This window comes from Micromys minutus, assembly GCF_963924665.1.
Source record: "Micromys minutus genome assembly, chromosome: 6".
NCBI lineage: Eukaryota > Metazoa > Chordata > Mammalia > Rodentia > Muridae > Micromys > Micromys minutus.
In genome coordinates this window covers 29,847,974-30,424,689 of record NC_137975.1, presented here as the reverse complement: position 1 = coordinate 30,424,689, position 576,716 = coordinate 29,847,974, and the positions used below count along the sequence as shown (strand labels likewise).

The 576,716-nt window shown below is 38.8% G+C and overlaps 6 protein-coding genes and 1 pseudogene across 9 annotated transcripts; 1 reads left to right on the top strand and 6 right to left on the bottom strand.

The window, feature by feature from the left end:
* Nucleotides 1-17,477: 17,477 nt before the first annotated feature.
* F13B (coagulation factor XIII B chain) lies at nt 17,478-35,116 on the bottom strand (the record flags this gene model as incomplete). Its single annotated transcript, XM_080917926.1, has 11 exons — nt 17,478-17,695; nt 22,396-22,578; nt 23,262-23,462; nt 25,112-25,294; nt 26,311-26,496; nt 26,706-26,885; nt 29,036-29,212; nt 29,541-29,717; nt 30,491-30,676; nt 32,315-32,515; nt 35,053-35,116. 11 exons carry the CDS (start codon nt 35,114-35,116, stop codon nt 17,478-17,480), a joined length of 1,956 nt encoding a protein of 651 aa, XP_080774052.1.
* Nucleotides 35,117-46,874: 11,758 nt separating this feature from the next.
* On the bottom strand, nt 46,875-84,630 carry ASPM (assembly factor for spindle microtubules; the record flags this gene model as incomplete). The annotated part of the gene is made up of 28 exons (XM_080917815.1): nt 46,875-46,977; nt 47,744-47,913; nt 48,613-48,789; nt 49,568-49,722; nt 49,847-50,039; nt 50,165-50,356; nt 51,477-51,626; nt 52,570-52,779; nt 54,508-54,601; nt 55,891-56,057; nt 57,739-61,551; nt 63,859-64,053; nt 64,989-65,117; nt 65,364-65,506; nt 65,601-65,808; nt 67,210-67,431; nt 68,274-68,359; nt 68,448-68,593; nt 69,536-69,711; nt 70,282-70,412; nt 70,916-71,057; nt 74,807-74,874; nt 75,810-76,055; nt 77,172-77,318; nt 77,557-77,661; nt 80,376-81,816; nt 82,555-82,701; nt 84,358-84,630. The coding sequence occupies 28 exons, from the start codon at nt 84,628-84,630 to the stop codon at nt 46,875-46,877; spliced, it is 9,429 nt and encodes a 3,142-aa protein (XP_080773941.1).
* Nucleotides 84,631-86,948: 2,318 nt separating this feature from the next.
* ZBTB41 (zinc finger and BTB domain containing 41) lies at nt 86,949-123,346 on the bottom strand. The gene is made up of 10 exons (XM_080918339.1): nt 122,215-123,346; nt 116,254-116,461; nt 115,402-115,471; nt 113,380-113,527; nt 107,453-107,582; nt 105,457-105,552; nt 104,059-104,165; nt 102,614-102,719; nt 96,999-97,087; nt 86,949-92,986 (listed from the first exon to the last, which is right to left on the bottom strand). Exons 1-10 carry the CDS (start codon nt 123,326-123,328, stop codon nt 92,316-92,318), a joined length of 2,739 nt encoding a protein of 912 aa, XP_080774465.1. The 5' UTR covers nt 123,329-123,346; the 3' UTR covers nt 86,949-92,315.
* On the bottom strand, nt 106,346-106,811 carry LOC308422170 (large ribosomal subunit protein eL29-like; annotated as a pseudogene). The gene has a single exon. The product of its transcript is annotated as a large ribosomal subunit protein eL29-like (transcript).
* Nucleotides 123,347-177,377: 54,031 nt separating the features above from the next.
* On the top strand, nt 177,378-350,581 carry CRB1 (crumbs cell polarity complex component 1; the record flags this gene model as incomplete). Its single annotated transcript, XM_080918159.1, has 12 exons — nt 177,378-177,447; nt 215,114-215,698; nt 223,344-223,539; nt 227,971-228,110; nt 234,508-234,690; nt 297,900-298,856; nt 303,092-303,639; nt 305,325-305,490; nt 308,571-309,477; nt 311,451-311,579; nt 314,844-314,970; nt 350,366-350,581. The coding sequence occupies 12 exons, from the start codon at nt 177,378-177,380 to the stop codon at nt 350,579-350,581; spliced, it is 4,224 nt and encodes a 1,407-aa protein (XP_080774285.1).
* Nucleotides 343,793-557,245, bottom strand: DENND1B (DENN domain containing 1B). Of its 3 annotated transcripts, XR_013975047.1 has the most exons (23): nt 557,130-557,245; nt 554,832-554,896; nt 507,956-507,999; nt 492,289-492,338; nt 490,327-490,446; nt 476,194-476,263; nt 475,099-475,179; nt 469,728-469,781; nt 466,349-466,459; nt 451,846-451,946; nt 446,587-446,632; nt 441,912-442,013; nt 430,481-430,606; nt 420,182-420,283; nt 407,304-407,394; nt 404,924-404,964; nt 403,884-403,952; nt 400,107-400,163; nt 399,161-399,268; nt 382,917-382,993; nt 381,747-381,963; nt 380,333-381,066; nt 343,793-343,920 (listed from the first exon to the last, which is right to left on the bottom strand). XR_013975047.1 is itself a non-coding variant. In XM_080917652.1 (22 exons), the coding sequence occupies exons 1-22, from the start codon at nt 557,144-557,146 to the stop codon at nt 380,536-380,538; spliced, it is 2,280 nt and encodes a 759-aa protein (XP_080773778.1). In that variant the 5' UTR covers nt 557,147-557,245; the 3' UTR covers nt 375,277-380,535. The 3 variants fall into 3 exon arrangements, 2 of the variants coding, with proteins under 2 accessions (XP_080773778.1, XP_080773779.1); XM_080917652.1 differs by lacking the exon at nt 343,793-343,920 and having other exon boundaries at nt 375,277-381,066; XM_080917653.1 differs by lacking the exons at nt 343,793-343,920; nt 554,832-554,896; nt 557,130-557,245 and adding an exon at nt 526,160-526,173 and having other exon boundaries at nt 375,277-381,066.
* On the bottom strand, nt 548,731-549,729 carry LOC308421287 (TM2 domain-containing protein 1-like). Its single transcript, XM_080917600.1, has one exon. The coding sequence runs from the start codon at nt 549,684-549,686 to the stop codon at nt 549,060-549,062; it is 627 nt and encodes a 208-aa protein (XP_080773726.1). The 5' UTR covers nt 549,687-549,729; the 3' UTR covers nt 548,731-549,059.
* Nucleotides 557,246-576,716: the final 19,471 nt, after the last annotated feature.

The following is a 576,716-nucleotide window of genomic DNA, read 5'->3' as shown; positions in this document are numbered from 1 at the left end:
TCTAAGGAGTAAGCTCCAGGGTCCACAGAGAAACCCTGTCTGAACAAAAATGAGAGAGGGGGGGTGGGGGGAGGAAGGGAGGGAGGAAAGAAAAAAGGGAGGGAGGGATTGAAACTTTGAAATCTCAACCCTAGCACTGCAGGAGACCACTTGAAGACCTGCTTTTCTCTTTTTTGTAGTGCTTTGAATAATTTATTGTCTTGTGATATTCCTTTTATTTAATTCTTTTTAAATTTTATTTAATCAGTTTTAAAGTCAACATTTTATAACCTTCCTGATTTGACTATTCCATATTCCATATTTCCCTACCCAGCCACCACAATGATGTCCTCACCCCAACAGAGCTCCCAACTCTACTCTCTGGGGCCTCCAGTCTCTTGAGGGTTAGGTGCATCTTCTCTGACTGAGTTCTCACCCAGCAGTCCTCTGCTATATATGTGTTGGGGGGCCTCATATCAGATGGTGTATGCTGCCTGGTTGGTGGTCCACTGTCTGAGGTGTGCTCACAAAAAGGGGCCTATCATGACTGCCCTCCAAAAGACCCATCAAGCAGTGGAAAGTATTAGATGAAGATATATACAACCAACCAATGGACAGAAGCTACCTTTCTCTTTTAATTAACCCTTTCAGCCACTTTTCCTTTGTGTCAACCTCCAACACACAAAACCACATTCTCCCTGAGACTGTAATGGAAATACTATAACAGGACTACCATACAACATAAGTCATCACATATTCCTAAGATTGAAAAACAACATCAGATAACTAGGAATGGAACACTCACCCAACAAAGACAAGACATGTTATCAGCACCTAAGATCACAAAATACCTGAACCCAAATGTCTGGATACCAGTGCAAAAACGCAACAATTAACATGCAGTACAATGTCTCCACCAAACCCCAGCAACTCTACAACAGGTGGCACTAAAAATATTCAATGTAACTGAAGCACGGACAAAGACTTCAATATAACTGTTACAAATATAGTTAAGTACTTTAAAGAGAATATGAATAAAACCATTGGCAAACTCTATGAAAACACAATCAAACAGTGGAATGGAGTGAGAAGAAAAGTTCAAGACATGAAGTAGAAATAGACTCACTAAAGACTACCCAACCTAAGGTATAACTGAAAATAAAATTTAGAAAGTCAAACAAAGACTTCAAGAGAAACCTCTCCAACAGAACACAAATAATGGAAAGGTGAATCTCAGGCATTCAATGAAGATAGAATAAATAGATAATTCTATCCAAAATATGCAAAATCTTCAATTGTCCATGAAATTGGAAAATGTTGAAAAGAGAAAACCTAAAAATAATAGAAAAAAAATAAAAGAGAAAGACCCCAAGTCAAAGGTAGAAGAGTTTTTTTTTTTTTTTTCCAATGTAACTGTAGAACAAAATTTCTCTAACCCTAGATAAAGGGGTGTTTATGAAAATAAAAAAGCAGGCATACCCCGAATAATATGGAACAGAAAAAATGTTCATAACATAAAGTTATTAGAATACTAATTGTACAAAACAAAGATTACAAATATATAATTTCTACATACTAGTAGAAAACACCAACTAAAATATAAAAGCAGGTTCATTAAAAATAACCCCTGTTTTATTAATAGAGATTCTTTAAAAGCCAGAAGGGCCTGGACAAATATTCTACATATTCTATGAGACCATATTACTATAACCAACAAAACTTTCAGTCACAATAGATTGAGAACAAAAAACATTCTGCAGTTAAATTTAAGCAGTATGTATTTACAAATTAAGCTCTATCAAGGGTCCTAGATGGAAAACTTTAGCCTGAAGAGTTTAACTTGATCCAGAAAACACAAGAAGTAAACAATCTCAAAACAGCAAATAAAAAGAGGGAAAAAATTCAAAATAAATTAAAGTAACAATAAAATTACAAAATCAATAAACACTACCTTTTGATAATTCTCAACATCAATGGTCACAATTCCCCAATTTAAAAAATATAAATAAAACACAGACTAGAAGAATGTTTGGGAAAATAAAATCTGTTCTCCTGTGTCCACAAAACAAGCCTTGACATCACTCATAGATACAAGAATACAGTTGTTCCAAAGAAACAGAAGCAAAGAGCAAGTCAGTGTGGCCATTTTTAAACCTGGCAAAACAGGTTAACCAGACAAATCAGACTTATCAAAAGGGATAAGAAAGGGTACTATATTTTTATTAAAGAGAAAATTCAAGAAAAGAAAATTGCAATTCTAAATAAAGGGGCACCAAACTTTAAAAAATAAACCACTCTAGCGAAAAATCATAAATTGAACCTGATGTGAGGGAGGCCAACTTCAATGTCCCACAGACAGATCATCCAGACAAAACAAAAAAGAAAAAGATAGTGTTAGATAAAGTTATGAATTAAGTGAATTTCAGAGACATCTATCGAACATTCTTTCCAAACAATTAAGAAAATGTTTTCTTCTCAACCGCACACAGAATTTCATTCAATTATTACCACACATTAGGACACAAAGTAAGTCCTAACAGAAAACTGAAATAACACCCTGCATCCTGATGACCAACATTGACTAAAACTAGGTATCAACAATATACCACCTCACAGATTCTGTAGAAACCACTACTGAAAATTAAGTCAAGACAAAAATCCAAGAAAAAATGTAAAACTTTTTAAAAATAAATAAAAATAAAAACACAATATAACTAAACTCATGGGTCATAATAAAAGCAGTTTCATGAGGGAAATTGAGAGCACTAAGTGCCTATTTAAAAGGGGGGAAGGGAATCTTACATTAATGCATAATAATCTTACTATTAAGTTTAGATAATAGAATGCTTGAAAACTGTTAGAAAACAAGAAGCAATAACACCAGAAAAGACGCAGAGCTTAAAAAAAAAAAAAAAAAAAAAAACTATCAAATTGAGGGAAAAACTTAATAAAATAAAACAATCAAAAATTATAAGCAATAAATGAAACAAACAAATCATTATTTGAGAAAAACAAAAAGTTTCACAATCCTAGCTCCAAATTAATCAAAAGATTGGGAGAGAAGACTCAAATTAGCAAAATTAGAATAAGAAGAAACATTACAACAGACAGGAAGGAAAGTCAGAGAATCATCAATACATACTTTAAAAGGTTTCTATTCCACAAAACTAGAAAACCTAAAAGAAATTCATAAATTTCTTTTTTTGTATGACCTGCCAAAGTTAAATGAAGATTAAACAACTTAAACAGATCTATATATCAAAGAGAATAGAAACAGTAACTAAAAGTACACCTTTCCCAAGAAAATCCTATATCCGATATGATTCAGAAAAGATTTCTACTGTTTCCAAAAAATACCCCAAAACAATACAAAACCAAAAATAATCTGATATCAATATCCCTGAAATTATTCCTCAGAATAGAAACATTCTATAATGCTTCTATTATAATCCCTTCTACAAAGCCTTATTATCTTCATACCAAAAGGACATATAGACTCATACAGGGAATGTACATCAACGGTATTAAAATCTTTTTACAGATTCAGTGAAAGTTCACTCAAAATCCCCATCTGATTCTTCACAGAAGTCAAAGAGTAACTATCCTAAATTCCACAGAAGATGCTACATAACACACCCTCCAAAAAAGAATCTCAAGAGATAAAACAATACTGAAAGGATTACAATTCCAGATCTTAAGGAATTACAATGTCATAGTAACAAAAATAATACCTAATAATGTAACAATTATAATAAAAGCAGATATATAGGATATGTAAACTAGTGGTACAAAGTTAAATACAAAACATATGTACACTTGAACCACATGGTATTTCACAAGATCTGTGAAACATACCTAGTGAAAATAAAACATGTTTAACAGATGATGCTGAGGACACTGGATGTTTATGTACAAGAAAATTAAGTTAGACCCTTATCCATTACCTTACTTAAAAATTTAACTGCAGGTGCATCAAAAATTTAAACCTGCAATTTGAAGCAGAGAGACTTTGAGAAAAAAACATAGGCACCCTGTATAATATAGCTGTAGGAAGACTTTCTGAATAAAGCTCCATTTGCACAATAATGAATGCCTACTGTTGACAAGCTGGATTTCATAAAGCCTAAAAAAAAAAAAAAAAAAAAAAAAAAAAAACGTTTTCACAGCTAAAAAAACAATCAACATATTGAAAAGAAGAGGCAGAGAATGGGAGGAAGTCTCTGTCTACTGTGTACGCGACAAGACATTAATATCCAGAATATAGAGAGAACCCGAAAAAGTACTTTCCATTTTCATTTCCCTGATAGGTAAGAATATTAGAACATTTGAAAAGTGTTTCTCAGCCTTTGGTAATTTTCAGGTCTAGATCTGTGCTTCATTTTTTAATTAGATTAGTTTGTTGCTGCTGCTGCTGTTATTGTTGTTGCTGTTGTTTGACAGCTAGATCTTTGATTTTTTTATATAATTCGGTGACTGTTGAATGTGGAGTTGGCAAGAAGCAGTGTCTCATTCTGTAAGCCACTACTGTGCCTGAATGGTGCTGCCCTTTGCCTCATAGAAGCCATGCATGTTAAGGAAGCTTAATTTACAATTTTTTTAGACTAGTCATGTTTAGTTTTACTCCATGTCTTTGGGTTCTGTAGTTTCTGGGTTTTGTTGTTGCTTTGTTTTGTTTTCTATTAAATTGGAAAGATGCATTGAATAAAAGTACTTCTTAAACAGAAGCTCTCTTTTCATTTCTTCAACGTTTTACTGATTCTTTGTGAACTGTACATCATGCACCCTACTCCCACTCATCTCTCCTCCCTTCATATACACCCAACACCCTTGCAACACCAACCCCAAAATAAATCACACAAGCAAACAGACAACAAAACAAAGCAGAGAAAACATATCACCGTGGAAGCTGTAGTGTGTCAGTGTGTCCCACCACATATCTCTGTCTACACATCTTCTCTTGCAAATGAGTCATTGGTCTGATTCAAGATTTCTGACTTCTCTGACACTATCAATATTGGATTCTCACTGGGACTCCTGGTTACCCTGTTGCTGCATTGTGTCATGAAGATCCTGTAGCTTTGGAGCAGCATGATTGGCCCATTCACATATCCCAACCGATCACAGATGATATAGACTTTGGAGAAGGCCAATGTAGAGCCTTGGATCTGGGCCTGGGTTGTAGTTGAGCTGGTCAGCCCACAGGATCTCCCTTCTCCACACCACCAAAGCTATAGAAGGCTATAAAAGGTGAAAGTAACAATAAAATTTGGTATAGCCCTTTCTAACTACATCCAGAGTATGTGTTGGGGGGATGGCTTGAGGGGCTCAGACCCATCCACCAAATGTGCAAATGCATATGTCTGTCTGTCTATATGGGTGTACACTTAAGAGTTAGAAGAGTTCAGAGTTTCTCACTAGGCATTCTTGTCATGCCCAGATAATTAAGTTTTGTGCCATTTGTAGTGCTAACCCCGTAAATCACGAGTGGATGTTACCTGTCCCCCATCTGCTATCACCATGACCCCAATAACCAACATCACATTCCCTTTCACTGTTAACCTTCTATTGTTGGCCTTTGGCACACACTAAAGCTGAATTTTTATAAAATAATATTGCCTAGATTAAATAATGATTTTACAGATATATGATTTAAACAGTTTTAGAAAGTTGGGTTACTTAATAGAAAGTTTAAGGAGATAGTTTAAGTTGTTTTTGCCAGAAAAATATAATGAAGCCATAATATGATAATGAACAGTAGAATGTGTCCCCTCATTGCAGACTAGTGGGGGCTACACAGGGTAGAAAAGAGCACAGTGAACTTTCAAGAATTACAGTGGTTAGTCAATGACAAAAGAATTATTGCTTCGGAGTTGCAATGAACTTGTAGAGAAAAAAAGAGATAGGAAGTGTTTAGTTAGGTATGCACTCTGAAAGAAGACTGTATAATCAATAATCCTGATGTAATTTCCTTTTGTGTAATGATTTCAATCTGTTCTTGAAGAATGTGTTCTTCAGATGATTATTTTTGGAGAATATGCAACCTGTGGCTATGAGGTAATTTTTTTCTTACATAGAGAATCTTTATCTTCTAGTGGTTTAAAAAGGCTAAAAGAAAAGCAGTTAAGCTGTCAGAGCTTGTTGAAGTTTGCTTCATCCACGGTGTGCGCGGGTGTGTGCGTGCGTACGTGCGTGCGTGCTCGTGTTTCTTTTTTAAAGTGTTTAGTTTATTAAACTACCATTATTTCATATGTATCTTATTATCCTTCACCCATATAACCTGATCACATACCTTATTTATTCTTTTTTTAATTAAACAAATTTATATTTTTAAAAACAGCTATAAATGTACAGATTTTAAAAGAATTTTTTACATAAAACTATATCAATATATTTTTTTAGTCGGTACTTGATTTTTTTTAAAAGTTTGATAGTATGCATTGAAATCTTACTAGTTACAATGAGCATAAAGTACATATAAAACAAAATGTAACATAGAAATAGTCAAAATTTTCTTGGTATGTAATGATTAAACATGATGATGTTTAAATACCAAGGATTATCACAAGGCTGCATTCTTAGCTCTTGAATTATTAATGATTTAAGGTCTAGTTGTACCACACCCTGAGCGGGTGCTATACACTTTTATTTTCTAAGAAGGACTGAGGCTTGCACATTTTAGCCTTCCTTCTTTTTGAGCTTCATATGGCCTGTGAGCTGTTTCTTGGGTGTGTGTGTGTGTGTGTGTGTGTGTGTGTGTGTGTGTGTGTGTGTGTGTGTGTGTGTGTTTCTTTTCCCCTCTTTTGCCAGCCCCACAGAATTCTTTGTTGTCTCCAGAGAACTAAGTTTTATTTCCTCAGAGAAAAGCCTGCAGAGTGACTCATCTCCAAGCCCACCTTCAGTTTTTCTGACCTGTTGGAGCCGACCTTTGGCAGCCATTCAGTGCTGCCGTCAACAGGAGGCAAGGTCAACTCTCACACCTTGACGGGCAGCCCAGTAGCACCAGTGCCTCTGTAGTCACCTCCACGGTGCTGCACAGTTAAGGTTCAGGGCCCACTCTCCCAAGACTCTCCCACATTCAGGGATGGCTCACCAGTGACCAGTTCCACAATGTTGCCCAGGCAAAGTGCAGGACCCACGACTAGCTCTCCTGTTTTCATGACCCCCAGGGCCAGCTCTTCTGAGCTCTGGGCCTTGCCCTAGGGCCTAGCTCATGTGTGACACCCACAAAACAGGTTAGCTCAGTTCTGTCCAACCAAGGCAAGGGGAGCTCTAAGTGCTGCAGTTGATGGGGACCAAAGATAGCTTTCCCCAACAGCTTTTCCAGCTGCCAGAGGTGACAAGGGGTGGCAGGGATACATCACCTCTACATCCATGCCACCCTAGAGCAAGGTCAGCTCTCCCGCACTCACCGCCTCAGGCTGGTTCACCCACATTCCATCCACCAGGATCAGCTCCATTGTGCTGCCTGTTTGAGGCACAGGGCCTGCTCTCCGGAGAGCTGCTGCTGCTGAGAACTGGGACTGGCCTCCGGAACACGACATTCAGTGAGGTGTTTGGCTCATTATTCACAGCCCCTAGCCATCCATGCGGTCACCAGTGTCTGCTCCAACCAGGGGCATCCCTCTAGTGGTAATAACAGTGTTACTCATCAATACTGTTCCCCTTGGCTGTGTAGCCACTGACTCAGATATGGCCTTCAGCAGCAGCTCAGGCTGAGACCTCACCATGTACTTGGTGGAACAGCTGACCACTCATAACAGGACATTCCTCTCCACCCTCGAGTCTCTGGTTCCATCTCTCTTTATAAGGCTCAGGCTACTACACATCTCTTTCTCCCCCATTGGAAAACTACATACTCACACATCATGGTGACTCCCACTCTAGGGCAAGGGTGATTCCCTGGGCAACATCCTCTGTCTATCTGTGCTGGGTGGCATGGTGTCAAATGGGTGTATATGGCCTAGCTGTGCCATGCACTGTAGAGCAAGCTTGTAGGTAGCATGGTGGTCTTCCGGTCTCTATCTATGCTCCTCCTTCTATGCTGTGTTGCCTGGAATTGATTTGATTTGATTTGACTTGACTTGATTTCAATTTTATAAATCCTAGTCACAAGACCGCTGTGGCCATCAAGTCAGGCATCAAGATAGAATGAACATAGGCCTGCCAGAGTTTCTTCTTATAACACAGAGACTAGAAGACAGGAGTTAGGCTCCATGTAGGTACCAGCAAAATTTCTGCATAGCCAATGAGCTATGTGGATGTTGTTCTTGCAAAAAGGGCTTCACTATCAGTTTGTGGAGATCTACCCTTTGTATTATCATCATTCTGATTGTTTGGGGATTTCCATGAGCTCCTCCTCAAAAACCATTCAATTGAATGTAGCCCAGACATACCACTGGAAGCCATGCCTGGTTATAAGAGATGGTCATCTGAGATACCATCTCCCCCAAAACTATGAGTCCTCATTAAGATCACCTCCATAGATCCCAGGATGTTTCCACTGTGTTAGATTTCCATACCACCCTCCAAATGCTCCTCCATTCCACATGTTTTTCCTTGTGTTGCCTCTACCCTGTATCTCTTCTCCCTCCACACCTTTCTCTCCCCACCCTTTTCCAATCTCCAAACATTGTCAGTCCACCAATTAAATATTCTATTTCCCGTTCCCAGGGATATCCATGCGTCTACCCCTAGACCTCTCTTTTATACCTGTACTGGCCAGTTTTGTGTGTCAACTTGACACAAGCTAGAGTTATCACAGAGAAAGCATCCTCCTTTTTGAAAGTACCTCTAAGAGATGCAGCTGTAATGCCTTTTCTCAATTAGTGATCAAGGGTGCAAGAGCCTATTGTCATTGGTGCCATCCCTGGGCTGATAGTCTCGGGTTCTATAAGAAAGGAAGCTGAGTAAGCCAGGGTAAGTATGTCAGTAAACAGAATTCATCTATGGCTTCTGCATCCACTCCTACCTCCAAGTTCTTATCCTCTGCAAATTCCTGCCCTGACTTTCTTTTCTGATAAACAGCAATGTGGAAGTGTAAGCTGAATTAACCCTTTCCTCCCCAACTTGCTTCTTGGTCACGATGTTTTGCAGGAATAGAGACCCTGACTAAGACAACGCCTAATACGTCTGGGTCTATAGAGTGTAGCTTGTTTGTCATTTACCTAATGGGTAATGTCCACTTATAAGTAAATATATCCCATTGTTGTCTCTCTGGGTCTGGATTATGTCACTTAATCTGGTTCTATCCATTTAAGTGAAAATTTTACAATAGCATTTTTTACACAGCTGAGTAATATTTGATTCTATGAATGTAGAATGTACAACATTTGTTTATCCATTTTTCTCTTAAGGGACATCTATACTGTTTCTAGAATCTGGCTATTATGAATAAAGCTTCAAAGAACATGGTTCAGCACATATCTTTGAAGTAGGATGCAACATCTTTTGGTTATATGACTAAAAGAGGTACAGCTGAGCCTTAAGGTACATCAATTCCCAATATTCTGAAGAATCACCATATTGATTTCTATAATGGCAAATTTGCACTTCCACCAGCAATAGAGTGAGGGACCATGAAAGGTAGCGTGGCTCCTGGTTGAGCTAAGGTTTGAAACACCAGACACCCCAAAGGGACAGTGGGTGCTTCACCTGTTCCCAGGTACCAGACCCCTGTCATTAGCCGCAGCACCCCTTAACTTTGTGGACATCAGTCACATAAGGGCAATGCCTCAAGCCCCTCCACCAGTAGAGGACATAACCTGTGGTCACATGGCTAAAGATAGATCTTGATTTTAATGAGGTAGCTAAAGAAGGGACTTAGTCAATAAGCTTTCCTTCCCTGACACTCCTCCCTGCAAATGGTATTTAATCTCAGACACACCCTGAGAAGTGGGGTATGGTTTTAAACATCCACTTTCCTCCATGATAATAAATGCCTTAAAACCATGTGCTGTCTCTTTTCATCTGGATCAGCTGTGGGAAGCCATGGAGAAGGCCTTCGCCTATAGAGTTACTGTCTAGTCTTCCATAGACAGCCTCTCTGCATTCTCAGCCAGGACTACCACCAAACCAAGCCCAAGGCTACAGATATCAAGCTAAGATCCCCCACTCCCAGGGAATAGCCAGAGTTCCCTGCTCCTCTGATTAGTCCCAGGCTAGATTCAGCCTGAGGCCCCTCACTCCATTCTTAGCTCTTCCACATCACCCAGGAGCACCTAGGTGTTCCAAGAGCCTGAAAAACAGATGACCCTGGCTTCCTTGCAGGCCTGGAGACCCCCGAGCTACCTCCTGCTATCTCCTGCATTAGACTACACTTCCCCACCCCCAGAGCTGTGTCCTGGGGCTTCCCTACAGCCTGACACCACCTGTTGACTGAGTGGGATAAAGACAATCAACTCCAGAGTCCTGCCTGCAAGGGCCCGTGCTCTGTGGTAGAGCAGATATGGGGCTACCCCAATAAAAAGACACAGACTAACAGAATAGATTAGAAAACAGGGTTCCTCCTTCTGCAGCATCAGTGGAACACATCAGTATTAACACAGATAGGCATTGCCTTAGTAATTCAAGTAAATAATTCAAAGTAAATGAACATAAGAACACACACACATACACACACACACACACACACACACACACACACACACACATATATATATATATATATATATATATATATATATATATATATAATCATGAAAGAAAAAAATCATCAAGATATTTCAATTTGAAAACAAGGGCACCTATGTTTGTAAAAGAAACTCTGGTACAGTTTAAAAATCTCAAGTTGATCCTCATATATGGATACTGGGAGACTTCAACATCCCATTTTCACCAATGGACAGATCATGCAGACAAAAACTTAAAAGAGAAATACTGGAACTACAGACCTTATATATCAACTGAACCTAATGTACAGTTGAAGTACATTTTACCCAAAAAATAAAAGAATATAGATTATTCTCAGAACCATAGATCTTTCTTCAAAACTGGCCACATATTTGGCTACAAAACAGTGCTCTACCAATATAAGGAAACTGAAACAATTCCCTGAATTCTCTCAGACTATCATAGACCAAAGCTGAACATAAACAACAGAAAATTTACAAACTCATAAAAACTGAAAAATTATATTAAATGAAAAATAACTAAAGATAGAAATAAATTTCTAGAATTCAATGAAGATGAAAACACATCTCCACAGAGAAGCAATGAAATCACCTCTAAGAGGTAAGTTTACAACACTAAGTGCCTACATTAAAATAAAATAGAATTCTCCCCCCACTTCTCAGCCAGTCTTCATCAGATCTATAGATCCAGAACTACACAAGTAAGCTTCTCCTACGCCACTCATCTTCTATGCTCTCTCTGTCGTTCAGGGTACCCTAAGATGCCCTGCACTGTCTGCTATCCCTAGTACACCTCCAGTCTCCCACCAGCTCTCGGCCCACCTTCATCAAACCTATGGGTTGTGACCCATGCAAACCTGCTGATCTTCAACCATGCAAACATACTGATCCAAAACCATACAGGCAAAGATATCTATCAGAGGCCTGCCATACCAAGAAGATCAACATTCACCCTGCCCCTCCCAATACCTACTACAACAAGAACATATTGTCCTGAGTTAGATAACTCAGACACAAAAGAACATACATGGTATGTACTTACTAAGTGGCTATTAGCCCAAAAGTTCAGAATACCCATGATACAACCCACAAACCATATTCAGCTTAAGAAGTAATACCAAAGTGTACATACTTCAATCCTACATAGAGCAGGGAACAAAATAGTCATGAGAGCTGGAGGAAAGGAGAGACCTGGAAGGGAGAAAGGGGGGGAGGGAATGAGAGGGTCAGAAACAGGTATTGGAAGGGACAGAAGTATAAAGGGTCAGAAAACTGAATAGAAACATGTAGCAGTGGGAATGGGGAACTGGGGATAGCCACTAGAAATTTAAAGACTCCAGGGAAGCATGAGGTTCCCAGGAACCAATAGCTATGACTAGCCGAAATACTCAACAATAGGGAGGTACAACCTGTAGAGACCACCTTCAGTAAATAGGCATGGCTCCCAGTTGAGGGATGGAACCACCCACACATCTTAAAATTCTTAACCCAGAAATATTTCTGCCTAGAGGAAGAACAGGGACAAAAAAAAAATCAAGCAAACACTGAAGGAAGGGCCACCCATAGATCATCCATTTAGGGATCCATCCCATCTCCAGACACCAAACCTCCACAAATGCCAAGAAGCACTTGCTGACAGCAGCCTAATATGGTTGTTCCCTGAAAGGTTGTACCAGCATCTGAGCAATATGGATGCAGATACTCACAACCACCTATTGGACTGAGCCCAGCGAAAGAGGTAGGGGAAGGACAGAAGGATCTGAAGGGGACTGCAACCCCACTAAGAATAATATCAACTAAATGGATCACCCAGAGCTCCCAGAGACTAAACTACCAACCAAAGACTATGCATGGAGGGAGCAAGGACGCCAGCCACATGTGTAGCAGAGGATGGCCTTATATGACATCAATGGGAAGGGAGGGAGGCTTGATGCCCCAGTATAGGGGGATGGTAGAGGGTTGAGGTGGGAGTAGGTGAATGGGCAGAGGAGCAACCTCATAGAAGCAAAGGGGAGTGAGTAGAGGAGGTTTGGTGGAGAGGTAAGCAGGAAGGACACTATCATTTGAAATGTAAACAAAAAGAATAATTTTTAAAAAAGAAAAAAAATCTATCTTATAAAGATACCTTTAGAGAAACACAGAAAAATACAATCAAACAGATAGAGGCCTTTAAAGAAGAAACAAATAAATCCCTTAAAAACATACAGGAAATACAACTAAACAGGTGAAGGAAACCTATACTACTGTGTAACAACTGAAATAGAAACAGGAGCAATGAAGAAAACACAAACTGAGGGAGTGCTGGAGATGGAAATCCTAGGGAAGAGAACAGGGACAACAGATGTGAGCACCACCAATAGAAAACAGAAGATGGAAGAGAGAATCCAAGGTACAGAAGATACAATAGAAATTGATACATCAGTCAAAGAAAATGTTAAATTAGAAAAAAAAAATTCTTGACACAAAACATGTAGGCAATCTGGGAAACCAAGAAAAGACGCAGAAGGGTCAGAGGAGAAGCAGGGAAGGTAGAAACGATGTAAGCTTAGTACTCATGCAAGATAGTCTCAAAAATAAATTACACAATAAGCATTCAACTACAAAAAGGAGCATTAATTTTAACACACAATTTTTAAATACGAGGGTGATGTTTTTAAATATGAAGGTCACAGATTCTGTTATTCGGTAGTTTTCTGGAGTAGGAACTTTATGGGAAGATAGTTTTTCTCATGCTCTCTAGGATACAAAATGACACACAAGAAATTACTAGAAAACACTCCTCACTAATACAGGTAACACAATGAGGGGTATTCAGAACAGACAAGGTGGAAAGGTTCTACTTGTATACATCTTCAGAGGCAGCAAGGATAACTCTCAAGATCTTTAGGAGACAACTTTTAATTATCTGCCAGCCTTTTTAAAAATTAATTTATTTTACATGTATATGTGCTCACATAAGTACATGTCTGCGAACCATGTGCATGCTGAGCCGATGGAGAACATGAAACAGCGTTGGCTTCCCTGAATTGAAGTTAGAGGCAGCTGTGAACTGCCATGTGGACACCAGGAAATTTTCTCGGGCTCTCTACAAGACTCGCCAATGCTCATATCCACTGAGCCATTTCTCCAGCTGCTTGGTTACACTTAGAGCCACATTTCCTCCGTTTTCCTCAAAAAACTCAAGCCAAGTTCTCCTGAACTCAGTTTTAATATATAATGCTCTCTAGTGTTTTGATCTCGCTTTTTATGAAGAAAAGGGTAGATATCTATGAATTCTTAATTTCCTCTTGAATTTTTTAAGTTTCTCTGTGAAGAACCAAGCAACAACCTTCTACACTTTGTAATGCCTTTGGGTAATAATCATGTCATAGCGGGTCTTTGATCTTTATCTTTGCACTGCAAAGATGGTAAATTACCTAAGCAAAGTTTCCTTTTTTATATTCTTCTTAATGGGATCTTAAAACACAGAGCTCTTTGAATAGCAAATGACGATTATTGTAACATTATTCTCAACATTACTCATCTAAGAGAAGTGACAATCCACCAAAAGTATTGCGGTGCATGCTACATTATATAGCTGGATTGGGTTTCTCTAAATTTCTCTCCCCATTTATCATCTCTCCCCATTTTCACCAGGCAAGTCCCCCCTTTCACAGAAGAAACAGAAAGCACAGGGTGTGAATGCCCTCATTTCAGCCATATTACACCCTCCCCAAAAAAGGTCATTTCTATCTTTGTTCTTTTGGTGTGTGCCTAGTCTTGTTTCTTCAAGAAATTCTCTGCAATGTACTATGTAATATTCTGCCAGAATCTTCTGCATGTCTTTCACTATCAGTTGTATTTCCTTGTAATTTGTCCATATTGTCCATAATTTCAAAAGACCCCTTTATCCTCACCCCTTCTACCCTCACCCCAGACCCCACTCCTTGACTAACTCCCATGTGTGTTCATTTTTTGCGTGTGCCTTATGTTCATTCTCCAACCTACAACAGTCCCACGTCTACACAATCCTGTTTTCTGCAAAGGAATCCAGACTGTAAGACAGCTTTTGTGGTCTCATCTCCATTGGTTTTCATTGAACCAATCCAGCCGTTTTCTTTTTATTCCCATTTAAAATCCTCTATTCTACCCCTCCTCACCAAGCAGTGCAGGCCTGCCTCTGGGCCATAGCATTTCATCCTCCTATTTTTCAAACTTTGGAACTAAACCAGTAGGCTATGCAATAACTAGTTAAATGATGTATGCTTGTAATTGGGTGGTGTCTAAGTGTCACATTAATAAAAGCTGACATCTTGTGTTAAATGAACACACAACCCTGCTTCTCCCATACTAACATCCAGTCCTAATGTGGACAGCATGATCCTTGTAACACTAACACATACCTGCAATTGAACAGAAGTCACCAAAATGAATAAATAAATAAATAAATAAATAAATAAATAAATAAAAGAACCATTATTTTTGTAAAAAGGTATCCGTGTTGCTATTTAGGGTGACCCACTGAGCTAGTGTTGTCTTCAGAACTGTCACTTTCATAATATGTAATTTACATGATACCAACAACTACCTGTCCTTAAGACAGTATGCAGAAAGTGTAAAATATTACAACAGCAGAACTGAAAGAATCATTGTTTAAATAGGTAAGTAGGACACTGCACTATAATTTAATTATTATCCTTGTAGGAAATATTAGAGGTAATTTCAAAAGTTCTTTACACTTTGAAAAGTAGTCTCTTTCTCGTTTCATAAAAAAAGCTTACACTATATCATTATATATGCCTTTTCCCAGTGTGTTTGTCTCTGATATTAATATAAATATTGAATTAAAAGTAACAGAAAATCTTAATTTTAATGAATAAAATAAACCCAGATGTGTTTTTCATATACACACAAGGAAACAATATAGTCTGGCAGTGATCAATAGAAAACAGGAATGATTTAACAGGTGAAAGATAACAATAAGGATTAGGTTAAATGTAAAATTAAGTAAACTAAAATGAGAGCCATCTGTGCTTTGATTTATAAATAAAGGAAATATCTGGCCCATTTTTATGCAAAAATAAATCTTTAGAACACTGAGCTCAGTGCAGTCTTCCTGAAATTATTTTGTGCAGAACTCATATGTTAGAATTTTCTTTATCTTTCTTCCATTTGTCTTCAGGTCCTTAATGCTTCCTGAAAGGACAGACTCCTTGATAAGAGAGGGAGAGAAAATGAAAAGAAGAGAATATAAAAGAATATTAATCGTAATCCAAAACCTATTACAATTTTAGTCATTAAAAGTTTCCTGTGAGTTATGTCTTCAATAGGAACCAACCAGAACAAGTAACCATGCTAGTAAACTACATTCCTGGTTCCATTTGAAAAACTTAATGTTTTTTATTAATGTTGTTTACTACATTAACACCAGGTTTATATATTCTTTAAATTATTTGCTTCCTCCATCCCCCACGTCTTGAAAGGGAAGACCCCAGTACCAAAGCTTTTAACATTATACAAAAATCTCCTACTCCACTTTTATCATAAAAAGTATTTCTAGGCTTTCTAGTATTTCTAGTGTAGAGCATATAGAATACATTTTAAAGGCTGTTTTGTGTAGCTCTAGAATTAGCTCATCAATGGCAGCTGCACAGGTATTTCCAAAATTTTGTTACATGTAAACTTAAGACCAGCAAGAAATATAATAAATGTGTTTTAATACTTATTTCAAAACTATGAGTTACATTTGAATATTTAAATATTGTACATGTGAATGGTATTGTTTTTCAACTGTCAAAATATCACATATATCAGATGGTAAACATCAATTTGACTCCAGGAAACTCAAATTCTTCTGGTGTTCAGTTGAATTTTTTTCGTGTTTTTATTGGATACTCTGTACTTACATTTCAACTGATATGCCCTTTCCCTGAACTCCAATCCTCCTCCCCCTCCACTTGCTTTCATGAAGGTGCCCCCTCTCCCAATCACCCTCTCCACCTTGGCGATCCCCTACACTGGGAAAAGGAGCCTTCACTGGATCAAAGGCCTCTCCTCCCATTGATGCCCAACAATGATATCCTCTGCTGCATATGCACCTGGAGTGATGGGTCTCTTCATGTGTGCTCATTGGTTGTTGTTTTAGTCCCTGGGAGCTCTGGAGGGTTTGATTGGTTGATAATGTTGTTCTTCCCATGGGGTTGCAAACCCTTTCAGCTCCTTCAGTGCTTTCTCTAACTTTTTGATTGAGGTCCCTCTGTTCAGTACTATGGTTACCTGTAAGTAATCTCAACTGTATCTGTATGACTCTGGCAGAGCCTCTGAGGAGGCATCCATGTCTGGCTCCTGCCAGTAAGCACTTGGCATCAGCAACAGTGCATGGATTTGGTGGCTGCATATGGGGTAGATCCCCTGGTGAAGCAGTCCCTGAAAGACCTTTTCTTCAATCCCTGCTCCTCTATTTGCCCCTGTAGTTCCTCCTGTGAGTGCTTGGTTCTCCCTTCTAAGAAGGACTGAGGCATCCACATCCTGGCCTTCCTTCTTTTTGAGCTTCATAAGATTTGTGAATTGTTTCTTGGGTATTCAGAGCTGGGGAGGGGGGATAGTATCTGCTTATCAGTGAGTGCATACCATGTGTGTTCTTTTGTGACTGAGTTACCTCACTCAGGATGATAGCTTCTAGTTCCATCTATTTGCCTAGGAATTTCATGACATCATTTTTTCTGATAGCTGCGTAGTACTCCATTGTGTAATTTAAGATATGAAGAAAATACAGTTTTTCTCCCCAACAGACATAAAAACAGTGTAGTGTAGAGCACCACATTATAGAATTTATAAAGTAGTGAATCTTTTGAATAACATCTGACAGAAACATATTTTCAGCGCATTTTCTTACCTTTCTCTTGGAATGCACTTAGGGTAGTTTAGCCGTCCCCTGTCACACTGCACTCGAAGTTCAGAGCCAGTAATAGATGGCTCAGTTATATACGCATCTCTCCTGCAAATAAATCCAATATACTCGCCGTGGAGAATGAGTGGTCTGTTGTCAAAATTCCATTTCAGCTGTAGGTGATTCTTATCCATTTCAACAAATGATAATGTACAAGGCTCTGGACAAACATAAGAAATTAAGAAGAAAACTATATTGACACATCTTATACTAAAAGCACTTCCAATGTTTTCTATGTGGGATGACCTTAACATTCTGGAGAGAGGCAAGTGTGTTAGAATTACTACTGAAGTCAGAAAACATGCCCATTCCTAGTTCCAAAGGGAACCTGTATGACATTTACGCCTGTGGTCCTTAAATCAAAGAATACATGAATTGTTAAAAAGATTCATTAAAATTCAGTCCCTTTACTTTGCTTATTCATAAAATTTAAATAAAGTACCTGACAGATGACTCAGTGATACAGTGTTACTTAACATGCATAAGCCCCTGTCCTACATTTAGGTCCCAGGAACCCCTAATACATATAGTGTCCTCATATGGTTCCTTGACTTAATTCATTGTCTGCAGCCAGTAGGACATATACTTTGCTACTAGTTAATTTTTAATATGGATAATTGATTGTAAACATATTTTTCATTTAATTTCAAAAAGATCAGAATCCTGACACCATGAAAAAATTACATAATTTATAATATAGTCTTATAAATGTTATATGTAATATGTGCAAGATAAAGCATCAATTGCTAGTAAAGCGGCAACACAGAAACAAGCCAGATTCCCAACACTAATACAAATGTTCTGACCTATCACAATCCAAAGTAGGTGACAGTTTTCTCTCTTGTAAAATTCCAGTTGAGGAGTACTGGGTTGGATTTAATTGAAGATTGGACTCTCCTGTAAATGCTAAGCAATGAAAGTATTGTGTTTTCCTTCAACAAAGTATTAACATAAAGTAGGGCAAAAAAATAAGCACTTACAATAGATAAACATTTTTGCTATTCCCCCATGATAAAAATAGAGTTTTGAAAAGTTTCAAAAATCAAAATATTTAACCAGGAATTAGTAGTACACACCTTTAAACACAACACTCAGGAGACAGAGGCAGGCAGATCTCTATGAGTTCAAGGCCATCCTGGTCTACAGCGTTAGACAGAGCTACACAAATGAAACCTTTTCTCAAAAACAACAAAATCAAAATGTTTTCAAATTGGAGTTACTGTTGTCTCATTTGCCTCCTCAAGGACATGCGGCTAAGGAAGTACTCCTGAGGTAGACTTCAGGTTTCCAGAGTTGCTAACGCAATATACCAACTAGCATATATTTATACAGATACTTTTAAAGAGTGTATTGAATATTTATAGATCAAATGTTATATAGAGGTACTATAAGCAATGCACTAAATAAAAATGATTGGAAAGTATCCTTAGACTTTTCAGGCTCTCTGTCAAATATTATTTTAATGAGGTCAAATTGAGTTAAAACTTAAATCAGTATTGATGTAGGAAAAGTAGAAAACACCAATTATTAGATACTCATTTCATACTGTGTTTAATGATTTATTTAAAGCTCCACTTGTATTGTTTATTGCCAAATGTGACTTCACTTTGCTACCTGGAAAATAATGTACTGGAAAAATATACGAGATACAATGTGTGGTTGCTCTTAGCCACCAAACCGCAAACACTATGACAAACCAAGTTTGTGGTTATGAACACTTACTATAACGTGTCTCTGAAAAGCAAAGCACCCAAGTTTGCTGCTGCTTGTGCTTCTGGAAGGTCCTGTGGTCTTGCCTGCTCACCACACATTTTAGTTTTAGAGTATAAAAGAAGTTGGACTAAGAATCAAAGTGTTTCATGATCTAGCCTGGCTTCTGTCCACTGTGAAAACGATACTATTCTTCCACTCTTCTAGATGCCCGAGGGCTTGTTCCAGAGATTCCTTACAGCACTATTGTTTTATAAAACATGAGGTTTTACTTAAAATTTATTCATAGACTTTCTGCATTCACCTATTTATTAGCTTGTATCAGAGCAAAAATTGAACGAAGAACTAAAATATTTGATAAACGTATTAAAACTGTTAATACTCAGAACCACCTGGCAAGCCACTGAGTGAAGGAACGGGAAAAACTTGGTTTGGTGATGTGAATGCTGGGTTTTCTCTTGGGTTATTTTGTTTTGGTTTTGCATGTCAGTTCATCTGAAAGGCTAAGTATGAAATGACCAACAATATATATAAAGTAAAGTTTGTGTCAACCCCACAGGTCTGAGAGCAGGGAGAGAAGCAAGCACGTGTCTGGCGTTGGTGACGTGGAGGCTTGGGAGGTAGCAAAGCATGTTTGAGCCTCTGCATTTATTTGCTTTTATGTGTTCATCGTTTTGTGGATGTTGTAGGATGAGGAGCTGTACTGCTTTGGCTAAAACCTGCACTGCATATTTGGCAATTTTCACATAAACCGTTGTCAGTCTAGAGGAAGGTATAAAAATCAAAGTCCCCACATAGAACCATAGAAAGCAAGCATCTTCCTTTTCAATTCTAACTGAATCATATCCAACTACCTCAATCCTAACCTTTATCTATAGAATGTAGCAAGTGTTCCATACAATAAGGTTACATAGTAGTAAACTTCTAAATTTGTTCACATAGAACTTTTCCCATTCAGTATATCACTATATAAATAATGATCTAAGGGGCTAACTTACCTAATGAGATGTACCACTTTGTAAAATAGTAAAATTACTGTTATCAAGTTAACTAACCGCACTGTGATTAGATTTTAGACTCACCCCACAGGCAGGAATACATGCCCAGAACAATAAACCTGCTCAAAAATCTATGGTAGTGACTATCTCATAGTTGCAAGGGGGAACTAAATGCTGTTTAACTAAATTGATATAGCATCAAGACCTAGGCGACACTGCAGAAGAAGGCGCGAAAAGAATATGGAACCTGAAAAAGAGAGAAAAGAGCTGCAGAATGTCATCTCATAGGCAAGGCACAGCTTTGCAATTACAGAATCACAGAAGCTGCAGATGCCTGAACTGAATACACCAGGAGGAGTCCATCAACAATGAGGATGGGTGAAGGAGGCCTGTATAACTCTACCCCTCACTGCTACTGTTCATTGCTGATAGACTCAAAGAGGAGGAAATAAGTTCTTTCAGTTTTCTACCCACTAATGACTCCACCGGGCTCCAGTGGAGAATGGCCACACGTGGCCCTGGTTAAAGTAAATGAGCCACCAAACTAAAAGTCATGAATCTGGGAAAGGAACTTGAAGGGATGAGGGGATGACAGGACTAGAAGGGAGATAAAAATGGTGGGACAGGCTAATCATAATACAGCATGTACATTATGAAATCGTCAGATAACTAAATCACAAAACAATGAACTAGGATTGTCAGACAAAGATAACAGTAACAATATCATCTCTAGGCCTTAATCTATGTGCAGAACTCAAAAGCACGGCCAACTAATACAAACTGTGGATAGAGAATACACATGGGAAGTGTCCTAAAGTCTTAGAGGAAAAATAAAAGAACAATCCATATTAGATCTGAAAAACAAAGGTCTCCTGATATAATCTATGACAAGAGTTAAAAACCAGAGGAAAGCAAACTCGTAGATGGCAAGATCATAAAACAAAAGAGGTAATTTATCCATATGAAACTTACGAGAAAAAAATAAAACAGGTAGTGTATCTATGAATGTAATAAATGATAGCTACTGTATATGTGTGTTTTGAAATAAATCAGCAATTGCTTGTAAAACATACACTTAAAATGCAAACCTAGATGGTTGAAAATCAAAATATAGAAAACTTTCTACTGAATAAGCTAGCACCTTCCTCTCTCTCTCTCTTTCCCAAAACTCCTACTAAGAATGAACTGAAACCAAAAGGTTGGTGGGTAGGGATGTGGGGAAAAGCCGGTGGACCTGAGTGAGAGGAAGAAAATATGATTAAAGTACATTGTATAAAAAGAATGTAAATAAAAATTAAATTTTACAAGCTAGATCTATGAGCTGGGAGAGTGGGCCTCAAGACAAATAAAAGAGCAAAGTACTTTACTGTTAAAGGAGTTCTGTCTTAAAGTCACGTAGGGAAGCCATCAATACTTTAACTGCTCTGATTTTTACAAATCTAGGAAAAGTATTACTATAAAAAGAAAATAGAAAGAATTAAAATGAGAAAAATTAAGTGTACAAATAATTCAAAGTATGGCTCTTAATAACTGATATTAAGACATGTATCATAAACCCTTAGCTTCTGAGATCCATTATGAAGTCATTCCTTTATGAAGACATTCCATATGATGTCATTCCTTTTGAAGACATTCATTATGATGTGATTTCTTTACGAAGCCATTCCCTTGCTCTCCAGACCCAGAGGAAGAAGACAGTTCCACATGCTGCATTAGTGTGCTTTGCCCCCTAATTCCATATGTAGTTTAAGGCCTGGAGATATTATTAGCATTATTTTTGTCTGACAATCTTTATTTCATCTTTTATGATTGATTTAGCTATTCAACCATCCCGTAAACATATATAATGTATTCTGAGTACTCTCCATATATTATCCTCCAGTGTCAACCCCACTCAATAATAATTTCTTTATGACATTATAATTTATCCATCTTAAAATCTAACATCAAATTCATATGTGATGCACAGTTTGTACTTAATAAACATTTGGAGAGTAAACAGACTATAGTTATTCCTAATACAGAGAGGAAAACCAGAAGCCTTCGGTTAAATAGGAGCATCAATAAAACATGTAAAGGAAACCAAATGTTATCTCAGAATCACCTCGTTTCTCAATGGCAGAGCAAAAGACAAGTATTTAGCAGAACATACCTAAACATGATGGTGGTGTAGTCCACACTCCATCTACACAATAGGCATCCCTAGACCCTTGTAGGAAATGGTTATCAAAACACCGGTATTCTACTGAGGAGCCATTTTCATAGGTGCTGGCCGATGTACTAATAATGTCTCCATTTCTTATCACTGGAGGAGATGTACACATCCCTTTAGACTCTGAAGAAAAAATGATTTTACAGAATATAACAATTGCTCTGATGAACTTTCAGTTTCTGATGGTTGCTACAGAAACCAAATGAGATGTTTCAGTGACTTTAAAGTGTTAAGGCAAGTAACAGCTATTTCTCACATTGAAAATAACTGGACAATAAATATCATACTACATAATGTATTATCATAGTTAGAATTTCGTGTTGTAAAACCTGGATGCATATTTACAACTAGCAAAATATTTACAACATCATTTAATATTTTCCCTTCTCCTTTCAGTTAAATGAAAGGTGAAAATGTAAAGCATTTATTTGCCTTAAGGCATATGCCTTCCATATGTATTCTCTCTCTTTTCTCTTGTTCAAAGAGATTGCCCCTAGATCTAAGGAATAAACACAATCATTCACATTCTGCCCTAAACCCTTTCTTGAGACAACGGATCCCAGTCAATCTTGAGTAAAATAAAACTTCAGAGAGCTTCAGTATGAGGAAAATCCGCCTCTACCAGTCTGGGGTTATTTATGGAACCTCAGCATTTTCCCACCAATTCTTTCTGTGTTCAGTGTCAGTATGGTCTTCCTTGCTGAGCACATACGTGGACGGGAAGCAGAGAACTAAGTCACTTCCGAACGTTATCAGAAGAGAAGGCTGCAGATACTAATCGAGCATGTCCACCACTATTCCTTTACCTCTTCTAACGCACACAGGGTACCTCACTTCTCCTCTATTGCACAGCACAGACACTTCCGACAGTGGAGTCGATGGTGACAAGTCATATCCCTGTTTACACACGAAATCTATTAGGTCTCCATGTAAAATCTTGCCCTCGTATTTCCACTTCATCTGTATGTTATTCCTATTCATGTGATCCACATCGATAGTGCATGGCTCTGAAACACAAAATGGTCTTTTAAAATCATCAATAATCTGATGGATGTGTAATGCATTTTTTAAAGTACATATTACAGTAGGCACTGAAAGTAACATTATACATTAGACAGTCATCATTATCATTATCCATCCATGTTAGATGAAGAAGTAACATGTAGAGACACTGACAGGAACTGAGGAGTATTTTTTTACGCTGGCCACTGCATCAAAGACTCACTTGACTCCAGGTCTCAGCACATAGGCAAATACAGGAACCCATGGGGTAAAAGGAATCACTTACTTTTTATAACTTTTTCCCTAGGGTGTGGATGCGTTCAGGTTATATATATAGTAGTATATATAATATATATATATATATATATATATATATATATATATATATTTACTACTGTGGATGCTGACCAAGAGCTTGGCCTTGTAGACAACTTAGCTAGGAACCTTTAGATAGGATTATGCAACTTAAAGAAGATTTAGGGTGAGGGCAACAGAGCTGCATCCTAGGAGGGCCAGAAGTAAAACAGAACATTTTCACATGTCCCTTCTACATCTGTAGGAGACCAAGTCCCATGCAAGCATGGCCAGATCTCCTTTGTGAAGGCAACAGAGGGGAAAGGGAAACTGGGCTCGCTTTTCCACCATCACAGGGACCTGTTGCATTATATTTCTATAGCGCACAAGAAAATAGAAAATGAAAACAAACCCGTATACATTAGAAAAACCATACTTAAATATAACAAATTAAAATTGCCGCTACGATTACGTTAAAAATTGCATGATAATTAAAATATCCAAAGTCAATAGAGCTTAAGAAAACTGGGAGCATTATAAACCAGAATTAAATATCTAAAAAAACAATTTGAAAATTAAGAAAAATTAAAATTTTAGATGTTTGGTCTAAAAATACCAAGTCAGAAACTCTGGAAAAAAAATGTAAGAAAATAAAAATAGGAGAAAAATAAATGTAATTAACTTTTTAAGGAAAAAAATAAAATTTTAAGCACAAAACTATTTTGTTACAAAATGTATTATTATGTAAAAATGTCAAACACTAAATATGTCAATGAAGTGGCAATTTGAACTGATTGTTGATTATGGTATACAAACACTATCAAATAATATGCAGACATGAAAACACCAAACCTAAAATATAAATTGTAGATTTATACAATATTTTAAGTGGAGAAAACTTGTCCCACACACAGTATGCAGCACATTTGCATTGAGTTCATGCTAGTGCATGACACTATTGTGGTGTGTAACAATCTAAGTCATCAATGATAGTTCAGATGAGGTTATGAGATATAAAAGGCGACCACTTGGGTGCAGAAGAAAGTGGCTCAAAGGCATCAGCAATCTTCACTGCAAACTAAGATAGTGAATTCTTCAGAGTAATCCTGAATCTAGGCACAACACTTCACATAAAGACACAGGTTACAAATTTAAATATTCATAATATCATTGGATTTTCCAATAACTATGCCCCAAAACAATCATTTATATGATATTTATATTTACAATAAAATTAAGTACAAAAAAAACATACTATAATATAGATCCATACTGGGATGTAACGGGTCTCCTAATCAAATCAGAGAAAAATGTGTAAATGTCTACATGTATAAATTCAATAAAGTGTTCTCTTTCTTACCCAAGCAGACAGGCGGGGATGACCACGTTCCCTGTTCACAGCGAGATGTTTTCGATCCCTTCAGTAGGTAATACTCACTGCATCTGTACTCCACTGAAGATCCTGCCGTGTAACTCGCCAGTAAACCATCAACAACTGCACCATTCGCTATGTCCGGGGGAGGCTTACAATTCTCAATATTGTCTAAGAAAAGGGATTGTGTGAAAATTTAATAAACCTGCAACAATACAACAATACAGCTATCCAAAGAATGGTATCTCAATATTTGTACTATCACTTGGGACAATGGTTTCTAAGTTCATCAAAAAATGAAAAGTGTTTAGCTTAAGTAGCTTTTAAGAATGTATCTTGTTCTTAATCAAGAACAAATTTGTGTATGTGTCCTCTTTCCTTGATAGTAAAGCCACAGTGATAAAGATGTTCTTAAATGCCTAAAAAGACTCTTAAAAACTGTGGTCCAGTATAACATTACACTGGCCGTACCCATTCCTATCTTCTTCCTTCTCCATTCCTTTTCCCTCCATTAATTATCACGTGGAGTATATACTCTCTCCTACTCTCTCTTCCTCAGTTAAGTCACTTAATGTCATTCATAAGCTTTTTCTCTTGTGTAATACATATCTTAGGTGTGCATGCTTTGGGAATTTTTCTTCAATATCCAATCAAAACAATACATGATAAAGATGGTAGAGAGGGTGGCAAGCAGGAGTGAGTTGACCTTGAGATATCCTTCAGTAAAATCTAACACCAGGGATGTGCCTCTTAGAAGCTGTAAGGCTCATAAGGGTAAGATGTAGGATTCCAATCATCAGGATTTGCCTGGGGTCTACGAGAGAGTGTCCTGTATTTACCATAGTCCACCGGGGAGGGGAAGCAAGTCATACTCATTGCCATCCACTAACAGGTATCCCTCTGCTTGCTTCCTTAATAAAACATATCTCACATAAGTGTGGTCACTAAAAGTAGATAGATCATGGGGTTAGCAAAACCTACATGAGTCTGGCATTAATGATGCTTTTGATTCTGAATTATTAATTTGCCCTAAATTCTATAGATACAATTACACACCCCACAATTCACACAGTGGATCCAGTAGCTGTGTGTGTCTGAATTTCACAAGCATTAGGGTCTGTCCATGAATAGACAGACTGAACACATGCAAACATTTTAGGATTAAAGGTTAGAAGTAGCCCACATACCAACGCACTCAGGGGGCAGTGTCCATCGGCCACGATTGCAAGTTATCGTACTTGACCCTCGGAGTCGGTAGCCCACTCCACACCTGTACGTCACTTTATCCCCACTGTAGTAAGTCTCAGAGTGTGGCTCTGCAGCACCGTTCTCAACGGAGGGTGGTTGATGACAGGCTACCTTCTCCTTTTCTTCTGTGAAGATTCAGTTAAAGAAAGAAACTGACCATATGTATTTTAGGAGACACTTATTCAAGATATTACTAAGTAGGAAGAGTAGCATGAGGAGGTTGTGAAGAGCAAGGGACACTGATACACATGTACGGGAATGTCCCAATAAAATTCACGGTTAAATATGCAAATTAAAATGTTAACAGAAACTAATTTAAAAAGATTTTACCAACCAATACATTTCGGAGGTTCTGTCCACTTTCCATTTTCACAGAGTAGTTCTTCGGAACCTTGAATCACAAAATTAAGTTCACATTCTATGTGCACTATTTCTCCATGACGGTAAGTCGTTGCATGTGGTTGAATTTTGGAATTTAGAGGCACAGGTGGAGGAGGACATCGATTTCTTCTTCCTGATGTAAAAATATCAGCCTATTTAGTCTTAGAATTTTTTTTAAAAAATTATAAAGGTCAATTGGAGATCTTTATAAGGATAAGCACCATAGGAATGTGGCAAACAGACTCTAGAAATACCCTCTACTGACTACTCTCTCACACAACATCCCCCTCAATGAGTGGGACCTGGCAATTGTTTCTTAAGGAAAAATAATGAATTAGTATGTGGTTATATTGCATGCTGACTAACATAAATTGAAAATGCCTTTCTTGCTGAAGGACCCTCTCCCTACTTGCTTTGAAAAATCAACCTGCTATGCTGTGGGAGTCAAAATGAAGGAGGCCAGAAGGCAAGGGTTAGAGGACTACTTCAGCCAAAAGCCACTAATACTGGTTCAGTAGTCTGCAGAGCACAAAAACCTGTTAACACCCACAATGCATTTGGAATACTACTGCCAGGCTAAACATTCAAGCCGGCAATGATGTAGTTCAACAGCCAAACTGAAGCACTGCCCACACCCTTGACATACAGAACCAGTAAAGCAAATCTTAGGCCACTGGGAGTATTTTAAAGTTGCCTTCCTCTTTAGTCCTAAATTCCCCCTAGATTGTAGATAAAGAAGCCAAAACTGTTCTTGTCCATTGTTACAGCTCTAACTTACTCTTCTGTGGTCAAGTATCCCCCCTTTCCCCTTTACGGTGGCACTTATTATATTTAGGGTCCAAATAAATAAGCTCAGTCAGATAAGAACCACTCGTCCAGATCTTTAATCACCTCTAGTGATTCTACCATGTAAGTAAGTTTACTATGCTGTCTCTGAGATTAGCATAAGGCTATCCAGGGTTGGGAAGTATATTGCTCAAAATACTACTATACTACACAAATAACTATTAATTATAGAAGTACAGGTGTGTGGCCATGTTCATTTGGAGGGGGCTCAGAAGAGTCAGTAAGTTGTCATGCTACAGATAGCTTGCTGGCAACCCCTTCCCCACATTCTGTTATGACAAGGCTATCAGGCTCAACAAGAAAATTGGAAAACCTTCGAAGGCATCGCTCGATGTTCACAGGTTGCTGATAGCTGTAGGCACTGCCTCCCATGTCCTGATACCTTTTCCTTCCTGCTACCACCTATTTCAATTATACCTTTCTCTTTTACTTCCAGGTCATTGTCCTGCCTGTCAATCATAGCATTATCTCCCATATTATGGCAAAAATAGTGGCTATCACACCTTTTGCCTCCCAGCCCCCCCAAATCCTCATATTTCTAATTATTGTTCAGACCCACATATTATCTGTCACATCTATGAATATGGAAGTGGAAATTCTCTCACACTATACTGATCAGAATTTTGAATGTTTACTCCCACACTTAGCTTTGGGTTTCCTTTGGATAGGAGGCCCCTCTATGCTATGAATTAACATCGAGATGTCATGGATCCTCTCAGACACACCCAGTGACAGAAACCCAACCTTAGCTATCACATTTCTGGATTGTTCTAACTACAGGACAGACCTCATTTTCCATTTTCTCTTCAAATGTGCCTCCCACTTCATAATTTTGGAGATGTGCTTTTCACATCAAGAAATATATGGCCAGTTAAGAAAGTACCTCATCCAGCTAGATTGGAAATGTATAACAGAGGTCTTAAAATATTAAACATAGGGAGATGGTGAGATTGATAAAATTGCATGCCTTGTAAACAGGGAGACCTAACTATGATCTCCACCATCCCTATAAAAGCCAGACACAGTGACAGGTGCCTGTTATCTAGCACCTGGGAGGTAAAATGGGGGTAATCTGATGCTCCTTATCTAAGCAGACCAGTCAACCCAACAAGCTCTGGTTCAAGGAGAAGACTTCTGTCAAAAACTAAGGAGAGGACCTGAGGAAGACACCTGGCATGGACCTCTAGTCTCCACATGTACAGGTGTTCCTGCACCCACACAAACATGCACATACTACATATGCATACACTTAGACACACGCATGTAAAACGTAACAGATAATACTACACAAACGCATACAAAGCTTAGTTTCATCAGGTAGAGTAATTCATTGACTTGATTTGTAATAATTAAAAACAATTCTGGGTTTGGAATTAGATATCATTCAGAGATCATGGAGAATAAATCTATCTGAGTATGACATTTATTAAAAGTTACCTTCACATACGGGAGATTCTGGATACCAGCCAAAGTTATAGCACTGAATTAAATCAGATCCACTTAGATAATAATTTTCATGACAGAAAAATTGAACTACATCTCCTTCTTCATAGGTTTGCTTTACAGGATGAAAATAGCCATTTTCTATTAATCTCAAAGAAGAGCACATTAATTCTAAAAATGAAGAAATAGATAAAATAACAAAACGTTTATTTTTTTCTCATAGAACAATTCACTATTTATAATCCATATCTGGAATAGATATTAAAACATTTGCTATACTCTTCCAAAAGCTTACTAATATATTTTTTCTTGCTAAATACCAGCAGTTTTAATTGAATTGAAATCCAAATAGCTAAAATGAGATTCTTCGATTTGAGAGCTTAAAATGGTCGAAGTCTACTGTTAACTAAATTCCAACTGAAAGCAAACTAAGAGACATGGAAAGTTACTGTCAAGACAACTTGTACGAGATGAACCTCTGCAGCCTGGAAGTTCTTACTGTTGCACTGTGGCGTGAGGGACCAGCCGTGAGCCTGGCACTCCGCTTCCTCAGTTTGCTTCCCTGTAGCTGTGTAGTAGCCTGCGACGCATGCGTACTGCACTCTGTCCTTCACTTTGAATGTTCTCTGCATTGTGGAATAATTTCCATGACGCAACTCAGGGGCCAAACATGTCTCTGAAAAAGTTAAACATTTATTTTAAGAACTTTGATAAGTTTTGCCAATACCCTAGACTATTAAAAAGGAATCGCGAAGTGCATCCCATTGAATGTTAATTATAATGTAGCAGTTGGCAAAGGCGGCAGTTGTAAAATCGAAAGGACCCCTTTGCCTTTGCCTCTCTGTTTCCATTGCCATAGTCCTCTACCAGTCTCCTACTTAGAAACATTGGCCCATTGTACTTGACCAAAGGCCTCATTCCAAATCTCCTGACGAAATATCTGTATTAAGTATCATCTGTGTATTTGTATAATTTAAGCAACTCATACAGGCAAATAGTCTAGCAATAAAGAAAATCTTTGCATAAATTACACAGAAAGGCCAAGTAAGGCTCTCTCACTTTGGCATTTTAGCTCTTTCTAGTGGGTCCAAAGAAAGATCCGATGAGGCAGGGGACTTGATGAAGTTGTAGGTGAAGGGTTAGGTGTGGAGGTGGGAGACGGAGGTTGGGAGAGGGAGCACCTTCATGGAGGCAGTGGGAGGGGGGATGGGATTGGCAGAAAGGGGAGAACACCTGAAATGTAAATACAGAAAATATCCAAAAATTAATTAATTAATTAATTGTTAAAAGAACCCATGGATTAAGAATACAGAAGCATTTTTCAAACAGTAAAATACTGTCAACTTCTCACACAGAAGAAACAATAGTGGAAAATCAATTATACAAAAAAAAAAAAAATCAAGCATTAACCTCAGAGTGAAATACACTGCTGCATTCTTGTGTGCGTACCTTGCTCTTTCCTGCAGGATGGTTGAGAAGACCACCCTTCAGAAAGACACTGGACCACTTCTTCATCCTTTCCCCCAGTGGTTTTGTATCCTGAAGTGCAACTGTAGCGCATATGCTCTTGAATTTTGTACAGTACTTTGCCATCAGAGACATAGCCATTCCTTAAGACAGGCTTCAGACATTTTTCTGTGTTGTGAAAGTAAATGTGCTTGTTTTGAGTTGAAATTACAATGTCTATAATAAAATTAATATTATGTACTTAGCTTGAAAATGAACCCAAACACATAATGTTACTCTTAGAATTTTGAGGGGTAAAATTGTTTTTACTCCAGAATTCTTTGATTTGGTTTAATTTTGGAAATATCTTGCATGCTCTGCATGAAATTTCATTAGAAATGGATTCAGGCTGACATCAACTTTTTGCATCTACAAGTTTTAATTTCCTTAGACACCCCCACACCTTCTTTTGGAAAATACACAAATAGCTTTTCACTAGTTACCAATAATCACAAGTAAACGTAGTTTCTTCTTGTCCTACTTGATATATTGTTTCATTGTTTTATAATGTAATCAAAAACATCCTTAATGGATCATTAAATAATGCTAAAGTAATTTACTGTAAAATCTTCATCCATTATTTTAGAAAATATTTTGGAATCCAGGAGTGAGTGTGTGTGGACACACTAAGTCATATATATGCGACTGAAAATCTTTGTGTCTACAATCAAGTTTTGGTAAATATGCACAGCACTAAGGTACACATAAAAAATACTTCCACATTAGGCATCCTATACTTTTTATAAGCTGTATTACTGGAGCTTTTGACAGAGCAATCTAGAAGGGTTTAGAGATCTCACCAATATGCTTATATCACCACACACACATTTAGTACTAGCTGTGTGGCTCCGTGTCAAAGCTCCTGTTCCATTTTGTGCATAAGAAACAGGCTAAGAATTTACATGTCACTTTCACCGGGGTGGAGATGAGGTCACATGACTGCAGAGATTCTGTTTCACAAGTGTGCTCCCATGCCAATCTCTGCAATGTTCTGTCTCTTAAGATAGCAAGTTCAAGGAGCGTGACTTCTTTCTATGATGTTATAATGACATTTATCTTATAACTCTGTTATAAAATATTCTGGTCTGCACTGGAATCACAGAATGAATGATCCTTACACAGTTCTATTTACTAGGTATATCAACCAGAGCCACGACCAGACCAAAATGTCTCTTCTAGATGGTAAGAACCTAACAGAAGCCCTTTACTCTGAAAAAGAGGAATCCAGGAGACTCAACACACTTCTCCTAGGTACAGGGAAGCCAGTGATAATGTAACATGTGATTCAAGGAAGCAATGCAGTGAAGCCAATATGATACTGTCATATAGCTAAAGTCGGCAGGCACAAACCTGCAGCTTTCAGTGGGTAGGAGAAAGAAAAGTAGCCACACAGGTTAGTGGCAAATATACACCAAAAAAAGCATTAAAATGGCTTGTCCTGTAGAAAAACCAATCTCTTGTTCTGTCTTCCTATTAAAGGTTATGAATATGATTAAGTCCCACCTTACTTAAAGTAGCCTAGATGTACCTTTTTAGATATTTAGATGTACATTTTTAGATATTTCTTCACCTGTACTATTAAAACCAAATAAACTGACATATTGGTACAGCAATATCATTTACAGAATTTCATGGGTGGTATTTTATTACGGTCCTTTTGTTGTTATATATGTAAAGTTTAACCACTGTTCACATTGAACATAGATAAGCATTCTTTGCTCAGAAACTAGTGTATAAGAACTGAGCTGATACCATGCACTGACTTACTGTAGCACCGCGGCTCTGGAGACCAGCCCTCTGCTGTACACCTGATTTGCCCTTCTTGCTTCCCGCTCTCGGTTGCATAGCCAGCCAAACAGAAGAATGGTAGCTTTTTGTCTATGCTCATGGGGAAGTAAAAGCTTTTAAATGTATAATAATATTGGGCAATCCTTCCATTTTCCACGGTTGGAAAGTCACACTGCTTCTCTGAAATGAGGAAAACTCAAGCTGAAAACGGAAAAACATGTAAATCCATGAAATTCATGATGAAACAACATTCCTAAAGGTTTGTTGTTTTTGTTGTTGTTGTTGTTTTGTTCTTTTGGCAGATACTTCACTTTGCACTTACTTCCATAACCTAAGTTTAGGAGAGATATTGTCACATTCTAAATATCTAATATTATGCCTGCCTTTCTTTGTATATGCTGGCAATTCTCAGAGGAACTGACAAGTGACTTCTTGGACGCTTGTCCCTGCTTTGTAGAACGCTCTCATCAACACAGCACGCCATCCCTTCTGTGTTTCTAACATTTCTGAAAGTCACACTGGTAAACATAAAAATAAAAATGAAAACTTAGTTTTCTTTAATAAACAGGTTTTATTTAATCAAAGGTTTTAAAGCATTTTATCTTCTTTGTTCACACTTTGTAAACCCAGCCGGCATTTCATTCACAGATCAGCTCTGCCTGGACCAGCCGTCTCACTGCTCAATGGCCGTGAAGCTGACACTCTGCATTGGGAGGGAGTTGATTCCATATCTCCCCATAGAAGCCAAAACCCAAGGATGCTCAACTCTTTTATATTCAGTGATTTAAAATTTGCGTATAGCTCACACATCTTCAACCATGTAATTGAAATCACCTCTAGGTGCTTAGAATATTTAGTACAATGTCTGATCATCATTTTATGAATGTGAATTCTAATTCACATTTTGATTTTTGGACCTTCCTGGATATTTTCTTCCAAATTTATCCATCTGAAGTTGGATGAGCCTGCAGACGGGAACCCAGAGATGCAGGCCACTAACTTTCTGTGACTAGTGTCTCTTATAGCTGATGGCACAGCTCTAGAATAGGTGAGGTCCTTGAAATTCAAAAACATACAGCATTGTGAAATAAGCAGCTTATCATTTGTGGGAAAAAGAGCATATAACCAATTAAAATAAAGCTTCCCAAGAATAAATTTGAAAACCAGAATGTTTAAGTGGCCAGAGAACAGATATTTAGTTTGCTTAGTCTTTGTGAAATTCACATTCAAACACATTACTGCAATCCCACTAACACAGCAGAAAGGAAAAGGACAGGCCTTCACAGTGACTGAAGAAACAAGACTCTCATATATGAGAAGATATGTTGGAGATATTTATTACAGAAGAACACATAGTAGGTCATCTCATAGAAATGTACATTGGGTCAAAAGAGACAGAAGTGTGTTTATATTAGCACTGTTCATAACAGTATCAGATTGCAAACTAGTACCATTGCAAGGCAGAAAAGATAGTGGCCCAGTTTACACTAGTGGTTCACAACCTTCCTAATACTGTGACCCTTAGTACATATATGTCTTCATGTTGTTATAACCCCTCCCCAACCATAAAATTATTTTGTTGCTGTTTCATAATTATAATTTTGTTACTGTGGTGAATCATAATGTAAATATTTGATATGCAGGATATCTAATCCATGACCCAACAGAGTCATGACACACAGGTTGTGAACCACTAGTTTAGACAATCTTCCAACAGAATGGGCTTGATAGAAACCTAAAATTTCAAACCATCCTCCAAAGCACAATAGTGAATGAAAGAAGCTAGCTGCATATAAGTCATGTGACTTGTTTGAGATGGCAAAGTGACCCATGGTAATGAAGTCAGAATGGTTACCTCTGTGTTCTTCTGTCTTAGAAATAATGATAACATCAGCCAGGGCTGAGAAAAACAAGCAAAATCATAGGCACCGTGCCACTGAGAACAGCTAGTGAAACACATGCAGCAAAATCCCCAAACTTTCTAGTCTTTCCCACGTCTAATGATGAGAAGTTTGGAAGGACCTAAAGTAGCTGCTATGGAGAACAGTGAAAGCTCCAAGAGCTACTGTTCTGGACAGAAGAGACAACACCAGTCAATGGGTGCACTGTCCTGGGTTATCCCTCAAATCTGTAGCATTGATATCTCTGGAAAATTTGATTTTTAGCATTATTTTGACAGAATCATTTTTACACCCTCTCACTCTCTCCCAATATTTGTTTCTATAATCAACAATATTGGCATCAAAACAATCATTGTGTAATAACTCCAGATGAAGAAAATAAAATCATGAGAGATCTTGCTAGTGATTTTGTTCTTTTTCAAATTTCTCATATTAAACTCTCTCCTCTTAAAAGGGGGAAGAGTTAAACCTATGCGAGTGTTAGTGTTATGCATGGACCCTTGCCTAAAATTATAATTAAGGCAAATCCGTGACCTTCAAGTTGACCAGATTACCAGCATTACCAGAATTAACTTGGCTAATACCAAATTAAGCAGAAAACACTTTAAAGTGGTTAGATCCTGGCGCACCATGGTCCCAAATCTAGAGAAATAAAGGATTCCAAAGAAACATCAAAATGCTGAAACACTTTGCTTTTATTTAGAACATGCATTACAAAATTAGTATGCTAAAATCAAGTATTCAAGTATTATGACACACAGACTCTCTGTTCTCATATGTATTTTAAAGAATAAAGAGTAATAGAATTAATTTTACCTTCCGCATAGAGTTCTCCTGAGATGATTAATGTAAGAATAAATGAAAAGTTTCTCGGCCTCATCTTCAATGTATGTCTCATGAAGACCTCTACAGCTCTAGAGCACCCAGGATCTCATTACTAAGTACACAAAACTTCTCTTGACACAACAAGTTAATAATTACAACGACTGAATACCTTTGGAACAAGGTAACATTTTACTTAAACTATTCTCAAATAATTGAAAATACTGTGCCAGTATGAGCTGGCAATGTTTTTCTTTCTGAGTTTAATGAGAACATACGAAGCAGCAGAGGCGAAAAATGACAGCAGCATAAATAATGAATCCAGGCCAAATCAGGAAAGGCAGATTTCAAACCAGATCCCCAAGTATTTATTCCTAGGGCAAAGTCTACCTGCTCACTGCTGTTTACCAGCTTCAAACCGAGCAAAGATGAACTTAGGGAGCAGGAGGGTAGAGAATACATTGTGTGGGCTGCAGTCTCTCAAAACATAAATGCATTGGTCTTAAGCTATGACAGGAGATTGTAAAAAGCAGTAAGGCACAACATATGCTGTGTTTGAGTATTACAGTATGGGAAAGTTTTGAATGACTACTATGGGCAAGTCATAATGTCTCTGTCTCCGTAGCCTGAACACTTTCCACCTAGGCCTCACCTCTGGAAACTACTGTTACAGAATTGAGGATTCTACGCATGATCATTAAGATATACCCAAATCACAGCAGTACCAGTGTTTTTTTAATTGATTTATTTTATAAGATATATTTATAGCTCACAAACATTTGTTACATAATAATAAATGATGAATATGCAATTTTTTTCCCCTAAGGACTTTTACTACTGCCCCATCCTTCATGTCTTTGGTGAGGTAGATTGACTGGGTTCCTTACTTAACATATGTTTGCATCTCAGAGCAAGTCCCAGTTGGCAGTGGTGTACAACCTTCCAGTGGTGTTTACTAGCTTTCATTTTGTGCTTGTGTCTGTTCATCAAGGATATCCTTGTCTGGCTTTGGTATCCTGTGCCGGTGGCTTTACCCAAGGAGTCTGAAAGCTTCCTGGCTTCTTTCTGGGTGGGCACAATTTAAATACTGTTGTTCTAGTTTATTCAATATATTTAAGAGAAACCACCATCTAAAAAAAGTCTTTAAGTTTTCTGCTCTTAATTTCTTCTTCAGTTTAAGTCTTTACATTTTTCTAATTTCTTTCTGATTCAGTCTTGACAGGTTTTTTAGTCCATTTTGTCATTGCTATGAGTGATGCTCAGTACTCAAAGAAAATGTGTTTCTTTAGTTCACAGTTCTGAAAGCCCAAAGGCCTGCTGCTGGCTTTCAGCTTGTGACTTTTATTTAAGCTTTGCTTTTCTGCTCCAGTCTCACTTCCTCTCCATTTGAATGGAATGTTATTGCTTCCCTCATTACCAGCCTGTTCCTAACTTTAAATTAATGTGAGATTCTTGTAGATCAACAGAAAGCATAGCTTTCATCTTACAGGAAGTAAACAGTCACGTACAACATGCTAGATCATGGCTGGCAACATATTCCAGTTGTGACTGAATAACATGTTCTAACATACAAATGTTTTAATAAGCTTTTCAGAATTATAGAACAAAAAAATTCATAATGAAAGCAGTAAATTGGTGGGACTCAGGTACAGCAAAGCAATGGAAGTCACATGAGACCTGCTACAGGAGCTGAGTCAACTTGTCTGCTAAGAAGGCCTAGCTTTGTCCATTTGAGGTCACCTATCTGGGGTACATATACAAGGGGGACTGGCCAATGCATGTTGTCCGATACCCCTAAAGCTTTAATCTGGCCTTTGAGCTCACTAGGTTATCTATCGTGGTAATGGGAGACCCTGCTGTGTTGGACTTCTGCAGAATAAAACACTCTTTTGAGTTTACAAGCTATGAGTCCAGGGTATTATTCTTCGGAGAATTATGGACCCTCAGAGAATGCTTTGCTAATCAAAGATGCAAAGCAAAGCAAAGCCCCTTGAGATTGTAATGGTTAATCTCAAGCGACAACTTGGTGAGATCTAGAATAACCTGGGGACTGTGAAGCTGGGCATTTCTATTAGGTATTGCCTTGATCACAGCAACCTGGATGAAAAGACCTGTCCACTACAGTTAACACCATTCCCCAGGCTGAAATCTTAGTAGACAAAGGAGAAACTCAGTTGAGCATAAAGATTCATCATTGGCTTGTGTTCCCTGACATGGGATATAACAGGAGCAGCCAGATTCCTGAGTTCTAAGCCCAAACAACCCTCTTGTTTAAGTTCCCTTTGTGAAGTGTTTTTATTTCAGCAACAATGTAATAGCTTGAATAAGAATGGCCCCTAAAGCTCAGTCTCTTGTCCCAGTTTTGAAACCAAACACACCTATTTTGTCCTCAAACTCACTGCAATATGAAATTATTTTTATCCTTCTGTTTTTGTTTTGTTTTTATGAAGCATGGTTTCTCTGTATAGCCCTGGCCATCCTGTAACTCACTCTGTAGACCAGGCTAGCTTCATACTCAGAGATATGCCTGTCTCTGCCTCTGCCTCCAGAGTGCTGAGATTAAAGGGTGTGCCACTGAGGTTCCAAGTAATTCCCATCCCTTAAAACAGTGATTCTCAAAGACTGGTGGCAGGAGCAGCTGCAGGAACTAATTGAACTGCAAATTCTCAGATCCAGCTTGATAAGGGTTGATGAAGCATCTCTTAAGGACAATGGTTATCCTTAAAGGAATGAATTGATATGATTGATACAGTTCCTGTTCCTTGCAGACTTCAGAAAGGTTTATGATGTGGCATCCTTCACATTTCTAAAGTAGGACATAGCAACCCATAATGAATGGAGGAATCAAAGTATTTCTTAGAATTGAGTAAAGCCTCAGGACTCTAGAATCTTCCAAAAGTAAAGCTTTTGTGATGAGTAAGACATCTCCACCAGACCAGTGGGTTGGTTTTTGTGAACACTGGAATGCAAAGGTAGACTGTCAAGGAGAAACTACAGAAAACACAAAAGTATTTGCAAGTCCGTCATGAGAAGGGTCTATGCTTCAAGCTAGACAAGGACTTTAGGGGTGGAGGGGGCTGCTACAAACAAAGGCTTGACCAAGAAAAAAAAAAAATGAACAAGGCTTAAACTTTAAAATCAAGAGTTTAGAGACAAATTTCATTAGCCATGTCCTGTACCAAACTTATCCAGGGTCCCCTGGACTTTAAGGACTCCAGAAGCAAACAAAGCATCCAATCTCAACCTCACACATAGGTGAGAACTGAGTTGAGCTTAAGGAGATTTTATTACCCACAAAATTTAGGGGTGAAGAAAGGGTCTAAAAAAGTTCTAATACTTGCATCTCAATTAACAAGCTAAGGGAAAATATCCTGAAGGAGGATAACAAAGAAAAAATGGCCTGAAGAAGACAAATGAACAATCTCTTTGGAAAACCAGGACACAAAAGAAAATTATATTCAGCAATTAACAGAGAGTAGATGGAGAATGCAACCAAAAATGGGGTGATAAGGCATGAGATGAAAGGGAGCTGGCAGCTGAAGAAACTGAAGATACAGATAACACCACTGTAGAACTAATGAATATATGAAAGTTAGAAGAGGAACAATCCACAAACTGAAAAAAAAGTTGATGTGGAAAACAGTCTTCAAAACACTACAGGGAAGGCAGAGGAAAAGGACAAGCAGATGAAAGCAGGTAGGAAAGACAACCGATAAGGACTGAACACAAAGATCCAACACACAGATGAAAGTATGCTAGAGGCAGACAGCAAAACAAAACAAAATGCACTCAGATCCAGGATGGAAAACAGTTAAGACAGCAGAGGCTGATGTCCCTGGGGAAAGGAATAGTCATCAGAATCACGACACGCTACGACCAGGACTCCAAAAGGTAAGCTAATAACACCAGGACATGGGGGGGGGGGGAAATGCTAAGTAGCCTTTGTGATTTTCAAAGAGAGATTTAACAATGGACAACAGTAAGACAGTGTCTATGTAGGCTTAAGAAAGGGATTTAAGATCCAATCGTCAATCCTACTTAAAGTTCTAACCATGTACAAAAGTAATAAAGATGAAAACAGAAAATAAAAGCATATCCATTAATAACTCCTTTCCAAAAAGCTATTCAGAGGACTGAAGAGATGGCTCTGCTGGCTCTTTCAAAGCCTAGAGCTGAGCTCCCCATACACAAACCGGGTCACACAGACAACCTGGGATCTGATAGCTATGACCTCCTTGGTCTCCTACAATCATGTGTACATACCCACACAGACACAATATTAGAAATGGAATTTTTAAAATCAGTGATATATGGTACACCCAACCAAAAAATTCCAAACTCAAGATGTCAAGAGGGGATTCTTAAATTAGTAGAGGCCACACGCACTGAGACCACTTTCAACTACAATTAAATGATATAAAATACTTGTAAACAAAATATGGCCTCTTAGGTGAATGGTTATAATAATGACTTTATAATAATCCCAAAAGAGAACCCAAAATATAAAAGAAAAGTCTTCAAATATTTTTATTGAAAAGCTTTATTTTAAAAAACAAAGATAAATGTACATTTTTGCATAGAAGTATACGAATACATTTTTAAGGTTGTAATTAAGTATTTGTGGGTACAGATATGTATATATGTAACAATAATATAGGAAAAGAGGGTATTAGTTTGAGGGGATGGAAGAGAAACTTGGAGGGGTTGTAGGAAGGAAAGGTAGATGTGATACAGTTCTATCTTAATTAAAATATATTCTTTTTTTTCTTGAACTTGACACAGTTTGTGAGTTGTTTCTGGGGTGTTCAGAGCTTTCTAGGATTAGTATCCCATTATCAGTGACTGCATATTATGTCTGTTCTTTTGGGATGGGGTTATCTCACTAAGGATGATATTCTCTAGATGCAGCCATTTTCTTAAGAATTTTATTAAGTAATTGTTTCTGATAGCTGAGTAGTACTCCATTGTGTAAATGTACCACAATTTTTGTATCCATTCATCTACTGAAGGACATCTGGATTCTTTCCAGCTTCTGGATATTATAAATAGAGTTGCAATGAACATTGTAGTGCATGCATCTTTGTTGTAAGTTGGAGCGTCTCTGGGGTAAATGCCCAGAAGTGGAATAACTGGGTCTTCAGGTAGTACTATGTCCATTTTTCTGAGGAACCGCCAGTCTGATTTCCAGGGTGGTTGTATCAGTTTACAACCCCACCAGCAGTGGAGAAGTGTTCCTCTTTCTCAACATCCTCGCCAGCATCTGTTGTAATCTGAGTTTTGGATCTTGGCCAATCTGACTGGTGTGAGGTGGAATCTCAGGGTTGTTTTTATTTGCATTTCCCTGATGGCTAAAAATGTTCAGCACTTCTTTAGATGTTTCTCAGCCATTCGATATTCCTCAATTGAGAACTATTTGTTTAAGTCTGTACCCCATTTTTTAATAGGGTTGTTTGATACTCTGGTGTCTTGCTTTGTGGGTTTTTTGTATACCTAGGATATTAGGCCTCTATCTGATGTGGGGTTAGCAAATATCTTTTCCCACTCTGTTGGCTGCCGTTTTGTTTTCTTGACAGTGTCTTTAGCCTTACAGGATCTTTGCATTCTCATTAAGTCCCATTTGTTAATCTTTGACCTTAGATCTCGAGCTATTGGTATTCAGTTCAGGAAATTTTCTCCTGTGACTAAGTGTTCTAAGGTTTTCCCTACTTTCTTATCTAATAGTTTCAGTGTACTGGTTTAATGTGGAAATCGTTGATCCACTTGCACTTGAGCTTTGTACAAGGAGATAAGAAAGGGTCTATTTTCATTCTTCTGCATGCTGAATGCCAGTTGGACCAGCACCATTTGTTGAATAGGCTGTCCTTTTTCCATTGAATGTTTACAGCTCCTTTGTCAAAAATCAGGTGACCATATACGTGACATCTCATTTCTGGATCTTCTATTCTAATCCATTGATCCACGTGCCTATTTCTGTAACAGTACCATGCAGTTTTCACCACAATTGCCTTGTAATTTAGCTTGAAGTCAGAGATAGTGATTACCGCAGATATTTTCTTGTTGTTGAGGATGGATTTCGCTATTCTAGGACTTTTGTTATTCCAGATGAAATTGTACATTGATCTTTCCAATTCCATGAAGAACTGGGTTGGAATTTTGATGGGGATTGCATTGAATCTGTAGATTGCTTTTGGTAGGATGGCCATTTTTAAAATGTTGATCCTTCCAATACATGATCATGGAAGATCTTTCCATTTTCCGAGATCTTCCTCGATTTCCTTCTTTAGAGGTTTGAAGTTCATGTCATATAGGTCCTTCACTTGCTTAGTTAGAGTCACACCAAGGTATTTCATAGTTTTTGTGACTATTGTGAAGGGTATCTTTTCCCTAATTTCTTTCTCCACATGTTTGTCCTTTGAATATAGGAAGGCTACTGATTGAGTTAATTTTATATCCAGCCACTTTGCTGAACTTGTTTATCAGCTGTAGGAGTTCTCTGGTGGAATTTGTGGGGTCGCTTAAGTACACTATAATGTCATCTGCAAATAGTGATGTTTTTACTTCTTCCTTTCCAATTTGTTTCCCTTTGATTTCCTTTTGCTATCTAATTGCTCTGACCAGGACTTCCAGTATTATGTTGAGTAAGTAGGGGGAGAGTGGGCAGCCTTGTCCAGTACCTGATTTTAGTGGGATTGCTTCAAGTTTCCCACCGTTAAGTTCGATGTTGGCTGTTGATTTGCTGTATATTGCTTTTATTATGTTTAGGTATGGGCCTTGGATTCCTGTTCTTTCCAAGACTTTTAACATGAAGGGGTGCTGAATTGTGTCAAATGCTTTCTCGGCATCTATTGAGACAACCAAGTGGTTTTCTTTGAGTTTGTTTATATGTTGGATTACATTGATGGATTTCCGTATGTTAAACCGTCCCTGCTTCCTAGGGATGAAGCCTACTTGGTCATGGTGAATGATTGTTTTGATGTGTTCTTGGATTCGGTTTGCAAGGATTTTGTTGAGTATTTTTGCATCAATGTTCATAAGTGAGATTGGTCTGAGGTTCTCTTTCCTTGTAGAGTCTCTGTGTGGTTTAGGAATGAGTGTTATTGTAGCCTCAATAAATGAGTTAGGTAGAGTTCCATCTGATTCTATTTTGTGGAATAGTTTGGAGAGTATTGGTAGTATGTCGTCAATAAATGTCTGATAAAATTCTGCACTGAACCCATCGGGACCTGGGCTTTTTTTTGGTTGGGAGGCTTTTGATGACTGCTTCTATTTCTTTAGGTGTTATGGGATTATTTAGATGGTTTACCTGGTCCTGATTTAACTTTAGTAGCTTGTATCTGTCTAGGAATTCATCCACTTCTTCCAGATTTTCCAGCTTTGTTGAACATAGGCTTTTTTAGTAGGATCTGATGATTTCTTGAATTGCCTCAGTTTCAGTTGTTATTTCTTCACTTTCCTTTCTGATTATGTTAATTTGGATATTCTCTCTTTGCCCTCTAGTTAGTCTGGCTAGGGGTTTATCAATCTTATTAATTTTCTCAAAGAAGCAGCTCTTGGTTTTGTTGATTCTTTCAATGGTTCTTTTTGTTTCTCTTTGGTCTAATTCTGCCATAAATTTGATTATTTCTTGCTGTCTACTCCTCTTGGGTGCATCTGCTTCCTTTTGTTCTAGAGCTTTCAGCTGTACTGTCAAGTTGCTGATGAATGCTCTCTCCAGTTTCATTTTGGAAGCACTCAGAGCTATGAGTTTTCATCTCAGTACTGCTTTCATTGCATCCCATAGATTTGGGTATGTTGTGTTTTCATTTTCGTTGAATTCTAGAAAATCCTTAGTTTCTTTCTTTATTTCTTCTTTGACCCTGCTATCGTTTAATAGAGCATTGTTTAGTTTCTATGTGTATGTGGGCTTTTTGTTGTCTTTGTTGTTATTAAAGACCAGCCTTAGACCATGGCGATCTGAAAGGATGCATGGGAGTATTTCAATCTTCTTATATCTATTGAGGTTCGTTTTGTGACCAATTATGTGGTCAGTTTTAGAGAAGGTGCCATGAGGTGCTGAGAAGGATGTGTATTCTTTTGTTTTAGGATGATATGTTCTGTAGATGTCTGTTAATTCCAGTTGGTTCATAACCTCTGCTCGTTTTACAGTGTCCTTGTTCAGTTTCTGTTTCCATAATCTGTCCATTGGTGAGAGTGGCGTATTGAGGTCTCCCACTATTATTGTATGGGGCACAATGTATTTGACCTTTAGTAGCGTTTCTTTTATGAATATTGGTGCTTTTGTATTTGAAGCATATATGTTAAGGATTGAGAGTTCCTTCTGACAAATTCCCCCTGTAATGAGTAAAAAGTGTCCTTCCTTATCTTTTTTGATAACTCTTGGTTTGAAATTTACTTTATTCAATATTAGAATAGCCACTCCAGCTTGCTCCTTGGGGCCGTTTGCTTGGAAGTTTTTTTCCCAACCTTTTACTCTGAGATAGTGTCTGTCTTTGTCTCTGAGATGAGTTTCCTGTATGCAGCAAATTGCTGGGTTTTGTTTATGTATCCAGTCTGATAGCCTATGTCTTTGTATTGGGGAATTGAGTCCATTTATGTTAACAGATATCAAGGAATAGTGGTTGTTGTTTCCTGCTATTTTTGCTTTTGGAGGTTGAATTGTGCCTGTATATCTTTCTTCTTTTGGTTTTCTTGCTTGGGAGTTTTCTTGTTTTTATTAGGAAGTAGTTCCCCTCGCTGTATTAGGTTTCCCTCCTATAATTCGTTGTAGTGCTGGGTTTGTTGTCAGATATTGTGTAAATTTAGTTTTGTCTTGGAATATGTTAGTCTCTCCATCTATGGTGATTGAGAGTTTCGCTGGGTATAGCAGCTTTGGCTGGCACCTGTGCTCTCTTTGTGTCTGCATGTCTGTCCAGGCTCTTCTAGCTTTCATAGTCTCTGTTGAGAAATTGTGTGTGATTCTGATTGGTCTGCCTTTATATGTCACCTGGCCTTTTCCCCTTTCTGCTTTTAATTTTTTTTTTTTTTTTTTTTTTTTTTTTTTTTGCTTTGGGCACTTGGTGTTTTGACTATTATGTGTTGGGAGGAATTTCTTTTCTGGTCCAATCTATTTGGAGTTCGGTAGGTTTGTTTTATGCTCGGCGTCATCTCATTCTTAAGGGTAGGGAAGTTTTCTTCTATGATTTTGTTGAAGATATTTACTGTGCCTCTTAGTTGATATTCTTCGCCCTCTTCTAGGAATCTATTATCCTTAGGTTTGGTCTTCTCATTGTTTCCTGGATCTCCTGGATTTTTTGGGTTAGGAGCTTTTTGGTTTTTGCATCTTTTCTGACTGTTTTGTCTGTTTTCAATGTTGTCTTCGGCTTCCGAGATTCTCTCTTCTATCTCTTGTAGTCTATTGGAAATGCTTGCATCTGTGACTCCTGATTTTTTTTTTTTTTTTTTTTTATGTTTTCTATTTCTAGGGTTGTCTCTTTTAGTGTTTTCTTAATTGTGTCTTTTTCCGTTTTAAATTCCTTCTTCCATTCATCTCTTTGGTTCTGTTTTCCTCTAGTTCTTTAAGTTCTTTGATTGTTTTTCTTGTTTCCTCTTTAAAAGTTTCTAATTCTTTATACTTTTTCTCCCGTTCTTGTTTAAGGATCTCTATCATCATCTTGAGGTATGATTTCAGGTCTGCGTCTTCTTTTTCTGGAGTGTTTGATATTCTGCTGTTTGCTGTGTTGGGAGAGCTGGGTACTGGTGTTGCCAGGTTTTCTTGGTTTCCCTGGGGTATTATCTTTCCCTTTCCTTTTGCCATCTTGTTGTCAGTCTTGTGTTGATGCTAGGTTAATGGTTCCCTGAACCGAGCTGGGGCAGGGAGGGGGACTGGCGAACTGCTCTTTTTGCGTGCTCTGCAGAGATCTCTCTGCACCCAGGCTAGTCGAAAAGCCTCCTTGCCAGTCTGTGTCCCTGGATCACCGCTGGACCGCCAATGGCTCACCGCTGCTCCCAGTGGCGGACGGTCCGTGTGCAGTCTTCAAATATTTTAATAGCCAAGAGTGAAGAGGGTAACTAGATTTCGATAATCTCAATTCATACACAGCGTGACACACAAAAGTAGCTGATAGTGAAGTTAATACAACTCCAAAAAGGCGTAGGGCTTTGGCGCTGTGGGTAGAATGCCTGCCTCACATGCAGGAAGCCCTAGGTTTGATTCTCTACACTGCCAAAGATTGTATAGCGTTACATTCCTATAATCTCAGTGCCCAATAAGTGGAAACAGGCAAACCAGAAAATTAAGTTCTCCACTCTATAGCAAGTTTCAGGTTAGGCCAGGAAAATGATGTCCTGGAGTTCAAAAACTAAAATAAATAAGCAATTACCGAAACTTCAACCTGAAGTACAGTGCATCAATCAAGGTTAATTTCATGATGCTGATGACTGATCCAGTTCTACTGTGCATGCTCTGTGGATATGAGTAAACTGGATTCCCCATGCTTGGAAAATGTCCCTGGGTAGATGAAAAACTAAATCTTTAATTGTGTTTTGCTTACAGAAGACACACATGTAGCCAAATGACATCGAGTTTGAGTGTGGTGACATGTACGGAGAATAGAGCTCCTCATCAGTAGTAGTCACGGCTGAACTCCAGACAGAAGCTGTGTAGATGGTAAAGACAAACACTTGATAACATAAGAAAGCAACCCACAGTGAGGATCATAATGAATATCAGTGTCCACTTGACAGCACCAAGAGACACCAAAACAGCAACAGACACAAGACAGAGGTTCGGGCACCGAGCAGACTAAATGGAGAAAGACAACTAAGGATATAATTGATATTGTTAACAAAATTGAGTTAAGAGATACATTTTACATTTTAGATCCCAGAAATAGAAAACATTCTCTGGTGTTAAAAAAAAAAAAAAAAAAAAGGAATGGATCCTAAAGGCTGAGCTGAATGTCGAATGTCTCACCAGGGAGCAGTACTACTTGAAAGGATGATAGGTGTGGCCTTGTTGGGGTGGGGGCATTAAGGTCCCCAAAGCCCATGGCAAGCCCAGGGTCTCTCAACCTGCACATCAGGAATTAGAACTCTGCTACTTCTCCAGCACATCACCTGCATGCCACCATGCTCCGCCCATGACAATGGATTAACCTCTGACACTGAAAGGAACCCAATCAGGTAAGAGTTGCCATGCTCCTGTTGTTTCCTCACAGCATCAGAACATCAGCTCAGACAGACAGAAAACAGAAGACATACAGCATCCTGGGGTTACCGTGTACTATTCTCTCCTATTAGGTTATAGACTTATCTTTAATCCAATATTTTGCTTTAAAATGTGCCTCAACTTATGTGTAAGTCAGATTTTTTTCTCTTTAGAAAAGGATTACATAAAAAATACTTTAAGTTGATAGACACAAATACTGTAGTCATACAAACTAGGCTTTCACATGCAATGAACCAGAGCCAAGCATCAGCTCTGAAGACATATAGGTGACAGTACAGGAATTTATTGTACTGTATTTAGAAATACATACATATATATGCGGCCTACACAATAATTAGTGAAGAGACAATCAATTTGAAAAAGAGCAGGTAGTAGTAAGTGGCAGAGTTTGGAGAAAAATTAGAAGGGAAAAGGTACTTAAATTATAATTTCCAAAATTTGAAATAGTAAAAATGAATTTATTAAACAATTTAGTAACTTGTTATATATACATTTTTATTTTCATACAAAGTCCTATATAAACAGTTTACACTGACTGTAAAAACTGCTCCAGGGATCCATGATCGGCATTCTTTCTTTTTTTGGTCCTACACTGAAAATGATCCTTTTACTAATAAGGAATTCCGAGTGTATCCATTACCAGTTGAATGGCTTGCAGGGAATTGGTGATTTCTTCCATATCATCACGCCTCAAAACCCACTGTGGCTTTAGTCTGTTTAAAAAGATAAAAAGCATTAATGGGGTGTTTTCCAGTGTGGGAGAGCTTTACACCGCAGCTTTTCACTACCAACATAACCTATATATGATTTATTACTGGTGCTGGCCTCTGCAGTTTATGCTGTTTGCTTACACCACGGCCGGCTCTGTTCATGTACCAGACTCTCAACATTAGACCCTTACTGAGACTGCTTAAGCCTTTACTCAGATCTTGTCACCATTCTTAGTAACATCATCAATATGACCACAGAGTAAACAGCTTGGACAGTGTAACCCCCCCTCACACCCCTTACACACTCCTTAATCATACAACTGTCCTTTCTTACAGGTACACCTGATTCTGTCTTCACCAGAAACTGCATGGCCAATTGGGCCTTAGTGTAAACCTTAAACCTCCATTCTGAAAACTCCACTCGGGTCCCGTCATGTCACATGCCTTACTGAAGCACTTTAACCAAATGTCTACCTCACCGAGGTGCCAGACTTTTGACCTTTGATACACAGTACATTTTAATTTCAATACACAAAACAAGTGACACAGTTATAACCAGCTTCCTGGCATGCTTTCTGAGCAACTTATCATGGAATCTGTTGTGGAACGAGACCATGCCCACAGCCGCAGCAATGACGCTTCATTATGGACACGGATGTCCTCCACTCACAGTGTTCCCCTGCTCAAAATGGTCAGAGCATTTTGCTTCTGATAAGAGTTAGCAAATACTTAATAAATAAATCCATTGTAGATGCATTTAACCTCCTACCTTGAAGCTATGCTGGCCTTCAAAGATCTTTCTGGTATAAAAGGAAAGTCTATACAGGAATTCTGCCTCTGCTTATCAGATAATCCCTGTGTATTCACTTTATGCTTAGGAGCTGTACATCTGTATAGACGATAAATACGATCGATGACCTTAGATCTACTTTGTGCATCCTAAAAAAAAAAGGAAAAATTACACATGTAAAAACATAAAAATTACTTTTCTCTCTCCTAGAGTAACTAAATAAGGAATTATCAATATTAAACTTTTCAAGAACAAAGCTAATACAGCAGGTAGGCTGACTTAAATTATTAACTAATTTAATATGCAAGTTAGTTATAGGAAGACATATACTCAAAATGTTACACATGGAATACAGACAGAAAAGACTTCAGCAAATATGCATCATGTCCAGAGACCAAATCTTGTGAATTTTCTCAAAGAGGTCCTGTTCCTATCAGTGACACAATCCCAGATGATGTGCCATCCCTTGGACAGGGTATGGCACATGTGCACCTGCTTCCTTCTTAACATCTCCCTAACCACACATGCTCCCTCAAATTCATTCTTTCTACAGACACCAATGTGGCTTCTTGGGGGAGCCGAGCCTGGTGAGCACTGACTTCAGAGGTTTTTCTGCTCGCCTGAGCTTCAGGGGCATGTGCCGGCTACGCATGCGCTCTACCAATGGACCACTTTCCCAGCCCTGGAGTCAGATTGTTTTGATTAGAAAATGTCTGTGTGACATTTTTATCAATGAATAAAGCAAGTCTGAATATACATAAAGCTCTATATTAGTGTGATAACTAAAGGAAAAATACACAAGTCAAAGACATTAAAACATCTCGGAGAACGGGGACAGATGGACTCACAAAAGCACACTGCTCCGTCTTCAACAGCACAGCTAATAAACAGCATGTTCTTGTGAAAATGCTGGCACTCTTCTCAGCCACGCGGTCACCAGGCTTCTCCCGGTACACCTGCAACAGCTCCAGCAGCGTGTCCACACAGTTCTCCGTGCCATAAATGGCTGAGATCGTCTTATCATACTTAAAGAAACCAGAATAAAACTGAAACTTAGGAGAAACACATGCCTTTAAACAGTCCAACCACAAATTACAGTTAGAGCCAAATTTTGTTATTTCTGATCTCATCTTATACCGACATTCCCAGGGTAATCATTTTTTAGAACTTTATCATGAACCAGAGCCAAATGCTCTTGACAGAAAGAGAAAGAGAGAAGATCTCGAATTAGATAAAAAGTTATAAAGCTCATTGTATATGACTCTCACAGGTAAGTTTCTGTGATCGGCACAGGGTAAGATAACAGTAAAGGATCTAGTCATCTCCTGGGTTGTTTCTTGAGAAGAAGAAATTGCTATAAGATGATAAGTTTAACAGAGCCTAGGATCCATTTTCAACGGCTTACTTGTCTAACTGTCTCACTGTTCTCTTGTCATAGAGACAGGAGGGTGGCTCAGGACATGGCACAGGTAGAAAATCTTTGCTCTCAAAGCCTCAACTGTCTCTAACTTTAGTTAAGTACTATTGCTATATCTTCTCTGAAAAAAAAATACCACAGGAATGGTCTTAGGAGGTTATAAAAGACTAAACTCAAATTCACCAGCATGTAATCAGACCTTATAAAAACTATCATTTCCATGTACAGCTATGTTAAGAGACTAAACTTTTACATTCCCAGAAATTCTTGAACATAATTAAATTTTAAAGTCAGAAGCATGATCTAATAATGAGCAAGCACAAAATTTGATTTGCTGGGTCATATTTCTTGACAATGAATGCTTTATTATTAAAACGGAAAGTTACCTTTGCCACATTCAGCAATACTTGAACTGCGTATGTAACAACTTCCATACAAGGGACGCTGCGGTTACAGCTTCGGATCACAATAAAGATGGTAGAGACCGCTCCGCTTTCAGCCATGTTCTCACAGCACAGGGGGGATAATCTCGTAACCACCTCTGAGAGAGAACCAAATGAGTAACACGGGAATTCACAGCAACAAGACTGGACTGTATGATCCCGCTCTTCAAACACTCAGAGGGGATGTGCTCTGCTCTTACACATGGCACTAGAGACACTAACCCAGGTGCTTCAAGGCTTCCAGGACGGCCGACAAGTGTCTGTACGTGAGCAGGTAATGAAGCGCACGCTCTGTCCTTCTGTACAGCTTGTTTTCCTCCTCCACATCCCTGCTCACATCTCTAAGGCTGCGTCGGATAGCTTTAATCTTTGAGCAATCATTCTTCTTCCTCCAGGCATAGCCTCTCCACAATGCCTTCACAACCAGGTATAAAAACAGTCATTTAGCCACGTCAGCCAGTAATAAGGGTCTGCACCTCTATTCCAAGTGAAGCTGCAACTCAGAGTATAATCTTGGGCTAAGACTGGACGTTGGTTTACCTGGATTCTAGTGGCGCTGCTATTGATCTTTCCCTGTCTTCTGCGGAGGAGAAAGCGGCGGACTGCCTTCTGTATCACTGACGCAGCCCTATCCTGCTGCTGCCGACATGCTTGGACTTCACGTTCAGCTTTTATGATCTTATGAAGCTGCTCAACGAACCTCTTTTGTTGTAATCTTCTTCGAAACCATCTCTATTCAAAACATGAAGGTTTTTCACTTTTACTTCAGAATCTATATATGTGTGTTAATAAACACATTTATGTTCTCATATACATGTATGCGTATGTATATACACATTTATATACAGAAATGAAGGAATACTGAATGTCTTTGACTCTCCATACTCTGTGCATCATTTTCCTATTCCACTTGAAGCAAATCCTTGGAGCTCTTGTTGGATATATGTGGGCACATCTCACAATGCAAATGAATCCTATCAAACTATGCAGCAGTTTGCAAGTTGTTTTCTACCCCAATATTTTATATGTAAATATGTCAGTGTACATATAAGGAAAAATTTCCAGGATATAACTACTGTAAATTACAGTATGGATACGAAATAGAAAAATATTTTAAATACACAGGTAAGAATTTAAATGACTAATAAATATGGAAAAAAATAAAAATGATAGTTAACAAGTAAATCCAAAACAAAGATGTAATTTTATTCCCATTCATTAGAGTGGCAAAACCAGCATGTCTGGCTGGCTGCTGTTGAAGAGAGAGACACAAGGGTCTACAGAGTCGCGTATGAATGAGTGGTTACGTCACTGGATGGTCACTCACATTCCTGGCCCACAAAACATCAAGTTCTAACCTTCACTCATCCTATAAGCTATCATCTAACAGGCTCAATATTATGTGACTGTAAGCACATGTGAAAATGAGTAACATAAAAAATACACTTGGAGCTCAGCGGTTAAGATCACTGGCTGATCTTCCAGAGGCCCTGAGTTCACATCCCAGCAACCACATGGTGGCTCACAAGCATCCGTAATGGGATCTGATGCCCTCTTGTGGTACGCAGGTGTACATGCAGATAGAGCACTCAGATACATAAAAGAAATTTTTATAAAACAATTCTTGATTTGTTGCTGTTATTGGGTTTGTGTGTGTGTGTGTGTGTGTGTGTGTGTGTGTGTGTGTGTGTGTGTGCGTGTGTGTTGTTATAGAGCTTGTTTGCGTAGCCTTGGCTATCTAGGAGCTATCTTTGTAGACCAGGCTGGATGTGATTAGCTGCTCTGCCTCCAGAGAGCTGGAACTGAAGGTGTGTACCACCACACCCTGACATAAAAAGCGTATTGAGTGAACCTGAATAAGGATGACTGAGTTGACATGCTTCTTCGCACTCCTCATGGCCATGTGGAGTCGATAAGCTCTCTGGATTCTAAGAGCACACATGTGACAGTATGCAGCTGCTATAAAGTGGAAAAGTCGAATTTTGGCTTTCTGTTCTGAAACCTAAAGCACAGAGAGGAAAAAATTTCAATAGAAAAAGAGGCAAAATACATAGAAGAACTTTTTAAAAGAAAAAAAATTTATAAATAAAATGTATTTTTGCATAAGCATATGAAATACAAACAAAATGTTAACTATTATTTAATTCCTATAAAATAATTCTAATAGAATAACTTATGTAGCAAAATAAAAAAAGCAGAATTCTGGACCCTTTGCTAAAGGAAACAGCATTTAGGTAAACAAGCTTATCCAAAGACAGCTTTGTAAAGGCATAACCACAGTACTCGAGAGGCAGGTAAAGGTTTGTGAAGGTTACAGCACTCTAAGCAAAGACGTTCAGATACAATGATACGAAGCCTGTCAAGTTCCATTTTCCAGCATTGGAAAATGCAGCAGGTACAGGGGAGCTTGTACTAAGGGCTTTCTCCAGTGACCTTTGGAATGTAGATTTCTAATTCAGATTTAATAACAAGATTTCTCCTTTGAAACTCCAAATCTAATTACTTTTGTCTATGCCAGTTCTATATCTAGTCCCAGAGGCACAGAAATCCTTTCTTGGTGTGGATACAGCTTTTAGAGAGATACAGTTCTTAGTTTCCAGAGAGCGGCAGATGGCTACTGGGGAGAAATTAGCCTTCTCCACACACGAAGAGCTCACACTCTTGTCGGTTCTTAGCTGTTACAGCTTTAAAAATTAAAACAAAACAAAACAACAACAAAAAAAAACCAAACCAGTAGAAAACACAATTTTGTATCTTTGGTGTGACCGTCTGTGGGAAGAAACAGGATCAACAACAACAAAGCCTATGATGACCTTTGACCATGCTAGGTGGCTCTGCAGCAGGTAACAACTATATTAGTTTTGACAGCATTCTCCAAAGTCTTATTTCCAAAAATGTACCACCAGCTAACATCAAATACTTTAGTTTCACTCCACAATACTTACTCTTTTTCTCACTAACCAGCCACGCACCAATGCTTGTAAAACAACCACAGACTTTTTACATTTGATATACTTTATCCTTTCCCGCTTCACAGCCGCCATGGCTCGGACACGTCTCTGTATGATTAAAACGGCGGATCTCTGCTGTAGGAAAGACTGCCTTCCCTTGTAGCCTCTAAAGTGGGCTTGGATCACACAAGCGGCTCGATGTCTCTATAGGGAAAAGGTACAAGTTGCATTAACAGGTAGGAATAAGGTTCTCAACCTGTTGGAAGTTCTTGGATTTCTCACTATAAAGTGAGATGCTATCTATACTCATAATATCCTTTACTTTCATAGTTTGAGAATGTCCTACTCCATGAACACAGGGAAGTGGTAACACATTACTTCTGAAAGTGTACAGGTCTATAATAAAGTACCAGCTAGGGTCAGCAGCTGTAACGGACATTCTCCTTCCTCCTGATTCTGTCCACTTGTGTGAGACATGGGAGAAAAAATGTTACAGGGCAAGCACACTGGACCATGGCACAAGCTAGGGAGGCAAATGTCCAGTAGCCATTAGAAATGAACCACAGCAAAGTGGCGTGTAGCTTTAGGAACTACAATGCAGGGTAGAGAGACAGTTGAACACTTGCTGCTCTTACAAAAGACCTGGGCTTGGTTCCCAAGCACTGACATCGCAGCTTACAACCTATAACTCCAGCTTCAGAGGATCAACATATTCCTGTGACCTCCAGCTCCCGCATGCAGACTGCACATACACACACTAGCACACACACACATTCACAGAGAAGAAAATACTTTAAAAAGCACTACATTGTATGTCAATTACATTTCTTAGATTGCCCAATTATATAACAGGTTCAATAACAATTTTTAAATATTTAAAAGGGCATGATTAGAATTCATTTAAGCTAAGTCAGCTTTATAAACTCTCACATACCTGCAAAACAATCATGCACAAGTTAGCACTAAACAGCTTCTAGCACTTAAAATGATCACAGCAACAGCAACTACCACATAAGTTTATTATCCAGTGTCTGCCTGGCATGCAATGTCAAAAGTCACATTAAAGACAAATGTGGTTATGTAGCTAGAATGAATATTACATGAACATAAATCAAATATGCAAAATTCTATTTCTGATACATAGCAATTATTTAAAAGCTATATTTAATAATAAGCCACAGGCTTTATAGTTACTATAAAACTCAGCTATATACTTAAACAAATAAACTATGGTTTAGAAAGCATGTTGTAAAATATTTGACTTAAAGGAGACTTTCTTAGTCAGGGTTTCTATTCCTGCACAAACATCATGACCAAGAAGCAGGTTGGGGAGGAAAGGGTTTATTCAGCTTACACTTCCACATAGCTGTTCATCACTAGAGGAAGTCAGGACTGGAACTCAAGCAGGTCAGGAAGCAGGAGCTGATGCAGAGGCGATGGAGGGATGTTACTTACTGGCTCACTTCCCCTGGCTTGCTCAGCCTGCTTTCTTATAGAACCCAGGTCTACCAGCCCAGGGCTGGCACCACCCACAATGGGCTGGGCCCTCTCCCCTTGATCACTAGTTGAGAAAATGCCTTACAGCTGGATCTCATGGAGGCATTTCCTCAACTGAAGTTCCTTTATCTGTGATAACTTTGGCTTGTGTCAAGTTGACACAAAACCAGCCAGTACAGAGACAAAATATATTTATTTCTTTACTTTTTTCCAAGCATATATTATTTTCACTGCGATCATGGAAAACTTGAGTTTGAGGATATTTTACTTAATACACACACAGACACAGAGAGAGCCTCACTTATACTGACAAAATCATACTGTTATAAGTGTATGTAATTTTAATGGACTAAACCAGATGCATATAAGACAAATGCACAGTTCAATGTTTAATACTATTTCCTAACATGGGTCTGTGTGTTTATTTACACTTACTTTTAGAATCAAATTCTCACGAACTCCTCTTGATGAGAGCATAGCTCTCCATTTCCTTTGAATTGTAATAGCTGCTGCCCTCATCTTCAAGAACCTGAAAAGAAGTAGATTAGAGAGCAACCTTAAACTCTTTGATCCAGTGACTGTTGTCCCCCAATACCACAGAGAACAACAACGTTGTAAGAACAGAACACATACTTCACACTTCTGCTCCTGTGGTCAGTCTTACAGACAATGAAAGCCAGGTTTGCAAGTAATATTCTGCTGTATAAATCATAAGCTCTAAAATCTAGTAGGAGAAAAACATTTGTAGAGTATTTTTTAAGTTTCTTATAGGAGCGGGAAGAATTCCTGGATGATGGGGGCAGTCACTGGAATGAAGTTTCAAAGAAAGGGACTCCTGCAGTTTTGTGACAAGAACCTGACTCTGAACAATGAGTAGCATCCCGAAGAGGAGCTCACCACTGGTCTGAGAATAGACCTTTATACTGATGGTAAGCATCACCTACAATTGACCCATGTCCCCAACAGTACTGGTAGAGAAACTCTTCAGACTCTGGAGGTCCCCTCTAGTGAATTTTAAGCAATTACTGATGCAGCAGTTCATTAATTCTGGATAAAAGAAAAAAAAAACTTATACTATGTCTTTAAAAAATAAAAGGACAGCTAATAAAATTTTATGAACATTTTTGAAACATAAATTAAGTAGGAATAGGCTCTTTATCACTGAGGATAAAGTAGGTAGGTAATAAAACACAGTATAATAAAAACAAAACCCAGACTTCTCAATCAGCAAAGCGTCTGTTGATCAGACAGGAGGGCCTGAGTCCAGATCCTAGGTGCCCATGTAAAAAAACAAAAAACAAAACAAAAAACAACAGATGTAGCACTGTGGTGTAGACAGGCAGATTCAGAGCTTGCTGGGTACTCACTCTAACTGCTAAGTTCAGTCAAAGACCTTGTCTCAAAAAGTAAGTGGACCGTGAGAACCTCTGCCTCTCCTCACTCACACATAGATTATCCACCAGGAAAAAAAGATTATTGCCAGAGCAAAATCAACAGAATTGTGAAATTGAATAGAGACCAGTTTATTCACTTTCCTTCTTCCATCTCTTTAAATCTGAATAAAGCATATACATACGTTTTAGTAAATTTTATTATCAATTATATAATCACATATAATATATATATATATATATATATATATATATATATATATATATATATATCCCAGAAGATATATTTTGTGCAATTAATGAAGAACGAACACGCACACACCACACAGTTTTTAAAACAATATAAATTAAATATAGCAATTACTTAAAAGAAAATAAGCAGTGTTAAGCAGCATTGTTACTTTAGCACAGAGTTGTAATACATTACCTTGTCCTCTCCAGCTTGGTGTAGAAATAACCTTGAATAATTTTAACAGCTCTCAATACAGTTAGATATCTCTTGCGCACACTCCAGCACCTGTACCAAGCTTGAATCCTGCAGGCAGCTTGCACTGTGGCTGAGTATTGCTGAGCTTTATAGTCTCTCCATACAGCCTATAACAAGCATAGAAATAACGGTCTATGACTGCAAACTAGAGGGATCTTATGCAATTATTGTTATGTTGATTGTAATAATTAATATGCAATTAATGGAAACAAAACATTAATTATAAATATCAAGTTGGTTTCTGTTCTACCAAACACACAGTGAATCTTCTGACAACTGTGTTATGACAATAGTATATGTCTAGTGATCACTTGATCACACATACTGTGGCCATCCCACCTCAGCATAGCCCAATCAGGAGTTTAAAACTATGCCATGTATAATTTGTTGAAAGCAGATAGATGTTCACTGTCCTCAATGCATCTGAAAGAACAGAATTAATAAATTCTACATTCTGGGGAAAAAAAGCAACAGCTTTCTCTCCACTTTCATTGGTCATCCACTGTAGATTGTCCTGAAGCTGTTTGTATTTTAATGTTAATTACACTCCCCCCTACCCCTCCAAAAAAGGCAAGTAACCCAACTGAACCTTCCCATTGTAATTAGTAAAATAAAGGAAAACCAGTGACTGGGCGGGGCAAGGGAGGTGGAGAGAACAGGGAGGTCTGAGGTCAGAGAACAGAGGTGTTTCCCAAGGACCAGCTACACCCAGGTGGGATTGATTGGTGTTAAAAAGCTATGAACATTAAAGATTTTACAGGTATAATATCTTATATAGGAGTTTGTATCTTTGTCTATTTGATGCAATCTTGTTGTGTAGAAGGTTTGTGGACTGAGAGTTGAATATATAAACCTGAGTGAAAAGCAATCAGACTGTATTTATGTTGAGTTTCGGAGTAAATGAACACCAGAGTTGGAGGTGAAAAGCAGGCGGAGGAAGACCACCAAGGGAATGGAGTCGCCTGGTAAGGGTTGGGCCTGAGATAAACCTTTTCATTTTTTTAATATTTACTGCAACAATCGCCTGAAACAGGATTATGAAAGGACAGTCATTTCTCATTTTGGCAACTTGGTGATTTTGACACCTATAACTTATTCGATTAAAATTAAAAAATGATTTTATAGTAATAAAATATACAAATTATGGATCAGAGAAATTAAATAATGGTTGATACACAGTCCAAATGTTACAAGGTCTGACATAGTTAATATTTATAAGTATCTTGTGAAATAAAATACTCCCCAAACCCTCTTAAAGTAGAATTCAGTTGACTTTTCATGAGATTAGTTTGGTTTTCAATTAAAATCTCAAACAGCCATGGATTCGTCATATCTAGAATTAGAGAACACTTCCTGTTCTCTCCCAGTCCTTGACTGGTTGATAGCAAGTTTCTCAGTTTACTTCTTTCCTAGGATCCTGAAGACTTAGCTCAATACCCTTGTGCTCTTATGGTCTCCAGACACGTCTTACTCTTTTCTTCCTATACATCCTTCCACAAGGTTGTTATCAGTACGTGACTAAAAATATACAAGTCAATGTAAAAAAGTTACTGATCTTCTGACCTCCAGACATAATGAGACAAGATTTCACATTCTGCTCACCCTTACATCTGCTCCCTATGGCCAGGAAGGGTGTCTCCTGAACTGCTAACATTTTATTTCCTCTAAAATAATGCTAAGCCACCACAACACAAAACTGTATTTCTTTGCTCGATACACAGCTTTAGCATATGCATTTGACAGTGACTCTGGTGTGGCAGCCAGGTGCAGGTGTGGCCCGTTACTTACCCGGAAGCCTCTCTCGGATCCCATAAGCCTCCTTGCTCTAAAGGCTCGAAAATGCTTCTGTATAGTCACGGCAGCTTCATGCTGCTGCTGAAGTTGTTTTGCAGTGTTTAAACTCTGAATAAGAGGTGTTTCTTCTTTACACGCATTGGGCAGATCTTGCTGTCTCTTCTTGTTTGCTCTGTATTTTCTTTGTATTACTTTTGCTGCCCACTGAAGCTGCTGGTAGAAACAACGCTGCCTATGCATCCTGTATGTGCTCTGGATTCTGATGGCAGCACTGAGTCTCTCTTCTCTGATGAGTTGTTCTTTCTGTAGTTTTATACTTCTGTATTTTCGAAAATGCTGTTGAATTCTAATGGAGGCACGTTTCCATGTGTGAAATCTAACATAGGTTCTGTGCATTCTAAACGTAGCCTGGATGACAGCCGCAGCCCTGTGCCTTTCTTGTAACTGCCTCTTGGCTACCAGTCTTCGGTAAGAGGTCTGTATTATAATGGCGGCTTTTCGTAACTGCAAGAATTGGTGCATTTTATGCTTGGCATAAAGAGTGGCCCGGTATTTCCTCTGCACAAATATAGCAGCTTTTCTGAGAGCAATGAATCGTCTCCTTACTACTAAAGCTCTAAATTTACTCTGAATAAGGGTTGCAGAAGAGTGCAAAGTCTTCAGATGATTTCTGCTTTGCATCCCCCTAAAGGCAGCCTGAAGGACCACAGCAGCATGTCTTTGCCTGATGAAAAGCAGCCTCTGCAATTTGGCAGCTCTCTGTGCTTGGTACTGTTTCTGGATCACAACTGAGGCCCACTTCAAATGCTGGTACCTCAAACAGGCTCTGTGCATTCGGAAGGTGGCCTGAATCACAGTGGCAGCCCTGTGCATCTTTTGCACACTTTTCCTGACCACCCATCCTCTGTATGATGACTGGATCTTTGTAACTGCCTTCTCCAACAGTAATTGTTGTCTGATATACCTGCCATGAAGTCTTGCACGGTACTGTCTCTGAATCCAAATGACGGTTTTCCTGAGAGAGAGGAACTTCCTTCTCATCAGCAGAGTCCTGAATCTCCTCTGAATGAGAGTGGCAGCTGTATGCATGGCTTTTAAGTGTCTCCTAGTTTTCAGACCCCTAACGGCAGCCTGGAGGAGGATGACGGAGCGCCTCAGTTTGCAGTACCTCTGAAGCTGAGCACGCCCTCCTTTCAGCGCTCGGTATCTCTGCTGCACCACCACCGCCGCCTTCCTCAACCGACGGAAATATGCCTGTTGTCTGTGTCTCCTAAAGTGTGCCTGGATGAGTGTTGCTGCGGAATGCATCTTTCTTACAGTCTGCCTAACTCTTGCTCCTCTGACACCCGCTTGAAGGGTTTTAATAGCCTCTAACGTCATCAGGTACTTCCCACGCTCAATCTTACGTAGGTAATATGCTCTGTATCTCACCTGAATTGCAACAGCAGCTGTTCTCATCTTGTGGTATCTTACTCTTGACTGATGCATCTTAAACGTGGCTTTAATAAGCGTGGCTGCCATGTGCATGCGCTGAATGTGTCTCCTTACTCTAACACCTCTAAGAGCCGCCTGGACTTTAATTGCTGCTCTCTTTAACTTAAGGTATTCCTGATGTTGCTGGGTTGTCGTTTTAATATTCCGATACCATCTCTGAATTATAATAGCACAAGTTCTATAGGTTGTATACTTCTTTTGTGCTCTGTAAGCTCTAAATTTAGACTGTATAGTGACTGCTGCTTTATGGCACTCAGCTATCTGTTTTCTCACTTTCATACCACGGTAAGCCGACTGTAAAATTACGACAGCTGCTTTTGTTTTCAAGTATAAATGGCGCTGCTCTTTTCCAGCTCTGTAAGCCCTATAGCACAGCTGAATCTTGAGAGCAGCAGCTTTTATATGGCTCCACTTCCTGCGCTCAATGTGCATCCTGTAATAGGACTGTATGAGGGCAGCGCACTGGTGCTGCTGGGCGACCTGTCTCCTCAGCCTCTTTTCTTTCCATGCAGCCTGAAACACCAGAGCCGCACGACGGACTTCCAGGAACTCCAAGTACTGCCGCTTTCCTGCAGCCCATGCCCTGACACGCTGCTGGATCACCACCGCAGCTCTTCTTCGTAGTTTATACTGCTTCTGGGCCCTGGCCATTCTAAAAGCAGACTGGATCTTCACTGCAGCCTGATGTTGCCTCCTGAGCTGCTGCCGAACTCGCCAGCCACGGAAGGCAGACTGGAGACAAACCACAGCCTCCCTCATCTTTAGAAATTGAATTCTCGTGTCATAAGCAACCTTGTGTGCCCTGTACCATCTCTGAATCTTCACAGTGGACTGAAACACAGTCTGGTACTTCATCCTCTGACTGTGGCCTCTAAAAACCCTCTGAATGGTAACAGCGGCTGCAGACCACTGCTTGATTTGCTGGCGCACTTTGCAGCCTCTGTATGCTGCCTGCAAACAAATAGCTGCTCCTCTGAGCTGCAAGAACTTCTTCCTTTGACCGACTTGTGCCCTGTAGGCACGGTAGAAACTCTGAATGACAAGAGCCGCCCTGCACATCTTCAGGTAGCGCTGCCTGGCTGTCCTCATTCTAAAGTAAGACTGCAAAGAAATGGCAGCTTTGTTTTGCAGCCTCATCTGCTTTCTGACCAGGCATCCTCTAAAGTACGACTGCAATTTGATGCAGGATTCACGCACCTGTACGTACTCTCTTCTCTTTTGTGAAGCCAGTTTCTGGGACCGGTACCACCGCTGGATAAAGAGTGCGGCCGCTCTTACCTGTAAATACTGCTTATGTGATTGTTTCATTCTGACAAAGGACTGCAGCTTTATTGTGGCATTTCTGACATTCTGGAACTTCTTTCTGGATATATAAGCCCGATAATATGACTGGATCTTTATGACAGATGCTAAAGCATGACGGAATGTTTTCCTGGCTTGCATCCCTCTATATGCAGACTGTAGAACAATGACCGAAGACCTTGTCTTCTGATACGATGCTAGAGCCTTCCTGGCTGAAATGCAGGCTCGGAAATGAGTCTGAATTGTAACAGCTGCTTTCTTTATCTTCTTATATTTCTGTAGTTGTTGGTGTTTTCTTATGTGTGCCTGCAAGTTGATAACAGTCCTTTTAAGGTTTAAAAATCTAGCTCTTTCCTGTCTCATTCTCCAATAGGACTGAAGAACACAGGCAGCTCGAATTTGCAACCTATATGAATGGCGAGCCTTTATCCCCCGGAAGGCAGCCTGCAGTTGAATGGCAGCAGCTCGTTTCTGCAAATAGTCAGCACGAGCTAGTTTCCCCAGCCGGTATGCCCTGTAGTGTTTCTGGAGAGTCAAGATGGCGTCTTTCCTTCTCTTACGTAACTTTTGGGCTTGAAAGCACCGGACCCTTCTCTGGATGACTACAACACAAGACCTAATATGCATGTATTTCTGCAATTCCCTGTGCATTCTGTACCATGACTGAATCACAAGCGCGGATCTTTCTCGGCTTTGTTTCCTGGAACGCCATTCTCTAAAAGCTCGCTGCAAAGTAACGGCAGCTTTGGTCTGCAACCGCAGCTTGCGTCGCTTCCACCTTCTGAACATAAACTGGATTACAAGAGATGAGGATCTCAGCTTTTGAAATCTTTGCTGGTCTCTTTTTCGACTTAAATAGGCTCGCCAACGCCTCTGAACTGTAACTGTGGCCCAGAGATAGCGTTTGTAAGATGCAAGAGCAATTTTCATTCTTAGCCTAGACTGAAGGACGATTGAGCAGTGTTTCAACTTCAGAAAGTGTTTTCTGGTGGAGTATCTTCTCCAATGAGCCTGAGAAATGGAAGGAAGAAAACAAAGTAAAACAGACATAGCTTTCTGAGATGAGCACTTGAAAATGCTCACTAATCTAGCATTCTGCTTTACAGTAACCACACTCAGGGCTGGAGATGGCTCAGCCAGACACACAGGGCTCCCAGACCTCGTCAGGCAGCTCTCAATGTTCCACAGTGGAAGAAATAGAAATGTGTTGAGCAGTTGCATAATGCTCTAAGTATTAAAGGTGATGGCTTCTGAGGAGCAGACACTCTAAGAGGAACTTCTGGTAGTCCAGAGATGATATGAAAATGCAAATAGCATGCAATTTTATAACAATCTTGCTCAGACACCGAATGTGGGAATCTTTCAGGAACCTCAAATGAAGTCTGTGTAGGAGACATTACGGTCACTGCATATCCAGTGGAAGTAAATACTGCATTACTGGCCCAATGAATACGGCTGTAAACCTCAAGCCGATGCACTCATGATTTCATTGTCTAGACACCCGACAGGAAGTAATATCTAGAATAAAAACCTCAACCATGTTAACACCAAAACTTCAAGTTGTCCAGTGCACAAGCAAATTAAGTAAGCACGTGGGTCTTGTAAGAAAATAAATTGCCAATAAATACATCCTCAACCATGAAGAAAATGAAAAGCTTTAGATAAGTTATGCTAAATTTAGAAATCTGAGGTTAGGTAGCCAAGGGACACCGGGGGAGGAAAGAATAAACAATATAGTTCACTGCCTACCCAGATTACTGTATCCCACAAAGTGTCATAATTAAAGGAGAAACAACAATTGCGCATGGAGGGAAAAAATGCCGAAAGAACTCAGGACCACTAAATCACCACTATTTAAGAGGCCTACAGGGATGCTTTAGTGAAGACAAAGATAAACTTGTCCAGGAAGCTGTGGAGCAAATGGGTTGAGAAACAGGAAGGAATACTCCAAGCACCACAAAGGATCTATCTGACTGGCAGGAATTACCAAATATTTGAAATGTAAATACAAAGATTATCCACTAAAATTGAAAAAAAGAAAAAGAAAAAGAGCTGGGTCTTGGGTGCCTGCCTAAACTAATCTCCAAGTGCTGCTCAGGTAAACAGGATGCAGACATGACAGCCTTAACAATGGTTCAGAGCTTCACTATCCAATGTCCATCCACAACAGAGTAAAATCTACTCAGCAGTTTACTCAAAGCTGAGAATCCTCACAAACGCTATAGTAGTAAATGAAAGTGTTTATAGAAATGAGTTCAAAACAGGACACAACTAATTTATACAGCTTTAAATAGATGCGTACAAAAAAGGTATGATTAGTATAAAACAGCCAGTGGTTACCTGGGGCAGGGGTAGAGAAGTTAGCTAACTCTGTGACGTAGCTCACAAGAGGACGGTCATATTCTGTGTCATGGTAAAGGAGGTAATTAAATGAGTATCATTTTGTGAGAAACCACTAGGCTCCAGAATATCATTGCATGCCATTTTCTATGTGTAATATTTTATTTTTAAAGTGATTCAAAATGAGGTAATTTATTAACTAATCTAGCATTTTGAGCAGTCAGAATCAATGTTTTTAGATTTCTAAATGAGATACAGTTATAGGGGAAAGCTTCACTGATATTTACAGAGAATGAATTGAAATTAATGTTAGAATTTATTATAAAAGTGAACTAATACCCATGTCTTTAAAAGAAAACAATATAGGCATTCTCTTAGCCAGTGATTACCACTGTTTCTAAGGTAAACCAAAACAGATAGAGAGGAAAATGTCTACTTTGCTCAGAAGAGAAGTTTCCAGGATTCAGCGGAGCACAGAAGAAGCCTGACACACCAGCACCTCCCATGGAAAGATTACAAAGCTCTGAGGTAAAACAAGACAGCAAGGGCACAGAGCTTCGGCTGAGTCTCAGCCTTAGGTCGCACACAGCAGTATTCAACAGACAGCAAGGAGATGTCAATTGCAATAGCTTAGTTAATTAGGCAGTCACTCTGTGTCCTGGCCTTTCACATCCTTGAATTCAGCTAAGGGCAGACAAAAGATACCTGAGGAAAAGAGCAAGTGTCTGACCAAATCTGTAAATACTTTTCTTGCCACTGATCCCTAAACAGTACAAGTGGACCACAATGCACACAGCACTTACATAGTATGAGGTCCTATAAAGAAGCATTAATGATGTGAAGTTATATGAAAACGCATCCAGATGTGGATATCTACACGGGGTTCAAGGGTCAATCCTCCACTGAAAATTTTATTTCCTTCTTTGCTAAAATAGGCATAAATTTTTTATGTTTAATTTTTATTCCAGAGTATCATACCTGAATAAGGGATGCTGATTTACTTTGAAGTTTTGCCAGTTTTTCTTTTTTCAACATCAGCAACTTCCTTTCTGCTGAGACTCTTCGCCACCATTTTTGAATAAGCAGAGCTGCCCTGACTTGTCTTTGCAATCTTCGTCTGCTTAGAAAATTGAGAACAGCTCCCTGAATAATTCTAGCAGCTTTGTCTCTTTCCTTCAGTGAGGAAAAGAAAAACAGAACCGTGTAAGCAACCACTTAAGACTTTATTCTCTGTAAAATAATCCATTTCCACACATAGAGTATATTAGTAATTTATCCTGCAAAACCCCTCCCTAAGTCTAGGCTTCTTATGCTCATCCTGGGGCTACAAGTGCTTCTAGGCAAATCAAAAAGGCAAGCGATTAAAAAAACAAGCATCCTAAGAACCGAGCTAAGATAAGTATAGACATGTTTGAGCTATCACAAATCATCTGCAGAGAAAATAAGATTAACTACATACAATTCTGACACAGATCTAGTGGACTCAGGAAGAGCTATATGCACAGCACACAAAATGCTTTGCAGTAGAAGGTAGTACTGCTTCGTTACCATCCGAGCAAAGCAATACACAAAAGAGGTGAGGCAAAAACTCCTCGTGTCTTCTTCACAAGTTTACGAGAAGCCATGGAAGAGTGGGGTACCACCAGTAGAAGCAGCAAAGTAGCGATCAGAGCAACCAAGAAAATGTAACAAGAACTATAGAAATTTCTTCAAAATTAGTCTTCTGTGGTGGCTCATCTTGGTTGTCAACATGACCAAGTCAGGAACCATTACATGATCCAACACTCAAGCGTAAGCAGCATTAGACACAGGCAGTCAAAGCACTCCTGAGACATCAAGAGGCCAGTCCTGATCTCTGGAGGCAGGGTAGACTGCACTTAAAAAAAAATAAAATAGGTGAGGCAAAAATTCCTGTTCTTCACAAGTTTACAAGAAGTTATCTACAGCAGATTATGGGGGGGGGGGGGGTAGTCAGGATGGATGATACATCACTATACCATATTTACAGCTCTGCATCCCAAACTATGTAATGAATACTTTTATCCCAACCATCTCTATTAGAAGTCATTGGAATCCTGTGAGATACTGTTCTCATTTTCCACAATTACCTGACGGTGTTTCAGGTCTTTTCTCAGTTTATATTTTCTCCAGGTCGTCTGTAGAAGTCGGGCAGCTCTTATTTCCTTACGGAGATCCAGAAGCCTTGTGCAAAGGAATGACAAGTAGGTGATAACCACCTAAGAAGAGACAAAAGAGGAGAGCAGAGGGTCAGGAGGGAGCATCTCTCACTGGCAGCCTCTGAGCTGCATGAAAGGTTCCATCAGCCATGTGTGGTGGCCCACACCTTTAACCCAGCCTTCAAGACTAATCTCTGAGTTTGAGACCACAGTGGTACACGGAGAGCAAATCAGCCAGGACAACAGAGACAAGCCCTGTCTCAAAACGCAAAACAAAGAGTGATCATGAGGAAATCGTTCACTGACCTTTTCGTCTGGAATTGTATTTGACATGTCTGAATGATGAATCATAGCAGGTATCCCTCCGAGGTCTCTAGCTGCAGATCTCACCAGATGAAAATTTTTCTTTTCATTTTCTAGAAGCTCTTTGTACATTTCTGGAGTACTTTCTATTATACACACAAGGGATAAAGAGGTGACTGTAGTCAAAAAAATCAGACAAGGCAAAGAGGCCAAAGACTGAAACAGCCTAAAGGAACTAACCGTGATCAAGTGCTTCTAGAGACAGATCCAGACAACCTCCTTCAGATTCGGATGAAGAATTCAATACAACTGAACCAGTCTGTGCGCACGCCACAGACTGGGTGGTGCGCTGGCATATAGCATCAAAAGGCACATAGCACGGATGGTAATGGTGGATCAAATAGCATAGCACACGGCCATCTGAGAAAGACACTGTAAAATTCTCCACCTGAGTGCAAACATTAGAGAAGCAGTTGGTATTACTGATACTAATAAAAACATACTTTAGTACAAAATTAGGGTTTGATTACAGTATTACTGTCCTTGGTTGGATAGCATATCTAGAAACAGCATTACCCTTCCCAGAGCCTGAGAATGTGACTTTAGTGAAAGAACAGAGAGAAACCCTGAACACTACATGACGGCAAAGGCAGAAACTGAACTGATACAGCTTTAAACCAAAGACCAAACAGGATCACTGCCTTGTACCAGAACATGAGAGGGGGCAGAGGAAAACGCCCTTTAATGAGACGATGGCCTGGAAACACCTGGCTTTTAGACTTCTGGCTTCTACAGCCATTTAGAGAACAGTTGCCAAAATGAAGCTCATTTAACAAGTTGTCAACTTGAAACAAGATGGTCTTCCTTAGGAACACTGAGAATGATTTTAAACGCAGTAAGCATACACACAATGAACAGGACAGAAAGCAAGCAGAGTGACATCACTCGACCTCAGGGGAGAATGGGCCTCAGCACCTGCAGTGAACAAGCTGCTACAGAAATCTATTGCAGCTACTGAGGAAATTCACAGAGAATGATCACTCACGTCTCTGATGCTTTAGATCTGATTAAAATATAGTAGGCCACCATTATAGCTAACAATGTTTCCTGTGACGATGTCTTTGAGGCATAACAACGGACTATATCCCTAGTAACATGCAATCTGTACTACTGATCCAGTTCAATATTTGTTATCAAGGAGTTTATAGGGATGTGGGATATTTTTTTCAGTATTTGCACTTAAAAGTTCATATCATATCATCCTAACAAACTATCACAACGACCCAGCCAAGGTCTATCGCTCCTTTCTGAATGATGTGTCTTTTGATATTACAACAGGGTAAGATCAGAATTTCCATATTCCGATTTTATGCATCATTTGCCTTTAAACTTTTCTTTAATTTTGTGGACAAATGTTACACATAAATATTAAATGTAGCCTATTAAGTCATTCCTTCTCCCTTACGGTTTTCCTCCCTCCCCATAGCTCACTTCTGATTTCATGTCAAAGGTGTGGGAATGGATATGTATGTGTATATATAAATATACTGTCATTATGTGTCTTTAAATCCACTTATCTTATAGGAGAAAAAACATACATTTGTCAACATACAAAACTTTTAATCTTTCTTAGTGATAAAAATTGTGCACTGTTCAATTGATGATTGTATAACAGGTTATACAGACTGTAAGATGATACATTGTTGAGAAACAGTTTGCTAATAATGAATATGCATAGTGTGTGTGAGAAAGAAAACACGCTAAATATTAAAGAAATACAGGAAAAGATTGTATATAGTTATACTTTAGCAAGGTTTAAAATGGTAAGAACAAGAGCAAGAAGACTAACCTTTTTATTATAGAAGGCACAAACTGCATTTACCCAGTCCATCAATAGCTTCACACTGTCACCATAGTGTTCAAAGTTCCCACTAATCCTTCTGTCTTTCTGCTTATTAGGAATAGCTGGCGAAGAGCATGTTAGTGCAGACAGAGCTTTCTTTATAGTGTGTGTGCGCTTTAAAAACTCAATTTCTTCCTTTAATTGATCTAAATTAAGGGAAATATCCACCTGAAAAATACAGAAAAGTTAAATACATTTTTATAAGTTTTCATATTTCACTTTTAACCCACAAAAATTAAAATAACTGTCTCTATGAAAAAGAAACTAAAGAAGATGGGGGGAAAGCCATTTTTAACACTGTTAACAGAATGGGGAGTGGGCTGGCTCAGGAGGTAAAAAGGGCCTACTACACAGCCAGGGACACCTGAGCACAAGTCTCCAGCACCATGTACAAACCAGGCATCGCATCACATTATCTAGGGAACAGAGACGCGTGGATCCTGGGGACTGTTTCTACCCTCTTCACACAGATAAAACGCACACACACACACGCACATGCAGGAGCACACATATACACATACACACAGATTTTTTTCAATCTAACAAAACCTACCTAAAAATGTGTATTTTAGCTCAAAAATCATATTTTTTAATGGCAAATAGTATCCACACATAAATGGTAAGAAATGTTTTGTGGTTAAAAATATAAAATTTGGGTTTACATAAGATTGGGTTGTACATTTAGCACTATTTCTTCTGAGATGAAAACTTTAGCTTCAGTTCCTTCATGAGGAAGCTATATTTACTTTGTTGATAGTGATAGTATAAAAAGAAGATTTAATTGTAAAACAAAAGCAATTATCACAGTTCCTAGGAGAGATTGAAGCCCAGAAAGTACCACTGACTTTTCATAGTCTTCATTTGATTTAAAGTGAACAGTATTCAAAATTAATAAGAAAGAAAGAAATGAAGAAAGAGAGAGGAGAGAGAGAGAGAGAGAGAGAGAGAGAGAGAGAGAGAGAGAGAGAGGGAGAGAAGGAAAGAAAGAAAGAAAGCTAAACATACAATACCTGGAAAGCGAATGCTATTTTCCAAAGCAACCCCAGGGTTTTCTCTCTGTGCCTATCCACAACATCCTTGGATAAGATAGTGTTTCCTACAAGAGAAAGGCAGCCGTTAGGACAGTGCACGCACACATCAAGGCTCAGGCAGCAACAGAGAAGTTATCCTGAGTCTGTGTTTACCGTGCTCGTCCGTCAGCGGAACTCCCCGTGATTTGAGAACCTGAAGAACAAGATCAACATTGTACATCTTTTGAACGCGACTTATTGCAGGAATCCTGAGTTTGTCTGACAGATTCCAGTTCTGTGTGAGAAGCTCCATGGTTCGCCTAGCAGTAAAGAAATTTTCAATAAAACTTCAACGATGAAACTTGTCTAAGAAAAAGTTCATTTAAATAAAGACACTACCCAAAAAAGTTACAAGGCTCTAAACACATTAAGGACAAAAGAAGGTCTCTCAGCAACCATTCAAGCTTCCCTTGCTTCAGTTAGCATGTGCAACTGTTTCTCATTATAAGTATGGGTGTTTTGATGTCTACACACACACACACACACACACACACAAAGCACATGCAAATATGAACAACTTAATAGAGTTCTCTACAGTGAGACAGAGGAGGAGGACAAAGAGGAGGAGGAGGAAGCAAGAGTATATAAGAGGAAATGTTGGGCAGGAATTAAGATATGGCATATTCTACACAACACACAAGTACCTGTTTCTCTTAGTCATCAGCAAATCCCATAATTGGGCATTAACTGTTCCTGACTTTCCTATTTTACAGAAGGTGCCAAGACTTACAGGAGTTAAGTAAATGTCACATAGTTAACAAGTAATGGAAGAAGGTGAAAGCTGCAATAATTTTTTATCGGTTTCCAAGGCAGAGCAGACCACTAGGAAGATATCTGAGGACCTACCAAATCACACACAGCAGGACTGGAGACCCAACACCTAGTAGCGTCTCTACTACATTTTATCATACATAAGTCCGATGACGCCACTGCTGACACAGTGCTTTTAAGTATTCAGTACTTTTTGTTCTTTGTAACACTCTGAGCCATTGGGCGTTCCCGCCCACAGATCCTATTTCCATAACATCAACACAAAACTGTGTGGTATAACTGATACATCATTTTTGTCAAAGAGAAAACTGAACATTTTTTAAGTTATAAATTTATTGCATCATAAAACATTTAATTATTAATCCAGGAAAGACATATTTAAAAAAAATTTTTAGCCTATCGCATTAAGCACATCTTCAGCTTATACTTACACAAGGCGAACCCCACACTGCAAGTCCACTGCAAGATTCGTAACAGCAAAATCAAATTCATCCAGTGGTGTCTGAACATGGCTCACAGGTAACCCCAATAAGCTAAGGTGACGGGAAAGGTCGCCTTCACCACTTAGGAAATCCCGTGAAAAGGCTAGAAGGAGTTCTTTACTAGCCTATGAACAGACAGCAAGTATGTTTCAGTGTTACATATTTCATTCCCGATAACAACAAATGTCTCAAACCATCCTGAACTTACAGAAATATGTGAAGTATAAAAAGACTGCCTATAACCAAGGCAAATGCAAACTCATATTTCCAATTTAAGATCTTGTAAAATTTCTTCACAATTAAATACGGAAGCTAATTTGATAACATGTAACTTAATATAAAGAAAAAATTTCTTCCCCCAGATTAATTCTGTATTAGCATAACCTAGTTCATTCTCAAGTCAAAACTAAAAATTAATGGGAAACTGTCATTCACCTAAAATTAAGACATTTTAAATCAGAGGATTTGAGGTCTCCAAGTACATTATAAGAAGATAAAAATAAGACCCATAATCATGGATAAACTGAGTCCTACACAGGATAAAATAATACAGAAAAAGCCACTTGGCAAACAGTCATTCCTGCTCCACTTCAGAATGTCTTCACTGGAATATCAGTGCTTTTATGAGACAACATGCCACCAAAGCAAGAAAAAGTTTGGAAAGAAAAATATAAGACATAAAATAAAATTGGTACCTTGAATTCAGCATCTTTACAAAAGAGACAAGGATCATGATCAATAAGTCTGGAAATTTTAGCATAGTCAAGGAAACAGATCAACAGCAGCAACTTCTTCAGTGTGAACTTAGACAAAGCTGCCTCGTGACCTTGAAGTACAAACAAAGGAAAACAAGTAAGTTTATCTATGAAAGGTAATGATAACCATACGTTAGCAAGGCTGGCAGCAAGAACCCCCAAAATAACCATGTATTTCCGCATAGTAATTCACAGGTATGAGTCTGTAAGTACTCTACATGACAGGAACTGTTTAGTATGTCCAATGCATGGGAGGCACACCAGACTGGCAGCCATGAAATCTACCTGGTCTCATTCAACAGTTGCTTGAACACCTACTATGGTAAGAAAGCATCATCCTAGGTTCTGCAGTTAGTCGCAAAAGAAAACAAATACAGTCCCCATCGGACTTACAGCCTGCAGCAGTGGGTGGAGATCACAGGAAGAAACAGTGATGAAGAGAAAGGGCAAGGGAGGGAAGAGAAGAAAAGCTACTCAAAAGCAGAGGTCGATTTAAATTGATGTGAGAAAGTGAACTTCAGACTACCAGGGACGAGGATGAGCTTTTCGACAGTACTGCAGTGCAGATACTCACCATCCCGGAACAGGAGAGGGACAGTGGGGTGTCTGTATTCAGCAGCTATGTCGGGATTCCAAAGTAAGCGATTCAGAATGAACATGGCCAATCCTGTGACGTCACTGTTGTCTGCCAGAGGGATCAGTTCTCCAAACACTGTCTGCAAAGAGAAGCCACGTTCACACTAACTCTCGGTGGAAGAGGAAGCTCTGCAGAGAGCAAACTGCTGTCTTCTAAGAAATATAAAGCAGCACAGAAGTAACAAGGCTGCTATGGAACGTCCTTCAACTGTGCACACAACCTGCACACATGTTTAGTGTGCATACGCTGCAAAATGTAGAAAGACAAACTCACTCATCCTCTGAGAAACCTCACTTACATTTTTTTTCTTGCTCAAATAAAGACCTACTAAGAATAGGCTCACTGCTCAAATTTAATCATTGTCTTGACAAGCATGACATTAAAACAATCAAACTTTATAATAGTTAATGTGAAAAACTCTATAAACAATCGGACAAATTAATTGAGAACAGGTATGTCCAGAAGCAACTATGAATGTGAAATCAGTTTAACAATTACATGCTCGTTTATATTTCTCAAGACATTTAAAAGAAAATTAAAAATATAAATTATACTCTGTAAACCTAAAGGAAAAAACAGGACAAGTATTAATGTTAACACCATCAAAAATAGGGAAATTTATCTTTATGTTCCTATGTTTTGGCTCTTGAAACATTTAAAGTATCATCAAACATCATGCTGTATGCAGGATCCTAAAGTCTGAAATAAGACAAAGTGTATTAGGGCTCAATTACGACACGGCTTTCCCAGTGGAAAGATTATACATCCCCAGTGCTTACTGCTGCATTTACATCTCTTCTGTCTCCAGCAGTGCTTGGACAAACTGAGTAACTTAAGGATGGAAGTGGTGCAACCTACACCTAAGCAGAAGTCTCCGAAGGTCGTCAGTTCTGAGATGCGTGTATAGTAGTATTATGAAACCCCACTCAAGATCCAGAAAGAATTATAAAGTTTCAGCACAAAGAAATGATATATGCTTGAAGAAATATATCTTAAAGATTAATTAGACAATATAATGCAATATTTCTATACATTATAAAGATATTATATATAAGATATATATAATAATCTAATTAATATATATAAACATAACATAGAATCACACAATGGTTTTATATTTTATGCATAACTTAAAATCAATTTAAAAATAAGGTTAATTTTTAAATGGCAGTTTTAAAAAGCCATTGCAAATTTCTACCTAGTAATTTTGTTTATATCTTTTACCACAAAAAAGGAGTGCGAGGTAGGTCACGGATTCAAGGAAGGAGAACATGCCTATTTACTGAGACTACAAAATTATCATTCGACATACAAAGCAGAGTCAGCTGATGTGTGATTTATTTAATACTGAGAGGGTAACTACTGAAACAAAACACCTTAGCAATGATGGTGTCATGCAATGATGCTGGCGCACCACGCAAGAATGTTAGAGTGCTGTTATAATTCGCTCTGTCTGAGTCTAGTTACTAATACAAGTCATTGTGTTCAGCTTATGAGACTCCTGAGTTCTAAACTGGTAAATAGTAAAATAACAAGAAATTTTACGTTAATCCTAGAGAAGAAACAAAAGCATACTGGGAAAGACTGAAAGGAAAGCACGCACACGAAGAAACACCCCCTTATGCTTTATTTATAAGCAACGTTTGGTAGTAGTGGCTGTCTGATGCCTGCAGGTTTTAGTTTTTATTTATCTATTTATTTATTTATTTATTTATTTATTTGGAGACAGGTTCTCGATATGTAGCTTAGGCTATTCTAGAATTTACTATGTAGCTAAGACTCACTTAAAACATGAAAAGATTCTTCTGTCTCCATCTCCCCTGGGCAGATATTATAAGCATGAGCGATTACATCTGACTATCAGTCTGTTTTAACTTTAGGTACTGCTAAAACAAATAGACATAAATAAATCCATACAGCATTACTATCAGAAGTATTCCACCTGAACACTTACAAAAGTGCTTTGCTAACTTACAAATATAAATTCAAAGCATACCCTGACCTAACATCTTAGCTATCATTTTTATCAATGAAATAAAATAAATTCAAAAATAATTGTACTGTCATTAAATACAGCAACAAATTATGTACAAAACTAAATCAGCAGATGGGAGCTAACACAACACATGCTGGGGCATTCAGTCCTCAATGGGCTATCTCCATTAAAATCCTCCCATCAGGGTTCAGGGAACTGTGCCGAAAGTGAGCCAGGTAGCAGATGACAGCAGGGAAACAGTCTTCGAGACACAACAGGACTGCCGCACCTAAGAACTCGGACACTGGCGCATGCGCAGAGCCTACACACAAGTCCAGGCCAGAAAGAGCCCAGCACTGGGGGAAGACGCTAACTGCAGTGATAACCCCTCCAGTGGAGTCTCATGAGCACACAACAAGCCCATGTTCAGGAATAGTTGGCCAAGATACATACGCATAAAAATGGCATTTCTTATCAGTGGACATTTTGTTTCATTTTGTTTGTTTAGGCACTGTTTGTTTCATTGGTCTTGTGCTTATTTTCCTTTTGTGTTTTTGGAGTGTGTGTTTCTTGGTTTGTCTTGTTTTGTCAATTTTTTTTAAGAGGAAGAGTGTGAGAAAAGGCACAAACTTGGGTGGGTAGGAAGATTAGAAGAATCTGGGAAGAACTGGGAGGCAGGGCAAGCATATTCAAAATATATGGTATGAAAACTCATTTTCACCAAAAATGTTTTTAAAAGGAAAGTGGGACAGATGGATCTTGAGAAAGTTGATTCCCATCATTGAGGAGCTGCCAGATCTCCACAGTGGCCGTACAAGTGTGCATCCCCCCAGCAGTGTCCCCCTTGCTCCACATCCTCACCAGCATGAGTTGTCACTTGTGTTACTGATCTTAGCCCTCAAGACAGGTATACACTGGAATCTCAAAGTTCTTTTGATGTGCATTTCCCTGACAGCTAAGAACAGTGAACTTTTCAGTGTTTCTCAGACGTTTGAGTTATCTCTATTGACAGTTCTTTGGTTGGATCTCTACACCATTTTTAAATGGATCATTTGGTTTATTGATATTTAGTTTCCTGAGTTTATTACATATTTTGTGTATTAGTCTTCTATCCGTGTGGAGTTGGTAGAAATCTCCCATTCTTTAGGCTGCCACTTTGTCACCTGGCCCTCTGAAAACTGAGCAAAGCTCATGTGAACTCAGAGACTGAAGCACCAAGCACAGAGCATGAATAGAACTTCACCAGGTCCTCTGCAGATACACTATAGCTTTCAGGTCAACGTGTTCATGGGACTCCTGAGTTGTGAACCACTGGGGCTCTGACTCTTCTGCCTGATCTTCAGCCCTTTGCCATCTGTGGGTTTGCCTTGTCCAACATCAACGTGATGATGGGCTTTATCTTATTATACTTTCTTTTGTATTGTGTTAGAAGCCTATTCCTTTCTAATGAGAAACAGAAAGTAAGCGGGTCCAAACAGAAGGAGAGAAGAGGCAGAAGTGGGAAGATTAGAGGGAGGGAAAACTGTAGCCAGGATATATTGTATGAGAAAAGAATCTATTTCAATAAAAGGGTAAAATCATCATTATCATAGAAATGATGTGGACTAAAAACTTCAAATAAAATAATTCATGAACAAATTACTTTGAAATAATATGCTAATAACTTACAAGGACATGATCTATTCACCTAGAAGTATTTACTAACTGACGTGATATTCTATGTAGATGAATCAAGACGAATCAAGTCAACCAAATGACTTAACTATTCTAAGTAATAACCACATTTTACGAAAGAGTACATTCTACTGAAAGTATGTCATTTTTAAAAAGTGCTTCAAAACCTGAAAACTTACCTCTAGACCAATTCGAAGCCACAGAGGATTATATGACAAGAGCCAATTCAGGACTTTCTGGCGTTGTCCTAAAACATAGGTTAAAAAAAAAAAAAAGTGTGGATCACTAAACAAAGATAGTAAATACACCTCAAGAGAGAATATTAATAAATATCAATTATAATTAATAATATATAGAGATAAACTTCTAGAGTACAAAACAGAAAAAGTGAGTTATATTTCCTAACTATATAACTACAATCATATCTGTGAGATTTTAGGCAGCCAAGAATTGCAGCATCAAATGGGGATATACAGGAAGAAACTGAAATCAGCATCTGAATGAGGTAATTACATGTTTGTTACATCAACATTCCTGACAGCCAGCACAGGCAGCCAACCCCAGTCTCTACAACAGATGGATTAATAAAGCAAGAATGCTTTATCCACATACAGACAGACAGATACACACACAGGTTAACCTATTCTAAAGAAAGGTAAATCCTGCCATTTTCTAATGACATGGGTGACCCTGAAGGACATTAAGTAAAATAAGCCAGGCAAAAAGTTAAATTCTGTGCAATCTCACTTGCACACATGTCATCTGAAATATTCGTGCCCACAGAAGCAGAGGATGGTGCTTGACGGGGCCAGAAAGAGGTTGGCTAAAAAAAATAGAGCTTTAGGTTGTGCAAGGTGAGAAAGTTTTGGACATCTGCTTTATAGAATGGTGATTCATTTGCTAACATTATACTGCAGAGCTGAAAATAGAGCTTATATGCCCTTTACACACACACACACACACACACACACACACACACACACACACACACACACACACACCCTAACTATGTTTCTGTGGATGTTACTTAGCTAGATTGTAACTACCATTCTCTGTACAAGGTGTAACTCCATCACCCTATAAATATATACAATTTTTGTCAATTATCTATCACATTACTCAAGAAAAAGTAACACAAAATGTATTGTTAAAGAATGAATCCTGAGATTTCTATAATCTTACCAATATCTTTCCAGAGGTGTCGATCTTTTCGAACAAGTAACCGCCCAACTTCAATTTCAATTTCAATCTTTTTAATAGCTTTAACCATTTTTTCAGAAGTGAACATGGAGCAGGCTGTACGACGTAATTTATTTAGCCTGCGGCTGGCAGTGTAAGCTCTGAGAGATACTTCCTCTTTTGTAGGTGCTTTCAGGACACTTATTTTATGTTGGCTTTCCGCTCCCAAAACAAGGGTAGCAGCATTTACTAGAAAAAAAAAAAAAAAAAAAAAAAACAGGACAGTGCCTCTGATTACCATCATCTCCACACTTTACTGAACCCAGCAACTGAGTGCGCAGTAAATGCCTAAAACAGACCACTCGGTGCGCCTTCCAACGCTCTGCTCTGAGTTTACAGGTACCTTTGGCCAGGCTCTGTCTGAAGATTACCTAATAAGGTAAGCTCTTCTCACTGACCTCACAGTAATCTTCAAACACGAGCACTTCTAATGCAGACAGACTAGTCCGATGGTTCTAAGTCTTTCTAAATTAAAGTTAAGTGTCTAAGGAATATGATTCAGCTGAATCATGACATAGTTTGAATTCTGTGTGGGTGCTTACATATCTATACATGTACACATGTGTGTGCATATGCTGGAGGCAAGAAGACAAGCTTGGGTGTCACTCCTGGGGTACAGTCCACCTTGTCTTTGAGATAATCTCCCACTGGCCTGGAACGGACCATGTAGGTTAAGATAGTAGACAAGTAAGCCCCAGGGATCTGCCCATATACACGGCCCCAGCAATGCCCTGGCTGCTTCCGTGAGGCTTCTGGGAACTGAACTTAAGCCTTCATGGTTTCAAGGCAAGTGCTTGTCAGCTGAGTGGTCTGTCCACCTATATCTAGGATTTTTATAAAACATATTTTATCTTAAGGAAAAAAACAATAAAACTTTGTACTTTTTTTGAAAAAAGCATAATGGCAGAAATCATACAGTTCAGGGACTCCTTTAATGCAGAAATTCCATATAAGGCTCTCTGAGAAATACAAGAAAGCACAGTGAGGAAGTCACCTCTTTACACAAAAGCCTATAGTAGCTTAACATGTCACCAGCTCAGTGTAGAAGTAGCCCTATAATTTCTGTGCCATGGCAACAGTCAAGTTTCCTCCTCCTCCATCAGAGATTCCTCCAACTGTTTTTACCATGTCCATTGCCATTCTTCCTGGAAAATAAGCACTTGACTAGTCTTCAATTCTCTGAGACCAGCACCCAAGTTCCTCATTATCACATACCTTTCCTGCACATCCTTTATTAAGACAGCGAGTTAGTAAAACATCACTGAGGACACAAAGTACAGTTATGTGTAATTCAAAACCACTTACCTTTAGAAACATGGGTTTTTACAGTGAAGTCATCAGGTGTTAGTATATAATTCAGCCACCAAGTGAAGCCCTGCTCCTGTTTCTCCTTCCAGCGCTCGTCATAGAACATGTTCTTTGCAGCAAATGGCATTGGGTGTCTAGGAATAGCTAAGAATATAATTAATTACAATATAAGAAATTTTCCTTTAACTCATTTTTGAAAAATAGATCAAGAGGATTTTGGTACTAGCAAAATCATCTTTAAACCACTGAACAATATTTGCCGTCACTCCGTACTAGAGACAGCTGAGAACGTCTCAAGTGTGACATCCAGTCAGAGCAAAGGTTAGATGCACTCCTCCCCTCTCACCCGTTTTCCAGTCTGGTAAATACAGTCAGCACTTGCCTGCTTTTAACGGCTTTATAAAGGTCAGATGGGACTGTGCTACAGCAACGACGGATCTTCTCCTCTTCTTTGTTTTAGAAAGAGGAGTTTTTAATGTTAAGGAATCTAAAATAAAATAGAAAACAGTTTCCAAATAGGTAACAAATTCCAGATTTCAACCTGGGCTCTTTATTATCATATTCATTTAAGACACTTACTGACAATATATTCTATGTGCTAATGTTATAAACTTCAGTAATCAAACCAACAAACACCTGCTGGCTAGACTGATGATGAGGCGGGTAAGAGCTCTTGCTGCTTTTCCAGAGGACCTAGGTTTAATTCTCAGATCCCACAAGGTGGCTCACAACCACCTGGTAACTCCAGCCTAGGGAATCCATTGCCCTGTCTGCCATCTATGGTACTAGGCACACACATCATTCACAGACACAGGTACAACACCCATACTCACTAAATTAAGGAACATCTTCAAGTTAAAGACCACAAACCACTTAATGAACTCCACAGCGCCCCCTCCCGATGTAACCACAGCTTAGTGTGTGCACACTCCCAGACTGTGCATATTCTCAGTCATTGTGCCATTGTCAGCCCACCCAGATTCATGTTGGAATACAGCCCACTGACAGAGCAGTAATAAGGACGGAGCTAGGATTACCTGTGAGGAGCAGCGCAAAGAGCAGAGTTTTACAATATACTAGTTCAGGAACTATGTTAAATTCAAAGTTCTGTTTTCACACTTATCACATTAAATCATAGTATTATACTTATCCACACTTTATATCATTAATATACTGGAGCTCGTAAATCAAGTCTAGTGTTTATAACCCTCTCTGAATCTAGCAGAGAGGTTTTTACTAGGTTTCTGCTTCAAATAAACAGATTTGAGCAACGAAACTTTCATGGTCATTTGTGTATTTATTCATGAATTCGTTGATTCTCTTAATCATTTATTGTCAACTTTGTAGAAGGTCAAAATGGATATTCCCTTAAAAATCAAAGAATTTATTTGTTTAGAGTGTATCTATACAAAACAGTGAAGCAGCGAGATACCACTAACAGGCATGTGCAATTGATTTATATTTGAAAATGTACTAGAAGGTCATATTGGCCTTCAAGTTTTGATATGCCAAAACAATTATCAATAAATGGTACTTTCAGTTCCTATGCAAGAAACCTAAATGATGCCCAGTGTACAACCTCTCTGGTTACCCAGCCTGATGGTCTTTGATTCTGCAGAAGAGCAATCATGATACTGTAGTCTTCTTATTTAATGTCCCCTACTAACATTTGTGTTTATTGGTTTCTTGGAAATTCACGTTCTCATTTCAAGTACTAAAAAGCTCAACTTTTGACAATCCCATTGGCTAATGAATTTTCTTCTAATAACATTTTCAAATATAAGTCTTTAGGGTCATACCTGATTTGGAGTTTACATAGAAAGGATGGGAGAAGATTACCACAATTAAGGACAAGTCCAAGGTGTGTGTCCCAGGCAATGAGATACTTGGCAGCATCATTCACTGAGTAGATAGGAAGGATTTGGCTTTGTATAAAGCAAGTGAAACACACTGCTGGATAGTCATGCAGAAACATAATATTGACTATAGGTTTACATATTAGGAGTCCATCCTGAAAACTATACACAGGAAGATATATGTGCATAGCTGGCATTGACAACTGTGACATATGATAAGGTTATGAAAAGAATATGAAAAATATTCTTATAGACCAAAGACACAAGTGCTCAGTAAATATTACCTACTGTAATCTGATACAGTGGGAGGAGAGAGGGCTTCAGGAGAAAAGAGAGGGATAATATAACTTATGCCAAAATGGAAGGCTAATTTTTCCAGCCAAAAAATGACTAAGGACTTATCAGTAGTGAGAAGTCATGAAGAGCTATAGGTAATGTTTAGGCACAGAGTAGTCAAATGAGATTAGCCTAGACAAAGGTGAGCTGTTTGGCTGCTTAGCTGGTTAGAAGGAAAGTGTCTGGAAAGCACAAGAAAGGCAGGCAGGTAATTGTAGTGAACTGTGATGAATTAAGAAATTCAAGCTAAAGGAACAGACACTGCAGGCGGGGCTATGAAAACTACTAGTTGAGTGTTAGAAAAATACAGAACCGATGGTGTTTGACTCGGGATGAAAGGCTGAAAACAGATGATGGCAACCTGCATTTAAGATGCTTTTGGGAGAGCAGAGCCCATGGATGCAGGAACTAAAAGGCCAGGTCCTACAGATATTTTTAATTCTTCAAAGTAGTTAAGGAGAAACGAGAGAGATATGAGTGTTTGTTTTCAGAGACAGAAGTGTTTTGAAAGACAGAAAGGAGTGATGGTTTTGAGAGACAGGAGTGTGTGCATTTTGAGACAGGAGTGATTGGTTTTCAGAGACAGGAGTGCAGGTTTTGAGAGACGAGTGAATCTGAAAGATGAGTTTCAAGCTGCTTGTCACTTTTTTCATTTGCTTGGAGAAAAGAGAAAAAAAAACAATTTGGAAATAGGTAAGAAAAATAAAAATAAAAGGCAGATATAACAATATCCCACCAGAAGGCCCAAGATCATTTGGATGCAATATTTTTGAAGTTATAATTTAAGCAGAAAACTCATAAACAAAAATAGTAAATTTAAACTGGTGTAGGATTAATAATTATTCCCGAACACTACATCACAAGTGTCCTGTTTCTCTGTCAACAAACTGCTAGAAGTAGGAATCAGTACACGGCCATCAATAGCAGCTGTACTGAATCAGAGAGCTCACTGAAGCAAAAGAGAAAATGCATTCTTCAATGACACTTGCGCTCGAAATGAACAACGTACCCATTTTCTTCTTCAGGCCTGATCGCTCCAAGCTGCTGACACGCTTTGAGGTGAGCCCTTCTTTCTTTGTGGGTCCTGTAACAGCTGATGGTGTAGATTCCAAAGGAGAAAAGTGGATTCGTTTGATTTCACACACATCCATCCACTCTGACACAGGTACCTTTCTGTCTGCGTCCCCCACTGTTCTGTTGTTCTTTCTTTTCTGAGCAAGTACAACAGTTGAAGGTGTCCCTTCATTTCTATAACTCGGAGGTTTACTTATCACTGGCTCTACAACTGGAAGAGAAGAATGAAAGCCTTTCTCCTTTAAGTTTTCCACTTCCTTTCCACATTCACCTACTACACCTTCCAGACATCTTTTTGCATTTGGTTTGTTAATCTCAGGAAGCTTCTCTCTGGCATTGGTGGGCTTCCTTTTGGTAACAGTGGCAGAAAGAATGGGGCGTCTCTTCTTCACTTGTTGGCTCTGGTTACAAAAAGCACCTTGATGCTCAGAAATCTTGGGCTTTTCCTTCGTAAAACCGTAGTTCTGTGACTTCATTTGTACAGAGTTTTGTTTTTCAAACCTACTGTTGGGAGTCTGTGAATATTTACACTCAGGGTTATAAGCCAAGCCTTCATTTATTCTCCAGTCCTGAGAAGTTTTACTTGATAATGGTGATAACTTACCCGTTTGCTGACCTACATGTGCCATGTTATCCTTTACAAATTGAGTTAGAGAGAAAACAGGATTGGCTGATTCTAAGTTTAGACCTTTCTTAAGTCCATAATTATCATTTAAAAAAGACTCTGGGCTTAAGGTTGTTTGGCAAGCTCCATGTACAGTTTGGGATTCCAGACATCCAGATTCTGAGGGATCTTTCCTAAATGTATCTGATAAAACATTTTTTGGTGATCTCAGGCCATTATCAGATCTATAGTTATTGTTTACAAAAGAATCTGGACTTAAAAACTGTACTTGGGTTTGTGTAATACTCAAAGGTGAAGAACAGTTTGGGGCAAGCATGAGTTTACTATCCCCTTCACTTTGGTGGCTAAGACTAATGGGATTAGTAAAAGTCTCATTTGTGACTTCATTAAAATCAAAAATATTTGAAAGACTGGCATCTTGGGCTTTTAAATTTTGTGCATTTTCAGACTCATGAAGAGATGAAGAGGCAGTAGGCCCGTGCAGGAACAGTGGCAAGCACGTTTCATTCTGGCATTCTCTAATAGGGCTAATGGAGGAGGTGGGAACTTTGCTTTCTTCAAGGGGTAAAGAACTGCTTTCTGTTGGGGAACAGCATTCAATCATAGCCAGATTTTCACAAGACTGCAATGGGCTCCTAATTCTGTCAACTTTTTGTGAAATTGTAAATGATTCATTAAAATTTTGGTTTTTGGAAGTCTTTTTTGTATGTTTCGAAGCTGGAATCTTCTTACTGGCATTCCAAAGACTTCTCTGTAAAAATAAATGAAATATACTAAAGAAGTAGCAAACTGTTCTCAATTAGTTTTGAGTAAGTGTTGTATATATGTCACTTCATGCCTCCAAACTAAATCATTTCTACATGACGAACATTTCCTTCCATTAAATCACAATGAATAAAACCTTACCGCTGTGGTAAATATTAAAAAATGGAAACCTTTTATCCCACACTAGTGACAGCACCCGGGCTCTTTCTCTACCTCGAGGGCCACACATTGCTCTCTGGCAGGTGTCTCTCTTTTAGTCTGAAACTTTGGCTACCAGTTCCCATGCAGAGCCACAGGCCACCATGCTGAAATCACTCCCCTGGCTGCTCCTCTTCCAGCTGAGAACTTAGCTCACATTCTCCTCAGCCCAGTAAAACATGACTCCACAACCATTAACTTATCAACTTATCAAACAGGTTTGTATGTTGAATTCTTAATCCAGAAACCCTCTACACAATAAGCTCACAACCAGCAGACAAAGATACAAACTGCCCATCCAGAAAAGATAAATTAGACCCATAGAAACTCTTAGAAATAATCATACCAACCTCGTCAAGCTAGAAATACACTGAGAAAAACAAACACATCGACTTCCATGTTGCTCCAAAATCTCCTTCTCCTTCCTTCTTCATCTACTGCCTTCTCTTCCACTCCTCCAGCCTCTTTCCCTGCCTACCTCTCTACTGTCCAATCATTAAACACCTTAGCATAAACGTACACTTACCTTTTTCTTCCTATGTTCTTCTTCCGCATTACCTAGCAATATAGCCTGATGCTTCAGAAAATCATTTACAAGAAATGTCACAATCTCCCTTACTCGCCCTTCTTTCAGTGGTGTCCAGGTAACACAAATGGTAATTTTTTCTTTAGGCTGTAATGAGAACACATTAAAAATTATTACCTGTGTGTGTGTATGTGTGTGTGTGTGTGTGTGCGCGCGCGCACATATATAGATGTGTGTATGTATAAGTTATTATGAAAATATAATTAATAATAGCCAAGTGTACTATACATAACTAAGAACAGATTGATAACTGTTATCACATCCTAACAGAGTTAATTATTTTTCCTATTCAGTTTTCTTACACTTGTTCATTATAAGAAAAAAAGCCACTAGCAATAGAAGTCCACAACAACGTAAAACTATAACTATAATAACTATAAAATTATAATAAAACTGCACCAAAGCAAAAGAACTGATCATGTACAAGTCATTTTTAATTGAGTGGCTTTTGAAATGTAATGGTGGGGCCTAGGGACCTAGCTCAGTGGTAAAGCGTGTGCTTTGACAAGCTTAAGATGCCATGTGTGGTGGCATTGATTTGTTTAAGTGAAAAGGATAAGCTTTTCTCGAAAAGTAGACATCACAGATTTTTAAGCCAGCTGATTAACATTAATAACAGAATTCCCCCTCTACAAGCCAGGATTCAGTCTTAAAACGTTATCTTTCTATAAAAAGAAATCCAGGCATCGAAGGGAAGGGCAATGGTTTCTTAAGTGTTGGGACTACCTATGATGCAACTAACAATCTCAGATTAGCCTCCCTGCCCCCAGGACCATCCTTACTAGTTAGTAGGCAGGTGTGTGCAGGCTCCTTCAGCTAACAGTTTTCACAGATTTAGAAATTCTACTCAATGAAAAGAACACAGTGATCCCAGTCAGAACGAAACATTTTAAGACTACAATATCAGCAAAGGAAAAAAATGTAAAATACAAAGGCTGCCTACACATCACATATTCATATTGAGTACAATCCTGAGGATGCTTTTAGGGTTTGGGTTGTGGACATTAAGCAAAACATTTTTTTTTTCATTATCACAACAGAAATGTAGTTCCACTGGGAAACAGATGAAAAACAAAAAGCATATTAAAATGGCTGAAAGGAAGCAACTAGAAAACTTTCAATGTACTACTCCAGTCTCAAAACATGGAATGTTAGAGTACCATCTTTAGAACCTCAAACGCAATTTGCAACACCTGCCAAAAATCTATTTAAAACGTTTGTCTGTCTAACAGAAACTTCCTGAAATGCTCTGGGGATGGCAGGTGCACGCGCTTTCATTCATCAAGTTATGGCCCACTTTCGCCAAACCATAAAACGCCATAGCCCGACGACATTAAACATGGGGAATTGACTTGGTGCTGGGGGTGGTCTTGCTATCTCCTTGTCTCACCTCTGCAGGTGGTGTCCCCGGGATGGAGATGGAGATGGAGATGGAGAGTTGAGATGCAGAGTTGATTTGTTGTGGTGTCTACCTCTTTCCCAGCCTCGCATCAGCAGAGGAGCCCCACCCACCTCTCATCCCCGATCAAGTCCGAGAGTTGACAAAAGGTCTTGGGACCTTGTTCTATCCCCGCCCTACCTTACAAGGAGAGCGTCCCAAGATCAAAACAGGAAGCTGACTTAGTACCGGAGTCCCATTATCTCCTAGCCCCACTGTTAAGACTAGGAGCTGATTTAGGCTTTGTCGGGGTTTTTAGCTACACCCCCAAGGTGACGCTACGGGGACGTGCCCCTCGCACTCACCTTCAGCTCGCAGCGGTTCGGGGACACGCTGAAGCCCTGGCCCGCGGCGCGCAGCAGCGACAGCTCCACCTGCAGAGGCTCCTCGTGCGGATTGTGCAGGACCAGAGACCGCGACCGCGACATGCCCACGCGGACATCCCCGAAGCAGAGAAAGGGAACGGCGCAGAAGTGGCTGAGCAACAGTACCGGCGGAGACGCGTCCCCGGCCGCGGGATCCCGGCGCTCCCGCCGCCCGCTCTCCTCCCGGCCATAAGCGCCCTGCACCGTCGCCATGGCAGCCACCCGCGCCGGGCAGTCAGGTACCCGCTGTCAGGGTCACGCCAGCTTCCCGGAAGACAAGGACCAGGACAAAGATCTGAAGGCTAGAGATAGCCCACAAACTCCGGGGAAAGTAGCGTAGCCGCTTTTACTCGGTTCAAATATCTGGCCTCCACCAATGGGGAGCTCCCGGAACCTTCTCGCTAGAGCACCAATCAGTGAGGAGAGACCTGCCCACACCACTAAAGAGCCAATGAGCGAGCGAGAGCTCCTGGCCAATGAGGAGGAGGCGCCTTGTTTAAATGTTGGCGGGGTTATCAGGGTTACCTGGGGAAGAAACAAAAAGGCAGCAAACTTGCGTGGCTCAACTAGCTTGTGACTTAGAGGAAATCGCCCTTGATGTTTTAAACATGTTAAGGCGAAGAAAGGGTATCATAACTGCGTCCAACCCACGGCTGCATGCGGTCCTGTATAGCCTAGTGTAACTTGTAAACAAGTCTTCAACTGGGTCTAGGCAAGGCAAAGAACATCAGTGACGGAAGAGGGGTTAGAATATTGGCGGTCAAGTCCAATAAACAATTGTTGGGGAACATAGCTAGCTAGTCTTAATAGCCAGGTCTTGTAGATTATCCTGGAGCTGTTTGTATTTTAATGTTAATTCCACTTCCCTAAGAAAAACTGCCTAGTTACCAGGACTCCAACTGAACCTTCCCATTTTAATTAGTAAAATAAAGGAAAGCCAGTGACTGGGCAGGGAGGTAGAGAGGTCTGAGGTCAGAGGACAGAGGGGTAACATTGTGGCAACATAGAGTTTCCCAAGGACCAGCTAGACCCAGGTGATACTAATTGGCATTAAATAGCTATAAACATTAAGGACTTTATAGGTTTAGTATCTCATATAGAAGGGCAGTTTATAAATTTGTCTATTTGATGTAATCTAGTTGTGTAGAGGGATTGTGGATTGAGAGTTGAACATTTAAACCTGTATGAAAAGCTACCTGGCTGAAGAGTTGTATTTATGTGGGATTTGGGGTAGAGAAACACCCCGGGACAAAGGCAAAGAACAGGTGGTGGAAAACCACCAGGGATGGGAGTTGCACGGATGAGTTGGGTAGCATGGACAGCTTAGACCAGGTGCCAGAGTGCATGCAGCTCTATATCAGGGTCGGGCATGATGAGTGAGACCTCAAGGCAAGTAAAGAGATAAGCATTTTTATTTTTTAATATTTACTGCAACAATGTCTTGCTATCCTTACTATATGACCTAACATCTTTGTGACCATTAATGTAAAATAGTTGTACGTAGAAATACAATATTGGTTTCCAACCAACCAAAATTGAGCACTGCCAGGATCTGAGGTTATAACATGTTTGTTTCCCTATTGCCTTAGCACACATACCTAATGTTTCTTTTGTATATTTGAAAAGCACCTTTAAGAATTGTAAAGAAAACAAGAAGTCATTGAATTTACCACCTTGGAACATGGCATTTAGAATAAATTGTATCTGTGTCAGTAGGCCATGGTCGTTCATATTTGACCTCTGAATAATCTCATAGAGTTTTCATTTTGTATCAACAAACAACACTGTACAGTTAATGTCATTTTTTTAAACTTGTGTGGTTTACCAATACTGTGTTACTATGTCAGAAAGTCTGACAGTGATTGTCACACATAACCAGACACAACTGTTAAATTAGCCAAGAAATAATTATGTAAGCCATGTCTTCTTATCTGATATGTCTGTCCAGTATCAGTCAGCTTTACTCTATAAGTTTCCTTGGCTGAAAAGAGATGTAAAGAAAATGAATGGTATGTTGTTGACTTTTGTGTTCTTTAGACAGGATTTTTCTTTGTAATTATAATCAAATAATGATGGTATATTAACAACTAATAAAAATGGAGTTCATTAGCTTGGGATGAGATCCTGTAGAGTTATAACATTTTACAGCATTCCTCCCTCCCCCCAAAAACTCAGAATGAATAATTGCAGAAATGAGGAGGTAGGAATGCCCACTTTTAGTATGATATAGGCTATACTTTCAGTAATAGAATTCTCCAAAAGCAGTATGACTACTGCAAAGTCATCTCTAATACTTGAATTTATATACAATACACTGAAAAAAATTAAGGTCCATTCATTTATACATTTAATATATACTTATATATGAATATATTTTAAATAATATGCAACTTATTAGAATTATGTTTCAAAAATGATCCTAAGATACTTTGTTTTGCATTTGTTCATGGCTCTTGTGTTTTATAGACATATGCAGAACACTGTGATCCCATGCTCTGAAAGTGGAATTGGAAAAGAACTTGGATGTGCTGTACTAGGACCAAAGAGATGTTTATTTTAAATATCAAAATAACACAAAGAACTAACTTAATATGCAAGACGCCATCTACTTCTCACAAAGAACTGAATTTTTGCTGTAAAGACATTTATATTTAAGAAACAGGAGACAAAATACTAAATTCAAGACATTTTTCATACAGTGGAAAATGATGAATTTTGAAATTTTAAATTTTCCTTTTAATTGGCTTTAAAACTGTCCTTAATTAAAATCAAAAATCCTGATTAGAGACAGAAAACAAAGGCATTTCTATTTCAATATGCACCATTTCTCCCTTAAAGAGAACACAGAGCAGCTCAACCCCCAGCTACTTACATGAAGAAACGGCTGACTGTTAAAAGGATAAAGCAAGTCGATAATCACAGCGGGCACATTATTCAACTTTATACAGGCAGGAGTATCAAACAGAGGCACAGTGAAGGTGAGATGTGCACATGCTCTTCATTCGAGAGACGTTCCAGAATCTCCAGCAGTAATGCAAATACTGAAATTGCTTAGCTTTACTTGAGAATTCCACAGGTTTTCATCTTTAAGTAACATCTGTTCTGCAAATAACATCTTTAGATTCTAAATAAATGGCTTGGTTATCTTTTAAAAGTCAGAGACTTAAGATTGATATACAGTCAGTTAAAAAGATGAATTAGTCGGAACATAAGCACAGCCTCCCCACCAAACCCTCCTCCTTTCATTTTCCATACACTCTAACCCTACTGCTTGAGTAATAGTGATGCACTTCCAGAGAGGAAGCACAAAACACATGCTGACACCATAAGGGAACGTATCGTAAGTAAAAATGTCATAAGAAACACGGAAAGACACCAAAAAAGAAGACCCAGGCTTACTAAAAGGAAAATGGACAGAAGGAAACGAGTGGGAAATGCAGAATTGTCTAGTTCCTATATGCTGTGTAGGAAATTATTCACATTCCATTCATTACTCACACTAATAGCAGGTAACATTTAACATAATCCTACTTAAATATTTAGGAACAGTACTTACTCCTTATTAAAGAATGTGTTTTCAGGCTTTTTAAATTTGGCACTAGTATGTCCAAACATGACTGTTGAAAAGCTGTGCTTTTTCCTGAGTCATCAACTCAAGTTCGGTGGTCACTAGGATGCTGCTAGCAGTATCTCCTTCACACCACCAACCATGTTCAGTTCAGGGAACGTGGACTAAGTCTTCACTGCAGAGCTGTGTGTTGGTGGTAACAAGTTACTTAATAGGAGAGCAGCCAGTGACAGAGCAGACATACTATTCCTTCTGTCAGTGTCTGCTAACCATCTAGAGAGGCTGAGGAGTGACTCCAGTAGCTATAAAGGCCACAGTACAAACTTAAAGGAAGATATATAAATTATAAAGACTGATGTCCACACTTCCGCTTAATGCCATAGTTAACATAACACATAGAAGGCTGTTGCCCAGCCAGCAGGCAACAGGAATATTAAGACTCAGAACCAAAAAAATAAAACAAAATGAACAAGTCATTTATTTACCAGTACAATCTAGGCAACAGAGAAAAATGCTACACAACTACATATCTCTGAAGAATTACAAAGTATTCAATTCAGAAAAAGATGGTCTAAAAGGACACTCTTAAAGAACTAATGTTCAAAACCTCTTGATAAATAATAAATTAGAGCTATATTGTAGGAAGAACATTCGAGCTCAGTAATGTACCTGGTTAGTTGTGTTTCGGTAACTAACTTGTGACTGAGTGAAAAGCAATGGGTGGAACTGATTAGCCCTTAGCACTTCAGAGTCGCTCCAGAAAGGTGTTTCTGACACATTTTAAGGTTGAAATGAGTGTACTTTCTTTATGCTACCATCACTTAAAAGGCAGTCAGTTTATTAAAGCACCAGTTTAAAATATTTTTATTCCTCTTTTGCCCAGCAGTAAATTTCTAAATTAAGAGTCTGCAAACTTTACTACTTTTGTAGTAGCTTGAAGGTATCCTGTTGGTATGAGGAACAAACCCTATAGTTAATTGGTATTTTAGGCTGCCAAAACCAAAAGGATTTCTTATTAAAAAAAAATAGCCTTGGCTTGATCTAAAAAACAAAACAAAAACAAAAACAAAAAACCTCTCAGGCAGAAATCATTTTTATAATGTAGTGTAAAATACAAGGCTATTGAATAGTGCTCATTAAAAAACTGCGTTCGACTAAACTGAGAAAAATGAGTATTATTACTTGTTACTGGTTGGTCAGTACGGATGTTCCCAGAGTATTTTCCTCTACTTATTTTACACATATAAACACAAACATTTCATACTTAATCTCAGTATTCAAACTAACAATTTTTAAAATTCAGTATCCAAGGACTTCAGCTGTGCTTCTTTGGACAAATATATAGTCAAACAACAAAGAATTTAAATTCTCTTAAACTATTCAATACCTACTCAAAATCTTTGGTGCATTAAGTCAGAGACAGTAAGTTAATAAATTTCTGCACTCAATAACTTATTGAATTTACAGATTAAGTGCTAACACATCTATCAAAATTAATTTAAAACAATAAATTATACTCACAAAATAAAATATTCACAATGAGGCTAAACTTACTTGTGAGATTCAAAGTTTTAACCATACTTACAAAATAATGATTATAGCGTTATAAAAAGGTCAACTAAAAAGAGTGGGGCCCATTTTATAAGTTTTGTGCCAACTTAAAATACTAATATACATTCAGCTTACTCAAATCCATGTTCTTACATGTTTTGGAAACTAGAGGGAACAGGTAATTTTTTCATTATTGTGGGTTTATTTATTTCTTCCTAAATATTATACTGTCTACCTCCAGACTGCATTAAGAACAAACGTAGGACTTGCACATAGTAAGCATCTATTTATCATCTGTGTCTCCTCCTTCTACTAAAGGCATTTCTGCCGTAAGAGTCAAAATGAGTCCTCACTCTCTAAAATGGAAATGCATCATTTCCATTCTATCTCAAAACCACTTACAAGGTTCAAATGAGATAATGTGAAAATGTTTTAGATAACAGATACTATTCCAGCTTTTCTATAATAATAGCTAAGTACAATTATACAATTGTATGTCACTTTACATAAGAGCTATATTCTTAAAAAGGCCTATGTAAACCAATTCCTAAAATTAAGTCATATATTTAAAGTGTTAGATTATCATTATTGAAAGAACCTTAAACACCTTCAAAACCCAAGGTGATATATCCACTGTGAAATGCTGTATCCTCCTTTTCTCCCAAAATATACAATTTATCATGCACATAAACACATATATAACATTTGCCTTTTTTCGATAAACCCAAATTTTTCTATATTAGCTTATCTCTAAAGCAAAGTACATTTATAGGTATGATGTTTTCGTTTGTGTAAGATATTTAGTTAAAAATCTTATCTGCCTTTAGGATAAAAAAAAAATCATAAATCTGTACTCTTCACAACTGATTTATAAGTCTAGGACTCATAGTGTCTCAGACTCTAGCTCCATCATTAGTCCCCACAGAACATTTCCCATTAAGTAAATAAGAATGCTTTAGCAATAAGAAATAATACAAAAGTAAGCTCACTGGTCCAAAGACAATCACAACAACCAAACTCTGATAAACGAGGCAAAACTCAGGTTTTCCTTATGATTTATCTTAGCTACTTTGGTTAATGCCTCAATTTGCAACATGCTCTTTGAACATTAATATGGCAACTGTTCCTATAAAGTACCTTCATTTCTTAAGTGCTTAAACAGTTTCCTCCTTATGGATTACATTTTATTCACTAAAAGGTCATTACTTTGTGATATGTTTTTAAAACCCACAAGGGCCAGGCAAGATGTTAAAGTTTACACACACATACAAATACACACACACAAAAGTGCTAAGAGCAATTAGGAGTGTAAACAAATTGAAATAGAATAAATTTAAAAACTGCTATTTTTCCAGTAGTTTACATACAAACTGAATGTTAACAGTGAGTCAACCTTGCCTGGTCTAAGCATCAGCAACCCCACAAGGAAAACTCATCCTACATTAAGATGAAATTGAGTTGAAAACAAAAGCAAAGTGCCCATCTGTAAAGGTACTTCATAATTCTGGCAGATTTTTTTTCTTCACCTAAAGTTAATCTGTGAACTGCTGCTGTAATTCCTATTTCCTTTAACTAAGACTTCAACCACTGCCTCATCCAAAAACAAGAATGAAGAACAGAGACAAATCCCACACAGAAGCAAAAATAAAGATCTGGTTTAAGTGTCAATTTATACACAAACAGTAGTGCACTCAGCATCATGTTAAGTTACAGCAAATTTGAGAATGTGTTTGGCACCTTTTCTCATAACTGTACATAAAATACGTAGGTTCTGATTCCCTGCTTCAGTCAGCCAAATGTGGTAAATGAAACGCTACCTACATTATTTAATGAACTGCCCTCAGTTTAGTTACACTTGTCCCTTCTTTATCCGTGTGTAGATGCTGAGACATACTGTGACTGTGGAGGAAGTGGCCACATACACAATGCACACGTACACTGATGATATGTAGATCAAACTGACACATTTTGTTAATATATATTCAATTAGATAATGTAATGCCTAGATCTAAGTTTGTATTTGTTACTTATGACAGTTGAGTACAGGTCCAATTATCTTGATTAAAGTAACAATTTTACATTTCATTTAACATGTATTTGTCAGCTCTTGGATTTTGGCTTCTGAAAAACCCAAATATAATGACAAAAACGATGAATAGATGACAACCTCAAAGTATCAAGATTTTCTTACAAAAATATGTTAAAAAATTTCAGTAAGTTTCTAAACTCAATTTTGAAAATCTGAATGAAATGGTATTTAATTAGTATTAAAATTTTTTCATTATTGACATATGTTTACATTCCCTCCTATAGGCTAGGTGGTTCTTAAAACTTCAAAGCAATATGGGAGAGAGGAAATAGATGATTAAAAGTAAAACCTTGGCTTGTGGCTCACACCTGTAATTCTAGCAATTGGCTGGCTAAGGCAGAAAGTCTTCACAAACTGAGGCTACCCTGGGTTACAAACTAAGACCCTGTCTCAAAAGAAAGAAATAGAAAATATTCCGCTGATGATTTTAAAAATTCCTCCACCATTGTCAGCAGCTAATAATCTGAAATTTTAAAATTTCAAAATTAGTACTAAATGATCTTTTTTTAAAAAAATCATATTATGTCAAAATGTGTACAAGTATTCAGTCAATAGAAATAAACTTTTCTTGATTTGAAGCTGTTCTGAAGACTTGAGAAATTATTTTTTAAAAAAATGAGGAAAAACTAGCAGCCCTACTAATTGAAGAGCCAGTAGCTTCTGGCTGTCAGCTTACAAGCATCCGACAGTCTATGGAATGTTTACTCCTGAACGATGCTCACTACTGGACATGCTCTGAACAGCACTTGTGCTATCAAGGCCCAGCAGTGTCCCCAGGTACGATGGTTCTCTAGGATCTAGCATCTGTTCAGGTCGGACGGGGTGAACAATATTTGCAGGCTGAGGAGTGAGAGTGTATTTTTCCAGAAATGCCAAGTCTGCTGCACGAGGATAATCAGTTGGCTGCGGCTGTGGTGGCAGCATCTCATGGGATGATGTGGGAAGTGTGGAGGGATGAGGCACCAGATCGCTGGATGTGTCCGGCATTTGAACTGGGACCAATGTTACTGGAACGCATACTTCTGCAGACACATTCTGTAGCATAGTCTTGGCTTCTGACTGATAAACTTTGGGCTGGTCCAGATACTGTTTTGTTTCTGCTTGAAAGATCTTATCATCAGATGAGTACTCTATTGGCAAAGACATAAGTTTTTCCTCAGATGTACTGAGAGAATCATCTGGAGATTTTATCCCATGAACATGGTCAATGTGGTATTTCAGCTTATCTTTCCGCTTAAATGTTGCGTTACAGTGCTGACAATTGAAAGGCCGGGCATCAGAGTGAATAACCAGGTGTTTTGTTAAAGTTTTCTTAATTCTAAATGACTGATTGCAAATTTGACACTTGTATGGTTTTTCACCTGTATAAACAAAAATAAAATTAATGTATAATGTACCTACATGGTAAGATGGCAAATTTTAAGTAGCAAATTTATTACATGCATACCTGTAAAAAAAAAAAGTAGTATTTTATGCTATCATGAATGAAAACAGCCTAACTCATAATACTAATGAATTAAACATCAAAGTGATCTTAAGGCCTGGATAAACCATTTACCAGACAAACCTCTAAGCCTGGCTCACCTCCTGGGATGTAGAACAATAGCTCCTACATATGGAAATGAAGGTAAATAAATAGGGCTAAATAGATGCTCAGTCCTCTTCTCAGTGTAATGTTAAGTGCTTGGTAAGCCTTATTATCGCTGTCACTTCATCACTGCTAAAAAAGACACACAAAAGGTTTATTAAGCTGAAACACTTAATTTTCTTCTACCTACAAAGATTTAAAAACCAAAACAGCAACTCTGGTTAACTTGATCTTTTAAGAGTTTGAACAAAGTAGTAACATTCATCTTTAGCAAGAGATGAAAACTTTTCAAGTTCACTGGGGAAAAGAATAAGAATCCCAAGTCCATTTTGATTCTTTTGCAGTTGGGTTCTTACACTGTAGTTTCTTGGTTTTGTTTGCTTGTTTTTATGAAAGAAAAAAATTCAAAAAACAACCAACCAGACAATCAAAAAAAAAAAAAAAAAAAAAAAAAAATTCCAGCACAGCCAGAGTGCTAGGAAGAATTAATAACCCCATAGAGACATGTATGCTCTCATCCACAGATGCTGTAAATATGTTGCTTCACACAAGAGACTTTGTAATGTTTTAAGGTTAAGACTTTAAAATGGGCAGATTAACTGGATTATCACAGGAGCCAAGTAACTGCAGGAAACCTAAAAAGGTGACTGAGTGATAGTTCCTTTGTAAAGGGTAAGTCAGATCTGAAAGTAGAACTAATTCCAAATCCTGGCATTGAAAATGGACATTTGGGGGCTGGAGAGATGGCTCAGAGGTTAAAAGCACTGACTATTCTTCCAGAGATCCTGAGTTCAATTCCCAGCAACCACATGGTGGCTCACAGTCATCTGTAATGGAATCTGACACCCTCTTCTGGTATGTCTAAAGACAGCTACAGTGTACTTACATAGATAAATAAATAAATCTTTAAAAAAAAGAAAGAAATGTGTCTTATAAATTTGAAGGGATATTAAAAAAGAAAAAGAAAATGGATGGTAAAAACCACAAATGAAGATAACTACATTTACCAGGCAGGAGGTGGAGAATGAGAACACAAAGAGGGAGAAAAGCAAATGCTAACAGTGGTTAAGCTTGGGCCAGAACAACCTACAAGTCCTTAGTTGTTATTGCACTATCAAAATAACTATAACATTAAAATCTATATACAACATAGATAAGGAATAAAGAGACATTATAAGATATGTCAGTGTCCTAAAAAGTGATATTATCTACTTTTCTTAGGAAGTAGACACTAATCTAGAAAAATAAACACATGAAAATGAGCCCAAAAAAGCTAGATCCATTTTCATCACAAAAGAGAAAAAAAAGAGAATATAGTTAAGATTCCATAATATGAAATTCAGTCAAGAAAAATTAACTTCTGGTAATGTAATCAAAATAGCCGGCCATGTCTTTCAAGGATGTTACTCACAAGGAGCAGTGATGAAGGATGATTCTAACAACCTAGTACTGTTCTACTATTTGATAAGCAGTAAACATTGATGAATTCATATAAAACATTAAGACTGGGCAGTTCTATAAGATTTGTTCATTTCATAAACTACCAGGAATAAAAATAGTTTACAAGAACAATTCATGTTGAACTACAGAAGGAAGGAAGGAGGGAGGGAGGGTGGGAGGGAGGGAAAGGAAGGAAGGAAGGAAGGAAGGAAGGAAGGAAGGAAGGAAGGAAGGAAGGAAGGAAGGAAGACCTAAAAGCAATTCCTAGACCGCTTGTCACCCTTATGCAAATTCTAACTAATAATCTATTCCATCCCAACAAGACAACTGTTGAAGATATATACAACAAAAAGGCTGAGAATAATCCATTTGTAGAAGAAAACTTAGGAACTTCCCAGCTAATTCCTGATTTTTATAGTTGAAAGCAAGATTAGAAGTAACTCATAGGAAAGAATGATAAATTCAAACTGAAAATAGCCTGTATTGTACCTTGTCTGTAGAAATGATGTACTAACAGACCAGAAAAAGTAAGGAAGAAGATTCCAAAACCCAATAAGATGTAATGTACTAAATATTTTTAGACTAAAGAAAAAAAAATACAGAAAGTATAATTAATGATTATCTATATATACACATATGTTCATGTAGGTACAGGTGTGTACACAAACTTTTGAAAGCCAGGAGTCAACCTGTGTGTCTAACCTGCTTTTGTGACAGAGTATCTGGCCTTAACTTCTCCAAATAACCTAAGCTGGTTAGCAAGCAAGCTCTAAGAACCTACCTGTCTCCACCTCCCCAAAACCATCTCGCCTATAAATTTACAAAGCGGGTGCTAGCAGACTCACTTTTGTATATGGGTTCTTGGAATGAAAATTGGGTCCTTCTGTGTGCATGGCAAGGACATAACCGCCTAACCTATCTCCGCAGTCAGGACAGCCAAAAAGGCACTGCTGGTCACTTCAAGTGAGGATGGTTCAATATTCTTTACCACCTCCTAGTTAAATCACACTATAAAATTACTAGGCAACTGGCAATTCCTCGTCACATAAATTGAGAAATTCTATTTCCTGGATAAGGATGCCCTACCCACTAAACAGAGATCTTGATTTCCGGAATGTGAGCTGATAAGCTGGTGTTCGGGATATCATCTTTTTAATGGTCATCACACACTATAAACACTTTTGACACTCATAGACTGACAAAACTGGGATGTGGCTGGGGAAACTAATCAAGTTTTTGGTAAAGGAACTTTGTCAAGTCCTCCTGAGGTCTCAGTAAGTCAAATACAGACAGATGGCTGCTTTTATAATTTTACTGAATACAAATGCATTAACTTGTAACAATGCCTACAGCAACACAGTTACATGACTATGAAACAAAGAATGTGTCATCTATTTACTATCTGACTATAAATACTTATTGAGCTTTGCTTTAGATTGTTTCTTACCCTTGTTTTCCCATCATACAGACAGCAGTGTTACTCTATGACTGAGTGGAAGGACAGCTCCAACTCCATCAAGTATGAAATAGCCAGATACAGCTCTTACCACTGAAAACGTTTTAGGAGTGCATCTATAGGAGTGTAACCTGGAGAAACTCTATTAATGCTGATTTTTTTCATATCAGTTATAAATAAGAACTGCATAGAAATTGTGAAATTGTACTATGTAGTTATTATGAAAATATAATTTGGAAGCATGTAGTTTTGCTTTTAGCAGCATCATTGTACCTTTACTAAATCTGGTATTTAAATTGCTCAAATTGATTTAGTTCCATTCTAACATTCATAATATAATTGCTTGTTTCTTTCAGAGTAGCAGCTCTACTCATACAGTGAATGAAAACAAAGCAATTTTAAGTACATCAACAAACTTCTTGATTTCAGAAAAAACTAAAACTTTAAATTTCCTGGATGAGGAAAAATGAAATCAATGTACCCTGTACTTTTATAGAAAGTGAGTGGGGCACTGAAAGCAACGTATTCTACTACAAATGCCTAAAGGTCATACACAGCTATATGAGAAAACCCAGACACTGCGACTTATATGAGTCCTGAGATACAAGCACCACCCTTGTAAAAGAAGAAAATAAGGATAATAGAGGCCTAAGGAGGACCACAGAGCAAAAGTAAAGGAAGTACTTCAACACAGGCTAATTCTATGTAAAAAGGAAATTTCTCAAATCTTCAAACTTGAGGTGAAAGCCAAAACACAGCTTATTCATGGCATGAACCTTAACAAACTAAAAAAATCTGTATATAAAAACTTGAGTCAAAAATAATACATCTAGATGCTTTATTATTAGTAACTACACAGAGATGCGCATCAAGTACCCTTAAATATTACCTGAATGTGTCCGAAAATGCATTTCCAGACTTGATTTTCCTTTAAAAATCTTCTTACAAACATCACATTGATGAAATGTTGCTTTATATCTAAGAAAGTAAATGAATTCATCTATGAAATTTAATTGACAGCAAACATAATTGCATGCAGACAACTGTCACAACATAAGCATACAAGTCTGGAGGAAGACCAGTACTTTGAAACCTAGAGCTTCTTTCTTTCTCCAGTTACATTTTATTAAAGAAATTAAAAAAAAAAAAAAAAAACTTGTAAGAATAAAACTTATTTGTCGTAGCCAAACTTTTAATCAGTTATTAAATGTACAAAGAAAAGAATACAGGCAAAAGAATAAAATTACATCATTACTGAGCTAAATAACATAAAGGACTAGGGCAAAAACTTGTGGTAATAAAATTTTCTATATTCTTATGGTAATGATTACTAGACTGTAGAAATAGACACTAAAAAGAGTTGAGTTTTGCCTTAAGTAAGTTATAAGTCATTCAATTAAGGAAACAGAGACTGAAACTGATTAAAAGAAACTAAAATAATCTCAATTCCTACATTCATCCAAGTTGATATGGCTCTCATTAGTTCACCTAAGAAATATCACTAGAAGTGAAGAATATTCTTAGCCTGCCTGCCCTGTGGGACTGAGCAACTGCTAGATCCTTGGACTTCCGTTCACAGCTGCTGCTGACCATTGTTGGGGAGTTGGACTACAGACTACTGGTGTCACTCTACCCAGACCCTGCTGGAAAAGAGCCAATCTCACAGGAGCGTTAACACATCTGAGAGCACAGAGGAGACCACCACCCCTGCACAAATTTCTGGCCCAAGAGGAACCCGCCGTGAGCACTCAGGACACAGGTATCTAGGAGCAGTAGGGACAGGATCCTTCCAGTTTCTGTGCTAACCCTGTGCACACTGTGCTGACGCTTTGCCACGGCTATCTCTATCCAGACCCAGGTGGGAGAGAACTGGTCCCCCAGCAGTACTGACACACAGGCTTACAGGAGGGTCAGTCACTGTCAGAACCAGCAAGACCAGCTGACAACAGAGATAAGCAGATGGTGAGAGACAAGTCCAAGACCTTAAGCAACAGAAACCAAGGTCATGTGGCATCATCAGAACCCAGTTCCCTCACTACAGCAAGTCTTGGATGCCACAACACACTGGAAAGCCAAGATTCTAATTTAAAAATCACAACTCATGATGATTTTAGAGGGCCTTAAGAAGGTCATAAATAGAAGCCTTATAGTGCAAACACAAAAACCAGAAGAATCCTTTAGAGAAACACAAGAAAATACAAGTAAACAGGTGAAAGAATTAAGCAAAACCACCCAGGATCTAAAAATGGTAATAGAAACAATAAAGAAGTCACAAAAGGAGACAACCCTGGAGATTAGAAACCTAGAAAGAGATCAAAAGAGAAAGATAACCAACAGAATACAAGAGACAAAAGAAAGAATCTCAGGGGCAGAAGATACCATAGAAAGCATTGACACAACAGTCAATGTAAATGCAAAATACAAAAAGCTCCTAAACCAAAACATCCAAGAAATCCAGGACACAGTTAGAAGATCAAACCTGAAGATACTAGGTATATAAGAGAAGGTTCCCAGCTTAAGGGGCCAGTAAATATCTTCAACAAAATTATAGAAGAAAATTTTCCTAACCTAAAGAAAGGAAGGACCATGAACATAAAAAAGCCTACAGAACTCCGGACAGATTGGACCAGGAAAGAAATTCCTCCCGTAACATAATAGTCAAAACACCAAATGCACAAAACAAAGAAAGAATATCAGAAGCAATAGGTAAAAAAGTTAAGCAACACATCAATTCCCCAAAAAAAAAACATAGACTAACAGATTAGATACATAATAAGGACCTCACATTTTGCTGCATACATGAAACACACCTCAGTGAAAAGACTGACACTATCTCAGAGTAAAAGGCTGGAAAAGAATTATCCAAGCAAATGGTCCCAAGAAACAAGCTGGATCAGCTACACTAATATCAAATACAATTAACGTTCAACCAAAAGTTATCAAAACACATAAGGAAGGACACTTCATACTCCTCAAAGAAAAATCCACCAAGATGAAATGTCAATTCTGAATATCTATGCTCCAAATGCAAGGGCACCCACATTCATAAAAGAAGCCATACTAAAACTGAAAGCACACACTGCACCTCATACCATAATAGCAGGAAACTTCAGTATAACAAGCTCATCAATGGACAGATCATGGAACCATAAACTAAACAGAGACACAGTGAAACTAAGGGAAGTTATGAACCAAATGGGTTTAACAAATATCTCTAGAACACTTCATCCTAAAACAAAAGAATAGACCTTCTTCTCTGCACCTAAACCACACAAAGACCCAACAAAGAAAAGTTCAGACCAATTTCCCTTATGAATATCGGTGCAAAAATAATATTTTTGCAAACCAAATCCAAGAACACATCAAAATGATCATCCATCACAATCAAGTAGGTTTCATTCCAGGGATGCATGCATGATCCAATACATGGAAATTCATCAATGTAATCAGCTATATAAACAAACTCAAAAAAAAAAAAAAAACCACATGGTCATCTCAGTAGATGCTAAGAAAGCATTTGACAAAATTTAACACCCCTTCATGTTAAACATCTTGGAAACAGCATGAATTCAAGGGCCATACCTAAACATAGTAAAAACAATATACAGCAAACAAGTAGCCAACATCAAACTGAATGGTAAAAAACTTGCAGTAATCACACTAAAATCAGGAACTAGACAAGACTACCCACTCTCTCCGTACCAAATCAATATAGTACTGGAAGTCTTAGCCAGAGCAATTAGACAACAAAAGAATGTCAAAGGGATACAAACTAGAAAGGATGTCAAAACATCACCATTTGCAGATGATATGACAGTATACTTAAGTGATCCCATAAATTCTACCAGAGAACTCCTACAGCTGATTAATCACGTTAGCAAAGTGACTAGATATAAAATTAGCTCAAAAAAAATCAGTAGCCTTCCTCTACTCAAAGGATAAACAGGCTGAGAAAGAAATTAGAAAAAAGACACCCTTCACAATAGTCACAAACAATATAAAATACCTTGGTGTGACCCTAACCAAGCAAGTGAAAGACCTGTATGTCAATAACTTCAAGTCTTTGAAGAAAAGAATTGAAGAAGATCTCAGGAGATGGAAAGATCTCCCATGCTCATGGATTGGCAGGATTAATATAATAAAAATGTCCGTCTTGCCAAAAGCCATCTACAGATTCAATGCAATCCCCATCAAAATTCCAACTCAATTCTTCATAGAGTTAGAAAGAGCAATCTAAAAATTCATTGGGAATAACAAAAAAAGCTCAGGATAGGAAAAACTGTTCTCAACAATAAAAGAACTTCTGGGGAAATCCATCTCTGACCTCAAGCTCCATTACAGAGCAATAGTCATAAAAAATATATGGTACTGGTACAGAGATAGGCAGGTAGATCAAGGAAATAGAATTGAAGACCCAAAAATGAATCCACACACCTATGGTCACTTAATCTTTGACAAAGAAGCTAAAACCATGCAGTGGAAAAAAAGACAGCATTTTCAACAAATGGCACCACTGACAGCATGTAGAAGAATGCAAATAGATCTACTCTTATCTCCTTGGACAAAGCTTGAAGTGGATCAAGGACCTCCACATAAAACCAGATACACTCAAAACTAATAGAAGAGAAAGTGGGGAAGAGCCTTAAACACATGGGTACTGCAGAAAACTTCCTGAACAGAACATGAATGGCCTATGCTCTAAGATCAAGATTCGACAAATGGGAGGGACCTCATAAAATTGCAAAACTTCTGTAAGGCCAGAGAACACTGTCATTAGGACAAAACCGCAACCAACAGATTGGGAAAAGATCTTTACTAGTCCTACATCTGATAGAGGGATAGTATTCAATATATACAAAGAACTAAGAAGTTAGACTCCAAAGAATCAAATAACTTTATTAAAAAATAAGGGACAGAGCTAAACAAAGGATTCTCAACTGAGGAAAACCAAATGGCTGAGAAGCACCTAGAGAAATATTAAACATCCTTAGTCATCAGGGAAATTCAAATCAAAACAACTCTGAGATTCCACCTCACACCAGTCGGGATGGCTAAGATCAAAAACTCAGGTGACAGCAGATGATGGTGAGGATGAGAAAAAAGAGAAACACTACTGGGGTTGAAAGTTGGTACAACCACTCTGGAAATCAGTCTGGTGGTTCCTCAGAAAATTGGATTTGAGGACCCAGCTATACCACATCCTGAGCCAAAAGATGTTCTAACATACAACAAGGACACATGTTCCACTAAGTTTATAGCAGCCTTATTAATAATAGCCAGAAGCTGGAAAGAACCCAGATATTCTTCAACAAGGAATGGGTACAGAAACTGTGGTACATTTACACAATGTAGTACTACTCAACTATTACAAAGAATAAGTTCATGAAATTCTTAGGCAAATGGATGGATCTAGAAAATATCCTGAGTGAGGTAACCCAATCAGAAAAAAAAAAAAAACAAACAAACAAACAAAAAAACACCCATGTATGTACTCATTGATAAGTGGATATTAGCCCAAAAGCTTGGAATGCCCAAGATACAATTTACAAACCACATGAAGCTCAAGAAAAAGGATGACCAAAGTGCGGATGCTTTACTCCTTCTTAGAAGGGGGAACAAAAATATTCTCAGAAGGAAATATGGAGAAAAGGTTTGAGGAAGAGACTGAAGGAAAGGCCATCTAGAGACTGCCCCACCTGGGGATCCAGCCAATACACAGCCATCAAACCCAAACAATATTGCTGATGCCAAGAAGTGCATCCTGACAGGAGCCTGATACAGCTGTCTCCTGAGAGACTCTGCCAGAGCCTGACAAATACAGAGGAGGATGCTTACAGCCAACAATAGAACTGAGAACAGGGTCCTTAATGCAGGAGTTAGAGGAAAAAATTGATGGAGTTGAAAGGGTTTGCAACCCCAAAATAACAATACCATCCAACCAGAGCTCCCAGGGATTAAAAACCAACTATCCAAAGAGTACACCCCAGGGATTAAACAACTATCCTGAAAGTATACACGGACAGACCCATGGCTCCAGCCAAACATGTACCAAAGAATGGCCTTGTTGACCATCAATGGGAGGAAAAGTCCTTGGTCCTGCCTCAGTGTAGGGGAATATCAGGGCTGGGAAGCGGGAGGGGCTGGGGGGGTGGGGGGGTGAATACCCTCATAGAAGCAGGCAGAGGGGGAAGGGATAGGGGATATGAATAGGGGGTATCTGAGAAAGGTGATAACATTTGAAATATAAATAAAATATATCCAATAAAATTAGTAAAAAATAAAAGAAAATCAACAACACTGTTTGAATTTTTTTAAAGTTAAGAATAAAGTAAACTTTATCCCTAAATAAAAAATAAATAAAATATGAACCCTGTGTTTTTACTACCCACACAATATAAGTAAAGCTATAATTAGCCCGAAACTTAACACAGACAAAAAAGTCCCGACGCCCTCCATGTGGCACTCTGCCAACGTTGTGAAGAGTCAAGGGGCTGGCACACTCACTTCTGCCACACCTTCTCTCCCAGATGCACACTCTTGTAATGAACAGTGAGGTGATCCCTGCGCCCGAAGCACTTCCCACACTCTTCACACTGATGAGCCTTCTCACCTGAAAACAAAGGCCCGTATCATGATAGACTTTATCAGAATAAACACTTATGCTTTATTTTTCTTTTTCTCTACAGAAATAATGACCAAACGGTAAGAAGATTTGCTGGGAAAAATAACAGAAAAACAAAGATATTTTTTAATCTGAGTCATTTCCTAAATATCACTTACACAAGTATCTTTCCCAAAGAACCTATGCCTAATTTTACAATGTGATGTTCTGATCACATGGAAAAGAAATTAGTAACTTTCTGTGGTAGACATCTAACATTTTTCCTTTCAAATCTAACAAAACAAGGTAAAAATTACTTCAAACCTAAGGTACTGATTATATGTACATTATCTAGACATAAAACACCTCGAATCAACATACATGAAATTCAAATGAGCTACTTAATCTCTTAAAAAAGGAACCTGAATACTTTCAGATTTTTGTACTTTAAGATAGATTCATCTATGGAGATTTCTTACTTTTGCAATGAACCAAAATATAAGTGCAATGGAAAATCTAGTTATCTATTATGACACATCCAAACATCACTGTCTCAGTACCAATGTGAAATTAATGCATGAGACTTCTAGAATTACAAATTTATACTTCCCTTACCTGAAATGAAAATGTGTAATCACAATTAAAATGCCATGAGACCTTTAATCTCTTAGCAGTTACAATGGCTACAATTTGCCTGGCCGGGATCATTAAGAAACCTGTCTGTCACACTTCATAGCTCAGGAAAGTTATTATAAGGATGGTGACCGCCTGTCCCACTGGGCTCCCAGAGACGGCTCCTTCCATTACCGCACTTCACAAAGCTGGATCTACTAATACTTCCTGAACACCAGTCTTAGATGAAAGATTGGTATAAAATTATTTTATACCAGAGTATAAAAATTATAATGTAAAGATCTGAAAACCTGGTCAGGATTATAAAGGCATTCTTTTCTAAACATAAGGCTCAAAATCCAGTACAACAAAAAGTTTTAACACCCAGTTATCATAATGTCCTTTTAATATGCCAAACTTTCACCTGCTTCTCAAATATAATCACAGTGAGAAATGTGGTTCTGTCTCCAGTATTGTTACATGAATCAGCATAATATGCAAATTGTAAAATGAGAATTTATTCAAAACTAAACTTGAAAATTTCAGTAAAGATAATCATGATTCTTTCCCTATTTTCAGATGCTTTTACAGAAAGAATTTAAAAGCAGCATTATGAAGGGGTGATTAACAAATGTCAAGCTACTAAACACCATAGCTAGCATAAACAGAAAGCATTATGTTCTTTACAGTGTTTCGAAGAACAGTTTAGGGAACAGCAATACAAAGTTCAACTTACCTGAATGTATTTTTTTGTGCTTTGTAAGGTGGTCATGGCGAATAAATGTTTTCCCACATTCATCACACTCATACCTTTTATCATCATGATGCACTCGTAGGTGAAGCCTACAAAGATAAAGGAACAGAAACTGCTGAAGCTGCTACAGGAAGAAAATACTTGATTTTGAAAAAATGATGAAAAGAATGAAAGCAGGCTGTCTGCTCAAGCACTTTCACATGTTGTCTGCTCTGCATCAATGACGTTTAGAGTTCTGCCCCATCTTCTAAACTAAGATCTCAGGGTTTCTGTTCACCTTTCTGAAGGAGTACTCTGGAATGTGCACACCCCATATCAGTTCTAGACACTTCCTAAGTACTTGGATCTTACATCTACCTCACCAACTCGACCCAATATTTGGGGGTGTTATTGGTCTGAGTCTCACTATGTATTTCAGGAATTAAAGTCGAACAAATGGGTAAGTACACAAATAAGTCCACAATACTGACAGCTACTGACAGCACCCAAATAAGTGATGGTTATGCTATTCTGCAAAACTGATACCATACATAAACTGATAGCTGATAAGTCACAGTATTTTGAAAGACCTGACTTATAAAAATTACACTTTTACTATTTTATTTTACACTAAAGAATGGTGCTTCAATTTCAAAGACACACAACAAAAGGTTTAGGTTTTTAAATATGACCTCATTTGAATCCTTCTCACTTCCACAGTTCTTGTACACCAAAGTGAAAGGAATAGCTTTCTTGTTACATATCTAAAACAAGTCTTGATTTGACATCAAATGAAGAAAAATTAATCTCTTCATGATTAAAGAGACAACAAATGAAACTATGACCATTAAAGCCAAAGTTGTACTAATTCTAGAGCTCATTAATAAAAATTTAAATTATATGTGCTTCTTAGTAAATGCTACCTATTTAGAGGGAAATTTCCACATGTCCAGAACCTTCAGTTATGGTTACTCAGATAGAAAATAATTAAATAAGTAACAATGCACATATGGCCATCTAAATCGAGAATTCCAGAGTGCTTAATCTTATACTATTTCTACATTAAATCCATTCTTCTATAACAAAGAATAAAAAAAAAATACTCAAAGCTTGAAACACCATAGTTTGAATAATACTTTCACTCAAAAACAAATGTTTAAATAATGAGAGCTCAATAAAAAGTTTGGTAAAGTTGGTAATAACAAAAATGTACTATTTTATACACAGAATTAAGATAATTAAGTTGTAGAAACAGTAGTCTAGTCAGTAAAGTGTTTTCCCTAACTACATATCCTAAGTCTAAGAAAGGGCTTTAACTGAGCAAAGCACTTACAGTAAAACGGAACTAAAGGCAACCTGTAATTTTACCTCACTTAATCCAGAGAAGGTGAGGTGACTGACCTGTATGAGCTTCCATGACGAAAACTTTGCCCACAGATACTACAGAGGTGAGGCTTCTCCCCACTATGTATTCTCAGATGTTCTTTCAAAGTAGTTCTGTGTTTAAAAAAAAAAAAGGAACATATTATATATTCCACAGTCCTTAACCTTATATTTTATAATACAGATACATTATATTCAACTCTTTTAAGGTCAATGTACAAACTAAATACAGGTATCAAACCTCTTACTACAATGGAGAGTTACAGTGTAACTACTTCAGCAAGTACTTGGCCAGAAAACCTGTAGTTCCGACATTCAGAATTTTTCTATACACTTCAAGGGCTAAGTAAGAATGTACAAAACCACTGAGGAAGAAAGACTTCTGCTGGCTCTTCAGGCCACTCTGACTTGGTTTCATGTCAGTCCCGTATCAGGTGACTTCAAAAGGCAGACCATGAGCTGTAACTCTGCCAGCAGATGGTGCTAGTCTACAAGAGCCACTGACACCTGCAGAGTTAAAGATTGTGCCCAGCTCTGTGGAAAATTACCCTGCACAGGGTTTGAAGTTAAGAATAACGGCAGCTAGAGTAAACAGAAAAGTCTTTCTTCATTTTATTCTTTTTCTAATTTTACTTTTGTTTAAACTTTCTGTTTTTATCTGAAGTTATATAAGGGGGAAACAATTTTATAGTTTTCTAATCTGTAAAGATGACTTTATATTAAGTACCACGATTTCCCAACTCCCCTACCATATTCACAATTTATATTATTAAATCAGCATTTTCTTTTTTTTTTTTCTTGTTTCAAGTTTATTTGTAAAAACAGCAGAGGACACTGGTTATCTGTAAATAGTGTGTAGGTGGGTGTCACAGCAGTCCGTCTGTCTTCACTTTGGCAGGGGCCTTTTCTACGGAGCCTTCACAGGGGCCTGGGCACCTTTGGGAGCCTGAGCTGAAGCTGAAGCCTGGGCCTTAGCTGGAGCTTTGGCCTCTGCCTTGGTTTGAACCTTGGGCTTTGGTTGGCAGAGCCTAAGACCCTTGGCTGTGTAGCCTCAAATCCTCTTCCCAAGCTTGGTAAGTGATGAAAGCCAGACAGATGAGTTTTTGGCTGGGGCCCTTTGGCATCTTGGGCTTGATGGCCTCAGGCTTCACAAGGGCCTTGATGGCCTCTGCACGTGCGCTCACTGCCTTTGCACTGTTGGCCTGCATCTTCTTCAGGCCTTTCTTGTACTTCTTTGCAAAACGCATGTTCCTCAGGAACTTGGGATCAACTCCCTTAAGAGATTCGTATCATTGTGACCGGGGTTTCTTGATGCCATTCCTGTGCCATTTGCGGGACTGGTTGTGTGTGGTGTGGTTCTTGGACTTGGCCATGTCTGCACAGTAACCCGAGGCTGTGGCCTAAATCAGCATTTCTATTTCTAGGTGTGGGCTATTTTGCATAGAGTTTCACAATGTAATTCCAGTGACAATAAGCTCACAGGCATCCTGCTTTGGCTTCCAGGCACAGAAGTTACTAAGCTCGGCTTGAAAAATACACAAAAGTGACATCTCGTCTTCAAGAACAGCATTACACACATGCTTAAGTCAGAAACGGTGGCTGGTTTACTTCTCACAGACTCTCATACAACATAGCACTGGCTTTTGGTGAGTTGCTAGCACAGTCCTAACAGTGTTGCCAATGGAATTAGATCACTAAGGGTCCGAAAGGCAGTATGAGCAGGGCCTGTCGATGGAACCCATTTTGCACATTTTGAGAGTTCACAAGGCCATCATGAGATGACAGCAGATTTAAAAATAATAATAATAATAATAATAATAATAATAATAAAGGATATAGTAAGCCAATCATCTAAATTTGCAAGTCCTGATTTCTGTAATTTCTTTCTTGTCTCTTATATTTTAGGCTAAAGCATAATTCAGTACCTTAATTCCCAGGTTAACTAATTCCTATAACAGTAATAATTTATATCACATGTAAGTGCTCAGCTTTCTGAGTGTGCAGATAACGTTACCTTTCTCGTACTGACTTCCCACATATAAAGCAAGTCCATTTTCTCTTTCCACCGTGAGTACATTCTATATGACGTTTCAAATTTCCAGTGTCATTAAATTGACGACCACATATATCACATGGGAAGGGTCCTTTAAAAAAATAGCATGTATTTTTAAATTTAAAGACAGATATTAAATTATTCAACAGAGTTACCACAAATTTGTTCCTACCACCATCAGGCATGGAGATAAAATCCTTAGTGGTCTAAAATTATATTTCTATATTCTCTTGCCCTCTAGGTTGTTTATTCCTGAAAGGCATTTCTAGACCTTAAGCCCAAGTACAAGCTTTTACATCAAAATAAGTATGTAAGTTTTGAATCCTTTAATGTGTTCATTAACTGAAATGGACAATTTCTAGTTTCAAACTAGACTGAACCATAACAAAACACTACATTACTATATGTATAATTTCTATATAAAGTGGCAATGGGAACTTTTCAAAAAGATTAAAAATTAAACAATTCATGGTTTGGAAATAACCTACTGTTCACATAGAACAATGTGTCAGCAACACTGAGAAAACACTGTGACACATTTCTGCTCATTCCTACAAAACTAAACTCACATTTGTCACAGTGACTCGCCATAACACAAAGACCTTACTTGGTTCTGAATTTTACTATCTACTAAAAAAGTAACTGGTATTACTTTTCTACAGAATATGAAGCTAAAACAAAAACACAGTGAAAGGCACGTGGCAGAGACAGCTTAAGGGAACTGGAGGATGGCAGTTCAGAATTTGCAAAAATAAACTGAAGTAGGAATTATGATGAATTAATCACGACAGTACAAGGACAGGATTGAGAACTTGGACATGGATCCATGAACTACGTAAAGCAAATCTGATCCCAGGACGTAAGACATTTCTACATTCAAAATGAGATAAGACTTCAAAACCTATATTACTAATAAGTATGCTAAACACACTCTTAAGTAAAGTGTATATTTCTTTGACCAGGGGATTGAAATTTATTACTTACCAATTCATTCAACAAATGTTTATGACTCATTCAGTTCTAAGAGACCTCCCTCCCCCGTGCCTGCACTGAGGAGAGCAAAGGCAGTATTTGTACAGTTGACAATAAAGTCATGACATATCCAGCCAAGATGAGCCTATATGAGCAAGCAGGAGTGACGTGAAACATTAGCCATCTGCTCATAAAGTCCTTGGGACCTGTACTCTCTTTACAGTTGCTGTCTCCAAGAATGAGGAAGAAACAGAGCATCCACCTTCTGTTATTTATGTGATACTTGCTAGCGTTCTCCAAAAACACTTTTTCCCCCATACTAGATACTCAGTTTTGCATGTAAGCAGCTTAAATCTCAACTCTTTATTTGATGATAAGCTAGAATCTTACCATCAGGTAGAAAGAACTTCAAAAAAACTCTATATTTAGGATAGAATTTTCAGCTCTGAACTTTTTGTTAGTTTATCTGACTATATACCTCACACTTCTAAACACAGATATATTAAAAGCAATCCTTTAACTGTTACAATTAGATTCATTCTCTCTCCCTCTCTTTCTCTCCAACTCTCCCTGTCTCCCTGTCTCCCTGTCTGTCTGTCTGTCTCTCTCTCTCTCTCTCTCTCTCTCTCTCTCTCTCACACACACACACACACACACACACACATACACACACTCACTCAACTCAACAGGACATACAAGACATACAATCCTAACAGAGATAGCACAATAGACAAGACCCACAAAAGCAAGTACTCTGGAGACAGTGATCAAAGACCAAGCTGTTTCAACAGTCAATGCAAGTGCTCTGATTCTCAGCAATCACTCATCTGAAGCTTAAAATAATTCACAGCAATGGACACATGAAGGGAGGGTGAAAACTGGCCTATTACATGTCATTAAATATTTCCTTTGTTGTCTAGTCATTATCTTTATGGAGCTGCAGGTGACTCCTGTGCCTTCCCAGGCCATGCATCTGCTCTAGTACTGAACCACATCACCAGCCACCATTCATTAGCATCATTATTTAAGGGGAGAAGAAAAGAAAAGAAGAAATACTTAAGCCTTTGTTTAATCTTTTTCTTAAATATAATGAAAAATATATAAACACATTATTTTATTTCAAAAACAGATTTCTCAGAGTTCTTGAAAATAATAACTATAGTACTAGAAATAACACATTCAGAGAAAAAGAATATAAACTCAAAACCTATTACAAATGACTTTGTGATGACTGTTTTGGTTGTCAACTTGACTACATCTGGAGTTAACTAAGATCCAAAAAGGAGGGTGCAATTGAGAGAGAATTTTGCTTAATTGGAAAGAGAAGCCTTTAATCTGGGTCAGACCTACTAGAAGCCTATATTAAGAAATGGAAGAAAGAAGTTCATGCTCTTTGCCAGCTTGTTCTCACCTTGCTACCAAGTCCATCTCTTCACTGGCATTAGAGCCTACTTCTTCAGGATTGCAGCACCAAAAGAAGCCAAGCAGTGGTAGCTCATGCCTTTAATCCCAGCACCCAGGAGAGGCAGAGGCAGGCTGACCTCTGAGTCTGAGCTAGCCTGGTCTACAGAGGTTCAGGACAGAGAAACCTATCTTGTAAAACAAATAAACAAGAAGACTAGCTGAGACATCCAGCTTCATGGATTCTGGATTCTTGAATTTGCCATTCATAGCAATGGTTTAATTAGCTAGAACAAAGCCCTTAAACCATTCTAACAAATCCCCTTTACACACACACACACACACACACACACACACACACACACACACACACATACACACATGCACCTCTATATAGAGAGACATAGTTGGACAAATAGCTATAGTTAGATGATAGTTATAAATATAGTCAGAACCTTGATTAATAAATCTTGTTTAATCCACACAGCAACATTTATTAACTTTCTTTGATATATATGAAACTTACAATTTTGAGTGTTCTTTAGATTATACAGTAGGTAGTTCAGCATGGCAGTGAAAACCACTTCACTATGAAGTCTTACTCTTTAAATGATACCATACCTCTAAGTTCTCCTAATAAGTGTCACCTCATAGAGAAATTATACACAGTAACTAAGCATGTGTGAACAGAGAATTATGATTTATTGACTTGCTTGATTACATGCTGCACTGTAATTAAATCAGGAGCCATAATGTCCCTAGACATTAAGGCAGAATTCGTTACATAGCTAGCAGCTGTTTGATAAATGTTTTTTACTACTTTGAACCTTCAGAGTCTTTTCCTAGAGCATTTTTTCATTTACCTTTATAACTAAAACTTTAGCACATGAATTAAACTTCACTGTCTACCGTTTGTATCATTTCCCTTACTGAGACTGGGTAAAATAGACTGGGTATAATAGAAAAATAACAGACTAACAACAAATTACATTTAGAAACATCCTGTTCAAAAGCTCTAATAGCCAGTTCAGCATATGCTGATAGAAAATAATAATGCAGGTTACTTTAAAACTTTTAAGCTCTAAGAGTACACAATGGACTAACTTTATAACTTAGAACTTCTATCTTATATTTTTCAAATAGTGACTACTAAATGATACATTTAATTGAAGTTGATATAAAAAAATCAGAAACAGAAATGGAGGTAGAATCAAAAATTCTCTTTGCCAGATTACGTTTACAAAAAAAAAAAAAATCAACTATAGTTTTCAAATCAAACTAGTAGCCCAATAACAAGCAGGCAGTGTACTGGAAAAATGGCTCAATGAATAGGAATATTTTCTGAGTAGGAATGAGGACCTTACAGTCAAATCACCAGAAGCCAGGTCAAACAGCGCCATCTGGAACCCGAGTGTTACAGGGCAAGCAAAGACAAGATTGGCTAGTGCTTGCTGGTGACCAGCCTAGGTCCAGGCTCAGTGAAAGACACTATCTATAGGGAGTATGCGGAGTGACAGTACAGGCAATAGCACCTTCCTCTGGCTGCTGCATGCACAAATATGTATACACCACACACACCCACAAATGTACAAACACATATACAAAGCAGCTATTCCTGGGATAAAGTATAAAACTAATTTTCTCATATGTAACATGTAATCATTATGTCTCCAACTAGAACTTCTAATAAATTTAAGTTGTTTCTATGATAGCTTTTTAGAATTACTAGGATTGAGCTTAGTCAAAAAACACTTGGAAAATGTTAAGCTAAAGAAAAAGAAACAAAAAACACATATACTATACCTTCTAGAAAAAATGCTTTCTATAGTATAGTCACAAATCACAATAAACCTCGAAGTCATCTGACAACAGATATACACGTTGATCAAAGCAGTAACAGTTCAAGGTCCTTTAACAGTTTTTCATTGACATAATTTTAAAACATCATTTCATCAAAAAATAAAAACACGAAAATAAACCAAGCTACTCTAGTTAAAATGGCTATTGACAAATGCAATACCTAGCACAATTTTCTAGATCAATTCAAAAGCAGATTACTAATTTAATTCTGAAAGATAATACACTACTAATATGCATAAATCTACACTGGTTTTGACAGCTCTTGGTTGGTTCACACCAGACGTTTGTATAAGTGTTTGCTAAGCCCATCCATATAAAAAGGAGTTTGGATCATGCACCACTTCATAACCAAATACTCCAAGAACTAAAGTCTGATAACTCTTCATGAATGCTGAATAATTTACAGCCACCTATGCTCCAGCTTCAAGATATGCAATATTCCCACTCTGTGGCCTCCATAAACACACACAGCAAGAACACACATACACACACATAATTAAAATAATAAAAATTAATCTTTAAAAGAATTAAAAGGATGTTCAGGTCAGAGAGATGGCTCAGAGGTAAAGGTAGTGGCCACTAAATCCCACGAGCTCAGTTCCATCTTTGGGACCCACATGGTGGGAAGAGAAACCAACTTCTACAGGTTGTCTCACTATCACCTCTTAGGCATACCGGGTACGTGACAAGCTCACACAGATATCTACATACTTTTAAAAAGAATTCCCAAAACTCAGCAATAAAAAATAAATAAACCCACTAAACAAAAGGTGTAAAGACTTAACAGAGCACCAAGGATAAACTACAATCACGTGAAAAGATATCCTACACAATGTCTCCACAAAAATACAAATAAAAGCAATGATATAGCAAGCAATTATGGTGGCTTAAATACAGAGTTCTGACAATACCACTAACTACTATAATAATGATGTTCCAATCCTTGCTGGTAAAAATTAAAAATTGTAGATCCATTTTAGAAGACAATTAGAAGACAAACTGTACACATTCTAACAATCCAACAGAGACTTTCTTTAAATTCTTAGGTTTTTATCAACAAAACCTGCAAACAGACAATTACGGTCATTTTACAATTAAGCACCAAAACTTGGAAGTTCATCATTTTTTAAATGTACCATGTGGTGGAGATGCTGATGAGGGATGATGCTATGTATGCAGAGACTGGTAACCATGTGGAGATGCTGATGAGGGATGATGCTATGTATGCAGAGACTGGTAACCATGTGGAGATGCTGATGAGGGATGATGCTATGTATGCAGAAGCTGGTAACCATGTGGAGATGCTGACGAGGAATGATGCTATGTATGCAGAGGCTGGTAACCATGTGGAGATGCTGATGAGGGATGATGCTATGTATGCAGAGGCTGGTAACCATGTGTTGGGAATGCTGACGAGGAACTGTGCTTTGTCTGTAGAGGCTGTCAGTACACTATTTCAATTTTGCCATGAACCTAAAACTATTTTTGAACAAAAAGACATATTTTTGAAATTATAATTGCTCATTTTACAGTTCTATTTCCTCTCTGCACACACGAAAGATTTTTAAGAGGGGAAAGTACAGTTTTAATAACAGTGAGCTCAGAGAGTCAGACAGTCAGTAAGCAGATGACCATTTTACAAAAATGGAACTTACCAAGATGGAACTTCTCTTGATGCTTTAACCGTGCAAACCGGGACTTGAAATGCTCTTCACAATAGGTGCATTTAAAAGGTTTATCTTGTGAATGCAGAATCATGTGTTCTTCCAAGTGTGGCCTTCGAGTAAAAGATTTCTTACAAATCTAAATGAAAGTATATGTAAAATGTAATTACTTTAAGCCTGAATTAAAATATAAAGCTCATTACAAGGATAAAGCATTTAAGTTCAAGAGAAATATCTTCCAACAAAAAAGTTACCAGGAGATAATCGATTTTCTAACTGTGCTAGGAAAGGTGGAATGAGAATCACTAGAATTATAGGCTCGAATTAAGTTAAATTAACCTAAAGACAGATGAATTTCACCACATTGTTTAACATGGCTATAAAATACTCTTAGCATCTTAATTCTAGATAGCAATTTCTCTTACAAAGATAAAAAGGATTTATTTTATACAGGAGTGTTTCGCATGCATATGTGCCTGTGCACCATATGCATTTCTGGTGTCCATGGAGGTTACAGGAGGCTGTTGGACCCATGGGACTGGTTTATGGCTGACTGTGAGAGGTGATGCAGGTGGCAACGGAACCTGAGGCCTTTGCAAGGGCAGTCAGTGCTCCTTGAACTGCTGAGCCTCCTCTCTAGCCCCTGAATACCAATTTTTTAATCCACAAAATAAAGCCAAATTTTATTTCAGGAATTTAAGTCAGGAATAAAAAGATATTTACCATTATTATCAAATTATTTAATTAGGATTATAATTAAATCACAGAGAATCCATCAATGTTTATCTTGAAGTTTTCAGAAATAAAAGATAGTATATAGGAATGTGGTATACATCAGGGACTTAAAAAGAATGAAGATTATTTTACTTCATGCTCAAAAATCCTACAGAACACATATAACTACCAATATTATCATTTTAGAGTTGAGAATGACAAAACCTCATAAAGTGAAGATATTATGTTGTATAGAATCAAAGAAATTAACCTCAATTTCTTGAAGCCACAATCAGAACCAGCAATGATTCTAAAAGTGTGCTACATGTGCACGTTAGTTAGTCTTTAGAATAAAACATAAATAACAAGCAATATTAAATACTAAACTAAATGTACCTAAATAATAAAAAAAAATCTTTAGGAGAGTTACAAAATTAACACAAATATTTTGTTACAAGTCCCACAGAGAAATACAGCCAAATTGCTCTCCCCCAACTCTGTTTTAGGACTGACTGGTTTAACCAATAGCATAGAGTGGAAGTTATGATCTTGGCCCTCAAAGGCCTTAACTATGTTTTCCTGGCTCAACCGCGATCCCTCCCCCCAAACCTGCCCCGTCTCCTCTCCCTCTCTCTGAACCTAGCTGCTATGCTGGAAATGTAAAGAACACCCACGTAGTTTCACAGAGAACAAAAAGAAGGGAGTCTCTTAGTCACTGACATGTCCTTACTAACCTAGCCATCGGGCATCACCATGTTGGCAGCCATATGAGTAAGTCACTGTGAAAGTGCCTCAAAACCAGACAAGATTATCCCATCATTTATAACAACTGAGTTCCTCTGACTAACATCACACAGAACCAAAGAAATACCCAGCGAAGCCTTCACCCCACTTTGGCTCTGAATCCATAAAAAAAAAAAAAAAAACCAGGAAAACAGCAGTTTAAGGTCCCGTAAGATTCAGCATTATATTATATATATTATACAGCAGCAGACAACAGGAATGGGGAGCTAATGTTAATACTTGATGTTCTGCACAGTAATGCTAGAGAGTGCCGTACATAACTATAGATACACAGCATAGTCATTTCGCTAACTCATGCCAGGGGCAGATCAGGGAAAACCACCAACCAAAGCAGAACATCCCCTTCTGACGTGTAAGAAAACTAACACATTACAGGCTAAATTTAAAAAAAAAAAAATTCAATCAACTTTATTTAATAGGTTCTAAAAGTGAGAGACGTTCCATTACTTTAAAGCCAAATTACTTTGATTTTCTAACAGAAATTACAATTCTTACATCACATTTCCAACTCTCACTCTTAGTCTTCTTGATGGAAATAAATTCTTGTGCATTTTCAGGATGAAATCTATCAAAAAAAGAAAATATTGAGAAATACGTTAAACAAGCCTAGATTCCACATGAATTTGTCCACAGTGATTTCAAGACCAGACATTATCCCAGTGTGGTACACAACTCACACTCAGGAAGCTGAGGCTAGAGGATCTAGTACTGGTGGCTAGCCTGTACTACAAACCAAACCTGTGCTTCAAAACATAAAGAACTAGGTATGATTTGTTTACTTTTGGCTTTGTAAATACAGGATTCTCATGCTATAACCCAAACTGGCCTTAAGTTTACAGCAATCCACCTGCCTCAGCCTCACATGTACTGGAATTACAACAATCAGCAACCTTACCCATCTAATATACTGATTCTTCTTATAAACACAGATACATATAGTAAAAATATAGGTCCCATCATTTAAATAATTTTATCCATATATCTAAGTTACACAGAAATTTTAAAAAAGTATATTGAAATGAAAATCTATGCTTTCAGGTATTTAAATTTTCAAAGTTAATATTCAACATTGTATTAAATAAAGTCACAAAGTTTTCTGCACTAAAAGTGAATATGGAAAAGAAATTTTAAAGCCATGAATTTCTGCAGGCATAATTGTCAAAGCTGTATTTTGTTTTTTAAGGGATAATCACAATGCATCTTTAACTTTACATTATCAGTCATATACCTGCTGCATTGCCAGAAGGCTTCATCAACATGAGAAACAACATGAACCACTAACATTTGCTCTTGTGACTGTGTTTACGGCAGAAGCACAGTGACGCCGTTCTGGAAGCCGATACTTGCCTCTTGACGTGCTTGGCTAGCGTCTTCTTGCTTGCATGCAGCTTGTTACAGTACGGGCACTTGTGCTCCTTCTTATGAAACTCTACTTCGTCACTGTGCTTCTTTCTATGGACAGTCAAGTTAGACTTGGTCGAATAACGCTGGTGACAAATATCACACTCAAAAGGCTTCTCACCTGTGTGCACACGGGTGTGGCTCTCATATTTCCCTACAATGGAGAAGATTGAGTTCAAAGTATCTGCTGTGCTCTGACTGAAACACCAAAGTGCAATAAAAAGGCATAGTTTAATAAACTTTATATGTATGTATGTATACACACACACACATATGTATGCACACACACACACACACACACACACAAATTCACATAGGGAACTAAAAAGAAAATTATTTCTAACTAAATGAGCCTCAAAGTCTCACCACTTTGAGCTTATTGCTTAAAGTATACTTTGCCTCAAATGCCTAAGTTGTTAAAAAAGTACTCATTAAATATTTAAAAAATCTGAACAGCTGAAATTTTTCTGAAAAAGTGTTGACAAATTCTAAGTTCTCAATGTATTTTTAAATGTAAAACTAACTTTTACCAAATAACTACTCATCATTTCTCACTGACGATATTCACGACTTACTCTTCCTATGCAGATCCACACACTTGGTGCTCAGGATTGGTACATCTTATTCAACTATCATAAAGAAGAAAAATGTTTACTTATTTTATTATTTTTTTCACAAAAGGCATTCTAGAAAGAATACTACAAACCCAAAATAATTAAAATAACAAATAATTATCTGTATGACCTCTTTATATAAAACTCCTTACAAAAATAAATAAATACAGTATGACTGTGTGTTTAATACTGAAATGCTAAATCCAACACATACAGGTAAAATCTAAGAAAGAAAAGATGAACAGGCATAAAGGACTCCCAGAGTCCCAGACTCCCACATGTGAAACACTTGCTCAAGATCTTTTATCTACTCAGATCCTATCATACAGGTATTAATAAAAGAAATGACCAAGAAATTGTAACAGACTACTCAGCAGAAAAGGACAGCAAAAGAAAGACAAATAGATGGCCCTAATTTATTTATATTCTTATTTAGCATAAAATTCTTTTTGTCACTAGAGGTAAAAGCATCATAGGTGATCACAGGTAATCGATAACCTTGGATAGCAGGAATGGGTGGCCTGGAATAAGTAACTTCTCTGCTTCAAATCTTCCTTATCCAAACAAAACATAGGACTGAAGTTTCCTGCGGGATGATCTTCATCCTCTTATGCATATATGTATCCAGAACCTCCTCAGTTGGCTATGCCCTAGTTAAGCTGAGAATTTAGCCGAATTAGCAGCACTTTATGGAACTGTATCCAATAAATGAATTAACATATACCTGATATTTAAGACAGTTGAGTATCCAGTAAACCCTAATAAACGTCAGCCATTATTATTAGCCTCTTTAGTACATACTCTTAGGATTAGAAAATAATTTATCAACTTCCAAATGCATAAATCCAATTTCCTGTCACAAATGTAACAGGAAGACGAACCTAAAGATGTGAGGCGTAAGAGAAAATGCGTAGCAGCTGCTTACTCTTTACCAACAGCCGTAAAGACCTCACACTAGGGATTAGTCGCATTCTTATTACAGTAAAACTCAAGACTTTTTCTATTTTGAAATAAAAATTAAGGTTATGTTTTAACTACTAAAACCATTAAATAGGAACAGTTAAACTTAAAATTTTAATTGACTATTTAAGAATTGATTATTCACCTTCTTAGACCATTAAAAAGATTAATAGAAAAAAATGTAAATAGCTCAAAGTAGGCAAATACAACAGTGGGGGGGGGGGCGCGTGAGAGAGAATGTGAGGGTGCTTGCTCATGTATGTGTTCACATGCCAGACCTGAGTAAAGCACTGTCTTCTTCAAGGCTCTCCACTTTGTCTTGAGACAGGGTTCTAAATGAATAAATTTGCTAGTTTTATTAACTAATCCATTAACTAATCTGGTGGCCAGCCAAGGTTGGCCTCCACCTGTCTCCATCTCTCAATTCTGGACTTCTAGGCACACACAGCCATGTCCAGCTTCTTATGTGGGACTCAATTGAAGGCATCTGGTCTTCAAATTGGCAGAGCCTTTTCCCCATCCCCCAAATCTACTGATTTTTTTTTTTTTAATTTTGGAAATATAGTAAATTGTGACTTTTTTCTAAACTGCATGATTTTTAGAATAAAAATTTAAATGATTTATAAAAGAATAAATAAAATAAATGTGATGATGTCAAGAGACCAAGAAAAATTCTCATAACATTAAGAATCATGGAAATGAAAAAGTTCAGTTATAAACTCAAGGTTTACGCACATCCATACTGCAGTGTGTGGTACCCATGGATTTAAAATTCTGAACAAGAACAGACAAGCCTGAGGGAAACCTCGTCTCAGAAGATCCAAGGGGGTCTCCAGAGAGTAACAAAAACACAAAAACAAAAAGAAAAACCAAAAAACCAAACCAAAACGAAACAAAATGTAAGCCCCCGATAAATCTCACATTTAAAGCAACTGGCAGGAGTGTAGCATATAAAAAGGACACTCCTCAATAGAAACAACTAATATTCACAACCTATATTCACGTCTTCATGTTTTATGTGTTAGACGCTCAATAACCATATTTAAAATCAGCATGTTCTCTTCATACTTATCAGTCTCTCCTTTAAAAATAGAAAACATCTTACAGTAAAAACCTGCATACAGTCATTTTCTGAACTAAATCTCAGTAAAAAAGTGTCTCCAAGTGGTAGGAAATCATGTTCTCACATGAATAAATTTGCCTTGATGTGTTTCTAAGTTAATTCCTCATATGTCTCAGCAAAAATTATTTTTCAAATTTTATATTCAGGTTTTGTAAAGTGTCACTAAAGTTAGCCTACAGATATTTCTAATCTGACATTGCTTTTCTCAATCATACCTATTCATATAGCAGACCCAACCAAGTAGAGAAACAAAATATTTAGTTGTAGAGAATTACAGCAGTGTTACAATTAGCTAAGACTCAAGCAGAACCCCTATCTAAATAGACTGAATGAACTCATGTTTAATAAAGAGAAGGGATTCAAAACAGTTTTGTCTCTAGAGAAGATTAGATTTACTCCAAACAGGATTTTAGCTCTCTACAGGAAACAAAACATATAAATTATCCAAATTTCTCTCTTACCCCATCTGTCATCCCTCTAGTTTGCTTTTTACCCAGTAGGTTTTTGGTACAAGGGGCAGCAAGGTCAAAGGACTTATATTTACATGAGAATCGGATGCGGGGTGGACAGCTGGGAGCCTATGGAAAGACATAACTAGATCAGGAGTGCTCCTTGCAGCACCAGAAAGAATAAAAGATCCAAGTAATGGAACCAAATCTCTGGGTTATGTGCTGTGCAGCTAACAGTCCCGGCAGAATCTCAGTGCTCATCTCTTGCTCTCATAAATGCAGCCAAGATTCAAATCTTAGAAGATTAAGAACCCTTACTGGGTCCACACAAGCCAAGGTAAACCCACACAGCATCCTTTAAACTTAGTTCAGGCCTGTACAAACTTGCTGGCTAATGTTAATGATCTAGAATATGCAAACCACACTAACAGAGCCAGCATCGATTTAGGTAGGCCAGCAAAATGATTATCAAAAGTCTAAGATGGACAATTGTAAAGTCCTATAAAAGGAATGAGCCCGGTTTAAGAACTAGAGAGTGGCTAGCAAATGGTCTTCAGATTAGACATTCCTAGTCTATCTTCTACATCCTCTTTCCATTTTAGCTGGGCCAGTTGCTCTGTGGACATTCACCACAAATGCTGCCCTCACCCCACTTTTCACCACCGATGCCTTTTCTTCTGAATCCAAGCAGCATCATGTTGCTGCCTCTCTGCTTCCTTGTTGCCTCCTTGGCTTTCTCATTTCCTTGCCTAACGTCCATATTCACACTGAAGCCACACTGCTGCGGCTGTAACTCTGTAACCTACTTAACTCTTAGTCCCTGTGGTTTTTATCTATGTCTCTCCACTTACCTGAGAGACACCCAAACCATAGCAATTTCTAAAACATATAATGCCTTCATACCTTGTGAACACCACTCTATGCTGTATGTTTGAGGTTCAATACTACCTGTCCTGTGAAGGTACTCATCTCTGTATTTATCCTGATAAAATTAACTTTATTGTATTATGATAACGTTTTACATGTACTCAGACACTTGAGGAGAGCCAATATGTCATTTCATGTCTGTTTAACAGTGCCTGGCAGCCATGCAATGTTAAATTAATGATTACCAAGGGCAGCTAACATTCTCTGTAGTATTTAAGTGGTTCCCCAGAACCATCCATTTAATTCACAACACCCATACAGTTAACAGCTCATCTCGTTCCACTAATGAGAAGGGAAACCCCACGCAGGTCCAACAACTCATGCAAGGCCTAGATCTAAAATCCAGCAGTGTAACCCTATAAAAGATAAAGCTTTTCAATGAGCATAAAGATATAAACAAGTACTAGATAGACAGTCAGACAAACAGGGATGCTAATGGAATGGCCATAAGGAAGAACAAGTGAACAAAGCCCCAGTGTGGTCAAACATTAGAAAGGCAAGAGTGGAACGTAAAGTTCATTTTGAAAACTAAGTTGGAAATAACCCTAGACTGGAATCTACTGATTCACATAAGAGAGGGAATTAATTTGGGAAAAGATATTTGTAAACTTCTTGGTTTATTAGCTTCAATCATAGGTAGTATTTTCTGAATTCATGTGAATAAAACTCAGTTTCCCAGTGGCATTAAAAGGGCACTCCTAAGGTAACTTGTTTATAAAGTGACTTGAGGAAAAGCTAGGTTTAGAGGAATTAACTATATTTCTAGTACTAATACAGAATTACATTAAAACAGACTTGTGTTATAGTTTTCCAAACTTACTGGAGCTCAAAGCCCTCTCTCAACACAGTCCCTCACAGGCTGACTAGTCATGGAAAACAGTCTGAGACCCATGGGCTCCACCTATAATGGCCATAGTGAACTGACCCTAGCTCACTGATTTGAAAGTCAGATAAGGCTAATTAAAGTTTGTACATACCATAAACAGGGAGTACAAAGTCTAAGATGTATAGGAAGATAAAATGTTCCAAGATAAGTGTTCCCAGGTATTTCAGCCCCAAAAAGCTGCTCTGTGTATATCCTCATACTGATAGAGCTACAGATATTTGCTACTGGGATTGACAAGATTCTTGTGCACACACACTCTTCCCATTGCCTAAGTCATTCAGAAGTTGTTTCATTTCTGTGTATGAAAGAGTAAATTATTAATAATCATTAATTGGATTCTGCAAAGTATTATTAGAAATACATTCAAGAGGTATTATAAAAGCAAAGAAAAAAGAAAAAAAATTTCACTGTAAAGTCAGTCTATACCTACTTTGATAGCAAATGATTACAAATATCTTAGAAAACAAATTTTAACCTAGACAAAGAGCATACACAACCTAGTACAAAACAGTCATATAGCAAACTGCTTGATTTCTTTTCCAAGGTCAGATTATGCTAAGGTTGTTATAATCGTTTTATGTGCAGAGTGTACCTAATAATATTATAATGTACATGTAACTCAAAACTACTAACAATTCTAAAGTAAACAGGTTTATAGATCAAAGCTATACAGAATAACTGCTCATATTCTGGAGTCTTTCTTCCAAATACAGAACCTGTAACCTGTTCAAACATGATGAAGAAAACACAAAAGGGTAATACAAAATTATTTCTGGTCCACAACAAATTTAAAACAACAAAGTGCTGAAAAACCGGAGCATGTTCCCTCCATAACTCTTCTTAAATGTTCTTTTCAAAGTTCAGTTTTTAATGATTACCCCCCCCGGGGGGGGGGGGTCAAAGCCACTAAGAGTAACTGATTAAAGCTAGCAAACGGGCTTGCCTTACCTATCCGGTCAAATGTCTTATCACATTTGGGACACTGCAGGATTTTCTTATTGCTGTTCTGAATGATTATGGGAGCTAACCCTTCATGGATGCTTCCTGCAGAGTCAGCAGCCTCGGGTTCCTCTTCTGCACCATGATCTTTGTCACTCTGCTCCGTGTCAGACTCATCTGACACCTCCTCCTCCAGCTCTTCGTCTTCTGCATTAAATTCACTTCCAGGATCCTCAGAATCATGTCTATCTGACCTCTCCTTATCAAAATGTTCCTGATTCAAGTTATCTGATCCCTCCCCACTTTCCTGTTCATCGTCACTGGTGTCCTCAAACTTAACAGGACACTTCGGATTCCTCTTGGACCTCCGAGTGGAAAAACTTCGCTCCAACATTTTTAACCCATGTTTCTTCCCCAGTAACAGGGACCTGTGAGTTTTAGCTAAATGGTTCTCTAAGGACTTTTTGTAGCAGAAATGCCTACTACAAAATTTGCACTGATGATTATTTGGTAGTCTTCCGGTTAATTCATTTAGTGTTTCTTCCGGCGACTTTTCCGTTAGCTCTGCCTGAAACGTAGCAACGCTTTCATTGTTCAGCAGCTTGACCGCGTCTATAATGTCCAAAAATTTTGCAGCCTCCAAAACAAGAGGTATTTCGTATTTGTACACAAAAAACTCTGATGTGTAGAGAAACTCAAGCAAATGCTGAAAAACTGAATGCGTTACGTGATCCAGGGTGACGACATCAGTGCTTGGATTTTTGCTCAAGCACGCATGAAAATAACTACTACCAACAGCAACTACTACTTTATGCGCACAAAACTCCTTTCCTTCTACTATGATAAGTAAATCACAGAAAGACGGCTGCTTCTGCCTGTCATCGTTCAAATACTTGAGCAGATTCTTATTATACTGCAAAGAACTCAGAAGCTTCCTCTGATCCGGAGACGGAGGAAGTTCCTGGCAACACTGAAGAGCGGCTTCAGGGGTTGGTCTTTCTGTCGACTGAGTATAGGTCACTTGGCCACACTCCCCAGCAGCATTTTCTTCTGAAGACTCTTTATGAATGCCTAGATGGATCTTCTCGTCAAGGTTTGAAGCAACCTTTCTCCTTTTCTTCATTGCAGTACGGCAATTTTTGAACAAGAGACTTCATAAGTGACTTAATGAGATTTATGACACAAAACTAGATTGTCTTGAACGACAGCTTCTGAATGGGGCGTGCCCCACCATTTCATGGTCTGCAAAACAGGGAGAATCACGTAAGAGCTCCACAGCACAGCAATCTTAAATACCCAAAGGTGTTGTCAACTAGTCTTCCCTACATTGTAACTAAATTACAAAAGGGACATTGCATTCACTGGCAGCTCAGATTTTTAGGGCAGACAACCGGCTGGGCTCGGTTTGGGAAAGAAAACCAACAAAAGAATTAAGTGAAGGCACAGCACACCTTCCAGGCCTGAATGGGGTGGAAAGAACAGAACACAGAGAGCACTATCCCGCCGAGGCTGCAGACCTTGCAGACTGGCCGGCCGGGACCGCAGTCCCAATTTGGGTGCTGGGACAGTGACAATAAGACCAGCGCGGCCGCGAAAAGCAAGTCTCCATTAGCATGCTTTCCCCGGGCAAAGGCGGCGTGGCTCCAAAGAGACAGACCTTCCGAAATCCACTAGACAGGGCGGTCCCAGGAGGGGCGCGGAGAGTGGGGTCAGCACGGGCGACGACTGCAGGAAGCGAAGCCTTCCCAGGCCCGGGTCGGCGGGGACCGCGATCGCCCGTGACCCTTCCCTCCCAGGCTGTCCGGGCAAGCGCCCCACAGGCCCATTACCGGGATCCCCGGGCTCCCGCGCCGGCTCGGGGCCGCCCAGCTCCGATCCCCCGCGCGCTCGCGCCCACCCACTTCCGGGTCCGGCCCCCCACCTCATCCACCTCGGCGGCGCTCCTTCCCCTCGCGGAGTCCCGCCGCCGCCGCTCGCCGGGCACGTCAGCCGCGCGCAGCCGCCCAGCCGCCGCGAGAGGCCGGCAAGCCGGGGCGTCTGCCAGAGCGCATGCGCGCGCCTTCCTGCCCCCGCGCATGCTCCGTGAGCTTTCTTTGCCGCCCTGGGTGCCCTACCGGGATTCCAGGTCCGTTATACCCGCTTTTGGTGGGCGACTTAGGGGCTTTCGTTAATTGAACCAGAAAAGCTCGGCTAGAGGAGGGGAAACGAAGGTAGCTGTGATGAGGAGTTAGAGGGAACTGGCGCCGTGACATGGTGTGTTTCCAGTTTGGCACCAAACAGCCACCTCCTCCGGAAGGCTGCCCCTGTCCACAGTGGCAAACACCCAAGTGCGGGCTGGAAGTAGTTGTGGTGTGGTTTTCTAAGACTTACATACACGTAAGATGTAAGCACACGGAAAATTGTGGGGTTTGTTTTTATTAACTTACTAGGAACAGAAGATGCGCATATAGGTGTGAAGCTGAGGAAAGGACAACCAAACCTCTAAGGGACTTAGAGCCTCAGTACCCCCACTGGGCGTCTCGGACAGAATGCCCAGTGGACCGATATTGCCCGTCTGGCGATGAAGGTTCTAGAGCTTTTTGGTACAAACCTAAGGGGGACAAATGAAACAAAGGTCGTGACCAACTGAAATAAACACCACCACCACCCCCTTCCCTTTTACCTGTAACCCTACTCTCTTCATAACTCTAAATCTAAAAAGGTTACCCTCTCATTAGAAAATGCAGGGCAAGGACATACCGAGTAGGGGGATGCCTCAGCTCTGCCTTGCTTGAATAGACATCGCAGTATAGACATACTGAAAAGGCCGATTTGTAGATGGCTCTCTAGAAATGTGCTGTGTGCCCCGTCCTATCCCTTAGCCAAGACTGATATTAGGCAAATAAGCAGTTTGTCCCTCCTGTGTTTTCACCCCAGAACAATTGGGAGTGAAGAATGGATCGTCCACTCTAGCAAAAAAATTCAAGCTTATTGGTCCTTTCCTGTGGATTTTACAGTTTGAAAACCTGAAGACATGACAGCTCCTACGTATGGTTGAAAAGAAAGTTTATTGTACAAGTGTATTAAGTGAGAAAGAGAACAGCCAGAAGTATCTGGAAGGGTCCAGATCAAACCGGGCCATGGGAGGGGTGGGCAGAGAAGAGAGAGGAATGCTAAGTGGAGCATAGGACCAAGAGGCCACAAGCAGTCCAGGAGACCAAGAAGGGAACAGGAGCCATAGAGCAAGAGTCCAAGAGATCCTGTACTCAAAATGGCCAGGGTTATATAGGTATCAGAGAAGCTAAAGGAAGGGAAACAGTTCAGAGACTTGCAAGATTTAGTGTAGGGGCCCAGGTAGGTCAGTCAGAATGACTTCTTAGTAGATACTTGAGATGCTGAGAATCGAGCAGCCAGCATCTGTTTTTATGTGTTGAATAGCCAGCGCAGCCATTTGCCCCTAACTTGAGACCTAACAACGGTATGGCCTAATTTCCGGAACTAAATCTTATCAACTTTAATTCTTTGTCCTGTTTATGCCTCTCTGGAAAATAAGAAGCAAAAGTTATAAACAATGTCTTGACAATGTCCTCAGCCACATAGCCCCGAGATGGTCTGAAGTTGCCTAAGAGCTTGCAAGGACCAGCCAAGAAGGAAGAATTCTTACAGACACAAATTCCCAGTGTCTTCATGTTGTTGAGATGTCATGGTCTTAGCACCCCTGCAAGGTGTTTCATGGCTTTTTTTTTTTTTCAAAAAAATCAAAAGTATTTTTATATTCATGCAATTAATTGTCCATAAAAATTACATTGTGACAGGAATGTAACATTTTGAACTTAACAAATTTGCTTTTTAATAACATGGCAAATATGACATGCAATCTTAATTATGTTCAACTTGTATGCAAATTCTCTCCTACTCGAATAAAAAAATGTTTCTGCCTCTGGTTATAAATCATTTTTCTTTTCTCTTTTTCTGCATTTTAAAATTCTTACAGGGCATTAAAATTCTTTTTATGGCATAAACTACACCAAGGCCAGACATTTGTTAAATTTGACTCAAAAGCCATTGTTCTCTGACCTCTCGGGCACTTAGAAAATGAACAAGCCAATAACTGAAAGTTGCTCTCTTAGATGCTCTATACAGGATAACCAACTCTCCAAACTGGATAATTTATACATGATCTAGTTTATTTCTCATATGTCTAGAATGTGAGTGCGGTGGTTTGAATACACTTGGTCCATGCAAGTGGTAGTATTAGGAGGTGTGGCTTTGTTGGGGTAGGTAACTGTCACTGTGGGGTGGCTTTGAGGTCCTATGCAAAAGCTCTACCAGTATGGAAGAGAGCCTCTTCCAAGGTACCTGCAGAATAGAGTACTCTCCTGACTGCCTCCAGATCAATATGTAGAACTTTCATCATCTATTTCTTCCTTAATGTCTTTGTCCAGAGATTTGAAGTTCTTGTCATACAAATTTTTCACTTGCTTAGTAAGACTTACATCAAGATTGTATTATCTGTGGCTATTGTAAAGGATGCTGCCCCCCACCCATTTCCTTCTCAGCCCATATAATATTTGTACAAAGGAGTGATACAGATTTTTTTGAGTTGATTTTTGTATCCAGCCATCTTGCTGAAGGAGTGCTCTGGAAGGTATTTTGGAGTCAACTTGTGTTATGAAGTCACTGTTGTTTAACTTGTGAATAGCGATACTTTGCTTTCTTGATTTCCCCCTTGGTCCCCCTTTAGTTTTCTTATTTTTCTAGCTAGGACTTCAAGTACTATGTTGACAAGACAGGAAAAGAGTAAGCATCCTTCTCTTGTCCCTGATGGTAGTAAACTTGCTCTAAGTTTCTCTACATTTAATTTAATATTGGGAATTAGCTTGCTGTCGATTGCTTTGATTATTTTTAGATATGTGCATTGTATTTGGTTTTGATATGAAAGGGTGTTGGATTTTGTCAAAGCCTTTTTCAGCATCTGATGAGGTGATCACATGACTTTTTGCTTTCAGTTTGATTATATGATGGATTATGTTGATGGATTTTCAGATATTGAACCATCACTACATCCCTGATATAGCAGATTTATTTGTAATAGCCAGAAACTGGAAACAATCTAGCTGTCCCTCAAATCAAGAGTGGATAAAGAAAATGTGATACATCTGCACAATGAAATACTATTCAACTATTTAAAAAAAAAAAAAGACACAAGAGGGGGTCTGGTCGCTTTCATTGGGACTCGGGATCTGTGCACAAAAGGCTAAGCTCCCAGATCAACTTACTGCACAGGTGCTTTTCCACTGGGACCAAGGGTGAGCCTGAGGCACAAGCCTGTCAGCTGTCCTGCAAGGGAACACCTGGAGTTCTCAGAGCGCAGGGAACTGGTGCTGTCTTCTTTGGCTTAGAAAAAGAGCCAAGTCTCCACAATTAAGACTCAGAACCTGTGGGCAAAGGGCTGAACTTATAGAACAACCTCACAAGGGCTCCCACACCTGAGCACAGGAAGACAGAACTGAGGCAGTGCCATCAGAACTCACTGCCTGCCCACAAGGAGCCGAACACCCTGGAGCAATTTCCCTCCTGAGCCCACAGGCCTTCGGACCCATAAGAGAGACAAGCACCAGTCAGACACAAAAAGACCACCTAAATCACTGACAATAAGATGGCAAGAAGAAAACTCAAGAACTCAAGAAATAAAAACCGAGACAATCTGGCAATATCAGAACCCAGTTCTCCCAGCACAGCAAGTAGTGGATTTACCAACACTCCAAAAACAAACAAACAAACAAACAAACAAAAAAACCAAAAACACGATTTAGACTTAAAATCATACTTCATGATGATGATGGAGACCTTTGAGAATTGGATAAATAACTCCCTTAAACAATTACAGGAGAACGAGGAGAAATCAAAGAACTACAGGAAAACATGACAAAACAGGTGAAGGAATTGAAAATGGAAAGAGATAAAATGAAGAAAACACAAAAAAGAGACAACCTTGTAGATAGAAAAACTAAGAAAGAAATCAGGAGTCATAGATACAAACCTCACAAACAGACTACAAGAGATGGAAGAGAGGATCTCAGGGGCCGAAGACAACATAGAAAACATAGACAAAACAGTAAGAGAAGGTGCAAAAACCAAAAATCTCCTAACACAAAATGTACAGGAGATTCAGGGCACAATGGGAAGACCAAACCTAAGGATAACAGGAATAGAAGGCAATGAATATCAACTAAAAGGCACAGTAAAGATCTTCAACAAAATCATAGAGGAAAACTTGCCTACCCTTAAGAACGAGATGACCATGACCATACAGGAGGCCTATAGAATTCAAAATAGATTGAACCAGAAAAGAAATTCTTCCTGACACATAATAGCCAAAACACAAGATGTACAAAACAAAGAATACTAAAAGCAATAAAGGAAAAGGACATGTAACATATAAAGGCAGACCAATCATAATTACACCAGATTCTCAACAAAGACTATGAAAGCCAGAGATCCTGAACAGACATCATACAGACCCTAAGAGAACACAAATGCCAGCCCAGGTTACTATATCCAGCAAAATTTTCAATTACTACAGATGAAAAGACCAAGGTATTCCAAGACAAAACCAAATTTACACAAAATCTGACCACAAATCCAGCCCTACAAAGAATAATAGATGGAAAAATCCAACACAAGGAGGGAAAGTACAACCTAGGAAAAGCAAGAAAATAACTAAGCAAGAAAACAAAAAGAAGACAAGCAAACATAATTCTACCTATAACAACAAAATAGCAGGAAACAACAATCACTATTCCTTAATATCTGTTAACATCAATGGATTCAATTCACCAATACAGAGACTAGACTATCAGACTGGATACTTAAGCAAGATCCAGCATTTTGCTGCATGCAGGAAACTCATCTAAGAGACAAAGACAAAAACTACCTCAAAGTAAAAGGCTGGGGGAAAAAACTTTCCAAGCAAATGATCCTAGAAAAAGAGCTGGAGTAGCCATTCTAATATCAAATAAAATAGATTTTCAACCAAAAGTTATCAAAAAAGACAAGGAAGGACACTTTTTACTCATCAGAGGAAAAAAAATCTATCAAGACAAACTCTCAATTCTGAACATCTATGCTCCAAATAGAAGAGCAGCAACATTCATTAAAAAAACTTCTACTAAAGCTTAAAGTATATATTACACCACACACAATAATACTGGAAGACTTCAATGCCCCACTCTCATCAATGGACAGACAATGGAAGCAGCCTGAACAAAGACACGGCAAAACTAGTAGAGGTTATGAACCAATTGGAATTAACAGACATCCACACAACATTTCATCCTAAAGCAAAAGAATATAATGTCTTCACAGCCCCTCACCGCACATTCTACAAAACTGACCATATAGTTAGTCAAAAAACAAGACTCAACAGATATAAGATTTTAATGAACCCACACATCCTATCAGATCACCATGAAATAAGGCTGATTTTTTTTAATTGAACAACTTTATTTTAAAAAACAGAGATAAATGTACAGATTGTAAAAGCATTTTTGCATAACAGTATATGAGTATATTTTTCTCACTACTTGATTTTTTAAAGGTATGATAGTGGGCATTAAAATCTTACTAGTTACAATGAGCATAAAGTACATGTAAAATAAGATGTAACCTGGAAATAGTAAAAGTTCTCTTGGTGTGTAAAGATTAAACAATGCTTTTTCATTTTTTTGGCCTTTATTTTTCTTGAACTTCATATAGTCTGTGAGTTATTTCTGGGGTGTTCAGAGCTTTCTGGGGTTGGTATCCCATTATCAGTAACTGCATATTATATCTGTTCTTTTGTGACTGGGTTACCTCACTCAGGATGCTATTCTCTAGATGCATCCATTTTCTTACGAATTTCATAAAGTCATTTTTTCTGATAGCTGAGTAGTACTCCATTATTTACATATACCACAATTTTTTGGATCCATTCATCTACTAAAGGACAATTGGGTTCTTTCCAGCTTCTGGCTATTATAAATAGGGCTGCTATGAACATTGTGATACATGTGCCTTTGTTGTATCTTGGAACATCTCTGGGGTATATGCCCAGAGTGGAATACTTGGGTTTTCAGGTAGTACTATGTCCAATTTTCTGAGGAACCTCCAGGCTGATTTCCAGAGTGGTTGTACCAGTTTACAACCCCGACAAAAGTGGAGAAGTACTCCTCTTTCTCTGCATCCTCGCCAGCATCTGTTTCATCTGTATTTTTGCATCAGTGTTCATAAGTGAGATTGGTCTGAAGTTCTCTATCCTTGTAGGGTCTTTTTGTGGTTTAGGAACAAGGGTTATTGTGGCCTAGAAAAGTGAGTTAGGTAGTGTTCCATCTGACTCTGTTTTGTGGAATAGTTTGGAGAATATTGGTATTAGGTCATCAATATATGTCTGTGATAGAATTCTGCACTGAACCCATCTAGACATGGGCTTTTTTTTTTTTTCTTTTTTAAGTTGGGAAGGATTTAATGACTGCTTCTATTTCTTTAGGTGTTATGTCATTATTAAATTGTTTACCTGGTCTTGGGTAATTTAGTATCTGGTATCTGTCTAGGAATTCATTCAGTTCCTCCAGATTTTCCAACTTTGTTGAGTATGGGCTTTTGTAGTAGGATCTGATGGTTTCTTGAATTTCCTCAGTTTCAGTTGTTATGTCTCCAATTTCCTTTCTGATTTTGTTGATTTGGATACTTTCTCTTTGCCCTCTAGTTAGTCTGGCAAAGGGTTTTTCAATCTTCTTAATTTTCTCAAAGAACCAGCTCTTGGTTTTGTTGATTCTTTGAATGGTTCTTTTTGTTTCTATTTGGTCAATTTCTCCTCTGAGTTTGATTATTTCTTGACATCTACTCCTCTTGAGTGTATCTGCTTCCTTTTGTTCTACAGCTTTCAACTGTGCTGTCAAGTTGCTAGTGTATGCTCTCTCCAGTTTCTTTTTGGAAGCACTCAGAGTTATGAGTTTTCCTCTCACTACTGCTTTCATTGTATCCCATAAGTTTGGGTATATTGTGTTTTCATTTTCATTAAATTATAAAAAAATCTTAATTTCTTTTTTTAATTTCTTCTTTGACCATGCTATTGTTTAATAGAGCATTGTTTAGTTTCCATATGTATATGGGCTTTTTGCTGTCTTTGTTGTTATTAAAGACCAGCCTTAGACCATGGTGATCTGATAGGATACATGGGAGTATTTCAATCTTCTTATATCTACTGAGGCTTGTTTTGGGACCGATTATGTAGTAAATTTTGAAGAAGGTGATGAGGTGCTGAGAAGAAGGTATATTCTTTTGTTTTAGAATGAAATGTTTTGTAGATGTCTATTAATTCTAATTGGTTCATAACCTCTGCTAGTTTCACTGCGACCTTGTTCAGTTTCTGTTTCCTTGATCTGTCCATTGATAAGAGTGGGGTGTTGAAGTCTCCCACTATTATTGTATGGGGTGCAATGCATTTTTTGAGCTTTAGTGGGGTTTCATTTATGAATATGGTTGATCTTGTATTTGGAGCATATATGTTAAGTTTGAGAGCTCCTCCTGACAAATTTTCCCTGTAATGAGTAAAAAGTGTTCTTCCTTATCTTTTTTGATAACTGTTGGTTGAAATACTACTTTATTCGATATTAGAATGGCTACTCCAGCTTGTTTCTTGGGGCTGTTTGCTTGGAAGGTTTTTACCCGACCTTTCACTCTGTGATAGTGTTCATCTTTGTCTCTGAGATGCTTTTACTGTATACAGCAAAATGCTGGATTCTGTTTATGTATCCAGTGTGATACCCTATATCTTTTTATTGGGGAATTGAGTCCATTTATGTTAACAGATATTAATGAGTAGTAGTTGCTGTTTCCTGCTATTTTTGCTTTTTGAAGTAGAATTGTGCCTGTGTGTCTTTCTTTTTTCGGTTTTCTTGCTTAGGTATTTTCTTGTTTTACTAAGATGTAGTTTCCCTCCCTGTAATGGGTTTTCCACCTATAATTCATTGTAGTGATGGGTTTGTGGTCAGATATTGTGTATATTTAGTTTTGTCCTGGAATATCTTGGTCTCTCCATCTATGGTGATTGATATTTTTGCTGGGTATAGCAGCTTGGTCTGACACTTGTGTTCTCTTATGGTCTGTATGATGTCTGTCCAACATCTTCTACGTTTCTTAGTCTCTGTTGAGAAGTCGGGAATGATTCTGATTGGTCTGCCTTTATATATTACATGACCTTTTCCCTTACTGCTTTTAGTATTCTTTCTTTGCTTTAGGCACTTGGTGTTTTGACTATTATGTGTTGGAAAGAATTTCTTTTCTGGTCCACTCTATTTGGAGTTCTGTAGGCTTCTTTTATGCTCATGGTCATCTCATTCTTAAGGGTAGGGAAGTTTTCTTCTACAATTTTGTTGAAGATATTTACTGTGCCTTTAGTTGATATTCTTCACCCTCTTCTATTCCTATTATCTTTAGGTTTGGTCTTCTCATTGTGTCCTGGATCTCCTTGACATTTTGGGTTAGGAGCATTTTGGCTTTTGCATCTTCTCTAAATGTTTTGTCTATGTTTTCAATGTTATCTTCGGCCCCCTAGATTCTCTCTTTCATCTCTTGTAGTCTGTTGAAGATGCTTGCATATGTGACTCCTGATTTCTTTTTAGGTTTTCTACCTCCAGGGTTGTCTCTGTTAGTGTTTTCTTTATTGTTTCCATTTCCATTTTAAATTTGTTCTTCAATTCTCTTTGGTTCTGTTTTCCTCTAGTCTGATTTCTTTGAGTGTTTTTCTTGTTTCCCCTTTAAAAGCTTCTATTTCTTTATGTTTTTCCTCCCGTCCTTGTTTAAGGATCTCTATCATCTTGAGATATGATTACGGATCTGAGTCTTCTTTTTCTGGAGTGTTTGGCATTCTGCTGTTTGTTCTGATGGTAGAGCTGGGCTCTGATGATGCCAGGTTGTCTTGGGTTCCATTGGGTAAGTTCTTTCAATTTCCTCTTTCCATCTTGATGTCTGTGATTATATGTGGTCTTGTTGTCAGTGATTGGTTCCCGTCTCTCCTGTGTACCTGGCCTGTGTCCCTGGATCTCCGCTCTTTTAGGTGGCAAATGTCTCGAGCTTTTGTTCCACAAACAAGGGCCTTCCTCGTGGACCGGAGTCACTATGGCAGAGTTCCTGCTCCCCTGAACCAATGGGGGGGTGTGCTTTCTGTGCACCAGGCCTAGCCCTCTCTGTGCACAGGCTACTCATAGCGCAGTCTCACCAGGCCTGTGTCGCTGGATCTCTGCTGTTCCCAGTGGCAAATGGCCTGAGCGTTTGGTCAGCATGCAAGATCCTTCCCATGAGGCTGATTTTTAATAACAAGGACATCAAAAAGCCCACATATACTTGGAAGCTAAACAATGCACTAATCAATGATAACATGGTCAAGGAAGAAATAAAAAGAGAAATAAGGATTTTTTAGAATTTAATGAAAATGAAAGCATAACATACTCAAACCTATGGGATGCAATAAAGGCAGTACTAAGAGGAAAACTCACAGGCCCAAGTACCTCCAAAAACAAAATGGAGAGAGCATACACTAGCATCTTGAGAGCACAGCTGAAAGCTCTAGAACAAAAGCAGATACACCCAAGAGGAGTAGATGGCAGGAAATGATTAAACCCAGAGCAGAAATCAACCAAGTAGGAACAAAAAGAACCATACAAAGAATCAACAGAATCAGGAGCTGGTTCTTTGAGAAAATCAACAAGATTGATAAACCCTTAGACAGACTAACTAAAGGATACAGAGAGAGTATCCAAATTAACAAAATCAGAAATGTAATGGGACACATAATAATAGAAACTGAGGGAATTTAAGAAATCATCAGATCCTACTATAAAAACCTATACTCAACAAAACTAGAAAATCGGGAGAAAATGGATATATTTCTATACAGATAAGAGATACCAAAGTCAAATCAGAATCAGATAAAACATTTAGTGTATGTTCTTTCCAGTTTCTTTTTGGAAGCATTCAGAGCTATGAGTTTTTATTTCAGTACTGCTTTCATTGCATCTCATAGGTTTGGGTATGTTGTGTTTTCATTTTCATTAATTTCTAGAAAATTTTTAATTTCTCTCTTTATTTCTTCATTGACAATGCTATCATTTAGTAGAGTGTTATTCAGCTTCCACATATATATGGGCTTTTTGTTGTCTTTGTTGTTATTAAAGACCAGCCTTATTCCATTGTGATCTGATGGGATGCATGGGAGAATTTCTATCTTCTTATATCTATTGAGGCTTGTTTTGTGACAGACTATATGGTCAATTTTGGAGAAAGTGCCGTGAGGTGCTGAGAAGAAGGTATCTTCTTGTGGTTTAGGGTGAAATGTTCTGTAGATATCTATTAATTCCAATTGATTCATAACCTCTGCTAGTTTCACTACATCCTTGTTCTGTTTCTGCTTCCATGATCTGCCCATTGATAAGAGTGGGGTGTTGAAGTCTCCCACTATTATTGTATGTGGTTCAATGTATTTCTTGGGTTTCAGTAGAGTTTCTTTTATGAATATGGGTGCTCTTGTATTTGGAGCATACATGTTAAGGATTGCGAGTTCACCCTGATAAATTTTCCCTGGAATAAGTAAAAAAGTGTCCTTCCTCATCGTTCTTGATATCTTTTGGTTGATATCAAGAACTTTATTTGACATTAGAATGGCTACTCCTGCTTTTTCTTTGGGCCATTTGCTTGGAAGGTTTTTACCCAGCCTTTTACTCTGAGATAATGTCTGTCTTTGTCTCTGAGATGAGTTTCCTGTATGCAGCAAAATGCTGGATTTTATTTATGTATCCAGTCTGATAGCCTATGTATCTTTTTTGGGGAATTGAGTCCATTTATGTTAACAGATATTAAGTAATTGTGGTTGCTGTTTCCTGCTATTTTTGCTTTTAGGGGTAGAATTATGTCTGTGTCTTTCTTCTTTTGGTTTTCTTTCTTAGTTATTCTCTTGTTTTTTCTAGGATGTAGTTTCCCTCGTTGTGTTTGGTTTTCCATCTATTATTCTTTGTAGGACTGGATTTGTGGTCAGATATTTTATAAATTTCATTTGTCCTGGAATATCTTGGTCTCTCCAACTATGGTGATTGATAGTTTTGCTGGGTATAGCAGCTTGGTCTGACACTTGTGTTCTCTTATGGTCTGTATGATGTCTGTCCAACATCTTCTAGGTTTCTTAGTCTCTGTTGAGAAGTCGGGAGTGATTCTGATTGGTCTGCCTTTATATATTACATGACCTTTTTCCCTTACTGCTTTTAGTATTCTTTCTTTGCTTTGGGCACCTGGTGTTTTGACTTTTATGTGTCGGGGAAAATTTCTTTTCTGGTCCACTCTATTTGGAGTTCTGTAGGCTTCTTTTATGCTCATGGTCATCTCATTCTTAAGGGTAGGGAAGTTTTCTTCTACCATTTCATTGAAGATATTTACTGTGCCTTTAGTTGATATTCTTCACCCTCTTCTATTCCCATTATTCTTAGGTTTGGTCTTCTCATTGTGTCCTGGATCTCCTTGACATTTTAGGTTAGGAACTTTTTGAATTTTGCATCTTCTCTAAATGTTTTGTCTATGTTTTCAATGTTGTCCTCAGCCCCTGAGATTCTCTCTTTCTTCTCTTGTAGTCTGTTGGAGATACTTGCATCTGTGGCTCCAGATTTCTTTTTTATGTTTTTCACCTCCAGGGTTGTCTCTTTTTATGTTTTCTTTATTGTTTCTATTTCTATTTTCAATTCCTTCATCTCTTTGGTTGTGTTTTTCTGTAGTTCTTTGATTTCTTTGATTGTTTTTCATGTTTCCTTTTTAAAAGGTTCTATTTTTATGGTTGTCCTCCTGTGCTTGTTTAAAGGAGTTATTCATGCACTTCTCAAAGATCTCCATCATCATCTTGAGGTATGAATTCATGTCTGAATTTTCTTTTTTTGAAATGTTTGGTGATCCACTGCTTGCTGTGGTGGGATAGCGATGTTCTGATGTTGCCAGGTTGTCTTGGTTTCCATAGCTTAAGTTCTTTCATTTTCTTCTTGCCATCTTTTTGTCTGTGATTATATGTAGTCTTTTTGTCAGTGGTTGGTACCCATTTCTCCCATGGTCCTGAGGGCCCGTGGGTTCAGGAATAAAACCGCTTCTGAGTGTTCAGCTTTTGGTAGGCAAGCAGTGAGTTCTGGTAGCAGTGACTCAGCTCTGTCTTTGTGGGCTCAGATGTGGGAGCTCTTGTGAGACTGTTCTGGTAGCTTAGCCCTGTGCCCACCATTTCTGAGTACTACTTGCAGGAACCTGGCTCTTTCTGTAGGCCACAACAGATGCTTTTCCCAATATCATGGTACTTTGTGCTCTCTCAGGACTCCCCATGTGCTCTTCCTGGGCCTATGTTTCAGACTCCCCTCTGGTCCAGGTGTAAGAGGGTTTATAGAGTTGAACTTTAATCACTGCCTTTCCCTAGCAAACCCCAGCTCCCACTGACAAGGGCCTGTGCCTTGCTATGGTTTTGTGTGTCTAGACTTTAAACCAGGGCTTTTTGGATGGTTCCTGAGTTTCTATGTCAGAGTTCCAGCTCCGCTGAACCAGAGGGCTGCGTTTTCCACCTAGCCCTCTCTACACTTTGGTTACTCACAGTGCAGTATCGCTAAGCCTGTGTCCCTGGATCTCCGCTGTTTAAGGTGCCAAGGAGCCTGAGCATTTGGTCCATTCCTAAGGGCACTCTGGACAGATCTGGTGTCTCTATGGCAGAGTTCCAGCTCCGCTGAGCAGGAGGGGAGTGTTGCTTTGTCCGCATGCTCCACCTAGCCCTCTCTGTGTTTTGGTAACTCACAGCACAGTATCACTAGGCCTGTGTCCCTGGATCTCTGCTGTTCCAGGTGCCAAGGGGCCCGAGCATTTTGTCTGCGCCCAAGGGCTTTCCAGGCAGATCCTGAGTCCCTATGGCAGAGTTCCGGCTCAGCTGAACCGAAGTGTTGAGTTTTCCCCATGCTCCGCCTAGCCCGCTCTGAGCTTTGGTTACTCACAGCGCAGTATCACTAGCACCTCTTATATTCTAAGAGATTAGAATCTTTGCTAGACCTCACAGCAAATGTGAATAATACATGTCAAAGTTACATAAAGTTGCTAGCCTACTGTATACTCAAATTGTTTATTTCACCTGCCTTTAGGAGAAAAATGTAAAGACAAAACCTATTTGCCTTGGTTTTCCCACATAATCACAGTTTTCAACCTAAAGTAATATATAGCTGTAATCTTAAATTATGTACTATTTCATTCTCCCAACCTAGAACAATCCATGTACATCATTTTCAGAAAACGACAAATTCAGAAATAGAATCTCCCTAAAATCTACCAGAAAGAATGGAGAAGAATTATTTTTATATAGTGGCTTCTAATCAATGCTGCTCGGGACCAATTAGAGCCAGTGACTTAATCTCTTATAAAACTCAAAGTTTTCTGTGCATAAATATAGAGCAAAAACCTTTGTAAGAGAAAGCACATAGCACATTCAGACACAAGACAGGCACAAAGCAACAAACAGATTCATAAAATGGCCTTATACAACAGACTGAGGATTGAAGATACAAGGAACATGAGACAAAGAATTAAAATCTGGGCTCAATCTTGGTTAAATGTTTCCAAAGGGGAAGGGCTCTCAATTCTTTTCTTAAGGTGACATTAATGCATTATGACACTATTGGAAATCTAGGAACCACAAGTGAGAGAAGACATACAATGATGTCTAAGTTTGACTTAATATCCACTTTCTGCAGATAATATGTTCCTTTATATAAGGATTCTTTATATAATGACGTAAGAATGTAAAATAGCCACTATGTAACTCAGTATAGTGGTCCCTCAGAAGAGGGAAAAAAAACTAAAATTTGATCTACCATGTGTCCCAGATTTTCCATGCCATTAGCCAAAAGATCCAACTCAACATGTCACACAGACACTTGCACATCATTGTTACTTAATAAAACTATCAGCAGTGGCCAAGCTGTAGAAACAACCTAAGTATCAATCAATTTTTTTCTTTTTAAATTATGAGTGTGCCTGTATGTCTGTGTGTGAGTTTGTGCACATGAGTGTAGCTACATATGGAGGCCAGGACAGTGCACTAGGTTCCACAGAGCTGTAGAGACAGACACAGAACTGTTTCACACACATGATGCAAACTTAGAGAGTTCTGCAAGAGCAGCAATTGCTCTTAGTCACTGATCCATTTCTCAAGCTTAGACCATCAAGAGTTCTAACACTTTTCCCCAAAAGACTACCCATAGATTGAAAAGAAAAAATCATTTGATACATACATATCTGAAGAATAACCTACAACTAGCATGAAGAAAGCTAATGAAAATGATACTGTACACAAAACCATACATTATAAAGTAAGAAACTGTTTGAAAAGACACTTAATTAAAAGACAAGCACATACCCAAAAGTAGTTCCAACATCGAACAAGGACACATGCTCAACAATGTTCATAGCAGCCTTATTTATAATACCCAGAAGCTGGAAAGAATCCAGATGTCCTTCAACAGAGGAATGGACTCAGAAATTGTGGTACATATACACAATGGAGCTATACACACTCAGCTATTAAAAACAACGGGTTCATGAAATTCCTAGGCAAATGGATGGAACTTCATGGTATCATCCTGAGTGATGTAACTCAGTCACAAAAGAGCACTCATGGTATGTACTCATAAGTGGATACTAGCCCCCGCCCCCAAAAGATTGGAATACCCAAGAAACCATCCACAGAACTTATGAAGCTCAAAAATAAGGAAGACCAGAACGTGGATGCCTCAGTCCTTTTTAGAAGGGAGAACAAAATAGGGAAGGAAATACAAGGTCAAATAGAGGAGCAGGGATTGAAGAAAATATCTAGAAACTGTCTTACCTGGAGAACTACCCCATATGCAGCCACCAAACCAAAGCACTATTGCTGATGCCCAGAAGTGTTTACTGGCAGGAACAGGTATGAATGTCTCCTCAGTGACTCTCCCAGAGTCATATAGATACAGATGAGGATGTAAATATCGGACTGAACACAGGGACTCCAATGAAAGAGCTAGAGAAAGGACTGAAAGAGCTGAAGGGTTTGCAACCTCATGTGAAGAACAACATCATCAACCAGCCAAGGCACTGAGGTGAAGAGGGTGATTGGGAGAGAGAGCAACTTCATGGAAGTAAGTTGGGGGGAAGGAAAGATGGGAACAGGGAGGAGGGAACAACACTTGAAATGTAAATACAGAAAATATCCAATAAAATGTGTAAAAAATCATCTTAAGTAAATAAGTAAATAAAAGACAAGCACATAGATCTTTATTTTCAGTTTGGCTGCAATGTTATCAGCCATCTTCTGGATCCTGCTGTGAAGTCTTTCTAGCTGCTGTCATGTGCCAGTGTTCTAAGTTACATGGGACAATGGAAAGAGGAGGGTCACTTCAGGGTGAAATATGGCATTGCAGCAAGGAGGAACAGTCTCAATAAACTGAACCTTGAACAGTTGTTTGAAAGTTGTTTGGGGTGGAAAATAAAACAAGTTCCTCATCTTGTTTTATCAAACAAAAACCTCTAATCTATATGTTACATGAAGGACAACATCACCCCTGCAACTGTTGTCCTTACTGTGCAGTTTGCAGTACTCAATGATGTAAGACGTTCCACATCTGCCAGGACAGTCTTGTGACCAAAGTCATGCAAAAGATGTAAAGCTCCTTCAACAAAATGAGTCTATAGGTAACAGAAAACAATCACTGTGATACAACGATCTCTGCAACGTCAAAGTACTTCTAAAAACATCTATTTGTTCTGATGTTCACCCTAGATTCAATGAAAAACAACTATTTCATTCAAATGTTTACCCTAGATATAATGATTCTATCAAACCCACTATAGTCATGTTGATCCAACCAAGATGGACTCTAACACTTTGGAACTGGAAGCCAAAATAAACACTCTCACCTCTAAGTTGCTTCTGTTAGGCATCCTATCAAAGTACCAGAAAGGAAACTAAGATACCATATTGTATGGTTTCTTTTCTCTAGTTTACCCATTAGACAAAAGTTATTTAGGACAAATTGCATTAATCTCATATACTGCTGTATTTTAATAACTAGTAGAATACCCAGATGCCGACAAGTCAGTAAATATATTGATATAAATAAGCTAGTTGGACTTTTTCAAACATTCCTCACCAAAAAGCCAAAAGTAACAATAGCACAAGTTCTGGACAGTTTTGACCCTCTCTTTTAGTATTAATTGAGTGTACTGGCTGCTTTTAATTTTCAACTTGACCACATCTGATACTAAGAACACAAATTGCTGGGCATACCTGTGAGAAAATTTTCTTGCCGGATCATCTGAGCTGGAAAACCTACCCTCATTCTAATCCACACCTAATTGGAGCAGCCTTATAAAGGACAGAAAGAAAGAGGATTTTGTTTTTTGCCCTCTTGCCTTCATTTTCTTTGGCAACTTCATATATCCTGTGGCCGAGACATTCTTTCCCTAGTATTAGAGCCCACTTCAAAGGATTCCAATGAATACAGAAGATCAGATGAGACATCCAGCCTCATAGACTGAAAGTTTATTAGATGGTTTTGGGATTTCAGCAGGAAACAGCCATTGTTGAACTAGCTGGACCATATCCCGTAAGCCACTCTCATACACTTAATATATAATTATAGATACCTGCACACCTATGTGTAAATATATATATATATGAATTTATATAAACACATTTATGAGTATGTATATATAAAATTCTATGAATTCTGTTCCTCTAGAGAACCCAAACTAATACATCCAGTATAGATGTAATTTTTATTTACTTGTTTGTTTATTTGTAAGAATCCCAAATCACTACTATTCCCATTGTGATACCCTCCTAATCATGATTTTTTAAAAAAGATACAGAGCCATGTTATTTTTGTAAAGTAGAACAGTGGAATATTTTAAAAACCAACATACAGAGCAGAGCATACAGACAGCCCACAGATTGGTCTATAGATCTATTTCAAACAGGGAGCTTAAAATTCAGACTTTACAAAGAACTACAAAAATTAAAATCCAAAATAGTAGTAGTAGTAGTAGTAGTAGTAATAATAATAATAATAATAATAATAATAATAATAATAATAAACTGTCAGCAAACAAACTAATTAAAACAATTTTTAAAAGGAGGAAACAAAAAAGTGGCCAGTAATTATTTTTGGAAGTGTTCATGTCCCTAGTAACCAGGGATTTACAAATCAAAACTATTTGGAGATTCACCTTTTCTAACTCAAAATAACTACCATCAAGAATTCTGGCAACAAATGTTGGAGAGGATATAACAAAAGAGGAATCATTATTAACTGTGGTAGGAATGAATGCAGCCATTATTGAAAGTGGTTTGGACGTGCCTCAAAGGATTAAAAATAGAGACTGGAGAGATGTCTTACTGTTAAGATCTCTAATTCATCATCTAAAGGACCCAAGTTCAACTTCCAGCACCCTGATAAGCAGCTCAAAAGTAGCTGTAATTCCATCTTCAAGGGATACAGCACCTCTTTGGCATATAGGTGGTACACATTCATCATACATGCACATGTGCACACACATACATACATAAAATAAGAATAAAGTTTTACAAATTAAAAATAAAGCTATATATAATCCAGCTAACCCATGCCTGAGCAGAGATACACAAACATCTACATATTGCACCACAGAGATGTTTGCACATTCATGTTTACTATTTTATTTGAGACAACAAAGAAATGGAACTAACCCAGATGTTCGCCAACAGATGAATGGATGATGTTTATTTATTTATTTTTATTTTTTTGGCAGCCCAATGAAAGCTAGAGTCATCTGGGAGAAGGAAACTTCCTGAGTACAAATGACTTGTGACGTGGTGGCCCAAGGCTTAGCTACAGAACAAAGGAGACTGAGGAAGAGATTGAATCCTGTATAGTTTCCTCAGATTGAAGTATTTTTTTCCAGGAGCAAAGCCAGTGCCAAGGATCATAAAAATTCATAGGTAAACAAATTTCTTGTGTGTGGGAAAGCTGAAACTTGTAATGTTCTAAAAAGCCCTTCCTTGCTCAGTTTTCAGAAGCAGTGAATGACTTCAGGAGAAGGCTCTGACTACCAAGCTGCCCAGAGGAAATTTCTCAGACTTCATAAGTTTTCCAGAGATATCCAGGGTTGCAGCTATCCTGAATCCTACCTCTGTTGGATGGAGCATCTTTGGTACTGCAGCTTCTTTGAGTCACGTGTGATCCTGTAAAAACTCCCTCACCCATATTTCTGTTGGTAACCCCAACAAAAACCCAATGGTTCACTAAGATGAACTTTGATCCTGTAGTTATTTTCATCTCTCATGAGTTTCCTATCTGGCATATGTGGACATATGTAATTTGTTTCCACCGTAACGACTCTCACACAAAATGTCCAAAAGCAGTAGGAACATAGTTCATGCCTGACACTGAGAATTTCACGCAAACTTTAATGGCTTCTGAGCATGTGAGTTATTTGCTCACACTGGATGCCTTCATTTAAACCACTTAACTACTGCTTTTTGCTGAATGTCAAACTGTTGCCTCTGCAAGATACTATACCATTGGTATTATATGATGAGTATCACTTCTTATGAAGGATGGTCAGGCTCTCTGGAGACCCATCATTATCTATTCCAAGAAAATACCAACTGGTCAACTGGTCTTGGATGGTTAAGGGAAGACTAACTCATACTGGCCAAGTCCAATCAACTATTTTGGTAATCACACCATCTGTCAGCATGTGTTACACATGAATTGAACATCAGGCCTAGGGAGTTCTTCGGTCCCTTTACCTTGATCTTTTCCCCCATGATATCTTAGTCTTCTTATGTGTTCAATGTTTTTGGATCCCCCCCCCCAATATTCTATATTCTAATAAATCTAGCTTCTATTCACTGGTCCTTGCAACCTACAAGTTATAAAAAATGACAAACAAACATCCCACCTTTCTTTCCTCTTTGTACTTTCCCCGTCAAAGCAAAGCTTAATGTCTGTGATGTCCATTTCTGGATGTCAACCTGATTACATCTGGAATGAACTACAATCCATAAATGGTGGGCACACCTGTGAGCCAGATCTTGAGGCAGGAAGACACAGGCTTAGGACCTGGATCTTGACCTGGGATGACATAAGCTTTTGATCCAGATCTTGAGGCATAATGGTCCTTGAAAAGCTTAAGCCCAGGCAAGGTAATACACAGCTTTAATCTCAGGAGGCTGTGGCAAGCAGAACTCTAAGTTTAAGGCCAGCCTGGGACAGAGCAAGTTGCAAACCCAGGCATGATGGTACACACCTTTAATCTAAACCATACTCTCTGTTAGAGGCCTGCATAAGGACATTGGAAGAAGGAAGGCTTCCTTTGTCACCTGCTTGCACTTACTTGCCAGCACATCTGTTGGAACCTACATCTTCAGAATTCTAGCTTATACAACCGAAGGACTAATTCATGGGTCTGAGAGAAACTACCAGATTCTTGGACTTTCCATTCACAGATGCCCATTCTTGGATTAGTGGAACTTCAGACTGTAAGTCATCCCAATAAATTCCCTTAATATATAGAGACAGTCCGTAAATTCTATGATTCTAGGGAACACATATACATATATACAATTTTATACCTGATATACTGTGTGTATATGTGTTTAGGTTTTCATTGCCATGAAGAGACACCATGACCAAGGCAACACTTATAAAGGATAACTAAATGGGACTGGCTTACGTTTTCAGATTATCAGCATGATGGGAAGCATAGCAGCAGCTGGCAGACATGGTTTCAAAGAAGGAGTTCTACATCTTGATCTGAAGGCAACCAGATGGAGACTGACTCTTCCACACTGGGCAGAGCTTGAGCACTAGGAGCCCTTAAAGCTTGCCTACACAGTGACACATTCCCTCCAACAAGGTCACACCTCCCAATAGCAGCACTTCCCATGGGCCAGGCATATTTAAACCACTACAGTGTGTACAGAGTGCACAGTGTGTGTGTGTGTGTGTGTGTGCGCACGCGCACGTGCGTGCCTGTGCATGTGTGATATATATATATATATATATATATATATATATATATATATATATATATATATATGTATATTAGCATATATGTATGTATGCATGTATATGTATGTATGTATGTATGTATGTATGTATGTAGTGTATGTATGTGTGAGCAATGGAGCTCAGATGGGATTAACTTGAGGAACTAAGGTTCCAGAAAATCATTAGTCACCAAAGTTACACTGAGCCTGTGGCTTCTGGATTCACTCTCTTGTATCAGTGAGAAATAAATAATGCCAATAGATATAGGAGAGAGCAAAGTAAAAGTAGAATTATTGTAAAAACAAATTAAAGACCCACAGGAGTGAGTGAGATCCAAGAGAGGGTCACCAGCAAGCGGCATGATACAGTACGGTGGCCTTTTATAAACAGTATGGAAGGAATTGGACAAATTCTGAAGTGATGCTTAATAAAATTTTTCAATTTTCTGAGTGTACAGAGGATGAACCCATTTACTCAGATGCTTCACACATTTCCCCATATCCTCTTGGCACAACTGCATAAATGGTTGGCACTGTTTATCCACAGATAAGTCACACACATCATGGTCATCATCTTCATTCTTTTTTTTTTTTTTTTAGTATCGCCTTGACTTGCTCATTGTCAACCTTGGCTAAGTCCACCAGTAACTATCTCAGTTATGTCCCCTTTGTTCTGAGATTATGGTAGTTTACCATGGATGGATGGCTGTAAGAAGCTAACTCATGCCTCAATATGACAAGTGATAAAGTCACTAGTGTAGAAAACAACTCACTGAATAGACCACAGAGGTTATATCAAATTATAGACAAGATTTTTTTCTCTAGGTAGTGGAACAGTTTTATTTTATTCACTTCCAAATATTTTTGGTTCCTCTGTTATAAACCAATATTTTCATGACTATTCTGGGGCTGACGTGGGGCAGAACATGGCTGGGGCAGGAGATATCTTGTTCCTCAAAGGAGGCAGGGCAAGAAGAGTGGGGGAGTTAGAAATAACTTCCAGAAGCATTTTCTGATGGTTTTCGAATCCTTTTCTAAAGTCTGCACAACGTTCCAAAGCAGCATCATCAGGAGGACAAGGTGAGGAACATATAAGCCCGTGGAGAACATTTCTCATTAGAACCAAAACATAAGTCAAAGATAACAGTCTAGGAGATGGAGGTTACACTTTTAAAACAGGGGGAAAGAAACGAAAAACTAAATAAATTAGTTATATAGTTATATAAACAAGGGATATAACTCTCAGAAGAAAGGTGAAGAGCTCAGAAGGAAAAATAGAACCAGAGACACGAAAACCCTGAATCAGAAGCCATTTAACTGGGGTGAGAGTGAGGGCAAATCTCCCCTGAGGGCTGAGTGACTTACTCGCAGCAAGGAGAAGAGGGAACAGGGTCTGGCGTGAATTAGGCCATGGGTTGTAGGAGCTCTGGGAGGCAGAGGTGAATATTGATTCTTATGTATGCTTGTTTTTTAAATTGACTTATGGTTTGTCAAAAATGGAAGCTATTCTGGAAAGTGATCACCTGAGAGAAAGAGTCCTTCATTATCCTAATTCTCTAGGTTGGGGAGGTCACTATGTTTTCTAAAATAGATGCGGAGGATGCAGGTAAAAACCAGCCTACCTAGAAGATTTACCTTTTATTTTCCTGAGGTGAGCAAGGTATGCAAAGTAATTCCTGAAGCAGGGGAAGCACGTAGAAATTTTTTGGAGGGCATGTTGTTTTTAAAGATTTATTTATTTATTATATGTGAGTACACTGTAGCTGTCTTCAGACACACCAGAAGAGGAGATGGTTGTGAGCTCCCATGTAGTCCTGGGAATTGAACTCAGGACCTCTGGAAGACCAGTCAGTGCTCTTAACCACCGAGCCATCTCTCCAGCCCTGGAGGGCATGTTGTAGAAGAGAGAGCAAAGGCAAACAGGAATCAGTTTTACTCTGGTGAAGGGGTGATTGTATTAAGAAGCTTGCTGCAAGCCTGGAGCAAAAAGATGGAAGGAGAGATCAACGTCAAAAAGATGTCCTCTGACCTCTCCCTGTGTGCCATCGCACCCACCCCCATACTATACACAGCATGGACACACATGTACACACATACACACTAGTGCCTTAGGGTTTCTCTTGCTGTGGTGAAACACCATGAGTGAAACCAAGTTAGGGAGGAAAAGGTTTATTTGGCTTAGACTTCCACATTGTTGTGCATCATTGAAGGAAGGCAGGACAGGAACTCAAACAGGGCAGGAACCTGGAGGCAGGAGCTGATGCAGAGGCCATGGAGGAGTCCTGCTTACTGGCTTGCTCCCCATGGCTTGCTCAGCCTGCTTGCTTATACGGCCCAGAACCACCAACCCAGGAGTGGTACCACCCACACTGGGCTGTGCCTTTCCTTGCCATCACTAATTAAACAAATGCCTTACAGGCTTACCTATAGCCTGATTTTATGGAGGCATTTTCTTAATTGAGGTTTCCTTTAGTTTGGGTCAACTTGACATAAAACTTTCCAGCACTAGTAACAAATACAAAATTTGAAAAGAGGGAACAATTTCCAAGAAATGGACTTCCATCTGTGCCTGAGTTCTATGATACAGTATTCACTCATCAGAAACGGGACAGATGGGGACTGAAAAGATGGCTCCCAGTCAAGAGCACTGGCTGCTCTTCCAGAGGACCTGACTTCAGTTCCCAGAAACAAAGTAAGATGACTCACAACTTCCTATCACTCCTGCAACAGCAGGTCCAGCGCCCTCTTCTGGCCCCCAAGACACTTGCACTCATATTTGAAGGCACCTGCATGGGTTACAAAAGTAGCATAGACTCTGTGGGAGGAGACTCCAATATGCTTCTTTGTATCCTGTTCCTGTCAGTTAAGTTTATATTTCTCACGCTGGAGTGGCAAGAAAGGAGCTATTGCTAGTATCCCAGTTCTTTTTTGAAAACCTAGCATTGTATGAATATTAATCAACATTTATTATCAATTAAAATATATTTACATCATTTCTGTCTTTTCTTTTCCTCTCTCCAGTCCCTCATATTTGTCACCTTCTTACTACCTCTTGAAATCATGGCCTGCTTTTTCTTTAACTGTTATTTTTATGTACACATACATACGTGCATATATATATGCCTATCTATAATATATATATATATGCTTAATGCATACACTCATATATATGCATGCATATAATCACACATATATGTGTATACATGCCTAAATATGTAAGTACAACCTGATTAATGTGATTTGTGTTATATCTAGGCATATGATTTCATATCTGTCCAGTTGGTATTGGCTAACCAATTGATGAGCTAAAGGAAACATTTTCCTATACAGATTTAAACAATATTTTCTTTTGTTCTGGATGGTTACTAATGGCTATGCTTCCTGCCCATATCAAATTCTGTGTCCCTGGAAGAACACGAGTAAAAAAACAAAACCGAAAGCAAACAAACAAACGAACAAAAACAAACAGCCTGCCTAAACCTGGTTTTCTCACTATAAAATAGTGGAGCTGAGAAATAAGTACATTTATCAGCACTCACAGCACTGCTCTTAAGACTAGAGATAGATACAGAAAGTATATTAATGACAGGTAGAAAAACCCAGTTATCTTGATAAAGGTATGATATTACTAACATACTATCACATTAAACTGATCATTGAGTATATGCTTTGGGTGCTGTTATTTAATGAGCACACACACATATATGTATATATGTATGTTTCTTATAATTATATATAATACGAATTATAAAAATTACAATATGAACTTTATCTACAACAAAAATTCTTATACTTCAATTTTAACCTATAAAATTATATTTTATTCAAATGCTCAATATGTGAGGTGTGTCCAATTTATCTTAGGCTTTTGTTCTCCGTTTGTTTTATTGAATAGTTTATGTACTTACACTTCAAATGTTATACCCTTTCCAGATTACCCTTTCCCCATGCCCCCTCCCCTGTTTCTATGAGGATGCTCCCCCTCCTACCCACCCACTCTCATTTCAACACCCTGGCATTCCCCTACACTGGGGAAACTAGTCTTCATAGGACCAAGGGCTTCTACTCCTATTAATGCCAGACAATGCCATCCTCTGCTACATATTCAACTGGAGCCATGGGTTCCCCCCTGTGTACACTTTGGTTGGTGGTTTAGTCCCTGGGAGCTCTGGGGAATCTGATTAGTTGATAATGTTGTTCTTCCCATGGGGTTCAAACCCTTTCATCTCCTTCAGTCCTTTCTCTAACTCCTCCATTGGGGTCCCCATGCTCATTCTGATGGCTAGCTGCAAGCATTCTCTTCTGTATCAGTAAGGCTCTGTCTCTCTCAGGAGGCATCCATATCAGGATCCTATCAGCAAGCACTTTTTAGCATCAGCAATAGTGACTGGGTTTAAAGTTTTGAAGTTCTTTTTACTTTTCAAACATTTACCATATCAATGCAGTACAGTTTGAAACTCAGCCATTTCCTGTGATCCTCAAAAGTATAGTTGTATATATGAGTGTGGATAGGAATACATTCTTTCAAGTTATAAAACAGTCATATATATATATATATATATATATATATATATATATATATACTTTTAAAATTTAGGCAGAAGGACAGTTGAGTATGTTCAAGCTGCAGTTTAGAAATACATTTCATTTTTATAAATAAACATTATTTCCACTGGAGGGTGCAATTTGCCAACATATCAGCATTTCCATAGTGCTTGTAATGAGTAGACTTAATAAGTAATATCTAAAAACTGAATATTTCCAAAACATAAATCAAAAATACTGAGCAGATTTCACATACCTTGAAATAAGTTAAAATTTACCATTTTGAAATTGGGTTTTACTATACAAAATACTCATGATTTATTTAGTATAAAGTGATTTATATGCTAAATGCAATTGTTATTCTTTTATTATCTTCTGAATACCATGTTCAGAAATTTCAGTGTCAATACTATAAGATGCATACAAAGTATTCACAATGCTGGTATAATCTTACCTATAATACTATGAAGTTTTGATAGTTGCCGCCCTTAATAATCTAGGGATATTTTTAAAAGTCTGTATAGAATATAGATAAAAGTTGGGTTCTTATGCCAATCATATGTAGTCCAATAGTAAACATGAATATAATAATATAAAGCTAAACAGCACACATCATTGAAAATTACTTCTATTATATAAAATAGTATTGAGATATTACATGCACCAACTACGAATTTTGCTAATAATATTTATTGAGCACTGGCAATTAGTAATTATATGCCTCTTCACTTCCCTGTTATTTACCTGCTCCTCACAGTCTTATAGAATAGGTGCCATACTTCCCATTTCATAGATGGATAATAAAAATGTGAAGTGATTTCCAAGTCCATATGAGTAGCACCAGGGCTCAATGCATGTGGCATGGCCCTGGACCAGATTTTATCAGCAGTTAACGACTGTGTTAACACATTTGCTGTCCACCACTGCTGCTCCAATGGGAATTTTAATGTTTATCTTAGATATAGAAGGTAGGTACTTTCAATTGCAGATTAGTCTCCCAGTGATAACCCTTCAAAATTGTGTACATGTGTGTGCGCTTATGCATGTGTGCGTGCGTGCGTGTGAATTTTCTTCTTGGCCTAGGCAAATAAAAAAACCCTGTAATTATGAAAGAAGTCATCTTGTGGCAGATTATTATTAATCCACCATTTTTTTTGTTTGAACTCTTCTTCAGTAATAAAAAAGTGGTATTAAAAATACTGTGTATTGTAACAATACCATTTATCTATTAAACAATACCACAATAAAATGCTCTCAAATAGCTTTGAGCAGAAGGAAAAATGAAGGAAATTTCACATTACAAAACTCTGTCACTAAGAACAGACATTTTAAAATCTCTTTTCCTTTGTGGATCACTATGAAACAGGCATTTTTTGACTATTCGTGGGCAATTTTAATTGCACTAATGGCTGACTGCATTAAAACAAACAATATGCTTTCTCATTTTTGCACCATGATTGATTTAACGGTTGTTTGCATCCACAGCTCAAATTTAACTTTAAAAGTTGTTCTGCAAAAAAATAACCTGGTATTGTGATCAACTACCAAGCATTAATTGTTAAAAGGCTTTAATTCAAGTCAGATTATATTTCTTCTTTTGTCAACATAAAACTACAATTTTGGATGAGTTTTTTTTTCACACCCCTAAATCCATATGGTGATATTTTAGCCCCCCAATGGGATAGTATTGTGAGATGAGGTTTGTGGAAGGTAAAATAATTTTAGATATGGCCATGACTATGGAAACTCTATGATGAGATCAATATTCATATAAAAGCAGTGTACGGCAATATGGGCCTATAATTTAAATATTTCAAAACTGAGGAAGAGTGGTTGCCAGAGTTCCAGACTAGACTGGGTTACACAGTTGTCGACCTTCGCTGACGTGTGCAGATCTGTGTCTGCAAGAATGGGGTGGACGGTTAGGGTGAGACAAACTTACTCCAGGCACAGTGCACTTTCATACACAAATAAACAAAGAAAGCAACTATCCACTGAAGGTTCTGAGAGTTCAGAAAAACATGTAAATAAGCACCAGTAGCCCATAGTAAATGTTAACAGAGCACCCCTTTCCCATAACTTCTAAAGACTGGTGAATTTAAACCACTTCCCTGGCATGCACTATAGATTATATCAGAGAAAGCATGAAATCAAGGCAGAAGGCCATATCCAGATCGGGGTACACTGACCAGGTTGGGTTCTGTAGCTATGTTCTGACATCCAACAAGAAACAGGTCTTATAAACTGAATGTAAATGTTTGTCATAGGAAGCATGAAATCATTTCCAAGAACAACCCAGGAGAAAAAAAATACACCTGAAGTAGAAGGTTTTCGGCCTTTTTCCTGGATCCTCACTCATAGGTCTCCAAGGCATTGTGCACCATGTGCTATTCTTTCGATGATGTTCTGACATGTAGTAATTCTCATTATAACCTAGGCCACTGTCAGGGTTTCTATTCCTGCACAAACATCTTGACCAAGAAGCAAGTTTCGGAGGAAAGGGTTTATTCAGCTCACACTTCCACGTTGCTGTTTATGACCAAAGGAAGTCGGGACTGGAACTCAAGCAGGTCAGGAAGCAGAAGCTGATGCAAAGGCCATGGAGGGATGTTGCTTACTGGCTTGCTTCCCCTGGCTTGCTCAGCTTGTTTTCTTATAGAACCCAGGTCTACTTAGCCCAGGGATGGCACCACCCACAATGGACTGAGCCCTCCCCCCTTGATCACTTTACTGCTGGATCTCATAGAGGCATTTCCTCAACTGAGGCTACTTTCTCTGTGATGATAACTCCAGCTTGTGTCAAGTTGACATAAAACCAGTCAGTACAGCCACCCTATCTAAAAAAACCTACAAAGACACAACAGCAACAAAATTATCACCCAAAGGGCATACTACATTAAGAACTCTGCCCCTCTGGCAACTTGCTCATGAACTTCCAGCCTCCAGACCTGTGTGAAATAAATCTGTACTTCGTTAGCAGTCCAGATTAGCAGGAAGTGGGCACTGTGACAGCCCCTTCTTAAGGTAAAATGCACCACAACATATTTGGAAGATTAACAGAGGACACTAAAAAGGACAATGCTTTTCTACTTATTTCCAATAAGACAACACTGACTATTTGCTGATGTGAACAGATTTGTCTTTCCACTATACACAGAACCTACTATAAAATATAACATTATCAAGAACTTAGAGCTGATTCTGGTACCAAAACAAGAACAGACTGGATAGCTTCTTCACAAAAGTTTTTGGACCAATTAAGTCGTCCTCTCAAATACTAGGTAACTACGTGGAATTTCTACTTCATTAGTTTTTTAACCATAAAACTCCCTTAAACTAGTCTTATAATTGTTTCAGTCATTTACAAAACATGAGAAAGAATTTTGACAGAATACGCTGCCCTGAATTTTTTTATGAAAAAAAATGTTAAGTAAAATCAATTTTTAACCTAGTGGTGTTAATTTACCAATTTCAGTATTTAAGTTTCTAGGTAGCTTTTACATGATAAGAGGTGGTCATTCCACCTTCATGCTAGTAAGTAAGTAACTCACATTCAAGGTTTTTCTTTAATATTATCTTTATTTTTTAATTTAACATTGCACAGATATGATCTCCCCAACCTCTGTGAACTCGTAACTACAAAATGAACATTAGGTCGACTGCTAGGTGCAACTATGCTGAAACTATCCAAATATGTGTCAGGCCTAGAGCAAATTCGCCGAGTAGATTCCATACTCACGTGCACAGGGTGACACCGCGGTAGCAGATGAGAAGTGGGAAGTCTCGCCACAACACTTCAGACTTCGGAATGTTCATCACTCATCCTCTCCTCAAAAGAGAGAAGGATCCTTGGCTCCTGCCTTCATCTCTGACATCCTCTCTTACTCCACCCTTTACTCCAGGCCAGCAGCTTGCACTCAAGAGCAAAAGAAAAGCCAGTGCCCCTACTCCATTCTTTTCCACTCATCGCCTGCTGGTTTTAACAGTCCCTCTTCAAAATGGTCTGAAGCAGCAACGGACAATCTTCAGATCCAGAAAGGTGAGAGAGCAAAGCACTGACGGTGCGTGAGAGAGGAAAGCCAGAGGCAAAACAACGTAGGATGAAATAAACTGTGGAAAATGAGCTGTCCCCGTTCAGTTTTCCTGTGTACCAACAGCCGAATCTCATAACTAATGAATCCCATGTCAACAGAAATGCAGGACCTGAATAAATGACGAAGACCCACGGGAAGCCTAGCTCCAGCATGGCAGCATCTGCCACTAGATGAATTGAATAAGAAAACAATTTTAGATGAACATGATAAAAGTAAGGATGAAGAAGGAATGAAGAATCCCACATCCATAACAGGAGGGTGTGTGCAAGTCACTTAGCTGGTCCTCAGGCATGGCACTCTCCAGAGCATTTTAAAAATGTACACGCACTAGCAGAAATATACCACGACAAATCAATGTATCAGACACTTCATTCAGTGTGTGGTGTTTCTTGACTGGCTGGCCAAAGAACAGCCTTAGACACTAAAATGTATGGGCTGGTGGTATAGCTCAGTGGCAGAGTTTAAATAAGCACATCCACTTTTCAGTAAGTATTCACAAGACGTTTACTCCGTGCATGTTGAACAGTACTACCTCATCTTCATCTTGGTTTTGATGCTTCTCAAGAAGCACAGTTAACCTTTGAAGAGCATGGCTGTTGTCTGTCTGCTGCCAGACTCCTTTTAGATGGTATTCTACTGGCCCTCTGCCAGGAGAGTAGGCACAGGTTCCAAGCACTCTGGAATCAAAGCAAGATGTATTGCTAAGTAGGACAGAGTACACTATTAAAGCGTTCTACCAGCATTTGATAGTCTAGAAGGAAATAGTGAAAACCTGCTGATGGACTGGCATTTATTTCAAGGAGAAAGGACTGATCCAGAGTAAGCTGGAGAGAAACAGAGCAGTGAATGTCTAGATGAAAGAATCTCCTAAAAGGTCAGGTGATGCATGGGGTACCCTGCAAGACTAGAGGGTCCATGATGAAGAATGAAAATTTGCTGTTTGCACTTGGGAACATGTTATTCAGAGGCTCAGAAACAATAAAAAGCACTTCTTTTGTAGGTCAGATATGATAACATTATATTATAACATGATATATATTATGTATGACATATGTTATATAACATAATATATAACATATAATAATAAAACAGATATGATGACTGATAACAGTAGGTGCTGTTTGCGGCACAGTGGAATAATTGTCCCAAAGGTGACCCTCTCCTAGTCTCTAGAACCTAAGATTATACAGCCTTTATGCCAAAACACTCTCTAGGGCTTTGTGTTATCTGGTGGCTTCCAGGGAATCACAGTAGTCTTTAAAACAGGAATTCTGGAGGATTATTGTCAAAGGGAGCCTTGGCAATACAAACTGAGCTTCAGTGATGGAAGCCAGGGCCAAGGAATGCAAACTTCCCAGCTGGTAAATGCAAATACGGCAGCCCTGGAGACTCAGAAGGAATATAGTCCCACCAACCTTTTCATCTCAGCCCGTCAGGACAGTTTTGGAGAGCAACTTCCAGGGTATGTGAGAATAGTTCTCAAAATAGTTTTAAGCCACTATGGACAACAGTTTGTAATAGCAGCAAGACATGAACATATACGAGGACCCGCTGAACTCATGGGAAAGGCCTTTGGGATTGAGCCTACTGCCTGTCCCCAACTTCTCCTCTTTATCCTCCTTTTCCTCCATCAGTTTGCAATTTAATTTAAGGCAGGGTCTCCCTCTGCTCCTTTCTCCCAGTCCCCCTTCCTCCCTCTTCTGTTTGCTATTTAATTTTAGGCAGGGCAGACTTGCAGACAGACCCACAGTAGATCATCTTGCTTGCTGCAGTTTGGCTGGTCACAGTCTCCACCTCTAGCAAATGTTTACTTTTTTTATGCTATTAGTAAGGATCTCTCAGGAATCTTCCAAGCTTCTATTTTTCCTGAACTTATGATCTTTTCATTAACTCCTATTTTTATTGTATATTTTCTGTATTTGCATTTCAGATGTTCTTCCCTTTTCCTTCACTCCCATCCTTCACCCCTCCCCCTTACTTCTATGAAGGTGCTCCCTTTCCTTACCATCCTCTCCCACCTCAGTGCCTGGGCATTCCTCTACACTGGGAGAATGTGCCTTCACTGGACCAAAGGCCTCTCCTCCCATTGATGCCAGACAATGCTATCCTCTGCTGCATATGCAACTGGAGCCATGGGTCTCTCCATGTGTGCTCATTTGTTAGTGTTTTAGTCCCTGGGAATTCTGGAGGGTTTGGTTGGTTGATAATGTTGTTTTTTCCATGGGGTTGCAAACCCTTTCAGCTCCTTCAGTCCTTTCTTTAGCTCCTTCACTGGGGTCCCCATGTTCAGTCTGACGGTTAGCTGAAGGCATCCTCAATTGTATCTGTATGACTCTGGCCAAGCCTCTGAGGAGGCATCCATATCAGGCTCCTGCCAGGAAGCATTTCCTGGCATCATCAATGGTATGTGGGTTTGGTGGCTGCATATGGGATGGATCCTACTCATCTATTAAAAACAGTGACTTCATGAAATTCTTAGGAGAATGGATGGAACTAGAAAAAATCCAGAGTGAGGTAACCCAGTCACAAAAGAACACACATGCTATGCATTCACTGATAAGCAGATACTAGTCCTGAAAGCTCTGGATACCCAAAAAACAATCCACAGACCTTATGAAGCTTAAAAAGAAGGAAGGCCAGAATGTGGATGCCTCAGTCCTTAGAAAGGAGAACAAAATACTCACACTCACGGGAGAAAATACAGGAACAAATAGAGAAGCAGGAATTGAAGAAAAGCTCATCCAGAGACTGCCTCATTACCTCCTATTTACCACCAGAGGTTCCCAAGCCTACTTGTCCTCCTCCTCCCTCTCCTGCTCTCAGAAGTACCAAAGACTCCAGCATAAGGGAGACAGAATGGAAGTCCGTGCATACAACTATGAGAGTCAGCATACAGCCTAAAGTTATGTGTGTCCCTCACTATATCTATTGTGTGTGTGTTTAAAGATATGATCTTCATGTTTGCTCTTCATATTTTTGGTTTTGGAATTATGATTTAATTATAAAGCCTCCATCCTTTTTATTTCATTCTCCTCTGTTCTCTCTCAAATCCTTAAATACATCATGATCAGCCTATATAATGTTACCTATATGTATATCTCAGAGCTGTTATTAGCTAGCCAAGCTTGGAGCAAACTGTTGCTCCTGCTCACAGCACTCCACAGTTTCCAGTACTTCTTTGACACAGTCCTCTTCAACAAAAGAAACCCAAGCCTCCTCGTAAAACTGATGAAAATAATAGAAAGAAGACAGTGATATGCACTTTTGGGGATTCACTTGGAAACAGCACTGTGGCTTCCTGTTCTAGCATATTAACTTTCTTTGGGGGAGTGCAGCTTGTTGTCATGAGGATACCCATGGAATACTAGACTAACCCATGCTGTGATAGATGGAGGCCATCCCAATGAACTTGAAAAGGACCCCTCAGGTTCTAGAGTGAGACTTTTCCCTCTTGATGCTTAACTCTTGAGTGACCTTGATCTATAAGTAGCAATTTTTGTTTTGCTGATGTTATAATGGTATAAAATGCTTGGTGTTTCAAGCTGCTAAGTATGTTGTAAAGGTTTTATACCACAAATGATAAGTGTCATACTTCTCAAAGGCCACCTTCAAGTATCCACTGCTAAAGAGGCACTGAACTGAGAGGGTGGCTTGTCATATTCTTGGTTCTTTCCTGTCCTCAGCCAATGCAGCACTGGTTCAGTGGTTGTAAGCATGGAGAAACCATGAGGGCAGAGAGCCAAGTTATTTTCAGTTGCCAGAATATGGGCTCTCATCTTCCAAAGCCAGTCAAGCTACTGTTGGTCCTAGGTGTCCAACCTCACAAAACTAGGGACAAACATTAAAACATCCTATGAGAAAATCAGCAAGACCTTTGGTGGCTGATAGTTGTGTTCAACTCTTCCTTCTGAGTTAAAGATTTCGGCTCTTGCTTCAGAAATCTAGCTATTTCCTATGTTATATGCCGGAGTGCATTAAGAGTTGACAGAACAAAGACTGTTGAAGCTATATCTGAGGAATCAGATCAAATACGATTAGTTCACACTTTCCCCAAATACAGTACATATTTTAAACCAATAATAACATGCAACATGCACTACTCTGTTGTGTCCCTACTAGGGAAATAGAGAGCCAGGAGGGAGCTTAAGGTTTCTGTCCCTACAGTTCAGACACAGAGAGTTATGTCTTGTGGATCTTGTTTTATTTTATTTTTTCAACTTTGTTTTTTTATTAGATATTTTTGTATTTACATTTGAAATGTTATCTCCCCACTCCCCCTCCACTTGTCTCCAGGAAGGAGACTCACTCCTAATCTCCCTCTCTACCTCAGTGCCTTGGCATTCCTTTCAAAGATTAAATACTTCCACTCAGGTCTCAGTAATTAAGCTACAGTTATCACTTGAGCAATTTGAAGTCTCTAACTGACAATCTAAGAATGATAAAAGTCAATATCCCAAAGGGATAGTTAGCTTTGGCCATTATGGAAGAGTAGAACTATAGTCTCTTGTAAATTGCCCATAGAGAGTGGCTTTTCATGCAGGCCGTGTAATCCTTGGGTTATCTTTTAACAGAGTTCATGTCTAACTTGACAGATGAGGACAGACACAGGGTCTGGTTATCCATGTGACTTAGTGGGTAGGCTGCCAAACATTAGTCATAGGAGCCAGATTATTCAAGGTTGACGGTGACCAGCTAAACCACCTAGTGAGTACAGTGGAGGCTTGAGCCAGTCAAATCAGCTGGGATTGTTTAGAACAGCAAATCTTAAATTAAATAATTGTTGTTGAATACCTAAGTTTCAGAGAGACTTGTGAAGAAAAGTGAAAAAGAAACAACTAGGATACCAACTAGCACACTGTGGGGCGCTGCCTGCACATTCTCCATTACAAGATGGCACTGACATCCGGCTGGAGTTAGCAGTAAACAAGTCATGTGCGCACGCGCTGGGTAACTTTCCACTCCTTGAGCTCTGCCTCTCCCTTAGCGTCATATGGCCTGATGAGTTTCAACCAATCAGGGGGCTCCACGTCCAAGGCAAGGACTGATTCCTATATAAGGGGACAGGCTAGATAGTTCGTGGTCTTCGCTTCTACTTGATGTAAGCTTATGCTCTGCCTCTCGAGAGCATTAAAGCTTTACCGCAGAAGAATCCTATTTGTGTGCCGCGTCGTTCTTGCTGGCGAGACGGTTGCGTGGGACAGCACACTATGACCACTTTTTCTCAAATAGAAATATATATTCTGGTATAATCCAAGAATCATTTCCAGAAAGTGTAAGTGCATTAGTAAGCAAACTAAATGTAATCCATACTCTGCCTCTCATTATCTCTTATACCCATAACTTCTCTTATTGTCTATCATCTGTGATTTCTAATTTCCCCTTAATAAGTCATTCCTTGATTCAATGTATCTTTTAGCCAACATTTACTGTGTGAATACTTATTGTGTACCTAATTTGCAACAGACTCAGGCCCAACACTAAGACTAAGAAAATTGTTTAATTCAACTATCACGTATGTGCCAAACATGCCTTCTAAATTCTTGGAAACTCACTTTTACAAAACACAAGTTTCTTAATAGTAAAGACAAGTGATGTCATTCTGAGGAGTATGTTTAGGAAGAAATGAATGGATGGAACCAGCATTCATGTGTGCACATTCGCACATGAATACACACACACACACACACACAGAGAGAGAGAGAGAGAGAGAGAGAGAGAGAGAGAGAGAGAGAGAGAGAGAGATCTTTTTATTCCTTTATCCTGAACCAAATACATTTTCAAACATCTACTTAGAAGTCATGGTTCATTTTTTACTAGAACACACATTTGAGAAAGCCAGTTTTTTCTGAAAAAAAAAAAATCTAATGAACACAAACAGAAGTGTGTTTTCCACCCCATATAAAGCAGCTCTATAACCCCAGTGCCTGCTAGGTTGTATCATCTGGGTGCCTCTCTCCTATTGTCTCCCAGATAATAGACAATACAGAAAAAGAACAAAATAGACTTACTTATGTTATGTTTTACCAAAATTTAGTCGAATTAAAGAACCATTTGCTTTAAAGGAGGAGACATTCTTTATTAATTATTAGGGCTTTAAATCAAAGCCTTTCATCATTTAAGAGTGTTTTGTCAGAGGGCTGAGACCTCAGGTAAATCTTGATCTCTTTATAGGCTTTGGGTTAGGCTTGACCTTCCCATTGTATAGTAATAGTCTACCTTGCGTCATCTTTGCTCCAGTCTTGGCTTTGGCTAAGCATGGAACTCCCAGTCTTATCCCATGGTATATTATGATGAGTTCCAGAACAAAAGTGTGATGGAAAGAAATAAAACTGTGCTCTAATAACCATGAACATGTGGAGTGACCTTAAGAAGTATTGCTGTTTCTGATGTGTTATGGTTTTTATTTCCTTTATTGCCTTCTTGTAAAGACTAGAAATTTCTGCTCTATGTTAAAAGGGAAGGTGGTTTTACGATTACAGATAGTAAACATCGTTTTATCAAATAATAAACATCTTTTCTCAATTAAATCTTAATGCCTTAATTTTCTTAAGTCATATTTGTGTTATTAAAATGAAATGCCAGTGATACAATACATAATAAATAATAAAAGGGCTCATGGTATCAGAGGTACAAGCCTGAAGGACTGCATTCAGTGATATTCTTCATGCTAACAAAAGCCAGAAGCAAAGTGGAGCATCACATAATATGAGAGGTGAATGCTTTAATGTGTATTTAATGTGAGTACAAGATTCAGACCACAGCAAGGTATATTCTGATTATTCAGAATTGCTTGTGTGAGTTTATGGTTTCTGTACACAAAGACCACTTGATCCATGTTAATGAATTTGAGTGCATAGTTGTTTACAGTTTTCTCTTTATTACCCTCGGGGCTCCTAGCTCCTAGTTACAATTCTTGTTTCCTTTCTAGTATTTATACTCGGTGTCTTTTTTGTGTGCTTGAGATGTTAGAGGAGGCTTAACAACTTATTGATCATTTGAAAACTTTAGATCTTGTCATCAAATTTTTATTCTCGATTTCACTGAATTTTTATTTTTTCACGTTTCTAATTTTTAATATTATTGTGTTTTTAGTATTTATGTGTGAAAATTTCCATAGTATGTATTTAGTGTTATTGAGAAAGGGGCAGTAGCAGACATTTCTAAGACCCAGGACCTCACTGGCCCTGGAAACTGGCTAGATTCCTAATGCCCAGTATGATTTCCTCCCTGTTTAGCAGATCTTAATTTTTTTAATTGAACAACTTTATTTTAAAAAACAAAGATAAATGTACAGATTTTAAGCATTTTTGCATAAAAGTATACAGAAAATTGAACATAGTACTACCTGAAGACCCAGTTATTCCATTTCTGGGCAAATACCCCAAAGAAGCTCCAACATACAAGAAAGACACATGCACCACAATGTTCATAGCAGCCCTATTTATAATAGCCAGAAGCTGGAAAGAACCCAGATGTCCTTCAGTAGAATACAAAAATGAACGAATACAAAAATTGTGTTATATTTACACAATGCAGTACTACTCAGCTATCAGAAAAAATGACTTTATGAAATTCTTAAGAAAATGAATGCATCTAGAGAATATCATCCTGAGTGAGATAACCCAGTCACAAAAGAACAGACATAATATGCAGTCACTGATAATGGAATACTAACCCCAGAAAGCTCTGAACACCCCAGAAACAACTCACAGACTATATAAAGTTCAAGAAAAAAAAAGGCCAAAAAAAAAGAAAGAAAATGAAAAACTATTATGCTTAATCCTTACACACCAAGAAAACTTTGACTATTTCCAGGTTACATCTTGTTTTACATGTACTTTGTGCTCATTGTAATTAGTAAGATTTTAATGCATACTATCAAACCTTAAAAAAATCAAGTACTCATCTTAATTTTTCATATGCTTAAGTCTGCAATTAGCTTTTTTTGCTGTTTTTTTTCCTATTTTCCTCCCTATTTTTTTTATTGCCTTCATATCGGTCACTAGATTTTTCCTAACTTATTCACTTTTACATCCCGATTATGCCCCTTACAGCCACCCCTTCCTACAGTATCCTCCCTCCTCCTCCGAGAGGATGGAGATCCCTCTGGGTATCTTCCCATTCTGAAACATCAGGTCTTCTCAGGGCTAGGCCCATTCTCATCCACCAAGGCCAGACCAGGCAGTAAAGCCTTACATAGACAACAGATTTTAAGATATTTGATACTCTAGTTATTTGGCACCCACATGAAGACCTAGTTGCATATCTACTACATATATGGATGGGGAGGGTGTTATGTCCCGCCCATGTATGCTCTTTGGTTGGTGGTTCAGTCTTGGAGAGCCCTAAGAGTCCAGGTGAGTTGATTCCTTTGGTCTTCCTGTGGAGTTCCTATCCTGTTCGGGGCCTGCAATCCTTCGTATACTTCCATAACAGTACCCAAGCTCCATCCATTATTTGGCTATGGGCATCTTCATCGGTCTGAATCATCTGCTATGTGAAGCCTCTCAGAGGATAGCCTTGCTAGACCCCCATCTGCAAGTATAGCAGAGTAACATTAATAGTATCAGGGATTAGTGTTTGCCCATGGGGATTGGTCTCTAGTTGGGCTGGTTATTCCCTGGGCATCTTTTAGTCTCTGTACCATCCAATCTCCCTGCTTTTTTTTTTTTTTTTTTTTTTTTTTTGTAGACAGAATAAATTTTGGGTCAAAAGTTTTGTGTATGAATTGGTATCCCTATTTCTCTACTGAAGTTCTTACCTGGCTACAAAGGGTTACCTCTTCAAGTTCTATATCCCCAATGCTGTGAGCCACAGCTAAGGTTACTGCCACTGATTCTTGGGCACCTCCTCTATCCCAGGCACATCCTCAAGATGCCCTACTGCCATCCCCAGTCCCCCTAGTTACAGACTTTCACTCATTCTTAAGTCCATCTGGCTATCTGTCCTTTCCCACACCTGATCCTGCACCCTCTTTATTTCCTTTGTCATCCCGTCTCCCACCCAGTTCCCTCCATCTGCCTCCTACTTATGATTACAGTTCTCTTTATCAGATAGTAAATAGCTTTTCTCAATTAAATATTTTATTCCCCCTCTAAGTGAAATTCAAACATCTTCACTTGGGCTTCCCTTCTGGTTTATCGTCTTTGGGATCTGTGGAGTTTTGCAAGGGTATCCTGTGTTTTGAGGCTAATACCCATTTATAAATGAGTAATTATCATATATGTTCCTTTGGGTCTAGGTTACCTGACTCAGGATGGTATTTCCAAGATCCCTTTATTTACCTAGGAAATTAATGAAGTCTTTGTTCTTAGTAGCTGAATAGCATCCCATTGTGTAGATGCACCACATTTTCTTTATCCATTCTTCAATGAGGGGCATTTCTATGATTCTCCTTTGAGGCATTTAAGATGACTTTTAATATAACTCTGAGCTCTTTATAAAGCTTTTTCTCTAACTGTTTAGGTCATTTGTAGCCTATGAATATCAATCAAAATTAAAAGAAAGATAATGTGTGCGGCGCGCTCCTCGACCAGCGAGGAAACACGACCAACACCAGAGGATTCTTCTCAGATCATGCTTTATTGTGGGAGCCTCTTGATTGGAGGGGAGAGCAGGAAGCGAGGGGCCCCCGAACTACCCTAGCTGTCCACTTATATAGGGAGAAGCGCATATGGGCTTGCCATGATTGGTTGTCACCAGTCTGCCGACACCAGAGGCCTCGGGATTGGCCGGAGATAGGTTATGTACTGCGCATGAGCAGGGTGCAGCGCCTTAGCTGACATGAGCATTACTATATATGGAGTTGTTTACCTCAAACGGTGAGGGAGCCAGCGCCATCTTGTAATGGCGTCCACATTCGGCTCCCCACAAATGTGTAAATTTAGGTAGGTTCTATTCAATTTTAAGCAAATCTTGATGAATGCTGAGTTAGTTAAAATATCAGCTGAGAAAGATGGTTCTAGGAGGCTTCCTTTGTTTCTGCTGCTCAGTCACATATTTTTAATTGCTAGCTCCTATAGCCAAAATAAGAGGATTTTTACATTTTAACATCTTGACCTCCAATTGATACCACTCTATATTTTTTTACAGTTTCCACATTTTAACATGTTGTAGCCCCTTTAATGCCTAGATTCATCTTAATAGAAGATAGGTTTCTTTGTTAGTGATATACAAAAATGATAATGTGCTTTGAAATTATTTTTGTTTTAGAGTTAATGAAATGTATGACTAATCTGGTACAGTAGTAAATAAGTCCTTGCATAGGTAAATGTATAGGGCTTATATTAAGCTAAAAGTTGCATTAAATAAATTTATAGTTCAACATTGTCTTCAAAGTTCCATTTCTATGTTTGCTATAAAACAGAAGAGTTTGAAGGAGAGTTGGTGGGAGGGACTTCAGAATCAATGAGATAGGGAAAGTGATGTAATTCTGTTACAATTAAACATATCAAGAACATAGAAGATTAAGACCACCCTCCTCGCAGCTACTTATTTCCAACTAAATTTTTTTTCAAACAAAATCTGCCATACATACTCTTATATAATATTTTTTTCTTATTGGCAGAATGTTTCTCAAGAAACCTAAGTATTTCCAACTGGACTTCTTAATTCTAACTGTTTTACATATAACTGCTGTTTACAATTCAGAGTAGTACAGCTGAGGTTGGCAGATTCATGATGCTGACTGGTTATAATTCTACAGGTCATCAATAGTGAGTCCTAAAAATCTCGAAAGGCATGATCCAAGGAAAGGGGCAAATACAACAGCCAATGCTATTATTTCCAGCCTATCTAGCCTTCAAGGGCATTTAACAGTTAGTAGAATATTAGCAGTAAAGACAGATTTCATGATTAGAAGGTTCATTAGTAAGAAGGTACAGAATGCTAATCACAAGACTTTCATTTGCACTGACAAGGTCTGACCTAGCCAGCATTCATCAGTGACAGTGGAATTGCTCCCTGGTGGTAGCAACCACAAGCGAGGCAGGGAAAACATGTTCTTCGTGGAGGGATTCATCAAAATAAGCAGAACTGTATCACACACCACTGCTTTCTAGCACTCCCTGGAGAATGGCTGTGTTCTTGCTGGAATCAGCTCGTTTGGACTGTAAAATATAAAATGCCCAGGGGGAGTTTGCATGTTAAAGAAACTTTAAACTTTGTCACCCCAGCACAACTATCACATGAATCTGCACTTTAAGTGATGTAATTAACTGTGAATCCAGGGCATTAGCAATACTAACCCAGACGCAGAGAGCGAACATGGATACTAAGAATTAGAAATGCTAGTCACGCTCATAAGTATTTTTAATTTAATAATTTTTATAAAAGAATGACAATTAGTGTCAATCAATCAAAAACATATTTTAAGTGTGGAAAAGCATTTTCATATTTTTTATCATAAATGCGTATTTAGAGGCTATTTTCCCAGGTGATACAATTTTCAATAAAATGTGTCCTCCTAATGAAAAAGTGTGTTGTAAACACTCAGGGGAGAAAATATAAGGTCAAATAGAAGAGGAGGGATTGAAGAAAATATCTACAGAGACTGCTGCAACTGAAGAACCACCCCATATGCAGCCACCAACCTCAAGCACTATCAGTGCCAAGAAGTGTTTACTGGCAGGAACCAGACATGGATGTCTCCTCAGAGGCTCTCCCAGAGTCATATAGATACAGATGAGGATGCTTGCAGCTAACCATCGGACTGAACATGGGGACCCCAGTGAAAGAGCTAGAAAGGACTGAAGGAACTGAAAGGTTTACATCCTCATGGGAAGAACAACATTATCAACCAACAAAGGCACTGAGGTGGAGAGGGTGATTGGGAGAGGGAGCACCTTCATGGAAGCAAGTGGAAGGGGAGGAGGGAGGGGAGTGGGGGGGAGTATAACATTTGAAATGTAAATACAGGGAATATCCAATGCAATTGAAAAAATAAATAAAAAAAGAAAAAGTGTGTTGTAAAAAATTATCAAGTCACTAGAGTTGATACTTTAAAGGACAAACTGACCACCTCCATGTTTCCTATCTGCAAATGACGTATTGTTAATTTGTCATAAAGTTTAAAATCTAAATAAAGGAATTCCAAATTATATAGAGCAAAATATAATTGAACAAAGAACCCAGACTCCAGGCTCACATACATTTAAGCCCTTTAAGTCACTGTTACTTTTCTTGGAGAGCATTACTGTGGGGAGAGAAAATTTTGGTGGGGGTCTATTATTTTGGTTATTCGTCATTGTGTTTTGTGATAGGACATATGAAATTAGAGTTAGATTGTTGGCAGTCTCTCGCGGTATAGAAACCTTGTCTTTCCTTTGTTGAGTGGGTATTTGATCTCTTTGTCATGTTTCCCTGGTTGCAGATGGCTACTGCATTCATGAACAAACTGAAAATGTGATCACTGTCACAAGATCTGTACCAACAAAAAGCCATGAAGCTTGGAGGTGACTATTTAGGAAGAAGAGGGTCCATCTGGGGTGAGAAGAGGGACAGAGTAATGAGGTCCAATATTTCCACAGAATATTGTATAAATTACGACATTGTCGAAACTAAAACAAAATAATTTAAAACGGTGTATAAACAGCCAGTCAATATTTTATTAAATAATCAAGTCATACATTAGACTTGTGCCACTTTGAAAGCCACACTGCTTTCCAAGGTTTTGATGATTTCACATCTACACAGGACACAGAGTTTTCAAGTTAGGAAATGTGATTTGTGAATAGTGCATATACAAGCTCTAAACCATGTGTAAGTTACCTAAGAGAAGGTTAGAAAATAAATGGTTACGGAGTAGAGGTGTCTCAACCACAGGAGTTCTAAATGCACCGAGAGGAAATGACATGCAGTGAAAGGAAATGACACATACAGTGAGAGGAAATGACATGTACAGTACATACAGTGGAACTGTGGACAGCAGTGAACAGGGACTGTGGACTGCAATGAACAGAGCATTTAAAAAGAAAAATGTTCTGGTGTGCTTTTATTTCTTCTCACCTGGGGTTGTTTGTAGTTTGAGAGAAATAAAAGACACATTGTATTTTCTAGCTAGAGAAAATGTAGAATTGTGATGCATTTAATTACATTAGTGGAGACAAAAGTTACAGGAAAGAACTGATAAGAAATAAAGACCTGAATTTTAGGAGATTTATATGGACCAAAGATACAGGTGAACACTATGATGATTGCTAGCTGGAAAAATTCAGAAAGGGAAAATATATCAATGATAGAAATAGCATATTCTGAAATGATTCTTAGGAAACAGGTTGCATGATTTTTGTCCTTTGCCTACGTGCCATTCTGTGACCTTGAGTGCTCACAACGCATTGTGATTAATCTCTACAAGCAACTTATATTCCTGCCTCTTTGAAGAAATCATCCCCTTCTCTTCTCCCCCTCTTCCTTCTCCTCATCCTCATTTTTTCTCCTTTCTCATTTTTCCCCTTTCTCTTACTCCACTCTCCTGTAGCCCAGGCTAGACTCAGAATCTCTATGAAGCTTGGGATGAACTTCAAACTTCTGACTTTCTTACCTCTACTTCCCTGGTGATGGGATTTTGTAGTTCACCGAATCCAGGGCCTTATACATGTTTCATAAGTACTTTATTAACAGAGCTATATCCCAGGCCTGATGTTTGTTTTTTAATCAGCTCATACATATTAATATTTGTATAATGTTTCTTTTGGTATTAAAGTCTGGAGAATTCTGAAATATTTGATGCTACATCATTTATTGATTTGGGATTTTCTGCTGAAATAACCCAAGTGATTTATAATAATAATTCATCCTTGAATCTTAGTCGTTGGAGTAGTGGAAATCATGTTTTCTTTTGCTTCACTGAGACAAGATTAGGTCTCCTGATGCATCCCAGGACCATTTGGAACTCACTATGTGGCCCAGGCAAAAACACTATGATTACAGACACGTGTCAAGCCCACCTCAGGGAAAACTGCTGGAAACTATTTTGCATTCTTCTGTGCATTACACTTTTATGACTCTTTACTTGAATCTCTCAGGTCTTTTTAATTTCTTTAGATTCTAAGATACTAGAAAACTGCTTTTATAGGGCAGATTTCTTGTTAGTCTTATTTTTCTTTGTTCAAATTTTTTTAAACATGGAAGACTACTGTTTTACCAAAACCACTACAGTTAGATTCTTTTAGGACTTTATTATATTTTATATTATATTATTATATTTTCCTGTTGATGTTGTCTATCAGGTGTCACATTGGAGTTCTGTAAAGTAACATATACGAGGTGACTGTCATCCTCATATTACAGGGACTGTGATAATTTGAATATGCTTGGCCCAGGGAGAGGCACTATTAGGAAGTGTGGTCATTTTGGAGTGGGTGTGTCACTGTGGGTGTGGGATTTAAGACCTTCACCCCAGACTGGACAACTGGAAGCCAGTCTTCTAGCTGTCTGCAGAACAAGAGGTGAAACTCTCAGTTCCCCCAGCCCCATGTCTGCCTGGACGCTGCCATGTTCTCACCTTGATGATAATGGACTGAATCTCTGAACCTGTAAGCCAGCCTCGATTCAATGTTGTGTTTATAAGTATTGCCTTGGTCATGGTGTCTGTTCACAGCAGGAAAACCCTAAGTAAGACAAGTAGAGATATAAAAAGGAAACAATTTTGTTCAGGTGTTTTGTGTGTTGTTATCATGCCGGACATAAACTTTCTGTCTAATTTACTGTATTGTTTGTTTGTTTTTCCTTTTTATTGGATATTTTATTTACTTACATTTCAAATGTTATCCCCTTTCCCCTCTGGAATCTCCCTATCTCCCCTCCCCTTGTCTCTATAAGAGTATTCCCCCACCCACCTACTTTCTTCCATCTCCCTGCCCTAGCTTTCTCCTACACTGGGGTATTGAGCCTTCACAAGGCCAATGTCTCTCCTCTCCTTGATGTTTGTAAGGTGATCCTCTGCTACATACGTTGTTGGAGCCATGGGGATCTCTATGTGTATTCTTTGGTTTGTGGTTTAGTCTCTGGGAGCTCTGAGGTTTTCTGGTTGGTTGATATTGGTTTGTTTTTTGTTGTTGTTGTTGTTTTGTTTTGTTTTTTTTCCTGTGGGGTTGCAAACCCCTTCAGCTCCTTCAGTCCTTTTTCTAACTCTCTCATTGGGTACCCGGTTCTTAGTGCAATGGTTGGTTAAGGGCATCTGACTCTGTATTTCTCAGACTCTGGGGAGCCTCTCGGGAGAGAGCTATATCAGGCACCTTCAGCATGGACTTTTTGGCATCTACAATATTGTCTGGGTTTGGTGACTGTATATGGGATGGATCCCTAGATAGGGCAGTCTCTGGAGGGCTTTTTTTACAGACTCTGCTCCAAACTTTGTCTTTGTGTTTCCTCATGTGAATACTTTCCTGCTGAAGTACCACCTCTTTGGTCTTCCGATTTCTTGAGCTTCATGTGGTCTGTGGACTATATTTTGGGTAACCCAAGCTTTTGGGCTAATATCCACTTATCAGTGAGTGTATACCATGTGTGTTCTTTTGTGATTGGGTTACCTCACTCAGGATGATGTTTTCTAGTTCCACCCATTTGTCTAAGCATTTCATAAAATCATTGTTTTTAATAGCTGAGTAGTACTCCATTGTGTAAATGTACCACATTTTCTGTATCTATTCCTCTGTTGAGGGACATCTGGTTCTTTCCAACTTCTGGCTGTTAAAAACAAGGCTGCTATAAACATAGTGGAGCACCAGTAGCCAACATCAAAGTAAATGGAGAGAAATTTGAAGCAATTCCACTAAAATCAGAAACTAGACAAGGCTTCCCAGCTTCTCCCTACCTATTCAATATAGTACTTAAAGTCCTAAACAGAGCAATTAGACAACAAAAAGAGGTCAAAGGAAAAAAATTGGAAAGGAAGAAGTCAAAATACCACTATTTGCAGATAATATGATAGTATACTTAAGTAACCCCCAAAATTCCACCAGAGAACTACTAAGCTTGATAAACAACTTCAGTAAAGTGGCTGGATATAACTTTTCCTTTTTAAAATTTCATTTACATTTCAAATGTTATCTCCTTTCCTGTTTTCCCATATATAAACCCCATGTCCCATACCCCTCCCCCTGCTTCTATGAGGGTGCCCTCCCAACCCCCTCCTGCCTCCCTGACCTGACATTTCCCTACATTGGGACATTGATCCTTGGCAAGACCATCAATAAGGCTATCCTCTGCTACCTATGTAGCTGGAGCCATGGGTCCCTCTATATATGTGTACTCTATGGATAGTGGTTTAGTCCCTGAGAACTCTGGTTAGTTGGTATTGTTGTTCTTATGGGGTTGCAAATCCCTTCAGCTCCTTCAATTCTTTCTCTCCTCCACTGGGGGCCCTTTCTCAGTTCAATGGTTGGCCATGAGCTACCATCTCTGTATTTGTCATGATCTGGCAGAATCTCTCAGGAGACAGCTATATCAGGATCCTGTCAGCATGCACTTCTTGGATTCAGCAATATTGTCTGTGTTTGGTGGCTCTATATGGGCTGGAGCCCAGCCTCTATCACATGTGGCCCTGATGTCACTCTGTCAGGGAGGTGCTCTCCTCTGGATATTTCAAGGGCAGAGTTGAATGGTGGGATATTTGCTTGCACTGATTCCAGTTCCCAGTAACAGCACGAAGGAAGCCAGGCTAATTTTTCCTTTGCATTTGTATGCACAGGAAATAGTTTATTATACTAACAATATTTTATTATATTTATTAATTTAGTAGGAAGTGGTACACACTGTATGTGTATGTGTGTGTTTGTGTGTGTGTGTGTGTATGTGTGTGTGTGTGTGTGTGTGTGTGTGTGTGTGTTAGTTATGATTTCCTTTCCATGAGGTTTCCTAACATACCTTGTTTTGAAAGCCACTGATCTGCTTTCATGTTTTTAGCTGAGTTGAATTCTATTTGCCCTCCATTTGGCTTACTCAGTAACTGTTCTCTCTATATTGAAGCTCCAAATACTTTTTATTAATATACACCCATTGTCATAGTTATTAAGTTATATATTTTTAAAGTTATTTAAAAATCCAAATTTAAGCAAAATGCTGATTTTTGTGTTTTATTGTTTTCGTTGTGCTTCTAGAGATAGTGAAGTGCAGTGATTATGGACGTGAATTCTGTATGCAAACTAGCTGACTTTCATCACAGACTAGTCATAAACTCTGAAATTAGACACAAGTCATTTAGTGTCTCTAAAATAAAGTAAGAGTCCAAATGAGCTGTTATCTATAATACTTAGAGCGATTTGAGTATACAACAAACACTGTAAAATTTTTTCATCTTTATTGTAATAGGGGTAATGATACTTCTTTGATTTGTCATAGTAGACGTACATGACCTTGTTTAAGGAACGTGATCAATGGGCTGGTGAGATGACACAGCAGATAAAGTCTCTACACATACAAACATGCACACACACATACACACACACTCACACACACACACACACTCACACACACACACATACACACACACACACACACACACTCATACTCACACACACACACACACACACACACACACACACACACACACACACACACACAGTGTCTTGTCTGTCCACAGCTCATTTACATCCTAGACCAATAATCAGCAAACATCTACAAAGTTCTCTATAATCAATGGCTTAAGCTTCATGGCTCACATAGTCCGTTACAAATACTCAGCTCCGTCATTGTCATGTGAGTGCAGCTGCAGACAACCAAGGTGCAAATGGACATGACATCTTCCCAGTAAAGCTTTCTTGTGAACACAGAAATGCAAATGCCAGACAATACTATTCTATTTAAAATTCTTAAATATTTAAAATATAAGTATAAAACACTTGCAGCTTTTTAACAGGTGGTTGTTTAGTGTTGGCCATTAGCAGAGACTAATATCTAGTCTGTAAACCCCAATTTACCCTGGATGCCTGCAGGGTCTATTATTTTGATAACCCCATTTCCTGTACCTGATCAATTCTAATAAATGACTATGTATTACTGTTTTTCAGAGTAAGATACCAAGTATGAAAATATGTGTACAAGTGTGTGAGTGCATGTGTACATGCGATGGGAATTCAAAATTGTCTGGTGGGATTTGAAAGATCAAAAATCTACACACTGTATTCTTTAAGATGGAGGAACAAGGAACATGATATAATTAGGTCTAAATCAAAGTTTGAGAACTAGGAGCACCAGTGTTCAAAGGCACTAGAAGATGGTGGTGCACAGCTCAAAAGTAACAAACCTACCATTTCTTCACATGAATGTAAATGAGTGTATATATGTGTGTATTAGTGTTTATATGTATGTTTGGATGTTTATGCATGTGTATGAGTATGTATGTATGTGTTCAAGAGTATGTGTATATGTGTGAGTGTATGGCACATTCTTTTTAATATTGTTTATTTATTTTGATTGTTTTTTGAGATATGTTATCAAATATCCCAGACTAATTTCAAACTGATTATGAAACTAAAGGTGAGCTTAAATTAGTGATTCTCCAAATACTAAAATATCAGGGATCTGAAGTGTGGCAGGTGGCAGGTTCTTAATGTATCCAGTGACACTTACCCATACTGGTAGAAATCCCCTCCAACTAGTTCTACCCACTCAAGTGTCAGTCTCAACTAGAAGAAATCTCCCGGAGACAAGATGAAGTAACACATCACCACTCATGTGGATCTCCTTTAGCTATGTTAAGTTCAAACGTAAGATTAGGCATCACGCTTTCCCTCCTATGGTACTGTGCTGACTCTCCAAATGTTCTGACATTGGCTCTCCTATAATAAAAGCTGCTTTGCCATCCAGTTCCAAATATGCCTTCAACATGTCCTTCAGAGTCAAGGTTATTCCAATTTACTTGCTTACTCCATGAACGTATTAATATATTTGGCTCATTCTTAGGTCCTGAATGCCTTTATTAAAATTGCCTTTGTGATAATCTTTCGTATGGAGTCCCATGAGCCTCCGCTCTATGCATGATGCAATGGCTAGCTATCCAATCTTGTGCAGCAATCGTTACTCAGTGAGTTCAGGAGAGCCATGCCATATCTAAAAGATGATGTTTTTCAGTGTGTCTCTCTTCAAACTCAAGCTCTTATTTCCTTCTGGTTCCTCGTCTGCTACGCTCCCGGAGCACTGGATGTTGTGATGTAGATGTTCCAATTAAGGCTGAGCGTCCCTCAGTTCCCTAATCTCTTCACATTGACATTGGCAGTTTGTGAGTCTCAGCACCAACTGCCGCCAACGTCACAAAGGTGTGACAAGAGCATATTAACCCCTTTGAGGAGTTATAACTTTTTTCTTGTAGTTGTTTCTGAATTGTACTTCAAGACAACGCTGCCTTTCCCGGAGTTGGACACTCTGACTTGCTCCCCTTGGAATGTGACAGGAAAAATGACTGTAATTAACATATTCTAATGGCATGATCTCCATGAAAGTCTATGTAATTCTTAGTAGTGTTTGGGCTCTGAGCCCCAATTGTTCCATCCTATTTAAACGTGGTCTACTGAATTATTTCTGTTGTATTGGGCCTTAAGTGTTCTCAGATGGATTTTTTTTTTAATTTTCTTAAAGAAACTTGTCATTTATAATCTAAGAACTCTGTTTTAAATGTGATTCTAGCCCAAGAAAATACTTACTAAGCATTAATGTGACTCAATTACTTATATGCTCATTGGAAATGAGCATTAGTGATTATAAGAAAGAGTTCATAATTCAGTGCACCTTCATTACTTGAGCATAATGCTTACTTTGGAGAACGTAAGGCTCATCGGCCTGTCAATCTTCTACATTATCCAGATGTTCAGCTGCAGTCTCCAAGGAACTGCAGGCTTAGACATTTTTTACCAAAGCAATATGAACTAGGAACTGAAGTATTTTCTTAGAATAGTTCTTGCATACTTATCAATTAGTTTTGCTCATTCACCTTAGATTTTTTCCCGCCTAGGTAGATGGGAAATTTTATCTGAACCTACACCTTACTGTTTTGTGTTGTTGTTTATTTTTGAGATTGTGTATTTCCTCCCACCAAATCCTTCCATGTTACCCACCTAATTCTCCTTCAAATTCATAGCCTGCAATTTCATGAATTGTTATTGTATGCATATATGTATTTGTTTATGCCTATATATTCCAAATACAGCCTTTGGAGTTCATAGCCTGTTACTTGTATGTATGCTTTCAGGCTTGAGCATCTGGCACCGAACAACTGCTGAGCTCTTCCCACTTCCAGATTTACTCAGTTGCTTCTAGTGTTTTGTGTAGGGTGGAGGCCTCATCCAGTTCTCCGTGTTCAGTGTGGTGTCCTTGCTTATGTCATCCTTGTTCAGATCACATTTGGGCAGACATGTTGGTGAGACTTTGCAGGTGTAGCTTCTGATGGTAATAGGAAATAGAATCTCTGTTGTTGTTCTTGTCTTTTTCTAAGTAAAGCAAGATAATTCTTACTAGATAAAAAGGGGAAATATAATCTCAGTAAACTCCGTGAGCTCTGGCTCTCACAATTGTCTGCCCCCTTCTGCAGTGTTCTCTCTGCCTTAGGTGTGGGGGTGTTCTGTAGAGGTATGGTTAGGACTCTGCTTTGAAGCTGCATTTTGATAGGTTTTGGTTTTCTGTATTGGTCTCTATCCCTTGCCAAAAGAAATTTCCTTGCTGAGGACTGAAGACGCATACCTGCCCGTGGGTATAAGATACAGTCGTGTTGGGGATCGTGTTGTTTCAGTGACTTAGTTGTCGTGGATTCCCCTCCAATATCCTTGATTTTACAAGCACTAAATACAGCAAACCCTCCTAGAAACATTCAAAGCATTCCATAAGGGTAATTTATAGCTCTACATGTCCACATTAAAAGAATCAGAAGGTAACCAAACACGTGGTTTAATGATACAAGTCAAAAAGTCAGAAGAAGAAAAACAAAACAAACTTAAAATTAGTTTAAGAAATAATAGAAATTGGAGCAGAAAACAATACAAAAAATCTAAAAAATCTAAAATCTGGTTCTTTGAAAAGATTAAAAAAAAAAAAAAAAAAAAAAAAAAAAGACAGACCTTTGGCCCAACTAACAAAAAGAAAGAACCTAAATTAACAGAATAGAAATCAACAAGGTAACATTATCACAGATACCAAAGAAATTCAAGAGTATAAGGCATAAGGGAATTGAAACCCTGAATTCCATTAAGCTGGAAAATATAAATAATGAATTTTCTAGAGGCAGCTAAAATGCCGTAATTAAACCAAGAAGATGTCAACACTCTAAACAGACCCATAAAAAAATGAGGTGATTAAAAAGTAATATAGTACTGAAAGGCCTAGTCTGACATATGGATTTCACATATGAAATTCTTAGAAAAGACCTAGAGACATAGAATGATGACAGTTCACTTAATAATAATATTAATAATAATAATAGTTATTATTATAAAAATAAATAATGTAGACTTTGTGAAAATTGCAATTACAAAATCAGAGTATAATGTTGCTTACTCTACATCTTACTTTTCCAAATGGCCAACTGCAGATGTTAGAGCAAGAAATATATAATATTTTTGCAAAGCCAGGCATAGTATTTCATCTCTGTAAACCCCATTACTCAAGATGCTTCAGCCAAGGTTCAGAAGTTCAAGCTCAGTCTAGACAACATAGGGAGACTCATCTCAAAACAACCACAAGCAGCAAAAATACTTGTGTAACTTGAAATCATTTTGAATTAAAATTTCTAAATTAAATTATTATGGTAAGTAGGAAAAAATCTTTAAAAATATTGACTACCATAAGTGTTGTAGAAATATATATATATATATATATATATATATATATATATATATATATATATATATATATATATATATAACATACATGTAAAATCTTGCTCTGTTGCCCAATCTAGTCTTGAACTCATGGGCAACCTCAGTGTCTGGTATTTTAGACTACAGATATAGGTCCTGACACAAAACTAAAATTTTAAATGGGTCAGTTCTGTTCTAGCAAATAAAATTTTCTGCGAGGGATCAGAGAAATCATTGCTAAAAATTAAGCTTGGCAACAGGAGAAGAGGAAGACACCCAGAGATCTGTCAACCACGATGGCATGAAACACGGGCGAGGACAGAGTGACCTCCACAGCTCCATCTGCAGAGGTGGGAAGACTTCCATAGGTCTGCTTCTGCCATGCCACATGGGCAGGCAGTAGACAACTAAGGCCTGCCACTTGTCACGACACCACATTGTGCTGACAGCGGAGGTCATGGGGCACAGGTGAGCCGACCCTGGGTGCAAGAGCAAAGGAGTACTAGCCCTTTAATCTACTGGGAGGTGGCAGGGGGTGGCATTGCCCTCCCCAGACCCTCACCACCTACAGTGGTTGACAGAGCTGGCCCTGATTGTGGAGATACACGTGAGCTAGCCCTGAGGGTGTGAGAGAAAGAGCTGGCCCAGAAAGAGCACATTGTATGCCTCAACTGGACATGACAGTGGGGCTAGTTTGGAGGTGTGGGTGTGGATAAGCATCAGAGCAAGAGAGCTGATAGCGCCCCCTGCTGACGGAGGCATTGTGTGGCCAGAGCAGTGCTGGAGAGTTTTTCCCTTGTGCTGCTAAGGGAGAGCCAGCCAGAGACTCACCAGCTCAGCTATGACCCAAGCCCTGCTGCAGGGCTTTGAGTTGGCCCGCCCCTCCCCGAAAATCTACATCATCTGTGAACTGTTGGGGAGTGTGCAGGGGCCTGTCCTGCTGCAGTATCTCCCTGACACAGGGCAGCAAGAGGATAATCAGGAGCAGTACCAGTGAGGATCCAATATTGATGGTGTGACAGAAGCCCGAGACCTCGAATAGTGTCAGGGTCTCACTGCAATGAACATTTGCAAGTGAAGATGTGTGGACAGAGGGACTGAAGGACACACTGTGACACGTTACAGCTTCCATGACAAGATGGTTTCTATCCTTTGTTTTGGGGTGTGTGTGTGTGTGTGTGTGTGTGTGCGTGCGTGCCCGTGCGTTTATTTTAGGGGTAAGACTGCAATTGTGAAGGGCAGATATGAGGAGGTGGAGAGTTTGAGGGGTATAATGCAATTCTTTAGCTTTTATTTTTAATGCCCCACTCTTTTCTCTTCTGCCCAGCTAACTGGATGATCAGCTCTTTATTAAGCAATCAGAAGGCGATGGAGAAGGATGTCTATAAAACAAAAACACAGGTGTTACTTTATAAAAAAAATAATATTGAAGTTCAAGTCTGGCCTGTCCTCAACTCTCTGCCTGGAATACAAGGCAGCATTAGAATATAGAGAAATGTCTCACCTGGTTCAGGTTCCATGGAAAATTCTTTTGTACTACAGGTTACCTGGGTTTTTCTAACACACCTAATGTGGAATATGAAATTCCAAATGCATATATTCCTTTTTTGTAATATATATCATGGACTTCTTATATAAGGGTAGAAAATATGAAACCTTCATCTAACTGAACTATGAAGATTTACCCAGAATCAGTCATTTTAAGCCACGTAGGCAGCATTATATATATATATATATATATATATATATATATATATATATATATATATATATACATATACATACATAGACACACACACACACACACACACACATATATATACAGCTTTATATATATATATATATATATATATATATATATATATATATATATATATATATATATATATATAAAGCATGGACATGTACTAGCAGAAATGCCAATCACCGAATTCCGCATTTTATTTTTTAGCTAAAGGATTTCTTTTGCACCTATTAATTTACATAAGTTAATGATGTTTTAAAAAATCAAGAAATCCTAGAGGATGTAATTTCATGAGCAAAGTGTAAACAATTGAAAACAACACTATCCCCAAGTCTCTATAGTTCTAGCTAATTTTATGTGGTAGCTTATTTTTTCTTGGGATTTTTCTACCCTATCAAAAGCAAAAGTACTACTTAACTGTCATTGTAGGGTTTAGAAACAGAAAATTTTACTTATCTGTAAACGGTCTTGAAAAAGGATGTAATATACAGCAAGAATGTTTCTTTGAAAGTAGCCACATCCGAATAATCATATGCCAAGACTGTCACAAGAAATTAATTTCTCTATTAAGAGCGGGCAAAGACCCTATCGTAAAATAAAGCCTTTCCAGGAGGCTTTGTTCACCGAAGGAAACTCGTAGGCAAAGCCTGCGAGGGGGTGGGGTGGGGGGTGGGGGTCATGAATCCAATCCCGGCTGGAAAAATCTGCTCCATGTTTGACTGGTTACCGGTCTTCCTGTGTCTGTAAGATGCTATGAAACAGAGGTGCTTTTGGAATCTATGTCTGTGGAGGGGCTCTGGGAGGGGTGGAAGAGCATCCTGGCTCTCTGAGGCACCTGCTCCTCTTTGAAGCACACAAGAGTCAGGAGCCCAACAGGGATAGCTTCAGCAGCTCTTCAGAGGGCTATCTCTAGTAAGACCATGAAGCTCGAGGAAACGGCCTCCCTTCTCATGCTGTACCTCAGTTCCTCACTGCTCATCTGCATAAAGAGTAAGCCCTCCCCAGCTACCGAACCCTGTCACTCTTCCTGGCTTATTACGTGTCTTGCATAGAGTTTCAAGAAAGGGTGTGTTTGTTTCTCCTAGTGCTCTGTGGTTAACACAGTACTTTGCGTCCGGGTTTCAGGATTTACGGTGAGTAGTTAGGTTCTCAGGCTGCTTTATCTGTTGACTGGAGAGCATGAAACTAAACGAAAGGGCCACAAAGAAAAGTTAATTTTTAGTTGTATTTGCACACTTGGGAAGCCGTTTTGGCACTTAATAGTTGGCCTTCCTTATAGAGATGATACGAGTAAGTTATCTTGGCTCGTATTTTCATATGCAATGTCTTTGTTTCCACATGTAAATAAGTCTGTACAGCAACACTTGTTCTTGGAATCAGAAAGACAGACTCAATGCTTCCCAAAGAAGAACGGTTAAAACTGTACTTTTTTTTTTTGTCCCACCTCTAGAGAAATAGCTGCATAGTTGCATGCTTCTGTCTTATGAATAAAGACATCATTTTTACAAACTTCCCCAAATATGAACAAGAATGATGCCCCCGCCTCTGATAATCTTGTCATGTATGTGGCAGTCTGGAGAATCAGGGAGAATGGCCCCAGCTGTGTGTTTATGAAGGGCCTCAGCTGTTGTACTCATTTAAGAAGACAAGGAGAGTGTGTGCCTGTCAGAGGGGCCGTGTGATTTGTGTCTCCTGCGTCTGAATATCAGCACGGTAAAGAGCAAGCCGTCTTTGTGTGAAGCCGCTGGCATTAGCACAGGGGTGGGTAATCTGGGTCGTGTTGTGTCGCTGCAGCAGCGCTGAGGCTCTCACTGATATGGTGTTTTACAGCTGAACAAACAGCCGAGATTAGGTGACGAAACAAGCAGGTACTCTTGCTCGACAGCTGGGACAGCCAGAAAAGCCAGGCCAAACTTCAAACAAACAGTAAAATGCTCGCCATAAAGCACACAGAGGAAAAAAAATCCAGAGATGTGTTGGATAAAGAGTTTGAATTTTAATCTTACTTGTTCTTTTCCCAACTTATAATGGGATCCAAGAAGCAGACAGAAGGTGAGAGGTGCCTTACCTTGATATATACTGTGGGAGGAGGGGGGTTAAAAAAAACCAAAATAACAAAAAGGAGACATAAAATGAGAAATGAAGCCATTTTAGGGGATGCTTGTAGCAAAGAGCTTTGTCATTTTGTGCAATATTTATTGAATTTTCTAGAGGGTTCTTAGCACTCAAATATGTAACCTCTCATACATGTAACTATTTAAAAGTGAACATGCATAGGAACATACACTCTTTCATTTTTCTTTACCAATAGGCTCTAAACCAATATTTGTAACTACTTCATTTATTCTTCAGCAAGACTTTGTTTTTTGCTGTTGTTGTTTTGTTTTGTTTTTTAGTTCAGAATAATAAATTTGAAACTTCATTTTATTGAGCTTTTAAGCAGACCAGTGGCCTTTTATCTGTGTTATATTTGTTAGCAGAATGTAACAATATTGCCTTTGTACTCAGAACATTAGTTTACACTACATGGGGGCCACAGAGTTTCAGTCAGTGTCTTTGGTCTGCTTGATCACATATAGATCAGGCTAGCCTCCTACTTGAGGCCTCTAGACTCAGCCGCCCCAGGACTGGGATTGCAGGTATGTGTCACCACGTACCCAATAAATTAAATTTAACACTAATTTCCTTTTCGTATGATACTAGAGATCAAATCTAAGCATCCCGTAAGTGCTAAGCAGGCGCTCTCCCACTAATTTCTTCCTCACTCCTTTCAAGTTTTTAAGTTTGAGCAAGGTTTTGTTAAGTTCCAAAATGGTCCTAAACTCACTTTATAGTGAAGCTGGGCCTTAACTGTTTTGATCTTTCTGCTAAAGGTCTAGAATCTGTCTTCTCAACGGACATGTACTGTTCCCACGCAGTAATAGTATACCCTCAGCTCAGAATATCACAAGCATACAGGAAAGCTTAGTAATCAGTACCTTATTAGTTAAAAACTTAGGATTATATTAGTTGTCATTCACACTTTGAAATTGATCCTCTTAGATTTAAGGGGAAGGAGCTATTGGCTCCAGATGAAACCTCTTCTGTAGAGTTGGACCTTGACTCATTGTCAGACAGATGCTGTTCATTCTTAGCACCCTATTCTCTTTCTGTTCTCATAGTCAAGGATGTGCAATGTGAGGGATGTTAGAGCAGACTTCCACATGGGACATTTACTTTCTGTTCCTCAGTTGGTAGGTAGGTAGCCATTCTCTGAGCTGGGCCTTCAAGAATCTATCATATTTACTGTTGTGATATCTGTTCCAGAATTTTGCAAAGGTTATTCAGACGTATATGGCCGGGTACATTTTAATAATTCAAGTAAGGCCTTCTCATTTTGCTCTGACATATTAAGCGAGAATCTTATTGGTGTGGGACTCTCCTGTGGCCCATTATTTTATAGCTATATTAAATAACAGGAACACATTCTAATAACTGTTGGGGTCTTGATATTAGCTTGCTATTTGAGGCTTTTAAGAAGCTACCAGATTAAAGCAGCCTTCAATTACATGACAGTTTGTGTCTCCTTTTCATTATTCTGTTATAACTTTGGAGAAAAAAAATGCAATCTTCTTTATGCAGCTCCTATGTCTAGATTGATGTGAAGTATTTTAATTTATATTCAGAGCATGCCCAGTGAATATAACAGGAATGTAACTGAGAAAACTATTATTGAAATTATGTGAACAAGATAAAAGAAGCTTAAGAAGCACCCGATCTTGTGGAAGCTAGCAATTATTAAGTATCTGAATTTGAATAAAGTCCTTATAAAGAGTGTTTCCTAAGGGATAAATAGGGTCTATGAAGATAGGACATGGTCTGATTTATCCAACCTTAGTGCTATTATTAAGAAATAATTGAATTTTCTCAAAAGATCAGAGAAGCCTGATGCAATTCACTGTGGAATAGCCACTTGGGCTTTAAAATTCTAAGTTTGCAGGAAGATAATGCAGTGAAAGAGGAGTTCTTGCTTCTTCATAGTCAAGTCATTTTCTCTTTGGTGTATAGTGAGATTTCCTTCATACAAGCCTCCCATCACTTCCCACAGAAATGAAGAACTCCTTTTAATTTGTCTTTTCATACACTCATTGTAAGCAGGCCAGATTTTTTTTCTCCAGAGTTTCTTGCTTTCTTCATCTTTAGTGATTTTCAATGATTACTCTTTATGATCTTATAATCTTGAAGTTTGCTATTGAGTGGGTAAGGACGGCAAGGATGTTCTATTGTCTTTTCGGTTTTCTTGCTGATTCTTAGGAAGTTTCTGAGAAAGCCAGTCTTGTTCTTTTATCAAATGGACACCCCCGCCCCTTTACACAACTGCTCTGTTACACTAGAGTTAGCTTTACTTTTGGTACTTACATTGATCTTACCTGTTTTGTTCTATGTCGAATATTAAACTGCAAACTAGTCTTTTTGTTTGATCTTCTATGCTTTGCTATGAGATCACTGGCTGGTTATAAGAAACATGGGGTTTGTTCATGGTTGTGGGAAATGGAGCCAAGATTGCTTGTCCTTAGATTCAAGATGGGTTAATTGCTAAATAACCAAACTTCACTAATCACTTCCTAGTCTACTGATGTACACATTAAAACAGGTGAGGTCAAGTAGTTGAGACCAAAAATCTCATTTTGAAATGTATTGGATAGAAGACCCTCAGTTTCTAAAGTTGTGAAATTTATATTTTCTTCATTAGGGTACATAACAAAAACTAGCTTGTAGCAGCACACAATAAAATATTTAAATTGATCCCTGCCTCAGCAGCACCGTGTTCCTCACTACCCCAATGTTCTGGGTTCCCGAAAGAAAGATACACACACACACACACACACACACACACACACAGCCTTTATATTTTGATATGTCTTAACAGCTCAATGGCTAGGCCACTTCCTACCCTCTACGTAGCTAATCCACCTCTCTCCAATATTCTCAAGTTATTACGGGCTAAAATCTATATTCCATCTTTGCTGCCCTGGACCCAGCTGGGCAGTCCTCTTAGGGCCACTCTTCCCCAGCTCCCACATGGTGGCTATACTCTATTCCACACTTTCTCAGGAGTGCCATCTTTCCTCCCCTTCTCCTGGCATGGCAGATCTCCTTCCTTCCTCCCTAGCCTGGGGATCCCAAAGCAACATGTAAGCTCACAAAAGCCAAAATAAATGACCAGGACTTGTGCGGGCCGACACGTGCAGCCTGACACTGTTAGCAAGAAATCGCCCAGAATGGAGACAATTACAAATATCATCTTCCCAAGATTTGGGGGAACTTGTTTAAAGAAAAAATGGTCTCAGATAATCAAGTATCTATTTCATCTTTATGCTACTCTGAGCTTAAGAATGCTCACAAATTTAACTGATGCCTCAGCCTTGTGAGTGGAATCTGCGAAAATGGGAGTGGCCGGTGTGTGGCCTCTGCTGACCTTGTTATCATAGGCTCGTTGGTTCTTCGCATTGCCATAGCAATTTCCAGATGAATGACTCTTTTCACTGGATTCAAAATTCAATGAAACTTTTACATAGCTGAATTCTGGCCAATCGGAAAGAGCAGGGTGATAATGAGGCTGAGTTTATGAGTCATTCTCCCAGTACAGTTCACATTGCTTTGGACAGAGACCAGTTCCAGACAAGCAACCGTGTCATTAACAAACTACGCACTGCCGCTCGTAAAAGCAGCTGTGGATGGCACCAGTAACCTTTCCATGCAGATAATTTGTTAATTCGATTCTACATATGGCTATACTTTCAGCTAGCTACTGCCTGTTGTGATACTTGACTTCAACTCTATATTTTCTCCTAAAGTAATCATGAAGTAATTAAAAGATTAATCTATATAAACCCAATAATTATAGAAATAAAAATATTTTCTAGTCTTACCCGTTGAGGTTTGGTCTGTTGCTTTGTATTGTAAAGCTAAATACTGTCTCTCCAAGATCTGGTTGCCCCAGGAAGAAGATATAACCTTGCTCCTTAATTTATAATGGTTGGTTGAAAAAAGATGCCTACAGCCTGTTGCTGGGCAGAAGAGACTTAGGCAGTGCTTCAGTTCCCAGGGTTGGGTGTCATAATGAGGAAAGAGAGCAGAGAGTGAAGAGAGGGGAGAAGACACCATGGGGCAAGGGAATGTGAGAACTGGCCATGAAGGATGGTAAGAGTAGCCCAGGCAGAAAATGGCAAGTCAAATCTAGGGGTTACTGACAGGGAGGCAGACAAAAGAGCTTAGAGGGTTGATACCTTCTCAGCTCTAGTGCTATAAAGTCTCAAGAATTTAAAGGTTCTATGTCTTGTATCTGGGTATTAAATGACTTCATTTTTACCACAACACTTACTCTATTTTTCCGGTGTTTTGTTTGTTTGTGTGTTTACGTGTTTTCTGGATTCCTTGTGGCAGCTTCTCCATGGAATGCTGCCAGCATGGAGATTTATTTGATGCTGCTTAAATATTCTGAATTTAAATGTTTTGAACTCTTTCTGTATGTATCATCCTCACTCTTACAACTCCTTAAACTTCAGAACAGACCCAGGCCACGTTTGACCATCAACTGGTGTTCTCCTAGGCATGGGGGAGTTCCCGAAGTTCAAACTGGATGATTATTTATATTATTATATGGCTCATGGGAATCTGTGATTTATGCCTTACAGCCTGTAACATATGACGAAGCACTGTTACTCTTTTCTCCGCTGAGCATTATTCTGAATGCGTTTAAATGAATAGGCTTAATTCAAAGCTTATGATAAAATTATTTATATCTTTCAAAGAAGATAACATTTGTTTTGTAAAGGTAATTAATATATATTTGGGATATGTAAATATTTCATTTACATATATTTCATGTGTGATTATTTAGACATTACAGTCATATATATTTTTTATTTCCTCATATTTTCTTTTTTTAAGAGTTTACTTGTCTTATTTTATTTTTTCCTTTTTTTTATTTAATCTTTTCTTCATACTCCAGATCTTATTCCGTCCCTGGTCCACGCTCTGACTGTTTCACATCCCACACCTCCTCCCCGCTCTCCTGTCATCATGAGGATGTCCTCACTCCCAAACCTCACCCCACAAGACCTCTAAACTCCCTGGGACCTCCAGTCTCTTAAGGGTTGAGTGCATCTTCTCTGATTAAACCCAGACTCAACAGTCCACTGCTGTATATGTATTGTGGCCTCATATTAGCTGGTGTATGCTGCCTGGTTGATGCCCCAGTGTCTAAGAGATCTTGGGATTCCAGGTTAATTTAGACTGCTGGTTCTCCTACAAGGTCTTCCACCTCCTCAGCTTCTTCCAGCTTTATGCTAATTCAACCACAGGAGTCAGCAGCTTCTGTTGATTGGTTGGGTGCAAATATCTGCATCTGACTCTTTCAGCTGCTTGTTGAGGGTAGTCATGTTAGGTCCCTTTTTGTGGGTGATCCATACTCAGTAATACTCTCAGGCCTTGGGCCTTCCCTTGAGCTGGATCCCATATTGGGCCTGTCGCTGGACCTCCTTTTCCTCAAGCTCCTCTCCATTCCCATCCTCGAAGTTGTTTTCAGACAGGAACAATTATGTGGAATGGCAAACCTATCCCTCACTTTATGCCCTGTCTTTCTGCTAGCGCAGGCTCTACAAGATCCCTCTTCCCACTGTAGGGCATTTCATCTAAGATTCCTCCCTTTGAGTCCTGAGAGTCTCTCATCTCCCAGGTCTCTGGTACTTTTTGGAGGATCCCTCCAATCTCCTACTGCCTAAGGTTGCCTGTTTCTATTCTTCCTGCTGGCCCTTAGGGCTTCAGTTCTTTTTCCCTACCCAATACCTGGTCATGTTTCCCTTCTCTCACCTGCTTGTCTCCTTTCCCTCCCAGGTCCCTCTTTCACTTGTGACTGCTTTCTTTTCCCTCCCAAGTGGGAATAAGGTGTCCTCACTTGAACCCTTCAGCTTGTTGAACTTTTTGAGTTCTGTAGACTGTATCTTGGGTATTCTGTACTTTTTTTTTTTTGTGCTAATATCCACATATTAGTGAGTATATACCATGTATGTCTTTTGGGTCTGTTATTTTCTAGTTCCATCCATTTATCTACAAAATGCAGAATGTCCTCATTCTTAATAGCTGAGTAGTATTCCATTATGTAAGTGAACTGCATTTTCTGTATTCAACCTTCCACTGTGGGACATCTGGGTTGTTTCCAGCTTCTGGTTATCACAAACAAGGCCGTTATGAACATAATGGAACACATGCCCCTGGGGCATGGTGGGATATCTTTTGCAAATATTCCCAATAGTGTTGTTGCTGGGTCTTCAGATAGATCTATTTCCAATGTTTGAGAAACCTCAGTATTGATTTCCAGAGTGGCTGTAACAGTTTGCAATCCCACCAGCAATGGAGAAGTGTTCCTCTTTCTCCACATCCTCACCAACATGTAGTTTTGATCTTAGTCATTCTCATTGGTGTAAGGTGGAATCTCCGGGTCATTTTGACTTGCAAGTCTCTGTTAACTAAGGACTTTGTACATTTATTTAGGCGCTTCTCAGCCATTCAAAATTCCTCTGTTGTGAGTTCTCAGTTTACTTCTATACCTCATTTTTTTAATTACATTTTTAGTTTTTTGTTTTGTTTTGTTGTTGGCTTGTTTGTTTTTGGTGGTTAGCTTCTTGAGTTTTTTGTATATTTTAGATATTAGCCCTCTATCAGATGTGAGGTTAGTGAAGTTTTTTTTTCCCCAATCTATAGGTTGCTGATTTGTCTCATTGACTATGTTCTTTGACTCTCAGAAGCTTTCCAGTTTCATGAGGTCCCATTTATCAATTCTTGATCTTATAGTGTGAGCCACTGGAGTTCTATTTAGAAAATTTCCCCCTATTCCAATGAGTTCAAGACTCTTTCTCTCTTTCTGTTATATTAGATTGAGTGCATCTAGTTTTATGTTGAGGCCCTTGAGCCACTTGAACTTGAGCTTTGTGCAGGGTGACAAATATGGGTTTATTTTCATTTTTCTGCATGCAGATTGCCAGTTAGACTAGCACCAGTTATTAAAGATGCTTCTTTTTCCATTGTATATTTTTGGCTTCTTTGTCAATGATCAAGTTTGTGGTTTTATTTATGGGTCTTCAATTCTATTTCATTGATCAGCCAGTCTGTCTCTGTACATATCATGCAGTTTTTGTCATTGCTGCTCTGTAGTAGAGCTTGAGGTCAGAGATGATGATTCCCCAGCCATCCTTTTATTGTTAAGAATTGTTTTCACAGGCTGGAAAGATGGCTTGGTGGTTAAGAGCACTGACCGCTTTTCCAAAGGTCCTGAATTTAGATCCCAGCAACCACATGGTGGCTCACAACCACCTTAAATGAGATCTGATGCCCTTTTCTGGTGTGTCTGAAGACATCTACAGTGTACTTGTGTAAAAAAATGAATAAATATTTTTAAAAAAGAATTGTTTTTACTATTCTGGGTCTTTTTTCCTTTCCAGATGAATTTTAGAATTCATTTTTCCATGTCTTTGAAGAATTGTGTTGGAATTTAAATGGGGATTACATTGAACTGTAGATTGCCTTTGGTAAAATGGCTATTTTTACTATGTTAATTCTGCAAATTCATGACCATTTCTGAGATCTTCTTCAATTTCTTTCTTGAGAGACTTGAAGTTATTGTCCTACAATCTTTCACTTGTTTGGTTAAAGTTACCCCACTATAGTTTATATTATTTGTGGCTATTATGAAAGGAGTAGTTTCTGTAATTTCTTTCTCGGCTTGTTTATCATTTATATAAAGGAAGTCTATTGATTTATTTGAGTTAATTTAATTTTTTAAAGATTTATTTTATTTATATAAGTACATCGTGGCTTTCCTCAGATATAGAAAGAGGGCATCCAATCCCATTACAGATGGTTGAGAGCCACCATGTGGTTGCTGGGAATTGAACTCAGGACCTCTGGAAGAGCAGTTAGTGCTTTTAACCACTGCGCCATCTCTCCAGCAGCCCCTCTTTCCCCCGCACGAGTTAATTTTATATCCAGCCACTGTGCTGAAATTGTTTATCAGCTAGAAAAGATCTCTGGTAGAATTTTTGGGGTCGCTTATTTATACTATTATATCATTTGCAAATAGTGACACCTTTATTTCTTCTTTGCCAATTTGTATCCATTGATGTCTTTTTGTTGTCTTATTGTTCTAGCTAGCACTTCAAGTACTATACTGAATAGATATGGGGAGAGTAGGCATCTTTATTTGGTCCCCGATTTTAAGAGGATTGCTTCAAGTATTTCTCCATTTAATTTGATATTGGCTGTTGGTTTGCAGTAAATTGCTTTTATTATGTTTAGGTATGAGCCTTGAATTTTGATCTCTTCAATACTTTTAACATGAAGGGCTGTTGTATTTTGTCAAATGCTTTTTCTGCATCTAAGGAGAGGATCTTGTGGGGTTTTTTTTCCTTTGAGTTTGTTTATATAGTGGATTATATTAATAAATGTTAATATATTGACCCAACCTTACATCCCTGGGATGAGTGCACCTGATCTTAGTGAATGGTGGTTTTGCTGTATTGTTAGATTTGTTTTGAAAAATTTTTATTGAGTATTTTTGAATTAATATTCATAAACAAGATTGGTCTGAAGTTCTCTCTCTCTCTCTCTCTCTCTCTCTCTCTCTCTCTCTCTCTCTCTCTCTCTCTCTCTCTCTCTCTTGTTTGGGTCCTTGTGTGGTTTAAGAAGCAGAGTTATTGTGGATTCATAAAATAAATTACACAGTGCTCCTTCTGTTTCTATTTTATGGAATGGTTTGAAGAATATTGCTATTAGATCTTCTTTGAAGGTCTGATAGAATTCTGTACTAAATCTGTCTGGCTCTGGTCTTTTTTTTTTTTTTTTTTTTTTTTTTTGGTTGGGAGTGTTTTAATTACTTCTATTTCCTTATGGGATATGGATTTGTTTAGATAGTTTGCCTGCTCTTGATTTAACTTTGCTATATGTTATCTTTCTAGAAAACCATTCATTTCATCTAGATTATCCAATTTTGTTGAGTATAGGATTTGTAGTATGATCTGATGATTTTTTTCTTTAATTTTCTTTGTTTCTGTTGTTATGTCTCCCCTTTCATTTCTTGTTTTGTGAATTTGGATACTGCCTCTGGGACCTTAGTTGATTCTCTCAAAGATCAATCTTTTGGTTTTGTTGATTTTTTAAATTATTCTCTTTGTTTCTACTTGGTTGATTTCAGCCCCAATTTTGACTATTTCCTGCCTTTACTTCTCTTGGATAAGTTTGTTTCTTTTTGTTCTATAGCTCTCAGGGATGCTGTTAAGTTGCTAGTGTAAAGTCTCTCCAGTCTCTTTGCCAGAAGACTTAGTGCTATAAATTTTCCTCTCAGTACTGCTTTCATTGTGTCCCATAAGTTTGGGTATGATGTGTCAACATTTTCATTAAATTCCAGGAATTCTTTAATTTCTTTATTTCTTCCATGGCCATGTTATCACTGAGTAGAGGGTTACATAATTTACATGTGTATGTGGGCTTTTTGTTGTTATTGAAGATCAGTCTTAGTCCATGGTGATCTCATAGGATGCATTAGATTATTTTAATCTTTTTGTACCAGTTGAGGGTTGTTTTGTGGACAATTATATGGTCAATTTTGGATAAGGTACCATGAGGTGCTGAAGAGAAGATGTTTTAGGGTAAAATGTTCAGTAGATATCTTTTAAATCCATTTGGTTTATAATCTCTATTGGTTTCATTGTGTCTCTGTTTAGATTCTGCTTTAATGACCTATCCATTGGTAAAAGTGGGGTGTTGAAGTCTCCCACTATTATTGTGTGGGGTTAAATGTGTGTTTTGAGCTTTAGTAAAGTTTATTTTATTAATGTGGGTGCCTTTGCATTTGTGGCATAGATGTTCAGAACTGAGACTTTCTCTTGGTTGGTTTTCCCTTTGATGAATAGTAAGTGTTCTTCCTTATCACACTTGATAACTTTTGGTTAAAAGTCTATTTTATTAGATATTAGGATGGCAACTCCAGCTTGATTCTTGGGACTATTTGCTTGAAAGACCTTTTTTCATCTTTTTACTCTGAAATGGGGCCTGTCTTTGCTATTGAGGTGTGTTCTTGTGTGCATCAAAATGCTGGGTTTATTTTGAGTATCCAGTCTATCAGCCTATGTCTTTTATGGGTGAGTTGAGTCCATTACTATTGAGAGATATTAAGAATAGTTTACTGTTTGTTCCAGTTATGTTTGTTTTTATAGGTAGCTTTATGTGCTTGTGGTTTTCTCCTCTTGGTTTTGTTGTGAAATGCTTAATATCGTGTCTTTTCTTTGGTGTAGGTACCTTCCTTGTGTTGAAGTTTTCCTTCTAAGAGCATCTGTAGAACTGGATTATTAGATAAATACTGTTAGAATTTTGTTTGGCCTGGAATATTTTGGTTTCTCCATCTATGCTAATTGAGAGCTTTTCTGGGTATAATAGCATGGGCTGGCATTTGTGTTCTCTTAGAGTCTGCATGACCACTGACCAGGCTCTTCTGGTTTTCATAGTGTCTGTTGAGAAGTCTGCTGTAATTCTGATAGGTCTACCTTTGTATGTTACTTGGCTTGCAGCTTTTAATATTCTTTCTTTTTTCTGTGTCTTTAGTGTTTTGATTATTATCTGATAAGAGGATTTTATTTTCTGGTCCCATTTCTTGGTGTTCTATATGCTTCTCATATCTTCATGACCATCTCTTTTTTTAGGTTGGGGAAGTTTTCATCTATGATTTTGTTGAAGATGTTTTCAGGTCCTGTGAGTTGGGAATCTTCGTTCTCTTCTATTACAATTATTGTTTTCATTGTGTCCTGAATTTCCTGAATGTTTTGGACTAGGGGTTATTTTATGTTTTGAATTTTCTTTAACAACTGTGTTCATCTCTTCTTACATATCTTCTCCACTTGATATTCTCTCTTCTATCTCTTGTATTCGATTGGTGTTACTTATATCTGTAATTCCTGATCTCTTTCCTAGGTTTTTCATTTCCATGTTTGCCTTCATTTGTGTTTTCTTTATTGTTTCTATTTCCACTTTTAGGTCTTGAACTGCTTTATTCAATTCCTTCACCTGTTTGATTGTGTTTTCCTGTATTTCATTAAGGGATTTATTTGTTTCCTTTTTAAAGGCTTCTATCTGTTTACCTGTTATTTCCTGTATTTCTTTCAGTGAGTTATTTATATCCTCCATAAAAGACTCTTTCTTTCTTTCTGAGATAGTATTGTAGATCAGCTTCCTGATTTTCAGTTGTGTTGGTGTATCCAAGGCTTTCTGTGCTGGGAGAACTGGGTTCATGCTGATGCCTACAAATTTTGGCTTCTGTTGCTTATGGTCTTGCACTTGCCATCTGGTTATCTGTGGTGTTTGCTGGTCTGAGTGACTCTGTCTGGAGTCTGTCTTTTATTTTTTTGTCCCTGGGTTGCTTCAAGTAGATCTTCTGTGGGGCCTTCCAACTGAAGGGTCTTTAGAGGGACATAAATGTTGCTGATCTGTTACCCTGATTGTAGTAGATCTCCTGAGAGGCCTTCAGACTGTTGAATTTTCAGAGGAACAGTCAAGTTGTTGTCCTGTGTGCAGCTGTTCCCCAGGATGTGGGGGTGGACTATGAACTAGGGTTTCTGTTTCCCTTTGTGCAGCAGAACTCCAGGTAGACATTCAGTCTATTGGGTCAGTTTGCCTACATCCCACAGAGCCCTTGGGAAGTCTTCAGACTGTGCTGTTGGTTTCCCAGTTGTGTACAGAGGAACTCCTGGGAAGCCTTCAAGCTGTGGTGTCTTCAGGGGAGCAGACAAACTGGTGATCAGTTGCTCAGTTGCCCTGTGTGCAGAGAATCTTCAGGCTGCACTGTCAGTTGCTCTGTGTGCAGTGGATCTCCTGGGATAAATCAGGATGTGGTATTTTCCAGGGAGCAGACTAGCTAGCAGTCTGTCCTAGCAGAAAGAATGTAGCAGAAGGCTCCCCATATTATTTTCAAATGAAGAATGGGTAGAAAATGGCAAGTGTGCTAAACACGGGCCAACCAATAAGATAGCTTTAAAAAATGTGCCTTATAATTTTGAGGAACTTCATTACTTCCTTATTTCATTTTAAAAGCTATTACCAACATAGCTGCTTTCCACTGATCTGGCTTTTACACCTACAAACAAGGCACAGGTAAGTGGCTTACCTAGAAGACTCAATTGAAGGATGAAATCCATATACACACAGGTTCTTCTACTCTAGGTCAACAAATATCTGGTATGGATAATCCCATTTATATTCCAAGCCCAGCAATCTCCATTGTATGTGGAATGAGTTTCACCACCACCTTGAAAACATGGCCATTTCAGCACAAACAAATGGTATAGCTTTATAATGATTAGTAAACAGTCCACCTACTTTGAGCTTCCTTTATATGTAGCAGTAAATATAACAAGTTAGGAACAGAACATTGTGAACTTACTCCTACTGGATTTATTGTCCACTAAATGAGTTTTCTAATAGATATTGCATTTACTTATTAAGTAGATTATAGAGAACACTGCAAAAACATAGTAAAATGCCCACAGTTTGTTCCTTTCTTATGAGGAAGTACTTTCATTCCCACCCCTCAGCGACTGTTCTCCTTTTGCCTTCACAATGCACTGCTATCATTACTGTGTCTCCTCCTTTGAACTTCCTTCTGCTCAACAATAACAGCACTTCCAGGGCATTCCTTTCAGATGCCATCTTTTTATTAGTATTTGAAAAGCATCAGTGCTGAGGGAAACACGATGCCTGCATTGTATTTTCTATTTAAAGAGAGCAGAACCCTCTGTCTCTGGGAGTCTCTTAGTTTTGGGCACTTATCAGCAGGCAATTGGTCCTTGAGTTCTTCCATCATGGTTTCTGTGAAATAAATTATTTCTTCAACCTTACTATCTATTTCAATTTTTTCCTTCTTTTCCCAGTCTTCCTCAGCACAATTCTGTGCCTTTTAACCATATTTTCAATATCATTTTCACATAATTCAGCACAAGATTGGAATGCAGTCAACTGATCACATCCTATGCTCTATACTTGGCAGATACATGTACAATACCATTGGTACCAATCTCAGTGTCAAATGTAACTTCAATCTAAAGGACTCCATCAGTGTCTGAAGATTTCCAATCCAAGTCAAAATTATCGTTACCTAATCTCTCTCTCTCTCTCTCTCTCTCTCTCTCTCTCTCTCTCTCTCTTTCTCTTATTTGGATGCACTTTAATCTCTACTTGGTTTAATCTCCACTTGAGACTGTCCCAACTATAGAAAGTGCAACAAAAATGCTCCTTTTGGTCAGAATAGTGCGGTTAATTTAAAAAGTTTAGTAAAGATACTTGTCAAAGACTCAGTACCCAGAGACAGGAGTGCCATCCAGGAGTAGCATATCTGTTATCCCACCATTCAATACGCCTCCCCAAATGGTGACTCTGATTGCTGCACCCTCATCAGGATTGACAACTTGGCTTGAGTTTCTACCAAAAAAAAAAAAAAAAAAAAGATCTTGTAGTCAGGAGGTAGTGGTGCATGCCTTTAATCCAACTCTGTAAGTTTGAGGCCCTATAGAGTGAGACCTAGGACAGCTGAGCCTTCACAGAGAATCCCCGTTTTGGGTTTGTTTGGTTTTGGTTTTTAAGTCTTGTAGAGAGCTGAACTTTGAGCATCTGGGTCATGATACCAACTAGAACCATTCTCCTCTGTGGATATCAGTCTTCCGACTTCTGCATCTTATATAACTTCCAGGCATGGGAACAATAGCCCTCTTGGTTACATATGTGGCAAAGCCTTCAAACTGGGGGAGCTTCATTCTCCTATCTTTGGATCCATGGCATCCATTGCACAGCATAGCAGGCTGAGGTCAGTCTACACAGATGAGAATTCTTGCGTACCTTAATCAGAAGCTTCCCTCAGTCTGAAATGCAATGCCACTTTAGTTCAAACCAACCCATCTTTCTCTAGGACGCCTTTACAATGTGTTGTAACAAGGCCCTGAACAGCGTCTTCATTTCTCAAAGTGTCCTCAAAAGTGGATGTCACTGCAAACACGTTTTTCTGGAATTCCAAGGAAGAAATACCAAATCCTGTATGAAAATACCTTTTTCTTTAGATTCATCCTTTAGAAAAGAGGCCAGATAGCAGCTGTGGGTTCATTTATCACTCGAAGCAAATTTAGTTCAGATATGTGGTCAGCATCCTTAGTCGCCTATGTCTTTAGGTCACTGAAGTAAGCAGGGACTGTGGTCATAGCAGTTTTGCTGTGTGAGCCACGTACTTTTCTGCAGTCTCAGCCTCATCCACATAAATGTTCCAAAATAAACAGAACTTTCCATGATTCTCAATGAAGGCATCACCCTTGGATTCATGAGCAATTATAAAAAGAATGTATTTCAGGGTTATCATAGCCCAGGTCAAAAAATATGTGGGGTAGCACACGCTGTATTGTTTGAGCTAGTCACTGTGGCCGCTTTGCTGGCATGCAACACTCTCTGTTCACAATAAAGCAGCAATCGTAAGGGTGGTTCTGGCACCTTCGGTTTTCCTAGGGGACCTTTGCTTGCTGTCTGTAATTTCCATACAGAAATTGTTAATGCCCCAAAACAATAGCAATGACCCATGACTGTATTTAATGAACCATTCCTCCTGGAGACAAATCTAAAAGCCTCATAGCTGAGACTAATACATCCATCCTGGGGATGGGTTCAGTGGAAGCCTAGGAGTCCGGAATAGCCACCAGGAAGAAACAAGTGCTCTGTACATTCCCAGCTGTGCGGCACAGCTGGCGGCAGCTATCTTTTCCTTAAACATGAATAGTTTTCCCACAGCCATTGATTATGCAGTCAGATTGGGAGTGTCCATTTAAATGTCATATGTCCTTCCAAAACACTGGTGAATGGAACTATTTAAAACTTTGGTCTCCTTGAACGCAATATCCCGGTATAAATAAGTATGAGGAATCGATACCAGACTTCTGTCTTTAAGAAGGGAAACATTCATAGGAATATAATGGGGAACTGAAATCACTCAAAGGAAAATTCAGTAGAAAATCCATGAGTCAATTTTGTGAATAGGTTCCACCTGTCGGTAGCAATCCATTGTTCAAGCTAAAGTATTAGAGATTATGTATCACACATTTGTTACCATCAGCACATACTATGAGTAAATGTTCAAATATCATGACACTATATTTTCAATAGAAATTTTCATGAGTGACTTGTGAATTCCAAAGGCCATGAGCTTTAGAAAGAAATGGTTTTCATAGTCCAGATAGTGTAAAAAATTCAAAGCCTAATTTGCAAAGCCATTTATTATTTATTCTAATGGACAGCTGTCTGGGCTAGAAATGGACTGCAGATTTTCTCAGGTAGATTTCATTTCACAGGTGGCTGCCATTCCACAGCTCTGTTTTCTCCCATTAGTAAATTGTCTTTAAAATCATGCTTAATGCCTGTTATGTAATTTTCCTAGGAAATGTTTTACAATTAGTTATGAAAGTTATTAAATTTATTTATGAACAATCAAAATTTTCCCTTTTAAGTAAATGTGTTTTGACTGCTATGATATATACTTTCATATATCTCTCTAAATTTACCTATTGTTGTTAAAACTCATTCATCCTCTAGTTTGACATTTCACAGATCACATGGTTGTAGGCACTTGCTCCAGTCTCTTGGAGGTTGCTTTAGAATGTTGGAGTTCCTACCATCTCTCTCTCTCTCTCTCTCTCTCTCTCTCTCTCTCTCTCTCTCTCTCTCTCTCTCTCTCTCTCTCTCCCATTAGCTGAGATTTGAAGTTCAGTGGCTATATTATTTTTTCCTTTACAACTGATGCTTGAGTGCTCGCTTCGGCAGCACATATACAACTGATGCTTGCCTTTGAAAACATACTTATATCTTGGGAGCTAGTATTTGTTGTGCAGGTGGATCTCATTGAGTTCTCTGCTACCCATGTGAAAATGGGACATGGCTGTAATCCTAGAGAGAAGCAGAGAAAGCAGGATCCTCTGTTTACCATCCAACTATTCTAGTCAATCACTGACTCTAGGGAGAAAGGGAGACCCTGTCACTAAAAGTAAGATGAAGATACCCAATGTTGTCCTCTGTACTTTATAGGCACATAGCCTGGTACACACACAGGAACTACATCTTATACCCACACATATGCACAAATCACAAGATAAAATATGCTTGCTTATCTTTGTAGACTATGATGTACTCGGATTATAATTTAAATTTGTTTAAAAATAAAAACTTTATCTTACACAGTTTATATTTTATATGTACTAAATATCTTATGATGTGTTTACATATCACACATCTATGCATCTTTAACTGTACATATGTGGATTTTATATGCTTTCTTGTCATACATAGTTATTTTTCTCATTATGTAAAAATATTATTTGCCAGTCTAGTAGTTCAAGTGTTAGCCCTTTAGTGTTTTGTATACTGATTATACAACTTGACCTCTTAATTTTTTCTCAGTGTAAAAATTGAAAGACATTTTATGTTGTGGTCATGAAAATTATCCTACAAGTATTTTCAAGTGCATTTGGCATTTGGCTCAGAATTAGGTTTTATACTCCTTTCTGGTATAGTGTGCCTCCCCCTGTCCCTATGTGTGTGTGTGTGTGTGTGTGTGTGTGTGTGTTTTAAAGAGAGGGGCATCTCAGTTTCTATACCCACAGTACATGGGTACAAACTTCTGGTGCTTTTATTTCTTGAAAATCAGATGTGCAAAACCCAAGCAAACATTTGCTGCATCCTTCTTCCTTCACTGCATCCTTCTTCTTTCACTGCATCCTTCTTCCTTCACTGCATCCTTCTTCCTTCACTGAATCCTTCTTCCTTCACTGCATCCTTCTTTTTTCACTGCATCCTTCTTCTTTCACTGCATCCTTCTTCTTTCACTGCATCCTTCTTCCTTCACTGCATCCTTCTTCTTTCACTGCATCCTTCTTCCTTCACTGCATCCTTCTTCCTTCACTGCATCCTTCCTCCTTCACTGCATCCTTCTTCCTTCATGTCTGGTAATGAAGATGCTTGCTTTTCTTTTTTTTTTTTTCTGTTTTAACTTTACAGTGTTTTTTATTTTACTTTATTTTTGTTTTTCACTTTTATTGGATATTCTCTGCATGTACATTTCAGATGTTATCCCCTTCCCCCAGTCCTATCTCCCCTCCTCCTCCCATTGCCCTCACACATTGCTCCCTCTCACAACCACCCTCTCCCACCTCAGCACATTGGCATTCCCCTACACTGGAAAAATGAGCCTTCACTGGATCAAAGGCCTCTCCTTCCATTGATGCCAGAGAATTTTATCCTCTACTGCATATGCAAGTGGGGCTTTGGTTCTCTTCCTTCGAACACAATAGTGTTTTAGACCCTGGGAGCTGTGGGGGGGGGTTTAGTTAGTTGATAATTTTGCTTTTCCCATGGGGTTGCACAGCCTGTCAACTCCTTCAGTCCTTTCTCTAGCTCCTTCATTGGGGTTCTTGTGATCAGTCTAATGGTTAGCTGCAAGCATCCTCCTCTGTATCAGCATGGTTCTGGCAGAGCCATCCAGTTTGATCAGCACCATTTGGTGAAGATGCTGTTTTTCTTCAAGTATGTCTTTCTGCACTACTTATCAAAAAATCAAGTTTCCACAGGTGTGTAGACTTATGTCCAGGCCTTCAACTTGATTCCATCAACAGAGTCTGGTTTTGTGCAAATATCATGCTGTTTTTATTATTATAGCTTTGCAATGCAACTTGAAATCAAGGGTGATGATACCTCCAGCCATCTGTTTGTTATTTGGAATTGTTTTACCTCTCCTAGGTTTTTTTTTGTTGTTGTTTTTAATTTTTTTTACATGAAACCAAATTGTCCTTTCAACATCTGTGAGGAACTGTGTTAGAATTTGGATGGGGGTTGCATTGACTCTGTGGAATGCTTTTGGTTGGATGATCATTTTATTATATTAATCTTACTGATCCATAAGCAATGAGAATCTTTCAATCTTCTGATATCTTCTTGATTCTTTCCTTCAGTATCTTATAGTTACTATTTATAAAAGTCTTTCTCTTGTGTCAGACAGTGGCAGTGCACACCTTTGATACAGGCAATAAGGAGGAAGAGGCAGCTGGATTGCCATGACGTCAAGCCTAGCCTGGTCTATACACTGAGTTCCAAGACAGCCAAGGCAGAGAAACCCTGTCTCAGAATACAAAATTCTCTCACTCGTATGGTTAAAGTTACCCCAAGATACTTTTGGAGTCTATTGGTAAAGGCATTGTTTCCCCAATTTCTTTCTGTCTGACTGTTATTTCTATATAGGAAAGCTATGGATTTTTGTATATTAATTTTGTATTTTTGAGCTATTATGCTGAATGTGTTTATCAGCTGTAGGATTTTTCTGTTAGAGTTTTTAGGTTCACTCCTGTATATTATCATATACATCTACAAATAAAGATGGCTTGTTTCCATCCATCTATATCCTCTTGGTCTCCTTCAGTTGATGAAGCTAACACTTAAAGTACTATATTGAATAGATGTAGAGAAAGTGGACAGCCTTATCTTGTTCCTGATTTTAGTGAAAATGCTTTGACTTTCTCTCCATTTAGTTCATGGTGGTTGTGAATTTGCTGTAAGTCACCTTTATTATTTTGAGGTACATCGCTTTAACCTTCCTCACTTTACAACCTTTATCATGAAAGGGTATTAGATTTTGTCAATAACCTTTAGACATTTAATGAGATGGTAACATGGTTTCATCTTTCAGTCTGTTTTTATGGTGGGTTATACTTATAGATTTATGCATGTTGAATCACCCTGCATCTCGGAGATGAAGACCAATTGATCATGGTGGATGTACTTTTGATGTATCCTTAGTTTCACATTGCAAATATTTTATTGAGAGTTTGTGTCCATGTACATAAGGCATATTGGTCTTCAATTCACTTTCTTTGTTAGGGCTTTAAATGGTTATGTATAAGGTTAAGATATGGCCTCATAAAACAAAATGCTCTTCTGTTTCTAGTTCGTGGAATACTTTAAGGATCACCAGCTTAATTTCTTCTTTAAAAATCTGCTAGAATTCTGCACTAAAACCATCTGGTCCTGGAGCTTTTTTGGATGAGATATTTTAATTGTTGCTTCTATTTGACTAGTGTATAGATGTGTTTAAATTGCTTAGATGATCTTCATTTAATTTTGATAGGTGGTACCTATTGGGGAATATATTTATTTTTTTTAGAGTTTCCAACTTAGTGAATTACAATTTTTTACAAGTTTTTAAAGTATGTCCTTAATGATTCCCTGAATTTCCTAGGTGTTGGTTCTAACGTGTCCTTTTGTCTATAATTTTGTTGATCTGTATCGTTTTCTTTCATCTTTTAGTTAATTTGGTTAAGTGTTTGTCAATCCTATTAATTTTTCTCAAAGAACCAGTTTTGTTTGTTTCATTAAATCTTTGTATTGTATTGATTTTTTGTTATTGTTGTTTGGTTTCAGTTCTGAGTTTGATTATCTACTAGCATTTACTGCTTGGGATGTGAGTTCTTGTTTTTTGTTCTAGAGCTTTTAGTTGTACCATTAAGTTACTATTATAAGATTTTTCCAGTTATTTTATATAGCCACCCAGTGGTCTAAACTTGCCTCTTAGAATCACTTTCATGTGTCCAAAATTTTGGTGTATTGTGCTTTCATATTCTTTTCTTTTCATAGAAGGTTTTCATTTTTTAGCCTATTTTAAAATTTATCTTCCTAATGTCAAAGCCTTGACAATAAAATTGTTTTCCTTTTAATGTGAATTTTTCTATTTTTTTTTTTTACTGGAAATAGCTTCTTCCCTCATACAATATATTCTCATTACAGTTTCCCTCCACTTCTCCCAATTCCTCCATATGTCTCCTCTTACCTAGATCCACTCTCTTTTGTCTTCCGTTAGAACAGGCTTTTAAGAGATAAAAACAAAACATAACAAAACAAATATAATAAGACAAAACAAAGATCATCTCATTGAAGTTGGAGAAGGCAAGCAAAGGGCAGAGGGAAAAGAAACCAAGAGAAAGCACAGGAATCAGAGACCCACTTGCTCACACACTCAGGAGTTCCATAAAAGTACTAAATTGAAAATTATAATTGTAACAAGAAGAGTTGTACAAATTAATGCATACCCCATGCTTGCTTCTTCAGTCTCTGTGAGTACATACGAACTTTGCTCAGTTTATTTAGAAAGCTTTTTTTGTCTCCTGGTATCCTCCATCCTCTCTGGTTCCCATATTTCTTCTGCCTCCTCTTCTTCAAGGATCCCTGATCTCTGAGGAGAAAGAATTTGATAGAGACATCCTATTTAGGGTAGTGTGCAGAGGTCTTTTCCTCTCTGTGTAATGTCTTGGTTGTGGGTCTCTGTATTTCTTCACATCTGCTGCAAGAGAAAGAATCTTCTCTGTTGATTCCTCAATAAGGACACTGTTCTATGAGTAAAACAGAATATCTTTGGAGTAATTATATATATATATATATATATATATATATATATATATATATAAAATACATATTTATATATTAAATACATATAGATATTAAATTAAATACATATATTAAGACCTGTAGTATTTGGTTTTACACTAGGTCTTACGTCTATCCAATCTCCAGTTCTTTCAGTTCTTCATCACCTAAGCAGTGTTAGGTTTGGATTCCAACTCCTGGAGTGGGCTTCAAGTCACATCACATGTTGCTTGGTTACACCCTCAAGCTTTGTGCCATTGTTGTCCTAGCATATTTTTTTAGGCAGGTCGGCATTTTTGATCAAAAGATTTGTTGGTCTGTTGCTTTCATTTCTCTTTTGATAACATGTAGAGTACCTTCCACAAAGACACTAGAACATAAGGGTAAAGGTTCTAGGTAGGCACTGGCTAGACTGTCCCATGTTCAATGAATTGTATAGGTGTTGTCTTCAGCAATGGGGTCTCACTGTCCATTTGTGGAGAGCAGCTTATTGTCTTGCTAACAGCCTGGCTAGTTTGGAGATTTCCATGGGACTTCTTTGGCTAACAATTCAATGGGATGTAACCCGGTTCCAGTAGGGGATGGAAAATTTGGTGACAAGAAATGGCCAGATGAAACTCCATCTCCACCATTATTTGGAGACTTAATTAGGACCACCTTCATATATTTTAGGAAGTTTTTACTTAAGTAGATTTTCATACCACTCCTCAAATTCCAACTGTCTCTCCCCAAAATCCTTCCTTCTCCCTCATCTCCCTCTGCCTCCCTACCTGTCTGTGGTGACAAGGTCTCCCACTTGCCTGAAATTCTCTAGCTAGGTTAGGCTGATTGGACAGATGTCCTGGATTTTTTATGTTTGTTGTGTTAGAACTCATGTTCTTCTGCTGGTACAGCAAACAGTTTAACCACCGAATCATCTCCCCAGACTCTGCATCTCTTACTTTTGATAATACCCAACAGTCTCTTTATGCCTTAAATTACAGGTATCTGCAGCTGGTAATATTGTATTATTACTTGAAATTTTCTATATAATGGATCTTAAATGCTCTTACAACCCACCTACACTCTCACACAAATACATACACACATGTGCACACTGTATGTTAGTAAAATAAAAAATACACACACATGTTAACAATTAGACTCATGATCAATTCACAATAAATTCATATATCAGAGAATGGTAGTATTCACCTTAGGTACATTAGTATTTATTTGTTAACTATAAATAAAATTAAGAGCAGTTAAAAATAGTAAAAAATATTCATTTTTTAAATAAAATATGTGATCATTTTGAGTAAGCTTGGAAAAAAAGATGTTTTCTTAACCAAGACAATGTACTCTGAATTCTTAAATGTGCTATCAAAATATTATCTTGCAAGTTACTTTCCTTGTAAATTACTTAAAAAAAAGGAAAAAAAAAAACGTCAAATTTCCTTTGGCGAAAACAGTTGGTGATAGGTGGACAGAGAAAATCATTGCTTGTTCAATGTTAATAATTGATTTCCAAGAATCATGGATTCCATTCTAAATCTATACTTTATAATACTTTAATCGAACAAATGTCATTTCCTGTCAGCTCTCAAACTCCAGTTTTGTAAGATGTAAGTTAAAACTTTCTATATAGAATCAATAAATGTTTCAAATACTACTTTCTATTCAATTCTTAACCTACAATGACACCCCACTGCCTGCAACACTGAAGACACGCCTCCTTTACGCTGACACCAACAATCTTCGAAAGCATCTGTATGTGATTCTTTCTACCAATAATATGTGGAATTTAGCGTGAAACCACTCCTGTACAATGTCATCAGAAGTTATAATGAAAGATCCATAGATTCTTTCGGCTTTCTGTTGTAATATGCAGACCCTCTGCTGGGAATCGGGACCAGGAAGATTCCTGAAGCACGTTTGGTGTGTGTCAATTAGCAGGAATGTGAGTGACAGGTATAACAATGCCTGGCCGAGGCTTCTGTTCTCTTTCCTGTAACTGGCAGCTTCCTTATACCTTGCCTATCTATCTCTGTCCTTCAGTTCTGTGTCCCTTAAGCCTATAGTGGCTCATTCTGTAGAGGGCTTTGCTCTGCATGATAAATAGCAAAGACAGGTCCTTGTTATTCCATGCTCACAGGCTTTATGACTTTTAACTTTAAAGGGTCTTGAAGGCAATCCTTTCTGTAGCAACTGTTTATGTGACTCTTTGCTGAGTCATATTTATATTGGTTATCTCTAGGGTAAGAAAACATCATTTATTAAATATGATTATAAACAACGAGGCTTCTAAGCAAATTGGGGCAAATCCATCACATGATTATAATATACTGTTGTTTTTTTCTCTCACCTCAATTTCTTTTTAAAAATCTAAGTCCTACAAATTAAATATCTCAAGTCTGATGCAAGAGAGCCCTGACTTAGTAAATAGCCATGTTGTGGTAGAGACATGGGGAATCATTTTCAACATAGTAACTTAGTTCTTCTATTAATCCCTAGAGAACTGTGTGTTTATTTCCAATTTACAGATTTAGTCAGCAGAATTTGGACACAAAGCTAGGGCTGCCTGGCATAAAATGTATTTAAGACCACTGGAAGAAAGGAATCAGTCTTTCCCAGGAGTGAGGTCCAGAACTGGTTATCCAACACCAAGTGGTCAGTCCTAAAAGTGTGTTCATGTGAGCAAGGGCTCCATGTGATCTAGGGCTACAGCAAGTATTGTCATGAAAGTTGGTGGGAGCTATCACAGAAAAACATGTCACCCAACCTTGATCAAAATGTACAAAATTAGTTTTGCTCACACACAAAAATGCATACTTGCTCACATGTAGTGTTGACTATTTGATCATAGTAACTATTTTGAAATAATTGGAAGTTGGCTGAAAGTACAATGTTAACACCCCTCAGCAAAAGCCAGTTTCAGAGAATTTAAAGCTATTCCTACACAAAGCGAAACCAAGCATATGGGAAGCAAAGTCAACTGAGATGTACAAAACCCCACACACTTGAAGACAAATATCAAAGCCAGTATTCAATTTCTCTATGAATGTAGGTCATCAATCTGAAATATAACCCCTGAATACAAATATCCAGGCCAAGGCAGTGGCCAGAGAAAAGAATCACGGGTTTCAAATGCCACATATTTCATGTTTGTGTGTGTGTGTGTGTGTGTGTGTGTGAAGAGCAGGATTAATAAAAATGATATTCAAATGTAGTAAGTCAAGTTCTTCAGCATATTCCAAGTCTCTCTCTCTCTCTCTCTCTCTCTCTCTCTCTCTCTCTCTCTCTCTCTCTCTCTCTCTATCTATCTATCTATCTCTCTATCTATATCTCTATCTCTCTCTCATTTCAGTGATTTCAGATATGTTTTATTCTGACTTGAGTAATATAGAATATTCTTCAAATAAAATATTTTAAAAATGATGACAGTTGTCTCTTTCTGTAGACAATCTATGATAATTACCTTGGAGGTAAGCTGGGTCTGACAGAATTTGACTCTTTTCCAGGAATCAAGTATTTGAATATTAGCCTTTTATTTGCAGCAAGGTCTGTGGGTTTTAATGTACATAGGGACAACTTCTGTGACCTTTACTGAGTTAATATGTCTTACCTTTTGTTGATGTGAATATCTTCTCCTCAAGTGTATTTTTAAACTTTTCAAAGTCAGAATTGGGCATATGTGGACAAATAAAAGATTTGCAACTTAGCAACATATAAGGGACCTATCATACAAAGAAAATTTTTAACCTTGCATACCTGGGGAAAATAGATGAGTTAAATGCTGGTTGTCAGAAGTTGACTTTCAATAGGATACCATATTAGAACACCATAATATTTTGTTGTGAACTATGATGAGAGATAATTTTATGTATTTAACATGATTTAACTTGGTAAGTGAAACACATAATAAGAGACCGTATTAGGCAAAGGCATATCATTGGGAATTTTTCTTTATATTTCAATGCTAATTTTCAAATGTAAAAAAGTACAATTTACACTTAATTTTTCAAATACTCTGAATATGAACTCAAAAAAATAAAAGAAGTAAGCAAGCAAGTGACTGGGTGAACAATTTAAGAGTTCATTTCAAGAAACATAGGGCTTTTCTTTGAACAGAGAGACTGAGGCCACTGCTTCTGGGATTGCTTAGACTGAGCCCTCTCCACTTACTTTCTGTCCTCATTAAATCTGCTTTCTTTTCTGTTTCCAGCAACATGTAAAAACAAAACCATCCTGGAAAGGATGAAAGACTAGCTACTTTCTTGCCGTTTAGTGGTTACTATAGCAATAATCATGATGGGGGATTTCCAGCTGCAAGTGGTTTCTATAACAACATGATAGGGTGCTTTTGAAATGGACCAGAGGTAAATGGTGGGCTTTTTTTTTAACCCTTTTATACCTAGGATTGACATTTTCTTCGAAGACATGGCTTATTTGACAGAACCTTGAAATTATCTCTTTAATTTTTTGAGGTTTAAACAATCAATTATTTGACACGGTCCTGGTTTGAGCTGAAGGAATTTTAGGCTTTACTTTATCCTTTACTTCTGGATGCCTATAACCTCTCTACTTTGTTTCTACAAATGATGTTGAGATAAAACATAGAAAATATCTTTAGAACATAAAGAATATTTGTGAAAAATATAAATTTCCACTGCATTCCATTCATATACTTACCTGTAATCTATGTGAGTGTGGCACACACCTGTGGAGATCAAAAAGTCAGTTTGTGAGAGTCACTTTTGTCCGTCCATTGTGAGTGTATTCAACACTGAACTAAAGTGGTCAGGCTTGGATGCAAGCACCTTACCCACTGAGCCATCCCACCAGGCCTATTTTATAGGATTCACCAAACATGAGGTAAACTTCAAATAACCTATGTAGAAAAATCTTTTAACTCTCACATTGATTGTCCAAAGTGGCTGATGTAGTGAATAACGGGCTGTGCCAGTGTACTCCGTGGAGAGACTTCTCTATGCAGATTAATGTTGCAAATTGTGTTATACCATTCAAATGCTCTCAAGCATGGGTGACCCCTATATGACTAACAACTCAGTAAGACGTTATAAGGGGAAATGCAGTGACTTGCCTGAACGTATCTTAGTATGGGAAAATAAGACGAAACAGAAGAAAGACATCATCTCATCCAAAGGCACCATTTAAGAGCATCTAAGTGAAAGTTCAAAGTTCAATGGATAGATGTCCGGCACAGGGCACCGGACTGCTTGGTACTGGGTTGCACACTATGTTTAAGAGAAACAATGACAGAGGCTTACATGCGATCTTGTCATCAGCTAAAGAAGATGAGATTTAGACTTGCTTCTTTCAGTTCAATAGGTCAGTTAGGAGGCAAACACAGCAATGAAAAAGGTACGGGCTTCATTTTCAAAACATCACTTTAAATACTAGCATTAAACAAAACCCCAATTAATATATTCAACTTACAGATATGGAATTTGCTCAACTTTGTCCTTCTTTTCCCATTAACTGGCCAAACATTTTAAGTACAAAGGCGTGTCCTGGAAACAGGTGGTCGGGGCCACCATGTTTAAGAACGGGCACTGCCGTGGTTAAGTGACTCCTAATGTACTCCCCATGGCCCATGGAGCCATTCTGATGTCTCTGTGCTTTCTCTTCAGGTCAACTGCCGATCTCACATATGCCACACTCTCTTCCAGCTCACAGAAAGATGCGGGTACCCCAACACTTTCCTGGGAGCTTTCAAGCATCAGGATTTCTTTTTCCTGGGTGTTTCTTGCTAAGCCAGGCAGCCTCAGAGTTCATTACTTATGCACTTGCCTTCCCCTTCTGGGTAAAGCTTGCCAAACAGGTCCCTGTGAGATCAAGTCCTGTTTTGCATGTGTGCCGTGAGGTTGTGGAGAAGAACCAAGGCATGTCTGTGTGCGCCAAGACGCTGCTTAGAGCAGCATGGACCAGGCAGGGAGCCACTCAAAGACCTCCAAATTAGATCCAGACCAGAGGCACCTTGGCATCACAGCTGTTGTGTTCAGTGCCATGGAGATTTCAGCTGAATAAAGAAAATGAAATCTCTTCAGCATTGTTTCCAAGTTAGCTGGTAGCCACAGTAACCTGGGTTTCCCCCAGATTCTGTCCACAACGCCGAGAGATCTGACTGAAGCAAATCAGTCTCTCTCTGTTCAAGTGTAGTGAGCCATAGAGTGAGCAAAACCAATGTCCCCAGGGAAACCAATTAGCCAGAAGAGCAAAACAATCAGCATGTATTCTCTGAATTACTCAAGACCCATGGGAGTATGCAAAATGTGTAATCAGGGACTGGGGAAGCAACACAGAGGTCAGAGCACTTATGGCCCCAACAGGGAGCTTGGGAACTGGAGTTCAGATCCCCAGACCCCTTGTAGAAATTTGGTGGGCAAACTTAGGCCTCTAAAAAGAAAGCACATGCATTCATCTATGTGCATATAGATCCTTATGCATATGTGATCAATGCATGAACACACACACACACACACACACCAGGCACACATGCAAATGGGAAAATAAAGTGTGCAATCATAACTGAATACATAGGTCATACATACAGAAACACTGGAAAAGCCTAATACTTAAACTTATAGAGTTAATATTTTAATTGCAAAGAAATGAAGAACCATCTATGAAGATATTTGGATGACTGTTACAATGTATCTTAGCAACAGTAAGTCCCGGGGCTGCTCCAGCTGCAGACCCACAACACTGCAGCAATAGAGGAGATGTGAACACAGTATGCCTTGCTCAGGGATTCTGAGAATGTGCTTACTTGAAGATACTTTACAAATGACTCTCATAGGACGCACTGAGATGCTTCAATTGTAGTTGCAACAATAGTGAAATAACATATTTAAATTCGAGAGAAGGAGTTTGTGCGCAGTCGTCATCTCGGATTACTCTCGCAGGGCTTAGTTGCTTCTGCAGCCACGTGAGAACATCGAGAGCTGCACTGTCTGCGGCATCAGCCATTGTCACACGTGGCTTTGATATCTGAAAGTGCAAAGTACACATAGGATTTCAAAGAAAATACAAATGGTACCATTTGTATAAGCAATCTTTGTAATGATTATATATATATGTATATATATATGAAAAAAATTGGGTATACTTGGCTAAACTAAATATATTAATGCTAATTTTGACAGTTTGTGTTTTGTATTATTCATTTATTTATTGTGGGGTGTGTGTGTGTGTGTGTGTGTGTGTGTGTGTGTTAGATATTAAACTCTGTGTCAGGATTGGCAGTAAGTGTCTTCTTCATCTGCTAAGACATTTTCCCAGCCCGTATTTTGCTTTTAATGTAGTGAGTAGAACCGCATACGTGGCTCATATTCATCCTCTGGTAGACGAGGCAGAACAAACTTGTGCTATTGCAGTGTAGTTCCGGGCCAAGAGCAGGAGCTGGAAGCTTCCAAGGAAAGCAAATGCCAGGCTTCAGCCCAAACATGCTAAAGCTACAGCTAACAACATTTTCTGTGCTTCAGAGGAACACTGATATGTGGAGGAACAGGTTGGAACAACCTTTCCAGTGCTTCCTTATGATTCTCTCCTCCTCTTTGATATTTTTTCCAGATAAATGTCTTCAAGACCCTTTGTATTCTGTTCTATTACATATTAGATGCACAAAACCAGTAAAGTAATATGACACTCCAGGAAATTCCACACTTATGAATACAGTTTTTACATATCTCATAATCTTTCCATAGAAAGTAAATGAAGTGATAGGGTTATTCATTGATCCCAAGGAACCAGACAATTAGAGACATTTTATGTTAATAATAACATTTCATTTTTAAAAATAGTTAGACATTTCATTTTTCAGGATTTTAATGCATATATATGCATATATAATATCTTTTGACTAAACCCACTTTTATTTTCTTCTCTTTAATTCCTAGCCTGACAACCACTTTTCTCTCCTAGCAACTTTTACTTTCTCCTTAAAAAAAAAAAAAAAAAAGGCTTTATTCACCTAGTTCTGTCTTAAAAGCTTAGATGTAGAACTATCTATTGGAACATAGGTAGCCTTCTTAGGGCCATATTTCAAACTAAAATTTACTATTCCATTCCCAACAAACATCATCTACCAATAGCAATTTAGCAGGAGCCCTCCTGTGCTGGTTTCGCATAAGCAGCTACAGCTGCTCTGCATTTGTGTGCGCAGTCATCCTGTCAAGTCCTGCAAACACTGTTCTGGTGTCGATGTTTTGTTGCACACAGTGACAATCTCCATTTTGGTTCACTAGAAGTAATGGTGATAATAAACCGCAAGTCTATTCTGTAAGCAGGATTCCGTTATCACTAAAAGTATACACCGGTTATAATGAGAGCAGAGCCCAGGACTGATGGTCTCTAAATGGCAAACAAACATGAGTGAACCTTACTAAAGTCTTCACTGGCTGACATTTGGTAAAAAATGATGCCCACACTGCATTGCTTAGTCATTTTCCGAGGTTAATAGAAGAAAGGCATCTCAGATAAGATGGGCATGATGAATGCCCAAGACCAGAACCATGTGATGACCCAGCCCAACACTATTCTTAGGTGTCCACACTATATAGTGGAGATCGTAGATGCTTTTATTGTCCAGGGAATCTTGATATGTTTGGGTTGAAAGGGACTTGATTTTATCTATAGTGGTGTTAATAATCAGAAAGTACACAGGAAAAAAAACCCTAGCAAAATGCTTATTGTATGCAAGGCATTCAAATCTATATTTAAAATGTACTCATAGGAAAGAAATATTTAAGCTTTCCTATGGGCTCTGTAAATTGAATAGAATAGGATTCTGAGTTGTAGACGACACCAGTGAACTGTGGCCATCTTCTCCCCAGCTGGAGCAATGGAGATGCACCTCAGGGTTTGTCTTGAATTAACTGTAGCAAGTGTGGGGATATCGGCCTCTGCCTAGATAAAATATGATGTTTGGTCTTCAGAGGATAACAGTACCAATAAGCTTGTGCCTCCTAGAACGCTCAGCACACAGAATGCTCTTGTGCATATCATAATGTTGCCTTTCTTGAATTTATTCCTTGAAGTGGGATTTATCAGACACCCACTATGTGAATTGAACTTCTCTAGTTAACAGAGGGATCCGATCCCAGATGTCCTTCAGAAGACGAATGGATACAAAAATTGTGGTACACATACACAATGGAATACTACTCAGCCACCAGAAACAATGACTTAACCAAATTCTTAAGAAAATGGCTGCATCTAGAGAAGATCATCCTGAGTGAGATAACCCAGTCACAAAAGAACAGACATAATATGCAGTCGCTGATAGTGGGATGCTAACCCCAGAGGCTTGCACTCCCCCAGAAACAACTCACAGACTGTATGAAGTCCAAGAAATAAAGAAAACAAAAAATATACATATATTCACAAAACAAGAAGACTTTGACTATTTCCATGTTGCGTTTTGTTTTACATGTACTTTACGCTTATTGTAACTAGTAGGTTTTCAATGCATACTGTCAAGCCCTTGAAAAAAATCAAGTACTGACTAAAAAATATATTCACATGGTTTTATATAAAATTTATTTTAATGTCTGAAAAAACAGTACTGACAAAAATGTATAATTTTAAGCAAAAAATGTTTAAAATCTGTACATTTATCTTTGTTTTTCAAAATAAAGTCATTTAAAAAAAAAAGATAGGGTACAAGAGCCTGGCCCACAGAGTGAGTCCTAGTTCTTGAGCAAATTCCTTATGTTTCCTTTCTGTCCAATAAAATTGACTAATCCCAGAAGCTCACTCAGGGTAGGCTGGTACCCTACCATGAATCCCATCTCTAGCACTCTGTTTACTTCTTATTTTGAGCCATGATCTCACTCTGTTCTTTTTTTTTTTTTTTTTTGAAATAAATTATTAAATTATTTGGTAATTAATAAAGTACATTATAGCAAAAATAAGTAATGGAAAACATAACACATATTCACCTTACAAAATAAAATTCAAATAAAGAAACATAAATAGTAATAGAAGACAAGTACTGAAATAAAGTTTGTAGGTTTGTAGTGAAAATTTTAGAGTGACCAAGTACATAGTATCCAAATTCTTAGTATAAAGTTGGTGGAAAAGCCAGAAATTTTAAAAATATTTGTCACCATAATAGCCAAGATTTATTAAGAATTTTATAACATTATTCTTAATATGTTAGATAAAGCAAGCAATATACATTTATGATAAACATCTTAGAAGCAATTACCATGAGGTAAATGCTGTCATGATAAAAAGTTTACATCTGGGACACTGAGGTAAATGCTCTATATCTCACTCTGTTCTTAAGGCCAGTCTTGAAATTAAGCTGTAGTTTAAGGCAGCCTTGAACATTCCATCCTCTGCCTCTTCCTTCTGAGTAGCTGGAAAGACAGAACTATGCAGAAGACCTGGCTAAACTTTATTTGTGAAAGAGGAGCCATAATGTCCACTGTTCAGAGTAGGACATGAATCAGAAGAGACACGAAGTTCTGAGTGTATTATATAAGCTCATAAAAGAAAAGTCACTGTCGTCAGTAAGGAAAGATTCTGAATGAACTTGGGTGTCTGTTTTTTATACTATTAAAATAGATATCTACATATCCTCCAAAGATTGTAGGATGGAAAATATTAAGTGTATCAATATAAAGTACATGTTTTGGATGCTCTTTGGAGGAATTGGATAAAAATAAATAAAACGTTGAAGAAAAAAAAAAAAAACAGAGGGATCCGAAGGCGTTTGGGCTTTGAACCTTGCATGGTGAAGCAAATGGTGTTGATTAAAAACTATCTAGTGGCTGACATTTTTTCAAGGACCTTCATATACATCATTAATTCTGTCCTTTAGGATAAAAACAGCAACAACACTAATAGTATTTTTACTATTAGTAAGATATAGATAATGCTCATTTATGTCAAGCACTGTTGGGTATTTGACATGGAATAGTGTCATATTTACATCTAAGGCGTATTAGTATTTACATGACAAAGCCCATAGAGACCAGTAAGTAGTAGAGCCAAAATGTAAACCTAGGATCCAAAACCCGTGTGGTCACCTTCTGTGTACACGTCCAATTGTTATCAGTATTAAAAATAAGGAAACCGAGGCACTGTGATGACAATCATTTTCCTTAGTCACAGAGATGGAAGTGTGCTGAACCAATATTTCAATCCGTACATCTGTACCCTTCCCATGACATTACACTGGCCTCACTTTGGTATTTGGGGCCATGAACATGTATAGCGGTGGCTGCACGTATGAGAGCAAATGCCTAGCTTTGGGGATGCAGGAGAAGAACAGGGAAAGAAACTGCCTTTTAAAAAATCTACCTACATCTTTGTTTAACTCTTCCATGTGGATCCTGCCATACTGTGGATCAAAGTGAGTGGTTTTCTTCTGCTGATCTGCGCTGCTTCGTTTTACCAAAAGAGGTCAAAGTAAGAATTTCATAGCAAGGCTTAAATGAGAATTCGGCTATTTTTACAGACTCATTCATTATTCAACAGTTTTCTACTCACTATGTATCATGGGCAAGCCATTGGACTACGTCCTGAATAAAGATGTGCTTTCGTCCTGTACCACGCCCACCCCGGCCCAGACCAGAATAGAATTTCATTCTCTGCAGAAAGCCAGGCTGAGGAGAATTCAGCAAATGGCCTCATTTTCATAAATTAAAATTCTTAGACCTGTTGATGTGGGCTTGACTCTGCCAACATGTTCAAACCTCCCAGTTCATGTTAGCAGCGTCTCATTAGTAAATATTTCGTTTTCTTTATAAAAAAAATACCAAATACCATTCATTGCATGCTGTTGGGATGATCGCACTTTAGAATCGTAAATCCTGTGTTTATTTCTGCTTTAAGTGTGGCCACACGTGAGCCAGAATTAAAACAGAAAGCAGTGTCTGGTTGTGCTTCCAAAGCTATTCCACAGCAGACCTAGCACATCCCTTAGTAATGAGCTCTCTAAATCCCTGGCCCATGTCCTACTGCTCTGAGAATAATGAATGAATAAATAAACAAATAAATATATAAACCTGGGAAACATTCTGAGCAACGAACCCAGTAAGTGTGCATATACTGAGGAGAGAGTGGGGGGTAGTGTTTAGTTTGGCTAAATATGAGCACATTAAAATTGCTATTTTTGACCCAGATATGATACAGAAGATCTCATCCACCCCTTCTCTCCGTCTTTCTAATGGCACAGAATAAAGCTGACGCTGAAGCTCAGTATCAATAAAAATGAATGGCAGATATGATTAGAGAGTTTTTCCGAGAGAACTGGGTTAGTAAATCCTGAGAAAAAACTGAGAAACTTGTAACAACAGAATACCTAATTGAAAATGCGTTTGTTTGTTTTTTTAAAAAAGAGTATTAATCATTACTCTTTACATATGGGCAGTATGTAGTGATTGTAGGTGTCCGCATATATGTGCATTCTTGGTATGCAGACACGTCATTAAGGAACCTTGGCTTAGATAATTCATACTCAGGAAATAACTGTTCCGTGTGTATTAGGATGAACAAGAGACACACCAGTGTCCTCTGTATCGTTAGTGAGATCACAACATCACTGCATGTTAATTTCTGAAGCTAATATTTAGATAAACACTTGAGTTTATAGTTGAGTGTTGAAGGTGTGTTGAGAGCAGACATATTTTAATCCATTGTGCTACTTACCATGTCTGGTTCTGACACAGCCCAGGTCCTTCCTGGGAAGGATGGATCTGGTATGCTGCTCAGTGAGTTCACAGCCTCTCTATGGAAAGGTTTACCAGGATTTTATGTTCTAGAACACAATCCCTACAGTGGGAATTTATTAGTAAAATGAACACTCTTTAGTGAATGGCATTAAGTTTGTATTAAGCTGATAAATTTTCTGTTAGAAATTCAAAACCGAGGAACTGAAAAAAGATCATATATATGTGTTGATACACACACTACACGCACACACACACACACACACACACACATACAAACACAAAGAGGGGGAGGGGGAAGGAGAGAAGAAGGAAGGGAGAGAGGGAGAGGGAGGAAGGAAGAAAAGGAGGGAGGAAGGAAGGAAGGAATGAAGGAAAGAAGGGCAGAAGGGGAAGGGAAGGAGGAGGGACTGAAGGAAGAGGAAAGAAAGGAAGGGATGGAGGGAGGAAGGAAAAGTTTAAAGCTCTGCAAGGAAGAACTTCTTATGACTTCCAGTAGATGGCAGACTTTACTGCAAGAAAACACTGGTGTAGCCTCTGAATAGTTCTGAACATTAAACACCCAGTGAAATTCGCTATTCTCAGAATGCTTCTATGAAAACTGAATTCTCTATGCCCATTTTTCCTGGGACCTAAAACCCTATGATACATTTAAGTCTTATTGTACTAATTATAAGATTAATATTTTATTTTGAAGCACAATAATTATTAAAGTTATATTCTTTTTCTTTTACTTTCCCTTTTGTTCTTTTCTTTTTTACACTCAATATTGTATTCCCCTCCCGGTCCACCCTCTGACTATTCCACATCCCATACCTCCTCCTCGAACCCCTGTCTCCATGAGGATGTCCCCACCCTACCTACCCTACCAGACCTCTAAACTCCCTGGGGCCTCCAGTTTCTTGAGGGTTAAGTACATTTTCTCTGAACCAAGACCAGAGAGTCCTCTGCTGTATATGTGTTGGGGGGAAGCCTCAGCTGGTATATGCTGCCTGGTTGGTGGCTCGGTGTCTGAGCAATCTTGGGGTTCCAGGTTAACTGAGACTGCTGGTCCTCTTACAGTGGTGCCTTCCTCCTCAGCTTCTTCCAGTGAGTTGTTTTCTTTTTCATTGTTGTAGTGTGCTAGACATAACACATGTGTGGCTTTTTTTTTTTTTCAGGCACTGGGGAAACGATTGGATAACTGTGATCCTAAGTCATGACCACCCCATCATGGGTTTGTGCCTCAGTTTTGTTTTCCTTGGCTGCTTATTTAGTTATTTAATCGATGTTTTTTTTGTCTCGACCCTGTTACCACAACTGGGTGACACATGCCTATAGTCCCAGCATTGTGGGGGTGAAGAGAGAAAAAGCTTGAGTCTAAAGCCTGCTTACGTGATATTATGTCAAATAAAATGTAGTAAATTGAAGTTATTTTATACATTTGAAGGGTAGAATTTCCTTTCTGATGGATAACTGGTCCCATCAGTCAGCACTCAAATGCTGCACTGTACTTACAAGAAGGCCTGTTAGCATCTAGGCACACATTCTCAAATTCACAGATACATTATGTCCCAGATTGCATCAAGGGCACCAAGATGCTATATACATTATGTCATAGGGTCAATGGTTTTATCTCTTTGGTTTGTGTAATGATTTCACTTACCAACCTACCCTGATCTCTTTTTCTTTCCTGTGCAGCTTTCAGGATTTTCCAAAATTAATAGGAGTAAAAGTCGCTTTGGCTTTTAGAGTTGATGGGTTTCTTTGCCGTCCTCCTACAACAGGACTTTACATTTTTATTCTGTGACACATGCCTCATGAGGCTACACTTTCTGCTCTGCTTAATGTTGCTACTGCTGGCACATCTGGGGTTCTGGGATTTCTCCTTTAGTAAAATCTGCTTGTCGTTATCTTATTAGGTTACTGACAAGATTTCTTACAGTGAATGTGTTCTTTCTTGGTTTCACTGCCATTTTCATTCATGGTCCCCTAGAATCTTCCTAAAAGATCAAGGGGAGGGGAAAGGAAAGTTTGAGTCTGTGAGTACACAAATGTTTCCCTCTCTTCGAATAAAATTAATAGCATAGTTAGGCATATAATTTTGATTTGTAAATGAGTTCCTATCATGTGTGTGTCTCTGTGTGTGTCTCTTGTGTATCTCTCCCTCTCTCTCTCTCTCTCTCTCTCTCTCTCTCTCTCTCTCTCTCTCTGTGTGTGTGTGTGTGTGTGTGTGTGTGTGTGTGTGTGTGTGTGTGTGGCAGTGTCTTACTAGATACTCCAGGCTGGTTGTAAACTAACCTGCTTCCATCTTCCAAGAAGTGGGATTATAGGCTTCCTCTCACACAGCTGTCTTGGGAGTTCTCTAGTATCCAGTGCTTCGGAGGATAAATTAGAAATGTATCCAATCAACCTAGAAAAATCCATAGAATTACTGCTTTCTTGGGGTCATTATTCCAATTAAATCAAAGACAGATCCCTAGAACAGAGAAGCTCTCAGGAAAATGAAGTTTGAAGTCCTTTACTTCAATATCTCCACAGTGGGATCTTGTCCCTTTTAACCTGTGAGATGTACGTAACTATTTTGATTTGCTATGAGGTTGAGAAATGCTGAGTGTGAAGACCTAGGATGTTTAGCAGAGTGGAACCCACTGAATGATCAGGGTTTTATTGTTTTTCTTTTTTTTAATGCTTTGCTTTTTTAGAGCATAAATTAGAGATGTTGATAAAACACTCTGTCATAAATCAAGAAATAGGGTTCATTTCAATATGTGCTTCCGTTAGATAACTTTTCTGCAGATGACTTTGTTAGTGATCTAGTATTTCCCAAAGCTTTTGCATGAGAGCAGGTGGACATCAGGATTTTCAGAAGCTGGAGGAGGGGAGGGGTTGACAGCATTGAATTCTCATTATCTGAGTGTACTTAAATTAAAGCACAGGAAAGGAAGATGTGGAAGAATCCTACTGAAGTTAGGTTTGCTCTGTGTGTGTGTTTGCATTGTATACCTATTTGTGTGCATGTGTGCAGCAAGTCTGGTTGTGGGCACACATATGTAAGTCAGAGACAATCCCTGTTGTCCTTCCTTAGGTATCATTCACCATTTTTAGAGATAGTTTCTCATCAACTGTTAGGCTGGGATGACTGAACAATGAGTCACTCTTTAGGACCCATCTATCCAGTGCTGGAATTATAAATGTCCGCAATCAAACCTGACCTTTTAAATGTGTCCTGTGAGGACTGGACTCAGACCCTCATGCTCGAAAAGCAAGCATCTTACTAGCTGAAGCATCTCCTTGGCCTCTATCTTAGCTTCTTAGTCACAACTATAAAAAAACTTCTGGATAAGTGAAGAAATAAAGCTCAGTATTAGAGCATATCCCATAATGTGCTTCATTAATGAGTGTGTTTAAATATTTTTCTGTAATTTTGTCCTCAACCATTTGCAAATTTAATCATGATATCTTCTATTTTGTTTTAGATTCATTTTGCAATAAAAACAATACTGGGTGTCTCTCCGATTCTTGCCAAAACAACTCTACGTGCAAGCATTTTCCAGAAGACAGCAACTGTTGCTTTGACACAGCCAGCAATTTGGACAAAGACTGTGAAGATCTGAAAGACCCTTGCTTCTCCAGTCCCTGCCAAGAAATTGCCACTTGTGTGACTATCCCAGGGGAAAGGGGCTTCCTATGCCAATGTCCTCCTGGGTACAGTGGGCTAACCTGTGAAAGTGAAACCACCACCAATTCTTGTGGAGGGACCCTCTGCCAACGTGGAGGCACCTGCCGTAAAGACTCTGAGCACCCTGTCTGTATCTGTCCTCCTGGATATGCTGGAAGGTCCTGTGAGACAGATGCCAATGAGTGTGCTTCCAGCCCTTGCCACAATGGGGCTGTGTGTCAGGACGGAATCAATGGCTACTCCTGCTTCTGTGTGCCTGGATACCAAGGCAGGCATTGTGACTTGGAAGTGGATGAATGTGTTTCTGATCCCTGCATAAATGGGGCCGTGTGCCTCGACGAGATAGGAAGATACACGTGTGTCTGCCCTCAAGAGTATTCCGGTAAGTGCAATGACATCTGTGCCCTGCACGTTCCGTTCACATTTTAGAATACGTGTGTGATCTTCTTTTCATTTTCAATACAATATATGTCTAATCACTTATAAAAATAGTCTAGTTCTAGAGGGTACTAATAACTAGAGGGAACGCTTGCTATATCTCTGGGCCGACTGAATTCGCTGAGTCTTCGAGCGGATATGTGTATCACCACTGCTACTTGCTTAGGAGCGCTAGTGACTGTAATCTTAGACGGGGATTTTACATGTTAAATAGTACAGATGCCCTATTTAAATGAGACCTATCACTCGACGCACACTGGCTGCTACTGTATCTTACCTATTATGAACAGTGCTTCAGCAAATGATGGAAAACATCATTTTAGAGGCAGGGGTAGGGGATGGGGGATTGTTGAGGGGAAACTGGGAAAGGGAATAACATTTGAAATGCAGATGAATAAAATAACCAAAAAAATGAAAAAAGAAACTAATAACCCATTTTTTTTTTTAGTCGTAGTGTCACTAGATCATATGGTAAACCAATTGTCAGGGTTTTCTGAGCATCTTTCATAGAGTTTTGCAAAATATACCAATAAAATAGAGTTCCATTTTTCCTAAAACTTCCTCAACACTTTCCGTAAATCCTCATTTTGAACACTGCCAATATCACAGCGATAAGATAAGATCACAGTTTGCATTTCTCTGGTGGTCAGAAATATTGAGAAATATTTTTTGTATCTCTTGGGTACTTGCAATATAATGAATGAGTCTAAAAGACATTATGTTAAGTGAATTAAGCCAGGCATAAGGAACCAATCTCATATGTGGGACCAACTTACACAAGGAATAGGACATTGAGCTGGCAGAGGATGGGATAAATGTCCTATTTAGGGCTGAACATTAATTGAAATCATTTACACAGCCAAAATTTAGAAATAAACGATGTCAAAATATTGAAATTTTAATCAACAATGTACTTTTCTTCACAATTAGTTTATTATTACTGTGGGTTACAAGATGTCTGCTCTGGGCTCAAAAGAGCCGATGTTCTTTGCTGGGTAAAATATTAAAATGCAACCATAAAATGGTGTTGTTCACATAAGGCTAAGCCACCAGGCAAAGTTTTATAACTTGGCTTTATATAAGCCATATTTAAAATGTAATTACAAAATGGAATTTTACATGAAATAAACATGAGGCCATGAGACCCAGGACTGCCCTTATTGGGCTAGTTTTGCTCAGCCCCAAAGCTATGGTTAAGATTCTCCTGTCACATGCAGTCTGGTCGCCTATCTTATTCTCATCCCTGTGTACCAATTACCCAGAATATGTGAAATAAAGGTTCAGAGCCTTCTACAGACAGTCAAATTTAACTGATAATCCTAAAAGTATCCAGGAATGGGAGCCAGAAATTAAGCCCATATGAACTTAATTTAGAGACTTTCGTTGTTGATTAACTTCCTAGATATCCCAACAATTCCAGAGCTTGCAGCAGTCCAGACCCAATCCTAGAAGTCCCAGCAAAGATGGGTGGAGTCAAGGGGAAAACTGGAGCTGATGAGGGAAAAGGAAGAGCATGAGCCATCAGCACCGGTGCTCTTGAGTTCCCTGACTCTAGACCTTCTAACCAATCCTGGAAACTGTTACAGTGATCCAGCTCTGTGTGCCTCATCTGAATTTACAGTAGACTGGACTGGGTTTGCTGGGTGGGACAAAGGCCTGTCTGCTTCTGGGCAGCAAAGCAAGAAAAGGAAATAAGTGTTGAAAAGAAAGAGAGGCGGGAGGGGAGGAGAAAGAGCTACAGCACATGGAGAAGGTCCACACTGTGTGAAACCCCTGTGCACCCCACTGCACTTCATGAGCTGTGACTCATTGGCTGCAAAAATGAGCTTCGGCCTCCCCAGTGCAGCTCCAGGTGAGAGTCTGTCTGCATACACAACAGCTCCAACGGAAGGTCAAAGTAAGCAGCGAAAGCTTCCCCAGTGAAAGAGACTACACCTTGGAGCATTTGTCTGTTTTTAGTTCAGGCTTACACAATAAATTCTTGTGATTGAGGTCCTCCTTAAAATTAACCAGATTAATAGTGTGTACCTTTTCCATTAATATGCTTGCGATTTTAGAAAATTGGCTTGTAGCATGGCAGGAAAAGACCAAGTGGATAAGAAAAATCTAATGAAGACGTGTTGAAATAGAAAAGTGAAAGAAAGCTATAGGGAAATATTCATTTCCTCATTTATAAAGTAAGTCTTTAAAGGGCTGGGCAGATGGCTCTGTTGATAAAGTGCCAGCCAGAGCAAGCATGAAGACCTGAGTTGGAATTCATAGCACCAAGTTATAAGCCTGTGCAGTTCATAGCTCTTGTCTGTAATCCTAACCACCTTGGAGTTCATTTGCAGGCCTAGTCAATTGGTGATTTTTAGAGGTAGTGAGAGACTCTGTCTCATAAAAATATAAAAGATAGCAGAAGATAGCAGTGTCTTGTATCAATGTGAGGACAGGCCTTTGGTCCAGCGAAGGCTCGTTTTCCCAGTGTAGGGGAATGCCAAGGCGCTGAGGTGGGAAAGGGTGGTTGAGAGAGGGAGCATCTTCTTGGAAGCAAGGGCAGGGGGAGGGGGAATGGGAGTAGGGGGAAAGGTATAATATCTGAAATGTAAATTCAGAGAATATCCAATTAAAATACATAAAACAGCCTTCAGGAAGGTACTCTGTGCTGGCTTCTGGCCTTAGTACGTCTACACATATGTGTACAGACATACAAAAACCACTTACATATGCCCAAAACATACATACATATATATATATAATGATAAAATGGATGAATAAATAAATTAAAAATAGATATTTAGTATATAAATTACTTTGAAATAAGAAAACACATTATATTTCATATATAAGATACACCTTAAACTCATCTTTTAAGCATATGTTTTTATTTCAAAGATAAAATATACAAAACTATGATATTTTAAATACTAAAATTAGTTCATAGTTTAGAAGGCATAAAAATCCTGGTGTCAAGGTTTAGGACCTCACTTGGAAGAGTTACCATGAGCATAAGAGGAAACAGCCACCATGACACTTATTTTATTCAGAGAAACTTTGATGCCTTTAATAAAAACATGTACTGAAACTCCCAGAGGCATGTCCAACTTAGTGAACTTACAATGTGTACCAGTGACTCTCAAACTTTAGTATGCAGCAAAGTCACCAGAAGAGCTCGCCATGGAACATCAGTCTCTGATTCCCCTGATCCGAGGTGAGGCTCAAAACCCCAGAAGATACTGATGTTGCTGGTACACTGTCAACTTGACGGATCTGAAATCACCCAGGATACAAGTTTCTAGGTCCATCCGTAATGGATTAGATTATTGTATAGGTTAGATTAGCCTCTGGTCATGTTTCTGATAGAATATATTGATTAAGGTATTGAGGTGGGAATATCCACTGTAAAAGTGTGAGGCACCATTTTCTGGGTTTGGGTTCTGGATGCCACAAAAAGAACAAGGCTAGGTGAACTTAATTACATCATCACTCTGCTCCATGACTGCATGTTTAACATCACTAGCCACCCCAGTCTTCTGCCACCATCATGTGGTGAACCATTTAACTGCAAGAAACATAAACCCTCTCTCCTCCAAGTTGCTTTTTCCAGGATGGTTTGTTGCTGAAACAAGAGAACTGAGATAATTCCAAGAAAGTAGTTGGTTACACTCATGGTATTCATAACACTGTTGGACCAATGAGCAAATCTTGCAAGACCACTCATTATTGTAGCTTGCACAGATAGATATCAGCTCAGTGTGACTGATCCTGACTTTTCTCCTCTGACAGCAAGCATAGCACATCCAATCACTATGAAAGCTAGATGTTAGAAATGAAGCTTTCAGGTCAGTGTGAACTCTATTTCTCCATGTCCTATGACTCAAGTATGTGGTGTCTTCAGCAATAGGGTCTTACCAAAAGAAGTCATCTTAGCTTTTTTGTTAGTTTGTGGCATCTTGTGAAGGCAATGTCACCCCGCTATCAAGTAATTCAGTCTTAGTGCTTCTTATGAATGTGTGCATGTGTGTAAGTATATATAATGTAAATATATATAATTTATCCTTCCCTGCTCCATTATTCTCATGCAATCCTTTATTATGTGTTTTATATCCCGTTGAAAGCTTGTTCCCCATGACAGCTAATTTCCTGACCTCTATAGGTAGTCCAAATAAAATATGACCTGAATATTCACATGTAATATTAATAAATGAAGGAAAACATGAAACATTTGTTTTGGGGCTGGGTTACCTAACTCAGAATGATTATTTCTATCTCTTTTCACTTACCCACAAATTGTATGATTCTATTTTTCCTTATTACCTGGATGTTATTGCAGTACATAGATATGCTACATTTTTATTCATTATCTACACAACAGTTGGTGGGAATCTAAGTTGTTTGATCCCCTGGTTATTGTGAGCATGACAGAAATGAAGATGGATAAACAGATATCTCTGTAGTAGGATGTGGAGTTCATTGAATGTAGGCACAAGAGTGGTATAGCTGGATTTTAAAGTGAATCTATCTCTATTGTCCAAGACCAGCTCAAACTCCCAAGAGGTCTACCTGGAACTGAAAAGAGGATTGAAAGAAAAAGACAAGTTAGTTAAAGCTGCAATATGACTTCAGCCAGACTTGAGGCCTAAGCCTCTTGGCTGAAGCAAAGCTTTTTTATTTGTCCTCTCTTTTTAAACTGTTTTAATTACATGCAAAAATGATAACAATTGTTCAGAGCCAGGGATCAAATGAGTTAACAATCTTGGAGGTCAGGTGATAAGGTCAGAGACAAAAATGGATACTGCTGTGCCTACATTCCAAAATCCACCCTGCATCTCTAAGGATACTGCCTGGAGCATCAGATGCGAATGTACTTCCCTATGCTGCTTTCTAAAAGGCCCTGCCCCATACTACAGATGTAAATGTACTTCCTTATAGCCTTATTCTTAGAGCCTGCCTAGGGCTACAGATGCAGACGCGGTCGTTAATAGTCCTTGCAGGGCATAGCACAGAGGCCAGATTCCTGCCTTGGCCAGCCCCAAAATGTCCTGGGATAATATTAATAATACTCTGCCATCAACTGTTCAGAGGTGCCAAAACGGCTCTCCACACTCTATCCTTTTGGAGAATTTACATACTGATTTCTAAGGAGACCTCACCATTTTGCACAGTTACCACTAGTGAATAAGTGCTCCCTCTCCTCACACTCACCTGTTATTATTTCTTTTATTTTAGCTATTCTGGGTGTGTTTGTGTGACATCTCAAATTAACTTAAATTTCCATGACAGCTGAAGACACTGAATGTGTTTAAACTTTCTCTTAGCCATTTGTGTTCCATCTTTTGAGAAGTCTCTGATGCCCACATCCCCTCTCGCTCAACACAGTACTTGAAGTATTAGCTAAGTGAAGTGGAAACCCTTGATACCTACATGATGGAGAGATAATTTCCAGAATCTTGTTCTACTGAACCGCACTTTATCCCCACAAGACTTTGACACTTGAAGTCTCAGATGGGACAAAACAAGTGAAGGAGATAAAGCAACTAAGAAAAGAAGAAAACGAAGTAGCCTTCCATTGCATTCCGGTTAGTGGAACAGAGTGTTCACAGCAGCAACAGAGCGAGCCGCCTCTCTTCTATGCTCAGATCCATAAGTTTCAGACACGCATTGATAACTGTATAATGGATTTACAAGAAGAGCCTCTAACTAGTAAGATTCTTACTCTAGACAAACATAAAGTGCACTGGGAATCACATTTATTGCCTGAAATTTATAACCATAAACATAGAGCACGATTATTTGTAAAGCAGGAGCTCTGTAGATAATGGGCAAGGTGCTCAGAGTGCTTTGTCATGGCTGCCCTGCATGTGTCCTGTGCTCTGTGCCTGTTGCAGTGAGTGATGGGGACAGCATCTGGTGTGAGACCTGCTCAAGACTGATAGCATATGATGTCCACTATCTAGCGGCACAAAATGTTAACACAGATCTCCAAATGTCAAAAGCTACATAATAAGGGACAAATATCTCCAAATGTGTATCAGAAGTTTAGGACAGTCCTTGAGAAAACATGATTTGTCGCAAATATCTCTCAAACCCATAAACTGACTTCATTGTTTGTGGGGAACAGTAGACCCAGCCTTACTGGCACACAGAGAAATGTTTCCATGGCTCTCCAGCTCATTGTTCAGGGGAAAGGGATAGCGCAACACAAGGTTGCAATAATCATTCGTTCAAAGTTAATTGATCATTTACTTTGTTCAAGAAAATGTGCTCAATGCTCCAAAAAATACCAAACACTGACATCAAAAACCTCATCCTTCTATAAAAAGATGGACAAATAAGAAATATAATAAATACATTGATATTACAGGGTATGTTGGGAGGATAAAGAGACAGCAACAGAGGATTATAGAAGAGGTTAAGCATAATTTCTAGAATCTTGTCCCACTCAGCCCCACTCTTTGAAAGTGGAGAGTTATGGAAGAGACATAACTAGTCAGAGGCACATCCATGTGAGGTGAAAGGCAGGCCATATAATTGTAAGCACGCACAGAAGACACTGTAGCTTCAACCTTTCAGAAGTTCCTACTGAATTCTAAAGATAATTTATTTTATTCTATAGATGTTGGGAGATGCTATTTTAAAAGTTCCAGCAAATATTATCATAATCATATTTGTATTTTTAAAGCTCACACATTAAGTGGTTTGGAGGAGACAGGTTGGGTAGAGAGACATGATGATGAATATTAAGGGTCATGAAGGAAATTATAGTCACTGAGGGTAGGGCCTAATGATATTGGACAAGTTTCAAGTTTTACTGATAGAATGTTTTCCTTCTCAAAACAGGGGTGGGGGGTGGAGACAAGTCAAATCTTATATACTTATATAATCTTATACTGTACATAATCTTATATACTGTAACACTTTATTTTTGATGGTTATAGATCCAGTGACAGTTATAGATAGCATATGCTGTTGGAACATTTCTACTGTAACTTAGATCAAGAAAAGAAAGCAACGTCACACTTAGTACTATCTCTGAGCCACTCTGGAGTCTGTCAATGTTCAAATACATGATCTGTTATCCTTGGTTAGAAGCGTAGTAATAAAGGACGTGTAAGCACAGACAACTCTTTTCTGTGCTTTTAAAGTTTCTTTACAAATCAACCAGAACACAGGGCTAGTAATTGTTTTTCCCAAGACACCAAACCAGCCAGTCCAAGCTTTTCCCCATTATTCTGTATGCAGCCTAAGTAAACTGTTATGAAGAAATAAAATAACGAAGGAAAAATACCCACATTGACCAGTACATTTTAGTATTCCAACAAAAGTACAGTTAACAATAATTTTGTCCTAAAAATAACTTATTTGTTTCCACAGACGACAAAGCCCAAGCTGTTGTAGGCAGTGATCTTCACAAGCAGCAGCTGCCCCACTCTGTATGACTTCCCACAAGCACACCGAGTTAATAGCAATTAGAGTAGAGGAGGAGAATTATTTTGGGCAACATAACATTTGACAAGTGCTTTAGTAAATAATGTGTTGCCAAACAACTAAAATATTTTTCACTTTCCTAAAACTTTTTTGGCTTTCTCTGCTGGCTTTTCTCAAAGGCGTGAACTGTGAGTTGGCGATTGATGAATGCGGATCCCAACCATGTCTACACGGTGCCACGTGTCAGGTTGCTCTTGGGGGTTACGTCTGTGACTGCGCACCTGGATTCCTTGGAGACCACTGTGAACTCGACTTTAATGAATGTGAAAGTCAGCCGTGTCTCCATGGAAGTCTATGCGTAGATGGAAGGAACGGGTATGTGTTCCATAGATGACTGACAGGTTTATAGGGACCAAGCTCTAATGCACACTGGTGAACTCCAAGCTCTCAGAGCCTCATTGGAGTCATGCTTTATGCATTATGCTTTAAGTAATGAAAAGTTACAGCATTCTGATTTTACTTAAAAATATTATTTGTTTGACATCTGTCCTGAGTGAAGGTTTTCCAAAGCATTCTTGTAATGGTTGAAATGTATATATATATATATATATTATAGAAAAGTGCCAACATTTAAAACCCATGTAATTAACCTGTTATAAATAAGGAAGATGCAAAAGCGATGCTATTAATTGTTTAAGTTGTGAACATAATGTTTATATTAAGAAAATAAGCAAATCAATCAGGTGGAAAAAGTAAATCCTTCAGAATTTGTCTGTAAATGCTGCTCTGAGAACAATAGTATTAAATTGGTACATCTTGGCTTTTTAGCTGTTTGGGAAATTGGGTGAATATATTTAGCAAAGCATAAGATCAGCAAGTATAACTCAATTCTGACCCAAATGAGAGTCTGTCATTGGTTTTCAGGGAAATTGGCGAGTCCACATTATAAATTCACGTGATAAATATAATGAATTTATGCAGTGATGGCCAAGTTCACATCAAATAATATGTCCCTGTAAAGAACATCCTCATATTTGCTTAGACCGTGAATATTGCACTGTGAAGTTCAGAACAGTGTTTAAATGCATTGAGCTTAGGGTCCTCTCACTTGATACTTGCTCAGCATGAAGCATGCTATTATTGTTCTAAAACTGTAGTATATACTGTTCCCCATCGTAATATATACCGTTCCCCGATTGTAACATATACTGTTTCTCAATTGTAATATAAACTGTTTCCCAGTTGTAATAAGGAAGCCTTAGTAAACAGATGTTACATGATTCCAAGAGTTCACATTATTAATTTCTTGCAAGAGTAGAAATAAAATCACTTTTCCTCTATTTCATAAATCAGATAAGGGACTGGGGATTAAGTTCACTGGTAGAGTACATGCCTAATGTGCATAAGGCCATGAGTCCAATTCCCAAAAGTGTGTGCTCACACACACACACACACACAGAGAGAGAGAGAGAGAGAGAGAGAGAGAGAGAGAGAGAGAGAGAGAGAGAGAGAGAGAGAGAAACTCGTAACTCACTTCAAATCTAATTTCAAAATGACTGAAACTCACAGAGTGTAATGAAAGGCATGCGTGCTTCAGCTATATCCATAAGTTATTTAGCAAGATAGTAATATTTTTAAATAGAGTAATGAAGCTACACATTTCTTTTTAAAAATATGAAACACCATTCTAAATCACCTCCATGATTTTATTTGACTTTTCTTATTCAAAATAATGCACCTGTGCTGGGAGTCGACACTTCAGGGCACAGCTAGCTGGACACTACAGACAGAGGGGTTGGAATGGCTGAAACTTCCAAGGGAGTAAAACCCTCTCTAGAGAGCATCGCAGCAGATAACACAAGGGTTTGATGGGAAGGCAGACGGGCTGGAAACGCGTGCCCTTTCATTATCCACTCTTAAAGGTGCCATGACCTATTTCTTCACTTTATTGTGACATCTCCTAATACCCAATTTGTGAGAAGATTGGCCATTGTGGTTTGAGTTTATTGTCACACAATAAAAATTAACATCTTTCCTATAATTCATGTGAGAAAAGTGATGTCTGCATACCAAAGGAGCTTTTAAATGGAATATGTGATTCTGTAAATTTAGATGTGTTCATTTAATATAGGACACGTGTCTCTAATGTCTCACATAGAGTAGATTTTTAATATTGTAATCATTATTATTTATGTACACATGTGTGTACCTGTACATGTGTATGTGTATGTGCATGTATATGTGCAAGTAAGTTTGGGGATTAAATGTAGGTGCCCAGGGTTGCATGGCAAGTGATTTCATGTGCTTAACCATCTTTGTAGTTCTAGATTTTAGTATTTTTCAATTAGAAAAAGCATGAGCAGATTTTTTTTAAGCTAACTGAGACCTAACACCATTGTCCATGCAATGCTTGATGGTACATATACACAGCCACTGGGAATGGGTTGTTAATTGTTCTGTGGTTGAAGCATCCCCTCAAGATGCCCTTCCTAGCTCACATAAGCTTGCAGATCCACTTTTAATTTTTACAACACTAAATCCTTCAGGAGAATGACATCCCCTCAGTTAAGAGCCACATTAAATTAAAAACTCAACAATTCTCCCCTGGCAGATAAATGGGTGAGACTGTGAGATAAATTTAGTCAATGAATGATTAGGAACAGAAAGCCTCCTCTCCCACTACCACCACCATGGGTAAAGAGACACCTTGTTGATGGTGCTGTTCTTCTATCAGTCAGGGGCAGAGCAGATGTCTTTGTTCATCCTACTTTAATCCCTGGCTTGGTGGTCAACGCTGTCTAAATGTCTAGGACTCATAAAAATCAGCCTAGGCAGTCCAGTGTGGGAAGAGAGTCCTTCGGACTGGAATGCCGCGCTCCCCAGAGACCTACACTCCATTGCATGATTCGGGGACATAGACACCTGCTTGCTGACACACCACGTAGCACAGATGGAGGAAGTCACCCGAGGCCCTGCAAGCTACACAACTCTGCCTACAGTGGGAGCCACTATGTGTGAATATTCGGATGGGAGAGATAAGGAAGCAGAACAGGTTGAGCATTGTGGAGAGGAATGGAACTGGAGGCTTGAGGGTGGAGAGGGGTAGGTAGCCTGTTGTCAGTTGATAGCCCCGCCACCTGGGGCAATGGTGAGGTCCCAGCCAGAGCTGCTTCTGGGAACCAGTCTGAGTCTGTGGCTACACAGCAGTAGGGATCAGGCGTCTGTGATATTGTCTGAGGCTCATATTATCACTAGAGGACATGAAAATGTGTCTGGTCAGGACAGCTGCCAGGGACCGCGTGGCTGTACATAACTGGCCCTGACCCTCACTGGATGGAGCTCTCTGGGGAGCTGGCCCCATCTTTCACAAGCTGCAGCACTCTTTACCTGAGCTGCACAGTGGAGTTGCTCCTGGTGACAGTGGTGTGGTGGAGACAGTCCTAGGGTATAAGAGCAGGTGAGTTCACGTCCCTCTTCACCCTGCAGTAGCCAGGGAGATCTGGCTCTGGGGTCATGAGACCTGGGAGAGCTAGCCCTCTCCCCTCATTGGCTGTAACACTCAGAAGAGCAGGCCTGCACTTCCCCTGTGCAACACAGTGGAGCTGGCCTTGGTGGCTAAGGAAGAGCGTGAGAGCAGGAGGGCTGACCCTGCCACCTGCCTGTAGTAGCCTTGGGTGGCCTAGACAGAGCAGTGATGGAGAGCTCACCCCAATAAAGGAGTGTTGGGCCAGCTTGGCAACCACCCAGGCCCAGATCCAGGGCTCTGAGTTAGCCCACCCCCAAAATCTATACCATCTGTGAATGGTTGGGATGCAAGCACTGGTCATTTCTGCTGTTCCAAAGCTGCAGGATCTCCATGACTCAGGGCAACAACAGGATAACCAGGAGAAGATTGGGTGATGCTCCATTATTGATAGTGTGACAGAATCCAGAGACACGGAACCAGACCAATGACTCATTGCAATGAACATTTGCCAAGTGAAGATGTGTGATTAGAGGGATATACGGTGGGACACACTGTGACACGTTACAGCTTCCACAATCATATGTTTTCTATGCTTTGGTTGTTTTTTATTTTGTTGTTGTTGTTGTTGTTGGTGGTGGTGGTGGTGGTGGTGGTGGTGGTGGTGGTGTGTGTGTGTGTGTGTGTGTGTGTGTGTGTGTGCGTGTGTTATTTTGGGGAGAATGGGCAGATATGAGGGGACAAGAAAATGAGCAGGACTGGGGTGTACAATGTGAAATTCACAAAGAATCAATAAAAAGGTTAAAAAAAAGAAATAGAAAGACTAAAATATTCATGTCATCAGAAAACAGCATAATCGTAATACGCTTAATTATGAGTGCTTCTATTTAGTAAAAAATTATTTTAAATTTTATAATAGATTTTATTTGGTACAAATTATTACCTAATAACTTTAATAATACTAATAATTTTGTTGACTATACCATTTAATAACAACCAAATCCCCTGATATACAGGATATGTTTCTATTTTTATACATATTTAATTACAATAATCCTATGATCTAAGTATCATAGTCTTATTTATGCCTGAAAAACATCACCTTCCAAAGAGTGTTGTGTGAATCTTCCTGTCATTTTTTTAAGTCAACAGTGATGAGGTGTTGACACAGAAACATATAACCATAACCATATTGGTTTACAGAGATAACTCCATGGTGCTTTTGAGGTAGGTAGACATGCTACACCATTTGGGTCAGGCTGGTTGGTAAATGGAGACATAATAAAGAGGGTTGGTGTCAAGATGACCAAGAGCTGACATGAAAATTTTCCTTTGTTTTCCAGTTACCACTGTGATTGCACGGACAGTGGATTCACAGGGACACACTGTGAGTCCTTGATGCCTCTTTGTTGGTCAAAGCCTTGTCACAATGAGGCAACATGTCAAGACACTGTTGACAGCTATATTTGTCACTGCTGGCCTGGTAAGTGACAAATACTTCATTAGGTTTTTGTTACCTTCCCCCCCCCCCAATTTTTACTTATCCTAGAAACAAGTTGCTCCAGAAAGGTAAAATTTATTGTCATTGAAGGAACTAAGCCAACATGTCCTTCAGCTTTACTCACTGAGTTGCACTTGTCATTGTCCACACATTATACTACACACTGTGTAAGACAGGTGACCACAGCACCAATAATGACTAGGACCCTCCATGTTCAGAAATATAATAATAGAAACATGAATTTCACATAGTTTTCCTGGAGAAATATTCACTGAGATTGTTTTCATCTACCTATTCTCCCAGACAACAGAAATATATAAACGCAATGTGTTAGCCTTTTAAGAGTTTGTCCTATGATTCATGAAGTTAGTCAAGCTCATAATTATGCGGCCCAGACAATGTATTGAATGCTTCCCCAAATAATAAAGAACACAGTGGGTATTCTTATAAGAGCAACAAGAATACAGGTTAAGCTCATTAAACTATAGTGAAATTAACATATACCTAGAGAGCATAGATGTTAAAAGAACCATCAGAAAGTAGTTGGTAGCACTCGAGAAATATTATTGGTAAGTGGGAAATGTTTTGCTAGTTCTGGACAACGACTTGATGTATTTTTTAAATTTAATTTTCTTACTAAGATTTTATTAATAGAAATAGCTACTATAGTATTTTCCCTCTCTTCTTTTTAATCCACTGAGAAAAATTGAAAACTTATGAATACTCTGTATTGAATCAAACAAACTAACTGCTTATCTATCTTTGTTTCTATTGATTTTCTTTCCTATCCAAAAAAAAAAAAAAAAAAAAAAGAGTTAACCCTGTATTGGAAAGAAGTCATAAGATGAACCAATCCAGTTAGTAATAACTTCTGGTAAAAAAGAAAAATGTTTATTCTCTAGGGAATACTAAGGAACAGTTGTGATCAATGTACAAAAAATTTTTTTGAATTCCCTGGTCTGCAAACATCAGTATGCTATATTTTCTGTCCAGGAAATGAACAGGAGATGCCTGCTAGCCTTTGCTCATCATTATGCTACCAAATACTGGTTTAATAAAACTGTATCATCCTGTATTCTTATCACAAGAAATTCAGTGTGAATGGCACAATTAAAAGTATCTAGAAGTCAAAAGTACATGTGAAATTCTGACAGGAATACAGTATGGTGAAATACAAGTTGGGTGCATTAAGGAGCCATGAAATTTTATTAAAGAAAATATTATCATTTAGAAAATAGGACTGAACATATATCATAAATGGACCCACTGGCTCAGAGACTTTGGCAAGTAACAAAGCTGCTCTTCAAACTGATATATCACTCATTACAAAATGATGTTGACAATAACATTCACCCACTTGAGTTGTTTTAGAAAAAAATTCTAGTAATGAAATATAAGGATCTTAGCTCAGCTTAGAACATACAAAGGAATCACTCAAGAAACAGTAACTAGTTAGTAGAATTAGGTTGATCTTCTTTTCCTATGCTCTATGATTGGCAGCAGGCAGTATACCAGTTATTTTAGGAAGGAACTGAGGGAGGGAAGGGGGTATGGAAAGGAAACCAGAAATATGGCAGGCGCATATAGAAGGTGCCTTGCCCCACCCTAGAACATTGGGTGGTTCTCTGAAGATTATTTCTGTCATTTAGTCCTTAGCACTTCGAGTTTCTTCCACCTCTTACTGAGCCACTTCCCTAAGGCCTTCCTTACTTACTGTGATGGACATGAGGATCCGAAACTATGTGTTCCTCTGTTTTCGTATTTTTTTATCACATCTATAAAAAAAATATAGCTAAGTGACCAAAAGGAAAGAGGTAAACAACATGGATATATTCAACACTATGCAGAATCTGAGTTTCTATCTGAGATCACTGTGTGGATGGTGGGTTACCCTAGACAGAAAGGTAAGAATGGCTTTGTACCCTCTACTTACTGTGGTCTGTAATGAGATTCAGTGTTACAAACCACTCTATAAGTAAGGAAAAAAATTTCTCTTACTATAAAAACAGTCCTAAGGAACACATTGGCAAGAATCTTTGCTACATTTGTCTAAATCCCGTATTTCTAAATCAAATAATTTTGAGAAGTATCTTAAAACTTAAATGCTTATCACAAGTGTGCAGATGGCATTAAATTTGAAAACAAGCACAAGAAAATAAAGAAACACAAGAAAACAAACAAACACAAGAAAACAAACAAACAAATCCACAAACCCAGAGGATCTGGTTCAGTATCGTGTTCTTTCTTTGTACAGAGATTTATAGAGAAACTTGTTAAAAATATTGACTGTGGTCTTGACTGAAGAAGTCTATTTATATCTGGTTAAAGAGAACAGCAACTAAAATTCCCTCCAGAGCCTCAGTGGTATGGACAGAACTAGCAAACACATAAATCAGGACTTCCCCCCATGCTCCCGATTGAATGAGATAATGCACAAGCCGGAAAAGCAGGGAAGGATTTATTATAGTTCTAAATCTCTTCCTAACGTGACTGCTGTGTGAGTCTTGAGTCTTAGCACAAAAAGAAAATTACAAACAGCCCGTGTTTTTCTGTCTTTCTTTTTGTCTTTTCCTTTCTGTCGGTCTGTCTGTCCTTCCTTCCTTCCTTCTTTCCTTCCTTCCTTCTTTTTAAATGAAGTCCACTATATGAAACAAATCCCGATACATAGCAACCTACTGTCAAAACCATTGTTTACTAGCAGTCTATAAGTATGTAAGTATGAAGTGGAAGTATTTTAGAAGCAGGCATTCTTAGTGAAGACATTCAAAGGGTTCTTTGGGGAGCTCACCATAAAGAACTGTGAGAGCTCTATCTGACCTCTTTCTTAGTCTCATTATCCAGTGCTTGAGTTTCTTCTTCAGATTGTTGAGAAAGGCCCAAGGGTTACATAAAATAAATATATTATACTATGGTGCAGGGAGATTTATGCTGTAGTTATTATTTGAAATAGGATCCACTCAGGATTTTATTAGAGTTACAAAATGAGCAATCATATTGTATTCTTATTACTGGCTCATTAATAGTTAATTCTTTAGCTATGTACTGAGCCGGTTTTAATTCACTTGTTGTCGTCATTTTAACCATTAATTAGTACTATTTATTCTCACTCAGTCATTGATTGAAGGTCAACTATTTATGTATTGCTGGGTAGTGAAGTGTTGAATAAAATACACACAGTCCTGTTTATGTGGAGCTGACAATCTGTTGAAACAGGCAATGACACATGCAAATAAACACATCATTAAAAGTTGTCAAAAGAGCAGTGGAAGGAAAAGACTGAGAAAAATGACAGGAAACCAAGGCATTTTATTGTATTGTGATTCAGTAAGAGAGAAAAGTAATGTGAGGTAAAGTCTGAAAACTGAGGAAGAGTTGGTCAAGCAAAGCTCGGAAGGGAATTTTCCAGGACGAAAGAGAGCAGTTGTTAAGTTTGTGGGTAGAAAGCATCATCAGAGAGGAAGAGCAGGCTGGGATGGAAAGAACCTATATTCCAAGAGAGCTCTTAGGTCTCATTAAAGATCTTGAATGCTATCCTATGTGAAAACAGGAAACCATTTTTATTATTTTAAACTACAAAAAGGCTATGGTTTGATTTCCAAGTTTTATAATTTAGGGCTATAAATTTTACCTTTAAAAATAAGTTTTTAAGTGAACTTAAGTTAACATTGTAGGCCTGTGTCCCTTGAAAGACTTTATGCATTTGTTATACCAGCTTACAGAGTAGCCAATGCTATCTCAGTGTCCACCCTCCTAATGGCAGTGTCCTGGTAAATCTATATTTTGGGATTCACACTGCACACAGTACTAGCAAACAAGATAATCCCTGTAATGGATAAAACATGAAAAAAGGAGAAAACATTTTGGGGACCAACTGTGGTGGTAACTAGGGAAAATAACTAAAACTACATGTTATGAAAAAGTTACATTTGGTGATAGCAAATGTCCAGTAGGCATTTAGGTCTACTTGCTGGTGACATGTCAGAGGTACTGCTGCCTTGGTGGCCATCTGTCAGTCTTGCCTACAATGACAAACATACATAACCTAAAACACAGAAGCTCCACTTTCAGGCCTCAACTTCAAGGCTTCACCTAGACATTGTTTACAGAATTGCACTGTAAATCTTGTTTCAATCTGTAAGTGAATGCTTACACATTCACACTCTTTGGGGTATCTTATGGTGAACTCTGAGGTAGATATGTCATAAAAACTTAAGGTAAACGGGGAGTGAACACAGCAAGTCGTGAAAGGATGCATGTGAAACCATCTATATTAAAGCCCTATCCACACAATAAAGTCATATTTTTATAGGTATAAATGCATAAAGAGACAGAAGCAGACTGCATAGGGAAATTTCTTTTGTATTTGATATTTTAGTTTCTTATCAAATGGAAAGACATTTATCTTTAAATTCTTAGCCATAATGAAATTGCCTAGCTAAATCTAGTAAGGTATAAAATAACCTACTTCTGCATGCTGTCTCTGATAATCATGGAGTCATTAATGTTGGCAGAGAGGATGTTCCTCAAATGAGGAATATAAAAATTGTACACTATTACATAAACAAACCTTTTCACCCACAACAACCATCTACACTCATGGAGGCCCACACCTTGCTAGCTCTGTTCCAGCAGCATGAACCATGTCACACTGACCCTTAGATATGACCAAACAGGACCTGCCAATCACTGTTAAGCTATAACCTTTCCTTTCTGGTTCATCCCCAAGATCGTATGCTAATATAAACACCATAATATGAAACATTTTTACAAACCTAAAAAATCCCAAAGTCTCTTTTAAAATCTAAATTTCCTCAAGTGTTAGTTCCTATAATTTTTTAAAATTAAGTTAAGTACTTTATTTCAAGAGGGAAGAACCAGTGAAAAGTCACAATCATATCAAAGCAAAACAAACTGCAACAGTTCAGATCACTCAGTGTCCAGTGCCTGGGATGCACTTGTCATTTTCTGGACATCTTCTAAGGGCGATCACTGCACAACACACAGAATATCTCCTAGGCCCCTGCTGGCTCTGCTCCACACTTGCTCCTCTCCTTGGTGGCTATCCCACAGTACTGACAACTCTAAAATGCTGGGTTCTTCAGCTGCAACCATTCAGTCCTCTCTCTGATACTCTCTTCTGAGCTTTTCTTCAAGGATACCAGCCCTGTTGCATGGTGCCAAACCTTAGCTGCTCTCCACGACCCCTTCATGCCTTCAAAACCAGGACCACTTGGGTGACTCTTACACTACCAAGTTAGGCTCTGGGTGTATAGTATAACCTTGGTCAACTAGGGAACACAGCTTGAATGTGTGGCCTCAAAGGAAATATTTTCAGATTTCACCTCAGAGATGCTGGTCTCCTGTTTAATCACTGCTGTATTTCTCAACTCCAGCTGACCAGTATCAACCATCCCACTGAAGCAAAGACTTGATTTCAGTTTTTCTGGTACCGAATCTGATTCTCCAGTCTCAGCTAAAGAGAACCATAAAATCTTAAAATAGCAAACAGCCCCCGATAGACTCATTAAGAGACTTTCAAACTTCCCTCTGAATCTTCACAAGGCAGGATCCAATGTCTGCGTTTCTTTCAACAGTATTATTTTTCAAACCTCCCACACAATGGCCCACCAAGCTTTGGATGCCCAATAGCTTTTTTAGCCCAAAGTCTTTCCATAGTCCTCTTCAAAACAAGGTGGTCATATCTCACAGTGATACCCCACTATATGGGTACCAATTTCTAACTTATTCTAGCTTTTAAGGGTTTCTGATGCTATGATTAAATGTGGTGACCAAAGCAACTTGGAGAGAAAAGGGTTTGTTTAGCTTATGCATCTATATCTAGTCCACCAACGAAGAAAGCCGGGTCAGGAGGAACTCAAAGAGAGCAGGAACCTGGAGGCAGGAGCTAATTTCCAGGTCTTGGTGGAGTCGCGCTTACTGGTTTGCTCCTTCCTCTCTGATGACTCAAGGGGAGACAGGATACCGCTGCCTTTTCAGACACTCTCCTTAAAAGTTTCATTTTGTAAATGATAAATTGAAGTTAATGGTTTTCCACTTTGTGCAGTGTTCAGATTAAATCATATCTATCTTGAAATTTCACTTTCATTTCAAGCTTTACTGATTAAACCTTTCTAAAAAATTATTCAACAACAACAACAACAAAAAATACATCTTTTAGAATCTATTATGTACCCCTTATCCACTGCTACTAGAATCTGGCTCCAGGTAGCATCCTCTTAGCGGCTTCTCCTGCCGGCTTTTTGACGGTGGGCACCTTGCTAATTGGCGTCAGCTCAGTGGTCAGCCTCTTTCAAGACACGTATGTGCCTGGCACCCCCGAGCTTTGACTCAGCAGCTTCTCTGAACTTTTATCCTGCAGGATACACAGGTGCCCAGTGTGAGACAAGCATGAATGAATGCAGTAGCGACCCCTGCCAATTTGGGGGGAAATGTGTCGAGCTGTCCTCAGAGGACCTACATGGAAACACTGCTGGCCTGCCTTCCTCCTTCAGCTACCTTGGAGCCTCGGGCTATGTTTGTATTTGTCTGCCTGGATTCACAGGTGAGGCGAAACGGAAATGACTCCCGGTGTTTTCTAGCAGAGAATGGGGTAATTAGGAGGAAGACATGACCGTGTAAACTCTGGTGCCATGGCACAAAGGGTCCCCCTTGTGGGCATGAGAAATAACTGGGATCACATGTAACCCCTCGGCTTGTAGGGAAAATGTAAGGAATGGGGATCGAAATGGATAAAAGGGACACATTTCATTGAGAATTGCTGTCCACCTTGTAGTCGTCAGGTAATCTCGTGTGACCGAATTTGAGAATGCTCGGCCTTATGGTTTATTCAGATTTGCGAGAAATGTCGTCATCGTTATGAATATGTGCATGGAGAACAATGATCTCGTTTCAAAGGATCTTGCTAACCCGTTCTGCAGCTTATGTCAGTTAAACCATCAAGTTTCAGTGGCTTCTCTTCCTTTCCAAGCACCTTCTCTAAACCCGAAGGTCCCTGTGGTGCATGTAGTTTTAAATGTTGCCGCCTTTGCCTGGGGTTGGCTGCACGACTGGCCCCTCCCAGTTTTCTTTTGTGTTACCCACCTTTGTTCCAGAGTGGGGGGGGGGTGACCACACTACTGGCTCCCAGAGACCCTTGAATCCACAGTTTAAAAACACACGCACAGTTAATTCTTTTACAGTTTGCCTTCTTGGCACAGTTGCTGGGCGCAGATATCTCCCACCTGGAAGAGCATGCACTTATCAATTTAGTATCTCTGTCTCTCCACCTGCCCTAAAATTAGTAGTAGGTCCCACCTAGCCCTGTCAAACATCTTTCGCCTGTAGCGGAGGCAACAGGCCCCAGCTCCCACAGAGACCTCACATGGTTGCCTTCTTTTTCCCAAGGATGGTAAAAAGCCCCTTCCTTGCATTTGCCTTTCCCCTCTCAGACCGGAAGTCCTGCCTGTGCCCCCCCCCCCTCGCGCCTGTACTTTCTGCCCAGTAATCCCCTCCCCACGCTCCTACCCCCACCCTCCACCTTTACTGACAAGCAAGAACCAACTGGAGTATAGGACGTTAGTATCAGAACCTCCCCTTACATTCCTGCCTATTTTCCACTAAAAAGACGCATTTGTATCTACTGTGTACTCTGAAACTTCAAGAACTTTTGAAACAGCCTCTGAAATTGTTAATAAGTAGCACTTTACCTACAGCTACTAGATACCAAGGAAAAAGGTAATCACAGCGTAGTCTTCTACCCCATCTTTTTCTCCATAGATTAAACGTCCTTCAGGAAATACTCTCTCGTTGTGGCCGGGAATGTTGGGAAAAGCTGATGAGAAGAAACCTAGGATTTCCTAGATTTTACTATTTCATGTCTGAAGATAATGAACTTTGATTTGTGATGTTTTTTTGTTTAGTAGCTGTAGCTTTGTCTGGGAGCGGCATCAGGGTAAAACATGTAATCTCTGACCAGATTCTAACACATGTGCTTTTGTTGTGCCACGAAGCGTTCGTCAACCCCAGGAGACCACCAAGAGCCGTTTCCGGTGTAATCACACTAGGTAGGGTTTCTTTATCACAAACTTGAGTTTGGGCTTACTGCCTACCCACAGGACAGTTTAGTGAAGCAGCCCCGAACTTTCATCCTGATGAGGTTCTATAGGAAATAGAAAAGTGTGTGGGGGGTGTCCCAACCTGGCAAGCATCTAACTGAATATCTATTGTAAACTGACAGCGGGCCCTCTGAAGCAAGACCCTGTACAATTACAAATGGTTTGAGAATACATCTGAAACAATCAGACTAATCTTTGATTAACTGTTGCTAGGAAGTAGTAACTCTGGACAAAAACAAGCCTCGAGGTCCTTCTTGATACTTGTATAAAGCTTGGGTTCAGCTTCAGGCCAAATTCTCAGGCTATCTTCCTTCCTTCCCTCCTTTCTTCCTTCCCTCCTTCCTTCCTTATTTTCCTTCCTTTCTTCCCTCTTTCCTTCCTTCCCTCTTTCCTTCCTTTCTTCCCTACTTCCCTCCTTCCTTCCTTTCTGTTCTTTTAAGATAGAGGCTGGTTCCAAGATGAAATAAGGGTGGCTTCTCACTCTTACCTTAATTCTTAAATTAATCTTGTAAGGCTTCTTATTTTCTAATCATGTCGACCTATAGAAATCAATCTGAGCTGTGAACGCATAGGTTTGTCTGTGATATATCTGTATGGTCACCTCGCCCTTAAGAATATTCCATTATCCCCTTCCTGTTCCATATGCGTCTCCTCTGTTTTTTTACATTCAAAATTATTTGACTTGGGCATACTGATGCAACCTTTACGGCTACTTTGCATTTTTCTGGGAACAAAGTGGGAATTATATTTCAGTTTCCCCAAATATTAAGTTTGGGATAATACAAAGGAGATTAAATCAAAGTGAGAAGTCATGATTGTCATGCCTTGCCAGGAAAAAAAAAAAACAAAAACAAAAACATAGCTGCTTAACAAGAGATAGAATGTTCCAGAAAAGTCAGAACTGACAAAAAGCTGACAGGAATGACTATGTTGGTTAAACCACCTAGCTATGGCTTAATGAGTTTGTATCTTTTGATTATGTGGAACTCCAAAATGGTGGTCCAATCATGAACCTTAACCCAGTGGTGATTAAATGATAAAATTATCACACTCTTCCATGGTCCCCCAAAGAACCTCGGTACTTCCCCCATCCATGTATAAGTGATTGATTTCCTCAAAATCCATTAGCCTCGGGCACTCTCTGTGTTGTTGAATAAGATTTTCCACGGACATCCACTAGGTCTCAGTGAATGTGGTACCCACAGATTCTGTCCCTTTACCGATTCTCTGTCTGGACAGCTTTCTAGTCACCTAGAAACAAGACGTGGACTCCCTGCCTGCAATGTCAGACCTATTTCTTCTCTCTGCCCCATCAAGTTTTGTTTCCTGCATTTTCCAGGCTCTGTTGCTTGCTGCACATTTTGTAGTTCTTGTATCTCCCCAGGGGCCTACCCTTCTGCTGTGACACAATCTTCCTGTCTCTGGAGGAATTAACTCTGACATCCATTTTATGTAACGCTACTGTAAGCACCCTGGGATTGTACGTTAGACTCCCATGTCCCATCATTCCCTACTCATCTACTCCCCCACCTGCCTGTGCCACTGAATTTGTGGTTCCTCTTAAATCCCATATTGAGCAGCATACTATTGAGTTGGTTTTAAATTTTCATTCTGCTAATCTTCGTCTTGTGGTTAGTATATTTAATTTTACTCTTTAGTATATTAGAAATGATCCATCCCTTTGTTTACTGTTTGAAAAATATTTTTACTCATGGCTTCCTGTGAGTTACTTGACTCATCTTTAAGATTCTATCCTGACTTCAAGTTTCATGTGTTATATGAGTTTGTGCTTGTCTTACTGATCTTCCATGGCTCTGAGGTGAAGCATATAAACTTGACATCTACTTAGGCCTCACTGTAGGGTATCATTGTTTTGAGGATCAGATGATGTCGCAATTTTCATTTTAATGACGAATGTGATTTTTTAAAAATTATATTGCCTATATTTTGCTCTCTAATTTTTTCTTTTATCTATGATCTTAAATTTTTTCTTTGTTCATTCATTTTCTTTCTGATCATTAAAGAGCTTCCAATTTTACATAGTGTGACTTAGGGTTGGCAATGCCTTTTTTTTTTTTTTTTTTTTTTTTTTGGTCTGAAAAAGAACTTACGTCTACTTATCCTAGAGGGAGAGCTTTGCTAAATATAGAACTTGTTTATGACAGTTAACTTGATTTAGAACTGTGTGCTACATACATCTGTACTCCATACTTCCCTTTTAATATCACAGTTTTTTATTTTCTCTCTTGGATACTTTTTTAACGTGTACATGATCTATTTTGATCATATTCATCCTCCTGTTCCAGTTCTTCCTTGAGCCCTTTCTCCCACATGCCCCAGATAATTTCATACCCTGCTGCTCTTAAATCACTGAGAAAACTGATGCTGCTCATGTGCACATTAGTAGGAAGCTGTCAACTTAAGGATAGCTATTCAACCAGAGGCCACGTTCCGAAGGAAAACTGACCCTCTCCCCTAGCCGTAGGTTGTCAACAGCCCTTCAGCGAGGGATTGGGGCTCACACTCTCCTTTTTCCATCAGTGCTGCGTTGTTGACTGGCTTGATCACTGAAAGTCTTGTTCAGGTGAGAATGACTGCTGTGCATTCATGGGTGACCCAATCTTCTCTTATCCAGAAAATCTTCACCCCAGTCCACCTCTGAACGGTAATCTGTGTGCCCCCTCATTCTTGAGATCCCCAGAGTCTTGGGGAAAGAGTGAACGAAATGTATGTCTCATTTGGCTCAGAGAACTTTACTGAGGCTTATTGTTCACACGTTGATCACTTGGGACCCTCCGCCACAGAAAAAAGATTACCGGATGAGGGTCAATTACCTCGCTATTGTTTAGCTATAGGGTAGAGATACATCTTTCCGAGGGAGTTTGGTGCTGTATGCACTTAACAAAATGATAGTAGTAGGCTCATCCCTGGAGCCTCTAAGTTCCCCCAAGTAAAATTCTTGTTCAGACCTACAGTTCCAAACATGAGTTTCCCTCTATGAATAGGCCTCAAACTTTAAATCAGAAGTCAATTGCTTGCCTTTATCACATTTAGCCATCATTGTACCCATTGCCTTATCTTGCTAGGCTGTGAAAACAGTTTCCAGTGTTTGGAGCCAGGTAAGGGTGCAGATGACTGTTCTCTCTCGGCAGCTTATAGTTTTTTCCTGAACTCTGAATGCTAGCCAAAGGTCAGAACTTCCATATCAGTGACAGCTTTATTCTACATGTCTTATGACCAAAGTGTGTGGTTTCGTCTAATGCTAAGAAAGGTGGAACTGGAGACTTAACAACACGGAGGAGCTATCAACCTATGCAACTGTTCGAGGCTGCTGCCCAGGGCCGTGTTTGAGTCCTTAGGCTTGCGGCCGCCAGGATATGTATTGATGTCTGTGGCCTGGGTGATGTACATGGTCGGGGCTGCCTTCAAAGACCATGTGGACGTCTGAGAGTGGTACATGCTGATCTGAATGGCTTCTGTTACTACCCACGGCCACTGGGACATTCAAGCCCAGTCTGCTGCCAGGAACCATGTCTGGGTCTGCGGTCGGTCCTATTGTAGTTGATATCCCAGGCCACATGAAGTACAGTGCTGAGCTGGTCGTCTCTCATCTGGGCATCACCATAGAGCTGACCCTGGTGACATGTGGCTGGGTGAGCTGGCCCGGAAGGTACAAGAGCAAAAGAACTATGCTGCCCCCTTGAGGGCGGGCTGTAGCATGAGTGAGCTACCTTGGACAGGGTTAGAGAGCTCCCCCTGATGGTATGGGAACAGAAAAGCTAGCAGGCTAACCAGAGGCAAAGCTTTGAGTTGCTCCTTCCCAATATCTACCCTACATGGACTTCTGGAACACGTGAAAAGGCTAGTCCTGCAGATCTAAGCTTCCGGACTCATTTCAGTGAACATTTGCAAGATGTGCGGAGAAAAAATATAATGTGTGACACACTACAGTTTCCACGATGACATTTTAAAAAATTATTATTTTATCTTAATTTATATTTTTTTCTGGGACGGGGTAATATACAAAGAGACAGGAAAATGAGTGGGGTCAGGTTTGAGATGCCTCCTCTTAGGCTATTTGTGAGGATCATCTCAGAAACTCTCCCCAATATAAGCTGTTGTCACTGGTCTTGAGATTAAAGGGACACCTCTGCGGTTGAAATGGTGTGGTTTTTATATCTTTTTTGTCTGCTTGCTTGTTTTGTCTTATCTTTGCTTTTTCTTTCGTTTTCAGAAATTAATTTATAATGTACTTTCAGGTTCCTGGATTTGAGTCTCTCCTACCAGTGATATACTCAGTATACCAACAAGTCTTTGTTGCTGTGACAACCAGCTGCGATTAATCTGTTCCATTAGAAGGCTTGTCTTGTTTGGTAGTTTTAGTCTGTGACAACTCGACGCCATCGTCTTTGGTAAAGAGGGGGACATTAAGGCGGGCAGTGCGTGGCAGAGGAGGCTACCTTACCTTATGGCAGCAGAACATAAGAAAGAAAGGAGATGCTGGGATCCTAGTTCAAAGCAGCACACCAGACTTAACTTCAGTAAGCTACATCCTCCGCTAAGATTTCCCCACATCCCAAGGGGCCACAGAAAAGTGACTAGGATTTTTACACGCAGATCTTTGTGGATGGATGCTCACTCAAAGCATCGCTTGCATTCAACATTTCAAATCTGTGGGGTTTGGGGTTTTGCCAGGTTTTTTTTTTTTTTTTTTTTTTTTAATTTTAGGCAATTTTTCACGGACTAGTCTATGGACTCCATGTTCGTTTCCTACTCCTAGAACTATAATCTTATAAATTGAATGTCTTTTGCTGTTTTTATAAAAGTTGTGAAATTTCCTCCCTGACTTTACTGTTGTTACTTCATTGCTCAGACTTGGCAAGTTCTATTGCTCTCCTCTCACACTAAGTCCCCTGTCACCACTTTTTTATTAATCTATCAAAAAAAAATACATTGTATTTTGTAACCATACAATTTCCACTTATAAGTGCCATATTTATTTATTTACATGAATACACTGCTGCTGTTTTCAGACACACCAAAAGAGGACATTGGATCCCATTACAGGTGGTTGTGAGCCACCATGTGGTTGCTGGGAATTGAACTCAGAACTTCTGGAAGAGCAGTCAGTGCTCTTAACCACTGAGCCATCTCTCCAGTCCTGCCATATTTCTAAAAGTCAGTATTTTTCTTTTTCATCTTATACTGCTGAACTCCCACTGTCTCTGCTAATTGTCCTTGACTGGCTAGTATCTGTTTCTTCATTGGTATGGTTAAATTTGTGTGTGAGCATGTGTGTGTATGTGTGTTTGTGTGTGTGTGTGTGTGTGTGTGTGTGTATTTACAGTATACATATCATCAAATAGTAGGTTTCTATACATCATTCTCAAAGGTATTTAATGTTAGCTATTCTCTGTTCCTAACCAAATGTGATGAGCTTCCTCATGCCACTATAATGTGGAACGCATCTCTTGATAGAAGTACAAGTCTCAGAGCTTGCTGAAGTAGTAACAAAAGATACCTATCTGTTAGAAAGACTCCCCTATCCTACCGCAAACATTCTAGATCCAGGAGCCCAAGGAACAGATAATTATGCTATGGGCACTGGCTCAGCACCTGATGCCCCAGTGGTCAGAAGGTGTTTCTTCATTGGTAGGACTGGAGATAAAGATCCATGGGAACAGAGAGGCTTCCATGGCTGGACAGGTGTGATAGGCTTCTCCTTACTCTGAAAAACGGAGAACATGGAATTGTAGCCTAGTCTCTTTTACTTAGATCTCCCAAGATGAGGGGTCTGATAGAGGTGTGAGCATTCCATGGTTTGCGGAGGTAGAAAAAGGACAAAGTTAGTCAAGTAGTATAGAAGATGTATCCATGCTCACATTTTCAGACAGAATTTAATGGAAATTGTAGGAACCTAAATGGCTCAATAAATTAGTACTTTAGGCAAGGGAATGTGCTATGTATGAAAACTAAAAGAGGTTTTGATGACCTGTTTTGTCCTTGAACTATCCTCTTCAACACAAATTCGAAACTCTTGATTATATTTTAAGTATTAATGCCTCTATTTGGTTCCCCATAATGTAGTTATAAGAAGAGCTTTAACAAGTTTCCAAACCATTTCCTAATGAAGTCCCACTTTCAACTCTAACTGTGTCTCTTCAACTCCAATTAACATCTATTCCAACCGCGAACAATATTGGCATCTCTGTAAAGCAACATTGTCACTTCTGGGGCTGCCTCACCCATCTGCTCTGTCTGTGGAAAGACTGAGGTGGGCAGCGGGGCATCCTGCACATCCTGGCTACAAACCTAAAAGCAGGGCTCCTCACAAAACACCCGATGAGAGCCACCTGCCACAGCAGCTCCACAGAGCACCGGTTCTCAGCTTTAGCTGATTTAAGCAGTTGCTAAAAATGTATTCATTTTTTCCTAAAAAAATTAAAGCCTATGTCATATAAAAATTGACTTCTCTTTTTTAACCTAGGTCCAACTAAAATAGCCATATAGGAATTAACAACCTGCAGAGCTTCACATAGCCACAAAGCAAAGAGGCTTATGACATAATCAATATATCCTGGTGAAGTGAAATTTCCAATAAAATTTGTTAACAACATCTTAGGCTCATTGTTCTTAGAAATATATTTGTTCTTAAAATTCAAACTTGAGAATATAGATTCTAAGTAACTTGAGTATCCTTTTTAGGCAAAGCTTTACTATGCAGCCCTGGTTCATCAGAAAGTTACTATGTTCTGTGCAGACAAGAGGCATCTTGCACAAAAAGAGAGACTTGTTGCTGCTTGCCAACTACTTGGATTAAAGTGTGACCCACCAAAACTGACTGTACAACTGCTCCTACTGAACAAATATTTTAGACATGTAAACAAACAAACAAACAAACCAAAACCCTAGCACTAAATATCAAACATCACAAGCAAAAGTATAAATGAGTCATGGACTTTGATCACCAGACTGCAACTTTTTTAGAGTTCTCCTTTTAAAGATGTCCTTTGTATAACATGTCTAAATTTCTTACATTTCTTCCCGGTTTATTACTCCAAATTGTTTACTGTTTCTAACTTTACAAAAGGAAAACAACCACATTGGTTTTCCTCCAACAAATGTGTTAATCATTTATTCGGTTCTCTTTAGAAGCCTGAAAAGTCACCCTGTTACTATTTTGTGAATGTTGGCAAAGCAAATAAGACTTGGATCAAAAAAAAAAACAGGCATAGCACCGAATGTAAGTGCTGTTTTAATTCCTTTTCTCCTTGCTGTGGCAAAATACCAGATAAAATTAACTTATGGGAAGAAAGATTTATTTTAGTCGATGGTTCACGGATACAGACCCTCATGACAGAGCAGGCATAGTAGCTGCTGGCTTTCTTTGTGATCCTGGAGCTGGCCGCATGACTTCCTGCAAACCCACACTTTCAAGCGGAAAGAACTCTCATGGTAATGAGTTGGGATCTAAAACACTCAGGGGTCATGCACCACAGAATCACTACTCCATGGTAGACCTCCTCCTAAAGACTCCCAAACAGTGCCACAAACTGGAGACTTTCTTACTAAATTTGTGAACCTGACATTTCATAGTCAACCGATAGCATGCACCCATTTATGTCACTTATTCCTATATTCAACTTCCACAATACTGACAAACCAGGCTTTTCTCTTCACTGAAAGGAATTTATGTAATAACCTGGTGATCTTTGCTGTCAGGGTATTATGTTTATCTCGGACTCCTGAGCATTGTTTCTCAACAGAACCCATTCTTATGAAAAATGTCTCATGGGCTTTGCATAATGCTTGTTCAAGACTCTTCCTCCCTAGACCTTTATCTTCAACATCACTTCTCAGTCATTAGAATTCATTCTTATGGAAGAAGTCAGAGTTGCTTTGTAAAAACGCATTTAGTTTGCAAAGGAGTTTTGCTGTAGTCATGTCTTAAGCTTAATTGTAATAATTGTCACAATGAAACCTTCTTTTCAAAGTTGTACGGTAGTTAGATAACAAATAAAATACTCAGTCAAATCAAACTAATCAGGGTCAGACTCTAGAGCCAATACCAGCTGAATCATGTTGAACTGGATTGCCTTCTTGCCTCACACAGCTCTGACATTTTCAAGGACATCCACAACACAAGGGAGAGCTGCTACCCGGACACACGACACATAAGGAAAATACTTTAATTCTGGTTGGAACTGGTTGTTAGGCTTGATACCTGGACCAATCCCACTGAATAGTTGCAGGACCAACTTTTATATGTGCCAGTACTCAAAACCTAAATCTGTTCAGGCAACAGGAGACATGCATTCATTATGCTGACTAAGGCTGACGTGAGCTTTAAGGGTCTGCCTTGCACACATACACAGTTGAAAAGAAGGCAGCTCCAAGAGCAATTGTTGACGGTGTTTGGCTTAGCAACATAACTTAGGGTCAGCCAGCTTGAAAACAGCTTGTTTTGTTTCTTTAATACATGGAGATAGATTAGCAGTCCTGTGGCATGTGTCAAGTGACGGCTCCAGCTGCTGCTAGATTTACCTAGACAGTGTCATTTTTAGCCAGTATATGGTGCTGAACTAGAAGAACGAAGTAAATCTAACTGTCCTTTTTAAAGTTTCTCAGCTCTGAAGTGTTCATCCCCCTGCCTGTGGGCCAGGTGCTCTCCTTACACAGTGTTAAACTCTCTGAGTTCTAATTTTCTTAACTTTGAATTTTTGCCAATCATTTGCCCTGTCCTGTCTTTTAATCAGAAGAGACAAATGTCAGTGAGAAAGCACTTACCTGGGGCCTGGGGGTATAGAGCCTAAGGGTAGATCACTTGCCTACCATCTGTGAGGCACTGCAAAAAAGTCAAACACACCAACAAAAGATAGAGAGACCCATTTTAACTTCTGCCTTCGCAACCTGAGTCACTTGGTTAAAAAGTATATTCAACCAAATGTTCATTATTTTTATGATGGAGGAGCACACTGACTCAAGAGTAACTTCCAGGAAGTAAAGTTTCTGTCTCTAATTTCACTATGTAGCCAACCTTCACCTTGAAATCCTGATCCCCCACACCCATGAGCAATAAGAACCTCCTCAGATACGATGCTTATTCTTCATGATCTAGTGTTTCTTGTCTCTGATGGCAAAGTCATAAATAGCAACAGGCTAAATGATTTGCTTGTAAATGAGATAAAATTAAATTTCAGACCCAACAGTTCTAGCAAAAATGATAATGTACTTTCTGAAATATGGCTTGCTTTTTTATTTTTATTTTATTTTATTTTATTTTATTTTTGTCAACAAACAAGCAAACAAAAGGCACCTTTTGGGATGGTTTGGGGGATAGACAAAGTAAGACTCTGTTGACTCTAATTCAAGCTATATCCCAATTCCCAAAGATCGGTGACAGTTGGGGAATCAAGGGACTCCATTGTGCTACTTGTCAACCTGAATGAAATTGACAGACAGAGGACAGGAGTCAGCTGGAATTGGTTCTTCTCTCAGTGGGAGGGGCATGATGGTAGAAGTCCTCTAGTGCTTCCTCCAGCAGACAATGTCTGCAGTGGTTGAATCAGAAAGTACGCAGGAGTGTAACAAATGGTTCTAACAGAGAACTGGTTCTAAGTCACTGTAGACCTAAGACAGACTATTGAGAGATCAAATCAAATGTGGCCATTACCAGGAAAGATTTACTTCCTACTTCCACTTCCCATAACAAATAAATGATCAGGCTAAGATGGGTGAGGTTGGTGAGGTTGGTGAGGTTGGCTATATAGTGAGCCTGAAGCTAGCCTGAACTACATGAGACCTTGACTAAAAGAAAAAGGAGCATATGACCCTAAGCCTACATCTTAATGAACTTTCCCATACCCATGAGCATAAGGACAGAACCAATTGCACTCTCAGTTATTAATATCTATTGAGGAAAGTATTAAAAACATTCTGTTGCTATCAGCCCCATGTTTGCCTTCCCAGGCGATTCACTCAGCCCGCCCTTCCTGTTTCTGACCCGGGTGGACAGGACAGCCCTGGCGTGGTGTTGTTTTCACTCACTTCCCCTTGGTGTGTTGTTGCCAAGCCTTAGACACACACATCCCAACTCTGTGGAGGGCTTTATACGTTGTGCCACTACAGCCTCTGAACTCAATTAAGTAACCACATCAAAGAACACACCAAACTACTCTGATCCAATAGGTATAAATTGTCAACCTAGATAAATCATATGATCTTGTACAATTCCATCCCTTATAAAGCATTCATAATAACCTTATTTATGAATAGATGCGCAGAGAATAACATACACATCTGCCTCCATCTCCGTTCCTCCCGGAATCTCTTCCTCCTCCCCTCCTTTTCCATTTGTCTAGCCGTTTCCCCGCCTACCTCTCCACTGTCCAATCATATATCACCTTAACATCAATCCACAAATATCAACAGCAACAAAAACGTGAAGTGGGAGGGAGATGGATGGGCACTAGGTGCAGCTGGGAAAAGAGTTTTGTGAGTGGATATAATCCAAATACGTGATATAATCAAGAACCACACTGCGTTCATATTAGGCCTAAGACCATGTTATAGTGAAGACAAACTAGCTCCATTTTTGCTTTTGTTTAAACTTCTGCTTCCTCAGGAATGGGCTATCCCCACCTGCTTGTAACCTTAACTACAGATGGTTCTGCACTGCCTGTTCCAGGAACGGCGATCATGTCTTGGTTTCAAACAGTTGTTTATAACTATCTTGTAAGCCTACGTTTGTTTTAAGAGGTGGGCTTGGCCACCTATGGCTACCTTATAATGACTGTGACTACCTTGTTATGCCCACCCTTGCAACCATGTCTTTGATTGAAGAGGTTAGGACTAACTTGCTTATCCTGCAACTGTTATTCTGCCTTAGGAGGAGGCACCCCATGTACAAAAATAAAAAAAGCTTACTATAATTAATTGCTTGCTTTGATTAATTTGGCCATAATAATTTGGGTCAGTGGTCTTTCTCCTCCCATCTTTGAAATTAACAAAAAATGCAGGAAAACTTCAAAGAATACATTTGTATATTATATATAATTATATATAAAAGCCTTACACAAATTTCAGGACTCTTGGTATCAAATATTATCCAAGCTTACAATGTTTAGAGAGTTTTGCCCCATGACAATTAAAACTTTATCACATTTTAAGAACAGTCCTTCATCCTTGTAAGCCAGATATAATTAGTTGGAGCTCAGAATAGTTGCTCCAGTTATAGTCTATGCCAATTTTGATAAATTAAATTTTCTATGCCAGTTGACACATCACAATTTGAAAAATGTGTTCTCTGTATATGTGATTGATCATTCATTTTCAGAGGCATGTAACACCTTAAGTTTCTCAGGTTACTTTCTTCCAATCAAGAACTTAAAGATTTGTAAGGAAAAAACCCAAATGTAATATAAATGCTTCTATTTTTGGAAAACCTTTAGGTTAAATTTTTATTTAAAAAAAAACCTGACTGAACCATTTTTTTTATGATTCTATGATTCTATTCTTTTGGTGGATTACTTTATAATTAATCCAAATTAGCAATTTAGCAATAGCTAAAGTTATTGCTGGGAATGTGATTAGTATCATTTGTGTAATAAAACACTTTATACTTTATTTTTACACTTGCTGCTACCTGCTGGTACTAGCTTTGAGCCTAGTGTATATTTCTAGTTCATTGCTTGTGATAAAAGTCATTTTACTTGTCGGCTGTATTAGGGGATCTCTCTTTGTTGAATTAACTTCTCAAGGCAAAGTCTTATGATTCTGTTAACTATAAGGAAGTTATTTGTATATGTTTCTCCATTTTGACTTTCTTATTTAATTGACCTGAACAAGACGGAAGGAAGATAAATAGAAAGGATTGGCCAGTGCAGGCAAGCCTTGTGGGCACATATGAGACTACCAATATTTTCCAAGCATCACACAGTGATACAAATCCCACCCAATCTGGAAATATATTTCAAGTTGAACCAAGCAAAAATTGCTGTTCTCCACAAAGAAGATTGTATATTAATTATTTATTATTAAATTTTCTAGTAGTGTTGTTGACATAAATTAAATTGATTACTCTACCTTTGGTTGTTTTTTTCTTTGTTCTTAATTGTTCGATTACTCTTTGCTTTTTTCTTCCAGTTACAATGGTTCGTAATAACGCAATTTTGCGACTAGTCCTGAGATCCATACTCTTATTTTTTCTAATAGAGGGGTGCGGAAAATAAAATTGCTTTTATGCCTCTGAGCTTCAGCCATTTATACTCCAGGCCTTATTTTAACCACTTCCCTCAGTGAGGAATATGTGATGAAACACTTAATAAATGGCACAGGCTGTCTACAGAAGATAAATGACACAAATCGTCTATGGAAAATAAATGTTTCTGCCAAAGCTATGTGTGCTTATTTCTTTTGTTTTATTTACAATTACCCCTCTCAAAATAGTTGTCTACTTTACACAGAGAAAACCACACAGATATGAGACGCCTCGTCTTGGTTTTTGCTCTCTCTTCTTTTGTATTTTCTTTTATTTCCATACCATACACATACATGAGTTTGAGCTGGTGGCTGGAGAGATGGCTCAGCTGGGTCAACTTGCTACAAAGGGAACACGGTATACATCTAGTACCTAGTGAAGGATGTAATGCTACCTTCTTTTAAAGGCAGCAACTGGGTCAAATTGTGATCATAACAGGTTATATTCAGTTTGAACAACATTTTAAAAATCAATCGTAGTTTAGTTTTATGTACACGTGTGTTTTGCGTGAATGAAATTCTGTGCACCACGTGAATGCTTGGTGCCTGCATAAGCCTGAAGAGCTTGTGGTAGCTGGAGCTGCAGGCTGTTGGCAGCTGCTGTGAATTCAATTTGTTTCTGTGGAAGCAAAGCCAGTGCTCCTGACTGCTGAGCCATCTCTCAGGACCCTGAGCACCGCTGAGCCATCTCTCAGGACCCTGAGCACCACTGAGCCATCTCTCAGGTCCCTGAGCAACAACTTTTAAATAGTTAAAACTATCAGAAAATATAGCAAAACGTTTTTACAAAGAAAATAATTCTGTGTGACCGGGCTTGGTTTTGGATAAGAAAGACGAAGCCCTGTACTGGTGGTTCTTGGGGAAAACGGGCATGTCTTAAACTTTCCCACTCTAGATTCTTTGTTGCCTAAGAAATATTTTTTGTGACCTGGAACATACAGAAATATAGAATATCTATACGTGTCAATCATTCACTGGTAACAAAAATGTACTTTAAGACAATTCCTTGGTATACATAAAATTCTACCATTTATCAAAACCAAACCAAATTTACATATTAGTAAGATTTGTGTCTGTGTTGACATAAAAAGTTGAGTCTCAACTGAACATGTAAGAGTGCAGGGCACTAGCCATCTTCAGTGTTTGTCAGTGTTAATCAATATTTTGATTTTATTATTATCAATACTGAGAATGACACATAAATGGAGAAAATGAAATGGCAGAAGCATGTCCGGTGCCTTTTCAGACAGTGCAAGAAATTCTACTCTAACCTCAAACCAAAATTACTTAACAGTTTTTATGAAAACCTGATCAGTGAAACCTGATCAGTGACTTGGGCTGTGGGGAGGGTGCTTGTATCAACCTTGGCAGACCTTCATGCAAATGAAAGCTTCCTGCTGTGCCTGGACAAATGCTTCTTTCTGGGCAGAGGAAAAATGACCATCTACTCCTCACCAAGGCACAGAATGGCAATGATGATGGTGATGATGGTGATGACGATGGTGATGATGATGATAAAAATAACAACAATAAAGTTCAATGCAAGCTATTTTCAATAGGCACTGATAAGTGTGACTGGGATGGTACCTTCTTGAATAAATAGCATGCTTCAACAATAAGCCACTATGGCTGTAGGCTAGCTTCCCAAGGTGTCTGTGGGGTGTTCAAAGTGCTGGCAAGATAGCAATCTGTTTGGCTACTTGGCACATAGTCCTCTGCTTAAGGCAAGCCAGGGCACTAGGAAAAGATTTAAGTCTTCTAAATTAAGACTGGCATTTAAGGAGTCAAACTGACTTGCCACTCAATATCTTAGCCTACAGGGAATAAAAATAGTAAAAGCAATGTTTACAATACAATTTAACCTTAGCAGTGATTTCACAGTGCTCTAATGGGGCCTAATTGCTGCCACAAGGGCACAAGAATGGAGCCCTTTCATCTGCCTCATGTGCTGGAGACTTACTCCCTAGCAGAGGCTGGAGAGGTAGAAGCCCTATAGGGTGTGTAGGGAGGGACAGGTATTGAGAGATCTTCCAGTCCTTTGGAAGGGAACAGGACACTGGACACTTTTCCCTATTTATTTATTTATTTATTTATTTATTTATTTATTCATTCATTCATTCATTCATTCACTCACTCACTCACTCACCCACTCACTCATTTTGCACCCCAATTAATAGTTACTCCTCCAAGTCCTACTTATCCCCGGTCGCATAGCACCTGCCTTTGTCAATTCATCCCCTTTCTTCTCTGAGTAGGGGGAGATCTTCTCTTGGTGCCAACCCACCCTGGCAAAATCGAATCACTTCAAGACTAGGCACATCCTTTCCCACGGAGGCCAGACAAGGCAGTCAAGTTAGGGAAACAGTATTTACCGGCAGTCAACAGAGTCAGGGACAGCCCGTGCTGCAATTGTTGGGTGATCTGCATGAAGACCAAGCTGAACATCTGTCTTATATGTGCAGGGACCTAGGTCCAGCCTATGTATGCTCTTTGGTTGGTGGTTTAGTCTCTGGGAGCTCTTAAGGGTCCAACACTGGACACTCCATGATCAAAACAGACAGGGAGAAACTCTTCTCCTTGTAATTTGATCATGCGAGGTATTTATTATTATCAAGAGTAAATCTGACAAACATGGGTTTCTGGTGGCGGTATCCATGCACTATACACATGCATGATGAAATTCTATTCTCTACTAATCACTGGAAATGAGACATAGGCTTGGAAATGAGTTTCCAGGCTCACGGGGTAAAACCACTCAAAGAGTGCAACAGCAGGCTATTTGTTTCTCATTTTATTTTTAATGAAAGTCTAGGATGGGGAGCTAGAGTAAGTGGTACAAGACTGAGAAGCAAGCCTTTTCTTCACTCAGTGAATGGTGGCAATTAGGAGAGCTATCTCTGTCTTCCCTCTGTGAAAACACAATGTTTTCACAAAAAGGTGTGCCCTGCAGGTGACCAGGACACAGTCCTGCAACCACGTGTGCGATGTTCAGCTTCAGAATCACTTTGTCTGCATGTACTTTTTCATGGGAAAGTTTGCTTCATTCCTTGCCACATACAACAAATATCATTTTGTGATTAAGATGTCTTAATTATTTCAATGATTTAATAACTAGAAAAAGAATCACATAAAGTGGCTGAATTTTCTATTTCACAACTATGACTCACAAGATCTAGAGTAATTAAATTGAGGGCAACATTTACTTTGAGTCACCTATGAAACAAATATTCTGGAATACCATCAAAAGTTTTTGAGTGAAATTTTTTTCTGAGCGCTGGGGCGGGAATCTGAACACTGGCCAGAATCTTCCCTCTATCTATTTCTGTGAGTGAGTTTTAACACCATTGACCTGGCCCAACTCCAGCGCCATTCATTAAATCTTGCCTGTCTCAATCAACCTTGAAACTTTAATAAGGCCCTATATTTCATATCCTAACCTACTTTCATAACATCTCCTGGAGCAGCCACCCAGCTGTGGCCATTCACTTTGGAGCTAGCTAGATTTGTCTATCAGCTGAGGGTACCTCCCCCAACTCCACTCTCATTCCATTCCCAGAAGCAGGAAGAAGCTCAGTGATTTGTCCCAGTAAAACGATTCACATGGCTTAAAACAGATAAGTAGGAAAATCCAAATACTAAAATCATTTCCCAAGAATTTCTCATAGAACATCCATTGGAAAGCTTATCAAAGCACCAGCTGAGCACTTAACTTCAACCAAGTAAAATGTTACAAGAAATTAAAACACCAGGAAGCTTTACACCAAGATGCTCTCCTGACCCTCTGAAGCCTTTTTTGTGTTTGAATTCTCACTATTGGCTCTTTTGTGCTTTGATGCAGCCTGTCTGAACATGTCACCATATCAAGCTACACAAAGCAGCCCAGCATTGCTTATGAGGCCCCAAAGACAACACAAGTGTGTGTCTCGTACATCCATTGTCTCTCCTGAACTCTTCTTACTTTGAGAATTTTTTAACACACAAAGCCTGTTCCTAAAATTCAGTGGGAAAAAGAGAGATGTCTCAGCTCCTCCCCATGTGTGGTGTACCCCTTTTCTTGACCTCAGTATCTCTCTGAATCATATTTTACTTTCTGATGGACATAATTGACAAACAGATTCATCCAATATGCAAGACAGGAAACACAAGGATACTTCTCTGGAAAAAAATGCCTTACCATCATGGAATAATTGCCTCGATACCTTTTTCTGAGATCTACCTTCCAACTCCAGCTAGAAGAAAATTTACTCAATAATCTAGGAGACCCAATATTTGAGTCATCGCTCTCAGTTCCTGTAAGATTATCCGTGAACATCAGCTTTGTGGATGTTCTTGTAACAGTCTTACGCTTCTAACAGCCCTGTGACAGTCTTAGCTAATTTCTTTCTTTCTTTTTAAAGTCCACATTTATTCACCTTCCATGGCACAAGAAAGTGATCAGTAATGACTTAGCAAGGTCACATTTCTAATAGGTGGCCGCCTCTTCTTGTTTATTCTCATCTGACTTTTAAGATGTTAATGAATTGGATTCTCACCTTGATGCATCTCGTCTGAGAACATCACCTGGACAGCAATGCTTTCCTGTGATTTAACATCATTTAACAGGGACGTGAGAGGAGGCTGAAGTATGCCTATGTATACCTCAGCCACGCATTGTCTTCAGGGACACCATTTCATCTGTATTTAATAGGGTCATTTATAACATAATAAAGATACCAGCACAGATGTCAATAAGTAGTCTACTTTCAGCCACACAGTATTGACTTTAGGTTCTCTGACGATGGCTGAAAAAGTTTCATCTCTGTGGAAAATGCAGGAAAAATTTACTATGTGTGCAACTTAAAATATTTTCTCATTAACGTTAGTCAGTCTTGTCCTGTGAAATAAATCTTGGCAGTGTGATACAGTTTGATTCAAACCAAGAACATACATAAGAAGAATAAAGACGTAAGAGTATATAAATAAGCATGAATTTCCGGTGACAGCATCACTCATCACAATAGTAATAAAGAATACTATTGCTTTCTTAAATGCAAAAACTGTCTGCAGCCCCTTAGCTAATGTTAGAAATTTACACACTGATTGGCAAAGTCTACACATACCAACTGGTAAGATAGTTGAACTCCTTAAAATTGTTCTCTTTAATATGAAGAAGGCAAATGATTCATGGGCTTTGGGGAGGACTCCTTTGCAGATGTGTTTGATGCTTCCCAACTGGTCTTCCCTCCTCCAGCCATAGATATTTGGCTTAATGTCTAATTTTTAGTGTGCCTCGCACTGTACTGGGTACTCCTTCATGGACCAAGGGAAAGCTGTATGAACATAGGAGTAAAGCTATGGGTGTCGCCAACAGAGTAAATCAGTCAATAGATCCAAATACCTAGAAAAGCACCTAGAACAGAGACAGTCCACTATAGTCACCATGATTGCATGTGCCCCTTGAGGGAAGGTACCAGGAGTTCACTGCTGTGCATCCAGTACCTTGTAGCAACCTGAAACAGACTCAGAAACCAGTACAATTTGCAATACATAAGCGATGGATTAGTGGATTCGTGAATTTAGTAGAAAAAAAATTAATTCTTTCAAAAGTATTTCGCCATTGAATTTGCTGATTTGTTTAGTAATTATCTTCTTACTGGAATAAGAAGGTAAATCTTATAAAAGATATTACAGTGATTTATTCAAAAGTGATAACCCATGGTTTCAGAGAAACATGTTGATGTAGGCTATTTTTAATAATAAATGAGCACATTTATCAATTATGTCCAGCAGAAACTGTGAAATAGAAAATAGCCCAAACTATAACTGACACTGAAAAAAAATCAAGTACATTTCTGTGTTAAGCTGTATAATAACCATAACTTCAGGCTGTGCGCTCAGAAAGCTGTTAGATTTGGACTATGAGCTAGTCACTGCTTCATGGCCTAGGAGTGATTTATAGAAAATAATTATCGCCCTTGTCATTATCTTACATTCTTTGAGGAAGACAAAAAGGCATGTTCACAGGGACGTTAATCAAAGCGCAGTTTGCAGCCCTTCAGACTGGATCACGAGCACGTAGATCTGCTCCAGTCTCTGCAGGAAGAGTAGTGTTTCTCTAAAGCAACAAGCTCAGTAGCTGCCCCGACCTATGTGAAGGCTAAGATAGTAGTCCATCTACTTTTTTTATTTAGAAATAGACTTTTGTTCCAAATTCGAATAGGCCTACAATTAATGGATCTGGCTTTACTTAGTCAATGGCTGAGATGGCAAAAGGAGCTCCAGGTATTGGCATCCAAAGGGGCAGCTAACCTAAATGAGTATTAACAAATGTTTTCTCCAGGTTGTCCAAGCTTCCTCTTGAGCTTCACTTAAAATGTCAGATGAGAATCATCCAGAACTAGTACCTTCTCCACTTCCTGCCTTTGAAAATGCCTTTTCAGGATTTGATCCTGAACTAATGATTAAAAATTGTGGATTAATATGATATAATTAATATATGGGTATAGAATTTTTCTACTTTTCCAATATCATTTGTCACTTAACATGCTCTATTAAGTGTGTTATGAAAATGCTTCTTCCGGCATTTCCAGAGTTTACATTTGGAAGGAATCTCTTCTGATCATGCTACTTCGTGCTGCCGAGAAGCATGACCCTAGCAACGGTTTTCTCTACTTTGCAGTGTTTGCAGGTTTCCTGAGCGTAGTCCTTTGTAACGTCTGCTCTTTATATGACTTCACTCTAACAAGTTGCCCTATGCTTTTACGTTTCTGTTACTCTTTAGTCAGAGACTATCTGTGGTCTTTTCATATAAGCTACCAAAAGTCCTTTGTGCAAATAGAAAGCAAATCAATCACTGTGATCAATAGATACTGTGCTTTAAAACTGATGAAAGTCATAAGAGTCGCAAGTAAACCCATGCAGAAGTCACAAATGAGGCCATTGGGCCAGGCTGACCTATTAATTGACCCAATGATTTTTAAAATCAGTATACTAACATTTAGGATTTATAATATAGCAAAAGGACACGTACTTCCTGGCCTTTCATAAATGATTAAAATGGCTTATTATACTGAAGATTTATGACAGACTTTCATCTAACATTTAATCCTCTCCAAAATCATCTGACGGATCCTAATTCTCAGTCCTTGCATTTCTCACGTGAAGAAACTAGAATGAAGAAAGGCTTTGCCACCTAACTTCCAGGGTCACACAACCGGCTGATGGCAAAGCTGGCATGGAAGTTGGACATTCAGGTTCCAAGAACTCCCGTGTGTGCAGCACCACTATTGGAAAAAGCCACCCGAAGGCTCAGAGTCTCCTTCCCACCTAGCGTCGGTGGGACCGCTCTCCGCTGGGTGTCAGTGTGACCTGAAACAGCTTGCATCTTGACCTGCTGTAGGCATTTCAGTTTATGACCCTCGCCCTAAATCTAAGGTTAGAACACATCATCTTGAGATAGGAGCTGCACCCTAAATACTTTTACTACATTCCGTAGGTTTAGTCTTTGCCTGAAGTTAATTAAGGGCAGGAGCCCCGCAAGCCCAGGGAGCGTCCTATGAAGTCCTCAACACTGACAGGGAAATGAGAAAACAGAAGTGAGATCTACAAGCTGCTGTACCAACCACAGCAGTTCTTACATATAGCATCTCTCAACTGAATTGTTCCCATTTCTTTGCAAAGATTTGTGTCACACCTATTCACCTGAAGTTGTCTCTGCTCTGTGGTAAGGATTCACAGAGTGAGTAAAATTCATCTTCATTAGAAGGTGGAGAGTTTTTAAATAAAATGACCCTTAATCTATACCTCGGAGGGTAGGCTTGTGAGGCTTTTCTAGCTGAGAAGTTTCTGGGGAAGAGCAGATATAATTTAGTCAGCAAGTCAACTATGCTTGTTAATTAGGGTAACTTGTTTCTCTACAGAAAATTTTACAAAACACCACTGTGTCAGACCTTCCGTTTGTTTTCCCCACATCACATCTACAGGCGCCTGTGGCTGGCCTGGCACTACTGAGCAACTGTAGTAGCTTTACGGGTGTATGCACGCTGCCATTTGATTAAATCGTGTTACTGTTTCTCCAAGTGTAAGTATTTTGAAAGCTGAAGATTCTTTTTCTTGAGATAATATTTAGAATATAGATAAGTCTGGACACACAGACAGTGGGGGAGGGAGCTACAGAAACTGCCCTCTTCTACTTACATTGACATTCTCTCCAGAAGTTTATAAAGCCAGACATTACACTGTGGGACAGGAAGCAACTTTTTATGTTCTCTTCTTCCCACAGGGTTGTTCTCCATCCCACCGAGAGTCAGAGAGCAAGTTCCGCGAGTTATGAGTCATAACTAGAGTGTGGTTTTTTTTGTAATTTTTTTTTATTTTTTTATTTTTTTAAACTTTATTTTAAAAAACAAAGATAAAAGAAAAAATTTTAAACATTTCTGCATAAATGTATACAAATACAATTGTGTCAGTGCTTGGCTTTTTTCTTCTTTTTTTTAAGGTTTGATACTCTGCATTAAGGTCTTACTAGTTACAATGAGCAAAAAGTACATGTAAAACAGGATGTAACCTAGAATTAGTCAACGTTTTCTTGGTGTGTAAGGATTGAGCATGACGGGTTTTTTTTGTTTGTTTGTTTTTCTTTTGTTTGTTTGTTTTTTGTTTTTTTGTTTTGTTTTGTTTTCTTTTCTTTTTTTCTTGAACTTAACACAGTCTGTGAGTTGTTTCTGGGGCAGTGCAAGCCTCTGGGGTGAGCATCCCACTATTAGTGACTGCATATTATGTCTGTTCTTTTGTGACTGGGTTATCTCACTCAGGATGATATTCTCTAGATGCAGCCATTTTCTTAAGAATTTGGTAAAGTCATTGTTTCTGATAGCTGAGTCGTACACCATTGTGTAAATGTACCACAATTTTTGTATCCATTCATCTACTGAAGGACATCTGGGTTCTTTCCAGCTTCTGGCTATTATAAATAGAGCTGCTATGAACATTGTGGTGCATGTATCTTTGTTGTATATTGGATAGAGTGTGTTTTAATAAATATGTCCCTGTTGGGTGTTTGTTGTATAGTCTAGGCAATCCTGGAAAATGGAAGCTTCCCTAGACTATACAACAAACACAACAGCGTCACATCTGTGACAACATGTACACTCCGGTTACTCCTCTAACTTATAAACAAGAGCTGAAGGCACTGCTTGGCCACAGTGCAGTGGGGCCGACCATCCCAAGGGCTGATACTTTCAAGAATCCTTTCAGGCACCAAAGAAAAGTTAACACTTAAGATTTCCTTTTAAGTGACCCAAAGAATAGATCAGTGATTTTATTAAAACTCAAAGTTTCAGAAATTGAAGTTATAACTCGATTAGGTTTAATAACCTTGAAATGCTTTGAAGGAGACTTTTTTCCCCAGGAACCTTTGACACAGTGGATTCTCACAATGTCATTCTTGTGTTCTATTATTTCCAAGCCAAACAATGTTTTCAGAGCATGGACCACTCTATAAAGTCATTCTGCCTCCAAACACCAAGGGCCTGTGCCATACCCTACCTACTATGTGGTCAAAACCCAGTTATTTAGTCACCTTGTGCTAACAGTAGTTCTCATAGCAAAAAGTCAAATGCTATGACACCTGTTACACACCGAGAACACCTCTGCACTATAGGAAGGGCTTGGTAAATGCTCGTTATTATAAGTCAACAGACTTGTTTTCCTCTCAGGCTCTCCCGGTTTAATACGCCATAGTTTACCATGACTTGGTTACCAAGTTCATATCCCTTAAATGTTCCTAGAACCACAACACCAGGAATAGCTTAGCAAGCAAACATTTATCTTGGCTCATAGTTTCAGAATGTCTATCTCAGTGGGGAAGACATGAGAAAACGTGTCTGTCTGTGCTTGTGGAGGTATAAAGTGTGTTGGTGATATGCTTACCCACAAGGCTGAGAAATAGAAAAAAAAAAAAAAAAAAAAAAAAAACCAGGGTTGATGATTCTTAGGGTAACACACGGCTCCAACGGCCCACGCATTGTGCCGCTTCTACCAGCCAGTCACCTCCTCCTAACGTTTCCATACCCCCCTCATATAGTACCAGCAGCTAGAAACAATCATTGCAAACAGGAGTTTATGGGTTCACTAATATTCAAATCACTATGATTCAAAGGCTCGTGATTCTCTTATAAAATTAAATGCATTTAATCCAATCTAAAGAATCCTAATTAAACAGTCCCAACACTGGTCAAAAGTCCAATGCTTGAAGTCTATTTTGAGATCCAAGATCAACTATTACAATGAGTCTTTATAAAATTAAGAAGAACGTTACGTTCTTCCGATGTTGACTGACATAAAGCAAGCACTCTCTTATCCAAAGAGAACAGTCAAAGCAAAGCAAGGGAAGAAAGCAACAAATCCCATGGCCGAGTGTCAGGCATCCTCATATGGAGTCATTCCATACAGTAACGAGCGCTTGCTGGTGTCACCAGGATAGGCTTTCAGTTTGCTGCTCACATAGTCTCTGTCACGAGCAGGCTTCATGCAGTGCATAAAGCTTTCTTCAGCAGATACTTCATGCCCCTGACATCAAAAATATCTTACAGTCTTTATGTCAACTTGGGCATTTTCTTGCAGTTTCCTTTGTCATCCTTCTGGAGATGTTCCTTAGGGAATCTTATCCTGTCTACCTCGACTGACATCCAAGGACGTCCTTTAAAATCTATGTAAAACCTGGAGCTGAGATGGATGCTTCTTCTATGTTGGATATCTTTTATAGTACCAAAAAGTGGTACGTCTGTTGGGGAAAAATGATGAAGTCTCATTCAGATATGGACCCTGCATGCTGTACCATCCATATGCCAAACAGGATGTGCTCAGCACTATAATAGAGGCATGGCTGTTATGGGTGTGGCCAATCACTTCCTGATAGGCTTTGTGGCTCATTACATAGGAGGGAACTCATGACTTATTCTCTAAGCCTGGTGAAGATCTCATAGCTGGGGACAACATAGGCTCTCATGGGAAGGTAATGTTGTTGTTTCACTAGCTGTACATGTTGTGCCCATAGATTTTCTTTTTAGATGCTTAAGTTTGTACACAGCTTGGTCCTGCTACCAGCCTTGCTTAGAGAATGCATCTTTTTACAGTGGGAGATGCTTATTCCAGAGACTCATACCTGGCTAAAGTACTGAAAATAAGATTTCTGAATGCTTAGTTCTAAACGAGACACTCATAATATGCCCCTAAGTCTCAGGAAACATCACGGAAGAAGATAAAAAGATAAAGTAGGAACCAGAGGAAGGAATGATGCTATAATGGAACATAGTCTTCTGGGCATGACATTGACATTGTATGCATTAATTTACAGCAGCTGTGATTACCTATGTAAGTCCTACACAAGACTGAACCTGGCAGTCTCCTATTATGTCATGTGGAAAAGGTTCATGAGGTGCCATTCCTTTTGCTGAGGACCTATAGAGAGTTTGGCTGCTGAGAAAGGGAGAGACATTAGTCATTAGTCAGTTGCTTACACTGCTCCTAAAAATAACTCCTTGCCCATTCTTCTGTGAGCAACCCTCATTACGATTATCGGATCACTAAAACTACATAAACAAAGACATGTAGATAGATATAAAGGGACTAATTTGGAAGAGGAGGGTGAGCACTAGGCGGCTTAGTGGTGAAAGAGGAAGATGGGGTTAAAAAATATGAGCTTCGGTCATGTCATAACACTTGCAGTCTGCAAGTCTGAAATGATGGGAAGGTTTGCAGGCAGATGAAAAAGTATCCAGCCGAAAAAGTATCCGGATGAAAAGTATCCAGCTGAAAAATTATCCATCGGAAAAAGTATCCAGGTACTATTGGACCATGACTTCAGCAGTGTTGGGGCCTTAGATGCTGAAGCCAGAGAACAGGTTCCTGGGCAGCCACTGTCTCTTGTCAGATAAAATTCTAAAGAATCAGTTTCAGGTCCTGGAGGTTTCTATAAATGGTGTCTTAGGTTCAAAACACTCTTCCCAGTGTCCTAATTTTAATGGTGTTATTTTTTAAAACAACTATAGTTATTTTGTCTTACCTGTAACTTTAAATGTGTTTACATTTCTCTTTTTTTTGCCACACTGTATTTTTAAAGGTTTCCTCTTTGTCTTTCGATCCTGATTATCAATTTAAACACAACTAAAAGAAGGCAACAGTAACTGTGCCACAGCCTGAATACTGTTCTAAGTTCCCTGCTACAAACCTTAGTGAACTGGTTTTTAATTTAGCTTTGGTCTAGTATCTAAGACATGGGAAATACAGATCCATTTTTTTGGAGATCCATCTTTTGCTGCTATGCCACAGAGATGGCCTCTACTCTAGTTCTAAACAGAATTCTCACTTTCTTCTGAAAGATCACCCCCCACAGCTTTACCGTTCATATTTCCATCACTGTGCTGTTCCTCTGAATAATTAAGCCCTTGCTACCTCTTTCTAAGGCTTCTATAGCTCGCCTCTCCAAACATTTTCATATTCCTCCCAAAAGCACATTGCAGAGGTGTATAAACCACAAAGTAAGTTTCACCACAGAAATAATCTCTCAGATATCAGTTTTCTGTATTATTTACTTATATGCTAGTAGGACCATAATATCTGACAAAGACAATCTGAGAATTGGGGAAAAATCTATTTGGCTCACAGATTCTGAGGGTTAGAGTCCAATGTCATGGGGAAGGAAAGCAAAGAAGTCCAGTCCATAGTACCAAAAGTTATTGCCTAGTATCATACCATGAAGAAAATAGTATGGTAGGAACTGTATAGAAGTGTCTAATTACAAATGTTCTGCTCTAAGCACCTGACTCTACCAGCCATTGGCCCCTCTGAAATTTTCTACAGCTTCTGAAATTGGAGACACTAGCTGGTGATCTAGGATTTGAAACATGAGCTCCTGAGACATGTTTCATGATCAAACTGTTAAAAAAAAAAAAAAAAAAAAAAAAAAAAAGAAGCTCTCAAGCAGTTCTGTATAAAAAATCAGAAGTGTCCTTGTTACAATGTTAGCTTACCACAACCCAGCTTAGGAGTTGTAAAATGCCCACATGTCTCTGAGAATTTAGCCATGGCCAAGATTAAATGAGAAGGGACATAACATATCAATCTTTATGGTCACTATAGGATTCTATTTAATTATGGAGTTTTCATCATGCAGTGAAAGATGGAATGGATGACCACGAGACAAGCTTTCTTTATCATGTTGATGAGTATTGAATTGCCCATTTAAAAGATTTCAGAGAGCATGATTTAATACTCTAGTAATACCTCATCCATTTATTAACAATTGGTCATTTTTATACTTTGATGTAACCATCAGAGTCTTCTGTCTTGACTTTAAAAAAAGAAAACTTTTCCAGGTAAATTATCTTTCTTCATGTAAATGTTGAGGTTGTAATGGCATCGATGTTATGATTTTACTTCATTGTCATTTCCATGGATCCTTGGCAGTAGAGCCATGAAGAGGACCAAGTGTGTATTACTTTCAACATGATACCCAAAGTACCCAGCATAGGAAATGTTAACAAATGTACAATTGTGGTCTTAATTTGGGGGGTACTCATTTTATAGAGTGGCTTTTTTGAATCTCCAAGTATTTGTTTCCTCTTTTTATATATTAGTACTCCTTTCTTTGAATTTAACAGACAGATGTAGTGCATGCTATGAAGTTCTTTAAATTTTTCTATGCATTTCCTGGAGCTCTGTTTGATTTTAGCATCTGATATGGTAAAAATAGCTTTTCCTAAGATGTGCTGTGAATTATTTAAAAAAAATTTTCAGTAACATTTAGCTAAGGAAAATAAGTGATTATTTTATTTCTGTTAGTTCCATTCATTAATTTATAGGATTTAAAAATTATCTAAAATACATGTTTATAGATATAAAATTACTATACTTATTTAAATTTTTATTATAAAAAGAAAGCAAACTCATTGAAATGAAGATTAGGAAAGCACCTTAAGAATATGGCCTGAAGCAATGGCTTAGCCACTAAAGGCTAGGCTCACAACCAAAAATATAAGACTATGGCATAAAAGACCTTGAAGATGAGGTTATACAAATGTGATCACTCATTCATTGTAGATCCATATATTTTGGAGTTAAAAACAGACTTTTAAAATAGTTTAAATACTTTCCCAAGAAGCTATCTCCCTTGACAAGAGTTAGACAGCAGAAATAGTTTCATAGCAGACAACACAGAGCAGTAGATGCCAAGTGCAATTAGAACAAGAAAATTCACCTGGTCACCAGACACACAATACCTTTTATGGCATATTAGGAACATTCCAGTCTTTCTCTATGGTGATATTCATCAAATAGCTAACATTCTGAAATTCCCATCAGAGTATGTTATGGTGCAAACATTTTTTTTTCCTATTGTAGTGTCTTCAGGAAAGAAACCTTATAACATCCCTTGCTTTGTTGGCCTGTCCACCTGCTGTAATAACTATCAATCCCACAGACTAATTTCAACCCAGGCTGACTGAGGGGCAAAGGGCCTGGAGCTAGACTGAGCTTCATAAGTTTCTATGGTTTCATATCATCCTTTCAGGGGACTTTTAATGATGTCATTTCGAAGAGTCTGAAAAAAATTAAACCAAGTTTCTGCTGTGAAGTTGTCACTGTAATGGAACATGATTACATCTGAAGAAGCTCAAATGGGAAAAAATGATTGTAGTTGCCTTGTCGGCTCCGGTTAACTAGCGAAGAGAGCACCATACATAACTCCACAAACTCGAGGGCACGCCTGCCTCTGATTGCTACATCCAGAAAGTCTAATAAATTCCACTCCTGGGTTTTACACATCTAAAGTCACCAACTTTTTTTTTTTTATCAGAGTTGAATCTCAGCAGTTTTTAGAAGTATATTGCAGTAATTGAATGACTTTCTAAGAGCAGTTGATGAGTCAGATGGTAGTAGAGAAAACAAGAAATCCAAAGAAAAAAGTCATGAAGGAAGCAGTGGTGTTTTTTAAAGTAGTCTGTCCTGGGGTGGGCATTCAGGTTTGCATCTATAATACAGTTAGTATAGGGAAGAGTTTGGGTCTGTGATTGAGAGGGATTTACCTAGAGAATTTGCAACCAAACTCTCAGAGACCCAGTGCAGGTGTGGGTTTTAATTGTTTGAGGCTTTGTGTGTGTGTGTGTGTGTGTGTGTGTGTGTGTGTGTGTGTGTGTGTGTGTGTGTTTTGTTTTGTTTTAGTTTTTGGCTTTCTGTCTATGTGTTTATTCTGTAGATTTTTTTTGTTGGTTGGTTGATTGATTTGTTTGCCTTATTTCTTAGTTGATTTTAGATTTATACACTTTCATGAGATGTAGGCCAGGCTTACACAACACTCTTTCCATAGAACACTAGGCCTTAGCCTTATGATGCCTCTGCCCTTACAAGTGTGGAATGACAGGCCTCAACCACACATGCTGGAATGGAAAGAGCTATGAGAGTGGGTGTTATGTAAGACTGGAATGGAATACAGTACCTGACAGTGTCAGAACTCCATGGAAGACTCTCACCACAGGCAATGGGTGGTATCCAGGTGCTGCTGCTAGCTCTTGGGATCTTTACTCTTCCTCTATAGCTGAGGAGTTAACTTTTCACTATAGTGACAGTGCTAATACTCTAAACTACATACAGTTATTGCTCATATCTGCATAGCGTTGGATCTAGGATACTTGCAGATACCCAAATCCTCCCTTAGTATTGAGATGCATCCTCCATAAATCCACGTGTAGACTTACACCATTTCTAGGCCACCAATAATAACAAACACAGTCTGGGTGCTACATGAACAAATACTGCTGTGTTGTGAGGAATTGATTAGAAAGAAGTACGTACTTATTAAATACAGATTTTTTTCATCATATTATTGACCTGGGGTTGTTGAACTAGGAATGTGGAATTCATAGATATAAAAGACCAAATACGTAATGTAACACAGAAATGTATATATCATACTTATACACAACCCCCCGTATGTTGACATTCATACAACATATAGGCATACACACATCTACAATTTCCTACTTAAGTGAGAAAGAGCCTTCCAAATGTCACTGTTGGGCTCTTCCCCTGGCTGATATAAAAGCATGATATAAAAGTTATATGATTGAAAACTGACTGGATTACAAATGTTTACTGAATCTTTGAAAATGTTCCAAAGGAAGCAAGTGCATTGTGTGCTGACATTCGGGGTGATGGCCTTTTGTACCCAGCTAAAATATCGGTGACTTCTCTTGTTATGCCCCTGAAAATTCATTTTCCAAATTCCGATCACAATGTTGTTGTATGCCAAAAAGGATGACTGGCAACATAAGAGGAAAGGAAACAGAGCATTGTTTGATGGAACTGTCATTTTATAAAACATGGGACAGAAAACTTCACTTCACTGAACTCATATAATCACAGAGAGATGGTAATGAAATCTAACTTAACTACTCCATAACCCAATGACATTTACAGAATGGACCGACAGAAAATGGGGGTATCTTCAGTGAACCACAGAAGCAGTTCTTGCAAAGAAAATAAATTATATTGGCAATGAAAAGGCAAAATTGCAGATTTGGTATTTTATTCTCAGGAGCTGTCTTAACAGAAGCAACATAAGGAACTGTACTACAAATGCAGGTGTTTTTAACCTTAACCTGATGGAAGACAAGTCAGTGAATGTTAGATCTTATTTCCTGCAAACCCCATAGGTTGGGTCAAATCAGCCAGCAGAATATCAGATTATATATCTCTTCCATAGTATGTCCTGAGCTTTATGAATATATTTATAAAGGAAATTTTCTATCAAGTTGAAAGTACAGGCAGATAAAAGGGGCAGGGGGGTAAAATTACAATAAAAAAAGAGAGAATGGACTCTGTAGCTTCAAACTTAGTTTTTCCTTCTTGCAGTAATCGTGAAAAGTAATATTTATATTACAAATACATACTTGAGAAAGATGTTTCTTAAATTCAGCTACGCTGCCCCTGAGTTAATGGATTAAGGTTCCCAGTCTGTACTGTGCTCTTTCTGGAACATGCACAGACACACAGACACATAGACACACACATACAGACACACATGCACACACATACACATGCATACTAACACACATACACACATATACATACACAAAGACACACACACATACATACAGAGATAGAGAGACGGAGAGAAACAGACAGACAGACAGACAGACAGACAGACACACACACACACACACACACACACACACACACACACACGGGGGAGGGGGGGGGTTGGACTGCCTGCTATTTCAGAGTGTTTGCAGTTGCAAAACCAGGCTGTTTGAAGTTTTCCTTTGCAAATTTAGGTCCTCCAAATTTCATTAACTTATCTCCTTTAAGCTTCACATAATACCTAAAAAGTGGCTTTTTCCCCCCAAAGGATAAGAAATTCCTTATTTAAAATTTGAGCCCAATGTGGAAAAATCTTACTATTTTACAAGAAAATATCTATGGTTGAAAAAATTTGAACTGTAAAATGCTTAAAGCAACAAAATAAACAAAAAGGAACAGATAACTTGAATGTCTACTTTAGGTCACATTTCATTCATTGTGATTTGAAAGGCTTTGGGTTAGAATAGATTATCACATCATATTACACTATAGCCAAGCATGAAGTTTTTTTATTTGACTAAGAATTAAGATTGGATAAAGGCTGCCAAATTCCTGTTTTCCATTCAATTTCCAAACAGCGTACCACTATAAAAGGCACATATCCTCTAAACATACAACAAACATAAACATACCAAGTTGCTCCCATCAATATTTTTCCCAATATCCTTAATCATCATCTCAACACCAGCATCCTACTGCACATAAGTGGTACTTAGATATTCTTTCTTAACATTTCCACAAAATGTATGGTTTGAGTCATGAAAATCGGTAACATCTTATATACTATAAATATGATGAAAATACTTATATATCCATGCTGCCTAATAAGTTACAGTCATCTATTAATTTACATAATTATAATGTAAACCAGTCCTGTACTTACTAATTTATTTTGTAAGAAAATCCCGATGACTTTGATAGCTTTTGAAGCAGTTTCATTTTCAATTTTCAATTATTTTTTGTCTATCTATGTGAGTATTGCCATATGCATATAGCTATCTATGCTGGCCAGAAGCATTGTGAAACCTCCCTGAGCTGCAGTTGTAGGTGGTTTGGGAGTCAGCCTAATGTGAGTGCTGGGAACCAAAACCTGGTCCTACGGAAGAGCATCAAGCGACCCTCAGCCACTGAGTCACCTCTCTAGCCCCAACTTTAATGCCATATTTGGTTATTGCCCTTCTCTTTCAAGAAGTATACTTGATTCTCTTTTGTTACAGTTATTCCAGCATGGGGCTAGTATTTCTAATATCCTACTAGAGTAGCTGTCCATCTCCACTTCCCTCGAATGGAGATAATATTTTCATCCAGCAGGGGTATAAACAGTTCAGAGAAAACACATTTACTCCAGAGAGACAAACATAGTTGACTGAAAGGGGTTTGGTTAACTTCATGGTATGTGCCTGGGTTAGTCTCTAAGCTTCTAGAGAAATAAACAACACTTACTAGGTCATCAAGGAGCAATATTTGTACTTTTTAGTTTTTCGTCGGCCCCGGAAGAGAGTTGTTAATACCATCCACATACAGAGGAGAAAAATTGTCCCCCAGAGGTTAAGTAACTACCGGAGGGTACAGTTTCCATGTGAAGCTGAAATTCAAGCACAGCTGTTAATGGCTGTTTCCAGAGCATGAAAAAGAGTATTTGAAAAGAAATTTTATCTTTTCATTGGAAGTTACTGGGTAATGTTATATAATCCAACATTGTTCAAAGCAATGGCTTAATGAAATAAGTTTTCTACAAGAAATTTCTTCTGAACTAAAAAATCTACTGAAAACAATACACAACACATCTGAAGCTCTTTGGGGTTCTGACATTTTTCCGTACTCAAAAGAAAGAAACAAGTTATTAAGAAACAGACATATTTTCTGACTTTGCATGTGTGATTTGGTGGGCTACCTAAATGATCATGTGATATACATTTAAAAAGTGCAAAAGAAATATTTTTAGTGAGTTAAGAAAATAAAGTTGTAATAAGAAAATGAGAAAAATACTGCATTAAGAAGTTCAGTGGCAAATTTACCTCTTCTCCATTTATTTTAATTGACACATAATTATTGTACATATAAATGGAATACTGTGTGATTATCAGCCTGCACTTACAGTGTATAATAATCAATTCAAGGTAATTAGTATTTAAACTCCTTAAATAAATCATTTCATGCTGGGATTCTTTGAACTCCTATACCATTGTTACATATAAAATACATGATAAATTGACCATCCTCTGTGCCTTAATTTTCAAGAAATCCAGGATTCCTTTGTATTCCAAGCTTCCTTTCTTAGGGCCTCAAGTTAACAGCTTTTCTCTTATGGGATCAATTCACACACACACACACACACACACACACACACACACACACACACACACACACACACAACACAGAGAGGGGGCAGGGGGAGAGGAAGTGAGAGCTGGTATGAACTGTTTATTCTGTGAGTAATACCAAATCACTGCCTTGTGTAAGGTGGGACATTGCTGCTCCATGGTAAAAAAAAAAAAAAAAAAAAAACAACTGATTCCACCCATTGGAACGTGGGAAAGCAATCCAGGAAAGAAAAGGGATCAAGCATTCTGTTCCTTCACATTGTGGTGCAAGCTGAGGGTGATTGTCCTAAATTCTGAAATGTAGTCAGTAATCTACAGAGAGCCGGTAATATAGGCAAATCCAGAAAGGTTAAGAAAGCAGACAAAAGTTGAGGACTCAGAAATTAGTTAAGAGGAGTAGCTAGGAGCCAAGCTGTATGCTCAGAACGATAGTCTGTGACATATACAGACAGGTGGGTCCAATGAGTGGGTGGCACTGGGCCAGAATTTTGTCAATGACATTTACCTTCCTTGCCCTGGAGAATCCGTCCCAGAATATCTTCCTAGAGCAGTCTTCCTAACGCCAGATTGGTTTGATTTCATCAGAGGGCTGTACACAACTAACTGTGCCTATGTATTCCATGAGGCTAGTTGAGCACTTAATCAGATTTTATAGCTTCTATGACTTAAGGCCAGTCAAGTTTCAAGGGGGACTAATTTATTGTTACCAGAGTCTCTGATGTTTGGTACACATGCCAAAGAGTTTGGTCAGAGAATATTGAAAGCTGATTTTCATATTTATACCGAGAAAGTTAGAGTAAACAGCACAGAACGAAGAAGCATCTTTGCATTAATCACTTAATTAAGGTTGGGGCTTATTTTCCTTTTTCTAGTGGCTACTCTTATTTTAGAAAAAAATGAGGCTTAAGTTTAACAAATAGTCATCACTATGAAGCAATCCACTCCACTATGTTATTCCTGAGGTGAGACTGAAGAACATAAAACAGAGAGATCCGAGGCAGGGCCGATATGAATTCATTGGGGGACCTAATGCCTGAAGTGTGCTCGTGACATAGTAATACTAAGAGCATTCCTGAATGGTGGTGAAGTTTAAGAGGGATGATCCCATAGGCTTATCTATTGGTTACTTTGTTCCCAGTTGGGAGAACTGTCTGGGAGGAATTGAGAGGTATGGACTTGTTGGAGAAGGTGTTCCACTGGGGTTTCAAAAGACTCCAGTATTTTCTCTCCGCCTCGTTGGTTGTGGATCACGATGTGAACTCTCAGCAGTTCCTTTGCTATTCATCGTGGAATTTAACGCTTTGGAACTATACAACAAATTAAATGCTTTCTTTGATAAGTTGCCTTAGTCTTTTATCACAGCAGTAGAAAAGTAACTATGGTTAAGTCTGAATATGACACTTGGAGATGTCAAAATAGTTCACTGGGAACGAGTGCTTTCTTTGCAAGTAGAAGGATTTTGCATTCAGATGCCCATCACCTGTGTTAAATGCTGGACATAGCTACTCATGGCTGTAAGTCCAGATCTGGGCTATGGGGGTAGGCAAATCCCAGAAACTCACTAGTCAGCAAATTTCCCATTAAGTGAGTCACCTAATCTCAATGTAAGGAAACGAAGATCAACATAGGAAGACAAAGTGATGTCCTTTTCTCGTCTATTTATGAACAATGCAAGGACACACATCGCTGCACACCATGTTCTTGGAGCGTGCATGCGTGTGTACACACACATATGTATGCCTTCTACCTGAAGTGTATCCCAAGCTACCTCAGTGTGTATGTGTGTGTGTGTGCATGCACACCTGTATGAGTGTTTATGAGTGTATGCACACGTGTGTGTATATATGTGTATGTGTGTATATGGTGTGTGTGTGCATGTGTGTGTGCACACCTGTATGTGTTTGTGTGTGTGAACACGTGTGTATGTGATTGCATATGTGTATGTGTGTTTATGTGTGTGTGTGCACAAGTGTGTATATGTGTGTGTATACATGTATGTGTATATATGGTGTGTGTGTGTGTGTGTGTGTGTGTGTGTGTGTGTACCTTGCAATGGGTCTCAGATATGAAGGGATCTGATAAAAAAGACACAGCTCTCTGCCTTTGCTTATTCCTGCGTGTGTCTGATGGTGGCAGCGGCCACCTTTCATGAGCATCAAATTCTAGTTTTATCGGCCTTGCAGTGTGAACTCAGTGTCAGTCACCGTCCAGGGAGCTCCAGGCTTTCTGTGCTATGCCAGGACTACTGAGGAATCCAGTTCCAGAACTGAGCAGCTGTAAAGTTTACACTCGTGGCCATTGTTGGAGTGTCCAACTGCTACCTTAGGAGTCCATTTAGCAAATACACCTTTGTTATATGTATTCTAGATAGATACAACAAGATACATGAGAATAAAGATATTATTGATTGTTTTACATATGGCTAATTATAACTGGCTGCATCCAGGTGTTTCTGTTGAGCAGCTATCTTCTTTTTGCTTATTTTTAAGGTAAAGCTGGATGTGTGTGTGTGTGTGTGTGTGTGTGTGTGTGTGTGTGTTTACTTTGTTCACGTTTTTTACACATGGATTAACTATGTAATGTAAGGTGTCCTGGTACCTTCAATCCCTCTGCTTCAGCTTTCCAGTTTATAGAATTTCTGGTATGTGCCATGCTACCCAACTAACATGGATTACTTTAAACATGCATATTGCATTTGAAAATGCTTGCTTAGTGTAAGTTAGAAGTAAGACTTGTAAAAGTGGAAACCTAAAGGAAGGTTACTGGGTTGGGAGATTATATAGAGAAATGATAAGAATCCAAAGTGGATTTCAGGTGTGAGCCTTGGGAAAAGCTTATTTTTAAAAGGAGGATGACATTGTCTGGCATCAGTAGGAGGAGAGGTCCTTGGTTCCGTGAACTCTCCTTTCCCCAGTATGAGGGAATGCCAGGGCAGTGGGGTGGGAGTGGGTGGGTGGGAGTGGGGGAGATGGAGGGAGGAAGGGAGGGGGGCAAAGGAGATAACATTTGAAATGTAAATGCATAAGATATCCAATAAAAATAAAATAAGAGAGAATATGTACAGGGGGCCAGAGCAAGGGAAGATTTCCTGAATGAATGATGTGATACTGTGGTCAGTTATAAAATCCAAATAAGAACAGAGTCCCCAACAAGTCAGGATAAAAGAGTAATGGCCTATTTTAGAGATAAAAGGAAGATTTTTCTTGTTCTTGATTGGACCTCGTGGGAAATACATTGTCTTGCGGGTTTGCCTTTATAAACCTCTGCAAAATGTGACTCATTGCCACTGTGTGGAAACTACAGAAGGGACCTCGCCAACGTCCATCACCCTGCTCAGTAGTCATTAGAGCTCGCTTCAGATTTGGATCAAAAAATGTGGTCAAGATCTTACTCTCAACTGGTAGGATTAACATGTCCACTTAGCCCTCCCATGAATGATTCACTTGTCCTGTCAAAAGTGAAAAGTCTTCCTTGATTTACCCCAGGTCGTCTTCAGCCCCTCTCCTGAAGCTGTTGGGTACATTCCCCCAAAACCCAGAGCTGTATTCCTGTGAAATTATCCCTCAGATGTAATAAAGGCTGTTATCATACGGCAGATTACATTCGATTGATCTCAAATTATCCTAACAGTTGGTTATTGGTCTGGCTTCTTTGTTTCTTTTTATCTTTTTTTTCTAAAGTGTTGTGATTTAAAGCATAAACCCCCATGCTTGGCCCTTATATAAATTTAACTTACTTTTAAAACTTTGCTTTTATTCTAACTTTTTAGTTCAAATAACTGATGATGAATATATAGTTATACAATAAATTTTTAAATATATACATGTGAATAATAAATAATTTTATGTATCAAAATAACATAGACTTTGAGACTCCATTTATATTTGTTCCGGATCTTTGGTAAAAGACACCACAAATGGACAAGGCAGATGTTTCTGTAACAGACTGAGTTCCAATCCTCGTCATCTTCTTACTCCTTGGAAAATTAATGTTATTTATTTTATTTCCTTAATGCTTTATTTTTTAAAAAAGAGGGATACATTTACAGACTTTTAAAGGCATTTTGGCATAACATCATGTGAATATTTTTGTCAGTACTTAATTCTTTTAGAGGTTTGATAGCATGCATTGAAATCGCACTAGTTACTAGTTACTAGTTATTTATAAGCATAAAGTACATGTATGACAGAATGTAACATGGAAACGGATTTCTTGTTGGGTATAGATTAAGCATAATTATCTGTGAATACCAAAAATTGCCACAAGGCTATTATCTTAGCTCTTGGATCATTAATAATTTGAGGTCCAGGTGTACCACACTCTGAGGTGCTATACATTTATTTTTTTCACTAAGAAAGACTGGGAACAATGACTTAACCAAATTCTTAAGAAAATGGCTGCATCTAGAGAAGATCATCCTGAGTGAGATAACCCAGTCACAAAAGAACAGACATAATATGCAGTCACTGATAGTGGGATGCTAACCCCAGAGGCTTGCACTCCCCCAGAAACAACTCACAGACTGTATGAAGTCCAAGAAATAAAGAAAACAAAAAAATATACATATATTCACAAAACAAGAAGACTTTGACTATTTCCATGTTGCGTTTTGTTTTGCATGTACTTTACGCTTATTGCAACTAGTACGTTTTCAATGCATACTGTCAAGCCCTTGAAAAAAATCAAGTACTGACTAAAAAACATATTCACATGGTTTTATGTAAAATTTATTTTAATGTCTGAAAAAACAGTACTGACAAAAATGTATAATTTTAAGCAAAAAATGTTTAACATCTTTACATGTATCTTTGTTTTGCAAAATAAAGTCGTTTAAAAAAAAAAAAGACTGGGGCTTTCTTTTTTATTTATTTATTTATTTATTTATTTATTTATTTGGTCTTTGTTTTCTTGAGCTTCATATAGTCTGTGAGTTGTTTCTGGGGTTTTCATAGCTTTCTAGGGTTAGCATCCAATTAGCAGTGACTGTATATTATATCTGTTCTTTTGTGACTGGGTTACCTCACTCATAATAATACTCTCTAGATGCATCCATTTTCTTAGGAATTTCATAAAGTCATGGTTTCTGATAACTGCATAGTACTCCATTGTGTAAATATGCCACAATTTTTGTATCCATTCATCTACTAAAGGACATCTGGGTACTTTGCAGATTCTGGCTATTATAAATAGGGATGCTATGAACATTGTGGTGCATGTGTCTTTGTTGTATGTTGGAGCGTCTCTGGGGTATATACCCAGAAGTAGAATAACTGGGTCTTCAGGTAGTACTATGTCCAATTTTCTGAGGAACTGCCAGACTGATTTACAGAGTGGTTGTACCAGTTTACAACCCCACCAACAGTGGAGAAGTGTAGCTCTTTCATCGCATCCTTGCCAACATCTGCTGTCATCTGATTTCTTGATCTTAGCCATTCTGACTGGTGTGAGGTGGAATCTCAGGGTTATTTTGATTTGATTCTGTGGTTCCTAACTTCTCGAGTTCTTTGTATACCTTGGATATTAGGCCTCTGTCAGATGTGGTGATGGTAAATATCTTTTCCCTATCTGTTGGCTGCCATTTTGTTTTCTTGACAGTGTCCTTATCCTTACAGAAACTTTGCAATCTCGTTAAGTATCATTTGTCAATCTTTGACCTTAGAGCTTATGTGTTCTAAGGTTTTCCTTACTTTCTCTTCTAATAGTTTCAGTGTACCTGGTTTAATGTGGAGATCTTTGATCCACTTGCACTTGAGCTTTGTACAAGGAGATAAGAAAGGGTCTATTTTTATTCTTCTGCATGCTGAATGCCAATTGAACCAACACCATTTGTTGAAGATGCTATCCTTTTTTGATTGGATGTTTACAGTTCCTTTGTTAAAAATCAAGTGACCATATGTATGAGGGTTCATTTCTGGATCTTCTATTCTATTCTATTTTATTCCATTCATCCACGTGCCTATATCTGTACCAGTATCATGTAGTTTTTAACACAATTGCCTGGTAATATAGCTTGAGGTCAGGGATGGTGATTCCTGAAGATGTTTTCTTGTTGTTGAGGATGTATTTCGATATTCTAGGTTTTTTTGTTATTTCAGATGAAATTGCACATTGCTCTTTCCAACTCTATGAAGAATAGGGTTGGAATTTTGATAGGGATTGCATTGAATCTGTAGATTGCTTTTGATAAGATGGCCATTTTTACAATGTTGATCCTTCCAATCCATGAACAAGGGAGATCTTTCCATTTTCTAAGATCTTCCTCCATTTTCTTCTTCAGAGATTTGAAGTTCTTGTCATACAGGTCCTTCACTTGCTTAGTTAGAGTTACACCAATCTATTTCATATTGTTTGTGACTATTGTGAAGGGTATATTTTCCATAATTTCTTTCTCTGAATGTTTGTCCTTTGAGTAGAGAAAGGCTACTGATTTGTTTGAGTTAATTTTATATCCAGCCACCTTGCTGAACTTGTTTATCAGCTGTAGAAGTTCTCTGGTGAAATTTTTGGGGTCACTTACGTACACTATCATGTCATCTGCAAAGAGTGATGTTTTTATCTCTTCCTTTCCAATTTGTATCCCTTTGATTTCCTTTTGCTGTCTAATTGCTCCGTCCAGGACTTCCAGTACTATGTTGAATAGGTAGGGGGAGAGTGGGCAACCTTGTCTAGTCCCTGATTTTAGTGGGATTTCTTCAAGTTTCTCACCTTTACATTTGATGTTGGCTGTTGGTTTGCTGTATATTGCTTTCATTATGTTTAGGTCTTAGATTCCTGTTCTTTCTAAGTCTTTTAACATGAAGGGGTGTTGAATTTTGTCAAATGCTTTTTCAGCATCTAGTGAGATGACCATTTGTTTTTTTTCCTTGAGTTTGTTTATATAGTGGATTATGTTGATGGATTTCGATATATTAAACCATCCCTGCATCCCAGTGATGAAGCCTACTTGATCATGATGAATGATCATTTTGATGTGTTCTTGGGTTCGGTTTGCAAGGATATTGTTGAGTATATTTGCATCAATATTCATAAGTGAGATTGGTCTGAAGTTCTCTTTCCTTGTAGGGTCTTTGTGTGGTTTAGAAATGAGGGTTATTGTGGTCTAGAAAAATGAGTTAGGTTGTGTTCCATCTGACTTATTTTGTGGAATTGTTTGGAGAGTATTGGTATTAGGTCGTCAATAAATGTCTGATAGAATTCTGCACTGAACCCATCTGGACCTGGGCTTTTTTTGGATGGGAGGCTTTTGATGACTGCTTCTATTTCTTTAGGGGTTATGGGTTTATTTAGATGGTTTACATGGTCATGGTTTAACTTTAGTATCTGGTATCTGTCTAAGAATTCATCTGTTTCCTCCAGATTTTCCAGCTTTGTTGAGTATAGGCTTTTTAAATAGGATCTGATGATTCCTTTAATTTCCTCAGTTTCAGTTGTTATGTCTCCACTTTCCTTTCTGATTTTTTGGATACTCTCTCTTTGCCCTCTAGTTATTCTGGCTAAGGGTTTATCAGTCTTGTTAATTTTCTCAAAGAAGCAGCTCTTGGTTTTGTTGATTCTTTGAATGGTTCTTTTTGTTTCTATTTGGTCTGTTGGAGAAGCTTGCATCTGTGGCTCCTGATTTCTTTTTTTGGTTTTCCACCTTCAGGGTTGTCTCTTTTAGTTTTTTTCTTTATTGTTTCCATTTCCATTTTCAATTCCCTCTTCAATTCCTTCATCTCTTTGGTTCTGTTTTCCTCTAGTTCTTTGATTTCCTTGAGTGCTTTTAGTGTTTGCTCTTTAAAAGCTTCTATTTCTGTTTATGGTTTTCCTCCTGTTCTTGTTTAAATAAGTTATTTTGCTCTTCTCAAAGATCTCCATCATCATCTTGAGGTATGATTTCAGGTCTGAGTCTTCTTTTTCTGGTGTGTTTGGCATTCCTCTGGTTGCTGTCATGGGAGAGCTGGGTTCTGATGTTGCCAGGTTGTCTTGGTTTCAATTGTGTAAGTTTTTTTGCTTTCCTCTTGCCATCTTGTTGTCTGTGATTATACGTGATCTTGTTGTCAGTGATTGGTTCCCATCTCTCCCATTTACCTGGCCTGTGTCCCTGGGTCTCCGCTGTTTTAGGTGGCAAATGAATTGAGCGTTTGGTCCGCATGTAATGGCTTTCTGGGCGGATACCAAGTCCCTTTTCCAGAGTTCCTGCTCCCCTGAACCAATGGGGAGGAGGGCACTTTTCGCGTGCTCAGCCCAGACCTCTCTGTGCCCTGACCACTCATGGTGTAGTCTCACCAAGCCTGTGTCCCTGGATCTCTGCTGTTCCAGGTCAAAAATGGCCTGAGCATTTGGTCTGCAGGAAAGAGCCTTCCAGGTGGACACTGAGTACCTAGGGCAGAGTTCCTGCTCTCCTGGACCAACCAGAGGACTGTGCGGACTGTGCACTAAGCTTAGCCCTCTCTGTTCCCCGACTACTCACTGCGCAGTCTCACCAGGCCTGTGTCCAAAAAAGTAATTTTAAACCTGGTGAATCTTATTTTCTTTTTGATGGTATCATCATTAAGTTAAATATTATTATTAATATTCACCTGGATTTCCTTAGAAATGATGCCAAACCCTCTTCAAATTGTATGTAGACTAGAGTGATCCAGTTCCAATAAAATATGTTCTTAAATGCTTGTTCAATTGCATAAAAAAGTAATCATTTATATGCATCAAAAATATCTAACCTTATTGAAATAATTTTATGAAATTAAGACTTCACATATTATTTTAAGTGAACACAGGAAAAACCTAAAATAATATAAAACTAGCTTTGAAAAAATTACAAAGAAAATGTAACAGTATTTAGTAAAAAAAACATCCTTTTATCTCATAATTGTCCATTAATGTATTTAAAAACATAGCCAGTGTTTTCAAATTTTGTCTTTACAATTCTAAGACAACATATTTCTGTCTGAGGTGATGGTGTACACTGACCCAGGAGCCAGTGTGCAGAACCAGTATGATTTGACACTCCGGTGAGAGGGATCCTTCCTGAACACCTCAGAAAATAAATATTATAACATAAGACAAATCTATTTACATGGATAAATTTTTCCTTTAACATGATTTTTTTTCTAAGCCTTGAGATCCATTATTGTCATTTTAATTGATTTTGAATACGTTTGAACATCCTAGAGTAAAAAAGGTTGTAAGAAAGAAAGTATAAAACGAAGAGGCAAGACCATAAAATATATGTTCAAACCAACATCGTAGAAGACATAAATAATGCTATATACTTTAAATTCCATAATGTCTTTACCTTGAACTATATAATATACAGGATAGTTATGCATTATTCCATTGAAGGCTCTTACTATGTTAGGGCCTCAAGCAAACAAGTTCTCAAATATCATACAACCATTAGACTTTTTATATTAAATTAATTTATTTAGTTTACACCCCAATATCAGTGTGTTCTCTCCTCCCAGTAACCCTGATGCAGATATTCCCCCGTTCTACTCTTGCCTTCTCCGTTGCAAAGGAGGAGCCCCCCTCTAAGTGTTAGCCCTAACACTACCCCCATATACACACAACCTCACACCGAGTCACTTCAGGACTAGGCACATCCTCTTTCACTGTGGCCAGACAAGAGGGACCATTAAGGGATTCACAGGCAGGCAGGCAATAGACTCAGAAATAGCCCCTGCTCCAGTTGTTGGGAGACCCGCATGAAGAACAAACTGCTCATCTGCTACATACACGCAGTGGCCTAGGTCCAACCCGTGCCTGTTCTTGGGTTGATGATTCAGTTTCTGGGCGCCCCTAAAAATCTAGGTTAGTTGTTTCCTGTTGGTCTTCCTGTGGAGCGCCTATCCTCTTCAAGTCCCTCAGCCCTTCCCCCAACTCATCCACCAGACGCCCGGAGCTCCATCTAAAGTCTGCTATGTGGCTCTGTATCTCTTTCCTTTGACTGCTGGATAGAGCCACTCAGAGGACAGGTAGGCTCAGTTCCCGAAGGCTCTGAGAATCATTAACCAAGGGATTTGGTTCTTGCTCATGGAATGGGTCTCAATTTGGGGCAGTCATTGGTTTTCCATTTCCTCAGTCTCTGCTTTGTCTGTCTCCGCACTTCTTAGAAGCAGGGCACATTTTAGGTTGATGATGATGTGAGTTACTCCCCTTGTCCCACTAGTGGGAGTCTTGTCTGGCTAGAGGAAGTGGGCATTTTTAGATCCATATCCCACACTGCTAGGAGTCTCAGCTAGAGTTACTTCTATATACCCCCTGTGGTGTCTACTCATCTCACTCTCTGGCATAGCCTAGAGATTGCTCTGCACCCCCCACCATAGATTTTCCTTCTTCCTCCCCTGCTCTCTCCACATCCAATGTCTCCTTCCCTGCCGCGTTCCCCTCCCCATCTTTCCTTCCAATTAGTCCCTTCCTTCCATTGACCTCCAATATCTGTTCAGCTCCCTTCCTGAAAAAGATTCAACCATCTTCTTGGGGCCCTCGTTGTTATTTGGCTTCTTTGGGTCTATTAATTATAGCACAGTTATTCTGTATTTTAAGGCTATTATTCACTTATAAGTGAGTGCATGCAATGCATGTCCTTTGGGGCTTTCTCTCTCAGGATATTTTCTAGTTCCACCTATTTGACTGTGAAATTCATTATATCCTTGTTTTTAAGGACTGAATAGTGGTCCATTGTGTAAATGAACTACATTTTCGTTATCTGTTCTTCAGTTGAGGGACATCTGGGTGGTTCTCAGTCTCTGGTTATTATGAATAAGGCTGCTATGAACATAGTTGAGATGGTGAAGCATCCTTTTGGGTATGTGAACAGGAGTTATGTAGCTGGATCTTGAGATAGAACTGTTTCCAGTTTTCTGAAAAACCACCACATTGGTTTCGAGAGTGGTTGTATAAGTTTACACACCCACCATTAGAGGGGAACCATTTCCCTTGCTCCCCAGCCTTGCCAGCATGTATTGTTCCTTGAGGTTTTGATCTTAGCCGTTCTGATTGGTGCATGCTGGAATCTCAGAGTTGTTTTGGTTTGCTTTTACATTTGTAGGCCTAGAGCTTTTTCAGTGTGTGGCTCATAGTAAAAGTTTAAGGAAGGCTGGAGAGATGGCTGAGAGGTTCAGAGCACTGTCTGCTCTTCCAGAGGTCCTGAGTTCAATTCCTAGCAACATGATGGCTCATAACTGTCTATAATGAGATCTGGTGCCCTCGTCTGTCCTGCAGAAATACATTCAGGCAGAAAACTGTATACATAGTAAATGAACCTTTTAAAAACTGCTTAAAAGCACTATAAATGGGATGGAGAGATGGCTCAGTGGTTAAGAGTACTGATCGCTTTTCTGGAGGTCCTGAATTCAATTCCCAGCAGCCACACAGTTGCTCATAACCATCTATAATGGGATATGATGTCCTCTTCTGGTGTGTCTGAAGACAGCGCCAGTGTACTCAAATACAAATTAAATAAATAAATAAATAAATAAATAAATAAATAAATAAATAAATCTTAAAAAATGTTTAAGGAAGATGAAAGGTTTTCAGAGACGGTAAGAATGAAGTTTTGGAAACCAAATATCTGAGTTTAAATTCTGACCCTTCTACCCACTAGTCTGTTCAACTGATTCAATTATTGACGTATCTATAAAGTGGAGGTTACTAAGCCATTGGTGTGTCCACAAACCCTTCAGCCTAAACTAGCGCCCAATTAGTATCTCTCTGTTTCTATGGGACTTGGCCTACCTGTGTTCTCCACCACACCATGGTCTGAGTATCTGAGATAAAGGAATACCCATGGCTGTGGGATCCTCTGAAGATTTCCCCAGCAAGTTCCACTTTGAAGCATTTTGGTGAGGTTGAAGGAACATTTGAATTCCTTAAGAAAAGTTGGGCTCCAGTGAAGACTCCTTTTCCCAGTGTAGGGGAACACCAAGGTGCTGAGTGGGAGAGGGTGGTTGGGAAAGGGAACACCTTCAATGGAGGCATGGGAGGGGGAGGGGGATGGGATTGTGGGAAAGAGATAACATCTGGAATGTAAATGCAGAACATCTCCAATAAAAAAATATTGGGGGAGAGAAAAAAAGGTTGGACTGGTGGCCTCAGTTCCTACAGTAGTAAATATTTTCCATGAAAGCAATGTGAGAAAAGTCATCAGAGCATATTCTCGAACGTTGGATGCCATGGTCTGTGTGGCACAAATACAGGTGTGGCATCTGCTTGCTTTTGTCATGGTTTACTAATTAGAAAACATTATTAGTTCCAGAAAATGAGAAAAACTGGGAAACTGATAAAAGAAAACATGTCTACTATGTATGAGTACAAAGTAAATAAAACAGAAGGTTGAGTGAAACTCCTCTTACATAATAAATCAGCAGACCATGCTCTCTAGTAGATTACTAAACAAGGAATAAAAACTATGCAGATAACTAGACTTACCGCTAGATGGCGGTAGATCCTTCGGAGCCTTCTCTTCCTAGAGTGGGGTCAGAGAATTTGAGTACAGGTGACCCCAGCAGAACCAGAAGCAAAATAAATAAATAAATAATTAAAAGATAAACAAAGATACACCCGAAAACAACCCCCAACCACCTAAACGAAACAGTTTTGAAATTTTAGTGTTATTTACAGAGTGTAGTCTGCATTTTTACTTCAAAACAAAGAGTTTTTGAAGACAATAAAACTACTGCCAATCTATATATATGAGATTTCTCAGATACACACCCAGCATTGGTTTCTTTTCTATTTTAGAAACCAAGAAGCCTTCTATTTACATTGTACATGTAGTAACTAATATACTTTTCTATAAGACACCCTTCCCCCTCTTTTATCCCTTCCCCTTGTTAGTTTCTGTCTGCATTCATCCCTGTTCCCAAGAACACATGCACACGTTGAAACTGAAATCCTACTGTACACAAAGCCCAGCCTCCTGTTTTTATTACATAGTATACTGTGACCATTTTTTTAAAAATCCATTCTCCACATTGTTTTATGAAGTATAGTTCTAGTGAACTTTGTAGATCCTAGGATAAAATAGTTTTATCTCATGGACAAAATTTAAAGCTTGGAGCATCTTGATGTCTCATGACCAAGGTGGAGACCACAGAGAAGTCAGTGAGGATTCTGCCACTTCGCAGATGTGGACTTGTCTGTCCAAAGACCTCATTTCCTCGTCTTCAAACGTGCTCACCTTGTTAGAGGGGCAAACCAAACTAGTAATATCCAGAGTCTAGGAAAGTGCTCGGTTTTAATGTTGCAGAAAGTGTTTTAATGTCACATTTAGGGTTCAGATAGCTGTTTCCCATGTTAGCAGTTGTATTGATCACTTACAAAATGACAAAATCTCAGGGTGCACTTGGACGGGATTGCATGTGAGGATAAATAACCCATGTTAGGCCCATGCTTGTCACCAGCAAGCACACGTTAAGAGAGAAATAGATGCCCTCTATCAGGAAGGATGAGTATAAAGCTCACTATTTATTTAGGGAATTTTGCTTTCTGAAAATGGGATTAAATTTCGTGTCAATGATTCTTTCCATCTGCTAAAAGGGTTACCTTTTTGTTACCCTACGCACCGGTGTGTGCCATTGTCAAACCTAGTAGCAAATCGTGTTTGTGGTGCAGGAACAATCCAACCTTAGACATCACCTGATGCATGTCTAAAATGCTTTTCCTCATCTTTTATCTTTTTAAATTGTACTGATAGCTACGTACAGAATTATATGCATTTCTTCTTAGTCATGACTTGTTCTGGTCTGTAATGTTAGGTCTGCTGATATTGGATGACCGTTCATCCAAAGTCTTCATCTGGCACAGCTGAGACCCTCTCATTCCTCCCTTTCCTCCGGGAAGCACTGTTCTGCCCTGGCTCTGTGAACTTAGCATTTATGGACCTTATGTAGGTGGAGTCAAACAGTATGTATCATCTGATTGTGTGGCTGCTTTGTTTCTCTAGCATAATAGCATCAGGGTTAGTTCATGCTGTATTGTGTAGCTAAAGGTTCCTCTTTAAAGATTAAGATTAGGTTGAATATACACGCATATAACTTATCCACCAGTGGACATTTGTACTGCCCCCATATTTTCCCTAGTACGGATGACGTCACTGATCCTGATGTTAAAATAAAAACAAAAAAAAAACCAAAAAACTACCTCTATTCTGTCTCTCCTGTTCCTTCTGTCCCACAAAACTGGAAGGCAAGCACTCTAACATGGAGTCACATCCCCAACGTCCCAACTCTTAAGAACCATGCTTTTCCTCAATGTGTTGTCTATAGAGAAGAGGAATTGTTGGATTTTAAGGCAAAAAAAAAAAAAAAAAAAAAAAAAAAACCAAAGGACTTTTTCTCTGTTACTACACAACAGTGATCAGCGAACAATAATTTTGTGACCCCGAGAAGTGTGGGTATTTTGTCTCAGCAGCCAAAAAGCCATCAAGAGTGAACATGAGCTGGGTGTCTTCTAACTGTCGTCTACATTAAGCATTCTAGTGAGTTTTCTAAAGCTAAAGACACTAGTTCTTAATCAACCCCTTATTTTCAAAAACATTACAGCTTCGGAGAGCTCAGGAAGTCTGAGAATTTAAAGTCAAGTAACAGGAAGAAGGCTAAACATCACTTATAATTTTACCTATGATTATCATGTTTTTAGTTATTCATCATCATCATCATCATCATCATCATCATCATTATTATTATTTTGTGTGTGTGTGTGTGTGTGTGTGTGTGTGTGTGAGAGAGAGAGAGAGAGAGAGAGAGAGAGAGAGAGAGAGAGAGAGAGAGAGAGAGAGAGAGAAAGAGAGAGAGGAATTTTTTGCTCCATTTCAGGGATGGATGTAAGGTCACCAGGCATTTTCCCCACTGAGCCACCTCACTCATCTCTACTTTTAAGTTTTTGAGGAACTACCATATTGGCCAGCCAACTTACTTTCCCATCAACAGTGAACAAGAGATTCAGTTTCTCCTTCTAACAGTTTCTTCACATTCAGAATTATAATCATTGCATTTAAATGTTTTTTACAGAAATTTATTGTATTTTCAATATTTATAAATAAATACACATGCTTTGTTTAATTCATTTTATTAAGTTCACATATATGGATATTAAATTTATATTCATACACACTAATAAAACATCCGTGTATGTTACGTTACTTCATCCATTTTGATATTAAATTTATATATATTCAAATATTCTGCTTCATTTTTCAGTTTTCATGATGTTAATATTCTGGACTTCTCATTTCCTAATGTAAAATTATTAGTAAATTTTCTATCTAAATAAAAAATACTATGCTTTCTCTCCTTAAAAAGTTTACATTTTTCTTAGGAAAGATCATATCCAGTATGCTTTTTATGTTATTGGGGATCTATTAAGTTCTCTAAATCTAAAATTTAGACATTTGTCAATATTAAGGAATTCTCAGCCATTTCATCGTTCAAAGCCTCCTTTATCTATCTGTTTTTATTGGCTGCTCTTGAGGATGGTTAGGTGGCAGTGTTCTTTGTCCTTTGTCTCCTGTGATTCTGAGCTTCGATTTCCTTGCTCTTTCTGCTAGCTGCATATGGCGCTTAGGCCAGAGTCTCCCATCCAGCAACTCTGTCATCTGTGACCAGTCCATTATTAAATTTGCAGCTGGAGTCTTATGCCAGTGTTTCTCTACTTCTGGAAACTTCTACACCTTCAGTTTTTTTTTTAACTCTTTGACCTCTTCTATTTTAAGATTCATTTATATTTATAATTTCTTAACTAAATAGTTCACTATCATAGTAAATTTTTACATCTCTTTCCTTGGAATTTTTTTTTCCTTTTTGTTATACGTATTTGCTGCCTGGGCTTAAAGAATTTCTCCCCAGAGTTTCTGGATTTCTTTCCTGGCTACTTTAGAGCCTTTAGAGTTTTAACGGTGACTTTTGTTTCACAGCATGGTGAACTTAGGATGCACACAAGAAAGCAGATCAATAGTTAGAAATTCTCAGGAAAATTTGTTTTTCAGTTCAACAAAACCAACACTAATGCCTGTCATACACACTTGTTTCTTCTGATTCATTCAAAAGATATTTGCCTTTCAGACTCAAACTGAATGTACTATTATCAGGAGGAAATGTATGGTCCATCCAACTATCAGCAATCAAAGTAATATCTTTATCGTGATGTTTTTGCCAAGATAAAAGTTTCTTCTTATTCCAAAATTTTATATTCTAAATTGCCTAAGATAACCGTTTCTATCCTAGAGTTTTATGTTTGCCAAACACATTGCTGTCTCCTACTAGTTTTGAACTTCACGAGTACAAAACACTTTTCGTTCCAAAGGGAATAAATATTTATTATGAATAAAATATAGTGACAGTGCCCAGAAAACATGGATTCAGGTTGCATCAAATATCATGCTCAAAAGTGGAAGTGGGAGCAAACAGAAGGCTCAGCTTTCAGCCCTTTCTGTCTTTACTACAGGCAAACGAGGAGGCAGAATTAGAAAGAGCATTTTGCAAATTCATGTGGAAAAACAAAAAACCCAGGATATTAAAAACTATTCTCAACAATAAAAGAACTTTCATGGAATCCCCATCTCTGACATCAAGCTGTATTACAGATCAATCATGAAAAAACGTCATGGCATTGTTATAGAGATAGACAGGTAGATCAATGGAATAGAATTGAAGACACAGAAATTAATCCATACACTTATAGTTACTTGATCTTTGACAAAGGAGCTAAAAACATCCAATAGAAAAAAGAAAGCATTTTCAACAATTGGTGCTGGTTCAACTGGCAGTCAGCATGCAGAAGAATTCAAATAACCCATTCTTATCTCCTTGTAAAATCTCTAATCTAAGTGGATCAAAGACCTCCACATAAAACCAGATACACTGAAACTAATAGAATAGAAAGTGGGGAAGAGCTTAGTACACATAACCTGGGGGAAATTCTTTTGAACAGAACATCTAAAATCAAAAATTGACAAATGGGATCTCATAAAATTGCAAAGCTTCTGTATGGCAAAGGACACTGTCAATAGGACAAAATGGCAACCAACAGATTAAGAAAGAATCTTTACCAATCCTAGATCTGATAGAGGAATAATATCCAATATGTACAATGAACCCAAGAAATTAGACTCCAGAGAATCAAATAATCCTACTTTTTAGAATGGGGTGCAGAGCTAAACAAAGAATTGTCAACTGAGGAATACTGAATAGCTGAGAAGCACCTAAAGAAATGTTCAACGTCCTTGTTTATCAGAGAAGTACAAATCAAAATAACCCTGAAATTCCACCTTACAAAAGTCAGAATGACAAAGACTAAACACTCAGGTGACAGTAGATGCTAGCAAGATGTGGAGAAAAACACTTCTTCATTTTTAGTGGGATTGTAAGCTTGTACAACCATTCTAAAAATTAGTCTGGTGATTCCTAAGAAAATTGGACATAGTGTTACCTGAGGACTGAGCTATACATTTCCTGGGCATATACCCAAAAGATGCTACTACATGTAATAAAAACACATGCTCCATTATATTTATAGAAGTCTTATTTGTAATAGCCAGAAACTGGAAAGAACCCAGATGTCCTTCAACATAAAAATAGATACAGAAAATTTGGTACATTTACACAATAGAGTACTACTCAACTATTGAAATCAATGATTTTGTGAAATTCCTAGGCAAATGGGTGGAACTAGAAAACATCATCCTGAGTGAGGAAACCCAGTCACAAAACCACACATGGTATGCACTCACTGATAAGCAGATACTAGCTCAAAGCTTGGAATACAAAAAAAAAAAAAAAAAAAAAAAAAAAGAAAAGAAAAAAAAAAAAAATCACAGACTATATGAAGTTCAAAAAGAAGGAAGACCAAAATGTGGATGATTCAGTCCTTCTTAAAAAGGAGAGCAAAATACTCCCAGGAGGAAATACAGAGAGAAAGAATGAAGCAGGGACTGAAGAAAAGGTCAACCAGAGAGTGCCGCACCTGGGGATCCATCCTTTATGCAGGCACCAAACCAAGTGCTGATGCCAAGAAGTGCTTGCTCATAGGAACCTGATATGGATGCCTCCTCAGAGTCTCTGTCAGAGCCTTATTGACACAAATGAGTATGTTTGCAGCTAACCATCAGACTGAGAACAGGGACCCCAATAAAGGAGCTAAAAAAAAGGACTGAAGGAGCTGAAGGAATTTGCAACTCCATTGGAAGAACAACAATACCATCAACCCAACCCCCTAGAGCTCCCAGGGATAAACCACTATCCAAAGGGTACACACGGAGGGACCCATGGCTCCAGCCACATATGCAGCAGAGGATGGCAGTGTCTGGCATCAATAAGAGGAGAAGCTTTTGGTTTTGTGAAGGGTCATTTTCCCAGTGTAGAGGAATGCCAGCGTGATGAGGTCAAAGTGGGTCGGTGGGAATGGGAGCATCTTCATGGAAGCAAGAGGAAGGTGGGGGGCATGGAAGAGGGGGTAAAGGGGATCACATTTAAATATAAATTCATAAAATATCCAATAGAAAATTTTAAGAAGTAGAAGTGGTTATGTAAACTTTCATATGCACAAAACAAAATCAAGTCATAAATCAAGACACTTTCACATACCTTTTTGAGATATCAAGTATACAGGTAATAGTGAAACCAGGTAAACTCTGTTTCAGGTTTTAGATGATATCTGCTGACATATTTAGCTTTTGAATCTATTGAAAGCATTTAATGTGATAGCCACAGAGTGTTATATCAGACATAGAACTCTCCAGTGAATGGCTCATATTGTGACTAATGATAACTCAGATAATTTAGCTTTGGATCAGGAATATTCCTATTCTCTACAATTACAAAATGCTACATGGTTATCAAGATGTAGTGTATCCTTCAGTTTCTTCAGTCGAGTTGTGGATTTTTATTTTTTTGGAAACATCAGTTCACACCTGTATTACTGAGCGTCACTGTTGCCCCAGTGACCTTTAAGACTGACCTTTTAAGGAATGAGCTTGTCACATTTTTTTTGTAGTCGAATGATATTCAAGACCACTTCCTATGATCATACTGTATTCTCACATGATGTGTCTAGATTTGTTTTGCTGTGATCCAAGACATGAAGCCTGAGGAATAGACGAGAATCATACTTAGTAATTCTTTCCATCTGGTTATCTTGTGATGTTGAGGAGCAGGTGAAGCTAGTTAACTATTTTACTAGACTTACTTGAACATCTTAAGGCCTACTTGTGGAGCGTTACCATGAGAAGCATCCAGAGGCTGTGCTTGTGCACTGGCCCTGGCTCTGTGGCCAGATGAGAGAAAAAGTGAAAGTTAACCACATCGTTTCCTTCCTTGGTCTAGCTCTGCCTTTCAGCTTTCAGAAGAGAAATGTAAGAGTTTGGCTGACATGGGTTCCAGTTTTCTTTTCTGGTTCCCTTCTTCATACACTTCGATTTGATACCTAGTCAACAGAATCCTAACAGGGATTATGACTGCTCAAATATTAAACTAGTTTCAAGGTTAATTACGAAACATTTTTTTAAACCTTTGCCAATTGCACCGGTGAGTTTAACCTTGTTTATTTATTTTACTCCCTGTCTTGTTGGAATTTATTGTTAGCGCTACGTTTTTTGTTTGTTTGTTTGTGGAATTTTAGCTCCACGAATGCCTGATATTTCATGTTCTTTTACCATTAATTCTACTCAATCATTCTCCTTTCTCTCAAAAACATGTCAACTTTTAAAATCTAATTTCTGCTCTCTGTTCTTCTGTTCTCTAGATTAAACTCTGGGGCAATTTTCGCTTTTGTTTTGAACACTAATATAATTTAGAAACTTTTAATTGCAGTATAGCCAGGGAGAGAACACCGAGACCAGTCAGCCTGAGGATTGCCCCCACCTAAGCAATGTGCACGTTATCCCCAGGCCACCAGTGTTAGTCAGGTTGCATGACACTTACACCTGTGTCGATCGGTACAGCGCTCCAGCAGACCCTGCCTAAATGAAGCCTCACCGTGTCCAACGTCTTCTCTCTCAGCTTTTAACCTCTTGCTCTTGTCCTTTATCTTGTCATTTCCTTTTCCTACTTTTTCACTTTATTTTCCTAGAAACCAAGTTTCCATATATACCAAGGTGTGTTGCCCTTCATAAATTCAATTTTAGCTTTTTGTCCTCCTTAGCTTTTTGGACTTGTATTTCCTTTCTTTTATGGAACATTAGAAATGAACAAAAAAGATATATTTATTTTTATTTCAGAAGCACTCTAACTTTGGAAGTCCACACAAGCCCATATATTTACTTGATTGCCAAGTGTTTTCTCTTTCCACCTTAAAACAAACAAACAAACAAAAAACAAAACAGAAAAGGTGATTTCTTTAATAAGCTTGGGTGATACTGAAGCTCTGTTTAGTGTGACAGAGGGCAATGAACTGCTACAGCTCTTCTGCATGTTGACAGTGAGGTTAAACAACCCTAAAGATGTCTCTTCTTGGACTTATTCCTTAAATAAGCCAATTAATGCTGTTATTATATAGTAGGATTAAGTCTAGGTTTTCTGTTGGTTGATCTCAAATCATCCTGACAATCTGATATTGATCTGAAGAGTTTCTATCCAATGGAGAATAAATGTTCCAACAACCCTGTGCATTGAGTCAGATAGCCAATGGAGTTTTCTCTTAACGGGAATGGAGTTCCTCTTAGATTTCTGGTAGCTGGTGAACATTTGCTCGAACACCACTAATCTGAAATGGGAGCTCTGAAGAAGTACTGTGAGAAATACTTAGACGCACCTATGAGCATTCAGTCTCTTCTGTGAAGAGTTTGCAAGGATCCTTTTGCCAAGGACCTGACTTCAATTTTCAGCACCCAGTGGAGGCTCACAACCATCTGTAACTCTAGCCTCTCTTCAGGAGTTAGGCATACATATAGTATACATACATATGTGCAAGCAAAACAACCGTACACATAAAATACTAAAGAGTAAATCATTTTTAAAACCAAGTATTCTTGCACAATTCATATTTCCAAATCTAGATTTCAAGAAAAGTGTCCTGATAATCTGTAGTTTGAGATATAATTTACATCAAACAATTCTTATATTAAAATGTAAAGACTCACTAGTACATATCATCTTCTCAAATAAGAAAAATATCACAAAATGACACTTGGATATTCAAGGTATGTATAGTCCTGTAATGTTCCTTTCCAGTCGCAGTAGACATTTGTGGATAGCAGATTTATAAGCCTTACTTATAAATTAGCCTTTTTCTATGTATTTATAGCCCCCCCAAAACAGTAGATATGCTTCTTTTAAAGTTTGAAATTAATGACAGAAAATTTTGAATATTTTAATTTTGATTCTAGTGAACAAAAAGTTTATACAGACCATCTACATAGTGGGTAGATCTAAGTAATGCTGAGAGATAAAGAAAAGAACTGTAGAAGACCATGAGCATCAAGCAGGCTCTATGAGGCCAGTGATTCACTTGGCCTTTGACACAATTTTTCTAGTTTTGCACAACTAAAACACTAATACATTTTTGAGAAATGAGAAAGTGCCCTACTGAAGAATCCAAGGGCAGTTTCTATTATGGCAAAGAGGACACAAACAGTATGAGAAACTGCAGTGCACCTTTCTATAACACACCAGAACTTGGTTTCTGTTCATCATTAAATTATGACAACAAGTTGAGGGTAAAGGCCTAGACAATGGCAGAGCCATGGATGATGACTTACTGATCAAAGCCTGTTAAGATAGCTGTGGTTGAATCACTATTGTTGATGCCAAGAAGTACTTACTGGCAGGAGCCAGATAGAGATGTCTCCTCAGGGACTGTGTCAGAGTCATATAGATATAGCTTAACACTCTTGCAGCTAACTATCAGACTGAACATGGGGACCTCAATGAAGGTGTTAAAGAAAGGACTTAAGGAGCTGAAAGGGGATGCAACCTCATGGTCAGAACAACATTATCAACCAACCAAACCCTCCAAAACCAAACCTCCAAAACCCATGGACTAAAACACCAACCTTTGTGGATACATTGAGAGACCGATTGATCCAGTTGCATATGTAGCTGAAGATAGCAGTGTCTGGCATCAATGTAAGAAGAAACTTTTGGTCCATGGAGGGCATGTTTTCCCAATGTACGGGATTGCCAAGGCAATGGGGTGCAGAGGGTGAATAGGAGGGAGTGCACCTTTGTGAAGGCAAATGGGGGGGAGGGGGAGGGGAGCAGGGCTGGGAAAAGGGATAATATCTCAAATGTAAATACACAGAGTATCTAATTTTAAAAAGATAGCTCTGGTTGGACTGGCCTAAGTTTCTGTAAAATTTACTTTCAAGGTAACCTCAACAGGAAGGAGCACGGGTAACGCTGAACTTGCTATGTTAGTCCATGAAGTAACTTAAGCATTACTTACCTGACTCCACTGAGGGGCACAGTCATTTGTGAAGGATAAAATCAAGTGGAATGTGAAGGTGGTCATACACAAAGGTTTTTGCAATCTTGCTTTTCCTCTGAAGACAGTAGAATTTTTCTTTCACACATGGACTGAAAAAAAATCTTCCTCTGGGTTCAGTACATTTTATCTGAACTCCAGCACAGTTCTGAACAAATACCAGTACCAGAGAGGATGTAATTGTATGTACCATACTTTCAAATATGACAGAAATAGAGAAAAATACACGGAAAAAGAGAAATGCTCCCCATCTCTGTATGTACCCCCAAATAAAACTTCACACAGAATAAATCACCAATAGTAATAGCACATTCCTCTGGAACCATTAAGGTTTTAGTGGCCCACAGAAAAGAGCCTTGAACATATTTTTGTGATTACTAGGGAGATGTTTTACTTTAATCATTTCACATGAAAATATTTTAGATATGTTTTTCCTTGTATTTGTAGTTTAAAATGTATCCATTTGTGTATGGTGTTGATGACTAATATTACTGCTTGCTGATTGTCCAATGCTTCATATAATGATTTTGCCTCTTTTAACTAATTTCTTATTTCACTCCTTTTTCCATTCCCTCCCTCCCTCTTTCATTTCTTCCTTTTTGCTTTCCTTCCTTTTTTTCTTTGTGTGTGTGTTGAAGGGAATTGTGGTTATGCAAATGCTTATGCATGTGGAGGTCAATAAAAAACTTTTAGGAGTCAATTCACTTCTTCTACTGCAGGACCTGGGAATTGAACCCAGATTTTCAGGGTGCAGTCCTTTTATATGAGAGTCAAGGCTGCGGTACTTGAGGCATTGGTTTCACTGACTCTTCAGTCAGGAAACCGAGAGCATGAACACTGTGCTCAGGTCACTTTCTCCCTCTTACACAGTGCAGGATCCCAACCCAGAGAAGAGTGTCACCCTAGTGAGCACTTTCCCAACCTCAGAGTCAACCTAATCAAGATAATTCCCACAGGCACACCTAGAAGCCCATTTCCCAGGGCATTGTCAACTCCATCAAACTGAAAATTGAGATTAACTACTACAGCATGCATTGGTATTCTGTGCAAACTTTTCATTTTCTTTCTTTGTTAATTTGTCCCTATATCTGTACATAGTTTCAAGTATGACAATAGCATTAATTGGTGTGTGTATGGGTGTGTGTGGTATATGTATGTAGTGTGTATATGTTATATCTCTCTCTGTGTGTAGGAAAAAGTCTTTTTTCTTCTTTATAAACCTGTTTCTTGTCTTAGGATTGTTGTTGTTTTGGGTTTTGTGGGAGGGGGTGTTTGGTTTTTGATTGTTTGTTTGTTGGGTTTTTTTTTTTTTATTGCTATAACAAAAAACCCTGAGACTGAGTAAAAAGTAAAGAAGAGAAATTTTCTCTCATCCTTCTGGAACTGGAGAGTCAAGAGCAGGACACTAACGTATGCCAGGACTTCCTGGTGGGGGCATCTCATGATGGCACAGAGCAAGCCTGATGGCTTAAGGTTTCTCCTCCTTTATGGATGCTGTCATGAGTAACAAAGCCTCAGACATCATCCGATACTAATTACTTCTCAAGAGCCAACCTCTGAATACCATTACCAACCATTAACATGTAATTGATGATTAAGTTTTTGCCACATGATATTTTAAATTCAGTCAGATGATAGCATATCCCTAACCAACTTCAGGCATTTCCTTAGGTTTGAAGTTGACCTGAACATCATGATTTATTTATTTACTTTTGGGCTTTTATAAGACAGGGTTTCTTTATATAGCCCTGACTCTCAGGACCTTGATGCTCAATAAACCAGGCTGGCCTTAACTCAGAGACGCTCCTTCCTGTGCCTTGGAGTACTGGGATTAGAGAAGTGCTGTCAACTGTCTCACACCCTGTTGTTTGGGGGAGGTTGATTTGTTTCAGTGGGATCAACTGACCTACACCAAAACCAAAACAAAAAAATACAATCACAAACATACAACCAAAAACAACAGGATTTGAAGGTCCTGGAGAGGGTGAGGCAGGAACCTCTGAGAGTTGGAAGGCAACCAGGAGTACATAACAAGACCTCAGTCCCCTAAAGAAACAAAACAAAATGAAGGGAAGACCAACACAGCATTTCCTTCATCGTGAAGAAAAAGAAAACCAGGTAAGGATTTTCCACAATCAAAGTTTCTCCGAACTTTGTACAGTGTTTGTACTGTGCTTCCTAGGTTTCTATAATGACGTCTTTTAATGTTGAGATCATCCTAACCTCCCTACGAGACTTACAGAAGGGAGGCGCTGTGTGTCCTGCAGGGTTGGATTTAAGAATGTGACAAAGCCGCCTGGTAAGTGGCACAGCTGAGTCTTACATTAAGCCCCACTGATCCAGCTTGAACTGGAAGGAGTCAACGCTGAACCTTAACACACACCCGGACAAGGGCAAGCCCACGCTTTTGGAAAAAGCAGAGGCATCAGAAACGGTTTCTGCCGGCCTACTAGACTTTGATGGCTAACTGTTTTTACTTTGTACGGAAATGTTTGGACACAGGACACAAGGTTTTTACATTTTAATGGCGGTGCTCATAGGTAACTTGCTTTCTTCTCATTACTTAGATAGTTGGTGTTGTTGCTCCAGTTTTAAGGTATTTGTGTCACCTCTAGGATTTAATGTTATAGCGGCTACTCCGGTTCTAGGAAAGTACAACCCTGAGAGGGAAAGTGGACCTCTTCATACAGCAAACCCTGACTGTACATTTGATTGTCTTGAATTTATAGCCTTTGAACCGTCTAAGTAATTAAAATAGACTTGTAAACGGTAACTTGTTTTTGTTTTTATAGAAACAATTTTTTTAAACAAGGTATTTCTTTAGCAACATGACTGACAGGGAGTAACAGCAAAAGCCATTTTACAGTCAGCTACACAGGGTTTCATGATGGAGCCCACACGGTCCTCAGATTTGGGGGCCTCCTGGTTCAGCTTTCCAAGTGCTTGTGTGACAGGCGTGTACCACCGCGCTCGGCAACCTTTCTGTCCGCCTGTTCTGTATTTTTATTAATATCTGCAGGATGCCAGGTAGTGAACGTTTTCCAGTCATGATTACTTTCAAATGTGGCACTACCATAGAATTGCAAGCTGGGTTGGAAGGCTTCTAGAAAAATGAATAGTAAGTTTCCGGTAACTGAAATCATGCAACCCGATAGCAAACTTAGCAATCTGCACTAACCATCAGTGCCTGCACCCAAGTGACCAAATCACAGATGCTAAAATACCCCGGAAAGACTGACTGGCAGGTGTAATCCCTGAGCACCCCCTAATCCTTTTATTTTGATAGACAGCAGACTTTTCCTTTTGCCCAGTCAGTGAGATAACCAGTGAAGAAATTTCCTTTTTGTTGTTGTTTTTTTAATTTTTCTATCTTTTATTTGACTTTTATTGTAGGATTGATTCGCCTTGAATGTGTGTTTGCTCACCAATATCTGCCTGGTCTTTTTGGAAGTCAGAAGAGGGCATCAAACCCACTGGAACTGGAGTTTTAGGCATATAGGATCATATGTGTGTGTGTGTGTGTGTGTGTGTGTGTGTGTGTGTGTGTGTGTGTGTGTGAAATATTTTGCCAAATTATTGGTATCTTAGGAAAGATCATTATCTGTGTATTCTATGCAGTGATAAAAACAGAGTAGCAACTGTAAGAAAGCCTTGTCAGTAGTATTTATATACCAAACAACTCCACATGAAGGCAACGCGAACTGAAGGAATAAACATCCCATGTCAGGCTTCCAAAGACTTGCTTGTGGAGTTTTAATGGCTCTTGGCTGGTCTCTCTGTCTTCTAGTTTCTTTCTCCTCACTTCATTACACAACCCTGCGGGACTGATCTTTGGAAGGGACCGCCCTGTTCTTCCAGTCTACGTTTGCCCCATCGGTTCCTACTGCCAAAGTATAAACACATTAATAACTTAACCTCTCTAACTCAATCTTCCTCCATGAATCTTCCAGGGCTGCCAGTTTGCCAAACACATCATGTCTTCAGAATGTCTTCAGGTTTTCCATCCAGGGTGTTTTGTTTCTTTGCCAGTGTGTGCAGACAATGATATTTTGTTGATTGTTTGTTTGTTTGTTTGTTTAGCTCTGATTTATACTTAAAATGTAGAGTAAACTTAGTCTCTAAAACTCTCTGGGACATCCTGACAGGAGACTGCTAGGGCTGCAGTTACTCTTGCCTGGGCAGATAACTGGGATTGTCCAGTGCTGCTCCTTTGGCATGGAGTGACTTACACAGACTCTTTTTTTTTTTTTTTTTTTTTTTTGACATGTTGGTCCTTCCTCCACTAAACTTGAAAAGACCTGACTGTCATTTCATGCTATCCCCACGACTTTGCACATGGGCGATATGACACTTGTATTTGTTTACTTGGTTTTAATTATTAGTTTTAATATCTCAAGATTGCTCACTGTCCCTAAATCAAAGCCTTCGCTAATTTCTTTTTAATTAATGGTCTGGTGGTGCCTGAGCTTGCGCTTTACAGACCATGTGTAACTATCGGAAGCCCTCTATGTGCCGTGTGTTTTCAGAAATGCCATAACATTATACACATTTATGCCTCACATTATACTGAAACCACATCAAAGCCAGGTCTTTGGTTTCCTCATCTATCTACTTCACATGTGGTCTGTAGGAGTGAGATCAGTACTTCGCAAATTTCAAAGAATAGTAAATTAATTAATTAGTTGTTAAGATGTTTTTACTATGGGTACCATACTGAATTCTGAGAGACATTAAAACGCAGACCATCAAAATTATAGGCCTCAGACTTTTAGAGGGTTGGATCAATTTCAAGGATGTTCTTGAGAGACAGTTTGAAGTGCTAGGCCTATAAACATATTTCTTGTTTGCATCTGAAATCTGTGACAGGTGTGTGTGTGTGTGTGTGTGTGTGTGTGTAGCTGAGGCTATTCTGATCCTCACTGTATAGCCCAAAATATAGTCAATCTCCTAAATTCTGGGGTTAGAAACATGTACTACCATATGCAACAGAGATTTGTCTTGGTGAAATACTTGCAGGTTTGATGCTAAAATATGTAAAGATCAAATTTAAGGAAAATTTCCTCTAATACAAAAGTTTAAATTCTTGTTGTAATTAAAATTTCTTTAGCGTTAACCTTGACTTAGAATGGTACATTCATTCTCCACATTCACAAAGCACATCGATTGCATCATCCTGCTCTTTGTAGTAACAGGACGTTTGGAACATGTGCCCCAGCACTGTGCAGGCACCGCAGGAGACTTTCAGTAGATTTATAGTACGTCACCATTCTCATAGAGCCGAAAATATTTTTGAATTACCAGAGCTTGTATGAAATTGATCCAAGTTGGGTAAAATATAAGTATGATTTAAAAAAACCTTTTAATCAAATGCCTAATGTCTGATATATAAGTGGTAGTGAACAGAGAAAATTATCATTTCCTAAATTAATAAACATACACAGAAAGCACACCTTAGGTTTCAGAGAAGATGTATTGCTTATAAAACATTTGTTACTTTAGGAATACTTTGTTACTATAAATTAATAAGCATACCCAGAAAGTAGAATCCAGGTTTGAGATAAGTTTTAATGTTTTATTTGTTACTTTAAGAAGATCATTAATTAATCTATTCAAAAAATTAATTATAAAATGATTTGTTGGTTTTTTAGAGATTCTTGAGATTTTAAAATATTAGCCATGTATTAAACTAAGGCTTAGACACTACAGTGATTTATGAATAAAACATATTTCTTTCCATTATAGAATTTACAGTCTAATGAGATTCTAGGGTATAAATCTGTATAAATCTCACATTTACTTTTTATTATTATTTCAAGACCCTTCTTTCTATATGCCATCATAAATAAGCACAGTTTGAAAATTATCTTTCAGTGACCAAGAACTATTTGAATTTTTCAGTCAGGATAATTTTTTTGGTTATTACTTTTAAGTAAAAGGCCAACCTCTGTTGAGAAAGTACACAAAAGGTAGGTTCACGGGCATTTTCATGATTTAAATTAGACTGTGGAAAACCTTTGTCTGTAAATTTCATTTTTATCCCCATTTTGTTTATAAAACTAAGACTCTGAAAACAAAACCTGCTAAAAATATTATATATATATATTAAAAAATAAAATTAAAATTTTAGATATATGCCTGAATGAGAAGATAGTGTTCATATATTAGTAAATAGACTATCTAGCAGCACCCGATTATTAGGTATGACAGTTTCAGGCTGGATGTAAAACATGACTGAGTAACAGAGATGTTTTAGAATGTAGACTTTGAAATTTTCTAGACATCAATATTTTTTTTTCAAAAAGAGCTAAGAATGTGTGCCTTGCAGACTTCAGGTTATTGTGAACAGAGATGTAATATGGATGAAGGTAATGGGAAAAAATCATAAAGTGTTGCACATATGTCAATTCCTATTTGCTCATTTGTATTCATAGTCATTCCTAACACCTGTCTATTCTAGTTTGATGTCTGAAACTGAGAAAAAAATACTTACCAAAGGCAAATTGGGGGAGAAAAACGTTTATTTCAACTCATAGATTATTGTCCATTATTGAGGGAATTCAGGGCAGGAGGTCAAGGCAGGAGCCTGGAGGCAGGAACTAAAACAGTCCAGGACAGACAGCTGCCTGCTGGCTTGCTCTTCATGGTTTGCTCAACCTGCTTCCTTATATCACCCAAGACCACCTACTCAGGGATGGTACTGCCCTCAGTGGGCTGGGCCCTCCCACATCATTTGTTAATCTAGAAAATGTCCCCATATAGTTGCCTACAGGCTGTTCTGATGGAGGCAATTCCTCAACTGAAATTCCATCTTCCCAGGTGAACCTAGCTTGGGCCGAGCTGACAAAAACTAACAAGCACAGTGAGTGTTCTTGTCCACTTGATCAAACTAGTTCTGATCATTCTTTTACGGGCAGCATTCTGTGTTTCTCAAAATCAAGAACCAGATTTTATCAGAATGAAATAAATATTACCAATGAGAATGTGTAGAATGGATGTCTTGTTTTATATAAGAATTCAGGAAGACGCTTCCATCTAGAAGCTTTCTGTGGTGAGAGATGTCTGGGTTTATATATCAGGCAAACTTTGATTGAAGCTGTAAGATGGTGTAAACGAGAGAGAGAGAGAGAGAGAGAGAGAGAGAGAGAGATCATTCCTTTCAAATAGAAGAGAGTAAAACAAGAGGGTAAATAAGGAACTGAGAAAAGCATCCACAAATCAATCACTTTAACATCTAGGATCACTGCCAAAACCGTTTCCTTCCTTTTTGTTTTGTTTTCACATTAGTGCCATATGTCTATTTGAGAATGGGAACTTGAGATGATCACTATCATTGACAAATGGTCTATTTCCACAAGAGTTCTAAGGCTGTTGCAAGTGCTTTTCACAACACAGGTAGAATGGTGTAACTGATGTTAGCTTTCTTCCAGAACTGTCATTTACTTCACCATCGTTCTAAGCCTGAACCTCATCTGACCTTTGTTATATATAAAATTTAGTCTATTAATGATTCGATCGTGTATGTCTATGTGAGTGTATATACAATTAACCTGTTTATTACTTCACAGGAACCCACTGTGAAGAAGACATTGATGAATGTTTAGCAAACCCTTGCCTAAATGGTGGTACTTGTGAGAACCTGCCTGGGACTCATACCTGTCGCTGCCCCTTTGATGATGCTTCTAGGACATTTTATGGAGGGGAAGACTGCTCTGAAATTCTCCTGGGATGCACTCAACACCAGTGTCTGAACAATGGAAAATGTATCCCTCACTTTCAAAACAGCCAGCATGGGTTCACCTGCCAGTGTCCTTCCGGCTATGTCGGGCTTCTGTGTGAAACCGCCACCACACTTTCCTTTGAGAGCAATGGCTTCGTGTGGATCACAAGTGGCTTCCATAAAAGCACAGGGTCAGAATGTAACATATCCTTGAGGTTTCAGACTGTTCAGCCAAATGCCCTTCTCCTTGTCCGAGGCAACAACGATATGTCTGTGAAGCTGGAGTTGCTGGATGGCTGTGTTCACTTATCAATAGACATCTGGAATCAGTCAAAGGTCCTCCTGTACATTTCCCACAACACCAGTGATGGACAATGGCATTTGGTGGAAGTAACATTTGCAGAAACTATAACTCTTGCCCTGATTGGCAGCTCCTGTAAGGAGAAATGCACCACTATGTCTTCTGTTCCATTTGAGAATCATCCATCAATATGTGCTTTGCAGAACTCTTTTTTGGGTGGCTTACCAATAGGGACAATCAGCGACAGTGTATCTGTTCTTAACATCTATAATGTGCCGTCCACACCTTCCTTTGTAGGTTGTCTCCAAGATATTAGATTTGATTTGAATCACATTACTCTGGAGAGCATTTCGTCTGGCTTGTCATCAAACGTCAAAGCAGGCTGCCCGAGAAAGGACTGGTGTGAAAGTCAACCCTGTCAAAACAGAGGACACTGCATCAACTTGTGGCAGGGTTATCAGTGTGAATGTGACAGGCCCTATGCAGGATCCAACTGCCTGAAAGGTGAGAGAAGTGCAGTGCCCGGGAGTGCTGTGCCTCCAGGCAGAGCCATCTCAAATCACCCAGGCTGCCACCCCCTGTTAGGAAACAGGGACCCCTCAGGACGTATGCTGATGTTTGCTCACTAATGAGATTAAAAAGGACACATCTGTGATATGTATTAATTATGAGTGGTTTTCATAGGATAACCAAGCTATGTATGGGCTGAAAAATTAAAATTAATAATAATAATAGCAATAAGTGAATAATTCCAGTCAGTGTAGCGTTCCATCTATTTAGTAAAATGCTCTTAGAACTTTGCCATTCGTTGCATATCAGAAATGTATGCAAAACCTTAGTCATTTGTAGAGGATGTAATCTAGAGAAAGGGGAGTTTGGGACAGAAAACTAGTTACTGCCACGTACTAATAGTACATCCTGTGCTTGCTAGAGTCTCCATGAATATAAACTTTCCTGATCTCTCGGTATAGCTCGCCCGTCCTTAAAAAATTCTGCTTAAGACTAGGAGGCCGACAAGTCAGCAGTTCTAGTAAAAACTGTCTCTTCGAAGGTCTTGTTTTATAAGGAGGATATATGTCTTCAGTAGGAAGATGAAATGTATTACCGGAAAACAGTGGTAATTGTTATGCACAGATTGATATGATTACTCTAGCGAATCAGTTTGGAGTATATTTCAAATCCTTTACTTCTGCCATCACCCGGAAGGCTGCCATTGATAGCGATCAATACGTACCTGTTCACTTTTATTATTACTATCATGTATTGAGAGGGCTGAGAGGGAACTCCATCAGGCCGCTTTGAAGTTCAGCTGCAATTTACTCCAGAGTTTTAGAATGAGTCCACGGAGAACAACATGTGGTAAATAGTCTACTCTTTTGTATGAAGTAAAATTAAAGCCAGCCGCAGCCTATACCCTACTCCATGTTCAATGGCTAAGAATTATTAGAAACTATCCGCAGGTTTTCCCCTAACCACAATATTCATTACAATCACGAACCTGTTTTACAATGGGGCATGGCATCTGCTGCTCCATGCAATATTTTAAATGGCGTGGCAAGTTGTCTTATGATTATTTTTAAGGGTGAAATTATACTGAGGCAATGGTTCACGTTTTGAAGAAAAATCTAATTGACCCAAAGCAATATTTTTACTACATACACAAAATAACAAACAGATGCCGACTCATTTTGACTGGCTTCCAGATGCGATGACCCTTGAGGCTAGCTCTGACCTGGGGATGCTGACTGTCCCAGGAAATAGATACGAGAGATGCCAAGCCAGAAAGTTCTGGTTTTCTTTAGATTTTCTTTTTCCGACTTGGAAAATAATGAACTTTTAAAACAAAATCCCTGATTTGGTGACACTTTCCATATTTCCCCAAATAGTGTGGTCACATCCCCACGCTCACACCGTGTGTGTTTCTATCCTCTAGGCGTACACAAAATGTGGATAAATCCTCATTTTCACAGGTTGAAACTTTAACCCCACATTTGACATGAAATAGTTATAGGGTAGGGATTTCTTAAAACCCTTCATTTTGGAAAAAATTTAGGAAGGAATTTTTAAAGGAAAGATAAATTTTTCATATGGCCCTGAAATCATAAAGTTAAAATATTCTGTATTGCTGAGATCCATAAGAAAATGTTTTCTGCATTTTATTCCTTAAACACACACACTTAAGACTACAAATGAGAATTTACATATAGAGATATTCATTCTATATGTATATTGAATAGAGGGTAAGGTTGTCTAAATGACACAAAAAGTGTAGACATTGCCAATATCTTGAAGCTGATCTTCTCAAAAGTCATTTATGCCCCCATAAAGTTTCCACAGCACCCTGAATGGCCTAGAGTAATAACATTGTATGTCCTGCATTACCTGTCAGAACAGGGTCTTCTGAGATATTGTTCTAAAGCGGTGGCTGGTCCTCAGCCTTCCTAATAATCTCCCCGTTAATAAAGCTTCTCATGTTGTGGTGACCCCCCACCATAAAATTGTTTTGTTGTTACTTCACAACTGTAATTTTTGCTACCTTTATGAATCATAATGTAAAATATCCGTGTTTTCCGATGCTCTTAGTTGACCCCTGAGAAAGGGTCATTCATCCCAAAAGAGTTATGGCCCATTGGTTCTAAAGGAATATGTAACATACCTCTTCGTTTGGAGACTATCTAATTTTAAAAAGCAACTTATATGTTTGCCTTCCTCTATACAACTTGACTTTTAGAATGTTACTATACATTAGAATCAGTGTTTATTAGGTTTGACAGAGTCTCACTCAGTAGCTAGATTTCTTCTGTCACCCTCTCCTTTTTTAACCCACTTCTGGAACAGAGAACCCACTATCCCATCTAGCTCCAAGTTTTGAAACTGTTATTTCTAGATGATGATTTACCCCAGCTTCCGTCTTGCCAAACAGTTATCACTGGGGACATTCCCACTTAGGGCTTTACATCCCTTCTTGAGAAGTCCTAAATAGCTGAAGAAAAATATTCCACACCCTGTAACCACTCCCAGCGTCCTGAACACATTACTTTCTTCTAGTGGCTCCATATGACATGTCCCTATGGGACTTCATTATCTGCTTGCCCCTTTGCCATACCTTTGCCTCTTTCTATAGGTGTCATCTAAGTGTGCTTGTTGATACACTTACATGGAACTACACTTCCCTGTTTCCATCTAATATACTCTCATGTATCACGTTAAAGCTACATTTAATTTTGTGACTGTTTACACATTGTCTTTTGTCATGCATGGGGCTAGAGAGTCCTCTTCTACCTTAAGCAGACGAGTTACATTTGATATAGACTGCTACTTACTCTCACTAAGCTTCATCTTCAAGCCCATCAGTCATTAAAATCTGCCAAATTAAATTTTTTTAATCCATACATCTTTAGAACATATCCATTATCTGTATTAGCTCCAAATCTTCCATGCTTACAGTTGGGTCCTTCCTGTGTGGCTTACGGTGTTTCTAAAATCAAGTAACACATCACACACTCTGACTACCTGCTTGTGATTTCTGAAGAATAGGATTACTGGAGAGTCAAGTTTCTAAGGAAAAAAAGAAACCCATCCCTGCATCCTGTCTTTTATTCTGACCCTCAAAGTGATGCTGTGGGCATCCTGCGATGACCAGCAGGGATCTGGCCCCCTGAGCTTGAGGGATTTTTGTGCCTATCCTCAAAACTCAAGGGCTTCAAGAGCCCAATTTTCTTATTAAGCATTTCATCCTATACAAAAGTGCCGCAGCATGTGCAGAGATGTTAACCTGTTCAAAGAGGCTATTTTATCTGAGAGGACCTTTGAAAGCTACCTGTAGTTGCCTGGAGCAGGTGGTGTCCAAATGCAGATTCACAATGCACTGTTCCTATAGGAATCAAGTCAGAGTTCTGAAAACGTAGCCTTTTGTGCAGAAGGTCTTCAAACACAGATGGTTGTCTAAGCAAGACTCACTGTGGTTCAGCTAAACTAAAACACGTCTTAATGTCGCACAAACTTCAATTGGTGAAAACGTCTAACCATGATAGGGTATGATCTTTTTGTCCCCTGATTTATACTGAGACGTGAAAGCCCAAAGTGGCAACATCTTTATGACAGCATTGGAGCCAAGCTCAGCAATAACATCTGCACTGAAAATTCAATAGTCAGCTCTCAGCCTTTCCTGTACTTGACCTAGTCAGTTAACAATTAAACACTACACCCTCCTAGAATCTCCTTCCCCAAGAGATTCTTACTATGCGGAGTGACTTCTCCAAATCAAGCAGGATAATCTTGCCATTGATCTCTGTCTTCCTACAAAGCAGTTCAATGTTATGACATGTCTGCTACAGCAGGCCTTTACGCAGCAGAGATAAACTGGGCAGTGTGCCCCAGGGATGCACGCCCCACACCTTTCTTTCACCAAGATGAAACTCAGAGGCAGCTAAGATTTCATTGTCTGGATTTTAGAGAGCAGACAGGGATATTTAGCTGATCATTCATAGGCTTTGTTTTGCTTTTTTTTTCATCTTTTGTAGCTGACAGGCACTTATTATAACACAAAATATAGTGATTTTCATGATAATCTCAGACGCTCAGAAAAATGAGGAGACCTTACTATTCTACTGAATAACACTCTCTAGAACTTGAGAAAGTGTCTGATTGTGTATATGCCTGTGAAAGTTCCACTTCCCATTTCTTCTTACATTTGAGTGTAAAGACTATCTTTCTCCTTCCCTCTTTGGACATTGCAGAGTATGTAGCAGGAAGATTTGGCCAGGATGACTCCACCGGATATGCTGCCTTTAACGTTAACGATAATTTTGGACAGAACTTCAGTCTCTCCATGTTTGTCCGAACACGTCAACCCCTGGGCTTACTTCTGACCTTGGGAAACAGTACTTACCAGTATGTCCATGTCTGGCTAGAGCATGGCAGCCTGGCACTGCAGACTCCAGGCTCTCCCAAGTTACTAGTAAATTTTTTTCTTAGTGATGGAAATGCCCACTTAATATCTTTGAGAATCAAACCAAATGAAATTGAATTGTATCAGTCCTCACAAAACCTGGGAATCATTTCTGTTCCTGCGTGGACAATTCAAAGAGGAGATGTTATTTTCATTGGTGGCCTACCTGACAGAGAGAAGACTGAACTTTATGGTGGCTTCTTCAAAGGCTGTATTCAAGATGTAAGATTAAACAACCAGAACCTGGAATTCTTTCCCAGCTATACAAACAATGCATACCATGATCCAATTCTTGTCAATGTGACTCAAGGCTGCCCTGGAGACAACATGTGTAAGGTAGGGTCGTCCATGTCAACTATATACATAGTATATACTCAGGTTGTATTTATTAAATGATTTATTATAATTGCTCTGCTTTGTTTTGGTTTATGGTTGTTGTTATTGGGTTTTTTTTTTTTTGTTTTTTGGTTTTTGGGTTTTTTTTTTGTGTTTGTTTGTTTGTTTTAGAGATAGGTGACTAACAGTGTAGCCCAGAATGGATTTGAATTCATAGTCTTTCTTCTTGAACTTCTCAAGTGTGGGTGGGGATTACAGGCATATGCTAGCACGCCTGACTGAAATATTTTATATGTGAACAAAATGCTGATGTTCCACCAGTCATGAAATATTTTTTATCCACATGTCTAAAGAAAGCCCGGTAGATTCACAAAGAACCATGAAAAGTAACATTAGTTTATATTAATATCACAAATACGTAACAGTAGACATAACTTAAGTCACATGCTTTTCTTGTTCCCCAAACAATCAACTTCCCCAAGAATAATAGTATTTTAATCTACAAGTTTTTAATGGTGTTCTATAGGTCTAGCCCAATGTATTTCTTTTCAAAGACCCCACTAAATTTAATGTCAGTACCCAGCTACTTTCATTCAGTAAACAACAAAAATTCAGTTTCCTTTTAGTAGTTGGACTTGAAATCCTTTGACATATGATTGCTCAGAGTCAACTTTTCATGTCTTCTAAATAGCATTAACCATGTGAGATGATTATCTCTTTATGAGCTCTTGAAAGAAAGAAGGACATCACTGGTATGACTTGAACATTTACGAGCCCCGATGATTACTGCCTATGATACTCAGTTCTAAATATATGTGAATGAACCACTGTAATATTCTTGTAGGGATACTTTGACTTTAATTGAAATGATTTTACAGGTATCAATCCATTGAGTTATACTAAACAAGTACTAGATAAAAGGAGCATTCTTAGCATTTATATAGTGACAGATGAAAAACTAAAGTTTATAAAATTATGTAATGTGCTGCGAGGGTAGCTCAGTGAAGGAGCGAAAGGCTTAGCAAACTCAAGGCCTATGTTCTATCCTCAGAAGTGGAAAGAAGAAGGCAGAACATGACTAGGAAACCCTGTGTTAATAATAGACCTTGGATAAATGTAGTTCAGGATCTAAACAAATACTTTAAGAATATTTGTGTTTTGACTACTCTCTGAGGGATCTTGAAAATGGAAACAGTATTGTGTCCCTGAGAATTGAGAAGCAGGTGGAACTGGGGCTTCAGGTATGGAGTATTAGCTTGTACTATCTCACCTTACTGTGGGGGTCTCAGGCAACTAGAAGTACCCAGAAGTAACAATCGTCACAATCAGTGATAATAGATGTGTGCAAAGTACCTAGTAACTTGTAAATTATGGAGAATATCTTTCTATTTCAGTAAACCCTCTCATGTCATAAATCAGTTTTATATTTTCTCCATTCTTCCTTTGTTCTGTTCTCCCTTTTCTTTTTCATCTCCCCCTCATCTCTGTCTATTGCTTGTTGCTCTGCTCTTTGAGTAAGCAATCAGAAATGGAAGTGGTCAGCTGTATTCTATACTATTAACAATGTCTGAAATGTAAAGATGTAGGAGAATTGTCATTTTAAAGTAACAGATGATGTCACCTTTAACACTGCCATATTTCATTGTCCTTGCTTTTTAATCCCTTTGATTTTCTTTCTTTTCCAGTACAACCCCTGTCATAATGGAGGTGTCTGCCACTCCCTGTGGGATGACTTCTCCTGCTCCTGCCCTACAAACACAACAGGGAGAGCCTGCGAGGAAGTTCAGTGGTGTCAGCTCAGCCCATGTCCTCCTGTTGCAGAGTGCCAGCTGGTCCCTCGAGGGTTTGAATGTAGGTAGCATTTGGAGCTGCCGTCCATCCAGTTTCATTGTCCCAACAAGAAACGGTGGGAAATAAATGATTTGGGCATAGCCAACTTAGAGAAAACTGCATGGGAAGTTTAATAGGCCTGGTGTGACCAAGAGCAAGACCAGTATGACCTCTGGAATGCATACGGGCCTGAGTTTCTGAGTGAGAAAATGAGCCACTGCAACAATAAACCTAGCTCTTTATTTCAAATTAATTTGTGAAGAACCAGACAAATATAGCTGTTTTTGCTTTCTCAGTACAGACACTGTGCAGTTAATGTGCACACATCTGGCTCACTGCCATTGATTCTTGATTTATTGATTACGTTCATGGCGACCATAATCTAAAGCTTCCTCACATCTCAAACAGAGAGAACAACACCCACTTCACACATATCTTTGTGTATGCTTCTATGTGTATCGTGATGTGTACTGGGTAGAGGTTTACTGTGTGTAACTGTTCCCCTTCTCATGAACCATTTTCCAGTTTCAATATTACAGTCATGATTCTTACCTAAACATTAGGGTTTATGTGTTGTCTTCTCCCTTAGATCAACTAATACACAGTCCAAGTATAGCCAACACTCTATGTCTAAATTAAATTAGAATCTCTTCTTGTTACTCAAATAAAGTATGCATCTAAAGATGCCCTCTGCTGTCCTCTACTGTCCAATGTCAACAGGGAAGTGTTTGGGGAAGACAGAACATAGTAAAGCAATATGATCTAGAGGATACAGCTCATAGTCTACCATGAGCTTACCTGATCTTCCTGCCATAGCAAGATTTAAAACACAATTTAAAACATTACAACCCTCTCTGGGTATAAGTGTATTTCTTGAAGCAAAGGTCCCCAAAGAAAAGGCAATAGATAGAAATGCATTGAGTACTTTACCCAGACAACAGTATAAGGCTTCACTGTCTTGCTAAATAAATGTTCAAGTCAATAAAGAGCTAATCAGATTTGTCATTTCAGCATTTGTTTAAAAATACATAGTAAGATGTTTGTTTCTGCTCCTTCCCTCCAGAATTCCTTCCCCAAATGTGGTAAGAAAAACAGCCAAGTAACAGTGAAATCAAATGAGATCTTTAAATCTAGTCAAACAGTATATTTAAATAATAATGCTTGCACTATTCACTAATTTATCCTGATGTGGTTTTTAATATTATTTCACTTTCTAAAGCAACAGGCAAAGTTATTTGCTGGATAATTCACTTAGTAATATGTAATGAACTCTTATTACAGACCAGGCAATATTGTCACCAAAGGGACTGAGTGAGCATTTCTACATAGCAGATGTCTGGTCCCATCTGGCTTTCACACTAGAGCAGAAAGAGTTAAGAAACAAGCACTAGCCCAGTTTCCACTGGCAACAGGAGGTATGAAATAAATCGATAATAGGAGGATACAAGGAAGACCTATGTTAACTTGGAAGGTGACATTTCAGCAGAGAGCAACACTGAGGAGGTGCTGAGCATGGGGGACTCTGGAGAAAGAATATTCCAGTTTGAAGTTTCAGCAAGTATTAAAAGCCTGTATTAGAACAAGCTCCTTGTTTTGTGACTGTGGCATGTGAATGGGGGAGACATTGTTGAGAACTGGAAGTAGCCAATTAAACAGGGTTAGATCCCATAAACTTGAAAGATGGCACTTAAAATGCACATCTTGAACTAAGAAGTGGTTGTTAGAGCATCTTCAGAAACCGCAGAAACAGGGAAACTGGGAAGCAAGATCTGTGTCACCAACGATGGTGTCTGGGACAGTACCAGGCAATGAAGGTCGCCAATCATGTTTTCAGGTCAATTGCTGCTGAAAAAGTAAGAAAAAAAAATCAGAAGAGAAAATTGAACACTGGCTTGGGGTCATTGTGACCTCTGCGGCAGCAGTTTCAGTGAAGTGATCGGGACAAAATCAGAGAAAATGAGAGACAAGGAAATTAAAGCGAATTTATAAAATACTAACTTTTGGTGGTAATAGGAACAGAGAAATCTGACAGCACAGCAGCGGTCAGGGAAATACTGTGGGGTCTTGTGGGCTCCATTTTTCTTTTTTAATTTTTGGCGGTCAGCATATTTGTATAGCAGTGAGGGAAAATTACAGAAATGGAAGGGAAATGTTGGTGAGGGCAATAATAATAATAATAATAATAATAATAATAATAATAATAATAATAATAATAATGGATGCACATAAGAAAATGGCTAAAAATAGTGAAAATCAGTGGAACCCAACGGGAGACTTGACGGCCTGACTTCCGAAAGAAATGAGGACAGTGTTCTCCTGTAATGTGGCACAGAGGGGGCTGGCACAGAGGGGGCTGGCACAGACACTATTAATTAGGTTGACAGGTCTGGTAGAAAGTAGGGGGTGGGGCTTCCACTTGTCTTTTCTCAAGGTTGTAGACAGACTATAAGCAGACATAGCGTCAGATTATTTAGGAGACAGGTGTTATAATTATAAAATTAATGTAATTTTTAATAGAGAAATGCAGTAAGATGGTCAAGAGGGTTTTGTTCACTGAAATAGCAGAACACAGAATTGTATTAATTTCTACCACATGAACTTCTTTGGTTAGAGATGGCTAGTTGGTCCCTTGGCATGTAATTGAAGTTTTTTTAATGGCATAGATCAATCCATCATTTGTGAATGTTTCAGTTAACTGCATGTGTGTGGGGGGGAGGGGGTCAGTCAGAAGCCAGGGTCCATTGTTAACTAATTGGAATGTTACCAAAACTAAGTTGTGGTTTCTATGTGTCTAGTTTATGTGTCAAATGAATAATTGGCATTCCTGGAGGTCTGAAATGAAAAGAAAGGTGTGAATTGAATTCTGGTATCACAATAGGCAGGTTTGACCTCCTAGTTTGGTGATTTTATTTTAAGGACCAGGTCACTCAGCCTCTGCAACTCTCAAGTTACACTCTTGTAAAACAAGGACAATAACAGCTGTAGAAGACACAACTTGATAGCAAATAGCCCAGTGCAAAACATGTCAAACAACTTATGCAAACATCAGCGGTGTGATGCAATGAATTAAGTTGACAATCAGTTTCTCCTTCCCACTTTAGGTATCACGAACGCTGTTTTCAGCGGATTAAGCGGAGAGATATTGTTCAGAAGCAATGGGAATATTACTAGGGAACTCACCAATATCACGTTTGGTTTCAGAACCCGTGATACAAATGTGATGATATTGCATGCAGAAAAAGAACCAGAGTTTCTTAATATTAGCATTCAAGACTCCAGATTACTCTTTCAATTGCGAAGCGGCAACAGCTTTTATACGCTGCATCTGGTGGGTTCCCAACTGGTGAATGATGGCACATGGCACAAAGTGACTTTCTCCATGATAGACCCACTGGCCCAGACATCCCAGTGGCAAATGGAGGTGGACCACCAGCCACCCTTCGTGATAAGTGCAGTAGCTGCTGGAAGCCTAAACTTTTTGAAGGACAATACAGACATCTATGTGGGTAACCAAGCTGCTGACAGTGAGCAAGGCCTGCAGGGCTGTCTGAGCACAATAGATATTGGAGGGATATATCTATCTTACTTTGAAAATCTTCATGGTTTTACTAGTAAGCCCCAAGAAGAGCAGTTTCTCAAAGTTTCTACAAATGTGGTACTTACTGGATGTTTGCCATTAAACGCCTGCCACTCCAGCCCCTGTTTGCACGGAGGAAGCTGTGAAGACAGTTACAGTTCTTATCAGTGTACCTGTCCCTCGGGATGGTCAGGGACACACTGTGAAATCAATACTGACGAGTGCTTGTCTAGCCCCTGTATCCATGGCAACTGCTCTGATGGCGTGGCAGCCTACCACTGCAAGTGTGAGCCAGGATACACTGGTGTGAACTGTGAAGCAGATGTGGACAATTGCAGGAGTCATCAGTGTGCAAATGGGGCCACCTGTGTCAGTGGAGCTCGTGGCTACTCTTGCCTCTGTTCCGGAAACTTCACCGGGAGATTTTGCAGGTGGGCACAGAGTCCATGTGCAGCTCAGTCTTTGGGGCTAGGCTCTGAATTTTCCCCGGCTGGGAAGCTCTCCCTCTTAAATGTCCATCCATATGTGCTAAACAAGGCTGGCTTTCAGCACTCCCACCACAATCTGATCGTGCAAATACACAATTTCATTGTGGAATAGCCTACAATGCATGTTTTGTGTAACTTAGAGAGTTATAACACAGCTTAGTAAAGGAACTTTGGGGCATACACCAATGCACAATGGCCCTTATATAATACTCATAATAATGCCACAAAAAGATTATCTGTTCAACTTACCCATCTTAAAGAATTTCACAATTTCTTTTTCTAAACTTTCAATCATAGTCTATTGCTCTTGTGGCCACCTCATTTTTATGCTATGAAAGTAGAGATAAAAAATAATCCTTTCGTCCTGTTACTGTCATTGAAGTTTTGGCCTTACATCTTTATAGGGGTGAGAAGTTGTTATTAATGAATACTACATTCTAAGACATGGGCAAGCATACCTGGTATGGAGTAATTTGGCTGCCTGTAAACATCACTTTAATTCAGAGATAGGGCATCCTGGCAGACATTACACGCAGCCATGATTGTGAGACGTTGTGCTCAATGTCCACAGCATCTAATATTGTTCAGAGCATCGGTGGCAAGATACAGTGAGAACTGCTCATTGGTCAGGATATTCGGTAGATGTTATTTCTTGCAAGTTAGCAGGATCATTTGTCACCAAGTAGCCTGACTGGCTAAAATCAAACTTTGGGACAGAAATTAGGAGTCTTACACAGTGACCACAGATAAGAACATATATAGGCCCTAGTAATGAGCTTTCTGAGACTTTTTTCTGACTGATTCGTCAAAGTCAACTTTTAAAGAATAAAGTTCTCACAGGTCCCTTCTAATGAACTTTTCAGATGCTATTTATTAAGCCAAGGTGTGTATAAACCTGGAGATTTGCAACGCAAATGACTCTTTTTGGAGTAGGGTGGCATTCCTAACATGTCCTTACGACATTTTCTTTTTGAAGTAGAGTTATTAGGCTCTTTGAAAAAGACACACCTTTATACCATCATTCAGATGGGCTTCTCTGTATTAGCTTCAGGGTGTAACAGGACAATTGTAAACTTTCTCTCCACTTTCAGAATATTCATTCTTTATCTGATCTCTCTCTCTCTCTCTCTCTCTCTCTCTCTCTCTCTCTCTCTCACACACACACACACACACACACACACACACACATATGACTGAAGGTCATGAGCAATAATTTTAAAATCTGCTTTAAGATCAGTTTTTTCAAGCCTAGGGCTTTTTGTCTAGCAGTATTTTCTTGGCTTTTAACAATCTATTCTGCCTTTGTAAGGATTCTTCAGTGTGTCCATCTTTGGGACTGTACAAAGAGCCCCATGCTGAACTAGCACACCACCACGTTGAGTATTATACACAAACCGCCTGGACAGCGCTTGGCTTGTGCTGTGCAAAGCTATGAATTACGAGAGAGGGAGCAGGCAAGTCTTGGCAGGGCAACTGTAGCTCAGCTCTGAAAGCCAACAGAGAAATCACATGAGGGCCTGAGTACCAGAGTGGTCTCCTTGTTTTCCTGCCCTTTATAGAGATGCAATTTTCCTATGGCCTCCGTTGATTTATTAGCAAAGCAGCTGCAACTCTCGATATAGTGAGCTCCTTCCCAGGCTTAGATTTACTGCCACCCCATGGCATAGATCTTATCTCATGCACAAAAGCTGTGGAGAAGGGAAGATGGATGGCCAGGTTGGTTGCAGTGGGCTCCAGCAGGGGTCTTTTTGCTGAAGAACATGGTGTTTGTATGATGCAGCACAATCCGGCATTAATTGTTTCTGGCCTCGGAGCTTAATTAGCCTAACATTGACTACATATATGTGAGCTTTTCAAAAAAAATTTTTTTTCTTGAACAAGATAAACAGCTGTGGCCATTACTGTTATCTCTGTAGACATAGCAGATTACCCTCAACAGCCTGTGGGAATGAGAAGACAAACTTCATTTGCTACAACGGAGGCAGCTGCTCCGCGTTCCAGGCAGACTGGAAATGTACGTGCCGGCCAGGTTTCACGGGACAGTGGTGAGTTACACTGCAACTTTATGGGTAAAAGCTCTGAGCTAAAGAACAGCGAGATTGCCCAGAGTTCATTTTCTCCTCCAATTTTTCATCTCGGTTCCCACAGGGAAAAAAATCTATGTTGAAATATAGGTCCAGACAGAATCAAGCAATAAAAAAGAAGAAAAATTACAGTGTAGGTCAAAGTATAGAATACTTTACCAGCCAAGACTTCAAATAAGAAAATATGATTTTTAAAATATATAATGTCTTATTTATTCTCCTATAAGTACTTCTGGATTCATGGAGTCCTTCCCTCCCCATGCTAACTCTAATATATGATTTCAATATGATTGCTTTTGAAGTAAAATAAAACACACCTAAATGTTACCTTATATGATTAACTTCAACCCAAAGTTTATGTACTCCTTAGCCAGGGAATTATTTCTTTCACAGAGAACCCCTTTAACTGTTCACCTAGTCAGTCTGTGCCCAGCTATAGATACATGTAAAGTTGTGTGTGCATTTGACTGGCTTGGGGTGTGGTCAAGGGGAAGAGAGAACACGCTCCCTGCTTTGACCAGATGCCCTAAGAGATTCCCATCCCCAAACAGGCAAAAACCAGAACTCTACAAACAGAGGCATTATTTAGACAGATAAACGTAATGATTTGTGTAGCACTAATCCACACATGTGCCTACATCTCAGAGCTCTGTAAGCAAGGTTTAGTTGTGTGTGTGTGTGTGTGTGTGTGTGTGTGTGTGTGTGTGTGTGTGTGTGTTTGTGAGCGCTCCCTCACACATGCACCTGTGAGCACAAATGATGGGGAATGAAGGTTAAACGACAGATTGATGTGAGTTAAATGCATGCAACAATGAAGGTTGAGCTGCCACCAACGCTGATGCTGCTCCACTGGGAAAGCTGCCATGAATTCATGAGTACGTGATTGCTCAGCACAATTAAGACAAAGTAGAGAATGCTTTTCTCCATCTCCTCGAATAAGGTACAGGCAATTGAGATACATATGTGTGCAGAAGGAATTAGAGGAGGCACATCCATGTTCCAGTTTATCACAGTATGACATGCCCCCGATTTCATATTTTCAAAATATTGTAAATAGATCTTTGGCCTAAGTATATATAACCCTTTACTATCTTCAAATGCCAGTGGCCTCCTGGCTTAATATTATCTCCATTTATTAGTACAATGAATAGTATACATTCAATACTGTCAATTATTTTTGTAGTAAATATTTCCATTTCCATGTGTGTGTGTGTGTATGTGTGTGTTGTGTGTGTGTGTGTGTGTTGTGTGTGTATGTATGTATGTTTTAAATGTCATACTTGCCATTGATTAAATTGTTGATTGAGATGGAGGCGGGATTATTAATTTTCTTTTCTTCCCTGGGAAGATTTTCTCTAAATAGATTTCATTAAGACAAAGTTGTTTCTAACAGTGAGCGTGTGTTTAATGTATTCTGGTTTGCAAACACATTATGCATCATTAATTAATTCATGGGAGCCTAATGGCTTTATTTTGACTTTTCATATATTAATTGTCATCTTTTCCATTTGGTTTTAACCTTGCTTTTTCTTTGGGGACAGGATCCCATTTGTAGCCCAACTGGTCTAGAACTTGCTACATAGAGCAGGCTGGCCTCGAACTTGCTGTCATTCTTCTGCCTGACTTGTCTCGCCACTGGGATTTAGGGAATGAGGCACCACATTCAGTCCTGTTATTTTCTAATAGGAGCTTCCCTGCTGTTTGCCATGCATATGAAGTATCCACTGTTTTGCTCAAAATAGGTAAGGATATAAAAAGGCAGGAGGAAGGGCTGGGAACGCTTAGGCAGTCTCCCAAGGCCTAGAGCAGTGAGATTTCCACACTGTGGAAGACACTGAGACGCTCTTGAGTCTGCTTAAGCTTCCAGCTTCATGTTGTCAGTGCAGCAAGTTCAGGTGATGGATGGTGTGAATGCTGGCCACCCAAGACACAGAATGCTTGGCAAGCTCCTGAGTTGTCAAGTTTGGCTGGGATCTAATCAGAGAAGCCTCCTTCCAGCCCAGAAGCCAGGGCCATAAAAGGAAAACAGAGTCTCAGCTATGCTTGGCATCCCGTGGATAAAGAGCTGTTTTCCTTGGACTGAATCTCCATTTCCCATAGCACTAGGGATCTCACAGTGCCTCCACCTCAACCTTGTCTTAGAGCCTGGTGAGAAGTCTCTGCACACATGGAAGTTCTACTTTGAGGGAAGTGGAGATTAAAAACAGTTCATGTCATAGATGGTGCTGCAGATAGTTTCCTAAGGTAGCACAAATGCCTTTACTACTGCTCTGCTCCAAGGCCTTAGAAGAATATCTGTTATATGGTAAATAAAACTACTGAACTAACCTGGAGGGTCAGAATAAGGAGTTGCGTCTATACACAATAATATTTCAAAAAACTTAAAACTGATTTGAAAGCATCAACAGGATGTGACATTTGATTAATTCAACCTTAGTTGAACATCACACCATTTTATACAAAGTATCAATATCAAACACACACACACACACACACACACACACTCATTCACTTTTTCTACACGTGTCTGCCATTTTTGTGTTCATATATTATTTTTTAAAAATCAAAAGAAAAACAATGTTGGTAGAAAAGGAAGCAGGCAGTACTCAAGTGCCTTAGAGTGGATATTGTTTTTTTCAGAGAAGTCACATAAGAAAATGCTTGCTAGGACGTTTAGAGTTCCTTGTCACTATTAGACCACAGATTTATTACTTTTGTAAATGTTTGAAAAACTCAAATTCCAAAGGAAAATAATTCAACATCTCCTAGAATTAACCAAATGTATCCTGAGGCAGAGATGTTCTAGAATAGAGATATTCTTCGCAGTCTGTTTCTTTGCTCTCTCTGCCCTGTAGATCCCAGGCTGGCAAAGTTGGGGTAGCCCACCAATGTCTATCCAATAAAGCTGGTATTTATAAGGTGGCGAGCCAACCTATGCTGCTAAGGGACAATCAGGACTTCTAAATATTTGCAATCACTTTCGTATACAAATTAATTCTAGGTGTACACCTATGTCTGTGCATTTGTACAGCAACAAGTTTCCACAAACCTCAAAATGTATTAAAGGGCTCTTAAGGAACCTCTGAAATTACCCAGTGTGTTTGAAAATTGGGTAGATCTGGTAATAACTCTGTCCACGTTAGGAAGAGGGACAAACCATCGCTCCATCTAACAAAACACTTACTCACCCGACCCGGGGCTTCTGCTTTTCTATTCATTTTCAAGGTGTGAAGAGGACATCAATGAATGTGCCTCTGACCCCTGCATCAACGGAGGCCTGTGCAGGGACTTGGTCAACAGATTCCAGTGCATCTGTGATGTGGCCTTCGCTGGCGAGCGCTGTGAGCTGGATGTAAGCGGCCTTTCCTTTTATGTGTCTCTCTTACTGTGGCAAAACCTCTTTCAGCTCCTGTCCTACCTCATTCTGCGCATGAACGATGAGCCAGTTGTAGAGTGGGGTGCACAGGAAAATTAATGGGCACATGGGCATTCCCAAGTGTAAAACATTGACTTTCAAGAAACACCTTGTCTCATTGTAGGTTTCCAGAAAAGACAATGGGAAAATTAGGGTGTAGGATCCATTTAGAGAGTTGATTCTCAACCTTTAGCATACTTTTCTCCCTGTTGTAGTGACCCCAACTATAACATTATTTTCATTGCTACTTCATAATCCTTCTACTTTTATGAATCATAATGTAAGTATTTGTGTTTTCTGATGGTCTTAATGAAAATCCCTGAAGGCGTCGCGACCCACAGGTTGGGAACTGCAGATTTGGAGGATGAAAATGCATTTGAGTACACCACAAGTAGTCTGGGCCTATAGACAATATTTTCCTACTCTACTTTTTCAGACACACGAGAAGAGGGCATCAGATCCCATTACAGATGGTGGTGATCTACCATGTGATTCCTGAGAATTGAACTCAGGATCTCTGGAAGAGCAGTCAGTGCTCTTTCCAGCCCCTAATAAAGTTCTTAATAGAGCCCGAAAGATCTCATCAGCCAGTGTACTGAATCCTAAGTCACCACCATCTTCAATGCTTCCACGATGAATGGTTTTCATTACATTTAGAAAACCTTTTCTCTCCATTCCACCTTGGAGCGTTCCTCTTTTCCTGTTGACAGTTTGCCCCTTTGCTGTGTCTCCAGTTCACTGTGCAGCCTACCTTCCCACCAGTTACATGTAACATGAATGCTGAAAATATCTACAAACATTCATATAGCTGTGTGCATCTTTCTGCAAAGCTATTCTCCATGGACATTTCTTTCCTTCATGAAGAAGAGATGAGTTTATCCCCAGGAACATGGGGGAAAGATAGAGACAGTGCTCACAGTATCTTTCACCAGCATCATTTCCAATTGCATGAGCCATTCTTCCCACCAGCAAATGGCAGATAGCCTCTTCTCTGCTTGTTTCTCTTACGTTTCCCCTTTCCCATTACAATCGAAAACTTTCTGTTAGGTACCAACACATTTGTAGTGGGTTGACTTTTCCATCAAGTTTTCCCCAGTTCAGTAATGCACATTAGTTCAACTGAGGTGCCATTCTTGTTCATTGAGGAAGAAATACTTTGAATGAGTTTGCAACACCACTGAAGTAACGGTGGTCTGAAAGATGCCCTTCTACAAATGTGTCTGTGTCTTCAGGAGCTGCCCTTGTGTGAAAACATGTGGCTGACTTTTCCTCTGTATGTTATCAATACTCACTGGGTCATGATTGTTTTAAGTAAGAGCTTCTGGTGTGGCAATGACCAAGGTGAATTCATATCTGCCTATCCAATGAAGGGCAAGGTGATGTACTATCCAACTAAAACCTGCATAGCTTTATTCCTCAGTACTTATGCATTTGACATAGCAGCCTCCACCCCGCGCCAACCCTTGCACACTGGTAGTGATGCTGAGGTCTGTCCCTCCTTCTCAGCATTTTCCTTGCATCCAAAGCATTGCATCCACACCATTTCAGATAACCTCTTCTAAAATGAGACTGTTGTAGGCTGGAAGGTAGGGATAATGTTTCCAAAAATATTTGCATTCCAAAATATTTGCAATAAGTAGATTATAGTCAGAGACAATATGTAGAGTTTCAAGTTCACCCCCTTCTACTGTTCTGAATGTGATTTCCTCCTGCAGCATATGTTAAGGAGCATTAACCCATAGTATCATTCTCTCTGCAGTTCTAGAGCTTCTATTGTCACTGTCATTGTCGATTGTTTTTCTGTTTTCCAACAGTCTTATTATCATAATGCCCTCTTTCTGTTCTTCCTATTTCTCCATAATTCAATGTCTGTGTGACTAAGGATTCTCCCCATTTTCACAGAAAAATAAAATCTTTTCTTCTTTATGTTCTGCTTGTCATTCTCTGGTGACACATGCCTTTGCTTACTTGGACTGAGGGTTACACAGTAAATGATCCACACGTAGGCCCACTCACACAGACATGGATACAACATCACCACCACCACTACCAGCACCAACAGCGGCTCAGTGCCAGAAATTAGTATGAGTACTCATCTCTTGATTTCTTCTTCCATGTACCTGTCATTACAAGCAAGCACCATGACACCAATGGCCGGTTCCATGGGCTTTCTTTTTTAGGCAAGTGATTCTGTAGCTGACCTTTGAGAACAGACTCCAACAAACTCATTTGTTTTTACTGTTAACTAACATCATCTCTGACAAAGCTGGTCTTAGTTTGACCTGGTCATGAGGAAAGACCATCACACGCAAAGGACATAAATTCACACACTCGGTTTTTCATAACTCACACACATACTTATGTAATCAAATCTCTGCAATCAACTACATTTACTTGAATAAAAACTCATCTCCCTTTGCTGATGTTGCATCTTTAGCAGCTGTATCACACCGAATTGTGATGGGGTTGACTGTCTTCCTTCTTTGTGAGTATATATAAGGGAATAGAATTAAACACTCTCTGCTGAAGAAAAGAGAAGTAGATGAAACAGGGAAGCTTGGAGAAATGCCATGTTTTGACTGTAAAGAGAAAAGTAGGTTCAGTTAGTGCTGGTTCAGAAATCTGGGTCAGGGTTGTGAGGAGCCGTTTGCAGCACATCATTTTTTTTTTTCCAACTATACTTTTTCAATACAAAATCAATAAAAGTTCCTCCCATCCCAACTTTTTTTTTTGTTGTTTTACTAAGTTTTTCTGGAAGATCACTAAAATAGAAGTTATCTATTCAATACTTCCAAATGAAAGCTCTTCCTGGAAGTAGGGTCCTATGCTATTTGAGTTTAGTAATTTAGAGCAGAATTCTGTTTCAACTACTAATATCCTTTCCATGTTGCCTTACTGCTAAGCATGGCCTATAATACTTACTCAACAGATGATTTAATGAGGACTTATGATACACCACTCCTTGGTAATCTCTGATCCAACAGTCATGAATAAAACATGATGGCTTCCCACATAAAGCCAAAAGGAACAGTAGGTAAGGAAGGCAGATAAATCAAGACGAGCAATTCCTCAGTTAGTGTTGTGATAGAAGTAGGTGTCCACTGTGCAGCCTGGGAAACAGGGGGCTTTTGTTCAAAGTTAAACCTGAATGTAGAGGGTCAAGAAGACAAGCTTTCCAAAGGCTCTGCTGAGATTTGAATGTAAGTAGAAACATGACTGGAAAGGAGAGATGGGAAAGACAACAATATTCCAGGCAGGAAAAGCTGTGAAGTTTCTGTGGTATGGCTGGGAAACAGAGGGGGAGTGTGGTGAGGCTAAGCTGTAGAAGTCAACAGGAGAATGCTTAAAAGTCATGTAAAGACAATGGTTTTCCATCCTAAGACTGTTGGGAACCTTTAAATGCTTCGACATAAAAGTGACAGTTATAATCTCAAGGGTCACTTGAACTTCTACATAAAAATGGATCAAGGACTACAAGACCACACTAATAAATATGTAACTAAGAGACTACTACACTAACACAGACAAAGAAAAGGAGATTTTTGGACTACCAAGTATAGTACCAAATTTAGAGAAGGGTCTCCACAAGCAAGGTCTGAAGTTGTATGAACATGTTCAATACACTGAGAGCTACTTGAAAAATTGAGCCATTGAATAAATGAGTGACTATGATGCTCTGGCAGACAACTGCAATTTGATTTATATGTGTCACTGTTTTAGACTTGACATCAGAAATGAGTCTGAGCTTAATATACAAACTTGAGAGTCATATATAGATATACTGAATTTTATGGTTTGTGGATGCTGTATAGCCTTTGTCTGTTGCTCATAATGGTGCTACCTTAAAATAAAAGCAGTACACACTTGTCACCTGGATGCTCTGCTTAGGGTCTCATTCTCTGACCTACTGTATATACAGAGGCAAGGGACCAAAGAATATGCACAAAGGGGTAGTCACTGGGTTTACCTTGAGTTTCTCTGCCATGCCATCGCTGGTTGTCAGTGTCTTCATTCTGAGGTATGGCCTGCTTATTTTTCCTTTTCATTTTTTTGTTAATTTTTTTATTAATTATCCCATTCATTTACATCTCAGATGATATCCCCCTTCCCAGCTACCCCTCCACACCTCCCCATCCCATCTGCCCTCTCCCCTCTTCCCTTTGCCTCTGTGAGAGTGTTCCCTCAGCCATCTACCCACCCACTCCTGGCCCACTGCTCCAACATCTCCCTACACTGGGGCATCAAACTTCCACAGGACCAAGGGACTCCCTTCTCACTGAGGTCAGACAAGCCCATCCTCTGCTACATATGTATCTGGAGCCATGGGTCCCTCCCTGGACACTCCTTTGTTGGTGGTCTACTCTCAGGAACACTGGGTGGTCCAGCCAGCCGACCTTGTTCTTCCTATGGGGTTGCAATCTCCCTCTGTTTCTCCAGTTCTTCTGCCAGCTCCCCCACTGGGGTCCCTGAGCTCAGTTTGATGAGTGGCTGCAAGCATCAGCATTTGCATTGGTCAGGTCTTTGTGCACTGATAATCCATTTGTGAAGAAAACACTGGTAGTTTCCTGTGTAATTCAGTTACCTTTGTAATTTCTATACATTTCACTTTCTTACAAATCAACTGTTTCTTCTGTCAATGTTTTAATGTTTCCCCTGTACTAAAACCTTTTGTTTTACTTTAAAATGATTCCTAACCTGCATGTTAATCTGTTACAGGCTGTTGTAACATTATAAGCTCTTCAAGTGTTTGTTCCCTTGTTTTTGTTTCTGTTGAATTTTACACATGACAGAATTTGTCTTCTAGTGGTTTGTTACTGTAACCAGAGAACACAGACCATGAGTTCCTTTCACTCCTGCCCCAGAGTGAGTCTTCGAACAGCAAGTCACACACAGGTCTTAATCTGGACCTTTTGCTGGGAATTTGGGTTTCCTATCTCTAAACAAGCTAACGTTACATCTTTGGGTTAGATGGGCTCACAGCATCAGGGTCATGAATTTGGCTTCCACAGCGAATTTTGATGGGAACCCTTCATAAATTATTACTTGCTGCCTCTCAAGCTTCATTTCTTTGCTGCTGTTTCATAATCTACTTCACATCTAGGCAGAGTTCCTCATCTTCAGCTTTCTGGCATTGGAACAGCTTTCTCTTTATACTCCTAGTTTCTTCTCTTTCTTTCTCTGACAAAATTCCTACCCTTCCTGAAACCTGGGGTCTAATAAAACTTCTCTAGAACCCTGTCCCACCAAAAGGTTTTGTTTCCTTCACATCTTTGTCATTTCATTTGGGCTTTTTTTTTTTTTTTTTTTTAGTAACTATAATGTGATCATCTGAGCACATGCCCCCCCATATACACAAACAACACTCAACAATAGACTTCTCTAAATCAAGGCCCATCTAACACCTCAGCCACAGCTATAAGAGAATGATCACTTTGCAATGACCGTGGGTCCTGAGAAGTAACCTTAATTTCTTTCCTGGATAGTTTGATTTTTAATGTAGATAGATGCTTTTTTTCTGAAATGAACCTTGCCATGATACTGTAGCAAGTGAGGCCACGTGAAAGAAAGCTTTGGTAATGCAGGTAAAGAGCTTTGCTTAAAGGCTTAAGGTGTCACAAGAAGCCTGGACTAGACACATGTATGCCTGGCTTGGGCAAACCTTTACTATCAATGATTTCTTCTAAGGACCCAGAGGCCACAGCAGGTGGATGTTGTAATCAGGAGTGACTGGGTCAAGTCATCTTTGTGGCTGCAAAGCAGGACCCTGAGGAGTGCCTCGGGCTGTGTGATAGATCTGTGAAGACTCCACCTTCACAGGATCATGAGAGACCAAGGCTGTGGGCGGCTTACGCCAATGATCATCTCCATCTCATCTGTAGCCACAGGAGGATACACACCTTTGCCTCGCACCATTTTTGTGGTGGCCTCAGCTTTTGAAAATCCTATTAGGAGGCAGAGCTGCTGCTTCTGGATTAGTCAGATTCCCTGGGCTCACTAACTAGTCCCCGCTGCACACCCATCTGTGTCTCACTTGAGCTTGGGATGAGCCTTTCTAGAGGGGAGGGGGCTCTTACCCTCCTGCTCAGGCAGGTCTCTGGGCTCTGTTAATCCTCCTGCCTCTGCTTCCTGAGTGCTCAGATCACAGGTATGTGCCATCTTAGCCTTGCAGAGAGTTTTAAGGCAGCCTTTTCTGTCACCTTTGTCCCGTTCCCCAGATCTTCCTGTTTTCACAATAATAAAGATCCTGAATCCAGAAACAAAAAAACAATGTCACAAGGGTAGCAGTCTTGTCATATTGCGCTTGCTCATCCTTCAGTTGTATATGACAACCGCTGCCCCAAACTTGGGTAATTCCTGAGCTGTATTGAGCTTGTTCTCCCTCGGTTAAGTGTCCTACACATGGCCATGGTTGTTCTGTTTTGGTTTTTTGTTTAGTTGTGGTTGCAGTTGATGTTTTGCCTTGTAGTTCGGGGTTACATCTTGTGGATTCTGACTCATGGTGTAAGGGACTAAGAAGGGCTTTATACTCCTCTAAAACCAACATTATGATTTAGCAAGCAGTCATCCAGCTACATCAAAGTCCCAGCGCTGTGTAGGGCTGTCTTTGGGATGCACAGTACAAGACTCCGCTCGACTCTCCCGCAGTAGGACAGCCTGCAGTCTGCTTGCGTACACACTTTTCACGGCCTATCCAGCAATGTGAGAGGAAGTGACTGTTTCCAGAATTAGACGGCCTATCTCTCCAAGGTTCTCATTTATCCAGAATTTTCAGACTCCATTTTCGGTGTCTGTCACAAACCTCTTTAACTCTACTCTAGGCCGCAAAAACTCACTTCAGTTTTTGAGAACCGGGGACTGTATTCAGAAAACAAGCTGAACAAAAAAAAAACCACCGGTGTCCTCTGCCCTCTGAGCTCGGCTCCCCTGGAGCCTGTACACACCTCTCTTGACCGTGCTCTAAGGGTTGTTTTTTGTCACTTCATCCATGTTTTAATAGTGCTGAAAGGTTGGTACAATAGAAATGATCTTTATCGTCACCTGAAGGGGAATCTGAGATTTTAACTAGATCATATTCATTCCCCTCCTGTCTATACTGCTAGCTCGCCTGTGAGATCCAAGTTTTCCTTTTGGGCATCAATCACATTCCAGTAAAACATCAGGGAAGTCTGGGGTTGAGCCCATGACATCTTAGATGCAATAGGAGGATAAAGGGAGAGTTTCTCCAGAAAGCTCAGGCTGAAGGGAAGCACAAACATCATTCAGCTTCTGGTTGTTACCATTCGAGTGTAAACAGTAGGCTTGCAGTACATCCAAACAGAAAGAAGAACTAAGTCCTAGGGGTATCATTTAAAAATGAACAAATATTAGAATTCTTCAGCAATGTTCCAAATTGATGGGCAGCAAAGTAAACTCCCACCATAGAGACAGTCAAATAGAGACTGAGGAATGAGGCCAGGCGTCTTGTGGAGACTTATGCACTGACTGGGAGAGCTGTGGAGACGTGGCAGGTTCATAAGCACCAATCGCAAACCAATTCAGCACAATTAGTGCGTTTGCATCTTATGAATCTGTTCAGGTTGCATTGTATGTTATCGATGACAACAGAATGTTATAGTTGGATAAGAACAGAAATTTTTACTCTTCTAAAACTTGAAGGAAATTGTAGCTTGTTGGGTCACATAGCTCAAATCTCCTGACCTTAGGGAAAAGGGAGGAGTGGGAAAGATTACAGCTGTGAGTTTCAGATCTTTAACACACTGGATCAGGTTATAGTAAAGAAATGGTTGAGGATGAGGAATCCCCTTTAGAGTGTATTTTTAAGTACCCTGATTTATTATGCTTGTTTCTTTGAAATCGAAACCCACCAGATTTGTCCATTTAACACTCCAAAGGCACCTTTATTCAGAGAAAAAAACTGGCTGAGCTATGACGCTTCGGATACAAGGCTTGAGGTCTGCGTTGTTCCACAATCTATCATCTTCATGCAGGGTCTGAATGGACCGGGGCCTGGAGCCATTGGGAAAGTTCTTTCTCTCTTAAATCAGTAGGTAAACTAATGCTGTTAGATGTTCTATTGTAAAGGAAAGGAGAGTTCCTATTGGAAGACTAAGTTAATGCTCATGCAACTGCTATTGAAATCTATATCTCTAACATATTGACATTGAAAATATAGTATATGAGCATTTTATATGTTTCAGTCCACTGTATATGTTTCTGGTATTTGCTAGGATTCTGTTTCTCCTGAATTTTTGAATTATTAATGAGAAATATTGTATTAAAGAGCTTAAGAGGATTTAGCAACTATCAAATCCAACTCATTTTTATATAAAAGAAGCAAAGTAAGAAGAGGGAGTGCCTAGATTATTAAAGTATCATTAAAGTATCAAATAGTAAATCTGTTAAAAACAGTTCCTGCTCTTTCAAGGGACAAGAGCTCTGTCCCATCACCTATCTGGTGTCTCATAACTGTAACTACAGCTCCAGGGCAGCAGATGGTTCTTTCTGGCTTCTACTAGCACCACAACACACATGAGCATATATGCACATACAGAGACACACAGACACACACACACACACACACACACACACACAATCTTTATAATATCAGGTCTTCTACCCCACTATTCAATAATATTCTTTCCTTCCCTATACTGACACAAGAAATCATTTCTTCCAGGCACATTGCAAATGGGGTTCTCCCTGTATCCTAGAACTCTGCACTGTCTATACCTACTAAACTAATTTTAAAGAATAAAAATGCATAAAACCCAATTAACATCAAATCTATGTCCACAAAAATATATTCCAGAGATATCAAAACATCTCGAAGATTGACACCATAAAGATTGTCAACTGTTACGATTTAATCTTTTGGAGGGTTATTTTCACCTTTTATGTATGTATAGAAAACTTAGCAGTGTACATCTAACCCAGTTTACTGGAGGGTTATTTGGCCTTTGGCTTTTTTAGCTTGGCAATGTGAGCCACAGATTTTAGCTCAGGACATTTTCTCCCGGCAGTGCCAGACCTCATCATATATGTCATTGTAATTGGTCCTCTTAGCTTCCCCATGTTTAACCAGAGCTTTTCTGTCTTCAGAGTTATCCTTTAGGAGTGGTGCAAATCTTTCTGTGGACCAGCGGCTGGGCCTGGCCTTTCCCCTTGATGATGCACATACATTTCATGGCCCCCATCCTGTGGCACAGGGTAGGCAGGAAGACCATCAGCTCAATGGAATTTACATCATGAGAAACAACATGCGCTGAACCTTCTTGTTCTTCAGCAAGCTGCTGTCTATATTGACCTCTGCTCAGGGGACAGGTGGTCTTTTTGTGGGGATGCCCCCTCTGCTACTATCCTTCATCTCAGTATGGGCCAGCAATTTTTGCTTCTTCTTTTTTGCCTCTGGCCTGTACTTGAGGGCAAGCTTAGGTTTCTGGGTAGCTGCTCCCTTGCCCAGGGCCTGGGTGAACAAGTAAACAGCAGGAGGTGCTTTGAACAATTCTTAGGGAATTGCCCTTTGCTGGCTGAAGGCTGACTTAAATGGGGTCATTTGCCAAGCAAATGGGGTCTCTGGGGCTGGATGTTCTGTCCAATACTGAAGTTGTTAGGCCTTTTCTTAAACAGAGGATTCACCAACTTTCTGGCCTCCTGCTTCTGTATGACATCAGGACCTAGGGTCACCTTCTTCCCCAGGTCCTTATTTTCTTTGGATATCTTGCTCAGCTCATTTGTTTTTAATCTTAAGATTCTAGAAAGTGAAAAACAAATAAAGCTTAATCTAGCTTGGTGTTATAATAGAAAGTTAAGAGATTCAAGAGATGCAGAAAACCCTCATAAGCATTCCTTTCATAAATATTCATGACTTTATGAGACACATCATATCCATCCTAAAGATGAGAAAAATGAGATTCAGAAGGGTGAGCATCTGGTCTAAGGCTACATGGCAAACAGATATTAGAACAAGACTCAGCATCTTGGAATGTTTGATACCAAGTCACAAATCTCCCTACTGTGCACCATTTCTCACCTACAGTTTGGGGTATTGAACCTAAGGCCCCACATCTGCAAAGGAAGTACTTAACCTCTATGATATATCACAGTCTTTATTTTTTCATTTTTATTAGGTTTGAAAGACGGTCTCACTAAGTTTTCCAGATTGGCCTTTAATTTACTTTGTAGCTCAGACTGATCTTGAACTTACGGGCCTCCTGTCCTTCAATTTGTGATCCTCTTGGACTATAACTGTCTGAGATCCCAGAAATAAACCACCAGCCTGGCTTTGCCGCATAATCCAATAGATTGATTTCTAGGTAACTTACTCCTATGAACTTGTTTGTTTACTATTAATTTGTATTAAATAATGGGAGCATAAAAGAAGAAAGTGTACTTAGTCACAAACTTTATAATTTGGGGTTTAGAAAGGCGTCAATGGAGTTTGTATATGGAAAATTTTGAAGAATTCCACTTTCTTCCACTAAAACATGCTATGAAAATGTAGAGATGGAAGAGATTCTGCTGCAATTTGAAATGATCAATATGTGTACCTACCACAAACTTTACAGTTCTGGAAAGACTGAATTTATAATTCGCCAAACTTTTTCCCTCTTATGATAATCCCGAGTGGTTATCTCCATTTTAAAGTGAATAAATGAACTATCACAGGATGCACACCTTATGTGCAATTAGGGAACATTATGCCTGTGAGGTAATCAAAGCTTTTATTTCCAAATTTCATGCTCAAGAAAGAACTGTGATCTCTGAGCTGAGACCCAGTAAATGGACCACAGTGGGATGAATATAGATTTCCCTGACACTGTGAACCAAACACAGTAACAATGCTCAAATCTTTTTAGTTCAGTCCTAAAACTTCATCCCTGTGGTGTCTGTTGCCAGATTTCCAGAAGGCATAAGTAAAAAATAAGTAAAACATATGGAAGAGAGTACCAAGGAAAACAAACAGAAGAGACTTGAAGAGTGAACAGACATATGTAGTGGCGAAGTCCGGCTTTATCCTAGCTGCACAAAGGACAAAGCATTCTCAGAAATGAAGGGATAGGTTAATCATAGAAAACGTTGGAAGCCTCAGAATTTGAGGGTGTGGCCATTCACAGAGACCCAGAAAGTACAGCAGATGGTGGGAAAATATCCCTGACATAGTAAAAATAAGCTTACAGAAGATATTAGCCCATGAGAAGGAGGCAGAAAATAAATACGCAAGCAAGGACACAGAACCATTTATGAGTGACAGAATTATAAATCGTTTCTGAGAGCACAGAGTTGTGCCTAATTGCTGAGGCGGATGTCAAGGACAATGCTGACTGGCCCACATCCTCAGGCTCTTCCTGCAAACAGAGCCCTGGCCAGTGGCACCGTGATCTTAGGCTGTATGGTGATGTCTTGTGCTCTAAATTTGGCCTGCAGAAAGAAACACCCAGAATAACATTCTCTTCAAATTATAGTTTAAAAGAAGCACTGTCACTTATTCCAGAGTTTTCACTAATTAGTAAGCACATGCTATATATTTGTCCATAGAGGATAAATGGCCAGCAGGTATATCATAAGATGTTTAGCATCAATAATCATAAGAGAAGTATAAATCAATACCAGAGTGGGATATCACCTTATACCTGTTAAGTTGGCCATTACTAACCAAACCAAGGAGAGCATGCACTAGCTAGAATGGAAAGAAATTGGAACTCTTATGCTTATACTTCTGAGAATGTAAAATGGTACAGCCACCACAAAACATTAAAAACAAAATTATTGTTATTTATTAATTAAATCACTAAAGTAATGCTTCCCTATAATTACACCTTTATCCACATCAACACTTTTCCCTCATAACTTTAGGCAATTGTTTTTCAAACCCATAAATCTATTGGGGGCACCGTGTGTGTGCATGGCTGAAAGACAACCTATCAGAGTATGGTTGGTCAGTCTTTCATAGCCTGCATCTTTTAAGAAAACTAACTCTTCTTCCCCAAGCAGCCATCACTTACCAGTAGCACCTCAGGTAGGGATGAGACATCAGTAAGTCCCTCCTCTGTTCAAACTGGTATGTTGGGTGGCTTGATCTTGTGCAGGTCTTGTGTATACCGTTTCAATCACTATGAGGTCATTACAACAGCGTTGTCATATCTGGCACATTCTATTTTTGCTATACGTGTTTACTACCTCTGGTTCTTACAATCTTTCTGCCTGTTCATCCTCAACCATCCCAAGCCTTATGGGAAGATGATGTAACGTAAATGTCCCATTTAGAGCTAAATACTCCACAAACTTTTATTTTCTGTATGTTGACAGATGTGGGTATTTGTATTAATCAACATCTACTGCAAAAATAAGCTTTGATGAATATTATGGGATGCACTAATAGACATATAATAACTTAGGATAGAGTTTATTGCTATGCCCTTTTAGGGGAATAAAAGTATTATGCTCTCTCCCAATGTCTATGACCTAGACAGGTAGAGGTTTGGTGCCCAGTTAACAATACCAGACATAAGTTTGCATGTGAAGGTCAAAACACAACTTGTAGGAGACTGCTCTTTCTATTCATCATGTGGATTCTAGGAATTAAATGCAGGTTGTCAGAATAGGTAGCAAGTGTGTTTACCTGCTCACCATCTTTCCAACTCTACTTCCTTTCTTTGTTGCTTTATGAGAAATGTTGGCATTGGTATTATCACTCAAATGTAGAGTTGTGATCACTCAACCTGGAGCCTTACTATTATGCAACAGATTGATGCCATGGTCTTACATAGAGCACAGAATGGCCTTTGCTTATCTTAATTTAAGTTCCAAAATGGAGCACATAAGTTCTCTTATTTTATTCTCTGACAGTTTTATGGATGCATATAATGAATTTCAGTCTTTTTCACATCCCTTCCCCTCTCTTACACTGCTTTTCTTTTCTGCTGAAACCCTTCTATTTCCTAACAAGGCGCCTTCTACTCTCATGTATTGCTTGTGTGCTGACCCACCCAGTCAGTTACTTGGATGAGCATGGGTGAGAGGTTATTTACTGGACTATGGAGAACCCATCAGTTGGCTCTACCACCAAAGAAAAGTATACACCATCCCTCCCAGCAATCCATAACTTCCAATAGACCCTCAAGGAACACTAGAACCTCATAAGCTCCTCCTCCATCCACGAGGATATGCTGAAGAGCTCCATGTGTGCAAAGCCTTGTTTGTAACACATAACTACAGTTGAACTGGATCCATGAGCACAACTGTTTTGTCATATTTAGCAGACGTCTAATTGAAGCATGTCTCCCACTCTCTGGTTCATATTTCTCTCCATCCTTTCTTCTGTGATGTCCCCTGTAACTTGAAGGGGGAGACATAAATGTCCCCTTTGGGCATTCCTCCATCCCTTATACTTCTAAACTTTGACAAGTAATAATCTCTGCATTAACTGCCAATTGTTAAGTGAAGAAGCATCCACAATGAAGACTGAATACAACACTAATCTATGAACATAAATAAAAGTACTCATAAGGTGATTTAACATGAACATTTAGAAAAACAGTAAAAGTATATTAACCTGGGACCTCTGATCCCACGAACCACAGACTCTCGACAAAATTTACAGTACCAAGCATGAAATCCTTCCTTTGGAGCAGGTCTCAAGTGGAATGAGAAAGAAGTTGACTGTCCCCATAATAGTCATGACACTACTATGCCTAAGGTACAGTTTTCCTAGCTAGACTTTGGTCTTATGCAATAAGAACCTCATAGCTCTTAGGAATTAGAGTCAGATATGACCATTGATAACTTGTCTCCCCCAGCATGGCACTGTCTGCCACCATGAACTGCAATGAAGAAAGCATTTCCATCATAATACCAACTGATTTATCCCTGTGAATATTTATCTATGCAAAACTGTATCTATGTAGTATCTTCAGCTTTAGGCTCTTATCATCAAAGTCTCATAGGCAAACAAGAGCAATGGGCATAGTTTGAGTATTGTTTGGCAGAACCTTTAGGTCTCCCTGGGTGCCATTAATGTTATGTGATGTGAACTTTAAAAAATGACTTATATAAATCTTAGGAAATGAAGCCAAAGTTGTTAAATCCTTGTTTGATAATTTTTGTAAGAAAAATTGAATAGAAAACTAGATATATGGTAGGAATTTAACATTTCAACAATTATAAATATCAAAAGAACTGATTTGTGGGGATGAAGGAAAAGCTCAGTAGTTAAGACCTTTACCCCCTTGTTCCTTCAGAGATCCTAAGTTCAGTTTCCAAAACATGATGTAGCCCAAGCCCCAGGGGATCTGACCCTCAGCTGGCATCTACACTCAAACATGGCACAGGCATGTGTGTGTGCACACACACACACATATTCTAAAATAAAATAATTTTAAAAATAGAACTGATTTAAGATTGGTAATTGATTTATTATAATCGGTTAAAACATTTATGCTCATAATAATTATTTATGGAACAAAATAAATGTTTCCAAATATGGTCTTCATAATCTTCATAAACTTTGAAAGAATTCCTTATTTAAAGGGACAATTATTCTATAATGATTTTCTTTTCTACTCATTTAAGTTGTTAAGTACAGATTAGTCTCATTCGAGTTGCTTTAATCTATTTAAAATTAATCACAAGTTCTATTTATGCCTAATAATTGTGGCGCCAGAGTCTAATACAGAAGACCCACAAGCTTAAGACCATATTGAACAACAAGCAGTTCACGGTCAGTTCAGGCCGTCAGGGTTTCAGTCCTATCCCCCTCCCAATACCAGATTATATTCCCCACTTCCACCCATTGCCTTTCCCGCCCAGGTCCCTACCTCCTGATTGCTTTTGTCTCCCTCACTTGGACTCTTCAGCTAGTTGACATTTTTTAGTTCTGTGGATTGTATCTTGGCTATTCTTTACATTTCATTTTTTGCTAATATCCACTTATTAGTGAGTATATACCATGAATGTCCTTTTGGATCTGAATTATCTTACTCAGGATGATATTTTCTAGTTCTATCCATTTGTCTGAAAAACTCAAGATGTCCTCATTTCTTAATAGCTGAGTAGGATTCAATTGTGTAAATAAACATTTTCTGTACCCATTCTTCTGCTGTGGGACATCTGGGTTGTTTCCAGTTTCTGGCTATCACAAACAAGGCCACTACAAATAAAGTGAAACACTATTTATGCCCCTGTGGCATGGTGGAATATCTTTTGGGTACATTCCTAAGAGTGGTATTGCTGGGACATCAGTTAGATCTATTTCCAACTTTCTGAGGAACCTCCAGAATCATTTCCACAGTGATTGTACCATTTTGCAACCCTACTAGCAATGGAGGGATATTCCTTTTTCTCCATATCCTCACCAACATGTGCTGTCCTGTGAGATTTTGATCTTAGCCATTCTGATTAGTTTAAGGTGGAATTTCAGGGTCATTTTATTTTGCCTTTCTCTGATCAGTAAAGACTTTGAACATTTCTTTAGGTGTGTCTCAGCCATTTGAGATTCTCCTTTTGTAAAATTTCTGTTTTGTTCTAAACCCCATTTTTTAAATTGGGTTGTTTGGTTTGGGGTGGTTAGTTTATTGAGTTCTTTATATATTTTGGATATTAGCCCTTTATCAGATATAGGGTTAGTGAAAACTTTTTTCCCAATTTGTAGGTTGCCAATTTGCCCTGTTGACTATTTCCTTTGCTTTATAGAAGATTTCCAATTTCATGAGGTCCCCTTTGTCAATTCTTGATCTTAGAGTGTAAGCCATTGGAGTTATATTTAGAAAATTTCCCCCTGTACCAATGAGTTCAAGGCTTTTTTTCCACTTTCTCTTCTATTAGATTCAGTGTATCTGGTTTTATGTTGAGGTCCTTGATCCACTTAGACTAGAACTTTGTGCAGGGTGACAAATAAAAATGGGTCTGTTTTCATTTTTCTACATACTAGTAACCAGTTAGACCAGCACCAATTACTGACGATGCTTTCTTTTATCTATTGTATATATTTTGGCTTCTTTGTAAACAATCAAGTATGTGTAAGTATGTGGTTTTATTTCCATGTCTTCAATTCTATTCCATTGATCTACCTACCTGTCTTTGTACCAATACCATAAAGTTTTTATCACTATTGCTCTGTAGGACAGCTTGTGGTAAGGGATGATGATTCCCCCAGCAATTCTTTTATTGTTAATAATTATGTGCACTATCCTGGGTTTTTTGCCTTTCCAGATGAATTCAAGTAATGCTCTTTCTATGTCTTTGGAGAATTGTGTTGGGATTTTGATGGGGATTGCATGGAATCTGTAGATTGTCCTTGGTAGGATGGCCATTTTTATTATGTTAATTCTGTCAATCCATGAGCTTGGGAGATCTCTCACCAGTATCTATCTACCAATCCAGTCCTACCAAGGATTCTAGAAGAAAAATTCTAACATATGGAAAGTACCTACATCAAAGACAAGCATCTCACAACAAAGCCAAAAGAAGAGAACCACATGCACATAAAGCCACCCACAAAAACAAACAACAGGAACTAACAGTCATCATCTTTAATGTCAGACTGGACACACAAACAAGATCCAGTATTTTGCTGTATACAAGAAACACACTTCAATAACAAAGACAGACACTATCTTAGAATAAAAGGATGGAATAGGTCTACCAAAAAACTGGTCCCAAGAAGAAAGATAGAGCTGCCATCCTAATACTCATTAAAATAGAATTTTAACCAAAAGTTTTCAAGCTTAATAAGGAAAGAGACTTCATATCGTCAAAGGGAAAATCCACCAAGAGAAAGTCTCAATTCTGAACATCTTTGCCCCAAATGCAAGGGCACACACATTCATAAAAGAAACTTTAATAAAGCTCAAAATACACATTGAACCCCACACAATAATAGTGGAAGACTTCAACACCCCATCTCACTAATGGACAGGGGTCGTTGAAATGAAATTAAACAGAGACAAGGTGAAACTAATAGAGGTTATGAACCAAATGGATTTAATAGATATCTACAGAACATTTCACCCTAAAACAAAAGAATATATCTCACCAGCACCTCATGGTACCTTCTCCAAAACTGACCATATAATTGGTCACAAAACAACCTTCAACCAATGCAAGAAGATTGAAATAGTCACATGCACCCTATCAGACCATCATGGCCTAAGGCTGGTCTTCAATAACAGCAAAAACAACATAAAGCCCACATACATGTGGAAACTGAACAACTCTATAGCCAATGATAACTTGGTCAGGGAAGAAATAAAGAAAGAAATTAAAGACTTCCTGGAATTTAATGAAAATGTTGATACATAATACCCAATTTTAAGGGACACAATGAAATCAATGCAAAGTGGAAAATTCATAGCATTAAGGACCCTTGTAAAGAAACTAGCAAGATCCTACACCAGCAACTTACCAGCACACCTGAAAGCTCTAGAACAAAAAGAAGCCAACATACCCAAGAGGCGGGGAATAGTCAAACTCAGGGCTAAAATCAACCAAATAGAAACAAAGAGAAAAATACAAAGAATCAACAAAACCAAAAGCTGGTTCAACAAGATAGATAAACCCTTATCCAAACTAACTAAAGAGCCCAGAGGCAGTATCCAAATAAACAAAATCAGAAATAAAAAGGGAGACGTAACAACAGGAATGGAGGAAATGCAAAAAAATATATATCAGATCCTACTACAAAAGCTTATACTCAACAAAATGGAAAATCCAGATGAAATGGATGGTTTTCTAGACAGATACCACATACCAAAGTTAAATCAAGGGCAGGTAAACTATCCGAACAGATCCATATTTCAAAGGAAATAGAAGTCATTAAAACCTCCCAACCAAAAAAGCCCAGGGCCAGACCCAGAAAGTGCAGAATCTCCCAGACCTTCAAAGAAGATCTAAGACCAATATTCCTCAAACTATTCCATAAGATAGAAACAGAAGAAACACTACCTAGTTAATTCTATGAAGCCACAATTACTCTGAATTGAAATTTCTAATAGATGGATTTTTTTATCCACAGCCAATCCCAGAAAACGTTTAGAACCATAAGACATAACTTATGACATAATTACAGATACCAAGGTCCTTTCAGACCTCTGACTCTACATTTATAAGAACATTTCATTATATCAATAGTTGCTCAAAATCTTGGGGATTTGGAAAGAGAAAGGTAATTTCTCTTCATAGTTATCTATCTATCTATCTATCTATCTATCTATCTATATCTAATCTCTACCTCTATCTCTATCTAATCTCTATCTCCATCTCCATCTATATCTATATCTATACTTATATCTATATCTATATCATCTATATCTATATCTGGTTCATTAATATACATATGTAGCCCTTTAATCTACTTGCTATAACCAGTAAGGACCAAATAGTATGGCACATTTAAAAACACATGGTGCCCATTACTGATTATAAAATATGTTTCATTCTTCTCTGGCTAGTGAAACATATTTCTCTTCAAAACCTTCCAATAAAGAATTCTTTGTTCAGTCCCTGCCATCTCCATTTGTAGTGTATGTTCCTCAAGCAACTTAGACTCTATTGTGCATTTTGCAATCAGCAATGCCTCAAGTTTAAAGTGAGTTTACCTCAAACCATTATGTACATTTATTTTCTTGTCTGCAAAAGTCTTGGGAACTAGCCATCCCCTCCTATTGATGGGAACCCAAAGACAGGACAAAATGTTTTCCTTATTCTTGCAAATTCAGATCAGTCAATCATGCCTGAAAATTAGCATGTCAGTGTTTGTTGCAGGCATAAATAGATGGATGATGGGAATGTGGTGTCTTGGAAGAAGATTGCATAACCTTGCTAGGATAGGAAGGCAGAAAAAACATCACACAGGATATTTAGTCCAGGACTTCGATGATGAAGATGCATTTTCTTTACAAAATAAAAGTACATTTTTCCTTGATTTCATCTTTTTTTTGCCTTGTATGATTCTCCCTTTTCATAGTGTGAATTTGAATTGTTTTTCACTGGAAAAATAAAGTTGCAAATAAATTCCTGCTATTGGAGAGAACTCAGAATGCCTATAGTCCAGGAGCCTCATAATGTCTACAGTGGGGCCTTGCCATGATTGATGGTTCAGTTCTCTCTATAACTGTGTTTTATATCTGAGTTTAGGGAAGGGAAATCCTGGGAGACCACCATTAAAGCCATTGACTTCCTTAGGGATCATGGAATGGGCTTTATCGAGAGGAGCAAAGGACTGAACTTTACAGCGCTAGGCTGAACTCCCTCGGCACCAGGACAGAGCGGCGTGCCAAGGAAAAGCAAGTGGCTGTGGGACAGAACCAGAAAAAACTGGTTGTGTTCCTAGACAAGAAGAGCGCCAGAATCTCAAGATCTGGGGTCTGTGGTTAGGGACTTCTGCCCTTGTACCGAATGTGCCTTAGCAAATCCAAAGCTGGCCATGTTTCACAAATCTCATGATCAGAAAAGACCCACAGAACCTTTCCCAAGTGCTCTTTCCTTCCCAGACTCAGCATAACTGCTGAGGCACTCTGCCATCCCCTCCCATCTCCCCCTGCCAAGCCATCCTCACTCTTAGCTGCCTTTGTCCACATTTACTGTTCTCTGGGGGACATTCTAGGCTGCAAGGCAGGAAGTAAAATACCCTGTCCTTTCCTATGGCCCATGACAATGCTGGGAGTGGCTGGAGTCTCTGCCTTCTCTGTTTCCCCTACAACCTAGAGAATAAAGCATCTTCCCAAAGTAACTTCCCATAATTTCAGCATGTTTGTCTCCTCAGTCCCTCTGGTCATGGGGATCATATGGGGAGCAAGGAAGGAAGACAGAGAGGGTCAGAGAAATATAATGCACAATTTTTATCACAGTAGTTTTAAGGAAAATATAATCTCTCTTTAGAGAAATTATGGGACTTTTCTCATACCCCTGCAGGGGCCATGTCTTTCTATAAATATTTCATTGGCTTGTGACATTTTTGCTGCTTGCTAATCACTTTCTAGTTAGAAGGGATTCCTCTGTGCTGAGGACATAAGCAGCTCGTCAGTTAAGAGCATGAGCTGTTCTTGCAGAATACCTGTGTTGGAATTCCAGCACCCACAAGATGCCTCTTAACCATCTGTAACTGCAATTCCAGACAATCTGACTCCCTTGTCTGGCTTCCACTGGTACCAGAAAATGCGTGATGAATAGATGTATCATAAACAAAACACCCATGTGTGATAGATAGATAGATAGATAGATAGATAAATAGATAGATAGATAGATAGATAGAGAGATAGATGATAGATAGATGGATAGATAGATGATAGATAGATAGATAGATAGATAGATAGATAGATAGATAGGATACATATATACATACATACATACATACATACATACATACATACACACATACATACATAATACTTTAGAAGGGATCCATCTTGATCTCTGCCAGATAGTGCTTATTTACCGAGACATTGCCTAGAGTTCTGGCAGGTAGAAAGTCCAAGGTCATGGCATCAGAAACTTCAGTGTCTGGTGAAATCCTGCTTTCTTGTCACACCTGACTGTGTCATCTCTTGAGGTACCACATCATTAAAGGGGCCTCCATGCAATCTGCACACCAAAATGTAACTGTCTTCCAAAGGCCCCATCTAGTACCATAAGCTTAGGGTTGTTCAGGTTTTAGCACATAAGCTTTCAGGGGAAGTGAACACATATCACAAAAGGACCTTTTCAGCCCAAATTTTAAATTTTGCTGAGGAAAACTTTTCTTGCCATAGTTTTGCCACTAAGTCTTGCTTTAAACCCCCCCCCCTTTTTTTGTAAAGAAGTTTAACTTGAACACTTCGTTAAATTTTAGGACATGATGTTGCCTATTTTTTTCTCAAAGGACCCAACCCACTTTTGGCTTGGGACGTTTTAGTCATAATCAGATTAAGTCTTCCTTCAGGAAAAAAAAAAAAAAAAAAACTGAGTAAATTTCCTGTATCCAGCCACTAAAAAGAGTCTCATGGGTAATAAACTAATGCACTGTTTTACCCATCACCCTAAAGAGCACACAGTGAGAAAGTATGCTTACTCGCTTGAGAAAATGCCCCCACCGGGCACTGAGCAGAGAGCAGTTGGAACATATCTATTTTCAGAGCCTGGAGAATCATATATTATGAAGCCAAGCCCTGGCTGCCCTAGGAGAGTTAGCTCAGGCACAGGAGGCCCTGTTGGCTCCAGACCCAGGGGTCTAGGGTTCTTCTGGGTGTGTTTCCCTGGGAAGAGGTGTATGTGATGCTTTTCAGTGTTAAGGATTGTCCACCATTGGGTCTCTCCTCTAATACCAGCCATAGGTGCCTGTGTCCTTTCGGCTTTATGTGCAAAACCAAGGCTCAAAAACCTTGAGTAACTTTCTCCACCTCAGTTAGCACATCTGACCCTAAACTTGCTTATATGTCCTCCAATATGTTGTTCTGGGCTTCTAATTTATACAACAAAACATTTAGAGGTTGTTTCAAGTGAAGCAGACAGTTCTCAAAGAGTTGACATTTCTTAAGTGCAGAGTGAGTTTTTACGTATATGTCCTTATAAGACAAGAAACGTGTATTTCATGAGGCCAACCATGTGCAGGGAACTCTGTGGAAACTTTTGAAGAAGAGCTCAAGAGGCAAATAAGCAACGTAAATGTGGAAGCGATTTCTGAGTTTGCCTATATCCTAATGGGATCTGGTATGTCTTTACCGTCACCATTAAGTCCTGTGTGTGCAAAAGCTAATTACCATCGGCAGTGTGTAAATTGCCCTAATTTGTAGTTTCTTAAGGTTGAAGGTTATGTTTGTTTGGCTGCTTTAACTGCTTTACCACTTAGCTACACATCTAAATACTCCTAAATAGTAGAAACTAACGTAGGCACCTTAATTTAAAATTTTATTTTCAGAATCCTTAGCAATCACACTGCATCCAACGCACCTTGGGAGGTGAGCTGAAGAAATGTGGTGATGGTTTAACTGGTGTCGGGCCTCGAAAACTGGATCATTTCACAGGATCCCACCATGGCCAGGGAGGGCAGTCAGCCTCCTTCTGAGGAGAAAACTAGTTGAAGGCAGAGGCATTGTGACACAGGTGGAAAGAGGGTCACATGGGGCTGCTCACATACATGAATCTTATGAGTGAAGAGTTGGCCCATGTCTGGGTGTCAGTGTACACAGTACTGTTGGTAATCCAGAGTACAGCAAAGACAGCACCATCTATCCCACTCCACAGGACTGCAGACTGTAGTCATAATCTTGGTTCAGCGGTAGCAATAAATCAGGACCTATACAGAGATCAGACAATCCATCTGCTCTACCTGGTCAGCAGAGAGCTCCCATGTATCAGGAACTGTTCTTGTTTATGCTGGGAAATTCCACTTGAGTTCTCAAAGTCATCTCGTTTGTCAGTTCAGCTAAAGTATCTTGAATGACTACACACACCACAGGAGGCGTAGCCCGCAATGTGACATGAGCAAGGACATTAAGAAGTCGCACAGCCAAGCACAGCGCATGCCTGCAGCCTCAGTATCAGGAGGGTCAAGAATTCAAGGCCAGTCTGAGTGTAATGACAAAAGTAAAAATTTAGGAAGTGTGTTGTTTGCTATAGGTTTTCAAATGTAACTACATATGGATCTTGAAAATTTATTGTCCAATGTTCTGTAACGTGAATTGTAGAAGCCCAAGGGTAGAATTCAGTTCTTTTTTTGTTTGTTTGTTTTACAGCAGAAATGTAAGTGTTGTCTTCTGAATTAAACAGACTGTTACATATTTTATACATCTAATACTGTCTTCCTTGATTCTGGAAAGGCCTATATAGAATGACCTCATATTACCTTTCCATGGCAACGGCATTACTATTGCAATGAGGTTGTTCAAGTGTATTGTAGAGGGCACTGTGCCAGCATCCTTATCAAATGAATTCACCATTTTTATGTACTTTATATACTTAGTGGATAATAATGTTTCTAGATTTAATATACTTAAGGAAACTGGTAGAGTTTACATACTTTATAAAATAATAAGACATATATTTTACATGTAATGAAATGTGTTTGTGTTTTCCCATAAATAATATTCCACTCTCCTTTTTAACATTCCAGTTTTGAGAAAATGGGAACTCCTATATAATGGTTTTGAAACTCTACCGAGTGTCCCAAAGGGAATATAACAGAATTGCCCTTCTCCCACGATCGTGGAAACCTTAAATCTTTTCCACATTGGGTCAAGTGTCAAAGGCATTCTTAGTTTGCCCTAAATGTGCTTCTTTGTACTAAAATCATAGTAAAGCACTGTAGTCAGTCAGAGGCAAAGGAACCATGTGTTTTGAGGAATCAAATATAAATGCTATGACATCCAAGAGGATTAATTGCCTTTCTTGGGACATTAGGAAATGGATGTATAATTTTTAATTATGCATAAATTTCAAACTTTCCATCAAAGTCAAATTATGCTGATGTTAGTCAAACCTACTATCGGCATTGATTCAAGAACCTGCTGATGGAGTGGAAATACACAGAAACTTGTTAACAAGAGGTACAATTATCTGCAGCTCAGCAAATAGTGCCAGAGTGGCATGTAATATGCTGAGCTCAGACAGCCATGGCAAACGGAGATCTCTTTCTTTGCTTCCCCGTTAATATTTACAGTTGGAAGCCAGACATGGCTGCAATCTAAGTGCTGCACCTAAAAAGGGAGCTGATGGCTTGATACTTTGTTTCCTGACACTGTGAACAGCTACTTTCTGGACCACCGCCTGCTATGCTGTGCTAAGACTGGGAACCGCACAGAGCTGTTGTCTATGAGCAGCAACCCTAGAAGATTTTCTGCATTGTTTAGTTGTTTTGTTCCTTGATAGACGGACATGCTGGGTGTTAAAAACATAGGACTGAAAGTTGTGAATTATATCTCGCTTTCTTTGTTCTTCTGAGTATTTCAGTGCACAACACACACACACACACACACACACACACACACACACACACACAGGAACACACACAGGAACACACACACAGTATAGACACCCTCCTTCCCTGTCACTAACAGTATACCAGGCACCTTTCTAGAACTCATAAAGAAAACCTTCCCACACACTAGCTTGTTCTATTGAAACTTATTCTCCTATGTAAAACCCTAAAAGAATTAAGAAAACATTGACAAGCCAGAAAACATGACTAACTATGAAAGTATTCCCCATAAGAAGGAACTTGAACAACCCTGCCACCATGTAAATATGCCACACACTGCTAAGAACTGAAATTACAGGGTAGATTTGGGCTTACATTCATTTGGTTTCTTACAGAGGATGCAGCTGTGTGTGATTGAGCATGATCTGTAATTTGAAGACCATGTTTTCAGTATGCCAGCTGCGTGACTCTGGATAAACTGTTTAAATAGCCTTTAGATGGTGTCTACATTATTCAATTGTGAAAATTTAGATGCGGCGGCATGCAAAAATTCCAGAACATACTAAATCCTTAGTGTGTAATTAATTTTTTCTTTTCCTCATACCACCTTTTAGCTCTGAAGTACTTTGTGGGTAACTCCATTGTAAAAAAAAACAAAATGAAAGACAGATCACCTGGACCAAAAGCACTAGTAACCAAAGACGGAGATGTCATTTTTTTAGTAGAAATAACACACTTATTCTAAGCCCCGGAAACTATGAAAATGACCCTTAAAAATAATACTAACAATCAAATATTAGTAAAGGTGGGCAGTGAGCCAGCAAGTAAAATCCACCGACGTATAAAAGCTTCTGTTTACATCATGGTGGTTTCTGTCCGCATGGACCACACAAAGGAAAGGACTTGAGCTGAGTTATGCTGTGGCTCATTTTCTCCTGTGGAGACTGCAGCCATCCCATCCCACTGATATTAAAGCACAGCAGATGGCTTCCTTTTACACCCGCGCTGTCAGTGGAATGTAAATGTGTCTCCTCACAACACTGAGAATACCGAGGCTGTGTGTTTAATCTGGGCCGTGCAGGCACAGTGACCCTGAAAAGAACACGAGCTCCCAGCACGTTTGGAGAATTGGCACTGATCCTAGTAAACAGGACTGGGGAGGATTTTTCAAGGTGGTGACTAATCACAGATTTTTTTTCCCCATGGGGTTCCTAGCCCAGACACATCCCTGAGATGAACAATCTAAATGGTGCCTGAGTTGAAATTTCAGGACCCAGGGAAATTCATTCTAAAGTGGTAAATGGGAGTGATCTAGGTACAGGAAGCGTTCAGAGGATGACTTCATTCTAAATCCTTTTGGGAGACTTAAGAAACAAAAGCTCCCCCAGATTTGAGATCATTTAACATAAGAACAGTAAAATCTTTTTTAACAATTACTTCAAAATTCTAGAGGGATAGAGAGAGAGTGTCACATATTGGCATGCTGCCGATGGGAGAAACTGTCCTTAGCAATAAAGTTGTTTGGAAAGAAAATTCTGCTCTGAGAGTATTACTAGCTAAGTGGACAAGCAAAACATGATGAAGTGCTTAGGCGAATTATTTAATTCCCTTAAATAGGTCTCAGCTGAATAGAAAGTAAGGGTTCTGTTCTTCATTTTATTAAAGCAGCCCTTAAAAATTGAACAGTGGTGAAGAGTTGGTTTTTGTAACTTGTCCTTGACACTGTCACGAAGGAACAGGGGTCTTCTGCTCCCCACTTTCTACTGACCAAGTGTCAGATATATATGATTTCACTGTAATATCACATAGACTTACAGACTCAGAGTTGCCAGACATAATTTCAGCTACATTATCAGATCTAATTTTAATAGCCTATTATATTTTATTTTAACTTTACAAAGAAATATCTGTTGTAATTTGACATTATTTTTTAAATTCATAGGAAATGCCATTAAATTTTGCATTTGCTCTCCTCCAAGAAGAAATGCTTAAGACTCCTCAGTGCTAATATAAACAAATTATTTACCCAATTGGGCATTTGAGGTAAACTGTTGGTAAAGCCAAACATAATTCTTTTTTTCTCCCAATCCTGCTGATTTTAAACTTTTACCAATCTGAAATACCTACTTTGGGAAGGACTCTTTAGTTCTAAAACTAAGTACAACTTTAAGAACTCCTCAGAATGTGACGATTTCTATCTTTGCCTGCTGGGAATGCAGGCCTGCCTCATCAGCAGAGCCCTCTGTTTAAATGTACCAAGTCTCAAACGTGGGAAAGCAGTGTCGGTGCTGTGGAAAGCTACCAGTTATGACATCATGCACATCCTTTGTCTTCCCCCAAGGCGGAGCCTAAACCTGAAAGTCTACAGTTTGATTGGGGTCGACAGGGACAATGGAAATAGCTACTCCCGGGGTTATTTAAAGGAAGATGCAATGTATAGGCATCCATCAAAGAAACACTAGCAGAATGGGTTTTAGTTCTACATCTTCTCCTTATAATGAGACTAGACCAGATGGCACAGAAAGATTATATAAAGGAGGACTTCCATGATAGGCTGTCAAAAGTTAAAGTTATATCTTTTACATGGGCGACTTGATACCGTACTCTATCACCTACACAAGGGGAAGCCAATTTGATTCTGGTCAATAAAATACAACCCCTAGAGCTGAGTTGTGGCCAAGCTGACATGAAGTGGCAGATTCTGACTATCTGACATCCCCTTATTCTGGGAAGGGACACAACAGGAATTGGCACTTGCTACCATCTGGGGTGTGTCCCACAGTTAAGTCCAATTTGATTAATAAACACTTAGCTGTGTGAAGGGGACGAGGCAGCTGCCTGTGCACCAATGCCATTCATGCTCCCGTAATTTAGTGCAGGTCTGAGTCTAAGTGGGACTAGTGATTCAAAAGCTAGATTTACTGCAGCCTCACAACTGTTGAAAATTAAACTACATGTGCTGTAAGTTAGGGGTTACCAGGCTATCTCATTAGAGGAGGCTTTCACCCCCCAACCCCAGAGGTTAGAATCTTTGCTGAATTACTGAGGGACTTATTTGAATGTAGACTTGGACCAAATAATTTTCTGATAAGTTGGCCATAAATCCTCAGTAAAATAAGCGTGGTGTTCTCAGCGTATCTGTTGGCTTTTTGATCATTTTTATGGCTTTCCTTTTACTGGTCAAATTATCCTTGTGTGCTCCTACAGTTCCTCTGACAAGACTTAAGTCAACACAAACCAATAGGCCTTCATTACTTTTGCAACTGGTTTTGATTTGAGGGCAATAAATACAATGACACAGACTAGATTACCTTTTCGGAAGGGATATGTGATAAGCCACAAGGATGCCAGAGATTTGGCCTCTCCCCCTCCCCCGTCTGTATAAGGTTAAAAAAAAAATGAATTCAAGGCAGCTTTTAGCCAGCTGAAGAATTGGAAGAGAGATGTACGAGGAAAGAACAAGGTACAGGTTCTGTTCTAAGAAAGGAAACTAGTATGCAAGGTGATCCACACTTGACTGCCCAGAGGAGTATGGTCCATCTGTGGGAGCAGCATTCACTGTGGCATGAAACCACGGAGGAGAAGGTATCGAGCACAGGTTAGAACAGCTAGGGGCCGGGCAATGGGAGAAACATGAACTCAAGCTGGAGGTACAATCTCCACTTTAAAATTAAATTTTAAGATATTACATTTCCATTTTAGGGGTGTATACAGAAAATGGAGCCCAAAGAAAATCAGAAGGAAATGAGGGAGCGAGAGTGTGGGGGTGCGAAATGGCCTTCACTGAGATCAACCAAGTTTATAAGGTTTGGCTACCTTTGTTTAGCCTTCTGGACATGCATCCATTTTATTTTTAAGCAGTGTAGGTTGCAGGCTTCCCACGTTTTAGAATTTCAGCAAGTATCTTCTATGACAGAAGGTTTCCTTCTTCCACTACAACACTGGTATTTCACCCAAGAAGCTGAAGTTTTCATACACTCTTCATATTTTGATATCTACGGTTAACCTAATACTGGATTTTTTAGTCTCTTCCCCGAATAATCCAGGCTAAAATGAACCCCACTGACCTGTCAGTTGTCATGTGCCTCAGTATTTCTTAAATCCAAAGAGTCTCTCTGCCTTTTAAACTCATTTGCCACCGAGTATGTCCTAATTCTTGAGCCTACGTATATTATAAATTGGCACAATTATTGATCACTTCCTAAAATTTATATACTATGGCAGATGTAGTTTATAAAGAAAATCAATTCTAAGAGAGGACTTCTTGGCATACACAGACACACACACACACACACACACACACACACACACACACCAAGAGTAATGAAGCCAGTGTTTCAAATAATTGGTATAGAAAGTTTATATTAGGGGGAAAAACAGGGAAAATGTACAGGAGGCTACTCTCCAATTCACTGAGAAAGAGCAGACGGAGCTGCCTGTCATTACACACATACAAATTCTATGCCTAGGGTGAGTAAATGTCTTTCTAGCACACAAGGTGTCACTCTGCACCCTCCTGAATTTGTGGCTCTGCAGAGGGACTTGCCTATTTAGCACATTTTCACCGACAAGAAAGAAGCATCCTGGTACTGTCCGCAAGTTTCCTGTTCTCCTTAAAGCAACAGGATTATGGTATTTCTTTCTGCTTAAAGGGCTTTACCTCATTCTCCCAGCAACTGCCTCTGAGAAAACAAAGCCATGCGAGAGCTCAACCTCCCTCCTCCACATCCTTTATGCCTACCTCCATCCAGCCTAGCACTTGCCCGTGCAGAACACTGATTGCTTGAGGATTTGTCCCCAAGCCCCCCAACACACACTACTATTGAACAGGGAGGACCCTGTTTAGACAATGGTTATTACAACTTCATTCTCTGCCTCCAATACCCTTCGTTGCCTCTGCAGCTTATGAGACATTCAGTAAGAATGCAGAGTAGTGACTTCCCAGCTGGATGAGGAAATGACCGCACCCTGAAACACTCTGAGCGCTGTACAAGTCTTCTTACCTGTGAAAATAATTTAAGAATTTACTGAGTAGAGCGGTGAGCGTTTCAGCTGTGGGTCAATAGTGAGGGATCAACTGCTTTGTGAGAAGCTCTGCATTTTGTATTATTGGAAAGTTCCAGAGTAAATAGATCCTCTTATTTCATGGTCGTCTGGAGTAGAATTTTGCCTGTGAGCCGTAGAACAGATGAGCTTCCGAAAGCAGAGAGGGCTGATTGAAACCCTGTCCTGCTGTGCTCTCTGGTAAATTGCAAATGGCACCAGCAGATGACTCCTGATTCTGATGTGACAATTATGGAAGGCTGCTTTGCAGTGAAAGAGGGTGCTGGCTAGGTTGTAGCCAGAGACAATGACCCCCCCCCACAACAATAAATAAATAAATAAATATAGGTGAGAAACTAGATTTTACAATTAGCAATTTAGATTTGCTATGCTAAGGTGTGGTGTGGGTTAATTCTCCCAGGTGCCTGAGTCTGGGAAGGTTGGGTTTTGGGTTTTTTGTTTGTTTGTTTCCGTGTTTTGTTTTCTTTTGTTCTTTCTTTGGGCTGTAGGGATGGCAATTCAAGTGGAAGAGAATGTAGCAGGAGGACAAGTTTCTCAGGGTTAAAGAATGCTAAAGGGACAGGAGCAGAGTGAGGGTAAAGATGGCATTTACTGAGCCAGGTCTATGACTGTGGGAATGCAGGAGGGACAGGAGTGGAGTGGCAGAGGAGCTGGCTTTGGATGGATCTGACCACTGAGTACTAAAGAGAAGGAATCAGAGTAGAGACCTCTAAGTGTTAGCAGCTCCTAATACTGCATCATCCACACTCACTGGATTGTTCATCGGCAAACACTAATTCCTAAAAGAAAGCACAGGGAAAGTATAAGGAAAGAAGCGTTTATGAGACCAACAGACCAGTGCAATGGTCTGATAGAACGCCTAATGGAGATTCAAAGGAAAACCCAGATCAATTGCTGATGGCAGCTTCTTTGTTTTGTTTGTTTGTTTATTTGTTTTCTTTTTTAAATCTTCAGTAGAAAGTTCCTGCCTGCTTTCACAAAGACAACTGTCTTCACTTCCTCTCCATCTTTGTCATCTCCTTCCTTTTATGCCTCTCCACTGCCACTAGCACCCCAGGAATTAATTACCTAAAATCTTCACTGGGAGCCAGAGCAAACTGTGTCCTCCTTCTGTGGAGCACACGTGTAGGTTTTGGTTAGATCTAAATCTCCGGAGAAAGGTTCTGTGTTTGGGAAGTAACTCAAGGTGTGCTGCTGAATGGGCACTTTGTTCACTCCCGTCACGTGTCCATCAGAGTGTGAGACAGACACTGTTCCAAGGGAGAGCAGGGAACAGGGCAGAGCAGGAGAGAGAAGACAAGCGTCTGTACCTCAGCGGAGTGCCTGTGGCAGCAGCAGAGTGGAGAGTGGACAGAAAGATGCCACAGCGCTGTTCACTGATTCACTTGAGAGATTAAAGCTAACTACCAGTCATGATGGTGACCCCAGGGAAGGCCTCCCTGGGAGCGTAACAGAAAACAGTCCCACCTCCATCCTCAATTGTCATATTGGGAGAAGTAAAGCTGTTTTTGTGTAGGAAACATCTGGCAAGCCCCCAACCCAAGGTCGAAAGAAATGGCAAGCTCTTATCTCTGGCCAATAGATGTGCAGAACACATTGCAAACTAAGTGAGTTTGGAGACTGGAACTTGGTTTTTGCATGAGAGAGGGAGAGATAATTTTTATTCCTGAGGTCTTATGTTCCAAGGCAAACAATGATAGTGCCCATACCACCTGTCTGCAGAAGGAAAATGTGCAAGTCGTGTTCTTCAGACTTCTAGCTGCTTTTAGCTTTTTGCCTAATTTCTATGTCTAAAGTTGAGAAGAGGCAAAAGCACTTCAGTCACAGTGATTAGACCCGAAACTCCTGACAGTCCTGTGCTTACTGTCTCATGGTTTCAGCTCAGATCTTAGTCTGCTGAGTTCAGGAAGAATTGGGTCTCTGTCTGGTCACCAACACAGCACATCTCAACTCTGCAAGTGTGAGCGGTTTTTGCTCTGAAAGTTAATAAGACTAAACAGGCCACAGTTGGGCTAATGAGTGTGGAAGTGGACTTTATGCTGGATCAGTTCATATTTTTCACATTGATTCCCACTGTTTCCATATGGGCTCCAATATAGAGCCATTGGCAAAGCTTGGAATGGACATCCATGGAAAGGTCCCTACCTTCCAGCTTGTGTCTCTCTGAGACTGTCCTATTTCAGCCTTGTACTTTTTTTTCTCCTGGGTAATCCTGATTCCAAACAGCTGAGCTGTAAGGACTTCCAACTCTGTGGTGAGAGCTTCTGAGAAAGACTTTATATCCTGGAGAGGGGCTTTGAAGGCTGACAATTGCATTCTTCCACAGTTCTGTGTGGAATGGAGGGAAACGTCACTGCTTAGATGTTATCAGCAATCTCAAGGGGAACTCTATTTTAGAGAGAAGCAGACACACCTGATGAAACATGGGTACAGTTTAAGTGCCATCCCTCCTCAGCTGCCTACAGTCCACCGTGGTTGCTGCTAGGAAGCAGTGTATGAGCTGGGGCTGTTGTTTCTTCTCTTTCCTAAGTTTCACATGCCGTAGAAGGAACATTTGGCTAAATCCCCTCCTTGCTGTTCCCCAAGTCTCTTCCCTTAAATTTGCAGTACTTTATCTCCCCCAACCCCCAAACTGTAAAGTGAACAGTCTATTTATGGTTAAAAATTGGCAGCTGTCACAATAATAATTTTAAAAACAAATCTCTGGCATAGTCAGCATTACTATGGAAACGCCTGTTTCTAGCAACTCACTGATAAGATGCAGTTCAAGGCCTGCGAGGGAGTGTTTTACCATCCATAAGTGAGAACTTACTTGTTACAGTAGGGACTCCCAGGAGCTGCTCTCTCAAGTCTTAAAGCGGGATTCTTATCTCTTTAATTTGGCAAGAGAGTTGAAGTGGGCGGGGCCTTTAAATAGCCTTCGATGTGCGGATACAAAGGGTTATTCTAAGTGGTGTTTGGAAACACTTGTCAAAAGTAACTTTTCCATTAATCACCAGCTCACATAATAATGCTTTATGGTTATTGACGTAAGATTAATTATGGTGTAACATATGTCACACACACCAAAATTCACAAGAGGAAGCTGTACTATAGACTGCCATCAGCTGATACAGTTCCTGTTTTAACACACAAATCCACACCTCATTCACCTGTCTCTGCATGTTCCTACTCACCTGACATGTAGCTGAGTTTCAAGATAAATTTGAGTGAATTAAATCTACTACAGCTTCTTCCAGAAGCCAAATAACACCACTATTTTTAACCACAAGTACTTATTTAAAAAAAACACACACAAAAAAAAATCACCACTGCTCTGTGGCAGTACATGGGGGTGGGGACAAATTCACAAGCAGTCCCTGTTCCATGTGGCAGATGTTAGGTTAGAGGTGAGTGTAAGAGAGGTCAGGAAGAGGATGGAACCTTTTTATTTTAAGTTCCACATTTGGCAGAATGACTTACATGGTAACAACACCCATGTGTGACTCTCTACACTTTAAATGAATGCTTGCAAGATTTTTACTTCCAGCTCCTAGAAAATGTGGGGCAAGTCTTTATATAAATCCATATGGCTTCAGAGTTTCTCGAGACTGCTTCGAAGATTCTTATTGTTTCACGTTCTCTCAAATGCTTTGGCTACAGCCAAGCCAAAATGTTCAGAATCAAAACAAAACATTTCTACTTCGTTCTGAAGGTGGAGAGTTAGAGATAATCACAGTTTGGTCATAAATTACATGCACATGTGCATTTCAAAGACACGCACATGAGAGCAGGACTATAGACTGATGGAAATCTCTTAGAAAAGTAACCACTATTATATAGTCTGTTTTAAAATTATTAACCTGGGCATACCATTTCAAGGAAATTTAAAAAAAATTTTTTTTGAATCAAACCCAGTGTTAGAACACAGCCTGTCCCTGCCATCCTGGTCCTATCTTCTGACAACGCTGTCATCGGTAAGGTGTCACTGCAGTTTGATGTATCATTAGATCCATATGGGTTCTATGTTTGTATAGAATGGATGAAGAATAGCTGAGCAAACAGTAGCCCTTCAATCATGGAAACTCCGAAGTAAAAGTCTTCAAAGCAGTTTGAAAATGCCACTCGCTTCAGTGCCATGCTTAACGCCATGGCATGGGAGAATCGGGAGGATCATTTCATCGAAGAAGTTTACGGGAGGCCTGGAGTGGCAGCTCAGGTTCTTCGTGGTCAAGTGGCAAGGTTCTCCTTTACAAATCGGTAGAACTGGAGACCATGGTCAATAATGCATTCTGTCTACTGATGTCTGTTGAGAACGCACAGCCATGCTTTGTATAGTTTACGCTTCTTGTATGTCATTCAGCCCCACCGTTTTTTAGCCATTAGCAATACCCACCTTTAGAGGTGAATAAGTGTCTCTCCAACTGTGAAATGAGTTGCCGACATTCCCATAAATTAGAGACAAAGCCAGGAATCCACACCTAGCCTCTTTGTCTTACGAATGCCAGTGTCCAGCCTAGAGGAAAAGAGGTGTAGCCAGAGGTCAGCTCTTGACATCGCTCCCTCTTTTCTTGGGATGGTGAGAGAACAACAGGCAAGATCCTGATTCCTCACACACCACAAAGTAAGAGAAGCAGGTCAGCTCTCTGCACTGTGAAGTGCGGGCACCATCGAGGTCTCCAGCTATACTATGCTAGGGTGTAAGGGTTCCACTTCCCCAGTCTAATCAGTCTCTCTAGTGACACACGAAAATGTCTAGAAACATTAAGAAACTAGAAGAAAGCAAAGCGATTTGTCTCCTGCCTGGGTGGATATGAGCATCCCATCTCCTGCATCTCCAACCTTCCCTCCCCCACCACAGGAGTCAAACTAGTAAGACACAGATCCAGACATGCCAAGCTCTGGCTAGAAGATCATTCATTGGTGGCTCCTCTGTGACCATAGGACAAACACTGGATTTGGGTGGCATTTGGATTGCTTCAGATTATTTATTTCCCTGTGGTTTTTTTCAGCTCCCCTGTCTGACATATGCCTGTGTGTGCAACCTTTGCTCTTCCTGGAGTTCCCTCAATTCCAACAACGTTTCAAGTCCCCCTTTAAAATTTCTATCCAAGTTGTTTCATTTAAATAAAAATTTTTACTTAGAATAGTTGAATATTCCCTCATCCTTCAAAGAACAATCATATGCTTCATTTCAAGTTAAAAAGAAAACAGATAGACAACACCCTTAACACACATTTGTCATGTATTGTAATCATATGTACATAGGAGTGAGTGTGTTTTATTTTTCCTATCTTCAAAAATGAAGATCCAGATTCAGCTTTGATATATTTGTGTTTTTATATCCTAGCTTATAGTTGCCTAGAAAATTGATACATTCTGATGAGTGGGGGAAAGCTAATAAACCACATAGGAGCAAGGTTTATAGTAACTAGATCAAAGATAACATTATGAGGACATTACTATATGGTATCAATTATGTGCTTATTTGAACCAAACTCTGGAACAATAGCAACAATAAAAATGATTAAAGACAGTAAAGGATATTAAATTGCCCAGAATGTTAAAGCAATGTTTGCATATGTAACATTCTGTTCACTGTAGTGAACAGTGAGCCAAGGCATCCCATAGACTGTTAAATGAAAGTGAGGAGGGAAACAGCTTATTCCTGCCTTTATGCTGCTGGAAACAGAGCTGTCAACATATAGTTTAAACAGTTCACACAGTGCTGCCTCTCTCCTTAATATTCCTATGAATATTTTTGTAACCCAGCGGGCCTAACTGGAACCTCTGTGTACTAGGACAGCCCATTGCTTTCTGGGAAGATTCTTCCTGACATTTTCTGCTGCTTAGTGTCAGGGCTCAGCATGAGACACAGTTGGTTTTACAAACACCAGTTGTTACTTCACAGTCAAATCAAAATGATGACCCAGGAACTGATTTGGACACTATCCCACCAGTCTCTAGGAATGTGTTCTTCAAGACCCAGATAATTTAATCTTTCTCCCAAAGGCTTTAAAGCAGTTATATTGGAGGTTCAAAATCATAAGCTTGAAGAGGGAAGGGAACAAATCATGAATGTCACAGATGTCACAGTCCGATAAATTTAGGAGGATTTTACACATATACGGGTCCATCCCTTTTTCTTTAAATGAAGGACCTGAGTCACTGAGGCCACAGGGTTGAGTCAATATTTTGTGCACATTTCCTCACAGCAGGCCTTACGGGCTAGGTAGGGCACCATTTGCTCATGACTTGAGAATCAGGAAAGTCTGGATTTCCTTGGTCTTGTTCCACTGGTGAAAGGTACCAGCTCCATCTCCTTGCTATCCATCCCAAAGTACCACCACCCTGGCATGAACCTTTGCTCTAGAACTGACATACTCATCCCTTCAATCCTTGCAGTTGGCTGATGACAGGCTCGTGGGCATTTTCACCGCTGTTGGCTCCGGAACTCTGGCCCTGTTATTCATCCTCTTGCTTGCTGCCGTTGCTTCTCTTATCGCCTCCAACAAAAGGGCGACTCAAGGAACCTACAGCCCCAGTGGTCAGGAGAAGGCTGGCGCGAGAGTGGAAATGTGGAGCAGGATGCCGCCCCCAGCACTGGAAAGACTCGTCTAAGAGCCTGCTGCTCCTCTCAGGACAGGACGGAATATGATGAGCATCCTGGATGTGCCCAGGTGAAGATGGTTTTACGTCACTAGAGATGCTTACTGCTGGGTCTGTGGGAAGGATTTCCATAGACACCTCATGGACCTCCATAGGGGTTCACCCTACATCACGTTTAGTTATGTCATCCGTTCACAGAAGAGTGTCCCTGTGTCGTGCATGTCAGCCTCGGAATTAGCAAAACTGCTTCCAGACAGAGAAAGTGTTTTAGAAAACCTCCACGGGCTTCCTCTTAATCTCTTTACTGGGTAATCGCATAAAATGCTTAGGAGCCAAGAAGAAATGTTAGAATACAACCTTCACTTCTTATTTTGTAAGGAAGGCTTTATGCTTTGTTTTGGTTGGTCGTTGTTATTATTGTAATTTTTTTTGACAGTGACTCATTATACACACCAAGCTGGCCTCAAAAATCCCATGGACCCTCTTGCTTCAGTCTTCTGGACACTGGAATTACATGTGCCCGACCATGTTCAGCTTGTTTTAGAATCTTCTGTCATATGGTAAAAGATCCCAATGGGATGACTAGCTAAGTAATGCAAGGGAGTGTAAGTGGAGTTGTGTCCTCTTTACCCACATAAGTGTCTGGTGAGTGTGACCGCTGCCTGTCATCCTAGGCCTTAGGAGGTAGAGATATCAGGGCTCACTGGAGCATGACAGTTAAACTGTTAGGGCAGGTGAGTTCTGGCTTCAAGTATGACCCTGACTCAATATAAAAGGCACATAGTCAAGACTCTGTATATAAACATCTGCCCTATGCATGCATGTATACGCATTTACATGTGTGCCCAAACATGAGAACATACAAACACATAAACCACATATAGATGAAACACACAACACAAACACACACACACACACACACATTCTAGTCTAATTGTGTGTAGCAATAAGAATATGCTCTTGTCCTTCAATCACTGATATCAAGAAAGCCACGAGAAGCATGTATGGTTTAAAACATGACCCAACCATAACATATAAAACTGAAATAGAGCTGTTCTCCTGCCCCAGCTTGGCTTTACTCTTGTTGGTTCAGTAAGTTGGTTGCTTGGTTGCTGGTGGATGGCTTCTGTTGCTTGTTTGTAGTCATTTGTTTGCCTTGGATATTTTGTGTAAGAAAAGTAACTTGCAAGAACAGCTGCAGAACTGTGCTATGAATTACATCTTTGCCCAGGTCATTTAGAGTCATTATTCTTTATGTAGACTTTCTTCCAGTCAGGACATTTAGACAGAATTTAAGACAGTAAGAAAATTGTCAACCTGAAAGAAGAGGCTCTTTCCTTCCAGGGACTTTTGATAATGCCCAACAGAGACAGCATCTAAATGCAAAAACCCCACAGTGAAATAGGAATTTGTGCCTTCTGGAGGAGAAAATATTGTTCCTTCTATTTTTATATTGTCTATTCTGTGATGGCTGAATCCTGTATATGCTTTGAAATGCATGTAACACTATATGGTACAAAGTAAATAAAATGAAATATATATAGATATAGATATAGATATAGATATAGATATATGACATAAGCTACAGAATGAAATGACAAACTTTAAATCTAAAAGAAATCTGTCCATCCCAACTACTATAAGTGCAGACAATCTCAGAGATTTTTTATTTTGTTTTATATTAGTAGTTTTTCCCACAATACAGGAAGTCCTACAAATTCAAATGGGATCAATCACTGGATTCTCTCCCATGAGCCATTGCTTCCTTTAAAACCTCCTGTTCCCCAGGTTCTGTTGTCAGCTAAGTATCTACAGAAGAGTTTTCCTGTTTCCTGTCTCTTTCTTTCTCACTTCCCACCCGCAGACTCTTGCTTCTCCTTCCCTCTGCTCAGACACCAACACAGCAACAGGCTGACCTCTGGCTTCCCTGTGTTTGCAGATTGGGATAGGAAACAACCATCTTGGACCACTCTGCATCTTGGGCTTTCCCCTCGCCTGTCTTCTCAGCCCTGCCTAACCTTTTCTGCTTTGCCCCAGTCAGCCCTGATTCTGCTGTTTGTTCCCCACAACAGTTTCCCTTTCAGTTTCCTCTCATTCGAATGTAGTTGGTTGTTCTGTGGGGTTTTTTGTCACAGCAACATGCATCACCTTGAAGAGATTTAACTCAGTGAAATGTGACCAGTGTTTTCTGATCATACAAACACAAGCCAAGTCCCAGCAAACTCAAGATGCATTCCTTCCAGCTCAGTAAGCTCCCACAAGATGTGTGCCTTCCAACTCCATAGATGATCTAAGGTTCTAATCTCTGATTTCCCTTCAATATTCAAGATTGTCTTAAGCAAAAATTCCAGAAGACAGATGTCTGTGGATGGCTACATGTGAAGTATGCCAACAGACACATTTATTTTTGCATACCACTAGGGCTATAACCTCTTAATAGAGGGTTTATGAGGAAAAGACAAAAGGAGCTTTTACTTTTAAAAAATCAAGTTTCTAAGTTTTTAAAAATATAGAATATGAATTGGTCTGATTGGTATTGGCACCAGTAGAAAAAACAGAGCTAACTCTATGGGTAATAAAATACATTTAGGAAAAATGTTAAATAATCCAGTTTTTAACCTTCCTTTATAAAAGCTTAATGCCAGCAGTGTCCTACATATACACACAAATACATACATACATACATACATACATACATACATACATACATATACACAAACACATGTAAATGGCCATAAATTATGAATGATTCATTATTGAAAATGTCCCAACACATATACATTGATTTCTTACAGGCTGCCCTAGCTCACCAAATATTTGTATCTGACACAAGCAAAATAGTAAAGATGGTCACCACTGGCAGAGCTAAAGACTTCATCTTTAAAAGTATTTGCCCCAAATGGTCTTTGAAAGGCAGACCTCACCCTAAACCCAGAAGTCTAGCCCTAGTGGTGCTCCCTGGAAAGGATGCTGTGGTGCTGTGCCACCTTCAGGCCAGAGCCCTGCCGGTTGTTCCAGAGACTGCCAAGTGGCAAACAAGTCTGGAGGAGGCAGGAGGAGAAGTAGAAGAAGATGAAAAGGAAGAGGGGGAAGAGAAGAGACAAAGGAGGAAGGAAGAGCTCACCATGCTGGCTGAGCCTGGGCTGGCTGTGTTCAGCCAGATAACGAACCAGTCATTACAGGTTCCTAAGAAGCAGCCGTTGTTTAAAGCTTAAACTTACAACTTAAGGGTTCCATGGGTTTGTTGTGCAGCTATAGATAGCTGGGGCACAACCTCTCCTACCAATAACGTAACTAAGACAAATGTGGGTGCTTCTGTGATTGATGGGAGTAGCCTGTATTTGCATAGCAACAACAGTTAGTATATTATTAAAGTACCACATAATTATGCTCAGTTTCCCTCTGAGCGGCGAGTTTCCTATCAGCCCCAGGTGACGCTAAGGGTCACAGAGGCTCCAGTACAGCTATGTGCGGCATTGGGCTCTCGTATAAAGGGAACACTACCAGCCTACTTCCTGTCCAGAGGAACTGTGGCCCTGGGACAGCCCTTGTGAAAGACACATCTGGTGTGTGTTTACAAGGAGTGACAGAAAAGCTCCTGCCAGGGGCCTCTCATGTGGTTTCTATAATCACCATGAGGACAAAGGGCATCAGGAAATGACAAGTGACTGTCACTTAAATCGGATGTCAAGCTTGGCCCTCGTAAACTCCTTACATGACTACTGTTCAGCAGGTCCTCTTTCCTATTAAACAGAGAGCGAAATGATCCCAGAGGCCAACTCGGCTCTGTCATTGTTAGCATTATTAGAATTAGGATCGGCTGCAGCCCCTGAAGAACAACCGTCACGGTTCACAGAGGCAAACTGGACGGCATCGATGCGGTAATGAGGATTTTCAGGACAGGAAGAGACCCTGGCTGGTCTCACTGTGATGCTAGTGTGGTACTAGGCCTGTGTTAACAAACATTTCTAAATGAAATGCACTACGTCTCACCTAGGCGGAAAGCAACACTGAAAAGAAGACTTTGACCTTTATTTTGGACAGTTTAGGGATTTAAGAAACAAGTTTCTGAGAGTTGACTCAGCAGTTAAGAGCACCATTCATCCAGAGGTCCGGAGTTCAATATTCAGCAATCATGTCACGATGGCTCACAACCATCTGTAATAGGATCTAATACTATCTTCCGGTGTGTCTGAAGAGAGTGACCGTATACTTATATACATAAAAAAAATTAAAAAGGAAAAGGAAAAGAAACAGGCTTCAACTGATGATTGGTCCTACCCAGGTGAATTGAACTAATCTGTAAAATGGGAACACATTGCAGTGGTTAGAACTGAAATGTGCCTAAGCACAGCAAGCGTACATGGAGGATCGAGTACCTGCTGTCTCCTGTGGCTAAGAATAATGAACACTTCTAAATGTATTTATTCGCCATTTCTGTTTGTTCTTTAGCAAAACTTCAAGTCAGTTCATCACTATACTTGTTGGTTATGGCATTTTTGGTACTTAAGTTTTATAGTTCTTAATGCATTCCAGATATTGATACGTGCCCGCGATGTAGTTTTCTACATTCTACATGTCTCCTGTTCTGTATGTTACTCATGAACTCTGCTGCTGGCAGTTGCCTTTCCTGTACAGAAGCTCTTTAATTCTTTGTAAATCTCATTTGTCCACTGTTGGGAGTTCTTTCTTGAATTATTGGAGTTATTGGGATTTTCTTTTTCAGAAAAGTCTCATCTCTTCCTAAGTTTTATACTGTTTCCCTGAGAACATTAGGTTTTGTTGTTTTATGGATGAGATGCTACTGTTGCCGACAGTGACTATTGGGACTTTGAAGATTTCTATGGGCATCAACAAATATATCTATATATCTATATATCTATATATATATAGATATGTTGATTTCTCTATCCTACATTCTTTATCTTCCTCGTGTTTATTCAATTTATTGCTGGATGTATGCTCTGTGGTATCTGATTCAAGTAATTCTGAAGAGAGTATAACTTCTAATTTCAACCTACTTCCAGTAAAAGTGAAACTTTCAGTGCTTTGAATTGTACTGCACAGTGATGGCAAAGAATGCATGGTTTTAATTTTAGCTCATTCCTCTGTGATTTGATACCTAGGCTGGAACATTTTATGTGGTTCCAGAAGCCTGGGAACAACACCTGTCAAATGTACTTGGCAGGGCTCGCCTGGGGCAAGCTGCTTCAGGAACCAGACATGGGGACTCTCCTTATGCTGGGTGATGGCCTCTCCAGTCTACATCTTCCAGCTCTAAATGAAAATGTCTTGGAGTTGTTCATGGTTTGCAGCTTGAAGCTCCTTGCTCAAAATGACTGAAATAAGGCAGACTCTAATAGAAACATTCACGTGGGGCTAAGAGTCTCTGCAAACATTTTCCAGAACTCTGTTTCAACCCAGCCCTCTGGGTCACACATTTGCATACAGCATTGGCTCCATTCAGTCAGCTGCCTGCTCACTGGCCACTGGAGAATGTCCAGGTTAGCTTTTCTACAGCAGAGCTAACAGACAATGCCTAGCATTTGAATTATTGATAGAGGTTTAGCCTTTTTTAAAAAAAAGTCACAAGTTATATTAACCCCAGAATCAAGAACTTTTTTGTTTGAATCATACACCCACAGAGCATAAAACCATGTGAATGCTTTTATTGTTTATTTCTATTGTCAATAGTTTTTTTTTTTTCATTTTACTGGGTTACATGAGGCCATTTTACATGATACTCTTTAAGCATGTTTCCCCATGACCTGTACCTCCACTTTCTTTGCTTGCCTCTTTGTCTTTTTGTAAGTCCTCTGGTCCCCCTGGACAGGCATACTTCTAATTTCATATCATCTTTATATAAAATCTAGGACCTGTAAATGACATAAAACATATGACATTTGTCTTTTTAAGACGGCCATAATTCACTTAATGTGGTTTTCTCCAATTGCATTCACTTTCTTGCAAATAGCAAACATTCCTCCTCTATATAGCTGAAAAAAAATGCATCCTACCCACAAGCAATGTTTTCTTTATTGATTCCTCTGCAGATGGATTGATTCCATAACTTAGCTAGTATGAATAGTTCAGCAATATATAACGATATTTAATAAGTATCTCTGTGACATGGTGACTGGGGTCTAATAATGGTATATGGGGTTATCTGGTGGGGTTCTTTTGTAAGTAACCCCCGTGGTGGTTTCCATACTGATGACTAGTTTGTATTCTGCTACCAGAATAAAGGCTCTCTCTTTTGTCTACATCATTACTAGCATTCGTTGCTATTTTTCTTGATGATTATGACTGGTGTGAGATGGAATTCCAATGAACTTTCATTTCTCAGATGGTTAGTAACATTTAACATTTTTTCACATGTTAAATGCCCATTTGTATTTCATGTTTTGAGAAATATTTCATTAGCTCATTGACTGATCAGGTTCTTTTATTTCTTGTTCATTGTCCCCCCTGCCTGAATTCTGTAAAAGAAAATGTCTCTATTCAAATATTGAGGATACATTAAAAACCAGCAGTGGTAGGTTTAATTTGAAACTTTTTATAAAAATTTATAAAAGCTCCAGTTAAGTCTAATTTAACTTTAATTAAGGGATAAAACCTTAATGATTTTAGAGTAAAAAAGTTGTAGATATCTATGTCCCTATGTGAAGCAAAGCTCAATTTTTCCTAAAAGCATTTGACATTTTTAAAATTCATTCATATTTACTTCCGTGAAAGAGAAAAATGAAAATCTATCTTGGTTGGTGATTAGAATAATATATAAGTTTTAATTCAGTGTCCTTCCACTGAAAAATACTAGTTGAATAATTAAATGTTACATATGGGATTTAACTGTCTCACATAAAACAGAGATAAGAATAACTACTCTTGATCCAGGGACAGAGGCTTGATGAGACTGCGCTGCGAGCAGCCAGGGCGCTGAGAGGTCCGGGCCAAGCGCACGGAAAGCACGCTCCACCGAATGGTTCAGGGGAGCAGGAACTCTGCTGTAGGGACTCTGTTTCCACCCCGAGAGCCATGCGTGCAGACCAAACGCTCAGGCCATCTGCCACCAAGAACAGCTGAGATCCAGGGACACAAGCAAGGTACAGGGGAGAGACAGGAACCAATCACTGACAACAAGACCACATATAATTACAGACAACAAGATGGCAAGAGAAAAGCAAAAGAACTTACCCGGTGGAAACCAAGACAACCTGGCAACACCAGAACCCAGCTCTCCCATCACAGCAAGTGGTGGAATGCCAAACACTCCAGAACAAGAAGACTCAGACCCGAAATCATACCTCAAGATGATGATAGAGATCTATAAACAAGAAGGGGGAGGAAAAGCATAAAGAAACAGAAGCTTTTAAAGAGGAAACAAGAAGAACACTCAAAGAAATCAAAGAACTAGAGAAAAACAAAACCAAGAGATGAAGGAATTGAAGAAGGAATTTAAAATGGAAATGGAAATAATAAAGAAAACACAAAAAGAGACAACCCTGGAGGTAGAAAAACTAAAAAAAAAAATCAGTAGTCACAGATGTAAGCATCTCCAACAGACTACAAGAAATGGAAGAGAGAATCTCAGGGGCCGAAGACATCATGGAAAACAGACAAAACAGTCAGAGAAAATGCAAAAGCCAAAAAAGCTCCTAACCCAAAATGTCCAGGAGATCAAGAACACAATGGGAAAATCAAACCTAAAGATAATAGTAATAGAAGAGGGCGAAGAATAACAACTAAGAGACACAGTAAATACTTTCAACAAAATCATAGAAGAAAACTTCCCTACCCTTAAGAATGAGATGACCATGAGCATAAATGAAGCCTACAGAACTTCAAATAGAATGGAACAAAAAGAAATTCGTTCTGACACATAATAGTCAAAACGCCAAGTGCCCAAAGCAAAGAAAGAATACTAAAAGCAGTAAGGGAAAATGGTCATGTAACATATAAAGACATACAAATCAGAATCCCACCCGACATCTAAACAGAGACTATGAAAGCTAGAAGATCGTGGACAGACATCATTCAGACCCTAAGAGAACACAAGTGTCATCCCAAGCTGCTATACCCAGCAAAACTATCAATCACCATAGATGGAGAGACCAAGGTATTCTAGGACAAAACTAAATTTACAAAATATCTGACTACAAACCTAGCACTACAATGAATTATAGATGGAAAACCCAATACAAGGAGGAAAACTACATCCTAGTATAAACAAGAAAACTCCTAAGCAAGAAAAACAAAAGAAGAAAGAGACACAGGCACAATTCTACCTCTAAAAGCAAAAATAGCCGGAAATAGCAACCACTATACCTTAATATCTGTTAACACAAATGGACTCAATTCCCCAATAAAAAGAAATAGACTATCAGACTGTATATATAAACAGAATCCAGCATTTTGCTGCATACAGAAAACTCATGTCAGAGACAAAGACAGACACTATCTCAGAGTAAAAGGTTGGGACAAAAACCTTTCAAGCAAACGACCCCAAGAAGCAAACTGGAGTGGCCATTCTAATACAGAATAAAGTAGATTTTCAACCAAAAGTTATCAAAAAAGATAAAGAAAGACACTTTTTACTCATTACAGGGAAAATTTATCAGGAGGAACTCTCAATCCTTAAAATATATGCTCCAAACACAAGAGCACCCATATTCATAAAAGAAGCCCTACTAAAGCTCAAAAATACATTGCACCCCAAACAATAATAGTAGGAGACCTCAACACCCCACTCTCATCAATAGATCTTTGAAACAGAAACAACAAGGACACAGTGAAACTAGCAGAGGTTATGAACCAATTGGAATTAATAGACATCTACAGAACATATCATACTAAAACAAAAGAATGCACCTTCTTTTCAGCACCTCATGGCACATTCTCGAAAACTGATCATATAATCAGTCACAGAACAAGCCTCAATAGATATAAGAAGATTGAAATAATCCCATGCATTCTATCAGATCACCATGGTCTAAGGCTGGTCTTTAATAACAACAAAGACAAAAAAAAGCCCATATACACATGGAAACTAAAGAATGCCCTATTAAATGATACCATGGTCAAAGAGGAAATAAAGAAAATAATAAAGGATTTTCTAGAATTTAATGAAAACAAAAACACAACATACCCAAACCTATGGGATGCAATGAAAGCAGTACTGAGAGGAAAACTCATAGCTTTGAATGCTTCCAAAAATAAAATGAAGAGAGCATACACTAGCAACTTGACAGCACAGTTGAAAGTTCTAGAACAAAAGGAATCAGATACACCCAAGACAAATAGCCAGCAAGAAACAATCAAACTCAGAGCAGAAATTGACCAAAGAGAAACAAAAAAAACCATTCAAGAATCAACAAAACCAAGAGCTAGTTCTTTGAGAAAATTAACAAGATTGATAAACCCTTAGCCCAACTAACTAGAGGGCAAAGAGAGAGTATCCAAATTAACAAAATCAGAAAGGAAAGTGGAGACATAACAGGTGAAACTAAGGAAATTCAAGAAATCATTAGATACTACTACTCAACAAAGCTGGAAAATCTAGAGGAAATGGATGAATTCCTAGACAGATACCAGATACTAAAGTTAAACCAGGACCAGGTATACCATCTAAATAAACCCATAACACCTAAAGAAATAGAAGCAGTCATCAAAGCCTTGCAACCAAAAAAAAAAAAAAAAAAAAGCCCAGGTCCAGATGGGTTCAGTGCAGAATTCAATCAGATATTTATTGATGACCTAATACCAATACTCTCCAAACTAATTCACAAAATAGAGTCAGATGGAACACTACCTAACTCATTTTTCGAGGCCACAATAACCCTCTTTCCTAAACCACACAAAGACCCTACAAGGAAAGAGAGCTTCAGACCAATCTCACTTATGAACATTGATGCAAAAATACTCAACAAAATCCTTACAAACCGAATCCAAGAACACATCAAAACGATCATTCACCATGATCAAGTAGGCATCATCCCTAGGATGCAGGGTTGGTTTAATATATGGAAATCCATCAGTGAAATCCACCATATAAGCAAACTCAAAGAGAAAAGACACATGGTCATCTCACTAGATGCTGAGAAAGCATTTGACAAAATTCAAAACCCCTTCATGTTAAAAGTCTTGGAAAGAACCAGAATCCAAGCTCCATACCTAAACATAATAAAAGCAATATACAGCAAACCAATAGCCAACATCAAACTTAATGGTGAGAAACTTGAAGCAATCCCATTAAAATTCGGGACTCAACAAGACTGCCCACTCTTCTCCTACCTATTCAACATAGTACTGGAAGTCCTGGCCAGAGCAATTAGACAGCAAAAGGAAATCAAAGGGATACAAATTGGAAAGGAAGAAGTAAAAACATGACTGTTTGCAGATGACATGGTAGTGTATATAAGTGACCCCAAAAATTCCACCAGAGAACTTCTACAGCTGATAAACAAGTTCAGCAAAGTGGCTGGATATAAAATTAACTCAAACAAATCAGTAGCCTTCCTCTACTCAAAGGACAAACATGCGGAGAATGAAATTAGGAAAAAGTACCCTTCACAATAGTCACAAAAACTATGAAATACCTTGGTGTGACTCTAACTAAGCAAGTGAAGGACCTGTATGACAAGAACTTCAAATCTCTGAACAAGGAAATAGAGGAAGATCTCAGAAAATGGAAAGATGTCCCATGCTCTTGGATTGGAATGATCAACATTATAAAAATGGCCATCTTACCAAAAGCAATCTACAGATTCAATGCAATCCCCATCAAAATTCCAACCCAATTCTTCATAGAGTTGGAAAGAGCAATGTGCAATTTCATTTGGAATAACAAAAGACCTAGAATATCGACATCCACCCTCAACAACAAGAAAACATCTTCAGCAATCACCATCCCTGATCTCAAGCTATATTACAAGGCAATTGTGTTAAAAACTGCATGATACTGGTACAGAGATAGGCACTTGGATCAATGAAATAGAATAGAAGATACAGAAATGAACCTTCACATATATAGTCACTTGATTTTTGACAAAGGATCTGTAAACATTCAATGGAAAAAGGACAGCCTGTTCAACAAATGGTGTTGGTCCAGCATGCAGAAGAATGAAAATAGACCCTTTCTTATCTCCTTGTACAAAGCTCAAGTGCAAGTGGATCAAAGATTATACCAGGTACACTAAAACTATTTGAATAGAAAGTAGGGAAAACCTTAGAATACATAGGCACAGGAGAAAATTTCCTGAACAGAACACTAATGGTTCGTGCTCTAAGGTAAAATATCAACAAATGGGACTTAATGAGATTGCAAAATTTCTGTATGTCTAATGACACTGTCAAGAAAACAAAATAGCAGCCAACAGATTGGGAAAAGATCTTTACCAACCCCACATCTGATAGATTTCTTATATCCAAGGTATACAAAGAACTCAAGAAGTTAGACACCAGAGAAACAAACAACCTTATTAAAAATGGTGTACAGAGCTAAACAAAAAGTTCCCAATTGAGGAATATCAAATCCTGGAGAAGCATCTAAGGAAGTGTTCGACATACTTAGCCATCAGGGAAATAAAAATCAAAACAACCCTGAGATTGCACCTCACACCAGTCAGATTGGCTAAGATAAAAAAAAAAAATCAGATGACAGCAGATGCTGGCGAGGATGCTGAGAAAGAGGAACACTTCTCCACTGTTCGTGGGGTTGTAAACTGGTACAACCACTCTGGAAGTCTGGCGGTTCCTCAGAAAATTGGATATAGTACTACCTGAAGACCCAGTTATTCCACTTCTGGGCAAATACCCCAGAGAAGCTCCAACATACAGCAAAGACACTTGCACCACAATGTACATAGCAGCCCTATTTATAATAACCAGAAGCTGGAAAGAACCCAGATGTCCTTCAGTAGATGAATGGATACAAAAATTGTGATATATTTACACAATGGAGTACTACTCAGCTATCAGTAACAACGACTTTATGAAATTCTTAAGAAAATGGATGCATCTAGAGAATATCATTCTGAGTGAAGTAACCCAGTCACAAAAGAACAAACATAATATGCAGTCACTGATAATTGGATACTAACCCCAGACAGCTCTGAACACTCCAGAAACAACTTACAGACTATATGAAGTTCAAGAAGAACAAAGGCCAAAACACACACACACACACACACACACACACACACACACACAAAATGAAATATCATTACGCTTAATCTTTACACACCAAGAAAACTTTGACTATTTCCAGGTTACATCTTGTTTTACATGTACTTTATGCTAATTGTAACTAGTAAGATTTTAAGGCATACTAACAAACCTCTAAAAGAATCAAGTACTGACAAAAATGTATTCATATACTGTTATGCACAAACGCTTTTAAAATCTGTACATTATCTTTGTTTTTTTAAAAAATAAAGTTATTCACTTATACAGAAAGAATAACTACTCTTTATATATATTTAATCTGAAGAAAGGAGTGGCCAGCTCATAGAAATTGAAATTATAATTATGATATCTTACTGTACACATATTATATTCCTACAAAGAGAGAGGTAGAAGTCACCCCACACAATAGTACGTAAAGAAATCATAGGAAATCTGATTATTCATAAAGTAGCAAAAACTCATTTAAAGAAGAAGTTTAAAGAGTTACTCTGTGTGGATGGATAAAGATGGTCCCAGAAGCCATAGGTTATTAAAATAAATCTCTAGTGCCAGAGATAGGAGAGCTCCCTGGGAGCTTGTTGGCTAATGAAGCCCCTTTGATCACAGAAAGTAATTCGGACAGTTGATACCTCTGTTGGTTGTCCAATAAGATGAGTTGGTCAGACTTTATTAGTAACTTCACTATGGGGCTCAGTTCCAGAACACAGAGAAATCATCCTTAACCTGAAATGAAAGCTCCCGACCTACTCACTCAATCTCATGAGTGCCAGAGGGTGTTCTGTAGGCTGCTGGAGAATTGTCATCTCACAGGGACACAATATGGACTGATCGGGTAAGACTTATGTAATAACCTTTTTTTAAAAAAATTTGGCTATGATGCCTGTTACACAGGAAGAAAATTGTAATCTGGAACTGTAAACTGGTCAAATCCTCATGATTTGGGATGTCTTAGATTCTGGTGGGGAAGCTGCTATCAGTATTTTGATAAATGAACACAATGTGATGGTTACATTCTAAACAGTGATAATGCTGTTGTAAGCTTTGGTAAGAGAACTTTAAAGAAGAAGAAGAAGAAGAAGAAGAAGAAGAAGAAGAAGAAGAAGAAGAAGAAGAAGAAGAAGAAGAAGAAGAAGAAGAAGAAGAAGAAGAAGAAGAAGAAGAAGAAGAAGAAGAAGAAGAAGAAGAAGAAGAAGAAGAAGAAGAAGAAGAAGAAGAAGAAGAAGAAGAAGAAGAAGAAGAAGAAGAAGAAGAAGAAGAAGAAGAAGAAGAAGAAGAAGAAGAAGAAGAAGAAGAAGAAGAAGAAGAAGAAGAAGAAGAAGAAGAAGAAGAAGAAGAAGAAACAGTGCTCAACGGTGACTGCTGAGATGCATCAATGTTCAAGGGACAGAAAATAAGAGAGCGCTGAATGACCTAAATGGGATATCTATAACACTCCAAGATTCTGGAAACATCACAGAAATATCAGGAAGCACATAAGAGTTTGACAATGCGATCAGTGTGGAGTGGTAATGACAGCCTGTCATGAAAGAGGAAGGTCATGTCCTCCCACTCCTTTCTGTGGATTTATAAGCAGCCAAAGGTAGATGAGGAGGAAAAGGCATTTTCCTTAGGGGTCTAGCCACTGGGAAGGTGAATATGATCCTATAAACAAATGCCTACCTATGTTGCCATAAAAAGCACTAATAAAACTTATTGGGTCTCAAAATGACATAAAAGTATAAGAGAGGTAGTTGAGAAGAAAAAGATGATGAAGGGGAGAATCGGGGAAACAGAAAACAGGAAACAGGAGAAGGCAACAGGATAAATGTGAATGAAATATGTTATGTACACATGTGGTGGTGTCAGTGAGACAATTATTATGTGTACTTAACATTTAATAACAAAAAGCATCTTAAAATGAATCAGAGGCCTTCTTATAGAAAGGAAAGATGAAGAAGATTCTATTAACAATTAGTAAAACACAATGTTTCTGTCTGATTGATAAAGGCTAATTAAAATCACTTGACAAGAAATATAAATGAGTCTACCATTTCTCCTTTGAAGAAACAAGAGAAACACAGAGATGTAATAAAAACATCACACTTGTTTAGTTTTACTGGATTTCTATGTGTGTGGGAATGCCATTTGGTTTTTCCTAAGATTTCATACATTTAACACTCAAGAGATATATCTTGGTCATTATAAAAGAGTCAAAGCTGTGATAATAAAAAACTTATTTTAAAAACGACGATTGTTTCTCTTCTCATATCAGTTGTTTTATATTGCTATTTGTTTTACGGTTCTCTGTTAAGAAGTAAAAGGCAGAAATAAAGTCCAGTAAAAAAAAAATTCAAGATTGTAGACTGATGTGTAGTTCAAAATGCAAGGTTGATCCCTTAATGTTTAAAATCAGATTTGGTCAACAGATTTACTGCTAGCTGCCCATGGAAGCCAGTCTTCTGCTGCTGAGTTTAGATCAAGATGTAGAACTCTGGACTGTCCCAGTATCATGTCTTCCTGGATGCTGATATACATCTTGCCATGAAGATAATGGACTGAACTTCTAGAACTGTGAGCCAACCCTGGATAAATGTTTGGTGTTTTAATGAGGAGAGAAAAAAAAAAAAAAAAAGAATCAGTGGACCCATAACAACACAGACAAACAGCCAATTTTAAAAGATCAAGTTTTGCAATGACCTTAACTGTATCCATGAATAAAATACCAAACTACTCAACAGGATTTAATGAAATCTATGACTGAAGAATATTTGGTATCTAACAAAACAGTACCAACTTTATGGAAACAAGGAGAATTTCCTCTACCACTAGACATGGTGATTAATAGAAAGAGGCCCTGAGATGACAGAAGAGATACAATAGGACAAGAACTTGACAACTCTAAATACCGAAAAACATAACATAATGAAAACAAACAAACAGGAAAAATAAAACACAAAGATTGAATTTATGAACAAAAGTAGAATATCTGAAACTAAAAATAGACGGGATACAATTACCCGCAAATCATGAAGTAGCCTTGAATATACTCAGCAATGGACACCTACGCATTGTGAGTGGGGGATATGTCTCATCTGAATATTTGCAGGTTGTAAGCTTATGACGTAACAAAATTAAATACTAAAAAAATAGATAATTGTTGACCTGTTAAAAAAAAGCTTTCAAAATGCATGCAAAAGTAAGAAAGTAAGAAAAGACGATGACTTTTTATCATAGGAAGTGAGATAATTGAAACTTGATCATCATCAATCTTGAGGTGTGTGAGGTCAAACTGCATATGGTTGCCAATGACCTGTACAAAGGGTCTCGGAGTGCCAGAGATAGTGGCAATGCATGTCTTATATAAATACATATATGTAAATACACTTTTCTGTTTCAAGCAAAAATAACAGCATTTTTTAATATTTAGGAAATAATTAGATGAGTATCAAGCAACTGGATGACTTACAATTTAAGCAAGTAGAATATTTTTGAAGACACACTATGATACACTCATGATGAATACTTTAAAGCCAAGAGCTCCTACTGAACTTTAAAAGGGGGCATGATTTATGCGGGTACAGCAAAGTGGTAGTAGCACATTCCTTCTCATGTCCATGACCTCACTGTCCCCAAAAGGTTGGTTAGGTTTCTAGTAAGCCAAGCTTTGCTCCTGTTGAGTGGGCAATTATTGCACATAAATAGTCCTTGTTGTTTCCCTACTACATTCTTAATCCTATACCCAGAGATAAGTGTACCTTCTACCCATCACCAAAGAAGCTTCCTTACAGCAAGAGGAGACCATCACAGAAAACCACAACTGGATACAATGCAAGAGTCAATGGATCATAGGCAGCCCAGCCCCAGCAGACACATCTACACTATATCTCCTGCATGAATGGCTCAGGGAACATTTTGGAAGAGGAGCAGAAAGATGTTAAGAGCCAGGAAGCCTTCTGTGAAACATTTCTCATAGGAATGTGCAGGAAAATGAAAGTTGGTCTCTCCCAGGTTGAGTCTCCTTATTGGCTGTTCAATGAGGAGTGGTAAACCCTGAGACAAAACACATAAAAAAAACAAAACTGGACTCCTCAGGCTGCATTTATATATTGGGAGGGTGGAGGAAGGGTACTCAGGAGGCCTGGAAGGAGGAATAGAGAGAAGTGATTTTATTCTATTTCAATTAAAATATTTTAAAGGAAGAAAAAAGGATTAAACCATCAGTTATGGTAAAATGTAATCATGAAACCATCCAACTTTAGGCAAAAATAAGAGAAATAATGGATCCACTTTTACACACATGCACACCAGTATTGAAATTACGTAAAATAACTGACCACTAAATGGAAAGGCAAAGACCTCTTAGTTGGATCAGAATAGAAAACTCAGTGAAATTTAGTATTAATAGGAAATGGAATAATAGGGTCTGCCCTAGTCAATGTTCTATTGCTATGAAGAGACATCACAACCACAGTAACTCTTATGAAAAACAAAACAAAACATTTAATTGGGGCTTGCCCACTGTGTCAAAACTAATTCCATTTGCATCATGGAATTAAACTTTTGGGAACATGGTGGTAGCATGGCGACACACATGCAGACATGGTGCTGAAGATTAGCTGAGACTTCTACATCTAGAATATTTAAACACACACACACACACACACACACACACACACACACACACCCATGGTATGCACTCACAAAACTCAGGATATCTAAGATAAAATTCTAGACCACATGAAGCTCAAGAAGAAGGATGACCAAAGTGTGGATGCTTCAGTTCTTCTTAGAAAGGGGAGCAAAACTATTGTTAGGAAGAAATACAGAGACAAAGTCTGGAGCAGAGACTGCAGGAAAGGTCATCCAAAGACTGCCCCTCCTGAGGATCCAGCCTATATATAGCCACCAAACCCAGAAAATATTGCTGATGCCAAGCGCATACTGACAGGGCCCTGATACAGCTGTTTCCTGAGAGGCTCTGCCAGATCATGACAAATACAGAGGAGGATGCTCACAGCTAACAATAGAACTGAGAACAGGGTCCTTAATGGAGGAGCTAGAGAAAGAATTGAAAGAGTAGAAGGGGTTTGCAACCCCATAAGAACAATACCAACCAACCAGAGCTCCCAGGGACTAAACCACTATCCAAAGAGCACACATGGATGGATTCATGGCTCTGGCTGTTTGTGTAGCAGAGGATGGCCTTGTTGAACATCAATGGGAGGAGAGGCCCTTGGTCCTGTGAAGGCTCAGTGCCCCAGTCTAAGGGAATGTCAGGGCAGGGAGGCTGGAGGGGGTGTGTGGACAGGTGAACACCCTCAAAGAAGCAGGGGGAGGGGGAAGGTATAGGATTATAGGGGTATGGAGGAGTAATCGGGAAGGGGGATAATGTTTGAAATATAGATATTTATCCAATTAAAAAGTTATTCCCCCCCGTAAAAAAAAGAAAAGCGTAACTGGCTAACATATAGAGAACAAAGGACAGTGGCTACCCCAGTGGACACATCTACAACAGAACCCTCATCCTCTTACGGCTAAGAGAACACAGCACGACATGGAAGAACTGCTGTAGCAGTTAGAAGACCAGGCCTTTTGGTCTATGACAGGAAAGTTTTGTCCATGAAGCTCAGCAATATGACTTCCTAAACAGGTACCAAAAATGACATAATCAGTGATGGTGGAAATCTCACAAGTCACCATTATAGGCAAGTAATGGATGCTGAGAGAGGGAGAGACGGTCTTCTCCAGAGACAGGGCCCCTTGGTTGGTTATCCAGTCCCATTTGGTCAGCCCTAAACAATATACATATGAGCAAAACTTAACAGGTTGTGTTTATTAACTTATATCTGTGTATAAGTATGTGTATGCATGTGTATGAATGTGCACAACAATCATATTAAAGAATGAGAGGCCATAAATTTGAAAAGGAACAGATGGAGCCACACAGGAGTAGTTGGAGATGGGAGGAATGATATAAACAGAGGACTCATGTGTGATATTCTTGGTAAATAGATAGATTCATAAAATTTTTAAGTCTTTAAACAGAAAGACATAAAAAAATTTTGAACACAATAGCTCAGAATATTATACAATTGTTCTGACAAGAAGCAAACTAAGGGTGAACGTTGCATATGAATATATTGTATAAAATATATTTTCAGAAGAAGGAATGTGAACCCACATATTCAGAGAAATTTCATGATGCAGATTGTCAATAAGACATAAAACCTCAAGCAGAAGGGAGTTCCTAACAGTTTTGTGATTCATGAGGTAAAATTGAGAGACCTCAAAGGAAAGATTAAGCAATCTATAAGTTTCACTTGGACAATTACACATTACTTTCAATAATAGAGCCAAATAAAACACAAAATGAAAAGAACAGAAGAGATTTGAAGCTGGGGACATTGTTGTATGTCAGGAGCCCCAGCTGTTCAGAAAGCTCAGGAGTTCCAGAGCAGCATGGTCAACACAGCAAGATCAACAAATACACAGACTCGGGCATCACTGTCAACCATTGACTTCACAAGGCTTGAAGAACACAAAAGAACACACATTTTCAACAACATACAAAAAATCCTCTATGAAACCAGTCAAGATACATAAAAGTGCCTAAATTATATAGAATATTTTGTTATATAGAAGCCAATAGCAAAGATGTCTGGAATAATCTTCAAATAATAAGAAGTCACACATTTGAAAACCAGCTGTAATTTAAAGAAACACTTAAAAGTACCATATTATCAACTAATAAAAAAAGACAGTGCCAAATTTCAATGAGCCAAGTTCTAATTTAAGAAACAAAATATTAAGTTGAAAAAATAGTCTCCGGGAAAGGGAGTGGGTGACAGTTGACTGAGTGCCTAAGGCTTCTTATGGGGTAAGAAACACATTCTGAAAATACAGGGATTACTTAAGGCCACAGCACCCAGAAGGCATATAGCTTCTCTCTGATCTCAGAAGCTAAGCATGGTTGGGTCTAGCTGAGTGCACCAATGAGGCCAAGTTGGACATTTAAAATGGTTATGTCCATATGTTAAGTGAGCCTTGCTCTAATAAACAAAATAGAGATAAGCAAGTGGCATAGAAACAGATTTAAACACTGAAAAAAAATCCATAGTTAGTTCCTTAAGACAACTGAAAGAGAAGGAGGAAAAGGAGGAGGAGGAGAGAAGAGAGAGAAGGGAAGGGAAGGGAAGGAAAGAAAAGAAAAGGAAAAAACAAACCCTAGCCAGACTGACCAAGATCAGAGAAAAGAGTCAAATCACTAGAATCAAATATAAGAGAAATCCTGGGTGAGCAATCTGGCTTAGAAGATAAAGACACTTGCTGCTAAGTGTTACATGGTGGATGGTACAAGTTTCTGCAAGCTGTCCTGACTTCAAAATGTTTGCTAGCTGTGTCACACACTCACCTGGACACACAGGCACACGTGCACACACACAACAAAGAAATGTATTGAACAAGATTGAAAAATAAAAGAATATTATCATCGGCTCTATAGTCATTAAAAGAATAGTGAGAACATATTTTTAATAGTCTAATGTAAATCCATTAAAAAGTAGGCATGTTGCTTGAGAGACATAAGCTATCAATGCTCACAGAAAACCACACAATATGAGTGGTTTTCTAAGGAAACTGAATTCAGTTTTAATCATTTCCTTACAACTCCACATTTAAATGACTTTGTTTCTATTAGTGCTGAGCCAAACCAAACATTTACTTAAAAAGGAATGCAACTCATTTCTTTCAACAACTAGGAATAAAGAAAAATAAAAGAAAACAACAACAGAATAACCATCCCCAACTCACTCTAGGATTCCTCTGCTAAAGCTGCTACTGAAACCACACAGACACTGATAAAAAAATGAGAGACATTTCTCACGACCTCAGCAGTGAAAGTCTTAACCAGATACACTAACAGTGAATCCAGTGAAGCTTGTTTGAAGACAATGGGTTAAGCTCAGTTTAATTTAGAGATTCAAGGTCATGTTAACTTTGAAAAAATGAAGCGTATGCTTAATAATATTAATGGACCAAAAGAGAAGGGAATCCTCTCAACAAATATGAAATAAAAACAGTTGACAATATTCAAATATTTAACCTGCCTTGTTGCAAAGACCTTACCATAAATGCGGGAAATAAAGAATATTCTACAACCTAGCCTTAACATCATGATAAAAATAAAAGGCTTGATATCTATATAAAAGAGAAATCTCATATGCAGCTTTTAAGTTTGATTGGTAGGATTCAACCTGAATACCCACAGAGGTTAGGTACCTAGTAAGAGGCGAAGGGAGAAAGACAGGTCTTTTAAGGAAGAAAAAATGAATAGCGTGATATAAAGAGATACAGGGGTAGCTAGAGCAGCAGTGGGGCAGTGGGAAGGGGGAGAGGACAGAGGAGGGGACATGGGGAAAGAGGACCAACAACAAGGACCTATAGAACAGTCCTATGAAAACCCACTAGTGTTAACACTTTCTAAAATATATACACACATGAAAAGAATTTAAGTGGAGTCAGCACTCAGTGGGAACGACAATGCCCAAACTAGACAGCTCATGCCACAAAACAAGACCTCCAGTGCCTGGAACGGGTTACATATTGTTCCTGGCCAAAAGGATCCCATAGATCATCCAAAACATCCTGAGCTACTTCCAAGGCCACTGTTTACTCTGCACAACCTGACCGCAAGGCCCAGTTGCTATAGCTACTGCTCACTGACATCGTGGGACACGGAGAAAGCAAGCTGGTGTCCACCCAGATTAAAAACATTAAAAGCTCAGAGAAACCCTAGCCACACCGACTGACCAAGAAATTGGCAATAAGGGACTCAAATTACCAGTATTAAGGATGAGAGAAAGAATATGAGGCCATCAAGATGACTCAGCAAATAAGCCAAGCCTGTAGAAGCCCGTAGAAGGTTCCTTCTGCACACTCCTGAAGGGGGCAAAGTCCTAAGCTGTCACTCTCACCCAGGTACAAATGCTGCAACCTAAAACAGAGATCTGCCTGACAGCAAGGGACAGCGCTACAATAGAGAAAGGCACAAGTTAAAGTGAAAAACCATTGCACACCTAGTAGGGTTGCTAATAGTCTAATGTAAATCCATTTAAAAGTAGGCATGTTGCTTGTAAGCCTGGCATTCAGTAGACTGAGGTTGACAAGTTTGAGAACCTGTCCCAAAAAGACCAAAAGGGGGGGAAATGGGATCACTTTGCCACCAAGTGACATCCTTAAAGAGGAAAAGGAGAGCAGAAACAAATGAGTAGCCCTGGGCAAACTTAAGGGCTCAAGGATCTTCTAACCAAAATATCCAGGGAGTCCTGGCTCACCTTACATTACAAAATGTTCACTTTTGATATCAGAAAACCACCCGCAGGAACAGCACTCTGATTTTTGTGGAGAATGAGGTTTTGTAGTGCGTGTATGACCATCAATCTTAACAACAGCTTTTTTTGTTTTTTTCTTTTTTTGTTAAAATAGCTTCTGAACATTTTTTCCTAAGGTCTTCACACACACACACACACACACAAACACACACACACAAGTGTCACTTGTCATTTGCTAGGGAATGCAAATGCCTTCTAACAGTTGGTTAACAAGCACATCTCCTCTGCAGGAGGCTTTCGAGATAAAGGACAGCATTTCTCTAACATCTGTTTCCAATGTTGGAAATTGCCTAATGGTTGCAATTTGGATACTTACCAAATCTTAGAAAGCTTAACTTGTCCTTTATTTAAATATATGTTAAATATTAGGTTTGGGGGGAAATGCTGAAATATGAAATGAATATTAGTACTGTATTTAAATATTTCAAATGTTAAGATTTTAAATATTTCAAAAATCCTTAAATCAGAAACTAGTTTTTTAAAATAACTGCAAATCACAGTGTTTACATGGTGATACTTCAACACCCCCAGAAATATGAAACACTCTGTAGTCAAAGGAGGCATGCTTATAAAATAACAAAACCGAAGAGTGGGGCTTGTTTTGAGAGCTGTTGCTTGAATATATAAAAATTCCACATGATAGGTAACATCTGTGGGTATTCTGGAAGGATCTCGAAGACATTCTCAGCAGCTGCAATGTCAGGAACTAGCTCTGCATTACAAAATTCACAACGTGTATCTGTGCTGTTCTTCAAAACGATGCCAGAGAACCTGCTCCAGCAGGTATCCCATTCATTCTAAGAAGGGCTTCTATTTTCCATTCTCCAAATAAAATCAAGCTTTTAGAGGACTAGAGGGAGATAGGAGAGCATGCATGATTAAGGTAGAATTAGGGACCGAGTTAGGGAGAATGAGAAAAGGGGAAAGGTAAAAAAGCCAAACAATATAGTTTCCAAAAAAAAAAAAAAAAAAAAAAAAACTATCAGGAAACTCAATACTGATTTTTTTCCCCCCACAATGTGCATTGTTTCTGTCATGAAACGGTTGTGCTACACTTAAGGGAGAATTTCCTGTTGAGACAGGAAAAGAATTTTTCAGCAAAGTCCCTGAGACAGGATCTTCCTGTTCTGCCCAACAGTGTGACATTTCTTGGGGTATGTCTTTTGTTTTCTAGGGCTGTGATAAAATATCCTGACCAAAGTAACTTAAGGGAGAAAGGGCTATTTTAGCTCATAGTTACAGGCTATTGTCCACCACGGCAGTGAAGTCACAGCAGCAGGAGCTGATGGGATTTGGTCACGTTATGTCCGGAATCAGAAGAATAATGAATGAATGCACACTAACGCTCAGCTGGCATGACTCATACACAGCTCGAGATCTTGACTGGAAAATGATACCTCACCCTATAGCAGGTGGGTCTTCCCTTAGGTAATCCTAACATCCCTACATGCCCAAATGCCCTTGTCCCAAGAGAGTTTAGGTTTTGAAAGTTGACAGCTCTAACCATCACAGGGCTGAAAGCTCAGTGGAATCACACCCCAGCATGGTTACTTTGTGCTGTGGTACTTCAAGGATGTTGTTGCTGTATTTATCATAGTTACCTCATCTCCACAGTGTACCACCTATGGTGTCACCTGCAGAGATGGGAGCTCCATCTGTACTTTGCTTTGAAGTCTAAATTTGATAAAAATCTATGATTTTATAGTTATAGTTTATACTTGAATATTCCAAACAACCAGAAATTTGATCTTAAGTGGACATTTAGGAATATGTTTAATCCCCTAAACTATACATCAGTAGCTATGTATATATAAAGGTTTCCAAGAATTATTAATTCTAAAAACAGGTACTTTTGTATTAAGCAGCTCCTGGTTGCAGGGATGTTGGCCTTAAGTCCTGTTTGATGAGGCAGAGTCACCATGGTAGGGTCATAGGCTGGGGGCTGTTCACCCCAGGGCAGAGAGACAATGGACCCAAATAAATGGCTACTCATGAGAGGTTTCTGTTTGTTTCTATTTGCCTTAGACACATGTTACATTGTTCTTATGCTATCAATGTGTCCCTGGGCTCTGAGCTTCTAGGGCCCATTATTTAGTACTTTGAGACCACATTCCTTTATTTACAGGCAATGACAACTGAGTTAGAGCTTTTAGTTTCTGAATGCATAGATTATATGACCGTCTTCCACATAAAGACACCGTTAAGAACTGAGACTCATCTTGCCAAGGCAACCAGAGATAACATCAAAGTCACCAAAAGCTGGGTGAACTCCAGGCTTGTCAGGTATGTCCCCCCACTCTCAGAACTTTGCTTTCCATGTTGAAAAGGGAGAAGTTCTACATATTCAGAGCCCAAAGGGAAACATTCTTATTTTACCACAAATCTCACCTCTGCTCTGTGTGAAACCACACAGCTCACAGAAGAGAAATTCACCTTTCAGGTCCTGGAGCACTGCCCACTGTGGCCTGAGGACTTTACCTCCATAATTACTCCATGATTGTGGGGGCGGGGATGGGGTGTGGGAAGGAGATAATATTTGAAATGTAAATACAGAGAGTATCTAATAGAAAAAAAGAAAAAGAAATAAAGGTCTCCATGATTGCTAACAGGAAATGATTTGATCACAAGAGCTCTAACCTAGTGGGTAGTATAATCCTTTAAATTCAAACTTTGAATAATTATTGGGAGAAAAAAAGAGAACCTCTGCCTAGTGGAGATGCGTGGGAAGAAGTGGCATGGACTACATCCTTGGGGGTACATCAAGGCTTGTCTTCTTCCTGTTTACCCCACTGTGCTCTTGCTCTCTGCCCTGGGGTGAGCAGCCCCCAGCCTACGATCCCACCGCCCACTCCATGACACTCACTGCCTTATCCCAGGGGACTCAGACTAATATCCCTCAACCATGAGCTACAGTAGACCTGTTGTCTCTTCCTTTCAAGTTACTGTTCAGTCATCTGACAAGAAGGCTGAACAGAACAGGTGCCGCTCACACAGCCGGAAAGAAGGCTGAAGCTTACAGTGCAGCAGTTACGGGATAAGAGATGGAGACAGGACTGAGTCCTCAAAGCTGTTCTCCAGTAGCAGTACAGGGGAGGAAACTGGTTAGTTAAAAGAGCCATCACGACCACACAAAGTTTGATTGTGACCAATTTTATTTTCAATGAAATTGTTGGGTACTTTAGGGCAAAGCAGAGGTCATTCAACATTTTTCTTGCATATTAAAAAACTCCCAAAGCAATACTTTTATACAGAACATCTTCCCAACAGTTATCAAGTTCAGAGATGATGAATTGCAGCCGCAGGGGCAAGAACAGTGAAGCACATCCCACTGTCCTGCTGCTCATGGTGTTTTACTTTGTTTCACTTAGCTTTGTTTTTTGAGCTACTGGTTATATGTCCAGCAAACAGCACTTCAGCTAAAGGAACGAACACAGACTTTGGAAACATTCAATCCTGAGACCTTCATGTGGCCTTTATGTCTAAAAGTTTTTAGGCACAGCTAAGTAATAACTAATTTTAAAAATTTAGTTTTTAGTTTTTGGTATATGATTATTAAAGAGTTCTCAAAATCATCTATGAAAGCTACTCTATCTAAGACATAGTGACTTCACACAGACAGTGCATCTAATATGCACAGTGTAGTTGATTTGCTCTGTTCTAGACATCACGTGGTCCGAGGAGGGAATGGAGGTCCTCAACAAGGCTCATCTAAGGACTGATACAGAATTTAAAAAGGACACACACCTTTGACACATTGAAGAGGTAATCATTTGAGACTATACTGTCTAGATAAAAGACTATATCTTCTATTACTTCATTTCACTAAAATGTGGCTTGAAAAACACGGACTCCTGGATTATGAAGCATTCTGCTATTGTTACTGTTCAGTACCTTGTTTTATTTTTGGTATATCTGCACATTGCATCCAGATTTACAAACTGCCCACAGTGCTTTCTGCCTCATTCAAGTATAATAAAAGTAGAAATCTATAGAAGCTCTAAGGCTAAACAAACTATACATCATACAAAAAAATTAATTTACAGTCAAAAAGTATTGGCAATGCCCTTTATAAAGCCTCAACAAAGACTCATCACAAAGGATGTCATAATCCACATACATGGTTATCACATAAATATACCGTTTAGATTCATGTGCTGCAGGGTGGTCAAATGAACAAAGAGAACCAGCACTCTGCAGCACACACATTTCTGTTACAGTAACAGGACTATCAACACTAATCAGAGGAAGGTGGTTTTCTTAGTGCATATTTATTGTGGCTGAGGCAGTTACTTATGATACAATAATGCAATCTCCACAATTATTTTAAATAAACAAGAACACTTCTGCTAACAATAGAAAGAGTAAATTTTTTTTTTTCTGAAATCACATAGAACATTGCTACATACAGTTTTAGGCAAATACTGAAAGACATGACCTTAAGGCATCTGCTAGAAAAGCAGATGTGCATATTTATATAAACCAAACAATGCAAGAAAATATTGCACAAAATCCTATGTTTCAAAATAAAATATTTCTGTCTCAATATACATAATTCCCTATTTTATAAATGAATCATAATGTCGACTGGCTGTTGCAAATCCTTTCTAATTCTTTAACAAACAGACACTAACAGGATGCTGGGTTCAACTCGGGGAAAATGCTCACCGAGAACTGGCTTGCTAAAAATGTGACTAGCTACGTTTAAGAGATGCCTGGGGAGATTTAGGAGTTCATTTTCCATTTTGAATCCTCAGACTGAAGACCCACTGACAGCAAACAGTGGAGTTAGTTCTCATAAGACAATTTACTCATAAACGTGATGACCTTGTCCAGGAAATCTGAGCAGAGAATGGATGGCTGCTGATTACAAGAATGTCCACAGCCATTGCTGCTGTCCAAGAATCTTCCCTTTGCTTAACCAACAACTATTTCATGGGCATTCCTGGGTCACACCATTAGTATCAGTATAGGATCTTAATACCAGTCACACCTTTACCTCAGAAGAAAAAGGCAACCTGGAAAAGGTTACCACGTTTTTTTTTGTTTTTTTTTTTTTTTTTTTTTTTTTTTTTAAGTAAAATCTGGACTCCCATCAGCATGACTAGGTTCTTCCTTTATAAACCCTAAGTTGCTCCTGAACTGGTGGAAGTGGCCATCAGTACTGCAAAGGGACGATGTCATATGTGGATGGTCAAGCAAGGACTCAGCCAAGCAGTGCCTCCAAATCCGTCCTTTAATTCTAGTGACTCACATACTTATTACAAGAGTTAATGACTCCGTACTTAGAACATACTTTAAACAAACCAGCCATTTTTAAAAAGCATTTCTCAGTGTTGATTCTTGAGTAAGTACCATCTAAGCAAATACATTCATTCTGTATTTTATTATTATTACTAATTATTATTTTAACACCTGCAATTCCTTCCCTTTTAATTGGTTCCCCAAAGCTGGACAACTGTTTCCTCCAGTAGCCTGATATCCTTAATTATTATACCTGCTCCTGACTGGTACAAAAAGCCACTAGACGCCCCTTCAGTGAAGGAGCTACTAACTTTGCATTAGAAAAGTGATCATGCAACAATCTGACGTGTAAGGTAGGCTAATTAATCACCGACAGGTTTTACTCAGCAACACCCTCACTTTAACCAAACTGCAGCTCAGACATCTGTTTTTCTATCTTTAGCCCCCCGAACCTCCACAGATGCAAAGCCCGAGAGACTCAAGACAACTCCGAGCTTGTGGTTTGGTTTCGAGGCTTATAAAGCACAAGGTGCGGGAGCTGGGAGTTATTCACGTCTCTTGTAGAGCAGAAGCAGCTTCTCTGAACTGATTTAGGAGCTCCAGTTAGGCTCTCAGCATCTAAACTAACAGTGCAAGGGAAACAGTTATTTTCAATAGCAGGAAACTTATATTTGGTTTGGTTTGGGCAAAGCGAAACACACACCCCCCCATTTTAAATTTCAGAGTTCATCTTATGGTCTCTTCCTTTTTTCTACCATATCCATCATATACTGGGAAGTCTCACTTCAAATAGTCAAGGTTTTAATGTTGGGAAGCACCCACTTGCTTCCAGTTTTCTGGACTTTTTTTTAAAGAGAAAAACAATTTTTTAACATAAAGTAGTTGTTTTTGCTTACAGTAAGGCACAGATCACTTAAGTGGCTTAAGACATTATGTTTGAGTGGATAAATGTTTCCAAATAGCCTAGTGTTACAGTGGAGCATCTCACAAACTGACTCAAAGTAGAGAACCAGGAACCTGTGGCCATGGGTTTATCTAGGAAGTGAAGTGGAAGCCAGTGTCTCACGCTGCAGTCAGGATGGTCTCACTTTTAAGACAATGAATTCTGATGTGAAAGCAGAGATCTCACTTGAAAAATCACACTAAAAACTACATTCTGCTCAGGAATTCTGTGAGAATGCTTGCCCAGAATGCTTGTCCAACTACCACATAACTTTTCCTTTTCCCTCAAAGCAAGCTCTAAACTGGGACTAATGAAGGACACGTACAGGTGAAATCTCACAACTTTGAATACTATCACTGTGTGAAAATAAGGATTAAATTCACCCTTCAATAATGAACCCAGTGTCGTCAGGACAAGCTCCACTGTCCACTACAAATGAGGAAATCAGTATCTCAAGTAAAACTACCTATTTATGTTTTGGAATGCAGTTTTAAAAAATGACCTGTGTAAATATTTTAAGGACTATGTTAAACAAATCTCCTAAAATTCTAGCTAAAATTATATTCCTTAAGTAAATACTTTAGAGTATGGCCTTGTTGGAGTTCTTCAACGGTTTTGCAAACTTTTTTTTTTCTAACTAAAAAAGACAATTTGGAAAGCAATCATCATGTTTGAGGATGTATACAATAGAAACATGGCAGGTCCAAATAAACTACCTATACATCTAGCACGAGGAAGCTGCGTGTGCTTTCGGATGTGCTCCCAAAGCTAAACTCACGGTGAGGGAGGCAGGTCCCATAAAGAATCCTGAGACGTCCACGGTGCCTGCCCTTCCTCTCTTCTTTCCTCCACTCCTCCTGTTTGCCTGCCACAGATCAGGTGTGGGGGACACATTCATAATGGAAAACCCCAGCAGGTGTTCAAAGTCAACACAACGCATATGCTTGCAGCACACCTTCAGACACTGTGAAAATGGTCTGCTTCTTCTGTAGTCTCCCTCAAACTGATGACCTCGTGCAATAATGAGAAAAATACTACATACATTACAGGAGCTGGGCATCCGATCAATATTCCTGAAGACTTCAATCAAGGCCATCAAAACTAAGAGTGAAGTGCCAGGTTGAGGAGGAACCTCAGCAGACATGACTACAGGTGGTGATCTAGAACTCTGAGGGGGTACAGTGACAGAAAGGGACACCAGGGAACAGCCAGAGCTCAGAACACCATGCAGCAAGTCAACAATATGGCGAATGCAGCGCACGAACATAGGGTACTAACAACAGCGGAGACAGGGCCAGGGCAGATGGGAGCTCAGTACCATCTTTGCATTTTCCTATAAATCTAGAACATTTAAAATACAAAGTTCAGTATTAAAAAGCAAACACAAGGTAAGGCTATGAGCATCTTCACAGCACATCAGTTGTGAGACAAAGAGGACGACTGCCTATCTGGATGCTGCAGGCATTTGGCTTTCTGGAGGCGGACCATAGTTAACATGTACACAGAAATCCAAGTCTGAGGGGCTTCTTTGTAAGCAGAAGCTTTTAACTTCACATTGTAATTCAGCACTTAATATAGTTTACTGAAAGATAAATATACACATTCACGTTGTTTGGAAAACATGGCTACAAGTCTTTATAAAAAGCAAATTATTTCCTCTAGAGTGCATTTAAACTCGAAAAAAGAATGGTGAGCTTAATTCATGATAGAAAAAGGCATTATTGCTCTGCAGGACAAGATAACTCCTCTTTCAAGCTTTGCATGTAGCATCCCACGTTATCTGTATGCTGAACATAACTGGAAGATTAAGGCAATTAGTGGGTTAACAGTTTCATCAGTGTCAGGCTATTCTGGATCAGTTTTGATATCTGGATCAGTTCATGCTCAGCCAGATTAGCACAGTAACTACTGGCTCTATGTAGGGTTATATATGCACACTTAGTTTAAATAAAATGAACAGCATTAAGCACCAAATACTGGAAAAGCTTAAGTTCAAAACACACGTTCAGCCTATGTACAAATTAGTACCTGATTCGACAGCACAGTAGAATTCATTTTACACTGGGAACCCAGTGGGAATAGAAATCCATGAGATGAGCAGACAGGGAAACCAACTAGACAGCAGTAACCATTCCCATCACTGAATCTCTTTACTGTTTCCATCATGGGGAAGTCACTCCACATGTCTCTAGAGAAGCCAAGAGGCAAGCAACTGACCCTCTACTGGTACCTTAAGTTTGGTTTTCACTTCTGCCTTCTTCTGACATGTTCAAACCTTGTTGGAAGTCACATGGCATGTGACACAATGACACTACTTCTTGGAGAAGTCCAACATCTTTTGAGGGCTTCTCCTCTTTCCCAGCCTTCTCCCAGGGAACGAAGGTAGACTGGCGGCTCCCGGGGCCAGGTACCAGCAGCTCCTCTGAAGCCTGACTTAGTGTTTGCTTCACTTCTGCTTTTCCTTTATCCACTTGGGAAGCTTCAGGGGTAGCTGGCTGGAAACCCACTCCTGAAGTTGAAGCTGACTCTTCCACCACAGTAGGGCCACTTATATGGTCAGCACAGAGGGGCTTCTCAGTGTTCTCCTCTTTCAAGATAAACAGAGACTCTGCCAACCCACTGGAGGAAACTCTTTTCCTGGGGGATGGGGGAAGGTGCTTGCCGTGGAGGGCACTATCATCCTGCCCGAGATTCCACTCTCCCTGATCACCAGAAGCACACAGTAGAGCCAGGTTATTCTCACTGGGTGCGTTGGACTTGTTCTGGGAAGGAAAATAACATCAAAATACGTAGAATAAAATTACAGTAATTCTTTAGTAACTTGGCGTCTGCTTTGAAAGCAAGGTCCCACCCCAGGGGGAAGAGAGCACTGACTGAATTCCAACAGTTCCTGCCCCATTACAAGGAATGAAGGGTGGGGGTGGGGACTCCACAAACTCTGGTTTCCATGTGTTTAGACTGTCACCTGTCATTCAAATTCACACAGAACTTTTGGTTCTCCAGGCACAATGGGGTCCACTGCACTCGATTCTACTTCAAGGTTGGTTTTTTTTTTTTAAACACTTAATTTAAAACTGTTCACTTTTCAAACAAGAAAATAGAAAAAAAAGATTTTAAGACATATTAATCGTAGTATTTCTTAAAAGCTCAGGAGTTTTTATAGAAATAGAAATACTTCCGATGAACGTTTTTTCACAGGGATGGATACTAAATTAGACACGGATATGGAAGGGCCGTGCCTGGCAGCACAGGGCACTGGATCCCGTGTCAGTTATAACAGCAGAACTAATCTGTAAGGATTACATGTTTTACCATAGCTTGAAGTTTTTGTACCTACCTAGAGGCAAAATGCTTCTACAAACTAAGTTTATTTATCTGATTGGGCCACCACAGCAAGGGCAAGAGTGTCCCCACTGAACCCTGTAAGTAAAGCTCAACTAACCGTAGGTTTGTAGTCAATGTCATCCATGGATCTGAAGAAATCCAGGCTCTTTGCAGGTGCCAGCTTCCCCTGGTCGGAGCTGTGTGTGCTCAGCGTGTCCAGGATCTCCCCCAGCAAGTCCATCTCGCCCGAGTACAGGGCCTTCCCCTGCGCTTCAACAGAGTCGTCGCTTTCATAGAAATAAGCCGATGCTTCTTCTCCATCTTCAGAAGATATCCTGAAGAGACAGGTGGAGCAGTGAGCACAGGCTGAGGCTCAACTCACTAAGTCAGCAAAACAACAAAATCACATCTGAAGGTGAGGGTGATCCCTGCTTTTACTCCTAGCAGCCTAGAGTCTAAGGCAGGAGGATTGCAAGTGTGAGGCTAGTCTGGGTTACAGAAAGAAAACAGGAAAGGGGAGGGGAAGGGTTAAAGGACAGTGGGGAGAAACAGAGAAGGAAACAGGAGACAGGTAGAAAAGGAGAAAAGGAAAAGAGGAGAGGAGAGGTTGGAAGGACAGAAGTAAAAGTCCATGGTCAAAGTCTCCACAATTATGCATACATCTATTTCAAATACTGAAAAACACACAAAGCCATGGCGCAGGGATCTGAAGCTGGACCTTTCATCAGCCTCATATAAGATGTGGAGATGTCCTAGGAACATTAGATTGAACACTTAGAAAGTTTTCAACATTCCAGTATATTCTTCATAATTGTCCTTTTCTTACTTTGTTTTAGAGAATAAATATTCTCCTATGTAGACAAATTTATTTCCTATGTTAGAATGTGTCTTAAAATAGCTAAAAATATAAGTTTAAACCATTTTCCATACTCTGTATCAGGTAACAGTTCGGAGCCTCCTTCCTGTGAAGGCTCACCTCAGCTCTCCCTTGGCTCAGTCTGACTGTTATCCCTGTCCCTACCGCCTGCTCCTCAGTGTGAGGGAGAACCTGACTTCCTGTTCATCTGTTCCATCCTTTCCAGTCCTTGGACACCTCTGTAGAATGCTGCTTCCCAAGAACATGGCATCTCAGGTCTATGATGCCCTGCCCCTGTCCTAAGCCTCATTCTTCACAGCGTTGCTAGGAGTACCGCTTCTGTTTGTTGATGAGCATTATGGCAGAGCAAAGCATGAACTTTACTAGTGTCCCATGCCATGCCACTAGAAGGTGCCTCAGTGCTGGACTCACTTGCTTGCCCGGTCAGTGTCATCATCATCATCATACAGGGCTCCATCAAAGCTCTTGTGAGGCCTTTTCAAGTGTGCCTGGGAAGAAAAATCGACAGTAAGGCCAGTACCTGATTTGAAATGTCTCTTAAATAATTTTAAAGGAAAATGTAAATTTTATTAAAAAAATGCTTAGAAATGTGTTTTCAAAGCTTTGAATGTCATCCACAACCTGACAAATTAGAACAAGGAGAAAAAGACAAAGCAGCAATTTAAAAAGAATCAACCCTTCCTAGCTTCACAAGTGATAACTGGAAATGGATAAGCATGTGGACAGCCACACCATGCACAGCACCTACAATGCAACTAGCCATCTTTCTTACAGAACCACCAAGAGTTGCCAGTTTTACACCTTATCACAGCTCCTACAAGTCCTAAGGTAAAACCCTTAGGGGAGTGCTTTCAATTATGAGTATAAAGTATAGACAGAATATGCAAACCAGGTGGTTTATAATGCCGCAAAAATGTAGGCTCTGGTTTTCCAGTGGTTCTGGAGTGTTGAGGCCCAAGTTCTGTGCATTTGTAACATTTTTAGATGATCTCAGTGCTGGATCTGAAGAACCCACTCTCAAAAGCAAGATTAAAAGTAATGATTTATCATTTGTACCTGAAAATACTATATTATGTATGTATTAGATGTTCTAAAATGTAAAATGTTCATGTTGATTGACTGATTAGTTTGTATGCACATGCATTCTACAATAAACATGTGGAAATCAGATGACAACTTGTGGGAGTTGGTTCTATCCTTCGACTATGAAAGTTCTAGGAACTAAACTCAGATCAGCAGCCTTGGTAGCAAGTACCTTTACCTGCTCAGCTATCTTGTCAGTCCTAGGTATGTATTTTTAACAAATATTTGTTTTCAAAGATTTATTTTATCCTATGTGTAGAGTGTTTGTATGTATATATGCATGTATGGATATATGTGTGTATGTATATATGTGTTTATGTGTATGTATGTATATGTGTGTATGTATACGCATGTATGTATGTGTGTGTATATATCTGTGTGTATGTGTGTGTACATATGTATGTATATATATGTACCACTGTTTGCCTGGTGCCTTCAGAGGCCAGAGGAGGGTGTCAGATCCCTGGAACTGGAGGTACAGACTATTGTGAGCCTCCATAAAGTCTCAGCAATCCAAACCTGAGTCCTCCACAAAGGGCTGTTAGCTGCTGAACCATCTTTCTAGCCCCAATATGTTTTTTTTTAAACACATAAGATTGTGATATCTACAATTTAACAATTACCTTTACTCTTTTACACCATATAGACTATATCCATACATTTTATGTGTGGCCTGCGACTGAAATGTGTAGCAAGTTCCCCATGAGTCTGATGATCAGAAAGTACTGAGGGGCTAAGACTTATGTCAGTTTGCCACATAAACCGAAGCTTCTTTGGTTGGACAAAAGTTTTCAGAATTACCTAGAAACAAAACCTATGTGTTGATACCACAATATTAGTTCTGGGAGGAAAAACTAATCTTACTTTCTCTTTCCCAAAACAACAAGAACAAACAAGTTAATGACGCCGCACTGCCATTTGTACCATCGTTGCAATGAGCTATACATGCGCTTAGCATGGTTGCCATGTACGCCTTTCTAATAAACAAATAAAATTTAGGACAAAATGGTTACCTTGGTTGCTATTGTTAAAATCATCAATATTTAAGAAGACAAGAATATTAAGCAGTAAGTATATAACAATATATTTGCTGAGTACTTTACAAAGACCTCTCACATACACACAAGGTCAGGTTCTTTCTATTTACCATTTCGGAACCTACATGAACTCCACAGTAAATCAAAGGTACATCCAGAGGTGCTGGATGATTTGTCCAAGTCTACCCAGCACGCAGAACAGGAACAGCAACAACAGAGGACATGCCATCACCTGCTGTGCTGCAGACCCTGGTTGTGCTAAGATGCTGTAATGATGCCGTAATCCGTGGCTGGCTGCCTGCCTGCTCAGAGCCCTCAAGTATTTCACCCAAACCATTCTTTACACAATCTAAATATTACTCAAGTTATGAAAAGAACTTCATCAGAAAATCTGAGTGTAATTTCACACTTCCTACCTATACAGGTCTCTATCAATTTTCATAGAGATGTTACTAACTACTGTACTTTACAAAAAGTATTCATAAAAGAATCTTAGAAACATATAAAACCAACTAATAACCACTTTCCTTTTTTGTAGATATCAATCTATGTCCAATGAAGACACTGGGGCTACTGCTAGCATCTGCACTGTGGCCTCCTGTGCTACCTGCTGTCTATGTGCTGTTACCGAGACTGTGGTCTTGTTTCATTGTTGCCTTCATCCCTGTGATGGCTAACCTTGACTATCAACTTGGCACACGTGGGAAGAAAGAACAGAACTGCCTTCTTCACATTAGCCTGCGGGTATGTCTAAGGGGGTAGTGTCTTAAGTGTTAATTGATGCAGGAGGCTCTGCCAATTGTGGACAGTGCCACCCCTGGGCAGGTGCACTAGGGCAATATAAGAAAGGTAACTGCATGCCTGGGAACTAGTCAGTAAGCAGTATTCCTCCATGATTCTGTTTCAAGCTCTTGCCCAGGCTTTCGCTATGAGAGACTATAACATATAAGCGGAAATAAACCCTTTGCTCTCTAAGTTGCTTTTGGTTTATCACAGCAACTGAAAGCCAAAAAAAAAAAAAAAAAAAATACTTAAGAAGCTAAACAAAATATGTACATGATTTTTCTCTTTAATATAGTCTTATCTTTTCTCCAAAGCATGTAGTTGATATTCCCTGAACAAATAAATATTTGCATAAATAGCAGGTAGGTTATTGTCTTAGGGTATCTTTTTTTTATCATTTGAAATTTTTTATGTGAAAAAATATGAAATTTTTTATTGATGTGATGAAACATCATGACCAGAGCAGTTGGGGAGGAAGGGTTTATTTGGCATACACTTCACACATCACTGTTCATCACTGAGGAAGTCAGGACAGGAACTCAAACAGGGCAGGAAGCTGGAGACAGGAGCTGATGCAGAGGCCATGGAGGAGTCCTGCTTTACTGGCTTGCTCCTTGTGGAATGCTCAGTCTGATTTTTAATAGAACCCAGGACCACCAGCCCAGGGACGGCACCACCCACAATGTGATGGGCCCTCTCCCGTCAATCACTAATCATGAAAATGCCTACAGGTTTGCCTGCAGCCGGATTTTATGGATGCATTTTCTTACTTTAGGTTCCCTTCTCCCTGATGACTTTAGTTTGGGTCAAGTGGACATGAAATCATCCAGCACAGTTTTGTTAAGTATTTATCTGGCTGCAAAAGCCTCTTCCGTGTTCCTGAGGCACAGAGGGGCATATTCATTACGTCAATGAAGACTGAAGGAGCATCTTTTTGGACCGGGCATTAGGCTATATATGGCAGAGTATAAATTAGCAAGAGCAGGGCTCTGTGTCCTTATGGATGTTAGTCTAACACATAAAAACTAAACAAACTAGGATAATCACACCAACAAGCACAAAAGTGTGACTCAAATTTGCTTCTGCTAAGCTGCCACTGCCGTGGGAGCACTTAGTAAGAATCTGAACTAGTAATCACAGAGCCCAAAGGAACCTTATTCCCTCGGCTCTGAAAGGTCACAGGTGTTAAGTAGATGATAAGAAGACAGAAACACACATACAACGTCCCTCCATTGGGACGATCAGGGGAAACATGAGAAAGTTCTCCATGACTTGGTTTGTTTTCTGGGCCCACTAAAATTTGCAGTTATTCTTTTGACCACTAGGTGGCACACACTTACTACAAAGACAGCTGGAACTGTGTAACCCTTGTTACATGGAGGCACCATAGATTTGGCAGGAGAATGTGGAAGATGAGAATGTGGGCAAGGGTGGCCAGAAAGAACCAGTGTCAGAGTCACAGTCACACCAACTATGTGCATTTCACTGCTTCCATGACACATAGACAATAATAAAAGTATTTCCTCTACATGAGGAATAAACCTACTGCAAACAGGAAATAAACACACTGCCATACAGCATTATGGGTCACATACAGGTGGCAATTACCACCTCTTCTAGGATACAGGAAAGATACAGTTTGGGAACATAAAATAGGGGGTGGATGGCTTCATGGTTAAGAGCATGCATTGCCTTCTGGGAAGTGTGTCAGACTTGTAAAATGGCCAAAGCCAAGGAGCCTGGTAAGCTTGCAGTTACCACTGTGATCACTAGATGGCAAACAATGCTAACAAGGCAAAATGTAGCTTAAACTGTGGTAGGTTGGGGGGGATGGTGGGTGGGGTGGGAGAGTGGGGAGGAATGGGACTGATATAAATGGTGGTGGGTTGGGGGATGGTGGGTGGGGTGGGAGAGTGGGAGGAATGGAACTGATATAAACTATGGTGGGTTGGGGGGGATGGTGGGTGGGGTGGGAGAGTGGGAGGAATGGGATTGATAGAAGGATGAAACAGCAGTTTGTTTGGCCTTCACAGAATTGAGATTCTGATAAGGTGTGTAACATTTCTGAGACAGACTAACTGTAAAGTTCAGACTGGCCTTGGCTTCATAGTCCTGTCTCTGCCTCCACAGAGCTAGGATTACAGGTATATGTGTGTGTGTGTGTGTGTGTGTGTGTGTGTGTGTGTGTGTGTGTGTGTGTTTAGTACATAGATTTTTTAAAACATAACCGAATCTTTTTAAAGATTTATTTGTATGTGTTAATGCCTGCATGTATGCATGTGTATATGTAAATCACCTGTATGGAATTGAGGCAACTAAAATCCAGAAAGACTATTTTGCTGATCCTAAGTCTATAGCAAACACTTGATGTTATGTATAAAATCCAGTTGTGGAATATGAAAATATCATAGCACAGTGCCTTGACAATGCACAGTAGTCTTGTTATTTGAAAAGAACGTTAAAATACCTTTTTTTATGTTTACAGGTAGTAACTGAAGCACAGTTAAAGACTTATAGAAGGCTTGCCTCAGTTTTAGATGCTTCCTTGGTAAGCTTACTTCACCACAAACGGTGCTGAACACTTTCTTGGGTTGTGTATGAGAGCAAATGTTAGAGTCACTTGGGTTAGAGTCAGAAAGAGCAGAGCTAGGACTGTCCCAGGTGTGTAGACTCCACTAATACACTTTCTATTTCGTTTCTTTTTTTTGATACTTTCTTTACTTACATTTCAAATGTTTCCCTTTCCTGGTTTTCCCTCTGGAATCCCTCTCCCCCTTCCCCCACCCTCGGCCTCCATAAGAGTGTCCCCACCCACGCACCCACTCTCTCTATTATCCCCATGCTTCCTGAGAATGTGCTGGGAGTTCTTAGAAACTGAGAGAGGAAGGGGGGAGACCGAACTGAGGCTTGAGGGTTGAAAGCCTCCTGTAGGTTGCACGTAGGGGACTGGAAGGACTAACAAGGCTCATGATCTGTGAGATCAAATGAATTGAGCTAATGATTCTTGGTGTCACCAGGTGAAAAACTGAGGTCTTATGAAAACCTGTCACCAGTCCTGAGAATATGGGACAGTATCAGAATGTGTCCTTACTTTTAAAGGCTGGAGAGATGGTTCAGTGATTTAGAACAGGTGCCTGGGTTAAAGCAGTTAACACTCAAAATCTAGTTCCAGGAAATCTGAAGGCCTCTTCTGACCTGCCACAAAGCCTACAGTGAAACTAAAGGGACATGGCTTGCCTAAGACTGAAGATACACCAGCACAGAAAAGCTACAAGGCCTGGACCAAGTTGGGCTCTGGCCCCATGTGGCTCATGTAAACAAGAACTTGAGAAAGCTTAGGATGAATCAGAAAAACTGAGAGAATCTTGAACTTTCTCCATAAGTATTCTACAAAAACACAAGATCATAGCATCCCATTGATATGCTTAACAATAATAAAATCCAATTCTAGACACACATACCCTCTTATAATAATTAGTACAATTATAAAAGAAAAAGCATGCTCCTTTATAGATGCAAATATAATATACTATACATATAAACTCCAAAATTCAAATAAGAATTATGAGATATTAATAAACAGAAAAACAACGCATGAGGAAATGAATGATGGTAAAAATGGAAATTTTACAAAAGAGCCAAGTAGAATTGATAGAAAACAAAACATCATGATATAATAGATGAAAAATAGTTCCAATGACCTCAGAAGCAGATTTAACAAAGAAACACTACATTTTGAAACAGGTCAAAAGAATGACCATAACTGAATAGACACAAAAAGAAAATAAAGCAATACGAGTGAGAAGAGGGACGTTAACGAGGAAATAGGGTGCAGAGCACCCAGACGCTGAACCTGCGTCAATATGCACGTCTCCACAGAGTAGACATTCTGTCTGCCTCCCTCCCTCCCTCCCTCCCTCCCTCCCTCCCTCTCTCCCTCCCTCCTGCCCGTTTCTACACCCCCCTCCGTGTGTGTAGTGGGTTGTTATTATAAATAAAATGGGAAAATATTACCTTAGTATGAAATTGACTATAGTGAGTTCTGGATGCAGTATGTGTAACAAGCTCTAATTTTCAGAATAATTCACGGAGGGGTCACTTTACCATCATTTTACAGCTCATCTGGCTTAGGTTAGGAAACATGCTTATGTTCAGAAACCATCCATAGAACAGAGCTGGCATTCTTGTCTGGGTTCGTCATACTATAAAGACTCATATTTCTGTTCCCTCCAATTAAGTGACAAGGCTGATGGGCAGAGAATTAATATAGAGAGATCTTTCTTATTTGTGAATCATGGTCCCTAAGAACTTCAAAGAAAACAAATGATTTTCAAAGCTAAATGGGCAGGACTGACAATACTAGGGGTTTCGAGGAGACACATGGCCTTGAAAGGCAGGAAATAGCTTACCCTGACAGTCAGATAGTTAGATGGAACTCTCACTGATGGTACATCCACTCTGTCCAAATCTCACCACCAGTGCATTAACAAAGGTTTGTTTTCATTTAGTCTTAATCTAGTCTAGTTTTTCTCTTTTTTTAACTTAAAAATCACTAAGTGTTAGAGTTGACAAATAGAATGCAAGAAATCAGAACGGACCCCAGGTTTAACAAAACACTCATCCCAGAAGCAGAGCACTTCAGCAGAACGGACCCCAGGTTTAACCAAACACTCATCCCAGAAGCAGAGCACTTCAGGGCTCACTCTTCCCTGTTGTTCAGAGACTCCGAGAAGCCGACCCATGGCAACATTGTGGGAGGCTGTCTCCAAAGCAAGGGTAACTGGCATCAAAAGCCCCAAACTCACAGGATGCACACCTACTCACATGGGCACCTACAACAAACATGGCTTCCAGCTGGATATTAGGAAGCCAGCTTTTAAGGGCTGTACACATGCTAGGTGATACCAACTGTGTTTGAAATCCCACTTCCCTTTAGGTCTTAACTTTTGATAATGCAAATTTGACTAGTGGTTGTACAGCTAGCTTTGCAGTGTAACAAATTATTAGTTAACACAAAAACAAATACCTTAGTGAAGAAGAATTAATTAGAAATCTTTTGAGAAGTGGCAATCTAGGTGAAGATCCTGAATTAATAGTGAGAATAGTTGCTGTAAGAAAAACTATTCAACTATTAAAAAGTTAAAGGACAGAAAACAGAGGGAAAATATGTTTCCGTGTTCTATATAGAATCTAAAATGGCGATATTCATTAACTAGATTTACTAAATGGAAAAACTGAGTACATTTTGTCTTTGTTTCAAGATTTTATAATAGTTATTTGTGGCAAATAAATTTGAAGAGTAAAATTCTAACATTAAAATGTCAACTTTAAAGTTTTTAAAACTGCATATATTTACATAAGTATGGCTATTTCACTATGTTTTGTAATATCAAGTGTTGTTCTGCAAAGTTAAATCTGGGTTAAATCCCAGTAGCTGAATGACAGCTTGAATGTCTGGCACTTCAGAGCACCTTCTAAGGAACGTTGCACACAGCTTCCACTAGAGGGCAGGCTTTAACTATAACCAAATATGAGCTATTTGAAAGAAATACTGTTCCATCAGAGAAAATAACTTCTCCCTAATGAACAATACTGTACCTATACATTTTACCAGAAAATCCAGTGTGTAAGTTACTGACGTTAGAATAAATTAGAGTAAATCCAATGTGAAGAGACTAGGATACGTGTTGCTATAATGAGTTTTTCTTTAGGCAATACTTCTTATCCTCACGTTCACTTAAGATATTTCAAAAAGTTTTGTCCTTTAAAGTGTCTTTTTTAAAATTTATTTATTTATTATATATGAGTACACTGTAGCTGTCAGACACACCAGAAGAGGGCATCAGATCACATTACAGATGGTTGTGAGCCACCATGTGGTTGCTGGGATTTGAACTCAGGACCTCTGGAAGAATAGTCAGTACTCTTAACCACTGAGCCAATGTTGGGATTAAAGCGTCTTAAAATATTTCCCTATTAATTTAACTAGCAATTTGCCTTGGTAGTGCCTTCAATACTGAGCCAAAATAAACACAATCAAAACTGGCTGCTTATCATGGTTTAGTTATCTGTCTTCATAGGTCCTGTTCAGGGAGAAAGAAACCATTGCCAATACTGGACCTAGCCATCTGCCCAGTGCTAGTGAAGTCATCCATCTTGAAAGACAGCCTACAATCACCTTACTAAACCAGCAGAAACTCTAACTACATTCTAAATATTTCTCCGTATACCAAAGTCCTCAGCCCTCATTGAGGAAGCTTCTCTTTGCAACAGAAGAAAAACACTACAGAAAACCACTGCAGATCAAATGCAGCATTGTGGAGCCCAGTTCCAATGCAATACATCTGCAAAAAGACCTCCAGCACCTAAGGGAACATTGTGGAAGAGGAGGTGAAACCAGAGGCTCAGCAAGTTTACTGTGAGATGTCTCCTAGTAATATCAGAAGCCACAACTACCTAAACACGAGCTGAAAAGGCACAGCAGACATGTCTACTGAGGACAGTAGAAAGCCCAAGAGTTCTCAATTGTACACAAAGAACAACAGGCAATGATAAATGCCGAGGGGAGAACAGGCTTCTCTAGAGAAAAGAACCAGCTGGGTACAGATACCAAGTGGTCAGCCCTGCAAACATACATGTAACTAATAACATACAGGCTGAGAAGGCTGTATTTTGGAGAACTTACATATACGGGTATGCCCATATGAGCATGTGGAAAGGCTTGGAGGGATGATATAATTTTAAACTATAAAAGCAATAAGTGTATGCCTTATGTAAAACTTATTTTACAAACCCAAGTATTCTTGCCATATCCTTCCTCTAACCCATGCCAACACAATTGTTTTTGATTTGTTATTTATAATTACTTTTCCTTGTGAAGAAGTAAATGGCTGCCTCCTTCAGAATCATGCTATGCAACTGAGGCTGACTTTGAACTTGTGACATTTTTGGTGTGTGTCACTACAAGTGGCAACTATACCAAATTTTTATACTTCCTATGTGTCAACAAGCGGTGCTACCATTAATCACACTTATGTTTTCAGAGTCCACTAACTCTTATAGAGAAAACTTTGACATTAATATGTTACCATAAACTACACACAACAACATATGAGTTTCTTGCTTTTCTATGAGTGACATAATTTAATAGCATCTAAGTTTTGTATTTTAAATTGCACTTAATACATGTGTTAAGTACACATGGTACATTCTTGTACTGTGTAAAACAGTTTACTATCTATAAAACATGAACTATCTGATTATCATATTCATTGAAGATGATAAGATGGTGAGATTTTGTTAATATCCCCAAACACCCTACTATGGATATGAAATGATTTGCTTATATTTATTTATGTGTATATATGTATATATGTGTATCTTTGTGTATGTATGTATATATGTGTGTGTGTGTGTGTGTGTGTGTGTGTGTGTGTGTGTGTCTACTTTCAGGGCACATTTCTTAAAAATAAAAGGATTCACCAGTTATAAAGTTGCCATAGCTATTTAATTCTGTTAGAATGGTTAGTAAACAATTTAACACATAAAGAAACACCAACATTTCATTTTTAGTGAGCATGCATATAGAAAAAAATTTCTTCATCACTTACTTACAGAAGAACTGTTCTCGTTTCAAAATACTAGTTTGTCTATAAGCGTGACCATCAGTATTGCAGCATGTGACAGTAACAAGGCTCTTAAACCTGTTCCACTCATGAACACTGTAGGAAGTCCTCACTCCATTCCTGGTGAGTATTTATTGTCATGTATGTTGACCACAAAGGAAAGGCCAGCTTTTCCTGCAAAGACTTCTACAAGCTATGTAGCTGGTAGAAAGGGACAAGTCTAGTGTCCAGTGGATTGGCTTTCATCTCAGGCATGAACCAATTAAAAGTGGTGTGTGTGCCAGGGTTTTAATAAGGCGTAACAGCAAAAAGCTTCCTTAGTCCTTCCACAAGATTTTGTCACACTGAAATGCCTTGCTTAGGGCCATCCATCTGTTAATGTTGATTCATGATATGGCTGAGCTTTCATGCTTGATCACTAGTATAGTTGTTAGCCAAGTGTGAGTGTGTGTGTGAGGGGAGGGAGAGACAGGCAGACAGCAGACATTGTTGGACTAAACCAAAATATGTTTTTATCCTTTAAAGCAGATCCTAGTTCAGGTTTATAGTTTAAAATTTATTACTGAAAGAGATTTTTCTTTTATTCTTAAAACTCTCTATTACTTTTTAGACAGTCTTTTATGACAGAATTAGAATTAAGGGCCTAATATTGCTCACTAACTCTTCAGGATTCCATTAATATAAAATTGACAAAAGGTAAGTACATAGGATTAAAACTGCTCTGCACCATGACCGCTAGCAGTATTCTCACTGGACTAAACAGGCCCTATTTTCAATAAAATCAGAGAAGGATCCTCTCCCTGGAGTCCTGTTAGGCTAGGGCGGCTGTTAGAACTGTCATCTCCACACAAAAGGGAAAGGGCTGGATTTTACAAATGTGAAGCCTAATTGGGAGCTCTTCATGGCTGTACCCTTGACATTTATTTAAGCCTCATCAACAAAACAGAAAATAGCCATACTAATTAGCAGGCCAGCACACAAATTACTATTTGTTGGGGATAGATTATAGATTCACAGTCTATTCCAAAGACAAGCAAAGTAATGGGACAGATATGTGTAAATTTTTCTTGATAGCGTACACACTAGAGGGTCTGCTTATGTTAAATAAAGATACATACTTATAACTCAAATGATCACAATTTGGAAAGCTAAATAAAAACAAAGTCTTTCATTGGCAAGTCTCAGTGGAAATGGAAAAGCTATATTCTTTCCACACTTGGGTCTGATAATTAAAAGAACTCCGAAGGGGATGAGACAAGTCCATTCAGAGTCATTTCTTAATGTAGCTAGCTGACAGACAAACAAGCAAAAGTTACAGAGTTACAGACAGTAGATTTATTTGTAATACAAGATGCATACACTTTTCTAATCATATGCTAAAGCCAGCAGACGGAACAGCACTCAGGGTGAAGACGCTCGTCTGCTGCTTCTATGGCCACAGTGCTAGCAACTGCCTAAGGACGGGAATTTCACAGGAGAAGAAAGTCTAATAGGGCCATTGTGTGTGTGTGTGTATGTGTGTGTGTGTGTGTGGACCACTACTGACTGTAGACTACCTATTGTCCTTATTACTTATTACTTATTCACATTATCTGTAATTATTACAGCAGCCTAGGAAAATAATGTATGATGTTAACAATATAACAAAGATGCAGAAAGCAAGACAAAGGGATATTTTATTTTAACGACTTTTAAAAGCAGTTTTCTTTTTACGACCAGGTTTAGTGTCGCTTTGTAGTGATTTTTCCATCAGATGCACTTAGTAAAGATCACGGTTAATGATAATGTATCTCATATTGGAAAAGTGCTGCGTGTAGGCCTAATGTGCTCTTATGAACCACAGGAAGTCACCTGGGAAGGCAATGGAGAACTTATTTATTAGTTAATTTGTTTAATGTAATCATCTTGCCATTTTGTATACCTTAAGTATATTCAACTTAAAAATCCATTTCTAGAAATTAACATGAAATATGAAAAAAAAACAGAAGTTATATTAATAAAATGTCTTATGTTATAAAAGGAAAATGTAATAATTAACATATGAAGATTCTCTTAATTTAGACATTTGGAAAAAGCACTCCTGAGATTTAATGTTTTTATCTTAAGGAGTTCCATTGAAAACAAAGTTGTTTTTTTCTCGTAAAAAAAAAAAAATCTGTTCTCTATGGTAAACGTCATCATTTAAGTACTCTATTACAGAGATGGTAAACGTTTGTGAGTGATTTAGACTGAAGCTTGTGACCAGTGAAGAACTGAGCGTCAGTGATGCCAGAAAAGCAGGTAGGAAAGAACGCGCTGTCTTCTTCACTATCAGTACGGATGCACTGGCCACTTTCTACACACATAATGACTCCCTTCAAAGACATGCATTAGTAACAATCAGAATTTGATAATAGCATCTGAAATTAATAATAGTCTATGAAAAATAAGCTCAATAAGAGGAAAAGTAGAGAAAGTACTTAATTTGCTACAAAAATGTCTTATGAGTTCAAAATATTTCTGAGTTTTTCTTCTGTTAACAGCTGATACCTAGGAAAGGTCCACACAGTGGGCGCTGAGTTATTCAAAGAGCAGCCTCTCCATAAAGGTCTACTGGCCTCCTAATCATTTAAACCTCCTTCATCCTAAGACTGCTGAGGCTCAACTGTTCCTACTAAATTCATGCAAAGGCCCCATTGCCACTGCATGTCCTGCTCTGCCCTGCCTTTCTGCCATGAGATAACGTGGCACATCATCTTTATGTCTGTAGGACACGGGTGGGGAGCATTTACCCAGGCTCTTCATCCTTCGAACATCTACAAAACATTTCCCAGTTCTGTATGCATTACTCAAGCTCGGGTGTTCTGTTACAGCAGTGCAACACTGGCTATCAGACATGCCAGAGTACTTTACTGCCATAAACATTTCATGGTACTGTGATTGTTAAACTTGATTGTTGGTATGAAAAGTCCACAACATTTTCCCCACATGGTTCATGACTTCAAACCATGGCAAACATAAACCCTTCCTCCCTCTCTCCCTCCCTCCCTCCCTTCGTCTCTCCCTTCCTTCCTTCCTTCCTTCCTTCCTTCCTTCCTTCCTTCCATCCTTCCTTCCTTCCTTCTGTCTTCTTTCCATTCTTAAATGATTTTGTTCAAGCAGTAAGAGAACTGTAAGAACACTGGAATGGCAGCAGTGCCATCTGTGGTCAGCCCTACTGTGTGATTCAGTCTTTGGAACAGTGGTATAGGGAGAATGTGAAAGAATTTGGGGTAGAAAAGCCCATGAAGGCTATAAGTAGACCTGAGCAGACCATTCTTCAGACCATTCTCCCTGAAGCTGAAGACAGGAGTCCTGACAAGAATGTGTGCACAGAAGACGGCTCATGAAATTTCAAACAGCAAGGGCTCTACTGGGATCTTCTATTGTATTCATGTGGTAATGACACCAGGAATCTGGCTGCATTCTGTCTGCTTTCTGAAAACTCTACAGAGTTAATGAACTAACTCCTATATATGATAGAGGAAAATGCCATGGCAGGAGAGCACTCAGGCTGTGGGCTGCTTCTGTCCCTGATCCAAGTCCACAGTGAGAGAGTGAAAAGTGGCACCAAACATGGAAAAGAGTACAGTGTGGTAAGAAGAGAGCATGGGCAAAGCTCACCTTCCAGATGAGGCAGGTTTAAAAGCAGCCGAAAGTGCTTGAGATGATGACATTAAAGATGAAGCCTAGATTGAACAGTGGGACAATAGGAAACGTGTTTTGAGAGCAAAGCCTAACTTGTCATAGGCTCCACGTTGTATAAAGGCGAATTTATCTGAAAGTAGCTAGGTGACCTATGCTGAGAAGTTTACTGAAGGAGCTCTGTGCTCTAAAGGAACTACATAGACATGTGTGCTTTCTCAGATAGATGCTGTGCCATTGGGGTCCAGAGAGCCAGACACATGCACAGCTAGCAACTGGGCCTGGCAGCTTGCTGTGTTCACTAGGTACTGGTTGTGCAGGTATGAAAGAGAGAAATAAGAATGTCAGGAAAGAACACCAACGCTCTAGAGAGCTGCTTAGATGAGACAATGTATGGCAGGGTTGCAGTCCCTGTAAAGATATCCTAAGAAGCCATTTAATGAAACTAAGAAAGTAGAAATCACAATGCAGACTCTCAAATTTTGAAGATGCCAAATGTTGGAGACATCAGCTCAAGAAAACTGAGTGTAAGTTCTACAGCTGGTTCAAACCAGACACTGTGTGCTCCAGGTTGCAAAGCTGGAGGGAAGGGTCTACCCAAGTCTTTTACCCAGATGGATCTATCAGGAGCCAGACACAGGACGAGAAGCCGCAGTATTCAGTGTCTGCTTACTAGCTGTCGGTCATATTTGGCCAAGTCACTGGCATCTCATCATTCTTTCTTTACGGAGTGGCTTGTGTATTTTGTGCCATTGTATAGTGGAATGACATTAGGTAAGAGACTGCCTTGAGTCTCAGATGAGAGGAAAATTCTGGCACTACTAAAGACTACAGGGACTTTTGGTGGTGTGCTATAAATGCACTTTGTATCATGGGATAGCTATGAGCCTATGAAGACAGAAGGTAAAAGGAAGGAAGAATATGGTTTTTTAAAAAGTGACATGTTTGGATGTCACAATGACAAAATTTGGAGTTGAAATGGTCTCTCTTGACTTCCCCATTGACATTGTTTAGAATCCCATGGAAATATCTCAGAGAATCTGTGAGGACTTCCTATATCGGTTAGGTTGTCTATACTGCTGGGAAACACCATTCAATGGGCTGTGATCCCAGAGTGAACTAAAAAGGAAAAATGGAGCCGAGTATCAGGGCTATTCTCATGCTGTTCTCCTGACAGTGTATGCCATGTGACATTCCCAATACAGTGGGCTTTACCCCCAAACTGAGAGTCAAGTAAACTCTTCCCTCCTTAAGGTGTCCCTTTCTGACCCTAATCTTGCATGAGCAATGACATGGCTATGACTATCCTGGCTGCCAGCCTCAACTGCTGTTGTAAAAGAAGCTTTGCAGGCACTGCATGGATTTGACTCTGAAGCTGATTTCTAAAGATACCTAATAAATCACAATTTGGTATGCAAGGTTTAATTGGTTAAAACCTTCAGGAGCCTACTCTAAAATAAGAGATTACGTTGCTATTTTTCTAAACTGTTTGCCACTTGGGACAATATTTTTATTGATATCAGCATCTGAACAGAAGTTTTAAATAATAATATCAAATAAAATATCTAGGCATAGAAAAAAAACATGCATATAGTCCCTATTTTGTGATGGTTTGGCTTCAGGACTTTATAGGTTTACTATGGAGAAAAGCTATATACTTTAAGTCAAAATGATCTTTGAGTTGTTCCCAGCTAGTGATAAATGATACAGAACTGCTCCTTGATCCCGGGCGGCACAGGGGCTCAGCTTCCAGGCACACATGATCCCCTACAGTGTACAGTTAAGATGTCCAGCCAGGGAAGCATCCTCAAAGCATTTTCAGTTCCAACATGAACAACTATGGTGAGTCCATCAGGAGGCACCCCATCACAGGATGAGGATCGTTTGCACAGTGCTTCATCCTTGATTTAATATTGGATGTCTGGGTTGCACAGTTTACGTTTGTAGTAAAGGGGGTTATTATTGTTCTTCTATGTTACTCTGTTCAAACTGTACATAAGCACAGATGTAAATGTCTCTCAGACAACTGGGGTATAAACTCTTTGAAGACAAGGCAAAACTTAAGTTAAGTAACCCATATGTAAAAGGCTTGGAAATAGTCTTTTTTTTTTTTTTTTTTTTTTTTTTAGGTGCTACAATATCTGCAGATACATATGGAGATATTTTGTGAACATGAATTATCCTAATACCAAACTAATTATTCAGACATCTTACACACAGATCCAATACTGTAATAAATGTCACAATAGGATTATGTTTGGAATGTCTGTGTGGGATGTTCCATGTCTGTAGCAAGAGGGAATCTTCACAGTTGGGCTATTTGTTTCTCCATGTAAGCCTTGAGTGCACTCCTCTCCCCGACCAGCAATGCTTCAAGTATCAGTGGCTCAGATTCCCCCTAAAGAATGTGGTGGAACTGTGTAATCTGAGACTGGGGGCACACAGGGCAAGCAAGCGTCCTTACCTGGGAGAGCTTATGCAGCTCTCTGGTCTCTCCCTTTTCGCTGTGTAAGGTGTACACTGGTGTGTACTGTACCAAACCAGAACACGTCCCATAATCTTCCTCATTGTCCTATACACGAAGAAAAGTAGAATCATTTTTATAAAACTCCATTTTTAAGCTAATGTTATTTCTTTAATAAGGTTATCTGTTAAACATGAAAAAAATATACTATAGGTATCATTTTAAAGAATATGCTAAGGAAGAATGATTTTCTATGGTGTGATCAAATTAATTTAAAAACTAATCCATACCTTAACTAGTTGAAATAAAATTTATATGAAGATAAATGCTCACTATTACTACAATAGAATATTTTAAAGTAGTTTGTTTTCTTTAAAGTAAAAATTCAGGACACAAATTATTAAGAAAATTGCAAGAATGTAATTTGTAATCAAACCAAACACATAAATATAGACATATAAGCATTCATATGATATCTGGAATAGCCACAGATTCAAAAATCAAATTATCATACGAGATCTTTTACAAATTATGAATATTCTTCAATGTAGTAACTACCATTGGGATGAACCTATAAACCCAAATGGTGGCATTTTTTATTAATTTTTGGCCCTAAGATTTTTTTTAAATGATCATCTTGAAGCAAGATCTTCAATTGTAGTACAAAGGCAATCAAATTTATAAAAAGATACATCCTGTAAGAGAATCTTTGAAGATCTCCACATTCTGTGATAGGATACTCAAAGAATACAAGGGGTTTTCAGTCGGTGCACACAGGACAGATGAGAGGTAGTTACCAGAGGACTTGTTATTAGAAATACACTTTTGAACAAAGGAAGAACATAACCTAAAAGCCACTAAAACACAAATCTCACAGTTTGTAGATCAGAGGCTACAAAGTCCTACAAAATCGGGTGAAGTAGGAGGACCAAGGAGACCGACGCACCTTGTGCTTCAGCCTGCTCTTCACCTCCTTCAGGCCCAGTCTGGCATGGCTCTTTGCCTACAAGACGAAATGAGTGTGTCTGGTTTCTTATGCTTTTATTTTTATACACTGAGTAAATAGCCAAGTAAGGTTATCTCTAATAAGATTTGCCAACTATCCACATTTCTCATAAAAGAAGCAAATCATATTGTAACATTATTTCTAGCGAGGGCACCTAATTGCCATTTTATTAAGCCTAAACTTGTTTTAAGGGTCAATCTGCATTGCATACAGACACCAAAGGTTAACATTCAGCCTAGAATCAATCGAGTACCTAATCCCCATTATTAATTTAAAATTGTAACCAATGAGAGAGACAAAGTAAATCACAGCATTAATTGATTTGGGTAAATGTGTAAGCTTCAAGAAACTGAAGCAATTTTAGACAACATTGTTGAAGTGCTTTTTTAGAAATATACCACACAGGCATCTTAGGGAAGTGGTATTTCACACATAAATTTTCCAGCAAAAATTAAGCCACTGAACAATTTCATACTACCTTCACATTGCTCTATGATGTTAACTCGTGATTTGGTGTCTCCTGTAAATTTTAAGGTCCAACTTAAGAAAACGGGGAGCTTCATTTTTCTGGGGCTTTGGTGCCCTGGAGTTTTTACTCAAGAGTATTCCAGGTGAATACAGACAAAAGGAAGCCTCGCTTATCTTGTGTTTCCTGACTGTGTGCTGGGTGCCTAGCTACACTGCACTGTTTGTTGTCCCAAGATTACACTGCTCCCAAGACACCTCTTAAAAGAGTGATCCAGAAAGATTAAGTCTATATTGTCTAGATTCAAAACTGGGTTATATCCAGTTGTGAAACCTAACTTCTCTATTTTCAAGGAGTAAGGAAAAAATGATGTTTTAAAACACACCAATGTTTCAAGCCTCACCAAAAAGAGGACTGTTTTCACCTGGAAGACTTGAGTAAATAGCTGAAATAAACATGTCTCATAGTTTAGAAAAAGTAGCCAATTATAGAGAAGCTACGTAAACAAATACTGTCATAACCATTACATAAAAGTGGAGTTTTATTTGTTGTAACTTATGGTCAGAAAAGAAACTTCAGCATATAAGTTTCCAAATATGGACATTCCAGAAGGATCCGCTTTGGGTAAAAATGTGGCACAACATGATTATTCACATCTTCCAAACTCTTGACTCAACTCACATGATATTATCACAAGATAAACAGTATATTCTGAAAACCTGAGTTTTCCAGAAATTACTTTAAAAAATAATCCTTCAAGAGTAGAATTTTTAGTTGTGACAACATTACAGCCTTGCAGAGAAGGTTCAAAGTAAACCATCTGTGCTTTGAGTGGTGACATTTCCCAGGATGACACTGAGCTTCTTTGCTTTATTACTTTAGTGAGAAGTGAATGAAAGTGAGATGAACACGTATTTGGAAGGACAATATAATTGTGTGATCCTAAGGAAACTTACCAGAAGCTCATCATCAAAAGGGCCAATAGTAGTAGAAGTTTCTTGTTGTAGCTGCTGTTTTTAATCAATTTACAGATTTGCTGGTGTGAGTTTGTTTTTAGAGGCTGTGCCGTTGCATTGTGGGAAACCCCTCCCTTCAGATCCAGACTTACACCAACATCCAGGGACAGTGGTGGATACAGAAGGCTTCCCAGCAACGTTATAAGAAAACCAAAGAAACCTTAAAGGCTGTTGTTTCTAACAACACTATTACTTCTTTACACTTTAGTGTTACACAATTTTAGACAACTCAGAACAGCACAATTGTTTTTGAAGCAACTCTGTTGGTTAGCTTCCTTGCCATAAAATGTAACTTTTAAAGGACCTACTTACAACTCGAAGGGGGACTACATACCACAATCTTAAGGCATGATTAATAGTCCTTTATTATTATTTGAATCATACAAACATTTTACTGGCAATACATCTTAAAGATGGGTTCTTATAAAATCACAACTGCCCTGGAAGCTGTCGGAAACGAGAACACATACAACCACATGACCAGTGAGAACTGGCCCCTTAAGGAAATCATCATCTTTCGATCAGTATTTTCAGATGACATAAGTGACAAACCCTTATCGGAGCAAGGGAAGGGCTGCACTTTTTCCTAGGGGCAAGGACGTGAGTGGGGAAAAACTAGGTGAAGCAGGAACCTGAACAGAGACTCAGAGGTGAGGTGGTGTCAGCAGCTCAGTAAGGAAGGAATCGAAGTTCACAGCAGTGGGAATGATGTGAGCAAGGACAGAAAGTCAGAGCAACCATCCCTGAATGCAGGCAATGAGGGACAGCTAACTGGTTTTAGAGGTAAACTGAGGGATGGGCGGAGCCTCAGCAGACACAGGTGGGCTGGGCTGCTCTCCTGCCTTCACTGCAACAGTAAAGAGCACATTCTGTTACTTGTTTATTGCTGCTCCTGCGCCTTATTCTCTCAGCCAAGGGCAATGTCTGAGGAAACATGGAGAGCTAAAGCATCATCTAGTGAACAGATGACACCACCCAGTGCTCTGCTCATAGTTTCCTCAAGCAAAGAGGATATAAAATACCCCATACGCTTTAAACCAGCTTCCCAACTAGCATCTCCTGTGGACTGCTTCAAAACTAGCTAAACAATTTTGTTGATAATTTTAAAGTAAAAAAAGGATATATATATAGAGATAGATACATAGATAGATATAGATTGTATAAAGAAAATAACTTTTCACACAATATTAATTTAATAAGAAAGTTTACTTTGTTCAATATAAACTCTAAACAATTTGTAAAGCTTATATTAAAAAGGCAAACACAGCTATATCAACAGGTCAGAAGGGAGCAGTGCCTGCCGCCCCAGCATGAGCCGAGTAGGCGGTGGATGGACACGAGGCTGCATAGTGCTGGGAAGGCAGATTCTGCCTTCTGGAGCTCGCCTGACCTGGCCCAGTAGTGAGCTCCACACTCTAGTGGGAGACCATGTTCAACATTAAAGCCTGTAAAGCCACAACTGGTCAGAAACACTGAGGACAAGCACCTCTCAGCCCACCGGGAAGCCCACAGCACAAGCTCACAGCTGAGGCTCGGGAGCATCATGGAGACAGTCTAAGAGCCAGAGGACCAGGGCAGGATGTGTGCTGCAAGACAGCATCTTCTACAGACGACAGGGAAGCTGCACCCAGGAAATCACCACAATATGGCTGCCTAAACAATTAATGTTCCACCAGAATGGAAAAATTCTAACAGGGCTTGATTCCTAGAAAATGGGCTACTGGAAGTTAGTGGCAGCTGAGAGAGAAAGAGAACTTGTCTTCTCCAGAATGAAGATAGTCAAGCCCAAGAGGTTATCCCTAACCACACGAGAAACACCAAATGGACTCAGCAGGTTGTATTTATAACTTACATACATATATACTGAAATAAACACAAACTGCACATGCATGTAGCAATTCTAATTTAAGAATAGGACATGAATTTGAAGAGTGCAAGTCACACCAGAAGAACAAAAAGGAGGAGGAGGAGGGAAAGAAGGAAGGAAAGGAGGAGGGAAAGGAGGAGGGGGAGCAGGAGGCGGAGCAGGAGAGTGACACCAATACAATACTCATGCATGAAACTCTCAAAAAAGAATGTACAAAGTAGTTATACACTGACCTCAAGTAAATAAAAATGCCATTAGAAAGGAAAAGAAAATATATGTATGTATGCAAGCATGCACACAGGCATGCAAACACACACCATAGATGTCATTTCATCAACAGAAGTCTGAAGTTCAGAGAGCAAACTTACAAATTTGTAGGCTGTTCGCACAGCAGGAGTTGCTTTGGTCACTGCTGTGTTGAACAACGCGCCTCCTTTCTGAAAGAAGAGAAACATTTTTAAAGACTTGTGGGCAAACTGTCCTAGAAAAATGAGACATTGTCAGTAAGACAGAAGAATAATTGTAAGTTAAAGGCCCATAAGGTTATGTCAAGTATCTTTAATATTTTATATTTTATGATTTAAAACAGTTGAGATATTCTACTTGGTTCCTTTCAGTTGGTGAATAGCGTCATTTAAGAGTCATTTCATCGAGAGCTGAAATAAGAGTAATGTGGACAATACTAAATACAGTTTCTCAACAGAGAGAAGATGATGATCAGCTGGTCTGATGATGGGCAATAAAGATTTCATCTACGCACAATTATCTTCATGAAAGCATATCATACTCACAAATCCTCACCAAACCCTGCTACTGCACCCTGGTCCTTTATTTGCTTTCCGTTGCTATGACACTGATGAAAATCATCAAGAGAAATGATTGAATCCGTCATCCAGGTCAGCGTCATCATCAAAGGAAGCTAGGGCAGGAACTCAAGCAGGAAGCTCAAGGGAGGAGCATGGCTCGCTGGCTCACTTCCAAGCTCCTGCCTTTTCTACTCCTCCCAGAACCACCTGCCCAGGGTGGCACTGCCCACTATGGGCTGGTTCGTCAACCACTGATCAAGAAAATGTCACCCAGCCATGCCCACAATATGATCAATGCATTTCCTCAGCTGAGGTTCCCTCTTCCCCAAAGTATCACACTGTAAGAAACGAAGCAGCACATGGGTGTTCTCACCTATAGTAGAATACGCAGGCTTTGAATAAGACTTTTACTTCTGAACCAAACACTTTCATTTTAAATTTCCTTTATAGTTATCAACAAAGTATAAATGAAAAATACTTAGTGTGATAAAATATACACATTTTAAATTAAACAGTGTTATGTATAGCCAGAATACTTTTTGTGAATATTTCTCTACACTTTCTAGAGTAGAAAAGGTGTGAAACAAAAGGCTTATGCTTACCTTAACTGTATACACCCACTGTTGATATGACCGCGGGCTCCCTGGAACATATAAGAATTAGATGCCAGGGATAGCTGCTAAAAGGTAAAACCAGAAAACTCGCCTAGAAGCAGCATGCTCAGCAGTCCAGCAGGCCCCTTTACTGGCCTGTTGTAAAAGCAAGACCAGTGTGCACCATACAATCAGGACTCATACCAACAAGCACATGAACCTAAGGCATAAGTTCATATTCAGCTTTTTATAGGTTAGAGGTTTTCACCCACTAGATATGGTCTGCATTTCCCTATTGCAGAGTATGCGAAACAGGCAGTACCAACGAGAGGGACAAGGTTTCTGGTTGTGCCCTGGACCTCTACAGGGCAGGGTCACCGAATGGATGACTACTTCCATTAGCTGCCAACAAAATTAAGAACTGGGTATTTTAAATCCTGATTTATTGCCTCTTCAATGCCAAAATGCCTTCTCTAAGACTGCTTCATAACAAAACAGAACAGATCAAGTTATACAGGGACTCCTCATTCTAGTTTCAAAGGTGATTACCTTCTAAGGGAAAGGGGGTTGCTCAAAGCTGGGGCTCTGAAAAGAATACAAGTTAGGAAAACGGCAAGAGCTGGGAGGTTGGACATCAGGGAGGAGGTGTTGGAAGGCAGGCAGTAAGAGGGAGGGGAAAAATGGAAACTGGAGCAGGCTGGGTTACGTGGTGGATGAGTAAGAGAGTGAGGTAGAGAGGGAGCATGGGGGAAAATAACCAATGGGATTTCCTTTAGGTTAAGCATTTATTCCCTCAGATTAGAACATGGGAGTTGGAAATTTTAATTAAAATAAATAACTAGAATCAATACCTAAGTGGAATTAAATAGAGCACGCTATAATTCAGATACTGAGCAAGCCTCATGTCCTTCTATGAAAAAATATAAATACCCACCATATTCACTGTAACACTACTATTTCTAGTGAATATATAATAAAAATAAGATGAATTAACTATCCTATGCACCTTCATCTCTCCTTTCTTTCTGCGGTTTCTGGAATAGCAGTTATTACAGAATTTAAGTGTATAAAAGGATCACAGCTCTACCCTATTACTGTCACAAGATGTCATCTTCAATTCTACAAAAGCTACTAGCCCCACGGGTCATAAAGATAATGAGACAGCAGTTATGTAAATACTGCATAGATGCCTCAAGCAATGTGTCCATGAGCTGACAATATTTTGCTTGTCTGAGTTGAAAAGTAAAAAGGCATCATTTTAACACAAAAGTTCCATTGAAGCTGCATTTCTGCCCATGAGCTGAGGAACAGGAGCTGAATGAAGCCAAACTGAGCTCCCTTGCTGAGTCAGACAAATGAACTTTCCCAGGCTCAGTGCATGTCATGAAGAGCTGCAGTCTGCCAGGTAAGTCCTATGGCTGCCAAGCCCCTCTGCTCTTTGAGGAAGTTTTCTTCACACATTTACTTCTATGCTTTGTGGCAAACATTAGGTATCATTTAAGAATAAAAGTAAGGTGTGATACTTGCAGATACCTACTTACTTCTTTTTAGTTTCTCAAATTTAGTAACTATCCAGATGATTAAAAACCTGGCCATCAAAGCAAACTGACAAGTCAGAATAAACACAGCAAGACACGGAGGGCAGATACATTGTTCACATGGTTCTCACAACACACAGAGCAGTCAGTGTGCACTCAGCAATCCTACTCGGAAGAATCACTAAGACACTGGAGGACCCAAGGAAACATCTCCGCATGCCACCACTACACCGGAGAACATTTGCGGTCAGCACAGCAACTCAGACTCACTGCTTGCCCACATGATACAATAGCGGACATTCACATTTGGAAGACACTTTGGTTTTGGAACGGTACACTTCAAACTTTTCTAATCTTACTACAGTCGGTAAACCAAAAAGTGTAAAGATTCCCACCTAACACTCATTGAAACAGGAACTCCAGCATTCTGGGCTGCACAACACTGCAGTGCACTTTTACAACCAGAGCGTGTTCCACACTCAGACTCAGACACACGTGACACCGCAGTGCAGCTAGAATCTGTCCATACTTACTGCTTTCTAGCAGAAGCTACCATTAAGTAGAAAACTGGTAAAGGTTACAAATTACTTGGTTTTCTGTTATTTACTTTCAATAATACTGAGATTATTAGAGCCAATAACTACTAATTTATGAGACAACCTTCCTGCTTTGATAATATCACAAAAAAAAAAAAAAAAAAAAAAAAAAAAGCCCACAGCAGAGCTCATATAACAATGGTACATAAAACAGTGTACATTTAGGAGAAAATAACTGTGTATAATAGACAGAGATCAGAGACAGACATGGAAGTCAGTTATTGTCTAGGTCATTACTGTAGAAATTATCTTTACCTCCACAGAAGCCACCTGATGTGATTTCTTCTTCAAATACATCAGAGAAACCTCTTCCTGCATTAAGCTTTGCCAGTCGACCGTCAATAAACTAAAATTGAAAAGTTTCAAATGTTAACGTTTCATTTTTATAACATTAAAAATTACTTATAAATAGAGAAAAATGAGGGGAATGGGTAAAATAACAATGTATAAAACCATAGGAATAAAATGATTAACAATGCACCTAAAAGAAAACCTTATACTACATGTAATTTTCTTTATAGATACACCTAATACTGAAAGAACCCTTCTCTTAAGCTGTTGGCCAGGGCTAAGAGTGCTTATTACAGTTGCTTTTGGTTGTATTCAGAGGTAGAAGGTGAGTCCCTATTGCTGAAGACACCATCACCACAAGCTTAAAATCCAGGGCCAACTCGATGTGCAGTGACTTGATGTGCTAGGGGGTGATATCCAGGGGGTTTCTGCCTTCTTATAGGAGAAGGAGCGGGGAGTGGTGGGAGGAGCTATGGGAGGAGACTGGGAAAAGAGGTGGGGCTGATATTGGAATATAAAGTGAATAAGTAAATAAATTAGGGGAAAAGTAATGCATAATATGATGGAAATCATTCCAAATGTTATTAAAAAATAAAAAACAAAACAAACAACAACAAATACAGAGCCAAAGACCCTTGAGTTGGAACTAACGTGAATGCCTTCACCCTGAGGACCAGCTCTTATAGTATCAGAAGGTACCATGGAAATTTTCAGAGAGAAGCAACCAGTCTTACCTAGGTAGGGCCACATCAATAATGAGCATGGCACAGTAACCAAAGGGTACAGAAGTGGCACACAGTCCATGAAAACAACAGCTCTCAAATTGTTAGACTCGCACTTAATAAAAGGGAAATAGCCTACTATTGGAATCCTAGGTGACCACCAGCACTAGTAACATCATGGGAATTGGAAGAGAATGTACAGCCACTAATTATGAAAGCAGCATAATTCTTGACAAGCTATAAGCATTTGTCCTTACAATAACAGGTGAGCATAGTCCTCACTTCTCATAAAGGAAACTTCTCTTCAACAGATGGAGATCACAACAGAGAGCTACAAGCAAACAAAATGCAGAATTGTGGAGCCCAGTCCAAGTGGATAAATCCACAGAATACTCCCATACCTAAGGCCCGGGAATGTTGCAGAAGAGAGGGCAGAGAGTTAGTAAGAGCCTGAGGTTCAGCGAGTTTGCTGTGTGACTGTGTGTCTCTTAGTAATATTAGAAGCCACACCCATAACGTCTCACCACCATGACTGTCCAGATGCGAGGTGAACAAAATGGCAACAATGGACATGCCAAAGTAGATGGGGAAAGCGCAAGAAGCCCCAGCTCTACACAGGAAGTCCAGGCAACAGAGTAAAGCTGAAGCCCCAGCTCTACACAGGAAGTCCAGGCAACAGAGTAAAGCTGGGGCGAGAGCATGGCACTGATGCCCAGCGCACAGCAGGAACACAGTCTACTCTGCTCAGGCCACACAGTGTAAATGAACGCAGCTGAAGGGATGGAGAATATTCAAAAGATGTTAAAGGCCATATGTTTTTACTTTAAAGACAAATAACTACACTGATATACCATGTCAACCTTTTATCTAGAGATCAAAGTCAGTAATATCATGTTGGTATCTTCACTGTATACAATAAGTGATTAATTTAAAAATAAGACAGTTAAAGACATGTAAAATTTCACTTGCACATGTTTTAACACAGCAATATAAATAAAATTAAAGTAATGTAATTCCAAGGACTAAGAATCATTTTTTAAAATATAGGGTGAAAGGAAAATAATAAATTTAAACATTATATTACTTGCAAAGAGAACGAACTAAGGCATCCTTTTACAGGACTTAACTTGTTCTAAAAGATTATAAATTTAAGACTTTTTAAAAGGTTTTCCTTTTTGTTTATGAAACATAATCCATTCATTTTATTAAATGAGTTGAATAGTTTGAGTGAAAAAAGAGATAAATCCCAAACCTATCTAAGGATTGTGCACTTCTGAGCGTAACTAGTTTATGTAACTAAACTAGTGACTTGGGCCAAGAGAAATTAATCACTTGATAAGATGTCATGTGGTATCACTGACTTTGCAAACATCCTGTCAGTGAGAATCAGACACTTCTCAGTGTACACAGAGTAAGTGATGTTTTCAAATACACATATAAATTATACATGCAGATATACAAATAATGAAACTGTTCAGATATGTGGGAAAGAGTATCACTGGAGCAGAGCAGCACACGCAGTTCTCTGAGCTCCTTTAACAATGTATACTTCCTGGATGTGGCTGTGGGCATCCAGCTCTGCTACCTCTATCCCCACTCATAGTATGCAAGACACCAATCAGTTGGAGGTCTGCTGTATACAATTTTAAAGTAAAACGAAACAACAACAACACACACACACACACACACACAGCCCAACTAACTTGTTGAAAACACGGGTTCATAATATACTGCTTGAGCTATAGTGACTATTTCATTTAGCAAACATGTTATTTTTCAGATAACTGAAAGACAGTTTTAAATTAGTCTTTTTACGGCTAGTAATAACAAGTAATGCTGTCAACAGTGGCGACAGATATAACATCAGATAGCAATGAGTAGACTCATAATACAATTTGAAAGCCTGTTTTGAAAGATGGTACACTAAACTCTTATAATGGGATAAGCTGACATGGGGCTGAAGAGACAGCTTGGTGAGAAAAATGTTTCTAAAATTCACATGCATGCACACATGTGCACATGCACACCTATCACCACCACCAATAGCATCATCAACAGAAGCTGGGTTTTGAACAACATCTGAAGTTGTCCTCTGGCCTCCAAACATGCATACACACAGACAAGTACACTTACATGTATGTACACATTGATAGATGCACTACACACAGTTCTAAAGACAAGTGGGATTATATGTACGATAAGGAACTATTTCTATTCTACATCTTCAGTAGTGACAAGAAGTAGATTGTGTAAGCCCAGATGGCATAACATAAAAGTGACACAGGCTATGAGACAAACATTCTCAAGCAGTGAAAGTGTTTCTCGCTCTTCTTTTGGTGCTGGTATCACTAAAGTCTGTAGAAACATTTCTAAGCTTCACAACAGTTATTTCATAGGAAACTGGTATAATGTAAAGAAATTTTTGCTATAGAGTCATTTCAGCAAATAGTAATATTCACAAAAATCCAGCAAGAAAAAAAGGGTCATGAATTTGCAAAAGAACAAGGTGGGTATCTGTGAAGGTTTGAAGGAAGAGAAAAGAAGGGAAAATTATATAATTATAATAGAAAGAATTCAAAATACTATTGAGTTTCAAAATATAATTGAATATACAATTAACTGGGAAATGCAATACATTTTAGAAAATAGACATATGCAGACTTCCCACCCCACTCTGCCAATTTTTTTTTAACATATTGTTCTGGTCACATTCCCAGATTAGAGTTGGAATGAAGGGTCAGCTGACACGCTCTAAGAGACAGAAGTATGCTCTAGTGAATCCCGCACTTTGGTATATTTCCAGAATAAATCTAAAAAGTCCAAAATAAATCATTATCAACATTCCATTGCCTTTATAGTCTACACAGGATAGAAACATTTAATTGTAACCCACCTAACAAAAGTAAGATGTCAATAATTAGATTTCATGATTCTGATATTTAAAGCACAGTATTTCATTTGGGGAAAAACGTGAGAAATCACAGCAGTCAGCGATGCAGTTATTTATCAAGCGAGGTGGCTTGAATAAGAACGGCTTGATAGCACATTCCTAGGTTATGAAGCTCTTCCATAGGGTCAGAAGGGTGAAGAGGTGTGGCCTTGTTAGAGGAAGTGTGTGTGTGACTAGGGGTGGGCTCTGAGGTGTCTCTCTCCATCTCTTTCCCTCTCCGCCCTCCCTCCCTCCCTCCCCCTCTCTCTCTTGTGCTCTCTCTCTCTCTCATTATAGCAGAAAGGTAGTGGATCCAGATGGAAGGGGAGATGGGTGACAACTGAAAGTAGTAAAAAGAAAAGAAGCAGGCACATAATGTAAGAAAGAACTCTATTTTCAATAAAAGAGGAAATACATACTAAAAGCTTGGGCCTGGAGAGATGGCTCAGGAATTATTCTTTTCTTTCTACTGCAAGTTCCCCACTCACTACAGCCTAGGCAGATGATTTTGCTTCTTAATTTCTCCAAAAGAAAACAGATCAAGTAGAGAGAGAAAAAAAAAGGATACTCAGGAGAGGAGAAGAGTTGTTATTTTATCCCCTGATCTCGCCTCCCTAAGTCCACTTCTGAAGTTCCTACAGAAAAAAGCAGAGGAGCTGGCCGGCTTGCCTCCATGTCCTTCCAGACAGGCCTTTAATCACCATCTCCACCTCCACACCAGCAAGGCCTCTCTGTTATTTGATTAACACCATGAGCATCTGACAGGTTAGCCCCTTTGAAATTCTTTACTTACCAAGTTCTCCCTGCCCCAGCTCCTTAGCTCTCCCATGCTTTGACCTTGCTCATCTCTCTCGGATGTAACTGACGGCTATAAAAACACTAACTGTTAAGGACCCAGTTCTTTATTCCCTGTCCAGTTTTCTCCTGGACCGTGTTTATCTGTTTGCCTACCCAATATCTTACTGGAATATCTAATAAACATGTTGAATTCTGAAGCACAATTTTTGTAAGAACATTTTTATCCACAACAAGCTCATTTAAGTGACACCAGCACCTGTCCTGGTTCCTGCCTCAGAAAGCATATGATTATCTTTCTGTTAAGTCTTTTGAAATACTGCCTGCCCTCATTAAAACAGATGTATCAACCCATTCCACTGTCTGTTTCCCCATTGCTATCAGCTCTCAGCTGCATTATACAAACAGCCTGAATCTTTCCGGGGTTCTCCTTTGATTACCCCACTGGAGGGCACAGCTTATACTCAGATCACACTATTTGAAGTGATGACAGACATAGGTGAGTGTGAATGCATGCACTTACCATCTTCTGTGATATACATACAGACATGGCTGTGTGTGTGAATGTGTGCACTTACCATCTTCTGTGATGTAGATACAGACATGGCTGTGTGTGCAAATGTACGCACTTACCATTACTTCTGGTACTACCATTTCTCCTGTCTTGTCCTGCTCTGTTTATTTCTCTACAGTGCTTACAACTTTTAAAGCTCTACATATTTATTGTGTTGCCTCGCCCCTCCCCTTAGGAATGGAGGAGGGTCATCCCATCTAGAGCAGTGCCTTACAGGGCCTATTCACATATATTGTAGAATGGTGGAAAAGGGAGAGAAGGAGAAGTAGCTGTCTCCATCTTGTTAATGAGACATCAGGACACTGGAGTTTAAAGGCAGATCTGAATTTGTAAATTTAAAGGTAAGATTCAATAACCTGCCTGTTGGGCAAACTCTCTAGGACTCTGACAAAGGAGGACTGAGTGCTGCTTGAACTTTAAGGGCACCTTTTGTCCTGTTATGCTACTTGTCCTTGAATTCTTCTGGTGTGTCTTTATCCTCAGTTTTGCTGTATTTCGTTTAACACTGTGGAATACACACCTAATGCTGCAAGAGTCTGGAACCATCAGGACTACTCAATGTATGTGCTGCTCTTAGTTGCAAAACACATACCGGGAATAGCTACCATGACAAAGGTCAATACAAAACATGGAGAGTTATAACAATTTATTGTTTAGGTTAAAAGCTTTTTAAAAATCTCCCCAAATCCCTAGTTAACATAAAAGGAAAGTATTTGGCTTCTGACCCATTCCTTTCATCCAACAGCTTACCAAGTCAGGGAAAAGGGGTCATGTCATAAAATATGGTGAGCTAAGAATCTTGCAGATTTTCCATTTCTACACAGAACAACAAACTACAGATATCCCCCAGTGTATAATACTATAGCAGTACTAGTTTTGATGAGTTTTATTATATTCAACTTCAGATTGCTTAGATACTAAAATTGTCACAATATTTTTATCCTATTCCATATAGTAGATAGGTACTTTGCTGTTTTTAATTTATTCATTACTTAAATACAAGTTAAACAGATATTAGGGTATAGAAGTACTTAAGGCATAAACCATCATCCATATCATTCAAGAGTCTATAACTCAAAATGTCAAACAAAAGAAGAAATGTTATATGGCACAGGTCCAAACATCATAAGAGGAAAGGGATTATGAAAAGACAGGAGGCCCAAACAGGAAAGAGACTAAAGTCTAAAGACTAAGCAGGGGAAAGTCAGCCAGGGAGAGGACATTTAGAGCAGAAGAGACAATAATAAGAATTCAGGCACTATTTCATCCGTAGGTCATTCTTAGGGGAAGAAAGATCAATGGGTTCTTAGACCTTCTGCAGATAACGCACAGCCTAGACAAGCCATGAGCTGTTTAAACACTGCAGCTTGCTTTATAACTTCAGAAGCGGAGTAAGATTACATATGGTTACCTTAAATATTAAGACAGATTAAAAGGGGCATTAAAAAAGCACCCACTATAAAGTCAGTTTTAACAAAGCTTATTTTTATTTGCTTATATGTCATAACTCAATATTTTAGTCTTCTATAATAACTTAGTCCCAGAGCATGAAGACATGACATAATTGTCACAGAATACATGCCAAGTATCTCATTATGGCTAGAGCAAAAGCATTTGGCAAATGTAAAAGATGAAAAAACAAAAAAAAAAAATCAGTCTTTTTGTTCTATAGAGGAGCTTGAAACATTAAGCTTAAACTACACTGTAGACCAGAAAGAAAGAAGAGAAATGAATATTCAAAGAGATAAATATTACAAACAAACTTTCTTTCAATAATAACAATTTGATAAAATTGTTATATTACTAAAAAACAGAATTACTATTTTCTTGGGGTTTGATGGTCATACGAAATTTTCCCAATTCAATTCTTTATGTATTTATTTAGTGCACATTATCCATAATTTTGGTTCCCCTTAGATGATACTGAAATTTTCTTTATTGAAATAGTAATCTTTCTTACTAATCAAAGATTCTTCATTTATCCTTTATGGTGGTTAACACAGTAGTTTATGAACATATGTAAAAAAGTATTACAGATAAATTTTTCTCTGACTTAACAGTGACCACAGCAGCATTCTGTGAGAGAAACTCCAGGCCAACATTTTATTCGGATAGGCTCTCGATCTTAGGGAAGCTCATAATATATTAAGAAAAATAAATCCACTAAGATGACATTTCAGTTCTTAACATTTATGCCCTAAGCACAAGGGCATGCATGTCTGTAAAAGACAGTACTGCAACTTAAATCATATATTGACATTTACACACTCATAGTTGGAAATGTCAACACACCATATATTCACCAACAGGCAGGTCATCCAGACAAAACCTAAAAAGAGAAATACTAGAGCTAACATGCTATAATCCACATGGACCTAACAGATACTTAGAAAACATTTCATCCAAACACAAAAGACTATACCATCTTTTCTGCACATCATAGAACTTCCTCCAATTGACCAGTTATGTGAATGCAAAGCAAGTTTTAACAAATACAGGAAAATTAAAATAATTCCCTGCATCCTATCAGACTACCACAAATTGAAGCTGAATATCAACAACAGAAACAACTGAAAGCTCACAATCTCATAGAAACTGAACAACTCTCTACTGGTGAAAAGTGGGTCAAGACAGAAATAAAGAGAAGAATTAACAACCTTCTAGAATGCAATGAAGATGAACACACAGCATGCACACACCTATGAACACACAGCATACACACACTATGAAGGTGAACACACAGCATACACACACTATGAAGGTGAACACACAGCATACACACACTATGAAGGTGAACACACAGTAAAACCATTACCCCGAAACCTAAATCAAATAAAGAATCAACAAAGAAAAGAAATCCTATATGAATAAAGATGCAAAAATACTCAATAAAATAATAAACTAAAGCCAAAACTACATCAAAAAAAATTATCCACCGTGATCAAATTATTTTCATCCCAGAGATGTAAGACAAAAGACAACTAAAAAGGATCACAGGAATACAAATTGGAAAAATGGAAGTCAAAGTATAATTTTATATAATATAATGCTATATTATATTTCACAGTATATATGATATCATAGTATACATGAGTGACCCTCAAATTTCTACCACGGAACGTCAACAGTTGATACACATTTTGAATGAAGTGGCAGGATACAGGCAAACTAAAATAAACAAATAAATAAACAAACAAATACTAGCATCCCCCCTCTATACAAAAGACAAACAGACTGGGAAAGAAACCAGGGAGACAGTACCTTTCACAATAGCCTCAAATAATATAAAATATCTTGGGGGTAACTTTTACCAAACAAGTGAAAGATCTGCATGACAAAAAATTTTCAACTCTTTTAAGAAAGTCAAGCAGATGTCAGAAGAAGCAAAAGAACTCCTATGCTTGTGTACTGGTATGATCCCACAATAGAAATGGCCATCCTACCCAAGGACTTTTACAGATTCAATGCAATTCCCATCAAAATTGCAACAAAATTCTTTACAGATCTTGGAAGAACAATTCTTAACTTCATATGGAAAACAAAAACCCAAGGACAGCTAAAACAATCCTGACTGCTAAAATCTAAACAAGAAATGCTAATATTACCGGCATCCCTGATTTCAAGTTGCATTACATGGTTTCAGTGATAAAACTGCAGAGTACTAACATTAAGATAGACTTGTCAATCAAGGGAATCAATCTGTAGACGCAGACATACATTTATACTCTGATGAACACTTGATTTTTGATAAAGAAGCTAGAAATACATACTGGAAACAAGACGGTACTGGTCAACAGGGTATCTACATGCAGAATGCAAATAGATCCACATTTACCATTCTGCACAAAACTCAAGTCCGAGTGGATAAAAGACCCCAAGATAAAAGCAGACACCATAACCCTGCTCAAAGAAGCAGTGGGGAACACTTGGACAGCCTTCTGGTCAGGACAGAGAGCAGAGCACAGGCACTGAGCTCAGTGACTAGGGATCTTTCCCATGAAACTGAACTGCTTCTATAAAGCAAATGGCACCATTAGTAGGACAAATCAGCAGCCTATGGAATGGGAAAAGAGTTTTACTAATTCTATATCCAATAGAAGTCCAAAATCCAAAATTATAAAGAAATCAATATCAAAAAACAATCAACCAAATAATCCAATTTAAAAATGAGGTACCGATCTGAACAGATTTCTCAACAAAAAAATTTCAAATGGCTTAAGAACACTTAAAGAAATTTTCAGCATCCTTAACCATCAGGGAAATACAAAATCAAAACTTCTTTGAGATTCCATTTGTTGAAATGGGTAAGATCAGGAACACACATGGCAGTTCATGCTGGTGAGGGCATGAAACAATGGAAACATTCCTCCACTGCTGAGAGGCAGGGGCTAGAGGTGGGAACTGCAACCTTGTACGGCCACTACAGAAATCAAAATGGCAGCTTCTCAGAATATTGGAAATTAATCTGCCTCAAGATGCAGCTATACCACTCTTGGGCATACACCCAAAGGATACTTGCTCAACCATGCTTACTGTGGCTTTATTTATAATAGCTAATAGCAAGAAATGGAAACAAGTGAAGGTAGTTGAAATTTAAGTATTTAATGTGATTCTTACTGACATAAAACAAATGATCAATATATTTTAACAAAATGGAAAAAAACACAGGCTTAGGAAAAATACTGCATATTCAATGACATAGGGAGCTAGGGAACTTAGAGAACAAGGGAACTTGTCACAAAGGTGGAGGCAGGTGTGCACAGGAGACAAATCACACAGGTAAGTGTTACTACTAATATAAAGACATCAGATGTACAGAGTTTTATCTATAACCTCTGTCCTCCAGAGACCGTGAATAAAACAGAAGGTACTAACTGTGGGACAAGCATGTTGCTAGACACAGGATGGGTTCTAAGTTGTGGGTTGTGGCTCTGTGTATGCTCAAGTACAAATAGGGTCAATTTAAGTGAATTTGTAACATCTTTACAAATTATAGTCAGAGGATGGTAATTTTAGCAGTAACTTGTTTTAGATGTTTTGATTTAACTGAAATCTTCCCTACCATGTTCTTCAAGTGAGCTAGCACTTTCATAAGCTAAAATGTTTTTATTCTTCTTTGGGAGTAAAGGGTAGGTTGTCTATGAAAATTAGAGATTCTTAACTATTAATCAGATTTCCTAACAGTAATCTACACTGCCAATCAAGAGGACCTAAAGCCATGGAGAGGTCTTAAAGTCATAAAATAAACCTAGATTTTTAGATTGACATGACAAACTCAGCCATGATCCTAAGCTTGAGAAGTACATAAGCAAAGAATCTTTTTTAACCAGTAAATTTAGCAGCAAATAATATACCAAAAATTTCCTTATTATATTAGTATAGTATTAAATAAATCCAAGATACTTAAAATATGGCTTAACTCTTCATGAAGCTGCAATGTAGAGAAATATGGTGATGTCAAAATCATGAATTTGAGAAATGATTCCTGGAATTCCATCCAAATTTATTATCTAAGCAGGAATTAATGTGAATGGCGCCCACTGTTGTTCATCTGAGCCATGTGTTTATTTCATGGTATCAGGTACTGTAAGAGGTAAAGGTATCTGAGGGTTAGTATTCAAGTTCAACTCCCTTCACAGATGTGGAAACAGAGACCCAGAGGGATTTACAAGTGAAATGTCAATAAAAACTCAATTCATCAGAGCCTAATCTGGGGACATGACCAAAAAAAAATGCCTTCATAAAATACCAAAATTAATATTGAATATAAATAGCCAATAGTCAATGCTGATGTAGCAACTGACACTTTGTTAATGAAACCACTTAGCTTCAGGCTAGGCTAGGAGTGCAGGGCATGTTAATAATCCTAACAAGTTTCTGAGAACTATTTTACAACATGCTTGTCACAGTTTATGATAGCTCAGTATTTATTCCAAATTTGCTGAGTAAAAATTTTGTATGTGCTCACTACGAAAACTATATCAGCTTATACTCAGTTATCAGAATGTGATAGCCCCACACTGAGTATGTGAGTATGCACCAAGCCATAACCCTTAAACTTTTTTTTGTTTTGTCAATTAGAGTTTTCAAAGTAAATATATGATACTACAATTAAATAATAAGCCAAAAGGACTTAAATGGCCCCTCTGTACCTCTGCTTTAGTTAGGGATTCCTGTCCTGGGAGAAAACACGATGGGCAGAAGCCTGGGGAAGAAAGGCTATATTTCTTCTACAGCTTGTACTCCATTATCTAGGAAGGAGTGCAGGAATTCCAGGACGACCCCTGGAGGCAGGAGTGGATGCGGAGGCCACAGAGAAGCGCTACTTACTGGCTTGCTCAGCCTGCTTTTTGAGAGCACCAGGACTCCAGGACCGAGGGGGCTGTATGCACAATGTGCTGTGCTGGGCCCGCTCACATCCATCACTAAGAAAGAACCCTACAGTCTTGTCCACAGCCAATCTTATGGAGGCATTTTCTCAATTGAGAGCTCCCTCTCAGACATCTCCAGCATGTCTGAGGTTGACAAAATACCTAAGCAGCACAAACAACCTCTCTCTACAGAAAAGGCCAATCATGTCAGCTTGGTTCTCGCCCCATGTTTTTATCACATTTTATCATAAAGCATAGTCATCTGACATAAATATAATGTTTGCTTATTTGGATACTTTATAAAAGAACTCAACACACAAATATGTACAACTTGGTGATACTTCTTTCATTTTCACTTTTTTATAATTATTTCCCTGATATATTTCCCTGTAGAGTTCTTCTACATTACAATTTATTCATTAAAAAGAAAATTCCCAGGCTGGAGAGATAACTCAGCAGTTAAGTGCACCCACTGATCTTCCAGAGGGCCCGAGTTCACTTCCCAACATCCACTCTGGAGAAGCTCACAGTCTCCTGCAAATCCAGCTCCAGGGCATCTGTCATTCTCTTCTAGCATCTGTAGGCACTGCATCATGTGCATCTAAAACAAATAAAGAACTCCCTTTCTCTTTTTCTTCTGTTTTATGACTGATATTACATGTGGATATAAGTCCCGGCTTATTCAATTGGATTTACTGAACTTTGCAAATCAATGACATGGAGTATTTCATTGGCTCAGTTCTTGAAACTAGTGTCTCTGCTCTCTTTTCTGTCCTACTTACTAGAAGTACATGGGATGTGGACCTTTTTCTTTTATCTCCTGACTTCCTACTTTATCTACTGTTTATCTCTATGCACTGTATTCTGGGTGGTTTCTATTTCATATAATCCTTCAGATCAAAGAATCTCTCTGTACTTAGATCTAACCTAGATAAGTATTTCCTTTAACTTCAGTGATGATATTCTTCTTTAATGTCACTGTTATAATAGGGATAGAACTCAGGCTGTCAAGTGTGGTAGCAAGTACCTTTACCCCAGAGTCATCTCAACAGCCCATAAAACATTTTTAATAATGGAATGTGGTATAGCTTCTTAATAGATTACACACAGGCGCACACACACACACCCTCAAGTACAGCCTACTCAGTCCATGCACTGCTACTCAGATCTATGATTTCAGGACCGAGCAATGCTGTGCTCCTCCCTGGAAAGGAGGAGTGCTCTCCCCTTCTCCCCCTCCAGCATTTCAACAGCATACATGTTTCAAGAGTCTCCACCACAGGAGCAAGCACTACAGGGCATTCTTCTTTCTACCATACAAAGACAGCCTCTTGATTCAAGAACGACATTTCTCAAGGCATGTTGATGTTTAAACCTGGATGTAGTCTTCGGCCAGCAGAAATGCACTGCATGGCAGCGTTCCCTGTACAGAGAAATGAGAGTTGGCTCACCTGCTTAAACAGCTGGAGATTAACTGCAGTCTCCAGGAACTGCTTCATTACACTTGAGCGGTGCTTCACAAAGCTCTCCTCACAGAAGGTGATGGGCTCGCCCTAGACAGAAGCAAAGATTTTCAGGACATCAATAAAAGGTCAACCAGAGAGAACTAGTCCCTTTAGGACACACAGAGTGTCACAGGGTGTATGAGATACAAAATCAACAATGGCTCCTGCAGAGCCACGCAAGCCTGTAGGAGCAGCCTTCTACTGAAAGGCCTGTGCAACAGGCCTCCTCTCGGGAAGCCCTGATGCTCTTAAAACTGCTCAACCTCAGCCACTCAGAAAAGAGTATGCCACTTAAGTGCAAATGTTTAACATCGGTAGCTTGCCTTTTAAGTATAAGAAAATCAAGTATACTTCAACATTTGAAAACGTCTACAATTACTCTTCTTGCTCATTAGATATTTTTAACATTTTTTTCCACATCAGATTTATTCAATGTTGTATGTGATGTCTGAGTATTTTGCCTGCATGTATGTATGCTTGATTCCTTTGGAAGTCAGAAGACAGCGTGAGATAACCTGTATATGGAGTTATGGGTGGTTGGTTACCATCAAGTGAGTGCTGGGACTTAAAACTAGGTCCTTTGTAAGAGCAGTCAGCGCTCTTAACTGCTGAGCAACCTCTCCAATCCCAACACCATTCTTGCTTGTAATATGCTGCTTGTAGAGACTGTTGTGTGTAGAGACTGTTGTGTGTAGAGAATGTTGTGTGTAGAGAATATTGGTGCAGGCTCTTGTGTGCAGAGAATGTTGTGTGCAGAGAATGTTGCATGTAGAGAATGTTGTGTGTAGAGACTGTTGTGTGTAGAGAATGTTGTGTGTAGAGAATATTGGTGCAGAGATTGTTGTGTGTAGAGAATGTTGTGTGTAGAGAATGTTGTGTGTAGAGAATGTTGCATTAGAGAATGTTGTGTGTAGAGAATGTTGCGTGTAGAGAATGTTGCATTAGAGAATGTTGCATTAGAGAATGTTGTGTGCATAGAATGTTGTGTGTAGAGAATGTTGCATGTAAAGAATGTTGTGTGTAGAGAATGTTGCATTAGAGAATGTTGTGTGCATAGAATGTTGTGTGTAGAGACTGTTGTGTGTAGAGAATGTTGCATTAGAGAATGTTGCATTAGAGAATGTTGTGTGCATAGAATGTTGTGTGTAGAGAATGTTGCATGTAAAGAATGTTGAGTGTAAAGCTGCTTCCAGATTTTGCCAATTATATTACTCAAAATCCCTGCTTGGTTTTCAAATAATGAAAAATTTTATAATTGTCTTCTCTTAATGACTGCAAATACCAATCCTGACTCCCAGTTCTGGATTAGGTTCCACTTGGCAGTGACATCTTTGAAGTGTCTGAGGGGTACTCTACCAGAAGCTCCATCTCTCACCCACACGGGCTCACTCTCCACACCTACAGAGTCATCCCTTCCTGGCCGATTCCTCCCAATGCCCATCTCCTAACACTTCCAAAGTCCACTTAGCAGACTCAACATACATACAATAAGTGATTATGTTTCATGTGCAAAATGAAAGTGAAGGCCAATGACAATTCACTGACAAGAATAAATTTTGTAACAATACTTATGTTGTAATGAAACATTAAAATCATACTAGAACTCTGAAAAATATCAATTATAACTTAATTTTTAAAGAGACTCAGTGCTTTGAATATAGGAGTCTGTAAGTAAAATGATAGAAATTGGCTCCGGCACGGATAAAAGTAATGACTAATAACATTGTGAATCAACTTTTGCCTTCTCTGGTGAAATTAATGACATCATGACTGCCAATTCAAGTGAACAGTGGCAGGTAAGCATTAGCATAAAACCTAAAAGTTAGACGAAATCAAAGGTTTGGTTTCTGTGGGTTTGTCCACATTGGTCTCATTGGAAGCACTCATCCCCATTCACTTATGGCTAGTCAATACACAGGCTGTGCTCAGGAGATTCCCTTCTGCAGAGCTCTTGGGCAGCACTGCTAGTACAGAGGGCTGATACAAACTGAGGGAAGGCTGAGATGCTCTACCAAGTATTGTCCTAAGCAAAATCTCCAGACAATGACATCACAAAAATGACATTACATACTTTACAGTGATTTTTGACAGAAAAAGCTATAGAAGATCTCTGATTCTTATACATACAAACTGGATGAGTTTACACAAATAATCTCTGGGTAAATGAAATAGGCCATAATTACTACTCCCATAAAATTTAAGGATGCAAGGGCAACCAAACAAACAAAAGCAAAAGGAAAAGTAAAGACAATCCTGTTAAAGAGGCACGTACTGTATTCATAGCACTAGAGCCAGCTTCATGGCTACTTACACTGGAGTAGAATAAATGCTGAATGAGTCAGTGAATCAATGAGTGTGTGAATGAAAGAAACTGGAAGTTCAATAAAACTTAGAGTAAAAACTTACTCTTTGAGAACTTCAGATAACAGAGACCAAAGGGCCCTTAAGACTTCAAAGAACCAAACTCACTTTTTAAACTTTCATTTGAAAGGACAACGTCTAAAGAAAAACAAGAACAAAAATGAATGCCTGAACACGGAATGTTAGTGCATAGGCATCTTGCTCAGAGCCACTCAGAGACCACTGCACCTATGGCTCCTAGGTTCCCAAATATGTCTTACATAGGTAGCAGAAATGGGTATCAACCATGTGGTGCTGGTTTTACAAATATACAGAGTGGAAAAATTATTAGATAAAGGCTTGCTTGCACCAAGGAAGGTCTCAGAAAAAAGTAAAGATAAGTTGTTATAGCGTTGACTCCACTGTAGCCTAAGATGCAATGAAGGCGAGGTATAGAAATAGCATATCTCCTAGGGAGAGCTGCAGGCCCTGATGGAAAGTGGTAGGAGAGACTGAGTGTTGTAGGTAATAGGCATATTGGGAGGGACCCAAACCTTGCTGGTGCCAAGATAATAGCACCACTAGCCTACATGTGTCAGACATGGAGCTTCAAGTTTATTGGTCACCCCTGCTGTTTCTTTCTTTGATCCAGAATTTCCTACAATCGCCCTTCCGTTTCAGAATGTGAACAGTTATTCTGTTAAGCTGTGTACTGGAAATGTGGAGCTTGTTTTTTACTTTTACAGTGGGCCATACCCATCAGTTGAGAGACTTTGCAATTTGGGCTTGAACAGTCTTTGAACTAATAAGACCATAAAAACTCTGGAGCTATATTAAGTGTTTTGGAGCCTTATCAGAGAGCTGTGAACTCTGGGGGCTACAGGCAGCATTAAATAGTTTAATATAAAGCCCAACAGGCTCATTTGCTTGAACAGCTCATCTTCTACTAGGAGTGCTATAGTTTGAAAACCGAAAACTGTTTGGACCTGAGACCCAGCTATCAGAAAAGGGTCAGAGCAGGCTGTGTGGGGTTCATTTTGATTCAAGCCCAGCTGTTTCCTTATTTATAGACTATGAGGAACTTCTGCAGCACGCATCCTTGTCGTGGGTTGCACCACTACTTCCACTAGGCCTCGCTGCTAAAAAAAAATCTTTCATTTGTAAGTTGCTTCTGTTCTTTATTTCGTCATAGCAAGAGAAGTAAGGGCCTGTGCAAACAACACAGAAAATAGAAAACAAAATCACTAAGATTTCAGTTTGCATGAAGTTATAAAACTCCTCTGTCCAGATTCAAACCCAGATTGAATGGTTCCCAGGTCTTATGTTCTTATGACTTTCTCCTAGTCATACAGCACCTGTCTGATGTCATATATTTGCATTCTTTTAAAAAAGTTAACTTGTTGCTGGCTAAAAGAAAAAACTAAGTATCTTGTATTTTGTGTAAGTCTCTTTACCATAACTACACTTGGTTCTATGTTTTTCTTTGTAAGAAAGAGCAAGAGCAATCAATTTTCAATTGTATAAGCATGTTATTTACAATGCTTAAGACAAAATGCCATAAGAAAGTTAGAATTGCTTCTCAGACATCTTAAATGCTTAATTTTAAAAATATGTTACATCAGGCTGGAGAGATGGCTCAGTGTTTAAGAGCACTGACTGCTCTTCCAGAGGTCCTGAGTTCAAATACCAGCAACCACATGGTGGCTCACAACCATCTGTAATGAGATCCGATGCCTCTTCTGATGTGTCTGAAGACAGCTACAGTGCAATTAACATATAATAAATAAATCTTTAAAAAATGTTTCATTTTAGAAATGCTTGTATACAAATGTAGTATTTATATAGAAATACATAAATTATTCTGCTGGAAATTCCCTCAAAATCTACCTCCAAGCAGTACCAAATCCATCTCTACCTCCATAACATCTTTCAGATTTGGACTCCTGGTCAACATTGATGCTATTCCCTGGAGTAATTTCTTCTTTCTTCACTAAGAATGAGAGTCATAACCGCCTCCATTCTCACTCTGACTTAAAATTAGTATTAGTATCAAAACTGAACTTTCTGCAGATAGGTGGTGGCTCTGTAGTTAAGAGCATTTGCGCTATCTGCAGCACCCACAGGGTGGGTCTCTACCACATATAACTATAGTTGCGGAGAATCTGAATGCCTCCTCTCACCTCTGAAGGAATGAAGCATACACATGCTGCAAAAACATTCATATACATAACACAAAATAAAGTTTAAAATTAGTACAACTTTCTAATGCTGGGCTCCTTGTTGTTAAGATATAAAAATACATTATTATTCATTAACTATATTATAAAAACAAAACACTACAAAGTGCTACAGAAAAGCCACTGTAACTGCTATTAACCAATTCTGTATTAATCTTAAGGTCTCGGCTGTTATCCTTTTTCGGTCTTAAAAAACATTATTGATTATTTCCCTAGCAAAATGCACAAACTCAACTGATGCCTTGTCAAGGTTTGTCTTAGTTTCATAAACAGTCATACACGTGCATTATGTGCTTTTATAACCTAGCATAAGTTCCTTGGTAGAAGAAACTACAACACTAGCCTCCATCACTATCACATTCTTAGCAGACATATTTAAATCCTATTTTTGTTGAGGAATCTCAGAGAAGGCCTAATAGAGCAGTGCTATACTTACATTTGCTAAAGTTTCAGTTTCATTCACAAAAATTTCTTAATTCTTTCTACTTTAGATGAGAATATAGAATAATGCCAATGTGATAGATAAATCAAAAATATTTACAGTATGACACATTCCTTCCTGCTGCTTAGAATATTGAGACAACGGAAAGCAATCACAGAGAAATGATATTTGTGTGCTTCTAACAAAATCCAAAACACTTATGCATCTAAGACTATATACTCCCTGTACCCCTTATTTTAAATGTCACTGTCACATAGTACCTGACTGAAATGACTTAACAGAAGAGAGTTTATCAACACGATGGAGGAAGTGTGGCAGTGTAGCTTCTTGGCAGCAGGAATGTAAACGTGCCAATAACACTGAGATCACAGTCAAGAGGAAAACTCCAAGAAAATGGTTTCTTCAAGACACAACAGCCCAGATGTACAATGAACCCGAGACTGTGGAGACTGGGGAAGCTTAGACAGGGCCCACATGGATTCAAGTTAGATGGTGTCCCAGAACTGAAAGAAATGAGTTAGCATGGGTTCCTACCTCTAACAAAAGCTATTTGCAACCTGCAAAGGAAAAATTGGTTTTCCTCAATGGAGGCCCCCTGGGTATATTAACCAAAGGCTCCACGCTCAACAGTATGCAGCCAACACAGAATAAACTCAGTGGTAAAGATTTGTCTGTCTCATAGTACTATGTTGGGCTTTGAGGGAGGGGGTTATGGGCTTTTGCTAATATATTATGCTTTCCAACTTTGTGCTTTTGTGGGGCTTTTGTTTTTTAAAGACAAAGAAAGGATTAAGAATTGGATAGGTGGAGAGAATCTGAGGGGGCTGGGAAAGGAGAAAGTGTAATCAGAATATATCATATGAAAAAAAATTCATTAATGAAAGAGAGACAGAGGGAGAGAAGGGGCAGGAACAGGGGCAGAGAAAGTCAGGCCAGAAATTAATACACCAACTCAACCTGTGCTTTGCCAAGATTTTAACAACTGAAAATGTCTGTCTCCAAAGGATCTATTTCTTTTAGTTTGGTCCTCCTCAAGTTTTCAGACTCATATCATGATACACCCCCACAAGCCAGAGAGCAGGTGGTCAAACAGCCTGGGAGAGATACTTAAGGTTCAAACAGTAACAATCTACCTACCCCTATTAGGCTCACTGCATCTCACACAATCCAACTTCAAAAGTCTCCCTTTTGTCAGTTGTAACTTTGTCCAGAAGGCCAAAGTCTTCTTTATGTCTCAAGGCAATCTCTTGAGTCCCTATAAAGTGTGTTAAATATACAACTGCACACAGCAAACACTTTTATTCCAAATCGGGAGATGACAATATTTTGGACTCAGTCATATTCAAATTCTTGGGTCATTAGTGAAATAAGCCAGGTTCCCTGTCAGGATACAACATGAATTGCCTATTACACAATTCCCAATAAAGTACCCTTTCCCCTTCAAAATATCCAAGGCCTGGCCTTTACCATATGCATTTCTGTTATGCAGTTCTGGTCTTCTGAACTCCCTCTAGAATGAGCCATTAAACTCTGTCTATAGTACTGAAGGACTTCTCAAACTCACAGCTCCAAATCTGTCCTCGTTCTGACTAAAAACCCCTTCTAAGGATCAGAATGGATATGGTCAGATACATCCCAGCAGTGACCCCACTTTATTATCCTACTGCCAGTGCTTGTGTGGATGCAGGTCTACCTATTGTAGTAGCTTGGGTAGTCTCTACCCACCTAGTCCACTTAGTACTACCAGTATATGCAGAGCCGCAGGTCTATTTTATCCTGAGTAGTCTTTGCCCTCCCTCCTTCCCCAAACCAACCCACAGAGAATATATAATGCTGCTAGCATACAAATGGATGGATGCAGGCCCAACTATTAGAGAATATATAATCTCTCCGAGGTCCCATCCCTGAAGAAAATGTATTTTCCCTCCTCTGGAAGCCATCAAGTATCAACAGCTTCTCAGATCTGGATGGAACTTCATAAAATCCTACCCTATTTGTGCTGGTATTCTGGCGGGCTTAATCATGTACAGATCTTATGCAGTCAAAATCACTAAGAATTCATGTGTGCAGATGTGAAAGACTGAATACTCTCAATACAGCAGGTTAGCTAGAAGAGAAACCAAAGGCTAGTGATCAGCTGGCTTTTTCCTTTTTCCTTCAGACTGGATGGCAGCCCACCAGATAGTGCTAACCACTTTCAGAATAGTTCTTCCCCCTCAGTTAATCCCTTCAGGAAAGGTTCCCACAAATACACAAAAAAAGTATGGCTCATGAGCCATTTGAAAATCTGGTCAAGTTGACAAAATTAACTAGCGTGTAAGTAAACACCCCATGAACCTTTTGAGATAGTGTCTTGCCATGTAGTCCTGGATGCTAGTCTGGAACTGAGTAGACCAGGCTTGCCTCAAACTAGTGGTGATGCTCCTGCCTCTGCCTCCCTAGGGCTGGGATTACAGGAGAATACCACCCTACCTGGCTTCAGTCAGAAAATCTTAAAGCAATGTTCTAGTCAAAGAATCCATACTCAAAGCTTGTTAACTAGTTCTCCCTTCACAGCTGTTCTATTGGACTGGGGACACCAAAATATATTTATAAAAAGAGATAAGACCATCAAATAATTATAACTGCTATACTTGGTTCTTCTTTATTTTATGCCTAACAAAAATATATCAAAGATGTAGGTCAAATATAAAAATGATCAAATAAGTTCTGAAATAAACAACCAAACACTTTTAATGAATTATGTACTGGGTAATATTTAAGATACTATCTGTGGTGGTTTGAATGTGAATGATCCTAGACACTCACATACTTGAATTCTTGTTTCCCCAGTTGGTGGAATTGTTTGGGAAGGATTGAGATGTATAGCATTGTTGGGGGAGGTGTATAACTGTAGACAGCCTTTAAAGTTTAAAAAAAAAAATCATGTAATTCCCCACCCCCCTCTCCGTGTGTGTGTGTGTGTGTGTGTGTGTGTATCTGTCATCTGTCTGTCTATGTCTCTTGTTGTTGTATATCAAGATGTGAGCTTTCAGCTATTCCTTCATTACACTACCATGGACTCTAATCCTCTGAAAATTTAGGCAAAATTAAGTGATTTTTTTAAAAGTTACCTTGGTAGTGGTGTTTTTGGCACAGCAATAAAAAATTAGGACAGAGGTTGGTCTCAGGGAGATATTGCGATCAAGACCTAACAATGCTGTTTTTTGAGTGACGTGGCAGACTGAGACTTGCACTAGGGAAGTGGTTAAATGTTGTAACAGGACATCCTAGTGGGGGGCTAGGAAGAAAGGAACACTGAGAGCAATGTGGTCTATGGAGGCTCGACTCAAGAGATCTTAGAGGAACGCAATTAGCAATTGGGCTAGAGACTGTTCTTGTGATATTTTGGCAAAGAACGTGACTGCTTTCTGTCCTTGTCCTAATAATTTACCTGTGACTAAACTGAAAAGTAATGATTTCTTTGGTAGAGGTGATTGCAAGACAGACTAATATTTAGGACAGACTACTATGGACTCATCTTGGCCCACGGCAGAAAGTGGAGCGGTGGGGTGGGGAACATGGGGGATTGCATGAGTCTTCTGAAATCTCAATGCCTACCTTATCAACAGCTATTACTAGTCACACTTATACAGGTACACAATGAAAAAGAACAAGTGGAACAACAGAAATAGAAGATATACATGTTAAACAAGTGGAGCCCAGGCCTGTGCCGGAAAGACTAAGAAGCCTGAAAAGAGGCCTGGTCTGAATGGGAATAAAGGAAGTAGTAAACTCAGGCTAAGACCCCATCCACCCAACTATGTTTCTAGTTTGTGTAAAGAAAAGGCCAGATTTGCTGCTCCTAAAAATAAACTTAAAGAAGCTATTGATGTGACTAAAGGGTGTCAGGTTTCAACCCAAGTGGGAGTCAAACTTAGAGTGTCCACCACATGGTTCTGGGCTTCAGAATTATGAAAAATACACGAGTAAAGGGGTTATAGAATCTTCCTCCACGATTAAGAAGAGCCACCAAGGCCAGGCATGTTGCACAGGAGTCCCTGAATAGAGGTCTTGAGAGGCCAATGCATGAAGCTGTAAAAGGGGTTTTTGTTGGAAACCCCAAGCTATTACTATGTCCAAAGTCCTTCCTTTTGGAATGAAAAGACATTTTGTGCCATTGTATATTGGAAGTAAATAATATGATTTTTTATTTTATGGTGGGTTCAAATGAGGAGAGTCCCTTGGTTCTCAGAAGAGACTTTGGACTTTTAAATTGTGCTGGAAAAGATGTGTCACTGGGCAGGGCTCTGAAACTGCAAAGGACTCATCTTATCCCTACTGCTCTCTTGGTCTTATGGAGGTGGGCTTATCAAATGTGGGCTCAACGCTGTTTCTGTGCTCGAGCATCATGAACTCTAAAAGCATAAGCCAAATTAAATGATTTCTTTTATAATTTGCTTCTGACTCAGTGTTTTCTTACAGCAACAGAATAGTTACTAATATTTAATGATGTATTTTATTTTTAATAAAAAATTGTTTTCCTTAATAAACACGATTCCTGAAAATAGCAAAAGTTACTCCTCAAAAAGAGAAAACAAAGGAAATTTATCTAAATACTGATGGTATTTAGAAGGTATGTTTTCATTGGAAGAGTGCCGGAGAATCAGTCCAGCAGTCATGAGAGAGAAGCAGATATACTTGACTTGTACCACTCCAGGCCAGCTAGACTCTCAGATATAATTTAGTGTTTTTAGGGAATTAAAATAAAAAGTAAGATGTGACAAGATATCTAAAGAGGCAAGGCCACTTCAGAAAATGTTATGAACCCGGAAGACAAATACTCAACTATCGCCACGTTAAAAGTGCTAATTTTTCTTACTTTCCACTTTGTCCTTGCCCTAATTAAGCTATTAAGTTCTACTAACTGTTGAGTTTCATGGTGATTTTAAGAAGACCAGGTAAGTGATTTTAAGTATTTGAACATAATCTGTCAATTCACTCAAATTCCACTTGCAGAAGTCTAAGTTGGCGACAGGCCAGCGATCACAGGGAATGTTAGCAAATAATGAAAAGAGCTAAAGCAGAAGCTGATGGTTGCAACAATCATCTTGGAAGCACATGTTTGAGTTTTAACGGAGAGTCATGAAGATTCCTTCGGGTGTGATGTTAAGATGTTTCCTTCTTCTTGCCTCATTCTAGGGCCTGTGGGAAAGCAGTCAGATCAGTGATGAGAGGATTGCTTACAGGCTTGTATCTCAGAGCATCTCTGTAGGAGCCAAACAAAGCTGCCTGAGCCCTCAGGAAGGCCCGAGCCACTCCATCTCCCGTAGCTGTGGACTGCTTCTTCAGCTTATTTTTCAAGGCCGAGACCTGCATGGCAGAGAGGAATAGTTAAATTAACACCTCAGAAATTGGTACAGCGAGGTACGAACCCAATCAGCAGGCAAAGCTCAATGTCTGCAGGTCAGCCAAAATCCATCCTCCTCCTAGATAGCTTATCTTTTTAGCTGCACGAGCACCTGCTGCTCTGTTAATTGAAACAAGAGCAGGAGAGGATAGCAATGTGCTAATGCAAATTGGTTTATGCTCTCTTTTTTCTCCCAAGGCCTCTTGACATAAATAAGCTTTAATTATTTACAGTAAACTGCTTGTGAGGCACTTTTCTGCAGATTTTTAGCAATTATAACGTGTGTCTACTTGTTTGTAGATAAAGCTGGTTCAGGAGTGTTCATTTCTGTTGTGCATTGTTATTTGTTATGAGTCCTTCAAGATCATTTACAATTTTATTTTCAGTTTGGAGGCATCATTTGTATAAGTAATTTTCAATTTTTACCATTAACAGAAGAAAAGAGAGAAGAGATAAACTTATTGAGACCATGAGTGGAAAACTGTAATGTAAGTATTATACACTGTCTCATTTAAATTTCGTCACATTTTTCTAAGAAAAACATTCATGCTCTCATTTAGAAATGAACAAAACTTGGGGCAAATGATAGGAACCACTTTGTTTTCACAATGTGGCTACTCTGGGGTAAAGCTGTGATACAAGTTCAGTGTCCACTGTTCCCAATTACCACATGCTAGACTGGAGTTCTGTATCATTGCCACATTAATCAGTGACCAGAACAAAATACTAATGTTTTGAAAACAGAGATATTTTATCTGGGAATCTGCAAACACTGAAAAACTGTTGAATTATTACAATATTTTCTGCTAGTTTTATCTTCTAATTTCAAGTGCTATGCACGTTAGAAATGCAGCCACCCTCGTGGACTGACTTTCAGTGATCTCACACAATGTTAACGTCTTTCTATTCATTTCATTAACTAATGTCAATCAAAATAGAAAACTACAGTCTCTGCTCTTAAAAGCACCAAATTCCATATGCATTCCTTATCAATGTTTTAAATAGAAAAATGTGGGCCCACCAACTCAGAGGTCAAGGAAAGTAGGAATGGGGGAAAGAACTCTGTGAGGGGGACCGAGAAGGGGGGCAGAATTTGGGATGTAAATAAATAAAGTAATTAATAAAAAAAATTAAAAATGTGAAGTTGCATCACAAGTCTATTTTCTTATATAAATAAAAATAAATTTAGTTACATTTTAAACTGTACTGCTCCCTCAACAGCAAATTATCTGCATAGACTCCCAGGTAACACAATAACATCATGTATCCTTTCCATACATGCAAAGGGGAACGTTTTATTTCATTGTTCAAGTAGTCCAGACTACTCAGGATATTCTGATTATAATTGAAGTGTGAACCTAATTAACAACTAAACTTTGAATAATGCTAATGAGAAATGAACACAGCATCAGAGGAAAGACCAGCTCTACAGGTGATAAACCTTCACAGTAGTGACATTTTCCAGTGTAAAGTCACCGTTACTGTGATCTCATCAAAGAAACAGACCCCCATTGGGTCCAATTATAACTATAGTTTTGAAAAATTATTGAGTTATGGTATTCATAATCTATGCAGAAAGGCCTTTGTGGAACGGGTCTTTTCCCCATAGCTGTGATCTTTTCAGTTTATATCCAAGCTCCACAGATTCAGATGAAAGTTTAGAGCCTAATTCATTTAGTCACAAAGTGCTAAACCTGATTCATTTCACAGAAAGCTTTTATTTTAAAATCTAACCTCAGTTTAGGTAATCCACATATTCAAACAATAATGCAGTTCAAACACATTTCAAAATGACTTACAGACCTTTAGTCAGCTTTGAAATGTTTTTTCTATATTTAAAAAAAATAGACAACTATCAAAATACTAATTCAATAATTATTCTTCCCATAAAAATTATGATACAAGAAAGATATTTCCAGTGGTTAAGAATATTAAGAAAGCTAAATGAACAGTTGGTTTTTAACATCTTTTCTACAAAAAAAGGGGGGGGGGGAAACTACCTACTTACAAAAGCCATCCCTTCTATCTTTAAAAAACTAAGTTCCCTGATGTATATTTTTCAGTCTACTAGACATTTCAGTTCCTCACAAGACAAGGAAACAGTACCGCTGGAGAGTCAGCACGCACTCTCAGGAAGTGCAAGCATCATCCTTACCAGCTGTTCCTCTCTGTGTTTGGCTATACAACTGCCGCCCAACTCTCCAGGAGAATTTGTCACAACGCTAAGCTCTTCCCAATGAAAAGAGGACACTGCCTTCATTTCTACAGCCAGTCACCTGGTGCATGCTTAGGAGTTCTGTGGAGACATCCAGTATACAGGAACTAAAAAAAATGAGAAGGAAGTCTCTGTTCTATAACTGTGCTTCCCAAACTGGCAGCCATCAGTCACTTGAGCCAATAAATGTCCCTACCCAAGCCCATATCTTCTCCAGCAATAAAGAAGACCCCACATCAAGAATATTCTGCAAACAAGATAACCTCACAACACATTTTATGTTCAATATATTTTTGAAACAGTATTTTGAGCATGGAGTTAAATAAAATACACCATTAAATCAATTTCACCTATTCTTTGAATTTCTAAATGAGCTTTCTAGAGAACTTGTGATGTGCTGTGTGGCTCTTCGTGTTTCTCTTGGCTAGTGCTATAGTAAGCGGCCATCCTATCTAATCTAAGTGTGTAAGGGTTAAAATTTCCCAGCAAGAAACAAACTAATCTTCTCTGTTTATTTCTATATTATTTCAAGTACGTCACTAAGACTTTTTCTTTGCTTGTTCTAGACGGCCACAACTATCACTAGGTCTAAGCAGTTCCAAGAAGCAGAGGGACAGGTGAATTCAAGATTTTTATGTGTGGATGCAGATACTTGGTAGTCTATCAAAATAAGATTGGTTTAAAAAATCCATTTTAGAAAGAAGTGAATTAATCCAATATAAACTGACTGTGTTGAGCCTTGCTGTGTTCACTGCCCTTTAGATCACTGTAGTAAATCAACACTGGTTACTGTTGCCCTTTGGTGCTAATTAGCTTTTGGCAGTTTATAATCTATAATCTGATCGTGTCTCTTCTGAACCCTTTGTAACATGTGCTCTGGGAAATAGCATTTTCTACTTTAGTTCCAAGCTTCTAGCTTTAGGAATGAAATAAATGTACATCTTCCTAAGTAACTGGAAAACTTTATTAAAATATAACTCTGAATTTAGAAAAATATTTAGAACTACGGTCATGACACTACCAAAAATCCTATTAAACTGAAAAGTCACGAGTCATTTTTTCCTTAGGAAAGTGGCTATACTGAACCTTCACTTGTTAAAGATTATATTACAACTTTTATTATACTTACTTTACTTTAGATACTTTTCTACCTATAAATATATTTTCAGTCTAGTTAGATATTTATAGGTCAAAAATATTGAATGAAAAATAAAACCTTTAGAAATAACTATTTTATTTCTCATCTTAAATGTTTGATGCCCTTCATATAAGAAGAATTTTAGTGTCAAAGCAACCATTCCTAGCATTAGAAGCAGGATTTTAGCGGTAGGGGTTTGCAGCAAGATCAATAATATTGACACCAACTGTCCACGTTGTCCCTCTTAGCAATGAAGTGACTGAAGAAAAAGACAGAAGTCCACAAGTAAACAGCGCAAATGGTGCAAACAGAGTGTGGGACCATGTGCTCCACAGTCTTGCAAAGAGTCAGTAAGTCTATAAGACACTGCACAGGCATGTCTGTGGGGTTTCTCTTCACTTCTATAGCATCATTCTGATACAGAAAACTGACTTCTTTACCTAGACATTCTAATTTCAGAATCATGGTAAGGAGCAAGGATGAAGATATTCGGCCACAACGATGGTCAGCATGGCATAACCCCAAGGAGCCAATAATGGCTTGCAAACCTTGGCTAACTACCTAGAGATAGTCATGGATATAAAAGTAGCATTTCATTAAAACAGCTAAATACCCGTCTATATTCTGTAGCTAAATACCTAAACTATAAGTTTTGTTAATAAATGTTATCTTCACCCCTCAACAAGGAAACTTCTCTTTGCAACAAATGCAGACCATTACAGAAAAGCACTGCTGAGCGAGCCCATGCAGCGTCGTGGAGCCCAGTCCCACGGACACATCTACAAGACAACACCGCACCTAAGGCTCCGGAATCATAGCCTAAGAAGGGGCTGAGGGCCCTAAGAAGGGTTTGCTGAGGCTGTGACTCCTACAAGCGTAAGAAGGTATAGCTATAAAGTCTCGCCAACATGGCCGCCTAAACAGGAGCCGAATAAAGGTTACCTCAACAGACAGGAAAGCATAGACAGAGGAAACCCAAAGTCCCAACCCTAGATAAAGATCGCCAGGTGATTAATAAAGTCTAAGAGTAGGAAGAGTATAGTTAATGACTCAATTCCAAGTGATCATCCCTGGAAACATACACATACAGTAACACTATATAGACCCAATTGGTTGTATTTATATATTCAAAAATATGCACATGCACATAACAATAATTTTTTTAAAGAGTAATTCTTTGACTTATATATCATCCACTGGTATGGAAAAGAGTGAGTTTACTGTGCTATAAAAGGCATATTATGTTTTTGTGCTGATAAAAATGGCATCTAAACTTGGCCAAAATTATCTTCGCTTCAGCTTCCTGGCTGTAGAGATGAGAGCTGCCAGAGGACAACCATCCATTTTCCCTGTCGTTTGTAATGGACATCCTGAGTCTGAACAAAGTATGGATAACCTAGAGATTTCCCTTGTGACTTGCTGTAGGTCCTACTTACTATAGGACCAAGCAATTGGAACATGAACTGGGGTGGACATACCTTGTCTGCTTTTCTCATTTCTTCTGAAGCAAAACAGAAAACAAATCGTGGCTCAGATACCTTAACCCTAGAGGGGATGCTGTGTCTTAAAGATGGAAGTTGCCTCACAGCTCAGAACGATGTTCCTTTCAATTATTATGATAAATATATTTTTAATATTTTGTAAGTGATTGCTTTTTTATTTTGGGTATAACATAATTTATTGGTATGCCCTTTCCCTCTTCAAACCCTCCCAAATACTCTTCCTTGCTCTCCTTCAAATCCATGGTCTCCTTTTTCATTAATAGTTGTTATAAGCATATGTATATACACCTGCATATTCATAAATATAACCTTCTTAGTCTGTATAATGTTATTTCTATATATGTTTTCAGGTATGACAATTTAGTATTGGATAAAAAATATTTTGATCAAGACTGATGAATTTTCTCTGCTACATTTTAACTTGTACCCTAATTGATTTTCTACTTAAAGTTGAAACAGGGCTATACAATAGAATGCCCATCATATGAGATAAGAGCATAGACCAAACTCTGCTTCTGCAGTTTCTCATACTGGTGAACCAGAAATTTAGCATTAAATGAACTGACACATCATCAGTTACCAGCCAGGCCATGAGGAAATAGTCATATTAAGCCAGAGAAGAACACTGAGCTCTCAAAACCCTGTACATTACTATGAAAGGCAATTCCTTCAGGGACCATAAAAGCTAACGCTTAATTTATTTTCCCAGCATCTAAGCCTAGAACAGGTCTATTCTCCATGTCTCAATGAGCTACAACTGCATGTCAATCTCAGAACTGCACCTGTTCTGTATAACATCTGTTTACATCTCTAAAACTAGATGAGCCACTGTCACAGTGAAGCGCCTTTAAACTGGCGTGTCCTTTCTTATTACCACTATCTTATCAGCTCTCAATAGGATATGAGTACACAGTAGGTGCTTGATAAAGAAATGCTGAGCCAATGAATGTCTCAAAGTGAAGTAAATGAAACAGACTGTTCCAGAGATAATTTCACCATAACTCTAGTTCTCTCATGCAGAGCATCTATGAGGAGCATCAGTATCATAACACATTTCAAAGTTTACCAAGTCACTACAATACGAGAAGTTTACAAGTTCCACGGACGTGTGTGTTTGCTCAGGATTACACACCACAACACTGTCTTCAGTATGGGGAGTCAAGGCTTCACAGGACTAGACTAAAAGGGAGAAGACTTTGAAAGACAAAAACAAAAGTTTGCGACTCCGTTGCCCCCCTTAATTAACAGTAAGAAAGCAGAGAAGCATGTCACGAATACAGCATGGAGAGCAATGGGGGCGGGGCACAGGGACGACAGACACCCTTCCAAATGAAAGGCTGGACAAGTCCATGGGATCCATGAGCACTTATGGACTCTAAAGGTAGCAAACACCAAATTAACTTCATAAATGACAAGCAAGAGACATACAAAGACAAGATTTACTAAAGCTCTTACTCAGCTGAGAGGAAACAAAGATCCTTGAAAGAGTCACAAGCACACTGAAGACTGAAGGTGTGTTTCTATTTTTCCCTGTACTCTTCTTCTATTTCAGCTCTGTACATTTAAACTATACAAGAAAAAAAAGAGTAGAGAAATAGTGATATCTGTAATAATTTATCTACTTGCAAACAAAATAAATCTCTTCATTTAAAATGATCACAAGCAAGAAAATATAAGTTTTCACAATTAAAAAGCCTTCATATTGGGGGCTTTTCAAGTCTGCAAGAAATAAAATAAAAACAAAATTATATGCTTTAGTATAGGAAAAAAATACATTCTGGATTGCTTTCTTTTTTTCCATTATGGAAAGCAAATGAAAGTATTCTTATATAATATTCTAGATAATAACGACACTGAGATTTTTAAAAGCAAACTTCTGTGTCAAGAAATGTAGACAGTGTAATTGGATTTCTTATCAGTAATCACTCATCTGATGCTTACTAACTACAGCACAATGTAAAAGCTGGTCTGGCTGAGGCGGGTAGCTGGTGCCTGTGTCCTGGCACCTGAGGATGCATATCCTTCCTCAGGGGCAAACTAAAGTCAGGTTTATTAAATCTGTTCTATGCATTATTTTCTCCATGTTATGTTATAACTTGAGGAAAGTTCTATTATCTTTCCAGGAGACAAGCACAAGCTTTGTAGAGACTTCACTGACCATTCAATGCTCTCAGGGTTAGAGCAGAGCTGTGACAAACCTAGAAAGGATACCATACTCCCAAGGACCGGCTCTTCCTCACGACATAACTGTGACATTTAACTTGTTAAAGACTTCATGTTAGAGGATCCAGGCAATGAATTAAACATATATTGAGAATATTCATGACCATAAGAGACTTTATATCTTTTCCAATTTTAAGTTAATTCTAAACACTTCTGAAATAGCCAATTCTTTTCTAAACTGATTCCCAAACAAACTCTCTTAAACTCAAAAAATTTAACATAATGTCTGTCTCTCCAGGGTTCTCTAGTTCTTCAGGTTCCTTATGATTTTTGTTGGTAACTGGAACATTATGCCATTCCTTTTTCATATCACAATACAATCATTAGCACATTCCTTCAAAAGATATTCTAAAACATATGTGTAACAAGAGTGAGATCTTACGTAAGACCATTGATAAGAAGCACTTCCTCATAGTTCAGTAATTCAAAAGGTGTTATACCAAACACAGCTATTTAATATAACAGCCCCTAAGTTAGAAGGATACACAGTGGATGTCTGATGTTTGTGATTTTAATTATACTGATTATTACACATAGTAACATTTAAATGCAGTAGATACTTTTATAAATCCCTGTCATAAAAAATATTTTCCAGTGACACTAGTTGCAAGATGAAAATACCCTAAAAATGGTGCTGAAAAATTTTTAAACCAAATATATCAAGCTCTGATTCCTTTCACAATGGCAAGCTGCTTTTGAATGAAATTGTGAACAAGCTACTCTTCCCTCAGATGTGCCTGACATGTACTGTGAGAAAACTACTCTTTGCGACACAGATAAAAGGACCAGCCTTATCCACTAAAGCGCTAGCTATTAACAGTATACTAACTATGCCTCAATTTTCTTACCTAAAATGAGAACATGCTCTTTAATGAATTAAAGCCATCTAAAGACAGTTATGACATTAAGGCTCTGTCAGCTGTCACTTCTCAGCAGGTTTCATCTCTAGAACTTAGTTTGTAATTGCTGATCTTAGCATTCCTGTGAGAACATTTCTTAAATCATACTATAATTCTAATTACCAGCCTGATTTTCCAGCAAGTAAATAGGTTACATTCTTACTTTATGAATAGTAGTAACATTTTCCAAATTATTATAAAATATAAATGACAAAAATTAAGATGAACACTAAAACTAAGAAACATAAAATTTTAAACAGCTACATAATTAAACTAAGTTTGTTTATAAATATATGAAATGAGAAATGTCAATAGTTCGTTTTCTGAAATTAAATGAACTCATTTGAAATGTCCCCTGTTATATATAATTGAGCCTTTCTTCCCACTCTCATAAACACACTACAACAACACTAACTTTGATTGATGGTTACTTAGCCCTAAAGTTTACCTTTCTTTTTCAAATACTCCAACTACATATGTTTGAAAATGTCTACATGCAATATTATTAGAATAAAGTCACAGTATATTCATAAACAAGCTACAAGAGCGTGTTTCAATGTGTCACATCTCAAAAAAGGTTTTCTGTGAAATAATAACCTTAACATCCACAATAAAACATTTGACTTCACTTTTTTTTTTTTTTTTCTTTTTGATGATCCAAATCTATAGTGAAATGATGGAATCAAAAAACAACTGTTCTTGTCAGAAAACAGGAAGAAAGTTTTTTCCCCCTCCCAAAAGGAAAACAAAGGATTCCTGAAGCTTGCCCTGATTTATTTTTCCAATTTTAAATACCTTAAGAGCAGCGGAAGTGCTACTGGCGTGGTAGTATTTCTAACAGTCAATAAATCTAAAATATTATGTGTGAATATTGGAATGAAGCCATTAAGAAGATTACAGCATGCAACACACCAGAGGGTCCACAGGAGAAAAGGGCTAGTAATTCAGGACAACTGTGACCACTGACCTCTGAGCAGCCTTGGCCACCGGTCCATGTGCCACAGTAATGGAGTGCACATGCACACACAGTCGCCCAGCCTGTAAGCATAATTTAAATGCTTTGGTGGGTGACTTTAAAAGGACCTCCTTTTAAATTTCAGTTAACTTATTAACTAATCAAACAATGCCAATACTAATACCTTTCAGGTTTCAAAAGTATTTACTAATGTAAATCAACACATTCAGGATTTTATCAGATCCTACTTAAAACATTTGCCGTTTTAAACTGTTGTAATACTTTGTGTTTCCTCCAGAGCTCTACAGGGCAGCCTGAAAACCTGATGAGAATGAGAACTTTATTAGAGATGCTTTGAACAACAGCCTAAAATACCTTAGAAATTCACTAGAACATTAATTAATACACCTTCTATTTCCAATAACTGGCTCTTGTTCTTGCTCAGACCTTTTATTTGCCAAGTCTTCAGCTATCCGCAAGTCTGAGGCCATTAGACGGCAGCATCTCTGCAGTTCACGTGGGCTCGCTGGCCAGGCTCCTTTTACCTTCAGGCTTACAATGGCAGCCAGGCTAATGTGCTGCTAAGAAGTAAACTGCGAACAGGCTCCGTTGTAACCTCAGATTTGTATCTGTACATCTGAATGCTGGTTAGCAGCCCTATACATTTAAATCAATACTTTAATTACAAAAAAATTATGTAAGAGAAGTACTTCTCAGTTCAAAGGAATTCCCATTGTGCTGAGACTTCAAAGGCTTGTCTCAGGATTGAGCTCAGTGCACTATACAGATTTTAATATCATGAAGAGAAAGGCTGGGTTCCTCTCTCTCCTTTGCAGTAAACAGCCCTTCCTCCTAAAGTATAACAGTTGGAAATGTGCATAGCTTAAGGAAAAGGTTTAGAAAAATCAGAGTGTTGTTTTCATAATTTCACTGTGTAGTGAAAACTATCTAGACGGATTTCTAACCACATAGCGTCTCCATCTCCACAGCCTGCAGAACCTATAATGAAGCATCTGGCGGCATTAGGTTAACAAGGCAGCATCAGAGTCCACTGGTCTGACTTTGGGTTGTTCACACAGAGCGACTTTACTACAGTTAGAACATAGTTTAGTTTAATGAGCTTAAAGGTCAAAGAATGGCTTGGATATTGGTAAGCATAAGTAATCTTGCTTTGATATTAAATTCCCATTTCTCTATCACTGGCTATAAGAACAAGCTAGGTAAGAACTGTTTCTTATTGTTAAATTGGATATTTTTAATTCACTTTCTCAAACTCTTTAATAAAGAAAAAATATAGCAATGTTTACTTCCAATTTTCAAATCATAATAACTTTAAAAAAATGGGCTTTTTGAGGGTTTTTTTTTAAAGGAAGTGAGTTATTTTAAACTTAGAGCAATGCTATGAAGATACTTAGACAGCCATTGAATAACCACAGAAATATCACTAGTTTGCTATTTTGCCCTATACTAAAGAACATAAAAAACAAAGCTGAAATTTTACACTGTTTAATATAAAATATCCTATTTCCGATTAAAAACGCAATCACCACACACACACACACACACACACACACACACACACACACACAGCAAGATCAAAGATCCAAAGAGAACTGGCACTTAATTTATCAGCTTTACAGACAAAAGACTGTTTTCGTCATTTCAAAAGGATCAGATGTCTTTTATGACAAACTGGGCTTGCAGTTTAATTTACAAATAGAATTCTAAGTAAGCATTCTTTGCTCTGCCAAAGCAGATGACGAACTGTAGGTTTTCATTCTTCTGGACCTCAGCAGGACAGGAAAGATTAAAATAAAACTGAAATAATTTAGAGAAAACAAATAAATGTTTCAGAAAGTTGAGGGAGATCAAAGCCAGAATTTTCTGACCCCAACTGTACAAGCATTTCTTATTATATTGACCAGTGCCATCAGATCATTAATTAAAAGGAAAGGCACTGGCAGGTGGCAGGGAAGCAAAAGCCGATAATTGGTCCCTTCTTCTTCTTGCCTTCAAACCCTCTCTCATTCTTTTGCAAGGCATGCCACTAGGCAGACAGAATGCCTACTTTGTAATATAATGATTAAGATGAGATGAAGAGACTTGGTGTTTAAAGAAACTCTACCTAATGAGTGCATCTAGCTTTTTAATTATGATCCCATTTTTACAGTAAAGAATATGGTATTCCATTTAACATCTTGACTGCCAAAAGGAAAAAAATATTAAAAGTAGAACCTACTTACAACCCTCAGATACACTGACTTTAAAGGTTCAGACAGAAGGTAAAAAACTATATTTTGAGGGTCCAGCTCACCACGGACACCCCTTGGACTTACCACATCAGTAGGCAGGCTGCTCAAGTCATTAAATGGTGATTCTAACGTGTTTGTATCAACATTTAACATAACCACATCTTCCAATGATTTATTTTTCACTCTCTGTTTAAAAAACACAATTATGAAAAAAACTTATTATATTTTTCTTACAAAATTAAGATAAGTTTGGAAACAAAAAAAAATCTTGGTACATTCAACCTGCAAAAATTAAAAAGGAAAATTTGACATTATAAAATAATAAACAGCTTTGCTTTCTGAGAAAGAAAATTTGATTATAAATTAATCAAAGAGATTACACTAATTACACTAGAAAATTTTCTCAAGAACTATTAAATTAATATAACTGTCAAAGATTTAGCCCAACAAAATTTTGTAGAATAGGCAGAGGTATATCAAATATAAAATCTGCGGCATTTACCATTTGAATGTAAACCCTATGATATGGTAATTTGTTTCCAGCTTCAAATCTATTTTAGCATAAAGACACTGGAGGCTTATATTTATATAAAATCTCTACATGTTATCACATTATGTTTATAATAACTATGACTACAGAACTGACCTACATTCAAGTGAATAAATATGTTCCTACACTGCTTGGCCAATATGCATCAAGGCGTAGGGGCAAAAGTGCAACAGGAACACAATGGGCAGACTACAGCCATGTCACTTCCCAACCGTGCCCTCATATGAATTTCTGTGTACAGAGTAAAATTTAACTGTCCATCAGACCGGCCTATCTTTCCATGTTGTTTGAAAACCTCTGTTTCACATGTCTGCTTAAATTACTGAATGTACTATCACCATACTCTCAGAGGTGACTGATGCACTCAAGGAATGGAGTGCAACCACAAGCCTACAATTCCACAGGCACGGAGGCTTACTGATGAAGGGTAATAAATAATTCCAATACAGCACTTTTAAGTGTCCTTATACATAAGGCACTTGGTACTTTCAGTTAAGTGCACCATTATTTTTTGCTAGAGAGAGGGAAAACAAAGGAGGTCTATGTAGCCCTGGCTGTCCTGGAATACTATGTAGACCAGACCAATCTTGAACTCACAGAGACCCTCCTGCCTCTGCCTTCCAAATGCTGTGATTAAATGCATACTATATTAGCTAAGTGTCTCAGATTTAAAGCAGTTTAACCAGTTATTTTGTTACACGTTGATTCTGATTAAAGCACCTCTAATCCATTCTGGATTTCAAATCTTTGGGTATTTATCCAAATGTCAAATTTCCTACAGAAGTGAGACCTGGGTGAGAAATTTCTATGTGGTTAGAAATCTACAATGTAGACTGTGTGTTCCCAAGAGACATTTTTCTGGTGATATAATTAAAATTCTATACACATGTCTAAAAATATACTTATTTCCTTTTTCTTTCATGTGTTCAAATATTTAGAAGGTATAAATGTATGAACTGTATTATTTAACATATGAACTATAATTTAATAACAATTTATAATATTATAATACAACGTGGTCATCTCATGCCACAGAACCTGACATAATACAAATCACTAAATCTATTTTTCCATTCAGAAACGATTGTGTCTAAACACTCCGACACAATGACTATGTACCATCAAGACCGTATTGATGACATTAGCACAAAAGTCTGAATAATGGTATTATTGTGACATATAGACTTTTTCCTATGGCTTTTAGTATTTAAGACAGGTAGCAACAATACTAAATTATAGTTAAGGGACTACTGAATAAATGTAGAAAAATCTGCTCAGTACTAATAAATAAACTAAAATTTTAATATTAAGATAAATCAATTTAAACAAAAGGGGGAAAGTAGGTTGCAATTTAACTACTTGATAACACTCTTGTTTCTCTCCAAAGTTAAGTGTCAGCTTCATCTTTGACTAGGCATGCAAGTCAGAAACAGCACCTCTTTCTCTGTTTCATATTTTTTATATCTTTTGAAGGGTGCAAGTTAAAAAAACACATAAAAGTAATTTTTTTTCCAGAAAAGTAAGAATATATTGCTGGACCCAGAGTGAAAAGCTGGTAAAGAATAGTGAGGTCTCTCATCCTGTATGTCAGCCCTTGCACACACGGTGGCTATGAACGCTGTGCACACTGGTGTACGGTAATGGCATAGGCAGGTCAGCCTTTCCAAGGAGACAGGCAAGGCTGCCCTGTGTCTGTAGCTTCCAAGTTACTGAGGTACGAACTCAGCACTTAACTTCACCCAGAGGCTTCAGAGAGAAAAATCTATTTCCCTTATTTCAGAAATGAATTTGGACTTTGAAACAGTATTTTTCAACATTCTTTACTGACAATTACATAAAAAAGAAGTGAAAGGAAGTTTCAAAGAATATAAGTTTATAGTTATAAAATCATGCTTTAGAAGCTGGAGGATTTTATACAATTAATAATATTAGTCAAGACTGTTAGGACCAAAAAGACGAGAGCACTTTTAGATTTCTCTTTAAAAAGTTGCAGTTGCTTAAAAAGGGAGGGCGGTCAAAAAGTTATTCATTCTTGTCTCATATACTAACTACCCAACTGCCTACACACCCATATTCAGTTTAAAACATGTATTATAAAAACTAAGAGTAAAAATTAAATTTAAATCTGTTTGATAGAGGCATAATGAAGAATGAACTATCATCTTACTATAGTTTAAGAAAATTGCCCAGAGGTTTTATTAATGTTTGTTGGTGTTTTATCTACATGTGTGTGTGTGTGTGTGTGAGGGTGTCAGAAGCTCTGGAACTGACTTTACACACATGTGAGAACTACCATATGTGTGCTGGGAATTGAGCCTGTGTCCTCTGGAAGAGCAGGACTCTTAACCACTGAGCCTCCTCTCCAGTTCCTTATGCTCCTCGTTTAAAGGACGTTCAAGTGCATCTTTTCCTCCCGTCAACAAGCTGAACTCTGGCTGATAAACAAGATAAACACAGCACAGAAAGATGTGGCAACTCCACAGTCTAATTATGGGTCTAAATATTCCACTTTATAAAAGGAACTGACTCATAGTTAGAATGGTCTTTTTCTTCAAAACAGTGCTTCTCAAATTTTTTTTTTTAAAAATCAAAGATCAATTTCAGAAGGTTGAAGGGAAAGTAATATAATTATATCTTAATTCTTGAAAAAATTATTTTAAATGTAAAGATTCTCATTAAGTGGCCAATAAGTATATGATAAATTAAATAAGATACCTAATGTGCTTCCACATCCATCATAATTTGGAAAAGACTAATTATTTGTTTTAAAGGTGGTTGTAGATGTATTCCACCCATAAAAATTAGCATAAGGTCACCAAATACTCTCACCAATTTTAAATAAATTTCATCCCTAAGGAAGTACATTATAAAACAATGTGTGAAATGAATACGTTGAGTATAGAAATTATGAAAATCAAACTTTGTTATGAATAACAAAAATCTGAATGATTATTCAAATGAAAGTCAAAGTAGTGAAATTGGGGTTATATACTACCTGATGTAATCACAGATAACATCTACCTGTTAATGCCTCATTTCATATACTTGGCTTATAACAGTTTCTTAAAATTAATAAAATATAAAAAGTCCAAAATTTATCCCACTCTCACTCTCGAAGCATGTTAAACCTACTAAAACTCCATTAAAATCTAAACTTCAGTGACAATGAAGCAAAAGAATTATTGCATTAAAGTTTCAAAAAAAAAGAATTCCAAGCTTTAGAATATATAGAATTCTATAATCAGAGACTTTCTCAAGAATTGGGCTCTATTTTAGTATAGAAACCTTCTCATATCAAAGCAAAGACTAGTACTGGAAACTAGTAGGAAAAGCACACCTAACTAGTCTGTGCGCTCATTATAGTAATGTTACTCTGTACCATCAGCAATAGAGATTTGTTTGGATGAACTGACATCAGCTAGCATAATGATGCACCTCAGCTAACTCAAACCTTATGTTTTAGCCTTTTGTTAATTAATATGACAATGCTGTAAGAAAAAAAAGGCCCTTTCTAGAAATCTCACAGACTATACACCCAAGTGTTTAAAGTTTAAGGAGTTTCATTTGGGGGATAAAGTAAGCAACAAAAATCATTTTTGAAACAATGTGATGGCAGGAAGAAAAAAACCCTACTAACTTCATCTTCTACTGTAGGACTAAAACTCTGAACTTGGAAAGGACATTCTTTGTCTTCTCCTTACTTCTGCCTGTCACAGGCTGGCCTAGCATTGCTCAGACCTTAAAGACTTGAATGACAAGAATGAGCCACCATGTCCAGTTAATACATTTATCATTAGTGTGTTAAACTCACATTTTGCAAATCACCTAATGAACTGAAAATAATGAAAGGTAAAGGAAAAAAACTGACTTGGTGAATCATAAACATATAAAATTTAATTTCAAAATATTGTACCAAATATAAGATATAGAAAATCTCAAGTTGTAAGATATCACTGGTTCATCAGGGAACAATTATTTTCTTATTGAAAACTGACCATGTGACTTTAAGCACAACCATTCCCATGGGTTTTACGATGTCATAGGGCAAACCAGTACACTCAGTTAACTGAATTCATTTGAGGGACACTTTCTGAAAATATTCTATTGAGTATTTCCATAATGCATCCTAGAATTAGTCAAGTATGCTTTTAAACTCTATTACTTTTAATTAATTAGTTTTATAACTATCTTACTATAAAAGATACTCACCTCTATGAGACTGGAGTGTATTCCAATCAGGTATGGCATTGGAGCACTAAATTAAAAATACATGTGTGTATAGATTCATATAGTTCATTATAACTGAAACAACATTAACGTCATTCAAACGCTTACAAACTAATTTCAAGTGTTCAGTCCACCATAAGACATTACAGATTTTCAAAATTACATAATGTATAAAAGTTAAATTTCATCTTCTAGAACATTAATATATTTAAAGCTGGTTTATATAAAAATGTCTAAATCCCTTAGTTCTAAGTGAAAAGTTCTATACGTAAATAACATTTTATCTAAGAAGACTATCAGGGTTTCGGTCAAATATGTCCTAAATAACTATCAGAAGTATCTCCACTCTTTGCACATGTCTCTTGGTCAGTTGGATTATCTCTGCTAGTTATTGCTTTGTCGGGATCTCGTTCCTATGGTGCCATGGCCACTGAGGCAGCAGGTTTTACCTCGTTGGTCCTCACTGCTCTGTCCTCCCTGCACACCTCCCTCATGTGCCTTCCGCTCATTCTACTTCACTGTTAATGTAATCATTTCACAAAAATAATGATTTTAAATGAACTATTTTCAGGTCCTGACCTCGAGACCATACATGATCCTGAAGGAAACAATGGAGACAGGACACACTTCTTCCTGGATCTTACACTCCAGCAGAACATACAGATGCTAAATCAACTTAATATGTTAACGTATAAATTAGATAAATGTTAGAAACAATCGTTAGGAAATAGAAGATGCAACATATTCATCTTGAAATTTCTAATAAATTATCAAAAAAGAAAAGCATGAGGGCAGACAGATGTCCATAAAAATGATAAATAATGTGAGAACGAATTTTTTTAAAACACATCTTGGAAATCCTTTTATAGATATCTCCAGCCTTTAGCCTTTTATACTGATGCAAACCCTGTTTCTCAAAGGCTTATACAATGTTGTGAGCATCACTGTTGTTACACTTGCACTGCAAAGAAGCAGTAACAGGTGATGTTAACAGACATCAAGTTATCTCAAAGTTCAAAGGTCAGTTAAGGATGACTGAACAGTAATCTATATATCCAAAATCCTAGAAACCATAAGCTGGTTTCTCATTACTATGTGCAATATTTAATTACTACTCTAGTAATTTACATTTTGAGTTGCCTTTTCTTATTGTAGCCTTGTTCCTTCATATTCTTTTAAATGTCTATGCAATGGGTCATCTGAATGGAGCTGGTGTGATATACTGAAAACTTCACTTGACTGCTTACATGCCTTCATCTCTTTTGGAACTAACCCATTTTGTACCTTCAAAGGGAAAGAGAAACAAACGTGGACTGTTGCACCTTTGCTGGGAAAAGGGAAAGCTGATCATTGTGCTAGTCCACATTCTTGTCCTGGGTTCTTTCTGCAAATCCACAGAAAACATAAAATGCAAATTGCTATCCTGGTCTCCAAGAGCATTTTGGGCAATTGTCACAAAACAGGATGGCCAACTTCCTGTATCTTAAATATGCCACATCCACAAAGCTTCAAACTTTTGTATAGCAATATTAAGATCTCTATGTGAATATCCAGGCCGTCTGAGGTTTAGAATATTTTACAAGTAATATTTACAAAACAAAAGAGTCTACAGCATCTCAAATTGCTAAGGATGCCTTAAAAAGAACCAAACAAAATACTAAAACCTTGTAAAACTAAGAGGTATGTCCATCTTACAAATGTTGGACAAACACTAAGTAGACTAGCATTTCATAAAAGAATCTAGACTTACACAATAATCTTAAGAAATATATCCATTAAAAATTCTTCAAAATGTTTCTAAAACCTACTTGCTTTTTAAGATACAATTGATATGTTCATAAAAATTAAGCTATAATTAAAATTATATAGTAATAGGCTCCTAAGACAAGTGGAATCACTGAGCATTGATGTACAGTTTATTTTTTCTCACTAGTTTTTAGCAAAACCCAAAATGTACAGTAGCTTGAACTAAAAACACTAAAACTAAAAGTATAATTTTCTAAATCATAACTGACAGATGCAGTTTTGACAGAGTCAAATGAATTAGGTGTTTCTTTCCCACTCGATGGTATGTATCCTTCTGTGGCATAAGCCAAATCTGGAAAGTTGTTTTGCAGGCCTAGCTGGCCATCCTACTTGGATGAGGGATTTGGTACATCAGGAAGGGCCCGGTGCTGGTCCAGATGCTCTATTATCCACAAATAAAACTGTCTCAGGGTCTACTGTCTGGAGAAGTATTTAGGAAGCACAGTATGGCTCAAAACTAATTCTTCTTTGTGATAGAACTTTACTCCAAATCACCTTCTTTCCCTTCCTGAGCTTACTTATAAAGAAACCACCCTGACACACACTATTGCAACAATCAGGTAATCTGAAAGAAAGTGTTTCCTTTTGAATTTCATTCTTTTCTTTAAAATTAAATTTGAATATTTCAAAGAATTAATCAGAGAAAACAACTAAATGACCACCTTAAGCACTACTTGAGAAGACAAAAAAAAATCCATTATTTTCCTGGTGGTCTTACAGCCATACTTGTTCCTATATATTTCATAGGTTTTAGACATCTGACAATAGATGCACCATGTTGTAGTACTGTTATTTAGCTTAATAAGTAAAACACAAATGCTATCACATCCTCCTAAGAGCTTTTCTCAGCGTAACCAGAGTGCTGTCCACTACTGCTCCAGATGCCACCTCTGTGTCTCTTTTGTGTGACTCTGGACATCAATTGGAATGTATAGGACTATTCTATACTCCAATGTGTAGAGAGAGGTGTGTACACACCCATGAACATACATTTGCAACTTCCAGTAAATAAACAAGTCGTTTATTCATTGCATTACATATTCACAGCTTGCCAAACAAGTGGTCTCTAAAGGTTGGGTAGGTGCTTGGGTGGTGAATGGATGGATGAATAGATGCATCGACTGACAATGTAGTAAAACAAGGACCAAGATGTGATATTCATCTATGGTCACAAGAGGGCATTATGGCTCTCCAAAGTCTAGGGCACATCACCAACACCTGGTGCAAACACAGATATGTTTTATGGATCCACAATATCCCAATCATCCTGAAATTTAACCAAGATACATATTCTCTTCAGAAAATGTGGCCTCATTTGGAACTTGGTGTGAATTATTTGCTCAGTGATCTTGAGGCCTGTGGGACAACTTATATTGTTTCTCCCTTCAGCATATGCTGTATGCATATAAGTATGACCCTAATATCAAGGATATAAATAATCATTTCCCTAGGAGACTGCTCAATGTATCATGTTTTCTGATCATAGAAGAAAACGGCATAGATGGGTAGACAAAAGTGGAGAATATCATACAACTTTAAGGCTCAGAAAATGTCAATTAACTCCTTGTTTAGACACCACTCTCTACTCTGAACTAGAGAGTACCTGGCATGAAGGCTGTTAGGCCTTGACCTAGGGACTGTTTCTAGCATTAGAACTAAGCAAGCAACAAGAGAGGAAGTGGGAGGAGCTTCTTTCCTTACAGTGAAAGCACAGTGAAGACTGGATAGCAAGGTCATGATCAAGAAAACAGCTCCAGAGAGAATCTGTGTATTGCTGAACACTTTTACATTAAGTTTTAGAAAACTTTAAAAATGTAACACTACAAAGAAGTGACTTTAAAGGTGTGTTAACCCAGGAAGGCAGAACATGTTACCAAAAAAATTATGATGCAACTATTATTGCAAAAATGTAATTCTCAAAATGACTTTAATTGTATAAAACTTTTAGAAAAGAGATTTTTAAGTGTTTAGTTCTAGAGTGTTGTATATTAAAATCTATTGTCTGTGTCAAAATGAACAAACTATATTCTCTGCCTTTAAGGAGAAAAGAGATTGTAAGTGTTTTTCCAAGGAAAACTCTTAAGATGAATAACAGCAAAGCTTACTCATTGGTCTGACTTTCTACTTAAGATCTGTGCATTACACTTCACAATACAATCACATCACATTCTGCAGTCTCCAAAACCAGTTTTCCTTTCAAGTGCCCCAAGGACAGAAGAGCAGTAGTGAGTCACTGCCCACCTCGTTCCCAGTGTGAGCAATACTGTTACTACCCTATGGAAACAGTGCAGCAGTGTAATCAATCTAGACAAGTACATACATTGTTCTCAAGATGGCTAGTCACAGAAACTTAATACAACACCTACCATTCCTTTGTATAAAAGGTGGTACATTCAAATAATCATAATCCTTAAATAACTTTGAATAATGTCTTTCATGAAAATTTTAAATAAATGCATTAATTCCAAAGAACTTTGAATTTTTACTAATACTGGCTTTGATATAATGAATCCATCAATGCCAAGTAATTTCTCTCCCTCTCCTCCCGTCTCTTTCTCTCCCCTGCTGTGTGTATGAGTTTGTGGGTGTGTGTGTGTGTGTGTGTGTGTGTGTGTGTGTGTGTGTGTGTGTGCACGCGTGCGCGCGCGTATATACAAATGCCTGATTTGGAGAAAGATCTCAACCAATTTATTTAGAATTAAGCTTTGCCTAGAGATGATTATATGATAAAAACAATCCTTTATTCTCTGATAGCAGAACGACTGCACTGGACTCTAGTTCTTCTGTCGCTCACTAGATAGAATGAAGCTCCTGCTCCGCAGCCGACCCCTTGTGTAGCCTTACGATGTACAAGCCTTGCTATATTCCAGTCTGAGAGAACAAGGAGGCCATTGGCCATTGTTCTGGTTTCTACGGCCTGAATGAACTCAGCTGTGTCTAAAGCCAGCCGGTTCTCAGTTACTTTCACACTATACACACAGTTTTCATGGTTGCTGTGGACTGAAGCTTTGCCTTATAACAGACTCAGAAAAATCCTAGTCTTAGAAGCAACCTCTTTGACATTACTCTGTTTTCGGGTGCTACTAAAAAAAGATGTGAAGGAAAAGGTTGTAACTGGTTAAAGTATGAAAGCTTACCTTGTAAATGGGATTATGGGTAGATTAGAACCCTTGTATAATCTCTGAGCCACAAAATAAAATTATATTTCTTACTTATATATTGTTTATTCTAAATAACTATTAAAAATTTGCAAAACTTAAAAAACTATGCTTGTCAAATCTGACTTTTTATCTTTGGGAAAAATGCTCTGATACATAATGAAGTGCTCTTTAATACTTACAATTAATCTAAAAGTCAAGTTTCTGTGGTTTCTTTAATCTACACTGACCATAAAGGTCTTTTTCCCATGGTGAAATCTGGCACAGGCCAGCTTACCAGCAGTAGTCCAGCAGGTGTGGAGGAAGCACAGGGATGTATATGTGTTGCCAGTACATCGGGTAGAGCAGAGCAGCCGATCCATGGAGACAGGCAGTTAACTAGAATTCACAGAAGGGTAACAGTAATGAGGAGCTGCTGACCCTCTAAACAAAAAGGCATGTTCAGGGTACCAAAGATGAGTGATCATCATACAACAATTTACACAGTGACATAGCTCACACCAGTGTTACCAACTCTACATGTAAAAGTCTGTCTCAAAGATCCCTCTGAAAAACACAAACAGCAAAAGAGGTTTCTTGGGAATCATATGCAGATTGCTATATTCAACTTGAAAACACACTGGGGTCAAATTTTGGACCATAAATAAAATTTGAATTGAAAAAATCAGTGAGTCTCTTAGAAAATATTGTACGAAATGACAATTTGTGCAGCACAGTTTGCGTATCACTCAGATTAATACAACACGATCAAATATGGGAAGAAGAGAGGCTGAAAGCTCCTGAGGGATATCATTAGGGCAAATTGCCAAAGAATGAAACATGAGCCAGTCAGGAGAGTCTGGAAGCCGCACTAATACCAGGGGACTTGAGTGTTCGACAGTTGGAGCTTCAGTAATGTGTGAACTGTGGGCTGTGGTATCAGGAGACTCTGTGCACTGACACACAGAATGTCACTATTGGCCAGCAAGCTGCCCAAGCCTGACAGCTGTACTACAGGAAGCCAAGTATATCATAATTTCACATTTAAACTGCTCATTCCAGATTAACATTTTGTTTCCTAGCTTTATATCACAGCAGCTGCAATTACACTGTTGCTACTTTAGAGATAATTGCCATTTTAATTGTTGTGGTTTGGCAAGCAGTTAATTAAAAGAATTTTAATGCTTAACAAAGGGATACCATTTTTTTCTCCTTAATCCTCATTTAGATTTCTTTCTGTATAGCTTCTATTTTTAAAATTACTACAGCTATAAAGTAGAGTCTTGGTGATTAAGGAGGAGTAAACCAGTGTTCTCGTCCACTGTGCAGTGCTCTCCTAGAGTCCCCATGTCAGGGCTCCAACAAGCCCTTCCAGTTAACTTCAAAGTAAGAATTTAAAACTATGATACCGAACCATATACTTTCCATAAGAAGGTAGGTCCATCTTTTTAAAAGAAGTCAAAATATAAACATAATGACTACATTTAAAACAGTAATACATAGACATAAAGCAATCAAGATCTCACTAACAGCACTGCTCTTCTACATGGAAGTGTAAAATAGCTTTATCCAATAAAATTCAATTATAGTAATGTGATCTCAAATAAAAGTGTTTCCATCTTCAATCACCTTTTCATGTATATTATGTTTCCAGTAAGACTTTTTGTCAATGTTGTATGACAATAATACAGTCAGACTCAGGCGATAATACCAAACTAGAAGCGTTCAAGTGCCTTGCACACAGGCTTTGTTAGTTTCTCACAGTACTCCTTCAATAAACAATATTTTCATTCCTTAATTACAGCAAACACTACACCACTAGGAGGCATTCAAATACTTCAATTAACAGGGACAAACCAAGAATCTGAGCCGATTATAAAGCAGATTAGAGACTGAAAATGAGGCTCAACTACACACTGTCAAATTCTCCAAGAGCTTTCAGATGCTGGTTGTGCATTTTAAGTCTAAGTTAAGAGAGTTTACATCCCTTTAAACAGCATAGTTATGTACTTTGTTCATGCAGAAACAAATTACTTTTGTAACATCTCATTTAAATACTAAAAAGGAAAGCTTTCCTTTCTTATTGGGAAAAGAAATATGAGACAAAATGAAAAGCCTATCTTAGGAGGACTGCCATGACGTGACGGCGAGATCCCACTGAGAGCTTACTGTGCACAGCCGCCCACCCTGCGCTACCCTGCCCACACCCGTGCTCCCTAAGCACAGTATGCGATGCTCACCAACAAGCAATGGCATTATGGCTTCTAAGACCATAAATCTGCGTCACAAATCCCAGCACTGTTCAGCATTGGCAAGTGATACCCTTGATAATCACACCTACTAGTGGAGAACTTGCCTTGGAAACTTTCCAGACAAAAGAACACAGAAGAGGAAAAGGTAAGAAGATAAGACAAGCCCTTCTTAACTCATGTCTGCCTTAAGAAACCCCACTGCATCACTTGAATGAATATACATATTATGGGACATATTTGTCCACTATATATAAACTTCAGACTTACGTAAGTCTATAAGGAACTATATTTCCCCAATGATAGCAATATTCATTTAAAAATTGTTCTCAAGTACTAGACATTCAAGCACAAACTTATGAAGACAGAAGACCAAAGAAGACCCAATATGCACAACTCAACCAACAGTACATAAGAGCTGTAAAATTTTAAAAATTGAACAGTTATTACAGCATTAAGCAGAAGAGAGGACAGCAAAGTTGCAATTAAATAAAAATACAACTGTAAGAAAATAAATGACACTGAGAACCTAAACACACAGGTAGGTTGAATGAAATCTAGCACTCAGTCTGCCAAACATAGAGCTTGGAGACTGGTAAAGCTGTGTGGCCTGTGAACCCTGCTCACATCAGCTGACCTCAAGTGCCTGATCCTTAACAGAAAACGATCACAGTGGATGAGGTATAAGCACTTTTGTCACGGGCCAAAACTATTCTTAGATGACATGAATTACAATATTTCATAGTCTTTTTAAAAATTTTTTAAATTTACATTTCAAATGTTATCTCCTTTCCTGGTTTTCCCTTGAGAACCCCCATCCTATCAACCCCCCTTCTTCTATGAGGGTGCTCCCCCCACCTCCCCACCCTGACATTACACTACAGCTACACTGGGACATCAAGCCTTGGCAGGATCAAGGGCCTCTCCTCTCAATGATGCCTGACAAGGCTATCCTCTGCTACATATGCGGCTGGAGCCATGGGTTTCTCCATGTGTGCTCTTTGGATGGTGATTTACTGAAAGATTCTTATGTGAGCCAGAGGGATCATCATATATATTCTACCAACAAAATATAGACAAAGATTAAGTCTAAGTGTTTTAAAGCCTTCTCCTAGTTATGAAATCAGGAAAATCATAACATTTCTTTACTTACACTGGCAAAAATTTACCTTCTATATGCTACCCCATAAGACAAAGACATAATGCTGGACACCAGAGACCCCGTCTTCACAAAGGGTCTTACAGGTCTTGGGGAAGGCTAACAGTCTGTCTAGCATACTTTGCAAGTTGAACATCCTTATCTAAAATCTCCAAACCCCAAAAGACTCCAAATTCTCTTATTTTTTTAAATGCCAACATGACACCAAGTGGAAAACTGCACATCTGACCTCATGTGGCAGGTTCCAATGAAAAAAATGCATGTGCACTAAAAATACTGTTTAAAAGTACCTTCAGGTTTAATGCTCAAGGAACGCATGAAAGTTGAACAAATTCTGTTTGAATTCAAATGCCATACTCAAATATTTTATAATGTATTTTCAAATATCCCAATGGTCAAAACTCTGGTCCTGCATTATTTCAGGCAAAGAATCATCACTTAGCTGTCGGTTAGAAATGCTATGAGGAAATCTAAAGCGGAGTAAGTGCGGAGTAACAGAGAAGCTTGCAGACAGTGGACTGTCAGGTAACTCGGATGTGACTGAATGGGACCCAAATAAAGTAAGAGAACAGTCTTGTGGACCTGGACAGAACATGCTCTGCACGTGAAAAACAGCAATCCAAATCCTTGGCATAGAACATACGTATTCTCTCCACGGAGCAATGTGGAGGCTGTTTTGGATTAGACAGAGCAGGCAAGAAGATGGTAGAAAATGAGATCTGGGAAGTGCATCAGAGGCTGGGTACGGCAAAGAGTCTTCACATCACTCTTCCATGGTCTTAAAGAGTGGGACTCGTGTAAATACAGCACTAAGACATTAAAATAAACACAATGGAGGAGAGTGAAGGAAGGTGGGTATGCAAGGACATCAGGCAGTGTAACAAGCCAAGGAAGAAGAACGATCCATGTGCTTTACAATTAATGAATCTCTATGTTTCAAGAAAAAACACAACTCAATGGTCTTTCTGTATATTAATACTACCCAAGGTTATTTGTCTGGCTAGCAACAGGGCTAAGAGCCTACACTGCTTTTCTACTAGTTAGCAGTTTCTTTGATCCATCAGTTATTTCTTCAACATTTGAATCAAGTGACTACTATAGAGAAATGTTTGGGGAAATAACAATTTTACATATGGCAAAGGAAGGCTCACAGCAAAATGCACAAACCATACAGTCCTCCCACATCTCCACAGGTGCATAACTGTTGCCACTATCAATATCTTCCAGCAGAATTATACCGTTTACCAGAGAGCCATATGAACACAGTACTTACGCTACAGTTTTCTCCTGGTTCTACACTCTACAGATAAGAACACATTTCCAGTGATTCATACCCACATTGTACTACCCTAAGACATGTATTAAATCATAAACCTACAAAGTATACAATATAATTATAAAGGGAAAACTGCAAATCAATTATGAAAGAAAAAGAATAAATTAATTGGAAAGTTAGCCCATGCACATGAATAGAAACACAATTATCTTCAAGATATAAGCTTTTCCAAATATTGACCTACAGAGTCAATGCAATCAAAACCCCAGAGTGTTGTTCTCTGTACACTGGGTGGAGCTTCAGAAGAGGAGACCTCCAAGCCCATCCTCACAGTGACACACTTCTTCCAACAAGGCCGCAGCTACTCCAAGAAGACCACACCTCTTAATAGTATCATTCCCAGTGGGCCATTCAAAAAGATGAGTGTATGAGGGTCAAACCTATTCAAACTACCACAGTTCCCATCTCATAACTTAATCAGTTTCTAAAAGTAATATTGTCCCACTGACAAGGTCTATGTATAAAATTGGGGGGATCACATTCAGACTGCATAAGACAAACTGATGCCCGATTCCTCAAAACTTTCTACCTCCTTACATCACACTTAAACCTTTGCAAAGTTCTAATCCTGAAATTGTGGGCACTGTGTCAGTTTCTCATACATAGTCAAATGACTACCTTTTTCCGGTTTTCAACCTTTAGATGTTTCTCTGTCTACCAGGAAGTAGACACCACACTGTCATCAAGCAAACATGAACATTACTGGAAGTGGAGCTGGAGCTACAGTGACGACATAACCTGAGTGTTTTCATTTTCTTATTCAACCCATGATTACTGTCACATTCATCTCTGACCAACTACTGGGATGTCTCTAACTGCTGCCACACCATCAAATACACTTCCTCCATGACTGTCTTTTCTCCCTTAATAAACCTACTGCTTCCTGCTTTCCATCTTGAAGCCTGTTCAATAGTAATTTGGGTATATTTTCTTTAGGAACAATTTGCCTTTGAGGTCTAGAGAAGGTATATTACTGTTTATTCTGATACAATATCCCTTAAATCTTTACATCTGTCTTCTCCCCTCACAAGCACTTAGAGGAGCATGGAATTCACATGTGGATAAGACAATTATGCAATTTGTCCTTATTTAAAAGAAAAAACACACACACACAAGTGAATGGAAGAATGATTGTGACTAGAAAGAAACAGAAACTCTTTTTTTCAGATTTATTTATGTTATTTTACTTTAGTTAACACAATTTTATCCTGTATCTTCTTGTTTCCTCTGAATGTCTTTCTCCTCTCATTAGTTACATATAGTAATCGTGTAAAGTAGCTTAGGCATGCTATGAATTCCTTTCAAGAATTCAACTTTTTATGAACTAAAGTAGCTAGAACCATCTTTGCACTCCACAAGAGTGTGCCTTTCCTGTGGCAATAAGTGCAAACACCAGGCTTGCTTTTTATTCCACTGAATTCCACTTGGGCTAGAATGCTGACTGAGCAGGCTTGCCACACTGACCCACTTAGAAAGGCTCTGTGTGTTTGCCTGCTTAGTTTGGGTTTATCCCCTGAGAAGAAGGGTTATGTACCCTGAAATTTTCCTGTTTATAAAGGTACTAAATGATGGCAGAAGACAATGTAGAAAGAATATAAGAGGCAAAGGGAATGGAGGAGACGAAATAAATAAGGCCTTCTAAATCAACACAGCTCAAATGAACTTATGAAGGCTGGAGAAACATGCACAGGGTCTGCATGGGTCTGCATGGGTCTGCACAGGTCCTCTGAGCCTATTTTCTATCACACAGTTTTGTGTTTTTATTGGACTTCTGGATGCAGGACTAAGAAGGCCTCTGATTCCTGTACCCTCTGGACTCTTCTGTCCCTCTGTCTTATCCAACATTCACATGACAGTTTTATCTTACTATATTTTATATTTAAAATATATATCAAATCATCCCATTACAGTGTTAATTAATATGCAAATTATATCTTTAAAGATTTATTTCTTTATTACATGTAAGTACACTGTAACTGTCTTCAGACACACCAGAAAAAGGCATCAGATCTTATTACAGATGGTTGTGAGCCACCGTGTGGTTGTTGGGAATTGAACTGAACTCAAGCTCAAGCTAAGAGCACAAAATGCTCTTAAGCCACTGAGTCATCTCTCCAACCTCCGCAAATTATATTTCTACACATCAAGCCTATCTTAAAAGTGACAGTGAGTGTCACTGAAGTGAATTTAATGTGCCCTTCCCCCTCCTCTAATCTGCATAATGAGAGGTTGTGTGTGAGATATGTATGTGTATGCACAAGCATGTGCAGTGCATGAGTTTGTACAGGATAAAGCAAATATCAAGTGGTTTCTATTGCTCTCCATTCTTAAAAGGAGAGATGTGGATCTCTTCTGATTTTAGCTAACCATTTCAGCAAGAATGTCTGGCCTGTGAGTCACTTGTCTCCTCCCCTTCTGTGTCAGGCTAACAAGTGTGGCCATCACAGCCCTACTTTTACATAGGAACTAGGAATCTAAAATCAGATCTTTATGCTTGGACGAAAGGAACTTCTAGCTCCTGAGCCATCGCCCCAGTTCTGATCAAGTTTCTACTACAATGATAGGCTTTGTTTCGTTGACACCACTACAGAACCACAGGATGTAACATTTCACATCTTCATACAGAGTAACTGACATGACAGTTTTTACAGCATTGTCAAGATGGATCGGTAGGTGCTGGCCTCTAGGACTTAAACCTGAGTGGATCTTCAGAATCTGCATCCAAGAAGGCAAGAACTGACTCCTCCAAGTTTTCATTAACTGTACAGATGCTCTGCACACAGACATGCACAGACAGGCACACAAAATGTAAATGGGTTAATTTTTTTTAATTTTTTGATCAATTTATAAAGAAACAAATACTTTAATTAATACTATCTCTATCTATCTCTAGAAAAATTTGCCACAGGCTAAGTATTTCCTTCAACATAAAGATCTTTCGTTTTGGGGTGTTAACTATTTCAAATTTCCTCGAACTTTATGGCTGTTTGGTTTGATATGGGGTGCTATGGTGAAACACAGAAGAAAATCAGCCCCATTTATGGAGTAAAAGATTTCTGTGAGCTTATACAAGCCATCAGTCCGTCACTGAGATGGCGGGTCGGAAAGCCACACAGAACGATGGAGCACACCGAGAAATGGCTTGCTCAGCTAGCTGTCTTGTACAGCCCAGGACCCTCTGCACAGGGTGGCACTGTCCTCAGGAGACCGAGCACTCCTACGTTAACATGCCAACACACCAAACTCATAGAGGCAATTCCACTGAGACTCTATCAGAAAAAAAAAACAAAAAACAAAAAACAAACAAATAAAACCTGGCAACTGAAGCTAACTAGAAGAGGGAGCTGTTTCTGCACTGGCCGATAAGATTGCTCCAGCCTTATACAATGCCATGAAATCTATTTGCTAAAGAAGTGTTGGCTGCAGCAACTGACTTCAACAAAGAAACTAGAGCAAAGAGGATGTGAACTGGAGCCAGGGGCATCTCTGTGGTAATTCTGGATACTTGTCTCACAATGCAAATGAATGGAAATTTTCAATAACAAGACAACAGTCCCCATGACTAACTTGGAGACTTAAGGAACAAAAGACTGTCATTCATTCTACCAAAAAACCTCAGCCTACTGAGGCTCTGGCTAAGTATAGAAATGAAGATGGGATAGACAAGAAGCCGTGTGTACAAATCACAGCCTCAAGACCAGTTACAGATAAAAACACAGCAATTTAATTTATAGAACAAATGAAAATGGACAGTGAAAACAAAACAGATTTTATTGAGAGCGCATCCTACATACATTTACCTCATACTATACAAAGGCCAAAAGAAAATAAGCCATGTCAGCTCATATCCTGAACAAAAACCAATATGGCAATATAAATTAAGAGAACAAAAAAAAAAAAAAAAAAGAGTTCAAGATGTTTGACATTTTTCATTAACATTTAGATCAGCTTCTTTAAAAATTAAAATTTGTAACAGAAAACACATACACAAACCCACAGTTTAAAAAAAAAAAAAAACAAAGTTTACATGGAAATTGGCCTCTCACACATAAAAACACAATTTATAAGTTAAAAAAAATGTAACTTAATAAAAAAGCTCAAGGACTTCACTGACATTTCAGCATCAGCCTCACAGTGACTATAGGGTGTGCTCAGGAGTTAGAAGGGTGGGAGGAGCTGGAAAGCTAATGTTAGAAAGTATTCAGAATCTTGCAGAGGGAAGACTGAAAACACCTGGGAGAGAGGGAAAGGTGTGATTTCACGTGTTCACTCAAATGTGCTTTTGTTAAAGCCTACTGTGCATGATTACAGTCTGAAGAGTCTGTCTCCTGAGAGCAACCACGTCTGACAAGAGGCCCTGAGCACAGTTCCTCAGGAAGCTGGGAATACACTTGGCCCAAGACCCACCTATTGCACTCTTGGAAATATACTCAAAGTACACTCCGTCCTATAACAGGGACAACTGCTCAACCGTATATATTGCTGCTCTATTCATAGTAGCTAGAAAAACAGCCTAAATGTTTATCAAGAGATGAATGGAAAGAAAATGTACACTTACACTATGTAATGTTGCTCAGATATTATAAAAATTAAATCATGAAATTCTCAGGTAAATGATTGGAACTAGAAATCATTCTGAATGAGGTATCCCAAACCCAAAAAGACAAATATGGTGTATATATATGCTTAGTGGATATTATTTATTATGTATTTAATAAACAAGCACAATTCATAACAACAGAAATTAGGTATAAAATAAGGAAAGGGGAGGAGGCACATAGATCTCTCTGAATGAAAGAAAAGAGAGAGAGATAGAGAGGAGAAACTAGAATGTGAGCATCCGTGGGGAGGAGGAGGAATAGGCAGATGAGGGAAGGAATGGTGAAGACAGCTAAAACACTAAAACTAAGGGCAACATGAGAGGTAGTCTGAAAACCTAACAGAAGCTTTGTAAAATATATACATATCTGAAGGCAAGCTAAACAAAACTGCCAAATTATAGGGGATATAGGGCCCAAGTGGACATTTATAGTCACCAAATGAAGCTCCCTGTACCAGGATTAGGATGCATCTGAGTTACCAGCCAAACAGGTCCCATAAAAACCCCCAGGTTGTTGCCAAGGCTATGAGTTTGGCTCTCCGAAAACTGACAGCAAGGCCGTTTTTGCTGAAGACAACATACACAGCACTCACTGAATACTGGAAGTGGTGGTACAGGAAGCTGCTGCACAACTTAAAAGGAGAAAAGTAGGCATGAGCACAGCTCCAAACCCTGGCCCTGGCCTACAGAAGGTAACCTTACAGCAGGAGGTGCTGGCACCACAGTGGCAAAGCCTGTGGGAATAACCACCCAGTGTCTCCTGACTTAAGGCCCACTCTGAGAGATGGAACCCATCCAGACACTGCTCAGGCGGTGAAGACCCTGAGTAGAGATAGTCCAAGGACCTAGGGGAAAGCAAACCCTGCTAATCTACAATGCGGGGAGCCCCACTGTAGGAGCTGGTAGAATCTGCATGGTAACTGAATGCACGACTGACAGGACTTGGCTGTCACATGAAACCTCCTGCTGTATGAAGTGAAGAATGTGTGCTTTCAAAAGACAGAGGCAGCTAAACTCAGCCACTAAAAGGTGCACACAAACCTCCCTGGGAAACAAACTCTGAGAAAGGGAAATAGAGGTGCTGGCTTTTTTTTTTTCAAACATCCCCTCCTCCTCCTCCTTTTCCTCCTCCTGCTCCTCCACTACCATCAGCAGCAGCAGCAACAGGACCGCCACCATCCTGCACACATGCTTCCTACAGTAATTTCACAAGGGCCTCATCACAGCCATTTCCACTCAGTCACAGTCACAAAGTTCTGATGGAAATACACTGTTCAAAGACAGCATACATATGTCAAATAATACACTGGTCAGCAGAGTTATTACTCCGGAGTTTCATAGTTATTCAGATTATAGGGATTTTAGGATAAGAAAATCCTAGATACACAGCACTCACTGCACTTCTCTGCTGCAGTCTGAAAAACAGGCCAAAAGCACTTCATAATTTCAATCAGGAAGCAAAGCTGGGTACAGTCTGTTCTCTCAACAACTGCTCAGTCTTAATCTCCAGACAAGGACACTGCTTGAAGTTTCAGTTAAATGAAGATATACAAGTCTCCACTAAGAGAAGAAAAATGAATATATACAATGCAGATAATGATGTTAAAATGCTCTGGACTCTTGGTCAAAGCCTACCAAAACCACTATATAATCGCTGATTTTCTGATCACAAGATGTTTTTCTACACATGCCCTTGGTGGAATTAATGAGAAGGTGAGAGAGAAGCATATGCTTGCATGCCTGGGGGCAGCAATAACAAAGAACGTACACTTTAGTCACACAATTCCAGCACTCACAGCATACCACTCATTCTAAATATTCCAGAAATAGTACACATATATAATCAAATGTCTGTAAATGGTGCAGATATATCATTATGAGGATAACAGTTACCAACAATATGTTGGTCAAAATAGTGCTAACATTTAGACATGTGCTTTAAAGAGATGCATTGTTTTTACCTGCATCTACAAACCATAAATGTACACCCTAGTTAACATATTACTGACAGGATGATGAGAAAGAGCTCCTGTCAGATGCTGGCCAGCTGGGTGTTTGAGACAAAATGCACAGCCCCAGCTGACTAGTTAGAGGAAGTCTGGTGAGGTACAATTACAGAGGCATATGACAAGGCTGCACGCCTGACTGATTTGAGAACCCATGACATGGCTTTAAACAGCAGTCCCCCCGATCTACAGTCACAAAACAGCAATAAGTCAACTGATACAACCGTGTAGTATCATGATTTATTTCTCTGCTTTGAATATATGAGACCATAAAATGATGTTGCGCTAGTCTGCTAGGACTCACTCTGGCTTAAAACATTAGGCCTGCCTACAGCATGCATAAAATCAACAAGCTTGTGTGGGACTTCCAGAAACTAGTCTGTGTACTTAGCAATATATACACCAAATAATACAAGCAAAAACCGATGGAGTCCTAACTCATTACACTTAAGCACATAAAAATATAGTAATACTAACACTACCCCCTCACTCCCACAAATGGGAAAGGGTTCATTAAAAGTTCTGAAACATAAAGGAATTGATAACTGGTTCAGATAACTTAAAACTAATTACAATGTTTATACCTTTATGTAAACTATCCCTTAACTACAAAAAGAATATAAAGAATATCATCTTCAAATTAGCTGATTCACTACCACCAGACACCAGTGACAATCCCCAGCAAGTTCCAAGGCTGCTGTCGATTTTAACTGTGAAAATTATGATGGACAAAGAATAATAGCTAAAGGAAAAAAGTAACAATAAAATTAAGAATGTTTAGCGTGTATTCATTCATAACAGTAGCTCAAATGCATACTACAGCTGTACGAAGTAATCAGGATTGTAAAACACAGTTTCATGCATTAATGTCGAGCATGACAAAGTGTCTGTGATATATGAAAATACAAAAACATAAAAAGCTTAGAGCCAAGGCAATTATTATTCTTCCTTTGTGTGTTTAGTGATTTCACTAAACTTTTTTAAAAATAGTTTTCCTCTAAGTTTATGTTATAAGATCTCGACTTTACAAGTCACTCTGCATTTAATTTATAGCACTTGCATTTATTCAGACTGTATAGAAAACTGTTCAAGGTAGTAAAGCCCCTTCCCATCCATAATAAGAATGGTGAAGAGATGATAAAAGCAAGTCTGAATTATGTTTATCAGCCCTGTTACCCCAGAAATTAAACCAAAAGAAAACTATAACTTCGAGATTGCCATAAATTCGTGGATGGCCATAAACAGTTGATACTAGGCCCACCTTGAACATGGGAAATAATTCTGTTAAAATCTTTTTAGAATAATGAATCCAGAGCACTAAAATGTTACACTGATAACCATGAACATGTGCATCATGGAAACAGAAGAGTAGTCATTTCCGACTGGTGTCACTCCTGCTCTCAACAGCCAACCAAGTGCATTAAGATGGCTGCTCCTTTCACTTCAAGGAGAGGTTACCCCATCATTAAGAGAGGATTATATATTTAAAACCAAGAAAGATACCAGTATTTTTCAAAACCCTGGATTCAGATTTACTCCTGTGTTTTCCTAAGCAGCTGTCATATTTCTCCCAAAGAGCTCACTCCCAGCTTTGCCCCAGTCTGTTTGAATTCTACCTCAGAGACATATTCTACCCACACACACTTTGTACAAAACACAAACTTGCCATTCGCCTCCAGCATGTACTTATTTTATTTTTATAATGTGACACACATTCCACACGACGTAATCGATGATTTTTTTTTACTCAGCTGTTTATATATCTCATCCCAGTTTAATATGTGCACACAAACTGCTAAATTTATATTGGCTAGGACCCTGTCAGGCACAAAACCACTATAGACATGATTTACTTCTTGAAACTACAAGACAGCTTGTATGATAGTCTTTGTCACCATGAAAATAATTCCCATCAGAAATATCCTTAAAATCTTGAAATTATTATGTATGGATAGTAAGGAGGAGCAGGAAGGCAAGGAAAAGAATGGTCCCACATGAGGGGCCAACCGGGAATGGCATGGTGAGAATCAGTCAGACTGGTTCCTCAGCAGCTCTTACAGGAAACAGGAACTGGGGTCATTTAGTGGTATTTATATCCTGATGCCATCTCCTCATATCTACGTAAATTATTTTCAATATGAACATAATTACAACTTAAAAGATAATAATATTATTTACTCAATAGCTCAAGTTTGCATGAGCTTGACTCAAGGGTGGCAGGTGTAGCTCAATACAAAGAATGACCACCTGCTTTGTTTCACACTTTGGATCCTCAGTAGCTTTTAGGTTTGGAAGTGAGGATTTAACTTCTTTGAAAATGTTTTGGTTCTTTGTTTTGCTTTTTTTTTTATTTTAAGATATATAAAGTTTGCCTTCATATCTGCATAAACCATGTGTATGCCTTGGGCCCATAAAGGGCATCAAATCCCCTGAAATTGATGTTACAAACCACTGTGAGCCATCATGTGGGTGCTGGGACCAAGCTCTGCAAGAAAACCAAGTACTATTAAAATCAACCACAACCCATCTCTCCAGCCCAAGAAAATACCTCCTAATTAAACATTAACTTGACAACCTGGAAGAATCATAGAACCTCATGTAGTCTAAAATTCTAAAAGAAGAATTTTATTTCTATTATAGAATAAAACATTGAGGGTAATTTTAATTTGTATAAAATAAATGTATGAAGAAACAAAATATTTAATAATGATTTTAATATATTATAGTTTATTCAAATAGCTTGATTATACAGATTCTGAATTTGAAAATACTTAAATTTTATATTTAATGAAGAAAAATACGAACTGAAAATACGAATACTAGCAAAATACTTTTGAATCCTCTTCTATAGCCTAAGAAAAGCCCTTGTATTCCTGCTTTTCTCACAGTAATGAAGAGCTTCCAGTAGAACATCAGACTGAGTGCCATAAAACCTGTGATTGATAAAAATGCTACTTTGACTTTTAAGTTATTACCAGCCTGAAGAGCTCCTCCAAACCAGAACTATTATAGGATCCCCTCCTAAGCCCCTCGACACGACACAGATGCATCTGCTATTACCTGGTTAGGATAGCAGCTATTATCATGGCTCGTAGTGTCTTTCAATAGCTCCGATGGAAAAAGCTACAAGTGAATAATAAAGATCTCATAATAGCTCTTAAGAGTTCGCCACCTGATCAAGGCACTAAAATGAACTCCAGAGAGTTTAAAAGGGAGAAAAAAACACCTTCTTCTGATAAGGAAAAATAATTAACCTGACTTAATGCATCTGAGAAGCCTTCTATAAATCAAACCTTTATATTTCAAGAGCCAGATTAAAACCACATATTAACAATATGTAGATATTGTCTTTAAGTACACCGAGCACAGTTCTAAATCTGCCGATGTGTTCAGGTCTTTTTGTGAAGCACTCAACATGAGTTAGTTAAAGGAGCCAGTGTGAAGGACTTACAGTGCTTAATTTGCTCGCGGTAATAATGATGCGCCTCTCATGCAGCATGCTGGCGTACAGTCGAAGCATGTTGTTCACATCCACAGCAACAAAGTACTCTGTCAGGTTTCTCTGCACAGGCAAAAAGAACTGTCTGAGCAACTGAATACAAGAGAGAACATTTTACATACTTACCAGTCTTTAAGTTCAAAAGATGGTATTATTAGAAAGCATTTAAAAATACTTCAATCTAATACTAGTCTGATATCATAAGCATGGTACATTCTACTATCATTTAAAATATTACCTATTCTATACAAATATTTCTCAAGGGATGGTCACAGAATCCCACACACATCCCAGTTTTCCTCCCCACACTGCAATCTCCTCAGCTCAGCTGAAACCTGAGGAACCATCACCTTTAGAGCCTGTAGCCAAGGATCCCAGTTTTAACCAACTACTCCTGGTGGTTCACACACACACCGATGTCTGTGAAACTGCTACTCGGGAAGACTGCACTTGAGTTACTTCATTTTTACCATTCCCTCTCGGGTACCAAAGGTACCTAATGGAGACAGAGGATTGGTACACAGTCCTTTGCTTCATTATTAAAGAAAATATGTATGTTTTACACCCAGTCTTCCTTTTACGACCGAAAACAAATATAAGGTTGTGATATTCTAACTTGATTCCTGAAGCTAATACACCTGTTAGATTCCACCTGTCAGACTCCCACTACAAAACAAACTGCAACAAAACAAAAGAACAGGGAACAAAAGGAAGGGAGGGAGGGAGGGAGGGAGGGAGGTAAGGAGGAAGGAAGGGAGGAAGAGAGAGACAGGGAGGGAAAGATATACTTAGGAGCAAATATTATAATGCACAGAGCAGATGATGGTGGGTAAAGGTCCGAAAGGCTGGAATGTTTTTGAGCAAGCACATAAGAGCTCTATTACTCAGACCTGTGAAAGGCAGAGACCTTAGGAGACAAACGGGCAACCATGGCATCTCAAATAGAATCTGAAGCTCAGTGAGTGGTGTGCAACTGCTGGGAAGAGGCATGCTTCCCATTTTCTCTGAAGCTTCCTTCACTTTTTGACTTAACTCCATACACGACATTACCTTTGCAACCTACAACCGAACTACATTTGTTATCATCACAAACACTGGCCATCTTTCTGTGGGAAATGATTTCCCTCAATATACAACACTTTGGATGTTTATCTTTTTCCCTCAACAGAACAGTGGAGAAAGTGTACCAGTGACAGGAAAAATTTTTAATTTTTTTATATTCTCAGTAACAAGTTTTTAACAGAATGCTTGTTTCTTTAAATATTTTAAAATAACAGTATCAAAAGATAAAATTAGAATTCTCATATAGCTGGCAGGTAAGGTATTTGCCTTCAAGCCTGATGATCTGCGTTCAACTACTGGGACCCAAGTGGTAGAAGGAGAGGTCTAAACTCTTGCCTTCGGACCTACACAAATTCACTCATATTCTCCCTGCCCCCCTCTCTAAGATATACATACACACACACATACATTCATACATATGTGTCTGTAAAAAATAGAAATTAAAAAGTAAATTGAAACTATGAGCTGTTTGCTAGTGAATGTAAGAGGGGTAACTAGAGAGAAAGAGAGTAAGTCTGCATGAGACTTCCAGCTGACTGGATCATGGCTATCTGAGTCCAACCACAGTAAGTAGCCAAGATCCTGTGCTTATCGGGTATAAGAGGTGTCTCAGTCAGGGTTTCTATTCCTGCAAAAACATCATGACCAAGAAGCAAGTTCGGGAGGAAAGGGGTTTATTCAGCTCACACTTCCACATCGCTGTTTATCACCAAAGGAAGTCAGGACTGGAACTCAAGCAGGTCAGGAAGCAGGAGCTGATGCAGAGGCCATGGAGGGATGTTACTTACTGGCCTACTTAGCCTGCTTTCTTTTTTTTTTTTTAATTGAAGAACGTTATTTTTAAAAACAAAGATAAATGTACAAATTTTAAGCTTAGCGTGCTTTCTTATAGAACCCAGGTCTACCAGCCCAGGGATGGCACCACCCACAATAGGCTGGGCCCTCCCCCTTGATCACTAGTTGAGAAAATGCCCTACAGCTGAATTTCATGGCTGCATTTCCCCAACTGAGGCTCCTTTCTCTGTGATTAACTCCACCTTGTGTCAAGTTGACACAAAAACTAGCCAGTACAAGGGGCAAGGATTCATTAACAGGCCTGAGAACTTGAATAGCCTATCCTGAACATACATTGTAAGATCAAGGTCCTGCACAGCCTTTTCATAGGATTTATTTGAAAAACCCTTTCAATGGAATTCATAAGATTTGTCATTTTAAATTTTTAATTTGATAGTTTTGATTTGATATTAGAACATGTACAGTTGGGGGTCTTGGAAGATGGTTGAGTTGATAAAATACTTGTCACACAAACATAAAGACCTGAGTTCATATCCACAGGATCCACAGGGGAATACTCATAGAAAATGAGCACTTGGGAGGTGAAGGCAGTTGGGTTTCAGAAAGGACTGGTAAGCATAGGCTGCAGCCTTTCTCACAAAACAAGGTGATAATAGAGCAGGACAGCCAATGCTGACCTCTGGCCTCCATATGCACTCACATGGTACATAAACTTGTATGTACACACATGGGTACACACACACACATGAACTCATTCACACATGTACATAAGGAAATTTTACATTTGTATTCTCTGCATTCATTCACTATTCAAATATTTGGGAAAGCAAATGTTATAAAAGTTTGAAATCTAAGTGGAAACAACACCCACTTGAGGTAAATATAAGTATCTTGTGAAAAACAATCCCCATCTGAGTTAATACAAGTTATCTGAAGGAACCTTCCTGCTGACTTTCCTTCCATTTGATGGTTTATAACATTTATTTTAATGTTCTGAGAAAAACTAAAAGGAGTCTTTTCCTTTCCCACAGTTATTAAACATGAATATCTATCACTTCTATTTATCTATGAGAGCTCCTATAAAAATAATAACTTGGATAACTTTTGAGAAACAAAGTATTTCCACTATAGCTACAGTCAACAATGTAACAAGCATTGTTTCCTACAATATCCTCAAGTCTACTAAAATGCCCACTGCATTAAATGAAAACCAGGCAATCAACAACTGGGACACTAGCAATTTAAACAGAGTTACAAAGAAGTCTAAAGTTCAATGGGCCATTTACTAAGATGACTAAAGTGTACAATTTTCCCGTTATCATTCTTCCCCACTGGTAGAAGCTATGCCTTGACACATCGTCACATTTTAGACAGCCAAGATCAGGAGCTAAGCATATGCTTGTCCCTAAACTGAGCGCCCTGGTCACAGACATCTATAGCACAGCAGCTGTAGAAGAAGAGGGCCGACACTTACACTCTCCGGGATGGTTGGGAGTCCAGTTATGTCCGGTGTGATGAAGCAGGAGTGCTAGTCAGCAAAAATGAACCACAGTGGGAAAAGATTACATTCATATTCCATATAATTTGTAATAAAGATAAGAAAAAAACACTGACAGGTGAGGGCCACAGACTAACATCCTGGACTTGGTAAATGTGAGTCTTATATGACAGTCTGATTCAAGAAATAATGGTCCCAAAACAGGAGACTTTGAAACAAAACAAATATATTACCAAAACGTTACGCACATACACACACACACATGAATTTTCAAAATATATTTATGTAGACTGAAAAATAAAAGCAGGCTATTTGAAGAGTCTATAAAATCTACTGGTTCCTGGGTTTCTATGATGAGGTCTAGTAAATACATTCTGTAGCAAGTGTACTACTCAGAAAGAACAATGAAAGATAATCTTTCAATAACTGAAATTTTAAAATGTACTTGCTATCCAAAACTATGACCTTATAGATACACCAAAAAATATGTATTAACTACCAGAATAAACAAAGCAATATCATCAGATATTTACATGAAAAGGACACTGAATCTCTACACTCCAGTGTCCCAAATTACATTATCTAAATCAAAATGCAATCATCCAACTGCTCTATTTCTGTTCATATTATGCTAAATGACTTAAATGCCTTAATTACAAAGTAATTTATTTAATATTGTCTTATATCTAAAGAAGAGAAATGTTCGACAGTATTTTGAACAGAGCTGAAATGAATCATAATGCATAATTTTCCAAGGAGGAAAGACAAGAAATAACGGTGACAGGAATCTCATGCAGTGAATGTTCTTCAGCATACTACTGAAAAGAGAAGATGCAAGATTAGGTCTATTAAACACCTTTATTTGACGGTATTTTTCATATTATTGTGCCTCAGAAAAATAGGGGAAAGAAAGTGTAAACAGAAAACATATTCTGATTGGTTACTGTTAATAGTCCATTTCCATTGTCCAAAGAACTATAGTGAATCATAAAGGCACAGTGATCTCAGAAGAGTGATTGTAGAAGTCAGCGTCCTGTTCACTCACCGGCATTAGTGAGGGGTCATCTTTCAGAACTTGCTCACTGGCAATAAATAGCTCTTGGTTCTTATGAGAGAAAAATGAGTATTTTACTTCAAAGGGGAAACTTACACAAAAACATTCCTGTGTCCTGAGGAAAACCCACATTGCTACATTATCCACTGAGAGTATTTGATGATGCTCATTATATAGGAAATTCTAAATTCTGACCTGATAATCTATTCTGGAAGTGTCCTGTGTAAAGTTTTGCACTGTGTGTAGAAAGCCAATGGATAGTTAATCATTTTAAAGTTCTTTTTAAAAAATCACTTATATATTAACTTTTCATGAAATCTGGAATATTGCAGTGACCAATAATCACTTCCAAGAGTTCTAGTAAAGATGCTAAAGAGCATCAGTTTTAACTGTGAGATAAAATTAGTTTCAGGGCTAGTTCACAACAAATACTGTACTCCCCAAACTGCCAATCATCACTAGACAGTGCTGGCACACAGCAATCTGCTTTTGAGATCAAAATAAGTTACTGAACTTCAGGTGTATTTCACTCATAAATTACATAACTGTAACTTGAAAACAAGTATACAAGATTTGTAAACTGTTTTGGACTATTAATCCAAAAGTTTAGCTGTTCATTAGGTATAGAGAAAGATGTTTAACATCATCAAGCACCAAAAACTGTAATATGCTACTTCGCTCCAGTTTGACAAATATTCTAAAGCAGACCAAAAGGAGCGAGTGCTGAGGATCCTGTAAAGAGAACACTGATAGAGAGGTGGTAGAAATGCAAATATGCAAAACCAATATGGGAAGGAACATGGAGGCTTCTCCAAAGGGTAAAACCAGAATTGTCCTATTAATCCAGCAATCGCATATTTTATACACTCAAAAGAAAGGACATCAGTAAACCTGCAGCCCACGTTCAATGCAGTGAGAGTGCACACCCTTGTTCATCAAAGCACTACTCACAATAATTAAAAAATGAACCAACCTTAGCTTCCACCAATAAATACACATTTTAAAAGTAATTTTATTTATGCACAAACATGGCAGACAACAGTCTAGCTATTAAAAGTAAAATTCTGTCAATTGTGGTAATATGAGAAGATTGGAGAATGTTTCATTAAATAATACAAGACAAATAACCATGATTTTATTCACATATTCATCCTAAAAATACTTAATAGAATCAGTGAGATATCACAGCATAGTGTATTAACAGGTACAGTTATTTTATTAAGAAGAAAGTAAGGGTTTGGAACATAGTTCAGTGGTGGATGGCATGGCCGTGGGGACCACATCAAAACCAAACAAAGTAACAGACACCAATATGGTACACTTTGTAAAGATTTATTTAAATGTATATGATGTCTGTGTTTGTATTTATGTACACATGTGTGAGGGTGTCTGGAGGCTAAAGGTGGGCATCAGATCATTGGAACCAGAGATAGATGCAACAGTGAGGCACTGATGGGTGCTGGGGATAAAGCTATCCTCCACAAGGGTAGCAAGGGTCTTAACTGCTCAGCCATCTCTGCAGCCCCAGAAACTATCCTCACTATGTGGTAATCCTCTACAAGTGCTGCTATTATTTAATAAGCACATACATGCTCCATCAGTCTTTGACCAAGGATTTGGATTATTGATAAACACAATAGTTTAAAGAGGTCTTCTTGTCATAAACTCCAGGGCTCTGCTGTTGCCCTCTCTTCTCCCACCCCTCTACTGCATTCCCACTAACCAAGTTCTCTACTTTATTTGGATTTCAATGACTTCGGAATCTTGAGTTTCTCCTTATTTGATCTTTTCTCTAGTTCTCACATAATTTCCATTAATTTTCATGATAGTCTGGATGAACAGATCTTAGAATTTCCTAAATACTTCCAATAACCTAATAAGATAGCAACATTTATGCCTGCAGAAAAAAATACCAAGTCTCCTGGGTTTTCCATTCCATAGTCCCTAGTGGAAATTAATTCTATTCACTTGGGCAGTTTGCAGCAAATGAAAACACATAGAGAGAAGTCAGCAAAGGAGAAAACAAGCATGGTCAAGTGTGTGGAGAGGACTTCATAAGAGCAGAACAGGGCAGTTTCTAAAGCCAGTCAGACCACAAAGGGCTTGCAGAGAATGAAAGGGATGGTGTTTACTTAAGATGCTGACTGGAATGGTAAGACCAGTGTGAGATAAAATAGTAAGATAGGAAAAAAAAAAACTCAGAATAAAATTAGGTGCTAAGTAGATGACCCTGAAAGTCTAAGCAAAAAGTTCAGAAAATTTCTGTATAAAATGCAAAGTTACAGGTAGGTGTGCTGTCTATTTGGGAGGTTAAGACGAAAGGATTGTACATTGGATGCCAGCAAGATCAACATAGTGAGGCTCACAGCCTCCATGCACTCACTACTCTGTTTCAAAATAAAAATAAATAAATGTAGGGTTCTTAGTCACTTTAAGTAGTGTCAGAAAGGGGCACATCTCAGGGAGTAGTTTTCTTAGGAAAACCTGAATACCACTGTTCTGCTGAAGGAACATGTAATCAAGATTCCCAATGAAGCATTGTTATCCCAATGCATCCATGACCCACTCAGCCTTCAACAGGCAAGATTCTTCTTACAACAGATGGAAACTAGCAGAAACACAAAGCTGGACACTGTGGATGAGAGACTCTGCAGTACTCAGTCCTAACTAGACTGTATTTATCAAAGCTCCCTTCAGGACTCAGACATCGATGCAGAAGAGGAAGCAGAAAGAGTTTAAGATCAAGAGGTGATGGATGAGCCAAGCACAGTGTCTTCCAGACCCAAAATGACAGTTGCACATAGAAACCAGAGACTGACCCAGCATCCACAAAGCCTGCACTGAGCCGGATAAGCCAAGTACTAAGAGAAGGTAATGGACACAATGCCCTACTTCTAACCAAGAATCTATTTGCAACTCACACCTCCCGCGAAAGGGGAAATTAGTTTTCTCCGGTGGAGTGTCACTGGGTACCATCCATGCTTTAGGGCAGTCCCCATACCCAGGTGTAGCTAGCCTACATAAAATTGATTCCATGGGGGTTTGCTGTGTGTGTTTTGGTTTGTTAGTATAGTTTTTGTTATACTTGTGGGGCTTTGTTGGTTGTTTTGGTTTTTGGTTCCATTTTTTGCTGTTGCTGTTTCTGAGAGAGAGGGCAAATGAAGAGTAAGAGACAGACAGACATACAGACACAGAGACAGAGACAAAATGAAATAGGGTGGGTAGGAAGGTCAGGGATGATATAAGAGTCTGAAGAGGAAAACACATGATCAAAATAAACTGTATGAAAACAATGTCATATAATTTTACTTTAACATGTGTCTCTGAGGGACAGTGGGTGCCTAAAATACCAAATACATACAGGCACACTGATAAGGTTTAAACCTCAAACAAAGTGAGGAATTACAATTTTTTAACAGAGAACTTTCTAGAGTGTAAGAAAGTTTACTCTGACAGTCTTTATTAGAAGGAACTTAAGGGGAACTGTATAGAATCTGGATCAAGCTGCTGAGATTTGCTGAAAGTGGAAGCAATACAAGCATGAAGACAGTTATTTTATGAGCATAGCAATTGGATTATCCCTCAAAACTGCAAAATGTCTTACATCAATAAACATTTCAAGTAGAATTTCCTTTAAAAAAAATCTTGGCCTATTACATTTTTTTCTTTGTTCATGGAAAAATACCCAGCATAATCACAAGAAATAATGACAGTATCAATAAATTTTAGACTATTTAAAAAATTAACAAAAGATATGAATGAAAGCACCATTCTTTGTTATCAATAACTTTTGATATCAACAAGCCCCAACAACTCCTGGGCACATGGGCCTAAGTAGGTGTATCTGGTTAAGTTCCTAAGTTCCCAGCACACTGGCACTACAAGCTTGCTGTGCACACAAATTCTGGTCGCAGTTCCAGGGGTCATAACTACCCTGGAGGGTGTGTTTGCATGTAAGGAAAGACAAGAGCACCTTAGCTGGATTCTGCATTACTGTGCAACTTTCTCCTGTGAGCCCACCTTCTTTTAGAAAAGTGTGTGTGTGTGTGTGTGTGTGTGTGTGTGTGTGTGTGTGTATCCACATATGTGTGCATGTGTGCATACATTTATGTGTGTACATTTGTATAATTTTTATTATTTATGGATTTAACTTGTTGATATTAGCACTAAGCAAGGTTAACACCATCACTGACATTTTCATAGAAACGGTGATTTGGGAAATGACTCCTGCATCAGGTGTGTACTCTTAAGTCAGAATGAACTGTCTCTGAAAACAAATTATAAAGTACTTACCACACTCAAGTTGACAGGAGTGTTTGCCTTTGGTACTGGGTGGTTATAAAGTGATTTAAGAGTTTCATTTAAATCATCTTCCTGAATCAAAGAAAAGATCATTTCATAATTAAAACATACAAGAATCAAATATAATTTAAAATATCTTTGGATATTACTAATGGGAATGTAAAATGGTATAGCCATAGCAGAAAATAATACTTATGGTCTTTTCTCAAATAATGAAATATTTGAGAAAATGAAACCTATCCCAATACCCAGTGGTTATACCTCCAGATATATGGGAGAAAAACACCCAAACGTAACCACAAGAGTAAGTTGTTTTGTTTTGTTTGAACTAAAGAGTCTGGTAAGTTCTCTCTCACCAGGAGTAGGTCTGAAAGAGGCAGCAGAACAAAGATCCATGTAAATGTCTTATTCCCAATAGACACAGTGTCTACTGAGAAAGGAGAGAGGGAACAGCTCTTGTCACTCATGCAATCGTCCAGCTGTACAGCAACCGCACAGGACTGGAGCCCTAAAGTACTAAGTCACAAGACATCAGCAAGGACAGGCATGGGTCCACCTGTGGGGATCAAGGATGGACAGTGGTCCATCTGTGGGGATCAAGGACAGGCATGGGTCCACCTGTAGGGATCAAGGATGGACTGTGGTCCACCTGTAGGGATCAAGGATGGACAGTGGTCCACCTGTGGGGATCAAGGATGGACTGTGGTCCACCTGTAGGGATCAAGGATGGACAGTGGTCCACCTGTGGGGATCAAGGATGGACAGTGGTCCACCTGTGGGGATCAAGGACAAACAGTAGTCCACCTGTGTGGTGTTCTCCAGTTAAGAAGGCATATAGATGTCATGGTGGTTGAGAGAGGAGAAAAGAAAATGAAATCGTAAATTATAATTCATTGAATACAGAGTTTGGGATTGTTGGGATGTGTTGTATTGGGGGGTTAAAAACAATATAACTGTGATAAATGCCATAAAATTGTCATCTTTAAAATGGCAAAAAAAAAAAAAAAAAGAAAAGAAAAAACTGCTCATTCGATGCAATGTGTATTCTAACACAAGAAGCAATAGAGGGGGAAAAAATCAGCTTACCAGTTCCTTGGCCAAGTAATCTGCCAGAGTATTTAGAAGTTTGTAATAGACTTCAAACCACGGCAAGTAACTGTAAGAAGAATTTAAATGTATATAAAACATCTGAAATTTAGAACCAATAAATAAACAGATAAATCAAAAGTGAGGTGCTATTCTTTACGACCAGTTGATCCTGATAACAGAAAAGAACCACATCCAGACTTTCTTGGCCCGTTCCCTACAGTTCGCTATACCTACTTCCATTTTACGTCAACAGCCTTTGCAAAATGACTTCTTCCTATCTCAAAGCAACCACTGCTTGAAAGTAGGGAAAGGTGTTTATCATAGTATTTATTGTGGAGATGTGAGACCCTAAGAAACATGTCCTTCTTCATGTGAGTACGCTAGAGTGCATACAGAAATTAAGATGATAGCAATGTCTCAGGACAACCACAGTGCAGCAGTTATCATTGGTTTACACAGAATATAGCACATATTTGAATCTTTTTAAATATTACCTAGTTGATACATAATGCAATAGAACTAGGTATATAATTTATTCTTCAAAAAGTGGAACCATCATTACAGACAGATTACTCTAAAAAGTATACATATAAATTGATTTTCAATGACAAACCCAATTATGATTTAAAACTCATTGTGTTATAAATATTCTATTTATTTGCTTATTTAATGTTTTTATTTATTTACTTTTTCATTTTCAAACAGAATCTTACTATTTAGTCCACACTTATTTTTTAATTCAGCTTGTCACTTTTCTTTCAATAAAAATTAACAGCCTAGGGACAATGAAAAGCATGAACAAAACAGTCTGCTACAGAGGAGAACTTGCAAAAAGAAGAGGAAGCTATTAAACTAAACTGCAAAGCTAACTAATAGAAAACAAGAAGGAGGAATGGCAAGTTCAAGCCCTGGAGCCATATGATGTTAGCTAGAGAGAATCACCTCCACAGTGTTAGCCTCTGACCCCATGTATACTCTATAGTTCAGGAGCTGCAACCATTCCCCTACACTGATAATAATTTTATTCTTCTCTCATTTGTTTTCAGAAATCCAAACAGATGAGAAAACAAAACAAAACTCAAAAAGAGAGAATAGCATAATTAAGAAAGGCAGAGAACAACAACATAAACTCTCCCAGGAACTAGAATAAAGACAGACAGTAACTAATAAGAGGGAAAATATCACAACATCAACCTACATCAAGCTATTGAAAGAAAAGGAAAATAAAAAGCAGCATTTTTTAAAATACCACCAGGATGGCTCCCTGCCCTTCAGAACTGAGTATTCTGACTGGAAGTGTGATGTCACAGGAAATGGGGAAGCCACACTTCAGTTTCCCATGAAATTCAAGAACTAGACAAACAACAAAAACCAAGGAATGAAATACCCACCACAATATAAATAAGATGAAATATCAGCACCTAGAACTGCAATTCTCCCAAACCTAGATGCAGAACACAGTACAGACACAATAACAGCCAGAACCAGTCTCCATAGAGACAAGGACCTTCCGAACTAGGTCCTGAGAATAAAACCCAGTGAAGCACAAGGCAAATACATTAAAGTAGCCTTTATGATTATAATAACTGTTCTTAAAAGAAAAATGTATAAAAAATGTTTAAAATTGCCTTTTAAAACAAACCCTATGAAAAGAATCAGTGAAAGGAAATATATAAAAATAAATGCTCAAGACCTGGAACTAGTAATAGAATCAATAAAGAAAACCCTGATACAGAGAAATCTTGAAATGAAAAATTCAGGAATTCAGACAAGAAGCTACAAAATATGAGAGATAGAGCAGAGACTCTCTGTCATGGAAGACAAGACAAAATCCAGTGACAAAACTCCAGGAAACTGTGAAAAGATCACATCAAAAAATAATAAGGATAGAGAAAAGAAAAGAAACTCAGGTTAAAGGCACAACAAATATTTACATCAAGGTCATAGAAGAAAGTTTCCTAGTACAGGGGGAATGACAGGGTGGTGAGGTGGGTGGGAGGGGGAGCATCCTCACAGAAGAGGAGGGGGTATGGGAGAGGGGGGAGCCAGGAAAAAGGATAACATTTGAAATGTAAATGCATAAACTATCAAACAAAGAATGCAAAAAAGAAAAAAGAAAATTTCCCTATCCAAAAAGATGAGGTGCCTATCAAAGTACAAAAATGGAAAACCAAATAGACTGAAGAAGAAAAGAAATTTCCCTCAGCACATAATTAAAACACTGAATTAAAAAAAAAGAAAAAATATTAAAAGTTGCAAGGAAAAGGGACCAAGTAAAATATGAAGGCAGACCTATTAGAATAACACAGGACTTCTCAGTTGAGACTCTTTAAAAGTCAAGAAGGCCTAGACAGATGTTCTACATTCTAAGAAGCCACACATACTACATCAGAGTACAGCAAAGCATTCAGTCCCAATAGATGGAGAAAGAAAGGCATTCCAATAAGGAACCAAACTTAAGCAGTATGCATCTATAAATCCACCCCTACAAAAGGAGCTTGAAATAAAACTTCAGACTAAAGAAGGTTAAACAAACCCAAGAAAACAGGAATAGTTCCAGAAAAGAGAGCAGAGGAAGAGAAGGAGACTTGAATGGGAGGGAGAGGCAAAGGACAGAATTATGAGGAGAGACAGCTAAAATCAAGGGCCATGTGAAAGGTAGCATGAAAACCTACCACAGTAGAAGCTTCTTAGAATACATCTACATACACAGGTGAACTACATAAAATCATTAAAAAACAGGGAGACAGATTGCCAGCTGGACATCTCTTGTCAACAAATGAAGCTTCCAGTGCCAGGAATAAGTTATATTTAATTGAGTTGTACATCCCAGAGGAACCAGGAAGCTGCCATGGCTGTCCTTCATAAACTGACAGAAAAGCCCTATTCTAAAGACAACACCTACAAATTCACTAACACAAGAAAGTCAAGCTGCTGCCTCGCTAGAGCCCTCACCACTATGGGCCAGAGTTTTGGTACTAGAAAATACTCTACATGCTACCAAAGAAAACATGTGAATGCCAACACAGCTATAAAGCCTCTGATCTGTCCTACTTACAAGGCATGCTGACACAGCTTATGAAAGTAACTGGCCAATATCTGATATGACTTAAATCCTACTGCTTAGACTACACAGGTCAGAGACCTAGGGTAAAACAAACATTGCTGTTCAAAAAAGAAAGAAAACGGCGACAAAAAAGGAGGAGGAGGAGGAGAGCAGTAGCAATAAAAATGGCTATTAACCTTCTGCTATATATATTCGTAGCTCAGTATCTTGCACAACCTTCATCGCAGAACCTTCCTTCTGCAGAAGATGAGAACAAATTTCACAGAAACTCCCTGCCATGACCAAATAGTGAGAGTGAGAGACCTTGGAACACTCATCTCTAAATGGCATGGCTCCATCAAACCCCACCCCCCGACTCAGAGAACCCCTCAGAAAAGGAGATAGAAAGAGTGTGAGAGCCAGAGTGAATGGAGGACACAAAGAAAACAAGATGGAAGCACATATGGATTTACAGAGAAGAGATAGAATGAACAGGGCTGCGCCAGACAGGGTCCTGAAACTCATAGGAGAAGGCAAAGCATCCATCCCTAACTCAGAAGCTATCTCTAAGTGATAACTACCTTTAAATGAAATTTTACATTTTTTCCAAGAGTCTTACTGGGGAAACAAACTACCCTGTAAGGGTAGACTGCAAGTACAACCAGTAGATGACCAACAGAAAATGAACTCAATGGCATCTTTGGAAGTCTTGTCCAATATTATGTCTACTACTACTGCCGCTGTTCCTTCTGCTCCTCCTGCTCTTCCCCCTCCTTCTCCTCCTCCTCCTCTTCCTCCTCCTCCTCTGATTCTCCTGCTACTAATACTGCTGATGCTTCCTTTTTCTCTTCTTTTTCCTTTTTTCTTCCTAAATATCTTTTCCTCCTCCTTCTCTTCCTCTTCTTCTGTTTGTTTATCTAGTTAGTTAATTATTTTGTTCCCTCTCCTTCTTCTTTCTTGCTCTACATGGCGCATATACATACATACATATATATATACACACACACACACACACACACACACACACACACACACACACATAAGATGGCTTCTGTGCTTGTGTTTTTTATGGGATGCATCAGTGTGCAAATGAGTGGGTCTCTGCATCTGTTTCTTGTGTCTTTTCCCTTTGTTTTTGATGTTTCTTTTTGTTTTATACTATTATATTTTACCATTACCCTTAGATGCCTGTTTGTTTTCTATGAGACAGACAGGAGATAAACCCTGATAGGAAGGGAGATGGAAAAGGGGGAGGAGTAGAGAGAGGGAACACCGTAATAAGGATATATTACATGAGCAAAAGTTCTTTCAATAAAAAAGTAATTGTTCTTCTAATGAGACAAATAAAGGTGTAAGAATAAAATTCTTCCATTTGTTTTTACTTCATATTCACAATTTTATCAGTGTGGAGAAATTAATATTTCAGGAAATTACAATATGTCCCATCCCTCAAATATGTGTATAGGTAAGAAAAATCTGACCTAACCTGCTCTCAAATACCTTAAGTAAAAGAAGAATTGTTTGTTTGTAAGTCCCAGGCTACTGTAACGATACTAAATTTCCTAGTCATCAGCCATTAGAAGCTCTCCTCTGTGGACGCGATGCCTGTGCAGTGATCCGGTGTCTCGCTCCCCTGTGGGCACTGCTGTCTTCCTTGTCAGCTACCATTCTCACCTCATTTCCACATCGTGAAGAGAAAGCGGAACTCAGCTTTCATTAAGCATCTAATAGGACTATTGACTTATTTTTGTAAGTGATAAATTACATTAATAAACAACATCTATCTTCATAATCAGATATTACATCAGAACTTTTGGAAGCTCTTTATGATAGGAATTTAGCACCTACATTTCTTACTGCTTTGTGGGCATCCAAGAATATTAACTTTCACAGTGTCTCATCCTGATACCTGACTGACTTTGTCTATTACATACTAACACTAACAACAAGGTTTATTTTTATAATGTACCTCTTACACTCTCTTTGAGACTTGCTATGATTTATCTTTATAAATGGGGATTATAACTCAGAAATGACAGTAAGTCCACTGGGTATAGAGGGCAGAATCTAAGCATCCCCAAATCTATATTGTCATTACAGAAGCTTTAACTTCAAAATAAAACCCTAAAGATACATCGAACCAAATGCTAGGTGTCTTATATGAACTCGTTCATTCGACCATCACCATAATAAACTCCAAAGTCTGACAGCCTTGTCACCATGAATAGTGTGCCATAGCTTAGTATATTCAACTTGAATGACACTCTGCCTGCCTGAGTATTATGTGCCCCTGCCCATTACAGACACCTAATAAATCGCAACAAGTCAGTCTATTTTCAACTTTTAATTCTTTTGGAAACAGGTCCTTAATACCTGTCTTTGTCTGGTGTGGAAGTGGCTACCCTACTGACTCAGCCTCCTGAGTGCTGGGACTGCAGGCATTCACCACTACGGTTGGCCGCTGCTTACCAAGCTTAAATGAGCCAACACATAGTGTCTATCCACTGAAGCAAGAACAAAGGTCAAAATGTATGTTTAGTGTTCAAAGCATTACTTTTCCACTTTTCAAACCACAGTTTGTTCAGAAGGTGGAAATTTCTCAGGCCCATTTAATTATTTTGTCTAACAATTTGGTAATCCTTGCCAACTGTAGGTTCAATTGCTTGTATATTCTTTATATTGCTAAAATTTTGAAAAGGACATAGTCTGCAGCATAGTAAAGATAGCAGAAATCCATGTGTGTCAATGCACAAGCTTAATCATATTACTCATAATGACACTATCAATCTGACAGTCTTCTTGGAACATAATATACTTTCGAAATACTAAGACACTCTGAGATTTCTGCAAGATCACTCCCTGTCGCATCAGCATGTACTATTACCACAGAGAACCAACAGCAAGCATGCACTGGCTCTCAGTGACAAGCTGCTCACTGCAATAAATCATTCATAATTTTTTAATAAAAACAGCATTCATAACCAAGTGGAATAACTCTGTAAACACCCAGGTGTGCTCCTAGGACCATGGGGAAGCTAAGGCTTTTTTTCCCCCTGCAATTCCACACCCATCCAGAGGAGAGGCTGCAGACTGGCCATCTGCAGAGGCAGCCACCCAGCCCAGGCCTCCGTTTTCTATACCAGCAGTTCTGTGGCTTTGTGTAATGTAATAAACTGTCAGTTTCTAAATCTCAGATAATACCTTGGCAAAATTTCATTTTCCTATTCCACTAGAAATCATAATAAGTGGAATCTGGCCACAGGATGTTCCTCTAACAAAAGCCTGGGGCTGAGAGGGTCCTTCTTGCCAGCCATGTGTTATTCAGAGCACACACTTCCCTGAGTGACTACAATGAGGCACCTGACTGATCCCTGAAGAAAACTTAATTCACAACTCATAAAGAACGCAAGTTCTCAACAGGAAATACTGTTTCTAACTTCATTTTCTGATGTTCCTCAAAGATTAAATAATCCCAATGTTGATTCTATTTCACAGCTTTGTGGCAAAATAAATGACACCCTTAAAAAATTTGTCTAAAATTTTTATTTTAACATAACACTCACATAAAATAAATATTATAAATCATATATGCCTTCAAGGGTAAGAAATATCATGGATTTGAATTTTTGGGTTGTTTAATTTTAGTAGTTTCTTGTGTCATTTCTAAGCAATGTTCAAAGTAATTTTCACTAATACATAAATCCTTAAACTGATTACCACTAACATTTCCCCTAGTGCAAACATATTTTTATAACCAACCACAAGAATGCCAGAAAGTTAAAACATTCAACAAAATATAGAAAACAAATCTGCTTTTTTGTTTAAATATTTTTAAAGTTAAAATGTAACCTTGTCAACAAACTGTGTGACCATTACAGATTTGCAAATATATAAACATAAAAAATTTACACTTCTAAAAGACTAAAGTATAACTTAAGACTATCAAATTTCCAAAGAAGAGGCAAAAGACAGACGCATCAACAAAATCAGGAGTTCATCTGGTGGTGTCAGAAGACTCCCCAACACTTGGATTTCCACTATAGCACTAGTAAAATTTTTACATCCTAAAGTCAAAGGTTAAATAAAGGAAAGGAAATGCTCTCGGTCAAATAGCGGAGCAACTGTGAGCAGGAACCTACTGCAGAGTAATCAAATGAAAGTAAGTGCCTTTCCTCAGGAAACGGGAATGCTTCTCAACAGCTACAAGCTGTTTGTCCACTAGAAAATTGACACAAAATGTGTAAAATTGAAACATTCTGCTTCTAGGGGATTTGTCCAAAGGAAGAGTGGGAAGTCTTCAAGTCTGGTATGAGTTTCAGGTACCAAAGGGGGCTACAAAAAGCCTTAAGCATAAACATGCCCACCTCATTAGAGTATTTCATTTTGAACTCTTGGTGACGTTTTTATAGTTGTAAATTTTTGTTAATGAAATTAGAGGTGGAAGAGTATTTCTTGAATCTTTGCTAGCATATGAAAGCAATTCTAAACACAAGCAATAAGACGTAAGTTGGTGATCTCTGAGGACAGCTTTGAAATCTTGTTAAACCAGGACAGACACTTCAGAAAAAGAACTCAGACACACAGGCCTCAAACTAAATGTCATCTTAATATTAAATTGAACTGGATTTTAATTTTCTTCTAAAAATTAAGCAATATGAATAGAAATTTAAAATGCACTAACTGGCAAATATTATAAAATCATTCTAGGAGAAAAGCAACACATGGTTTTAGCAGTGTGTGTGCAGTTCCAACTTATCAGAAGGCAAGGATAAAATGACCAACTATTGCAGAAGATGACAGTTACAGGAGCTCTTTGAACCACGTTAAAGACATCATGCATCTTGCAAATTATAAATACTGACAGTTAATTTGTTCTTTAACTTGATAAACTACATAAGAATATATAAGTATACCTTTAGACATGTGGGAAAGTCTACCACATAAGTGACCTAATGCTAGCATTATGCACCATGAATATAAATAGGGTTTGTTGTTTGTAGACCTGTGTGTATGCTATGTGACTCGCTGAAAAAAGCAAATTTTTCAATAAGATTTAGCTGTAGTAAGTACAAAAATTCCAAGTCAAAGGCTTTGCCAACCTCATTGTGAACATTTCATAAAGCTTCCTCGGCATCTAATCATAATCTCTCACCAACTAGAAGCCTGCTAGAAACAGAAAAGTTTGGGAAACCTTGAGGAGCTCTGCAGTTACTCTTATGTTCCTTCCCTGACTCCTTCAACAAAACTTACAATTGACTTGGAGCTTCAAATGTGTACACAATGTATGTTATATGTGTATAAGTTTGTGTTGTCCCAAACCTTTTCCTAGTCTATTTTCAGTGTGCAGTACAAATCTAACAAACTTTGCTTCAAGGTAATAAAATGTTTTAGAAAAATGTATCACATTTTCAACCAAGAAAACCTTTCCCACCTCACATGGCCACCAGAGAAGCTGGGAGAGCTGATCCGTAACTGTCAGTCACCGTCAGCTGGCTCTTTCCTGTCAGACAGCATTATTTCACAGCCTTATCTTACATTTCCACAGCACAAAACCATTGCCGTGTTTCTGTCCTTAATTCTGCAGCACTGCTCTGACCCGTGTAAGCCTGCATCCCCACTGCAACACTAGTAAGATAACATGCATCCTGCAAACACACCAGAGATACTCACCTGGGCAGGGAAGATCTGGATACTAAGTTCTAACATTAAAGTTCTTATTATACTTGATCATCTATTTAATGATGACATCTTAGAATTTTAGATCAGTAAAATGCTACATGAGACAATTTTTATAACTTTACAATATTTCTTTGTGGTTTTTTTGGAACTATAATTACATTGTTTCCCTGCCCTTTCCTCCCTCCAAACTCTTTTATGTATACCTCTTTGATCTTTGTAAAAGTCTATGGCCTCCTTCTCCTTAAATGCTGTTACACAGATTTTTATGCCTGAATAACTCATCAGTCTGTATATTGTTACTGGTATATGTGTTTTCAGGCTGAACATATAATATTAGATAACCAATTTGTATGCTCTTTCTATAAGACTATTTTAATAATATTTCATTAATCCTTTGAGAATTTCATCATTAGATTTTGATCATATTTATCCCTCCCCCACCTCCAACTCTTCCCAAATCCACCCTCACAACCATACCCAGTCAACTTTTTGCTTACTTTTCTCTTTTTTTTTTCTATCTATCTATCTATCTATCTATCTATCTATCTATCTATCTATCTATCTATCTATCTATCTACCTACCTACCTACTTACCTACCTACCTACCTATCTATATCTATAGATATAGATATATATATCAATTCACTCCAGTATGTGGTATATGTTGTCTAAATATTCTTTATGGGAGGGTTTGCCTTGGAGAGAATGGGCAGTCTACCTACCAGGAGTCACAGTCTTAAAGAAAACTGATTTCCCGTCTCCAAAAGCTATGAATGGTCAATAGTTCCCTAGCCATGGTTGTACTTCTTACCTTCCTCCCTACTCCATGCCTGAACTTGTATCTGGCTTGGGTTTGCCCTCATCATGTGCACGTTGTCTAAATCACTAGCGATTCTTATATGTATCGTTATACCTTGAAAACACTGTTTCCTTGCAGTCATCCACCACATCTGGCTCTTATAATTTTTTAGCCCCCTCTTCTATGATGCTCCTTGAGTCTTGGGCTGGCAGGAAATGTGGTATACACATGGCCCACCATCTCTTATTCTCTACGTGTTGACCACTTATGAATCCCCATTTTAATTTCCAGATACTGGATGTTAACGCCTCTCTGATAAAGGCTAGGAGATGTATAATCTGTGGGTATGGCAGTCAATAATCAAGAATCATGGTAATGCTATGTTCATTTAGCAGAATAAGTACAGTAGTTCTCTCTTAGGGCGTTATGACTGACCTAGCCACCAATTCGTGGGCATGAGGATGGTGGAGTTCCATCTGGTGGAGCAAGCCTTCAATCCAATCACAAAGTAAGAGGTTACTCTCTCATGACACTCATGCCAAGACAGTCATTGAGTAATGGTTTACAGTGGTTTACAAGTGGATGAGACAGACGACTACTTTCTCCTCAGGAAATGGACATAGCATTTTTCACTACATGAAATTCAGTTAAATGGATGGAACTGGAAACAAGCATTCTGGCTGAAGTAGCTAAGACCTAAAAAGATAAAAACCTCATTTTTCTCTCATATGTGAAAAGCAACATTGCACTTTAGATCTGCATATTTCACTTGGCATAGCCATAGAAATCAGGAAACCATATGGGAGAAAGTGACTAGAGACACAGTGATATAAAAATGGGAAACAGGAATCACTGAGTGGGAAGTGGGACAGCAGCGTGAATGAGAGGCTGAGGACAATAACCAGCATGGAAGGCCTTTTGAAAAACCAACAGAAACTGATTATTATAGACGTTTCCTGAAACATATAAAGGATTATAACTGCAGATCCTCTATAACAGGACAAAACCGCAACTAGACAGCAAATAAAAATAGCAAAAAATAAACAAACGGGACCAATAACGGCTTGTCCTTTTGTTTGTGTATGTGTGAGACACTGGCCAATCAGGTCCCAGAGATGCCCCACTAACATGGCAGGGTAATGTCACTGCTCTTGGTTGCTCTCCAGAACTTGACTATAAGACCTGCTGCTGAAGACATCACATTCCTGAATTCATCAAGCGGGTACTGACCAGAAAACCAGGGTTTTGTTGCTGCTATGTACAAATGATAGAGTAAACTAATGATAAAGTTCAAAAACTGAGGAAATACTCTGAGACATTTTATAAGTATTTACAATTATATAGTGATATAATTATTTTTATAAATTTTTTCATAAAATAAACACTTATAGGGAAACACATAACCTGCTAACAGCTTACATTGCTATAACTATTGTTTTGACTTTTTTATCATTTTACAACATATTATAAACCATTCTCTTAAGCTAGGATATATGTTTGTTTGTTTCCACATATATAACTCTCCTTTTCTCAATGTTTTCATTTATTCATTCTTCAAATACCTTCAAACACTATTAGGCGTCCCTTGAAGGCCAGATGGGAAGTAGATCTGGGACCAGAACTGCCTGCACCTAGACAGGAAACTTTCTGCTGTAAAGAGCTGTTAGAGGAAGTATAGACTGGGGAAGGTAAATATCAGAAGAGAATCATGAATGTTGACACAAAAAAAATCTAATTATTTTTATTATTTTTGAATTGATACCTAAAGTTACCTATAATAGTTGAGTACAACGTGCCCTTTTGTGATACGTTTAAGTGGTGCTAATAAAAGTCTCTGCTTCTTTAAAGCTCGTTACTATCAATACTGCTGATGCGGTTCTGTAGTCTCTGGAAGAACTCAAAGCTAAAACTACAGAAACAAGAAACAAAAGAGGTCAAGTATCTGATATTATCACATTTCCTGTCACAGGACTATGCAACTTGAAAATCTTACAAAGAGTATATAATATAACATCCACGTCTCCTCATGATGATTAAAAATACTTACATTGTGCTCCAGGGAGTGGTAAGGCAACGCAGGGCCTCACTGTGTGGCCAGTGCTGGACTTAGGCTGTCAATGTCCCTATTTCCAGTTCCTAACTGCTAGGATCACAGAAATGCCTGCCATACTGGGCAAATCTGCCCACCTTAATGTGCTCATTTCGTCTGCCCTCAGAAAAAAACAAGTGTTTAAATTTTTTTCAGTTCCTTGGAAGTCCATTGTTCTGTACTGAATAGATGCTCACTATAAAGTTGCTATCAAGCCCATCTAAGTGCTTCTCAATCTACTCCTACCGATTTATCACATGAATTTACTAAAAAAAAGTCCTTCTATTACATACAATGCAAGAAATGACTGTCATTGTGAGATCAAGCACACAGTCTCTAAGGTTACAGGGTTTCCTGTCAGACACACAAAAGTTTCCATTACTATAATACATCATGTAAAGTGAACAGTAAGTCCCAAGAGTATTTAAAGCCTTATCAATCTTTTCAATTTTTTCATGGCTGGTCGAGTACTACCACTCACAGTGGCCAAGCTAGCACCAAACCACTATCTTCTCATGATAGACTTCAAAATTATTTTTGAAAAGAAAAATCTTAATACAACTTAAGTATATTCATTTAATCACAGTAACATTCTAAATAATGTGTTACAATCATTAATTTCTCATTTACTGTTGAATAATTATATAAATTAGCTGTTCTCAAAGACCACTGTAATTCCCTGACTTTGAAAGACAAAGATGGGGACTATCCATGTAGCCTGAGACACTATTCTAATCCCACAGGAAACAAGGAGTCCTGTTTAAAGGCTTTCTCCAGGACATTGCACCAAGTGTGATTCATCCTATTCCTTACCCACCAGAATCACTGTCAGACAACCAAAAGGAGACTATATATAAAAGACTATTTTAATAAAAGGCAAATAGTCAATGATGCTGACTATAATATACAACTATCTTGCTGACATGTATATTTTCACTTTTCACTTTTTATATCCACATAATACAATCAGATTTTTGCAGGTAAAACTCAGGAGTCCAAATATTCAGCTGTTCTTCCAAATGTACAAGTTTGTATCAACAAAATAACTTCTACAGATTAATGATAACTGGCTTACAAATACACACACTACACATTTTTCTCAATTATTTAACAAGATGTATATTTTGTGTTTTGCATAAATGTTTTAAAATAATAATAGCTTTCCTAAGTTTAAAAACCACTAGAAATTTATTTAAACTATGGGGAGTATTCAGTTATTATTGTGGCTCACTAACAGTTCCAATATATTCAAATTTCAAACTCCTTAATTATATATAGTATCTGAAATTCAATTCGAAGGTAATTGGGTAAACTACTGAATGCATAGTCAAATCTAAACAAATAACATCAATAACTTAGTGTCTGATGGGTTATTAAAAATAATAGGAATGGTGGGTTATCCAGTTCTGACATTTGTTTGGAGTGTTTCTGTTAGATCCCAGGTCTCAATATATAGCAGAGACTGGCCTCAAATTTGCGATCCTGCTTCAGTTTCCAAGTGCTACTATTGCAGGCACGCACTCCCATCCAGCTCTCAGTGACTTACAAATACAGCTCAACAGCAAATGAACAGAGAAGCCCTTAGTCTTATACTAGAATGTGCTGTTTGAATGAGATTGCCCCCACACACACACCCATAGCTCAGGCATTTGAATTCTCTTGAATACTTGGTTAAGTCAGTGGGTTGCTGTCTTAAGAGACAGGGTCTTGCTGGAGAATGTTTGTCACTAGCAGTAGGTTTTGAGAGTTAAAAAAAAAACATTGGTACCATTTACATTGACTCTCTGACTTCCTGCTTATGGTTTGGAATATGAGCTCTCAGCTGTTCTTCTCAACATGCCTGGTATATGCTGCCTGCTGCTATATTTCCCTACCATGATGATAATCGATTCTTATTTCTCTGAAACCGCAAGTCCAAAATACAACCCTTCCATAAGGTGGTTGGCTATGGTGTTGTATCACAGCAATACAAAAGTTACTAATACACAAAGTTTTCCTCATGAGATGTCAAACCATAAATTGAGTGTCATTATCTACTGAGTCTACAATTACCAGTATCTATATTATAATAGTAAAGAATTACAGTTTTTATAGGCTACATCTGGATTCTTTGTTTACCATGACATCTTACAGAAACAAAGTTTAAATCCTTTATTTTTATAACTGCCAACATCAAATCACAGCCTTATACAGGAAAGCACCATGAAACCTAGCATTTACTAATTTACAACCCACATGTTAATATTTGATTTTCAGTAATATATCAAAATAACTAACCCCTAAAATATTTAGTTTTTTTAAGAAAAGTTCTAATATGTTACTGGTAAACAATTTACTCTGTGTGTGGAACAGAAGAGAGATTATTTCTCATCATACTTGGATTTAGACTGAACAAGTAAAAAAAATTTTAAAACTTATGAAAAGTTGCTTTGTTTTTATTTTTTGAAATCTCAGGCAGGATGAAACAGGGCAGAAGTACTGCCTATTTTGTACCTGTGTTTGATTATTGCTACTCACCTAAGAATACACAAACAAATCCTGCCTCCAGATGTGAGCCTGCAGAAGCCAAAGCGCTGCTTACTTTCCATGTCTGTCAGGACGAAGGTAAAGTGCTGTCCGACTTGATTCTGAGACACCCTAAGACATAACAAGATCATAGTATTGAATCTGTGCTGACCTTCTGAAGATAAAGAGACAAGAGTACTATTAGCCATTGGCTTCACCTTCCCAATACTGCGTTCTAGAAACTGGAATGATGTTCTGTAACTAGAGGGATATGAATCTAAAAACCAGCTGATAAGTCATGAGTCAAGCACATCAACACAGATGCCCACTGCAAGTCTAAGTTCATCCTTACTTTTCAGAAGAGTAAGTTATCGATAAAATACATCATGAAGTTGGAGCCATGGTTACGCATGCTGGGGAAGAATCAACAGATTCAGTCTCTACACTCACCTGTAGCCCTTCCCTTGTCGAAAGTTTTAACTGCCTGGATAGCAAACCATGTTGCTTCATCCTCTAAAGGCGATCACCATCGTCTTGAATTGCGTCTTCTGTTCACGTTCTCACCCAATATACATCACACCAAGCACTGCTGTTATTTTTCTGAGCATTATTTTTAGAACTATCAATAAGCTGCATAATCAAACTCCAACTAAAAGAATGTAATTCCTACTAAAGAAGCCTACGAGCGCTTTATAGTGAGTTTTATCTGATTTTTAAATGCATATTATAGAACCAAATCACATGCTGCGCTTCAGCATAAGGGATGATAGAAAACTGAACAAAATATTTACCTCTGCTTAAAATGCATCAATATACTTCCAGAGACTGGCTCATAAAACCACAATAGGACTTCATGTCCTTTGTCCCGAAACAAAACATTGATGCCATAAATTTCTGTTTTAAAAGTCATACAGATTTTAAAATTAAATATATTACTACCAGTATTCTAAAACTTTAAATTATTTTGTCACAAAACAACAGTTATTGAACAAGTAAACATATAATTAAATGGCCAGGGCAAGGACATACCTAGTCTTGTACACGTCAAATAAATCCTCAGTGATAAAGATGCCCTCTAGTAGTCAAGATTTGTAATATCCTCTTGCAGTTTTTCTTTCCTTAGTTTATTCTTACTATTGATTTAGTACTATAATTTTGAAATTAGACAGAAAAACAACTAATCTCCAGGAATCAGGTAAATAAATAATTTCATCAGTAGTGTTTATTAGTGTCAACCAACCCACTATCAGATCTCTTTACAATCTATATACTAAAATTTCAGACTTACTAATATTTGGCAAACTGTCTTCATAAAATAATTTTTTAAAAAAACTTTTTATGGTACATTTCTAAAATAAAACTGATAATACTGATCAGTCACATGAAAAACAATAAACCTCATTATTTCCAAAGAGACATCTATTAAGCTAACTGCCAACTGCATAGAAGTTCAGTTAGCATTTGCAGTAAAATATAACACAGTGAAATTGTTGAAGCTACTAGGGAAGTTTCCCATAGCCACCCTCAGGAGCACACTGTTGTGTGACACTGTTCTTAGAAACAACTAACAAGTTCACAACATTGCACAAATGCTCTTCCAGTCAGGATGGATGGGGGGTGAGCCGTGAAACCCTAGCTTTAAAAGACCTTCTGAAGACCCCCATCAAAGACAATGACATATTTTTCTCTGCTAGTGTTTACAGTCTATACCTGACAAATGAGGAGAAAAAAACCTAACCTCTGGCCAATATCACTTTAAGAATGTCAATCTGGCCATGGTGGAGGAAAGGGAAAGACAGAATAATCTGAAAGGCTTTTCACTGTAGTTTTATCTAATTCTGAACCTCACACCTGCCATATTTGCATAGAAGAAAGACAAAGATACATGCCACTGTCTTAAAATTTATATTTCATCATTTTGAAATGTGTACTAACAAGAAATAACAGTATCTTAATCATTAACTTATACTATACCTTTCCACATCGAAGGGAAAACAGAACTTGGGCACACTCTGCAGAACTTCCTAAAAATGCAAATTCAAAATAAAGAGGATGCTTTAGAATGTTTTTTAAACATGCAGTTAAAACTTTTTGAGACATTTTCAAGGGGCGGGTATTTTTAAGACAAAGGCACTGGTTCTCAGACTGAAATAATTGATTATTAAAAAGGAATTAAGTGTGTGCTTTGGCAGATTGCACTGACAATGCCCGGAAGCCCCAGGAGGGAAAGGCCTGGCCTGAAGGGTATTAACACCCTTCACATCCCTGCTGGGATCCCCTTCAACAAGGCCATATGGATCTCACAAGGAGCACTGCACCATATGGGCAAGCTGTGTCTGCTGCAACTAGTACCACAGGCTAGCCACAGGGACTTTTCACAGATTCTGGCTCAGACATATAAATGTTGTTTCAATTAAAATGCAGGCAGAGAAAAGGGAATGAGGTTGGCAGTGGAATGAATCACTAAGAGGCCTGACAACTCTGCACATCCCACAACACAAGTGTTCAAAAACATTCACACTTTGAATAGATTCTAAAATGCACATTTATATCTTTAAACACTTGTTACTAAATTTATTTCAAATAACCCTCTTAAATGTGTAACTTAAAACAAGCATTTATTATAATATAGCTAAAGATTAAGTATTTAAATATAAAAATCATGTTTAGTAAACATAATAACCTCATTAAGATTTAGATATTTATTAGAAATTACAACAAAATGCAGACAACAGTAAGATAAGTGGAAAAAGGGAAGTGTACTTTGATATATCTAGCAACACATTGAAATTTAACTCTGAATCTACAGTTCCACTGATAATTACAGACATCATACAAATTAAAGGTCTCACAAAGAAGCAGAAACTTAACACAATTCCTATCAAGAAGCAAAGGAGCAAATACCTTAGCAAAGCTGCCACTACTACAAATGGTTTTACCAATAAAACTACACCCAGTAAAATGAGGCAGATCCAAACACATAAACCTATGGGAACACAATATTGAGTATTTCCAAGTAGAATTTCTTAACTTGAGATGTGTGTGTATGTGGGTGGGTGTGTGTGTGTGTGTGTGTGTGTGTGTGTGTGTGTGTGTGTGTGTGTGTATGCACATACATACATATATGGCAATTATCAGTTAAAAATAAAATACTGTAGAAATCCAATAGTAAAACCTAGGAAACCATCAAGAGAACTCACTCACAGACCAGTAAGGAGGAAAATAAAGCCTTTGGGCCTTAGAGCAAGTATGCAGGTGTGCTTATGAAATGTGTACCATTAAAAGTTTGAGCATAGACCCATGTTTAGAGAAAATTATTTTACTGCTGATAATATGTTGCTAAATGTAATTAAAGAAGTCATTAGATATGAAATAAATTACTAAAAACCATTATTACAAATGATGACTGTTGTTTTCGTTTGACTGTTGCTTAATCGTTATCTGTGACTCATAATGTAGTAAAGTAATTTACCATATTTACTACACCCTTAAATAGTGGTCAGATAAACTCCCACAAAATTAAGCACATAATTCAGAAACAATAAAAAACATCCAAAGTCAATGTCTACCTCTAAATGCATGTAAATTAGCTATATATTTCACATCAATTTTAATGCCCAAATTAAAGAGGAAGCCTCTCCATCAGTTGCTTAATCTTTCACAAAGGCCCCCCTTTTCCTTAAGCAACATGCATGCAACACACTCCTGCAAAACAGCAGCAGCTCCGCTTTCCAACTGGCAGAAGCATCCCTCAGGGGACAAGTCTTTAAACCTCCTCACTCTTTAAAATTCAACCAGCCAGCAGGTCTATAGAGGAGCATAAACAGTATGGAAAACCCTCCTCTCAGCCTCTCAGTGACAGGGGCTATGCTGCTGACAGTGTAAGCAGGGGACACACAGATCAATAGCTCAAGTCCTCCTACTCCTAAGACAAGATTTCTCCCTTAATTACAGGTGCAATATAAACTAAAGTTAGAAAGTGGGGGTTGAATTGAAGAGAGGAAAAAAGATTCAAATTCAGCATTTGTTCCTTGAGTCATTTTAGTAATAGTGATAATTGAAAATTATTACTTCTACATATATTAGAAATACCTGAGGTTTTATATTCTCATTTTCTCTCTATTACACACACACACACACACACACACACACACGCACGCACTCACAGTTACTTCTAGATATATATTCATAGGTTAGCTAGGTCTGCAATACTACTCAACATAAACAAAAGTTTCTGTGTTTTGAACATCTTTATTTTTATAGAAATTTCTTTAACCAAGATTTAACCAAAATTTAGTTTCAGAATATTTTTAATAAAATATATTATTCTCACATAAAGATAATTGCTAACACATGTCAAAGATGAAATTAGAAATAACACAAAGAATGAGCGAGAACATGAGACCACCCGGAGGAAAGTACCAACCGGCTATAATGGATGCTTTGTACATGTTCCAAAGTATCTAGATATATAACTGTCACAGAAATGACTGGAAATAATTCATGGAAACTTCCTCATTGGGTTATCTATGTAGCTCACTTACAACCTCCTAAAGATACCACTGCTGTGAAAGAGAAAATACCCATTAGATAGGGAAGCTCCCTGAAGAGTCTAAGCTGAAACACGCAGTTGAGAAACTCCCTTTTCTTAAACATTCTGAAGTCCAGCAGAAACCTAGACCTCTTTGGACTGCTGTAGGAGGACAGGCATCACTGCTGGACCCTGCATCCTCCCTCCACCGCTTCCTCAAGAACAAACTGCAGTGCTCTCCGAAGCTCCACAGGCCCTCCTCCCAGCTCTGCATAGGAAATCTCATCTACAACAGAATATGTGACTTTAACTTCACATATTCCAACTTCTTACAGCCAAGGCATTTTTATGTAGTACATAATTATCCATATATACTTTCCCACATCACTTCTGAATAGTCCAACATCTCACATTATTTTATACTGTTCAGAATTGAAGTTGTCTGAGCTACAGCCCTTGAAATATGCAGTGACAGAATCCTCTCCAAACACACCCCAAACAAAAATATGGCCTCATTCAGACCCCTCCTCTCTCTCATACATTACCAATCATTCACCAAGAACATTAACTCAGTTTCATAACTAGCCTGCTCCCCATAGCTGCATTTGACAGGGTCCCTCTTTCCATTAATCTCCAAACCTCCACTCCTGAGACTTTATCCAACCAGGACAAAAATACCTACAACTGGGGACGCTGCGGGATGGAGTGGCTGGTCCTCTCTTCTGAGGGTAAAAGGCCCAATCCTGGTCATTGCTCCTCTAATTAACGCTATAATGAGTGATCCTAGAACACTGTTCAACAACAAGGTACATAATAAGGAACAGTTGAACACACACAAGCAGAGAGAGAAGGCAGATTATTCAAGCACTATTTAACTCATCCCCTCGGAGAACCAGAAATCCTCTCTCCTGGTCTACTCTACTAAGCAAGCTGGCTTTGGTCTTTTCCATATGCCATGGGCTTTTAGTAAATCACACAAAGACCAGTGAAGAAACTCACTTTTCTAGAGATTTCTATGTGCCATCTAATTAGACCAACAACCCTTCTTGGACCAACCATGAGAGGAGGTAGTTACCTCAGAGCCTTGCCACAGACATGCTTGGAAGCACCAGAATTCAGTTCATCAGCCTTCAAATGAGCTTGATGCAGGTAATTTCAGTAAACTAATGTTTGTACAATAACAGTATAAAATAATAAATTTACATTAAAGTTCTTAATGTAAATATAAATAATACATGAAGATAGTTCTCAATATCCATAATTGTAATTTATGAAAAAAATTCCAAAATCACTTTTTAAAACAAAAAAAAGTTCTATTTGGCAATTTTAATTCAAAGTTTTCAAAAAGGGCATGGTTTGCCAAAGATATAATCTCAAGTAAATATGCAATAATAACATGTAATTATTCTATCTGTACTTTATAAAAGAGACCTATAAACTCTACAACAACAACAACAAAGTAACCTAAACTCAACCACAGAAGTCTGGGTGACAGAACTGAGCTAGAGCGGTACAATGTGCATGGCAGCATGACTGGGCATCAGAGGGAAATGTCGGGGAAACTGTGGGACATTCCACACTCCATCTCTAAGGGAACACAGGCACACAGCATATGGTGACTGAATCAGGGACCCTCCTTATTACCAGAGAGGGTATAGGAAATGACAATGAGCCAGTTTAAATGTCATATCTTTTGTGAAATATTTTAAACTCACCGAGTCTATTTAAAACTTGAAAGAATGGGGGATAAAACAGGATAATATATTTTTCCTCTTGGTTTTCACATTTTTTCTGTTTTGTTTTATGTTTATAATTACAAATAAAAATTCATCTTTACCCTTTCTCAAGTCAAAGAAAACAAACAAATCTGTGTTTTTAATATTAATATTGTTTAGATTAATAATTCTAATTGACTTCACTATCAAAATTTCACAATAATTTGTCATTATTAGGCTCCAGTACGTCCATGAGGCGGATGCAGTAAGTGAAGAGATGTGTGGAATGTGTTGAGAAGAGAAATGCTGGTAGGACTGTGTCAACTTGACATCAATCAGGCCATCTGGAAAAGGGAACCAGGCTGAGAAAAGGCCTCTCTAAGCTAGGCCTGTAGACAAGTCTGTGGAATGTTTGCCCCATTAGCATAGGTGTGTCCACAATGGTCCTGGTAGGTAGTGCTGCCCACAGGCAGGTAGGTGGTCTGGGCTGTAGAAAGGGGAGCCAGCCAATCAACAGCACTCCTGAGTAGTTTCTGCTTCCGTGTAGGCCTCCAGGCGCTGCTTCTGCCCTGATACACCTTTATGAAAATATGCTTAGGCAGCAAAGAAGATGGGTGCTGTACCCGCCAACAGGAGGCATAATTCTCTACCTCCCCATGCTTTTAATAAGAGAAGCTTTTAAAAAGTATGAAAATTGTATATAAAACAAATGTGGATCTAGAGATTTTAGTCAAAACTTCCATCAGAAAAATATCTTCAATGTTTGGGGTTTTGTATTTTTTTTTTTAATATTTTTCATACAACTGTATACTATACTATTTATCTTGAACTTATATCACCCCATTCTGCCCACCCTCGTTTTCATCCCCTCTTGCTCCCGTTAGTCCACTTTGTTCTCTTGTAGTTTCATTTTTTATCATTTATACATATATTATATACGTCTATATAAAACCTAAGAACCACAAATGAGAAAAAAAACATGCAAATATCATTCTGAGATTGGCTTTATTTACAGTTTACCTTCCGTCTAACCTATGAGACTGAATTAGACATACCTATATTCCTCTGATGGCTGACCAAGTCCATTGTGTGTCTATACAATGTTGTCTCTATCCATTCCTCTGTTGATACATATGTAGGCTGATTCTACAACTTAGCTATTGTGACTACTGCTGTAGTAAATACTGACACTTAATCTCTGTAGTATGTGACCTTGGAGTACTCTGGATAAATACTTACGTAATGTATTTATGATCACACTTTTAAAAAGCCTCCACACTGACTTCCACAGTGACCACCACTATTACATTCCCGCAAACACTGAATAATGGCTTCCCTTTTGTCCACACACTCTTGACAACATATGCTGTCATTTGCTTCCTTATGGAATACCATGCTGCCTGGGATGAAATGAAATTTAAAGTTGTTTTGGTTTGCATGTATCTGATTCTAATGAGGTTGAACATTTTCACTAGCCATGTACATCTCTTTGTGAACTCTGCCTATTTCACAGGCTGTGCTGCTGACTGCATTGTCTACTTGCTGACTAGTTCTTTACTACATATTTTGATGCTAAATTTCTCCCAAATATACAGCTTGTAAATCTTTTCCCACTCTATAAGCTCTCAACTAGATTAACAAGTTCATTTGCTAGACAGAAGATTCCTAATTCAAGAGGTTCCATTTATTGGCTAGTTAATTCCAGATCAACTGGAGTCCTTTTCGTAAAGTTCTGCCTTATATCTATAACTTAAAAAACTTTCCTTTAACCTAATAAACTCAGAGTTTTAGAGTTTACATTAAGAACTTTGATCCATTTAGAATTCATTTTTGGAAAGACAGAAAGATGGGGACTTTAGTTTTATTCTTCATGTGAGTAGCCAGTATTCTCAGTGCCATTTGCTGCAGAGGCTCTCTGTCAGCCACTGTATGTCTGGCATCTTGGTAAAATTCAGGCAGCTACAGATGTGTGGGTTTACATTGAAACATTCCATTAAATTCAGTCATCTGTGTGCTTTCTGACAGTACCACTGTTTTTGATGCATGACTTCATAGTATGACTTTAAGTCCCCTCATCACCATCATTTTGCTAAGATGGTTTGGATTACTGGGAGGGAAGGGTGCTTCCATTTTTGAGATTTGTTTTCTGTGTAAAACAAGGTTTGCACTGAATCTTTAGATTACTTCTGTTGAGATATCTGTGTTCATATTACTGTTTTCCAATCCCAGAGTATAAAAGGTCTTTCCATTTTTAGTATCTTCTTCAACTTTTTATTTTAAAGCTTTTTTTTTTTTTTTTTTTTTTTTTTTTTGCACTGGTGCTGCTGCTGGTGCTGTTGCTGTTGATGTTTTGGTTTTGATTTAAGATAAGGTCTCACTATGCAGACCAACCTAACAATGAACTCCACCTGCCACTGTCTCCAGTGCTTGGACTAAGACATGTGCCACCAAGTCTAGCTAGATGTGATGTTTCAATTTCATGTCTTTTACTTCATGAAGCAGATACACTCCACGGTATTCTACCTGTCTGCCATAACTACAGCTAATGGAACAAGTACATGGGCTCTTTCCTAGCATGTTTGCTATTGGTATACTGTAGACTATTTATTTTTCTTTGTGTCCTGACATTTTGCTGGCACTGTTCATCAGATCTAAGAATTTTCTGGAGTCTTTTGCTCTCTTATGTACAAACTAATCTCTTAGGACACTTTGACTTCTTCCTTTCAAACTTGTATCATTTTTATTTCCTTCTCTTCTGTCCTTAGTCTTGCTAAGAGTTTATGTATCATTTGCATAAAGAACAACAATAAACTTCACCCTTGTCTTGTTCAATTTTCTTTTAATTTCAGACTTGGTATGGAGAACTGATCAGCATATCCTCCGTATAGTCAGTGTTGATTTTGGAGGAGACGAAAGGAGGGATTATAATTCAGGGTGTGTTAGAGAAAGCATGGCAATGGTCCCAACAGATGAGTATATTTGGCCTCATGTGCAAGCTGTGTTATCTGAACTAAGCTTGGGAGTGAGAATTGTCCGGTTGCACACCCCCATTTCTCTAGTCCAAAATCAATATTGAGTATGTGAAGACTGAAAATCTGACCAAGAAAACACAAACATGTAGCTGAATAAGATGACAAGGACAAACCAGCATTTGAAACCTGAATTTAGTAGAGATTGAAATGCTGACAACAACAAGACATGAAGATAGAATTGAAAAAGTCAATAACCCAACTAAATCCTCAGGGGAAAGTCTTAAAGTAGTGTATCAAATAGAAGAAACAACATCAACACTTGGAAATAAAGTAGAAAAATTTGACCAATAAGCAAAAATATTAAAAATGTAAGCACAGAAAGGGAACACATAGAAATTGTGAACATCATAAAACATCCAAACCTTCAAATTATGGAGAAGGCAAAATAAAGGAGAAGAATCTCAGATAATTACAGAAATCCACAACTAGTCAAAATACAGAGAACAAGCATCTGTGGGCGTCATCCCCAAGTGATACATCTACAACACATTCCCTCCACCTAAGGCTCAGGAAACATCACAGAACAGGGACAGAATGACTGTAAGATTCTATTTCCTATATATGACAGGAAAGCTGAACTTATAAAATCTCAACAAAATGGTTGCCTAGACCAGACCCGAACAATGATAACACTAGTGGACTGTCTTCATATCTCCCGAATGGTCTAGTCTGACGTGTATCTGTCAAAGAACACTTACCTATGTGCTCACTAGCCACACTGATTAGACTGGGTAACCTTTTCCACCTTTTCATCCTAAGGCAGCTTCAGGCTTTGATGGAGAGCCACACTTCTCAGAGGCAACAGAATGATGGATCCTGTGTTCTCAACCAATGTGCTAGTTTGTGCCTCTCAATTAGGATACTGAGCCTGTTGTTATTTAGAATTATTAGAAGCCTGGCATACTACTGGCTTTCTAAGATTTTGTGCTTAACTCCTTACTCTAGCAAGCTTCAGTGTTTCCCCAGCTTCTGAGTGTGCTTACCTCTGCAGTTTAAAGGAGAGCTTCAAGTATTTTAGATATCTGAAGATACAGCTTAGAAGTCATGAATTCATAGTCTGTTATTATCTGGAAAAATAAGTTCTTCTTCAAGCATAACAGACAGGGTTTTTGGAGATTGGGGTAGTCTCAGTTATGAGTTTCTTTAAGGATTTGGAATACATCATTCCAAGACCTTGTGCATTTAAAGAGTTCCTGCTGCCAAATCTGCTGTTACTGTTGGGCCTGTCATTTCTCTGACTTACTTGACTTTACCTGAAACTCTCCCCACACTTCCTTCATTCCATGTAACTACAGTACAGTGTGGAGAGGTTGTTTACTGCCTTTGTCTATCTGTTGTTTTTAAAAGCCCCTTGTATCTCCATTTGGAAAATATTCTGTAGTGATTTTACTCAAATGTTTTGTCTCTCTTTAGCATTAAATATTTCTTTTTCTATGTCTATAACTCCTAGATTTGTTATTTCCATAAACAACACTTTTTTGTGTATGGGCCAGTTTACACTTTATTAATTTATCTTTTGCCATCATATGCAGGCTACAATTCTATTTGCCTTCAAGTTTTAACTGTGCTCACTGAGATCCATTCTATTGTTGGGGTTTTCCATGACTTATCAGTGTTTTCATTTCCAGTTTTTCAATTTGGTTTTTCTTCCATGTTTCTGTTGCTTTGCTAAGTCCCATTTTCCGATCCTGTTACATATTCCTGTTCAGATTCCTTGTTACATAAAGTATTCTGCTGTCATATAGAATTTGTTTTTTATATCCTCTCTGATTTCTGTGTGTGTGTGTGTGTGTGTGTGTGTGATCCCATGTTGCATGTACTCTAATTTCTTCTTATTTGCCTGACATTCCCATTAGTTGCCATTAGTGTGGGATTAGTAGTTTTTAGAGGAGCAGTTGGCCTTGAGTTCTCATGGCTTGTGTTATTTACACTGACACTTATTTCCTTGGGGTTATCCCACTGGTTAAATTGGTTTTTTTTTTTTATCATACTTATATAAATAAATATTCACACTGTTCAAAAGAATCAAGATTGTAGTGGTATTGAGATAGTATTTTTGTCCTGGTACATTATTAGGGATGCCAGCATTATTGTGAGATACTATTGTCTTAAAAACAATTACTATCGATGGATAGACCATTATGAAAACAGTAGTAGTCAAAAATCATCACACTTAAAGGCTAATCATTTATGAAATAAAGGAATGTTGATGAGTCTGAAACATACAGTACATAGTTCCTATTAATGTGTGGGAAGCAAAAAAGAAAGTAAAAGCGGAGTAAGGGTAGTAATTAGCACTGTGTGGATGGAGAAAGTACATCAGTCTACAACTATACTACCTGACCTCTCTCAACTCATCTCAGAAACAACATATGCTTAGACCTCAACCGTATGTGGAGAAGAGAAAATACAAAAGGAAAGATGGGGGGGGGGGTATTGACAAGGGATGATGGACATGAGGCAGTTTGTGCTAAAGGTAGAATAAAAAGGCAAGTTTTAAAAATGAAATCCAAAAATAATTGGGGTAGTAAAATACATAGAAAATAAAAGAGAGGAGATAAAGAGTTAAATGGGGACGAAGATAGAGGATGAGCAAGAGGAAAAGATGTGACGCGTGGCAACCAAAATTAAGGACATGTTTTTAAAAGCCTATACAGAATAAGTTTCAAAATACAACTTTTAACAAAGGAGGTTAACAAAGGTTTACCTTGCATGGTTAAACAATAGTCCTCAAAGAGACATGGGCCAGAAATGGAATATGTCCTACTAGCCACTGGCCAGGGAATCTCTACAAGCCTCCAAAACAACACTGTTATGGCCACTGTCCTTGGATATCTACCACAAACACACAAAAAGGCTCTACTCTTAAAGACACCATACACATTGTCTGTAGGACAGAGAGAAGTCAGGCTGAAACAGACCAGGAAACACCTACCTGTTGGCTAGCTTTCGTGATGCTGGAATGTGCTATGCAGCCAGCCTTCTGGGAAACAAAATCATCAGTGACCTTATCAAGAACTGGACATGCATGGTGCAGCACTGACCTTCCAGAGATGAGGGCTCACAAATACAATACTATCACTACTGCTATGGCATAAGTAAGTGTGTTTTGGTTGGGTATGTGGCATGCTCCACAGGAGGGAATTTCATGGCTGATACTATAATCCTGATCAAAAACAGCTAATGCTATAAAGGTCAAGGCCCAGGGGCAGAACCTGCTATTTCTATTCTGCTAGATAGTCATGCTGTCAAACTTTATTCTAAATATTTATATCCATAGATGATGGGTATTCTACCCTTGTTTCCAGAGCTTCTCTTTGCAGTGGGCTTAAGTTAATGATCAAATATTGAGCACAAGAAACTGAGTGCTCAGCCCTATATGGAACAGATGTACACACACACACACACACACACACACACACACACACAGAGGCACACACTCTCTCGCATATACACACACTCACACACACTCACACATGCACCCAAGCTGGAAAAACACTGTGGAAAATGAGGCAGAAGAAGCACAGGAGCCAGAGGATGGGAAGAAACAGTCCCAGATCATTTTGCTCAGGGCTCACAATATCTGGAATTGCACACAGTCTCATGTACTATTCCTACAAAACAAAGACACCAGAGAAAAGTGTAGACACACCCTTCCAATTGTCTATATGACTCCTCCTTAGTGCAGTCTGAACTACAATGGTGGTCAAAGAAGTCACCATGTCTGAATGATGCTCCTAACCTTAAGTTACTTCTTAGGGCATAAGTGAAACGTGGAAACACCTTACTTAAATGCCCTTCACCATTATTTACCTTCCTTACACCAGGAGCAGGAAGCACAGGCACAAAGTTCCTCGCCAAGCAGCCCAGTTATTTCTATAGCAACACCAATTCAGAGATTTCCCACCAGCTCTCTGGCAGTTATTTAAACCAGATATTGTGCCTTCAATTCTCATGAGTTCTTCCCTTCCCTAAATTAAAACCTGGAGTTACAGAACATGATTTGTCTCCCTCCTTATTCCCTAGATGATTAATAACTTAGTCAGTTTCCCCCTTGAGTTAGTTCAATCAATAATTCAAAATGAGTTTTTTTAATTCTTCAGTTTACATTACGCACTATTAAATGGTCCAAGATGGCCATCGGGAGTCATGAAAACATAAAAGAAGTCAGTATGTTACCCATCTCTTACCAAACAAAGGTAGATATAAAGAGCTGTAACAGGTAAGGCTATCAAACTAACCTTTTCACTGTGAGGAGGTCTGTAGAAGTAAACATCTCTGTGATCCTTGTCCTTAAACCTATGTCCCAGGTTTATTTGCACTAGTGAGTTTTACATGCCAGTCGTCCTTGCCTTAGAAGTTACCCCTCCTAAGATAAACTGGAAACACTTGGCCTTATGTGGTCTTCCTCCTAGAATATTAACTCTCCACTAGTTTTGAATTTCAAACTTCAAAAGCTTGATTTTCTTTGTGTTCAAGTATATCAAAAACTAAGTAAAGCTACATGAATCTCTGAGTCTATGTTTCGTTAAAAAAAAAGAATTTATTGTTACTTAATCTAGGCAAGCAGGTTTAGGATTAAAGGTATGTTTTATTATTCAATACAAATAAAAATAAGCTATAATCATGGATAAGATACAATGGAATAAACATCAAAATGTATAATATTTGGATAATTAGGTTTAAAAGAAAGAAAACAATTCACATTTTAAATAAAATCTTCACTGGTACAAGTAGTTAAAGAAATCAACATATTATATAAGAACCTAAGAGCTGATTTTTGCAAATTGGTCTATATAAAAAGGGCCAAAATTAGTGTTCTTGAAATGTTCATATTAAACATCCTAACATACTTTTCAAGATCTAGAGTGTCTGGCATATGTAAAATCTATTAAAATGCACATAATTTATCTGAATCAACATGAAAATATACCTAATAAATAATGCTATTCATCTGGCTCTTTTAGTTCTCCCTTAATATACAAATGTATTTCTTTTCTCCAAAATACAGCAGCTGGGAATGAAAGGAAGATTTCAAGTGGTCGTTTTTACATCATATTCCATCATCTTTTCACTAGTTTCTCTGAGCTTTTCTTTGAGTGAGCCCCTTTCTTTAAAAGGAGGTTTCTTTTGAGATCAATCCATATTTCCATAATCCACACTGCTGTTTCCTCCTCTTCTCCCCAGGGAGGACCAACCCCAAGCCCCCAAGTATGGCTTACAACTGTCATTAAACCCTGTAACAATAACAAAATAACAAAGGAGCTGGTGGGCATGAGGCTAGCTAATACCATATGTTGACCAAGTTCAGTATTTTTAGCTGATACAGAATATGTTTAAATCTAAATGTTTTAATAGTAAAGTATCTTCACATCACTTGCTCTCTCAAACTTCCTATCAGGCAAAAACTTTAAATACCAATGAGCAACCTTATTAATTTCAAAAGTATACCTACTAAGGACGCACTGAGAGAGGAGCAAACAATCATCAAATAGAGAAGGGTGAAATCTGTTTGTGGGGACTCACTCTTCCCCAATTCAACGGAAACCTGAAGAGTTTTAAGACTCGTCTGTAAAGCAGCCATGAGCAAGCTCGATTACAAAGTAGCACAGTCCATGTGAACCACAGAGTCTATGTCAATTTGACATCATCATTTCCATCAGGTGACATCTAGGTGTCTAACTAGGTTTGCTTCTTCCCATATTCACCTTTCCCCTTCTTTTGTTTAAGTGAAAACTTAGGTGTAGAGTTTTGAACCAGCTAAGCAAACCTTCCACCTAAGACTGCACACTGATCACTCTAGAAGTCATCTGCCCACTTCACATCTCTCAAACACACGGCAGAGCTGAGGCCCATCTTCACTTTTGCTGACAAAAACTTTTCTGTAAGGAACTTGTATTGATTTCTACCTGCACCAAACATGACTTTATTTCTATAGGCTGCAGAGCACAGTAAGGCCTTCCTGTCTGGACTACATAATCTGCAGAGTTAGAATATAATAATCTCACTTAGGTAAAAATAAATGTAAAGATCCTACGTCTAGAGGCTCACTAAAGTGAAACGATTCACAATGAAGCAGGGCAGTGACGTCAGCTTTACAGGCTTCAAATACATTATCACAAATGTTTCTTAAAGGCTTTTTCACTGCAAATCTGTGAAAGCACAATAAATCCAAATACAGAAAATATCATTGTCTTTACAAATTAGCTTCCTACGGTTGTCTATGAAAATTTTAATTATAACAATTCAGAGTAAATCATGCATACAGTAAAATAAGAGTGTGGTCATGTTTTATGTTAAATTCTCTAACATTTTGCTGGCAGAGGAAATAAACCTCCTTGTAAGAGCTGGCAATCCTGTTCTCTTCCTAAGACACAACAACACAGCAAAACCATCACACTGTATTTTCCTACCAAAGCTGCTGCCAGGACAGAACTGGCACTGTAAGATCACTAAAGTCATTGCAGTATGTTTGCAGTATGAACAAAGGGAGCATCTAAGCACAATAAAATGTTTTTATAGTCACCCATTCTCATTACAAATCCTAACCAGTTTGTCCAATTAATTTTAGTTAACCAAAATTAACCAATTTGTCATAAGTATACACAGAAACTTCTGTATGTGTATGCATATACATTTTTATAAGAGTAGTGAAATAACTTTTCTTTCACACTAAATATTGGTTTATTTTAAAACACCCAAAGTTTTAAAAATTAATTTAATAGTCTATAACTGTTTCTGATCATTTTTCTAATACTAAATTTAATACATTATTTTTGAGTAATTTAGATCTTCATAAATAAAAATCTTCACACTAAATAAAAATTACAAAATGCCAGATATCAATGGTGCTCAGTTTAAATCATGGAGATCTTTGCATTAACCAAATCCCTTTTAAATGAATGAATACATACAACTGTAAATGGTCACATGTTTAAGAAGCATGCCTTCTAAACCGCACAGTATGACAGCTACACTTGGTTGAACATAAAAGCCTGGGAGTACCAGAATTTGACTGCCAGGCAGCTAGCTAGCAGCCTCCATAAGAAATCTCCAAAAGAATACAGCCGAAATGCACACATCGAAGTACTGCTTTTCCTATCATACACTTAACATAATTTAAACTTTCCAAATACTTCCTACAGGATGCTAATGAAGGGCGTGGCACTAACTTACTGACATGACAGTGACGGTGGTGTGTGCCTTTGTCCAAAGCATTTCTAAGAGCAACATGAGGAGGAGCCTGGTCAGGAACCTGTCATGAGTCAGAGATGAGCGTTCTAACCTTCAAGCTGCAAACCCCTCATTAAGCTACATTGTTTATTCATACTTGAATGAAACTCCACAATATTTACAATAGCCCCTGAAACTTTCTAAACTGAAGCTTACACAGAACTCCTGGTCTATCCTTCCTAGAACATTAGTTACCTGGTTTTCTTTAATCACTCAGCAACCTGAACATTTATTCACTTTATTATGTGCCCGCCATGTGGAAACCAGGGAAAAAGGAGAGACTGTGAGTTGGGAATTAGGAAAGACTTGAGGGATATAATAGGGGCTACAAGATCATATATATAATATATAATAGATCATACACAGGTTGCTGTAGAAGCTCAAGGAAGCCTTAGAAGAATTGACTTCTAAGCTGAGTTTAAGATTAAGAAGAAATCTCAGCAAAATGTTAGCTGAAAAAAAAACAAGACCTGGTCCAGGAAAATGAAGTCAGCCTACCCGTGTGGATGATGAAACTCCCCTAAAGCCCCACCACTAGATTAGGAGCTACAGGCAGTTAATAACCTCTAAGAAAGAGAGAATCAACCTTCCCCAGGGATGAGCCCCTTGATCTTTTATCCAATCCTAAGTGGTCAGCCCTAAAAACATGCATTTGAGTAACACTAACTTGACTCCACCATAGGCTTATATTTACATATTTATATGTATGTCATATTAACAGCAATGACGAAAGACAACAGACATAACCTAGGAAGCAGTGGATGAAGGCAGCAGGCTATGACAACAGGGGACTGGAGATGTGGGAAGTGTCATAATGAAACCTGTCTACACAATGAAATGCAAATAAAGATGGAATGATGCTGAGGATGCTCTGTGTGGTGGTGCACAGCTTTAGTCCCAGCACTCTGGAGACAGGCAAAGTGGGGTCTGTATGAGTTCAAGGCCAGCCTGGTCTACAAAGTTAATAACCATTTGGTCACTTCTAAAAACTCTTCTGTATGTTCGCCACACTTTTTCTTTCTCTAAGTTGATCAAGAAAAAATAGTTGCACCTATTCATATAAAGTACCAGTAGTTCACAGTAATAATGTGATATTTCAACTTAAAATGTTGTTAAATTATGTTTCCAACCTGGTCTCCAAAGTCCTCTGGGAATTTCCACAATACCACAGGATCTGCAAACAATAGACACACACTATTTTAAAAAATTGAAAGATGTTTAAGGCAACAATTTTGTTAATATTCTTATAATGATCATTTCTGATTTTTTTAACAAAATTGTAATTATTTCTTTATTTTTATAAAATTAAATATTTTGACATTTGGAAAATAATCTTAGAAATAGTCAAATAAAATATATAACTTAATCAAATTACTAAAAAACATTACTTTTAGTAAGCTATTTGCATGACTCAGATTTGAAGGTTCTGAACAGTATATTTTCAACATAATTACTTATAAAAACACTAGATTGGGCTGAAAATAAAAATATAAAAGTAGTAAAATATAATAATTAATAATAATAATACACAGCCTCAGAGACTAAACCAAAGCAAATTGTCCTAAAATTCCATTTTACATTCCAATTAAATGTCTGATCAGTTCTATATCTGTTCTAAACTCTCATATTTAAACTCTAAAGTAATATCTAAGTAATACATGAGCTACTAGGCAGATTTAAGGCAGATTTTTAAGATACATTTAATTTTGTATAATTATATATATATATTAATTTCTAGATATATTATAACAAATCAACAGCTTTATAAATATTCATATAGTTGTTTATTTTCAAATTTCTAAAGTCCCCCTTTTAAAGGCGGCAAAGGGTGGTATTGTTGGCTTTAATTAGTACTAATAAATATTTTGACCATGTTCTTAATTTTGCCCAAAATATAAGTCTGACATTTCAACTGAGACTATAAAGGGTCATTAACACGCATCAACAGCATTTCTGCATTAGCGTGCATTACTAGCATTTCTGGGAAAGGCTGCTGATAAGCCTGACATGCCAAGTGCAGCCAGTCTGAGGAGATCTAAACTCTCCTCTGTAAGGACTAGCTGGCCCAGAGCCTGTGCCTCTCCTCGGTGGCCAGTCCATGGCCGCCTACAGCTCTTTCCACAACTCCCACCATTTCACAGTACGTGTGTTAAAATAAAGATCAGGGTTAATTCCAAAATCCATTAAATAACTAGCAACACTTTATGCATTCACTGGCTAATATAATACTTCTACTTAGTTCAATGGGTTGATTTTCTAAGATTTTTTAATTTTCAAACAAACCAGGCTTTTCACAAAAATTTTAAATTAATAATAACTAAGTAATTAAATTTTCCACATAAATCAATGTAAACAACCCATGTAAAACATCTTGTATAAAACAATATAGTAGAAATTTATGAAAACTTGGCCAAGACAAACATCAATCATCCATCCTCATCCACATAAAGCAAATGTTTACTTTCTCAAGTTAATGTGGAAGAACGTCCAAGTTCAACTGAAAATCCTCAGACAGAATTATCTTGCAGATGAATCTCATAGATAACTACATTCTCAAATTGTGTAGGTTTATGTAGCACTTTTCCAAAACTGAGAGCTGTTAAGATTTGAATATCATAAAACAAAAGTATACAGGAGAATTTTCATGAATAAAGTACGACAGCCAACCAATGTTAACAAAAACAGATCATCACACAAAAGCAGGCCAGTCCCAAAGCACAGAACGGCCTCAGTGCACACAGCACCTCTCCTCCCACTGCACTGTGCGGCCGTGCACTGTACTGTGGGCTGCACTTGGCTACGGATGCTTCCGCTGCCTCGCTTTCACACACCCACTGCCCATCCACTCATGTTTTATATACTGCGCTTTCACAGAAGGGAAACAAATGACTATATGGAAAGGTTTATTGGATTAAACATCTAGTGGAAAATATCCTATTTATTTTCATTAAAGTAATCTCATCCTTCAGCCGCATACAAAACAGTATTAGAATCCTGTCATTCACATTAGAAATGGATTAATGTAGTTACTGCTTATGGGGTTATATTCCAACTACAGATTTGTAGCAACCTTTCAGAGTATTGCAAAGAAACTAAAGACCTGAGAAAAATAATCCAATTTTTCTACATCAAACAAAGCATGAGTTTTTCTCTTCCCGGAGGATTTCTTCAGATCTTCAACCTGATCAATCAGGGCCGGTTTTCTGCGGATCTTATGGGTGAAGGGATGAGAACTGTTGGAGGGGCTGTGGCGTGGCGATGGGGACACTGTTGTTCCTCCTGGCCACTGAGTCCAGGGAGACGCCACATGCTACCTAGAAACACGGTTGCTGATGGGAGGAACATGGAAATTCATTCCAACAGAATTACAGCTTAATTACACAAATTTTATTTAAATCTGTAGTAGTTTATAATAATAAACTACTGTTTGTGTATTAGCACAATGATTTTAAATTATAATTTTTGAAATATAAAACAAGACAAACTAATTCCATGTTTCATATTTTCTAGCCCTTAATATAAAGTTAAAATACCTGAAGATACTGGTGTGAATTACAATCAACTATCAAAAAAACCTCCTAATTTCCATAAATAGATAAAATCTCTCTGATTCTGAGGAATTCAAAGGTGAATTAGATGTGTAGTTTCTTCATAAATAAGGCTTTAAAAAGCCAAAATTCAGACACTATTTACTTCTGGAAAAATAGAATATAATATCTTCATATTTTGGTCAAGAACTAATTTGTTTTTATTTTTACTTTATGTATGTTAATGTTTTGCCTGTATGTATGTATGTATGTGTACTACATATGTGCTTGGTGCCTGAGGTCAGAAGAAAGCGATGCATTTCCTGAAACTGGAATTACAGGTAGTTGTGAGCCACCTGGTAAATGATGGGAACCTCTAGCAGAACAGCCAGGGCTCTTTACTGCCTAGCGCTTGGATTATAGTTTTTCCCACGCTTGATTCATTTATCTTGGAGAACAGAGTACATGTACAAGGAGAGCGGAGTCAAACTTGAGAACTTCTTTGTCTCCTTATACAGCTAGCTAATTAGACTAGTGTGTTGTTGGCTAAGAGTAAAGGAGAACTTAACCTCAAATTCTTTTCTATAATAAATATCTTTATGGCCCATCTAAGTAAGGTCAAAACTAAACCCCTTGCTTTCTGATTCTTCATAGCATTCGTGGATGAAATGTCAAAGAATGTTCAGGTTTTGTGCAAAGCATTGTTTTAAGCAAGATTATTATAGGACAATTCCACTCAACTTGAAGATTCCTTCACTTGATAAATTCAAGAAATGCTACTAACAACTGAATGTCTTTTGAAAATAAATAAATAAATATTCTTAAATAAAACCGAGTAACTTTTTGAAAAATCTGTTTTTTTCTTTTTCACCTATGGAGATACCATAGGGAAGTTATCACAGGGTCCCTACCATTTACAGAAAAGAGAAACACTAAAGAGAGAGCACATATAAGTAGGTTATAGTGATGCAGGACTTTAATCCTCAGCATTTGAGAAGGAGACCTCAGAGACAAAGCTCTGTGAGTTCTAGACCAGTCTGGTCTACATAGTGAGTTCCAGGACATAGAGATACAGCCTCTGGGGGCAGAGGAGGGAAAATAGACAAAGGACTAAAGTAGCCCATGAGGAAATGCCACTAAATGACTTGATGAATGGAGGCTGGTCATGTCAACATGACACAGGCTAGAGTTCTTAAGAGACAGGAACCGAAAAATAAAGAAAATGCCTCTATAAGATCACGCTGTAGACAAGACTGTATACATTTTCATAATTAGTGATTGGTGGGTGAGGACCCAACCCGTTGTGGGTGGTGCCATCCCTGGATTAATTAGTCCTGGGTTCTATTTTTAAAACACAGACTGAGATTCACTGACTCTAACAGAAGAAAAAGTGAGGAAGAGCCTCAAACACATGGGCACAGGGGAAATTTTCCTGAACAGAACACCAATGGCTTATACTCCAAGATCAACAATCAACAAATGGGACCTCATAAAATTGCAAAGCTTCTGTAAGGAAAAAGACACTGTCATTAAGACAAAATGGCAACCAACAGATTGGGAAAAGATCTTTACTAGTCCTATATCCAATAGAAGACTAATATCCAATATATGCAAAGAACTCAAGAAGTTAAGACTCCAGAAAACCAAATAACCCTATTAAAAAGGGAGGGGGGGGACAGAGCTAAACAAAGATTTCTCAACTGAGGAATACTGAATGGCCAAATGGCCAAGAAGCACCTAAAGAAATGCTCAGCATCCTTAGTCATCAAAGAAATGCAAATCAAAACAACCCTGAGAATCCACCTCATACCAGTCAGAATGGCTAAGATCAAAAACTCAGAAGACAGCAGATGCTGGTGAGGATGTGGAAAAAGAGATACAGTCCTCCACTGTTGGTGGGGTTGTAAGCTAGTACAACCACTCAGGAAATCAGTCTGGTGGTTCCTCAAAAAATTGGACATAATACTACCTGAGGACCCAGCTATACCACTCCTGGGCATATATCTAAAAGAAGGTCCAACATATAACAAGGACTCAAGTTCCACCATGTTCATAGCAGCCTTATTTATAATAGCCAGAAGCTGTCAAGAACCCAGATGTCCTTCAACTGACGAATGTATGCAGAAATTGTGGTACACTTACACAATGGAGTACTACTCAGCTATTAAAAATAATGAGTTCATGAAATTCCTTGGCAAATGGATGGAATTCATCCTGAGTGAGGTAACTCAGTCACAAAAGAACACTCATGGTATGTACTCACTTATAAGCAGATACTAGCCCAAAAAATCTCAGAATACCAAAGAAACAATTCACAAAAATATGAAGGTCAAAGAGAAGGAAGGCCAGAAGGTAGATGCCTCAGTCCTTCTTAGAAGGGAGAAGAAAATATTCATGGGAGGAAATAATGGGACAAATAGAGAAGCAGAGATTGGAGAAAAGATCATCTAAAGACTGGTTCACCTGAGGAATCCATCGCATATGCAGCCACTAAACCCAAGCACTATTGCTGATGCCAAGTAGTGCTTACTGGTAGGAATCTGATATGGATGCCCCCCTCAGAGACTATGCAGGAAGCATACTGATACAGACGAGGGTGCTTGCAGCCAACCGTCACACTGAACCCAATGAAGGAGCTAGAGAAAGAACTGAAGAAGCTGAAATGGTCTGCAACCCCATAGGAAGAATAAAATTATTAACTAGCCAAACCCACCACAGCTCCCAGGGACTAAAACACCAACCAATGAGTTCACATGGAGAGACCCATGGCTCCAGGTGCATATGAAGAAAGGACAGCATTGTCTGACATCAATGAGAGAAGACTTTGGTCCAGTGAAGGCTCATTTTCCCAGTGTAGGGGAATGCCAATGTGCTGATGTGGGAGAGGGAGGTTGGGAGAGGAAGCACCTTCATGGAGGCAATGGGATGGGGAGGCGGATAGGACTGGCATAAAAGGGATAACACCTGAAATGCAAATATAGAGAATATCCAATTAAAAAAAAGAATAGCAAAAAATAAATAACTTTCAGCTACACAAGATTAAAAAAATATGAAGCAGAGTGGGTTTGGGGGCGAGGGGAAGGAAACCTCTAAAAAATCTCAGAGACCTGGGATGGAAGAGGCTACCAGGACTCAATCGTAATGACATTAACCAAAATGCCCAATAGAGGGGAGATGGAACCTGAAGAGACCCCCTCCAGTAGACAGACATGGACCCAGAAATGTTCCTGTCTAAAGGAAATGTAGGACCAAATATTGAGCTGAGACTGAAAGAAAGGCCCCCAAGTAACGCCCAACTTGGGATCCATCCCATGTGTACACAGAAAATCCCAGACACTATTACTGATGCCATGCTGTGCTTGCAGACAGGAGACTGGCATTGCTGTCCTTTGAGAGACTCTACCAGCAACTGACTGAGACAGATGCAGATACTCACAGCCAACCATTGGACTGAGGTCAGGAACCCCTATGGAAGAGCTAGGAGAAGACTGAAGGAGCTGAGGGGGATTAAAACCCCACAGGAACAACAGTGTTAACAAACCCTGACCCTAGGAGCTCCCAAAGACTAAGCCACTAACCAAGGAGAATAGTCCCAGGGCACATGGGTCAAAGAGGACCACCTTATCTGGTCTCAGTGGAAGAGGAAGCACTTAATCCTGTGGAAACTAGATACCCCAGAGAAGAGGGATGCTGGCTGGGTAGGGGAGCACCCTCTCAGAGGAGGGAGAGAGGTGTCAGGGAGGGATGGAATGATAAACTCAGAGAGTAGGAGTATCAGGAAGGGGGGCAACTTGTGGAATGTAGATAAATAAAATAAAAATTATGAAAAGAATAAAATGTAGCAGAAAAAGAGTATGAAGGGATGAGGAAGGATTGGCAAGAGAAGTGGCAGCAACCAAAATAGGAAAACTATCCAGGGAGGACAGAGAAGCTGCCATGCTTGGGCCTAAAGGACATAGCATATCCTTAGAGATGGATAAAGAAATCAAAATCCCTTGAGTTCTTTATGTATTTTGGATATTAGCCCTCTGTCAAATGAAGGATTAGTGAAGATCTTTTTCCCAATCTGTGGGGGTTTTTTTTGTCCTGACCATGTCCTTTGCCTTACTAAAGCTTTTCAGTTTCAGGGGGTGCCATTTATTCTTGTCCTTAGCACCTGAGCCATGCCAGCCAGTGCCAATTCCTTCAAGCTGTTTGCTACTCTCTCTTCTACTAGACTCAGTGTGTCTAGCCTTATGCTGAGGTCTTTGATCCTGATCCATTTAGACTTGAGTTTTATGCAGGGTGATAAATATGGACCTATTCACATTATTCTGCATGCAGATGTACAGTTAGACTAGCAACCAATTGCTGAAGATGTTCTCTCTGTTCCACTGTATGGTCTTGGCTTCTTTGTCAAAAATCTAGTGTCAGTATGTGTGTATGTTTACCTCTGGGTCTTCAATCCAGTTCTATCGATCAACTGACCAACTTCTCTGTCTCTGTACCAATACCATGCAGTTTTTATTACTATAGCTCTGTAGTACAGCGTTAGGCCAGGGATGGTGACTCCCCCTAAAGTCTTGTTCATGTTCAGGATCATTTTGGCTATGAGCCTAGCCTTTACCAGCTGAGCCACCTCTTCAGCCCCAGCCATTCTTCTCTTTACAGGTGGTACGTTTCAGACCATTTTAAGGCTGAGACTTTCTATGGTTCTAATTTTTACTACCCCTGCTTAAGATGAAGAATCAGGATCTATACACCTCTGCCATCATCCAATTGTACAGAGACCCATGAGTCCCTTTCTAAACAAACAAACAACTATTAGATGGAAGTGGGGACCCTGATGGAAGAGTTAGGGGAAGGACTGGAGGAATGGAAGAGGAGAGCAACCCCACAGGACGAATAGCAGCGTCAACTAACATGGACCTCTGGGAGTTCCCAGTGACTGAGCCACCAACCATAGAGTATACACTGGATGCTCCAAGGCCCCCAAAACATATGCAGCAGAGGGTTGCCTTGCCTTGCCTTGCCTCAGTGGGAGAGGATGAGCCTAATCCCGCAGAGACTTGGTACACCAGGGTTGGGGTAATAAGGGGCTGGGGAGAGAGCGCCTTCTCAGAGGCAAAAGGGAGGAAGGATGGGGAAGGAATTCTACAATGGGCACTGGGAAAGGAGGTATGAACATTTGAGGTGTAAATAAATAAATAAACAAACAAACAAATGCATTTAAAAGAAAATAAAAGTCACCAGTGCAGCAGGACACAGTGCTGGAGTTACTGGTGTCTGCAGGATGCCCAGTTTGTTATATGGGTGCTGAAATCCAAACTCCAAGACTGTCAGAGCCATCTCTCCCACCCCCAAAGTCCACTGTATTATGTACATATCTATGTGTGTCTTCACAGAGCGAGGAAACCACCATCATGAGAGCAATGACATCAGGAGATGACTCCATATCAAAAGACACTACTGGATATTTTGAAAATAATAAATACATGATGACAAATGCAAACATCATAATTCTATTTCTAGGTCCCAGTGAAAAGATTGATATCAAAATTGGAGTACTTCATGGCATTCGCAGTTGTACCATTTCTGCAGCAACCTTGGAGGACTACAGTCTTACATGTATACATATGTAACCTAAGTTAACATTCCCTCCGTCCCTAATGCATTTGTCAATGTACAGGCATTCCACTATCTAGATTATCAAGAGGGATCTTTCTGTACATCCCACTCCTAGCTAGGTGAGGAAATACTCTTTGCTGTGTTTTCTTATGATGATTTATTTCATGATGTTTAAATGGTTAGTTCCATCTGAATAATATCTGTGACATAAAGCCAAGGCCTCTGTTTTCATCGTTAGCTCATATTTTCATGAACAAAATTCATGCTAAGAGAAGACAGACTCTTAGAATTTTCTGGATGAAGGAGAGCCCTCACGCAGCCTTTTCTGCATGACCTAGAGAAGACAGACTCTTAGAATTTTCCGGATGAAGGAGAGCCCTCACGCAGCCCTTCCTGCACGCAGCCCTAGAGCTGTGTGTCCTTTGTCTCCCTGCTGGACGCTAATGCAGCGAGGAGGGCCCAGTGTCTGCTCCAGCTGTGGTGCTGCTGCCCTCCACACGGCCTACAGACATTCAGAAGTCGGATTATTTTATTACTGTCTAAGAGAAGATATTGTCAGCAAACCAAATACCAAATTGTTCATGCAAAGAAAATGTACATACTTCGGATCAACAATACCTGAGTATAAGGAAACCTAGAAAAGGCTATTGATCACTAATAGTACTCAAACACCATTTCAATGTCAGCAATAAAGCTATCATTTAAAAACACAAGTTTATATTATATATAACTGCAGGGGAGTGAAAACCTTATTTTAATATCTCATATAACCAGTTGCAAAAACAGATCACATGTGTATTTATCACTTTACAAAGATAATAGACATATTTAAAGAAGTTTTTAAATGTGCTCATTTTCTCACCAGTCTTAAAAATGCACATAAGCTATTATCACATAAAGTTCAATTCAATGTCCTCTTGTTGATGGCCTCATTCATTCTAAACAGTCATCTGGATAACCAACCTACTCCTATATATTTTGCAACCATACAAACAACAGCTTAATTATAGCCACTCTAAATGTTTCTTCTAGAGTGATATAAAATTCATTTCATAACTCAAAATAAGAATGCTCTTTTTGTTTATATATTAGCAAATTTCAACTGGACAATGGAAACAGAACTTCAAAGAACTGTACAAAAATATAACCCAGCACATAATACATCAGGTACATCACTATGCTTCCTCATTCCTTCTACACAAGACCTATTATGATAAAATGAAACCCTCATCAATCACCTGATAGAGTAATTCCAAACTTAACCAAACAGGGCTAATGGGTGAGAATTGAATTGAAAACACCTTGACAAAGAAAGCAATTTCTTTTCTTCGCACTCCTCTGAAGCTGTGGGTGATCACGGTAATCGAACCATCAACAGTGAGGGGCCATCTGTCCCAAGGGCCCTTCAGCAGAGGGTTTTTTTTTTTTCCTTTTAAATCAACAAACAAAAAGGAAAAGATCTGCTGGCACAGATGTTCAATCCTGATTAATCTATGACCAGGAGCCTACAACCGAGAATCAATGTTTTGACATTTTTCAGATACCAATCATTAAAAGCCAACACAAAAGTTTTTACAAGAACACAGAAGAAAAAGTGAGCTCACTTGTGGAAAGATGCTCTGTGGTACAAACCTGACAGACCCAGCTAACAGTACAGCACGCGCTCATCACCTACCTTCATGATGTCCTCAAAGGTAAGAAGCAATGCTTTAAGTTACTGTCACTTGTTTATGATTCTTTGTGCAAGGTGTGATTTTTTTTAAGATTTATTTATTTATTATATATAAATAAGTACACTGTCACTGTCTTCAGACACACCAGAAGAAGGCATCAAATCTCATTACAGATGATTGTGGACCACCATGTGGTTGCCAGAATTTGAACTCAGAATATCTAGGAAGAGCAGTCAGTGCTCTTTACCACTGAGCCAGGCTCTTTAGCATCTCTCCAGCCCACAAGTTATGATTCTAAAAGATATTTTTATTCGCGATATTCAGTATATTTAACTTTTTGAACTAGTTACAAGAAATAACTTTATTCTGAAATATAAATTTTACCTATCACAAAGCAGGTTGATTTTATTCAAAATTAATTTAAATATTACTCATAATTATTCCAAATATTATGAGTTGAAGCACAACTTTGGTCAAAGGCTTTCATTTTTAACACAAAGGTAATGAAGTACAATGTACTCCTTACATAACAGAGTTTTTAGTCATTTCTAAATAAGGAAGAGGTCACAATCGTACTCACTATAAAAATGGACTTGAAAGAAGAAGGGAGGCCATAGAAACTAGACGTGAGCTACAGTGAGCGGAGGCAGACGTAATGACAGCAATGTTAGGGAAGCACAGGCAGATGAAAGTCCTGAAGAGCCCAAAGGGGAAGAGAGGATGGAAAGGAGGGAGAAAGAGACAAAGAAAGGAGGAAAGGGTAAGGGAGAGGGGGAGAAAAAAGAAACAAGAAAGGAGAGAAAGAGAAGAACGGGGGGCAGAAAAGGGAAAATTTTTGAGAAATAAAGCACAGAATGTTAACTGTCTAAGTCAGTTTCTCTGTTGTTGTATAAAATACTAAACAAAAGCCACTTGGAGATGAGAGAGTTTATAAAAACATACAGCTCTGGTCCAACACCAAGAAAATCTAGAGCAGGAGCTAGAGGTACCAGCATGCAGACAGGAGCAAAAGCAAAGACCCTGGTACCGATTACTGGCAGTAATTCAGCCACCGGAATGTCCAAGAGTAGCACTGCCCGCAATGAATTGGAACCCGAGTCTCCCACATCAACCAATAACAAGAAGACACCCCACAACACACAAATGGGACAGTTTGACAAATGCAATTCCTCCATTGAGGTTCCCTCTTCTAAGGTGGCTCTAGTTTGTGTAAAGTTGACAAAAATTATAGTAACATAAATCTACTTAGAACTCAAAAAAGATTAGACCAAAAGAGAGGACTGTGTATAATGGGATAGAAAGAAAATTATACGAAAAGAATTAAAAACTTCCCCAAAGCTGATGAGGAGCAAATCTGTAGAGTGAGAAGCCACAACAAAGCTCAGAAGGATTTCAAGAAAGACACTAGACACACATCACAGTGACTCTACAAATCATAAGACACAGAAAGAAAAAAATTGTATTTATAGGTCTGACAGCAGACTTCTTTGGAGTAGCAATGAAAGAAAGAATGGTGGAATAAATACTCAAAACCTCTAAGATTGTGTTGGTTACACAAAAACTATATGGACAGGGATATAGCCAAAATACACTTTCAGAACTAAAAGCAACAACCGCTAGTAAAAGATATAAACAAAAGTTAACTTGACAGAATACAAAACCAACTTGAGCAAATGAATAAATAGCTTTTCTATATACCAACAGCATACAGAGGAATAGATGGGCACCTTCCCATTCACAACAGCCTCAGAGAGTATCTAGGAATAAACCTGACCAAGAATGTAAAGGACCCCCACAATGAAAACTTTAAACCTCCCTCTCAAGGAATATTTTAGAAGACACTACAAAATGGAAAGATGGTAGAAAATAGGCAGGAGGGTCTCTGAGTTCAAGGTCAACCTAATCTACAGAGCGAGTTGAAGGACAGAGAAGGCTACACAGAGAAGTCCTGGGAGGAAGGAAGGAAGGAAGGAAGGAAGGAAGGAAGGAAGGAAGGAAGGAAGGAAGGAAGGAAGGAAGGAAGGAAGTTTACTTATAGAGCCATAGTAATAAAAACATTTGAGACTGGCACAAATGCAGACATAGACCAATGGAACAACACCAAAGACCCCAACTGAGTACACATACTATAGCGATTTAATATGACAAAGATGCCAAAATATATGTTGGAAAAAATCTCCAACAAATGGTCCTGGGAAAACTGAATGTCTATATGCAAACAATAAAATTGGTTCCATATTTATCACCTTGCACAAAAAATAAAATAAAAATAAAAAACAAACCTTCAGTCTCCACCTGTTGCAAAGAGAAGTTTCCCACTGACAGAGAGACTGTAAGAGCCAGAGGTAGTGAAGACTCCAAGGAAACAGTGTCTTCCAGACACAACATAAGAGCCCACCATACACAACACATGGACAAACTCACGCCAGACGAAACCTCATTGTGGAGAAGAAAAGGTAGGCACGATGTCCCACCCTTAACCAAGAAGCTGTTTATCCCAATACCCCACAGAAATGGGAAGGTCAGTTTTCTCTATTGGGGTGACACTGAGTAGATCAACCACACTCTAGGGCAGGACTTAGACTTAGGAACTATGGGCCAACAAAGAAGGAACCAATTTTTAAAATGAGGAAAAGAGAAAATAAAATAACCTTAGGAAACATCTTCCTAGAAGGTACTCAGAATTGTTCAGAACTGAAAATAGGCATATATCTTTAACCCTTGAAGTCAGCATTATGGCTGATGAATATAATGCCAGTGCTTAAAAAAGGATTAATATCCTAAAAGGGGAAAAAACTAATAGTCTGAACATACGTACTAATAATTAAGTCCTAGAACAATTTCAACCTATTTTCCTTATAACACAATTATTACTTATTGGGGTTATAATTTTTTTAAAAGATTCATTTATTATATATACAGTGATCCGCCTGCATGTATGCCTGCAGGCCAGAAGAGGACACCAGATCTCATTACAGATGGTTGTAAGGCATTGTGTGGTTGCTGGGAATTGAACTCAGGACCTCTGAAAGAGCAGTCAGTGCTCTTAACCACTGAGCCATCTCTCCAGCTCTTACAAAATCAAAACAGTGTATTCTCTAAGTTCATTTAAATGTTCTTTTCTAATACAGAGAACATGTATAATTCTTGCTGGTTTCAAGGTTAACTTTGAAATGAAATAAACAGGCATGATACATATGCCTTTAATCCCAGAAATTTGTGAGGTTGATGCAGAAGGATTGCTACAAGTCCTATGTCTAACCCAGCTACATAGAGTATTCAAAGTCAGCATGGAATACACCATGAAGCTTTCTCTCAAAAACTCAGAAAAATAAATATATAGCAGATGTTCATAAACCAGTTTACTTGAACTTCACATTTTTAAAGTCAGAAATCAGTTGTTAAATTATAGTTGCTACATACAAATTATAGAAACATTTTGAGATGCCTTAATTTCATAGACATGTATATTTATGAAAATAAGATATTTCAAAATTGAATACTATTTACTACCTTTGAAGGAACAGACTAGCTTTCACAAATGCTGGTGATACTATACAGTAATCCTGTGTGGTAGTCTGAATAAGAATGTTCTCGCAGGCATGTATATTTGAGTGACTGGTCATTAGACAGTGGAACTACTTGACAGGGATTGGAAGGTATGGCCTTGTTGGAGTAGGTGTGGCCTTGTCAAAGGAAATGAGTTACTAGGGTAAGCTTGGGGATTTCAAATGCTTGAGACAGGTCTAGTGTCAATGTCTTCCTGCTTATGTAGAACTCTCAAGCTGCTTCTCCCACTGAGATGACAACAGATTAAACTTCTGAAACTATGATCAAGTCCCAAATAAATGACTTTCTTTATAAGAGTTGCCATGGTAAGGGCATTTCTTCATAGCAATAAAATACTGACCAAGATACCAAACAAGCTAATGGGATGAACAATTAATACCTCACAGGACACTGGGCACTAGGGAGTCTGAGAAAAGCAAGTTCTGCCTTATTAAACTTACTTCCTCACAGCCAAAAGGAGTCATAAAATAATCAGAAAAAAAAAGAGAGAATCTGTTATATGGAGCAGCAAAAGTAAGGTATATATAAAAGTAAAGATATATATTTATATATTAAAAGATGTAAAAAAATACAAAGGTATATATAAAAATAAACATCAATTAAAAACCATGAAAGAAAGCAATTTCATGAGATGCAATTAAAAGAAATCTTTCAGCTCAGTTATACATTTGTCAGTCTTTTCTTTACAAGAGTGAGCAATAAGCTTCTATGTGAGCAAAACGTTCTAAAGAAATAAAATTTTATAAAATAAAAAAATAATTTGAAATTTACCATTTTAGTTCATGTTTAATTATACCTTCAGTTAAATCCTTAATAATTCAGTTTGGCAGGCAGAAGGCGAAGTTCTGAAGTCTGACTCAATATAGATACATCACACTCTACTTCCATAATAGCATGTAGTCTTTCTCAAATTACCTAATATTCTGCCTTGATTTCCACCTCATAAGGAAATGGTGATAATAGCAATTTCCTTGAAGGATGTAGGGTAAGTAATGATGACAAGAATGTTGCAGGACACTTGATCACACCATGGAACCAGAGATTATATACTGAGGAAACAAACTTTTCTAGTTGCACTGTGGCTTAGCCCTTAGCACACATCTTTAATCCCTGAAGCTGGAAAACAGATATGCCCTCAGTATACACCTTTAACGACAAACTATGAAGGCAAACTTTTGTAAAAGGAAGCACTCATGTTTGAAAGTGGTGTCTAGTTGAGTGGCAAAGTAATAAATCAGAGAAAGATTTGACAAAATAGGAAACACCCAACTCCCAGAGAAAAGAAAGGAAAGCTACTTAAGAGAGCAATGCAGAAAAAGAAAAGGGGAGAAGGTAGTTTTGCTGGGATAACTGTACAGAGACAGGTTAGAGAGAGAGAGAAAAAGAGAGAGAGAAAAGCAGAGAATGAGAAGGAGCCAGGAGATCAGAACAGATTGCCAGAGTTAGTTTGAGATCAAGCAGAGCAATGCAGGAGAATCTGAGAGAAGCCGGATTGAATCAGTCAGCTTGGAGAGGAGTTTGAGCCAAAACAGCTGAGTTGAACCAGCCAGCCAGAGTTCAGAAATAACTGGAAGAGGTGAGCTCATTCAACAGCAAGTGTCAGAAGTTGAAAACATTCTATGCCTGAACAAGATTGTATGGAGGCTAGAGGCTTCCAGGACTAGGTCTAGGTTAGCAGAGAAGCAGTGAGCCTCCAGATGGCAATTACTACAGAAGAGTAAGTTACTTCATTGCTCAGAAGAGCCTATAAAACCTAGGAAACCTTGTAACTATATTTGCCATCATTAGCATGCATTGTACAATGCAAGGCAAAAAGAATGACATAAGATATACTAGTATGGTGAATAGAAGAAATGCACCAACCAAAATAACAGGTTACTTCGTTTCCAGCTCCACAAACATACACACTTTCCCTCACCAAGAACCTACCAAAGTCCAGCCTTTTTTTTTTTTCATATAGCACCATGCTTTTATACTTGTTTTACACAGTAACCACCTAACAGACAGGGAGAAAGGACACATTCTATAACCCAGGCTAACCTGGAATCTGTGCTTTTTCTGCCTCAGCCTAAGTGCTAGAACTGCAGGTATGTGCCACCAGACCAGATCCCTAATGAATCTGTATATTTACAGCTTTGGACTAGAATTCAAACTCAGAGCATTACACTACAGCTTCACTAGTAGTTCTTACCTAACTTGCCCACTTTATATTTCCTTCTCTCTTACTCCTTTCCCTTTCTTTCTCCCATCACTACTCCTTGTCATTGCCTTTAATCATGCTCTTTTAGAATATAATCAAATCTGCTTAACCTGTAATCTATACACAGCTATTCTCAGGATAACTTACATATTTTCTTATTGCCAAATTGAGGGCCCAAATCTAAGTCTTAATTATTGCCAAAACTCTTATCTGAGGAAGACCAGTGCTGGCAAGAAAAGGTGAAACAATTAGTTCATGCTGACAGGGATTAACATTTAACTTTTATCAAATCTAAATTACATATAACTACATTACCAGTATTCATAATATTAATACAGGTTCAAAAGGAAGTCTCCAGATTCTTTCCATGTTAAAGTTGCAACTAGCTCTTCCCTTTAACTGTTTAACAATGGTGACCTCTAAGAGATTTTTGTATTAACAGAATAAATGCCAAAGAGACAAAGACCAAATCGGGGCCTCGTAATATGACCAGATACCATTTCTGTGAACATAAACCATATTAAGCAAAGTAGGGTAAACAATGAGGAAAATGGGTGACAGGGCTCTTGTCCACGGTGCCAAATGGTAAGTAATCAGAACACGACAAAGGTCTGCCATGAGCCTTCTCAGGACAAAGAAGAAGAGAAAATAGTTACTCTTCCAACTCTGTGCGTCTGTCCGGGTCTCTGCTGGACACGATCTTCCAAGTAAGAAGTTAAACAACTCCTTGAGCATACTGAGTCAAAAAACCACACTTGGAAATCGCATTTCGTATTAGGATTCGAGTGCCCAATCTCTGACAGTCACCCACTTGACCTGCTTTTAGGAGCTCAGCACACAGACCTTCATGAATGTCTCTCTTCCCTCTCTGCTGTACTAACACATTTTCTGCTTTCTGCATGATTTTATGGTCAGAGGTTAAACTGCTAAGCCTTCACCTTCCAAGAGAAGCTTTTCCCTCCCATAATGGGCTTTCACAGTGTGCTGCAGTCAGATTAGCTCCTCTTTCAAGAACAGAAGCTATGTCTTTGTCCCTGTTGTTTGGGCATGGAGCCCCACATCAGAGGAGGCTGCTCCTACTCACCAGGCATGATTATGACATGGAGAATCCCTGAAAGCCTCTCTGGGTCTGGACTCCCATCCAACCAGCTAGCCAAGAGAAAATCCTGTCAGGCACTCAGCTGAAAAGTAACTAAGGCACCCTGTTGAGAACCTGATGAAGATGTTATTTCAGCATACGGTAAAACTTTCCACTGTCTAACATAGCGATAAGATAAATAAAACTTTGAGCTCACTACCATAACAATCTCAGTCACTAATTCCCCATGGGTGAATCAATGTATTTTCTAACATATAGCCCTTGTCTGTATCCACTCTTGAAAAAGGCTTGATTGCATCCCTTCTATATTTAAAAATCTGCCTAACCAAAGGTGCATTCAAAAATTACAGTTAATTATCTTTTATTTGCAGTTTTTATAACAAATATTTCTCATCCAATTTTTATTGCTATATTTACCAGTTAAGGGACTGATTGAAATGCAGGTCAAAAGACAATTTTCTTATCTTTTGATATAAATATTAATTTATAAAGTTGAACAATGGTGAAAAAAACCACAGGTAATAATTAAAACTTAGAATTGGAAAATAAATAGTGAATAATCCATAAATACAAAAATGATTTATAAATTATTTCTAATTTTAAGATATTGAATACATTGAACAAACCAGCTCATATGAGGCAGTAAAAAACTTTGTCCATGTTAAACTATAGATGAATTCAGAAACACCTACTAGAGAATAAGAACGATTGTACTTATTCAAATATGACCATATAAGTTACATCCACAGCAACAAATGACATTTAAAATTATAACATGACTATCATCATAAAAAGTGCTGTTCAAAAGTAGATGCTTTTAATGTGGTTAAATAGCATTTTACCTGTTTTCAAAATTGTCTAACACAGTAGGTTAATTTTTTAAAAAATATAAGAAACCTTATGGAATAATAAGAATAGTTCCAGATAATGCACTTGAATGAAATTGTTTATTAACAATCAAATCACTGCATATACAGTGAAATAAACTGATTCCCCCACACTTTAGAAGATAGAACCTTTTACTGGTAATTATTTCAGGAAGTAATGAACATCATAATTAACAAAAGAGATAGATGTCATCGGTGCTTATATATATGTATGTCTCTGCCTTAAAGAAGTGTCTCTTCACTGCAGGATTACATGCAAATCTAAGTCTACGAAAAAGGCTTTCAAGGTGAAGTACAGAACCAAATGCACACACATGATGGGCAAAATGTGAACTATTTCATTTCTACCACAATAGGAAAAAATCTACAAAACTTGAATATATTTCAAAAGAAAACATTAAATAAAACCAAATACCATTTGGGTAAATCTATGATACATGAATAATATAAATAATAAATATAAAAAAGCATCAGGGGCTGGAGAGATGGTTCAGCAGTTAAGAACACTGGCTGCTGTTAAGAAAACCCCGGGTTGATTCCCAGCACCTACAGGGTGGCTCGAAATCTTCTATAACTCTAACCTCAAGAGTTCTGACATCTTTCCTGGCCTTTACAGTCACTGCATGCATGTGGTGCATAAACAATACACGCAGGCAATCAACCATACATGCTAAAATAAATAAATGCTTTTTAAGTTACCAGAATGCTACAAACCACAGAATGGAAAGAGATTGTCAGAGCATTATCTTCTCCCTCTGTGAGTTATCTTACCATAGAAGGCTTGACTTCTCCATCAGCACCACAGCTGGCATACCTCATCTCGGCTATCTGAGAAAGCAGGATGAGTACTTGAGCCTAGCAGTTTGGAAAACAACACAGCCAAGATCCCATGTCTTTAAAAAAAAAAAAAAAACCTATTTATGCACTAAAAATACAACATTGGTAATGATACTAAGAAGAAAGAATTCTTAAATACTGCTGGGAGATTAACTTAGTACAGCCAATATGAAGTGAAAGATTCTCAAGAAGAGTAAAAATTGGGCTGAGACTAAATCTCAGCTTATCACGATGAGACCCCAACATCAATCCCTTGTAACCTCCTCCCACACCAACAATGTCTAAAATTCTACATTATGATCAAAAGAAAATTGTAACAACATATCTAAGATGCATGCGCTACCATATTTATTGCTACACTATTCATGGCTGTAAGACACGCCGCCTGCTTAGATTATCAGGGAAGCAGATCAATAAAATGGAAAGAACAAAGCGTGACTCGCTCACAGAAAGGAATGGTAGGGTTTCATGGGCACAAGAACAAGAGGAACCGCAGGATTCTTGTTAAATGAACTAAGGCAGACAAAAAGACAAACACAGAATGTTGTCTCTCATAAATGAGAGCTGGCAAATGTTGATCTAAGTGTAAGCTGGTGATTACTAGACGTTTGTTGGGGGGGTTGTTTTTGTTTTTGAGCAAATATTTTTATTGGATATTTTCTTTACTTACATTTCAAATGTTATCTCTTTTCCCAGTTTCCCCTCTAGAATTCCCCTATCCCATCTCCCCTCCCCCTGCCCTTCCTCCACCCACCTACCCACTCCCTCCCACCTCCCTGCCCTGGCATTCCCCTACACTGGGGCATTGACCCTTCACAGGACCAAGGGCCTTTCCTCTCATTGATGCCCAATAAGGCCATCCTCTGCTACATATGCAGGTGGAGCCATGGGTCCCTCCATGTGTACTCAATCTTTGGTTGGTGGTTTAGCCCAAAAGTTCAGAATACCCAACACACAATACATAGACCACATGAAGCTCAGGAAGATGGAGAGCCAAAGACTGGATGCTTCAGTCCTTCTTCGAAGGGGGAACAAAATATTCACAGGAGAAGATACAGAGACACAGTGTGGAGCAGAGACTGAAGAAAAGGCCATCCAGAGACTGCCTCACCTGGGGATTCATCCCAAATACAGTTACCAAACCCAGGCAATATTGTGGATGCCAAGAAGCGTGTGCTGACAGGAGCCCAATATAGCTGTCTCCTGAGAGGCTCTGCCAGAGCCTGAGAAATAGAGTCAGATGCTCTCAACCAACCACTGGACTGAGAATGGGGTCACCAATAGAGGAGTTAGAAAAAGGACTGAAGAATCTGAGGGGGTTTTCAACCCCATAGGAATATCGACCAATCAGACCCTTGCAAGAGCTCCCAGAGACTAAACCTTATAATGTTTTAAACCACTGAAACAGCAACTAGCATTTTGAAATTAGCAAAGAAGGAAGGGAGAATTTTAGGCAAAGAATTGACCGACAGCCTGCACAGCTTCTATAGAGGTGCTCAGACGCCTTGAGCTGGAGTGAACTCCTGAGGGCACACAAGGCACCGGGTCAGTACCACAGCAGGAATGGCCAGCTTTCGTACGGTACTCATCCCTTCTTCCTCAACACTTGACCAATGAGAAAAAGCTACAATTTCCAATCCCCTTTTAAGTGAGACTAAGCATTGTCAAGGACCAAATCCTTAACAAGGGAAGTGTTACATGCAAGATGCCCCTGCCTGGCCTCTAAAGAAATTTCCTGCCTGAAGTCCTCTTGTCTGTCATATGACTTGAACTTGGACAGAGTTAGTGCCTTGGCTTTGACTCCACAGCCAAAAATAAAAGCATACATAATAAGATAAAATCAAGAGGAAAGAAACATGGAGCCCTAGATAACTTCACAGAGTCACACCCTCCAGATGGACCATCTGCTTCTCAACCTCCACATTCTCTCAGGCTTCTGTTTGAAGGATTTTCATTCCCAGCAGATTAGCCATTATTCTTTAGAACACAGATTAAAACTGAATAGATGGTTTTGAAAGCTGATTTAGAAAAACAGCTTTAGGGATAATCCTCGAACACACAGGAGGTGGAGAAAGGACCAGAAAAAAAATTGATCTTAAAAGCTGGCTCTGGAAACCTTCATAACTTGGACCCTAATGTCACTGTGGGCCCCTGGTACTTTTAGAACAAAGGCTGCATGCAAGTTCAGATGGATGGATGGATGGATGGATGGATGGATGGATGGATGGATGGATGGATGGATGGATGGATGGTTGGATGGATGGATGGATGGATGGATGGTTGGATGGATAGATGGATGGATGGATGGATGGATGGATGGATGGATGGTTGGATGGATGGATGGATGGATGGATGGATGGATGGATGGATGGATGGTTGGTTGGTTGGATGGACAGACGGATGGGTCAATGGATGGATGGATGGATGGATTGATGGACAGTCCTCTCCAAAAAGCAACATGAGGAAATGAACAAAATACACTGATATTTCTCTCCTTAAGAGCAAAATCATGACAGTGTTTCAAAATGTAAACATCACTTCATCATATCAAAACTGAAAGATAAAATTCAGCTTCTTTGTATGTATGCATGCACATGTGTGCACATGCATGTAAAAACCACGAGCTGAAGCAAAGTGTCATATACAGTCACTCTCTACCTTTTTTTTTTTTCCAACAAGGTCTCTTCCTAAACCTGTAGTTCACTGATTCAGACCAAGTGGCTATCCAGCCAGCCCTCAACATTATCATGTCTCTACTTCTCCAATACTGAGGTAATAGGCTGTAGTGATTTCAATAGATTTGGCCGCCAAAGACTCGTGTGTTTGAATGCTTGGCCTACAAGTAATGACACTACTAGAAGGTGTGGCCTTCTTGGAGGGGCTGTGTCACTATGGAGGTGAGCTTTGAGGTTTTCTAGGCTTAAATTCTATCCAGTGTGAAATTCCAGTCTCCTCCAGGCAGCTTGCAGAAGATCGTTTCCTAATGGCTGCCTTCAGATCAAGATCTGAGATCAAGATTTAGAACTCTCGGCTCCTTCTCCAGCACCATGTCTGCCTAAAGACTGCCACACTTTTAGCCATGATGATCATGGACTGAACCTCTGAACCTGTAAGCCAGCCCCAATTAAATGTTTGCCTTTAAAGAGCTGCCTTGGTCATGGTGTCTCTTCACAGCAGTAAACCCTAAGACACAGGCACACACCACTTGATGTTTTTATACGGTTCTAACATGGAAATGAGGTCCTTGAGCTTGCACCACAAGCACATTACTGGCAGTTGTCTCCTCAGCCCAAATTCAGATTCTTATCTCTACCTACACAAGGTTCAAACTCCAAAATATAGAACCTTAGCCAGGCAAGGAGGCACATACCTTTGATCCTGGAATTCAGGAGGCAGAAACAGGCAGATCTCAGAGTTCCAGGCAAAACTGCTCTACATAGCAAGTTCCAGATCAGCCAAGGCTAAATATAAGACCCTATCTCAAATAGACCCTAAGATGGAATTTGGTACCAGAGTTCCTGAGTATTGCTCTGATATGCATGACTATGTTTTTTTTTTTTTTTTTTTTTTTTTTTTGAGAAATGTGGATTTGGGGACTTTGAATTAGGAAAGCAGTGCAATGCTTTTTTGAAGATTTTTAGTATATTGCCTAGAGATCACTCTTGTGATATTTTGGTGAAGAATGTGGCTTTTTGCCTTTGTTGTAATAGTCTGCCTGAGGCAAAAATGAAAAGATTTAAATTAATTGTATTGGCAAAGGAAATCTCAAAACAGCTTAGCTTAGACTCTGTCCTGCAGTTTTGGTTTTATGATGAAATGCAGCGATTTTAGAAAGAAAAAAACGTAAAATGTATGTTTAAGGATTAAAGGGGCATCAGGAAGTAGAGTGGAGTTATATCTTGTGTACAGGAGATAAACAAATTAAAAATATCAAATAGAATTAAGAAACTGGTAACCTCAGGGCAAGACCCTGCCAAGTTCAACTTCCATCTAGTGAAAAGGAATTAAAGAAAAGCTTAAATCCAAGCATGGTGGTACACACCTTTAATCCCAGCACTCAGAAGACAGAGGCATGCAGATCTCTGAGTTCAAGGCCACCCTGGTCTACTGAGCAAGTTCCAGGACAGCCAAGCTTAGGCAGTGAAGAAAACCATCAAACATGGAAAACTGGTGAAGCTGTAATTGGACAAAGGGGCCATGTTCCTGCCTCAGCAAACAGAACTTGGCAGCTTTATGCCTGTGGCTTTATAGAACAGAAGAAAGGGGTTGTGGAGTCTCTCTGTGTGATTAAGGAAAGCCACTGAGGCCAGGCATGTGGCAGGGGCAGAGGTACAGAAAGGCCATAGTGTGAAGCTGTGAATATGAAGCCTGGATCAGCTCAGAGATAGCCGCCAAGGAAAGCTGCTAAAGGAATGGAACCAGCACAAGAGAGAGAAGTGTGCTGCAGTAGACAAAGCTGCAGAGTTAGAGATCTGAAGAGCACTTTCACATCAGATGTGCAGATGCAGAGTTTGCACAGCTGGTTTTTGGTTTTGCTTTGGTTAGGTGCTTCCTGACTGTGCTCCCTTGCCTACATTATAGACTGGTAATGTATATACTGTACATTATGTTGGAAATATGTGATCTGCTTTTTTATTTTGATTTTATAGGGGATTACAATTAAGAAATTGTATGAATCTCAGAAAAGACTTTGAACTTTGGACTTTTAAACAAGTTTGAGACTGTTATAAACTATGGGGACTGTGAAGTTGGACTGAATGCAGTTGGCAATCATGCTATGGCTACATGCCTATGGGACCAAGGAGTGGACTACGGTGGTTTGAATAGATATGGCACTCCTAGACTCTTGTGTGTGAATGCTTGGCCATAAGGAGTGGCACTATTAGGAGGTGGGGCCTTGTTGAAGTGGGTATGGCCTTGTTGAAGGAAGTGCGTTGCTGTGGAGGTGGGCTTTGGGGTCTCCTGTGGAGAACACAGTCTGCTTCTGCTGGCTGTAGACCAAGATGTAGAACTATCCGTTCCTTCTCCAGAACCATGTCTGCCTGGATACTGCCATGTTCCCACAAATATTATAATAGACTAAACATCTGAAACTGTAAGCCATCCACAATTAAGTATTTTCTTCTACCAAAAAAAAAAAATTCTGCATCAAATATCTCATCCAATCTATTCATTTTGAGACTCAAAGGCACAAAATGATTTCACAATCGCTATGTTTTATTATGAAATGATAAATACAATAAATGCCATAGAAATTACCCTTAAGAAATGAACATTTTATTGCTGTGATCTTTATAGATATGATTACTGAATTATATCCAAGACCCTGTTGGTTTTGTATCCTTTCTTTTGTAACTGCCATATTTTAGCTGTGTTACTCATTCTGAAAAGTGTCCTCATTTAATGAATGCGGAGCACACACCCAGCCCTTCATTCTTTGCCTCTTTGAAACTACGCATAAATGAAATTTCTTAATATAGTAATTCCTCATTATGTGGCATTAGTTCCAGTCTACCCCACAGATAGCCACGGATGGTCAAGTTTCTTCTACTAAATGGCACAGACTAGCAGTGTGCTAAGGTATTGTTGACAACACCATTTACCTATGAGAGACCTGGTGTGTCATCAGGTCTAATCTTATGTCATCATAGCTGTCACTGCCCTCTACTTGTTCCCGGTCCATGACCTAATCAAGAGTCTCTAAGAAGGGAGTGTGAAGCCTTTATCAAGTTGGTCAAATTAGTCTCACTGAAAAAGAGAATGCCGTTGCAGACTGAATGTAAAGGAACAACCTATGCAAACAAGAAGATGACTACCAGAAGCCGAAGCTAAGATGCTTCGAGTGGGTTGGCTGCCATGTTCCAGGCAGAACAAGTAAACTGGTGTGGCTGCAACTGAGGGAACAAGGAGAAAGATGCAAAAGACGAAGTTAAAATATGAAACAAGGGATTCAAGCCACGGTATAATAAAAGACCACTAAGGTCTTTGAAAAGTCCTGTTTATTTACAAATTTAAAAAGATATATAGATGGGGAAAGGGGAACTACGGGCAGAACAAGGAGAAGTTTTTAGAGAAGTTGTGAACAAATTCTGATTATTATATCCAATGTGCTATTCAATGTATTGTAAGAATTACTAAAAGATGAAATTCTAGCTGTGATCACTTCAGATGTAGTTGAAAGCACAATATACTTAAATTGGCAGTATTTTTTTGTTTTACAAGGGAGCTCTGGCAAAAAAAAACTACTCTGTGCAAAGGCCTGTAACTAGGTCTCGTGCTCAGGGAGAACTCCAAATGAGTTCTTCCTCGGGCACAGCTCACAGCAGCAACAGATGAAGAGCAGACTGAAGGCCAGCACTGCAAAGCACTTCTCCAGAACAGATGAGCGTTGGTCATTGTCACTTGCCTTTATGATGTCCAAAAACTATCCCCTGTAATTCTGAAGGAAGGCCAAGCTCATGTCTAGGTTAATGCATAATAAACCCAGTGGACAGAAAGATAAAGCGCTCTGTGTTCTGACAACAAAAGAAGCCAAAGCTTTACACAGAAAGACTATTTTCTCCCTAACAAAAAGTCTCTGTTTTCTGAGATTTCTCAAAGCTACAAAGGAAAAAGGATAAGAGAAGTAAATCATTATCCTGTGTGTGGATAGAGCTAGCTTCTTTCAATTAATATCAAACACCATCGGCTGATACAAAGTAACATTTCCTTCCAAGTCCTCTCACTGAAGCACTAGTATCAGCCAAACCCTGAGCTCGAACAGCCAGCATGGTTCAGGCTCATTCTCCATACAACCTGCATTCAACCCAACCAAGGAGATACATGCCAAGTGAGTACACAAACTGGTTATGATATTACCTTCTATATCTTATCAACGGGATAAACAATCATTAAAGCAGACTCAAAGAAAGTGATTTCAAGTAGATTCTAAAGTTAAAACATTAATAGCAGTAGGAAAATAAACCCCATATAAAGATGTATTAATAATCTTCAACAAGGTAGGTTTGTTTTTTAATGTGTATGGGTATTTTGTCTGCATGTAACTAACATATGTGTTTCACAAACATGCCTAGTACCTGTGGAGATGAAAAAGAAATATTTGAACTGGAGCTATTAATGAACTTGAAACTGGGGTGCTGGGAAGCAAACTCAGGTCTTCTTGAAGAGCAATGTGTGTTCTGAAACTCAAGCCATCTCTACAGCCCATTAATAAGAGCGGGAAGTTTTGTTTGTTTGCTTGCTTGCTTACCTACTTGCTTGTGTTTGGATTTTTGAAACAAGGTCTCTTCAATGTAGCTCTGACTATCCTGGAATTCACTAAACAGACTAGGCTGGCCTCTAAAACAGTGATCCACCTTCTTCAGCCTCCCAGGTGCTGGGATAAAAGGCATGCACCACCACGTCCAGCTTTTTAATACATTTTAACACAGTACTTTAAACCTAACTACCCAACTGACAATTTAAAATACAAATTATTGAGCAGATATTTTTAATACCTTAACAAAAATTTATTTGGCAATCTATACACACAACATGGAGACAGCACACTGTTTTAGTCCTGGCTCTTCTATTCATTCCATAATTCTGAAACCGCAGCATGAAAGAACTTCAAGGAGCTCTTTTCCATCTGTAAAAGGCCACAGCTGAGAAACATGACACAGAGTTGCTGAAAAGTCCAAAGCTAACTTAAGATTAAATACATAAAACCCCATTTTGCTCTGCATGTTACATTTAAATTACACAGGTAAATAAAATGTGCTACTGTTTCAAGTAAGTAAAGACAATGAAATATGGCCATGTTCTACAAATTGATAGAAAGTTTTATTCTTTCAAAACACGGTCCATATAAAGTTATGGAATCTACAGCTGAGGGTATGTACATTGGCTTAGCATGTGCAAGGCATTGGGTTCCACCCCAGAAACCAAACCATTTTAATGATCAACATGCTTCACAGAAGTATTACCTATAACTAATGTTTCATACAACCTCCTTATTCTACATCACCATAAAAGTACTATGAGGTTTGTACTCTGGTACCATCTGTACCTTACTCTCAGATCTCTGCTAGCCTCTGAAATAGGACACATTTGCAGAGTATCTATTTGTACAATGTTCTAAAGAATTAAAAATTAGCATCTAATTTTAGGGCTATTAGAATCTAGCTAGCACAATACTATGTATACACTTTTGGCTATCAAGTACTGATACAAAGTAGTCAACTCACTATAAGCAATATAAAATTAAGTTAAATATTATAATACAATAGTGAAAGTATCTTTACTGGATTAAAGGAAAAGATCAGAAAAATGAATGAACAGAAAAAGAGCCAGTGAAATAAAACAAACAATAGAACCATATAGAATATGCAGAACTTAAAGCCAAAAACAACTCTGAAACAAACAAGTCACTGTGTGGGTTTAACAGCAGATTGGCAGCTGGAGTGTAGATCGGACACTGGACACTGAGTGGGAGGAGCCAAACAAACTAAAGCAGCAGAGCAAAAGGACACTGGATAAACAAAGAACCTCCAAGATTTGAAAAATTATATCAAACAGTCTAATGAGCAAGAGCTATGTATGTTCCTAATACACAGATGCATGAAAATATACACAAGAAAACCTTTGGAAAACAAAAAATTATCTATAAATTTACAAATCCAAGAGCCCCACCCAGGGAGATAAAACAAACCTAGACAAGCACAGAAAAATTACTTTTCTGAAAATTCCACACACAGAGGAAACACTGAAGGTAGTAGTAGGTGCAATTATCATGTGAGGCAGTGCTGGCTAACATTTATACTGAGGTACTGGTGTCACAGCCTGTAAATCAGTGCTTGAGAGGCAGAGGAGAATCATGTGTTTCTAAGGATTCCAGTAAACTCCTTGCTTCTATCCCCACCAAAAAAAAATCAACTGGTATACTTTTTTAAAACTAGTTTTAAAAAATGACAAAATGGCAGATTTCATATCAATATCAATATCATAACCATATCAATAAATGCATCAAAATGTAAATGTGCTAAACATTATAGTCAGTAACTGTCAGACTATGTATAAAAGCAAAGCTCAAATATGTTAACTGACAAATAGTTCATATGATTTTATAACAGAAATAGGAAAAGAATTTCATGCAAACATAATCACAAAAAAGGAATTCTAATTATGTGAAACTAAATGAAGACAGAATGTATTACTAAGGAGAGAAAATAGCATATATTAAAAGAGCTAGCTCATAAAATAAACTGCTGGGGGTGGGGCAGGGGTGGAGCTGGGGCAGGGCCAGAGGCGGGGACATAAGCCTGCAAGACGTGCTACTCAGGAAGCAGACACAGAAGGATCAAAATTTCGAACATGACTTGGATGCAGGGTAATGTCAGGCCAACCTAGAGACCCTGAAACAAAAGGCAACAAGGCACTGGGGATGCATCTCAGTGACAGATCACTTGACCAGAATGTATAAGGAAATAACCATAGCTGTGCATATAACAAAATAACTTCAAAGTACGTAAAACAGAAAACTAAGAATCTGAAAGGTTAGAATCAAATACACAATCACATATGAAATTCTTGCATTCCTTTCTTGGTAATTGAAAGACACAAAAATGTCACAAAAGACATAAAAATTTTGAAGAATACTACCAATCAATTTTACCTAACTGACATTTATACACCAGGGAATCTCTACAACTTCAGGATATAAATCCTAGTTAAGGCATAGTGAATCTTCACCAAGATAAGCCACATTATGAAGCTATAAAGTAGAACATACATTTTTGAGGACTAATAATAGAGTATATGCTCTAATTCAAATTTAAAAAAATAGAAGAAAAAGTATAATCAATAATAATATACCAGAAAAATGGAAATTAAATGCTACATTTCTAAATAATGCCTATATTAAAAGTAAGACAGTAGAAATTAGAAAATATTTATAAGCATATATAATAAAAGCAAATATCCAAACTTATGGCTTGTAGTTGAAGTACTGCCTAAAAATGAGCTTATGTATTTATCACTGTATTAGACCAATGGTTCTCAACCTGTGGGTTGCAACCCTTTGGGAGTATTGAATGACCCTTTCGCTAGGGTCCCCTAAGACCACCAGAAAACACATATATTTACATTACAATTCAGTAATGTAGCATAATTACAGTTAGAAATTAGTGAAAACAATGTTATGGTTAGGGTCACTAACCTAACATGAGGAACTGTATTAAAGAATCGCAGCATTAGGAAGGTTGAGAACCACTGTATTAGATAACATTTAAGGTCAATGCTCTCAGTTTCCAAATCAAGAAGCCCTAAGGAAAATAAACTCAAAATAAATATGAGAAGAAAATAATAACAAGCAGGAAACAGTGAAGCAGATTAAAACAACTGTTTAAGTTACAGAAGACAAGAGTCTAGCATGGTGACCCTCCGAGAGGCCCAACAAGCAGCTCAAAGAGCCAGATGCACATACTTAGACCCAACCAATGGACAGAAGCCAGGGAACTCTGTATTTAATCAGGGAAAGGCTGGAAGAAGCAGAGGACCAGCAGTCTCAATTAACCTGGACCCCACCCCCACCCACCGAGATCTCTCAGATGCCGAGCCACCAACCAGGCAGGATACACCAGCTGATATGAGGCCCTGACACACATACAGCAGAGGACTGCCTGGTCTGGCCTCAGTGAGAGAAGATGCACCTAACCATTGAGAGACTTAAGGCCTCAGGGAAGGGGTATGTTGGGTGGGATGGTGGGGAACATCCTCTTGAAGATGGGAGAAGAGGAATGGGATGAGGAACTGTCAGAAGGTGGATCAGAAGGGGAATAATGACTAAAATGTAAAAAACAGATTAAAGATATAATTATGATAATAATAATAAATGTAAACATTTTTAAAATAACTGTTTTTAATAAACCAGTTCCTTAATTGGTTTTGAAAATATCAATAAAGGTGGTTAGCACCTAGGACACACTATTAAAAGACAGGGATAATATATAGATCATCAATTTGGAAGAAAACTGGATCTTTCCAGTTCCAGTGCCTGCAAAAAAAAATTGAAAATAAACTAGAGAAATGGCTCAGCAGTTAAGAGCACTGACTGCTCTTCCAGAGGTCCTCAGTTCAATTCCCAGCAACCACATGGTGGCTCATAGCCATCTGTAGTGGGATCTGATTCCTTCTTCCAGTATGTCTGAAGAGAGCAACTTCATGTAGTGCACTCACATACATAAAATAAATAAATATTTAAAAAATTAAAAGAAATTATTTTTTTCTTTTATTTCCCCAAAAAAATTTTATTGGAGATTCTCTGAATTTACATTTCAGATGTTATACCTTTCCCACAATCCCATCTCCCCTCCCCCTCCCATTGCCTCCATGAAGGTGCTCCCTTTCCCAACCATCCTCTTCCACCTCAGCACCTTGGTGTTCCCCTACACTGGGAAAACAAACCTTCGCTGGACCAAAGGCCTCCCCTCCCACTGATGTCAGAAAATGCTGTCCTCTGCTGCATATGCACCTGGGGCCATGGGTCTCTCCATGCATTGGTGTTTTAGTCCCTGGGAGCCGTGGTGGATTTGGTTAGTAGCTTTGTTCCAACCAATTTTAGAATTAAGTGAAGAAGAAAACTCCTTAATAAATGCAAATTATCCAAAATTGCACAAGAAAAATACAAAAAAATTGAAATTTTATCTGTTTAAAAATTGAATTCATAATTAAGGTTGTTCAGCAAATAGACCTTTAGTTTCAAATGGTTATATTAATTTAATTCAATTAACTTGAATATCTCTTTATAGTTATGGTGTCATTGTAATGAGACAATTTTATCAGAGGCACACAAAACATCTGATTTCTTCCTAGTGTTCAATTGATCTTTGGTGAAAAGCAACAAAAACAGAAATGTTCAGATTAATTTGGGGCTAGGGAGGGACTAGATGAGTGCAGTGTATGCCATGCAGCATAAAGGACCTGAGTTCAGTTCTCAGGACCCACAGAACTGCGAGGAAAGCTAAACAGAAGGAACAGGTAAGACTGTGAGACTGAGGACCACTGTGTGTGATGCTGTGATAGAGGGTACGTAGCAGGTCAATGAGAACATCATGCTATGGCCCTGGACAGACAGCATGACAAATCTGTGAAGCATAACTAGAAGGCAGCAATGACGTCTGTGCAGACGTGAGGTGAGAAGATGCTGTGTCCGTGGAGAACCAGTGCTTCTAGTAAAGCACATGCCACTCCGTCACTGTACATCTGTGGGACACGGATGTATGGAAACCTACTTCCCATAGGTCTCAAACTCAGCCTATGAGGCACTCATTATTTCCTGATGAATTTTAAATTTCTCTAAAGAGTAAAATATTTTTGAGCTGGCTTGGCAGATAGAGGTGCTTGCTGCCAAAGCCTGATGAACCAAGTTTGATCCCCAGGTCCCCTATGATGGAAGGAGAAAACAAACTCCATACATGACGTGGCATGCCTGCATCCATTCATATAACATATACACATAAATGTAATCTATTTTAAAGTAATATTTATACTTAAAAAGTCTATGGTATATGTTACCTAACTAGACTTTAATGAATGAATGTATATTTAGAAAATAATGTAACAATATTAAAGTTCTTCAGAACAAATTCACATCCCTTTTGTATTCATAAATATAACCTGTTTTGTTCATACAATTATAAGAACTGTTTTAAAAATGTCAAAGATTACCACTATCAAATAGTCTGATCTGCTTGAGTAGTACTTAACGCTAATAGAATCCTGAAGTCCTTTTACATTCTAAAGTAGACTATCTTGCTTATTTCCTAAAGCAAGGGGGTGAAAGCTAGTGTGGTTGCGAGCACTAATGAACGCACAGAGCCTTGAACTGCTGACAGGGGCACATGCCCTGCTACATGGACACAAGAGCAAACCAACTCCTAGTAACAAATTGTCACAGCCAAGGCCAGTGCATTCCTCTACCTTCATTTGAGACGCACTGTTCACAGTAAATGGTGACTAACTCAGTGAGCCACAACCGGCCAAGGTGCAGACTACAGAATGCTCAGACCTAAAGGGAGTACCTCATAGAAGCAGGGAGAGTGGGGAGGGAATGGGGAAAGGGGATAACACTTGAAATGTAAATAAAACATACCCAATAACAAAAAACCAATCTACCCACCCCTCCGAGGGTTCCCTGGGAAAGAAGGGGCTGAAAGAGTATTGATCCCTGAAGCAGTGGATGACACATGTACAAAACCTGAATGAGCCCAGGCCAGACCAACTCCCAGAATGCAAAGAAAGGGGACCTGGACACACAATCCTACATGGCCGTGAAGCTGATGACAGCAATTGCTAGCTGCTGAGAGAGGAAGAAACAGCTCTCTCTAAAAAGTGTAGACGCTGGTAAATCAGCCACTCTGCAGTGGAAGGCCACACATCCAAGAATGGGCAACACGAACTGAATGGGTCAACACAAAACAAAAACAACACATAAAGCTGAGTACATGAAAGGACTTAGATTTGAAAAATGTCGAGGGACAGGGATGAATATGATCAAAGCACATTATACGAAACTCTCAAAGAACTCACAAAAATAAAGGAGCATAACTTTTGTGAGGAGATAAGCAGCCAACATATATTAAAAGTTTACTGACATCCCTAAATATTTATTTAAATTAACTAACAATACACAAGCATGAAATATGTTAATAGTAGGCTCAAACAATAGGATTCTAGGAACAATTCAATCTCAAGTCGGTCTGTTTTCAGAACTAGAGGGAGTCAAGGCATGGTGCACACTTTGAGCTTGAGCACTTAGGAAGCAGAGTCAGGCAGATCTCTGAGTCTGAAAGCTGTCTATATAGAGTTACAAGCCAACCAGAGCCATATAGTGAGACCCTGTGTCAAAACATACAAATCAGGACTGTAAAGTCGTCTACACTAAGCTGTCAGTGATGAGCTCATTTATGATGTGTAATACAGATGCGCACATATATTCACACAGATTCATATAAAGGTATAACAAGATCATTAACCATGACATTCTCATATAATAGCATTTAAAGTGGCTTCTAGTTCCTTCCTATTATCTTCTTATTTCATTTGAATTATATATGATGGGCCTAAATTAGGAGCATTTATACTCACACATCAACATATACACATAGGCAATATAAGGAACTCATAACCAACCTATCTGAGAGCAAGTTAATTCTATTTAAAGTCACTAAAGTGACTCATCTGGGCCACTCATAATTTACTCAAGTTTTCAATATATGAATCTATGTGCATTAAAATTAGAATAAATCTTAAAACTTAAGTTTCCCAGTTATCTATGCGAATCAGGTCATTTCACCTTTATACACTTCAGTTCCTTCAAAATTTTAATATCTATGACATGGTTGACATGAAAATCAAGTGAATTATTAGGAAATTTTTTCTAAATTTTAGTGGGAGTAGTAATGTCAAAACAACCAAAGAGAAAGCCATGTCACTTTCAGAGCTGGAGGACACATTAGTGCAAGGTGAGCATTATCACCCACTAGCACATACTCATTCAAACGCCTTCAGAGAGAGCATCAGACAATACCATAATCCAGGAATAAGGAAAAGCAGAGCCTTACTGTTGTCACGGGTCATCTACAGTCCTGGGTTACTGGAATACCCTGGGGCTGGCCACTCATCTGTATGCTCCTGGGTAGCACCTATGATGGCTCTGAGCAGAAATGTGCATGCGTGGGGAAGCTCCTGACTACCTCCAGAGTCAATGGCTGTACAGGAAATGCAAGCTTGTTCCCATTTCCCTAACCATCCAACTTCACATCATCTATGCATTATGGAAGCATCACAGTGAAGTCAATATATTTGTATAATTAAAATGAGTTAACAAAACAGAGACATGTGTATATGTTCAGCAGATAAACAACCAACGGAACAAATGTACCACTGAGACTTAGACTTCAACATAATGCTTTGAATATCTGGAAAGCAAGCTGGTCATTGAAGACAAGACACATTCCTGTAGTGGCAGAATGGCAGTGAATAAGGAAGGTAACTGAAGTGGGAGACAGGCAATGTGTCCTCCCAGCACACTGGCGGGAGATGACATACATCCAGCTTGAAGGTGGAAGAGAAGATGCAATCAGCAGAGGGAATGGAGTAGAAGGAGAAATGGAAACCAAAAGCAAAGCAAGAAGGATTGAGAAGCTTAAATGCCAGCAACCTCTGTGGGGCAGATGATATGCTTTGCTGGATTAATTACACTTAAGGAAATAATAATCGTTCTTCCAAAAAAAAAAAAAAAAAAAAAAAAAAAACATGCTTTGTTCACACATGTAAACAAGAAATGATGTTCTCAAAAAGATAAAAACAGCACAGAGTCCAGGCATCTTACCAAATGACCTCACTGGTGAGACACAAGAGTCCCTGCACTACTCCACCTAGTAACCGAAGGGAACAGTGGGGTCTCAATAACACTTTCAGGCTCTAGTTGGGACATGTGTCCAGCAGAGGACACGTGAAGGTCCTGATCCACATTTTCATGATGGCCAACTCCACTACAAGCTGTCAGGTTTCACACCCGCTCTATAGACATCTAGGAAACCTGAAAACTTGTCACCAACAGGACCAGGACAGTTATTTTATTAAATAATGAGGATTATCCTGAAGAAGGCAGCTACATGACAGAGAAACAATGTTTTGCCAATTATAATTAGCAAATTGATTATAACCACCTACTTTTGTAGATTCTAATGTTAAGCCAAAGGAGCTTCATAATTCTTAATTTTTATTGTCATTGTTAAATCCTATAATTTTCTTCTGTACAAGATTTAAAATCAAAAGTCCTCACTGGTATACCGTGACATTAACTCAATATATATTAAATATGTATCTATACTGTATAAGCATACATTAAAGGAATATTAAAAGGAACGTGCCTGCTTAAATTACAATGAAAATTCCTGTTTAAAAGGTGTGTGTGTGTTTTGCTATTTCTATTACTCCTCGCAGCTTTATAATAAAAAGAGAACAAACTCTGATTGCTCTTATTTTAAAGACTCACTGGGTGGTGGTAATGCATGCCTTTAATCCCAGTACTTGAGAGGCAGAGGCAGGTGGACAGCCACGACTACTACACAAAGAATGCAATCTTAAGCAAATTATATTTGGAGCAAATATAAGCTCCATGAAATTAAATTACCCACAGAAAAGGCATATATCAATGATTTAACAAAATCTTATTTCAAAGACAATTCCTAGACCCCAATTAAATTTCATAATCAAGAAAGTTATAAATGAATCCAGATAAATAGAAGTGATGTCATTCGTGGATAAGCTTGCATTTACTGTCTTTCTAAGGATGAACTTCAGTCCAACCTGACATTCCTAATCCAAAACTGAATAAACCCTGAAAAGTCAGACATCACAAGCATCAACATGACATCACAAATGGAAAACTCCACCTCTGACCTCCTCAAGCCTCTGACCCCAGTACTAGGGCACTGAGACAGAAGGACCATTGGAGTCTGAGGCTAGCCTGATTTAAACACAGAGTTCCATGTCAATTCAGGCTATAGAATGAGACATTGTCTCAAAAAACCAAACAGTATAAACAAGCTGTGTGTACCTGTGTGTGTGTGTATGTGTGTGTGTGGGGGGGGGTATACAGGCATACATATGTTTATATAAAATCAATCATTTATATATATATATGTACATATGTAATTTATTATAAATTAACTTCAGCTATAAATAATTGAATCTTATTTTAAATTTTGGTTCCAATCCCAGATACCATGCATGTATATATGAAAATGAATGTGTATGTATATGTATGTTTAATATATGTATATTTAAAATTTTAAATGATACTCAATTATTTTATATATAAGTAAAGTTTATACACATACACATAAAAATATTCAAATTTTTGAAAAACCCTGAATGCAAAACGGTCCCTGGCTGATATTTCATAACCTCTTGTTAGTATTGATTTTTCTAGATCCTGCAGTTGAGACCCTCTGAGAACTCCTATAGTTGTGTACTGTCTTCAGTCTCAACACTGCTCACAACAACTTTTCAGCTTCTCAATGTTAATGTTAATATGTGAAAACTTGCAAACATAAGAAACTCCATCTTACTAGGATGTTCACCTGTGTAAAGGTTTTGAGGGGAAGGGGAGAGGACCCAGAAAGGCATGTTCTGATGGAGGTGTCGCTGTGGAAGACATGTCCCTAGCATGAGCAAGGCCCAGGACCGTTTCCCCAGTGCTAGAAACAGGGAAAAGAGAGGAGGGGAGGGACAGAAGGGAAGGGGAAGGGAGGAAGGGCGCCTGAAACCCAAGCCAGCTTATCTGGTGCTATCACTATGACAGTGCAGACTTCTCTGCAGAATTTCCCTTGGAACAGGAGCCTGGCTTCTGAGCTCAGAACAGCTCAGAGCCTTCACCAGCCTGCCCCTGAGGCTTCCACACACTAGACAGAGGAGGTGAAAGAAGCCAGTCACAGACTTCCGTTAAGCTGTCCCTCCTCCAGGTTGACAGTTCTTATTCAAGTGATTAGACTCTGAACACAGATCACCACCACAGAGCTTAGCAACCAAAGAAACAGTTCTCTTTTCTAATGCTTAGCAGCACAATTTACAAAACTCTTCTCCACAGCTATATACTTGAGTCTCATAAAAACCGAATATGCCATGCAAAGGTTTCACAAGTACAAAGGTGAAAGCAATAAAAGTCAACGGACTTGGCCAACACCATGCTCCTGGTCAGAGGTGGTGTCATCAGAGGCATGGCAGCCACAAAGGATTATGGACAGCCACACAGGCCATCCTCAGCAAAATGATACCATGTACAAAGAATGCTATCGATTAAACTATGTCTTTAACTGTGAGACTGAAATCAGACAAATATTTATATATTTGAATCCCGTGTCCAAACATGTAAAAAGTGTTAATGTTACTATTATTAGGATAAGCATTCAATTTATCACTACCAATACTATGATTCCCATTAAGTATTATAATTTTTTAATTATATAATTAAAATAATGTTATAATTTTTCCTATCAACTCCCAGGCTATATTTCTTTGTTAGCTCTGGATCTGTTCACAGTAAGCATACAGTCTTAATAAAATGCTGCCTTACTGTGAAGATAGCAATGCAGCTAGTCATCATGAAGCTGCACATCAGCCACACAATAATGTCCCCAAACCTAGAGTGTAAGTCCTCTGTGGTAATAAAATGTATATACACATGTATACACACACACACACATATATACACGATAACACAGATAAATAGTAAAAGTGATAAGTCTACTAATCCAAACAAGTTAAGCCCATTAAATGCTTTACAACTATTAAAGAAATACTATTTGACTTATAGAAAAAGACTAAATTTTTCAAAATCTTTAAAAACAATTCCATGGGACATGAAATACTAAAAAGAACTATTTCTAATTCCTTTCTAAAGCATTTTTATGCATATTATCTCGGGAGTAACAATACATAGACCCTGAAGATAAGTGTTGTTCCTAAGCATTAAATCACACCTATAGGGTTGAGCCCTATTGCCTAGGACTAGAGCTCAGGTCCCAGCATCTCTATGAGGTGTCCCCTCAGGCACCTGCATTCCTGTGCATACACCCATCACAGGCACACACATACACATAACTAGAAATAATAAATCTTTACAAGCGCACACAAACCTGAATTAGTTGGTACAGTCTAAACCCAACTAATGTTAGAGCCTAAATGAGTGTAAGACAGCAGTAGTCAGCTCTGTTTTACAGCTACTCAGGGAACAAAGCTCTAAGCCTGCCTGACTGTAATTACTTGCAAATATGATGAGCAAACACACCCTTATATGAGTTCAGTTTCTTCTACCAACCCCAGAAATATCTTCTTCTGAAATGACTAATTTTTGGAAGCACACACATGAAGCAGATGACCACTGAAGACAGTACACTGGTAACTATGTGCTTTTCTTTTTAAACAGGTTCAAGTGACAAATAAGAAGGAACTGAAAGAGGAAGGGCCTTGTCTGATCTTTATCATTTCTGCCTACCAAGTCTCAGTCTGTGGTTTCTCAACAGTTGTACTTTTCAAATGTCTTATATGGAACACCCATTTGATGTGATGATAGAAATCTGCAAGCTTTCAAAGTCTTTTACATTGACATTTTAAAAAAGATTTCAAAATCTCTACTAGGCTTGAGGAGTACAAGACAATCTTATTCTAATTTCACTTCAATAACACGAGATAATTTGCCAAGTAATTCTGAACACCATGCACATACATATGCCTTCCCAAGGTCTCAAGTGAGACAGGCGGTTGACTTCAACAGCTGACAAGTAGTGGCAACGCTCAGGATGTCAGTGACCTATATTATTCATAAACTTGTTTGTACTGTTTTTAAATTCTGTAGCTTAGTTTTACAAAACTATGTGTGTTTAAAGAAAGCAAGTTTAATGGTCAATGATCAGCCACTAGTAAATCCTCAGTACCAGCTGAGGATTTCCATGCCTTTACCAGCCCAGAGGCTGGGGATATGGTTCAGTGTGGGGCTCAACCCCAGCACTGCTACAAAACAATACACTAAAGTAATAATCTTGAGACAGTTCAACAAGTGCTTTCCTAGTAGTCAACTCACGGTCCACACAGAGGCGCCCGTAAGAACCAGTAGCGCCAATCAAGACAGGATGCACTACACTAGCAGGAAGGAGTCCTTGGTTTTTCTCTTTAGCTCAGAGAAAATACTGTGTGCCTTTAATGGTTTCTCACGTTGCAATGACCCCAGCCATAAGATTATTCCGTTGTTACTCCTTAATTGTAATTTTGCTATGTGAAGAAGTTTGTAATGTAAATATCTGATGACCCCTGTGAGAGGGTCACTCAATCCCCCAAAGGAGTATTAGATGTGTTCATACCAAAAGCCGTCTATCTCCTCAGAAGATTCACAAGAGTTTAAACAGGAAAACTCAAAATAATCTGAGGAAGGATAATCACCTGCCACCAAACGTCTAATAACCACACCCTCTGTCACCTCACAGCAGCACTGTCCTTAGACTCGCACACAAAACAAGTGTGTGTGTGTGTGTGTGTGTGTGTGTGTGTGTGTGTAGGGGGGTGACTTCATATGCTACTGCTACATACCACAGCCTTTACTGCATCATTACAATTTGGAAGTGACACACCCCATTCAACAATGCCACCTTTTTATCTGTGCCTGACTCATAACAGGCACATGGAAAAGCTCACTGAAATGAATGAGAAAGCTAAACATTTGCATGGTGCTTAGACACATCTTCCCACAACCTTGTTTGTAGAAATACCGTAACATAGCTCTGAGACAGTGGGATGGCTCCGTGAGTAAATGTGCTTGCAGATTGTCCTCTGACCTTCGTCACACGCATGCCACAGTGTAAGCATGCATGTCCGCATACATGTCCACATGCACGCAAAATGATAAAAAGTGCAATTTTAAAATTAAATAATAATTAATAATAATATAATTGCAGCCAAACTTAGAATTATTAAGGGATTTTCAAAAATGCCTGGCTTTATAAACATAGGTGAACTATCTCACGAGTGTGAGAGTGGAAGAACAGATTTAGGAGAAACCTAATGGTTAAGAGCTTGGGCTCCACATCACAGAAACAGGTTCAAATCCCAGTCCTACCTCTTGAAGCTGTGGATATTGGGGAAATAATTTAACCTTTCTCAGCCTCCATTTATCTTCCTGAAAAGAATAAGCCTCTATCTCTTATAATTATAGTAAAAATAATATGGATACATAGACACTTGGTGTATTTCCTGACATTAGAAATGCTAAATATTATTTTATCAGTATTTCTATAAAACATCTAACTTTAAAGTCTAATCAGGTAAATAAGCACATAATTAAGGGTCTTTATGATGCTACAGATTTATTTTGTTAACTAGAAATGCTACACATATAACAAATTTTAATTAATTTATTACACACATAGTCTAAATATACTTGCCCTAAATATCCAGCCATAGACTGTATCTTTTCACTTAGTCTGAGTTTACAAGGCTTTCTTTAAATTTACAATGTTCCCTTGAGGGCTGTCTATCAGTTGTTCACACCTCACTGTAAATTTACTCATATAAGTCCCTAAAATAACACCCGCCCACCTGATGTGTCATTTGAAGAGTTGGGGGAGCAGCTGGGTAATTTTACAACAAAGTGCTTGGGATTGACACATCACTGGGCAGCAGGCAACTGCCCCACTGCCCCACAGAAGAGGGAGGCTCACAACTGTTAAAACAACAGAGCAACTTCCCTCCTAGAAACTGCAAGTTCCCTGATTCAGTCTGTCCTGAGCACTAACATCATCCAGGGCCTCACACATACTAGTCAGGACCATACTGCTGAGCTCCAGCCTCCTAAACAAAGACCTCTCAAAATTCAATCCAGGGCCACTATGGGAAAATTTTCACTAGGCCGATGACTGGCTCATTACACAAATAAGAACTAATATACATTCTTCTATAGATAAAATTAATTGCTATCTGAAATAAATCAACTTATCCTGACGTTTTATACAAATAGTGCCCCACTTTGCCTGAAACCTCACTTCAATCTTACAACACAAGAATCTTATGTGCTTAAAGTATTAAAATGTATACCACAGTAGATAAATATTGCTTCAGACTCACAAAATAAACACACGTATTTGAAGGAAAGACAGGAAACAGCAAGAAAACATAAGAAAAATCTCCCAGGTTCAGACTATTGCCACAAGTATTCTAAGAACATATCACCTTGAGAATCTAGGGAAAGTATTCTGAGAAAAGCCTAACATACTGCTGCGCTGCACCAGCTCCGCAAAGGCCCCACCTAAGAGCACAGACGGTGAACACAGTCAGGGGACCTGGGGCTCTGCATCGCAGTGGGGACCATCAAAATTCGAAAACAAGGAGTCACCTCGGACTGTGTGCTAAGGATGTTGCAACTGGTATCCTAAGAACATTTGACCAGCAGAATTTAATGATGGCCGATAACGTCGATCTCCTAGAGCACTTCAGTGTGCATCCCCACTAGCAATTCTACTTCCTGGGCTGACTGGATTCCGGTGATGCGAGAAGAGAAGCATGAGGACTTGACCTGAGAAACCTAAGCACAGTGTACATCACAGTATGTTCATAGTGTGCGTGTGACTCTGAGATGTGGTCTCACTATATAGTAGAATACGAGAATGCAGGAGATAATGCAATGCCCACTATATACATTTATATTTCTGTTAGGTTTCAAACAAATGGCTGAGGCTCCTACTGAACACAGGAAAGTGGAGGCTGGCCTCCTGATTCTCCCTGCATTACTCAGCCCCTACCAGTGACAGGGTCCTCCTGGCTATCCCCATGTGGTACAGCACCCTGGGCTCCCCCGCCCTGCAGCTCTCTAACTACAGTCTCACACATATCTACAATAAGCTTACTCCTCCACCATACCTAGGAGCAGCCATGATGCCTTGCCCTTTTCTTTAATTCTTTTTTTTTTTTAAACGTGAATAAGTTATCTTTTTATTTTTCACAAATAAAAATGACAAGTGATGTGTAAGGGACATGACAGTAACACAACAGTAACAGTGACAGACTAGCTGTCTCATGGAGACAGAAGCCCACGAAAAGTAGTATACTGATCTTAAGAGAGTATTAAATAAATCTAGGAATAGTATATTTTAACTAAATCAACAAATCAAGGTTGAGCACACGTCAAAACATCATCTAGAACCCATAAAGTGATACTAAAGGAAAAGGAAAATCTGGAATTCCACACACAGGGCTCTTGATTGAAATCAGGGAAGCTCAGATCTGGTCCTCCTTTTAAACACTATGGAAACAACTGTGTCTTTCTGAATGTCTCATTAGTAATGCTGAGCCTTGTCAGTCTGGTTCCATAATAGTCTATGATGTAACTACTTCCATCTGAAGGGCCAACAATCTGCATTGAAATAAGAATGAAATCAATTAGGCTCCCAATTCCGCAAAATCCTACGGTGCAAAACTTTAACAAGCCTAAGGCAGGATATCCGAGGTAAAATCGATCTGCTCCCAGCCATCCCAAAAAAAGAGATAACGCAACTGCCACTTTGTAGGAATAGCCGTTCACATTTCGGCAAGATATGGGCTTGAGAAAACCAACTTCATTTCCAGTAAAATGTGTTTCATTTCCACTCAAATCCTTACAAGTTATATTGGGTGCTGGAAAACATTGAACATGAGCCGTGTAGTTTGTACAATTAACTGGTTCTTGAGTAGCATCATTTATTTTTGGTTCTTTACAAATATATTGTCCCACTCTGAGGTCCTCACACTTGGGCGTCTCCTCGCCCCCGACAGCGCTGGAGGCAGCAGTCCCACAATGTCCCGCGGCGACCGTCAAGAGCCACAGAATGCGGAGGAGGCCCGGAGGCCCCGCCGCTGGGGAAGCCCGACCCGCGGGCCAGGCGGCCGCCATGTTGGGCACGACCAATTCTTTTTTTTTTTAATTTGGTGAGAAAACCCAAGACCACTCATTTTGTTTTCTTTCCATTTCTTTCTTTCTTTTTACATTCACTAGTGTTCCCGCTACTGTCATGTTAGTTTGTGTTTAAAATTGTTCTACAAAACCAGCTGTATTTAAAATAACTTCCACAAGCAGCTCTCTGAATTAAATGAATCAGCATCTGCTTGTCCAATGGCCAGCACTAACCTAAATCCAACTGATACACTTTTTCATTCAATATTCACTAAGGATGTCAAATTCTATGGTGCACTTTCTCTGAAGAAAAATAACTAATGTGGTTCGTGAAGAATTTTCTAGAAGGTAAACAAATAAGCTACCTCTATAACTATATATGACTATATTAAACTCTTTATGAACACAGTTAAGTCCCAAAATGCTATATTCAGCAAACTATATCATCACGCTATTGAGAAAAAATAATGAAATGCAGGTTATTAAAGGCCTTCTTACCAAAGGTATGAAGAAAAGTAAAAATTATTCAACTTACAATTCTGATTTAAGAAAATGAATACTGTCATACTATTAACAGGAGCTGGGGATTGAAAAAGTAGATAATTCAATACCAACTTGGAGATCTCATCAAAGGAAATTAAGATGAAAACCCTATAGTAAAGGGCCTTGATCCTCAGAGAAATAATCCAGATAACAACATAGGAATACAGTAAACAAAGCTTGCTGAGTATCTGTTTGAAATTGCTAATAACTAGAAGTGTTAGATCAAAAACATGAATTTGAAGACATAAGCATTATAAATGAAGAGGAGGCATCCAATCTCCTCAGTCCATAAAATTATACAAGGAAAAGTTTAGTAACTGCTCTAAGAGGAACTAGAACTAATTTATTAACTTTAGAAAACACACAGTATTAGTTTTAGATGACCTATAGTACACATCATTAAAACTCTGGGCCCTCATGTTATAATCAGAGGCCGCAGCAATGGAAAAGTAATTAAACTTGGGGCATGGAGATACTACTTCAGACATATTTCTTAACTTTTCTGGGCTTTTAATTTCTTCCTGAGAGCATCACTTCCTATCCCTTAAGATTTTTGCAAGACTTAAGAACCTAGTACAGTTTTTTTAATCTACAGACTTGTGCTTGGCTTCAAGTAAACACTCCATAAACATTAACTGCTGCTGCTTCTTACAGTCAGCTAGCCACACGGATGGAAGGACAGGAGGACAGAGAGAGAAGAATCCTCAAGCCAAAAAAGAAAGCCTTCGAAACGGCATCTGCGACTAAGGAAGAGTTAGTTTTCACTTCTGTGCTGCAGAGGAGCCTAAGTTTTGTTATTAGAGCTGTAGCAAGAAGGCCATCTCTGCTCTCTACTTTCCTGCCTTTGTGGGGGCTGGGGGCAGTGGCAAGAGCAATGAGCTTGGAGAGCCACCAAGAACAGCATTAGATCTAAACTGTGGCCCTGCACACTGGAATACAAGCTACTGGAAGACTGTCTTGCCATCAAAGTCTCCATTTAAGAGGCCAAAGCCAACATGAAAACATTACCAGAAACAACTCTATTAACTGGGGACAGAACAGAGAGCCATCACCAGTTCCTCACACAGCAAGCTTCAGATCTGTAGAGTCCAAACAAAACTAGCTTATTTTGCAGTAGTCTAAAAGGTGTTGTGTGCAGAAATGAGAATGAAATGCCTTGAAGCAAGTGCAGACAGCAACAGACTAGATGAAGATGCCATATGTCAAGCTGTAGTTCACCAACTAATCAAGTCCAGATGAAGCAAAGCAGTTAGTGACTTATCTCTGGGAACAGAAGTGAGTCCCTAATAGCATTCGCTGCTCTTCCAGGACTCAAGGTCAGGTCCAGTACCCAGGCCAAGTGGCTCCCAATCACCTAGAACTCCGGCTCCAGGAGCTTCCTAACCCTCTTCTGACTTCTATAGACACCAATATGCACACACACACACTCACATAAAGAGACATAAATGTATTTTTAATCTTATTTCTGACCATATATGTGATGAAAACCTGAATGAGAAAGTCAAACATTTTGACATGAAGAGTAAAGATGTTTACCCAGGGCACATTTTCTATTTGATGAAATACGCCATCAAAAGAACAAAGTGATGTTCTCAACAAACTTTACAAAGAATTCTTCAGCAGGCCAATCACAACCTGGTCACAGCCCTCCATCCCTACAGGGTCAATGATGTCCTCCTAAGCAATGGCCGGAGCCATAAAACTCTGGCCACTGAGGTTCAACAAGACAGTTCTCAGGAATGTTAGCAAAGAGAACTTCTGGCTTTAAAGAGTCATAAAAGCCAAAGTCCCCTCCTCCTCCACCTGCAGTCATATTCAGAACAGGAGGCTTCCAGGGTCTGCTGATAGTCATCTAGGAACCACAAGCTATCAGCCTTCAGTGATAGGACTCTAATTTCATAAGAAGAGCAGATGACTCATCAGATGGCATTCCTCTTATATAGACAGTCAAATGCCTATAGTCTCAAGGCCATTTGTAAAAGCATCCAAATTTACATGGCTTAGTCTCCAAGTTGATCAGAATAATGCAACAAACTTTCAAACAAGCCAAAATACATCCCAAGGTCTTGTTAAAACAGACAAGTATTGACAGTTAAAAAAGTAATATTCTAATACTTTTCAAAGAATTTTCACATATTTCCCTTTATATGTTTACCAATAAAAAAGGTGATTACTAAGAGATTATAGACACATCGGATCTCTGAATGTGGCATAAAATAATCAAGAGCCCACTTAGTCATAGGCACCATGACTTTTTAGGACATAAAAGACTGTAGCTTCACAGAACCTAAAATATTCATTATGTTTTTATAACTTAAAGCATCAATGAAGGAGCAAAAGGTAATGTTTTTCATGTGGCTGAATGTAGCTTTAAAGGAAGCCTTCAAACCAGGTGCAGTGGCATACCTCAATCTCAGCACCCAGGAAGTTGAAGAACAAAAATCGTTAAGTTTGAGGCCAGCCTGAGCTACAGTAATGAGATAGTAAGAAACAGTATCAGAAAAAAAAAAAAAGAAGAAGAAGAAAGTTTTAAATTTTTAGAAGCTGCCGTCCAGTAGAAAGCTAGAATGCTCAGGCTCCAGCTCAGTGGTTCGGACTTCCAGAGTGTGTGTGCCAAGTGTGCAGCACTAAGTTCAATATCTAACAATATGCAAGTTGGGGAATGGGGAGGGGTTGATTTGGGGTAGTTCTGACAACTGCCTAAGTTAGGAAGATGGACCAGTAGGTAAGAAGCTTGTCTCACACATGTTAAGACCTACGTTCGGATTTCCCTAACTCAGGTTCAGTGAGGTGGTACACATATGTAGTCCCAGCTCCAGGAGGGGAGGCATGAGGTGGATACAGACAACCTTCCCAAGCCCACCCTGGAACTCAAGGGCAGCTAGCCTGGTGGTATACACAAAAGCTGTGAACAACAGAGAACCTGTCACAAATAAGGTGGAACTTAAGAGCCAACACTAGAACTTCCCCTCCAACCTCTACACACACGCTACTTGCAAGCGTGTGCTAGCACTCACAGATGGGACACACACACCACAAGACACAAGGAATAGACTGACCAGCTTGCAGAGAAGCTAAAACTGTTTATCTTGCCCATCTATAGTTCCAACTTCACCAGACCATATAAACTGCTCAAGCACAAATGAAGATGTCTCTGGAAACGTTGATTTTCCAGCAGCCTCAAGTCGAGATGGCAATAAAAGAAGTCAGTGACAGCTGTACACTGGAATAACCGGTCATAAAAAAGCAGAAGGAGCAAGGGAGGAAGCAAGGACAAAGTCACGGAGCCCTTGCACGAAGGCCTCGTGTTCTCTAAACCCCTTGTTCTGTGGAGCAGTTTCGTTCTTTTGGAGGACTGCTTTGTGACCTGAAGAATGCACAATTACATTGATAAAGAGTCCACAACCTTTCCTGTTGTATAACATATAGAGGTGTGTGTGTGTGTGTGTGTGTGTGTGTGTGTTCAGTTTAACATTCCCAAAGTGCACATGGGATATGGCTGTGCCTGGGGAGAACACAAGTGGACAGACTTTACCATGTAAAGGGCAACAAAGCTGATTTCTCTAACTGGAAGAGGATCCTTAGAAGCTTAAGAGTTCTTACTAGCTGGCAAACCCGATCAGAGCTATAGTTCCAGCAGATCAGAAATGAAGCACGCTGAAGCCAAGAATGTATATGATTTCCTACCTAAAATTAGCCATGCCTGCTTCACCACAACTGGGCGGGGCTGGGCTGGGCTGGGCTCCTCTATTTAAGGTGTGCAGAGCCAAATTACTTAAGAGTATGTAATTACTGACTAGCCTTGGAACTAAGAGTGTCAGAAACTTTCCTCCCAGGCTTCAGGATGGCTAACTGGTTTCCACAAAACCCCCACACTTAATGGCCTTGTTATTTGGGGCTAAGTATCCTACTAACGAGCCATGTACTACAAACAGCGATGAAGACATGCATACCCATGCGCAAAATAAGCAAAAGGAGATGTCCCTTCGTCTCTGACTGACACGCCACCCTAAACACAAAGCTGCTATGGCAAAAGTGATGAAACTGGACAAAAGTCACAACCCTTTAAAAAGCAACTATTTGCCTGTCCATAGAAGTGTACAGATCTGACCGTGAAAGCCTCCCAAGTTATGCCACCCACTGTATACCTCCCTGAGTGCTGTGCAACTGGAATAAACCTGATCGAAGAGGCTACTCAGTCTACACACTGTGATCCAGAAACAGCGGGAGGGAGGGACTGGTGAAGGCCCCTTTGGAACTAGCGTGAGAATTTGTGTTATTTTCTATTTAATGGCGCTGACTTTTCAAATACAGATGAAAGGAGATGAAAAGGCATGCCTCCCACCACGAACAAGGACAGTTTTGTCAACAGGGAATAACACTGAGCTGTAAGTTGAAATCTAAGCTGCACAGATAACATCCGTGATTTCTGCAACCCCAGAGCAAAGAACCTGGCATCTACTTTATCACTAGCAATTTGAGATACTAGAAGAGACATCTGGCACTATCAGGTTCCTGATACTATCACGCTCGAGAGGAGCACAGTATTAACACTCATTTTTGACACATTCGATCACTTTAGGAGTAAAGAAACACACATACCTTCATTTTCAGAGGCATGACACTTCACTTTCAATACCAAGTCAAAAGTTCTTTCTGGATTTTCCCTAAAATTAAAAAAAAAAAAGAAAAGCCATATTTACTTAGCACAGAAAACAGCCATTATCCATAAAGCTTCTACACAAAGATGTTTTCATACATGTGGGACTTTGTGGTGCTAAGGATTGGACCCAGAGCCTGTTCATGCTAAAAATACCATCCCTATAATTTACTGACTTTTTTGTTTGCTTCTTTGTTTGTTTGGGACAGGGCTTCTCTGTGTACCCTTTCTTTTCCTGGAACTCACTCTGTAGACCAGGCTGGCCTAGAACTCAGAGATCTGCCTGCCTCTGCCTCCAGAGTGCACCACCACCTCTAAAGCCTAATCCTGGTCCTGCCTCAGCATATTCTGTGACACTCCCTGACTACGTAGCAGAAATATAAATGAAAATGTTTTATCAGTTCGATGACAGTTACAGTTCAGACTTTGGAGTTCTGAACCCAGGGGGCAAAGTACGTCAGCTGTAAGAATGCTTTCTCACCCTGCCCATCTCACAGAGAAGCAGCAAACCAATATAGAAACGAATGTTGTGGAGTAGTGCTTTCACCCTACTGAATCAAACCGTAAAGCCAGTACACCCTTAAGCCTCTTCTCAGGCCAGCACAGATCTAACACAGGCTGTCCTGCTCTCTCCAGAGGACCTGCTCCAACACAGAAGATGGAAACCCGAGTGCTGATTTCCAGACTCTGACAGTGCTCTATAGATGGTACATTTTGCTTTCCTGAGATGTTCTTTATTGTACTTGAGCATGCTCGGACTAAGAGAGCTGTTCACACACTCCAAGGAAACAAAACCTAACAAAAATTATATTCCTTATATCAATTATTTTTAAGGAATTTGGCCATTGGACTCCTCATAAAACCCTCCACAGGGTACACAAAGTTTGTTTCACTTCCTTTAGAAGTTACTAGTTTGGTTTTTCTTCCCTCTTCCTAATTCCTCACACTACACGTTTGACCTATTTATTTGCTACATTTCAAAAGGCAGACTGAAGTATACTGAGATACTTAAAGCAAAGAAAAATTAGATATTGGAATGTCTCTTTCCATCAAAGGTATAAGATTAAGTCTGGGGATGTGGCTCCCCAGTACACAGTATCTGCCCTAGACTGATTGAAACCTTCGGTTTGACCATAGTGGGGGGAGAGGCAGGGGGACTGTCAAAGGAAAAGACATCACAATGCACAAAAGTGAGGATGTATATTTCAACTACTTCTGATAAGACTAGTGCCTTTGTACGCTGGCTTTTTAAATATATACTTTCTTAAGATACTAATACTACCTCTCACTTCTAAACAAACGTTGATTTTAAATATCTACATAGACACACACACGCACACACACATACATATATTGCATGACATTCTTTTGAACTGGGAGGAAAGACAAGCCATACAAATTAATTTACAAATATCCCCTTCTCAACCTCCGCATCCCACCCGCTATTAACTTGGTCGTGAGCACAAAATGGGCTCTGTCAATTTTACTTTTAGTACCCTCATAGTACAATTAATTGTCCAAAGAGTAAGTTGTCCTTTTTTTTTTTAAATCACCCTGACCTCTATGTTGCCAAACATTAAAGGAAATATTCTAACTTGTGTGAGGTTTCTACTTTCATAAGATACTTAGAAGTCTTCTTGGAATAATCAAATACTGGCTGGGTTATACTTCTCCACAATCTACAGGGCCTTTCACGGTGGTTCTAATACCCAGTGATGTAGAACGGAAGGGGAGGGGGCGGTCAAAAAAGACGAGATTTCCCAAAGTAAAGTTTCCAGAGAAAACCAGCAAACGCCTATGTCTAAGGCATTTCCAAGCAGAGCTTCCTCCACCGTTATTCAAATTGCTTCTTACCTACTCCCTACAAGTAAAATGGCCAATGGTGAAGAGCCACCTTAGGTGCATACGCGACTGTGAAAGCAGCTCAGAGGGCGGCTGCAGAAACAAACGCCCCGCTTTCATTTTAGACGAAGGCAAAGGATCAGAAACCGTCTCGGGCCACCGTGGAAAATCAGCCTAAAGGGAGCACCGGCGAGCCTCACGCCGGGGGAGCGGTTTCCTAACCACGGCTCGCACAGCCGCCCGCCCGCCGCCGCGGCGCACGGCCCACCCGGCCCGGGGAAGCCGGGTCGCCGGGCGGGCAGGCTTTGCGGCCTAGCGCCGACCGCCCCGCAGCGAGTCGTCCCGGGGCAGGCCGCACCCGGGGCCGCGGAAGCCTGGGCCCCGCCGCCGCCGCTCACCTGGTCCTGCGGTCCATGCTCACATGTCGCTGCGGGGCCGCCGTCGCCCCGCGCCCGCACGCCCGCACGCCGTCCGGGACGCGCTGCTCAGAGCGGCGGCCGGCCCACGGCGCCCTCCGCGGCCTCGCGGGGACAGCACCGCGGCGACGCCGCCCCCGCCCCCGCCTCTCGTTCCCCGCGACCCGGCCGGCGGCGGCTCCGCCACCTTCGGCGAACCAGGAAGTCGGCGGGAGGGGGAGGGGGCGCGCGGGGACGCGCCCTGCGGCTGCACCTGGCCGCGCGGCCCCCGGGCGGGACCTGCCCTCCGGCTGTCCCGGGCACGGGTTCCTGCTGCCACCGTCCTGGAAAAGCTCCCCCGGGCTCCCACATCACGACTCCCTTTCATTGCAAAGTGGGAGCCCAAGCGGAGGCTCCGGCCTCCCTCCGGCCGGTGGCCCCGGGTAGAGCTCTCCGAAAACCCAGAGCCGCCCCCTCCTGATTCAGGAATGTCCTCAGACTTCTGCACCTGCTGAACCGCTCTGCCAGACAGCTCACCGATGGGCTCCAGTTGCCTGCACAGATGGGAAACACATTCCGGCCGCAGCCGCTGACGCACAGCCAGGGACTTAACTTTTGAACGCACAGTGGCATGCCCCCCTAGAGGGTCGTTCTAGGGGAGATGAGAGGGTAACTCGAAGGATGGAGGGGGTGGGACCTCATTTCCAGAACTCCGGAGCATGAGTTTTTGTAAGCAAGGATAAACACTGGCTCGGTGGTTTCACACCTGAGCTATAGGTACCTTAATCCAAAGCAAGGAACTGGATCTGTGATAAGTAAGCAGTGGGCAGAGGCAGAGTTGGAATCTAACCAACTGATTCTTACTGTGGCTTCTTATTGCTTTATCTGCTGCTGTCTCAAATTCGAGATCTACTAAGAAGACATTTAGAAAGATTTATGATAGACATTCAAAACATTATCCAGGGTTGGAGAGTCACAGAGACTCCCTAGGGACTGGGGAAGGCTTTCTCCCAGGTAGCATTCACCCTTGACAAGGCTAGAGTGACTGTCATGCAGTAAGGGTTGCTTCAGACAGTATCCACACAGAAAGTATGAGAATGAGGAAGCCAAAGTGGTATGAATGTGGTATGAGTCACGACACATAAAAGTCAGACAAGAAGCCTTGGAAAATAAAGACTAAATTTGATCTTAAACGTTCCGGTCAGAAATGGTGTTGCTCCATCAACATAGAAAAACATATTCCACAGCCACAAACCTCTACTTAAAAAAAAAAAAAAGAGCTCCCAATGTAATTGGAAAGCAAAACAAAAAGGCTCTATATCAGCCCATACTGTGTTGTTGCAGCTTGACTGGGTGTGGAATGCTTAACTTCAGTTTCTCAATTCCTACATTTGTAAAATGGGAATTAGGAGTTGCATATCACATGAGCCCTGTGTCGTCCAAGTTTTAAAGTGCTGTGCTTCCTGTAAGACATTTGGAGAAATCAGTGAATTTCAGTTTCACAATTAGGCCGACTATACCGTATTATGGTTTTCCCATGTCCAGTTTTTCCGCTGCCTAACAAGTTAGATTACTCCAAAAACTTGAAATAAACTCTGTAACTAAAAAACACTTCTGCCCCAAGTGTTACTGAAACATGTGACCTTTTCCTTTCATTATAATTAATTTTTCTCCAAAGAAACAATTCTCCCTAGGGTGAATGTGTCGGATTCTTACTCTGGGGTGAGGAAACAGTAACACGTGTTTTCATTGTTGGGATTGTATAAAGTGACAGTTAAACATTAAGATTGTTAATAAAGCTATATGAAGTATGAAGACAAAAGGCCACATAGTTTTACTCAGTATCAATCACATTTAAGGCCAACTACAATAAAGAGTTTGATATTATTGAGCTTAATAAATAAACACAGACAGATATGATTGATATACATAGTTTACCAAAAATGACTGGAGAAAGGCATTAGAATAAAACTGTGGTTTATTGAGACCAATGGTATAATTTTTGTAATGTTTGCTTCCTATAAAACAACGTTACTAATGTACATGTTTGGAGAAGGCAAATTTTCAAAATGGTTGTTACATTCTCCCAAGATCATATTTCAGCAATAATATTTCCTACCTGACAAAAATATTTTTAGAACCACAATAATTCAAGAACAAGATATTATCATAGTATTGGCAAGGAGCACATAACAGGGCCAGACTATGGGTCAGGGGTGGAGCAGTTGTCTACCATCTACCAGGTTCTGGTTTGATCCTCAGCACAGGAAGAGGAGAAAAAGAAAAATAAATTCTTCAGCTCATAAGTGTGGTAGTCTAAAAATATGTTCTTGGTGATAAATGTGGTGATGTCCATTACTTAGTTTCAGGTTTGACACAATTCAATAATGGAAGAGGTCAAGTAAGATACCCTAACATGTCCATAGGACTATCGATTACACTTCAGTCATTTTTTTGCTTTATATAGTTTGTGACTGTATTATAAAAGATATTCTAAATTATGAGCACTGAGCCTACCTAAGTAAGTCAAACCACTTCTCATATGTTCTGACTTTTTATCTTCAATGCTTATTTTGTTATTGTTGTTGTTTTTGTTGTTTGGGGTTTTGTTTGTTTGTTTGTTTGATTGATTGATTGGTTTTGGGCTTTGTTTTATTCTGTTTTATTAATAGTGGTCTCCTGGTACTAGTATAGTTCTTTTGATCTTTTTACATGGAAACTTTCTAACCATTATGTTTGAGCTTTTTCTTCAATACCTGATTGTGCCCATTTTTCTCAAGCTACACCCAAATGGTCTCTAGCTAATGTTATTTCCTACTGGTGACCCAAGTCTGGAGCAAATCTGGTTTGTCTTGTGAGCCAAGTCCTCTGTTTCTCAAAGAATGGGTAGCCACAGCGATAAACACGTGCATGTGCCTTTGAAATGAAATGTTATTAGTATGCAGGAGTACTCCTTCCCAGTTCGGACCCTCTGGGAAGACGAAAGAGGCACACAGGACACTCAAAGGTATTTGAAAAACAGTTCTACCACTAATGCTTTAGGTATAATATAGTCCAAGCCTCTTGGCTCTCAGAATAGTATCAATTATATCTATTGATAAATTGTATTTATTTCTGCCATCTAATGTGCTTCCCATCCATACTTTTTCTTTTCTATGTTCCTTTCCAACTTTTTAAAAATTAACATTTTTCATGTTTTCCTTTCTGGCCTCCTTCTGCTCTAACCGAAAGCTGGGAAGTAATGGATTCTCTACTCACTAACTAAATATATGCTGGCTCTGGGCCTCATCGGTTTACACCGAGGTTTAAGGTTTCAAGTAACTAACTTAGAATCCAGTCTTTAGAGGCACCTGCTCATCAACTGTAGCCAGCACATTTCCAACCAGCCATTCCCTAGAGTTTAATTCTATGGCTTCCTCCTGATATTCTTAGGTTAAATTAATTAATAACATTTTAATCTTCCTTCACTCTGAAGAAAAATTCTTTCAACAAAATATACAACAAGTCAAATTTCTTAAGAAAATACCCTTAAAAAGTGTTTGATATCCCTATTCATCAGGGAAATGCAAGTCAAAACAACCATGAGATTCTACCTCACACCAGTCAGAATGGCTAAGATCAAAAACTCAGATGACAGCAGATGCTGGCAAGGATGCGGAGAAAGAGGAACACTTCTCCACTGTTGGTGGGGTTGTAAACTGATACAACTACTCTGGAAATCAGTCTGGCGATTCCTCAGAAAATTGGACATAGTACTACCTGAAGACCCAGTTATTCCACTTCTGGGGATATACCCCAAAGATGCTCCAACATACAATAAGGTCACATGCACCACAATGTTCATAGCAGCCCTATTTATAATAGCAAGAAGCTGGAAAGAACCCAGATGTCCTTCATTAGAAGAATGAATACAAAAATTGTGGTATATTTACACAATGGAGTACTACTCAGCTATCAGAAACAATGACTTTATGAAATTCTTAAGAAAATGGATGCATCGAGAGAATATATATCATCCTGAGTGAGGTAACCCAGTCACAAAAGAACTGACATAATATGCAGTCACTGATAATTGGATGCTAGCCCCAGAAAGCTCTGAATACCCAAGAAACAACTCACAGATCTTATGAAGCTCAAAAAAAGAAAGACTAAAAAGTGGAAGCCTCAGTTCTTCTTAGAAAAAACAACAAGTGTATAGCACCCACTCAGAGTGGGGCACACCTAGACCTTAAATCAGGAGCTAAGAAGATAGCCTTGTGGCAATTTTGGTATTTAAAAATCATCATGTTCAATCTATACACACCAAGAAAACTTTGACTATTTTCATGTTACATTCAGTTTTACATGTACTTTATGCTTATGGTAACTAGTGAGAGCTCAATGCATGCTATCAAACCTTTAAAAAAAAACCAAGTACTGACAAAAATATATTCATATAGTTTTATTCCAAAAATTAAAAAAAACTGTCCTTAAAAATATGATTTTTTCTTGGCTGGATGTGAGGACTGGTGCCTTTAACCTTAGCATTAAGGAGGCAGAGACAGGTGGCTCTCTATGACTTTGAGACCAGACAGACTACATGGTGAAACACTGTATCATTTTTTAAAATGTTTTAACATTAACTGATACAGTGTTAACAAAGAAAGCATTCTTCTGGAGTTCCCAACATAGTCTACAGCAGTATCAAACACTGGAATCTAAAGGTAAAGTTTCCTTCAGCAAAACATGTGTACTATTGAAATAGAAGCCAGCAGGGAGAATGAAGGATCAGGATCTTTGCCAAGAACCTACTTTCTGTGTCGATTCAAGAGGCAAAATCAAAGATACCTTCCAGTTTGTGGACAAAAATGCCACAGCCAAATTTTGTTACCTTCATTATCAAACCTGAACATAAGTCAATAATTGTCAGTTCCAAATGGAAAATTTTATTTATTTTACCATTAAGCTCTTAATAAGAATATTATCAAACACCACTCTTTCTTTCCCCTTCTCCATGCAGCTTATCCCAAGTTCTAAAATAAATTACCTTACCTCTGACTAGCTTCTGCTAGCTCACACTTCTCTTCACCCCTCTGCCTGCCAGACATTGGAAAACTTCACACAGTCCTTGCGAATTAAGAGCAGAGACTATAGCCAGGAGAGTAGGGCCAGGAAAGTGTGATCAGAAGGCTTGGATTTTCTTCAGGGACTTGAAAAAAGTCTCCCTTGAACTTCAAGAAGTAGTGCGATGTTTGTGTAACCCTGGGTACTGCATGGGAAGCAGGTTCCTGACCCCACCCACGATATACTCCACATAAATAAAACATCAGCCTTGTGTGCTGGCCCTGCTCACACCCACTGAATGCTTCAGTAGAATGAGTAATCACATCAAAAGAGCAAGGTCATTAGAATTTACTGGAAGGACTGAGAAGAGAGTATCTAATATGATACTGGTGATCCAACAAAATCAGTAACCTCTATAAACAACCCTGATCCTGACGGAGAAGAATGCTCCAAAAAACCATTCCTGCTTGCCAAGTTCTGGCTTCCTAAAATGCAGTCCCTAGACAAACACGGCGTGTATTACCACACACAACTGGCCCAGGGCTGTGGGGAGCTGCGGCATGTCAGTCATTAGAACTCAGTCAAATAAACACTGAGGCAAAACCACAGTGTGACAGGTTCCTTGAAGACAGAAGACAGTGACAATCCCTACATATTTTACGGCTCCCTCCCTCATCCCTTTCTACTACAAATCAGACAAGATAAAAATGAAAACCAGGGGTTTCCTTGGGTGCCAAAAGTGTGGGCATCACCTCACCTCCTTATTTGTGTCTGATGTCTGGCAAGGTAAAAAAAAAAAAAAAAGCCTGCTTGTAAGCTTCTGTGGGAAGGCAGAAGAAACTTCCCCAGATCTCAAATTCCATGCGGATTATGTTTATTGTCTTTGTGAAAAGACAAGGTCTCACACACCTTTCTCTATTCTCTGTTCACCATGGAGTCATTTTCTTGCTGTCTTCTTGAGGTGACCAACAGGGACAGCTGGACGAGGCTAGAATGGGAAGGAAGCTTCAGGGTCTATGACTCAGCCTGCGTGTCACCTTCAGGTGACAACAGTGTTCTTGCACTAGTGAGGACAAATGGCACTTTCAGGCTGCTCTGCGGATACTTCCCGAGTCTCCCCTTCACTTCCTTCAAGGATAGAGTTATGTTTCAGGAACAGTCAGCTCAGAGTGTGCTGAGCACAGTAATTACACTGTGTCCTCGATGTGGTCACTCAAGACAATCTACCCAGTAAGCACTGCTAATTCCTATCCTGTGGTAGCATAAATAACACCATTGATTGCTAGGTGATTCTAAGACAAATATGTTGTCCTTCTTTGAATAAGCTGGCATTAATCCTTAAGCAATGCATGCCTGAATGTCTGTGTTGAGCCCTAACAGTAGGATTGGAAGTAAAACTTTACACCTAGTGGTCTTCTCAAGCAAGCCAACTGGTAAAACCACTTCTGGTCTGTGAAAGAAAGAAGGCATGTGTTTTGTCATGATATTGAGTCACCATATCAAGTCATGCACCAGAAGCACAGGCTTTACCACATTTGTCTTTATTGTTGCCGAGTGCTTTGTGATCCTTTTATTGGCTGAGTCCCTCCACAGTCCTGTGCGGTGTAGATTGTGGGTAAAGCAGGCACCAAAAAGATGAAGTAGGAAGCTGTGTCTCTCCAGGAACACTGTATTACTAAAATTGCCTTCATGAAAAAGTGTACTTTCCTACCTATCAGAGGCACGTTTATTTATTTACTTATTTTTGAGTTCTCTGGCAAAGTTGTAGGATTTAAAAAACATTATACAAGAAACTAAAAGAGGTCTGGGCAGTGCTGACACAAGGGTTTATACTCCTTTCATCCCAGCACTTGGGAGGGTAAGGAGAGACGGGCAGATCTTTGTGAGTCTAAGGCCAGCCTGGGCTACAGCCTGGTCCAGGACAGACAGCCAGGGCCACACAGAGAAACTCCTGTATCAGGAAAAGGAAGGAAAGAGAAAGCAGGGGAGAAGGAGAGAGGGAGAAAAGGAAAGAGGGAGGGAAGGAGGGAAGAAGGGGAGGGAGAGGAGAGAGAGTCAGGGAGGGAGGGAAAAAGAGAGAGGGAGGGAAGGAAGGAGAGAGGGAAAGAGGGAGGGAGGGAGGGAGAGAGGGAGGAAAGAAGAGAGAGAAGGAGAGGGGGAGGGAGAAAGTGAAGGAGGGAAGGAAGGAGAGAGTGAGTGAGAAAGGGAGGGAGGGAGGAAAAAAGGGAGGAAAGGAGAGGTTAATCTGCTCCTAATTTTACTCCATCATCAGATTGCAGAAGTGAAAGCTAAAGTTAAAAGAAATTTTATTAATCTGTAGAAACACTGATTATTAAGAAAAACCTATTCTTAGAAAATCAAAGATTTCCCAATTCTTAAAGATAAAAAGGCAAAATTAGAAGAACATTCACGAACATCTTAAAAACTAAAAACAGGCTTCATGATCATCTTTTCAAATTCATATTTATTTTATATACGTTCCCGGCATGAAACTATTCAACATATAAATCTTAACAATTACACTAAAATTATGTACTGGGAAAATTATGCTAGTGGATTTTTAACTTGTTTTTGGAGGGTATGCACTACTGGGAATGTGTGCCAGCCAGTGGCTCTGAGTTGACTGGTAGTTTCAGATAATGTTCAGCTTAGGGGTAAGCGATTAGGCCTGTTTGCATGGCTTGCTTTCTACTTTTGTTCCACATTTTCTCTTCTGGTCTGGGATATTCTGTGCTGTTGTCCTTTCCTCCAAAGATGCTTCTCCTTTTGTTGTGAGCTAGCTTCTTCTGAATCCTTTAACTTTTTACAGATGACTACATGAGTCCTGGCTCCCATGGCTTTCTCTTGTCTTGAGTGAATAGTCCATGCATAGTAATTTATAATGGCGGATGATTTTGAGGCTAGTTCTGGAAGTGGGAAGTCCAAGAGACTCATGCCCCAAGAAGCCATTTAGCTACCTGCCCTCTATAGATCAAATGAAGGAGCCCAATTAATAGTAGAAAACAGGAAAAGTAGCTTTATTCAAACTTTGGAAAGAGAGACAAAGAGCGCAGCAGCCTATGTACACACAAGGTCACCTTCGGTTATGACAGAGGGTGGTGTTTAAATAGAAAGCAACAACTATGCATAACTATGCAATCTGGCCTGGGTGTGGTCCCTAGTCCACCCTGGTCTCATTTCCTAGTCTTTCTTGCAAGGCAAGACTCTTGGCCCACGTAATCTGACAAATTGTAAATCTTTTCCTGGAGACAAGTTCCTCCTATCTGGGACAAATTCCTTCTCTGAGAGCCCCAAGGCTTTGGGCCTTTCTTCTCCCAGCAGGACGTTCTCCTTTCATGCTTCCTATAGTCCATCCACTGGTGTCTCCTTAGCATGGGTTCATCCATGCCAGACAGGCTGTCATCTGAAGACAGCCTGTTGATACTCTATAACATGGTGGTGGCAATCACCTAATGAGATCGAGCAGGACTGTGTCTCTAAACTATTGCCATTTTTGTCCTTAGAGATCTATATATAATCTAGGAATCGGAGGCCAACAACAAATATGTCAGTGTAAACATAATACGTTGTCTTACAGTGACAAGTGCTAAAAACTAAACAGACCAGTGATCCTGGAAGGTGGGTTGCAGGCTACTTGAGGAAACGTCTCTTAGGTGCTGACACTTGAACTGCCATTTGAAGGCTAAGATGGCTGGCAGCTACATGAAGAGATACAGGATGACCCTTCCTGACAAAGAGAACAGGTACGCACGTTCAAGGCGTCCCAAGGAAGGTTGGCACACTGAAGTGGAGCCAAGGTGGCTAGGAAGAGTGGTATGAACAGTATCGGAGGTGAGAAGAGTCCAGACTGTGATTTTACAAGTCATGACAGAGGCTGCACTTCACTTCCCTTTCTGTGGGAAGCCAATAAGCACTGAGAAAAGTGTAAGATGTGTATCTGTATTATATGTATACATACATCATGTACATACCTTATATATGTATATATCTTTTATATATCATATGTATTATAAATGCATAGAGTTCTAACACTTCTGAAACACATATATCTATGTAACAATAACTAATGAAAAACGAGGCCTTGAATTTGAGAGAAAGGAGGAATAATATTGGAGGGTTTGGAAGAAGAGAAGGGAAAAGGGAAATTATCTAATTATATTATAATTTCAAATAATAAAAGAAGTTATAAGAATTTTAAAAGAAATATATTTAGGAGACAGCTGCCTTACTCCAGAAAATGACATCTATTCTGCCTCTTGAGTCAGTTGAAGTGAAACTAAGAAGTCTGATACTAATCGTAGAGGTATTGATGCCCAGATACTAATCATAGATGAACTGCCTAAGAAATAGATTCCGTAAGTGAGAGAAAACTGAAGAAAAGCAAAGTCATGTGTTCCCCAAAGCCTAAAACACAAAGCAAGAAAGCATGAAGAAATTCAGAAGCAGAGTACCTTACTTGTACATACTATAAAGACTGTCTGAAGCCTGCTTTGCTTCTTGTCTGTAATACCAGCAAGTGGGAGGCTGAGACAGGAGAACCCCTGGATAGCAAAACTGTCTAGAAAAGGAAGCTGCGTTCTGTAACACTGAGATTTATTGACACCACAGAAGGGAGCTTGGCATCCTAAAGAAGCCAGGGAGATGTCTAAAGAATCACTGACACATCCTAACGGAGAGACCTGAAATTGAACATACGTGTCTTGTGAGCCTGAGAGCAAAGGCCCATCACATAATAAGTACTGCCTGCTGTAAGCCATTCCCGTAAGAAAAAAAGTGCAGCCCAGATGATTACAGCCCAGCCTTGGCTGGCTCACTTTGCCCCGGGCTGTCCAGTCAGACACTGGGAGATGCTAATTAATAAGTAGGGCAGAAGCATTGGCTTGTTTGGCAACCACACGATCGAGTGTGAGGGTCAGCACACAAACACAGTATTAATGCCACTAAGTACTAAGGTATGGGTAGATGACAGGTCACCTTGGAAGAGGGAAATGGGGAGGTTGTGTTCCTTCCCGTTTCAGTTGTTTTGTGGGCTTTGGGAGTGGGGCAGTTGTTGATGATATTTGAGACAGGTCCTCAGTGTGTAGCCCAGGCTGACCTAGAACTCATTATATATCTGAAGCTGGCCTTAAACTTACAACAGTCCTCTGAATATAATAATAATAATAATAATAATAATAATAATAATAATAATAATAAATAATAATAATAATAAATGCTTTAGCTTTTTTAAGGTCTTTAATTCACCAGATCTTTCTGCCATTCCAGCTTAGCAACACAGGACACTGAACTGGTCAGTTTTGTGCTTGTGACTGTGTGGCTGACGGGAGCTGCAGCTCGCTGCCTACTGCTGAGCGGAGGAAGCGCGGCTGTACCACAAAGGGCTAGCCAGGAAACTGGCAGTATTCAAATGTTGACACGTGGTTCTGCTGAAAGCATTTTCATTTCATACCTCCGTAAGATCAAAAATCACACGTCAAACCACCGTAAGCCAGGGAACGATCCTATCCCATCTCGGTCCTTTTAAGACCCATTTACTCATCCCTCTACTTTGCAAGAAGGCAGAGTTGCAAACAGAACAGAATATAATGATGTCTGCAAGGTGATGGACCATGGGTCTCCAAGACTACGCTCTTTACTTAAGCATCAGTGTGAACAGATACTCCTGAATGTAAATGACCTCACAGCAACTAAGAAAGAGACTATGGCATATAGTTGAAGCACAGAAGGAAGAAAAAAGCCACCACAAGACCCAAGTCTCACCCACCTTCAGCCCACAGAGAACTGTTTAGAGACAAAAGTCTTCTCTAAATAACCAAGTCAGCAAACCCTGGAGCTCTCTCTTGCACCTAGATTGTCCCAGCGAACTTGGTGCCATTCAGCACCGAGGAGTCAGCTGCCTTGTTGATCTAAGCCCCATGCTCACCCCAGAACCAGTCATGTTCCTGCTGCCCTGGGATCCAGGAAAGCCAGAAGAGTAAGTTAGACACCACAACCCCAGACACAGAGCTACAGAACCATCCCATAGACTAAACCTTCACCCAGTACTCCTATTGCCTTGGGCTTTGCCACCTAATACAGATGAAGGCCTGCCCGAGGCTCAAGGTCCATCCCAAGTTAGTCCATACAGCCATGGGTGTCACCTCTACTCTAATGCCAAGTTACCACACCTAGTGTCAAGCAACAGGTTACTACCCATGAACACAGATTTCAGGTCTTCCCAAAAAGAGGTCAGTTCCTATGGGTCCAGGCCTATGACTACATCCATGACCCTAGGCTCTAGTAAAGCTCCCAGAGACCCTACCCTATCACCACTCAAACCCCCTTTTTCATTTCCAATGGACATAGGATCCACTAAAAGGATTCTAGGCTGACAGCTGGTCTCTGTGGTTCGAGGCTCTAGGCTAGTTCCCAGTCCCTTAAACTTGGCAAGCACTATTGTGGTCCCACATTTTGCCTTTCCTCTGGCAATATACTGGGGAAAACAAATTCCAGGACCAGGAGTCTACAATTAGCATTTCCTTTAGGGTCAGAGTGCCGCAGCATGCCAGGCTGGAAGGGGAACTGGGGTCTAGGATGAATGTTGTAATTCCAGGTCCTCTCTGAAGGTGTCCAGGTGTCACAGGTACACTAACCCTGAGAGGAAGTTCGGACTGGAGACCCCATTTCCTCTTGGGGTGTCAGGTATTACTGCAGGCTGGAAGGGGAAATCAGAGTCCTGGCACAGCAGGATGCTAGTCCAGCAGGAAGACAGTGCCCAGTAGCAGAGGGATGGGAGAAAAAAACCTTTTTTGGGAGTCTTAGTGTCACATGTCATAGCTCTTTTAGGTAAAGGCCTTACCTGTGGCACTCTCTAATGAGACCGCTCTTTGAGACAAGCTTTGTTTGTTCTTATTGCTTTATTGGGACTCTATTTAGATGCATATGTTTTACTTGGGGTGAAACGGAGATTTTATGAAAGGTATGAGAATATCCAGGAAGGGAAGGACTTTGACTGAAGGCTAAGGCTATTGAGATGCCTCATTAGCATAAAGAGTCAGTCCAGGTACTGTGTAATGCAACTGTTTGCATGTTTGCATGTGGTCTCCTTACTTAAGGATGGAAATCACATGGTCCCGGGCAGGTATAGAGGCAGAGAGTAAGCAGCCCAACTCCTGCCATCTCAGGTCTCTGAGATTCCTGGGGTCTGAGCATGCCCCATTTCTCTGGTCTTATGCCCATCTGGTGGCACGGTCCACGTGCTCTACAGGTTAACACTAAAGATCAAGGAAGAGCCCTGAAGACCTTGCTTCCAAGCTAGCTCCCTTAGAACCCAGAATCATATCTTATCCTATGATCTCACCATAGCACCAGATAAGCCCTTGGGCATTCAGGTTCCAAGACTAGTCTAGTAGACCCAGCTTTCTGGCCTCCTGGCCAATCCTAATGGCTGCCTATGCCCTGCAGACTGAGGCATGAGGTTCTTCTAGTAGGCCAAGGTTTCAGACTGGCTTTCACAAATCTAGTCTAATGTTGACTCTAGTGGATTCAGTTGCCAGGCCCACCTGTTGATCTTGGTACCAAAGAAGCCTGCTTGGGCCAACCATTGGCATGAAAACAGATTCCCCAATGGAAGAGTTAGAGAAAGGACTGAAGGAGCTGAAGGGGTTTCCACCCCCCACAGGAAGAACAACAATATCAACCAACCAGACCCTCCAGAGGTCTCAGGGACTAAACCACCAATCAAAGAGCACACATGGAGGGACCCATGGCTCTAGCTGCATATTTAGCAGAGGATGGCTTTGTTGGGCATCAATAGGAGAGGCCCTTGGTCCTGTAAAGGCTTGTTTTCCTTCACAGTGTAGGGGAATGTCAGGGCAGGGAGGGAGTAGGTGGGAAGATGGGGGAGCACCACCATGGGGGGGCCGGTATGGGATGGGGGATTCCAGAGAGGAAACTGGGAAAGGGATAACATTTGAAACACCAGAGGTGTTATTTTTTCCTTTGTCACTGATGATTAGACTGACTCCTTACTATAGTAATGTGACTAGCACTGCAGAGAGCATAGGAATGCTAATGTCTCTTTGACACACTGATTTCATAAAACCTTTGGATATAGCATTGAATAAATTGTTAGATTAAACAGCCATTTTAGTTTATTGTTGTTGTTTTTATAGACCTTCAAACTACTTTCTAACACCTATACCAACTTATTTCTCCAGAGGTGTACAAGGGCTCCCTTTTCTCTGCCTCCTCAACACTTACTAGTTTGGGGTGTTCTTTAACAATCCTCCTGATAGCTACCTTGCTGTCTGAGGGTGTTGACATATATCAATTCTAGATAGTAATAGGTTTTATTGTGATATTGCCATACATTCATAAATAATACTTAAAATGTCCATCTTTCCCGATTCTGAAGACTGATTTCTCAGTCTTCTTGCTTCTTGCCAATCCTCTTCCTCTTCCCAAATAATCTCCTTTCTACTTGGATGCTTTGATTTCTCAGGTTTTGTTATGAAAGAAAGTGTGAAATAATTTTTTCTCAGTCTAGTTTATTTCAGTTAACATTATCTGCAGTTCTATGTATCTTTCAGCAAGTAGCATGCTCTTTGTTATGGCTGAATAACACTCTATTGTAAGCATTTAGTTTATCCTTTTGTCTGTTGGTGGGTAGTGAGGGTGGTCTTATCATTTCACTGTAGTGAATGGTTCAATAAACAAGAGTAGGCAGGTATCTCTACCGGTTGCTACCTGTGATTGCTTTGTTGTGGTTTTGACTTGGATTTCCATGATGGTTAGTGATGTTGACTACTGTGTCATATATCTCTGGCAAATTATGAAAGTATGGTTTTTGTGTGTAGCTATTGTTTTTGTGAGGTTAAAGTAGGCTTTCACAACTATATGATGCTTTATATAAGCCTCATGATAATCAGAAAGGAAAATTCTGCAATAAACCTCCAAAGGAGAGAAGCAATCAGTAGTCCTACCCAGGTATGATGGCTATAAACCACAACGATGACCAGCATGGTACCATAACTCTACGAGGGCAATGATGGCATGGATATCTTGGCACTAACCAACAGCTCTGTAGTTGGACTTAATACTCAATCAATAAAAGGGAAACATGCCTACAACTACAAACCTAGCCAAGTACCCAGCACTAGTAAAGTTATGGATCTTGGAAAATAACCCAATCTTCACTTTTTTAAAGCAGACTAACCCCCAACTCCATTGTAAACACGTGTCGTTCTACCCATAGGGAAGTACAGTTCGCACTTCTCAAGGACCATTTTCTTGCCACATATGGAGACTATTACAGAAAAATCACAACCGATCAAAATGCAGATTCACAGAACCTAGTCTCAGTGGACATATTTACAACACAGCTCCAGACTCCGGGAACATTGTGGAAAAGAGAACAGAAAGATCTTAAGAGCCAGAGGAACAGAGTTTGCTGTGAGATTGTAACTCTTAGAAATGTGAGAAACCAGTCAGGTCTTCTCAGAGAAACCTCGTCTTGAAAAACAAAACAAAAGAAACAAACAAAACAAAAAAGGAAGAAAGAAAAAAGAATAAAATGAAGAAGAAATGTCAGAAGCTACATCCACAATGTCTCACCAATGGGATTGGCTGCCATCATGTGATGTGAGAGAGGATGACACAAGTAGCCATGCTGATATGGATGATAGAAAACTCACGAGCATTCAATCCCACACAAAGATCTGGATGCAACTGAGGAATGCTGAAGGCAGAAGTCTTCCCCTGAGAAGAACACGCCAATGGGTTGTCCAATGCCAAATAGTCAGCTTTGGGCACAGCAACATACAAGCTACATTATACAGACTGAGCAGTCTGTATTTGTGTATTTAGGAATATAAATATGTACATAGGTGTGATAGTTTATTATATGCTTGGCCCAGGGAGTGACAATATTTGGAGGTGTGGCTTCCATGGAGTAGGTGTGTCACTGTGGGTGTGGACTTGAGCTCCTCACCCAACTGTTTGGAAGCCAGTATTCTACTAGCAGCCTTCAAATGAAGATGTAGAACTCTCAGCTCCTCCTGCACCATGCCTGCCTGAATGATGCCATGTTCCCACCTTGATGATAATAAACTGAACTTCTGAACCTGTAAGCCAGCCCCAATTAAATGCTGTCCTTATAAGAGCTGCCTTGGGCATGCTGTCTGTTCACAGCAGTAAAACCCTAACTAAGACAATAGGTATGTTTGTATCTATTTATGTATGTATGTAACAACAATTAATGAAAAAGGTGGCCATAAATTGTGTGTATGCACTGGCACCTACACATATAAGTTACCATACACACATGAGCATGTACATACAACACACACACACACACACACACACACACACACACTCACACACACACTGGTGCTATGCTAGCTTAGGGTCAGAATGCTTGTGGTTGTTAGTTCACTTGCGCTACCATCCCTCTCCCATCCCTAAGCCCCTGAGCCAGATAGGTTTTTGTCAATTTGAGAAGAGGGAGCCTCAATTTTAAAAATGCCCTCATAGACAGGGTTGCAGTCTAGCCAGTAAGGCATTTTCTTAAGCAGAGATCAATGAGAGAGAGCCCCGCCCATTGTGGGTGGTACCACCCGTGGGCTGGTGGTCCTGGGCTCCATAAGAAGAAAACAGGCTGAGCAAGCCATGAGGAGCAAGCCAGCAAGCAGCGATCCTCTATGACCTCTGCACCAGCTCCTGCCTCCAGATTTCAGCCCTGTCCCTGACTTCCTTCAGTGATGGATGAGGATGGGGGAGTATAACGAAAATAGAACATTCCCTCCCCACCTGCTTTTAGTCATTGGGTTTCCTCGTAGCAACAGTAACTCTTCTCACACGGCCCCCAAATACTCCCGATTAGACAGCCTTATAATAGAATTTCTGAAAGAAAATTCTATTGAAGGAAAAGAAAGAAGTAAACCAAATAAAAGTGGTTCGTATTAACCTCCATTTACTCTTTAAGCACTTCTTAACCTTTGTGTATCCGATTCCTGTTCACGCTCTCTTCCTGTCCCACCCTCCAGCAAGCTCTGAAATTCTTTTCTGAGGCACCACCAAGGATCTGGCTTTACCTGCATGGAACCCTAAGGGGAAAATTCCTCAGGCTACGGATGGCATTGCTGGGTCACGCCTCTCTGCCACCCCTGACCAATATTACACTTCAGCAACAGGTGTGTTTTCAAGACAAAAAACCATCAGAGTAAATGAACCCAAGAGACGAATACAGACCCTTCCGTTAAGAGCCAAATACACATCATCCTCCAGGATCCTCTGGTCATTCTCCAGAGGATATCAGAGTCTGTCACAAAGAAGTGTCAATAATGGGCTACAACTAACACAATTTTTAAAGGCTGTTAGTACCAACAAGTACCTACATTATGAAATAAGAAATATCAAATAAAGCACCTAACTTTTATACCTCAAGAGATAAAAACAGAGTAGCAAACTCTGCTCAAAAGTAGCAGAAGGAAATAAATAGTAAAGGCTGATCTCTAAATGAATGAATAGTAGAAATGCAATAGAAAAGACTAATAATTTTCTGAATGATAAAACAAAATGAAGTCTTCATCTAGACTAACTAAATAAAAGTCAAATAAATAATATAAAAGAGGAGATATTATAAATGTTATCCCAGGGATATAAAGGATACCATCTCTGAAGACTGAGTCGGGTAGGAAGACATCTGCACAGGCCAGAATAAGGAGATGGGATCAGTAATTGAACATCTACCACTAATAAAAAGCCAGGTTCCTGGTGGCCTCACCTGTGAGCTCTATAAAATGCTTAACAGCTACCATAATTTTTCCTCAAACACTTCCAACAAATTGAAAAGGACAGAGTGCTTTCAGATTCATTTCACAAGGTCAGCTTTATATTGATACGGAAACCAGTTTCGGATGCTGCAAGAAAAAGAACCAAGCCAAAAAAAAAAAAAAAAAAAAAAAAAAGAACCAAGCCAAACCATAGGGCCTGCACGTGGCCCAAAGTATCTATGATTACAAATATCACACTCATGATTTTTCTCATGGGTTGGAACCCAGCCCCTTCTGCTTGTAAACACTGACTGGGCTGACCGAGACTGAGCCCTCTCCCTACGGCCTTCTACCAGCACTTTGTTTTGGGTTGTTTTATTTTTTTGTAATTCCTCAATGGATTCCACAATGTCTCAAAGGAAAACAAATCTTCCTCAATAGAAAGGTTACGAATGGAATGAACAGTTTTCACTGTTCAAGACAGTAGACAGATGCTATATTCTGGTCAAGCCAAATGCTAAGGTGTTCTGATCTGTGGAGAGCATGTACAAGCCTTCCAAGGCCAGTTTGAAAAGGCAGGATGCAAAAAGCACTCTGCTAGATTCTGAGTGTACCAGGAAAGATTAGCAAAACTGGGAAAACTTTTCCCAGCCACAAAGAGTGTTCAATTTGAACTCAGACAGATTCTGCTGTAAAAGCTGGTTGGTTGTGTGGGAGTTTGTGTGAAGAGTTCAGTAGATACAATATGCCTTAAATTTTTCAGGTATATTTATTTTATTAATTATTTTTGAGAATTATAATATAATTATATTATTTCCCCTTTCTCGTTCCTCTTTCCATATATCCTTCTAGTCTTTATTCAACATCACGGATCAGTTCTCTCTCTGTTTTTTAAAATTATTTGTTCTTACCTCCATATATATATATTTCTTGCTAATATAGTGGAAAGGGAAAAGCCCTTGAGGCCCCATCCTGACACAAAGAACACAAAGTTGCTTATCGTGACTAAGGAATACTCAGAGCAGGAGCAATAGTCTTCCCCAGAGAAGAGCAGTTTGGTTATTGGACATTGAACTATCAGGCCTGTGACTACACACAAAGTAACAATATATGTAACAATATATAAATGGGTTAGACTTCGGTATTTGGGAATATGTAGCTACGTCTTAGTCTGCTCCTCTTGTCAGACTGCATTAAGCAAACAGAAGAGTTTAGAGAGCCTCTTGAGAGAAGTTATAGAGCAGAGCTGCTGATGTAGCCACTGATTTGGATGCTGATGCAGACAGGGATTCGGAGGACAGGGCTCAGCTTGCTGCTGTTACTTGTGATACTGATGACAGATACTGTTTCTGAAGACACCAGGTCTTCAGTGCCTTCAAGACACAACTAATAGACATGCCAATTTGGAAATAGGAACTTCTCACCTGGAACCCACCCCTACACAAAGAACTAAAGGCTACTACTGACAGCAGAAGGAGGAACTTAGCCTTTCCTAGGCGTGAGTCCAGTTCTAAGGGGTCAGCCCTGAAGCCATGCACACATGTGCTGTACAAACAAGATTGGACCAAGCCAATGGTTGTATCTATGCATTTATCTATACATATATACATACACACACAAACAAACATATTACACACGTATATCACACAGACATTATATGTGTGTGTGTGTGTGTGTATATATATTCAAAGAACAGGAGCCTAATAATATGAGAATGGAACACACACACACACACACACACACACATATATATGAAAGAGTCACATGTACTGGAGTAAGAAATGGAAAGGAGAAAAGTGACCTGATTATATTTTTAATTAAAAAAAACTAATAAAAGACAAATTGGGAAATTTTCAAGAAGCAACTAAAAAGAATGCTTAAGCAACTTCTATTGTCTCTTGTCAATATACTGATGGTGCCCTAGAGATGGTAGGAAAATAGGCTTATACAATTCATAGGTAATACCAGGGCCACCCAAGCCTCTCACAGAATGAAGTACCTCTGCACAGCACATCAAGGACTTTTGGAGGAGATAAATGTATTATAAGTATTTGGGTCTGTGAGATGGCTAAGTGGGTAGAGGGGCCTGGCACCAAGCCTGATGACCCAAACTTACTGCCCAGAATCCACATAATAGGAAGAGAACTTGTCTCCGGAATAAGTTATTATGTGACCTCTACACATGGACTGTGACACACTCAGTCACACACAGACACATAGATGCATATACATCTACTAAATAAATAAATGAAAGGTGTGTTAAATATTTTAGGAGACATGACAGTCTAGAGGGCAAAGGGATTGACCCATAATCAGTTCCCAGAATTCCTGAGAGTGTTGATACTGATAACGGTGGTATTGTTTACTTTCTGGAAGGAAGATAACTAAGTCAAGGCCAAATTTAGAAAAAAGTTTATAATTCACAACATGTTATCAGGATGCTTATGATTTCAAAAACACAATTTGTGCCAGAATATGACTATTAATCAAAGCAAATGATTTAATGCATTTCAACATGTTGGCTACACCTGTGAACTGTACAAACTCTGTAGCCTTGATTTCCAAATTGATATAAGAAATTGTAGACAGAATTTTTTAAATACTTCATTCCAACATAGGTTTCCCCTTTTCCTTTTTTTTTTTTTTTTTTAAGATTTGTTTATTTATTTTATGAGCACACTATAGCTATCTTCAGACACACCAGAAGAGGGCATCAGATCCTATTACAGATGGTTGTGAGCCACCATGTGGTTGCTGGGAATTAAACTCAGGACTGCTGAAAGAGCAGTTAGTG

What these genes read in the sequence shown, in the direction of transcription:
- ZBTB41 (XM_080918339.1), bottom strand. Translation starts at nt 123,328, where the DNA reads ATGAAGAAAAGGAGAAAGGTTGCTTCAAACCTTGACGAGAAGATCCAT. An exon ending in GGAGAGAAGGTGTGGCAGAA is followed by an intron (nt 97,088 to 102,613) that starts GTGAGTGTGCCA and finishes TTACTTTCTTAG; the next exon opens with ATATAAAGCAACATTTCATC. An exon ending in GCATTTTCGGACACATTCAG is followed by an intron (nt 92,987 to 96,998) that starts GTAATATTTAAG and finishes TTGTTTATACAG; the next exon opens with GTGAAAAACCATACAAGTGT.
- LOC308421287 (XM_080917600.1), bottom strand. Translation starts at nt 549,686, where the DNA reads ATGGCGGCCGCCTGGCCCGCGGGTCGGGCTTCCCCAGCGGCGGGGCCT.
- DENND1B (XM_080917652.1), bottom strand. An exon ending in CACCTGCTGGACTACTGCTG is followed by an intron (nt 446,633 to 451,845) that starts GTAAGCTGGCCT and finishes TTTTTAATTTAG; the next exon opens with TGCTCCAATGCCATACCTGA. An exon ending in ACATTGACTACAAACCTACG is followed by an intron (nt 381,067 to 381,746) that starts GTTAGTTGAGCT and finishes TTTCCTTCCCAG; the next exon opens with AACAAGTCCAACGCACCCAG.